Below are 561,835 nucleotides of genomic sequence, written 5' to 3'. Positions count from 1 at the left end.
AAATTGTCAACAAAGAAATCAAGCCACCATCATTTTGCTAATGAATGACTGTTGGCTCATGGGATTTGTGCTGCTTCTTGTGTACAGGATATACCTGGAAAACTTTTCATATTTACAGGTCAATGCCATTATTATAGCTTTACTGGAAGAGTTTGGCTCGAAGCATGGCTACACTAGCACACAAGGCTTTGGCGATGTATCTAGGATATGATCAGGATCCATAGTCTATGTTTTGTCCAGTGCAGTCAGCCACTTAATACTGTGTACACTAAATTGAATGAGCTTCTGTGTGACAGAGATCTCAGAAAAAGCCTGGAATAGACCATTTACTCAGAACTGCAGGCTGAGGATGGTTTAAAACACTTCAGTGTAGTCTTTTGTATTCTTGTATTGGATTCCACCATCATTGAGATGCAGGTGTTTCAGAATACTTTGTTTAATTGTCATAATGAACTGAAAGCATTCTTCAGTTGCTCTTGAACATAATACTTCACTCACTTTATGCATCTTAGTTCTGTGTAAACCACTTTAGTGCCTTTATTTCAATTTGAACCTTTAACAAGCAGTGTAGTGCTTCAAATTTTGATTTGTTTTTCATGTCTAATGCAACTTAAGCTTCCCACACTGCTATAAAAATGTGATTGTTAATTAAAAATGACTTAAAAAGGAATATGTACAACTCGTATATCAACAAATGATCCAGTCTATACTGAATTTATACAATTTCGTTTAAAATCTGATTGAAGATTTGTAGCTCGGGTATCCGTTGTTGTGGTTCTGCTCGCCGAGCTGGAAGTTTTTGCTGCAAACGTTTCGTTCCCTGGCTAGGGAACATCATCAGTGCTGTTGGAGCCTCGTGTGAAGCGCTGCTTTGATGTTTCCTCCGGTATTTATATTGGTTTGTTCTTGCCACTTCCGGGTGTCAGTTTCAGCTGCAGTGATTTGTATGTGGGGTCCAGGTCGATGTGTTTGTTGATGGATGTTCTTGCCGTTTCCGGGTGTCAGTTTCAGCTGTAGTGGTTTGTATATGGTGTCCAGGTCAATGTGTCTGTTGATGGAGTTTGTGGATGAATGCCATGCTTCTAGGAATTCTCTGGCTGTTCTCTATCTGGCTTGTCCTATGATAGTGGTGTTTTCCCAGTCAAATTCATGTTGCTGGTTGTCTGAGTGTATGGCTACTAGAGATAGCTGGTCGTGTCGTTTTGTGGCTAGCTGATGTTCATGGATGCGGATTGTTAGCTGTCTTCCTGTTTGTCCTATATAGTGTTTTGTGCAGTCCTTGCATGGTATTTTGTAAACTACGTTAGTTTGGCTCATGCTAGGTATTGGGTCCTTTACATCTTAGTTACAATTTAGTTACATCTGTTGTTATGCCAAGAAATTAAGTAGTTAATTTAAATGAACAATCAGAGGCATGACACCTGCAGATTTTGAACACCTTTAGTGGAATCTTAGAGGAATCTGAGTAATATAGTGTAGGCTATGGTGAAATATGTGCAGAATTGCATTAGAAGTAATGTGAGGTTAATTTCAACATCACCTCATCCCAACTTATCTGGTTTTCACAAGTGCCATGGTGAGATTCTTACCTGATAATGGTGAGTTGCCAATTAACAGTGATTGACTTTCTTCATTCCCGATGAAGAGCTTATGCTTGAAGCATCGATTCTCTTGCTCCTCGGATGCTGCCTGACCCCTGTGCTTTTCCAGCAACACACTCTCTGACGGTGATTGACACTTGTCAAGCTCCTTGTTAATATCGTAATTTGCGTAGTTAACAACACCAAGAGTGCTGGACAAACTCAGTAGCTCTGGCTGCATCTGTGGAGAGAGAAACAGAGTTAATGTTTTAAGTCTGATATGTCTCTTTGTTTGGAGTTCTGAAAATGAGACATACCAGACTCAAAATGCTAACTCTGTTTGTCTCTCGACAGATGCTAATCCTATCGCTGAGTTACTCTGGCATTCTCAGTGATTGTTTCAGATTTCCAGCATGTTTCTCTTGCCTCATTAATATTTCAATTACGATTTTACCGAACACTACCCAACAAATTATCTCCGGGGAAAATCTGACATGGAAACCAGAGCACGTATTTGCTGGATCCAGATTTCCACCTCCTCCAAATAATCTCCCTTTGCCCACAAACTGCAGAGCAGGGAATGATCTAAGAGCAGCAGCAGCAAATACCTTTCCACCATGGACATTAGCACCTGACAATCAGGGAAGCATAACCAACTTTTCTGGCATCACTCCAATGCCTTGGGAACAATATTGCCTTTGAACGCATGATAGGGCCCTGGTGGAGAGGGGAGAAGGTGATAGGCCATCTTTCAGAATGCAAGGGTCTTCACATAGTAGAGACAGAAATGGCCAGGTGGAGATCTCCAGCCATGCTGTTCTCATCTGGTGGCAGAGCCTCCTGTCACAGTCCTCCAGAATTAGAACACGTCTCCACTTCACTACCCATTGATCAGAAACTCCAGGTCCCTCTCAGAGAAACACAGTGACAGTCTGCTATGTCTGCTTTGGCAGGAGAGTTGCCAAATGCCAGCACTCTTCCAGGTGAGCAACAGGCTCTTAAAGTTGGCATGGCCACAGGTGATCAGACGAGATACATTTCATAACCATGGAAAAACCAATTAATGCAGTGAGCTTGGTCAAATATGGTGAGAAAATCCACTCAGCCTTACAGTGAGAAGGCCTCCATCAATTTGCACTTGGCTGAAAGGATTGAAGATTCAATCCCATACCTCTTTATGAGATATGCTGACTGTGTGATATGTAGTTTTCTGTCAATGTATTACAAATGGTAGCTCTTCTTACACCACATGATCGGGCATAAATTTGAGTTGCTGTTTGTAATACCGTAAAGCGAAGACTGAAGCTTCTGAAAATACAGAGCAGATCAATTCAATCCTCATCTCAGAATCCAAAACATTGGGATTATTGCTATCTCTCCAGCAATGCTGCTGATCTAAAATCGGTTCATATAATATTTGTATCCTTTTCGATTTGCCTTTTTAAAAACTTTTTGTGCGTTATAGTGCCTCGTGGTGGCTGAGGATGCACTTCCATAAAATATCAGCTTTTGACTTCCTCTTTTTAATGGAAAAGAAACCAAGCCTGCTCATCCTTTCCTGATGGAAATAATCCTGTAGTTCTGGAATCATTACATCACTTTTACATTCGCTCGAATAGCTGCCTATTCTTTTCTAAAATAGCAACAAAACTGTACTCAAAGTTATAGTCTAACAAACTTTATTATTTCAATTTTATCCCTCAAAAAGTAAATTTAACCGATTGCATTTTATTGTTGTGGTTTGACTGACCTGTGTCACAGCTTTCAGTATCTATGCATTTGCATTCCCAGATCCTTTGGTTCTTTGATCATATTTAGGTTCTTACTTTCCAAATAAATGTGTGCTCCTTATTTTTCTTGCCAAAATGCAGCAGTTGACGACTGTTGATGTAGGTCAGCCAGCATCCAAGGAGCAGGAGAGTCGACGTTTCGGGCATGAGCCCTTCTTCAGGAAGAAGGGCTCATGCCCGAAACTTCGACTCTCCTGCTCCTTGGATGCTGCCTGACCTGCTGCACTTTTCCAACCACACATTTTCAGCTCTGATCTCCAGCATCTGCAGTCCTCACTTTCTCCTACGCTTGATGTAGTTTTTGTTACAAAGCAGGGTAATTGGGAGCTCAGTAGGAAGGAGTATCAAGAAAGATGAAAAGAAAAGGAAATGTTAAAGGGAAAGCTCTGATTCGAAGATGGTTACAATGGGAGGTGGATTCTTATATCATTCTAAAATCCACAGCTTTGTTCGACCTTTAGACCTTTAATGTTGGGTTTTCCTATTGCTTCAGAAGACGAATGTTCTGCAAGGAGACCAATTGCTCACCATCTATGTAAATGTAATTTCATTTGTGGTATAAGCCAAACCTGAATTTGCAAATCCAATTGCAAAATGTTACATTAAAAAGTCATTGTTGAACACTTTGGTGAAGGGGCTGCCTTTATGGAGTGTTTGTTTGTCCTATTGTGAAATGACTGGGATCCCCTCAAATGCTGCATGATTAATAACAAATACTTTTCCATTTAAATCAGTTTTCAATCATGTTTTGTTTTAAACCCCATGAAGTGGGATCCAACCTGGAGCAAAGGGGTTTTCAGAATGTCTTTGCATCAATTCGAATGTCTTACAGAGCAGGTTCCCATGCTCAGTTGAATACATATGCAAATTGTATTTTATTGAAGCTGGGTTCAGATGAGCATACCTCTGATATGCTGTATGCAGTGTCTTGCATAAACTTCAACATTGGGACTTTCTCTGACATTTGATGCTGCAGCTAGATCTTAAGACATCAAGAGAGGAATGTATCTAGATTTTTTCCTGCTGAAAGCAGAGCTTGCTGGTGCTATGCAATGGGCAAATTGAACATTCAACATAGTGTCTTTACAGACGATGCTTCCAAGATATGCTGAATGTTAAATATTCACAGGAGAATGACTCAAAAAGTAAATACGCTCTCAAGTTCAGGCATATCATAGCAGACTTAAAGTTTTCATATGATTCAACTAATGAACAAGATCAAATATTAGCTAACATGGATAATGTCACTGGATATTAATTTTGATTGTAGCATGGAAGCTTGCAAACCAATAAAGCACGCTAAGAAAATGCAGCATAAAGCTAGCTTCAGAGTTTTCACATACATGGGAATCTTAATCAAAACTACAAAAGATGATGATGAGAGGGTTAACACAAGCTGGAAGTCTTAAATTTTGTGCCTTGTTCTGACAATTGAATAATTGGTACACACCTAAAGTAATGGAATGTGCAAAAATCTGTAATCATCAAATTTCTAAACAATAGCAAACAAAAATGCAATTACGTTTTACTGTAACTGTTACTTAACTGGATCAACCAGAACTTCAAACTTCCTATGCAAATATTGGGACTACCCAAATGGTTTATAAAGTGAAGTGTCAGAAACGTTCTTGCAGATCAGACCCAGGGATCCCAAGGCAAGTATCAGTCTAACCGTTAATTTCAAATCTTGGAGCTCATGCATGCAAAGTAATTTGGATGTTAAGTATTGAACAGGTATTATTGAGTCAAAATTAATTTTGTTCATCATTTGATCCTTAAAATCTTAGCTAAACTGACCTTCAGCATTTTTAGCTGTCTCTTCACCTTGTGTACAGTTAAGTGGGAATCTTATTCCAATCTATAAATGACAAAACATGCAAAGTGAATCATGTCTTTGAGTTTTTCATATATGTAACATCTTTATTACATTTATAAGACCTCCTTTTAATTTCATTGGTTATTGATGTAACATGAACAAATGTTTAACTCACAATAATCAATAAAATTGTTTATTATTTACTAGCATTTTGCTCTTGGTGCAATGGAACCAAATATCAAAATATTACATCTGTATTTCTAGATCACCTTTTTTTAATCAGCACTTAATTGCGAACATCATTCTGAATTACCAACCTACTTCTTAACTTAATGTCGCTTATTTTCTTTCAGAATGGCAACCTTGTGGTTGTTGGGTGTGTTTCTCACTGGCACTCTCCTGTCTCAGACTGAAGGAGTTATAGAGGGTAAGTGGCTCAACCCAACTCATCTATTCCTGATCATGTAAACTCACAAGCTATAAGGAACTGAACCTGATTCCTGTGGAATGGGTTGCTAGATCTCCTAATTGACGAAGAGACTCGTGTTCCCCAAATCCATCTCTCTTTGAGAAAGGCACAATAATACAATGTGAGAATTAAAAAAGAGATATCTGAAAAAATTGTTTGCAATAATCATAGAATCATTGAATCTCTACCATGTGGAAACAAGCCATTTAACCCAACAAGTCCACTCCAACCCTTCAAAGAGTAGCCCACCCAGACTCATTCCCCAACCCAATTACTCTACATTTCCCCTGACTAATGCACCTAACATTCACATCCCTGAACACTATGTGCAATTTAGCATGGCCAATTCACCCAACCTGCACATCTTTGCATTGTGGGGGAAAACCAGAGCACCTGGAGGAAACCCACGCAGACACAGGGAGAATGTGTAAACTCTGCACAGACAGTTTCCTGAGGTGAGAATCAAACCTGGGTCCCTAGCACTGTGAGGCAGCAGTGCTAACCGCTGAGACATCAGGCCGCCCCGTCTGAAATTAGATGCCAAAGTAAAAACAAAATATGCCCTTAAAATGGATAAAGCTTGAGTACAAACACCAAGTCATTTAGGATGTGGGAAGCCTGATACCCAAAGCTTTGACACCCACTTTCCTTGAACGAAGACATTTGATAAATTCCATATTTAGTCAAATTGAGTTAATCTGCACTGTGAATTGTTATTTTCAAATGTAAAGAAAATCATTACAATCTCAATATGGAGAAATCCATTACAACACTGACCTTTAAAAAGGATCTAAATCATTGAATAAGATTTTACCTAATGGAATGTTCATCTGAAGATTGCAATTGTGTTGACTATGAAATAAGAGTCTTTTGAAACTTTTGACTTAGATGATAATCTACAGAAAAGATTTACTGAAGTTGCGGGTTTGAGGTTTCTGAGAATTAATTACAAATGAATTGAGTTGAAAATTAGCAATGAGAAAGGAAATATTTCTAGCTTCTGACACGATGTACATGACAGTATGAGGGATGTAACAGATTTCAAATTGTTTAATCATGTCACAGTTTGCAAATTACACCACATTGAAAACATTGAAAAATGATATCACTGTTTGATAACCTTTGCAAATCTTTTTGAATTCAGCCAATTAGTTGAGAAATAGTGGAATTTAACAAGAAATGTAAGATAACAAGTTTACACTGAAGTAAGGTCAGGATCCAGGAGAGAACGGGAGCGGGGGAAGGGTATGTTGGTTCAGGGTGATGTCAAGGACCGGGCTGTGCAGAACAGAGATAATGGGGGAAAGAGGGCTTCCCAGGTCCTGGGCTCTTCCTGTTGCCTTTGCTCATCCCTCCCTAGCTCCTAAGCTCCCCTTTTCAATTCAGAGAATTTCCCATCCAGACCCCTCTCCCTACAACAGAAACTCAGTACAAAACCTCACACCCTTCCCTGTGCATGTGCAGTAACGCATTTGTGCATGGCGTCCTTATAAGGTCTACACGATGACATTAGTGTGCAGGGCCGCACATGCTCCCAATGAGCATGCATGCGTAGTTGACTGAAGTTGTCTGTAATGTGGAGGTAAAGGTGCAGATATTGGAATGGGATGGACAAAGTTAAGAATCACATAACACCAGGTTATAGTCCAACAGGTTCATTTGGAAATACTAGCTTTCAGAACACCGTGCCTTCAGAATTTAGAGCAAAAGATTACATTGTCATGCAACTGAAACAGTATATTGACTAAACCTAGATTGCTGTTAAGTCTAGGTTTGGTCCATATGTCATTTCTGTTGCATGAGACTGTAATGTTTTGCTATAAATTCTGTCTTATGATCCTGCTCCACAGCTACCTGATGAAGGTGCAGTGCTCCAAAAGCTAGTGCTTCCAAATAAACCTGTTGGACTATAAACTGGTGTTGCATGATTTTTAATTTCGAAGTTGTCTGTGTCAGCAAACGCTATGATTTAAATACCTTTAAATATGTTGGGTACTTCTAGAACATAATGACTGAACATTTTTATATATTTCTGAAAAATGTAAACTTTTCAATTTGTCTAAGTATTTTTAAAACTTTAAAACACATTTTAAACTTTGAAACATTTTTATGTTTTTTTAACAGGCTTTGAAAGGCCTGTCTTCATTGTCAATTGGAGCTTTGAATTGACAATGCCTCTCAGAAGTTCAAAGCTAGCAGAAAATAAGTGGTGTTTCCATCAAATCTGTTCAAGGCCCATCTATCATTCCTTGTCTTGATCTTTGCTGAAACTGTTCATCTCTGATTTAAGCAGCTACCTCCCCTCAACTTCCAACCTACTCCTCAAATGTGCACACTGAAAATCTAGGATTTACAGTCTTTACAAATTGAGATATCGATCCTAAATTCAGGAATCAATAGGGTAAACATCAAAAATCAACATAAAATAAAGAAAATGTTTCTATGAAGTAATAAGCTGAGATAATCACACTGGGTGTAGAATTAAACGCCTTCCCATATTGACAGGTTAGGTGGATGGAGGGTAACACCTTCCAGCATCTGCCCCAGTCAAGTCTGGGTGGGATAGTTTGAGAACAGCTTTCCTGCCCATTGCTTATTGAAGTACACATGCTGTCTACTAAAGCCCACTTAAGTCCTTAGCTTCCGTTACTGTTATAAATGCCAGAACAGACAGAGATCTCTCAGACTAGGCACCCCCAAAGAACAAACCTGATTGGGTTGTGGGCTGTAGGGCTTGTTCCTTCGGATGCACTCAGTGACAATGGGAAGACCAGCCAAAAGTGCGTCATGTGCTTCTTGCAAAAACAAGTGAAATACAAAAGAGATTCTGAGATTAATGGCATACATATATTGCATTATTTCTTGGAAGCAGTGATACAGGTTGGTTAAAGCCTGTATTTGAGTTACTGTGACATTGGGATACAGAACCGTAGGAGCTTCTGTTAGGAGATGCTCCCATAGAGATGTTTAGATATTAACTCCTCTCAATATAACCCTGGAGCCAAGGTATCATTCAATTAATTTGATTGAGAATAACCAGAAGAACTCAGAGGAGTTTTTGAAGGAAGAGACAAAGGTTTACCACTAAAAAAAAACATGTTCAGAAAGAAAGGCAGTGAAAAACACAAATGGTTTGTTCATTTTTAGTATCCCTTTTTAAATTCACAGTTAACAGTCATCTTCACTTGCCATCCCTTCCACTGACAGCTTTGTATATAACTGTATAGTGCTGATAGACGCTTAGTGATGAGTGTATTTTGTTTCAAGCACTCATTTGAACTCCTCCTAAGTTTACACAAAAAAAGCATTGTGGATGCTGGAGATCTGAAATAAAATCAAAGTGCTGGAGAAACTCAGCAACTCTGGCACAACTGTCGAGATGTGCTTGATCAATTCTAACCTTTTTTTCACTTGTGATATTTTTGCATGCAATCCTTTGGAAAGTAAGATTTGCTCTAAGAAGGTTGGTTTTCATAAATATCCAAAAAGTAGAATCAAAGTAAAATGAACACCATCTTTTTAAAAACCAGTTGGCAACAAATTTGCAAAAGAGAATCTAAAGACTTTAGCCAGTGAGTTTATTTTGCAAATTGCAAAGTTTTTAAAAATTGATTTGTTGGATTTGTTAAAAGAGAAATGAAACTACATGATCATCAAATTCACTTTACCAGTGTGTTTCTATTGGCCATGTGCTCCTCAGCGTGAGCACCAAGCTAAGTAAAATTGATGAAAATGAATGTAACTGATTTACAAAACAGTCTGAGAGGAACTGCAGCAGTGCTCCTTTGGAACCTGTTAAGGAATATCTCAACTTGCAATTTATGTAGCAATTATAAATTGTGGAAATTGTAAGTTATAAACCATTACAATTACATTTTAAAAAATGACAATTCCAGAGCCTTTCTTAAAGTGAAAATACAACCCCTAGTATATTAGAGCTGTCAGCATCTTTTTATACATCAGTTGTATTCATTACAATGCTATGTCAATCTGTTTCTGCTATTTAAGCATTGGGAGATCATGTTTTGACATATTCAATTTCAGTATTTAATTAAAAAGAGAATGTCTTGAAAGTGCTGTACGTGATTTCTGTGTCATACCTCAAATACCTGTCACTTGGTTGGAAACAGTCTTTTCTAGATTCCTGTTATCACCACAGGCAGGATTCTCCACCCCAGATTGGTTTATTCAGCTTTTCCAGGTAATCTATGCTCAAAATTGAACCAATAAAAATTAAGCAATGCCCCAATTGCTGTCATAGTTGAGAATAATAGCTTATGGATACTACTGGAACAAATTGTAAGTTTGCTACTGGGAAGGCACTCAATAAATAGAAAGTAACAACATTTTAAATTGGAGCTACACTGCCAGCATGTCGGGTCAGATGCTGTCACAGCTGAGTGGAGTTATTTTGGTCCTCTACTGCATTTCTGAGCCTCCACACACTAATAGTTTATTGCTTCAAAGTATGCTAATTGATACATTTATTGCAATGAAGCACTTGCATCAATAAAACCTGAAAGCAGTCACTCTTGCAATCCTCTGTCACACTTTCAACAAGATGTTTTTTATTCAATTGACAAAATTAGCAAACGACACATCAAATCACTCCCCAACTTTCTCAAAGTGATGACCTGTTTGGTTCAGAACTGCATTGTTATTGTTTTAGATGTTGCCCTGGGCAGTCCGTTTGTGGAAAGTTCTGTACGTGAAGCCGTAGAACTTGTGGACAAGGCCTACAAAATGTCCAGAGACCAGTAAGTAATTATTTCTTATCCATTTACATGAGATGTTCAAATTTCAATGTGAACCTTCTCATGGTTTATTCATTTCTGGAGATCAGAACATTTTGGTGCTGCAATGATCAAACATACACCTTTTGTGTTAAGGGTTTAAATTTGGATTTGGAAATTAATTGTGATCATAGGAGAACATTCTTGCTAGATGTGTTGTGGCACAGAAAAAAAAGCAAGTTAAGAGGAAAGGCTAAGGAAGGACATTTTTCTCTGTAAATTAATTTTGTAAGTGGTTTGAGTGAAATATTAAATGTGAATGTGAAACATGTGACTATGAGGTATAATTTTGATGAAATACATAGTTTGCATTTATATGGTTTTAGGAGTATAAAAATAGTTTACAACAACTAATTGCTTTAACTTTCAAGTGCTACTGCTATTACACAGGGAAACATCAGAATCAACTTGTCCATAACATGAACTCTCAAACCCCAGCATGAACACATGTGAAATAGGTGCAGGAATGGACATTTCAGTCACTGGAGCCTGGTCCATCTTTCAGTTGGATCATGACTGATCTGACTGTAGCTTTAACTCCACTTTCTTGTCTGCCCTTCATACCCTTTGACTCCTTTATCAATTAAAAATCTGTTCAATCAGCTTTGAATATATTCAACAATCTAGTCCCTCCTGCTCGTACGGGTAGAGAATTCCCAGGATCTTGCAGAAAAGAAATTTCTCTTGATCTCCATCTTAATTTTTTAAACTGAGCCCCTAGTTGTAGATTTGTCCACAAGAGGAAACCATCAGATCAGACTCTACCTTGTCTAGCCCTCTCATAATCCTACACATTTCAATAAGATTACTCTCATTCTTCTAAATTGAAAGATTTGGCATGACTTGGTCAACCACTCCTTTTAAGAGAGACCCTTCATCCAACAATTCACTCTAACAAATCTTCTCTGAACTAGTTCTAATGCAAGTGTAACTCTCCTGAGGCAAGGCAACTAAAGCGACACAATCAATTGAAGTGTGAACTCACCAATACAATGCACAATCGCAGCAAGACTATCCCACTTTTATACTCAGTTTCTCTTGCAATAAAGGCCAATATTCTGTTTGCTTTCATAACCACGTGCTGTACTGTTTGATTCATAAACGAGGAAATTGAGATACTGCTAACTATTAGCATTTTGTGGTCCTCCCCTGTTTAAATAATATCATGTTTTTCCATTCTTTCTGCTGGAATGGACAGCTATTTCATCCACCACCACCACTCCACCCGAGTATACTCACATCTGCCCATTTTCTGCCTGGTCACTTAAACTATTTATGTTCCTTTGAAGACCTTTTGTATTCTCTTCACAAATTTATTTCCTACCTATCTTCATGTTATTAACAAATTTGGCTACAATTCTGCCGGCCCTTTCACCTAAGTTATTATTCATAAATAGTTCATGCTTCAGTGCTCTACCAGTTAGAGTTTGCCATCTTTTAAGTAACTCATTTTTCCTAACTGTTTCCTATCAGTTAGTCAGACTTCTCTCCATACTAATATTTATCTTCAACACAATAAGATCTTATTCTGTACCTTGACAAGCCACCCTATCAAATATCTGGGCATGCATATGGTCACAGAAATTTGAGGATGCATACATGAGGATCAGTGGTCGGCACAACATCGTGGGCTGAAGGGCCTGTTCTGTGCTGCACTGTTCTATGTTCTATGTTCTAAAGATCGTTTGGACATCTAAATATTTTACATCACTGGTTCTCCTTTATCCATGCTATATGTTACATCCTCAAAGATCTGTAAAATATTTGTCAAACAAGACTTCCTAAAGGTTTTCTAAACAACTTGCTACCCCCTCTTAACAAGGAATATGAGCATTTTCTCAATGACAAATAATACACTAACTGACCACAGTTGCCTGTTTTCTGTTGTCAATTCTTTCTTGAATAGCATTATTACATTATCAGGATATCTAATCTGTTGGCACCTTTTCAGGTTCTAAGGAATTTTTGAAGATTCCAATAAAACAATTACTTCTTGTAACAAGCTAAGATACAGGCCATTTGATCCAGGGAGCCTTGTTTATAATGAGCAATAGCAATACACAATAAGCTGCTTAACAATAAATGAAAGCTCAAGGAACAACACCTCATTTTTCACTGAGGCACCGTACAACCTCTCAGACTCAATATTGAATACTACAGCTTCAAAGCCTGACCACATGATCTCTGTCTTCCATTTTCTTGCATCCTCTCTCTCTTTCCTCCTCTCCCCACCAATCCTGCAGCATTGTCTTATATATGTTTTGTTTAGATTCCTGTCAGCGCAAATAACTCATTTTTCTCCCATTCACATCTTAACTGATGTACGTTTTAAATTTCTATTTTGCTTTCACCACCATTAGAAACTCTTTTGTCTCCACATCATCTGCCCCCTTCACTTCTGTCAAAAACATAAAAGTCACCATTTTCTGTCTCCTTTCGGTTCTAAAATAGTCGTACTGGACTCAAATTATTTCTTTATCCACAGATGCTGCCAGTTTTGCTGAATTATCCCAGCATTTTCTGGTTTTGCCTTGTTAATAATATATCCATTCCTACTTCCCCAGTCATGATTTGGAGATACCGGTGTTGGACTGGGGAGTACACAGTTAAAAATCACACTACACCAGATTATAGTCCAACAGGTTTAATTGGAAGCACACATAGACAGAGAACACAGGGGGACAACACCTTCAACATATTGTCTAGCTATCACCATTGTTAGCAGCTAACCCGAGAATGCAACTTTAAAAAGAAGTGTTTTGTGATTTACACATGAAAGAAGTGAAACTATCATTGTATTCTAACAGATCAAAGGCTTAACAGAAATCAATTTTTCAATGTATAATTTCAGTTACATCACACTACAAATTTTTGCTATAATTTCTGTGTTACGATCGAGCCCTCCACAATCACCTGATGAAGGAGCGTCACTCCAAAAGCTAGTGTGCTTCCAATTAAACCTGTTGGACTATAATCTGGTGTTGTGTGATTTTTAACTACTTCTCCAGTGTTTGTGATTGTGTTAAGTTCTTCTGTTCATTTGTCTCTTGATTTTCTACTGGTCTTGAGTTTCTTTTTATGTCTTCAGCTGTGAAGACATAAAAAGCCTTTTTCATTTACTGATTCAATTTCCTCATTATTTCTTTCCTCTAAGAGACCAATGCTGATTTTAGCTAGTCTTTCTCCTTTCAAATGTTTACAGAAGCTTTAACCATGTGTTTTTATATTTCTTGTTTGTTTCCTCTCAGACTTCAATTTCTCCCACTGATCCTTAAAACTTTCCAACTGACTGACATGCTACTAACCTTCATGGTTTTATCTGCCTTTGCTTTCAATTAGATGCAACCATTAACTCCCAAAGTTAACCACAGATTATATAATGGTTAGCAGAAGCTGTCTTTCTCAAACTGAATGTGAAATTCTATTATGTTGTGAATACCTTTACCTAGATAATTCTTTACCAAGAGCTTTATAATTAATCCCATCTCATCACATTGTTAGTGAAAAAAAATAAAATATAATGGTCAGTGTTGGGAAACTGTAATCAAAAGTGACTGAAACTAGTGTTCTTAAGTAACAAGCTGTTATTAAACAGTGGTACTGTATCCCAGGTTCGTATTTATACATTCACTTCCAGAGAGATGTCTCCATTTAGTCTGAGCTCTTTTATTTCCAGACACAAGGAGAAACTGAGAAAAAGGTCCCTGAGAACAACTGACCTTCTACGTTTCTTTAAGCAACCTTTGGCAGAAACAAGAAGAGCAGTGCGATCAGCAGAGTACATGGAAACGGCACTGCACCTTATTCAACGCAATGTTCATCGAGTCCACAAGCGGTCCCTGAATGCATCAGGTCAGTTTAGAAGTGTTTCATCCACAGATGAGTGAAACACAAACTGAACCCAGCCAGGCTAGAGTGAATGTGACATAAGAAGCAAATATAGAATGTGACAGCACAGAACACTATTTACTCTGCTGGGTGTGTACTAGCTGTCTGAAGCAGCAAATTACATACAGTGACTCCCTTGCCTTCTCCTTGTAACCCTGCACTGTATTATTTCCCAGATAATAATTCAGTTTTCTTTTAAGAACTTTGATTGAACCTCCCTCACCCTTTTCAGGCACTGCATTCTACATCTTAACCATTATCTGTATAAAACTTCTTCCCTCAGATCACGTTTCCCTTTTTTGCCTTCTCCTCCTCAACTGCCTGCCTTTCCAGTAGGTGAGCAAGGTCACCCAGATATCCAGGCACCTATCGTCTGAGGGTGGCTGGGAGCTGTATTCCCTCCAGTCTGGATGAAGGCGGCAAGTTGAAAGACTCCAAAAGCTACTCCCGACACTGGCCTCTGACCACTCTCCCCATGCAACTCACTGCTGAAAGAGGCAAAACAAAAATGTTATGTTGCCAATGGATCCTTGCAAGGTCACTGGCACTCTTTAAGACCCAGAAACTCCTGGCCTTTGGCTGAGGAACTCCCTGGTCAGCTCTGAGCAGTTAATCGAGTGATCCAATGAATTTTCTCAGTTCAGGGGTCAGTAGATTAATCAGTGCAGAGCTTGCCTGCCCCACAAAGTCTGAAAAAGAGAAAATCATGACTCCCATCAATAAAAACAGAGGTCAATCTACATCTAATTAAAGAAAAACTACCCCAAAAAACTGCAGGCACTAGAAATCTGAAACAAAAACCAAAATTGCTAGAGAAACTCAGCAGATCTGGGACCATCCACGGAAAGCACAGTCTGGTGACTGGACCCGAGACATTAACTCTGCTTTCCCTCCACAGGTGCTGCCAGACTTGCTGAGTTTCTCTGACAATTTTTTGCTTTTGTTTCAGTCTACATCTCCTGTTAGCAACTCTTTCATTGGTTGAGCAATCAACAAACCCAGGCTAATACTCTGGGACAAAGGTCCACATCCCAGCACAGTGCTGATGACATTTAAATTCAAGTAAAATAAAGACACAGAACATAGATCTAATTATTGGAATCATGAGAATTAAATTATCATGTGTTATAATGTTAAAACTCCATCTGGTTCACTAGTGTCCTTTCATGAGCAAAAAATCCACCATCCTTTCATAGCTATGGTTCTGTGTCTCTCCAGTAATGTCATTCATTCTGAACTGCCCTCTGAGATGTTCTAGCAGACCATTCACAATCAGGGGCAGACAACAAATGCTGGCCAACAACATCCACATCCAAAAGAAAATAAATCCAAAAAGACTTCCTGATAACCATAACATGCGAGGTGGAATGTAAAAGAAAGTGTTTTGCAGTCTGCTGCACGTGCTAGTCCATTTTTTTATTTGGATGCTGAAGAAATACTCTCGCATTCCTGGAGCATGTGGTGAGCAGTGTGCAATCCAATCATAAAGGTTGAACCTATTCCCGCATCAGTTTGATGTCGAGGAACCAGCTGGAGACTCTCCGTTGCTTTTCGCTTTCAGAAATGGTGGGATTCTGGTTGCAGTATAAAGGAAAATATTGATGTGATCAATAAATGGATGATGCCAGTGCTTAGAGTCACCTCACTGATCAAAATAGGTGTCTCTAAATGGTTCACATATGCCACCTCACCTACTTAAAGATACCTGGAGGAAACACTTGTTGTATTTGGCAATCCAACCGACTTATTTCATTCAACCCCATTCCATGATCGCTAAGAGTTTACAACAATATTAGAAACTGATCCATTCCCAAAAACACAATCAGCCTGGGACAGTGCAGACTCAGGCCAGGGAGTGAATGATACAAGTCAGAAGATCACTAGTGACTGGCTTCAGTCCAACTAGCAGTTTCCTGCATGCTGTCTGACCACAGGGAAGACATTCCATTTTTTACTGATATATTCAGTTCAAGATCCCGTTTCATCTACTGAGTATTACAACTCACCTCCAGCACATTGAAGGTAGGTTGGGGAGAATCTCCCAGGAAAATCTGTCCCAGAATTTCAGATTCCTGCTCTGGCACTTTCCTGGCTCTAACCTGCAGCTGTTGTCCAATGTGAGAGACTGTCACTTACAAGATCTGCCTGGAAGCAGCCTGTTTGAGAACCCATGAATTTCTCACACAGGCAGTGTGGAATAAAGTCAAAGTTGGCAGTGGCACACAACAGCAGGTCATACTGCAATTCAAACCGACAACCACAGAACCTGGACTGGTGCAACCATTTGTACTCCTCAACAAAGCACAAGGTACTATTGGTAATGGAAAATCAAATTGTTGTTTAACTGTTACACTTTTAGTGTGTGAATTTCTCAGAGATCAGAACTGGTTAACGACTGTGTGTTTCCTCCAGATTTATTAACACAGGCTGACCTGGATACCATTGCACGTGTCACAGGCTGTCTGGCCATACGTCAACCTCCGATATGTAAATATGACTGTTTTTCAGACCGATACAGGACTTTCACCTCTGTGTGCAACAACAGGTAGGAACTGATGCTGCTGGTGACCACTATCCATTGCAGTGATTGAGTGCTAAGCAAATACAGCCATTGATTAAATGTTTTTATCTTCATCTTAATTAACATCTACTCATGATAAACAATAGACCATGTCTTCAGAAGCATTTATATCATTGTAATACAAACAGAAAATGCTGGTGCTGCAGCCAACATTGTGGAAAAATAAAGTGACCTTTCTTCAGAGCCATTTGACATCACATTGATGCAGGGGGCCTTTCAATGCTGACAACAGTCTTAATTGAAGAGTGAGAGATAGAACAAGAGACAGTCCGGAAACCAAAATGGATTGTAAAGATTTCACAAAGCCAGAGCTTTTTTTTAATAATAGATACCTGTTGCTGTGGATAGATGGACATTGGGGAAGTGAAGCTTTTCCTACTGAGGTATTTCTGGGCATTTTCTATTTTCAGAGTCAGTGTGGATTTGTTCGTCCGAAGGGCCTGTTTCCACTGTAGGGAATCTAAAATCACACAAAGTGTAAATTGACCTCTGAACCATACCAAAAGTTGTACCTTTATATCTTGCAACTTGTCTGATGAATCCTCCAAAACCTCGAAACATCTCCATCAGCAATTTAATTGTAAATTTTTCACTGGTTTGTCAGTACCCTTCTAATTTCAAAGTAACATCTAGTTTATGTTTACTATAGTTATACTTCCTTTAAACCATTGTAATTGATAGTTGAATTTTTGAGTTTATTTTAATTCTTTCATGGATTGTGGGCATCATTGGTTAGGCCAGCATTTCCTGTGCATTTATAGCCACACTTGAGGAGACGATGGTAAGCTGTCTTCTTGAAACACAGTATTCCTTTTGACATCGTAAAATGCTGTTAGAGAAGGAGTTCCAGGATTTTGTCCCAATGATGCTGAAGAACTGTGTCGTATTTCCCAGTCAGGATGGTGAATGCCTTGGAGGGGAACGTCCAGGTGGTAGTGTTCCCATTTATCTGTTCCCTGTATTCTTCTAGATGGAAGTGATTGTGAATTTGGAGACTGATGTGTGAAATACCTCCAGATGTTGGTATCCTGTCACAAACATCGCCTTTGTTTACACCTGGAAAGTCCTTGACACTAGCCCAGCTCCCTCAGAACCAGCTGTCAGAGTGTCAAAATGTCTGATACTCCTCTTTTTATCTGTCAGCCAGGGCTCCCTGATTGGACCAGATTCACAGCTCTAATCAGGGAACTCATATTCTATGATGTCCACCTAGCTGATCTCACTACTCTCTGTATGGGACTTTGGTGAACCTCTGCACTGCACTTTGTAAATTCTGCTGCTAAGAATTGGTGATAGAGGGAATCAATGTTTCTGGATGAGGTGCCAGACAACTGGTTTATTTTATCCTGAATGGTATCAAGCTTCTTAATTGACGTTGGAGCTGCACTCATCCAGGCAAGTAGAGAGTATCCCATCACACTCCTGGCTTGTGCCTTGTCGATGCAGGACTGGCACTGGCGAGTCAGAAGTGAATTGTTCGCTGCAGGATTTCCAGCCTGTGACCTACTCTTGTAGCCACAGTACCTGTGGGGCAGGTCCAGGTCAGTTTCTGATCAAAGGTAACCAGCAGGATATTGGGGATTCAGTGATGGTAATGCAGGAGCTGAGTGATCCAGGTGGAAGACAAACAGGGTGTCTGTGAGCTGATTATTGCTGTGATGCTGGTGATTGTTAGCATTGTTGATTACACCTTCCATCATTTTACTAATGATCAAGAGTAGATTGATGAGGCAATAATTAACTAGCTTGGTCTGTCAAGCCTTTTGTGCACAGGACATATCTGGGCCAATTAGAAGAAAGTGCAAATGCTGGAGATCAGAGTCAAAGAGTGTGATGCTGGAAAAGCTCAGCAGGTCAGGCAGCATCCAAGGAGCAGGAGAGTTGACATTTTTTGCATAAGCTCCCGATGAAAAGCTTACGCTCGAAACATTGACTCTCCTGCTCCTCGGAGGTTGCCTGACCTGCTGTGCTTTTCCAGCAACACACTCATGATATCTGGGCTAATTTTCCACATTATTGGGGAGATACTATTGTCGAAGCAGTATTCGAACAGTTTAGCAAGGGGCACGCATGTACTAGACCACATGTCCTCACTCATATTGCTGGACTGTTGTCAGGGTACATAGACTTTGCAGTATCCAGTTCCCCTGATCATCCCTTGATTTCACATGGAGCGATTTAGATTGGCTGAAGACAGGTTTCTGTGATGCTGAGGAACTTTGGTAGATGCAGGTATAGATAGGATAGATCGAGTGAATCCTCAGAAGAGTATAAAGGCAGTAGGAGTATACTTAAGAGGGAAATCAGGAGGACAAAAGAGGGGTCATGAGGTAGCTTTGGTAAATGGAATTAAGGAAAATTGAAAGGGTTTTACAAATACATTAAGGACAAAAGGTTAACTAGGGAGAGAACAGGACCCCTCAAAGATCAGCAAGGCAGCCTTTGTGTGGAGCCGTAGAAAATGGGGGAGATATGAAACAAGTATTTTGCATCAGTATTCACTGTGGAAAAGAACATCGAAGATATAGAATGTCGGGAAATAGATGGTGACATCTTGGAAAATATCCATATTACAGAGGAGGAAGTGCTGGATATCTTGAAAAGCATAAAAGTGGATAAATCCCCAGGACCTGATCAGGTGTACCCGAGAACTCTGTGGGAAGCTAAGAAAGTGATTGCTAGGCCTCTTACTGAGATATTTGTATCATCAATAGTCACAGGTGAGGTGGCGGTACACTGGAGGTTAGAACAGAGAACATAGAAATGTACAGCAGAGTAAAGGCCCTTTGGCCCATGATGTTGTGCCAAGAATTAATCCTCATGTAAAATAAAATAACTTAACCTGCATATCCCTCAATTCACTGCTGTCCACGTGAATATCCAGCAGTCTCTTAAATGTCCCTAATGACTCTGCTTCCACCACCACTGCTGGCAACGCATTCCATGCATTCACAACACTCTGCATAAAGAACCTTCCTTTGATGTCCCCTCCATACCTTTCTCCTAATATCTTAAAACTATGACCCCTCGTGCCATTCAATCCTGCCTTGGGGAAAAGGTTCTAGTTTAGTCAACCTCTCTTCATAAGGCAAGCCCTCCAGTCCAGGCAACATCCTCTCCAAACCTTCTGTATCTTTCCTATAGTAGGGCGACCAGAACTGGACACAATATTCCAAGTGTGGTCCCATCAGGGACTTGTAGAACTGCAACAAAACCTCATAGCTCTTAAACTCGACCCTCCTGTTCATGAAAGCCAAAACACCAGATGCTTTCTTAACAACCCTATCCACTTGGGTGGCAACTCTGAAGGATCTATGTACTTGAACACCCAGATCCTTCTGTCCCTACCCACTGCCAAGATTCCTGTCTTTAATCCTATATTCAGCACCCGAGTTCAACCTTCCAAAATGCTTCACTTTGCATTTATCCAGATTGAACTCCATTTGCCATTTCTCAGCTCAGCTCTGCATCCTGTCTATGTCGCGCTGCAGCCTGCAATAGCCCTCTATAGTATCAACGGCACCTCTAACCTTTGTGTCATCTGTAAATTTACTAACCCACCCCTCAACCTCCTCATCCAAGTCATTTATAAAAACTGCAAAGAGCAGAGCTGTGTCCACTACTTTTTGACTTTTGCATAAATAATTTGGATGTGACCACAAGAGATATAGTTCGTAAATTTGCAGATTACATCAAAATTGGAGGTGTAGTGTATACAGCGAGGAAGGTTACCTCAGATTAGATTAGATTACTTACAGTGTGGAAACAGGCCCTTCGGCCCAACAAGTCCACACCGACCCACCGAAGCGCAATCGACCCATACCCCTACATTTACCCTTTACCTAACACTACGGGCAATTTAGCATGGCCAATTCACCTGATCTGCACATCTTTGGACTGTGGGAGGAAACCGAAGCACCCGGAGGAAACCCACGCAGACACAGGGAGAACATGCAAACTCCACACAGTCAGCTGCCTGAGTCAGGAATTGAACCCGGGTCTCAGGCGCTGTGAGGCAGCAGTGCTAACCACTGTGCCACCGTGCCGCCCACAAATTTACAACAGGATCTTGATCAGATGCGCCAATGGTCTGAGAAGTGGTAGATGACGTTTAATTCATCTTAGCAGGACTTATACACTTAATGGTAAGGTCCTCGGGAGTGTTGCTGAACAAAGAGACCTTGGAGTGCAGGTTCATAGCTCCTTATAATTGGAGTCACAGGTAGAAAGGATAATGAAGAAGGCATTTGATATGCTTTCGTTTATTGGTCAGAGTATTGAGTACAGGAGTTGGGAGGTCATGTTGCGGCTGCATAGGAAGTTGGTTAGGCCACTGTCAGAATATTGCGTGCAATTCTGGTCTCCTTCCTCTTGGAAATATGTTGTGAAACCTGAAAGGGTTCAGAAAAGATTTAGAAAGATGTTGCCAAGATTGGAGGATTTGAGCTACAGGGAGAGTCTGAACAGGTTGGGGCTGTTTTCCCTGGAGCGTCAGAGGCTGAGGGGTGACCTTATAGAGGTTAAAAAAATAAAGTGGGGCATGGATAGAATAAATAGACAAAGTCTTTTCCCTGCGGTCGGGGAATCCAGAACTAGAGGGCATAGGTTTAGGGTGAGAGGGGAAAGATATGAAAGGGACGTAAGGGACACAGAGGGTGGTACGTGTACGGAATGAACTGCCAGAGGAAGTGGTGGAGGCTGGTACAACTGCAACATTTAAAAGCCATCTGGATGGGTATATGAATAGGAAGGGTTTGGAGGGATATGGGCTGGGTGCTGGCAGGTGGGACTAGATTGGGCCGGGATATCTGGTCAGCATGGATGGGTTGGACTAAAGGGTTTGTTTCCATGCTGTTCATTTCTATGACCTTATGACTCTAAGCCTGGAAATCAAGTTTACACTGACCTCTACTGGCTTCATTCTCACAAGAATACCTGTGAGCCTAAATTTAAATGCTTTTATTCTTCATCCTTCAGTTGTAGAAACATTACTTGGATGAGTGTCATTTAGACTGGGTCCTATTTTTGGATTGGGGACATTGATGAAAAGAAGTTTAACATTTTTCTTTTCCTGACTTCCAGAAGGAAGCCTCGCCTGGGATCGTCCAACATTGCACTCAGCCGATGGCTCCCAGCTCGCTATGAAGATGGGGTTTCACTTCCACTGGGCTGGACTCCAACCAGGCAGCATTTTGGATTCCGGCTGCCACTGGTAATTGTTTGCAAATCAGGCAAAAATAAATCAAAATCTCTATGCTATCCATAAAAGAGCTGTCTGTTGGCAGTCACCAGTAATATACCAGCATCATACTTCGGGCAGGTAATGAGATGTGCTAGTGTAGTATCCCTTCTTTATGACCCCAGCTGATATTATTACTGAACAAATTAGATCATGGATAGATTATATTTTATTTTCTTTATATATAACAAGATAGTCGTCACTGAACCACAGACCTACAATATTGAAGATTTGGTTTTAATAATAATTTATTAATCAAGACAAAAGAAGATCAAACCGAATAGACAAAACTATTTTCACATGATACAAACTATAAGATTTCAAAACACTCAGTAACATACAATCCCATTTATTCCAACATCACCCCTCAAACACCAGAAAGAACCCATTCTCTGTCACCTTTATGGATTGACCTAACTTTTCTTACAACTCCCAGTCCTAAAAGTTGGGTAGCCTCTTCTTTGAGTGTTCACCTGATTGAGCTTTGACTCTCCTAGCTTCAAATAATCACTTCAGGGTCTAACTAAATACTTCTGGTGTGGAGTTTTCAAACTGCTTACACTGAGGTAACTTGTACCTTAACCATTCTAAAGCATGTTCTCTCTTCAGGAGAAACTGTTTTACACATCTAATTCCTAGTGTGACTTCTTCAAACTGAAACCAAAAAACAACGTTTTTGTTTCCAAATGACACATGTTTCCTCTAAACAAAAAAGAATATCTTTTCGGATCCTTCTGACTGAAATTCTAAGGCATTTCATTCTTTACCTTGTCCACTGGTCTCCTGTGAACACATTCCAGGAAATGTATCCTCAAAACATCAAGGGCTCCAAAAACCCAACAAATCTGAAGCCTGTAGCAAATGATGTTAAAATGGATATAAATCACACATATTACACCCTACTGCACCTAGAGTTAACCTGTCAGACAGGATGAAATTCACTTTTACCCTTTCAGTGTTCAATGCTATTTTATGAGTTCTCTTTGCAACAGTTCAACACAGTCTTACTGGGTGTGGACACAAAACACAACTGACTCTTTAATGCAGTAGTAATTGAATATACATTGGCAGTATCATTGGAAAGACCATAATGCAATGGTATATTAAACATTCCACTGATTGAACAAGATAAAAAGAAAATCCCAGTCTGCTATTGAATGTCTCTAGCTTGGCATGTTCTTTGTGTTCTCATGGGGTTTCAGTCTTTATTAATGTTTTCTTAGTTGGGAATGTGTTGTAGAAGAGCAGATGAGAGGACAGTAGATATATCATTGATGGATGAGCCTTGACATGATTTCATGTGATGAATGCTTTCCTCTTTTCCTCCAGGTTCGAAAAGTGTCAAATGATATCCTGAGAACAGCCAATAAAGATGTGGTCTCAGATTTAACAAGAAGTCATTTTTTTATGCAATGGGGTCAGTGGATTGATCACGACATGAGTTTAAGCCCTTTTAGTGGCAGCCTCCAGACCTTCAATGATGGCATCAATTGTGACCGAACTTGTATTCAGCAAAGTCCTTGTTTCCCAATTAAGGTTAGACCTCTATTCTACTCCTGAAATTCTTTGTATAGCATGTGATCTTTTCCCTTCCTTCCATCCTTGAACCATGCATTTTCTATCAGCTCACCAGTGAAATTAAGAGTATTCAAATGTTTCCTGGTGATCCAGTTCAAAATCCTTAACGATACCCTCTGACTTGGTTTGACCAACAGTCTTTACTCATAATAGATCATGAGAGATGCAACTGAATTCTTCTATAGTAGTTGAAATATTGACTAAGGTGGAATGGGGGCAGAGTGAGGAACCATCTGGCATCTGATCGATGAATTATTGAGAACAATTAAGACCAGTAGAAGATAGATCTGTTATTATGCTCTGGAGCTATAGTGTCAGATTACCCATTGCGATTGAAAAGAAATAGAACACTGGGGTTTCTGTAATACAGACTTGATGTGTCTTTTTTCAGTTGTGTTCTTAGAATCTTCGTTTGCACTCTTCTTCAACACTCTCCACTAAATCAACAAGAAGTCAATGAATGGAGTCAAATCCAATGATTTCACCAATGAAGTTTTATTGTTAATGTACTTTATTCTTTGAGCTGTAGTGTTCTGAACTGTGTCTATCCTTGATTATGTATTTGTAACTTATCACAGCTATTCTTTGTTAAGACATTCTTGCCAAATGATTAAATTTGTGCTTTTAAAAACATGTATTTAAGGGCAGCACGGTGGCACAGTGGTTAGCACTGCTGCCTCACAGCGCCAGGGACCTGGGTTCAATTCCCGACTCAGGCGACTGACTGTGTGGAGTTTGCACGTTCTCCCCGTGTCTGCGTGGGTTTCCTCCGGGTGCTCCGGTTTCCTCCCACAGTCACAAAGATGTGCGGGTCAGGTGAATTGGCCAAGCTAAATTGCCCGTAGTGTTAGGTAAGGGATATATGTAGGGGTATGGGTGGGTTGCGGGTCGGTGTGGACTTGTTGGGCCGAAGGGCCTGTTTCCACACTGTAAGTAATCTGAAAAAAAATCTATTTATTCATTGCCTATGCATAGTTCCTATTCTGCACTAACCTGCATTATTTTATGGTGATATACTCTCATTAAAATCAACCAACTATTGCTTAGTCTTTTAATTTATCTGTTCTGAACTTATTTACCTTTCTTTTGTAAGCTTCCTGACAATGTGCCTTGGTGTCACCAGGCAATATTTAACAATTGCTGAAGTCAACTGCTCCATGTTATTTATTCTGTGAACAATAGCATGCAGAACAATTCCTTGTAGAATTGTCCCAGTCACTGACTGCAGACAGAGCCTCTTTCACTTTGATCTAAAGTGTTCTTGATCTTTCCTGACAGATCCCTTCAGGTGACACAAGAATCAAGGACACAACTAAATGCTTGCCGTTCTTCCGCTCAGCTCCTGCGTGTGGCAGTGGTGAGCTGGGTGCATTATTTGGAGATGCCAACACTCGTCAGCAGATCAATGCACTTACTGCTTTCATTGATGTGAATGAAGTCTATGGCAGCACAGACTGTTTGGCCAACAAACTCAGAAACCTCACTAATGAACTTGGCCTGTTGGCTGTCAATGAGAAATACTCTGACAATGGGCGAGAATATTTACCATTTAACACCATTTCAAGCAACCTTTGTCGAAGTATGGGGGAAAGTTGTTTCACCAGTGAAAATTCAACTCCATGTTTTTTGGCTGGTGAGCAATAGCTGGATTAAGAACTCCTGTCTCAAGTCATTTTTGTATGGGACATTCTTTTTACATGCAGTGCTCCAGCCTTGCAATCGTTTAACACGCATCACAGGAATTTACTGTACATAGAAAGAAAGGTGTTAGGAGTTATCAAGTAGCAATTGATTTTGCAAGAGTTGGAAGATGGCCAGAGACAATAATTAAAATATGAGAGAACATTGCACAAAGATTTGCACAAGTGACCGTAAAGTCTGAAGAAAATAGCAATCTATTGAGCAATAGCAAGACAAAAAGGGCAATACTCCACCACTGCCTTTTTCATTATCCATTCAGTCACTGCTTTTCACTCTGAACTGGGCAGATCAGAAATGTATCTTTATAGGTACAAACTTGTTTGTCCTGTGTGACTTGGATGTTGCAGCTTATGTGGTGTTAGTGGTGAGGTTCTTATGATGCTCGTTCCATCTTTTGGCGCTTCGCAAAGTAAGGTCATTAGACTCAAAAAGTAGGCCATTCAAGCCTGCTAATTGAGATGAGATGTGATAATCCTCAACTCCACTTTTGACTTTTCCCCATAACACTTGGTTCACTTGCTGGTAAAATGTTGTTCTATCGTAGTCTTGAATATATTAATAACCCAGTCTCAACAACTCTTTGTGATAAAGAATTCCCACAGATTCACAACCCTCTCAGAGAAGAAATCCAAGAAGTCTCATAACTGTTTTAAGTGGGTAACCTCTTATTCTGAGATTTTGCCTGAGAGGTCCTAGACTCTCCTGCAAAGGGAAATAATCTCTCTCCATCGACCATGTAAAGTTCTCTAAGAATCCTATTGTTTCAATAAGATCTCCTCTCATTCTTCTAAACTCCTGAATACAAGCCCAGCTACTAAAATCTTTTTCATAAGAAAACTGTCCTAACCCAAGCTGAACTTAGTGAACCTTCTCTGGAATGGCTACAATGATAGTATGTTTTTCCCTTAGTAAGGGGACCAAATTTGTTCTCAGTATTCAGTGTATTCTAACTAGTATCTTGTATAGTTATGACAAGGCTTCCCTATATTTATACTCCATTCCGTTTTCAACAAAGGCCAATATTCCATTTGCCTCGTGTTATGGGCCAGGCCAGACCCCTCAAAACACTTTTAAGCAGATAGCCCACACTGTAACTTTGCTATTTGTTTAGGTGAATGTATAGTGGATATTCCTGGAGCGAATTAGCTGATCCGACTGCCAAAGTTTAAACAAACATAATTTATTTCTAATTTACAGAATGAAACACAAAGAAAAGAAAATAGAATACTGGATTACTTATCATGTCCAAAGATCCAACAGACTTAATGATGCTGTTCTGACACAATTTGCAACAGTCCCAATGAAAACATCCCTTAGCACAAACAGTAAAAATGAAACAAGTCAGGGCTGACAGGCTTGAGGTTAGAGAGAACGAGAGAGCGAGGGTACCCGGCTGGACTTGCCCCAGCAGCCTTCCTTCACACACACTGCTGCTGAACTGAGTCAAAAACTTTATTCTAAATGCAGGCTAGCTGGCCACTCCCCTTTGATTATTCCTTTTTTTATTAAGACATGAAAGCCTTAGGATGGAGGCATTATCTGTTCGGGATAAAAGTAAAGGGCCCCAGTAAACCTTTCAAAACCAGCGTAGCTAGAGCTGAGCCAATTTCCCCCCGATCTGGAAAAACCTCGAGGCCACAGTAACCTTGTAAAAAGACCAACATTGTGACAATTACCTATTAGCCTGCTGAATGTGGAATCCAGCATTCATGCACAAGAAGCCCCAACGTCCTTTGTCCAAATCCTTCAGCAGTCTTTCTCCATTTAAATCATATTCAGCTTTTCTTCTTGCCAATTTGCATAAAATAGTTAAACGCTCATTTTCAGACTTTTATTGAAGCACAAAAACAACCCACATTGACTGTCACAGAATATAATAAATGATCAGTTTTTTTTCTGGTAAGGCTTGAGAGATAAATGATGAACAAGAGGAGTCTTGAGGGTCTCTACTTCCAATCATATGTCAATCAGAGAGAAGAAGTGGGGCCTTGGTTTACATCTCATCAGAAGATTCATTAGATCGCTATTTGTCACTCAACCACTATCACACAAAGTTTATAATGTAAACCATTATATCTTGCTATTTATGGACTATTACTGAGCACAACTAAGCTGCTATATTTCCTATATTACAACAACGATAGAAAGGATAGTGATAAAGGCATTTGGTATGCTTTCCTTTATTGGTCAGAGTATTGAGTACAGGAGTTGGGAGGTGATGTTGTGGATGTACAGGAGATTGGCTAGGCCACTTTCGGAATATTGCATGCCGTTCTGGTCTCCATCCTATTGGAAGGATGTTGTGAAACTTGAAAGGGTTCAGAAGAAATTTAGAAGGATGTGGCCAGGGTTGGAGGCGTTGAGCCATAGGGAGAGACAGACTAAGCTAGGGCTGTTTTCCTTGGAGTATTTGAGGCTGAGGATTGACCTTATGGAGGTTTATAAAATCAAGAGAGGCAATCGGTAGGAAAAATAGACAAAGTCTTTTCCCTGGGGTGAGGAAGTCCAGAACTAGAGAGGATAGGTTTATGGTGAGAGGGGAAAGACATAAAAGAGATCAAAGAGATAAAGTTTTCACACAGAGGGTGGTGCATGACTGGAATGAGCAGCCAGAGGAAGTGGTGGAGGCCAGTACAACGGCATTTAAAAAGCATCTGGATGGGTATATTAATAGGAAGGGTTTGGAGGGATATGGGCCAGGTGCTGACAGGTGGGACTAGATTGGGTTGGGATATCTGGTCGACATGGATGGGTTGGACTGAAGGGTCTGGTTCCGTGTTGTACATCTCTATGACTCCACTTCAGCATATTTATTGTCTACAGCTTACTTTACAATGTCTTGATTTTGTGAAAGGTGACTTAAAAATGAAGTTCCTTTAATATTTTGCCCTTAGTATTTCCTTTTCAAAATTAAAGTCCCAAAATCTCTGGTGAAGAAAAACTGTATCCGTTAGGTTTTCATGCCCTACATTTTCAATGATGTCCTATAGTCTTTCTGGTTTAACTACAATCAGTAATCCTCCCACATTTTCACCATTATGCATTGTAAAACTATCAAGATCTCCTACCATCTCCAATCTTTTAAACCCATGTTCAGACTTTTTTTTTCATTCATTCATGGGTTATTGGTGATATTGGATGAACCACCATTTATTGCCCACCCTAGTTGTCTTTGGGAAGGTTGTGTTGAGCTACCTTCATTTTTCTACAGTTTTTTTTCTTTTCTAAGTAACATTGTGAAGGATTGTAGACCTACCATTTGTAAACTTGAATGCATTTGTCTTCCCACAGGAGATGTACGAGTGAATGAACAGCTAGCCCTATTATCATTACATACAGTGTTTCTCCGGGAACACAATCGTTTAGCGAGAGAGTTGAAGAGAATGAACCCTCACTGGAGCGGAGATACGATCTATCATGAAGCGAGAAAAATCCTGGGAGCTTTTCAGCAGGTAAAGAGAAAATGTCCTTCAGAACATATGTAGGAACAAGTATGGGCTATCTTTAATTAAGTTTATGGTTTATCAAGTTTAATCAGACTATAAATTGTTCAATTATTTTGACCTATTTTCCCTGTTTCTGGTCACTTGACATTTGTTGATGTTATGCTGCCTTGAGTTTCAATGTTGATGAATATATTCCTAGCTAGTTGCAGATAAACAATGTTGTGGGCAGCACGGTGGCACAGTGGTTAGCACTGCTGCCTCACAGCGCCGGAGACCCGGGTTCAATTCCCGACTCAGGCGACTGACTGTGTGGAGTTTGCACGTTCTCCCCGTGTCAGCGTGGGTTTCCTCCGGGTGCTCCGGTTTCCTCCCACAGTCCAAAGATGTGCGGGTTAGGTGAATTGACCATGCTAAATTGCCCATAGTGTTAGGTAAGGGGTAAATGTAGGGGTATGGGTGGGTTTCGCTTCGGCGGGTCAGTGTGGACTTGTTGGGCCGAAGGGCCTGTTTCCACACTGTAAATCTAATCTAAAGTATGTAATGTTTTATTGCTCATGAGCTTCCAGGGGCATGAGGTTAGAAATTGAAAGGATCCATTGCAAGTGTGCACCCCAGCCTTGGGGTTAGGCAGTGGTGTGTCTACACTCTGGAGTCAAGACAATCGGGTATCAATGTTTTGAGGTCAAGACTGTCTTGCTCTGGGGTCAGACAGTAGGGCAGAGTGGGTTGCCCGGCGATAGTGTCAGATAGTTGGGTACCTATATTCTCCAGTCAGTATCTGAGCTAAGATGGCCTGTTGCATTCAGAAGACTTCTCCTTGCAGTGGTAAACGTTCAAATGTATTGAAGTTGATAAGGAACCTGAATGGGATGAGGTGTATTCTAGGATATTGATGGAAGCCTGTATCCATTTTGTGGAGGAACTGTCTCTAATTTTCCAACCTTGAAATGCCAGCAGTTGATAAAATTGCCAATGTTGCACACTTGTTCAGAAAAAAGTGTAAAGGCAAGCTCAGCAGTGGAGTTGATCATTTCAATCTCAGTGGAGATCTCATTTCGGCAGATTCAGAATGACTGAGGGAGGCTAGCAGAATTTTTTGAAGGAAAAATGGTGTTGAACTTGCTTGAGTTTTTTGAGGTTTTATGAAGGCTTCATAAGAGGTTCATATGGAGGATATAGATTTACAGATTTGATCAAGTGTGCAATGTATCTATGAAGATAGTTAGATCTCATGTCCAACAAGAAGCAGTGGCAGCATGACTTTTAATGAATTTGGTTGAATGAACAAAAACAGAGTAGTGGTAATAGACTGTTTTTTGGATGAGAGCAGGTTTATAGTGTTGGGCTCCATAGAACTCATCCTGTGTAGATTAATGACACAGATCTTAATGTAAAGGGCACAATTTCAAATGTTGTAGATGATATAAAACTTGAAAGTTTTGTGAATCATGGTGATGTTAAACTTAAAGATGGACAAGTTGGTGAAATGGTAAATGAAATTTATTGAGGAGAAATGTGATTTATTTGTGACAAGCATTAGAAGTCATTTATTTTGATAGGAAGAGCATAAAGACACAATATGAAGTAGAGTGCAATTCTAGAAGTAGTACAGTCTCAAAGAGACTGGATGCATTAACCATTGAAGGTGACACACAGATTAAGTGAGCAGCTGATAAAGCACACAGAAGCATGAACTTTATGAATCAGGACATAGAATCTGAAAGCAAGGAACTCTTGTTAGAGCTGTATAATACTGCAGTTCAGTCTCAACTCGAATATTACATCCATTTCTGGTCACCACCTCTTTGCAAGGATGTGACAATGTTTGGAATGAGTGCTGAAACAATTCAAGAGAATCATAGAATTCCTACAGTGCAGATAGTGACTATTCAGCCCATCAAGTTTGCACTATTTACCCTGAAGAGCATCCCACCTTGACCTATGATGCCACAGCTCCACATTAACTATGGCTAACCCACCTAACATGTACATCTCTGAAAGCTACAGAGTAACATAGCATGGCCAATCCAGCTAACCTGCATATCTTTGGACTGTGGGAGGAAACCCACATAGTGACGGGGGCGGTGATTATGCAAACCCTACACAGATAGTCACCGAAGGGTGGAACTGAACCCAAGTCCTTAATACCAAGAAGCGTCAGTGCTAACCACTGAGCCACCATGCCAATAATGTTGCCTGTCATGAGAAACTTCAATTATTAGATTGATTGGACAAATTGCCTCAGATAAGAGAAAGCTTACACCAGAGTTGATAGACACTCAGAATTATACAATGTCTGGTCAGAGTATGTAGAGAGAAGCTTTTCCTATTGGTGGAAGTATAGGATGCTGATTTAAGGTAATTGCTAAACGAAGCAATGGCAACAGGAAGAAAACTGTTTTCACACAGCAAATGGTTAAGATCTGCAATGTATAACTTGGAGATGGGTTTAAAATTGAGACACTCAAAAGGAAATTTGAATCAAACCTGAATAGGCATCATGGGCAGAGCTCTAAAGAAATGTTGGTCATTTAGGGTGAATGGGGAAAGATATAAAAGAGACCTAAAGGGCAACATTTTCATGCAGAGGGTGGTACATGTATGAAATGAGCTGCCAGAGGAAGTGGTGGAGGTTGGTACAATTGCAGTATTTAAAAGGTACTTGGATGGGTATATGAATAGGAAGGGTTTGGAGGGAGACGGCCAGGTGCTGGCAGGTGGGACTAGATTGGGTTGGGATATCTGGTCGGCATGGACGGGTTGGACCGAAGGGTCTGTTTCCATGCTGTACATCTCTATGACTCTATGACTCTATTGTTGATCAATCCTTCAGAAGGTCAACACCGATACAATGGGTCAATTGAGCTCCTTTTGTGCTGTAATATTCCAATTCCAATTTGAACTTCTGTACCCAATCATTACTTTCTGAATTGCCAAATCTTAGCTATCAGGGTAAAGAGCAAGGTATATGCACTCTCATTTCCAAAACACAACAGTGATGGAAACTCGAATCCTTCTGAGTGTGCCAGAGATGTAACCGATTAATATCCAGTGACAAAGAGATCATTTTCTAATACAACACTTAATGATCCTTTTTCAATTCTGACTACACTAATAACTTCTCTTCCTGCTACAGATAATAACCTACAGAGACTTTCTTCCACTGCTTATTGGGAATGAAGCAACAGAGAAATATCTCCCACGTTATGAAGGCTACAATGAATTTATTGATCCTGGTATTGCCAATGTTGTCTCAACAGCAGCTTTCCGTTTTGGGCATCTTATCATTCAGCCAAAGCTATTCCGCCTTAATGAAAACTACCAGGAACACCCTCAGTTCAAAAACATTGACCTGCACCAGGCTTTCTTCACACCCTGGAGACTGATCAGGGAAGGTAGGTAACAATCTTTAATATAGAGTCATAGAGGTGTACAGCACGGAAACAGACCATTCAGTCCAACCCGTCCATGCCGACCAGATATCCCAACCCAGTCTAGTCCCATCTGCCAGCACCCGGCCCATATCCCGCCAAACCCCTCCTGTTCATAGACCCATCCAGATGCCTTTTAAATATTGCAAGCAGCAATCTCATCTTGAGACATTACAGTGAGACTGAGAGCAATCTTCCACTTCAGTAATGTGCAAATAGACTATGATTACAGTCAGTAAGTTCAAGCTCTAATAGAGTTGAACACAAGTAGTCCTTATTTAAGGTTATGGGTTCATTTCTGAGAATTGCAACCTTAAGTGAAATAACTTTAAATGAATCTAAGATTCCTGTACAAATCAATGTGAAAGCTATAATAAGGGTGGGCCTTTCTTATCAGAAAGTATGAAAGCATTTAGAATCAAAGAATCCTTACAGTATGCAAACAGGTCTTTCGGTCTATCAACACTCTGAAGAGCATTCCAACCCTCCCCACACTATACCACGGCTAATGTGCACAACATGCACCTCACTGGACACTACGGGGGAATTGAAATAGCCAATCCACTTAACCTGTTCAACTTTGGATTGTGGGAGGAAACTAAAGCACCTTGTGAAACCACCACAGACACAGGGAGAATGGGCAAACTCCATACAGACAGTGATCCAAGGCTAGAAACAAACCAGGGTCCCTAGCACTGTGAGGCAGCAGTGCTAACCACTGTGCCACAATGCAGCCTATTAAACTTAACCTATCAGCCTTAATATCTTACATTGCTGAACTCCCACATTTCAAAATACCATGGTCCCTTTCTTGATCAGATTATATTCCCTACAGTGTGGAAAGAAGCTCTTTGGCCCAACAAGTCCATACCGACCCTCCAAAAAGTAACCCACCCAAACCAATTCCCCTACCCTATATTTACCCCTGACAAATGCACCTAACACTATGGGCAATTTAACACAGCCAATTCACCTGACCTGCACATCTTTGGATTGTGGGAGGAAACCCACACAGACACAGGTAGAATATGCAAACTCCACACAGCTCGTCGCCCGAGGTTGGAATCAAACCTGGGTCCCTGGCAGTGTAAGACAGCAATGCTAACCACTAAGCCACCATGCCATCCTGAATTATTCTCCTATGTCATTCTACATTCTCATTTCTTGTTGGATCTGGCAACCACAGAACTTTTTGTCAGCTCACATTGGGATTCCAGCATTGGATCAGATCAGAAAGAGGCCACAAGTGACAGGATAGGTATTGGGAGAGATTGCAAACGAAGGAGACAGGCCACAAGTCAAAGAATTCGAGTATGGAAGAGGCCACAGAGCACATAGGTGTTACCTGTGAAATATTCTTAAAAGACTGTTTGACCAGTTTATACCTTCATCTATAGAAGCAGAATTAGACCATTCGTCCCACTGGGTCTGCCCCACTGTTCGATCATGACTGATATTTCTCAAAGGCATTCTCCTGCTTCGCCCTGTAAAACTTGTTGCCATTACTAATCAAGAACCTATCTATCTCTGTCTTAAATATACTCAATGACTTGGCCTCCACAGCCTTCTGCAGCAATGAGTTCCACAGATTAACATCTTTTTGGCTTAAAAATATTTCTCCTCATCTTAATTCCAAAGTGTCATCCCTTCACTATAAGGTTGAATACATGCTAATGATTTTTTGGGCACTCCTGTTCCTCTGGGCTAGTCCTTGTCTGTTTTTGATCTATGGTAACCTTGGCAGCTTTGCATGCCATCAGGCCTTGCTTGCAGAAACTGTTTAGCCGAATTTGTGTTGGGCCTAGTTGAAGGGTGACCTTGTCGAGGTTTGTAAAATCATGAGGGGCATGGATAGGTTAAATAAACAAGTTGTTTTCCCTTGAGTGGAGGAGTCCAGAACTAGAGGGCATTGGTTTAGGGTGAGAAGGGAAAGATTTAAAAGGAACCTAATTGGTAATGTTTTCATGCAGAGAGTGGTGCATGTCTTGAATGTACTGCCAGAGGAAATGGTGGAGGCTAGTACAATGCAGCATTTAAAAGGCATCTGGGTGGGTACATGAATAGGAGGGGCTTAGAGGGATATGAGCCGAGTGCTGGCAATTGGACTAGATTAGGTTGGGGCATCTGGTCAGCACGGACCGATGTGTCTGTTTTCATGCTGTACATCTCAATGACTCTACAACTCTTTAGATGCCACTAGTTTAGTTGCCCTTTGCTTCTAATTATATGAAATGATTTTCATTCTGTTGCTGCAAATTTTATTATCTGTCATTTGTCTTCTATTAGACCTGATTCCCTGGCCTGCTGTCTTGCTTGTGTTATTTCTACCATAAAAGTGGGTGAAGCAGGCATTGTTACCCTTTTCCTCAATAGAAACTCTTTGAGGAGTGGCTCTAATTTTCAACTCTCGAGTAAAAGTAGCTGATTCAAATTAAATAATCATGTGCACCTCTTCCCATTTTCTGTTCCATTGACTTCAGTGGTTGTACTTGATAAATAATGGATGAGATAACTAAAGTTCAATGAAATCAATTTCTGATTGGCTTCATGTTGTATTTGTGCTGGCACAATGCCTGGCCAGCAAGTTAGTTATTAAATAACTGTGAAGGAAAACTGCTCACTATTGGTCAAATTAAGGTGTTAGTTAATGAGCCTGGCTGAATTACATTCTGTTTTTGTCAGCAAGAACCCACACTTTTCACGTAGGTTCTTGTTTCCGTCCCAATTTTCTGGACAGACCTATTTTCGTCCGTACTATCACACATTGCAGCAGATTCCTGAAGAAGGGTTTATGCCCGAAATGTCAATTCTCCTGCTCCTCGGATGCTGCCTGACCTGCTGCATTTTTCCAGCAACACATTTTTCAGCAGAGTTTGAGAACCTGAGGAAAGTGAGGTTTTTCTTTTTCCACAAATTGTATCCAAATATAAATTCACTGGCTCCTCATCATTACAAAAGAACTCTACTAAAATACAGAAAGGTTTAAGGAAATGATAGCAAGGAATGCCAATGCCATTCCAGCCCTTGTTTCATTTGCATGCTATTTTTTGATTCCCCCACAGACAGTAGATTATATACAGTACTTTTTAAATTGATATTTAATATCCATTAATATCCTTATAAAACTCGATCAGAAATTATGAGCAAATTGTTTTACGAAAATAAAATGAGAAAATGTTGAAAATACTTAGATCAGACAGCATTTATAAACTAAGTTAAAACTTACAGCATTTTCTGTTTTGATTTCAGATTCATAGCATCTGTAAAATTTTGTTCATATAGACTTCAAGCTACATGACAAAATGCAGACTCAAAAACATGATGTTAACATGCTATATTTTTTCTTATACTCTTCAACTATCAAATTGTATTTCTCTCGCTCTTTCAAGTACCACATAGCATTACTTAGAATTTCTGAAAACAGAGTAGCGGAAGATTGATGAACCTTCTGGAGAAATGTCACAAAAGTTATTTATGCCAATTTTGCAATATGGCCATTGAAATTATGACAGGAATCTTGATTACTACCTTCCACAATTCAGATGTCTATTCATTTTGCCAAAAACTATTTATATTCAGCAAGATTCTATTACAGAGTCTTGCTTAAACAATGCTGATTTTGTCAGATCTGAAAATGTGTTGCTGGAAAAGCGCAGCAGATCAGGCAGCATCCAAGGAGAAGGAGAATCAACATTTCGGGCATGAGCCCTTCTTCAGGAAAAGGCTCAGGTACCAATCTTTGTCATAGATATTTCTCCCACTCTCAACTATTCTAATACTCTTCAAGGTACAGTGTAAACAATACAATAATTATCCATAACATCGATTAAGAATGCCTGTTTATTGTGTGTGTGTGTGTGTGTGTACCTTCATTCGTTTTAGGTGGGGTTGATTCCCTCATACGAGGATTGTTGGGCAGACCAGCCAAGCTGCAGGTACTGGACAAGATGATGCATGATGAATTACGTGAAAAACTTTTTGAATTGACCAGCCAAATAGCCCTGGACCTGGGTTCTTTGAATATGCAGCGTTCGCGAGATCATGGAATTCCAGGTAAGTGGAAAATCACGATATAAATGTAAAAGACATGTTGAAATGTCAGTTAATACAACAATTTTATTACTAAGGCTCATAGTGTGAAGAAGCTAGCAGGAACAAGCCTGGAAAATGCAGTTCAGCAGGGCAGGCAGCATCTGTTGAGAGAGAAGTAGAGTTCAAAAGAGTCATACTGAACTAAAAATATCAATGCTGTTTACCACAGATGCTGCGAAAACTACTGTGATTCACCAGCATTCACAGAATCCTTACCAGCGTGGAAGCAGGACATTTAGCCCATCGAGTCCACACACTCTTTCTGAAGAGCATTCCACTCAGACCAACCCCGCGATCCCTGTAACCTTACTTTTCCCATGGCTAATCCACCTAGCCTACACATCTCTGGAGACTACGGACAATATAACGGCCAATCCACCTAACCTGCGTATCTTTGGATTGTGAGAGGAATCCCGTGAGGGCATGGGCAGAGCGTGCCAGCTCCACACAGACAATCACCTCAGAGTGGGATCAAACCTGGGTTGCTGGCGCTATGAGGTAGCGATGCTTACCACTGAGCCACTATGCCATGCCTTTAAAAAAACGCACTGCTGAGAAAGAGACATAAGCCCTGGACTTTCAGATTAAAAGCCTGATGCTCTACCAGATCAGCTACGCAAATCCACATTTTCTGCGTTTGTTTCAGATTTCCAGCACCCATAGTATTTTGAATTCATTAACTAGCAAATACGGGTTTCATTCATATTAACAATTTGTTTTTTGCAAAGTTTGTGAAGACTTGTAGCTCAGGTTGAGGTTTAGGGTGTAGGTTTGCTCGCTGAGGTGTAGGTTTGATATCCAGACGTTTCATTGCCTGACTAGGTAACATCATCAGTGGTGACCTCCAAGTGAAGCGAAGCTGTTGTCTCCTGCTTTCTATTTATATCACCAGCATTCACAGAATCCTTACCAATGTGGGAGCAGGACATTTAGCCCATCGATATGGGCTGCGTAGATATAAATAGAAAGCAGGAGACAACAGCTTCGCTTCACTTAGAGGTTGCTACTGATTATGCTACCTAGCCAGGTAATGAAACCTCCACCCTAATAATTTGTTTTATCCCAGAATTGACTGGAAAAGATGTAGAAAGGCTTATATTAAAATGGAAATGCTCAAAAAAAAAATGGGAATTGCACGTTTTAGTTTCTTAACTGCTGAATTTGACCCCCTACTTTCCCCTCTGATACAGTTATTATCAGGCTATACAGCCGAAACGCAAAATGTTATTCTCAGCTTTTGAACTCATGAATTTAGCCTTACTTTTATGGAAAATGCTGAAGTTGCAAAAGGTTATTGAAAAGAATGGTGCCTTCAGTTGCTGAAGGAGAAACTACAGAAGCAGGGGTTATTCTTTGTAAAACAGCAAAAGAAACAGGGGATCTCCAGGCAGAGTAAATGTTTGAGTCTGAGAAGGTAGATACAGAGGTGTTTCAATAAAAAGCTGGACTTTCATCCTCAAGGCGAGTAGAAAATGTTGAGAAAATTCCCAGCTTTGCATGCCTACCTCGGGAAGTATTACTTTCAAAAGTACAATCTTCATTGTTGATGGCTGGCTGCTGGTTCCAGCCTACTTCAGAAAAAGGTGGGATGCATCCGCAGTTTCATTATATTTTGTTCTTAGCTGAGAGCCCACAAAAATGAAAATCATTTGCTTATTGAAATTGCTCGGGCTGGCTTGATTGACAGCTCTGACCTCGATCAATTTGATAATGTGTTGGTTTACAGAAGGGAAAACGTTACACGTACTGAAATGTTGAGAGGTCTAGATAACTGACACTTCCATTGCCCTGCAGTAAAAAGGAGATATTTTTACAACACATAGTTAAAAATTATGAAGGAATAATTTTTTAAGCTTTTGTTTATCTAACTGCCACTATGAAGGGTATGTTTCTCTACAGTGCATACATGGTGTATAGGCCTGGAAGTGCTAGACCTTAGCATAGAGTGGCTGAAGGGCCATGGGGGTTATTTCGGGAAGCACACCTTTGCATAGGAGAAGGATATTGTGAACTTGCTTTTCAGTGGTTTATGAAAGAAGAATTGTATTTGTTGAACCCACAGGGTGACATTTATTTAAACAATCTTGTAGATAAGATGAAGGTGAATCAGTTAGTGACAACCTCATTTCCAATTTCACTTTTGAAATCATTATTTTTTTCCACTTCCACCATCTCATTAGCAGTAAATTCCTTATCATTGCTATTTGTGCATAAAAAGTGTTCCTCCTCATATGCACCTGCATTCATTTCCCAAGGCCTTAATCGTTTTCATCCAGACCTTGTACCGTCAGCTAATGGAAATGGTATTTCCTGGTTGACCTTTCCCAGATCTGTCAAAATCTTGCATAGTTTCTAGAATGTCTCCTCAATCTCCTTTTACTCCAAAGTCCAAAGTTTATATATAGCAAAAGCATATAAATCACAGCATTGCCAGTCTTTATCAGCCTCCTAGCATCATTGAGATAACAATGGAGCTAGGGAATCCCAGTTGCAGGGCAATTGTGGGTTCAGCATGGGACCTGCCATTGGTGAAGGCATTGACAAGGTGGGTCCTGCCGCGAAGAGATGACGCCTAAAGATTGGTGACTCTGACGTTGGTGGGTCTGGCACAAGCGCCAGTACAGGTGTTATTGGTGAGCCAGCTCAGGATTCTCTTTCAGTTATATCTTTTATCTTTTTTATGCTTGAACAATTCAAAATGGCACTGGATTGTGGTGACTGTTGGAGTTTTTCACTGAATGTTAATGTATCATTCACTAAAATATCAATTATAATAAACAAATAATTCTTTCTCTTACTGATTGGTGTATGGTTCTATTGACTCTGTTTAAATTTTGCAGGTTATAATGCTTGGCGGAAATTCTGTGGCCTTACGGAGATCAGGAATCTTAATCAATTTCGTCAAGTTATCAACAATTTGAAGGTGGCAAGGAAATTCTTCGAATTGTACAAAACTGCAAACAATATTGATGTGTGGATTGGGGCTATTGCTGAACCTTCGGTCACAGGTGGAAAAGTGGGCCCATTGTTGGCTTGTTTAATAGGACAGCAATTCAAGAACCTGAGAGATGGTGACAGGTAATGGATAATATTAACCGCACCAGAACAGCTAAGCACATTGATATTCAGTACTTCAGTAGAATGTGATTTCACAATCAAACAATCAGAGTTCAGAGACACTGGGTTGCCTAGAACCCCAGTCTACCAGCCTTAACTGTGTTATGTTCAATCAATCAATTTTGTTACTGGTAAAGCCAGTTATCATAGAATCCCTATAGCGTGGAAGCAAGCCCTTCAGCCCATTGTCTCCATACTGACCCTTCAAAGAGCATCTCACCTAGACCCACCTACCTATCTTATCCTTGTAAACCTGCATTTCCCATGGCTAACCCACCTAGTCTGCACATTCTTGGACACTATGGACAACTTAATGTGGCCAATCCACCTAATGCACATCTTTGGAGTGTGGGAGGAAACCAGAGCACCTGGGCAAAAGCTATGGTGAATGTGCAAATTCCACATAGCCAGTTGCACAAGGATGGAATCAAACCCAGGTCCTAGTGCTGTGAGGCAGCAGTGCTAAACACTGAACCACTGTGCCATTTCTATTGTATTTATGGTTTATAACAAACAACTGGCTTTGTGTTAACATTCCACGCTTGAGTCAGAAGATGCAAAATTTGAACTCAGCCTTGATAGTCACAAGGCATTTGATTTGACTTGACCAATTTATTATCACATGTACCAAAGTACAGTGAAAAGTCTTGTTTATGAGTGGTACAAGCAGATCATAGTAAGCAAGGATGTACAAATCAAAAAGACTTAGACAGAGGCATAAAGGTTACATTTCATTGGATGCGTTCTAGGCGAGATCGACGTTAGCTAGATCAGTGTTATTTGGGGCTAGAGTCTGTTCATCAGTCTAATAACGGCCAGGAAGAAGCTGTTCCTAAACCTACTGTGCATGTGTTTAAGCTTCTGTATCTTCTGCCTGATAGAAGAGGTTGTAGGAGATCACTACTTGGGTGCAATGGGTTTTTGATGTTTTTGGCAGCCTTTCCATGGCAGCGAACCACGTGAATGGACTCTATGGATGGAAGGTTGGCTTCCTTGATGGTCTGTGCTGTGCACACCCACCCTATGTAGTTTCTTATGGTCCTGAGCAGAACAGTTGCCATACCAGGCCATTATGCACCCAGACAGTGTGCTTTCTGTGATGCATCTATAGAAATTGGTGAAGGTCCTTATGGGCATGCCAAATTTTCTGAGTCTCCTGAGGCTGAAGACGCATTTCTGTGCCTTCCTGACCATTGCATTTGCATGGGAAGTCCAGGGTAGGTTGTCGGTTATCGTCATTCTGAGGAATTTGACATTCTCCACCCTCTCAACCTCCGTTCCACTGATGTAGATGGGGATGTGTTCTCCTCCTTTCTTTCTGGAGTCAATGATCTTTAGCATTGCCGGCATTGAGAGAGAGTTGTTCTCATTGCACTACGTCACCAAGCCCTCTTTCTTCCTTCTGTATTTTGACTCGTTGTTGTTAGATATGGTGGTGTCATTAGCGAACTTCTGGGTGGCGTTCATTTGGAATCTGGCAACACAGGCTCGGTTGTACAAGAAGTACAGTAGGGGCTGAGGATGCATCCTCGCGAGGTTCCTGTGTTAAGAGTGTTATTGTGGAGGAGGTGCAGTTACCTGTCAGTGGGTCTATGGGGAGAAAGACTGAGGATCCAATTGCAGAGGGCAGAGCTGCGATCTAGGTCTCAGATTTTGAGATCAGTCTGGCTGGGATAATGGTGTTGAAGATGGAGCTGTAGTCAATGAGCAAGAGTCTGACGTAAATGTCTTTGTTGTTCAGATGTTCCAGGGATAAGTGCTGGGCTAGTGATATGGCATCCACTATGGAGCTGTTACATCAGTCGACAAATGGAGACCCGTACTCTAGTTCTGAATTCTGGGTTGACATGCAGCTTAAATTTGTGATCTGGAGGTATCTTTTGTCACTCGTCCCACACCCACCCACCTCCCTTCCCGCTGTCCCAATCCCTAATTCCCAATTATATGCATTCTGAGATCCCATATAAGATGAAGAATCGTATTACAAGTTACGAAGTTGATTATGGATGTGGAAGGAATGTCACATTGTTAATCAACCAGCAAATCCTTCAATTACATCACGCTACTTTTCTATCAGAGACTGTAGAAACATGATTACAATCTTCGAAGAGTGTGATGTGTATGACGAGTGTGTCACCAACCTTTCCGTAAATCTATCTTCAGTCAATTGGAAACTATGTGATCACTTAGTGTCTTGAAGAAATTTGTAAATGAAGTAAACTGTAAAACCAATACTTTGCAAAATACGCGAGGGTCGATTTTTCCCACCTGAGGGAAACTATTTACTACATTTGAAGTCAATGAATGCTGTCCCTGCTGACATTTTTAAAACAGCTGCTCTAGGTTAATTGAAAGACCACAGTTATTATTTTAAAGGCAGCAAATGCAGTACCATTGATGTGCATTTGCAGTCATTGAGTAAGCAGAAGCCATGGAATTCATAGTGTTAAAGGAGGACCCTTGATCCTTCATGCAAATATCAATGTTTGCTTTTCAACTAGAATTAATTAATCTGTTCCTATTTTCCTGATATCATTTTGTATTATTTCTTTTCAAATAATTGTCCAATTTCTATTTGTTATGAAGCAGACCAAACCCACTTCAAATATATCAAGGAGCTATGGTCTAGGCTAACTTTCTTTTAAATGCAAGTGTAAGCTGCTGTGTTCCAGATGTAATGTGATTGGTTACATTACTTAGCTTTAAGCAAAACATTTTATTATTACTCTTCAGTTAAAAAGCAAACAAGAGAAAAAGAGGAATTGGTGTAACATTAACTGTACTGGAAAACTTAACAGAATAAAAATTACTTCACAGCTAAACAGCAACTATTCCAAGATAGTAACATCCCATAAACACACCCTCGGTAAAGCAAATTCACTAAGTCAGATTATTTCACATGTAATATTTCTCCAGTCAGGACGAAAGAACATCAGAAGAAAATTCTGGCAGAGAAAGAATGTATTCAAGCATTTTGCTGTAGCAGGGAGAGATGTATAGAAATTTCAAAACCCAACAACTGCTGAAAGCTAAACTAAGACTCTGACTGCACCCAATCATGCTGTTTCTATTGTTCCAACTTTTTAAAAAACCCAAAGTCTCACAAGCTGTTTACTTTATTTATTAGGAACAGACCATTTTTCACCTCTGTCTTAACCAGGACAAAATGCACTTCTTAGAGCCATAATATGGTTGCATATTTAAATGAACGATGTCTCAATTTAATCTCATGGATGAAAAAGTTACTCCACATTCTCACAGTTCTTTCCTTTATTGAAAATATTTATTCTCCTACGCTAATCATCATCCTACCCTGTGAAAGCCCTTTATTGATGACAATTGATTTGCAAATCTCAAGTGATTCTCATACTATTTCAGATTCCAATTGTTTCCATGTGATTCATTACAACAGGAAGCGGCCTCAATCATGTACATTGCAACCTGATCTACGTTAGCAATTTCAGAGGCTTCTGTAATGCTTTTCCTCTTGATTTATCGGGCATCAGCTTTAGCACTCTGTTAGCATTTTCAGCTCTGAATTTAGCTATCATGGGTTCAAGCACCATGCCAGGAATCTACAGTCTTAACGCATATCCTAGTGTTTACAGGAGTGCTGCACAGTCAGATAAAATGTTAAACTAAGATCCTGCTGCCCCTTCAAGGGAATATAAAAATGTACAAGGAAGCTTTCCAAAATCTTGGCTAATATTTCTCTTTCGAAACAGAGCATCTGTCATTTATCCCATTGTTCTTTTCTGTGCATCAAATTAGCAGCTGTGTACCTTAAACTACAAGTGACTGTACTTTAAATGTTTATCATTATCTGTGATAAGCTTGTGGGACATTGATCTTGTGAGAGGAGTATTACAAATCCAAGGTTTTCTTTCCCTTTAGATTCTGGTGGGAAAATGAAGGTGTTTTTTCAGGCAGCCAACGCCAGGCTCTTTCTAAAATCTCCCTGTCCAGGATTATCTGTGATAACACCGGGATTCGATCTGTTCGTCGGGAAGTATTTAAATTCAGTCAATATCCAAGCGGATATGTGGAGTGCAGCACGATACCTGCAGTAGACCTGAGTGGCTGGAAGGAGGATACTCAAGGTACATAATTACAGGGCTGGCTCAGTCTTCAGAAAGCTGGCATTATTATTAATTTATTTTTGAGCATAAAACTACCCAAATCTATTGTAATAAAAAGACAAAGAGAAGCTGAAGTCTGGAACTTTGAAAACCATTTCTTTATGATTTAGTCATGTACTTCACTTTTTCAAGAGCAGAGTGATGCACCTGCAGTTTCAAAATTAGATCTCTGACACTTTGGATTTGCATTATCCAATATAATTATCCCATTCCCACCTTGAATAAAAAGAGATACCTCAATATCAAGTTCATGTGGGGTCTGCAAAAAATGTAGATAGTAGGCAAACTGTTCTCATTGGCAGAAGGATCAAGAATGAAAGGGCACAGACTTAAGATCATTGGTAAAAGCAGCAATGACAATGTACGGAAAGTCTTTCTCAGTCAATAAGAGGTTAAGATCTGGAATATGCTGCCTGAGAGTATGGTGGAGTTAGGTTCAACTGAGGCCTTCAAAATGGAATTGGACTGTTATCTGCACAATTTTTGTTTCCTTATTTGAGGAAAGATGTGGTGGCATTGCAGGAAGTTCAGAGGCGTTTAACTGGATTGAGCCCAGAGATGAGGGGTTTGTCGTACGAAGAGAGATTGAACAGTTTAGGCCTTTACTCTCTGGTATTTAGAAGAATGAGGAGAGATCAAATTGAGGTATTCAAGATGATAAAAGGTGTGGATACAATAGGTGTGGAGTAGATACTTCCTCCTTTGGGGCATTCTAGGGCAAGAGGTCATAGTCTTAGGACAAGGGGTAGCAAATTTAAAACAGAGTTGAGGAAAAACTACTTTTCCCAAAGGGTTGTGAATCGGTGGGCTTAGCTGTCCCACATGGAACAGTGAATGTTGGGACTGAGTAAATTTAAGGAGGAGTTGTACAGATTTTTAATTGGTAATGTGTTTAAGGGATACAGAGAGAAATCAGGAAAATGGCATGAGGAGTATATCAGCCATGGTCGAATGGTGGAGTAAACTCGATGAGCCGAATGGCCTAATTCTGCTCCTATATCTTATCAATCTGAAAAGGAAGGATGTACAGGATTACAGGGAGAAGATCGGGGGAATGGCTTTAGGTGACTTGCTCATTCGGCGATCCAGTACAGTCGCAGTATGTCAAGTATCTTCCCTTCCTGCTGTAATTCTGTGACTAACAACCAAGCACTCTCACCTTATTGTCCTAATTTTCCACATTTGTTTCATTCTGATTTTTAAGTACAACATTCATGAACATAACTAATAACTTATAATCTTAAAATAACTACATGAGTGGTCACTGCTTGATGGCTTAAAGATTCCCTTTTGCAGTTGACATTTTCCGGCTACCTCCAGGTTTCCTCAGATCCCATTACCAACATTAAGCACATTTGCAAAAGCAGTGCATTAAAGTATTTACTGAGTGTGGAGAACTGTTTCTAGCTGGCCTGATATGTTTCACATCCAGTTATTCAAGCACAGCTTAAACTGTTCAATTTCAAGCTTCAATAAAAAATGAAAAACAAAAATCAAAATGTTTCTTTCAAGAGAATTTTGCAGTCCTTATCTCTGTTGTTACCATTGTCTCCAAGATGTCACAAGCACCCAAACACCCTCAACAGTTAACCTTTCTGATTTTACCTCAGTAACATCATTCATCCTTGGCACTACCTTGGAATATTGCCTCCCGAAATTCCACTTTTTTTTTCTCTTTATTCCAAATGCTCTCTGGTCAAATTCCAATCTTTAGTGGTCAATAAATGTCAACTGATCCAAAACCTTTTTACAAGTTTAGAGACCACACAAAATAGTATTTTCCTTTCACCCTTGTCTTGAGAGATGTGGGATCATGTTCAATAATGACCAAGTGAATGGTGAAAATCGTCTCTTTGTTGAGTATTCACAGTAGCACAGTTCGAGAGAGCAATGGAATCCAAAGTACAGTTTTACAATAGCCTCTTTCATATACAGTCTTTAGGTACGTTTACATTTTTGTGATATGGTGTCACATGATTGTATCGATTGTACACAAGTTTGTGTGACATCTGTCCTCGGGAAACAGGAGATAGTTTAAGCACTTGCTAAATAGTGCTTGTTCCTCCTGATGGTATTAGAATGACTGTGCTTGTATAATTAAATGGCGTTAGTCCCTATGTCTTTAAAGTTGGTGATGTTAATAGAAATACTAGACCTATATGATGTGAATAAGTGAGAAATTATATGTGTACTGACTAAAATTATAGAGGATATTAAACTGATCTCCAGCAGCTGGATCTAGAGATTTCATTTACTATTGCCAGTTTTGAACAGTTCCGACACATTCATTTATGCAGTTTCACAGAAGCGCTATTTTGATAGTAAGTTTCTTAAAGGGGGTAGTGGCTGAATTTAATATACATTTAAAAAGTATAAATTCATACGTTAGTACAAGATTGTAGTCCTAAATAAAAGTTAGAAAATATTAATTAGATTTAATAGAGATAGGTAGTATAAAAGGAAATTTCAAAGAGACAAAAAGCAGCAGACTATAGGGCCATGCTAGTAAAGGAAACTATTTGACGTCCTGCAACTATTCAGGTCCTGAGAGATGGTTACTAAGGGCTAATTAACGTTATATTCTTTCCAGAGTTTTGTGTGAGTTAAGAAAACATGATGACATTGATGGCATTGTTCTGAGTAAGTGACAGTATTAACGTTTATTCAGAGGTAGCCTTTGATATAGAAACAGGTCTAAACACTGGTTGCAGCATGGGGCTGATAAGAATTGAATGGTGTAAAGTAACAGTAATGGGTTGGCAGCCCAGGAAGGGATGTTTAATTTAGTTTATCTTTATAAGAGTAAAATGGAAATGCGGCATAGTAAACATACGGCGCTAAATGCAGTTTAATGAATGAATGGAAATGTGGTATCATAAAATAGAGTGCTTGTGAGTGAATTAGTGAAGAGAATCAGAATACAAAATTTCACACTGATATGCCCCAGCTTTCAGTCCTCAACTTTACAGACTGAAAACGTTTATCTTTATGCTTAAGGTTGTCCTCTTTCTGTCTCCTCATGCTCTGCTCCTTGATGTCCCTGAACTCTGCCATTAGCTTTTCTAACTGTGCTTCCTCATTTTATCCAACTGTTGTTGGCTGGGTTTTCATATTCTCAGTCATTCAGGCCTATACACTGAAATTTCTTCTCATGTTCCTCAACGTCTTCATCATCCTCACTTCCATTTAAGACTTACCTTTTAAGACTCACTCGGTAACCACCTTTCTGTCATTCTGTTTAATCTTTGGCTGGGCACCCACAATCGTTTAAACATTCTCAGTAACATTTCCTAATTGATGTCTGTTTTCTCCTTTTACAGTGACCCCCTGTGGGTCTGTTCCTGTTGTGAGATCTGGCCATTTCTCAATCTGTAAGTTGGCAGTCAAATACACCTGTAAATCCGGATTCAGGATGGTGGGAGAGGACACTATAAAATGTCTGAGTAATGGAAAATGGGACTCAAGACCACCTGGATGCGTGGGTAAGAGCTTTAATAAATACATGAATTATAGGAAAATAAAATGGAGCGCAAGAAATGGAGAATAATATCTCACTTGAGCAGCCAGCCAGGAGAACCAGGCTATTCCAGGTGCAAGATCTCACTTGTATAGAGCTGACAAACTGGAAAGCCTCAGACAATGTTGGGTAACCTGGAGACCGTAAAGCCAGCATTACAGTCAGACCTGTGACAGGAGAAGGCTAGATAAGGGCTTACAATTTCAAAAGTGTGTGAGGACAGCAAAACTCGGATTAAGTTCAATGAGCACTCCAACATTTCCTGGTCCCATGAAAATAAATGTCTCACTTGTCACCGAGGACATCCACTTCTTGATCAACAAGTTCAACAGTGGCTCACAGAGGATACTTCACCAACAAAAGGCTTCACAATCATTGTAAACAAGGTCCTGATTCAAATCTGTTTTCAAGAATCCTACCCGAGACTGATGGGTATGTCAGATATGTCCCAAACCAGCAGTGAGGTCTCTGCTGCATCTAAATAGTCCAAATGCATACAAACCTACAAGAAAGAGGGAAGGGATAAGTATTGGACAAATATAGAAAAATTGGATCAATCAGGCTCAGATGATGTTAGTGGTCCAAAATGGAATAATATAATACAGTTGATCACAGGATATGTGTCAGATAGTGGAATTAGTATGAGAGGAGTCTGAGGGAGGTCCAGTGAATTTCAAAGATACCAATTTTAAGATTTTAATGTAAATACCAAACCAGTTCAATATGAGTTCCCTGACTGGTGCTGTTAACCCGTCCAATCAGGGAGCCCTGGCTGACAGATATAAACAGGAGTGTCACACACACCATGAGTGATGGGGAAAAAATAAGCACTACCGCAGTTAAGCGGTAGTGTGGGGGTTTAAAAAAAAGGAAAAAAAAAATAAACAGGAGTGTCAGAGGTTCTGTTCACTCTGAGAGCTGGCTTTGAGGGAGCTAGATCATTGCCATGGACTCTCCAAGTTTAAATAAAGGATGACTTGGTGAAGGGAAACCATCTTCTGTGGAGTTATATCAGAAATGAAAACAATATGACTTATACAATTAAAAGTAGTGACTTGGGTGGTGTTATAGAACTGTGAGACCTAGGGGTCTAGGTGCAATTTCTTTGAAGTTTGCTTCACATACATATAGGGTGGTTAAGAAAGCATTTAGCATACATGCCTTTGTTGCTCAGACTTTTGAGTATCAAAGTTATGTTGAGACTATTCAGAACTTTGGTGAGGCTTGTTCTAGACTACTGTATGCTGTTCTGATTGCCCTGTTACATGAAGAAAGTATTAAGCTGGATAAGGTTCAATACTTTTCGTCAGTATTCACTCAGAAACAGGACATTGTTGCTGATGTGAATATTGAGTCACAAGTGATTAGAATGGATGACTTTGAGGTATGTAGGGAAGAGGTCCGGGGAATACTGGAAAGGGTGAAAATAGATAATTCCCCTAGGCCTGATGGCATTTATCCTAGGATCCTCTGGGAAGCTAGGGAGGAGATTTTTATGTCGTCGTTGTCTACAGGAATAGTGCCAGAAGACTGGAGGATAGCGAATGTGGTCCCCTTGTTCAAGAAGGGGAGCAGGGACAGCCCTAGTAACTATAGGCCAGTCAGTCTCACTTCTGTTGTGGGCAAAGCCTTAGAGAGAATTATAAGGGATAGGATTTATGAACATCTGGATAGGAATAATGTGATCAAGGATAGTCAGCATGGTTTTGTGAAGGGCAGGTTGTGCCTCACAAACCTTATTGAGTTCTTTGAGAAGTTGACCAAGGAAGTGGACGAGGGTAAAGCAGTAGATGTGGTGTATATGGATTTTAGCAAGGCGTTCGATAAGGTACCCCATGGTAGGCTGCTGCAAAAATTACGGAGTATGGCATTGAGGGTGCATTAGAGGTTTGGATTAGGAATTGGCTGGCTGGAAGGTGACAGAGGGTAGTAGTTGATAGTAAAGGTCCATCTTGGAGTGCAGTTACTAGCGGTGTTCCACAAGGATCTGTTTTGGGACCATTGCTGTTTGTCATTTTTATAAATGACCTGGAGGAGGGGCTTGAAGGCTGGGTGAGCAAGTTTGCGGATGATCCGAAAGCCGGTGGAGTTGTGGACAGCGAAGAAGGATGTGGCAGGTTACAGCGGGATATAGATAAGTTGCAGAGCTGGGCAGAAAGGTGGCAAATGGAGTTTAATGTAGCTAAGTGTGAAGTCATTCACTTTGGTAGGAGTAACAAGAAGATGGATTATTGGGCTAATGGTAGGCTACTTGGTAGTGTGGATGAGCAGAGGGATCTTGGTGTCCATGTACACAGATCTCTAAAAGTTGCCACCCAGGTAAATTGTGCTGTGAAGAAGGCATATGGCGTACTGGGCTTTATTGGTAGAGGAATTGAGTTCCAGAGTTCTGAGGTCATGTTGCAGTTGTATAAGACTCTGGTGCGGCCTCATCTGGAGTACTGTGTACAGTTTTGGTCGCCATACTATAGGAAGGATGTGGAGGCACTGGAACGGGTGCAGAGGAGGTTTACCAGGATGTTGCCTGGCATGATAGGAAGATCGTATGAGGAAAGGCTGAGGCAATTGGGACTGTTCTCATTGGAGAAAAGAAGGTTTAGGGGAGATTTGATAGAGGTGTACAAGATGATTAGGGGTTTAGATAGGGTTGACAGTGAGAACCTTTTTCCGCGTATGGAGTCAGCTGTTACTAGGGGACTCAGCATTAAATTAAGGGGAGGTTAGTATAGGACAGATGTTAGGGGTAGATTCTTTACTCAGCGAGTTGTGAGTTCATGGAATGCCCTGCCAGTATCAGTGGTGGACTCTCCCTCTTTATGGTCATTCAAGCGGGCATTGGATAAGCATATGGAGGTTATTGGGCTAATGTAGGTTAGGTAGACTTCGGTTGGCGCAACATCAAGGGCCGAAGGGCCTGTACTGCGCTGTATTTTTCTATGTTCTATGTTCTAAGGTTAGAAGAGATTTAAGCTGCTGGGAATAGAGGGTTTGAATTATAAGGAGAGGCTGGATAGGCTGGAACTTTTGTCACTGAATCATAAGAGGTTGAGGGGTGACCTTATAGAAGTTTATAAAATCATAAGAGTCAGAGATAAGGTAGTGTCTTTTCCTTAAGATGGAAGATTTCAAGATTAGGGGCCATATTTTTTAAGATGAATGGAGAAAGATTTAATAAAGACATGGGGGCAATGTTTTTGCACAGAGAGTGGTTTGTGTGTGGATTGAACTCCCAGAAGAAATGATGGATGCAGATATAGTTACAACATTTAAAACTCATTTGGATTAGTACATGAATAAGAAACGTTTGGAAGGATATGGGCCAAACGCAGGCAGCTGGACTAGTTTAGTTTGGGATTATGTTTGACATGGACTAGTCATACTGAAGGGTCTGTTTCCATATTGTAAGACTCTGTGACTCTATAATAGAACTATTGAAATATTTTCTGGTATATTTCACTAAATATCATATATCTTTCAGTTCCCTACTAATTGTACCTGACTATGTTACAGGTGCAAGAGTCAAGATTTGCTCAAAATGGAAGCGGTTAGAGAATGGATACCTGGAAAAGGTAAACTTTGGGAATTTCCCCTGACTTGCCTGCAGGGGTCTGCAAGATTCTTGCCCCTCATGTTCCTGCTTTTCCACTCTGTATTGGTTTGGAGGGCCAGGCACTGAAGAGGAATTAGGAAACTGTATTATCCCCTTGTTATTCAGACATTGTTTTTTGTTCTAACATTTAGGGACTAAATCCAACATTTAATCAAGCACTGAATGCAGGATCTTAATTTTAAACTACCTTAACATGTCCTCGGAACGTAATTCAAGGAATGAAAAAGTCATTTTTTTTTGGATCTTGCTCTTAGCTTAAAGTTGAGCTGATCCAAAACTTCACAGCTCACACCATAGTTTGCACCAAAACCTGATTCTCACTCATTTTAAACTCTGCAAAAAAAAATTAATTGAATGTAAAACAATTTGATTCAACTTGTAGTTTTATATATACATGTAAGTCTTTCTGATATCTTTAAATCTTGGGAGTATGCTAAACATAAATTATTCACTGTTTTTTTTTGGAAATTGTACATGAAAACTTAAAGCAGGTGCAGGACATTGAGATCTTTCAGTTTGTGTCTTGTGTAGCCCAAGATCAGCACATTAAGTCTCTCTTGTTTTGGACATAAATATTTGTAATATGCTGCAGTGACAGGACAAAACTGTCCTTCCTTAGGCAGTTCCACACCAAATATTTCCCAGGCAGTCATTTTAATTTTGTAAGTCGATCCTTAGCACTTTCCAATCCCTTTGGCTATAGTGGGAATATTTATCCGCTTTGTCACAACTTCCTCTTGTGATGGCTTCTCAAAGAAATTCATTGTGTGCTGGGCCATATTATGTCTTATTGTCTTCTTCCTACGAATAATCCAAATGTTGGAAGCAATGTTGTTTAACAGGTGCAGGGATATATCTGCATACTGCAGGGTGCAGATAAACCTATTGATCTATTCTTACAGGTGCATGGAGTTCCTTGTGAGAATGAAGGGGCAATAGCAGTGGAGGACAACTTAACTGAACCAGAAGAACATTAAGATGATGGTGGGCCTCCGGAACTTAGCAAGAGAATTATTCCAAAAATATCCAAATTTTCTGCACAACCTGCAACTGAGAATCCAAAGCTAATTTACCAATTCAATTCTATCATATCATTTCTGATGGACAGTGAGACTAGTCACATGTGAAATTTAACCCAAACGTAAATGGGTAGGTTTAAACAGAATTTGGAGCAGTGGGGATTTTCAGAATGTTTTAAATTGGGTTCCAAACCAAAACTAGCTCTCAACCTACTTTCAGACTGAACTGAGACAGAGAAGAGATGGCTTATGTCATTTTTTTTTAGATTTGATTTAGATTTTTTGTTAGCCTTCCTAAATCTTGGTCCCAAATCAGTGATAGGATACAAAAATTGTTTGGATTGAAGAATTGAATGTCCTTGTATCTGGCTCCTGGATTTAGTGTGACTACCTGAGGAAATTCCACAATACAGCACCCTCAAACCTTGCCCAGTTGCTCTCAGAACCCACAGCCCCCATTAGATCTTCAAGCCATTTCGTGATCCCTTTGATCTACCTCATCAGGATTGTGAACGCTCCCAATCCCCACTTCTGACTTCCTGATCCACAACATTCCCTGTCCTCAACCCCAACCCAATCCAGGAATAGCGGCCTCCCTGGATTGCTCTCACATACTGATTGTTTTCTCTGTACGTGGAGTGGAATTTTAGATTTGAAATTCAGCTTGCTTAATCTGTGTATTTTTAAATGCTTTTTTGCAAACACCTGTACTCTGAGAGAGGAGAGCAATTATTTTCTGTATTGATACATTGTGTATCTTGTGCTGCTGCTGCAGTGATACACCTAATCTCAAAACACCGACAGATTTAGTTATCAACCAAGAAATCAATGATTAATTAGAAGAAGCACCGTAATTATATTTGTATTCAAAAAGTAAGTAATTGATAATTAGAAATAAAAAGACTTTTAATTTTTACCGATAAATCTAATAGAATTTACTCATAACCTGAGAAGCGGCCTCTGCAAGATACAAGGCAAAACGCCTCCAATTCCCGAAAAGCTAAAACTGTCCTTGGGTTTCACAGCCACAGACACACAGACTAATTGATGGAGGCCTGCCATTCTAGGAGAGAAGTGCATCATTTTCTCATGTTAAGACACCTTGTAGAATGGTAAGGACCAGTTAATTTAAGCATCACTGGATTATGAGCAAATTGGATATTATAATTAATATGTACCGAATATATGGTAAAATAAGGTTTTTGAGTGTCATATTTTGTGCATGTGTGTAGAGGTTTTCCAGCTGAGGGAAGTGATGCTTTTGCCCACGTTGGCTAGAATATAAACCAATTTAAAAATAGTCTGAAATTCTGTTGAAGCAGAAACTTAAAGTGTTTTGAAATGTCAGATTTTAGGACGGTGTAGTTAGGGACTTCTGTCGTTGGGGACTTTGATATGTAATGTCTTTGGAAAGAAGAACTTTTTCCATCCACAAATGGGAATCCAGTTGAACCAGAAGTCGGTTTTGTATCTGAATATATTGCTTTACCCTCTTGTATGGAGGCTATTGTGAACCTCTCAAGCTTAGCATTATCTTCTGCTTGGTACTTGAATCATTATGGTGGTTAGATTACTGTATTATGTTCTTTGCTTATATTCAATAAAATTTGGTATTATGCATTAACTTAGTGTTCTGTCTTACCTGATAGTACATCTCTGTCAAACCAGAAACATCCAAACTGTAGAGTTTAAAAGGATTGACTTGAAACTTTTTAACAGCCTGATAAATCAAACTGAATTAATCAAAATCTAATGAATTTCCTTTTAAATCCTGTTATTGCAACACAGGGATAGCAAGCCAAACCAAATCAGCCTCACTATCACTGGATTTGTAGCAGAGTGAAATTTTAAAACTTTCAGTGATCCACCTAATTGTTCAATTGTTCCTGACCATACTTTATGAATAACAGTTCTTGGACACAAGTTTATAACTTAAACAAAAATAAACAATTAACAATTACTGCACAGACCAACACACAGGTACAGTTGAGGGATAATTAAAGAGAAAAAACAAAAGAATCATCATTGGCTGGTGCCAATATTAAATAAACTCTTTCATATGATGAATGCCTTCAGAATTCCTTGGACAATGGGTTATTCACAAGCAAGTAGAACTGTACATCTTGCTTGAATTCTGAAGTCACCAAGGTGGTAAAAACAATGACTGCAGATGCTGGAAAACAGATTCTGGATCAGTGGTGCTGGAAGAGCACAACAGTTCAGGCAGCATCCAAGGAGCAGCGAAATCGACGTTTCGGGCAAAAGCCCTTCATCAGAAATAAAGGCAGAGAGACGGAAGCATAGAGAGATAAGCTAGGGGAGGGTGGGAGTGGGGAGGGAGTAGCATAGAGTACAATGGGTGAGTGGGGGAGGAGATAAAGGTGATAGGTCAGGGAGGAAAGGGTGAAGTGGATAGGTGGAAAAGGAGCTAGGCAGGTCAGACAAGTCCGGACAAGTCATGATGACAGTGCTGAGCTGGAAGTTTGAAACTAGGATGAGGTGGGGGAAGGGGAAATGAGGAAACTGTTGAAGTCCACATTGATACCCCTGGGGCTGAAGTGTTCCAAGGTGGAAGATGAGGCGTTCTTCCTCCAGGCATCTGGTGGTGAGGAAGCGGCAGTGAAGGAGGCCCAGGACCTCCATGTCCTCGGCAGAGTGGAAGGGGGTGTTGAAATGTTGGGCTATGGGGCGGTGTGGTTGATTGGTGCGGGTGTCTCAGAGATGTTCCCTAAAGCGCTCTGCTAGGAGGCATCCAGTCTCCCCAATGTAGAGGAGACCGCATCGGGAGCAACGGATACAATAAATGATATTAGTGGATGTGCAGGTAAAACTTTAACGGATGTGGAAGGCTCCTTTAGGGCCTTGGATAGATGTGAGGGAGGAGGTGTGGGCACAGGTTTTACAGTTCCTGCGGTGGCAGGGGAAAGTGCCAGGATAGGAGGGTGGGTCATAGGGAGGCGTGGACCTGACCAGGTAGTCACGGAGGGAACGGTCTTTGCGGAAGGCAGAAAGGGGTGGGGAGGGAAATATATCCCTGGTGGTGGGGTCTTTTTGGAGGTGGCGGAAATGTTGGCGGATGATTTGGTTTATGCGAAGGTTTGTAGGGTGGAAGGTGAGCACCAGGGGCGTTCTGTCCTTGTTACGGTTGGAGGGGTGGGATCTGAGGACGGAGGTGCGGGATGTGGACGTGATGCGTTGGAGGATGCTGCCTGAACTGCTGTGCTCTTCTGAAGTCACCAGTTTATGCTCATTGTTTCAGTTGACTTCGAGAAATATGTATTTATTTCTTGCAGACTGGGATTCTTTCCTCACAGTGTTCAACAATTTGTTAACTAGAGCGAGAGAGACTAGAGAGACAGCAAAACAAAAAAATGACAATCTCCAGATATTTTCAAAAATCAGACTGCTTCCTGCCAAAACTCAATCAGAACTGGTTCTCTCTAATATATTCTATGGTTAGCTGACTAGCACTGCTTCTAACTTGATTGACCAAATCAAAGCTCAACCTGCAGTCAGTCCTGAGCACAGCAACACCTCGGTGCCAATTCATCTACAGTATCCTTAGATTAATAATTAAGTTGCAATATTTTCCAGGCCAGTTCCCAACAGAAACCTCTGTCTTAGTTCAATCTTATTTTTTTTTGTGGATATTTTTATTGAAATTTAACATTTTTGCAAATTTACAAAAATAAACAAAACTCTCAAATACAAACATTGATGTACAATTAAATCATATATACGATAGTCATAATTTAACAAAGAAAAGAGAAAGAAAGAAAACAAAAAGAGAAAAAAAAGAAACGAAAAAAGAAAGAAAAAAAAACTCAACTTTCTACTAATCTAACCTATAACTAACCAGAGTGTATACCTAAGTCTCTTACATGCTCGGAATGTATAAACATCAAATATAATAAAACCCGTATTCGCGCAGGATTCCTCTCCCAAGGGGCCCCGGAGCAGCCCGGTCTGAAATCTTCACTAAATAAAAGCCCTTGTTAGGATAGCCGAAATATCTGCATTTATATAATTCAAAAAGGGCTGCCATATTTTATAAAATAATTCAGTCTTTCGGTGCACCATATTTGTGAGGAAGTCAAGGGGGATATATTCCATAATTAATCTGTGCCAATTTGAAAGTCCAGGGGGGCCCTCAGCCACCCAGTTCACCAAAATATTTTTCCTTGCACAGAAAGAGAGAATAGAAAATAGTCTCTTCCCATGCATATCCAGAGATGAGAGGTTCGAAAAGCCCAAAAGCAGAGATACAGGGTCCACCCTAATTTCCGTTCCTAAAATTTCTGTCAGGGTATTTGCCATTTTAGTCCAGTATCTGCGGATTTTCTGACAAGTCCACAGACAATGTGCAAGAGTACCCACCTCTATTTTGCATTTGGGACACATTGGAGATGCTCCTGCCTTAAATTTTGCCAGTCGAGCCGGAGCTATATGGGCCCTATGAAGTATCTTTAGTTGGATAGCCTGAGTTCTGTTACAGATAGCAATTCTTCTAGCATTTTCCCAAATGTCATTCCACATATCCTCAGAGATTTCTAGCCCCAAGTCCTGCTCCCATGTTTTAAGCAGGTCAACCATGTCTCCTGAGACTCCATCATGTAGCAAATGGTATATACTACTAACGGAGGATGCCCCCGCTGGTCGTAAGACATTATGTTCTCTGTCTGATTTATAAAGACTATCTATTAATGTAGTCTTCCTCTGTATATAATCTCGAACTTGGAAGTATCGAAAGAGATCCCCATTAGGTATTCCGAATTTCAGACGCAGCTGCTCAAGGGACATCAGGATCCCATCTTTAAATAGGTCCCCTAAGCATGAGATGCCCCTGGATCTCCAGAGTTTAAAGGTGGCATCTGTAATCCCCGGTTGGAATCCCCATGCGCCTACTATTGGTGCATGGGGGGATGTTTTATGTGAGTTACCCTCATTTTGCCGCATTATATTCCAGGCCTTAATTGTGTTTAGTATTATGGGATTTTTACAGTGATCTGTAATGATTTTCCTCTTATCTGAAAATAAAAGGTTAATAAGTGGGTATTTTACTTGGGAGGCTTCGATATCCAGCCAAATTGATTGTGGATCAGATGAAACCCAATCAGCTATGTAACTTAGTAGGGAGCTTAACTGATATTTCCTAAAGTCTGGGAAGTCCAGTCCTCCCCTTGCCTGTGGAAGCTGTAGCTTCTTCAGCTTAATAAGGGGCCGTCTATGGTTCCAAATAAAGGAGCCCAACCAGCCATATAATTTACATAGGGCTAGCCTTGGCAGCATCAGCGGGAGCATTCTCATAGGATATAAGAGATGGGGCAGAACATTCATTTTAATTAATGCTATTCTCCCTAGCCAGGAAGTCGGAAGGTCTCTCCATCGCTGGAGGTCCTGCCTTATCCTTTCCATTAATTGTACAAAATTAGCCCTATACAGCTGATCAAATACTGGCGTGATAAAAATACCTAAATATAAGAAGCCCTCCAGGGACCAATGGAAGGGAAAAGGGGATCCATCCATTAAGTGGGGTATCATAGCCAGACCACCCATTGGCATGGCTTCCGATTTTGAAAAATTAATTTTATAGCCTGAGAATGCACTAAATGTATTAATAACTTGAATTAGACGAGGCACTGACATTAAAGGATTACTGAGGAATAAGAGAACGTCATCTGCATAGAGGGTAATTTTGTGTTTACCTGTACCAATCCTCGGGGCCGTTATATTAGGATCAGTCCGGATGGCTTCTGCTAATGGTTCGATTATCAGTGTAAACAACAATGGTGAGAGAGGACATCCTTGACGGCAGCCCCTACCCACACTGAAGCCATCCGATCTTAACCCATTCATAATAACAGCTGCTTTGGGGTCATTATACAATGTTGAAACCCATTTGGTAAACACCTGTCCAACGCCAAACCTTTCCAATGTGTAAAATAAATATGACTATTCAACCCTATCAAATGCCTTTTCCGCATCCAATGAAATTATTACTCCTGGTATCTTTCCCTGATGACAGGCTTGGATCATATTCAAGACCCTTCTGATATTATTGGATGATCTGCGGCCCTTAATAAATCCCGTCTGGTCCTCCTTTATAATATATGGCAGTACCCTTTCTAGTCTTAGTGCTAACATTTTTGAGAGAATTTTAAAGTCTACATTTAGTAAGGATATTGGTCTGTAAGATGCACAATCTTCTGGGTCTTTTCCTTTTTTGAGGATAAGAGAAATATTTGCTTCTTTCAGCGTGGGCGGGAGACAGACCTGACTATGCGCAAAATTATACATATCCATAAGTGGGTCAACCAATATTCCTGTAAATTCTTTATAGAATTCAGCTTGAAAACCATCCGGGCCCGGTGTTTTTCCGCTCTGAAGTTGCCTAATTGCCTCAAGTATTTCTTGGACTGTTAAAGGGGTATTTAGGGCCGACTCCTGTTCCGGAGTCAGGCCCGGGAAGGTCAAATTTTTAAAAAATGACTGCATCCTCCTAATCCTATCTTCACAATCCTGCGATCTATATAGTTCAGAATAAAATTCTTTAAAGGTCGCATTGATCTTTTTATGATCATGAGTTAGGGTACCTGTACTTTCCTTGATGGTTGGAATAGTTTGAGGGGCTTTCTTTTTCTTTGCAAGAAATGCTAAGTATCTACCCGGTTTGTCGCCATATTCATATAATCTTTGTTTCGCAAATAATATTTCCCTTTTAGCCGTTTGAGTAAGCGCGGTGTTTAAAGCTGTCCTAAGAGCTGTAATCCTCTGCAATTTTGTGATAGAAGGTCTATCAGCGTATGCTGTTTCGGCTGCTTTTAGGCGAGCTTCGAGCAGACGCTGTTGCTCTCCCTTCATTTTCCTCTGGGTCGCTGAATAGGAGATGATCAAACCTCGTGCATAAGCTTTGATGGTCTCCCACATCATTGACGGATTGCTAGCCGTACCAGTATTAATTTCTAAAAAAGTTTTAAGTTCTTGGGAGAAGTACTTTAAAAATTTGCTATCTTTTATCAGGAAGGGGTCCATACGCCAATGCCGAGCGGATGTCCCATTGTTCTTTACCTTAGTTTCCATGTATACAGCGGCATGGTCGGAAATTGCTATAGTACCTATTTTACAGGTTGCTATAGAATTTAGAAAAATCGATGGGGCAAAAAACATATCAATTCTTGTGTGACATTTATGTGGATTAGAGTAGAAAGAAAAATCTCTACCCTGTGGATGGAGACATCTCCATACATCTACCAATCCTAATTCTTTATTCAGGTCCGCCAGTTGTCTAGATCTGGGAGATACTCCAGCGGCACTCTTGGGAATCCTGTCTATTTCCGGATCCATAATACAATTAAAGTCTCCCCCTATAATTGTATGACGGGCACCAAAGGCCATCAGTTTTGAAAAAGCTTCCGTTATGAATTTAAAGGGGTGTGCCGGGGGGCAGTACACATTTAAGATCCCATATTCCTCTCCATTTATGAGGGCTTTAATCAAAATATATCGTCCAGATTCGTCTTTTATCTGATTTAGAATTTTCAAAGGGAAGTTCTTCCAGACAAGGATAACGACTCCCCTGCTTTTTGAATTAAAAGAGGAAAAAAAGGCCTGATCAAATCCGCCCTGTCGTAATTTTAAGTGTTCTTTATCCGACAGGTGTGTCTCCTGTAGGAGAGCTATATCAACTCTCTCCTTCTTAAGATTTGATAATATTTTCTTCCTTTTAACTGGCGAATTACTCCCCCTGACATTCCAGGTGCACCACTTAACCGACTGTTCAGCCATAATCATCTGGACAGATCCGAGACCCCTCGGGAGGGGAAACCCAATCTAGAACATCCCGAGCATGGAGCATACAAGATTTACAAAAGTAAAGACTCTCTGATACACTCAAAACAATATAACAAAAAACTCTTTCTAAGTATAAAAGATATAAAACATTCCGAATTGGAGATTTTCTCCCTTGTTCCCAGGGAGCGTCACTTCCTCTCCCACAATCCATCTTACCCTATTCCAACCAGTGCCCCACCCTTGACCCAGGTGTTCCTCAATAAAATGAGGAGAATTCAAATATAATATAAAGCTAGAGTTAACAGTGAACACCCCACCCCACCCACACCCACATCTAAATATATTTGGGAATATTAATACCATATATAACTATAAGATTACAATCTCAACATGTAATACTTAAATATAATACCACAAAATAACAGGGGAAAGAAAAACAACCCCGCTCCTAAAAACAGAAGTAAAATAGAATAAGGTAACCACCTCTCCCCATCAACATTAACCAAACGCCCCAACATATATATATATATATACATACACACATAGGGGGAAAGATAAGAAAAGATGAAGGGATGTAAACCAAAATAATGGGAAAGGCAGACCAGCGTCCACAATCTCTTACAGTTTATTTAAGAAAGTCCAAGAATTCCTTAGCCTTCTCCGGTGATCCGAAGTTATATATGGATCCTTCATGGCTAAGGCGTAGCGTCGCTGGATATCGTAAGGAGTACTGAATATTTAAGTCCCTTAAACGCTTCTTCGCCTCATCGAATGCCTTCCTCTTTCGGACCAAAGCTGGGGAGAAGTCCTGGAACAGCATGATCCTGGATCCTTTGTGGGTCATAGCTTGGGGATCTTTTCCCAGATTTCTTGAGGCTTCCAGGAGCATCTGCCTCTCCTTATAGCTCTGCAGCTGGAACAGGACCGGGCGTGGGCGCTGGGTTGAGCCGGGCCCACGTACTGTGACCCGGTAGGCCCATTCTACCCTTACCTGGCCTGATCCATTATGCAGATTTAAAAGCTGTGGCAGCCAATGCTCTAAGAATGCTGTCAGCTGACCTCCCTCTTCCTGCTCGGGCAGGCCCAACAACCGAATATTTTTTCTACGACATCGATTTTCGAGGTCATCAATGTGGTTTTCTAGGTTCTGGACTCGATTCTCGAGAAAATGGATGTGGTCGGCTGCCGATTTTATCGCAGTCTCTGAGGCTGCGGCCTTCGACTCCACCTCTCTGACTCGGCACTCCAATTCCTGAATGTCTCTGCCCTGCTTCTGCAGCTCGGCTGATAGTGCTTCTCTGCTCTGCCGAGACTCATCGATAAAAGCATCAATCTTCGCCTCCCACCTGGCAAACATCTCCTCAAAGCTCATCTTCATTGGTAAATCTCCTGAAGTAGCTGAAGACACCTTTGTTGCAGCTGAAGAGGGAGAGGGTGGGGGAGGGGTCCCTGCTTTCTTAGAGCCGCCTGTTCCCTTCCCTTTACTCATTTTCCAGCTAGTATTAGACTATTTAAATGTACTAATAGGTAACTATTTAAGGTTAACAACTATTATAAATGGTTTAGTGAGTGTGGTGGGGATGGATAGCCCACTTTGCCCAAGTTTTGGGTAGAGCACTGTGGACTCAGTCTTTCTGGGTCGCCGCCATCTTGGATCCCCCAGTTCAATCTTATTTTAAAAGAAAGCGCTGTTCAAAGTTCAACTTCAACTTACATTTCCAAACCAAAACAATGAGAAAAATAAAAGTAGTGATGATCTCAACACACTGTTCTATTTGAGCTCTCTTATCCCTTATCCTGGCAGAAGTGACCACTTTTCCCTTTAAAGGTTGCCTACTCCCCCCAGGTTCTAACCTAGCATGGCAGCATTCACCGGGGCAATTCCTGCCTGACTGAAGCCAAGTCTATAGGTCAGACTGCCAATGCTGCGGCGACAGACCTGTCACATCAGACACAACTACAACTCTGCAGTGTGCACACTCATCCCAACTTTATGGTTTTGTGTAACGTTTTGAGTTACCGACTGGGTCAGGTCAATAATAATCCAGGCCTTTAGTCTTCACTTAGGTGTGTTCACCTCTTGTGTACTAGGTGTATCATTTCTATGTGTTATGAATTGTTAACACTGCAACTGTTTCTTAATATAAATGCTTCTATTGTTGTTACTTCATAACTGAACAACAAATTGTTTGAAGTAATTTTTTGAAATGGTAATTTCCCTGAAAGCATGATTACATAGAGACTTAATCTTTTGCTTAAAAATTTATCTCAGTCAGCTTTACATATATTCAAAGACCCTGTCCACAGCTCAGGGCATTTGGGAAAGAGAAATGAAAACATTAACAACCTCTAAGAACGGAAATTCTTCTTGTTAAATTGAAGACCTGTTTCTTTGAAACTGTACCCTCTGGTTTTACATTCACCTTGGAAGAAGATCTCAGCATTCACCCTGTGAAGTTTCCTCAGAATTTACATGTTTCAGTGGGTCACCGCTTGTTCCTCCACAATCCAATCTGTAGTCCAATTTTCTCCATCTTTTCTCACAAGATATCCCCCACATCCCAGGAATCAATCTGATGAATCTTCTCTGAACTTCATCCAATGCAAATAGATTCCTCCTGAAGGAAGGTGACTAAAACTGTACACAATATTCTAAGGAGGAGAAAGTGAGGACTGCAGATGCTGGAGATCAGAGCTGAAAATGTGTTGCTGGAAAAGCACAGCAGGTCAGGCAGCATCCAAGGAGCAGGAGAATCGACGTTTCGGACATGAGCCCTTCTTCAGGAATGAGGAAATTGTGTCCAGCAGGCTAAGATAAAAGATAGGGAGGAGGGTCATGGGGGAGGGGCGTTGGAAATGTGATATTCTAAGGTGGGGTCTCATCAATTCCATAATCAGTTGTAAAAGACATCACAACTTTTATACACCATCCTTCGGCAAAAATGTCTTGTCTTCCAATTGCCTCTGAATTACTTTATGTACCTGCATGCTAACTTATTGAGATTTGTGAACAAGAACAATCAGGTGTATCTGTAGCACAGCTTTCTGAAATCCCTCCTCATTTAAATAATGTTCTGCTTTTCAAGTCTTCTTGTGAAAGTGGACAATATCATATTTTCTCTGGTTCCATCTGCCATATTTTTGCCCATTCTCTTAACCTATCTCTTTGCTGACTCTTTTTACACTCCTCACAACTTGCATTCAATTCTGCCAAATGCAATTAAAGAAACATGTAAAGACATTTTTAGAGGATGTAGAAACGATTTGAGAGAATGATTCCAGCAATGAAAGTCTAAAGTTACATGGATATATGCATCACAACCAGAATTGAAACCTATCTGGACCTGGCAAGACCAGATCCTCCAAGTAGATGGCATATTATTATGGGGAGTAAGAGTGATTGTTCCGAGTAAAGGTCACTGCCCAGATACTTGCTGAAATCCAACCAAAGTCATCCAGGGGTTTCAAAATAAAGATGTAGCCAGGATTTGATGCCAACATAGCTGCAGAGGGCCAATAACGATAAACATTACTGCCAGCAGTTCTCCACATTCGAGGGAATGGTTGGGCAAACCCTGGACTCAGTTGCACATTGACTGTGCCAGTCCTTTCACAGGCTTGATGTTCTTGTTCATTGTAAATGCCCATTCAAAGTGGTTAGACATGCTTTGAGTTCATTTGTCAAACTCAGGGCTGACGACTGAAAAGCTGAGAGCTTTGTTCATGATAATTTACTTCCGGAAGTATTGATCATGGACAATGGAAATTAATTTACCAGCAGGAAATTTAAGTATTTCCTAAAATCAAATGGCATTCAGCATTTTTTGGACAGGTCGATACTATCCATTGTCCAATGGTCTGGTGGAAAGACCAGTCCAAACATTGGAAGCAAGCTTGAAGTAACAGCCTACAGCTTCACTCCACATCAAACTGTCCCAGTTCCTGTTTGGGTATAGGACCATCCTCACACAGCTACAGGGATAGCTCCAGCAGAATTGCTTATGAGGAGAAAACTTTGCACCAGATTAAATCTGATATTCCCAAACTTAGGAGGGTGAGGTTGAAATGGCAGCAGAAACAGCAATGCCAGCCACCTACTTCCCCTAAGTGACAAAGACAATTTACTTCAGGAGACAAGGTTTGGTGCCAAAACCGTGGAAATAGCCCTGCATGGGTACGAGGTGAGGTTGACAAGAGGTCATGCCATTTGACCTAAAAGTTTGGGTTAGTGAGGCAGTCTTGACAGATGGGTGGATCATATGAAATCTGCTTCCTCACAAACAAGCCAGACCAAAATATAACTGGTCCCTCAGAACTGTCCTCCGTCTCATGTCAAGGAAACCTCAGGGTCCAAAGTGGATGCAGCCGTGATACCATTACTGCCTGAAGAAGAGGAGGAGATATACCAAGATGCTCTGAGTGCAATCTGGTGCACACTGCTTGTGCCTAAGTCAGATTCGGATGAACACGACCAGGGGCAGAAATGTTGCAGCAGAATCTACAAGAGAAAGGCCAGGCCAATATCCCCAGACATTGGGGATGGGGGTGGGGGATATAGTGATTGGAATGACGTTCTCCAAGTGGATTGCATTGAGGATGAGATCCTTGATTGGAACTGTTAACATGAGCTGACAGATATAAACAGCAGTCTCACGAATCTTGCTCACTCCACGGGCTGGAGCTAGCTGGTCAGAGTCCATATACTGTGCTCATGTAAATAAAGGATAACTTGCTGACTGGGATAACAGCCTCTGTGCTGTTATTTCAGAAAGACAATACATTCACAATGGCTGCAAGGCCTCTTTACTGTCAATATTCTATAATCATATGAATCCTTGGGATTTTAGTCTCATGGGCTATGCTGCACAGAATAGTAATTTTCAAATTGGCAACGAGATATGAAAATTGGATTTGAGTGGGAGCAACGGCTGAGTAAAAGCGAACCTGGGAGACTACAGCTAAGGTAAGACAGTTTGTTTTAAAATTACTTACCTGTAGCGGGCAGCGGTGAGCGGGAGCAACAGAGGAAGTGACGGCGAGCAGAGGGGCAGCCAGGAAGGAAAACAGTGAGTATAAATACTCACCCTTTGTACCATCCTCCGGTAAACTTGGCTTCTCTCCCTTTGTGTTGTTAGTTTTCAGAATTTTGTTCATTAAGCCAAAGTCCAAATCATCTCTGCATTATCAAGAATGAAACTGGATGCTGCACTCATTCATTTTCCTCGAATATCGCTTAATTTCTTCTCTTATCAGAGAAAATTCCACTTCCTCTAAACTATTTGTTTCATGCCAACTTTATATTCCTTTTCTACAATAGGCTTGTTTATTTTCCTGTGAGAAAGCAAAGGAAAAGCTGAGCATTTGGTCACATCAAAGAATCCTATGGTCAAGTAAGATTGTCGGAATATAACTCTGACAGTTAAAAAGTCTACAAAGTGTTTCTCCTGCAATGCAAACGCAATTTCCACTTAAATGACCAGCTATCTCCACTAAGATCTGATTTTAGAGGCCCCAGTGTGTGGAACCGAAAGTGTGGATATTACAGTAGATGAGAATGTATTTGTCCTCCATGTGTTTCCTTTAGGATAACTAGATTACCTGTTTTGAGAATGCAGGAAGCCCTGTGCATGTTGTTACTGGACAGTTTAGGGGGTGAAGGTCATGAATCCTGTGAGGGAGGTGTCAGGTGTCCTTTGGGGTTGGTCATGCAGCCTTTGGAATGCAACTGTGCAAAAGATTGTCTGTCAATGGTGCATAAGCCTGATGGCTTTTGTGCACCTTGTCAAGATCTGTCAATAATTTTCATGAAGAATCTGTGAAGGAATGTCGGCAAGTGTCAACCTGTCAAGAGGTTAATAATATGCAACCATAAGACCATAGAAATGGCACAGCAACGGAAGGAGGCCATTTGTCCCATTTTGTCCATACTGACCCAAGGGCATCCAGATGCCCTTTCTAAACCCATCTTCCTGCACATAGTCCATAGACCTGCAGCTTACAGCTCTTACATTATTTTTGAATAGTTTATGCTCCCTGCCTCCACCACCAATTCAATTTCTACCTTGTGTCAAAAAATCTTTTTCCACACATCCCCTCGAATCCTTCTGACATTCACCTTGAATCTATGACCCCAGTTTTTGAACTCTTTACAGAGGGAAATAGGTTCCACCAGTCTACTCTGTCTCTACCCCTCACAATTTTGTAGACCTCAATCATGTCAACTCTCAGCCTTCTCTGTTCCACGGAAAATACCTCCAACCTCTCCAATCTTTCCTCGTAGCTACAATTCTCCTGCCCTGATAACACCCTGGTAAACCTTCTTTGCATTCTCTCCAGAGAATTATATTTGTCCTGTAATGTGGTGACCAAAACTGCACGCAGTACCATAGTCATGGTCTCAGCAGTGTCTTATATAATTTCATCACAATACCTCTACTTCCATATTCCATTCCTCTGCCAATGAAGCAGATCATTCCATATGCCTTCAATACAACCTCATCTACCTGTCTTGCTACCTTTAGGGAACGTGCACTTACACACCAAGATCTCTCACTTCATCTACTCCTCACAGTGATATTCCCATCTATTGTACATTCCCTTTCGCTGTCTTATCTCCATAAATGCATTATCTCACATTTGTCAGAGTTGAACTCCAAATGCCACTTTCCTGCCCACTCTGCAACCTACCTATATCTTTTTGGAGCTTACATCCTCCACACTATCCACTACACAGCCAAATTTTGTCGTCTGCAAATTTTTCAGTTGTGCCCTACACTTTCAAGTCCAAATCTTTAATCTATAAAATAAACAAGAGGTATCCCAACACCAAGTTCTGAGGGACACCAGTTGAAACAGCTTTCCATTTGCAAGGGCAGTCATCGATCATTGCCCTTAGTTTCCTGTTATGAACCCAAATTTGGATCCCATCAACATATTATCCTAATATCATGGTCTTTTACTTTTTTGACTAGTTTGCCACATGGAACCATGTCAAATATCAAGAGTTCTTAACAGAACTTTCTCAAACATTTCAAGATTTATTTTTAATATTTATCAGGTCCTTCATTAAAGTATTCTGTAGCTTCATTGAACCTTCTGTCTTGAATCCACTGCATCCTTGATCCAAAAGTTAATGTACTGAGTAGCTCCTGCCCCAATCGATGTGGGAATAATCTTGATTGCTAAATTTACACTGCACATTGAGACCTAATAACCCTGATTTTCAAAACCAGAAGTGGACAAAGTAAAGTGGGACTCCAATAACTCCCATGTGGATAACATAGGTCTCAAGCAGAGGAGATGAATGCATGGTAAGGAGTTGGGTAGCAATGGATGAAGTAAAATTGGAAGTGGAAAAATGATGCTTCAGTTTAAACTGGATTGGAGAAAATTTCCAGATTGAATTGATGGGAGTGAAGTTGGTAAAAGGTAAGATGACCAGGAAATTTGAAGAGTCTGTGAGGTGATAGGCTATACTGGGAGCTCCGAGTTATATATTCTTCTTGACATAATCACTACTGAAAAGAGACAACAAATCAAACCTTATCGCTTTGCCCTTAGCAATCTCAAACTTAGAAAAGGGATAATAATTTATCCAACATGAGTAGAAGGTATTGATTTGTTAGCTGATGGCTGGCATGGAGATGTAGCAGAAACTGTTACCTGTTAAACTTAGCTGATGGAAATTAGTCCAGCCAGATAGGCTGTAATTGGTTAAGGCATTGTCATGGGGAATGTAGCAGAAACTGTTGTCTCTATAATCCCTTCCTCATTGTAAAAAAGTGCGATATATGGACACATTCTGTTTGCTCACAAAGACTAGGAACATATGTGACTGTATGAAGCATACTATGAACCATATTGATCATGTCAAATTGTTTTTCAATGGAATGCCTAATGCAGTCAAGATTATTTAGCAAATTTTGTGCATCGGTGTAGTCACATCTCATGATTGACATGATATTCTGAGGTTTGCAAGCATGGGCTAGTTGAACACAGTCAACCTGCTATCCACTGCAGATTATCAAAGGCAAATGTTGTTTGAAACAATCTGTCAGTTATCGGATGTACAGGTTATATACGTGACTCTGAACCAGAATGGAAACTCTCATTTCACATTATTTATCTGTATCATAGCTTCATGGTCCTGTGCACGACTGCTCCACACAGGACAAGTCACAGATGTTTGACCTTTTCAACATCTTGTAAAAGATGCTTGGCTTGATCTTTAACATTAAGATAAAGATTCTCAACCAACATCCCCTGAGTCATCAAGCATTCCCCATGCCTTCTACATAAACAGTATGGCGCTGGAGTATTTGCAGCATTTTCTATACCTCAGCAGCCAATTCTCAGAAGGAACTTACTATCAATAAAGAAGTCCAGCTTCAAGTAGACTGTACCAGCACTACCTTTTGTGACAATATGTCTTTGACAACAAGGATCCATGAGTCAACAAGGTCTTGAGCCATAAGGAAGTTGTGTTGACCACCTTCGTCCACTGCAACAAAACCTATTCAGTCAGTTAGCATCTTATTAAGCTCTTTGAGAGCTTCCACTAAGGCTGCCTATGCCAAATCCTGCGGATCAAATAGGAGGACCACTGGACAATGCAAGAGTGCTGGGCAAAGTTATATCGATCAGCATCGAAGCCCTGATCCTGAAGAACTAATTCCAACAGATGGGCCATTGCTTCTGGATGCTTTAAAACAATTCCTTGGCAGGTTTACTTCCCCTAATCCTACATTGGCCAGTGTTCATTGGGTGGCCAAATGAAAAGGGAAATGTTCAAGGTTGCTCTAAACTATAAAAGCATTGACATCACTGGCTGGGAGGAGAAATCTATCGGCCACTTGGCATAGCAACTCCTCATCCATCAAGGAGCATGTCATGTTGAGACTCACTGACCCCAACAGGAGGTGGAACAGGTGACAGAGTAAGAAGGAGATGGAAAGGAACTGTAAGTTCTATTTTCCAAACAACAATGTGCCAGCAAGGTGGAAAAAACAAGCAGATCCAAAATTGAGTTCCTTCATCATCAGCAGACTGACATTGACCTTGATTTTGAGGGACACTATTTAAATTAATTGAGGATGCCACTTTCTCAAATGATTGAGACACTTTCTCCATCCAGGGTGATCTGTGGTAAACTGGGAACCCATCAGAGCTAAAAGTGATGGCCTTAGGCCTTATCATAAGTTTGAGTGAAACACAAAACATTAGATGCTGACTGACCAGGATCATGCAGTTCTATCACTGCATCAAGTCTGCATCAAGAGGTTGACCATGGCGCTATTCATGAAGTTGCAAATAAGGTTGATTTTGTCACCCATGGAACTGTAGGAATCCTAGTACGTATAATGAAAAGTGAACATTGAGTTTTAGTAGATATTATTAGAGAATCCAGTGGCAGATGTTTCAACTGACACTTTGAGAAAAGGAAACTTGGTTGATAAAATCTTTTTAATAGTAAACTTAGGTTCAGGATTTAGTTCGTCAAGCTGTATAAAGAAATTCATTGATGCATTGAAGTATTATAAAATATGTAACGTGTGTGCAAGGGATAAGAGTTTACTGATAATTCCTTGAAGACCAGCTTCTCATTGTCATTAATGAAGCCTTAAGCAAACCCATAACCTCGAGGGGATCCAATAGTAACACATGACATAAGGTCTAATGCAAATGATGATGGCTTCCATGAGTGGTATGTCAGTAAACAGGCTCACAAAGTCAAAAGAACAAATGGATCATTGCTCTAAAACTGTATGCTATGGCCTTTATGAAAATGAAGGAATTATATACAATGTATGCGAAAGCTTCATTTAAAAGTGATTACAGCTACTTGCTGAATTATTTTACCAATTCCTGTTGTGTAGAACCAGTCATGGATTAGATTCCCTACAGTGTGGAAACAGGCCCTTCAGCCCAAATCGACCTTCCAAAGAGTAACTCACCCAAACCCATTTCCCCTCTAACTAATACACCCAAAACCAAGAGCAATTTAGCATGGCCAATTCACCTGACTTGCACATCTTTGGACTGTGGGAGGAAACCAGAGTACCCGGAGGAAACCCATGCAGACACAGGGAGAATGTGCAATCTCCATATAGACACTCGCCCGAGGCTGCAAGCGAACCTGGGACCCTGGTGCTGTGAGGCAGAAGTGCTAACCACTGAGCCACCATGCCACTCATTAGAAGATGGTTTATTTCCACTTTTAGATTAGATTCCCTACAGTACGGAAACAGGCCCTTCAGCCCAACAAGTCCACACTGACCCTCCAAAGAGTAACCCACCCAGATCCATTCCCCTACCCTATATTTATTCCTGACTAATGCATCTAACACTACAGGTAATTTAGCATGGCCAATTCACTTGATCTGCACATCTTTGGATTGAAACACATGCAGATATGGGGGGGAATGTGCAAACTCCACACAGTCGCCCAAAGCTGGAAGAGAACCTGGGTTCCTGGCACTGTGAGGCAGCAGTGCTAACCACTGAGCCACCGTGGCAGTTAAAATAGGGAACCTAATTCTTGGGCACCCATACATACTTAGCCACAGGGAGCAGAAGTGATGACTCCTATCATCCTTCAATGGAAAAGAAAACTCAAGTGGTGTGTAATGTTAAGGAGGAGATGGAATGTAACTGGACTTTTAATCCAGAACTCTCAGTGAATGTTCTGTCAACATGGGTTCAAATTCCATCAGAGTGGATAGTGAAATTTGAATTCAATAAAATATCTGGGGCTAGCCTAATGATAACCACGTAACTACTGTCAAATGGTATAAAAACCAATCTAGTTCAGTAACATCCATTTTGAAAAGAAGTTTGTCATCCTTAGCTGGTCTGGCCTACATGTGACTCCAGACCCACAGCAATATGATGGGCTGTTAAGTGTCTTCTGGCCAATTAGAGAAGGGCAATAAATGTGACCACATCTTATGACAAAATTAAAAAATAAAATGAGCAGCTGATCAACTATTTCAACAAACCATAACCAGTAAAACATTGGTTTGAGGTTATTTTTGCTTAACGAGGCAAAACATAAGGCATTCTAGGGTTTTCATCTAACTGGCACAGATATTTCTCATTGCCTATTTATCAAAGATTTTTTTCAGTTCAGTAGGCTTAGTCTGCAGCATTAGAAAAAAAGTTCAAATAAGCTTCAAGGTGCTATTTCACAACTCACTGACGCAAACCCACACCTCAGTGCATCTTTGATTAATCAAAATCTGAAAGGTATATTGAAATCACAGATGTCAATTTGTATCCTTTTATCTCAAATTATAATCCTGTTAAACCATGAGCTAGATAACTAGTGAAAACTGACAACAAATAATTTTAAAGCAAATGCTTTTATTGAAAAATGGAGCAACTACCTCTGCACCCACGCCTCCAATGTTATAATTCGTGAGATTTAGATTTCCTCTTCAAGCTTTTGTAGATTCACGTCTTCTGTATAGCTAGAGCTTAATTACAAAACCTGTAAAAATACTATTCATTGCTTCCCTCATGCATGGGTGTCATTAGATTGACAATAATGTGGTTGACATTCTGATATTCTGACATATACATAGATACAATACATTCAGTACTGCAGGCTACTCCCAGTTAATGTCAAAATCCTAACATCTTCAAGTCTGTAGTAACACAAGATGCAAGTTGGCAATTACACTGGTATGAAAAGAGATTAGGATACTGTACACACATTGTTCTAACACTTTTGACACTAGTTTGGAGGAGTTGGTTTCCTGGTACCTCTGCGTACAAAGCACTCTGTTGGAATTGTAGCAACTGCTGTTACTGAAACCAGAGTTCTGTGAAGCAGATTGCTCATTCTCTGTTTGCACTGTGCATCCCCTGGGGCTTCAACAACTCTCTTGCATGCCCCAGTACATGAGCACACTAGTTGCTTGATCGCAATCGACATACGCTGATCTTTGTTTGAAAGATGGTATCAATAAACTCCAACAACAGTTGCTAAATTGCAACTGGAAAAGTAAATTGAAAAATGCCAGATTCCAACATAATAAAGGAAGAAGCAAGATTGTGACTGGTTTTCAAAGGTTTGTCTTGACATTTAAAAAAGTGCTCAGGCATAGTTAAATATGTGGATAGCTATAATTCCTTTCTTATTCTCTTGATAACTGAGAGACTGCATGTGTGAAAGTCCCTTCTTCGATTTCTTGGAATGCTACTCTTGGTCAAAATCATATCTTTCTCATTGTTCCCCACTTATCACTTCCTCCCTCTCCATCCAATACATTCCTACGTTTCATCACCTTGGTTACATTTACAATAAGCCATATGCCAAAAATCTGTCAGTGTGCTACATTGGTTATCACTTAAATTGCAAACCTTCTAGAAAATCACCCTGACTATAATCAATTTCAATGCAAGTTTCAGTTCCCAAATTACTTTAAATTCAACTCTATTATCCCTAGTTAAAGATCAAAAAGGATTGTTTCAGTTTGTAATTGAGACTCCTTGAGAACAACAAAACGCTGACAGAACACTTGTCAGAAACCAATCCAAATTTCTTCCCATTTTGCTCATAAATGTCCTTGAGAATTGAGGTGTGAATGTTGCAAACTAGACCTTCTGCTGTCCCATGCATGCATAAACTCCAGCATGAAGATAGCGAGTCACAATCATTCTATCAATAATGCTGTAGGCTTGGCAGACTCCAAAATCGTCAGCCTGTCTCTATCAAATTAATGGGCATTTTAACTTGTTAACATGCCAGTTGATCCAAACAATACAATATCTATGCCAAGGTGTGAGCAGCTGAATGAGAATCTACCATCCACCTTTCAGCACGTTCAGTGAAAGAGCATGGAGGAAGAGAGATTTAGGGGTGCTTTGAGCACATCACAGCATACCATTGAAATGGTTAATGTCGAGGAGATAAGACTAGCATCTCAAATAATAATGGTAAAAGTGAAAATATGACTGAGAGCCTTGGAGGGAGAATGATCTTGGCTTAGCACTGTGAAGAGTTTGTTTCATTATGACTTTATGAGACCTAGTCATATAAATCTCTGTGTGTTTCCTTAATACATAATAAACCAGTTACTGTTTAATCCAGAGGAACAACAGTAAATGATATTATTGCATTAGTGAGGCATCAGATAAATTTGAAGATATCTTGAAAGCCTTCAACAACTAAGTCAATCCCAAGGAGCAACAAGATTATGGAAAGGATCAAATTTCATAAAGACTCCAGAAACCAATGGATGCTTTAATTAATTACTTTTACAGGCTGGTTGATGGAGTTGTAAATGGACACCTTAGAACAGAATTTGTAAGAGATTGTATTGTAGTCAGTATTGCTGATGAATCCCAATCAGATTTATTGTAATCAAAAGAAGATTTACCTGAGAAAAGAAGACATCGTTGCAAATAGACAGAGCTGTGTAAACAAAATAAAGCAATGCTAAGAGGTGAAAACAAAACCTTGGCTCAGGAAACCTCCAGTGGTCAGATAGCTTAAACTTAGAGAGCTAAAAGAAGCATCACAGAAGAAAGTATGTTTATGAGGGAAAGTGCAGGACAAATTAAAGGTTTGCCAGTGTCATGACCATGCCTTTAGCTGCAATGGTCTAATACTGTAGAATTCCATAATAAACCTCTCTGTCTCTCTTTTGTCTTTAAAACACTCCTGAACCTACCTTTTTGATGAAGTTTTTGGACACTGCCTTAATACCTCCTAATATGGCCTAGTGTCTAATTTTGTGGCTAATGCTCCAAGAAGAGCTTTTGGGGCATTTATCACGTTAATGGCACCTAGTAGATGCACATTGCTACTTCTAAAGAGGAATATCACCAAACGCTTTACAGAATTTCAAGCCAGCTGTATTAGTTAAATGCACTTCATTAAGTAAAATATTTACCCCCTCAAGAATTTCTGATATCTTGTGAGACATAACCTAGGGCTTCAAAGTTCACACCTGTGAGCATATGAAGTAGGTGCGGAAATAGGCCATTCAGCCCCTCAAATCTATTCAGCTATTCAGTAAGATCTTTGTTGGTCAGAGTATGTTTGAAGTTTCACATTTACATCTGCTCCCAATACCCTTTGATTCACTTGCCTAACAAAAATCGATGCAACAAAACATCCTTAAAAATGTTCAATGACTGCTCCCAGTGCCTCTGTGGCAGAGTTCCAAAGTTACACAATCTGTTAAGCAGCTTTTTTTTTCATTGCAACGCCCTTTCCAAGCTTTCACCTCATGTAAAATATTTTTATGTTGTATACTACTTATATTAGGTTTGTGATATTTGTATGCATTATACAATTTTGACCTCCTATTGATTGTACAGTGTGAGATTTCATTTGTACCATCATAGAATCTTTTAACATAGGAGAAAGTGAGGACTGCAGATGCTGGAGATCAGAGCTGAAAATGTGTTGCTGGAAAAGCGCAACAGGTCAGGCAGCATCCAAGGAGCAGGAGAGTCGATGTTTCAGGCATGAGCGCTTCTTCAGGAATGAGGAAAGTGTGGCACCACCCCCCCACCTTTTCCTCCGCTACATCAATGACTGTATCGGCGCTGCCACGTGCTCCCACGAGGAGGTTGAACAGTTCATGCACTTTACCAACACCTTCCACCCTGACCTCAAATTTACCTGGACCGTCTCAGACTCCTCCCTCCCCTTCCTAGACCTTTCCATTTCTATCTCGGGCGACCGAATCAACACGGACATTTACTACAAACCGATCGACTCCCACAGCTACCTAGACTACACCTCCTGCCCCCTGTAAAACGCCATCCCATACTCCCAATTCCTTCGTCTCCGCTGCATCTGCTCCCAGGAGGACTGAAATGGCCTCCTTCTTCAAAGGCCGCGATGTCCCCCCAGACGTGATTGACGATGTTCTCCACCGCATCTCCTCCACTTCCCGCCCCTCCGCCCTTGAGCCCCGCCCCTCCAATCGCCACCAGGACAGAACCCCACTGGTCCTCACCTACCACCCCACCAACCTCCACATACATCGTATCATCCGATGTCATTTCCGCCACCTCCAAACGGACCCCACCACCAGAGATATATTTTCCTCCCCTCCCCTATCAGCGTTCTGGAAAGACCACTCCCTCCATGACTCCCTTGTCAGGTCCAGACCCCCAACCAACCCAACCTCCACTCCTGGCACCTTCCCCTGCAACCGCAAGAAATGCAAAACTTGCGCCCACACCTACCCCCTTACTTCCCTCCAAGGCCCCAAGGGATCCTTCCATATCCGCCACAAATTCACCTGCACCTCCACACACATCATTTACTGCATCCGCTGCACCCAATGTAGCCTCCTCTATATTGGGGAGACAGGCCGCCTACTTGCTCTGGGACACCCGGACCAACCAACCCAACCCAATCCAACCATCCCGTGGCTCAACACTTCAACTCCCCCTCCCACTCCACCAAGGACATGCAAGTCCTTGGACTCCTCCATCGCCAGACCATAGCAATACGACGCCTCATCTTCCGCCTAGGAACCCTCCAACCAAAAGGGATGATTTCTCCAGTTTCCTCATTTCCCCTCCCCCCACCTTGTCTCAGTCAAAGCCCTCGAACTCAGCACCGCCTTCCTAACCTGCAATCTTCATCCTGACCTCTCCGCCCCCACCCCCACTCCGGCCTATCACCCTCACCTTGACCTCCTTCCACCTATTGCATTTCCAATGCCCCTCCCCCAAGTCCCTCCTCCCTACCTTTTATCTTAGCCTGCTGGACACACTTTTCTCATTCCTGAAGAAGGGCTCATGCCCGAATCGTCGACTCTCCTGCTCCTTCAATCTTTTAACATAACCAAACTATATTGGTAAAGATTGAATGTTTCATTATCTATTAGTTTTGGAAACAGGTCTGTTCCCTGTGACTTGCTGCATCTATGAAACTACTGAATATTTCAGCAACCCTCAAAATCTGCATTGCTGTGTGTTTAAATAAACATCTTGGAGCAGTGGGAGACCAGAATTGACAGAACTTGAAAATAAAGGAAATGAGGCAGAAGTTACAGCCTGAGACATACAGCTTTAGGAGCTTTTTGAAGTAAGAGCAAAGTGAAATTCAGAAGGCAAGAATGGCTGAATGATCAAGTATAGATAATGGAGGGGAGAGGTTCAAGGAATTAGTGGTTATCTGGAGTCAGAGGAGTAAACTGTGACAGGGTTGAACTGTGATCATAGTTAATACTCAGTGCTGCGACCAGAACTGGGTTGGAGGCTAAGGCTGAGGCTAGTATCCATGGGGATAAATAGTAATTCAGTCTGTCAGGTTGTTGGACTAGGAACGCTGATGGCAGAACTGGGTTTGAAGATGATTTCAAAGTGAAATGAAGAAATTTTAAATGAACCTCTCTGGGCACCTGAAGATTAAGAAGCCCAGCAATGACAAAGGTAATGGGTGTGAGGGGCACTGTAGAGAAAGGTATACAAAGCACAAGGTCTCATTTAGCTGATAAGTGTTGGTTTCAAGGTCCTGCAGTGAGATGGTCACTTCAAAATCCATAAAGATATTAGTAAAGACTTCAATCATTCATTACAATTCTTTCAGTTAAAAAAGGAAATTTTTATTGGTGCTCTGTTCTCCACAATATTTGTTGTATCTCAACTTATGAATTAATGCTGGCTGGAGTTCATGTACGTCTCTGTGTTGAAAATGTTTTTCAATTACACAATATAAGTTGCTGCACTATCAATCCAAATGCTTTGCTTATCTAAGTGCCTTACATCACCTTCATAGGAAACTCCTTTCTTTCTGAAATTTAAATTTGGTTCAGAAGGTGAACATCTCCATGTGATAACAGAATATCATATAAAACCACCAAATATACCAATTTTCTGAAACTCTTGATTCAGAGGCTCAGCAGTTGTCACTGTTGGTGCCATCTCTATAAAGGTAGGTAAATGCATTAAATTTGTTCCTTTTAAACCGGTGTTAATTGAAAAGCTAGTTATGGCAACTATCTAAAGACAGCATTAACTTATTCTTTGATCGATGAAGACAGATCTATCTTTGGAATAATTGTATTTTACAAGGATTATTAGGTGTATGTGCTAAGCTTTGCTGTGCCTTGCTGTAGATAGGTGAGGACAGAGTTGAGAATGTAGGATATCGACTGTTTACTGGTGAGTGGACGGGTGAAATTCTCTGGATTTTTTTATTGCTGCACGTTAAGCTTACTGAACGGAGGAATATCTTTGACAAATTGACAGGGAAAAATATCTGTCCAGTTAGATGAAAACCCCAGAATTATTTCTGTCCGATTATGCACAAATAATGTAAAACCGAAGTTTGAGTGGTTAATGTTTGTTTGACAAATAACTTAGCTACATGGAATCTATCAGATTCATTCATCTAAATCTAAACAGGAAGCTTTAGCACTTTACTGACATCCTCAGCTGTGAGTTACTAATGAATAGTGTGAGAAAAACTCCAAGTTAATACTGCAATGACTGAACATACAGTGGAGCTTGAAGCCACACATGGAACACAAACCCCAGTATTAGCACAATCATATTGTGAGCTCAGACCAACTGTAGGAAATCCAATGCAATCCATCTCTGGCTGACACCAAGAATTGGATCTAACTCCCACAGACACACGTGATAACTTGAAAGAGCCTGAGCTAACTTTTCAGTTTGTGATAATGCAGAAAGTTTGATTACAACAAATAAGTGAACCTTAAAAAACATGAAAAAGATGCCTTATTCCAGAATTCCAAACCATGCTGAGATTTCTGATCTAGTGTAGCCAGCTGTTCAAACATATTTGATTTATTAGCTGAATCTTGCATTCTAAAGCCTGAAATTTTCAAAATCTAAACTTACAATTCTCAGTGGGACAAAGGAGATTGAACTGGAGATGAGATTCAACTGAAGTGACAAAAAAAGATGCACAACAAGAAATGGCTTGATGATCATCAACCATCAAAAAACTTTCACAGCTACTGCACCAACCACTAGACTTAGAGCCATAGAGTCATAGAGATGTACAGCATGGAAACAGACCCTGCTGTCCAGATATCCTAACCCAATCCTATCCCACCTGCCAGCACCCGGCTCATATCCCTTCAAACCCTTCCTATTCATATATACATCCAGATGCCTTTTAAATGTTGTAGTCTTTACTACTCTCCACCACTTCCTCTCTCAGCCCATTCCATACATGCACCACTCTCTGCATGAAAAAAATTGCCCCTTAGGTCTCTTTTATATCTTTCCTCTCTCACCCTCAACCTATGCCCTCTAGGTCTGGACTCCCTCACCTCAGAGAAAAGACCCTATCATGCTCCTCATGATTTGATAAACCTCTATAAGGTCACCCGTTAGTCACCGATGCTCCAGGGAAAACAGCCTCAGCCTATTCAACTTCTCCCTATAGTTCAAACCCTCCAACCCTGGCAACATCCTTGCAAATCTTTTCTGAACCCTTTCAAGTTTCACAACATCCTTCTGATAGGAAGGAGACCAGAATTGCACGCAATATTCCAACAGTGGCCTAACCAATGTCCTGTTCATCTGCAACATGACCTCTCAACTCCTGTATTCAATACTCTGACCAATAAAGGAAAGCATACCAAACACCTTCTTCATTATTCTATCTACTGGTGGAGAAAGTTAAAAATCACATAACACCAGGTAATAGTCCAACAGATTTATTTAAAATCATAAACTTTTGGAGCACTTCTCCTTCATCAAGTGAAGTGGACCAGTAGGTGAACCAATAGATTGTCATGGATGATATAAAGAAACCAATAGTCCTCCATCACTTCAACACCCATAAACTAATAGGCTACCAATGGACACAGAGTCAAAAGTGTGGTGCTGGTAAAACACTGCAGGTCAGGCAGCATGCGAGGAGCTGGAGAATTGATGTTTCAAGCATAAGCTCTTCATCAGGAATGTGTTCCTGCTCCTTGGATGCTGCCTAACCTGCTGTGCTTTACCAGCGCCACACTTTTTATTCTGATCTCCAGCATCTGCAGTCCTCACTCTCACCTCCCAATGGACACATGCCAAAGATTGACTTCCAAGGCTGGCACACATCTACCAAAAGACCACATTAGCCGGTAGGTTACCATGGCTGTGAAATATACCAGAGCAAATTGGTAAGGATCAGCTGGAAGATTTCCTTCTCAGATTAGACCATTGTTACCTCAGTCATTCTCTCCTCTTCTCAAAACCTGAAATAGATATACTAGCCAGAATTTAGCCTTCTCTCTCCTAGTATTTCACCAAGGTTTCAGATACATAAAATGCCAACACATTTCAAAGTTTTTAGAATTTCTTTACCTGTTCCTTTAAAACATGGCATATACCTATTGCAGTTGTCAAGGGTTAGATTAGCACCTTCGAGGAGAAAATGAGGTCTGCAGATGCTGGCGATCAGAGCTGAAAATGTGTTGCTGGAAAAGCGCAGCAGGTCAGGCAGCATCCAAGGAACAGGAAATTCGACGTTTTGGGCATGACCCCTTCATCAGGAATCTGATGAAGGGCTTATGCCCGAAACATCGAATTTCCTGTTCCTTGGATGCTGCCTGACCTGCTGCTCTTTTCCAGCAACACATTTTCAGCTTAGATTAGCACCTACCCACTTTCCAAATATTTAGCAACAACTTCAAAAAGTTTTAGAATCTTTGCATGATTTTATTCAATTTAAAGGCGAAACACAACAAACAAATGACTAAAGAGTAATGCAATGTTGGCCTTTATCTCAATTGGGCGTGAATGCAAAATGTTGTGAGGAGAATTAGAGATGGACAATAAATATCAGTGGTGCCTGCATCCACAAAACAAACTTTTGACAAGTTCTATAAAGCTCTAGTTAGATTTTGTCTGGTGTACCACATTCATTTCTGAACAGCAGACCTCAGGAAGCACATAGACTCTGGAGTGGCTGTTATACAGGATCACCTGAATGGCTAAAACTGTTATGTTGGGAGGACAGGTTGCACACACTCAATGTGTATGCCTTCTACTAATATGTATAGTAGAATAAGGAAGCTATAACAGAGGCACTTCAGCTGATAAATTTATTTGAAAGGGCATATAGAGAGGAATTATTCACTTCGGTTGAGTGATTTGCTTATTATGACCATCTTTTTCGAATTGATGGAGCCCAAGCCCTATGACATGGATAGAACATTTTTCTTCTAGAATGGTGCCCATATGGTTCCTGGGAATGTCCCTCGCTGGATTTCTCCTTACTGAGATCATTGGGGTTCCAGCAGGTAAGTGACTGAGTTCAGTACAGAAGCTTTAAAAGCAGATTGTCTTTGCTAATTTTTGTTTCCGTAAAGATAACTAAATAAAGTGATTGCCGTCAATGAGGAAATGTGTTTTAAGAATTCAAAATGGCAACTTACAAAAGACTCCTTTGCAAAATTATGAGAAAATGTGTGCTTGGAAAGTTAGTTTTGAACAGGAAGCAAAAAGACAAATTTGTGTCACTCGAATTCAATGATGGATGGGTGGATAGATCGAGTGACATTTACTGTGAAACAAAGTTGCAGAGTTGCCAGAGCGTGCAATGGGGAGTGATTCTGAAGAACATTTAATTTTTAAAATGTCCAAATTTCAGAAGTTATGTAAAGTACAGATCTGGAGGTGTGAACAAGGCAACAGAATTCATTTTGGAAGGTTTAAGCAAACTGATGGCAATGGAGCAATGGTTTCTATATCATGGTGTGTCAACTTCCAGGAGTCCTGGGTGTTCAGTCAGGACAGATTGAACTGTCTGCTCTACAATGGGGAGACAAAGCAGAGACTGAGTGACCGCTTCACAGAACACACACACTGCAAAAAAGACTGAGAGCTTCCAGTTGTCTGTCACTTCAACACACCATCATGTTCCCCTGGCCTACACCTCTGTCTCAGGCTTGCTGCAATGGTCCAGTAAAGCTCAGTGCAAGCTGGAAGAACAGTACCCCATTTCCCATTTGGGAACTCCAAAACCTTCTAGCCTCAATATTGAGTTCAACAATTTTAGTGCTGGAGGCACCTTCTCCCTTGTCCTTACCCCAACCCCGACACACCAGACCTTGTTGTCAGATGGTCTGCTATTACACAGTATCCATTGTTAGACACTAATTGTCCCTATTAGCAGAAATGCATTTTCTTAGGCTGGCCATTATCCACTCCTTTGTCTTTCCGTTTGGTTTTCTCTCTCTTTGGTCTCTGTCTCAACCTATCGTATATACCTTATCCCTTCCCCTCCCCTATCTTCTGCATTATAAAAAAGCTTTACTAGCCAGCATCAGGTCTGAAGAAGGGTCACTGGATCTGTAACATTAAATGTGATTTCTTTCCACAGATACTGGGACCTGCTGAGATTTTCCAGCAATTTCTGTTTTTGAACTGCTAAGGAATTGATGTAAATTCTACTCGTTGTCAGGGAATGTCTGGAAAGGTAAAGAAAGTTGATTTTGTGGAAGCAAGTAAGGGAGAGAAAGTAAAGCAAAATAAACTACTCTAATTAGACGTTCCTAACATCAAAAAATCTAAGCTAATACTAGGGACATTTAGACCATCAAATCCACATATGAAGGAGAATAACTATCTCACTAAAACATAAGGCATTTCAAATACAAGGGTTGTTTTAATAGGTCTTTTGAATTGCTGAAATATAAATTGGAACAACTCAAATGGTTCAAAATATATGGATCTAATGCACGATTTAAATCTGACCTTAGACACACTCGACTATTGGTGACTATTCTTTCAGTTTGTCTCAGCTCAAACTAGTCACATTATATTCTCCCTCAGTCTCTCTGCCTTATTACCCCTCTCACTACTTCAAACATACCTCTTTAATAAATTTTAATCACTGTCCTCATTTTGACTTCTTTGACTCAGTGTCGGTTTTTATCTGATTGTATCACAGGGTACTGTTTCCTATTGCAATGATTCTCTATCAGTGTAAGTTGCTTCGTGACCCAGTGTTTAATGGAAGCCCTGAGGAGTAGCACATACTTCAGTTCCTTGTAAAATAATGAGCGTGATTATCAGGAGGAAATTTGAGTATCATTTTAGCAGTGATAGCCCTAAGAACAGGGGAGGATGCATGCCTTCAGAAGGGGAAAATACTACCTGATCAACTTTCTTGATATCTTTGAGGAAGTGAAAATAACTATGAATGAATTGAGAAATTAGGTTGAATTGTGGGGAAAGATGTGGGAATTCACGAAGTCTACATGTTGCAATCATTACTATCTCAACTATTTAAAAATAAACATGAGCCAGCTTGCCCTGTAACAAAAACTCAGATCAATGGAAAATTACTCGAGGCACATACCAAAATTAAGTCAAAATGAAGTTACTAGGGATGGTGATGTACCCCCGCTACACCAGTCTGATAACCATTTCTAATGTAAATCAGTGGCTTGGTTTTAGAAGCCAATGTAATTTGGTCAGACTTACAGATAATATTAAAGCAGGGACAAGTGAAACAATGTGAGCCTCCAAAAAACTACAGAATGAGTTAAATTACATGCAAATCAATAATAGTGACAAATGAGGTTTAATGTAACTATGTAATGTATTTAAATGAATCTATAATAAATGTAAAAATACATATAGGAACTAAATTGACAAACATTTACTTCATGAATGTCATTAATGTAGGTAGTAATTAAATTATGGGAGACTGAGGAATAACAATGGATTCATTACACAACGTGCCCACCCAAATCAGGGGAAGCAATGGCTAGTGGTATTACCACTAGACCAGTAATTTCTTGGTGACCCAGGTTCAAATCCAGCCATGGTGGAATTTGAATATGATAAAAATCTGGAATTATAAGTCTCATGCTGACGAAGAGTCTATTGTTGATTTTTATTTTGGAAAATCTCATCTGGTTCCTGAATGTCCTTTAAAGAAGGAAACTGCCATCCTCACCTGGTCTGGCGTACATGTGACTCCAGACAAACAATGTGGTTGACTCTTACCTGCCCTCTGATCAATTAGGAAGAGGTAATGGATGCTGGCTGAGCTGGTAATGCCCTTATACTGCAAAGGAATAATTTTAAAAAATCAGAGCAGTAAACCATGGAGGATGGTGAAGTACAATATAGTGTGGGGTAGATTTTTATTTTAATTGCTTAGCCAGTAGTCTGGGAGGTGGGATTAAATGTGATTTTCAAATTATCATGTCAGCTTATATTTTGTCAAAGATGTTCTGGTCGGAATATATTTCAAGTAGCTGAACAATAAACTCTCATATAAAAAGAAGGCGTTGAGAATGTTAAAACATCTTGAAGCTTCTGAGAGTCGTAGAGTTTTTATAGCACTTAAAGTGGCCCTTTGTATCTATACCAGTCATCCAATATCCATTTATTCCCATTTTCCAACACTTGGCCTATTGTCTTGTTTGCTACAGCATTAAGTCTTTATACAAAGAGTTCTTCAATGTCTTGAGGGTTCCTGTCTCTACCACCTTTTAAGGCAGTGAGTTCTAGATACTACCGCCTTCTTTTATTTTAGTCTCTCGTGGGACATGGGTGTCACTGGCTAGGCTAGCATTTATTGCCTGTCCCTCATTGCCCTTGAGAAGGTGGTGTAGAGCTGCCTTCCCAACACTGATACAGCACTGAATGCTGAGGTACAAACAAATCTATTCATTAAAAAGTTAACACAGCACATCCACCACTCATAGAAAATGTCACATTGAAAATGTCACAGAAATGCTTGCTTTGCTGGAGGGGAAGAGAGAAACAAGCCGCTGCAGATGATTCTCTGACTATGACAATAAGTAAGTCTGCTTTATCTGACCCCTCAAGTGACAAAGCATCTTATTTCCAAACATCATGTCTCTTCAATGACCTTGAAAGTATTACGCGTGATTCTTTTTCTTCAAATTCCCTCTAAAGTTTCTTACCTCTAAAACTGTGCCCCTTGGTATATAACTCTACTGTTAAGGGGAAAATTTCTCCCTATTTACCCTTTCTTTGCCTGTCATAGAGTCATCCTTTTCCCATTGGTTCAGGCACCTCCAACCTACAACACCAACGATGCCCTCTATCTCTTCAGCAACTTCCAGTTCCCCGGCCCCAAGCACTTCCTCTTCACCATGGATATGCAGTCCTTATACCCCACAAGGATGGCCTCCAAGCCCTCCACTTTTTCCCCTCCAACTGACCTATCCAATCCCCCTCCTCTGCCTCGCTGAACTGGTTCTCACCCTCAATAACTTTTCCTGTAACTCCTCCCATCGGAGTTGGCCATAGGCACTTGATGGGCCCCAGTTACACCTGCTTCTTTGTCGGATACATCAAACAGTCCCTCTTTAGTACCTGAATGGGCACTGTGCCCCAGCTCTTCTGCCGTTATACTGATTACTGCATCGGCGCAGCATCCTGCATCCAGTCTGAACTGGAGCAGTTCAACGACTTCGTCCACAACTTCCACCCCGCCCTCAAATTCACTTAGTCCATCTCAGACACCTCCCTCCCCTTTCATGACCTCTCCATTTCCATCTCCGGCGACATTCTCCAGACGGACGTTTACTACAAACCTATAGACTCTCATAACTATCTGGACTAGACCTCCTCCCACCTAGTATCCTGCAAGAACCCCATCCTCTGCCTCCACCCCATCTGCTCAGACGAGGAGACATTCCACTCCCAAGTATCGCAGATGTCACAATTTTTGAACAATGCGCTTTTCCTCCCTCTGTCATCCAGACAGCTTTTCAACGCACCACCACCATTCCTCGGTCCATTGCTCTAAACCCCCCCCTCCCACCCAATTCCAAATGCAATCAGGATAGAGTCCCTTTTGTCCTCACCTGGCAGCTCATCAGTCTCTGCATCTAATGCATCATCCTTAAATACTTCTGCCAACTCCAAGTAGACCCCACCACCAAGAACATTTTCCCCTCCTCACCCTTCTCTGCCCTTCACAAGGACTGTTTCCTTTTGACAGTCCTTGGTTTGCGCCACCTTCTCCACCAAACCACCCCCTTCCCCCCACCCCCACCCCTGCACCCCCAGGTACATTCCCCTACAATAGAAAAAGATGCAAAACCTGCTTGTAGACCACCCTCCCTCACTTTCATCCAGGGCCCCAAATAGTCCTTCTAGATGAGACAGAGGTTCACCTGCCTCTCCTTCAACCTAATTTACTGAATCAGGTACTCCGGATGTGGTCTTTTCTACATCGGGAGACTGAACGTAAACTTAGGGAATGGTTTGCCGAGTATCATAGCTGGGCCTGCAGGTGCTAACCGACCTCCTAGTCACCACCCATTTTAATTCCCCTTCCCACTCCCTTTCCAACATAACTACTCTTAGCCTTCCCCATTGCCACAATGAACCACACTGCAAATTGGAGGTAACACCTCATCTTCCCCCAGGCAGTCTACAGTCAAGAGGACACTACACTGAGTTCTCCAATTTCAAATAATTTCACTGCTCTTTCGCCGACTCCCTTCCCAGCCCCTCCTCCTCCCTTCCATTGCTCCCTGCCACCAACCAGATTCAGTCCTCCCACTGACCAACCAGGTCATACCCTCTACCTGTGTTCACCTATCTCCACTTCACCACCCTGCCCCTGCCACACCCTTTATCTGCAGCTCCCCTACACCCACCCCAGTCCTGAAGAAGGGGTACACCTGAAACATGGGTTTCTGCAGCTGGCTGATGCTGCCTATCTTGCTGTGTTCTTCCAGCCTCCTGCTTGTCTACTTACATCTGTCATGGGCAAATTATTGGGGAGGATTCTGAGAGCCAGGATTTACGATTACTCGGAAAACCATAATTTGATTAGAGATAGTCAGCATGGCTTTATGGGGGGCAGCAGGTCATGCCTCATAAGTCTTACTAACTTATTTGAGGATGTGACAAAACACATTGATGGTATGTAGACTAGCTTGATCTTAGAGCGAGATAGAAGGTCGGCACAACATAAAAGGCCAAATGGCCTGTACTGTGCTGTACTGTTCTATGTACTATGTGCTTCAAGGTGGGCGTCTTTGGAAGAGACTTTGCAGTAAGGTTTTCAGCTACTAGAAGAAAGTGAGGACTGCAGAATGCTGGACAGTCAGAGTCAGAAAGTCAAGAATTCATCAGAAGGTCAGTGAGTGGCACGGTGGCACAGTGGTTAGCACTGCTGCCTCACAGCACCAGAGACCTAGGTTCAATTCCCACCTCAGGTGACTGACTGTGTGGAGTGCCTAACACTTAATTGCCCATAGTGTTAGGTGAAGGGATAAATGTAAGGGTATGGGTGGGTTGTGGGTCAGTGTGGACTTGTTAGGCCAAAGGACCTGTTTCCACACTGTAAGTAATCTAATCAGCCCTGATGAAGGGCTTATGCCCAAAACATCATTTCGCCTGCTCCTCTGATGCTGTCCTTTCCAGGGCAACACTTTTCGACTCTGAGGCTTCAACATCGGCAATCTCACGTTCGATGAAGAAAATTGCCTATTCAGAGGGCCAGTGTGGATATGATGGATTGAATAGCCTCTTCCTGTACTGGGGACCTCTGTTAAGCTGGAAAAAGTACAGCAGGTCAAGCAGCATCAGAGGAGGATGTTTCAGGTCAGAATCTTTCATCAGGACTGTACATCCTTCTGTACTGTGTTACTACATGGGGTAAACTCTCCTGTTTAATTTAAAACCAGCAATACAGAAAAGATTTATCTCGTGCAGTAATCTGTAAATAGAGAAGCAGCCAAGAACTATTTAAAGTAAAACTTAACAACTTTATTTCTTAAAGTATAACAGCCAATAATTAACTAACAACTATGTACAAGTCCTTACACTAACCTATAATTTACCTTCCCTTCTATAATACTAATCCGATAAAACTTCCAATTGAGATTTACAAAACAACACCTTCTTATCTCAACACCACGTGGCTTTCGGTTCTTCTAGTTGAATCTTCCTGTGTCGCCTTTTCTTCCTCTCAGGATTCTGCTTCACAGGTTACTGATCGAAAAAGGTACTTTTAAAAGGGCTACTTTTCAGGCAGCCTTTTACCCACTGGGACTTGGCAGTTCTCCTCCCAACTGTTTAATTTTTCCCTGGTCTTATACCCCAGAGCATCAGATTGTGACATTGGTTTTTACGATTGTCAATTCAAGTTTGATTGGAAATTGATATTTTTGGGGGGGATTAGTTTAAACTGATTGGCCTAATTCAAATCTTTTTTTTATGTTTCCGGGCAACCAGGTACTCCAGTAGCTGGAGCACATGTCACATTGTGTTTTATTGAGAACACTTGATGCTGTCACTGCTAGCTTTTAATTCTCTTAAAAGGTATAGTTCATCCACATCTTCATAACAATTCTGTGATTCTGCATACCCATGCTCAACTGTTAGGGAAGGAATTCCAGGACTTGACCTCATGATAGTGAAGGAATGGTAATATAATTCCAAGTCAGGATGCTGTGTACTTTGGATAGGAGCTTGTCAATTGCAGTTTTCCCACGTATCTGTTACCTCTGTTCTATTAGATGGTAGAGATTGCGTCTCTTTGGAAGGTGTTATTGAATAAACATTAATGAATCGTTACAGTGCATCTTGTAGATGTCTCATACTGCAGCCAAATTGCACTAGTGAAGAGAATAAATGTTTAGACCATTGATGGGGTAACAATAAAGTGAGGTGCTTTATCCCGAATTACATTGAACTTCGTGAGTGCTGTTATTTCTGCCTCGAAAAGCCAACATTCAAGATACTGGCCACAGTGGCTATGCAAATTACATTTTTGACTGATGGTGGCTGCCCCTCCCCAACACCACTCCATACACCCCTCCCTGTTCAACCCCCAGCATGTAGACTGTTGGATGTTCAGTGATCTTAAGGTCACTCAATGTCAAAAGGAAGTGTTTAGACTCTCCTTCATTGGAAATGGTAACTTTCTGACACTTATGAGAAAAACAGACATGCTTCTTGCCTCCTAACAGCACAAGTCTGAACGTTGCCCAGCTCTTGCTTCTTGTGGGTATAGAATACTTCTTTCTGTAAGGAGCTGTGAATGGTGCTAAATATTATGTGTTATCATCAATAAATGTCCCAATCTCTGAGCTTAATATGATGGAAAGGCCATTAGTGAAACAGCTAAGACACTAAGACACTAAATCAAAGGACTCTGTATCTATGTTCTGGGACAAAGGTAATTAACTAGCAATAAGCACCACTTTCGTGTTTTGTGCTGGCATGACCCTACCCCATCAAGAGATTTGTCCCAATTCCCATTGACTACAATTTGCTGAAACTCTTTGATGTCACACTTACTCGATTGCTGCTCTGATGTCAGGGGCAGTTACTCCCAACTTACCTCTGGAATCCAGCTACTTTGTTCATATTGGACCAAGACAGTGAAGATGTCTAGAGCTGAGTTGATCCTGGCAGAATACAATCTGGATGTTAGTGAGCAGTTTCTTAGTGGCTGAATATTGGGGTGGGTGGAGGTTCAGTTGCATTGAAAATAATGGATAAAGTTGAAAGGAGGGACGGCTCAGAGGAGGTTTTTAAAGTTTCCAGAGCAAGTAACAGGACAGAGAGCATGGAAAGATTCAGGAAAATAACTTCACACACAGAAAATGAAGAGACAACTATGAGAAGTGGCTTGTCTATGTTGGATTGAGGGAGTTGTACTTAACTGCATATTTTTCATGAAACAGAGTAAATGGGCTTGTTGTGCAGATTGTGATGAGCAGATGGGATATTGCGGGTATCACAGGGATGTAGCTGCAGAAGAATCAAGGCTGGGAATTAAATATCCAAGGATACACGTCCTACTGAAAGGATGGGCAGATGGACAGAGGGGGCAGGGTTGCCTTGATTGGAAGAAATAAGATAAAATCAATCGAAAGAAGTGATATAGAGTCAGAAATCCGGGTGGGTAGAGTTGAGGAACCGCAAAGGGAAGAAGACTCTGATGGGAGTTGTTCAGCAGTGGTCAGGATTTCTACAAGAAAATAGACCAGGAAATAGAAAAAAAATGGAAGAAAGGTGCTATAATAATAATCATGGGGACTTCAAGATGCAGCTGGACTGGGATTTCAAGAAAAGGAATTCGAGAAATGTCTGCAAGGTGTTTTTTTTTTGGAGCAGCTTGCAGTTGAAGCCAGTAGGGAACAGGCAATTCTGGATTTAGTGAAGGGTAATGAGGCAGACTTGATTTGGGACTTAAATTGAAGTAACCCCAGGAGGCAGTGGCTATAATATGATAGAATTCACCCTGCAATTTGAGAGGGAGAAGCTGGATTCAGATGTAACTCTGAGTGAAGGTAACAACAAAGACACAAGGGAAGATCCTGGCTGGAGTTGATTGGAAGGGAACATAACAGGAAAGATAGTAGAACTAAACGGGGAGGACAAGGTAAGCATGGCTGATAAGGGAAGCCAGGGTCAGTAATTCAGCGAAAGAAAAACATACAATGTGGTGAAGATTAGACAGAATGGCTTTGTGTGTGGGAAATCATGCCTCACAAACTTGAGTTTTTTGATGAAGTAACAAAAGAAGATTGATGAGGGCAGAGCAGTAGATGTGATCTATATGGACTTTAGTAAGGCATTCAACAAGGTTCCCCATGGGAGACTGATTAGCAAGGTTAGATCTCACGGAATACAGGGAGAACTAGCCATTTGGATACAGAATTGGCTCAAAGGTAGAAGACAGAGGGTGGTGGTGGAGGGTTGTTTTTCAGATTGGAGGCCTGTGACCAGTGGTGTGGCACAAGGATTGGTGCTAGATCCACTGCTTTTTGCCATTTATATAAACGATTTGGATGGGAACATAAGAGGTGTAGTTCGTCAGTTTGCAGATGACACCAAAATTGGAGGTATAGTGGACAGCGAAGAAGGTTACCTCAGACTACAACGGGATCTTGATCAGATGGGCCAATGGGTTGAGAAGTGGCCGATGGAGTTTAATTTAGATAAATGTGAGGTGCTGCATTTTGGGAAAGTAAATCACAGCAGGACTTGTACACTTAATGGTAAGGTCCTAGGGAGTGTTGCTGAACAAAGAGACCTTGGAGTGCAGATTCATAGCTCCTTGAAAATGGAATCACAGGTAGATAGGAAAGTGAAGAAGGCGTTTGGTATGCTTTCCTTTTTTGGTCAGAGAATTAAGTACAGGCGTTGGGAGGTCATGTTGCAGCTGTACAGAACATTGGTTAGGCCACTGTTGGAATATTGAGTGCAATTCTGGTCCCGTTCCTTTGGAAAGATTCCATGAAACTTGAGAAATCTTCAGAAAAGATTTACAAGGATGTTGCCAGGGTTGTGAGGATTTGAGCTATAGGGAGAGGTTGAATCGGCTGGGGCTGTTTTCCCTGGAGCGTCAGAGGCTGAGGGGTGACCTTATAGAGGTTTATAAAATCATGAGGGATATGGATAGGATTAATAGACAAAACATTTTCCCTAGATTGGGGAAGTCCAAAACTAGAAGGTATAGGTTTAGGATGCGAGGGGAAAGATATAAAAGAGACCTAAGGGACAACTTTTTCACGCAGAGGGTGGTACATTATGGAATGAGCTGCCATGCGAGACTGATTAGCAAGGTTAGATCTTGTGGAATACAGGGAGAACTAGCCATTTGGATATTGGACTGGCTCAAAGGTAGAAGACAGCAGGTGGTGGTGGAGGGTTGTTTTTCAGACTGGAGGCCTGTGACCAGTGGAGTGCCACAAGGTTCAGTGTTGGGTCCATTGCTTTTTGTCATTTCTATAAATGATTTGGATGTAAGCCTAAGAGGTAGAGTTCATCAGTTTGAAAATGGCATCAAAATTGGAGTTTTAGTGGACAGCAAAGAAGGTTACCTCAGAGTACAATGAGATCTTGATCAGATGGGCTGAGGAGTGACAAATGGAGTTTAATTTGGATAAATGCAAGGTGCTGCATTTTGGAAAAGCAAATCAGAGCAAAACTTATACACTTACTGGTAAGGTCCCAGGGATTGTTGCTGAACAAAGAGACCTTGGAAAGCAGGTTTTTAGCTCCTTGAAAGTAGAGTCATAGATAGATAGGATAGTGAAGAAGGCGTTTGGTATGCTTTCTTTTATTGGTCAGAGTATTGAGCACAGAAGTTGGGAGGTCATGTTGCAGCTGTACAGAGCATTGGTTAGGCCACTTTTGGAATGTTGCATGCAACTCTGATCTCCTTCCTATCGGAAAGATCTTGTGAAATTTGAAAGGGTTCAGAAAAGATTTACAAGGATGTTGCCAGGGCTGGAGGATTTGAGCCAAAGGGAGAGGCAGAAAAGGCTAGGGTTATTCTCCCTCGAGTGCTGGAGGCTGAAGGGTGACTTTATAGGGATTTGTAAAATCATGAGGAGCATGGATAGGATAAATAGACAAAGTCTTTTCCCTGGATTGGGGGAATCCAGAACTAGAGGGCATAGGTTTAGGGTGAGAGGGGAAAGATATAAAAGAGACCTAAGAGGCAACTTTTTCACGCAGAGGGTGGTACGGATATGGAATGGGCTGCCAGAGGAAGTGGTGGAGGCTGGTACAATTACAGCATTTAAAAAAATATCTGGATTGGTATATGAATGGGAAGGTTTAGAGGGATATTGGCCAGGTGCTGGCAAATGGGACTAGATTAATTTAGGATATCTGGTCGACATGTATGAGTTGGACGGAAGAGTCTGTTTCCATGCTTCACTTCTCTATGGCTCTATAACTGAGTGCATTGTTTCTAAGTTTGCAGACAACACAAAGATAGATGGCGGGTCAGGTATTATTGAGAAAGCAGGGACGCTGTAGGAGGACTTGAGCATGATAGAAGTGTGGGCAAAAAGTGGCAGATGGAATACAATGTGGGAAAATGTGAGTTTATGCACCTTTGGCAGGAAGTATAGAGATGGAGGCTATTTTCTTAATGGGGACAGACTTTGGAAGTCTGAAGCACAAAGAGACTTGGGAATCTGAGAACAGGATTCTCTTAAGGTTAACATGTAGATTCAGTTGGAGTTAGGAAGGCAAAAAGCAATGTTAGCATTTATTTCAAGAGAGGGCTAGATTATAAGAACATAGATGTACAGCTGAGGCTGTATAAGATTCTGGTCAGACTGCATTTTAAATATAGTGAGCAGATTTGGGCCCTGCATCTAAGGAAGGGTGTACTGCCTTTGGAGGGCTTTCAGAGGAGGGTTAGAAGGATGATTCTGGGAATGAAAAGCTTGTCATATGAGGAGCGATTGAGAACTCTGGATCTGTACTTGATGGAGTTCAGAAAGATGAGGGGAATCTGATTGAAACTTTTTGAACACTGAGAGACCTGGATAGAGTGCACGTGAAGATGTTTCCACCAATAGGAGAGACTACAATCCAACAGCATTGCCTCAGAATGAAGGGACGACCCTACGATCCTTTAGAATTGTGATGAGGAGGAATTTCTTCAGACAAACGGTGGTGAATTTGTGGAACTCATTGCCACAGACGGCTATGGGGCCAAGTTATTGAGGGCATTTAAGATAGAGATAGCTAGGTTCTTGATTATAAGGTGATCAAGAGTTATGAGGAGAGGGCAGGAGAGTGGAGTTGAGAAACATGTCAGCCAAGATCAAATTGGCGGAGCAGACACAACAAGCTCAATGGACTAATTCTGCTCCTATTTCTTGGGCCTTATAATCTTATGGGCTCTCATTCACTTTATTTATGTGTTATTACATTTGTGAAGTTAATAACATTTCCAAACTTATTGCGAAAATGTTTGAATTTTGTCTATTTGACCAAGGAAGTTGATATATATGCATCTCCTTTCCGCATCATGCCTGCTCCAGTTGACAAAGGGACACAGTCAGACAGTGGAAACAGTATAACCTGCCTCACTATTGAGCCTATTGTCAGGGACCTCAGCTACAAGGCCAACGCATTCAAATGTCCCGAAAATTCAAAAGTAAACAGTGAGCAGAATTTCAACAATACAAACGTATTTTCTTCAATGAAGACTGCAAATAGATTCTGTAATTTGGGAGGGGTTCATAGCTCGCTCTCTGAAAACATTAAACATTTGGACAGATATTTGTAAATGGAGACTGGATCAGTTTTACACAAGATAATGTGAAAAGCTGTTGTTAATCTTTCACCTTTACTTGATGACCTGTTAAGCATCAATTATAAAGTCAAAACTATAAATTATTATACTAGTCTTTGAGTTCATGTACACTTTATGTTGCTCTGTTTGGAGCTGGCATTCATAAGAGATCTGTAAACAATGAATGAAAGTGACACTCCTTCAGTTACCTAGCCACAGGGTCTGTTCATGAAACAGTATGACTTTGCCAAACAGCAGTCAGTCTAGTTCACTATTAGATGACCCAGGCTCCTGAAGCTGCTAGTTACATTCAATTCAGCATTAGGAACTCGAGAGTCTGATGATACTTCATTTAAGGGTACATAATTAACTACACTGGGTGCAGTATCCTATTGATGATATATCCTACAGCAAATGAGAGAATGGAAGTTCAAATCATATCTTGGTGTATTGTAAGACTGATCTGAATAAGTTGAATATTTAAGGGGTTATTGCTCAAATAAATATCAATCTTCATCTGCAATCTTTACTAATATAATGTACTACTTAGTGGCAATCTGCCAAGCAGAGAATTTGTTGCACAGCACTGCAAGAATGGTTTGTTTAGTTTGTGCTTCACAAACTGTCTCTGAAACTGTCATAGCTACAGAATGATAGTCACATCAAGAATAAACCTTCACTTTCTTGACTGATATTGTAGTGAGTCAAACTTGTTTTTGTACATGAGGAAGGCCTCAGTTTAGGTTCCTGTCGCACTACAGGTGACCCACCACCACGATACACTCTCACACACACATGCACATGTACACACACATTCTCTCACACAAACACACTCACACATTCACACAGACCCTCTCTCATGCACATACTTGCTCTCATATATAAACATTCGCTCACAATACAGACACACTCACTCTCTCAGATGCATATACTCCCTCACATTCACCCACGCTATCTCTGAAACACACACACATTCTCTCTCTGTCCCTTGCGCACACACTGTCTCTCTCCACCTCATACATGCACATTTCCTGTCTCCCCCTCACACACAGATAGTCTTGCCCCTCCTCTCTCTCTCTCTCTCTCTCTCACACGCACACACACACACACACACACACATACACACACACACACACACACACACACACACACACACACACACACACAGCATATAAACGTGTGGTGTGAATTTGGATTTGCAGATTTGTTTTTGAAGATAAATTCTATTTTGTTCAAAAAGCACATAATTTGATTTGACTATCATTCTGTAACTATGACAGTTTCAGAGGCCTCACCTTTATTTGATGAAAGCATGTACGTAATTGAGTGAAATTTCCAATCAGGCTAGGCACATCAGCTACCTGCATAGAGAAAACAAGTCAAACGTGAGTTAACTCAGAGAATAACAAAAAAGAACCACATTTTAAAATTCCATTGAAAGGTGATTTCATAACCATACATTCTCGTACTTAAGAGTTACGTGTAAAACAACGATAATTTTACAAGGAGGTTGTTCGTCCAGATAAATGCATCAAGGGCACTGATTGCATCATTTTGATGCTGCTTTCATGTTTGTGAATTGGGGTTATTGTGTCATTCTATGCTCTTGGATACCACATTCTCACTTTGGAGAGATTTAAATTTTCAAAATATCTGCTGACCAAGTCTTTGCTCACAACATGCTCTGTTCCCCTATTTCCTCTGTACTCATGCAGATGTAGAGTCATAGAGATGCACAGTCAGTTGATGTGGCATTTTACGAACTCCTACTTTGGAAATAAAACCAGTCTGACTACAGATTAAGACACAGACGGACTCCAAACAAGACCCCACATCTAAAATACATTGTCTGACCAGAGGTGTCACCTCCTTTATATTGATGATATGGAGAAGTCAGTGTTGGACTGGCATGGACAAAGTTTAAAAATCACATACAACACCAGGTGATAACCCAACATGTTTATTTGGAAGTACAAGCTTTCAGAGCAGTGTTCCTTCATCACGTAGTTTGTGGGGAAGGATCATAGGATACACAATTTATAGTAAAAAATCAAAGTGTCATACAAGTGATGCAATGTATTGAACAAACCTAGATTGCTGTTATGTCTTTAATCACTGAGAATGGGTTGCAGGTTTTGATTCATTAATGCATAAATCCCAGAACTTCTTTCAAATCACATTCTCAAGATAACTTAAGGTTTTATTAAAAAAAAGGTGACATCTCAGCTCAGACAATGCATTAAAGGTATGAAGTTAGAGTCTATCTGTATTCCAACCTTGACTCAGACCAGTTCAATTTCTAAAGTAGGAATTTATAAAATATTACATGGACTGACCGCATACAGATTGTGTGCTTTTGGAATTAAGCAGTAAGAATCTACAAATGCAAACCTGCAAATGCAAATTCACCCCATAGATGTGTGTGTGTGTGTGTGTGTGTGTGTGTGTGTGTATGTATGAACAAATGTTTATGCGTGAGAGAGTGTGTGTGTATGAGAGAGGGTCTGTGTGTGTGTTTGTGTGAGAACGTGTGTGTACATCTGCATGTGTGTGTGAGAGTGTATCGTGGTGGTGGGTCACCTATGGTGCGAAAGGAACCCAAACTGAGGCCTTCCTCATGTACAAAAACAAGTTTGACTCACTACAATATCAGTCAAGAAAGTGAAGGTTTATTTTTGATGTGACTATCATTCTGTAGCTATGACAGTTTCAGAGGCCTCACCTTCATGTGATGAAAGCATGTACGTAATTGAGTGAAATTTCCAGACTAAGCACATTAGTTCCCTGCACAGAGAAAACAAATCAAACATGAGTTAACTCAGAGAATAACAAAAAATAACCACAATTTTAAAATTCCATTGAAAGGTTATCCACAATCATATGCTGTCTTACTTCAGAGTGATATGTCAAACAACAAGAATTTTGCAAAGAGGTGGTTCATCCAGATAAATGCATCAAGGGCACTGAGTGCATCATTTTGATGCTGCTTTCATGTTTGTGAATTGGGGTTATTGTGTCATTCTATGCTCTTGCATACACATTCTCACTTTGGAGAGATTTAAATTTTTAAAACCTCTGCGGCCCATGTCTTTACTCACATGTTCTGTTTCCCTATTTCCTCTGTACTTATAGAGTCATAGAGTCATAGAGATGTACAGCATGGAAACAGTCTGTGCAGTCTAACTCATCCATGCCGACCAGATATCCTAAATTAATCTAGTCCCACTTGACAGCACTTGGCCCATATCCCTCTAAACCCTTCCTATTCATACACCCATCCAGATGTTTTTTAAATGTTGTAATTGTATCAGCCTCCACCGCTTCCTTGGGCAGCTCATTCCATGCATGCACCACCCTCTGCATGAAAAAGTTGGACCGTTCGACCTCTTTTATATCTTTCCCCTCTCACCTTAAACCTATGCCCTCTAGCTCTGGACTCCCCACCCTAGGGGAAAGACCTTGTCCATTCACCATATCCATGCCCCTCATGATTTTATAAACCTCTATAAGATCACCCCGCAACCTCTGAAACTCCAGGGAAGACCGTCACAGTCTATTCAGCCTCTCCCTATAGCTCAAACCCTCCAACTGTGGCAACATCCTTGTAAACCTTTCCTGAATCCTTTCAAGTTTGAAGATCTCCTTTTTAAAGCAGTGAGACCAAAATTGAACCCAGTATTCCAAAAGTGACTTAACTAATGCACTGTACAGCCAAATATGACCTCCCCACTCCTATACTCAATATGCTGACCAATAAAGGCAAGTATACCAAGCACCTTCTTCAGTATCCTGTCTCCCTGCAACTCCACTTTCAAGGATCAATGAACCTACACTGCATTCAGCAACACTCCTCAGGACCTTACCAGTACGTGTATAAGTCCTGCCCTGATTTGTCTACCCAAAATGCAGTACCTCACATTTATCTAAATTAGACTCCACCTGCCACTCCTCAGCCCATTAGCCCATTTGATCAAGGTCCTATTGTACTCTGAGGTGACCTTCTTCGCTGTCCACTACACCTCATCTACAAACTTACTAACCATACCGCATACGTCCGCATCCAAATCCCTTGTGGCACATCACTGGTCACAAGCTTTCAGTCTGAAAAACAACACGCCACTACCACCCTCTATCTTCTACCTTCAAGCCAGTTCTGTGTCCAAATGACTAGTTCTCCCTGTATTCCATGTGATCTAACCTTACTAACCAAACTGCCATGAGAAACCTTGTCAAACGCATTACTGAAATCTATATAAGTCACATCACATCCACTGTACTGCCTTCATCAATCCTCTTCATTACTTCTTCACCAACATAAATGAACTCCAGGCCAACAAATGTCTTGGTTTTAAAATTCACATCCTTGGCTGGGATTTTGTCAAGTGTATTATTACCAATGTCAGAACCAAACTGTGCCTGTTACACTTTCGCTTCTTCCCATTTCCCACACAAGTGTAATGAACATGGTAGGTGCCAGCAGTGTGCATGCAAAGCAAATCATGTCTAATTCAATGGCAGAGAAAGCATTTCATCAGTCAAATTTGCCATCAGCTAATAATGCAGTAGGTGCAGAGGTGCGATAGGAAGTCTCTTGATTGAAGATGAAACCTCTGCATTGTGCCCAAGACATTACTGCCACACTTCCTTACCCATCAAAATCAGACTTGAGAACAAAGGGGTGGCATGGCTGGTCCACAAAATCTGACAGAACTTCTAAATATTTCATGCAACATTGATTTCACTTTGCTCATCTCTGCATCATTGTTACTTGTTGAGACTAGCTAAGTCAGAGAGTGAAATTGGCTGACATGCCCTCACGTTTACATGCTCTAGTGCTTAGTTCAAGGTATTTTCTTTATTATTGTGTTTGTTCATTCTTTAGAAAATCTTCAGGTTAGTGTCCAGTTTATACCCATCACTTTTTTGGGCATGGCTGAAATAGCAGACTGAGCTGCCCTTCTTTCCATGTGATGTAAGGTGCATTGTCTGAGAGCAATCGTGGCAGGATAGTCAAAAAGATATAAATGCAATCAATGTCCTGTAAGGACCCTGTGAGCCAATGCACATTTCCACAGTACTGACACCATCCTTTAAACATCTTATTTTCTTACCTTGATTGATTGTTCCTACCAATCACCAACCCCTCTCCTTCCCTAGTTAAAAATCACACAACACCAGGTTATAGTCCAACAGATTTAATTGGAAGCACACTAGCTTTCGGAGCGACGCTCCTTCATCAGGTGATGAAGGAGTGTCACTCCAAAAGCTAGCGTGCTTCCAATAAAATCTGTTGGACTATAACTTGATGTTATGTGATTTTTAACTTTGTACACCCCAGTCCAACACCGGCATCTCCAAATCATGTCTCCTTCCCTAGCATGCTTAGACTACCAGAACCTTCTCACATCACTCCTCTGTGCCCCGAACTCTGTCTCCTGTATCTTTCTCCTACTCCAAGTTGGAACCTACCACACGCAAGAAGCCTGCAGCTGACTTTACTCCAATACACTGTCATGAACTCAAAAATATGCACTTCAGCTAGTGTGTCACCCGACACAGCACATTTATTGTTCTTCGGGGCTCTATATAATTCCATTTCACCTTCGCTAACTCTTCTGCTCAAACCCTTACAGATATCTGCTCTCACCTAATCCTGACCTCTTGACCATCCCTGATTTTAATATGTCCACCACTAGCGTCTGTTCCTTTAGTTGCCCAGGTCTCAAGCTATGGAATTGTGCAGCATCTTTACATCTCCAACTACCTAACTTTCGTCCTTCAACAGTTGAATCAGGAGAATATTGGGATGCTGAAGTATAACTTGATAAGCTCACCAACAGGGAGAACTAGTCTTGGCAGTCTTAGACAAAACATAAAAAGTCTTTAATATTCACTCTTTATATATCCAGCAGTCACTTGCATGTAAGATGATTCAGCTCCACAGTCTACAATCATATGCTAAACAAATGTCCCTGACTTCAGTTCCTTGTACCTGTGTGTTGATCCATTGTTCTCATCTATGCAAAATTTCCTACATCTCACTGTTTGGGCAGTCTAGGCTGCCTCCTCATTTTTATCATTCATTCCCTGCCCTAGTCTCAATATTTATTCTGTCCAGAATACATCTTTTAATTGTTTTTTGAAAAATAAAGAAGCTGAACATTACTTAAATGGAGTAAGACAGCAGAACACTGTAGAACAAAATCTTCCTGAAGGTTTTTTTTGATCTGTTTACTGAATGGTTATGTTCCTCCTATGCATACAGATTCCAAGAAACCCCTGGGAAGTCAGTTCCAGCAAAATGCTTTGCAGGAAGCTGTCAATATGATCAGCAAGTTTTATAAAGAGTTCAGTGATGGGTGAGTATTAACCTCAATGACCACTGTTGAACTGGATTCTCTCACAATTTATACAATTAGAATAATCTGTTTTGGTTGAACTATACCCTTCCATGATTCCAGCTCAGAATTAGTTTTGCTGCTTTTAGTTTTACTTTGCTTGCATAGCCAATTAACAATCAATAAACATTATCAAATTATTACCTTGATTTTTAAATCAAAATTCATTATTGTTTAGATATCATATTCTAACTGACATTTCTAGGAGGGTCTTGTGATGCTTTTTGGTGTCCCTATCTCTGTATTATAATATTTCTGTGTCAGAACACACCTAAAGAGGTTGCTTTGAAATTATCATTGCAAGTGACCTACATTACCTTAATGTCATATGCATTACAAAACATTGTGCCATTTCATGGTTTAACTGCACTCAATCTTTTTTGTGTTATATCCAATGTAGCTTGACATCATCTGCATTACTGTAGCATCATATACAACTGCAGGATGATGTTGTCAACAATAAAAGTAGTGCAACTATAATGAGCAAGACGAGTTTCAGTGTCTTAGCCAATATGATGCGCAACCTCTCAGGACAGATTTGTGCTCCTATTGTATTTCATATTCTGTCAATGACTAAAATCGTTGAGATTGCAGCTTAGACACATATCATTTGGTGTCTCATACCTGCCACATCACAGCTTAGTCCCATTCCACACTTCTCCTTAATTCCATTAATGTTCCCTTTTCTAATTAGAGATATGAAATCTTTCAACAGTTGCTTACACTATCCATACAAAACACTACTTTTTTCTAATCTCCATGCATTTGTTTTTGGGATTATTTCATACTTGTGCCTTCTCCAACAATTGGAAAGATCTATCCCTGTTTAATTCATTAATGCTAATGTTAAGGGCCTCTATCAAGTTACCCTTAACATTCTTGGGTCTCAAACAAATATGTTCTAGCTTCTCAAAATGGTTTGTAACAGATTTCTTTCTAGATTTTAGTCAAGTGCTGTGAATTTATCTATTTTGTCAATGCACAGAAGAGTGTAATGCTGTCTAAAACAAGTTACCTCAAGGTTCACTGTACAAATGTCCTTTAATTGAGACACTGAATCCACACAACTAAGCTTACAATGGCTAAAACTCCAAACTTGTTTTGAAAAGCCCTGACTTGGAGTCCGACCCTGAGGCTAGAAATTTCAAACTGCTAATGTTAAAGTGTTAAGTTTTCTTATGTTAAAAATCCAAGCTCTCAGATAAAATCTATATCCTTACAGTAAAATCAAAGTCAACCCCTGGCAAAAGTGAGGACTGCCGATGCTGGAAACCAGAGTTTAGATCAGAGTGGTGCTGGAAAAGCACAGCAGGTCAGGCAGCATCCGAAGAGCAGGAAAATCAACGTTTCGGGCAAAGGCCCTTCATCAGGAAGTCTACCCATGTCAGGAATCTACCTTATAATCTATAAAGTAATTGAAATACCGTAAAAATCTAAACTACTTCTGTAAAAACCCAATCTTTTATCTTTATTTTTGTTTCACCTTCGGTTTACTCATTTACTTTTTGATCTGGAACGTGGTCACTTTGTTTCTGCCATAGTCTTGGTTGTATTTTGTGCTGCTGTTTATTCTATTGTCACACAATTCATTTAAGTAGAAGCTATTGAATCTTTTTTTAAAAACACCTCACACCTGGAAGACATTTCCTTAAGATATAAAAGGTTTCCTGTGGCACAATGATAGTGTCCCCTCTTCTCAGCCAGGATTCCAGGTTTCTACTCCAGCCATGAGTAGGTAACGTAACATCCCTGAGCAGATTGGGTAGGATATAAATGGAAGTTTTCCCTACCATTGGTCTAAATGCATCATCAAGGAATCTTATCTATTGGCAAAGAATCAGAGAATGTGACCCATCCAGCAGACAAATAGCAGGGAGAGAAGCTTCCCAGGCCCTAAATAACATGGGTTCTGACAAAAACACTTAGGAGACTGAAGTGAAACCTTTCTCCACCTTGGGAGTAATATGTCCCATTTTCCAACTAATTCCAGATGTTGAGACAGCATTTCTAATAGTGAGTACTGAAAAGGCCTATTAACAAGATTATCGCCCTCACCATTATCCAATCTCACCTCATTAATATGTAGGTTCCTATTGTACCACTCAGTAGACAGAAAGAATTCTTGACATGGAAGTCAATGTGGGTACCTGACACCTCATGGTTTTACATGCTTCTCCGGACCACCAGCTTGGACACACAACGTCTCAAAGGATGCTCCAATTGTAACGTTGCATGTACCACACATCCACAAATGTTGATATCCAACATATGCCACCCTTTGCACATCATCAAGGTGTATCTCATATCCATCTCAATGCAACATGGAATGCTGCTGCAAGGGCATATTCCCTACAAGGACACAAACCCAGGTCATTGACCAAACCATGCTGCATCCCAAAGGTGCCCTCTTTCTCTCTTAATGCATCCTCACTCAGTGCCTACTTGGATGCTCACAGCACGCCTGCCTTGCCTTATCTTTTTGCATTGTGCTGCCTCAGCCAGAATGTAGAGGGTCACAGTTCTGCTGCTTGACTTTGCCGTTTAGCAGAGACACAAAGCCAAGCAGCTTGTCACACTGCTCAGCAGCCATCAGTCAAGGGATGGAAATCTTGCATCCATAGCAAACTCACTGCTGCAAACCAACAGAATTGTCTCCCTGTCGACAGAGAGTAGTCTGCAGTCAGGTCCAGGGAGACACCCTTCAGTCAGGTATCCCAGCACAATCAGTACAGGGCAGTCTGAAATCAGTCCAGGAACATAGGCACATTTAGGCATCTGGTCAAAGCAGTGCCAGTCAGGTATTCTGTACCTCTACAGTGTGGGAGTGGGCCACGTCCAGTGTGTAGATGTGAGTCTAATACAGCTAGTCAGGGAAGTCGCAGGAAAATAGTTGGGGAGCTATTAGGGGTCTGGTCACTCATTTCTCAGGGCTGTCAGGCTCATTCCCTCGAGGACAGAAATGTCAATTACTAGGGGACATAGCTTTAAGGTAAAATGGGGTAAGTTTAAAGGAGATATGGAATACAATATTTTACACAGAGGGTGGTCAGTGCCTGGAATGTGCTGCCACAGGAGGTGGTAGAAGCAGATACAATAAAAGCTTTTAAGAGGCATCTGGACAGATACTTGAGAAGGCAGGGAATGGATGGATATCGACCACTCAGAGGCAAAATGTTTTTAGTTTAGTAAAACAAGATGGGTTGGTGCAGGCTCTATGGGCTGAAGGGCCTGTTCCTGTGCTGTATTGTTCTTTGCTTTTTGTGCAGTGAGTCAGAGGATCAGGCTAGCACCGGATGCAAAGGTTTATGGGGGCATGGTAGGTAGGTAATGTGAAGAAGTGGGACAACCATGTGAAAAACATGTTCGGTGTTGGGGAGAGAAGTCCAACACCAAGTTCAGTGAAGCTGATACTTGGCCAAACCATGATCAGATTCAGCATTAAGGTGAACAGGCTGTGTGCTGGGCTCTGAGGGAACATATCTACAACTTCGCTGGACATTTTTATGGATCTTCCACTGCATACAGGTGGAAATTTCTTATTTATGACAATACTACATCAATTTTGCAACAGTATCTTGTTTGACAGTGGGGATGGAGAATAAAAGTGGAAGCAAATAGCTATTTGGTAGATACTCAATCAGCTGCTATAAAAGAAAGGACTTTGGAAACTTGCAAATGTTCCCAAGCTTCGAGATAGTCCAATTGACTTATGGCCTTCATGAAACACATCACATTATTTTTTTCTTCTCTGTTCACAGTGAAGGAAATATTAATAAAGCAACACCAGTGCCTTTAGAACTCCAAAACTTCTTCAAGCAGTTAGCAAACAAGAAACAGCATGCTTCTGATTCAGAAGCCTTAAGAATCATCCAACAACATGTGCTCTTACACCATCCCCAGTGGTCATTCAACATATCAGGTCAGTTCAGAAGTGACTTCAACCACGGACAAGTACTCAAACTTAAGAATGTAGGTTATTGATGGTGGGTGTCTAGAAGGTTTGTTCCTGTCAGCTAATGAAATGTTGACAGAATTTTATGGTCAAAGTATTTTTTAAACATGGTTTAACCTGTTGGCACACATGGAAAACCCAGATTTCTCCATCCCACTGTCTGCTAACATTTTTATTATGCCAAAAGTGAAAACATAGAACATGAGAAATACGAGCAGGAAAGGCCCTCTTAAGCCTTTTTCATCGTTCATTAAGATCAAAGTTAATCTGAATGTGGATCAGAGTGATGCTGGAAAAGCACAGCAGTTCAGGCAGCATCCGAGGAGCAGGAAAATCAACGTTTCGGGCAAAAGCCCTCCTTTTACCTTTAATCTGAATGTGGCCTCGTCTCCATTTTCATACCTGCCTCCCTTGATTCTCGTATTGATCACTTACCCATCTAAATCAGCCTTGAAAATATTCAGTGACCCAGCTTACTTCACAGGATGGAGAGTTCCAAAAATTAGCCAACTTCTGAGAGAAGGAATTCCTTCTCACCTTTACTTCAAATTATCTTTATTTTAAGCTATGTTCCCAATTTAAGATTCTCCCATTCAGGGAAATATTTGCTCACCATCAACCCTGTTAATTCCCCTCAGAATCTTATATGTTTCAGTAAGATCACAACTCATGTGAATGTGAATAGGTCCAACCTGCATAAAGTTTCATCATAAGGTAAGACCATCATCCCAAGAACCAGCCTATCAAACCTTCTCTGAACTGCCTCCAATGCATGTGTATGCATGCATATCCCCTTCTTTGGTAAGGTGACCAAACTTATACACAATATTGCCCATGATGGAAAGGATAAAACCAGAGTCAGTTCAAGAATAGGAGGTGGGTGATGTAGGGTTTTTAAAGTTTATATTTTACAGATTAGACAACAAATTTCAAAGTGAGCTCTGGGAAAGGATGAATTTCAGTATAAAGGAAAATTGATCATTGAAATACAGAAATAACACATAGAAATTCACCAAAGCTCCTTAGACAACATCTTTCAAATTCACAACATCTTCAGTTTAGATGGGCAAGGGCTGCAGATACATAAGAACTACACCATCCAAAAGTACCCTCCGAAACACTTACCATCTTGACTTGGAAATGTATTGCCATTTCTTCAGTGTTGCTGGGACAATATCCTGGAATTCCGTCCCAATACAGCATTATGGATCTAACTACATAAAATGTACTACTGTGTTTCAAGAAAGCAGCTCCCCACCAGTTTCTCAAGGTCAACTGGGAATAGGCAATAAATGCTGGCCCAGCCAGGGATGCCTTCATCCCATGAGTGTTGCAGCCAATATCATTGCATCCAGTTGCCACCATGACCAATAAAGCTTAAAACCTTGGACCAACCTCCTTTGCAGGAAAACTTATCTGCGGTTAGCTCATTGATAGTTTACTTGATTATCAGCATTAAAACTTAAGTTAAATATAAATCCATTATTTGTCTCATTATCAAATTCTGAATGTAATGCATATAAAATTTCAATTTACCTTCCATTATCATCAGTTCATGATTCTTTTTATGTAGACCCTTTAACCTTGCCTGACCTTGATGATCTGATGCATACTGTAGAGCATTCAGCAGTTGTTCAAACCTCTGTCTGCAAGAAAGACTGCTGGTCCAACCGTTATAGATCCATCAGTTCCAAGTGCAACAACAGGTACCTTCAGTGAAGTGTTACTCACTTACGGTTCACAATAGGAGAAAGTGAGGACTGCAGATGCTGGAGATCAGAGCTGAAAATGTGCTGCTGGAAAAGCGCAGCAGGTCAGGCAGCATCCAAGAAGCAGGAGAATTGACATTTCAGGCATGAGCCCTTCTTCAGGAACCTGAAGAAGGGCTCATGCCCGAAACGTCAATTCTCCTGCTCCTTGGATGCTGCCTGACCTGCTGCGCTTTTCCAGCAACACATTTTCAGCTATGGTTCACAATAGCTTTTATTAAGAAAATGAAACGAGAAAGAGTGAATTATTGTTAATTACTGGGCTGCATAAGTAAACTGAGCCAAATGTAATAATTCCTAAAAATACCATGAATAGATCTATGGATATACAACACAATCTTTCAGCACTGTATCTATTGGTAACAGCAACAATAAAACTGCACTAAACAATAACTTAAACATACATCACTCCTTCAATGGAATAAGATGTTCCAATGTTCTTCACAATCATGTTAGCATAAGAAGTACATGCACTGATGTAGAAAAAGTGACCAACAGCTTGGCCAAAAAAAATCATATCAAGGAGCATCCTAGAGGAGAAGATAGCGTTAGAGAGGCAAAAAGAGGACATTTTGTTCACTTGAAACAATTACACACGTATCAGTCGAAGGAATCTGCAATAATAGAAAAATGGAAGCCATTGTTTGCTTGTGGAGGTAAAAATTCTAGATGTCTCTGGTTGTCTCTGTCCTGAGAAGTTCACAATACTTTTTTCCTGCTCTTTCCAGGAGGGCTCCTCACCTGGGGGCAACTAATACCCCTTATGCCCGTTGGCTTCCAGCTCAATATGAGGATGGATTTGCACTTCCAAAAGGTTGGATTGAAGGGAAACTGTATTCAGGATTTCCTCTGCCATTGGTAATTATCATTGTTACTTCCAAATCAGGGGAGTTCAACATCAACATTAATATGGCTAATTACTGTTAATAAGTTGTGGCTCTGGTCGTCGAGCTGGGAATTTGTGTTGCAGACTCTTCGTCCCCTATCTAGGTGACATCCTCAGTGCTTGGGAGCCTCCTGTGAAGCGCTTCTGTGATCTTTCCTCCGGCATTTAAATGCCGGAGCACCCAAGCTACAAATCTTCTCCCAAACTTTGAACTGTTAATAAGGATTATTACTTAAGTGTGATAACATTTTCATTCAGAAATTTTCTAAAGGCTCATTGTGCTATCTACCAGGAAGGATAGAAATCAGAGGAAGTGATGGGATCAATCCAGGGGGAGACAGCAGCATAGTAGTAATGTTATTGGGTTAGTAATCCAGCAACCCTAACTCAGTGGGCATGGATTCGTGACAGTCGGTGGAACTAAACTTCAGTTCATTAATGTGGAATATAAAGCTCGTCTCAGTAAAAAAGCTGACCATGATAACTCTCACCGATCATTGCACAAACCTATCTGATTCATTAACTTCCTTGAGGAATGAAAATCTGTTGTGCGTGCTTGGTTTAACCAATGTGGAACTCTGGAAACACACAATATGGCTGACTCTTAACTGCTCTCTGAAATAGCTAAGCCACTCAGTTCAAGAGCAATTAAGGACTGGCAACAAACCCTGGACGTTCAGTGCATTGTTTCTCTTGCGTTTTAGTTTAGTTTAAGATTTTGTTTCTGTTACCACTTGCCATTTAGACCCAGTGTAATTTGTCGTGTGCTCAATGGGCAAAGATGGCTCACTTAAGAGCATCAGCTTGTTATCACTGACACTCAACCAGCAGCACATGGAGTACTCACCAGGTGGGTGCTTTTGAGAATACCCAGGCTATGACCCTTGTGAAAGGATACTCAGTATCTGAATAAGAAGGGGATGAAGTATCCCCTGAAAGCCTTTTTGCCTTTGATCTGCCTTCCATGACCCATCCTTTTCTTTACCCCTGGTCTCCATTCTGAGGATCCCCCTCCCCATTCCACAATGCTCAGCCTTCACTCCCCAATGAACAGGTGTCTCTCAGGTGTCTACTGATTAGGAGACACTGTTCCTACTGATGCTGCTTGCAATGGCTAGCCGCTGGCCTCTGATTAGTTATCAGTACTTAGAGGAGAGGGCTAACGTAATTTTCCCCTGGATTCTTGATCCCATCTCTATCCACTTAAATGGCTGATTGTTTCATAAAGAGAAACAAAGCTCCATGGTCAGCAGATGGGATCGCCATTGCTTGTATTGATTACCACCATGAGTGTGGCTGAGGTGAATTCTGTCAATCCCTCCCTTTTCATCCCTATTCACCAAGGAGATAAGATAATACAACTTTTAAGCATGTGTCTTTGCCAATATATGGTGATTGTCCATTGAGTTGTAGAATAATGAGACATCAGCGGAATGTACAATGATTGTGATCTCTAATGTAATACTAAGATGCTGTCAATCTCCCATGATTATATAGAGTGATCCAGCAGGAAGCAGAAGTCCCTCCAGGGTCGAAGAGATTGTGTGTGTCCACTGTGTTGCAAAAATATCTATGAAGTGGAGAAATAGTAATTGAGAGATGTGAGCTAGGTGGATACCTTATACATAATTATACACCTTCAAGATGCTGTCTTATAACATTGCTTTAAAGAGAATTTAAAATGTTGGGCTTTGAAGAAGCTTGTCCACAATTACAATAAGGAAATGTTACTTCTTCAGTTCAGGAATACACAATGAGATATGTCAACTAAAGGTCAATAAGAGGAAAGGGAGCAGATAATAGATCTTTCCATAAAAGGACAATGACTGAAGCTGAGGCTATTATGTATTTAAGAAACCAGAATAAATATATTTTTTAAAGATATGGGAGAAACCAGGTTGCGTTGAGAGTAACATACAATGGTAGTTACTTTTGGAATGATCTAACATCCCAAGGGACTAAATAACTTTATTTGGCATCACTAACTAAATGGCTGTATCCATAAGCTGTACACCAATCCTGAAATCAACAAATGGATTTGCATCTCTTTTATATGAGTTGCTTTAGAATGAGTTATAATGGAACAGCCTTGGAAGTTATGAGTGGTTTCAATTGTGCTTATCATCTCAGATGTGTTTGACTGAGGAATGGGGAAATATTGTGTGTGAAGAAACATTTAAAAGGCTGTGTGAGGGCTTGGCCAAGGTGTAGGTGTTGAACAAGCTGACAAATTGCAGTTTGTTACATTCAGATCTGGACCATTCACCATACAACATGAAGCATGGTGTACAATTCTTCTTCTCCAGAGTGGGTCTGTTATGTGCACAGTGTGGAGATAAATTATCATCCATTGTCAGTTTTAGATCAGAAAGCTAATTACTGCAGATGCTAGAACCTGTACTGAAAACAGAAGAATACTGGAAATCACAGTGGGTCAGGCAGCATCCGTGGTGACAGAGAAAGCTAACATTTCAGGTCTAGGAGGTAGAGGAGGAGGTGGAGCTAATCTGCTTTCTGGAACTAATGCATTGCATTGAACCATTGTGTTACTGGTGCTCCAGAACAATACTGAGTAAGCATTTTTAGGGGACAACAAGCTGCTTTTGTCTTGTTGATCGAGGTTATGCAAGGTAAGCTTGGTGAGCTTTCTGTAGCTCTATAAACTTCACATACTATAGCTATTGATAAAGTGCCCAGTAATGGAAGGGTTGGATATCTGGACTTATGTTTTACTTGTCAGTTGAATGTTTTGTCCTGAATTATATTAGCTTTTTGAGCAATGCTCTGTTGTACACATCCTAGCTCTTGTGATAGTGTTGATATAGAGTCATAGAGTCATAGAGATGTACAGCATGGAAACAGACCCTTTGATCCACCTCATTCATGCCGACCAGATATCCCAACTCAATCTAGTCCCACCTGCCAGCACCCAGCCCATACCCCTCCAAATGCTTCCTATTCATATACTCATCCAAATGCCTTTTAATTGTATCAGCCTCCACCACTTCCTCTGGCAGCTCATTCCATACATGTACCATCCTCTGCGTAAAAAAGTTGCCCCTTAGGTCCCTTTTACATCTTTCCCCTCTCACCCTAAACCTATGCCCTCTAGTTCTTACCACCTTTCTTAAACAATGGCACCACATTAGCCAACCTCCAGTCTTCCGGCACCTCACCTGTGACTATTGATGATACAAATATCTCAGTAAGAGGCACAACAATCACTTCCCTAGCTTCCCACAGAGTTCTCAGGTATACCTCATCGGGTCCTGGGGATTTATCCACTTTTACGCATTTCAAGACATCCATCACTTCCTCTTCTGTAATATAGACATTTTTCAAGATGTCACCATCTATTTCCCTACATTATATATCTTCCATGTCCTTTTCCACAGTAAATACTGATGCAAAATACTCATTTAGTATCTCCCCCATTTTCTGTGGCTCCACATAAAGGCCGCCTTGCTGACCTTTGAGGAGCCCTATTCTCTCGCTAGTTATCCTTTTGACCTGAATGCATTTGTAAAAACCCTTTGGATTCTCCTTAATTCTATTTGCCAAAGCTATCTCATGTCCCATTTCTGCCCTCCTGATTTCCCTCTTAAGTATACTCCTACTGCCTTTATACTCTTCTAAGGATTCACTTGATCTACCCTTTCTTTACCTGACATATGCTTCCTTCTTTTTCTTAACCAAACCCTCAATATTTTTAGTCATCCAGCATTCCCTGGATTTAGAACTTCAACTTTTAGATCTGGTCTATTCTTTTCCATCACTATTTAAAATCTAATAGAATTATGGTCGCTGGCCCCAAAGTGCTCCCCCACTGACACCTCAGTCACCTGCCCTGCTTTATTTGTCAAGAGTAGGTCAAATTTTGCACCTTCTCCAGTAAGTACATTCACATACTGAATCAGTAAATCTTCTTGTACACACTTAATAAATTCCTCTCCATCTAAAACCTTAACACTATGGCAGTCTCAATCTATGTTTGGAAAGTTAAATTCCCCTACCATGACCACCCTAATATTCTTCCAGAAAACTGATGTCTCCTTCCAAATTTGTTTCTCAATTTCCCTCTGACTATTGGGGGGTATAGTACAATCCCAATAAGGTGATCATTCCTTTCTTTTCTCTCAATTCCACCCAAATAACTTTCCTGGACGTATTTCTAGAAATATCCCCTCTAAGTACAGCAGTAATACTATCCCTTACCAAAAAACCCAACCACCTTTCTTTCCTCTTTTGCCTCCCTTTCTATCTTTCCTATAGTATTCGTATCCTGGAACATTAATCTGCCAGTTCTGCCCATCCCTGAGCTATGTTTCTGTAATTACTATGATATCCTAGTCCCATGTTACTAACCATGCCATGAGTTCATCTGCCTTCCCTGTTAGGCCCCTTGCATTTAAATAAATGCAGTTTAATTTATCAGTCCTACTTTATTCTCTGCTTTGTCCCTGCCTGCCCTGACAGTTTGACTAGCTTCTGTTGTCAACTGTACCAGTCTCAGATTGATCTCTTTCTTCACTATTTCCTTGGATCCCACCTTCCTCACTCCCCACCGACTTTCCTAGTTCAAGAAATCCTCCTGAGCATCTCTAGCAAAACTCCCTGCCAGTATATTAGTCCCTTTCCAATTTAGGTGCAATCTGACCTTCTTGTACAGGTTAATTCTACCCCAAAAGAGTTTCCAATGATCCAAAAGTGTGAATCCTTCTCTCATACACCAGCTCCTTAGCCATGCATTCATCTGCTCTATCCTCCTATTCCTGCCCTCACTAGCTTGTAGCACCGGGAGTAAACCAGATATTACTACTCTTGAGGACCTCTTCTTTAAATTCCTGCCTAACTCTCTGCAATCTCCCTTCAGAATCTCAATTTTTTCCCTCCCTATGTTGTCACTTCCAATGTAAACAATGACCTCTTGCTGGCTCCTCTCCCCTGTGAGAATATTCTGCACCCTCTCTGAGACATCCTTGATCCTGGCACCAGGGAAGCAATACACCATTCTGATTTTTTGCTGCTGGCCACAGAACCGTCTGTCTGTACCTTGGACTACAGAATCCTCTAACACAATCAATCTCTTGGAACCCAACATACCCCTCGTTGCATTAGTGCCAATCTCAATACCAGAAATTTGACTGTTCATGCTATGTTCCCCTGAGAATCCATCACCCCCTATATTTTCCAAAACAACATACTTGTTTGAAATGGGGGTAGCCACAGAAGGCTCCAGCACGAATTGCCTACCTCTCTTACCTTTCCTGGAGTTAACCCATTTCTGTGACTGTATCTGTGGCTTTTAATCCTTCCTATAACTGCCATCCATCACATCCCTTGCTCTTGTAAATTCCTCATTGCCTCCAATTGTCTCTCCAACTGATCCATTCGATCTGACAGGATTTGCAACCAATGGCATTTATTGTAGATCTAATCATCAGTAACCCGTAAACTCCCCCAAAACTCCCCATCCGACAAGAAGAGCATATCATTCTACTAAAGGCAATTTTCACTTCTTTCAATCTACAGACCCAGAAAATAGCACTGTCTTATTCCTGTACTGCTCCAGATTATTGGCCATTTGTCAGACGGGAACAGTTGTTGCATTAACCTTGCTTCCTGTCTAAGACCAAAGTTGCACAGAAGCTTCCAATTTTTCTTTCAGAATAGGTTGAAGTGGAAAGGTGATGGCAGTCAGGTATCTATTTGTTAGCATTGCTCTATCTCCAGGCACAAAGTTTGATTCTCTCAATAGAGCAGTTGTACTCTTTATGAGCCATGTGAGTTTATGATAGAAATCTGAAAACAGAAACATTTTTCAAATTCAATAATGCCAATGGATTGATTTCCAAGACTGGATCAATAATGTTTCTTCATGGACAGAGGAACCAGATGCAGTCAAGATGCTGCAGTGACATCATCACCAGGAAGATAAATTTACATGGGTGGATTCCATTATAAATCTGAACAAAGAAATTCAAAATTGAAATATACATGGATATTAATTCAGTAACTGATATGAGGGAGGAACATTACCCTTTGTTCCAATGATGCTAAACATGCACGATCATATTATAACTTTCATGGACCAAATGTCTATTAAATCAGAAGAAACACAGAGCGAAACATGTTGCAGTGATCATCTGGGCACAGAGTAAGGCAAGCTTGGTGAGACCCATCTGGATCACATGAAGCCATTTGCATTCAGTTTACCATTTCACCTGAAGACTTTAAAATCTGGCAAGTATGTTAATCAAGAAATTTGCATTTCCCATTTAAATTCTCACTTTCATGATAATTTCACTTAGAGGAAGGCTCACCTACCAGTTAGCCAGTTTGGAAAGAAGTTGGTGCTAGAATCCATAATACGCACTGAATTATAGTTCAATTTTAAGCAGCAAAGCAGAGAGAAGAACCAGGAGGGCTCTCTCACAGTGAATCACTCATCATTTCAAATCAACAGTGCCCTGAGAAAAACAATGCCCAGGGAAAATTAACTTAAGAAAACTGACAATTTTTGCAAGGTTTGTGAAGGTTTGTAGCATGTCTTTGCTTAGCCTGTCCCAGGATAGATGTGTTGTCCCAGTCGAAATGGTGGGTTTTTCCTCCGTGTGTAGGGCTACGAGGGAGAGAATGTCGTATCTTTTTGTGGTTAGTTGGTGTTCGTGTATTCTGGTGGTTAACTTTCTTCCTGTTTGTCCTACGTAGTGTTTGTGGCAGTCCTTGCAAGAAATTTTGTAGATGACGTTGGTTTTGTCCATGGGTTGTACTGGGTCTTTTAAGTTTGTTAGTTTTTGTTTGAGAGTGTTGGTGGGTTTGTGTGCTACTAGGATTTAAAATCTGGCAAGTATGTTAATCAAGAAATTTGCATTTCCCATTTAAATTTTCACTTGCATGATAATTTCACTTAGAGGAAGGCTCACCTGCCAGTTAGCCAGTTTGAAAAGAGGTTGGTGCTCGAAGACCCCTCAGAGGGGTCTTAGTAGTCTGACTATCATTTCCAAAACTTCTTGGATACATGGTAAGGTGGTTAGAGTTTCTGGCTGTGTTTGGTCTGCTTGTCGTGGTTCGTTCTTGAGGAATCTGCGCACTGTATTTTTTGAGTATCCGTTCTTCTTGAATACGTCACATAGGTGTATTCCATGCAAGAACTGCCAGAAACACTACGTAGGACAAACAGGAAGAAAGTTAGCCACCAGGATACACGAACACCATCTCGCCACGAAAAGACATGACCCTCTCTCCCTCGTAGCCCTACACCCGGAGGAAAAAAGCCACCATTTCAACTGGGACAACACATCTATCCTTAGCTTGGGACAGGCTAAGCAAAGACATGCCAGAGAATTCCTAGAGGCCTGGCACTCCAACCACAACGCCATAAACAAACACATAGATCTAGATACCATCTATCAACCCCTCAGAAAATAAACAGGAAATGACATCACCACAAACCCCAGGAACCCCATCCAGGAGAAAGACATAAATAGAAAGCAGGAGACAACAGCTTCGCTTCACTTGGATATTGGGACAGCTTGCAGTAAAAGGAAAAGTGTAGACCAAAAATCTTTGTTTGTGAGGCCAGGCCTGAAGGCTAATTACAGTTTGAGTCATGATGAAAGCAGTTCCAACAGACACAACACTCTCTGGAAGAGTGTTGTGTTTAAACACCGAGCAGAAGTTGGCTCTTCATGAAGTTAGTATTTAGGAACTGGTTCTAACATGTTTGGAAGAGATACTATGATCAAGCAGATGACAGTTATTGAATGGCAATTGAAGCCTTCAGAAGAGACAGTCTATCAGGACAGAACCAGAATTGAAGTTTTCTTGAGCTTTGTTTTTGTAGAGATGAACTCATCTGTTGACAGGATGGTATGAACATTTGGAAGCTGCTTGCCTAATCTCCCACTCCAATTTCCAGAAGCAAGGTTTGTGAAGGCTTGTAGCTCAGGTTGAGGTTTATGGTGTAGGTTTGCTTGCTGAGCTGTAGGGTTTTATATCCAGACGTTTCATTACCTGGCTAGGTAACATCATCAGTGGCGACTTCCAATGAAGCGAAGCTGTTGTCTCCTGCTTTCTATTTATATCTTTCTCCTGGATGGTGTTCCTGTGGTTTGTGGTGATGTCATTTCCTGTTCATTTTCTGAGGGGTTGATAGATGGCATCTAGATCTACGTGTTTGGTTATGGCGTTGTGGTTGGAGTGCCAGGCCTCCAGTACAACCCATGGACAAAACCAACGTCATCTACAAAATTCCATGCAAGGACTGCCACAAACACTACATAGGACAAACAGGAAGAAAGTTAACCACCAGGATATATGAACACCAGCTAGCCACAAAAAGATACGACATTCTCTCCCTCGTAGCCCTACACATGGAGGAAAAAAAACCACCATTTCGACTGGGACAACACATCTATCCTGGGACAGGCTAAGCAAAGACATGCCAGAGAATTCCTAAAGGCCTGGCACTCCAACCACAACACCATAAACAAACACATAGATCTAGATGCCATCTATCAACCCCTCAGAAAACAAACAGGAAATGACATCACCACAAACCCCAGGAACCCCATCCAGGAGAAAGATATAAATAGAAAGCAGGAGACAACAGCTTCGCTTCACTTGGAGGTCGCCGCTGATGATGTTACCTAGCCAGGTAATGAAACGTCTGATATCAAACCTACAGCTCAGTGAACAAACCTAGACCCTAAATTTCCAGAGGTTAAAGGTTAGAAAACTGAAATGTTGCTGCCTTTACCTGGGTGATCTGAGAAAGTGATCCTGATTGATGGTTCCAGAAAAGCAACCACCCATGCCTATGAAACAACTTAGCATGAAAAATACTTCAATAATCTGGCCAATTTCATCATTTTCTTTGGTTCACCCCTTAACTGTGTTTGGTTGTCTGTCTATTTTTGTGTGACTATGGGCTGAAAGCAAATATTTTGGGTTTAAAACATAGATATTAATCAGTTTATATATTTTTTGTCTACTGGTAAGTTATTTTGTATTTAATAAATACTTAAGTCTTTTGTTTAAGATACAAAATTGGTTCCCGGAAATTAATTATTCGTTCTGGATTAATCTGGTTAGGCACCATTGGAGTGATCAGTTGGGGTTTTCGATAGTTTAATCTTACTGCAAATAAAGAAGTAGAAAGGCTGATTTGATTTGGCTCCTGTTTGATCCTATGCTCACATTTTACTCAAGAAACATTATTAATTGAGTCCTTTAGTTTCTAGTGAACCACATTTCAACTGAAGCAAGACAGCTGTAGTCTTAAAAAGAAATGAAGTACATTTTGAAATACATACCCTTCTGAAGAAGGGATATTGGATGCGAAACATTAATTCTGATTTCTCTCCACAGATGCTGCCATACCTGCTGAGTTTTTCCAGCAATTTCTGACTCTGCTTCTGATTTCCAGCAGCCACAGTTCTTTCAGTTTGTTGAAATACATTTGTTGTGATCAACTGAGATAGGAGTTGATTCTTCCTCCTCACCTATTCACAAAAACATTAGAATTGGGTAATAAGCAACTGGCAGGCAACATAGCAAAACAGTGGAATTTTAAAATATTAAAATATCTGGGACAGTTCTAACTTTAAGTATTGTGCTGCAGGGATAGGGGACATGTGAAGGGAGATATAAGGGAGTTGCATTTAAAGACTAACCCTTAAAGCATCTGAATGCTAAGGAAATTGGGACACAGGCAGTGAATGGAAAGAAAGGCACAATATAAATCTAAAAACAATAAAGTGACTTTTTACTATACCATCTGTCGCTAATAATGTTTTTTTTGTTTGTAATAATCTGCGTTGTGTTGCTTGAAATAGCCAAGGATGAATGTAGTTTATAAGGTTCTGCTCAAGTCCTGCGACTCACAAAATGAACATATTGAAAATATGTAAGATGGACCAGGACCTGAATACTTAAAGTTAGTTATTATTTTTTCTTTTGTTTTGCAGGCCCGAGAGGTTTCCAATAAAATTCTGAAAACAAGTATTAAAGACATAATTGAAGATCCCGAATGGACTCAGCTTTTTATGGAATGGGGGCAGTGGATGACTCATGATATGAGTTTAATCCGCCCATCTCAGGATCTTGAAGTGTCCAGTATTGGCATCCACTGTGAAAGATCTTGTGTGCAAAGAAATCCTTGTTTCCCCATCAAGGTGAGGCATTGTTTGTCTGTTCAGAGTCAACTGAGGATTCTGTTGGAACTAGATGGTCACCAATGTTGGCACAGTGAAATGTACGTCCATCTGGTCCATCTGAAATAAAAGGTTGTCAACAGAGTGGCTTAACTCTTGTTCGAATGGGACCAAAACACTAACAGCAAGCAAAAGGCAGGGTGATGTGAAATAAAAGTTTATAATACAGCAAGTCATTAGGGTTTTGAATGGAGATGGAGGTAGATTCAGCTGTGGCATTCAAGAGAACTGTGGATGGTTATTTGGTTAGAAACAATGTGTAAGAATACGGGGAAAGGCAGGAGATTAGCGCTGCTTAATGATGCTGGCTTGAAGAGCCTGTACAGTCATGGCAGGCTGAATGGCCTTTGTTTTATGCTGTATTCATTCTGTGGAAAGGTCCTAAATGTCCTGATAATTTCTTACATTGTGATCATCCTATGTTTCCATGCTGGCCTCTACTTTCTATTTTTCCCTCTTTCTTCATAAGATGATCTCTGTGTTGTGGAAATGAAGCTGCTACTGTAGCTAATGACCATTGTATGAGGTAAAGGTTCTAAACAGTCAATGTTTAAGTAGGAGAAAGTGAGGACTGTAGATGCTGGAGATCAGAGCTTAAAAATGTGTTGGTGGAAAAGTGCAGCAGGTCAGGCGGCATCCAAGGAGCAGGGGAATCGACGTTTCGGGCATAAGCCCTGCTTCAGGAATGAGGAGAGTGAGCCAAGCTGGCTAAGAAAAAAAGTAGGGAGGAGGGACTTGGGGGAGGGATGTTGGGAATGCGATGGGTGGAAGGGGGTTAAGGTGAGGGTGATAGACCAGCGAGGGGATGGGGGCAGAGAGGTCGGGAAGAAGATTGCAGGTCAAGAAGGCGGTGCTGAGTCCAAGGGTTAGGACTGAGATAAGGTGGGGGGAGGGGAAATGAGGAAGACGTGGCATAAAACCCACCACCAAGGATATATTTCCCTCCCCTCCCCTATCAGCGTTCCGGAAAGACCACTCCCTCTGCGACTCCCTTGTCAGGTCCACACCCCCAACCAACCCAACCTTCACTCCCAGCATCTTCCCCTGCAACCGCAAGAAATGCAAAACTTGTGCCCACACCTCCCCCTCACTTCCCTCCAAAGCCCCAAGGGATCCTTCCATATCCGTCACAAATTCATCTGCACCTCCACACACATCATTTACTGCATCCGCTGCACCCGATGTAGCCTCCTCTACATTGGGGAGACAGGCCGCCTACTTGCGGAACGTTTCAGAGAACACCTCTGGGATACCCGCACCAATCAACCCAACCACCCCATGGCTGAACACTTTAACTCCCCCTCCCACTCCGCCAAGGACATGCAGGTCCTTGGCCTCCTCCATCACCAGACCATGGCATCACAACGCCTGGAGGAAGAGCGCCTCATCTTCCGCCTAGGAACCCTCCAACCACAAGGGATCAATCCAGATTTCTCCAACTTCCTCATTTCCCCTCCCCCCACCTTATCTCTGTGCCAACCCTCGGATTCAGCACTGCCTTCTTGACCTCCATTCTTCTTCCCGACCTCTCCGCCCCCATCCCCTCGCCGGCCTATCACCCTCACCTTAACCTCCTTCCACCTATCGCATTCCCAACACCTCTCCCCCAAGTCCGTCCTCCCTACTTTTTATCTTAGCCTGCTTGGCACACCTTCCTCATTCCTGAAGAAGGGCCTGTGCCCAAAATGTCGATTCTCCTGCTCCTTGGATGCTGCTTGACCTGCTGCGCTTTTCCAGCAACACATTTTTCAGTCAATGTTTAAGATTGTACAACGGTGGAGGAGAAGCACAAGGTTCCAATGCTGACTGATGCATCACCTGATAGTCTTTGTGATTACATCTAACTAGTCAGTGTAACTAGTACTATTGTGAATTAGGTGCACCTTCAGACTTAATATAAGAAGGAGGATTTGTGGTAACATGCCAAACCAACCACAGCTATTGGTGGTTCACACAACATACAAACAATATGTGATCAGCAGTGGAGATCACTGCGTAAGTACCTTATGATAAGAGCAGTAGGAAAAAAAGTCCATTCAACTGAGGAGAACATTTTCAGAAGAACACTTAAGTACTTTACGAAGTTTACTGCTTAAAACACGAGTTAAACACATTCACAGGGAAGCAATCAGCAGTGCTCATGGAATTTTTAGTGTTTATATTAGGCAAAATGATTTCTTCTTTAAGACTTTCGTGAAAATGTTTATTAATAGTCTCTATAACATGTTACTTTCTCATACTGCCAATTTGACTCATTCAGTAACAAGAACAGAATATGAAAGGTCAGTGTGAATTACTGTACTGCTCATTCAAATCAGTAACCCTTACTTGCCACGTCAACAGACCACAACAACACTCCTTTCAGCATTAACATAATATTTATATCTCAAAGCAAGCACATTCTACATGTTTCTTTTTCAGATAGTAGTTCAATGTGCAAGGGGAGAATACTTCGCCCCACATAGCAAATTGAAGGAACATGTTAAGAATTAAGAATATTAAAGTTAACATTAAGAATCTGGTCATCAAGGGACAAACAGGATTGCACTCCCTCAGAAAATTGCAATAGTTTTGAGTGGAGCCTACATTGTGAAATTTTTCTGTACAGTTGTAGTTGAGAGTGCTATTCTTTTTCTGATGTGTTACCTGGCACTGTTGTCTCAGGAAAGCAGACTCTTTCAGGGTACAGAAATTATTGAGCAAAGAAAAGTAACTTATAAGGCAACCTTTCTTGACAAAATCAAAGAACCTATCCAAAAGTAAAGAACATCATGAACTACGAGAATCATCCTTTGTCTTAATATTAGTGTTGGATGCATTCAAGAAAAAGATTATAATCCCTCAGATGCAGGATATTTTTTTCTTTTGAACTGGATTGTTCCTTTCACTGTAAGAGCTTCTAATGGGACTTGAGGATATGCACTTAGTGTGAGACTCAGTGATTAATTATTTAAACATGTTTGAGTAGTTTTTAATACATATTTTAATTAAAATTAGATTTCTATGGTAGGGTTCATTTTTTGTTATTCATTTATATGCAATGTATTTTTAATGAATAGGGAACATATGCAAAATGAAATAAAGTTAAAATTGAACAAAAAATACAGTGAGAAATGAAAAAAATTCTAAACTGGCCTACATGGTTATACAAACACAATGTGTGACTGGCAGGTACCCTGTGCATGATAACATCACTACCTTATAAAAACCCCTCCCATCCTGACAAAGGATCAGTTAGACTCGAAATGTCAGCTCTTTTCTCTCCTTACAGATGCTGCCAGACCTGCTGAGATTTTCCAGCATTTTCTCTTTTGGTTTCAGATTCCAGCCTCTGCAGTAATTTGCTTTTATTTCATAAATAATGATTCCCGATTTAATGTTAAATATCAAGCATTGAAGTTCAAAAAAGGAAAGTGTTCCTCAAAGTAATTACACAACTTTCCAAGGACCAGCATATCCTGACCTTTGGCTATTTCCCCAAACCCCTTCATAAAACAGCTGGGATAATGTACTTTAGCCAGTTTTCTCATTTCTCCCATCATCCAAAGAACAAAGAGTGAAAAAGTTTGTTTTGGCAAGAAACCCTCTTCAGAACCACAACATGCTTCTATTACCATTCTGGCCTTTCATCCACAGCTACCACATGATGACCCACGGAATACAGACACTCATCCGTGCCTGCCCTTCATCCGATCAGCTCTTGTGTGCTGCTCAGGGTTTTTGGGCCCGAATAGATGTGACCAGATCAATATGCAGACATCCTACATTGATGCCAGCAGTATTTATGGTAACACGGAGCACCAGGAAAAGAGACTCAGAGATTTCACCAGTGACCTGGGCCTGTTGAAGGTCAATCCCACCTTTACGGACAACAACCTGAAATACCTGCCCTTTGGAAACCCTGAACAGGAAAGCCCTTGTGCCATGAACCACAACAGTTCATCTTGCTTTAGCCGAAGTGTTCCCTGTATGTTAGCTGGTAAGAAACCATTGGATAGTGAAATTGTATAAGCATCTACTAGCTTGGTCAACCTAGACCTCAGCAAAACCAACCCAAATGCTGAACACTCTACAACATACCATGTCATAGTGAGCATTCAAAAATAAGAATTGAACTTGATCATCTGAACAGTTCTGATTTGGTCAGTTCGGGGCAATACCTACCTTTTCCAACTGAAGAATCTAAAATTAAGGGGAGTGGTCAAAATGGGTGTCAGACTTTTTAGGAATTAAATTTCGAGAAATTTTCACACAAGGGATAGTAGAAGTTTGCAACTTTCTTCCCAAAATATCAATTTGTGCTATACCATGTGTTAATTTTTAACTGAAATTGATGGATTTTTGTTGGCTAAGGATGCTGAGGAATGTGGGGGATAAGTTGAATTGATGAAGTTAAGTGACAGACGAGCAATGATTTAAGTGAGTGAATTGAATGGAATTAGTTTTATTGTCACGTACACAAATGATAAGTCGCCACTTACAGCACTATGTTAGGTACTGGAGTTCCCACACCAGCTGCTGGTCACTGGAGTCCCCACACCAGCTGCTGGTAACGAGTGTCCCCACACCAGCTGCTGGTCACTGATGTCCCCACACCAGCTGCTGGTCACTGGAGTCCTCACACCAGCTGCTGGTCACTGGAGTCCCCACACCAGCTGCTGGTCACTGGAGTCCCCACTCCAGCTTCTGGACCCTGGTGTCCCCACACCAGCAGCTTGTCACGAGAGTCCTCACACCAGCTGCTGGTCTCTGGTGTCCTCACTCCAGCTGCTGGTCACTGGTGTCCCCACTCCAGCTTCTGGTCACTGGAGTCCCCACACCAGCTGCTGGTCACTGATGTCCCCACACCAGCTGCTGGTCACTGGAATCCCCACTCCAGCTGCTAGTCACTCATGTCCCCACACCAGCTGTTGGTCACTGATGTCCTCACACAAGCTGCTGGTCACTGGAGTCCCCACACTAGCGACTAGTCACTCATGTCCCTACTCCAGCTTCTGGTCACCGGAGTCCCGACTCCAGCTACTGGTCACTGGTGTCCCCACTTCAGCCGCTGGTCACTGGAGTCCCCACTCCAGTTGCCAGTCACTGGCGTCCCCGCTCCAGCTGCTGGTCACTGGTGTCCCCACTCCAGTTGCTGGTCACTGGAGTCCCCACTCCAGTTGCTGGTCACTGGAGTCCCCACACCAGCTGCTGGTCACTGATGTCCCCACACCAGCTGCTGGTCACGAGTGTCCCCACACCAGCTGCCAGTCACTGACGTCCCCACATCAGCTGCTGGTCACGAGTGTCCCCACACCAGCTGCTGGTCACTGATGTCCCCACACCAGCTGTTCATCACTGATGTCCCCACTCCAGCTGCTGGACCCTGGAGTCCCGACTCCAGCTACTGGTCACTGGAGTCCTCACACTAGCTGCTGGTCAATGATGTCCCCACTCCAGCTGCTGGTCACTGGTGTCCCCACTTCAGCTGCTGGTCACTGGAGTCCCCACTCCAGCTGCCAGTCACTGGCGTCCCCACTCCAGCTGCTGGTCACTGGTGTCCCCACTTCTGCTGGTCACTGGAGTCCCCACTCCAGCTGCCAGTCACTGGCGTCCCCACTCCAGCTGCTGGTCACTGGCGTCCCCACTCCAGTCGCTGGTCACTGGAGTCCCCACTCCAGTTGCTGGTCACTGATGTCCCCACTCCAGCTGCCAGTCACTGATGTCCCCACACCAGCTGCTGGTCATGAGTGTCCCCACACCAGCTGCTGGTCACTGATGTCCCCACACCAGCTGTTCATCACTGATGTCCCCACTCCAGCTGCTGGTCCTTGGCGTCTCCAGTCGAGCTGATGTGTGCTGGTGTTCCTCTTTAAACCTTCGTTCATTGGCATTCCTGCTTCGGAGGCCAAGAGATGGGAGGAAAAGAAGGTGAAAAAAGGATAAAGAAGAGGCGGAGTGGACGAGCTTGAGCTGGAGCATCCTACACCACCGACATCCTCTTGGAATTTTGGAACAGCCATGAACGGAATGGTCTACTCTTGATTCCATGTACTATTTCCTTCAGGTATTGAGTAAGGTCTCCATGACACTTTCCCCATAATGCTCCTGTCCAGTGGGCATACTGCAACTTAACACACCATACATCTAAGTTTGCTCAGTTAACTATTAACTGAAGTAGAATAGTCAAACACTTAAACCTGTTCTACCTTTCAATAAAATCACGGCTATTCTGCATCCTACCATCATCACCTCACACCGTTCCATTCCCTTTAATATCCCGGTTAACAACAAATTATCAATTTCCATTTTAAACGTAATAGTTACTCTTGTATCAATTGCTATTTGCAGACAGTATCAAAATTTAACTACCCATTGTGTTTAGATGTGTTTCATAATTCTATTCCTGAATAGTTTGGTTCTAATGTCTGCACTATTTCCTTTGTCCTAGTCTCCCCAGCTATTCCATTACAGCCCTCTAACGTAAACATATCATAGAGTCATAGGGTCATCTAATTGTACTGCATGGAAAGAGACCCTTCAGTTCAATTTGTCCATGCTGGCCAGATATCCTAAACTAATCTAGTCCCATTTGCTAGCATTTGGCCCATTTCCCTCTCAGCCCTTCCTATTCATGTACCCATCCAGATGCCTTTTAAATGTTGTAATTGTACCAGCCTCCACTACTTCCTCTGGCTGCTCATTCTAAATGCACACCGCCCTCTTCATGTAAATTAGGTCCCTTTTAATTTTTTTCCCTTTCACCTTACATCAATGACCTCCAGTTTTGGACTACCCTACCCTACCCGCATGTTTTTATAAACCTCTATAAGGTCACCCCTCAGCCTATGAACTCCAGGAAAAGTAGCCCCAGCCTGTTCAGTGTCTCCCTACAGCTCAAACCCTCCAACCCTGAACCATCCTTGTAAATCTTTTCTGAACCCTTTCAAGTTTAACAATATCTTTCCTATAGCAGAGAGACCAGAGTTGAATGCAATATTCCAAAAGTGGCCTAACAATGTCCTGTACTGGTGCAAGATGAAATCCCAACTCTTATTTTCAATTCATTGCCTAATAAAGGCAAGCATGCCAAACACCTTCTTCACTATCATATCTACCTCGGACTCCACTTTTAAGCAACTATGAACCTGCACTCCGAGGTCTAAGAACACTCTTGAAATCCTCACTATTAAGTGTATAAGCCCTGCTCTGATTTGCCTTTCCAAAATGCAGCACCCCGCCTTTATCTAAATTAAATTCCATCTGGCATTCCTCCGCCCATTGGCCCATCTGATCAAGATCCCGTTGTACTCTGAGGTAACCTTCTTCCCTGTCCAATACACTTTCAATCTTGGTGTCATCTGTAAGCTCACTAATCATACATCTGATGTTCACATCCAAATCACTTATATAAATGATGTAAAGCAGTGGACCAAGCACCGACCTTTGTGGCACACCACAGGTCACAGGCCTCCAGTCTGAAAAGTAACCCTCCACTACTACCCTCTGTCTTCTACCTTCATGCCAGTTCGGTATCCAAATGACAAGTTCGCCCTGCATTCCATGTGATTCTAACCTTGTTAACCAATCTACCCTGAAGAAAGTTAAAAATCACACAACACCAGGTTATAGTCCAACAGGTTTAATTGGAAGCACACCTGCTTTCGGAGTGACGCTCCTTCATCAGGTGATTGACAATCACCTGATGAAGGAGCGTCGCTCCGAAAGCTAGTGTGCTTCCAATTAAACCTGTTGGACTATAACCTGGTGTTGTGTGATTTTTAACTTTGTACACCCCAGTCCAACACCGGTATCTCCAAATCATACCCTGAAGAACCTTGTCTATTGCCTTATTGAAATCCATATAGATCACTTCTGCCACTCTGCCCTCATCAATCCTCTTCGATACTACTTCAAAAAACACAATCAAGTTAGCGAGACACGATTTCCCATGCACAAAGCCATGTTGACTATCTCTAGTCAGTCCTTGCCTTTCATTACACATATAAATCCTGTCCCTCAGGAGCCCCTCCAACAACTTACCCACCACTAATGCCAGGCTCATCAGTCTATAGTACTCTGGCTTTTTCTTACCAGCTTTCTTAAAAAGTGACTCAACATTAGCCAACCTCCAGTCTTCCAACATGCTGTTGACAATACAAATATCACAGTAAGGGGCCAAACAATCACTTCCCTAGCTTCCCCATATCAGATCCCATGGATTTATCCAACTTTATGCATTTTAAGATGTCCAGCACCTCTGCCTCTTTAATATGGACATTTTTCAAGATATCGTTATTTATTCCCTCAAGTTCTCTAGCTTCCATCTCCTTTTTCACAGTAAATACTGATGCAAAATACTCATTTAGTATCTCCCCATATCCTGCGAGTCCAAACATAGGCGGCCTTGCTGATCTTTAAGGGGCCCTATTCTCTCCCTAATTACTGTTTTGTCTTGGATGTATTTGCAGAATCCCTTTGGATTCTCCTTGACCCTATTTACCAAAGCTATCTCATGTCCTCTTTTTGCCCTCCTAATTTCCCTCTTGACGAATGGTTCCCAGTGCTTACATTCTCTATTGATCCATGGTATATTATAGGATTAATCCCAGACAAACAGGGCTGTAGCTTTAAGACGGTTACACAACATCACAATGTGTTTCTGTATCGAGGTACCCACTTCACCTTCATTGTCTCTGTCTGTAATGGAGTTAGTTATGCAATGTGTAGTCAGTAGTGTAATGTTAAGGAAGCGCAGAATCTGACTATGTGTGTATGTCTGTGATATAGAGCCATGGAAATTGATAATTTTGTTAATAAACTTCCAAATGTCTACCTCAACAAAAAGTCAACTCTCTGTGAGATATATTGTGTAGATTCACATGTAAAATAACACATCAGTGAACAGTAGACTATATACAGAGAATCCGACACAGCCTCACCAGATCAGCACTGTTTCAAACGTTCTGTCGGGTACTGTCTTGTATTTCCTGTGGTGTTGATATTTTTAACTGTACACATTCAATAATATCATCATTAGAACACCATACGAGATACATTAAAGCAGTATTGCTTCACCAACCACCAGACACAGTTCTGCTTAGTCTGCTCTAAGTGTGGAAAACACCTTTTCCAACTACACCTTCATCTCTTAAATTACAGGAAATACAATCTAATGTGTAAACTCTCCTCAGAGTTTCATCCTTAGGTTGCAGGTATGATTGTGATAAGTCTACGCTGCCCTTCTTCAATGACCAATGTATACTTTCTAAGATCTGGCACCAAAGATTGCACTCCAGGTCTAGGTTAACCAGCATTTTGTGTAGAAGAAACAGAATTGCTGCCCCTTGTATTCTTGTCCTTAAAATATAAAGGCCGGCATTCCAATAGAGTTTTTTAATTATTTGCTGCACCTGTTGATGGTGTTTTATTAATTCAGGTACCCGGCTCCTTTTGGACCTCTACTATTTCCACCTTTTCAATACTTAGAAAGCACTCTGTGGAATCCTTTCACATCCTAAATAAATGTCCTCATCAGCTCGTAGATTCCTTCACTGCGTTGGTGTGGTTTTCTGCAGAGGTTTCGCCACCTCGCCAGGTGACATCATCAATGCATCTTTGATACAGTGTGGGTGGTCTGTGCACCTGGTATTTATCTGTCTCTTTTTTCTGGTACTTCCAGTTCTGTAACTGAGTGGTTTATTATTGATTGAATTCCGGCTGGAGTGCCAGGCTTCAAGGACCTCTCTCACATGTCTCTATTTAGCCTGTGCTAGGATGGTTACATTGTCCCAGTTGAATTCTTATCCTTTGTTGTCTGTGTGGTTGGAAATGAGAGGGTGCTGGTCATCTCTAGCAGTGGTGAGTTGATGATCATGCACTCACATGATCAGTTTTTTTCTTGTTTGTCCGTTGTAGTATTTTTCACAGTCTTTGCAGGATATCTTGTAGGTAACATTCATTCTGTTGAATGTTGATATTGGGTCTTTAACTTTTGTGAGGAGCTGGTGAAACGTCCTTATATTTGCCTTCATTAAGTTCCATTTGCCAGAATTTGCCATTCACTTAATTCTCTATTATGTTATGCCTCAATCTATGTAGCTTGTGAAACTGCCAGTCTTTATATAATCCACAAATTCATTTGTAGCTTTCTGATCCTTCATGTAAGTTATTAATAAATAAGATGTAAAATTGAGGTTACATCACAAGTCTTCAGGGGTCTTGGGTTCATGTAATCCAAAACTATTTCACTTAAAGTCTATTTACAGTAATTACTTCAAGGAAAATGTTATCCTGTCATTTGTGGTTAGATATTGGCACAGGTCCTTAAGGGTAAAGTTGTGTACTAACCCACTGCACGATCCATTATTCCATTGTAATACGTCCCTTATTCACCAGTCTGGGCTCATATCTCATGGTATAGATTCAATTTTGCCTACCTACATATTATTTATGCATGTTAATCATGTTCACACAGGCGATAACCGTGCAAATGAAAACCTGGGATTACTCAGCTTTCATACATTATTCCTTCGGGAGCACAATCGTTTGGCGAGAGAGCTGAAGAAGTTGAATCCACACTGGAGTGGAGAAACAATCTACCAGGAGGCGAGGAAAATCATGGGAGCATTTCAACAGGTAGAGAAAGAAATGGGTCCATCTTGAATCAAATAGCGGCTTTAGGACGAGGGATTCTCGAAACATAATGTCAACATCATGCCCATCATTTGTTGCAATCTATTTGTGAGAGATTGATTGGTATGATTTGTCAACAGTTCTATTACCACTAAAACACATTAGTATCAAGGTAGCAGAGGACAAAATGCATACACCCTCACCTCTTATTCATCTGGCATTTGACATGATTATGTCTCTGTATGTTGCTGCATGTGAGATTCCATGCGTAGGTCTGAAAATCTCTTGCTTAAAGCCATTCTTTTAACATAACAGAAATGAGTGACCTGTTATGATCTCAGTAAAGACTGTCAAGTATATGTTCCATTCTAACTGGGGACAAAATGTAACATAAATTTGACAGTCTTTTCTAGAATCCTAACAAGTCACTCATTTCTATTATCTTTAAAATAGTTGGACGTGTGACACACTAAGAGAGAAAAGGCATAAGATTTTATAAGTTTAAAAAAAACAGCAATAAACTACTGTATAAAGTTTGATCAGTGCAATCTATGATATAAACATAATCTAACACCCAATTAGAATTAAGATGTAGTAAAATGGAAACAAAGTTGCTATAGTGAAGCACACCACAGACTACATTAAAGAGCAAATACAGCTAAGCTATATCCTGCAAATTTCTCAGCAAGTTTCCCCATGCTCTCCCCATACTGCCAAAATGTTATTGACATGGTGTGTCACCACATCTCATTAAAACTTTACCTGGGGTTGCAATTTTTTCTCTTACTTCAGAACTAGCTCAGAGGTCACTCTGTCAGAGACTGCTTAAGATTAGATTAGATATCCTACAGTATGGAAACAGGCCATTTGGCCCAACAAGTCCACACCAACCCTCCAAAGAGTAACCAAACCAGATCCATTCCCCAACATTTAATCCTGACTAATGGACCTGACACTATGAGCAATTTGGCATGGCCAATTCACCTGATCTGCACATCTTTGGACTGTGGAAGGAAACCATAGCACCTATAGGAAACCCACGCAGACACAGGGTGAATGTGCAAACTCCACACAGATAGCTGCCTGAGGCTGGAATCAAACCCAGGTGCCGGGTGTGTGAGGCAGCAGTGCTAACCACTGAGCCACTGCACCACCCTAAATGACTGCTGGCTTTTCTTATGTGGGAACCATGCTCCCACTGGATTCTTGCAGATTATACCTAGCATTTACTCACAGGCACACCTCCAGCTGATGGTGGGGTGGAAGGGAGTAGGTCCACAGCTAATAATAATCCTAGTAGTTAGTACTAAATTATACAATTGATTTATTACTTGACTTCATCAAGCACAATCACACTTACTTTGTAGAAGTTCAATTAAAACTAACTTAATTCAATACAAGTTTAACATAGGTATTTTTATATAAAACTTCAAAAATCCAAAATTGCACAACTTAATGATTGCAGGCCCCAAGCCAAAGATGCATGCATAATTAAAAGCAAATTACTGCAGATGCTGGAATCTGAAACCAAAAGAGAAAATGCTGGAAAATCTCAATATGTCTGGCAGCATCTGTAAGGAGAGAAAAGAGCTGACGTTTCGAGTCTAACTGACCCTTTGTCAAAGCTGTCAAATAATTATTGTTCTTGTATACCTCTGCCTCTGGATTTGTTTTGCCTGTTAACTCCCTTCCATCCACTTTCGCATATTTCTGTTTGCTTCTATTTATTTGTTAGTTTAATTTTCACCTTCACTTCTTGGACAATGAATTGGTGGTGAAGATTTCCTATTTTTTAAAGAAATTATTGGACTTGGGAATTTTGTTCTTTAACAGACATGCAACACATTCTGCACTGCCAGTTTATTGTCGAAATAATGAAAGCAAATATTATCCCCTCATCCTTTCAACTTGTTAGCCGATTGAGTTATCCAGATGCTCAAGTTTATAGTATTTACTCATTGCTTGAACAGAATGCTAAGTATAATATGGCTGGGATTTTGCAGTTTTCGGGTGAGAGTTTTAGATAGGAGTGGAGCTTTAGTTCCAGGAAAAGCAAAGCAAGGGGTAGATCTGTGAGTCTCGGAGGCCACCCGCTTGCCTTTGGTCCAGTCACGTGGACCTGCAAAATGCATGCAGATTAATCAACACCTCAGCCCCTATAAAAACTGACAGCCTGCCCATGCTGGTCCACCAGTGGAGTAGGCCAGCTCCTTCTTGTCCCACCGAGAGCTGAAGCAATTACAGTCTTGGGCAGGATGAGGCCTTTTGCTGGTTATTAATTGGCCACTTAACAGCCTTTTTTGTCAGTGAGTCAAGGTGGTCAAAACTTCATTTCTGAGGTGGCAGGGAAGATGCCGGTATAACCATGGTGCTCACCTGTCCAATTAGCCTACCTTCCAACAGCTTCTCTGCTTCTTCTCATGTTTTCACTCTCCCTTGGTGGATCCTGAGACATGAAGTCTGCACAATTACAACTTCAAGTATGTGTTTATTAATGGCAGACATTCAAGTCTTTCCAACCAGAGAGTAATTTCGAGCATGATAAAACTTTAATGCTGCTGACTCTAATTCATTCTGGGAGGGTAACTGGACAGTGTAATGAAGAAAAGCCTGCAATCACTAAGAGTTATCATTTTATATTTCCAAATTTCATTTAAGAATGCCTGTACCAAACCTGTATTGAATTCTATAGGGTTTGTGGTGTTTGGAAAGAACATTGATTTGTACTTACTAAAGTTTAATGGGAAGAAATTACAAAATTGGAGTTTTCTGTATAATTCTGGGATCACATACTCTCAGCTGTAATACAGATCAAAGGATGAGGGGTAAAATGCTTTAGCCCTATATTTAGCCCATGCCCCATTGAATTTTCTGAAACGTTCATTGGACGTGGCATCATTGACTGGGCAGCATTTATTGTCCATCCCTTGTTGCACTTGAGATGGTAGTGGTGTGCTATCTCTTGACCCACTGCAGTCCAAGTGCTATAGGTAGCCCCACAGGATTGCATGATTTTGACTGAGCAACAGTGAAGGAACTACAATATATTTCCAAGTCAGGATGGTGAGTGGTTTGAGGGGATCTTGCAGATAGTGGTGTTCCCATGTGTCTGCTACCCTTGTCCTTCTAGCTGGAAGTGGAGAGGTGCTTGGAAGATGCTGCCTAAGGATCTTTTTGGTGAACTTCTCCAATGCACCTTGTAGATAGTACACACGACTACTGCTGAGCATTCGTAAGGGAGGAAGTGATTGCTTGTGGATGTGATGCCAATCAATTGGGCTGCTTTGTCCTGGATGGTGTCAAGCTCTTGAGTATTGTTAGAGTTGCACCCATCCAGGCAATTGGGGCATATTCCATCACACTCCTGACTTGTGCCTCTTAGATTGTGGACAGACTTTGGGGAGTCAAAAAGTGGGTTACTCGCTGCAGTATTCCTAGCCTCTGAACTGCTATTGTTGCCACTATATCTATGTGGTGGGACCAATTGAGTTCCTAGTCAATGCTAACACCCCCCGGAGGTTGATAATGGGGAATTCAATGATGGTGACACCATTGAATGTCAAGGAGCAGTGATTAGATTGTCTCTTATTGGATACGGTCAAAGCCTGGCATATGTGAGGCACGAATGTTACTTGCCATTTGTCAGCCCAATCCTGGATGTTGTCTAGATCTTGTTGCATTTGAACATGGACTGAGGAGTTGCTGCCTATTTTGGAGCAAAGGATTACAGTGAGGAAAAATAAGAAAAACTGGTAAAAAATTACAGAGAACATACCTGTAGCGACTATTCCAAACACTAAACTCGCTCATCACTTATAAATATTAATAATTATGTTTTGACAGATAATAAATTACAGGGATTATGTTCCCCTAGTAATTGGTAAGGATGCAACAGGAAAATATCTCCGTCAATACCAAGGCTACAATGCATCAGTAGATCCCAGGGTCTCTAATGTTTTCGCTACAGCTGCAATGCGCTTTGGGCATGTCACGATTCAGCCAACCATGAAACGTTATAATGAAAGATACCAGGAGGACCCGAGGTATCCCAGCATGCTCCTGCATGACACCTTTTTTGCTACAGGGAATTTACTTGAGAAAGGTACTCAACATTACTTTTCCCCCTTGAAATAAACAGCAGTTCAGATGTCTATAAAATAACAACCAATTCAAATTATGAATGCACTTCTGGTTAAGTGAGTGCTGGATTATAGAACATTGGTCTAATTTCAGCTTTCAGAATTAATAAGCAGCTCCTTCCAGATGGATAAAATTAGAAAGAGTATACTACTGCCCCATCAAACACTCATGTAAATCACAGGCTAGATACAGAATAAAGTTCTCTCCACCATGTTACATCAAATACTCATGACCAGGTATGGCATGAGTGCCGGAAATTTCAGGATCAGAAATGAATCTGAAGTCTCTCTGGCAACATGTTCTACTTTGAACAGCAAACAATTCTCATATCCTTACACAATACAATTATATGTATGTTCCATGTGTGTATCTACACTAAAGATGACCCTCAGTCATCCACTAGCTAATGCAACTATAATATTTCCATATAATCTTCTCCAACAATCTCTTGATACGCACACTAACCTCAATTAAGCAGTTAAACCTAAATTATATCTACATATCTCCTCCAAGTCCAGATTTTCTCTATACCATCTTTTCATTACCTTCCCTTCCACAGTGGGGTAATAGGTGGGTGCAAGATTGACTATAAAGTCAGACACTATTGCATGACTCAAATAATCAAACACCCACAATCAAACAATTGAATATGATGAGAATCATGGCAGTGGTATCTTCCCCAGGATCTAACCAACCCCACAGATATTTTATGATAGTAAGGGCTACGAGAGGCAGGCAGGAAAGTAAAGGCCACAGTCGAAGAATCTTTACCATATTGAATGGTGGAGCAGGTTCAATAGGCCAAAATGGCTGATTGCTGCTTTGCCTTCTTATGATCTTCTTATGTAAATGATTTAAAACACATCAAACCTAATGTCAATGTTATATACTTTCCACTTAACTCCATATCTTCCTCTGTTTCAAATATTTATCCAGTATTCTTGTAAGTGATACAATGGTTGCACTGCAATGCATCAAAGTTGCATTGGAAAATCTTCCATGTGCCTATAGTAAAGCATTTCTTTCACTGTACATTGGGAAACATGGCAATAAATCAACCAATAATTTTCTACATAATAGAAACTTCAGTCTTCAACTAAAATTTCAAAATAGATAATTCCTCATCACAGTCTCCCGAACGAGACAAAATAATCTACATTTCATTTCATCAAAACCTTTGTAACTTAACAATAAATTCTACTAAATCACCTCTATTCTCTTGTCTGCCAGTGTAAATCAACGCAAATCATTTCATTGCACCCCTATGTTTTATAGTTACCAATCCCACATTAAATCTGCCATATACTGTTTAGTGTTTTAATGCCTAATTACATTAATTCCTAAAGCTACTTTAAGTACTCAAACAATGGCCTCCCAAATCTTTTGTTCAAATTTAAATTTTATTTCTTGCGTTTTGTACTCTCTGCCCTTATTTAGAAACATAAAATGCAGTCAGCTCTTTCTTATGGTTCTTTCAACCTGCTGTTATTTCCAGGGAATTAAATTTGACTGCCCACCTCCCTCTATTCATCTATTCCTTTCAATGTCCTTCAATCAAGTCTTGCTTGAATCACTCACAGATATTTTTACTTTACATTTATTCACATTAAATCAGAACCATCAGTCTCTATCTATTCTACTTATCCATTGCGGTAAATTTTCATCTTCATCATCTGCGTGATAATCTGGTCAAGTGGTCACCCAAATTGCCCATCCATCCATGCATCCGACAATCTATTGCATTTTCAACTCAATGAAATCAGTGAAATGACTGATCTATCAATTTTCCCTTGTCATTACTCACATATCTTTCCTTATATGCCTTTACTTTCTGAGTGATTCCTCCTTTTGACTTTTTACAACTGCTTTCTGTATTGATTAATATAAAATATATCTGCAGTGACCCATCAAACCCTCCCAAATCAAACATAAGTCATTTGCAGATTATCTGATCAGTAATTTTGATTTGAGCTAATGCTGATGCACAACTTCAAGTTTTAGGTTAACAGTTTCAAGGTAAAGATTTAAGAAGACATAAAATGTGAAAGTAGCATGCATAGTTGCAAATGTTCTACTGAAAAAGAAAGAAGAATTAAACTTGAAATAGCAATGTGTTTTGCTTTTTAGGTGGAATTGACCCAATCATTCGAGGCTTGTTTGGTTACCCTGCCAAATTGCAGTCCCAAAGCTCCATGATGCCAGATGAACTTCGTGAGAAGTTGTTTGTACCACCACACCACATAGGGCTGGACCTGTCTGCCATAAACATACAGCGCTCTCGAGACCATGGGCTTCATGGTAATAGAAAATGACTACAGTAAAAAGCTAGTCTGCTAATTCAGCTGTTTCAGTCTCAAGTGTAATTGATGATGCTTTTCCTGCCTCTCTGCACATTCTGATTATAGTTCTCTAAGCACAAAATCTACATTTGATGAAATGGACCAGCAAGTACATTGAGAAATAGATTTTGTTGTGCTTAATTTGAAATTAGTGAAAACATCATACTCTGCATCTTCTTTCACTAATTTTATTTTGTACTTACCTTAAATTAGAAACAGAACAATAATCACCATCTTTACTCTTTAAATTCAGGTTATAATGCGTGGCGCAGGTTCTGTGCACTTTCTGAGCCCCAAAATATTTTGGATCTTTCTCGTGTCCTTAACAATGTGGAACTTGCAACTAACCTCCTTAAGTTGTATGGAAGTCCAGACAACATTGATGTGTGGGTGGGGGGCATCTCAGAACCATTCATGGAAGGTGGCAGGGTCGGTCCTCTGTTTGCCTGTTTGATAGGACAACAATTCAAGAACCTGAGAGATGGAGACAGGTAAGTGAAATATTGAGACTTTCAAAGAAATCAATTTGTACACTGTGTTACAGTCTACTCCCTTCAATGAAACAGCTTTTCCATCCAGGTGGCCTAAATTTTGTTTCTCAGTGATTAACAAAAACATGGATCAAAAGTTGGCATTGCTAGCCCTAATGCTTCCATCTCATTCACTACTCATCCCACACTTACCACTATAACCTCCACCATGATACACCCAGTTCTCCTCCACAATATTATTATCTTGTTTAGACATCCTCTTAACTGCAGTTTCTAGAATTTCAGACATTTCCAAAGTTATCTCCATTAAAATTACCATTGGATCCTTGATTTGGAGACGCCGGTTTTGGACTGAGGTGTACAAAGTTAAAAATCACACAACACCAGGTTATAGTCCAACAGGTTTATTTGGAAGCACTAGCTTTCAGAGTGTTGCTCCTTCATCAGGTGGTTGACCACCTGATGAAGGAGCGACGCTCCGAAAGCTAGTGCTTCCAAATAAACCTGTTGGATTATAACCTGGTGTTGTGTGATTTTTAACATAGGATCCTTGACGCATTTGTCATTGTATTGATAAACATTTGCAACCTCATCCCCACTGACAAATATAACAAAAATACCAGAAGAAGCTTGTTGGTAGCTTCTCTACCCTTTTCCCCTTCAGATCAGAAAGCTGTCGATCATGAGTCTTATTTCACAGACCTGCTGAAAAACACTACTTTCCCCTATATGTATGCCATATTTCAGACCTGAGACACACCGATGGGCCTCCAGGCTTTGACAATGCAAGTGTAGATGTATCTGCACCAACACAGGTCCCTACAATTTGACAGTTTTAGAATCTGAACTCCTGATTTAAAGAAAGACCCAGGCAAGTCAACATTATGGACTATTTCAACATTTTAAAATATCTGAATATATTTATCCCTATATGATGTCATTTAATCCCAAGTGTTAACCGTAGCAGAGAGAATAGGTGAAGACTAATTCTCAATGCCCTTTAGTGCTAACAGGTATAAACTGCAGAATAGAACAAGACAGAAGTTACAATGATAGAGTGTCTACCACGTCTCTTGGAAAAGTTCCAAATTCTTCACATAGATGAATGACCATGTATAGCGACTGTTGCTGAGTTTTCAATTATTCCCAGTAATGTCTTACAAACACAATATCCAATTAATCTTTCTTTGTTGAAATTGTTTGAGTGATAAATGTAGGCCAAAGCATTTCCACCTGTCTGAATTATCGTGTTCTTTGTGCTTTAGATTTTGGTGGCAGAACAAAGACGTTTTTACTGCCAACCAGCAGCAGGCTCTTCAACAAATTTCATTCCCCAGATTGATCTGTGAGAACACCAAGATTGAAGACCTCCCGCAGGATGTGTTTAGATACAGGCCATTCCCAAAAGGATATGTCAAATGCAACCACATTCCACGGGTAGATCTGAGTGCCTGGAAAGAGAGCACTAATGGTATGACACTGTTGGGCCTTTCCTAGGATTCTGATATTTGCGTTCATTGTATTTCTCCGAAAACTCGGCTTGTGACTGATGACAGTATAAGAAGGTGCTAATAAGCAGTTTCAAAGCTGTGCTGATGTGATTTGATAGTTTGTATGTAAGAAATGCCATGTTAGGCAACCTTATTTCTATTGCTTTCCTTTGTTTTCTTCTAACTCTCAAGATCGGTCCTGTAATTTTCTGGAAGGATAGAGATCAGCTGAATGTTGTGTGGAAGTTTCTACTTCTGGAGAATTATGGATCAGTGCATTTTTATGCTCTGAGCAATCATGTCCAATATTGCTTCTTTCACCAGTCGTGATATTTAATGTGAGGATGTTCAGATTTAGATGTACAAAGCATATTGTGAATTCAATCTAGATTTTTAACATGCAATTAAGGAAGGGGCTTGTTTGAATTATTAAGTGTTAAATAAAATTAAACTCATAAAGCTATCATTGACTGTTGACACAGGCTTTGCTACTCTCTCTTCAAATTGAAAAGAAACTAAAATTTTGATTCTAGTCCTTTAATCATTTGGTGCCCACATTTTAATAGAAATATTTCTCCTCAGGAGAAATCCTCCAGGCATCCATTTTATATAGGCCCCTCAAAATCTTCTTCAAAACATAAGATCACATGTGATTCTTCGAAATTTCATTGATACTGGTTTAACCTGTTCAGTATTTTTTCATTAGCTTGCTTTTCCCCAGGAAAGAGTCAAGTAGGCTATCTCCAATCTGTTTCTAAAGCAATTACATTTTTTTCTTTTCTAAAAAGGAGACCAAAACATGACACAGTAGTTCAGATATGACCCTATCAATGCCTTGAACAACTGCAGTAAAACCTCCTGACTCTTATATTCCAAATCCTTTACAATGAAGAATTACATTCCACTTGCCTTCCCAATTACCTGCTGTACCTGCACCTTAGCTTCTGTAACCTTGGGCTTGCAGACTCTCGGTTTAAACAGTATTCTGCTTTTCAATCCTTCCTGTCAAAGGTTCATACCCACATTATATTTCATCTTCCAATTTTTTTGCTGATTCACTTAACCCAGATGGAGACTTTCCACCTCCTTTTAGCACCTTACTTTCCTGCAAAGCTCAAAGTCATGGGAACTTTAACTATCACACATACAGTCACATCATCTAAATAAGTGGTATACATTATTAGTTTGGCCACAGCTATTGTAATGTATGTAGTTCAAATCACTACACTATATAAAGGATATGATGCATTAGAGAGCATGTTAAAGCAAACCTGGAATTAAAAGAGTCTAACAATGGCCATGAATCAATGGTCAATTGTCAGAAAAATGCATCTGCTTCACTAATATCCTTCAGGGAAGTAAACCTGCCAGCCTTATCTCATCTGGTCTGCATGTGACTCCAGACCCATAGCAATGTGATTGATTCTTAACTGCCCACTGGGCAATAAATGCTGGCCTAGCCAGTGGCATCCTCAGCCCATGAATGATTTAAAAATACATGTTGCCTAGACTGGAGTATTTCAGCTATGGAGGGAGACCAGATAACTGGAGCAGAAAAGACTGAGGTGTGCAAAGTTCTGAGGGGCATGAACAGTGCAGATAGGGACAAAGTTGTCCCCTCTATTCATTGTGAATGCTACCTTGTCAAAACATTCTAATAGATCAATTAAACATGATGTCCCTCTCAAAGCCAGGTTGGCTCTGCCTGATCACATCATAATTTTTAAAATGCTGGACATCTGAAACACAGGTAGTTCAGGGATAACACATGTTCCAGCAACGTGATTTGGCTATAATATTGCTGGTGAATTAAGGAATGGTATTTTTGAGAACATTTACCTCCGTTAGCAATAGACCGGTTCCAGCGGGGATCAGTTCGCGCACTTCATTCTGTGCATGCACCAGTGTCTGCACTGGTCTATGCGCCATTCTGCACATGCACCAGTGTCTGCGCTGGTCTTTGTGCCCTTCTGTGCATGCACCAGTGTCTGCGATGGTCTTTGTGCCATTCTGTGCATGCACCAGTGACTGTGCTGGTCTATGCGCCATTCTGCACATCTGCCAGTGTCTGCGCTGGTATTTGTGCCATTCTGCACATGCACCAGTGTCTGCGCTGGTCTTTGTGCCATACTGTGCATGCACCAGTGTCTGCACTGGTCTTTGTACCATTCTGCACATGCGCCAGTGTCTGCGCTGGTCTTTGTGCCATTCTGTGCATGCGCCAGTGTCTGCGCTGGTCTTTGTGCCATTCTGTACAAGCGCCAGTGTCTGTGCTGGTATTTGTGCCATTCTGTGTATACACCAGTGTCTGCGCTGGTCTCTGTGCCATTCTGTGCATAGACCTGTGTCTGCGCTGGTCTTTGTGCCATTCTGTGCATGCGCCAGTGTCTGCGCTGGTCTTTGTGCCATTCTGTACATGCGCCAATGTCTGCGCTGGTATTTGTGCCATTCTGTGCATGCGCCAGTGTCTGCGCTGGTCTTTGAGCCATACTGTGCATGCGCCAGTGTCTGCACTGGTCTTTGTACCATTCTGCACATGCGCCAGAGTCTGCACTGGTCTTTGTGCCATTCTGTGCATGCGCCAGTGTCTGCGCTGGTCTTTGAGCCATACTGTGCATGCGCCAGTGTCTGCACTGGTCTTTGTATCATTCTGCACATGCGCCAGTGTCTGCGCTGGTCTTGGTGCCATTCTGCACATGCGCCAGTGTCTGCGCTGGTCTTTGTGCCATACTGTGCATGCGCCAGTGTCTGCGATGGTCTTTGTGCCATTCTGTGCATGCACCGGTGTCTGCGCTGGTATTTGTGCCATTCTGTGCATGCGCCAGTGTCTGCGCTGGTCTTTGTGCCATTCTGTGCATGCGCCAGTAACTGCGCTGGTCTCTGTGCCATTCTGCACATGCGCCAGTGTCTGCGCTGGTCTCTGTGCCATTCTGCACATGCGACAGTGTCTGCGCTGGTCTTTGTGCCATACTGTGCATGCGCCAGTGTCTGCGCTGGTCTTGGTGCCATTCTGTACATGCGCCAGTGTCTGCGCTGGTATTTGTGCCATTCTGCACATGCACCAGTGTCTGCGATGGTCTTTGTGCCATACTGTGCATGCGCCAGTGTCTGCGCTGGTCTTTGTGCCATTCTGTGCATACGCCAGTCTCTGCGCTGGTCTTTGTGCTATTCTGTGCATGCGCCAGTGTCTGCACTGGTATTTGTACCATTCTGTGCATGCGCCAGTGTCTGCGATGGTCTTTGTGCCATTTTGTGCATGCGCCAGTGTCTGCGCTGGTATTTGTGCCATACTGTGCATGCGCCAGTGTCTGCGCTGGTCTTTGTGCCATTCTGTGCATACGCCAGTGTCTGCGATGGCCTTTGTGCCATTTTGTGCATGCGCCAGTGTCTGCGCTGGTATTTGTACCATTCTGTGCATGCGCCAGTGTCTGCAGTGGTCTTTGTGCCATTTTGTGCATGCGCCAGTGTCTGCGCTGGTATTTGTGCCATACTGTGCATGCGCCAGTGTCTGCGCTGGTCTTTGTGCCATTCTGTGCATACGCCAGTGTCTGCGATGGCCTTTGTGCCATTTTGTGCATGCGCCAGTGTCTGCGCTGCTATTTGTGCCATTATGTGCATGTGTCGATATCAGCTGCCAACAGCACATCTCTCTGTGAGCGGTACAGTACAGAAAGCAGCTATCTTACATTTTTTAAAACGCACTGTGTTAAATTTACTTCTGTTTCATTAATAAATATGGTTTCAACCTTCATTCAGGCTGTGCTATTCTTTGTGTTAAACTTCTGAGTGATTTTTGAGTGAGCGTGAGTGAGATTATTTGCTGGTCTGCCCCTAACCCACTTCTCCCATAGGTCCCATTATTTCTATGAAATAATTTTCTTTAACGCAAGGTTTCGCTGGAACGCAACTACAGCATTATGGCAGAAGTACTTGTCCCAGCAAAGTGCTGCTGTAACTCAGTAATTCTAACAGCATCAGTACAGACAGAAATAATGTCAATGTTTTCAGTTATGTATGACTGTTCTTTTGAGCTAGTTCCAAGGAAGCGTAGTACTGGAATGCTAACTCTGTTTCTCACTTCAGCTGCTGTGGTTCAGTGACCCTTTCTGTTTTGACTTTATAAATATCATACCACAAACCTCTTAATACTGAACTGTAGCACCTTCACTTTAATATATTTTGAGCTAACCAACTGATCTTTCTATTATTTCGTTTTTGGCCTGTTTTTCTTCTTGAGAAAAGGAGTTACATTTGCTATTTTTCAATCCATTGGGACCTTCTGAAATGAAGGACTTTTGAAAGATTATTCCAAACGTCTATTATTTTGCCACCATTTCTTCTGAGAGTTATTAATATTCACTTGAAAGACTACCACTGCAATTCCACTAACCTGTATTTAACCTGGTTTCTTATCCATCCTAGCTGGCTCTGCCTTCAGGCTTTCCTCGCTTCCTGTTTTCAGTGCACCTTCTTTCTTGAGTAAAAGTCATTCCTTTATATCAAATTTGACTTTGAGCTAACATGGATCCAATAATTCTTTTTTGGGGCCGCCAAACTTGCCCTCTCTGGGAAAACATGGGAAGAGACTGCGTAATACCCTTGCCCATTGCATGAGGAAGGACATTTTACTAAATTGGACATCAGAAAAACCACCAGGTCAAATGGGGTGGCATAAGCTGGTGATGGAGCATCTCCCCCAAGATTACCTCACAAATATGGTACACCACAAAAGGGGACAATTGTATAGGACGTGGTGGCCTTTTTAAAATTATGTTGAAACTGAGTTGTTGGCAGTGGGAACCTTTATGGGCACCCGTGGGACCCTGGGAGGACAAGACTGGAAGGAAAAGGATATAGGTACTGTAGGGGGTACTCCCAGGGATGGGAGCCTCAGTGGAGGAGTGATGAGTAAGACAGAATAAAGTCGTAAGACATTGTCTAATGTAAGTAACTTGAATGTAATTTAAGCTAGTATTTATTCAATATGTCTGCAGTGTAGTTTGAGTTAAGTAGATAGGTTTGTTTTGGTAGAGTAGTGGGTTGTTTAGTAACAATGGTACTATGGTATGGCCTTGTTCTTTGTACTGTTTCTTTTCTGTTTTGATGGTGTTTTTTATATATATATATATATTATATATATGAATGTTTTGTAAATCATTTAAAAAAGCTTTTCAATAAAAAATATTTATATAAAAAAGGAGACATTGGAACCGTGACCAAAAGATTGGTCAAACAAGTAGGATTTACAGGACATCTTTAAAAAGCAGATAGAGATCTAGAGATTTAGAGAGGGAATTACTGATCTTAGGGCCTAGACAGATAAAGGCACTGTCACGAATAGTAGGACAAAAGAGTCTGAGGCCATATAGGAGGACAGAATTGGAGTGATGCAGAGTATGTAGATAGTACAAGGACTGATGGAGATCACAGAGATACAGAAAGGCAAGGCTGTGGAGGAATAAGCATTTGCGATACGAAATCTCAATTTAAATTAACTCTTATCTACCTCCTTTTCATCAATATGTAAATCAGCCAATAGCAATGCAACTGTTTAAGTCTTCTCATGACTCAGATTGTTTTTGCAAAACCTAGAAGCAAATCTTCTTTTGGTGTTACCTGAACTGACAATTACTGTGTAAGGGCATTAAGACCCTGAAGTAATCTTGTGATGATATCACACAGCTGATCCTCACTGCGTATAAGTAGCACAGTGTGGGTGATTTAAAAAACAAGGGAGAGCTGTGGAAAGCTAGGCAGAAGCTAGTCATCTAGCCTAGTTAGATGTTAGAAACATGTGCATGTGGTGAAGACAAGTTAGCATTAAGTGGTAAGTTCAATGGAATGGCCTTTCAATAGCGTGATTTGAAATTAGAGCCTTGTATATCACTGAATGCCATATATTGAAATATTTAGCCATAACATGCAATAATCAGTGTTCAAAAGAAGCACAAGGCTGAACAGAGTTTTCTCAATCAGTGTGCCTTGGCCCAATTTCATTGAATAAAAGCAAAATGCTGTAGACATTTGAAATATGAAGCAAACACAGAAAATGCTGGAGAGGCTCAGCATGTATGACAGTGTCAATGGGAAGAGAAACAGAGTTAACATTTCTGGTTCAGTATGACTCCCAAACTCATGTATGAAACCACTCAGCAAATCATATCATTCACTCTAGCATTTTAGTAGCATTGTTCTCTTTAGATTGATAGAATGAATTATTAACTTTAACTCTTAATAAAGTACTGAATTTCCATAAAATATGCAACAAATCTTAGGTTATACAGAAGCTGAGTCTATACTCAGTGAGCAAAGCTTAGAAATATTGTTTTATAACATTTACTGAAACACTTCCTCTTTATTTAGACATCAATTCTTAACAGCTTCTATTTGTTCCCTTTGCAGTAATCCCCTGTGGCTCTATCCCCATTGTTGCTGATGCCCATTTCTCACTGTGTAAATCTTTGGTCAGATACACCTGTAATTCAGGGTTCAAGTTGATGGGAAAGGATACCATAAAATGTTTGAATAATGGCCAGTGGAGCTCTGCACCACCTAGGTGTACAGGTAAGAGCTGAAATCCAGTGCAAAAGCTTCGAAATTAAGTCTTTCAACTTTAGTCAAACATTAATTGTTCATTAATCCAACCAAACTGTCTGCCAACTTAAAAGGGAGTAAAGAAAATGGTCAGAGCCAGAATTAACATAGATTAGTCAGAGGTAGATCTTCTTAAAGGAGCTTAAAGGAGCAAAAAGAAGGTAAGTATTTTCCCTGCTACAAGTATTTAACAATTTCTCCAGGGGTTGGTTGCCAGAGGGGTGACCACTGCTCTGTCTTTGTGGAGAAAGTCCCAAATTTACACTGAGGACATTGGATTGGATTGTGTGGCTCTACTACTGTGCACAATGTGTTGGATTCAGAATAGATTTAATAATTCAAAACAGGCCATTCTTTACATCTGGGGTGGGGGGTTCTTTTGATGCAGTGGTAGTATCTCTACCTCTGAGCCAGAAGGCCTGGAGTCAAATCCCACCTGCTGTAGAATTCTGTAATAACATCTCTTAATGGGTTGATTGAAAAAAATACCATGATAGTATGATTGTCCTTATAGCAACAATAATGGAAACCATTTATAATTTGGTCCCCATTGAACAAAACAATAGATGCTTCAAGATGTGACTATTTGAAAATGACTTTTGAGACAAACAAGTCATTGGTGAAGAGTCTGACAGGGAGTTCCAGAATTATTTACTTTTCTTTGTGGGACATTTCATCAAAAGTTAAGATAGCAGTTTGATCATATAAGGCTTTAACAGACCTGTGTCCAGTGGAGTTTAAAAGAATAAGAGGCACTTTGATGAAACATACAAGATCCTTTGGGGTCTTGACAAGGTAGATGTGGAGTTCATGTAATCTCATTGAGGAGAATATAGAAATAGGGGACACTACTTCATAATAATTTGTTGTCACTTTAAGACAGAGGTGAGGAGAACTTGTCTTTCTTTCAGAGGTTGTGTGTCTTTGGAGTTGTCTTTGTCAAAGAATGACAGAAGCAGAGTCTTTGATTATTTTTAAGGCAGAAGTAGATCATTTTTTGATAAGCATGGGGATCAAAGGTTATCGGATAGGCTGGAATATGAAGTAGTGTTACAACCAAATCAGTCATGGCCATATTGAAAGGAAGGCATGATGGCTGAGTGATTAGCACTGCTACCTCACAGTGCCATGGACACAGGTTCGATTCCCACCTCTGATGCTGTGAAGCAGCAGTGCTAACCACTGAGCCAGTGGGCGACTGTTGGTGTAAAGTTTGCATATTCTCTTCGTGTCTGCATGCGTTTCCTCCCACAGTCCAAAGATATGCAGGACAGGTGAATTGCCCATAGTGTTAGGTGAATTAGTTGGGGTAAATATAGGGTAGGGGAAAGGGTCTGCGTGGGTTACTCCTCAAAGGGTTCGTGTGCACTTGTTGGGCTGAAGGACCTATTTCCATACTGTAGGGAATCCAATCAATAAGAGCAGACCTAAAGGGCTGATTGACCTATTCCTGCTTCTAATTCATATGTTTCAAATTTAACATGTATCCTTAACAGGGGATCCTGGAACATCTAAAACTCAAAACATTCTTCTTGTTGATCAGTCTTGAAGCCTCGGTGCTAACTATAACTTGTATGTTTTGAGAGGATGTCCTGAAACATCTTCTGGCCAATTAACACTGTAGTTTTGGCTCTCCTTTATACTTAAGCTAGACTCTCTGGAACATATACATGCCTAGCCAATTCACTCCAGGTGAATTTCTTCAAGCTACTTTGTAATTGTTGGTACTTAATGAGAATCCAACTTTTGACATTTCCAACACAATATGCCCCAAAATTCAAGTGTTTTCCAAGAACACTCACCAGTTAAGAATTGTCACCACTAAGCTTATACATAGTACAATTAATAAGCTTATATATGATACAAATGTGCCAAAGAGGTAATGTCTAAAAACATTAACATATTAAATAATATTTTCAGACATTTCTAGAAACTTGAAAGGAATAACAGATTTCAAAGAAGGTAAAACAGAACCTCGATCAGTGGAATCCAAAGGAGAAGCAACAAATATAGATTTTTTTGAAGATGGCTCAAAAGTTGATGCTTGGACTACAGCCCGAGGCCAAAATGATTCTTAACTGTGAGGATGCAAGGGAGCTGAATGGGAATGTGGTTTATCATTAAATATAAGAATACAGTTATGAGGTGGTCTCTCCCCCAGTGCTGAAAAAGTACTCAACGGAATGGAGTGAGTCTTCCCCTTCCCCTTTTAAAGCATGGTCTTTGACAATACAATCACTGTATCTAATTTTAATCCTGATGCTTCTTGTAAATTTGTTCCTGGGGTTTGAGTGATGATGACAAGGCAGCATTTATTTCCCATCCTCACTTGCAGAAGGTGGTAGTAGTGAGTGTGCACACCTCGTACTTTCCCAGAGTCTCGCAGAGTATTGCTTCCAAATACATGTGGTGCCATCAGCAGACCACATAAAATATTTTCCCCCAAGATGGTATTTTATTGTATGAAAGTAGCCCCCACATCTCACCCCTGACCACACATGCTCTCCACCCTCAGTGCCGCCCCCCCCCCCCCACCGCCTCCCAACCTCTTCAGAACCTCTTCCAAACCAATTATAATTCAGCACAAAACTGCAGCAGAAGTTTTGGATCTTCTGGGCATAACACTCCAGTGAAATAATCATAAATGCTGGATTTTAAGAAATGCTTTTATTTGGATGGTTGTAGGATAAACTGACAAGTTTGCCATCATTACAACCAGACATTCCATAGATAACTTTATCTACTTTTGCAATTATTAGAGTTGCTCAAATTGACTGCTCCATTTGCTTATCTATTAGTGACTGTGATTCAATAGAATGTAATATGCAGGTGCTCACAATAAATGCAAGATCTTTCCAATGACTACAGGCATTGTTTAAATTGAATAATCTGTTTTATCTTGATGTTAATTTGTTCTCAGCTAACACTCTAATGTTCTAATCATTACAATATTGGCTGTTCTTTTGCTGTGATTACTCTTACTTGTGTAGAATCAGTAAAATAATGTAGCAGCAACCAAGCTGCATTCCTTGTCTGACACAGATTAAATAAATGGTGTTCATACCAGCACTGAAATAGTTGGGTTTTTTTTATTAAGACTTGCTCTCTCTTTCTCCCTGTCTCCTTCATTCTCTGGATTTTCCCTATACCCTGCAAACTGTTTTGCTCTCTCGTGGTCCTTCAACTCAATTGGCAATTTCCCAGAAACAGTAGAAACAGAGTTAACCAGTATGTAAGTAACAAAGGATATAATTTTAGAAAGATCAAATGTTATTATTCAAGCTTTCTCCTAATTTTTTTTATGAAAGTCTCACAGAAAAAGATGGATTCTACAAGAACAGATAGAATCTTTGAGATTAAACCTATAACTGCCTCCATGTTATGAGTAACATAGTGCATACTGGAACCTATAATTATCCTTTATTACAGTGTAATGCAGGGAGGGTGACAATTACACTCTCCTCTATGTTATGAAAGGCAGTAAATGTCATACTATCACTTTGCTACGTTTAAGCGAAGCCTGATAGATTTATTTACCAATGAGATAATTCAGCATAACAAGAAATAAATGCTTAACAGATGTCTCTTAAAAAGAAGAATAAAATATAAACAGTCTACAAGAGATTAAAATAAATTGCTCAGATAACCTGGATTTTTTTTTGGAAAGAAACAATCTTCCATAAGAGCTTAAGATGTGACGTCAATAAATAAACATTTCCTTCAATTTCATGGCACTCATTTTGCAAGGCCAGAATGTGTAACTTAATTTGAACCTAAATTAAAATTGATTAGCAATTATGACAAACATCTATTAATGCTGTAGATATTATTGTCGGGATGTAAATTATATTTAGCTCAGTTCTATTTTTTGACATGTTGAACATTAGTAATTTCAAATTCCCCTATAAAATTAAATTATTTGACATTTGTCAGCAGTTAATTTGATTCTTCCCTCAATTTCAATCTACAAATCAAATAAACATACATCCTACAGTCAATACTGAAGTAATAACTGTGCAGAAAGTCTGACGTAAAGCCTTCGATGTTATTTTATCATATAATGGGTGACATTTGGGAAAATACAACTTCAGAAAATATAGATAGCAAAAATCAGGAAAAGTACCTATTTCATGGCTACCAAATGTGTTGGAATCTTTGAAAGGCATTACTGATTTGGACAAAGAATTCCAATTGATGAAACATTTTTGAAGTTTTTGAATAATTTTGATGTAGTCTCTTACTGATTGATGAATAGATATGGGGAGCCAGAGAACAGGATATTAATACCAGGTAAATAACTTGTAAAAATTCTGAAACATATCCAACAAATGAGAAGCTTTTAAACTGGAAAGGCATTATAAAGGAGATGATGTAGCCCAGGGATCATTATTGCCCTTTTCAATTTTTAATAGTTTGGTAAATCTATGAAATCTTTTGCACATAACTTGTCTATAGCAAAAAGAAAACAAGATATTTGGCAGAGAGAGTATGAAGGGAGTGAACAAAAATCATACTAAATATCAGGAATTTAAGTCATAAGTAGAAATTAAGGGATGTTTCAGTATTGAAGCACATCAAATTTCTTTTGACAAAATGTAAGGCATGGACTTTCTTTTTACAGGGGGGGGTTGGCTGTTTGCCTCCAAATCTCAAGAGTACCCTCAGACATTGCTCCAAGAGGGAGATCTGTATAGGTACGCAAAGTTCCAGGCACAACAGCGCTCGAAGAAAGAAGTCACCTTATGTGAGCCACACCATCTCACAGACTGTTAAACTAATTCACTACAAACCCTCAGAAAGAACCAATGCTATTAAAAGGTAAGCTTTTGAGGTGAGGCCGAGATGTCTGCTATGAAACATAGTCTGTCTAAAAGGAGGATTGACAAGTAAGGCTTCTGCCACTGCTTTATGAGCCACTGCTAGCCCTCACTGGGCATAAGGCAGATAAATAGAGTGGAATTTCAACCATCTACAGATCTTTCATCACAATTATAGCAGGTGAGAGGGAGATTTCCACAGAAACTTATCCCCAATGGATCTGAAGAGGTGAGTCAGCAGAAACAGGCAAAGAGGCTTTTGTCTGTTGTTGGGCAGGGAAAGTGAATAGAAGGCTTGGCGTGTCTGCATACACCTGAGGCACACGCATGCACGCAAACATGTCGCTTGTGAAGCATGACTAACAACACTCAGGACAGCATGCATTGGAACAATTGATACTCATTGGTCAGATATTGAAGTCTATTTTGAACAATGTATTCCACACACCATTACAGACACAAAATTATATTCACTATGTTCCTTTCTGACTTTTCCACCCTTTCACACAACTACAACTTGTATTTAAATCATACCTTTAACATTATAAGGCACTTCAGAGGAGCAGCACAAAACAAAATCAGACAGAGAGCCACATAGGGTAAAGGTGCACGATCAAAATATTGGACTGGGATCATTTCAAAGGTTTGGCATAAAGAATGAAAGATAGATAATGAGACAGTGAGATATTTGGAGAGGGTTCTAGAGCTTACTGATGGTGGAGCAATTAAAATCAAGATTCTCAAGAGTATGGTATTGGATCATCGACAATATTTCACAAGGCTGTAGATCTCTTTCTCTCTCTCTTTCTCTATCTCTCTCTCTCTTATCTCTACTAAAGCATCCTTATTAGTGTAGGTTTGCTAGTATGGTTCAATAATGCCATTATACAACAGTAGAGCAAGTCAAGACCAGGCCCCAGGAACTGCATAGCTGTTAGAAAAATTAAACCCACACTCTGATCAACTGAGCTAAATGGCTTTGACAGGCATAAGAAAGGGCCCAATGGGGGCGAGATTTGAAAGCAAGGATGAGAATTTTGAAGTCAAAGTGTTATTTGATGAAAGCCAAAGTTGGTCAACAAGTACGAGAGAGGATATCAAATCACCCACGACCTCACTGAATGACAGAGTAGACTTTAAGGGCTGAATGGTCTACTTCTGCCCCTATGTCTTATAGTCTTGGGATGAGTGCATGGAACTCATTGTGAGTAAGGGCATGAGCAGAGCTTCAGTTTGAATGAGCTCAAGTTAACAGATTAATAATCACACAAATTTATACACTTATAGTCTGACACAAATATGAATTCTGTATCTATCAATCAGCCCTGAGGTAACAGCTGCATTAACTGTTTTTATTTGTTGATTCTGTAACAGGTTTAGAATACATCTAGGAACAGTAATCAAGTGTAATCAGTATGTTGGATGTAAACCGATTAGTACATTCTCCACTCTTGATAGTAGCAAGATCATCAGAATTTGCCATAAATTCTCAAACTGTCAACATAAATCCTCTGAACATCAGCAACTTTTGGATGAAAGTTGCAGCTAGTTGCATCAAAGGATAGACTGAGGTGATCAAGTTGACGGTGTGTCTTGTTCTTTAAATCTGGATAGTATTCACACAGAAGGGACATTGGTGTCCTGGATGGCCTGATACATCCTTAGTATTACCTTCTTCTCAAACCAAACAGTGCGGAATCATATTTAATTCATTGCCATATCTGCAGAATAAAACAAAATGTTAGAATGAATCATAAAGGCAAGAAGGGGAGAGAGGAAAAAGTGTTGTTGTAAACAAATTCCCTGTCATCAGATTCCACGTGAAATGTAAACATATGCCAAAGGGAACTGCAATAAACACACGTATAATGTTGTTAGATATCCACAAACAAAACTCTTGGGCTGAAGAGAAACTGATGACTCATTTTGAGGGCCTATATAACCTGGGGCAGCACAATGGCTCAGTGGTTAGCACTGCTGCCTCATAACCCCAGGGACTTGAGTTCAATTCCATTCTCAGGTGACTGAGTGGAGTTTGCACATTCTCCCAGTATCTGCATGGGTTTTCTCTGGGTGGTCCGGTTTCCTCCCACAGTCAAAAGATGTGCAGGTTAGTTAGATTGGCCATTCCAAATTGCCCACAGTGTCTGGGTTGTGTAGGCTAGGTGAGTTAGCCATGGGAAATGCAGGTTTACAGAGATTGGGTGCGAAGCTCTTCAGAGGGTCAGTATGAGGTGAATGGTTTGCTTCTACATTGTAGGGATTCTATGATAATCCATGTCATGCATTACTTACATTTCAATTTTGGGCTGTAAGGCTTTATCATGGGTATATACTAGGGGTGGGGCTAAAACTGCTTTGTGGTATAGCAGGACAAACCAGTAGGGAGGGGACCCAGAGGCAGCTGTCAAGGAAAGAACTTTGGATCATGGTGGGAGCTACAATGTGAGGAAGATCAGAAAGTAAATCATGAAATGATTAGAAAGAATTCTTACGAATAAATTAGACTACTTATCTAGCAGTGTTTCATGCTGATAGCCAGATATCAAATACCAACTCAAATATTTAAGAAATAAAAGTAGAATTGCAAAAGAGCTGCTGTTCCCTCGGCCTGTTTTTATTAAACCTGCGTCTTAGCGCACGACCAGGGTGGAGAAGGCTCATGGACCCTAGTTGTTTTTGTCAGACATTAAGAATGTGAAAGTCCCTGACAGGCATGTGTCGCTTTATCAGGACCTGGATGTTCAAATCAATTGAATAATCTTCTAATGCAATTTGACAGCCCCAGAAAACAGCTTTACATTTTATTGAAGTTATACAGCTACCTGTTTTCAGCTTTTACCTATACAGCTAGGTGGTTCCAGGTCCCACTGTCCATTACTCAGACAAGTTATGGTGCTGTCTCCCACCAGCCTGAATCCAGATTCACAGCTATATCTGACTGAGGACTGACACACCGAAAAATGGGCATGCTCAACAGCTGGGACAGAGCTGCAGGGGATCACTGTAAAGAAGCAAATGAGGTGAATGCTAAACTGAGAGTCAAAGCATTGAATCAAATTGTGAATCACAAAATGTGCTATAATTCGGAGGAGGTTGCAATGGTCAGAACAATGATGAGAGGCAAGTCAGACTGCTATGAGATATATATCAATAAGGTTCAAGTGAAAAACTTCATTTCCAAACACAGAATCCTAAATTCTGACAGTATAATTCAGTCCACAAAGTTCTAGTAGGTAGAGGTGGCTGGTTCAGAGGTAGCTCTTAGCTGGGGGAATGGGTTGGGGAAGCTGGGGGCTGGGGAGTGATGTGGAGGGGGGGAGGTGGGGTTGGGAGGTAGGGAGGTGGAATGGGTTGAGGGGGAATGGGTGTGGGGGCTGGTGGTTGGTGAGGCTGGCAGGTATGTGATAGAAATGAAAAGCTCAAAATGGATCATTTACAACTTGTTGTGGCTTCACTGGATGATTTCTGCTGTTTACGTCCTTAATAAATTATTTGCATTTCCTGAGCAGCTTTAGCTGAATAAATCCCACTGGAGGTGGCTTTAATAAACAATGTCTGCTTTAATCCTTCTTTTAGTCAATGGCTCCTACTATTTATATCCTTTGAAGATGAATGCTGCTTCTTTTACAATTTCTTTTGGACTGATTCCTATTTACTGCAACTCTAATAATGATCACTATTTTCTTCACGGTCATTTCCTGAACGATTTCCTGTCCTCATGGTTAAATACATGGTTCCCATCTTTAACATGGTTTAAATGATGAATCTAATGTCTTTGCTTTTAGAAAGACTCCTAATTTCGTACTCCTGTCAGATCAGAGCTGCCTAAGTTCCTAACCTAGGAGAAAGTGAGGATTGCAGATGCCGGAGATCAGAGTTAAAAAGTGTGGCACTGGAAAAGCACAGCCAGTATCTGAGGAGCAGGAGAATCAATGTTTCAGGCAAAAGTCCTACATTCCCCAAAACGTCGGCTCTCCTGCTCCTCAGATTCTGTTTGGCCTGCTGTGCTTTCTCAGCACCACATTTTTTGACTAAGTTCCTAACCTGCTTCTTTGTCAATTTAATTCTGGTTTTGCAACAAACTCGGGTCTATGATCTCACTTTGAACTGTTTTTGTGGTTTCACTTTCCCTACACCATGCAGTACATACCACTATGGCACTGGCTCTTGATCTGAGTTGTAAGTACTTTCCTTGCTTTTCACTTTCCCACTGCATGGACATTTTCACCAGAGATTTAAACTTTGTTCACAAAAAATCTGATGTCCATTCGCTCTCCTGTTGAACCTTGAGTTGAGGCTACTCCAACAGATTACTGCCACATAATGTTGCCTGTGTCTGCTCTGGAACAAAGTAATCCCTCACATGGGGTTTCCAACTCTCCTACTGCAGTGTACCCCTTACAAGGTTTAATATGTTTTAACCATGGACTGATTTATTTCCTGTTAAATCTTCCTTCAAGAGTTTCTTTTATGGTACTATCATCTTCAAGTCTTGCCTGCTGTTGATTATCTGTAGAATAAGTGTCTTAAGCTGAGTCTGATTTTTTTACACAAGGGTGGTTCACATGCGGAATGAACTTCCTGAGGAAGTGGTGGATGTGGGTACTATTACAACATTTAAAAGACATTTGTATGGATACATGAACAGGAAAGGTTTAGAGGGATATGGGCCAGGAACAGGCAGGTGGGATTGATTTAATTTGGGATTACATTCGGCATGGATTGTTTTAACTGAAGGGTCTGTCTCTGTGCTGTATGATTCGTTGATTCTATAAGATGCCATGCCTGATCAGCGTGTTGAATGTGCAATTAAATCAGGTCTGTACATCAACAAGGGATCTTTTTACTGCCACAGTGTTCTTTAAGTATAGGGAACTATAGGGTCTACTGGGTTTAATGTGGTAGAGTCACAGAGTCATAGAGATGTACAGCATGGAAACAGACCCTTCAGTCCAACCTTCCCATGCCGACCAGATATCCCAACCCAATCTAGTCCCACCCGCCAGCACCTGGCCCTAGAGGGAAAATACTTCCTAGTCTAACTAGAAAAGATTCTTGTGTTGAACAAGAAGTCGTTTATAGTATGTTAGCAACTAGCTATAAAATGCCTTGATATTGTAGATAGAGATATAGAGGTATGTGGACGATCAGGATTTTGAGTGTTAAGCCTTCAAGATCCTAAGCTGTTCTGCCCAGAATTCCAAATGAGAACGTCATAGTGGGAGGTACTTGGCATTTTCCTCAATATTAGCCCTGTCAAACTCTTACACTTTATACACCATGAAGCACAATAGCAGTTTACAAACTTACAGGATTGTAAATCATGGATGCATTCTAGTGTTGAAGCATATCACAAAACTAGTAAATCAAGATGCATTACTGTGTAGTTTAAAGGGAAATAGTGGTGTTGAGATGAGTGACATTTTACTAAATAAATGGGAATAGATTTAAACAGTCAGACAGCTGGCCAACAGACAGCACCATCTGGTTATACCCCCACCCCCTCGCGGCAGCAGGAAGCTGGCTCCAACCTGAGGGAGCCTTTTTGCCATGCCAATAGTAAATTCTGGGTGTTAAATGTAACCATCTTCAGGTTGACATTAAACCAGGCCATTTAGAGTTAGACAAAATGTGCACACTTGGGAAAGCAGCTGTGGAGAGGAGGAGTAACCCATGGTGTCAGCAGCAGCCTAGAGGCCTCAGAAAAGATTCCTGTTCATCCAGGCAAAACCAAAATCTTTGTGCTTTTAGCTGTTTGATGCTTCTTCTATTCTGCTGCTTTATAAAAGAATCAGCATTGTATAAAAGCAAAAGCATCTGAAAATAGTCAGCAGGTCAGGCAGCTCAGTCTCTGATGGACAAGCAGGAGGCTGGAAAAACACAGCAAGCCAGGCAGCATTAAGAGGTGGAGAAATCAACATTTCGGGTGTAACCCTTCTTCAGGACTGCAGGCCCTGAAGGGTTAAACCCGAAACGTTGACTTCTCCATCTCCTGATGCTGTCTGGCTTGTCGTGATCTTCAAGCCTCCTGCCTGTCTACCTTGGATTCCTGCATCTTCATTTTTTTTGTCTCTGATAGAGACAGATGCAATGTGAACATTTCCTGTCTGTGACCTTCCATTAGACCTTGGAAAGGTAATAAGGTAATAAGGTCTAAGGAAGTGAAATGGAGGAGGGAAGAGAACAAAAATGGTTTGTTAAGGCATTGAATATAGGAGTGATTACTTGTCAGGCTGGTCTAAGGCCAATGGGTGTGGTAGTGGGACTAATAAAGGAAGAAAGTCTGTGTTTAGCAGAGGTCTGAATGACAGATAGAGAACAGCTGCTGTCCAAAACAAAAAGAAAGGAAAAGTAATTAAAATTGAAACATGTGAAGAGAATGGAAATAAAAGGGAGCAGACATCACAGCCTGAGATTGTTGGACTCAAGGTGTTGGTTGAAAGGGTGTGAGATGCCACAATCAAAAGGTGAGATATTGTCCTTTGAACTTACATTGAGCTTCAGTGAAACACAGCAAGAGATCGACATCAGATGGATCAGCAGGAAAGCAAGGTGGAAAGTTAAAATGAAAACTCATTCAATACTCGGGGCCACATTTCTGATCTGAATGGACAAATGTCATTCAGCAGTCATCCAAAACTGTCTACATGATCAAACCATCACAATGAACACACACAATGTCCATTTGTCAATCGGAATTACAAGTAGGAAGTTTTATATACATTGAAGTTGTATCATTATTATATTCTTAGAAACAACCTTAATTACTTTCATTTATTTGATAAACAAACAAACAATAAACTTTTATTCTCATAAGTTAATGCTTTCACCTTCATATTAACTAGAAAAGTTTCTTTAACTCTATCTCCAGTTTCTTCTTTATAAACACCAGCTCAGCCAGATGTAGGCCACCCAAAGACTGACAAGGATAGACAAGGAGAAACACAACTGTACCCCTGCAATACTATACCTTCCATGTTCTCTTTCCAAGCACTCAGGTCTACCTGTGGAATCTGAGCACACTTAACAAACCCTTTAGGGTATGGTCTGAATGTAAAGGCATCCTGCGGGAGGTCTTCAATCCTGGTGTTATCACAGATTATTCTAGACAGCGAAACTCGCTGTAGAGCCTGCTGTTGGCTGGTAGTAAAAGTCTTTTCATTTTCCCACCAGAATCTAAAGTACAAAGGAAAAGATGTTATATTGGCATTTTGGGCAATTCTTGGACTGTACTATGTGTCAGACTATGATCAAACTGCATCTACTGGTGTTCAGTGGGAAGTTCCAATTATGCAGCAGAAGATTCCCTGGATATGCTGCCAACCTACTAATGCTTTCTCAGCAGATGTATATCACAGACCTCTTTTTCAAAAGTTACTCTTACATGGGATGTCAGCATTGATGGCAAGCCCAGCGTCTGTTCACATTCCTAATTGCGCTTAAACCGAATGGCTTTTTAGGCCATTATAAGTGGCAGCTAAGAGTCAACCACATTGCTGAGAATCTGGAGTCACAGATAGGGGAGGCCAGATAAGGAGAGCGGATTTCCTCCCCTAAAGGATATTCATCAAAGATTTTTTTAATGAGAATTGATGCAGTTTTGTAGCGACCATTACTGAGACTAGCTTTCAATTCCAGATTTTATAAAATAGTTGAATTTAGACTCCACCAGTTATCATGATTCAAGTTCATGACCCCTGAGTGTTAACATAGGCCTCTGAATAATTAGTGCAGTGATGTTACCCACTATACTTAGCATCTCACTAACTGTTGTTTATTCTAAGTTGTTTTGTTTGCCTTTGATGTCTTATGAGAAAATGATTCCATAAGCACATTGCACAAGAGTCAAGGCACAGAGAGTGAAAGATCACAGTCTTTGTGGGTCTCAGGAAATAAATCATAACAGTTAATTTCATCTGGTCTTGTTATCCAGAAAAGAAAATTTGACAAGATTTCTATTATTGTTGCTGGAAACTAACTTTAGCTGAAGACAAGACTGAGCTCAGCTTGATGGCCAAAGACAAATAACCCCTAGTAATGTATCTTCAGCTGAGAAGTAGCTGTTTTCTTTAACAGATTACCTCTATGATTCCCACCTAAATGTTTCCTCCACCATTGTCCTGCTACTAGCTTGCACACATCAATGTGAGCTGCTGAGTGACCCCAAGTCATTTGCTATTGTTAGTAACAGCTGGAGACCACATTGAGAACAGTCAAAGGAGGAACTAGGAGTGGTGAGGAAATCAGCAAGCCCTTCTGAAGATGGTGCTTTAAATTTAATTGAGCCAAGAATCATCAAAAATCATTCCCTACAGTAGGAGAAGTTCAATGGTGCTTAAGGTTGGGGCTCAAGGGAAAGCTTTAAAATCCAGACTAGGAGCCATTCTTATCTGCATGAATGAGTTGGTAAAGCTTTCTTTTTATCTTTTTGACTTCCATGCATGTAATAAGTTGTCATTTACCTGTCTCCATCTCGTAGGTTTTTGAACTGCTGTCCTGCCAGACAGGAAAACAGTGGGCCCAACTTTCCACTATTTACAGCTGGCTCAGACACTCCTCCTAACCACGGCTCAATGTTCTTGGGAGTTCTATACAGCCTAAACAGGTTCCTTGCCAAGTTTCTATTTCTGAGGACTGCAGTGAGCTCTGCCAAATTCCTAGGCTCAGAAAGACCTCAGAATCTCCTCCATGCATTGTAACCTGTGATCAGAAGAGAGGGAAAGGAGACGATACAATTCATTCATTTCTCCTCTGGTTTTCTCTTCCAACTCCTATTCCCCATATGCCAGCTCTCACCAGCTCAACCCCACCCCTCCCCCAAAACCACCATGGCCATTTAATTGAAAGTTCAGCCAGTTAGGCATTTCTGCCACATTTAGGGCTTAAATGCTGTCTTTGCCCAATGACCAGCAGTGCACACAGAAACAGGAAGTCCAATTAATAACCCTCCATAACCCAAGAACCAATTGTCACTTCCTCACCACTCTGTGAACAGAGCCATGAGTATGCACTAACTAGGACAGGGATCTGGGACGTCCTTTGTCTGCATCATGTGCCACATAATGAATTACTTACTAAAATATTGACTGGTTAATTAAATTATTTTAAGGTACTGGTAAAATATCTGACTTAATCACATAGAAACCGCAGAATGTCACAACTCCTGCAACAGCAAAAATAAATAACTAAAAGTGAGTAAGCTTGGGCACTCCAATGTTTTTCACAACTCATTTGTACTACCCACTGTGCTTTCTCATCCAAGGTCAGGCCAGTCAATTTTCTAGGTGTTAAATATTAAACAGCAGTGACAGAGACTTGGCAGCTGATAGCAAACTGTAAGCATAAAGCAGTGCTTGTTTATAGGGATGGGGCATCACGATAGATTACATGAGAAAGGAGGTCTTACTGAAAAACTGATAAGATACATTACTCAGGAGTATACAAAGCATTCAAGGCACTTAATACCACAAGAGGATTTATGCCCACAGTGATGATACTCAGACTTTAGAGGAGATTATCTCCTAATGCAATTAATTACACTGTGATCAATTGAATTAGGCATGACAGCCCTTTAATAATTAAATTCCTCTTCTGGTGTCTTAGCAATACCTGGGGCTGGATTTTCAGTGTTAAGGAGTTTCGGCAGATCTTTAAAATTAACAACCAGGTCACAGATGTGGACACCCTGAACCCCCTTTGAACAAGTCCCATTTTTCTTGGTAGTAGAAGGAGCCAAGGCATGAAACACAGGAACGAATGATGAATTGGAGAAGCAATTTAAACTCAGCACATATGGCAAGATTGTTCTCCAGGAATAGTGCCAATCTGTGCTATCTGTATGTATGGTGGAGTCATTAATGCTGTTGAAAAGTAGATAAGGTGTATAAAACTGTAAAAATGTCAATGTACGCACATCCCCTTTCCTTTAAAATTCCCCAAATCTTTCAAAATCCTCCCTCCACCCACCCTACCCCACAATGTTTCCCTTAATAGTTTGACCTTTAATTTTACCTCAAACATTATGGTCCCTTTTACCCTACACCATTAGATTCACTAAGGTTTGCATTCAGGATAATTATGAGAATGATGTTAGGAATAGAAAAGTGATTATCATAAGCATTTGAGGTGCAACAGAGTCTAAAAGCAGTGCAAACCAGACAAACATCTTTCACATGGTTCACCATCATTGCATTCTTTTCTTCCTGTTACTATAGTTACAAGTGTGTAATGGGCAACTTGTACCATTTTCTGCACAGGTTCCAACAGTATACAAGCGGACCATTGCACTGTAAGAGTGCTGTCCTTCATACTTCAGGGACTAAGGTTACATTTATGTTCATAAGCTTATACAGCAAAGCATAGTGTAACATTCTGCAATGAGCACAGAGTACTTTGAACACAAGTATTCTGGAAAAGTATACCCATTTGTGTCTGTATGGATGTGTTTGTATTGACTGTGTGCTGTGTACATGCATGTGTGTCTACCATGTGTGTGTGCGCATGTGTGAATTGAATGTTTATGTATTTTTATGTCTGTGTATGCATTTATAACTTAGAATGCACTTTGCTGTAAGTATAAGAAAGTTTCTGTACTCTCAAATGTGTGCAAGTGTTTCCCAATACCTGGAAGTCCATGATCCCTGGAACGTTGCAAATTTAATGAAGCTAGGTCCAATGGTAGGCGTCTGGTCAACTCAAACAAATGTTGCCGAAGTTCATCTACTATCATCCGATCTTGTTCCTGACGCTTGGCTGGATTGGCCAGAAGTCCCCGAAGAATTGGATCAATTCCACCTGAAAGAATAAAACATCGTGGCAACAAATGTCAATAGTATTTTCCTCCACAATTATTTTTTCAGCTTATTTTCTTATCTTCGATTTCCATTGGTTGGGAAATACTAAAAATTACAGACAGCAATAGGCACCTAACTCTTGATCAAACTCATTTTCGGATGTAACTAGGGTTTCATCTTAGCCACTTACCATCAGAAACCAACAGTTCACTGTCATAGCGCAGTTATACCTCATTGGATTTGGTATCTCAAAAGGTTTACTTTAAGTCCTGTCACTCTAAAGTCAGTGGCTAGAATATGACTGTCTTCTGTCATGCTAAAGAATGAATGCATTGTACATGGTATTTATATTTCCATAATTGTATGATGCTTGCATGAGCTTGAGTGTACAAACACTCTCACATGAACACAAGTGTATCCTTAGAAAAGCAGATGTATTTTGTCATGTACAAACACGCTTTCACCAAATCTGTCAGTATTAAAATGGACAACACATAACAAATTTTACTAATATGTAGTAGAAAACTTTGATAGTGTTCGATGCAAAAATTCAACAAGTACTTTACTAATTTGTATTGATTAGTCATGCCTAAGGAGCACAATGTCTCACACAACCAGGAAAGCAGATTATTTTTGAAAAGAGAGCAACAGTCTGCAGTTGAACATTTTGAGCATCATCCTACAATCAATAAACTCACTCTGCATTACAATGGAAATTTCAAATTTGAAACAAAGCTGATTGTGTAAAAAATGTCTGATTAACCATAAACAGGCTAAAAAAGTTGCTGTCAGAATTGCATTTACATTGATGCAATAATGACAATTCACACAAAAACGCACATAACTCCTAACACATCTTACACTGAAAGCCTGTTGTGCTCATAGTTCCCATAACTGTAGTCTTCAGCAAAGTATTCTTATGAACATAAACATAACATAATTCCCTGAAATACAAGAAATAGCATTCCGCACTGAAAACAATTAATAATAATACAAAACCATTTTGCTATGTTATTGAACACCATCAAGCTAGTTGCACCATTGAGCAGATTAAGAAGATGTTTACATTTACAATTAACATGACAAGTTACACTTGTCAATAGTGTTGCTTTATGTAAAGCACACTTTGTTGGATCAGATCATACCTCTATGATCTCTGAAAGTTATTTATTGTACACTACAGCAAGAAGAATTGGCAAAGTGCTGCTCATACTCTTTGCACGGCATCCTTGGAGATTTTTGGCATTTACCCGTCCTGGAATTAATGTCTGACTCACTGGTGACAATGCTCCAACTTACTAATACAACAACTCCATGTGCTGCACTGATGGCTGAGAAATGGGAGTAATGTTTCAGCAACATCCAGAGGCAGTATGCTTTTACACTACAGCCTCAGTGGCAGCATATCATTAATTTGTACTGAGATTTCTTACTTACCCTGATCCACAATTCTCCAAGAAGAGAAGAAGGAATTGTGCAGGAGCAGTTTTGGGTAAAGGGGATGTTCTTGGTAGCTCTCATTGAAACGATGGACGATTGGCTGAATGGTGATGTGACCATTCCGGAAACAGGCTGTAGCAAAAACATTGGCAATTCTAGGATCAATAGATTCATTGTAACCTCTGTATGGAGGAAGATATTTCTGCATTGCATCTGAACCAATGAGTCGAGGAATATAGTCTCTGTAGGTTATTATCTGTCAAAAAGGATCCAGGGAGAGGAATGGGTAAATGTATTATCTACTAAGAAGAAAGAAATCTAGACAAGAATGGATTTCAGACTACAACAAAGCATTGATTTTTCACTCAGCGCTAAGTGAAATAAAGTTTTCTTCACGTGATGGGTCCAATAAGTAGCTGATATTCCAACTAGTTATGAAGGAATTGATCAGGAGTGCCAATAGTGGCAGAAAGGTCAGAAATTTGGCAGAAGAAGAGAATAATTGAAAATCAGAGATACAGTTAGGATTTCGCAAAATGTCAAAACATGATTGAGGTTTATTAAATTTACTTGTTCTATTCTCAAGCCTCGGCAGTGGTGAGTTAACGGATAGTTTTGATCTTTAAGTCAGAACATTGTAGTTTCAAGTGCTGCTAAAGGGACTTTAACACAAAAGTCCAGGCTGAGTCTTTTGTGATTGCCCACAGTACTGAGGGAGTGCTATATTATTGGGAGATTCCATCTTTCAAGTCAGACATTGAAGCATGGCCTCATCTATTCCCTCAGATGATGTAAAAATCCCAAGGCACTATTTTGATGAAGAGCATGTGAGTTATCCCCAGTGTCCTTACTAATATAAATTTCTAAACAGTTTAAAAACAGCTTATCTAGTCATTATCGAATTGCTATTTGTGGGAGATTGTTCTTTGCAAATTGACATCCTAGTTTTCTGCATTGCAGCAATGACTACACTTGTAAAATCCTCTATTGGTTTGCTGTGATGGGCTTTGAAATGTCCTGAGGTTACAAAAGCTGTGAGATAATTGTGAATCTTTTGTTAACAATCTAAAAACCTGAGAAGTCTTTCTGCACAGATAGAATTTCTGCTAAAAGTAGTAGAAGCATTAATATTGGAACATCGATTCTATAATTTTACCATATTTATTAGCATCTCATTGAACTCTGACTCCCCAGTCTAAGGCAGTTCTACGACTCCACCAAACATTATGATTGAGCATTGCTAAAGTGGGTCAGGATGCAGCACAAGAAAAATCAGGTAGCATACAACACAAAATGGTGTCCTTTCGTTTGGATGTCTCCTGCAATTATTTTACCTGTTGAAATGCCCCCATGATTTTCCTCGCCTCCTGGTAGATTGTTTCTCCACTCCAATGTGGATTCAACTTCCAGCTCTCTCGCCAAGCGATTGTGCTCCCGCAGAAACAATACATGAAAAGATAATATACCCAGATGCTCATTTACACGTCCATCACCTGGGGACAAGGTGAAGGCCATATTGATAGTAATTTTGTACAATCGTAAAAATACATTTTAAAATTTTGCCTAAAGGAACATTTCTATTCTAAGACTATTTCCTTTTTTCTTTTGCACACATTTTAGTTGGAGTTTTGCTCTGCTCCTTAACCTAACAAGCTTCAATGAGATAAGTCTGCACATTCAACAAACAAGTTGACATTTATGACCATTTCCTACTAATCATTGATGCCAGTAGCTGTAAAACTCACCTAAAGAACAACAAATTCTCATGATAGAACTGAATTGGTTTCATTAATTGGAATTAATAGCGATCAGGCCAGTGAAGGAAGGTTTCCCAATCAAAAACAAATGTATATAATAACTTATTAAACCATTCTCAAAACAGAGAGCTTAAGGAAAAGATTAATTTTTGGCTTCCCTTTGGAAACAATGGCATGCAGTTTATTTCTCATCTACTAACTGGCAGCATAATGGTTTAGTGATTTTAACCAATGCGTCTCATAATCAGCTACCAATCCATCTCTTGCCTTTCATTTACAATTTAAAGCATTGTCAGCTCTGAATATGCTGAGTTTAACACTTCCTCTTCCAACCCATTAAACCTGAGTGATATTGGCACAGTACATCTAAAATGTCAAACCCAAGTGATGAAGAGAGAGCATGCTTAATAGATTTCACCCCACTCACTGGTAACAGTGCTCAGCAGAATAGTATGGAATGTGTCTCCTTGATCTAAAGAAGCTTCCATCCAAGGAATTCTATGCTTAAAATTGCATTGAAGAAGATGTCATGGAACGTTAATGAGAAGTATTCTATATGCACATGACATGTCATGTCGTGGAATTCTTACCTGCTAAGAAGCATGGGACTCCAGTACCATTGGGGTTCTTAGCACAAGGGCTCTCTGAATGTTTGCTGCTAAATGGTAAGTATTCCAGCCCATTGTCAGAGTGGTTCTGATTAATTGCCAGCAATCCCAAATCATTTGTATTGTTTCGGAGTTGATTTGCAATGGATTTACCACTACCATACACCATACTGGCATCAATGAATGAGGTCACTGCATTTAGCTGTTCCCGAACATTAATATGTCCAGAGAGTGAGCCCAGATAACCAGTGTTGCATGTAGGAGCAGATCGAAAGAAAGGCATGCAGCCTGTGCTCTTACTGAACCTGGAGTCATCCAGAGGTATCTGACAATGAATGACATGAACAAGAGCAAAATTAATTTCAAACATCAATGCACACAAGTAAATTAAATTAAATTCCAAGATTTCTGTTGTCTCTCAAAGATATATTTGCAAATATAGATGCATGCAACTTTTTTTTGACAAAATTGAATATCTTTCGCTAACCTCAACTATCAATAGATTCATCAGTTCTCCAAGATTGTAGGTTCCAGGAATTGCAGATTAATGTCCTGGACCCTGCTAGAACAATCCAGGAGAAATTTAATAGCAACATTTTTAAAATTATGCCTTTTTGTTTTTATTCAACTAGTTATAAACAAAGGTAGAAGATAGTAGACTGGTTTATTGATTGAATGGAATGGTTGGATCGGGCTGGTGTTGAGATTGCAGCTGCTCATATGATAGATAGTTCATGTTGATGTCAAAAAATATAAGTAAATCAATTCAGCAAACCACTACTTATTGGATGTCTTTACAAAACATCTATGGAGCTGCCAAAATTAGAAGTCTAGCCATCATAGATTTTCAAACTAAAAATATCATTGATGGAAAGCTCCTTTCTGAGTTGGATTGAAGAACTGATAGGACACCAGAAAACATTGACAGTTTTATGCAGGATATTGGACTGTCATTGAGTGACTGCCAATATCTGTAATGTTTCAGTCATTACAGTTGAGTGATTGGAGGTCCTAGGGAGTAATGAGGAGAAAGGGACCTTGGTGTACAAGTCCATAGAACCCTGAAGCTGTCAGCAGAAGAAGACAGGGCGGTGAAGAAGATATACAGATGCTTGCCTTCATTACCAGGGCACAGAATATAGAGCAAGAAAGTCTTGTTACATTGGTTGGACCATAGATGGAATACTGTCTGCAATTTTAGTCATCACACTATCAGAAGAACATGATAAGGTGATACACGGGAGGTTGCTGAGCAAGTTGAGGGCCCATGGTGTTCGAGGTGAGCTACTGGGATGGATTGAGGATTGGCTGTCTGACAGAAGGCAGAGAGTTGGGATAAAATGTTCTTTTTCGGAATGGCAGCCAGTGATGAGCGGTGTCCTGCAGGGTTCAGTGTTGGGGCCACAGCTGTTCGCATTATATATTAATGATTTGGATGAAGGGACTGGGGGCATTCTAGCGAAGTTTGCAGATGATACAAGGTTAGGTGGACAGGCAGGTAGTCCTGAGGAAGTGGGGAGGCTACAGAAGGATCTAGACAGTTTGGGAGAGTGGTCCAGGAAATGGCTGATGGAATTCAACGTGAGCAAATGCGAGGTCTTGCACTTTGGCAAAAAGAATAAAAACATAGACTACTTTCTAAATGGTGAGAAAATTTGTAAAGCCAAAGTACAAAGGGATCTGGGAGTGGTAGTCGAGGATTCTCTAAAGGTAAACATGCAGGTTGAGTCCGTGATTAAGAAAGCGAATGCAATGTCGTCACTTATCTAAAGAGGGTTGGAATATAAAAGCAGCAATGTGCTACTGAGACTTTATAAAGCTCTAGTTAGGCCCCATTTGGAGTACTGTGTCCAGTTTTGGTCCCCACACCTCAGGAAGGACATACTGGCACTGGAACGTGTCCAGCGGAGATTCACACGGATGATCTCTGGAATGGCAAGTCTAACATATGAGGAACGGCTGAGGATCCTGGGATTGTATTCATTGGAGTTTAGAAGATTAAGGGGAGACTTAATAGAGACATACAAGATAATGTATGGCTTGGAAAGGGTGGACGCTAGGAAATTTTTTCCATTAGGCGAGGAGACTAGGACCCGTGGACACAGCCTTAGAATTAGAGGGGGTCAATTCAGAACAGAAATGCGGAGACATTTCTTCAGCCAGAGAGTGGTGGGCCTCTGGAATTCATTGCCACAGGGTGCAGTGGAGGCCGGGACGCTAAATGTCTTCAAGGCAGAGATTGATAGATTCTTGTTGTCTCGAGGAATTAAGGGCTACGGGGAGAACGCTGGTAGGTGGAGTTGAAATGCCCATCAGCCATGATTGAATGGCGGAGTGGACTCGATGGGCCGAATGGCCTTACTTCCACTTCTATGACTTATGGTCTTATGGTCTTATGATTGCACTTATGACGAAGATTCACAAGGATGTTGCTGGAGTAGGAAAGTCTCAGTTAAGATGAGAGACTGAATAGGCCGGGTTTGTTTCTATGAAGCAGAGGAAGATGAGTATAGATCTAATGGAGGTATACAGAATTGTGTGTCCTAAACAGAGTAGATCATGACAATCTTTCCCCCATGACAGATGTATCTAAGACCACAGGACATAACTTGAAGGTGAGGAGTAAGTGGTTTCGAGGGGATCTGAGGAAATGATTTTTTTCCCAGAGGGTGGTAGAAACTGCCTGACAGGGTGGCAGAGAGGCCAATACCCTTGCAACATTTAAGAAACATCTGAACGAGCACTTAAAATGCCAGAGAATAGTAGGCTATGGACCAAGTGCAGTTAAATGAGGCTAGGAATATTGCGGCGAATAACTCACCTCCTGACTCCACAATTATGGAGTACATTTCATTCATGTGCAGCATTTTACTCTTATCAGCATTAAATTTTATTTGATCCTGTTCTGCATGCTTAAGTATTTTGTCTATGTCATTTGGAAGTTTCTGAGATGAATTATTTTAATTCCAAAGGTTTTCCTAGATTAGTATCATCTGCTAATGATATGTTGGGATAAACGACTGGAGCCAGCCACTCAGCACCTCAAGCCTCCACTGAAGCGCTTTTCTACCTCAATGCTATTTTCCTACACTAACTCACGTCTCCAAGATTTGAAAATCTATGTACAATTTGAAAAATTATAAAACATAATACATAGAATGTAGGTAATACATAAAAATCTGTTACATCAATATAAATTAAGTGGTAAAAGATTTGAAAACAACAAGGGGAAGACAAGAGCCTCATGGTATTATCACTGGACTGTTACGCTAGATACACAAATAATGCGCTGGTGCCCCAGGTTCAAATCCAACCATAGAAATTAAATTCCATAAAAACCTGGAATTAAAGAATCTAATGATGAGCATGCAGATATAGTTGGTTCATTCATGTTCTTTAGGGAAGCAAATCTTGGTTCTTACCTGATTTTGTCTATATATGACTCAGATCCACAACATTGTAGTTGACTCTTAACTGCCCTCTATCAGTGATAGGTAACATAATGCTGGTCAGGCAATGATGCCCATATAGCAACAATGATTTGATAAAAATATAAAGATGACTTCATTCCACTTGAAATTTTGGAGATTCTGAATAAGACATTTACTATAGTAGAAGACTTTAAGAAAGGATTTATGACATGTTAAGCTGCTCACAAATTGTTAGTAGAAGAACTATTGTGTATTTTTGTATTAAATTTGGATTCAGACTCATTAGGATCCTAACATTTTTTAAATATTCAAAGGGTCTTAGGCAGCTCACCACCACCTTTTCAAGGACAACTACGGACAGGCAATAAATGTTGGGCAGTCAGCGATACCCAGGTCCCACAAGTGAATAAAAAAGGTTTAATTAGATAGCCTTTTTGTCTTCAGTCATATTATCTTGCCCAAGATTGCCATTTCATTTATACAGAGATATTGCTAAGTGTTTGGTGGTTATGTGGTCCAGGTAGATATTGTATGGTGAATATAGTTAATTCAAATGCTGTATTTTATCACTTTAATTCTGGATGTCTACTGATTTGGTTCTGAAAATAGTTCAAATGGTAGGATTTTTGCTTCAATAATAACACATTTCACTGCAGTTCTGATGGATTACCTCAAGCTTGTGCTTGAGTAATTGACTTGGAATTCATCTTGAATGTAATCTTCATCAGACTTATCAGAACCTACCTGTTGTTGCAATTGGAAGTGATGCTCCTGTACCGGTTTGACCAACAATTGTCCTCACATTCTATGGGCAGGAAATTAGCTGAACAACCTGTGTTCCGCAAGATGATGTCCACGTCAGCCTGCGTTAAAAGATCTGTATGATATACACATTTGTGAGAACATTGCAATCCCTGGTAAGGTTCTATTGACTGGGCTAAAACAAAGATCAAATTGAATATGACTGCTCTACCCCATGTTAATATTGTTCACGTCATATATAATTTTATTTATGCAAATGGGAAATTCATTTTCTGACAGCAGTCCTTCTGATCTATGCTCCATTAGCTAATGAATAGATTGTTCCAGTTGAGAACATTTCAGTCAAGCCGGGTTCAATTTATCTTGTCTCTGGTAAGAAAACTTTTGTAGTTTTGCAAATAAATAAAAGCCACGGTGAGGAACAGGGAAACTTTGGGCCGAAGATATCTATAAATATGACTGACTGTACCTACTCTTATCCAACAGATGATGAGGAAAAGAGTGGCTTCCCATAGTGTCACACTGAGGAATCATGCACACAAGCTTACATCCAGAGCCTCTTTCCAAACTGACCTGTTGCATTCAGCGAGCGTTTGTAGATGTTACTGACATTACTCTGGATGAGAGTCAGTGCATTTTCCAAATACTCTGCAGACCTCACTGCCATTCTGGTTTCTGCCATGGGCTGCTTGAAGTAGGCAAGGAGGTCACATGAGGTAAAAGTCCTTTTAGCAGTCTTCAGCTTGTGGCTGAAATGAAGAAGGCAACAAATATAAAGCATCATTTATCAGTCACCAAGGTGGTCCATAAGAGTGTAAATAACTAAGACACTCTTACAGAAGTCAGTTGACAGATAACAAATGACAATTACTTCATAATTAAAGATGAGGAAGATCCTTTGATCCATTAATACATCCATTCAGTCCTTCTTTGACCAAAAAGTATCAAATTGATTCAGCGATTCCAAGACTTTCATCACTACTTTATAGTTCATTTATTTTGAGAGGACTTGAATATAAATACAGGGATGTACTTCTGAGGCTCTATATGGTTCTGGCCAGACCACATTTGGAGTAATGTGTGCAGTTTTGGGCCCCATATTTCATGAAGGATGTGCTGGCCCTGGAGCAGGTTTAAAGGACGTTCATGAGAATGGTCCCAGGAATGAAAAGCTGAACATATGAGGAACATATGGGGACTCTAGATCTATACTCGATGGTGTTTAGAAGCATATGGGGGGATCTAATTGAAACACACAGACTACTGAGTGGCCTGCATACAGTACATGTTGGAAAGAGGTTTCCATTAGTAGGAGAGACTAGGACCTGAGGGCATAGCCTAAGAGTAAAAGAAAGACCTTTTAGAATGGACATAAGGGGAAATGTCTTCAGCCAGAGAGTAGTGAATCTATGGAATTCATTGCTACAGAAGGCTGTGGAGGTCAGTTAAATGAGTATATTTAAGACTGAGATAGATAGGTTCTTGAGTATCAAGAAAATCAAGTGGGAGAATGGGGTTTATCAGCCATGATGGAATGATGGAGCAGACTCAATGGGCTGAATGGCCTAACTTCTGCTCCTATGTTTTATGGTTCTCAATTCAGTGGTCAGAGAAAGCATCTTATCCATATCCATCACATTACAGTCCATAAGATTTTTGGATGTTTTGTTGAGATTTCATTTTTTGAAAATTGGGGTTAATGCTGAGCCAGGAATGGTTACATTGTTGGCAAATCCATTTCCTACTGTAAGGACGTTTTAGGTTTTTTAAACAATGGTTTGTATGTAGTTCCTGACAGTTGAATTTACAGATGAAGGTTCTTTGTAAACCCTGCCTGACCTTCCGGACCAAATTATCCATTCAATCCTTTCCAGTCTGCAGTTCCCTTCCTTATCCATGCTCATTATAACCATTGTTGAAATGAGACAGAAAACTCAGACTAAAATCAAACAGTAAAATAGGTGTCAAAACATTGAAACACATCTAAACACTATTCCTTCATAGCAGTATACATCTTTAAAAAAAACAATGCCAACAGATTCTTAATCCTCAATTCAAAGCCTAAGAGTTAGCATTGGATATAACAAACATGTTTAAATATTAAAATTAGATCACATAATGCAACTAGTTCCAGTCTTAGGCCAGTGTTACTAAGATAATTACTCACCCATCTCTGGTCCTTTTATATGCTCTGTCCACCAATTTGACAGCCTCCTCTACTGAGCTGGATACAAACTGGCTGACCAGGGTTTTCTCTGGATCTGGACACACAAGAGGAATACTAGCAGCTTCAATCATACAGTCAGTTGATAAACCTGATTACCTAAAGGCTCCAATATCAGATGATTATAAACTGGAGCCATGGAGAAAACCAGAACAATTTAATGAAGTTCACAGTTCCTTGAAGGTGGAGTAGGATGCAACCTTCAGGCTGAAACAAGAATTGTTCCCTATTATCTGCCAACTGGGAATGGGAAGTCTGGAACTCCAGAAGTTAAACCCCTTGTAGAGCAAGCGCTGGAATTGTTACCAACTGTACACCAGGGACGACCAGTGTGGTTGTTCCTAGATCTGAGGACAGGAGGAAATTATTTTTGGAATACAGACCACATGATTTTCCCTAATGTTGTGACTATTGTTTACAAAGAAAACTATACAATCCTTCTGCCTTTTACAGTGACTAGATGGAAGATATGAACATATGAAGCGGGTGTAGGCCAGTCAACCCATCCAAACTGCTCTACCAACCAAAATGATCAAGACTGATCTGACTTTAACCTCAACTCCACCTTTGTGCCTACCCCGATAACCTTGTACTCCTTTGCTTATCAAGTGATCTACTGCTGCCTTAAAAGTCTTTTAAATTCCTCCATCGGTGCCCTTTAAGGACAAAAGTCCTAAGGACTCATAACCAGTTGAGGGAAATAAAAAAATTCTCCTTATTGTTTTAAATTGATAACCCACATTATTGAACAATGACCCCTCATTCTAGTTTCTCCCACATGAGGAAACATCCTTTCCACATCCACTCTGTCAAATCCACTTAGGATTTTTTGTTTCAACAAATTTGTTTCTTACTCTAAACTCCAACTATCAACATGCTGAGGCTATCCAGCCTTTCCTCAAAAGAAAACCTGGCTTTTCCAGCTATTACCTCGTAAACGTTCTCTAACCTGCCTCCAATACATTTATATCCTTCCTTAAATAGGGAGACCAAGATTGTACACTGCATTCTAAATATAGTCTCACCAACACTCTATGTAGGCAAAGCATAACCTCCTTAGTTTCTTATTCAATGCAAACTACAACATTCTATTTGCTTTACTAGTTACTCTCTGTTCGTTCAGAACAACATTTTGCTAATAAGGCATGAGGATACCCAAATCCCTTTGCATTCACATCTGCAAACATCCACTCCCTCCACCACCGGTGCTCAGTAGCAGCAGCGTGTACTATCTACAAGATGCAGAAATTCACTAAAGATCCTTAGTCAGTGCCTTCCAAACCCATGGCCACTTCCATCTAGAAGGACAAGGGCAGCAGATATTTGGGAACACCAGCACCTGCAAGTTCCCCTTCAAGCCGCTCCCACCCTGACTTGGAAATATACCGGTGTTCCTTCACAGTCGTTGGGTCAAAATCCTGGAATTCCCTCCTTCCTGGCATGGTGGGTCAACCCACAGCAAGTGGACTGCAGCAATTCAAGACAGCAGCTCACCACCACCTTCTCGAGGGAAAACAGGGATGGGCTATCAATGCTGACCAGCCAGTGACACCAAAGTCCCACAAATGAATAAAAAATCCTAGAGCTCTACAATCTCTCAACATTCAGATAATATGCTTCTTTTGTTTTCTGTCAAAATTGGCATTGTATCTTATTTGCCAGACTAGTACCAACCATCAAAACTCTTGTAGTATCCATGTGCTCTCTTCACAACTTAATCTTCCTCTCTCCCCTTGTACATCAGCAAATTTGGCAACAGTATCTTCAGTCCCTTCATCCAAATAATTTATATAAATTGTAAAAATTTGAATCCTCCGTACTAATCCCTGTGGCAGTCTATCTCTTGCCAACAATAAAGTGTTCCAATTATGTATATGCTCTGATTTCTGTTAGCTAGCCAATCTCCCCTCCATGCCAATATGTTATTCCCTACACAATGATATTTTATTCTCTTCGATAAACTTTGATGTGGCACCTTATCAAAAGCCTTCTAAAAATCTCCGCACACCACATCTGCTGGCTCCCTTTTATCTACAGTTAATGTTTTTTCGAGTTATAGAGTCATAGAGATGTACAACATGGAAACAGACCCTTCTGCCCAACCCGTCCATGCCAGCCCATATCCCTCCAAACCCTTCCTAGTCATATGCCTATCCAAATACCTCTCTATGTTGCAATTGTGCCAGCCTCCACCACTTCCTCTGGCAACTCATTCTGAACACGTACCACCCTCTGTGGGAAAAAGTTGCCCCTTAGGTTTCTTTTATATCTTTCACCCCTCACCCTAAACCCAAGCCATCTAGTTCTGGACTTCCTGACCCCAGGGAAAAGACTTTGTCTATTTATCTTATCCATGCCCCTCATAATTTTGTAAACTTCTATGGTCACCCCTCAGCCTCCGACGCTCCAGGGAAAACAACCCCAACCTGTTCAGCCTCTCCTTGTAGCTCAGATCATCCAACCCTGGCAACATCCTTGTAAATCTTTTCTGAACCCTTTCAAGTTTCACAACATCTTTCCGATAGGAAGGAGACCAGAATTGCATGCAATATTCCAAAAGTGGCCTAAACAATGTCCAGTACAGCCGCAACATAACCTCCCAACTCCTGTACTCAATACTCTGACCAATAAAGGAAAGCATACCAAATGCCTTCTTCACTATCCTATCTACCTGTGACTCCACTTTCAAGGAGCTATGAACCTGCACTCCAAGGTCTCTTTGTTCAGCAACACTCCCTAGGACCTTACCATTAAGTGTATAAATCCTACTGTGATTTGCTTTCCCAAAATGCAGCACCTCACCTTTATCTGAATTAAACTCCATCTGCCACTTCTCAGCCCATTGGCCCATCTGGTCTAGATCCTGTTGTAATCTGAGGTAACCCTCTTCGCTGTCCACTACACCTCCAATTTTGGTGTCATCTACAAACTTATTAACTGTACCTCTTATGCTCAAATCCAAATCATTTATGTAAATGACAAAAAGTAGAGGACCCAGCACCAATCCTTGTGGTACTCCACTGGTCACAGGCCTCCAGTTTGAAAAACAACCCTCCACCACCACCCTCTATCTTCTACCATTGAGCCAGTTCTGTATCCAAATAGCTAGTTCTCCCTGTATTTCATGAGATCTAACCTTGCTAATTAGTCTCCCATGGGGAACCTTGTTGAACGCCTTACTGAAGTCCATATAGATCACATCCATCACTCTGCCCTCATCGATCCTCTTTGTTACTTCTTCAAAAAACTCAGTCAATATTGTAAGACATGATTTCCCACGCACAAAAACATGTTGACTATCCCGAATCAGTCCTTGCCTTTCCAAATACATGTACATCCAATCCCTTAGGATTCCCTCCAACAACTTGCCCACCACCGATGTCAGGCTCACTGGTCTATAGTTCCCTGGCTTGTCCTTACTACCCTTCTTAAACAGTGGCACCATGTTAGCATAGATAAAAAGTGAGGCTCTGTATCCCGGAAAGGCAAACAGGGCAGGACCCCCCACACCGCCGAACAAAGAGACCCGGGGCGCAGGTGCACAGCTCTCTGAAAGCAGAGCCACAGGCCAACTGGGTGGTGAAGAGGGTGTTCAGCATGTCCTCGCCCACCAGCCAGTGCACCAAGGACCAGAGCCAGGATGCCAGCCATGGTGCACAGGCCACTGGTGAGGGCAACCCCAGAATATCACACACAGCTCTGCCTGCAATTCCATGGGAAGGATGCTGCTAAACCTGAGTGGGTGCATAAAAAACCAACAAGGATGCTGCCAGGCCCAGAGGCTCTGAGCCACAGGGAGAGGCCAAACAAGTGGATCCTTCCCCACCGAAGCACTGGAGGCCAAGGGGCAACCCCACAGAGGTCCACAAAATCATGAGGGGCATGAACAGGACAGAGACAAGGCCCCCATTCCAAGGTTAGAGAGCAAAGGTCCAAGGTGAGAGGGGAACAGATGATGTTACATCAACAGAACAAGCTGCCAGAGGAGACGGTGGAGGCAGGCACAACCAAAGAGGACCCGTGACCATCTGAAGGACACAGGTGGGGAATATTTTGTTTGGTTAATCGAATGCCAGATAACACAGTCCTGGCGACCCTGGAAAGGACTCCTTACTAATACGTGGGAGCTAATGCCAAAATTGGGAGAGCTGTCACACAGAGTAGTCAAGATCCATCCTAACATAGTCATATTTATGGAATCATACCTTGCAGACATCACCGCCATCATTCTTGGAAATGTTCTGCCGCACTGGCAGGACAGACCCAGGAGAGGTGGCAATACAGTGGTATATGGTTGGCTGGAAGTTGCCCTGGGAGTCATCAACATTGACTCTGGACCCCATGAAGTCTCATAGCTTCTGGCTAAACTTGGGCAAGGAAACCTCCTGCTGATTAACACATGCTGTCCTCTCTCAGCTGATGAATTAGTATTTCTCCACATTGAGCAACATTTGGAGAAAGTTGACGGTAGAATGGATGTAAATTGTATTCCAAGTGGCAGACTCTAATGTCCACCACTAAGGGTGGCTCGGCAGCAGCACTGTTGATTGAGCTGGTTGGATCCTAAAATACATAGTTGCTGGACAGAGCCTGCCACAGATGGTGGGAGAACCAACGAGAGGAAAAAACGTATTTGATCTCATCCGTACCATTCTGTTTGCTGCAGGTGCATTTGTCCATGACAGTATCAGTAAGAGTGACCACTGCACAGCCCTTGTGGTGATGAGGTCCCCCTTCACATTGACAATGCCCTCTATTATGCTGTGTGACACTATCACTGTGCTAAATAGGACAGACTTTGAACTGACCTCACAACTCAAGACTGAGCATCCATGCAGCACTCTGGGCCATCAACAGCAGTAGAATAGTACTCCAGCACATTGGCCTCATCGCCTAGCAAAACCTCAACCCAACCATTCCCACTAAGGCAGGGGATTAATTCTGGTTCAATAGAGAGTGCGTTAGAGCGGCACCAGGCATACCTCTAACTGAGGTGTCAACTTGAAGCTACCAAATAAGACTACCTGCATGCCAAACAGCATTAGCAACAAGTGATAGCTGGAACTAAGCAATCCCATCACGAATGATTAGATTTAAGTTCTGCAGTCCTGCCACATCCAGTTATGAATGGTGGTTGCCAATTAAACAACTCTCTGGAAGAGACTCCACATATATCCCATTGCATGTTCTCCTCCAAGCCACTCACCAACCTGACATGGAAGTATTTTGCCACTCCTTCAGTATCATTGGGTCAGAAACCTAGATGCCACCCCATGGCAGAACTGTGTATCAACCTCCAGCACATGGACTGTAACTAAAAGACAGCTCACCACCACCTTTCCAAGGCCTCTGGAGATGTCCATGTCTCACAAATGAATTTTTTTTTAAATGTGATGTTCCACCATTTTCCATGATGCATGATTCAAATTAATCCATTAATAACCTAATATCCAATTTTACCCATTAAACTACATCTCCTCCACCAACCTCTCTACCACCACCACCCTGCCACTCCCAAACATATCTCTGATTCCTGTTTCTATAAATGTGAAGATTAGAAAAAAAAATCACAATTTTAAACTACATGTTGTAACCATTAACTATATTTTCTCCTATTAGGTCCTTGTCTTTTTCCCCAATTGTTTTGTATGTGTCGTCATAGTGATGAATTTAGAAGTGCACCAAAATAGGTAATCTTCCCCTTTGGAGGCAGTGTGGATGTGTGAAGGAGTTTGTGTCCTATGGGTGGTTAATTAGAGTCTGTAGGGCAGGATGGGATTTTGTGAATGTTTCAGTTCATCAGTCAGGTTGTCAATTGGATCAATGATTTAATGCAACATGTTGGTTGTGTAAATGATTGCTTGAATAGGTAGGAATTTGCTTTTGTGTGACAACTAGCAGACATCTGTTCTGTCTCACCATCTTAGCTCTGTCTGAATGAAGTAGGGCTGTGGATGTGGTGTTCAACCATTTATCCAAAATGAGCTTGGTCTTGGATACTGAATGACTCCCACTCCTTAAAATTTAAAGAAATAATTCACAACTTTATTGCATTTCTTATGATGGGTCTCTATCTTTTCTCTGGTCTGATTAAAGTATCCCAGATTTTCAGTCACTGTTAGATCAGTCCTGCTCAGAGTTTCACTCCGTCTGATTATTATTTCCATTACTGGCTTCATGATGTTCCCAGGTCTGTGACCACAGCTGTTGCACTGTGGCTCAGCGGTTAGCATTGCTGCCTCACAGCACCAGGAGCTGGGCTCAATTCCAGCCACGGGTGATTGTCTGTGTGGAGTTAGCACATTCTCCCTGTGTCTGTGTGGGTATCCTCTGGCTGCTCCAGTTTCCTCCCACGTCCAAAGATGGGTAGGTCAGGTGAATTGGCCGTGTTCAATTGCCCATAGTGTTAGGTGCATTAATCAGAGGGAAATGGGTCTGGATCAGTGTGGATTGGTTGGGCGGAAGGGCCTGTTTCCACACTGTACGGAATCTAATCTAATCAATCCAAAATTGTGCAGGTTAGGTAGATTAACCATGGGAACTGCAGGGTTATTGGGATATGCTGAGGCCTGGATCTGGGTCTGGATGGGATGCTGTTCAGAGGATTCATGTGGACTCAATGTGCTGAATGGGCTGTTTCCACACTGTAGGTATTCTATCATTCTAATAATACTTTGCATGAATTTTTGTAGCCATTCCTTGTAGTACCCACTCCCTGTGAAGAGACTGCTCAATCTGAGCAGTTGGTGATCTTTTTAACTTCTCACTTTTCCAGTGGGAATTACTGTGCCAGTGTAAAGTGTCCCCGTCTCAGCAAGGCTATTAAGACATTTTCACTGAGCCTCTAATAACTCTTTACTTCTTCCTGAACTCTGAAAGGAGACCACTCCCACAGACCACAGCCTTTTAAGACAGCCTGTATTGAAGTCATTATTTGAGAGAATTGCCGACTCCCCTGTTGCCATACTTTTCTTATCAGGTCTTAAATATTTTACCATTTACGCAAATATTTTTCAATGCTAAAGATTGTCTTCTTAAATTTTCAGTTCTTCCCTGTTGCAGACAGTGTTCTATGAACAGGTCATTTAAAGTGAAGTCTGTGGATCTTAGAGTACATGATTATGAGCAATAATTCAAATCCACACCATTATCTACCAATTTAAACGGGCATGCTACCTCATGACACTGCATAATTTGCTGCTCATGATGAAGTTTGTTGCCATCATCCCCCTTAAATGTAGGAGACGTCAGGATCTCTCTGCTACTCTGTGACATTACAAGAATCAAATCTCAGCTTCTTACCTGTATGAACACCACTGGTCCAAGACATGAGAAATCCTGGGAAGACCATGCTCAGGCACCACAGGGAGGCCATTCTGAAAGAAACATATTCCGTCTGTAAGATAGGATGATAATGTAGAGATGGGACTACATCCACCTGCATACATCTCACCATTATACTTTACAAAAAAATCCCCAACCCAGCATCAAGTCATGTCAGCCTCAGATCCTGTCATGTCATCAACAGCATTCAATCGCATGGCCAAACCAGTCATCCTGTTGTATCCGAGTTCAGCGTCCAATCACAAATCCAGCAAACTCTCAACATCAAAGAACTAGAACAGGCCCGCCAAGTCTGCACCAACACATTTTGCTCTTCCATATTAAAACTGTCTTCACTTACAGGATCCATATCCATCTATTGCCTTTCCATTGATGTAATCATCCAGATGCTTCTTGAATGCTTCAATGAGTGTGCTTTCACCATCTCCTCTGGCAGTGCATTCCAGACACTCACCATCCTTTGTGCTAAAAACAAGCCTCACACATCACTTTTAAACATCCCCCCTTTGCACCTTTAACTTGAGTCCCCTCGTAATTGACCCGTCCATCCTAGGAAAAAGCTTCATTTCTTCCACTTTATTTATGTATTCTGGGGCATTCCATTGACCAGCAAAATTCACTGTACTCACAATATAAACACAATGGCTACGAGAGCAGGTTAGGGTCTTGGAATCCTGCAGCAGAAAACTCACTTCCTGATTTCCCAAAGCCTGTTCACCATCTACAAGGTAGAAGTCAAGATTATAATGGAATACTCCCCACTTGCCTGAATGAGTACAAGTCCAACAACATGCAATAGCTTGATACCCTCCAGGACTAAGCAGCCCCATTGTGGAACCAGATCCACAAACATTCATTCTCTCCATATCAACACACAATAGCAGAGGTGTGTACCATTCTCAACAGGCAATGCAGACATTTACCAAGGCTCCTTCGAAAACACTTTCCAAAGACATGACCCCGACCATTTGCAAGGAGGAGAGCAATACCACCATTTGCAAGTTCCTCTCCAAGCCACTGATCATCCTGACCTAGAAATATATCACTGCTCCTTCTGCATTACTGTTCAATTCCTACACCTCCATCCCTCACAGTGCTGTGGTTGTACCTACACTACATGGACTGAAGCAGTTCAAGGAGGCAGCTCACTCAACTTCTCAAAAGTAACTAGTGATGGGCAAAAAGTTTGGAACCAACCAATAATACACATATCTATGAATGATTTTAAATATGTCTCTTTCAGCATTGCCGATGCAGCATTACTAATTTGGAATTGGATGTCAATTGCAATTTGAGGAAGAGAGTTCCTTTCTCAGCCATAAATGTCAAATCCAAATGAAAACAAAATAAATAATATACAAAATGTATAACTAGACTGTAAAAGGCAGGTGTACTAATGAAATCCAGAGACACCATGATTAATTCTGGCTGATAGACAATTAAATGGAAACAATCTGACCATGGCACGTGAAATGGCATAGAGACCACAGAGACTCCTCCTGATCTCCTAACACTCAGATTCCTAATTCACACATCTCCAGGATTTGGAGACGCCGTGTTGGACTGGGGTGGACAAAGTTAAAAATCACACAACACCAGGTTATGGTCCAACGGGTTTATTTGGAAGCACGAGCTTTCAGAGCGCTGCTCCTGCACGCAGTTACACTATATGGTGGGAACAGTTAAACCCCATAAGTTTCCTTACACAGGCAAATACACAGGATTGAATCAGCCAGCATGACTCTGTCCAGATGCTTTTATCTTACCATGTACACCGATAGCAATCACATCACTGTCTCTAAGGAAAGGATGCATTGATTTCCTTTCATAACAACTTAAAAGATCTCCAATCTAATATGTGGTCCAGTTTGCGCTACAATCTGACTCACTGAAGTATTTGTAGATAAAGCTGTCCAGACGGATTGTCACTCACCTCCTGCAAGTCTCAGATGTTTCAAATCTGTGAATGACACAGTCTATTTAATAGCAGAGGCGCTCCCAAATACTGACGCCCCTTCTGGCTACTCAGGTTACGAGTATCGCGTCTGCTTTATGCAGGCGTGACAGCCTCTGTTTAACCAGGTATCAAATGCATGGGAATCATAAGACTGATAATAATATTGAGGAACTAAATCAAGTATCCGTGTCATGTATAATATGGGGTTTAGGTAACACCAGTTACTGTAACCGATTATTATTGACGGAGCTCCACTGCCTGCAATTTCAAGCATTTGAAATCTACTCCCGGCAGTTCCAATCCATTGCGGGTTTGCTCGGCTCAAGTCAGATGCTGGGTTGGAGTTTGACAATGTGCATTGTGTAAAATGGACAAAACTAATCCAGCCGCCGGCATGACATCCTTGTCGACTTGTTTTTCCATTGACTTCAAACGGGCTGTCCATTCTCTGTCACACGCCGTGTACTGTTGCACCAAATCAAAATCTGTACCATCCGTTTAGCTTCGTATTTAGGATGATTATTTAGGAACTGGCTTAAAAAGTCAATCATTGTTCAAATGCGCACGGGAGCCCTGTGATCCGTTAGAAAACATTGGATTCCTGCTCCATAAATTTATATAACAAATGAAAATTTCACTGAAAGCGACGGTCGGGCAGGAGAGCCAATGCTGAAAATGTGTTGCTGGTTAAAGCACAGCAGGTCAGGCAGCATCCAAGGAACAGGAAATTCGATGTTTCGTGTCAGAGCCCTTCATCAGGAATGAATTTCCTGTTCCTTGGATGCTGCCTGACCTGCTGTGCTTTAACCAGCATCACATTTTCAGCTCTGATCTCCAGCATCTGCAGACCTCACTTTTTACCAGGAGAGCCAATTGCAATTTTGCTCCAAATTCAGAATTACCTACTTATGGGACTACTGTAATGACCATTTTCCAGACAACGCTTTAGAGATGTTTGTTCATTTCTAACTCATTCGTTCTTTTGCTGCTACTTAAAGTTATGCAGCTCCAAAAACAGAAAGAAAATATGCCTTACCTTTTTGCAAATATTCTGCTGTCAGTGCTCATAATCTATTGAGCACAGAGACCATTGTGCTCTATGGCTCATTCTGTGTAGTTCAGTGTACAGCTGGAGTTATTGGTAATAACGTGTGACTAGGACTGCATGAGTTAATGTGCACTTGAAAAATGTCCCCATACTAAAGGAGCATCAAACACTCGAACACAAACGTGAGTGCAAACATATAACTCCTTCTCAGTCAGATTTCTGTCCAAAGGCAGGTCCCACCCACACTGCTAGGTCGGTGGGGAATCCAGCCTAGTGGAAATCCAACCTCATATTGTTGGTACCAACCTGAGGCACACGACTAACCAGCTGGTTGGCCCCTCCAGGAGTAAGACTTTTCCACATGTGTTGCAGTCGGGAATTGTGGATAGTGATGCTAGATGCTCCAATTCCCATAACATGGCTGACCAAGTTCCTGGCCTGCTCTTATGTTGGATGGGTTTGCAAGTTCATCCTCAAACTGTTTGGCCACATAATGAACACATTTCCTTTAGCCATCGTGTCCTGAACATGAACCCACAGCTACTAGATCAGGTTCAGGAAACCACTGTAAGGCCTCTGCCATCACACAAAACAAAACTGCACTTTGCTATATTCTCTGGTGGACAGCACTTCCAATGGTGTAGCATTCCCTTAATTTTTGGCGAGTGTTTGCTCACCATTGTGTGTGGCTAAGTATTTCCAGAACATTATTTGACGGTCAGTATTTGGTGATCATTATGTTAATGTTTCTGTAACATTTGAGGTCATAGTGTGTGGTCAATATTTGAGGAACATTGTGTATATGGAGCTGTATTTAATGATGATTCAGTGCTGGAACGGTTTGATGAGCGTTCTATGTTAATCAGCTACAAGAGCAATCAGAGGCTGGAGATTCTGCATCAATTCATTCATCACCTAACTTCCCACATCCTGTTCACCATCTAAAAGGCACAATGTGACAGAATATTTTCCACTTACCTGGCTGAGTACAGCTTCAGCAACTCTGACATTTGATACTAACCAGGACAAAGCAACCAGGTTGATTAGCATCCTATCCACCATTTAAAACATTCTGTTCCTTCACCACCAATGCACAGTGGCAGCAGTGTGCACCATCTACAAGATGAACTGTAATAACTCACCAAAGCTACTTCAATAGCATCTGTCAAACCTGTGACTTCAATCACCCAGAAGGACAATAATATGATGCATATGAACATTACCATATGAAAGAATCCCCCCAGCTTCACTTCACCTTGACTTAGAAATATACCACCGTTCCTTCACTGTTACTGGGTCAAAGTCTTGGAACTCCCTTCTTAACATAGCCATGGGTGTCTATTACAGCACTTCCAGAGGCTGGCTTGCTATCACCTTCTAAAGTGCTATGAGGAATGGGCAATAAATGCTAGCTTAGCCAGAAATGGTCACACCCTGTTAATAAATTTTTTTTAAAAATCAGCATTTACAATACACAGCTGAAGGCCAATTCTGCACCTGACGATCATAAACCTGGCTCACCCAAAGATGTGTGTTTTTTTTAAAAGGGGGCTATACTGCAGATATAAATCTAATGGCTTTCTGGAGGGAGATGCTGAAATGTCACAGCTGCAACTGTCAAAGAAGCCTCAAATGGTGAAATTGCATGGCAAACCAAATTGTAATCTCCCTGGAGTTACCTCAACCCTTGAGGTGAAGGAGAAAAACACAGCAATGCAAGCAAGATATGTTTTGGATCTTCCATTTTGAAGAATACACAAGAACAGGATTTAAAAGTCAGTTTAGAAATGGTCTATCTGTGCGACATATGTGGAACAAGATGTGCTACTGAGCTAGGATACTCGTGTACCAGCCTAGGTTCAAACATTAGTGCATTGTAAAAATCACAAGCAGAAAGTTACCCACTTGTCACCCCTGCTTTGTAGGTAATCAACTGTCTAACTTTGAGTTGTCAAAGCTATTTATTGAGCAGGCCAGTCAAAAGAAAACAAAACAAAATAATTTTTATCAACTTGCAAAGAATCTAGAAGTTGACTTCTGAACAATGAGTGTTTCACTATCCACTCTTGTGAGCCACCAACAGAGGTTGAGATAGAGATTTGAGCCACCTGTAAAGCTTTTAACCTGTATCTCTTTTCTCAATTCATTTCTCATTTTTAATCATTAGGTACGAGTGTTGTGTTTTTGTTTCTTCTTACACTAGCAACTGATTAATACTCAAGAAAGCTTAGTTAAATGGGGTCCTTTAAAACATTAATTCAGTTTGCTTGGGTGAATGCCATCCAAAAAGGAGGGGAGCTTTGTAAATTAATTGCTGTGGCCAACTGAGGGGCTGGATGAATAAAGAAGGTGATCAAGTTCATGCGCCCTCATCTGGTCTGGAACCGTAATAACTTTGGAATCTTGCTGGGAATCTGGTTGTAATATTATTGTCAGACCTGAGAAGAAGAAGAGCCATTAGCAGGAACAATTGCCAATGGGTTAGTGTTTATGGATAACTTTTTATGAGTTATTATTTTCCTGGCAATAATCCTGGAATAATTTTTCATATATGTTCAGTCAACAAGACGAGAGAGCTTCAAGAATGTTTCTAAAGTGTTTTCACTGCCTCCAGGAAGTCTCCTGCCACATTTGAGGTCCTAACAGAACAGTTACTCAGGAAGAGATTAAAAGTCTCCCCAACTCTTTGGAGTCCCTGGTTTGTGACAGACCAAAATAGCCAATTAGTTCATTTTGAGACAACAAACACATTGACAGGCTTTAACAGCTACATATAGAGGGGAAAGCAATGCACTGGGAAGAATGCACAAGCTTCTAAATACCCCAGTTATTCAATACTACAAGCACCACCTGAGTGGAGTGAAGGCAAGTAAGCCTCAATATTGAGGGACTACGAGGAAGTAGATAAAGGCTAGAGGGCATTGGGTTTGTGTTGTTGACAAATTTAAGCCAAATATCAAGAGCTATTTCTCAAACAGAGGGAAAACAACAAATGAAGCAGGCTCATAGGAAGGCCGGATGAGTACAATACAATACAATGAGCTCCTTCAGGAAATAGTTAGATGGCATAATTGGTATTCTGATTAAAGGATATGAAAGACCTTCTTCATCTGAAACTTCCTCATGATGCACAGTGTATGTAGTGTGACGCACAATCTTATCTGATACATAAAGTGCACCCTGATATATTTGGCTACACAGTGCATCCATCAAAGCATCATCTAATTTGATATTGTTCAATTATTTAAGGCACTGATCCTTTCCTTTTCATGTGACACTGTCTCCAGGACCAACCCATTTCTAACAGCTTTTGGAATTTCAGGATTCCCTGGGTTTTCAAAGAGTCTGCTGCTTGGGGAGAATGATTTATGCTCCAATGATTCATACAAATCTAAATTGCCGCTTGAAGATTATTTGACCTTATGTAATCATTGTTCTGACTCACCTTTTATTTTCTTTCTGTTATCTTCCTAAACAAGTATGTGAGGGCCAATCCTTTCCCATTAAAGTTCATACAATCTAGATGATTGCACCTGACAGACAACCAATAATGTTTGACATCTGAGGGAGATCAAATTGTCATGGATGTCTGCAATTGGCAAAATGAACAACTGTGTAAAGATACAGAGAAAGTGTACATGCACTCATTTAAACACTTCCAAACCTCCTGACATAAACTACACCATTCCTCAAACACTGAGGCCCTGTTGCCAAACAGCAGCTGCTGAACAAACGCAATGTTGAGCCTAGCAGAACAATAGAATCTACAAGCCTCTCCTGTGGATTCACTGAACATCATAATAAAACACAGAAAGGGAAGATGTTTATTCTACTACTAAAAGCTATACTTTTTGATGAGAAAATGTTTTCTTCAGTGTGTTACAAACCACTTGCTACAAAGTCTGCCACAGAGCCTTGTTTGGCTTCACTGAAAGAGACAGCAGGACTGTTAGGGAGATTGCCACATTTGTGTCGGCTGTACAAAATGTTGACACCTGTACACACAAAAGGACTGCAGTGTTGCTTAGTCTTTGCTTGACTGTCACTACATGTTGATACCACCTTGGCAGTAACAGTTGTACTGGAGGAAGCCTGCTGACCGCTTTATTAGCTTGCCTCAGACCACTTGGATGGATAACATCGAGTGCTCTGTGACCTACAAGACTCTGGCCTGCTGGGAATCACCTGCACAAGAGCAGGCGCCACCTCCTCGGCCAGATCCAATGGAAGAATTCAGGATCCTGGCAAGGTGAGGTTGTGGTATGGCCTGGCATTGTCCACAAGATGGCAATCCCATGTGTCCTGTCTGTCTATCACTTCTCCTTCCTGTTGATGTGCAACAGCACTTCCCTCAGCCCTTGAGGCAATCAGGCACCTGGAGGAAAGCCAAAGACCCGCAGGCCCCTCTTGCCTAGCCAGTGAATTAATACATTGTTGAGCTTGAGCAATGGAGTGAAGGACCTGTATTATTTACCAGATACTGGTTGTTCTGCTGGGCCTGGCTCTCCTTACCCCTTCCATGAGACAGACATGCCAGAGGCACAACACCAGACAGACCATTCCTGATAAAGAGCTTATGCTTGATACATCAATTCTCCTGCTCCTTGGATGCTGAGTCCAGCACCACACTCTAGACTCCTCTAACCTTCATACCAGCCAGTGCATGGTCTCTGGTGTCTTTGCCACACAGTCTTCTGCTTGTTCCTGTAATTTCAACAGGTCATTCGTAGCTGCATCCAGAGTCCTGGGCTCAGCAAGCACCTAATATCCAGCAGTCCCCTTCAGTGTCAGAGAACTTTACTGTTTCTTGCTCCTGTAACTATAGATCTACTTCAACTCTGTGTTCACCAGTATGTGATCCCATGCCTCCCCTCTCTAGATCAGCCATTGCGGGAAACGATGGAGGATGGGGAGGAAGGTCTCGGTTGTGCCATCTTGGAAGCTCAGAATTATTCCTCCTGACTAAGAGGTGATACCTGGAGGAAAAAGGGAGCACAAAAGAAATGAATCATGCTGCAGTTTGCCCCCTACAATACAAATAAAATACTGGCATCCTGATCCTGTCCGTCTAAGATGGTCTGCAGCACCCAGCAAACATTGATTGGAACTGGCTGTCCGGCTTGTAGCACCCAACACAGTTGAGCTCAGAAATTTACAGGAGAGCTTCTTCCAGCTCAGTATCCTTATCCTTCCCCCTGGACTGTAGTCCCAACCCCTCAGCATCTATCACATAGCCTCCAAGTGTGTAAAATACAGCCACCAGGATTGTGTTTCGCACCCTGTCCTGATTATAATGGAACACACACACACACACACACACACACACAGACACACACACACTCCCCAGTTCACGCCACACTGTGGAACCAATCCTTCAGCAGCCCATATATTCTTGGTCACAGCATGTACACAGACTTAGAATCATAGAGTCATAGAGATGTACAGCATGAAAACAGACCCTTCGGTCCAACCCGTACATGCCAACTAGATATCCCAACCCAATCTAGTCCCACCTGCCAGCACCCAGCCCATATCTCTCCAAACCCTTCCAATTCATATACCCATCCAAATGCCTCTTAAATGTTGCAATTGTACCAGGCACCACCACTTCCTCTGGCGGCTCATTCCATACCCGTACCACCCTCTGTGCGAAAGAGTTGCCCCTTAGGTCTCTTTTATATCTTTCCCCTCTCACCCGAAACCTATGCCCTCTAATTCTGGACTCCCTAACCCAAGGGAAAAGACTTTGCCTATTTACCCTATCCATGCCCCTCATAATTTTGAAAACATCTGTAAAGTCACCCCTCAGCCTCCGACGCTCCAGGGAAAACAGCCCCAGACTATAGCTCAAATCCTCCAACCCTGGCAACATCATTGTAAATCTTTACTGAATCCTTTCAGGTTTCACAAAATCTTTCCGATAGGAACGAGACCAGAATTGCACACAATATTCCAACAGTGGCCTAACCAATGTCCTGTACAGTCGCAACATGACCTCCCAACTCCTGTACTCAATACTCTGACCAATAAAGGAAAGCATACCAAATGCCTTCTTCACTATCCTATATACCTGTGACTCCACTTTCAAGGAGCTATGAACCTGCACTCTAAGGTCTCTTTGTTCAGCAACACTCCCTTGGACCTGACCATTAAGTGTATAAGTCCTGCTAAGATTTGCTTTCCAAAAATGCAGCATCTCACTTTTATCTGAATTAAACTCCATCTGCCACTTCTCAACCCATTGGCCCATCTGGTCAAAATCCTGTTGTAATCTGAGGTAACCCTCTTCGCTGTCCACTTCACCTCCAATTTTGGTGTCATCTGCAAACTTACTAACTGTACCTCTAATGCTCAGATCCAAATCATTTATGTAAATGACAAAAAATAGAGGACCCAGCACTGATCCTTGTGGCACTCCACTGGTCACAGGCCTCCAGTCTGAAAAACAACCCTCCACCACCACCCTCTGTCTTCTACCATTGAGCCAGTTCTGTATCCAAATGGCTAGTTCTCCCTGTATTCCATGAGATCTAACCTTGCTAATCAGTCTCCCATGGGGAACTTTGTCAAACGCTTTACTGAAGTCCATATAGATCACATCTACCGCTCTGCCCTCATCAATCCTCTTTGTTACTTCTTCAAAAAACTCAATCAAGTTTATGAGACATGATTTCCCACGCACAAAGCCATGTTGACTATCCCTAATCGGTCCTTGCCTTTCCAAATACAAGTAAATCCTGTCCCTCAGGATTCCCTCCAACAACTTGCCCACCACCGAGGTCAGGCTCACTGGTCTATAATTCCCTGGCTTGTCTTTACCACCCAGGTTTGCTAACCTCCACTCTTCCGGCGTCTCACCTGTGACTATCGATGATACAACTATCTCAGCAAAAGGCCCAGAAATCACTTCTCTAGCTTCCGATAGAGTTCTCGGGTATACCTGATCAGGTCCCAGGGATTTATCCACCTTTACCCATTTCAAGACATTCAGCACTTCCTCCTCTGTAATCTGGACATTTTGCAAGATGTCACCATCTATTTCCCTACAGTCTATATCTTCCATATCTTTTTCCACTGTAAATCCTGATGCAAAATACTCATTTTGTATCTTCCCCATTTTCTGTGGCTCCACATAAGGGCTGCCTGGCAAAAGCTTCACACTGGCCAAGTAACCAGCACATTACATACAAAAAGGGAGTGCCTGATATGTTCCAACCCACTTCCTATACCAGACCCATCGCAAACAATGCACTTCCCATTGTATTAATTTGAGTCCTTGATCCTATTTACATGTCAAATGATGCAGAGACATCCCCCTTGTCTCTCAACACTCTTGTAAGTGCCACAAGTGATTGAATGCTTTTGCCTAACATTCACCTCATTTTCAGTTATTGCTGCTAACTCCTCATCACTGAGCTGACAATGTTAGTTTAGGCAACACCCATTGCAGGTGCAATCTGCCTCTAACCCCCAGGGTGATGCATTGTCAGGCAAGAGAGGAGAGCTCCCTGAAACATTGAAGTTAAGTCCAGGAACAAAAAAATTACACCAGAAGAAAATTTGTCCCTATATATTCATCATACCATGCAGCAATATTCCCACAGAATGAATTTTCTCCAGGGCAACCACCACTCAAAGAAATGAGAGGAACAAATTGTTCATGGACAGTGTGAAAGTAGAGCTTCAAATCTGGATCTAACTTTTAGAAAAATGCAAGGAGATGTACATTGAGTTCTTGAGCACCCACGTCACAGTGATTACATTCATTCTACTAACTTAACTGGTTATTAGGTAGTTATTATTGGTAAAGAAGAATATTTAATGAGACCATTTGGTGAAAGACAGCAAGGAGTAGAAGTAGCACATTGAACATCCGATACCTGCACATGCCTTGGATAGGTGCACCAGGACACTGTGGACCATTGTTGGACACAATGTGTTGCCTGACAACAAACATTATGAGCATGGTAGCCAATGTGTCAACAACCATTTTATTAATATTAGCTTTGATCTCTCACTTTATTAATGTCAAAAGGGAATTTGGTGAAATTGTATCCTTGGAGATGGAAAATATCCGTCATAATTCTTGCAACATGACTCCAAGGGAATCTCTGAAGTTTTGAAAGAATGTTAATGGATTGTCAGTCCTTGGTGAGATGTTTGCTTTCAATATTTGCCTTGTAGCTTTATGCTATCTGAAAATTTCAAGGAGATATGTATATCACAGTGTAGTGCTGTTTTCTGCAATTTTTTTGGCTTTTGCTACTCTGATATTGTCTTTTCTTGTTGCTTTAGAAGTTGCTGCTCCTCTTAAAGTTGCAGACTTGTAGGCAACATTCTCACCAAAAATGAAGCTGTGATCATGCCATGTGTACCATGTTTTAATTGTTGCACCATTTCTGTAAAAGAAAATGTTATAATTGACTGAATTTTAGAAACAATGAAAACTTTTTAGTGTAGAAACTGTTTTGGGGATTTTATTAGTATTTGGTTCCAAGAGTATTTTCTTAGGTTGGAACTGTCTTTCAGCACTTCACTGCCTTTATTTCTACATTGGATCAGCTGCAGTTTCTCAGATTTTCTTTAGACAGTATTTGTTGTGCTTCAGTATTGTTTGTATCCTTTAATTTTGTTTGTAGTTGTAACTTCAGCTCTGAATTTGGGTAGACTGATGGTTAACGGTTAGGGAAAAGAATGATTTATCACAGTTATAATGTCGCTATCACCTTTACTGCCTTTAGTGTCTATTCATTGTCAGTATCTATCTGTCATGACAAGGTTTCAGTGCCTAATTGCAGCCACCTTTGCTGCCAGCATTCTGCACCTTGTGGTTTTCTATATGTGAGCCTACATGACATATGTCAGCATTGGGTTCTTGTTGACACAGATGTCTGGAATCTTGTTCTTTAGAAGGCTGCAATATCATAAGCATATATACTTAGTCTATGTTCTACTTTTTTTTTATGTTACAGTACATCACAGTCGCAGTACTTGTATGGCTGGTGTGTTCAGCTTCTTGTCAATTGTAACCCCAGGATGTTGGTAGTGAGAGATTAAGCAGTGGTAATGCCATTGAATATCAAGTGATGATGGTTAGATTCTCTGTCATTGGGGATGGTCATTGCCTGGTGTGGTGTGAATGTTACTTGCCACTGGCTATCTCAAATCTGGATATTGCCTGGATCTGTCTGCACAAGGTCATGGATTTCTTCAGTATCTGAGGAGTTTTGAGTGGCATTGAACATTGTGCAATATCAGTGACCATCCCCACCTCTGACCTTATGATGGAGGGAAGGTCATTTGGGAAGCAGCTGAAGATGGTTGAGCCTAGGACATTATCCTGAGGAACTCCTACAGAGATATTCTAGCTCTAAGATATTTGTTCTCAAATAACCACAACTGTTTTCCTTTATGCAAGGCATGACTCCAGCAGAGTTTTCCCAATGATTCCCAGTTTTGACAGAGCTCAAGTATTGCCTTGATGTCAAGAGTGTTCACCCTCACTCCCTTGCTTGAGTTAAGCAGTTTTGGCCATGCTTGGACTAAAGCTGCTGTGAGGTCAGGAGCTGAGTGGCCCTAACAGACTCCTAACTGAGCATCAGTGGACAGATTGTCATCGTGTCAGTACCATTTAATAGCACTATTGACAATGCAGTCCATCAATTAATAAAGGTTGACAGTAGACTGATGGGGTGGTAATTGGTCAGGTTGAATTCATCTTCCTTTTTGTGGATAGGACAAATGTGAGTAAATTCCCACCTTTCCAAGTAAATGCCAGCTTTGTAACTGCATTGGAATAGCTTACTTAGTTGTGCAAATAGCTTTGGAGCACAAGGTTTCAATATTATTCCTATAATATTGTCAGGGCTCATAACATCTGTTGTATTCAATACCCTCAGCTATTCTTTAACAACATAAGGAATGAGTCCAATTGGCTGAAGACTGTCATCTTGAACCATATCATCAGGAGGAGGCCGAGAGGAATTGTTCACTTCGCATATCCAAAGGCCTGTACTATTCATTCACTCTATTTTCGTGTCTACATTACAAAATCTTTCCAAACACCAGAATTAATTGGCTGTTTAATCCATGTTTGAGCATGCCAGCTGGTACATTGCTATATCATTTTGCCATCTTTTTCTCCACATACAACTTTGGTTACATTTGTTTATTTACCACAGCCAGCCTGTTTATTCACTGCTAATGCACTATTACGGTCAGTGAGAGAAGAGAGATTTTCAAATGACACTTTGAGATGTCAGGTTCTAGCACAATGTTTGTGGGAAGGACCTGAAGCTGCAGTAATGATAGATGACCCATGCTGACGCTGGAATTATTGCCTCAGTGCCTGAACAATAATCACTTTTCTGCAGCTGCTTTACCTTGAGAATTTTGTTAACAGACAAGTCTAAAATTACAAAATTCCACAATCATTCATTTGCAATGTAATTGATTTAACGAATGAGTGTTGCATTCGGGGCTGACATTAATATTTGATTGATGCGTTATTTTGTCCACCATCTTGTTCATTTTATAATTGCAAGTTTAGGAAAGATTTTTGGTTAAAGTTGCACAGTTGATTAAATCAGGGGAACTGTGATGTGTGGTGGAGGTTAGGTGTTGGAAATAGTCATTAATCCACTGATTTTACAGCTGACAAAGAGTGGGGTCTTTACTCAAGGTTGGCTCTATGTGTGAGGTATGTGACCCAATTTTATAAGCACTCCTTGTACAAGCAGAATTCCATTCATGAAACAGGTGTACCATGGTCTGATCATTATTAAAGAGATATATAGCACACAAGATTACCATTCTGCCCAACTAGTCCATGGTGTTGTCTCCCAAGCCTCCTTTTCTCTCTTCTGAAGCTACCATCATAAACCATCTGTTCCTTTGTCACATTTATGTTTGTCTACATTCTCTGTAATGCATCTAAAAAATTCACTCCTACCTCATTCTTCCCACTCTTTGGGTAAAGGAATTTTCTCCTAATTCCTTATTAGATTTTGTGGGGTTGAGTTCATACTGATGGTCTTTTGTTACGTTTGAGAATGTGGTGCTGGGAAAGTACAGCAGATTTGTCTCTGGTTATGTTCTCCAAGAGGAAACATTTTAATTGTACCAACTCTAACTAAACCTGACATTATTTGAAAGATCTCTGTAAGATCACCTTAAGCTATCTTTTATCAAAATAGATGTGGCCAGACAATCATTTCCTCATATTTTGGTACTGTAACAGTAAATTTCCTTGGTACTTTCCCTAATGCCTCTGTGTTCTTTTTACAGGATGGTGATCTTACGTACAAAATATAGAAGAAATATTTAATAAGGAAATGCACAACATTCAACACATTTTGGAGGCTCAGAAATCATGTTCACAACTCTCCAAATATCTGAAACATACAAAAGATGTGATCATAATTCTTAATGGCCAATTAAATAATACTATTTTAGCTGTAGCACAATCCATATGATTAAAATCCCTCCCTTCTCTACTTCCTGCAAAGCAGTGTTGAATAGTCTGAAAATAAATGCTTGTGAATGTTAATAAGTCATTTACAGCAGAAAGTAAACAAGAAATTTAAAACATTGTATGGCCCAATGGAGGAAATACAGACTGAATTTAATCTTTTGTTTTGAGGTTTTAGTTGTTTTCTGTCTGAGAGGAGGAAATTGGGTTAGCAAAACACCCAAACAATGCAAGCATTGTCTTGAAGTAATTCTGGGAGATTATTGGGAATGCAGGTAATTGAGACATTTTAATACAAAAACCAGAGTAAACAGCAAGCAGACATGTTTAAAAGACAGAATAGTAGTTGTGCCCTGAGTTCCACAGTCGTAGCACATATGGTGTCAAGTGGAATCCCAGAGCAGTGGCTAGTATCAGAGTGAAGGGTCAGGGAAGTGGGAGGGAGGATGGTAAAAAAAGAGCTGCATGTGATCTTATATGGCTCAATATCTGGCTGGGGCAGACGGAATATCTTTACACTCTCTGGCTCCTGATAAATATCATTGACTTTGATATTGAAACCACTTGCAAATTCGCTGATGATACTGAAATATTATAACAGTAAAGAAGGAAAATGCAGTGAATTAGTTATAGAAAGATTTGATGAATTATATAAACAGTTGAAGTCTAACAACAATAACATTTTGTGAAAAGAGAATCAATAATAAAATCTTTCAATGTCTAGATGATACGGTCATGTCATTAATAAAGGTCATTGAATGACAGTACATCGTGGCAACCGGCAACGATTTTGCTGAGGCTTTACACTGCATGATCTGACCCAGAGTTGCCAATTCTTCCAAATGGTCAGGGGATGCCCTGGAAGAAAATATTAATCCCCGGGAACTGCTACGAACAACCTGGGGGAAATAGAGGTTTTATTTGCAGTTTACACTTATGAATTTACTTTCCCTATGTAAGTAGCATTTTTGTTTGCAGAAATTCAGCCACACCTCCCAAAGCAATGGCAAGGGTATGCCATCCATCGTCCACTATTTCCTCTGAGTCACATGCAAACCTGACGTTGACATACGTCACCATTCCTTCTTTATTGTTGAATCAACATCCTGGAAGGTCCTAATGAATAGCAGTATATGAGCATCTCACTGAAATGGTTCAAAATGCAGACTTACCACAACCTTCTCAAAGGCAACTAGAAATGTGAAGTAATTGACAATTGTGTCACACAATCACAGAATTCGTATATTGCAGACAAAGACAATTCAACCCATTTTAGCTGCACTGGCATTTGTTTCAGAGATAACCAAACCTCAAAAACAGGTTATTTATCTTCTCACACCACTGCTATGTACATACAACCACAAAGACTGCAAGAAACTCAAACTTTATTAGACAAGTGCAGCACATTATCAAACTGCAGGAAAGTGATCTATAGTCGGATCTCATGTAGTTGGTGTCAGAAGGTTGTTCCACAACAAGTTTTTTCTGACTTCACTTGGAGAACTGTACCAAGAGTCTGGTCGCAATAATTTAAAAAGGACTCAAACAAGTACAGAGAGCAGAAATAAATTTCATCCTAATGTGTGTAGGTTGTGCTGTGAAGGAAGAGTTCCTGACAATCTAGGAGAACTGGCTAATCTAGGTCAGATTGCGTAGTGCATAGCCTCAGCAAAATCATTTCAGCTCATGACAATATACTGCCACTAGCCTAAGTAATAACATAACTGTATCACCTTGGCATTGTAATTAACACTGTGTTCTTGGTATTCATCAGATCAGTTTTATACACTGAGTATCCCTTTCTCATTGCTTTTAAGTCGATCACAAGGTGTGAGCATTTATTATCTATCTCTGATTGTCCCTGAGAATTTAGTACATCCAAAATCAACATTGAATATAGAAAAGAATCTCTACAGTGTGGAAAGAGGTCCTTCAGTCCAACAAGTCCACACTGACCCTCTGAAGAGTAACTCACCCAGACCCATTCCCCTACCTTATATTTACCCTGACTAATGCACCCAACCTACACATCCCTGGAACACTATGGGCAATTTAGCACGGCCAGTTAACCCTAACCTGCACATCTTTGCATTGAATGTCTCAATTTTTACTGGCTTACAAAGTTTAGGTGTGTTTCAATGGTGATAAAACCTAGGTTGTGGAGTTTACATTCAATGTTTGGTGATGAAAAGGAGCTTGCACTTCATGGTGAGATCTGTGTCTCAAATTCACTTTGTCTCTTGCATCACCACCCACTCCACATCGCATGGTGCCCAAGAAATATTTTACATAATTTTCAGTGATTAATAAACTTCTATTGTGATCATTTATTTTAAAAAATATTTTAAAATGATCAAAAACTTAATGGTTTGGAATAACCGAGTTAACAGTAAGACAGGAAACAGAAAGTGGGAATTCTGTGATTTATCACTAAAAATCGTTGCCTGGTCAGACCTTCGCCAGCTGCCTCAGTTAGACCATAAGATCATAAGACTGTAACATACAAGAGTGGGAGTAAGGCCATTCAGCCCATCGGGTCCACTCCACCATTCAATCATGGCTGATGGGTATTTCAACACCACCTATCCACACTGTCCCCATGTCTCTTAATTCCTTGCAAAATTAAGAATTTATCAATCTCTGCCTTGAAGACATTTAACCTCCCAACCTCCATTGTGCCCCAAGGCGATGAATTCCACAGGCCCATCACTCTCTGGCTGAAGAAATGTCGCCTCATTTTCATTTTAAATTGACCCCCTCTAGTTCTAAGGATGTGCCCACAGGTCCTAGTATCTCCACCTGACAGAAACAATTTCCCTAAATCCACCCTTTCTAAGCCATACGTTATCTTCTACATTTCTATTAAATTTCCGCTCAACATTCTAAACTCTAATGAATACAATCCCAGGATTCTTAGCCATTCATCGTATGTTAGACACATTCCAATGCCAGTATGTCCTTCCTGAGTTGGTGTGTGGCCCAAAACTGGACACAGTATTCTAAATGGGGCATATTGCTGCTTTTAGATTCCAACCCTCTTGAAATAAATGACAACATTACATTTGCTTTCTTAGCCACGGACTCAACCTGCAAGTCAACCTTTAGGCAATCCTGTACTCGCACTCCCAGATCCCTTTGTACTGTGTTTTGGAGTTCTCTCACCATTTAGAAAATAATCTGTCCCTATATTCTTTTTTCTAAAGTGCAAGACCTTGCATTTGCTCACATTGAATTTCATTTGCCATTTCTTGGACCACTCTCCTAAACTGTCTAAATCTTTCTGCAACCTCCCCAACTCCTCAGAACTATTGCCTGTCCACCAACTCTGTATCATCGACAAACTTCGCCAGAATGCCCCAGTCTCTTCATCCAGATCACTAATATATAAAGTGAACAGCTGCGGCCCCAACACTGAACCCAGCGGGATACCATTTGTCACGAGCTGCCATTCTGAAAAAGAACCTTTTATCCCAACTTTCTGCCTTCTGTCAGACAGCCAATCCCCAATCCATGCCAGTAGCTCACCTTGAACATCATGGGACCCTCACCTTACTCAGCAGCCTCCCGTGAGGCACCTTATCAAAGGCCTTTTGGAAGTCTAGGTAGATAACATCCACCAGGTTTCCATGGTCTAACCTACTTGCTACCTCTTCAAAGAAACCAAACAGTTTGTCAGGCATGATCTCCCCTTACTAAATCCATGCTGACTTGTTCTAATCTGACCCTGCACTTCCAAGTATTTAGAAATCTCATCCTTAATGATGGATTCTAGAATTCTACCTTCAACTGAGGTTAGGCTAATTGGTCTATAATTTTCCATCTTTTGACTTGATCTTTTCATGAACAAGGGGGTTACAGCAGCAACTTTCCAATCATCTGGGACTTTCCCTCACTCCAGTAATTTTTGAAAGATTACAACCAATGCTTCCGCTATTTCTTCAGCCACCTCCCTCAGAACACTTGGATGTAGCCCATCTGGGCCAGGAGATTTATCAAGTTAGGAGCAGAGTGTAAGAGCTTTTACGTTTCAGTTACAATTACTAATAAGCACTCTGTTATGATTGTACAAACTCTCAGCCACTTCAATAAATGTCTGACAGTATGTAGTTCAAAGCTTGGAAAGACCACATAAATAGGCAGAAGATCACTGCTCCCCAAGACTATTGCTACAACTAACCCAAAATTACAAGGGCTTCAATCTCTTCCCTCAGTTAATTGTGAAGCTTCTATATTAGTGCATTGAGAAAAGACAATTTTTTAGACATGGAATAACCAAATGTTACAGCCCCTCATTTTAAAAAAAAGTCTGACCAAAATTTCACAGCTGCTAATTGAGAGTGTATCATTAACTCTACTATTTATATAATTTACCAACTCCATGTGGTGTCGTTCAATGTTCACATCAGCACTAGTTGTAACATATAAGCAATGAGTATAATGATGTCTGAATTGATATGTTGACTAATCTCACAAAGTCCTGCAAATTCCTACCACTGAATTCCACAAAGGAGAGGAGAGAGCTCAATGAGAAATGCTGGGATAACAATACCAGAGCAGCCCTTTGGGGAGAGACACAATTATCACAGACAGTTGCATTGAAGAATCCCAAACAAAGCAATAGCAACTCAGGATCTCAATGCTCACACTGAAAATGTTGATAGGTCAGGTTTTCCGCTTGACACAAGCAAACTGGGATCAGAAATTTGTCTTTCAAGCAGTCGTTATTTACCCAAACTCTTAACTATGAAGATTGCCTCTAAGGCTCCAATGGTCCTGACCCCTCCATCAGGGGGTGGAGATTGATGATCTCATTCCCACTTGTGCTTCACCCCTGTGGTTTCATTCTTGCCAATGTTGTACGTTCTCCAGTCTCAGTCCCTATTACTCTTCTCTCTGTGGTCTCATTCCTAATACTGCCTATAGACTTGCCTCACTGTTACTGTACTCCATTTAATTTCACCTCAACTCTCTCAGTATTCTATGCTATTTCATTCTGATGGTCATTACACTGTCACTCAACAATGCCAATGTACTCCCACATGAATTTTCTCTTACTGTTCCCTATATTACATGAGTTCTTTTCCTGTTGTGAAAGGGGAGTGCTGTAAACAATGCAAAATACCATGGTCTATGTTCAAGGGCGTCCAGGCTCATGTTATCCTTTTCTATACAAATGCCAATGCCATGCTTGGTAATTACATTCTCCTAAGAAGTGGACTCTTATTTTCTATCGCATTCTGCTTCTTTCCTCCATGAGTGACAAGTGGGCATGAGAGGTCAAGCACCACAGAGCCAGGGACCTGACTGACATGAGATTTAAGAATTCCATTGTCTATGGTGCTGACCATCAATGCAACACCCACAGATGGTTGGTTGAGCTGGTCTGGCACAAATTGGGACAGAAGCAGGTAATTGGAGGAGGTATGAAATGCTGCACACATTCGAGATTTTGAGAATCAAATTTAACTGCAAGTCTATAATCTGATTAGTTCCTCTGGACTTTAAACAAACTACTTTTTGTATACCAAGATTATGGAGTTTCAAAAAGGATCACATTTAAATCATTATTTCTCCATTCAAATTCCTCACCAACTTAGACCTATAAAATGTAACTTGCTGTTGCATCCACACAGCATCAGAATATTCCCAAGTAATTTGGAAATATATTTTGCGGAGATTTTTTAATATCAATTAGACCATGTTGTACACTGCATGTTAAGTAATCCTGAATTTATAACTCTCTGCAGGTAACTGCTGAATGCACTTTAATTCAAAACCTGCAACTTTGAAAGCCCTCTCTGGAATTGTTCCCAGAACTAAAAATAGGAAATGAATAGCTGATCTTCAGGTGACAGCTGCTGTTCTTTTGTACATGTGAGTGATTTGTGTGTATGCGAGTTTATAGTTGATAGATTCCAATTGCAGAAACCAGGTCATTGTTTAAAGAATAAAAGTGTACTGCATTCCCTTTAGAAGCAGTGGTTCAGTTATTCAGAAATTCTATAGCATGTGTAATTTATCTGATGTAGTAATTCACGTTTTAGATTCCATGGTGCTCAGCTCTGTGTGTGGAAGAATTGTTCTTGATTCCAAATTACAAAGGTTTTATGTTACAAACAACAGATGGAACACCAGTCACTATCCTTCAAGTCAGAGGGTATGAAGTAGAAGATTTAGCTGTTAAATGATTTCCGAAAAGACTTTTGGACAGAGCATGAAAATGAATTTGGTGGGGAGTGCTTTGATGGCCTGATTATATTTAATCAGTGCCCATATGTAGTTTAATATAGTATATTCGAGTATAATAAAGTTATGATGATCTATTTCCAAGACAGGATGCTGAGGAGAGAGAAATTGATTTGTGGAGATATTGCTGCCAGGTGGTAGAAGTTACAGATTTGAAATGTGTAGGTGGTTTTGGTGTGTTGCCTCAGTGCATCTTGTAGATGTACACTATGCTATTTTTGTGCATAAGTACTGAAGGGAATGTCAATCAAGTGGACTACTCTGTCGTGGATGGTGTCAAGCTTCTCAAGTGCTGTTGGAACTAAATCCATACAGGCAACTGGACAGCTTCTGTTATACTTCTGACTTTTGCCTTGTTGATGTTGGGGAGGCTTTGGAACTATAGGAAATGAGTTCCTTTCCTTGAACATGCTTTTGTAGCCACAGTATGTATATGGCTGGTCAGTTTTGTTTCTGGCTAATGGAAACCCAGGATGTTAATAGCACAGAATCCTGTGATGGTAACACCATGGAACATCAAGTAATAATAGTTAGATTTTCTCTTGTTAGTCATAGCTTTTTCTGGTCCTTGTGAATATTATTTGCCACTTGTCAACCCTACTCTGGATATTGTCCATGTCCTGCTGCATTTGGACATGGACTGCTTCCATATTTTAGGAGGTGCTGAACATTATACAATCATCAACAAAGTTACCCACATCGGATCTTATTGGGGATGGGGTGGGGGGGGGGGGGGGGGGGGGGGGGGGGTCATTGATGAAGCAGCTGCAGATGATTTGCAACCCACCACAATGTTGATGTGAAAGCCCTTCAATGATATCTATGGGCTGAGATGATTGACCTCCAAGAATACCGTGGGGCGGCACGATGGCTCAGTGGTGCCTCAGCGCCAGGGAACTGGGTTCGATTCCCGCCTCATGCGACTGTCTGTGTGGAGTTTGCACGTTGTCCCCGTACCTGCCCGGGGTTTCTCCGGGTGCTCTGGTTTCCTCCCACAATCCAAAGATGTGCAAGTCAGGTGAATTGGCCATGCTAAATTGCCCATAGTGGTATGTGCATTAGTCAGGGGTAAATACAGAGTCGGGGAATGGGTCTGGGTGGGTTACTCTTCAGAGGGTCGGTGTGGACTTGTTGGGCCAAAGGGCCTGTTTCCATACTGTAGGGATTCTAACCTAACTACAACCACATTCCTTTGTGTTGGGTATTGAAACTCCAGTGCAAACAGAATGGTGAAACTCAGTTAAATTTAAATTATTTAATATTATTACATAATCAGTGTGCCAGAAATCGGAAAAGAATCCTGCACATGACTTCTCTCCATGGCCCTCCCTCCTCATATTCCTGTTTCATAGCCAGGATCACCCCACCGTAGCCTCTCCCCAGCTATTCTTGCATTCCTTTTTCCCGGTTTATAATAATTACTAAAATACATAGGCAGTTTCTGTGAAAATAGACTTTATTTCAGTAAAAACATTTCTATGTAGAAACAAGGGAAAAGCATTTAACAGTTAGGGCCTGGCCCTATTCATAATTGCACTCCATGCAGAGCACAGCTGAACTTGATCCCAATGATGCATGCAAAACAAGAGGTGAAAATATTTATAAATGTCACAAACAATCATATAAACTCTTCTTTACAAAATCTTGACTGTATATTACAAAGTGGCGTGCAAGAATTTAAACATGATGGCAATTATTTAAGGTATGAAAATACGTTTCTGTTTTATGTTTGACAGCTGCTCAGGAGCCTGGAGCACAGAGTGTAAATGTGCACAAACTGAGGGTGTCAGCTGAAAACTGGCAGGGTATTGTGGCTTGGCATCTGAAAATCTGTTTTGCATGTTTAGAAATCCATTAAGCTGTCTTTCTTGAATAAGGCAAAGGACAAACCTTCCAATTACCCACCTGTAGCAATATAATGGATCAGATCTCAAAATACATGGACACATTGCACACTAGCGATTTCAGGCAAAGTTGCTGCCTTCTAGTTTTGCACCTAATGGACTAGACTTTAAACAGTCTGTTTGTAAATTTCTAACATACAAACAGGACATCAGAAGTCTGATATCTGTCACGGAATAATATACCCCCATTTTCTTCTACATATCATGAAATAGAGCCATTTTAAAAACATTTTAGTCACTTTCATCAGTGAACATCAGCCCTGATTGTAAATCCCTGCCCTGAACCAGTAGCATTTTGGGAACTTATTAAATGGTGACAACTCGAGACAATAAGTCACTGCTGATAACAAGGTATAGCGCTCACCAGTGTGCAACTCTGGAAAGGCACGGACCAGTGAGACTACATCAAGTAACAAACTGGTGGTTAGACCACAATTCTCTTATCACTCAAGCACTACCTGTCCAATTCTGAGGTTAATGAAATGCAGAGATTTATATCTCTGCAAATCTTAAACAATATTGTCATGAATAGAACAGCTCTGTGCTCTTAACTGGAGGGTCAATGCATGAACAATAATGGTGATAGGTCTTCTAACAATTACAAATGAGGTGATCTGAAGCTAGATATTTCAAGTTGGCTGAAAATTTATGGTTTGTAATTATTACCATTTGTAAAAAGGCATTCTCTTCTAATAATTTTATAGGATTAATGCTCAACAGCTACTTAGTGCAGGTTAGAGTTTCTTGCCAATCAATCATTATTTCCATCACAGCAAAGAGATAGTGGAAGTTTCTTTAGATTTTGCCGTGGTCAGGATTCTGTTGCAGTGGATGTGATCCCATTTGATGTCAACAATTCCACTCAGTTTCCAATCATTTCCAAGGTGCAGCATCATCTGAATTGATATATTAGATTCAAGATGAAGTAATTCTCTATTACTAGAGATTGAATGCAAGTTACTCTCCATTACTGGATCCCAGGAAGGAGTTACTCTGCTGCTGGAAACCAGGTCAGAGCTACACCTATACCTGACTCAAGATCAGATCATTCTGTTACTGGATCCCAGGTAGGAGTACTTGCTGCTCCAGGATCCCATTTTTGAGTTACTCTCTTTTACTGGATCCCAACCTTTTGAACAGTTTCTTCCCTTTGGAAAAAAAACCCTTTTTCTTCTTGTTATTGGAGGTGTTCTCACTGCATCCCTGATTGTCCATACACAGTCCTGTGACAGCAGGATAGTCTGTTTCTTGCACCATAGGCTGTGGAGCGGCAGTTTCATCCAAGCTCAGCTGCAGGAAGAAAATCAGAATAAACGTTATGGATGTTAGACAGCAAGAGACACACTCCACATTACACACTTGCTGCAATCCAAACAGACACTTCAGACTGAGGACAAATGATATTGTATCAAACCTTGCTGATTCTGACCTTATGTCAATAACTACTTAGCCCACAGCTATTCAAGCTCTGTAAAGCTTGTCACAATCACCTCAATCTCTATTCAAAGTCTGTCTGATATTTTTCCATTACCAATCACTCTTATCAGAAATGTATCAAAGCATTTCAAAATAACATTGCCAGTGTTCTTGGACTCAGAAACATTAAACTTTTATGCTTAGCATCATCGAGCAATAGGATGCATGACCAGTTGAATTTCATGTAGTAATAGTTGAGAGAAAGGCTGGACATTGTATCCAAACATCTTTGCTCTTCTGTGAAAGTGGTTAGCACTGCTGCCTCACAGTGTCACAGTCCTGGGTTCGATTCTACTCTCAGGTGACTGTCTGTGTGGAGTCTACCAGGTCTGTGACGGTTTCCTCTGGATGCTCCAATATCTGCCCACAGTCCAAAGATGTGCAGGTCAGGTGGATTGGCCATGCTAAATTGCCCATAGTGTTTAGGGACGTGCAGGCTAGATTGGGTTCACCATGGGAAATGCAGGGTCAATGTGGACTCAATGGGCTGAATGGCTGCTTCCACACTGTAGGGATTCTAAGTTTGGCTTTAGTCCTGTATAAATCCTGTATTCTCAGCTACCATAATCTTCCCACAATGGCCCTGATGATCAGAAAAGGCTGATTTTTTTTTATTGTGGGGTTTTGTTTAAAGTCAGAGAGCAGAACTAGCTGCTTGTCGGTTCTCTTCCATTTCCAAATACTGCTGATGTTCACTCATATCCTGCATACAAATACAATTTGTTAAAACAATCCTCCTTCAGCTTGTCATTTATGTTTCCAGAAAGCTTTTTTTTCTTATCCCAATGACCTTAAATGAGGTTCCTTTTAAAGATGATGTTTTAGACCAGAGCAATGGCAAAGCCAATCACAGTTGCATGGGATTTCATCACAGTTTTCCACTTTCAGTACTTCAGTCCACATTCCCAGCAACACTCTGTTTCTTAGTTTATAAAGTAAGAACATCAAGAGAAGAATAGCCTATTCAGCCCCATCCAGCCTGTTCTGCCATTCAGTATGATAAGCCAATTCAGTGCCTTTTTCCCACAATAGCTCCATAACACCTTATGTCATTGGTATTTAGAAATTGTCAATCTTGACTTTGAACATACTCAGTTACACATCATTCTCAGCTCTATGGGGTAGAGAATTCCAATGATTCACAAGCTCTGAATAAAAAAAAAATCCCTAAGGGGCTCCCCTTTGTTCTAGGCTCCCCAGCCAGAGGAAATATCTTTGTTGCATTTGTTCTGTCTATCCCTTTAAGTATTTTGTAGGTTTCAATAAGATCAGCTCTTGTTCTTCGAAACTCCAGAGAATATAGGCCCAATTACTCCAATCTCCCTTTCTAGGACAAGCCTACCATCCAAGTAACCAGTCTGCTGAACCTTCATTGTACTTCCTGCACAATACTCTTCCTAAGATAACAAGCCCTAAACCACACATAGTTCTCAAGGACCGAAGCTGCATGCACAGCTCTAGGGGTGAAAATTGGCCATCAATTGAAAAAAATGAAGACTTGAAAAACACTTAATGCTGATTTAGAATTTGTTTCATGCAACCACCCTAAAGATTTTAACTTAAGAAAACTTACATTTTAAAATTATCTGCCTTGATTTTAGATAATTATTTATGAAGAAATTCTCACATTATTGTTGCAGAGTGGAAGCATGTCAGTTCTCAATGAGATACTGCCTCTCTTACTTCCTGCCTGATTTACTCTATTGGTTGCTTTCTGTCTCTGTGCAGAAGGAACTGGTTTACATTAATCTTACTGTAGACACTGCATGCCTTCTGGTCTTATGTACACAACTGAGACTCAGGCATGTGAGCACACAAAATAAATTATCTCACATTAATTAATTGAGATTAAAAGGCATAATACACACCAAAAGTTGCCACTGCTGAAGATACGGGGCAATTGAATTTGATTTGCTTCTGTTAATCTGAATACAGTGGGAACTGTACATTTATTACACAGCTTTTTCACTTTGCTGCACTTTACCTTCTCTCAAAAAGGGCAAAGATTGAAGAAAATGGGAGACAAATATTGAGAAACGGGGCAGATCTGCCTCCTACCTTGTTGAGATTGTCACAAAACCAGTGCTGCCCAAAGAAGAGCTCAACAGAAGTATAAGGTACCAAATAACAGAAGTTACCCAGTTGTCTCAAATTAGGCAATCAACTGATTGGCACAGCAGACCTCAGATGGTAAGAGATTGATCATTATGAATAGTCAGTAACTCCATCATCAATGCATCTTGTGCATACCAGGCAAACAGAATTGAGTAGGCTGAACTCTGGTTTTCTAATAATTCTTGCTCTGCATATCAAGACAGCAGGAAACATCATGCATTGTGATGATTTCTATTTTTGAATAGACACTGTTCGAGTTCACAGATAACGAAGACTTGCGAACCTGAACCACAAACTCAGCACTTTTAACATGGATCTTGAAAACTGTAAGCCAGTGTAGCCATGTATTGCTGCAAATTATCCAAAAAGCAATGACTGTACAGTGTTAGCCAGTCACAACTGGATCATGCAAAGCAAGCAAGAGGCTGTTATTGGCCATGACCCAGGTTAAATCAATTTCCTTTCAACAAAAATCATATAACATTGTCAGCAACTCATACTTCTGAAGGTACCTCAGCTGACAAATCTTCTGTACCTCACATTCTAGCTACTCTGCAATATAATCATCTCACCCTCATCAGTCAACATCTCCCCTTCTAATTCTCCTGGTGATTCACCAGTAAAGAAGAAAATCTAATCGTAAGCCAGGTTTGAAAGCTGATTTCATGCAGTGGATTACTCCCTTACCTGTTATATTCCATTAACATTGCGGTTTTGAAGTCATATATGATCAAAAGATTAATTTGAGTTCACTTCAACTTTTTCCACATCCAAATCATTGGTGATAATGGATACAGTGAGTCTGCCTTTTAGTTAGTAAAATACCAGAAACAATGCCAGGACTAATGACAATCCGGAAGCAACTAACAAATAGAAGTGGGAAAGCTAGCTAAAACTAGGGTGAGAAGTAAAAATAGAAAATGCAAAAAAAATACATAGCTTGTCAGGCTGAATCTATTGAGAGAGAAACAGACTTCAACTTTCAGGATGAGGCCCTTTTATCAGTGATCAAAGCATTCCCAGCATTTTCTGTTTTTATTTCAGATGCCCTCATCCGCAGCATGTTGCTTTTGTATTAAGGGTGACACATCCTTCTATAACTAACCCGAGTGTGAGTGACACAGCCAAGCACATCTACGATCCGGTTACTGTAATCTAGCATTACTGCAGGTGAAGTGCACACATGACGTCCTACATTTGAAGCTGGTTCAAAGGACAGAGTCAAAAGAGCATAATGCAGGCAAAGCTGCCGAATCTTACCCTTCATCTGTTGTGAGAGATTTTATTATATTTAAATAGTATTCTTGCAAATCATAGAGAATCCCAAACCTTTTGGCCACATTCTGCGATTTTGCAGTTGCTGTTTATTCTAAGAATGGTCCGATCTTGGGGTATCTGAGGGTTATGCTCACTCATGATCAGCTTTGAGAGCTACAGAGCTCTCACATGAAGATGATCCACCTGCTGAGCTGCACCAGATGAATCTCTAGTTTGGATCCTGCAGTGGCGCAGCATGGACAAGGAAATTACTGCGATTGGAAACTGAAGCTGAACCAACTCATACCAGAGTTCGCTGCTTCATCCCTCAACATCACTTGCTGTCCAAACACATCGTGGTTACCCAAGAATTTAAGCTAATTTCTGAAAATATCAGAATCTGAACACATAGATGCACCTTGAAAATGTGATTACATTCCAAATAGCTTACTTAACTAGACAATTAGGTTTCTTTGCAGTCACATATTAACCATACCATTTCACTATGAGTTTGATTTCCTGGATGCCTATTACAAATCTCCAAATCATTCTCACTTTGGTTTCCCCTCATACTATTGCTAAGAGGGCTGTTCAATGTACTCTCTGGGCTGAATTTTCATTCCCGCTGGGGAGTAGAGCCAGACTTGTGAGGAAGTGCTCTGAATGGTCTGACCTTCGTGCCAAAGGGAATAGGGGCTGGACACTAACTAGAGGCAGGCCTGGCATCACAGGAAATAATTCGGAGACATTGCAGTGTGCCAGCGTAGGCTTTTTTAAAGTCATGGCTCAGTGCTCTGGCACTTCAAATCCATTTTGAAACAAACAATAAAACCAAAATCAGCCAACAAGCCTTCACATACCCCACACAAGACGTCATCTGTATTAACTTATGTGATTCACCCAGCCTTATTGCTCCTCATTTCCTCCACACCTAGCTATGCACATGACCATGGTTTTCCATACCCTCTTTGCCAAGCTATGCCCCTCTTTCTACCACCGGCCCTTATCAGTCCATGGCCTGTAATACCCACATGATAACTCAGTGACAAGTCATGACTTCCTATCCACACCACAGTATCTTATTATTCTGATGCCAACTTAGAGCCAATTAAAGACCCCCCAATCCTTCCTTTCGTGCTTTATTCTCAGTCTGCCAACTTAGTGTCAATTTATGGTTGTATGTTTTTTTCAGAATTTAAAGGGCAGGTTATTTAAATAATGTAACAGCTCATCAATTCAAAGACCTTATCCACATATGTATACTGATATCGACTCTTTACAATCCCAAAGAGGAGCATGACCTCTCTCAAAAGGGAAGCTGACTACTCCCAAAGAGTATCTAACCTTATCACAGGGTGAGGTTCCGGAGGACTGGGGAATTGCAAATGTTGCCCCCTTGTTTAAGAAGGGTAGCAGGGATAATCCAGTTAATTATAGACTGGTGAGCCTGATGTCAGTGGTGGGGAAGCTGCTGGAGAAGATACTGAGGGATAGAATCTATTTACATTTGGAAGAAAATGGGCTTATCAGTGATCAGCAGCATGATTTTGTGCAGGGAAGGTCATGTCTTACCAACTTAATAGAATTCTTTGAGGAAGTGACAAAGTTGATTGTTGAGAGAAGGGCTGTAGATGTCACATACATGGACTTCAGTAAGGCATTTGATAAGGTTCCCTATAGTAGGCATTTGGAGAAAGTGAAGTTGCATGGGGTCCAGGGTGTTCTAGCTAGATGGATAGAGAACTAGTTGGGCAGCAGGAGGCAGAGAGTAGGAGTGGAAGGAAGCTTCTCAAATTGGAGAACTGTGACCAGTGGTGTTCCACAGGGATCCGTGTTGGCACCAGTGTTGTTGCAATATCCATAAATGTTCTGGAGGAAGGTATAGGTGGTCTGATTAGCAAATTGGCAGATGACACTAAGATTGGTGGAGTAGCAGATAGTAAAGGGGACGGTCAGAGAATGCAAAAGAATACAGATAGATTGGAGAGTTGGGCAGAGAAATGGAGTCCAATCTGGGCATATGCCAGGTGATGCATTTTGGAAGATCTAATTCAAGAGTGAACTATATGGTAAATAGCAAAGACCTGGGGAAATTGATGTACAGAGAGATCTGGGTGTCCTGATGAAGGGCTTATGCCCGAAACGTCAAATTTCCTATTCCTTGGATGCTGCCTAACCTGCTGTGCTTTAACCAGCAACACATTTTCAACTGTACCCTGAAGGTGGCAATGCAAGTCAATAGAGTGGTCAAGAAGGCAAACGGCATGCTTTCCTTCATCAGACAGGATATTGAGTACAAGAGTTGGTAGATCATGTTACAGTTGTATAGGACTTTGGTTCGGCCACATTTGGAATACTGGATACAATTCTGGTCGCCACATTGCCAAAAGGATGTGGATGCTTTGGACAGGCTGCAGAGATGATTCACCAGGATGTTGTCTGGTATGGAGGGTGCTAGCTATGAAGAGGGGCTAAGGATTATTTTCATTGGAAAGATGGAGGTTGAAGGGGGATTTGATTGAGGTCTACAAAATCGTGAGAGATATATATGGGGTGACTAGCTAGAAGCTTTTCCCAGAGTGCGGAACTCAATTACTAAGGGTCACAAGTTCAAGGTGAAGGGGAAATGTTTAAAGGAGATATGCATGGAAAGTTCTTTATGCAGAGGGTGGTGGGTGCCTTGTACGGTTGCCAGCTGAGATGGTAGTGACAGGCATGATAGTGTCATTTAAGATGCATCTAGACAGATACATGAATGGGCAGGGAGCAGAGGGATACAGATCCTTAGAAAATAGGCGACAGGTTTAGGTAGAGGATCTGGATCGGCGCAGGCTTGGAGGGCCAAAGGGCCTGTTCTTGTGCTGTAATTTTCTTTGTTCTTTGTAACTCCAGTAGATTTAGACACCTTCCCCAAATGTTTTGTTTCAGAAACATGGATGACCAAAATTGATTCAATTCGAAGGCAGCCACTGTTGTAAAAGAACTGCTACTTCTGCAAACGGTGGATGTGTGAAATATCTTCTATCCCATTTCTGCCAACAACTCCCCCAGCTCCTCACTCCCAATAACCCAGAAAAACAGGAGTGCTGGTTTTATGGCCAGGACCTCTGGATTCTGGGTTCCAGCACCACTTTGCCTCATGCACAAATTATTTCTGACTTTACAAAAATTCAGCCCTCAGGAGGTTACCTATGAAACTCTTGATCTCTTTGATACTTATGGTTTTAGGCATGGCCCTGAATGAAATACTCTGTCAATCTACAAGGAAGAACTGTCTTCTGACTTTGACTTAATCCTTTTCTTTTAGCACAACAGTTTAGATCAACGCATTGGTGGCCAAGGGGGATAGAATACAGATTATGGGCAGTCTGTTGAAAGGTTACTTTACCCTGAAGTGCTAGTAGGACAGAAAGGAGGGATGGGCATTGTTAAAATTTGACTGAGATATAGAAAAGATTGTATTATTTGGAAATATTTCCAAAGGCTGTAGATATTTTCTCTAACTCTGTTCTTTGCACCAGCGCTGTGTTTGCCATGGAAATGCAGCTTCTCCTGGTGTGCACATGCTGCAATAAAGGACAGTGCCTGAAAGCTGCAGCAGTGTCTTCAGCAACATCAACTTACAAGCTTCCTGGATGCTAATTACCGCTTGAAATGAACAGTCTTCTTCTGTTGCCATAGAAAAAGGTAGAGAAACAGAAATATTATAATAAAAGAAAGTGAAACAGCTAAAACAAGAAAGTAAATGAACAAAAGAGCTTTAATAAGAACCAGCTGCTCCAATCAGGCCTGACTACTGCACAAGCATGAATCATTATCTCCATTAGAACCCAGCCAGCTCATCATCTGAAGGGAATAAACCAAATACCTGCAGAGTGTGAACATTTTGTGAAAGGACTGAACTGTGGAATTCTTGGGCTAAAACCTACAAACTTACCGGTCTCCAAAACAAAGGTTAATGTGACAACTAAAAAATATGGATTGAGAGAAAACAATATGTGAATAATTTAAAGGCAGCAAAAGCAGAACTTTCCAAAAGTGTTGCACTTGATAATATTGTAATATGATTAAGAGCTCTAACATAACCCAGCCACCTCCTGCGAAAGTAAGAAACTCACTGCAAGAATCACACAAGGAAAAATTCAGGTTTTCAAAGAAAAGTCAGTAATAAAAGAAATCCTCAAAAGATTTCAGTACTCTGAAAAAGGCCCCGAAAATTTGACTTGGAAAAGATTAAAGGGTTAGTTAACACATTCATTTAAAAGTGACTCAGAGCCTGTAAATTGATATCAAACCAGAGCCAAAACTACTCAGTCTTCTTTTGTGTGGAGGATTTGGGGGGGGGGTGGTAGGCACAATGCCTCACGCATGCAAACTAGGCAAAAGGAGTTAGCCCAAAGTTGGAGGGTCTCTTTTTGTGCTGTACATCTCAATGACTCTAACACTATCTATACCTCACTGACTGATATAATTTTGCTTCTGACTTTGACTTTTGCAGAACAAAATGGCAATGAGTGACACAGGTGCAAAGCCCAGCTAGCCGTTAGCTGTAAAACAGGGTAAGGAAGTCACGCCAAAGAGAGGACGCGGCAGGACCCAGGAAGCAAATCTAAGTATGATGTAATTTACATTTTTTCAACACACTTTCACTGAAAGCTGTACTTTACACACTTCTACCCCACTTGGTCAGACTGGTATGCACACGCATACAACACAAAAATATACTCCTTTTAAGTTAACAGGATCATCTTGCGTTTTAAAACTGCATTTTTCTCTTAGTGACTCATTATTTTGGATTTTAATGCAAGCTTTTTTCACATCACATGTACACCTCTAGTCCGATTGCTAATATCTCTTTGAAAGTTACTCCTGTTGTTGTAAAAGCAGTTTATTTTGGGGTTGCATAAAAAAAGCATAAGGTTGTTTTTTTTGAATAATTGATCAGTTTTACAATCGCTCCAAGTTGCGGAGCACCACCTGGCTGTAAGGCAGCTGATATAACATTTTTCTCCTTATCTTTTATTTGCGTGGCTTTCAAAGTATTTTTGTTTTTAGTGGAGAGGAGTGGATGTCAGATCGTGCTGCTTAAGGTTGTTTAGAATATGCTACAGTCGAGCCCGCTACATTCGATGGCTGCCTGTCTTACAAGGTTGCTTATAAAAGTCAAAGCAACAGCACTTTAAAAGGGAGAAGAACAGACTAAGGAACCACATGGTGAGGTCAGTGCAAGAGAGAGAGAGAGAGAGATAGAAAGAAACCCACATTGCTAACTGACAGAGTTAGCAGTTACTGCCTTTGCTGTTGAATTCATGTATTGTTGGACATCGGAGTGCATCTGGGAAAATGATAAAACAGTGAAATTCACAACTAATCTTGGAGGAATCTGTTGGGAGAGGTCACAGCACAGAAACAGATCAGTAGATGTTTTAAGTGTGGTTTTAAAATAAGTTTGCAGTAGTGAGTAGAGTGGGTTCTTTCTTGATTATATGTTTTATTGAGCTATGGCTCTTGATTAAACTTAAAATATAAGCCATAAGTATTAATTTAACCTGGAGCAGTGTTTTGTATAGAAATAAGACAGTGCTATTTTCGAGGTCTGTAGATTGAAAGAAGCAAAAATGGCCTTTAGTAGAGTGATATGCTCTTTTTGTCAGATGTGGAGTTTAGGGAGAGTTTATGGGTTATTGAGGATTATATATGCAATAAATGCCATTGGTTGCGAATCTTATTAGATAGAATGGATCAGTTGGAGAGGCAGTTAGAGGCAATGAGAAATTTACAAGAGCAAGGGTGTGTGATGGATGGCAGTTATAACAAGGGTGGAAGTCTCAGACACTCTAGGAAAGGTGAGAGAGGTAGGCAGGTATTGCAGAAGTCGTCTTTTGTGGCTATCCCCATTTCAAACACGTATGCTGTTTTGGAAAATATAGGGGGTGATGGATTCTCAGGGGAACGTAGCACAAACAGCCAAGTTTCTGGTATTGAGACTGGCTCTGATGTAATGAGGAGTGTGTTGGGTTCAAAAGATAAATTGTCTTGGGGACTCTCTAGTCCGAGGTACGGACAGAGGCTTCTGTGGCCAGCAGCGAAAAATCAGAATTGTGTGTTGCTTCCCTGGTGCCAGGATCAAGGATGTCTCAGAGAGGGTGCAGAATGTTCTCAAGTGGGGAGAGGAGCCAGCAGGAGGTCATTGTCCACATTGGAACCAACGACATGGGAAGGGAAAAGGTTGAAATTCTGAAGGGAGATTACAGAGAGTTAGGCAAGAATATAAAAAGGAGGTTTTGGAGAGTAGTAATATCTGGATTACTCCTGGTGCTATGAGCTAGTGAGGGCAGGAATAGGACGATAGAACTGATAAATGCATGGCTGAGGAGCTGGTGTATGGGAGAAGGATTCACATTTTTGGGTCATTGGAAGCTGTTTTGGGGTAGAAATGACCTGTACAAGAAGGATGGATTGCGCATAAATTGGAAGGTGACTAGTATACTGCCAGGGAGATTTGCTCGAGCTGCTTGGGAGGATTAAAAATAGTAAGGTGGTGGTTGGGGGTGGAGGGGGGGGTACAGTTGAGAACGAAGGCGAGTCAAACATTCAGGGCAGGCAGGGACAAAGCAGAGAACAAGGTTGGACTGATAAATTAAACTGCATTTATTTCAATGCAAGGAGCCTACCAGGGAAGGCAGGTGGTTAGGAACATGCGACTGGGATATCATTGTAGTTGCTAACATGTGGCCCAGGGATGGACAGGTCTGGCAGCTTAATGTTCCAGATTATAAATGCTACAGGAAGGATAGAAAAGGAGGCAAGAGAGGAGGGGGAGTGGTGATTTTGATAAGGGGTAGCATTACTGCTGTACTTAGGGAAGATATTCCTGGAAATACATACAGGGAAATTATTTGGATGGAACTGAGAAATAAGAAAGGGAGGATCACCTTATTAGGATTGTAGCAAAGACCCCCTAATAATCAGAGGGAAATTGAGAAACAAATTTGTAAGGAGATCTCAGTTATCTGTAAGAATAATTGGGTAGTTATGGTCGGGGATTTTAACTTTCCGAACATAGATTGGGACCGCCATAGTGTTAATGGTTTAGATGGAGAGGAATTTGTTAAGTGTGTACAAGACAATTTTCTGATTCAGTGTGTCAATGTACTCATTGGAGAAGGTGCAAAACTTGACCTACTCTTGGGAAATAAGGCAGGACAGGTGACTGAGGTGTCAGTGGGGGAGCACTTTGGGGCCAGCAATCATAATTCTATTAGTTTTAAAATAGTGATGGAAAAGGAGAGACCAGATCTAAAAGCTGAAGTTCTAAATTGGAGGAAGGCTAATTTTGACGGTATTAGGCAAGAACTTTCAAAAGCTGATTGGGTGTAGATATTCGCAGGTAAAGGGACAGCTGGAAAATGGGAAGCCTTCAAAAATGAGATAACGAGAGTCCAGAGAAAGTATATTCCTGTCCGGGTATAGGGAATGCTGTATGACTTAAGAAATAGAGGTTTTGGTTCAGGAAAGAAGGAAGCATATGTCAGGATAGATCGAGTGAATCCTTAGAAGAGTATAAAGGCAGTAGGAGTATACTTAACAGAGAAATCAGGGGGGCAGAAAGAGGACATGAGAAAGCTTTAGCAAATAGAGTTAAGGAGAATCCAAAGGGATTTTACAAATACATTAAGGATAAATGGGTAACTAGGGAGAGAATAGGGCCACTCAAAGGTCAGCAAGGCGGCCTTTGTGTGGAGCCACAGAAAATGGGGGAGATACTAAATGTGTATTTTGTATCAGTATTTACTGTGGAAAAGGACATGAAAGATATAGAATGTAGGGAAATAGGGGTTGACACCTTGCAAAATGTCCACATTACAGAGGAGGAAGTGCTGGATGTCATGAAAAGCATAAAAGTGGATCAATCCCCAGGACCTGATCAGGTGTACCCTAGAACTCTGTGAGAAGCTGGAGAAGTGATTGCTGGGCCTCTTACTGAGATATTTGTATCATCGATAGGTGAGGTGCCGGACGACTGGAGGCTGGCTAACGTGGTGCCACTGTTTAAGAAAGGTGGCAAAGACAAGTCAGAGGGTATAGACCAGTGAGCCTGACGTCAATGGTGGGCAAGTTGTTGGAGGGAACCCTGAGAGACGGGATGTACCTGTATTTGGAAAGGCAAGGACTGATTAGGGATAGTCAATGTGGCTTTGTGTATGGGAAATCATGTCTCACAAACTTGATTGAGTTTTTTGAAGAAATAACAAAGAGGATTGATCAGGCTGGAATGGTGGATGTGATCTATCTGGACTTCAGTAAGGCACCAGCGCTGTGTTTGCCATGAAAATGCAGCTTCTCCTGGTGTGCATGCTGCAATCCAAAGGACAGTGCCTGACAGCTGCAACAGTATCTTCAGCAACATCAACTTACAAACCCTCCTTTCTCTCCCCTTTCTCTTCCCTCTCTTTGGCCAATCTGCACCTCTCCTCTCAGACTATCTATTCCCCATTCCCTCTGCCCTCTCCAGTATGCATTTATTTCTTGTCTTCACTCCTTTCCAAACTTTTCTCCCTCTCCTGACGTACTGTCCAGCCTCACTTTCTTTTCCCAACTGATCTCTCCTCCTTTCCTTACTTTGCTTCAACTACATTTGAGCTGCTAACCCTCCTTTACCTGTGAATTACCCTTGGTCTTGAATTCCTTTATGCAGAGCCCAGTAGTATTGTTATATATTACATTCAATATTTCACAAAAGAAGTATATTATTTGTATTTTATATAATACAGGATATACTTGGTGTACCTGTTTTTCTTTGTGTGCTACAGTTGGAGAAAGTCTTGACGTGATATTCCCAGCAGCTGCCTCCACTGTCTCCCCTCCAGGTATCACCTCCAGGAAGTTGGATGGTGCAAGCCCATGCAGTCCATTTAGGTCACCCTAGCATAAGAGAACACAGAAGCCCGTTACATACCACTCAAAACAACTATATTAATCATGTCATCGGAATGGAGGCAAGATTCAAGTGTTTTGTCGGAGGGGAAACTGAGGAGTAATGCAACCAATCTAATAAACCCCTCAAGTCTTGGCAACCCAATATTGTTTACATTTCTGTGGTCCTGGTATTTTTGAAAAGGTTGTTTTTAGCTCAGCTTGCTGTTGGATTAATTCAAAATTAATTCCTGCCCGAAATATCGATTTTCCTGCTCCTCGGATGCTGCCTGACCTGCTGTGCTTTTCCAGCACCACTCTAATCTTGACTACTCACAGTGCCAGGCTCGTGGGTTTGATTCCATCTTCAGGTGAATGTCTGTGTGGAGATTACACATTCTCCCCATCTCTGGGTGGGTTCCCTGCTACAATCCAAAGATGTGCATGTTAGGTGGATTGGCTATGCTAAGTTGCCCATAATGTCCAGGGATATAGAGACTAGGGGGGATGGCCATGGGAAATGCAGGGTTACAGGGACGGGGGTGGGTCTGGGCAGGATGTTGTTTGGAGAGTTGATGTGGACTCAATGAGCCGAAGGCTTGCTCCCACACTGTAGGGATTCTATAGATAAGTAGAATTCTGTTTTGCTTAAAATTGCTACAGTCATAGTGGTTCTGTTCGCCGAGCTGGAAGTTTTTGTTGCAAACGTTTCGTCCCCTGGCTAGGAGACATCATCAGTGCTGTGGAGCCTTCTGCGAAGCGCTTCTTTGATGTTTCTTCCGGCATTTATAGTGGTCTGTCCTTGCCGCTTCCGGGTGTCAGTTTCAGCTGTCCGCTGTAGTGATTGGTATATTGGGTCCAGGTCGATGTGTCTGTTGATGGAATTTGTGGATGAATGCCATGCCTCTAGAAATTCCCTGGCTGTTCTCTGTCTGGCTTGCCCTATGATAGTAGTGTTTTCCCAGTCGAATTCATGTTGCTTGTTGTCTGAGTGTGTGGCTACGAGGGATAGCTGGTCGTGTCGTTTCGTGGCTAGTTGGTGTTCATGTATGCGGATTGTTAGCTTTCTTCCTGTTTGTCCTATATAGTGTTTTGTGCAGTCCTTGCATGGTATTTTATAAACTACATTAGTTTTGCTCATGTTGGGTATTGGCTCCTTTGTTCTGGTAAGTTGTCTGAGCGTGGCTGTTGGTTTGTCTGCCATTATGAGTCCTAGGGGTCGCAGTAGTCTGGCTGTCAGTTCTGAAACGCTCCTGATGTATGGTAGTGTGGCTAGTCCTTTTGGTTGTGGCATGTCCTCGTTCCGTGGTCTATCTCTTAGGCATCTGTTGATAAAGTTGCGCGGGTATCCGTTTTTGGCGAATACCTTGTATAGGTGTTCCTCTTCCTCTTTTCGCAGTTCTGGTGTACTGCAGTGTGTTGTAGCTCTTTTGAATAGTGTCCTGATGCAGCTTCGTTTGTGTGTGTTGGGGTGGTTAGTTTCACAGTTTAGGACTTGGTCTGTGTGTGTTGTTTTCCTGTGTACCCTTGTGGTGAATTCTCCGTTCGGTGCTCTCTGTACTATCACGTCTAGGAATGGGAGTTGGCTGTCCTTTTCTACTTCTCTCGTGAATCGGATGCCTGTGAGTGTGGCGTTGATGATCTGGTGTGTTTTTTCTATTTCCGTGTTTTTGATGATTACGAAAGTGTCATCGACATATCTGACACAGAGTTTGGGTTGAATTTGTGGTAGGGCTGTTTGTTCTAGCCTTTGCATAACTGCCTCTGCTATGAGTCCCGAGATTGGTGATCCCATGGGTGTTCCGTTGATTTGTTCGTATATCTGATTGTTGAATGTAAAGTGTGTAGTGAGGCATAAGTCCAGTAGTTTAAGTATGCCGTCTTTGTTGATAGGTTCCCCCTCCTGTTTTCTGTTGTGTATGTCCAGTAGGTTGGCTGTTGTTTCTCTGGCTAGGGTTTTGTCAATCGAAGTGAACAGTGCTGTCACGTCGAATGAGATCATGGTTTCTTCTTTGTCTAAGTGTGTATTCCTGATGGCGTCCAGGAATTCCTGTGTTGATTGTATGGAGTGTTTGGATCCGCTGACCAGGTGTTTCAGTTTCTGTTGTAGTTCTTTGGCCAGTTTGTATGCTGGTGTCCCTGGTAGTGATACTATGGGTCTGAGTGGGATGTCTGGTTTGTGTACTTTGGGTAGTCCATAGAATCTGGGGGTGTTGTTGACTTTCCGGTTTCATTCTTCGTAGGTCCGCTTTGGTTATCTGTCCGTTTTTTTGGAGATTCCTTAGAGTGTTATTTATTCTATTGGTGAGTTGTGGTGTGGGGTCCGAGTCCTTTATCAACAGATGCCTAAGAGATAGACCACGGAACGAGGACATGCCACAACCAAAAGGACTAGCCACACTACCATACATCAGGAGCATTTCAGAACTGACAGCCAGACTACTGCGACCCCTAGGACTCATAATGGCACACAAACCAACAGCCATGCTCAGACAACAACTTACTAGAACAAAGGAGCCAATACCCAACATGAGCAAAACTAATGTAGTTTATAAAATACCATGCAAGGACTGCACAAAACACTATATAGGACAAACAGGAAGACAGCTAACAATCCGCATACATGAACACCAACTAGCCACGAAACGACACGACCAGCTATCCCTAGTAGCCACACACTCAGACAACAAGCAACATGAATTCGACTGGGAAAACACCACTGTCATAGGGCAAGCCAGACAGAGAACAGCCAGGGAATTCCTAGAGGCATGGCATTCATCCACAAATTCCATCAACAGACACATCAACCTGGACCCAATATACCAATCACTACAGCGGACAGCTGAAACTGACACCCGGAAGCGGCAAGGACAGACCACTATAAATGCCGGAAGAAACATCAAAGAAGCGCTTCGCAGGAGGCTCCACAGCACTGATGATGTCTCCTAGCCAGGGGACGAAACGTTTGCAACAAAAACTTCCAGCTCGGCGAACAGAACCACTACAACAAGCACCCGAGCTACAAATCTTCGCACAAACATTGCTACAGTCAATGCTGAAATACCCGATGTATCATTATGCAGGGATTTCCAGGATTTTGACTGAAAACATGGAAAAGTGATGACATATTTCAAAGTCACAAAGTGATGTAATTTTGAAGAAGAGTGTTTCTATGCAACAGGCGCCCTGTTTTTCCAGGTGGTAGAAGCTGCAAATTTGAAAAATGCTGTCAGGAAAGTCTTGGAAAGTTGCTGCAACACAATGTTTAAATTGTACGTAATACACTGTACACTATAATAGACTGCTGTTGGAGGAAGTGGAATGTTTAAGATGGTGGGTGAGGTGCCAAAGTAGCAAACTGCTTTGGCCTGAGTGGTGTTGAGCTTCATGTGTGTTTTGTTTTCGGAGCTGCACATTTCCAGATAAGTGGAGAGAATTCCACTGCATTCCAGACACAAGACTTGTAGGTGGCAAAGGCTTTGGTCTGGGAAGGCAAGTTACCTCGCATAGAGAGTGTGCATCACTGTAAAAGGCAGCATGAATGAGAGTTTGGGGCTGACGTCTTTGAACTGACAATCTAATGCAGCTAACATATTGCTTGACACATCTGCCTAGGCTTACGTAATAAAAGCCGTCCTCATCCATGTCCCCGTAAACTGTAATGATGTCACCAGCACTAAATGTCAGCTCAGCCTGTAAGATAAAAATAAGGTTCAGTTTAGGGTTTGGCCATTATTGACTGGAATGCACAATTAAGCAATAAAAATGGAACGCTTAGAAATCACAAAGCAACATGTAGTGTCAACATGAAAGGGAAATCACATTTGACAAACTCATGAGAGTTCTTTGATCATGTATCAGAGAGGCTAAAGAGGAACAGCACATCTAGTTTACTTACTTAGATTTCTAAAAGACATTTGATATGATTCCACATATAAAGCGACTACACAAGATAAACATTAAAAATCATAACACTAGATTATAGTCCAACTGGCTTATTTGGAAGTACAAGCTTTCACAGCATTGCTCCTTCATTAGGTAGCTGTGGAGCAGGGTCATAAGACGCAGAATTTATAGCAAAAGATCTCAGTGTCATGCAACTGAAACAATATATTGAACAAATCTAGATTGCAGTTAGGTATTTCATCTTTTAGAATGGGTTACAGGTTTCGGTTCATTAATATGTAAATCCCAAAACTTCTTTCCAGTCATACCCTTGAGATAACTTAAGATTTTATAAATAAAGGTGACATCTCAGCTCCTTCTCTACACCTTGTATTCTCGCCTTTAAACAACTGCCGAACCTTAAACAGACCATTGATCACAGCAAACTTCAGAACAATATCGACCACAACACCGTACAACCCTGACATGGCAAACACTGCAAGACATGTCAAAGTATCGACATGGATATCAGAGGCTGATAGCCAAGTTCGGTACCCATGTGGATGGCCTCTACCAGGATCCTGGGTCCATGTCACACTACAGGTGACTCCACTACACTAAACACACACCTCTTACATACTCACACAGACCCTCTCTCATACACACACTTTCTCGCAGACACACACACATACACCACCCACACTCATACCCATGCACACACCCTCTCACTGGCTTATACTCAGTCACACTCACGTACTCACTCTACCAAGCATGCACATATGCAAACACACTCTTACACACACTCACACTCTCATGCACAAACTCTCATTCCCACACAGACATGCGCGCACACGCACACACACACTCAGTCACTCACTCTCCCTCACATGCATGCACACGCATATATAAGTCTATGGGGTGAATTTGCATTTGCAGAATTGTAATTGTGGATGCATTCTATTTTGTTCAAAAAGCACACAATCTGCAGGCAGCAAATGCTGGCAGTCAATCCAAGTAACATTTTATAAATTCCTGCTTTGGAAATAGAACCAGTCTGGCTTAAGATGGAATACAGACTGACTCTAACCTCACACTTTTAATGCATTGTCTAAGCTGAGATGTGTCACCTTTTTGTTTATAAAACCTTAAGTTATCTTGAGAATGTGACTGGAAAGAAATTCTGGGATTTATAATATAATGAACCAAGACTTGCAACCCATTTTAAAACATGAAAGACTTAACAGCAATCTAGGTCTGTTCAATATATTGTATCAGTTGCATGACACTGTGATCTTTTGTTGTAAATTCTGTGTCTAATGATCCTGCTCCAGAGTCACTTGATGAAGGAGCAGTGCTCTGGAAGCTAATGCTTCCAAGTAAACCTGTTGGACTATAACATGGCTTTGTGCGATTTCTAACATTGTCCACCCCAGTCCAACACCGGCACCTCCATAAAGATAAACATTGGGAGTGATATACTAGTAGGACAGAGAATTAGCTAACCAAAAGCAAACAGATTCAGAATAAACTTGACATTTCCAGGTTAACAAACTGTAACTTTTAGATCAGTGCTGGGTCATCAATATTATAACCGATATTAAATGTGCTAGATGGGACAAAGTGTTTTAGGATCAAATTTGTTGGTGATGCAAAATTAGCTCATAACAAGCAGTAAAGTGTTAATGATAGGTTAAGTGAATGGATTAAAATTTGGCAGATAGAAAATAATGTGGGAAAATGTGAGGCTATCAATTTGCTGGAAAATATAGAAAACCAGAATACTTCAGTGAAGAGACACAGACAGATAAAGTACAGTGATCTCCATGTCCTCAGAATTGAACCACAAAACAAGCACGTGCAAGTATAGTGTCTATGTTAGCCTTTACTGCAAGAGGGATGGAGCATAAAAATCTTGTTACAACAATACAGGGTGCTGCTGAGGCCACATCAATTCAGTTGTTTTATTTTCAGAAGATTACATGTGCTTTAGAAGCTAATCAGAGATGGTTCATGTGATGAAGGTGTTGTCTTATAAGGCAGGTTTGAACAAATTGGACTGATACACATTGCAGGTAGAATAAGGAACAACATCATTAAAACATAAAAGATTCTGTGGGTGCCTGACAGCAGAGGCTGAGAAGAAACTCCCCATTGTGGGAGAAACTAGAACCAGGGGGCAGCGGTTCAGAATAAGGGATCTCCCATTTGAGACAGAAATGGAGGAATTCCTTCTCAAAGAAGTGGTTAATCTTTGGTATGCTCTCTCTCAAGAGTAGAGAGGTTGAGTCATTGAATATATTCAAAGCTGACAGATTTGGGACTCCAAGGTAATGTGGGGCAAGTAGAAAATGAAATTCACGACACAGTTAGATGAACTATAATATTACTAAAGGGCAGAGCAAGCTTATAAATATATAAATTAGGAGTGGGAATGGAGAATGCAGCCCCTCAAGCCTGCTCTGCCTTTTAATAAGATCATGGTTGATCTGATTGACACCGCAAATCTACAATATCCTTTCATCTCCTTAACAAGAATCAATGCAACCCGTCTTAAAAATATTCAAAGACTCTGCTTCCATCACCTTTTTAGGAAGAGAGTTTCAAAAACAAAATTAAGTGAATGGACTAAAATTTGGCAAATAGAAAATAATGTGGGAAAATGTGAAGCAATCAATTTGCTGGGAAATATAGAAAACCAGAATACTTCAGTGAAGAGACACAGATAGACACAGTACAGAGTGATCTCCATGTCCTCAGAATTGAACCACAAAACAAGCACGTGCAAGTATAGCGCCTATGTTAGCCCAATCAGCAAAACAAAATTGCCTAATCTGTACTTTGTTCTGTGGCTATGAGTCTTTGCAACTTCTCAGTCTTTTAAATGGGTGAATTCTGATTTTTGGACAGTGACTCCTAATTCTAGAATCTCTCATTGGAGGAAACATCTACTCTGTCAATATTCTTCAGGATCTTATATATTTCAATCAAATCAACTCTTACTTTTCGAAACTCCAACAGATAAAAGCCCACTTTGTTTAACTGTACCTCATAAGGCAGCCTGGCTATTCCAGTTTAGTGATCTTTGTCTGAACCGCATCTGGAGTAATTACATCCTCCTTTGAATAAAGTGATCAATAATGTGCACAGCATTCCACATGCAATCTCATTGTGCCCTACATAACCTCTCCACTTCGGTATTCAATTCCCCTTGTGATAAATGCTGACATCTTGTTAGCTTTTCAAATTACTTGCTGTATCTGAATAGGATTCATGCACGAGGACATCCAGGTACCTCTGCATCCTCACACCATTTAGATAAGGTGCTTCTTTTTTATTCTTACAGCCAATAGGGATAACTTCATATTTTACCTGTTATACTTCACTTGCCATGTCTTTGCCCACTCACTTGATTAGTCATAGAGGTATATAGCATGGAAACAAACCCTTCAGTCCAACTCATCCATGCTGACCGGATGTCCCAACCCAATCTAGTCCCACCTGCCATCATTTGGCCCATATCCCTCTAAACTCTTCCTATTCATATACCCATCCAGATGCCTTTTAAATGCTGTAATTGTACTACCTTCACCACTTCTTCTGGAAGCCCATTCCATACACGGACCACCCTCTATGTGAAAAAGTTGACTTTTGGATCCCTTTTAAATCTTTGCTCTCCTTCCCTAAATCTATGCCCTCTAGTTAGGGACTCCCCCATCACAGGGTTATTTACCCTATCCATGTTACTCATGGTTTTATAAACCTCTAGAAGGTCACCCCTCAGCCTCTTCACCCCAGGGAAAACAGCCCCAGCCTATTTAGCCTCTTCCTATAACTCAAATCCTCCAACCTTGGCAACATCCTTGTCAATCTTTTCTGAACCCTTTCAAGGTTCACAACATTATTCCAATAGGAAGGAGACCAGAATTGCACACAATATTCCAACAGTGGCCTAACCAATGTACTGTACAGCCACAACATGACCTCCCTACTCCTGTACTCAATACTCTGACCAGTAAAGGAAAGCATACCAAATGTCTTCTTCACTATTCTATCTATGACTCTGCTTTCAAGGAGCTATGAACCTGCACTCCAAGGTCTCTTTGTTCAGCAATACTCTCCAGGTCCTTACTATTAAGTGTATAAATCCTACTCTGATTTGCTTTTCCAAAATGCAGCACCTCACATTTATCTAAATTAAACTCCATCTGTCCCCACTCCTCAGCCAGTTGGCCCATCGGATCAAGATCCCATTGTATTCTGAGGTAACCTTCTTCGCTGTCCACTACACCTCCAATTTTGGAGTCATCTGCAAACTTACTAACTATACCTCTTACGTTCACATCCAAATCATTTATTATAATTCATCAGTATGATTTGTAATCTCTTTGTGTTTTCTTCACAGCTTACTTTTCTACTTACCTTTGCGTGATCAGTAAATTTGGCAACCATACTTTCAGTCTCCTTATCCAAGTAATTAATATATGTTGGCAGCGTCCCTACCTCTGAACCAGGAGACCAGGGTTCAAGTTTCTGCTCCAGAGATGCAAAATAACATCTTAGAACAGGGTGATGAGAAAATACCTAAAATAATCAAGGTCCTGCAAAAATCGCTGTGGCACACCACTTGTTATATTTTTGTGAGTGTGGTGCTGGATAAGCTCAGCAGGTCAGGCTGCATCTGAGGAGCAGGAGAATCAGCATTTCGGGAGAAGGCCCTACATCGGGAATGCCTGCTTTTTCCTGATGAAGGGCTTTCGTCTGAAACATCAACTGTCCTGCTCCTTGGATGCTGCCTGACCTGCTATGCTTTTCCAGCACCACACTCTCGACTCTAATCTCCAGCACCTGCAACCCTCACTTTTGCCTACTTGTTATATCTTACCAGCCTGAACAAAAACCCATTTACACCTACTCAGCTTCCTGTTAGACAACTAATCTTCAATCCATGCCAATATGTTACTCTCTACACCATAAGCTTTCATTTTTCACAAAACCTCTGAAGTGCACCTTGTTAAATGAAGGGTTGAATGGGTGACTCCTATTGTAATCAACTCTCTAAAGCCATCCCTTTGATCGAGCTTATATGGCCTTATGTAGCTTAGTATATCACTGTGTAATTGCCTTTGTCAAGAGACTGGAAATATTGTACTAAATAGCAATTTCAGTTGTTTTAGAAAGGTGGGGGGGGGGGGCGTAACAAGTTAATTTGATTACAACAGAAAGTGCTGGAGAAACTCAGCAAGTTCCAGCAGCATTTATGGAGTGAGGGACTTTCTGTTTTGATTTCAGATTTCCAGCATCAACCGTATTTTACTTTGAGCAGTTAGCCAGTTTTTATTGGTTCAGCTGGCTGGCTTCAGGAGCAATTTTGATCAGCTTTCTGATACCTCTACGACATTAGGCCTGAGGCTGAACTGCTGAGGAAGTGATCTACTCCCATTGCAGGCCTGGGAATGGCCCCTTGTGGGCTCAGAGACTGCTCAAGGGGCTTGCTTTGCTGAGGGGCAGAAATCCCTTTCTCACCTCCTTCAGCCTGGCTGCAGTGCTGTAAAACTACAAGGCAGACTTATTCCTGGTGTGTAGGCTGACAAGTGACTTCTCTTCTTATGGAGTGAGTGTAACAGTCACTGCACCCCTTATCCCCACCCACCCTTATCCCCACATCCTTAAAAACAAGCCCGTGACCCAGGATAGCAATGTGGTCTCAATGGTTAGCACTGGGACTCAGATTCGACTCCAGCCTCGGAAGACTGTCTTTGTGGAGTTTTCACATTCTCCCAGTGGCTGTGTAGATTTCCTCCAGGTGCTCCGGTTTCTTCCCACAATCCAAAGATGTGCGGGCCAGGTGAATTGGCCATGCTAAATCACCCATAGTGTTCAGGGATATGTAGGATAGGGGAATTGGTCTGGGTGGATTACTCTTTGGAGGGTCAGTGTGGACTTGTTGGGCTGAAGGGCCTGTTTCCATACTGTAAACATTCATACTTAGAAGCGAGAGTACTATATGCTGATATGCAATTTTCAATAGGCCGCAACAGGAGAGATGAAAATATATTTTTAATAAGTACTCAATATAGGTTCCATTTTGTGATAATCGTACACACTCACTTAAAAAGTCTAAGAAAGCAATAAATGTGACTACAGGGGACCCAAACTGAAAAGTATTTGTGGTATCGCAAAGCTACTTTCAGATACAAATGAAGACCACACATCTATTCCTTGAACTGTCACATAGGGAAGACTCATCATGTGGAATAACTGCAGAGAAATGCAAGTTACAGTTTGGTGCAGGAGAGTTTGGGTGTTAGAAATGACTTGTGGGGCAATGACACTAGTGGAATTTTGTTAACGGCGAAGAGGTATTTGTTGACATTTGTGTACATATGTTCTAAGGTTACCAAATGAAAATACAAATGGCTATAGAAACACACACAAAGACTTTTCACAGAAAACTGATCTCTGTTCACTCATCCGTTAATAGAAGATTACAATCTGGAGCTCGCTAGGCAAAGATTACTGAATTAACGTGCACCCTGCGATTTTAGCAGAATTTTGTAGTTGTGTGGACTATGTCACTTCTTTTTATGGCTACAGTGTTTTGTTTCACATGTGTATTTAATATTACATAGAACACCACACTGAGTCTTACTCTGTGAGTTGGACCAACAATCCCTACCATTGATGCCCTGTGCAGAACTAAGTTAGATTTGGAGGTGATGAGGAAGACAGGCCACTATTGTTGACTTGGATTAGTAACCAGCTGCCAACAATATAACGAGAGCTGATCAGATGCAGCACACCTCAATATCCACGTTAGGAGAGCTTTCCCTGGGATCATAGTCAAAGACAGCCACCATTCTTCTCATTGGCAATTTCTGTTGTCCACTGCCAGGCCGACTCCGCTCTGCAAAAGAAAGGGACGCTACTGGTCAACATCTTAAAGGGTAGATTTGTAATTGCAGAAGTCATCAAAATTCAAATTAAACAAGGAGAGATGATTCAAAGTAACTTCCACTTTGAAAGTGCATACGATATAGAAAGTGATTCATAAATTCCTCACTGAGAACATACTGCAATGTTATCACTTTTATATTTATTATGTGCTTTGAATGAGAGTTCTTTTGATCTCCCTTACTGAAAATGCATGCTTTCAAGAGTACTTTTGTTCTACCTCCTACATTGTTAATTTATAAAACAAAGTATACAACAAGAAGCATGGCAAGGAGAGTGAACTCACTGTAATTACATTTCAAACAGTAATCCGGTTTCTAACCACTTAACAAACAAATAAACAGAAACCCAGATCTTGCGCTAGGAAGATAGTCATTGTAGTAATAATGGTTGGAATTGCATATGAGGACCCAGTGAACATCCCAACGCTGCTGGTTCTGCAGAAACAGCTCGGGATGTCGAAACCTCTGATGGGCAATTACCTGGTGCCTAGAATTTTCTGAAAAAGTACATAATTCTGAGTTAAGGACAGACTTTGGAGGGTTTGTATTAATTTACCTGAACAGTTAACCAGGAAAAAGTAAAGGAATTAAAACCTGCTGTGGATTCTGGCTAATTATAAAACTGGGTTGCACCCTCTAACAACCCTCATGGACAGCCAATGCCTTACACACGGATACCAATCTGTAATTTACTCCTCCCCCCTCACGTCAATATCCCCCAAGAACTCCTCACAGACACTCAGACCCTGCACCACCACCTTCCCAACATCCCACCTCAACTAACATCCCCAAAGCTTCAGCTTGACTTCCATCACTGTGACTCCCCTCATTTACTTGACCTGTCATCCCACAATCCCAAGACCCAATGCCTGACTCTCACTCCTGGACAACATTCAAACTTGGGCTAATCAGTGGTAAATAAGATGCATGCCATACAAATGCCAGGCAATGATCATCTACAACAAGAGAGAATCTAACTTTGATCCCTTCACATTGAATGACATCACCATAGTTGAATCTCCCAGTATCAACATGAACTACCAATAATCAAAAATTGAATGTACTAGCCACATAAATACTGTGGCTACAAAAGCAGGTCAGAGATTAAGAATCCTGCAGTAAGTAACTCACCTCTTGCCTCCCCAAAGCCTGTTCCCCATCTATAAGGTGCAAGTTAGGATTGTGATGTAATACTCCCCCTTGCCTGGATGAGGGTAGCTCCAACAAATTCAATAAACGTGACACCATCCTCGACAAAGCAGCTGTCTTGACTAGTTCCATATCCACAAAGACTGTCTCTTTCCACTACTGCACATTGTCACAACTGTGTGTACCATCTACAAGATGCACTGCAGAAATTCACCAAAGCTTCTTCAACAGTGCTTCCATTTCAAACACTAAACTATCCAAAAGGACAGGGGCAGTTACATCACCACTTGCAAGTCCCCCCCAAGCCGTTCACCATCCTGACCTTTACCACCATTCCTTCAACATTGTTGGGTCAATGTCCTACACCAGTGGATTCCAGCCATTCATGAAGGCAGCTCACCACCACTTGCTCATGGGAAATTAGGGGAAACGGTAATAAATGCTGGCTCAGCAGGCTTTGTCCACATCCCATGAATGAATAAAAATCAAGCTTGAGCTTTTTAATTACAGCTGAAACTGGCATGAAGGATTGTTAATAAACCTCATGATCCTGTATAGGTGACAACAATTATTTATAGTGCTTAAACATTCAAATAAAAATGGGAAGTCCTAAGGAATGCTCAATATAATTACTGTATAAGTTTTCCGTAGGGGAACATTGAGTGGAATACTTCTACAACAAAGCTGCTGCCACTGAATTGAACTTTCTCTGAACACAATTTAATTATCTATGAAGAAATAACAAGAAGCTGACCTTGTTTTCGAGTGTCCTCCCACTTGTTGGACTGCACTGAAAGATCAAGGATAAGTTCATTCAATACTTGTTTTAATACAGGTCCTGCTCCATATACATTTGCACACACTAAGTACGGTGATATTAGACAATGAATGGGAAGCAGCAAGTCAAACACTGACACAGATGTTTTCAATGGAAAAAAAGCAACACAAAGGTAAGCATGAAGTGAGACAGACCTTTTTTGGATCGCCTTGGTTTCGGAGGAGGCGCAGTGCGGCGTGGCGGTTGAGAGAGCATGTGGCTGCCTTCATACAGCAAAGGACGAGAGAAAAAAAAGAGGAAATAAAGCAGCACACAGGAAGCTGAGACAGACAGAGCAGAATCTCGTTAGGTTAGTAAATCAGAGGGTCTAGCCAGTGCTGGGCCATTACCAATGATTGAATCAAGTTTATTTAATGTGCTGTGTACCTACCTCACTACTGAGGCCTGTGGAAACAAAGGAAACATTGGGGCACAGTGATGTTTGGGGAACACTGCAATTCCAAGAGCTGTAAGCTCCAGCTTTGGATGACAAATTGTTTTGTTTTCCAAACAGCACTGCACTGTACTTGTATTTTCCATACACATCATATATTCCATACACATTATGTGATATTGTGTTGAATTGCCCAAATTATCAGTGTGGACTTCCACAAACGTCTGAAGGTACAAGCAGGGCATTCAAAATCTTTTCCAAATAAAATTAAACTTTTCTATCTACTTTGGCATCTCATGTGTAGAGCTAATCATAATTACATTGCTTTTAAATAGTCAGATTTCCTATAATTTTTATTAGCAATACAGCCAGTATCTGAACTCCAAACCTAATCAGACATTTTGCCTTAGCCCTAAGCTGTCCTCTATCCCCACCCATCCTAACTCTGTCCCCTTTATTACTTCCAGTCACATCTACAATTATGCTAAAGCTGCAGAATATAAACCAGCCCCTTCATCTCCTTATATCTGCCTTTTCCTACTGTAATTGCCTCTTTACACTCTTCTGTCATAGACTTCAAACTCTTTCTCCCATAGGCAATTTGATGATTGTTAATTTTAACGAATGTAAAATTTTTGCTTGTTAAGCGTGCCACGGAAACAGCAGATGGATATAACCTAATTTATGGACCAAAGCAGTAACCAATACACTGTGTACTGTATGAACCACTTACACAAATATAAAGATGACTGACCTGGGAAACTGAGGAAGGAGTGCATTTATAGAGTCATGGAGATGTACAGCATGGAAACAGACTCATCCATGCTGATCAGATATCCTAACCTAATCCAGTCCCATTTGCCAGCACCCTGCCCATATCCCTCTAAACCCTTCCTATTCATGTACCCATCCAGATGCCTTTTAAATATTGCAATTGTACCAGCCTCCATCACTTCCGCTAGCAGCTCATTCCATACATGGTTTATATATGTGAAAAAGTTGCCCCTTTGGTTCCTTGTAAATTTTTCCGCTCTCACCCTAAACCTGTGCCCTCTAGTTCTGGACTCCCCCATCCCAGGGGACAGACCTTGACTACTTACCTTATCCATGCCCCTCATAATTTTATAAACCTCTATAAGGTCACCTCTCAACCTCTGATGCTCAAGGGAAAACAGACCCAGCCATTTCGACCTCTCTCTATACTTCAAATTTGAAAAGCCTTCAATTTTAGAAAGCATAGAAAGTAATTACAGTGACGATGCAATGCCGGCTATGTTCCTCATGATTTTAACCTGAACCCAGATATAGCTGCCAGCATCAGCATTGTCCTCACCCTGGTCAGGTTCAACCCACTTTTTTTTTCATTACAGTGTTGACTGCAGAAAAGTGGTCATTAACATGTGATAAGGATGCAAGAGGTTACATCTCTGAAGCCGTCAAGCTCGCTGCAAAGTAGAACATAGCTCTTAAGTTCCAGAACAAGATTCTCATGAAGGGTGAAAATAATTTCAGCATTTCTAGTTGGGACTTGGAACTTCACTATAAGACTGGTCTCAAGTCAGCTCCATTATGGATCTCCAGACCAAGCGGTGTAAATTGGACACACACAATGTGCTGATGTCAAGTTCTCCCTTTATCTATATGGATTAGCACATTCAAGATGAGCGTCTGTTACAGCAAGCAAATCATTCATTGAGCCACTCAGTTTTTGGTTATTATAAATTGCTGACATCCCCATACTACAGCAGTAGAACTGGATTTCATGACAGTGCCAATGAATATAATCTGACAAAGCACCAGCATCCACAGCAGACCAATGGGTCTGATTACTTAAGGCCAGATAAGACCTGAAATTAAGGCAGGTTGACACCACATTTTAAGCTTGGGAGCCAGAAATATTCCATGTTCAATTTGCCCATTGCCATCTGTCCAACATACATTACCATGAGTTATTTGAGAGCAGCAATTGATGACGTTGTACCAAAGTGATGTGATAGATTTCAGCATTGACATGCTCAGCTACAAATTGTTGGTAAATTTACTCATGACTTGTATTTGTTAAGAGACACATAAAATGCCTTTCCTGTTCGAAGCAGTGCCTCCTTCACACTTCACCAAACAAATCTTGCTTCCTTCCTAAGTGCAACAAATTTAAATAATCTTCTCTGCTTCCCAGGCAAAAATTGACTTGTTTCTAAATCTGATTAACAATTCTTTGCAGCATTAGAAAAACATATCAAAAATGCCCTAGCATGTGAACTGTTCGCTTAGCTAATTGCTCAATATGTGACATTATTTCTTGAAAACATTCTACATGAAAACAGAATACAATTGTTACAAATTGTGCAATCTGTGCAATGCACCACTCACCCAGCTTCTCCATGGACATACTGGGAGCCAGATAACCTCTCTGTAATAGCTGCTCCACTATTCCATCATCATCCACCTGGATTTCAGAGACCATGTTACATGGCACATAACCAGTCTGCCCATTGGCTTCTCCACGGTAAAACCCATCAGCATCTTTATCACCAAATACCTGCAATGAGATTATTCAGACTCTTTCACTCTGACCTTCAGTTTATACAGATACTCAGATTCCTAGCTCAGTCTCATCTCGGTCTTCACACTCACTGATGAACATACATCCCACAAGCTATCCCCACAATGAAGAGAAGTTGCCAGCCACAATGTTCCTAACATCATTTCAAAGGGGAATTAATATAGGCTTAAATATAACAACAGTTGACTGTCCATGCATCTGCTTCTTTGAGGTACCCTCATCAAGGAAGTGTCAGGTGACTCCAGCATCCTGTAAGCTTGGAGATGCGATCAGCTGAGAGAATTGCATAAGTTAACAATCTTTGACACAGCATTTTGATAAATGATTTATTTACTGAAAACTCCTTCCACAATGCATTAAAAGAGATCAATCAAACAGTAGACAACGTGGTCAGATTATTCTTCGATCATAAGAAATCTGGATTAGGAGTTCATTCAAATTGATGTAAGCAACAAAGTGACATTGAAAAAAAATGGTACAAACGAGTGACAATCCTTCGGACCTATGGTTTTCACTGATGTTTAAAAGAAAGTGAATAAATTACAATACTTTATCAAAAGCTTTTGCACCTGTCTCAATTAAGGAAGTGTTTCTTTAGATTGCAAAACTGCAACCGTAACTCCATTGTTTAAGAATATTGAAAGTAAGAGAAACAAGGAAATTCTGAATCTGTTAATCTTACAACTATTGTGGGGAAATGACTAGAATTTATAATTAGGGACAGATTGACTGAGAATTTAGAGAAATCTGAGCTGCTTAAAGGTAGCCAATATGGATTTGTAAAGGAAAGATCGTACTTAATTGAATTTTTGGGAAAGTAATCAAAGTAGTATACACGGAAATGTCTATGGATCGGGTTTATATAAATTGCCAGAAGACATTTGATAAGGTTACATCTAAGATGTTGGGAGGTGAAATTAAAATTAATGAAGTTGAAGGTAAATTATCGACCTGATTAGACAGAAGATAAAAAATAAAGTTGCCGTTATCCCAGAGAAGTGGAGGGCTGCTCTCTCATAGGACAGAAATGACCGATAATGAGTTTAATCTGAGGGTCACCACACCTCAGGTGAAGGGTCACATTGAGAAGATGGCACCTTCATAGCAACCTCAGCTATTACAGGAACTGAAGCTATGCTGTTGGTATCATTGTGAATCACAGACCAGCCATCCAGCCGACTGAGTATATCAGGGAACGGTGACTGTCCCACAATAAGAAAAATTAGGGGTTCGGGAATACATTACTAAATTTGGTTGTCAAGCGTGATAAAAATTATAAACATTGAAGAAATGCTAACATTTATTAACTGGACCTACAACACAAGAGAAGGAAGTTTTAAGACAACTTGGTTAGACCAGAGTGAGACCAACAAACTACTGTGCTGGGCGCAGTAACTCTGACTCACCAGATTGTTACCAGGATTCCCCAAGGGTTAAATTATGGGACACAATTACATATGCTAAGTGAGTGTTCCTTAGAATACCAATCATTAAGGTCCAGTTTCATGACTGTTTATGAATTTTGCAATATATTGATAGAATAGGTATAGAGAAACATTTCTGTTCAAAGTGACTATAATGGGTCAGGTACCACACACATTCCTTTAAGGTTTTAGAGGACACTTGAGCTAGACAGCAGCAGTAGCAATAGGAATGTGGTTTAGAAGGAGATTCCTATCCCCTCTAGAATGCAAGAAAGACTGATATGTTTTTCCAACACAAGGCTTTAACAGCTTTCTATCACACTATTCAGCCCATTCGTATTCATTTCATGCTTCACTTGCAGTTTAATATTAATGTACGGTCTCTTTACATTAATGACTTGTAGAAGTGGCTTTTCGCCATGCACACCTATGTGTAGGCTCTGTCAGAAATCAGAGATTGGCCAGATATTCCAATGGCCAAATGGTTATTCCAGCAGCACAGATGGGAGTTGCATGTCAGGATTATATGGAATCTCTGATGAAGCAAACTTTGAAGTTATTGCCTAGGAAATTGAAGATTCCAGTGGGCAGCGCAGCCCACAGCCCCCAACCCCCCCCACCCCCACCCCACCCCCTAGCCTCCCCAGCCCCCAACCCCCCAACCACCCCCCCCCCCCCCCGCCGTGCCAGGAACCATCCAAAGGTATCCATGTAAAGTAGAGACTTAATTAATATCTACCCAGGAAAAGTTAGACAATTTAAAGCCAATGTAATTCCTGGGGAATTATTAAACTAATTCCCCAACTCACTGTTAGCCATCCCAATTGCAAAAATTCCATCCCTCCACATAACAACTTCCCTCCTTCCCTTGGCACCAGACCCACCATCCCACTCACCTCATCATGAACCAACAGCACCACCCCACCCCCACCACTGCTGGATCCAACACCTCATCCCTTTACCTAAGATTCAAAAGCCTCTTCCTCTGAAGGACCCAACACCACAACCCAGCCCTTGCCAGACACCACTCCCCTCTATCCCAGAGATTCAACAGCCCCCTGCTTTGACAGACACAACTCCCCCTCCCCTCTTCTCACCAGATCAGAAACACCCCACTCACCCTGATCTACCTGAACACTCCATTATTTACCTGATTCTCTGCCCACCTTGTGTCCTAACCCCACATACATTTTAGATATTTACCATTTTACAGGAACTGTCACCGGGGCTGTTAATGCTTTAGGATATTTAAATCACAAAATACAACAACTACTGGCATGAAAATTGGGGCATGATTTGACTTTCACAGCTATCCTGCACTGCAAGGCAGCTCTTAGATTTCAAGTCTGCTTTGTATTTCTGAAGGAACTGTGATTGAAAACTCCGGCAGGAAGCTTAGGCAGCTCACCATCACCTGCTCAAGTGCAGCAAGGGACAGGCAATGAATGCTGACCCAACCACAGATGCCCATGTCCCAGGAATGGATAAAGACATGCAGAGCTCTGTCTTAATGGAAAGACGTAGGAGCAGAGTGGTAATCTGACTGTGATTATTTCTCAGAAATTCCAGCCCATTATCTGGTAGGAATTCAGAAAGCTTGTCATTTCAAATAAACCCATTGGACTGTAACCCGGTGTCAAGTGACTTCTGACATTGTTCACCCCAGTCCAACACCGGCACCTCCAAATAATGGCGACCATCGACACTTAAAAAGATGAATTCAGAGAAATTTCTCATCATAGAAAGCTGCTTGCCTTGTCAGGGTGTATCAACCAGGATCCGATTCATCACAAGTGAGATACTTATGCAGTCAGATTGGCTGTTAAGGACTAAACAACAAGTTTATGAACTCTCCCCACATTTAGTTAGACATTGTAGCTTTTCATTCTCAGGATTACCATCTTTCACATGTACTATGGATGCTGCACACTCACCTTAAGGATCTGACCCTCTTTAAATGCCAACTCCTCTTCTGCAGCATCTGGGTTTGGTGACATTGTCGCAGGTTCATAATCAAACAGAGCCACAAAAATGCGAACAAGACCGCTATCTATTGCCCCTTTTGTGCTTCTCTCGTTGTATCCATCCAAGATTGGAGTCTCTCGGCTTCGAGAACTCTCTACTAATGAAGCTGAAATCAAAAGATCAATTGATGAATATCAGGCTTGTTCACATTACTTTGCGATTCAGAATGAAAACATATCGAGCAATTTAGCTGTAGCAAACAATATTTCAGGCATGCACACACAGTTATGGCAGAGACCAGAAATTGTTGCTTTTCTAAATACAAGAATGATCAAATACTGATATTTACAATAAGAATGAAGCTACTGCATCTTGACTTAGATAGATGTTATCATTATGTGACGGTCAGTTGCCTGGAAATCTAGTTTGTGGTGCAGTGATGCCATCAGCATGGGTTCAATTCCCATACTGGCTGAGGTCACTCAGATAATGGCCCCTGAGGTCTCAAGAAAGGTCTTCTAACCTTGTCACTCACATAAGGTGTGATGATGGCCATCAGGTGAAACTTACCACTAGTCTTCTCTCTCTCTCTCTCTCTCTCTTTAAGAGAACAATCTCTAAGACTTTTGTCACTTTAATTTTGCTTCACTTCAAAAGACACAGGTAACTACATAACCAGGAAAGGTTTGGAGAGATTTGGGCTTGGAGCAAACAGGTGGGATTAGTTTAGCTTGGAATTATATTTGCATGGACTTGATGGACCGAAGGGTCTGTTTCCACGCTGTATGTCTCTATAACTCTATGGTGTCATTTTACCATTGTTACAAAGCAATTTCTGGAAGTCCCAAGCAGTGGACTACAGAGACTCAGTGTACACCTGCCACTACTTGTTCAAGATAACTAAATATTGACCCTAGCTACAGCCTCTCCAAAGACCAAATAAAGTAACAAAAACAGTTTGTTATATCTACACATGACATCTGTTTCTAATGTAAACATCTTTACCAACAATCCTGTAATCTCCTCTATTCCGTCAAATACAAGGACCATTTTATTTGAAGTAGCTCTTTGCATTTCTATTTCCTCATACCAGACAGCATCTCAGTGAAATAAAAACAGAAGATGGTGGAAGTATTCAGCTGATACGACAGCACTTGTGGAGAAAGAAACAGTTAACATTTCAAGTCTGCATCTTTTCATCAGAATAAATATCCCAGACTTGAATCATTAACTCTTACTTCTTACCACAGCAATGCCATCAAACTTGCTGAGATTTTCTGTTTTTATTTGAAATTGCCAGCACTGGCAGACTTTTGCTTTTACTAAATCATGATGCATCCTCTCCATTGCTTCAGCATCAATCGTACAATTGTAGATCCCAAAGCTGCACACAATGCTCATTATTGGTCAACATACTAAGGCTTTATACAAATTCATATTACATCCTGGATTTTATATCCAATGCTGCATTTGATCAAAATCCAATCATGTAATGATGAAGGTATTGAGCATATGAGCAACTGTGGGGAGGTAATGCTGGACTGGATTTAATCAGCATGATATCTCAAATGTTGAAATTTGGTCTGAGGTCCACAAAAAAAGTTCCACAATAAAAAAGCATCACAAACAATGGCAGCAGGAAAGAAGATTATAATGGGTAAATAAAATGCAATGCTGGTCATTTTCTGTTTATTTTTGAGATTCTGGAAGCTGCTGCAGTTGATGAATGTTGACACTGACCTTTAGAAGAGGACAGTTCTCCTCTGCGAAGTTTCAGAGACGGGCTATCCTTGAGATGTACACTTCGTATTGCAGGCGAGTCAGGTAGCCCATGGGATACTGAGTCTGTGTTTACTATAAAGCCCTGAAAAACAGATAATAAAGGCAGATTGAAGCAAGAGATCTGAGAAGTAATAGATTTGAGCATATATGTAACTCCACCAGGTTATACTCCATCTTCAAACACTCGTCCTGCACACCCCAGTCAATTCCTTCTATTCTTTTGCACACTCCAGCCTACTAGCAAACTCACCAATATCACACAAGGTATACTCTCACTTCAATCTCTCACATACAGTATCACTCACTGCATAAGTACTGTACATACCAATAGACTCACTGTAATTTCTCATGCAATGTTGCCCGCAGAACTCTTTTACACCAGTAAACTCAATAGCCAGTGACAGTTTATGAATTGATTCTATACAGAATGACTACTTGCTGTAAACATTTGTTATATTTAATGTAAGGCCTACAATGATCTTCATTTGTATAGTGAGCTTTCAATGTTGGCACGTTGCATATACTATACAGTGCTGCATAACTGACATGCATTGTGCTTGTTGGCATAGAGTGGTTATATCCTAGAGACAGCCGAGATGGTGCTGGTAATATGCACTTCTGGTAGAAATTTCTTTCCCTGGTAGTCATTTGAAAATTCAGTTCAATTTTTACACACCTTTCTAAGTTACACAACAGTAGTATGGTGTTCTCGTTCAAAAATCAAGTTTAATGGGTACACTGGCCTCCCAAAGGGGACAAAAGAAGACCGTGAGGACTGCAAATGGTGGCGATCAGAGTTGAAAAGTGTGGTGCTAGAAAAGCACAGCCAGTCAGGCAGCATCCAAGGAGAAGGAGAGTTGACGTTTCGAGCATAAGCTCTTCTGTTTCCTGATGAGGCGCTTATGCTCGAAACGTCGACCCTCCTCCTCCTTGGATGCTGCCTTCCGGGCTGTGCTTTTCCAGCACCACACTTTTCGACTCCAAAGAGGACAGAAATATTAGAACAGCACAGACTAAACAAGAATTAATGGCAGACTGCAAAAAACTCTAGTCCTGGATCGACAGAGCTTTCCATAAGGAACACATGGAAAAGCCAATCTTTCTTACTCCTGCCATTGACCTGAGACCAAATTTACCTTCATCGTTACAAGGGTCTGGGATTCTCCATTATGATCATAAATCCCATATGTTCACTTTTCCTCATGATTATTGGTCACTCCTGTTCTCAATCAGTGGTATGTAAAGCTAATATAAAGTCATAGAGTCATACAGCTTTCAAACAGACTCTATCTCACATTCATCGCTAAAGGCTACACATTCAGCTCTGGTACACAGTGGTGGGATTTTTGAATAAACGTGGAAGTTGTGCATCCAAATTGAAACCCATAAACACTTTTTACTTACTGTTACAAATTTACATCCATAAAGTATTGATGGAACCTTCTCACTCCAAAGATAACCGCTAAACCTTCCTTCTCTATCTGAGCGTATTTGCATTCAGCATCAGTCAAACTCCAGGAAGCACACACTCTTGGGCGTTCCTCTCCATAAGGCCAACACTACCCTGATACTGTACAGGGAGGCATCGCGTGTCAGCAACACCATCCGCATGGGGTTAGTGGGCCAACACCTTAGATGATGATAGGTAATTTTTAAAAATTTCCCTAAAGGCTACTTGGCCATTTGTGGCCATTTCCAAGGCCGATCCTTTTCTCGATAGGTGTAAGGGTGCCAAGATGGAAGCCAGGTTACATATGAATTTTCCATAATAATTCACCAACCCAAGGAAAGACCAAACCTCTGGTGCAACGTGGGAGCTGGGACATCTTTTATCGTCCAACAGGTGTAGCCCAGTCTTGTCAACTCTGTAGTTTAGGTAGGTCACTTGGAATGCCTGGAACACGCATTTTTTCCTTCTAAGGCAAACGCCCGCCTTGGAGAAACATTTAAGCACTATGTCCAAGTTGTCCAAGTGCTGTTTATTGGTCCTCCCAATTATTTGTACATCATCCAAATAAATAGCTTGTGGGGTACATCTTGTAAAATGCTCTTCATTGTCCATTGAAAAAGGGCACAGACTGTTGATACCCTAAGTGGCAGTCTTGTATATTGTACAAACCCTTATGCATATTAACTGAGGCATCCGTCTGGGACCCCTCATCTAGACACAACTGTAGGCAGGCATGGCTCATGTCCAGTTTCATGAAGGATAGCTCCCCTCCCTTCACCCATTTTGCATATAAGTCCTGTATTCATGGGATCGAGTAATGATCCAGCTGTGAGAAGGGGTTTACCTTCTGTTTAAAATCCCCACAAAGGGGAACAAAACCATCAGGCTTCATAATGGTTATGACCAGTGCTGCTCATTTGGCTAACAGCGGTGGTTTATGATTTCTTCATTTTCTAGCCTCTTATTTCTGCCTCCACTTTAGCCCATAAGGCAAATGGTGCTGAGCGGGCCTTGCAGAATTGTGGAGTTGCTTCCTGGTCAACATGTAAGATGGCCTTGGCTCCTTTGATAATCATAGAGTCATAGAGACATAGAGACATAGAGGTGTACAGCACGGAAACAGGCCCTTCAGTCCAACCCGTCCATGCCGACCAGATATCTCAACCCAATCCAGTCCCACCTGCCGCACCCGGCCCATATCCCTCCAAACCCTTCCAATTCATATACCCATCCAAATGCCTCTTAAATGCTGCAATTGTACCAGCCTACACCACATCCTCTGGCAGCTCATTCCAGACATATACCACTCTCTGTGTGAAAACGTTGAGCCTTAGGTCTCTTTTATATCTTTCCCCTCTCACCCTAAACTTATGCCCTCTAGTTCTCGACTCCCCAACCCCAGGGAAAAGACTTTGCCTATTTACCCTATCCATGCCCCTCATAATTTTGTAAACCTCTAGAAAGTCACCCCTCAGCCTCCGATGCTCCAGGGAAAACAGCCCCAGCCTGTTCAGCCTCTCCCTATAGCTCAAATCCTCCAACACTGGCAACATCCTTGTAAATCTTTTCTGAACCCTTTCAAGCTTCTCAACATCTTTCCAATAGGAAGGAGACCAGAATTGCACACAATATTCCAACAGTGGCCTAACCAATGTCCTGTACTAACACAACATGACCTCCCAACTCCTGTACTCAATACTCTGACCAATAAAGGAAAGCATACCAAATGCCTTCTTCACTATCCTATCTACCTGTGACTCCACTTTCAAGGAGCTATGAACCTGCGCTCCAAGGTCTCTTTGTTCAGCAACACTCCCTAAGACCTTACCATTAAATGTATAAGTCCTGCTAAGATTTGCTTTCCCAAAATGCAGCACCTCGCATTTATCTGAATTAAACTCCACCGCCACTTCTCAGCCCATTGGCCTATCTGGTCCAGATCCTGTTGTAATCTGAGGTAACCCTCTTTGCTGTCCACTACACCTCCAATTTTGGTGTCATATGCAAACTTACTAACTGTACTTCTTCTGCTTGTATCCAAATCATTTATGTAAACGATAAAAAGTAGAGGACCCAGCACCGATCCTTGTGGCACTCCAATGTTCACAGGCCTTCAATCTGAAAAACAACCCTCCACCACCACCCACTGTCTTCTACCTTTGAGCCATTTCTGTATCCAAATGGCTAGTTCTCTCTGCATTCCATGAGATCTAACCATGCCAATCGGTCTCCCATGGGGAACCTTGTCGAATGCCTTACTGAAGTCCATATAGATCACATTTACTGCTCTACCCTCAACAATCTTCTTTGTTACTTCTTCAAAACACTCAATCAAGTTTGTGAGACATGATTTCCCACACACAAAGCCATTTTACTATCCCTAATCAGTCCTTGCCTTTCCAAATACATGTACATCCTGTCCCTCAGGATTTCCTCCAACAACTTGCCCACCACTGAGGTCAGGCTCACTGGTCTATAGTTCCCTGGCTCGTCTTTACCACCCTTCTTAAACAGTGACATCACCTTTACCAACCTCCAGTCTTCCGGCACCTAACCTGTGACTATCGATGATACAAATATCTCAGCAAGAGGCCCAGCAATCACTTCTCTAGCTTCCCACAGAGTTCTCAGGTCCTGGGGATTTATCCACCTTTAACCATTTCAAGACATCCAGCACTTCCTCCTATGTAATCTGGACATTTTGCAAGATGTCACCATCTATTTCCCTACAGTCTATATCTTCCATATCCTTTTCCAGTAAATACTGATGCAAAATATTCACTTAGTATCTCCCCCATTTTCTGTGGCTCCACACAAAGGCCACCTTGCTGATCTTTGAGGGGCCCTATTCTCTCCCTAGTTACCCTTTTGTCCTTAATATAGTTGTAAAAACCCTTTGGATTCTCCTAAATTCTATTTGCCAAAGCTATCTCATGTCCCCTTTTTGCCCTCCTGATTTCCCTCTTAAGTATACTCCTACTTCCTTTATACTCTTCGAAGGATTCACTTGATCTATCCTTTCTATACCGGACATATGCTTCCTTCTTTTTCTTAACCAAACGCTCAATTTCTTTAATCATCCAGCATTCCCTATACCTACCAGCCTTCCCTTTCACCCTGACAGGAATATACTTTCACCTTTAACACTATGGCAGTCCCAGTTGATGTTTGGAAAGTTAAAAATCCCCTCCCATAACTACCCTATTATTCTTAGAGATAGCTGAGATCTCTTTACAAGTTTGTTTCTCAATTTCCCTCTGACTATTAGGGGTCTATAATACAATCCCAATAAGGTGATTATCCCTTTCTTACTTCTCAGTTCTACCCAAATAACTTCCCTGGATGTATTTCCGGGAATATCCTCCCTCAGCACAGCTGTAATGCTATCCCTTTTCAAAAATGCCACTCCCCCACCTCTCTTGCCTCCCTTTCTATCCTTCCTGTAGCATTTGTATCCTGGAACATTAAGCTGCCAGTCCTGCCCATCCCTGAGCCATGTTTCTGTAATTGCTATGATATCTCATACTGCCATGTTCCTAACCAAGCCCTGAGTTCACCTGCCTTCCCTGGTTCAGCTCCTTTCATTGAAATAAATGCAGTTTAATTTATTAGTCCTACCTTGTCCCTGCCTGCCCTGACTGTTTGACTCACTTCTGTTCTCAACTGTACCAGTCTCAGATTGATCTCTTTCCTTACTATCTCCCTGGGTTTCCCCCCACCCCACCCCCACCCACCCCACTCAAGGGTGTACCATTAATTGTTTAAGCTCAACCCTTGTTTGTTGTACCAAAATGCAATACCTTGTATTTATCCAGATTGAACTACATCTACCATTTTTCAACCCATTGACCCATTTCATTAAGATCCATTTGTAATCTTAGAAAACCATTTTCACTGTCTACGATGTCACCAATTTTACGTTATCCACAAATTTACTAACTATGCCGTCTAAATTCTCATACAATGTAATTTTTATAAGTAATATGTAATGGTTCCCTAAGACATGTTCTCGGTCTGGCCGAGGTCTTGTGAAAACTTTAGTGTTGGAATCTAGACCGAATCTTGTTAAAGACTGATTCTGCAACCACAGATAGAGCTGTGTCGGTATCATCCTCCATGAGAACCAGGCCATCATTTAACCAACATTTATTTTAGTTGGTTCTAATTTGGATGTTGCTAAGCAATTTAACTGCTCCAAACTACATGTAGGTAGACTTTCCAGGGTGTATACACTCCTGAGTACCGGCCTATGAATTATCTTATTCAAGTCAGGCTTCATAGGAGTCCTTTTCTGTCATGAGTCTGCATACCGACTGCAACTACAAAGATTTGGCAGCCCAGATCCAAAAGAACATTTCATCCACTTGGCCAAGGAGTGGCTTGTAGTGGGGTCTTGAGGTCCCTCTGCTCAGGGTATGCCATATATGAGACCCTGCAATTGTGTACACTCAAGTAGTTTTTCCAAAGCTCAGTTGGACAAGTGGGGGTGTCCACTTCCATTGGGATACGCTATAGCTTACGTGCTCCATTTGCCACATTTTTTAATGACAAGGCCATTTTGCAGTGCTTGTTTGAAGTCCAACTGGGCTTCAATTAGCAGATGCTTTTGGTCGGTTACATCATCAATCCCACATACCAGTCTCTCAGCATCTCATTCAGAGTTAACCTAAAATCACAAGCCTTTGCCAGTCATCTCAACCTCATCAGGAATCCCGATATAAATTCCCCGAGTTCTCAAACTGCCGAATAAAATCAATAGTGTCTCAGATTTAGAGGAGACCTGGGTTTGTAATATTCTTTAACTAAATTCATCAATTTTTGCAAGTTTCAGTATCTGGAGGTGCCTCAGACAAAGTCAAGCTCCTAATAAAGGAAAATGCTGCAGGTCCACAAGCAGTTGGAAAGATAACTTGTTGCTTTCCAACTGCCTCAATGTCATTTGCCCTGAAGAAATATCATATTCTTTCCACATTCTGGGCCCAGTCTTCAACGGCAAGATTGAACAGGCCAAGCTTTCCAAATAATGGCGTGATGCCAGAAATGCTTGCCCCAACTAAAGACGACTGTTGCAAACGAACATTCTTCAGGCATGTACTGTTTACTCACGTCACTACTAAAATAACTGCACAGAGGCTGGTATCCTGTTACCAAGTCACCCTTTACAAGCGCACAGTCAATAGTTTCTGACCAGCTGGCCCAGACCCAGTCCCTAGAGTGAAGTCACTCTCTGAACACTGTGTTTATTTTTTTTTCCTTGTTTCTGTAGTTGTTTTATCGAAACAATTATTTCCGTACAACACGATTGACAATTTTGTTTGAAGAAAAGTCTGTACAGTCAGCAACTAACAGAAGCTGAGCACCAGTGATTTCAAAGGTGGGATTACATATTCCTTCCATTATGATTCAAAGCAAAAGGCTAATTTTTACTTGTAGAAGGTGCTGAATCTAAAAACTTTGGACAATGTAAAGTAATTGATGATGATTACCAAGTGCAGTTTTCTTTGAAATTAATTACAGAATATTCCATACAAATTGTAAAGAGAAATATTCTCAGATTTACTAATAGCATTTCATAAATAACTTTAATAAAATTAGTACATTTATTGCACAATTAAAATGAAAATTAAAATGTTTTCCTTCCATATTTTCCTTTCTATTGTTGTACTCTTACCTTTTAAATAAACAAACCCATTAAAATTAACACTGTGTTTATATCTGTCAGCCAGGGGTCCCTGATTGGCCCAGGTTAACAGCCCTAATCAAGGATCTCAGTTAATGAGCTCCACTTGGCTGTGGTTCCAATGACTACATTCGGGTGGCCATTCATTCTTAGTCAGGAACAATGTATAAACAGTAGGAGCAGTGGCTTCACAGAATAAATATCTCACTCAGACTGTCCATCTGTCAGAACCACACATTGTGCAGATAAAAGCTTTTGAATGGAAAATATCTCATAAATTAAATGTGTTTGTGAATTAGGAATGGATTTTCATATTTATTATGGCCAGTTCAGTTAACCTATCTTTGACATTCAGTACTAACAATAAAGTGTTACAGACTCTAGATATTACTTGCAAAGTGCATAGAATACATTACATTGTAATCCATGACAAGCTATTTGTTCTTAATTTCTGTACAATAGACTTTAGCGTTCTTTTCAACAAGGCCTGAGTATTTTACAATTTTTGGGACATTGCAGTTTCTGGTCGACAACTGACCCAGTCTATAGCCTGATCTTGCTCTACTTTTATAGCCCAAAGATTGTTTGGCAAGCCAATGAACGGTGTCAAACATGAGCTAGATTGGCTGTTTCACATGTTATCGTTATGATACTTTGCCCTGTAAGTTCATGAAAATTGAACATTGCTCTCTACAGGACATTAGGATTTGAGTGAGTGGTGTGCGGCACTGTGTATCTCAATCCAGAATTGTGAAATGGACAGTGCAAGGTCACATGTATGTCAGACTGAGTAAGGACGGCAGATTTCCTTCCATAATGATGGGTTTTTACAATTAATGATACATCCATGGTCACTTTCATTGACATTAGCTTTTAATTCCAAAATTATAACATCACCAGCAGTCACAGCAGGATTTGAAGCTGCTTTCCCAGAGCATTAGCCTTGACCTCTGGACTATTAATCCAGTGACATTACCAGCACATTACAATCTCCCTCATTAGTGTCCACAGAAAGGAAAGACTAATTTGATCGGGGATCCTCTTCTGTTCTGACATTTTTAAAAAAATTTCTTATGAGTACCTTCTCAGGAAAAGTAAATCAGAGAGCTATGATTTCCCTCATAGCCTAATAGCCTCAATCATTCACTTCCACTGAAAGTGGTTAAGGCCAAAACAGGAACAAAGGTGACGGGCAGAAGTAGGAACCGTGTACTGAGTTGTAATATCAGCCTAATCAATTGAATGGCAGAACACACTCGAAGATTGGCCTACTCCTAGCCCACCTTTCAATGTTTCTGTGCTTCACAGATATCTATGCTACTTTCTCCCCACCCCACCCTCCTCTCATTTATCTCTTCACCCTTCAGGCACTCTGCCTGTATTCCTGATTCCTGTATTCCGGGCTTTTGCCCGGAACGTCAATTTTACTGCTCCTCGGATGCTGCCTGAACTGCTGTGCTTTTCCAGCACCATTCTAATCCAGTTTCACAGATATCAATCTTAGTTCTCTCGAAGTAGCTGAAAGTCAGTTGATTTTGAATGTGAGTGTGCTTTATGTATCCAGTCTTTCACAGAAATCTCAAAATAAATGCACGGTGATGACTGTACTTTCCATATTCCTTGAGATTATTATACAGCAGGTATTTTTTTGGGAAGGTACTTAATATAATTATTTACAGTCATAGAGTCATGGAGATGAACAGCACGGAAACAGATCCTTCAATCCAATTCGTCCATTCCTCCAAACCTTTCCTATTCAGATATCTATCCAAATGCCTTTTAAATGTTGCAATTGTACCAGCCTCCACCACTTCCTCTGGCAGCTCATTCCATACACGTACCACCCTCTGCATGAAAAGGTCTCTTTCATATCTTTTCCCTCTCACCCTAAACCTATGCCCTCTAGTTCTGGACTCACCCATCTCAGGGAAAAGAATTTGTCGATTTATCCTATCCATGCCCCTTATAATTTTGTAAACCTCTATAAGGTCACCCCTCAGCCTCCGACACTCCAGGGAAAACAGCCCCAGCCTGTTCAGCTTCTCCCTATCACTCAAATCCTCCAACACTGGCAACATCCTTGTAAATCTTTTCTGAACCCTTTCAAGTTTCACAACATCTTTCCGATAGGAAGGAGACCAGAACTGCATGCAATATTCCAACAGTGACCTAACCAATGTCCTGTACAGCCGCAACATGACCTCCCAGATCCTGTACTCAATATTCTGACCAATAAAGGAAAGCATACCAAAAGCCTTCTTCACTATCCTATCTACCTGCGACTCCATTTTCAATGCGCTATGAACTTGTGCTCCAAGGTCTCTTTGTTCAGCAACACTCCCTAGGACCTTACCATTAAGTGTGTAAGTCTTGCTAAGATTTACTTTCCCAAAATGCAGCACCTCACACTTATCTAAATTAAACTCCATCTGCCACTCCTCAGTCCATTAGCCCATCTGATCAAGAGTCCATTGAGGAATCTGAGGTAACCTTCTTTGCTGTCCACTACACCTTCAACTTCGGTGTCATCTGCAAACTTACTAACTATACCTCTTATGCTCACATCCAAATCATTCATATAAATGATGAAAAGTAGTGGTCCCAGCACCGACCCTTGTGGCACTGCACTGGTCACAGGCATTTAGTCTGAAAACCAATCCTCCACTTTGAGCCAATTCTCTATCCATATAGCTAGTTCTCATTGTATTCCATGAGGTCTAACCATGCTCACCAGTCTCCCATGGGGAACCTTGTCGAACGCCTCACTGAAGTCCAAATAGATTATGTCCACCACTCTGTCCTCATCAATCCTCTTCGTTACTTCTTCAAAAATCTCAATCAAGTTCGTAAGACATGATTTCTCACACACAAAGCCATGTTGACTATCCCTAATCAGTCCTTACCTTTCCAAATATATGTACGTCCTATCCTTCAGGATTCCCTTGAACAACTTGCCCACCACCGTCATCAGGCTCACTGGTCTATAGTTCCCTGGCTTGTCCTTACCACCTTTTTTAAACATCGGCACCATGTTAGTTAACCCCCAGTCTACCGGCAACTCACCTGCGACTATTGATGTTACAAATATCTCAGCACGGGGCCTAGCAATCACTTCCCTTTCTTCCCACAGGGTATACCTGATCAGGTCCTGGAGATTTATCCATTTTTATGTGTTTCAAGACATCCAGCACTTCCTCCTCTGAAATATGGACATTTTTCAAGATGTCACCATCTATTTCGCTACAGTCTATATCCTCCATGTCCTTTTCCATAGTAAATACTGATGCAAAATACTCATTTAGTATCTCCCCTATCTCCTGCGGCTCCACATAAAGGCCGTCTTGCTGATCTTTGAGGGGCCCTATTCTCTCCCTAGTTACCCTTTTGTCCTTAATGTATTCGTAAACACCTTTGGACTCTCCTTAACTCTATTTGCCAAAGCTATCTCATGTCCCCTTTTTGTCCTCCTGATTTCCCTCTTAAGAATACTCGTACTGCCTTTACATTCTTCTAAGGATTCACTCAATCTATCTCGTCAATATCTGACATATGCTTCCTCTTTTTCTTAACCAAACCCTCAATTTGTTTCGTCATCCAGCATTCCCTATACCCACCAGCCTTTCCTTTCACCCAACGGGAATATACTGTCTCTGGACTGTCATTATCTCATTTCAGAAGGCTTCCAGTTTTCCAGCCGTCCCTTTACCAACGAACATCTGCCACCAATCAGCTTTTAAAAGCTCTTGCCGAAAACCATCAAAATTAACCTTCCTCCAACTTAGAACTTCAACTTTTAGATCAGGCCCATCCTTTTCCATCACTATTTTAAAAGTCATAGAATTATGGTTGCTGGCCCCAAAGTGCTCCCCCACTGATATCCCAGTCACCTGTCCTGCATCTAAACCCTTAACACTGTTGCATTTGTATCATGGAACATTAAGCTGCCAGTCCTGTCCATCCCTGAGCCATGTTTCTATAATTGCTATGATATCCCAGTCCCATGTTTCAAACCATGCCCTAGAGAGTCCCCTAACACAATCGATCTCTTTGAAACCGACGTAACCTTCATTGTATTGGAGCCAGTCTCGGTAGCAGAAACTTGACTGTTCATGCTACATTTCCCTGAGAATCTATCACCCCTTACATTTTCCAAAATAGCATACTTGTTTGAAATGGGGGTAGCCACAGAAGCCTCCAGCATTACCTGCCTACCCCTTTTACCTTTCCTGGTAAGTGATCTATGTGACTATATCTGCAACTTTTCTCCCTTCCTATAACTGCCATCCATCACACCCCCTTGATCTTGTAAATCCGTCATTGCCTCTAACTGTCTCTCCAACCAATCCATTTGATTTGATAGGATTCGCAACCAATGGCATTTATAGCATATATAATCCTCAGTGACGGGTAAACTCTCCCTAAACTCCCACATCTGACAAGAAGAGCATATCACTCTAATAAAGAACATTTTTGCTTCTTTCAATCTACAGAACCAGAAAATAGCACTGTCTTATTCCTCTACAAAACTCTGCTCCAGTCTAGCTTAACGCTTAAGGTTTATATTTTTAAATTTAATCAAGAGATATATCTCAATAAAACATATAATCAAGAAAGAACCCACTCTACTCACTACTGCAGACTTACTGTAAGGTCACACTTAAACTATTCACTAATCTATTTCTGTGCTGTGACCTGTCCCAAGAGGTTCCTTCAAGATTAGTTGTGAATTTCACTGTTTGTTAATTTTCCCAACTGCACTCCGATGTCCAACGATACATGAATTCAACAGCAAAGGCAATAACTGTGCAGGTTCACTACTGTGTCAGTTAGCAGTGTGGGTTTCTTTCTCTCGCTCTCTCCCTCTCTTGCACTGACTTGACTATGTGCTGCCTTTATCTGTTCCTCTCTCTTTTAAAAGTGCTGTTGTTTTGAATTTTTTTCCCCAAAGTTCCAAATGCAACCATATATAAAACAGTAATTGCTGCCCCTAGAATTTGAGGAAATTCCCTCCAACATCTAATATACTTCAAAAAAGGAGCAGCCTGTTATAGCCATAAATCTGTCCCGACCTCCATCTTGGATTACCCAGAATCAACCTGTCCTTCTGCACATGCTCATATTCACAGATCCAATCAATCTTGAGATTTGGAGTGTTGCAATGTTTTGGAGCTCTTCCAGGACACGTCATACATTCATTGTATCGTGATTTAGTTCCAGTCACAACTTCACAAAGTCAAGCACTCCCAAAGATGGAAACAAATCAGAGCATGAAGCTCAGGCAGGTGGTTTACACCCACCTTTAAGATTATCCAGAAGCTGCTTGACAGGACAATATGGCAGAATCTCAGAATGGGAAAAGATCATTTTTTAAAAATCTTCAATTAAATTCAGAACAATACATCTTTGGTTATTTCACCAGCTACACTGAATCCAAACCAGCAGTTATCGGATCACTTAACTCTCAATTACTATAACAGACACAAGCAGGATTGTCACTAGGTTGGTTTAGTGCAGTGGAGTCAAAATTCCATTGTGCCATGACATATTATTTGTCTCTCATTTATATTCATCTCATAAATTTCTCCCATTTCCATCTGGAGACCTGCAACAACCCAAAACTCATCCTAGTGTTGTAAAACTCAAAATGATCTCTTCAGGCACAAATTGGATTTGTAGGGAATAACCAATAACTGTGGTACTGGGCAATTAACATTTCAAAAGTATCCATAAAATGTTTGTGAAATTCTAGTGACATTCTGCTTTGCATCACTACCATGGTCTCTCAGCATAAAAATAAGCATCAACATCATGGATGTCTTGAAGCTCTGTTCTTCCAATTGCAGTTGTAATTGTAGTTGGTTATCCAACAATACCTGAAGAATAACCCCCTAATGATTAATAATCATCACTTATGCCTTAACACATATGTTCAATTTTAGTTTAGTTGGATATGAGCTCTCTGAAAGTCATTGATGCTAGGAAAGCATGGACCATGGCTTCAAACTATCCACCAGAAATGAGGAGAAGTATTGCTGAGAAAATACATTTTGCCAAAGCTTTTTGTCTCAAATTCATCGACACAATTCACAAGGAATACCAAAGTATTTATACAGTACAAGATAAGAGAATTGGCAGTTGGCTTACAGTGTGGCATAGTACACTGGAAGAAATATATTACAACACAGGCCCCTGTTCTTTGCAGAAAACACACACACACACACACACACACAACACACACACACACACACACACACACACACACACACAAACACACACAAACATTGCACTTGCTTCAATTTAACATAATGGGTAACAACTTTCCTTTGGAAAATGTATTGTCTGATAAATTAACCAATCAGTGGCAACCTGTCTTGTTTAAAATTTTAAAAAGTGCTTGGCAGTTAATGGCCAGTTATCATGAACTGATGCATTCTTCATGGCAATATCTCTACCAATCGGAATCCAATCTGCACCCTCCAATTGCTGTTTCCCCTTTACTTTGGCATTTCTTGTAGATTGTCCTGATGGGTGCAAGAGGAAAGCTTCGAGAAAATCTGTCTCTTTTTTCCAATAACACTCAACTTCTGCACTACCAAACAACTATCTGAAGGTGATGTGCACACGCAGCAGGAAACACACCAAGCAGTAAAACAAACTGACAACTACAAATAATAGAACTAAGGAAAGGATGGTGTAGGTAAACAGTGAGATAAACACACACCCGTGAACATGCTGAATCCTCAGGCCTTGCCCTTGTCCTTCCCAATTCATAAGACTCCAACTTCCAAGCCTCCTCTGCTATCCTTCCTTGTAACTTGTTTCGTTCACAATGTCGCAATCTCCTGGTGAAAGCAGCCTTATTCTTTTTCTTATGGTGATGGAGAGACTTGGTGCTGCTGGCATTTGAATCAAAAATAACACCTTTGTCATAGGTGTGCCTCTGTTCATGTGACTGCACGGACTCGCAGAACCTTGAACACTCACTTGCATTTTCTCTGTTAGTCTTGCTGCCATACCACAAACTTGATCTCATTTGTTCCGGATGAATGACATGAGGGCAGAAGTGCAAGCTGGATGTCACTATTTCTTCATCCTCCTCAGTGCCATATTCTATATCTATCTCTAAGTGTTCATGAGTTACCTGCTGCCTCCTGTTGTAATGTTGATTCCCAATTCCTGCTGCATTCACCTCTCTGGGATCTATGGACCTCATCCATGTCTGCGATTGCATCTTTAAGATGGATGTTAGGTCAACAACATCTGGCTCTGAAACATCCCTGTCATCCTCGTCTGGTTGTGATTTCTCTACACATTCAGCAACATCTAGGTGAGACTCATCAACGGTGTTGGCGTGCACATATTCTACTGTGGTCTCTTCCTCTTGGTGGGACCTGTTATATTCCTGGGGGTATATGTGATGAATCTCGGCACCATGATATGCACACCCACTCGTCTCTTCACTCCATTCTTTGTTTTTGACATTAGCCTTTGTGTAGAGAGGTTGCTTTTCATGCGACTCCTCCTTATTGCTCTGGTCAGAGATGCAGTCAGATATTGACACCTCTTCCAAGCCCTTAGCTTTCAACTCATTCTGTTGAACAGTAGATCCCACAAATTCCTCAGCTACTTTTTTGCTGATATTCTGACTGACATCAGGGGTAGGTTTCTCTTCCAATTCCTGATCTTTGGTATCAAATTTCAAGGCCTGGTCAGTTTCTCCATGGTTTTCAGAAGTGTTCTGTACACACTCAAAGGGTTGACCCTGTTCCTCTGATTGTTCTTTCTCCTGAGTGTGGACAGGAACTTCTTCTACCTCTTGCTGGTTTTTGGTACCACCCTGGCTGTTGTTACAGATGATCTCCAGGTGCTTCTCCTCCTCTTCCTCCTCCTCCTCTTCCTCTGTTACTTCAGGAATGCTGAATAGTTTCTTACTGTAACGTTTCTGCAGAGGAAGCTCTAGAATTTTCTCCAGAAACTCCTCATCGCTATCAGTTTCATATTGCTCAGGTTGCTGCGATATGGTTAACACGTACAGTGGTTGAATGCATGCAAGGACAGGGTTGGGGGGGGTGGGAGAAAGAAAGAAAAAAAAGTGAAGTGAAAATTGAAACAAGATCAACTTAAAGCACAGTCAAGCAACAGAAATCCACAATGTGAGAAAAAGTTTCAAATACAAATAAAATGTTGGAACACCCATCTCAGTGAAATGTGTACCATAACCACATTAGCAATAAGTGATTTCCAGAACCTGATATCTGACAATGGTGCTGAAGTAGAAATAAATTGAAAATTATGGGTATTTGTCACATTAAAAATAAATTAGAAAACTTTCCACTGTTGAGATTTGCAAGTAAAGTTACCTTGCGTGTTACATTTCACATCATAATACATTCAAGTAAGTTGAAGAGAATCCAAGCAGTGAATTGTTTCATCTTTATTTTACTCAGTACATTCAGGCATCAAATAAATCAAAGAAGAATACATGCTTCTACCTAGCCCCCGACACTTATACTGCAATGTGTGAGGGGTTTATTGTTATTGGGATGAGCTATGCATTTACAATCCATGAGTACACAAAATCAGTGCCATATGTATTTTCACTAGATATTGTTTCTGATCACTTTATTTCAAACTTTCATGAATTATGTGATAATCCACAACATTTAAAGTACCTCCTCTTTCCAAACCTTTTCTGGAATATTGTCATAAATGATTCAAAAGTATCATGCCACTGAATTAACTCCAGAACACAATTTATAACAATGGGTGCTGAAGTGACCAATTAGTATAGGTTTTACTGCACAGAATTGATTGCAAACATCTTCAGCAGGGCATTAGTTATTGCTTCTGAATTAATTAATATGACCTTGCACAGTAAGAAATATGTAAAGACCCTTGCAACATGAGTTGGTTCCACTCAATAATGGTTTGTAGGTTCAAATGTGCATTTATAAAGACAAGTCAGACATTCAGTACAACAGTGTGCTGCTTCTCCTTCTGCCATGACCAGCACAGACATTTTGTCATGTCATGCCAACAGTGTTACCCATACATGCAAAGAATCAAGAAAGACCAACATCTGCTCGTAATATGATAAGAGTTTCTGAGCTAAGGTAGTCTCATGATGACTATTTTATTGAGTGAGCAACTTAATGTAGATTGTCCATGGCTGCTAACATGGTTTCTTAAAGGTATCATTTTCTTATCATTTACAAAATTTGCATTTAGAATTGACTCTTCAGTTTTATTTTTAAATTTTGGGATGAGAGTATTGCTAGCTGGCCACCATTTATTGTCAGTCTCCAGTTGCCCCTGAGAGGGTGGTGGTGAGCTACCTTCTTGACCTACTGCAGTTCATCTGCTGCAGGTAGACCCATAACGGCCTTTGGGGAGGGAGGGGAATTCCAGGATTTTGACCCAGCAATACTGAAGGAATGGCAATAAATTTCCAAGTCAGGATGGTGAGTGGCTTAGAAGGAAGCTTGCAGGTGGTGGTGTACCATGGATCTCCTGCCCTTGTCCTTCAAGATGGAAGTAGTTGTAGGTTTGGAAGGTTTTGTCTGAGGATCTTTGTCGAATATTTGCAGTACATCTTGTAGATAGTGCACACCGCTGCTACTGAGCATTGGTGGTAGAGACAGTGGATGCTTGTAGATGTGGTGCCAATCAAATAGGCTGTTTTGTCTTGGATGTTATCAATCTTCTTGAGTGTTGTTGCAGCTGCAATTCAGGCCAGTGGGAAGTATTCCACTGACGTATGCCTTGTAGATGGAGGACAGGCTTTAGGGCGTCAAGCGGTAAGTTACCTTGCGCAGTAGCCCTAGCCTCTGACCTGCTCTTGTAGCTAATATTTTTTAAAGTCCATTCAGTTGTCAGTGGTAACCCCAAGGAGTTTGATTGTTATTGGGGATTCAGTGGTGGTAACATCATTAAATGTCAAGCGATAGAGGTTAGATTGCCTCTTATTTGAGATGGTCATTTGCGTGGCATGAATATTACTTGCCACTTGTCAGGCCAAGCCTGGATATTGTCCAGATCTTGCTGTATTTGGACATGGACTGCTTCAGTATCTGAGGAGTTGCGAATGATGGTGAACATTCCCATTTCTGACCTTACGATGGACAGGAGGTCATTGATGAAGAAGCTGAAGATGATTGGGCCGAGGTCATTTGTGGCAGTGAGTGGGTTTACTCAAGCTGGAGTATATTAACATGGATATGTATCATCTCATACCCAATCTCAAATTGTTGCTCATTATGCTTACTGCCCTGTACATTTGCTTCAATACTGGAAATAGATAAGAAGCTGTAACCTCCCATTCATATGATAAAGAGAAGGCGTAGAAGTCTTGTTGTGATGTGAATCCAGTTGAGCACAAGTTTCTTTCCTGCCTTCCATTCCCAAAGATGCTGGTCCATGCTGGGGTATGACAGCTGTCCATCATCCGCAAGCCTACACAGGAAATGCTACTTGGCTACTTGAGTCTCACAGGTAAGCTTCAGCTGCTGTTGACACTGAATTGGTTATTACATGCCGCTGCTGGGTGTGTTTTACCAGGGGAATGTTATATAAATGGGGTAGCTAGCTCACTGCCAAAATCACCCCCAACCCCAAAATCGGCAGTCTGCCCAACATACTTAAAAACCTAAGTATCAATCGATATTCACTTGCAGCTCAATTAACCCCAATTTTATGCTATCTACATCAGAGAATGGTTGGCACAGACATTCAGATGGGAGGATTATTTTCTCTAGTGTTTTAAACAGAGTAAAAGAAGAGGGTATTAACGTCAGGGATACCCTTTACCAACCAGCAAAGAAGATAGCTCCTGTTTCTTTCCTCCCTGATGTAATTTGCAACATACTCCCCAGTCCATTAGCCCCCACCTCTATAAGATTCCAACAATAACCTGGCTTGCTTCATTCTGGTTTCCACTGGGTCTACCTCACAGCCTGCCTGCAATCCTAACACTGCTCACTACAGATCTCTGGCACTGCTGGGGCTACTGGAGTCTCCATCCAAACAGATTAGCTCATCCCTCCAAAGGGTGGGATTTCCTTCAACTGTGCATCAATTTATTTTCCCCGTCCCCACCCCACCCCACCACCCTTTAATTTTCCATCCAACTTCTAGCATGAGTCTTTTGATACTATTTGATACAGTTTGGACTGAGCGGCTCAAGGAATTTACCTGTTGATATGAAACAGCATGCACTAGCAAATGGAACCTAAGACTTCCTCACTTAGAGCCATAGACTTGTACAGCACGGAAATAGATCCTTTGGTCCAACTCATCCATGCCAACCAGTTATCCTAAATGAATCTCATCCACTTGCCCACATTTGGCCTATGTCCTTCCTATTTATGTCTTTTAAGTGTTGTAATTGTACCAGGCTCCACCACATCTCTAGCACCACCCTCTGCATGAATAAAATCTCACCTTAGGTCCCTTTTAAATCTTTCCCCTTTCACTTTAAACCTATGCCCATGAGTTTTGGACACCTCTACCTTGGGGAAAAGACCTTGGCTATTCACCCTATCCATGCCCCTCATGATTTTACAAACCCCTCAATATCTGACACTCCAGGAAGAACAGCCCCAGTCTGTTCATATTCTTCTTGTAGCTTAAATCCTCCAACCCTGGCAACATCCTCATAAATGTTTTCAAAACATTTTTCAGTTTCATAACATTCTTCCTACAGCAGGGAGACCAGAATTGCATGTAGTTTTCCAATAGTGGCCTCATCAATGTTCTGTACAGCCATAACACACGGCCTCCCAACTCCTATATGTAGGTGAATCTATGTTTCGGGCCGGAGCCCTTCATCAGGAACCGAAATGTCGATTGTCCAGCTCCTCAGATGCTGCCTGACCTGCTGTGCTTTTCCAGCAACACACTCACAACTCTGATCTCCAGCAAATGCAGACCTCACTGTCTCCCAACTCCAATACTCAATGCATTCAGCAATAAAGGAAAGCACACCAAATGCCTTCTTCACAATCCTGTCTACATGTGACTCCACTTTCAAGGAGCTACGAACATACACTCCAAGGTCTCTTTGTTCAGCAACATTCCCCAGGACCTAACCATTCGGTGTATAAATCCTGCCCTCATTTATGGTTGCACTCCCCAGAAGCCATATCACACTTTCCAAACTGCAGCAGCTCACATTTATCTAAAATAAACTTCATCTGCCATTCCTTGGCCCATTGGCCCATCGAGATCAAAATCTTGTTGTACTCTGAGGTAACTTTCTTATGTAAGAAACAGAAGTTTTATCCCCAGGAAGGAGGATATTTCACCTACTGCATCCATACTTGATGCAAAATCATCCATCTAACCTAATGCCATTTTCCAACTCCTTGTCTATAGCATTGTATGTCTGACACTTCAAATGCACCAAGTATTTTTTAAGAGCCTCTATCTCTAACATCCTTTGAGTTCAAGATTGCCACCACTCTGTGGATGAATATAATTCTCCTCAACTCCTTCCCAATTCTTCTACAAATTACAAGGAATCTATACTCCTTGATTATTGACCTTCCTGTGAAAGGAAATTAGTTTATTTCTACTCACCCTATCTAGCTCCTTACTAATTTTGTGCAACTCAGTTGAATCTTTCCTTAGCCTCTTCTGCTCCAAAAGTGATCAAAATTGCAAGCAGTACTCTGAGCTCCAGTCAAATTTACAAATTCTAGCAAAAAAACCTCTCTGCTCTTAGAACTTATGAGTTAGCTGCAAAGAAAATGATCATAAATTCCTTCGTAACCATATCAACTAGCTGTGCTGCTACCTTCAGGTGCCTGTGTATATGCACTCCGATATATTTCTGGATATATTTCCAGAATATTGGATATATTTCTCAGTATCCACTGAGATATATTTCTCAGTTTCCACCCATTTATCTTTGTATTCCCCAGATGCCATATTGCACTTTCCAAACTCAATTCATTTCTCGTTTTTCTGTCTTCCTGTCAGTCTACTGATATCTGACCTGCAGCTTACAACATTCTTCACAGCCAACTGCCGTATGCTCTGGAAACTTCTTAATCACTATCCCTGCATTTAAGTCTAAATCATTGATACCTGGCAAAAAGTAAGGAATTCAACCTTGTGAAATAGAGTGGCATGACCTTCCAGTCTCCAAATTACCTACCCACAATGATCCTTTTCTTCAGATCACTGAGCAAATTTTGGATCCAACTTGCCACTTTCCCCTGGAATCCACTTTTCAAAGTTTTTGACCAATCTGTCATGGACAACCCTGCCGAATGTCTTGATAATATTCATATAAACTACATTAAATGTGCTACCCTCGTCAATGCTCCTTGTCACCTTCACAACATATTCAATAACTTTAGAGGGGCAGGATCTTCTTGTAACAAATCCATGTTGCTTTCCTTGACCATTCCATTCCTTTCCAATGCTGCCTCCGAATACTTGCTGATAATTTATCCACAATCAAGGTACGGCAGACTAGCTTGTGAATATCAAGGTTATCTTTTCCTTCTTTTTGAAACAATGATGTAATATCAGTCATCCTATTATGGTGCTTATATTTTTTCTAACAAAGAACAAATGGAAAACTATCATCAAAGGTTCTGCAATTTCTTTCCTTACTCAAGCAACCTAGAATAAATTTTCTCTGGGCCTAGCAATTCTTCCAATTTCAAGGGTGCAAAATACCTTTGACATTTTCGCCATGTCTAGGAGTATGTTTGCCAATATTTCACCTTTCTCTTCAAGAGAACAATAATTGCTTTGCCTTCCTCTTTTGTGGAAACAGTCATAAAGTATTCATTAAGAACCATGTACATCTTGTGCCATCACAGAAAAGTTACTTTACTGGCCTTTACTCTTTCCTTTGTTACCATTTTTCTCTGCATGTATTGTGAAACATTTCAGCTTTCTTTGATATCACCTTTCTTTAAAAATTACTTTTCTTCACTTTCCTATTTTTTTTTCCAATTTCACCCCTGTGCCTTCTGAGCACCCAAGCTTTCTGTGGTGCTTGTTTCTCAGCATCTGACATCTGCTAACCTTTGCCTTATGCTACTCTGTATGCTGTTTGACATCTGGGCTTTCAGACTGGGGAGACACACCCATTTCATTAGCAGGAACTCTTTTTGAGCTCCTCTTTGAATGCATCACACTGGTCTGACACTGTTTTACCTATAAGATGTTCCAATTCCAATTTTGCCAAATCACATTTCAGCTTAGACTTTATGCAATTTAGAACTTTTACTCCTTGTCTTTCTTTCATAACTGCAGGAGATCTAAGTGAATAATGTACACAGTCACTAAAATGTTCTCCAACTGATGTCCCTTCTACATGCAAACTTCATTCCTTGAAAGTGTTTAAGGCTGCTCCTTCTCTTGGTGGGGCTTGCTATGTGCCAGCTAAATAGATTATTATTTATAGATACCCTGAATATACAATAAGAATTCTGTGCTCTCCAAAACCTTTACATTAATTTTATCCCAATTAGTATCAGGACTGTTGAAACTTCTTACCATTACTACTTTAGTGTTTCTACACCTCAGTTAATTTGTTTCTATTTGTGTAGTTACATCTCCTTTTGACAATTTGAAGGAGCATTGCAAATTCTCAGCACTGTCTCTTTTTTTTATTTCTCAGTTTAGTTCAAATAGCTTTACTTGATGATCTTTCCAGCATATCATCCTTTCTCACTAATGTGAATGTTTCTTTAACCAATATTATGACAAGACTTTCTTTAATCTATTTTCTATCTTGTCTGAAAACTCTAACCCAGAATGTTGATCTCAATTTCTTTGAAACTTCCTTTCTTTAAGCCGTGCTTCAATAACTCAGAATCCATCTTCCCTGAGTTCATCTGCTTTATTCTGGAGTACTTGAATTCAAGTATATACCACCAATCATTCAACAATAACTCTGCCCTTTGTTTTAAAGTCTTTGTTTCCTCAGCCTTCTACGTTCATTTAATTTTTTTTGCCTTCTAATTCCAACTTTGCTGCTGTCTCTTCTGAATTACAGGGTTTCATATCCTGCCAAGTTAGTGCAATACCCTGAAAGCACTAGCAAGGCATGTCCTGGTAGGGTATTGGTCGCAGTTTGTTGGGGTAGCACATTTTGGTTCATACTATCAGTTATATGTTGCATTTAGTCACTGAGAAAGGATGATGAAATGTTTTGCATATTTATCAAACTGGACTTTTTGAGCAGCCACTGTTAATTGCATTGGAAAATCTGTCACAAATCAGCAACTTCAAATCAGATTACACTCAATCATAGAATCCCAACAGTGCGGAATCAGGCCATTTGGCCCACTGTGCCCACACCAACCCTCTGAAGGGCATCCCACCCAGATCCACCCCCTATTCCTGTAACCCTACATTTTCCAAGGCTAAGCCACCTGGTCTGCACATTACAGTATTGTGGGAGGAAACCGAAGCACTAGGAGGAAACCCATGCAAACACGAGGAGTACAAACTCCCACAGACAGTTGCCCAAAGGTGGAATCAAACCCGGGTCTCTGGAGCTGTGAGGCAGTGGTGCTAACCACTGAGCCACAATGCCACCCTCCTTATGATTCTATTAAGCATCCCTGAAATGTGAAAGCAACTGCCTATTATATGGGGATAAACAACACATTCTCACTTCATTGTCAAACACATTATTGTCTCTGGTATATCTTGACCTCCCTTTATATATTTTATTTTGATTGTTAATAGTTTTTCATACTTCCTTTTGAGTGACCATTATCTATTTAAGTTTATTTATTCTCATTCCTACTGTTTTTTTATTGGTTTAATTTCCTTTCACAGAACGTTTTGTCTTTTCTAACAGCACATAGGATAAAGACTACAGTTGCCATCAGACCATCATTCCACCTCCACACACCCCCAACCCCTCACCCTTCCCTCAGCCACAAAGGGCACAATATTTACACCTGTGATTATGGCCAAAACGTGGATAAAACATTTCTCCTCAGGAAGTTTGGCCCTGCAACCTTGCTATTCTCAGTACTCGGACCGTGTTCCCATAAAACAAGGTAATGTTGTTGAGGCTGTGTTTGATATATTGACATGAACAAAGAAGTAAAGTTCCCACTCTCCAGCCTGCCACCCTGCAACTCACAAACTTACACGTTCAATCTGTGCAGTCAGCAAATGCCACGATTTTCGCTGGTTTTGTCTCTCAGGTAAGCAATCACCAATTTCTCTGAGATTCAGGCTGCAATAAGCTGTGCTTCCCAAATCCCAATCCAGTTGTAGAAACATATTTCATTTCTGTACTTTGGGAAGCATTACAATTTTTGACACATTAGGGCCTCTGCAGAGCAATAACCATTTTGCAACATAATGTGTGCTGTGACAATTTAGAAAATCTGTAATGTCTAAATATTTCATGGTATTTGTGTCCATGTGATAGTTTTATAGAGTAATAAACGCTTTTACTCTGATCCAGCTACAATAAGTTTATCTTATTGACGGAATACTTCACAGAAAGGACGAGGATTATAAAATTGATTCCATTAATTTATGTTAATGGATAGTGACTGAAGATTGATTGTTTCTTGTGTGCATTGTGACTTACCTTTGGCCTGAGGCAAAAAGTCAGCAACTGAATGAAATATAAACACATGCAACAACATGCTAATCATAATGACAATAAATTCTGAGCCTCAGCCCTCTTAATTATGTTTGCCTGCTTCTTCCCCTCGGGCCAGTAAATCCCTAGGGGAGATAGCTGAGACTGTTACCTTTAGTGAGTTGTCCCTGATCAAGTTGCAATCTTGTTGAATTTCTTCATTCATCTGTGTGTCTGATCCCAGTTCTTCTTCATCCTCCTCCATGATGTCAGAGAGGTCAGAGCCCCGACTGCTGTCCAGGGGGTAATCTTCACTCTCATGATTCGCCGTATTATCGCCCTGCTGGAGGTGAAAAGAAATCAGAAAGAAAAAGACGGTATATAAAATATGTCAAAAGCAAACTGGTACACTCCGAGTTACTATGTATTTCTGTGGAAAGTCTGTGAGAACCAGTTTATCTAGTGTTCCAGTGTATCCTGGCAGCCACAATTTAATTATTACTAGGTCCGCTAACTCCCCCTTTGCAGCAACATTGTGATTTAATCAGAACTTGCAGCACAGATAAAGTCCGTTTTACCTACCATGTCTATGCCAAACACCAAACACCAAACAACACTAATCATATTTACATGCACTTGGTGTATAGCTTGGTTTGCCCTGGCATTTTAAATGCTCATCCAGACACTTTTTAAATGTTGTGAGAGTACCTGCCTCCACCACCTTCTCAGCCTGCATGTTCCATATTTCAACCATCCTCTGGGTGAATTTTGTTTTCCTCAGATCTCCTCGAAACCACTTGCTCCTCACCTTAACAGTTGCCCTCTTATCTTAGACACGTCTGCGATGGAGAACAGATTCTCATGATCTATGCCTCTCATAATTTTGTATTCCTTAATCAGATTCCACCCCACCCCCACTCTCCACCACTCCAAGGAAAACAAACCCAGTCTTTCCTCATAACTGAGACTTCTCAGCTCAGGCAGCATCCTGGTGAATCTTATTTGCACCCTCTCGAGTGCAGTCACGTCACTCCAATAGTATAGCGATCAGAACTGCGCACGGTATTCCACCTGTCACCTAACCAATGTTTTATAAAGTGGTAATAAAATTTTCTTGCTCCTATAGTCTATGCCCCGGCTAATTAAGATAAACATCCCGCATGCCTTCTTCACCACTTTGTCTGCTTTTGTTCGTCAGTAGCTCCCAAAGATTAATCATTCATTGTGCAAATCCTTCCCTTATTGGATGCCCCAAAATGCATCACCTTCTCCCATCGCTCTGCCCAATTTATCTGCTGATAATATCAGAGTGTAGACCATAGCCTCCTCATTATCAATAACATTCTCTGTTTTTATATCATCTGCAAACTTACAAACTAAACCTTTTACCTTCATATCCAAGTCATTAATGTACATAACAAACAGAAAGGATCCTAGCCCTAATCCCTGCGGCACACCACTTGTTCTAGGCTTCCAATTACAAAAAGAACCCTCCATCATCACTATTTGTATGCCGATTTAGAAACCAGTCGGTGACAAAAAAAGGGAGGTGAGTGGCACAGTTTCAGATACAAGACTTTGGTTTTTGTGATGTAAAACTGCTGGGTTTTCTCCCCCCTGAAGCCTTATTAGTCACAAAAGGAAATCTGGACTCTGGAAAGTCACCATTCGATGGCTAAACATGATGGTCATTGAAAGGCAACTTCAATTCTCAGAAAAATAAGCAGAATAAGCAGGTAGTGTAGAGTTGTTTGCCGATGATGGACCCTGAGATTGTGCTTGCAGCGGCATCACCGGTAAGAGTTGGTGGAATCAATGATGGGCCTGAGACTCCACAGGGGTCCAATCCACTCTACAAGGGTGCAGGCTGTCTACATTGAGATGAATGAGATATTGATTGTAATCTCCACCTTGCTAAGATTAGATTAGATTACTTACAGTGTGGAAACAGGCCCTTCGGCCCAATAAGTCCACACCGACCCACCGAAGCGCAATCCACCCATACCCCTCCATTTACCCCTTACCTAACACTATGGGCAATTTAGCATGGCCAATCCACCTGACCCACACATCTTTGTCATGTGGGAGGAAATCGGAGCACCCGGAGGAAACCCACGCAGACACGTGGAGAACGTGCAAACTCCACACAGTCTGTCGCCTGAGTCGGGAATTGAAACCGGGTCTCAGGCGCTGTGAGGCAGCAGTGCTAACCACTGTGCCACCGTGCCGCCCACGATCTGCCAAACAATGTAAAAGATTGATGATCACGATAAGGTAAATTTCTGATGCCAATAAAGATCTTCTTGTCTTGAGACAACTTTATTAATCTCTTTACCTGTCATTATTTCTCAGCACCTAGTTAACTGAGAAATAAGTTTCTGCAAAGGTTAATGTTTCCAAACTTTCTTTATTCAAAATCAGTCTGAACTCACTTTGCTTGTTACAAGGGCTTCTATGTTTTAATAATTTTCATTTTCAAGGAACAGTATGCTTTCGCCTCACATTCTTGATAATAAATGACCTCAATTTAGGCAAAACTTCATAACATTAATAAACCCAAAATAATGTCTCTTCATCCTCCACAGGAAAGAGCACATCAGAAACAACATTAAAGGACAATTAGACCATCAATGAGATTTCTGGGTACACAGAAAAAGGAGGTGGATTTAATCAGCAAATGGAGAGGGGAGCCTATAGGACATGTGGACAGGGGAGCCTATAGGACATAGTAAAAAGTTAGAGGACACTCAGCAACAACAAATTAACAAAGCTTCTTTCTTTGAGTCTCTCCAAAAAAGTAACTGACTTCAATGGGGCACTTGTCGTGTGCTTGAGAGCTAAGATTGAAACAATCTTGAGTCTGATTTGCTATTAACAAATCCACTTAATGCTTCATAATAATTTATAGAGTACTACAATCATACAGCACAAAAACAGGCCTTTCAATCCAACTCATCCATGCTGACCAAGTTTTCCAAACTGAGACTAGTCCTATTTGCCTGCATTTGGCCCGTAGCCTTCTAAATCTCTCCTATTTATGTACCTGTCCAAATATCTTTTAAATATTATAACTGTACCTACATCTACCACTTCCTCTGGCAGTTCATTCCATATACGAAGCACGTTGCCCCTCAGGTCCCTTTTAAATCTTTCTCCTTTCACCTTAAAATTATGCCCTCCAGTTTTGAACTCTCCAACCCTAGTGAAAAGAACTTTGCTATTCATCTTATGCATGTTCCTCACGATTTTATAAATCTCTAGAAGGTCATCCATCAACCTCCTGCACTCCAGTGAGAAAAGTCCCAGCTTATCCAGCTTCTCCTTATAATTCAAACCCTCCAGTCTCTATTGCATCCTTGAAAACCTTTTCTGTACCCTGTCCAATTTAATATTATCCTTTATCTAGCAAGGCAACCAGAACTATACACTGTACTCCAAAAGGACCCCAACAACATCCTGTACAACCGTAACATGACATCCCAACTCCTAAACTCAATGGCCTGAGCAATGAAGGCAAGCGTGCCTAACACTTTCTATCCGCTTTGTCTACCTGTGATACAGCTTTCAAGGAATTATGTATTTGAACCCTTAGGTTTCTCTGTTCTATAACACTCCCTCGGGCCCTACCATTAACTGTATAAGTCCTGCCCTTGTTTGTCCTAGCAAAATGCCACACCTTGCATTTATCTAAATTAAACTCCATCTGCCACTCTTTGGCCCAATGATCCTTTGCTGTAAGGCTTTTTCTTCATATGAAACAAAACTATGCAAAATTGTTAGTTTATAATTACAGCCTAATTAATTAACTTTCATTCTCCTACTCATCTCCTTCTTGCTAGAACGGAAAATCTCTTCTTCTGCAACTCTTACCTTTGCACTCACATGCCCTCTGACCCATTTTTACTTCGGGGGCATCTCTAACAGCTTGACAGTTAATAGAATTGAGATTTGGAACTCATAATTTAGGGAATGACATTCACTATTCACTCAAAGTAAATCAATATTGCGTCAATACACTGTACAATCATCCAACCCATTCTCTATCTAGCTTGTCAATGGCTCGACAGTATTTCAAAAAATATTAACACCCATTGAAGTAATCTGTTCTATCAATTTGTGCTGATGTGAAATCAATTCAGTGTGCCTAAGTTCATTTTGTCTTTGATCCCTGAAGGGAAAAATCGGTTTTAAAAATCACTAACAAGAAGAACAACCTAAATACAGAAACAGGATTTTGGCTCTGTTCGAGATCTGAACAATATTCAATCAGAAGACTATTAATAATGGCTAAATCATTTTAAATTGAAAGGTGGAATGCAGGAGATTTAGCGTAAAATATTTATCAAGCAAAGGCATCTGATAACAAAAGCAAATCTTGACCTGCGATAGGATCTGAGGAAAGGTGTGGCATGGCCTTCAGAAAGGCCTATTTGTATTTCTTGTTTAATTCAGATATTAGTGGTTAAATAATCTCTGTGAGGGAATGCATTCCTCTGTTTTTGTTGCAGTAGACTGCAGTCTAAAAAGGAAAATCAATCCAATATCCAACTATGGTGGTGTACAAGTTGCAAATAAATTATTGCATCCCATAAAATATATCCAGTTTTTCAACATAAGATAAAAGATGAAATAGCAAAGCCAAATTCACCCTACTTTCAACAATTTGATGATCATGTCAACTAGAAACTAGGGTGCTTCTGCTTCTTAGAACATTATGCATATTTTGAAACTTTCATCCCATCAGTCTGCCCTGGATTTGCAAAAGGTCTCATAAATAAAAGGAAATGCTCAAAATGCATGCAGCTCCAAGATTTCTCACCTCTCTCACCTTTACCTAACACAGTTAATGGTTAACTTTAACTAACTGGGACTCTCATCTAATGAACATCTTCTCAATGGTGTGTCTGAAGAAAACACCAAAGTAGAAACTGCTTTCATTTTTGTTTACAAACCTGAGGAATGTCTCCAGACTGGAACTGACTCTGTTCAATGACCTCCCCCAACTCTGGAATGTGCGCTTTTTCTTGTTTAAACTCTGAATTAATCAGAAATTCCTCAATCGATGTCATCCTGGTATTACTTGGAGAAACACTGTCATCTGACTCTTGTGGAATGGTTCTAGCTAATGCTTCTATAGCTTTGGTGGTCTGTAACATCTGCTCATTTGAATCACTTTCCAGAATGTTTTTATCAGAATCTTCTTTAATATATGTGTTACTGACATCAGGATCTTCCTCCTTCTCTAAGTTCACAAGAAAATCCTCAAGTGAGCCAACTGGCCTCTTCATGTGACTATTTTCCAAATTTTCTACATCTTCTTTTGGTTGTTCCTCAAACTTGTCCACTTCACAAGACTGTTGTAAATCTGCAGCACCATCCTGTGAAAAGATCGGTTGATTATATTGACTTTTGCTGAATTCAGTTTCTTGAGCTTATTAGATGTTACGAATAGTCACATGAAATACTAGAATTTCATGAGTGGATATGAGCAATTTGATCGTATTGTCTTTGAGATTAGCCATGGAGACTAGATACCAACGGAAACCAAAAGTCTTGAATATTGATCAGTAAGAACATGTCCCACAAAGCCAGTTACTGAAAAACAGATTTGCATCTTACATAGCTTCTTTCATGATCTTGGAATATCCAAAATATACAACCAATTAATTACTTTAGAAATATTGTAGTTTAGGAAACCAGTCTTCCCCATTAAGCCATGTCAGTTGTGTTTTAAAGTTAATACTGGAACTAACCATTCTCTGAAATAGGGGAGCTGAACTGCTCTTAAAAACTAAAATAAAGAGATGCAACGTTTTTGTCAAACCGGTGGTATCTGCCTGAACCAGGTAATGGAAAATAATGTCTCTCGAAAACCAACTACTCCAAAACATACCTGAATACCAAATCAGTTGGCTGAAACCAGAATCTACCCCAAATTAGGCAGCTGAAGCCAAGCCCAAAACAAGAAGAGGTAACTTCTTAGGTTATAGTTCTCTTCCCAACATGGAACATTTGGCAGTAATTTTGTGCACTCTCCTGGCACTGTTTAAAAACTCCAATTAATGTATAAGCTATCAGAGAAGTTTGTGACCATTGCTGCCTTGTGATGTGGTACACTGAAAACAGTGAAAATATGTTCCACCTACCTGCAAATTTTCTTCCATTTTGGTATTTTCTCTTTGAACAGGTGCTGGTTCTTCAAAAGTAACACTTATTGAATTTGGCATTGCATCGACCACCTGACCCGAAGTTTTAAAAGCAGGCGGATAGCCTCCCTGCTCTTTTCCGTTATAGCTTGTGGCACTCTGACAGTTGAGAGCTTTGTCAGAGGCCATCCCAGTCAGATCATCAAATTCATCCTTAAAATCTGCGATGGACAATGGTTTCCTGACTGAATTACTGTTGTCAGGATGCTCACATATTTCAGGGGCAGACTGTAATGGCACAGAGTGCAGAGGGAATGTAAACAGTGTTCGAGGAATTCTGACAGGGCTAGAGTCTGCTGATTCACCGTAAGGAGACATGGTGCGAACTGTGAGCTCCTTAGAAATTTGAAGAAGCTGAATCTGGCTGGATCTTACTAGCACACTACCAGCTGTTGGTGATGCCACTTCAATAATCTGAGAAGAAATCAGAGGAAGTTATATTGTCCTGAGAAACTCAGTTTTAACTTCTAACAAATCTTACCAATTGACCATTTAACTGAAGCCATTGATATATGCATCAAATTTTCATTCAGAATGATGCAGCAACCTCAGTTGAAAGAATGCATGCTGACTTTTTAATGAAACACTGTAACATTCTGTTAATCAAGACGGCACCTAACCAACCGCATTAAGGACAGAGTACCAACAACACACCATTCTGAGGAGTAATGTTCAAAATTGAGAAGGAATGCTTTAAAATGCAATGATACAACTGGGACTGACCAGGGATAAGCAGCTGGGATGGCCATGGTCACAAGTATGAATATATAGCAGAGGCAGGAGGCGGCATAATCATTGCCTTTATTTCTCCAAATAGATGGTGCCCGGGGTTTTATCTGTAGATGTTCATGGATTGGTAGTGGCTGAATAACTTTTGATTGTACCAGTTGCTCAAACAGTAATGAAGAAAATTGGACTCTACAATGTATCTGGCAAGAAGCTATTCTGAACAGAGTTCACAAGCTTACTTAAACTGTATCATCGAAGTCACGATTCTCCTGGTTCTCAGCCACAGAGAACTAAGAACTCAGTGCATTAAAGGTGATGTATCCCTAAAGCAGAGTCAACCTTGTCCATTCTGCTCAAAAATGATACCTCTCTTTGTATGATAGGCATTAAATTTGTGAAACTCACGAGCATATCAGGCAGCAGAAGAAAGTAAGTAGGGTTAACAAAGGTACCCATACACAGAGACAAAGTAAGAATTACTTACAGGAAATGCAAATGGAGCTTTACCTTCTGCCCGTCAGCATAGACAGCATATCCAGTGACTCGCACGCCATTTGAGGTCCCTGCAGCATCTATAGTCACTGGCAGCCAGCTGATCAACACAATCCCAGGACTGGGGCTTGCTTCTATCTGAATATCCAGTGGGGCATCTGGAGGACCTGCGTCAACCAAAATGTCAGTCAAACAAGGACGTGCACTGGTCATTACATTCACAACTCAACCCCGTAATGCCTCGAGACACAGGCACAGAGACTAGGATCCATGGACACAGCCTTAGAATTAGAGGGGGTCAATTCAGAACAGAAATGCGGAGACATTTCTTCAGCCAGAGGGTGGTGGGCCTGTGGAATTCATTGCCACGGAGTGCAGTGGAGGCCGGGACGCTAAATGTCTTCAAGGTCAAGATTGATAGATTCTTGTTGTCTCAAGGAATTAAGGGCTACGGGGAGAACGCTGGTAAGTGGAGTTGAAATGCCCATCAGCCATGATTGAATGGCGGAGTGGACTCGATGGGCCGAATGGCCTTACTTCCACTCCTATGTCTTATGGTCTTAATATCCAACAGTTTGCAAAAACAGACAGATAGCTAGATCCCTCAGCACTGCTACACTAGAACTCTAGTTTTTAGTAAGGTGCTGGAACACAGCTATTAAAAATATACGTGCTGAATGAAATGAAAGGACCAAGTATTATGTACTGAGCTTTGCTGATGACAAAGAACTGGCTGGGGAAGTAAGCTAGGATTTCAGTTGGCTGGATAGTCGGTTTGAACATCAACAGCGTGGGTTCAATTCCGATATTAGCTGCGGTCGATATGAAGGTCTCCCATCTGAGATGTACTAACCCTCAGTTTACACCACCACTGGGTTTCTCTCTAATACAAGAGCAGCCCTACAAGAGTATGGTGATTTTACTTTGTAAGTGTTTACAATTTCATTCTCTCTACCCTACCTGGACTCCACATGATTTTGAAAACGTCTATCAAATGTCCAAAGAACAGTTCCAACTTGTCCAATCCATCTTCCTAACTGAAGTTTCCCATCCACAAAACCATTCTCACAAGCTTCCTCTGCACTCTCTCCAACCCATCCTGAAATATGGTACTCAGATCAGTACACAATACTCCAACTGATCCAAGTCTTGTAAACATCCTAGATCTTGTAAACTTGGCCCGTATTAATAAAGCCCAAGGTACTGTATGATCTATTAACTCTATCCCCGCTTGTTCAGCCACCTTCAATGAATTACATATACACGCATACAGGTCCCTCTGCTCCTGCACACCCTTCAGAATAGTGAGTAAACAGACAAAAACTGAAGTCTTTGCAACCACCTTCAACCAGAGAGTCATTTGGTAAATGATTCATTCCAGTTGTCTCCTGATTTAGTCATGACAGCAGCTGTCAGGATTTAGCCAACTTGATTTACTCTTTGTGCTAGCAAGAAATAGTCACATACATTCTATAAGGAAAGGATAATGAGTCCCTGTATTGTGTTGAAGATTTGTGTTTCAGAATTGCTACACTGCTATCTAAAATTTTCTAGTGCGGCTATCATGTTCATCTATTTGTTAAAGTGTAAATGACCCAGGTTTTGCCTGTCGAACAAAACGTCCTTGATGATTCGAGTGCAGGACAAACCTGACCCTATGAAAATGAATGGCAGAAATGTTAGGATTTGAGAATCTTGGATGAGAAGGCAAATTATCAGCTTAGTCAAAAAATAGCATAATTAAGGTCCAGGCAACTAAAAACAGACAAGGTCCTTGCAGAATATAGAGAAAGTAGAAAGGAGCTCAAACAGGGAGTTAGGAGGCCTAAAAGTGGCCATGAAATGTCCTTGGCAAGCAGGGTTAAGGAAAATCCCAAGGCATTTTATACATATTTCAGCAGCTAGAAGGTAGCTAGGGAAAGAGCAGGGCCACTCAAGGATAATAGAGAAAGATAATGGTTGGAGCCAGAGGAAGTGGGTGAGATCCTTGATGAGTACTTTACACCTGTATTCACCATTGAGAGGGGCCCAAGGGATGTTGAGGTTATGGAAAGATGTGTGAATACTCTCGGGCAGGTCATCATGATGAAAGAGGAAGTGTTGGGAGTCTTGAAATCCATTAAGGTAGGCAAGTCCCCAGGGCCAGATGGGAACTATCCCACAATATATGGGAGGCAAAGAAGGAAATAGCTAGTGCTTTAACAGATATCTTTCCATTCTCTTTGGCCTTAGATGAGATTCCAAAGGACTGGAGAATGGCCAATGTTGTTCCTTTAGTTAAGGAAGGAAACAGAGATAATCCAGGTAATTACAGGACACTTAGCCTGATGTCAGTGATGGAGAAGCTGTTGGAAAAGATACTGAGAAGCAAATGGACTTGTTAGTGATAAGCAGCATGGGTTTGTGTAGGGAAAGTCATGTTTTACCAACATTGAGGTTTTTGAGGAGGTGACAAGAATTATTAATGAGGGAAGGCCAGTGGATGTTATCTGCAAAGACTTTGGGTAAGGCATTTGATTAGGTAGCTCATGGCAGGCTGGGACAAAAGGTGGAGTCTCATTGAATCCGCGCTGACTCGGATACAGAACTGGCGTGGTCATAGAAGACACAGAGTAGCAGTGGAAGGCTGCTTTCCCGAATGGAGATCCGTAACTCGTGGTGTTCTGCTGGGACCAGTGCTGGAGCCTTAGTCGCTTGTATTACATAAATGATCTGGAGGAAAATGTGGGTGGTCTGATTAGTCAGTTTGCAGATGACACCAAATTGGCGGAGTTGTAGATAGTGAGGAGGATTATCAAAGAATGCAACGGGATGTAGAACGATTGCAGATTTGGGCAGAGAAATGACAGCTGAGTTTAATCCAGCCAAATGCGAGGAGATGCACTTTGGAAGATCACATTCAGGTGTTAATTATACAATAACTGGCAATAGGAGCATTGACATACACTTGGATCTGGGCGCACAAGTCCACAGATCCCTGAAAGTGACATCATAAAGGATAAGGTGGTTAAGAAGGCATACAGCATGCTAGCCTTCATCAGCCAGGGCACAGAATGTATAAGTTGACAAATTATGTTACATATGTATAACACTTTAATTTGGCTACATTTAGAATATTGCAAGCAGTTCTGGTTGGCACACTATCAGAAACATCTGGATGCTTTGGAGAGGGTGCAGAAAAGGTTTACCAGGATGTTGCCTGAGCTGGAGGGTTTTAATTATGAGGAGAGATTGGATAAACTTGGGTTATTTTCACTGAAAAGGCAGAGGCTGAGGGGCAGCCAGATAGGTGTTACAAATGTATGAGAAGTTTGGGAAAAACTTTTTGTCCTGTGGGTACCTGGAATGCACTACCAGTGGAGGTGATGGAAGCAGGCACATTAACAATGTTTAAGGTGTATCTTGATAGACACAAGAATGGGACGCCAACAGAATGATAGAAACTGTGCCTGGGCAATAAGTAGCGGGTCATATAAAGATTAGGAATCAGCACAGCTTGGTGGGCCAAAGGGCATCTTCTGATGTATTGTTAAATCAAGGCAAATTCAGCCAATTATCATACATCAACCGACTTTCAATTATCCGAGTAATGGCAAGGCACCAATGGCAGGGCCATCATCATCAGTAAGTCAGCAATAACTGGCTCACTGATACATCGATTGGGTTTTTCCAGGTTCATCCAGCTCCAGATCTTAACCCTTGACCCAAGCATGAAGAGAAGAGCTGGTTTCCAGAGATGAGGTAAGAGTGACTATAATATCTAGGCAGCATTTGAACAAGTTGAGCATCAAACAAGTGGAGTCTGGCAAAACTGAAACTATGGGAATCAGGAAGGAAGCTCTGCACTGGCTAAAATCAGACCCAGCACAAAGAAAAAAACCGTCATCGTTTAGACCAATCATCTTAGCCTAAAACCATCAGGGCAGAAGTTCTTCAGAATAATGTCCTAGACCCTTTCAGCTACTTCTTCAAAAACATTTCCACTATCACAGGTATTAGAATTCAGGATTATCACCGATTGTAGTACAGTTTTCAATTCAGGCCATATCTACATGCAAGACCTCAGACTTGGGTTTTTAAGTTACATGTAATGTTTGTACAATATAAGTAGCAGGCAATGATCATTTCCACCAAGTGAGAATCTTCCCAATTCCTCTTGACATTCAAAGGGATTGCATTTGCTGAATTCTCCATAGCCTGGAGGGTCCCATAGACCAGAAGTTTAACTGGAACAGCCAGGTGGGTGCCATAGTTACAAGAACAGGTCAAGACTGAATACTTGGCAAAAAGTAATTGAAATCTCTAATTCCTGAAGGTTTGCACCATCTACAAAGGACAAATAATGAATATGGTAGAATAAAATGAATGAACCAAATAAATTAACCAAATAAAATGTGTAATGAAATATTCTGCATTTGATGTGTGAGAGCATTTCCGATCAACTTCAAGAAACTCAACACCATTCAGGTCAAAACTCCCTGCTTGACTAGCACCCTATCCACCACTCAGCAAGTTGACTTAGAAATGCAACTGTTGTTCCATTGTAATCACTGGGGAAAGTCCTTAGACTTCCGACCCAATGGAACTGTACAAGGCAGCAGCTCATCAGCATCTTCTCGAAGGAAGTTAAAAATTGACATTCAGTATTAATACTGCCAGAAGCATTGACACCACAAACAAAATATTGTGCGGTTTTGACATCTGCACCTAAGTATGGATATATCAGACTTAGAGGGATGCAATAAAGGTCGACTGATTTGATTTCAGAGTATGGTTCTCTAACGACAGACTGTGCTGCATTAGTCTATTTTCTATAGGCGTTTGAAGAATGAATTGTGATCTTACTGCAACATGAGAGTGTGAGAGGGTTGACAGGATAGATGCTGAGTGGCTACTTCCTCAGGTCAAGGGTTGAGAACTGGGCGGCATATTCTCAGGATGAGGGGTTGGCTAGTTAGGACTGATATGAGGAGAAATATCTTTGATCAAAGGGTTGATCATCTTCAGAATTCTTTACCCCAGTGGTGCATGGATGCTCTAATGTCAAGTATACTCAAGGCCAGGATTGGTATATTTTGAAAAATCTGGGGATTGAGCAGAAAGTGAGAGAGAACAGCAAGGTTGGGTGAGAGACAATAAAGTTGGGTAAGAGGGTTGGCAATGGTCAGCAAGGTGGCCTTGGCTGTGGCAAACAAGAAGACTTCAGGGCGCTCCAAGATGGATGCACTCTCAGAAGAATTACTAAATTATTAAATTTATTTCCAGCCATAGTTGCATAGCTATCATTGTGGAGGAGGAGCTCCTCTCATAGGATGGTCTATGGCTACTCCTGTAGCTCCGTAGCCAAAGTGACTCTAAAACCAGGGGACTGGTATACATAACATTCCCATTAATTGGATGCCTCTAGGGAACTTCTGGATCTTATCTGCAAAGAGGGATACATTTGCCATTCATAAGATCCACATTTCCTCAAACTGGACCCAAATAGCAGACCTGGCAGTTAGCTGCTTCCATAGCTTGATTGCACCAGGCAGGATCACCCGGAGATGGGAACATGCCAACCCATTGACTTAACAGCAATGTTTTGGATTCCAATCAGCCCCTCCCCTTTCCTGCCTTAGACAGGATGTTGAATAAATTCCAGTTTGTCTATGCAGTTGACCAACAAACCAAAATACACACAGAGTCTGGCAACAGTGAATATAATACAAACTGTCAAATCCATCTAGTCACAGCATCAAAGGCTAATTACGCCAACATGTACTCCCTTTCAGTTTTCCAACAATGTTCTCACAGCTTCCCAAGTTTCCCGCACAAGTTACGACTGATCCAGAATCCAACTACCTGCGTTATGTCCCATATAATTCCACTCTTTGATCATCTTTCTGAACTTATTATTTCCTGCTATCTCTGCACATTGATTTTGAAACCTTTGTTTAAAAATGCCCTCATGTCTATGCTCCAGCTTCCTTCCACATACCAGCGAGAACCCTTCACGCTTATGATGCTGGTTGACTGTGGATTTGTCCTTTCCAATGTTGGCAAAACTTCCAGCAATCACAACTCTGAAATTTAATTCATTAAACCCATTCAACCCGCTACTTCTCACCGCAAATCCTAGCTCGTCAATCACACCACTAATCTGAATTTCTATTTGTATTCAACCTCCCTGATACAATGTTCTATTTGAATTCCCAACACCTAATTTGGCTGCACATCCTTTGTACTTAAGAGATCATTTGTTATGTTACTGACCTCCTGGTAAGGTTGAGAACTGAGTACATGTGCATTTGAGCTGCCGCCGATCTGGTGGTAGTTCCCATGGTATTTGGTGTGGTCTGGCCTCCACTTTCACCTTGTACTTCATATTCGGCCTCAGGTTCATCAGGGAGTAGGAGTAGTTCCCAGCTTTCACCACTGTGTACTCCTCCTCATTGAGGAAAATCACATGGGTATAATTACTGTTGCTTGGCAACCAAGAAATGTCCGCTGAGGTTGCGGTAATAGTCTGAACTTTCAACTGCGTAGGAGCAACGCAGACATCTTTCCCCACAAGCATGCTGCTACATATGATATCGGAGTTCCCTTTGTCAGTCACACTCTGCACATAGATGCGATAAGCTTTAGAATTAAGGTCTAGTCGCTCAATTACAGCTTTAGTTGGTGAACCAAACTTGACATTCATCCTCAGTTCTTGATCCACATAGATATTATAGCTGAATATTGTACCCCAACCACCGGGCACCAAAGGGGACTCCCAGCTGACAATGATGCTTTTGGCAAGCTGTTTAATTAAGTTCAGTTTCCTGGGGTAAGGCACCACATCCTCATCGTATTCTGCCACCTCTTCTGTATTGAGAACAAGACCATTGCTCACAAGGCTGTCTGACTTTAATTGTGACCCATGCAGACTGAGCTCCTCATGGAGGCTGGAGGTCTCCAGCTTTTCGATGCTGTTCTTCCTCAGTGAAAGGCTTTTCTCACTGCCACTATGGAAACTTATCTCCTGAAATGAGTTATGAGACAGCTCATTGATTTCTGGGGGATGAAACGCTAACATGTCCTCATCAGATACGCGCTCAATAAAATTTGAAGGGACTAGTCCTCTTCTCCCATCCATCAGCTCTCCTGAAAATGAAACCAGGACATATTTTAATGCAAAGTGTTAAAATTCCAAAGGCGAAATGCAAATAAATGCCAAATAAATGGCTGAGAATTTTTTTTTAATAACATTCCATCACAACTCCCTGGGATTGCAGACATGCATAACAAACTTCCACCACTCTAATGTGCTGAATAGACGACATAAAATCATCATTTACTCCAAAGTTTGGAGATCCACTACACTACACAGCTCACATTGCTAACTGCATATTAATTGTATTTAATCATATGAAGATAATAAACTTTAACTGCAGATTCATTTGTACATCCAAAAATGGAAATACATTGAAACTGAGTGTTTAGTCATTGGGTTTTCATATTTGTAATGCATTTCCCTGTAAAAAAAAAGCTTATTAAAATATGGAAAGATTGGCAACTGATTCATCCTTTACCAGTTGGTGTGTTGGAACACAGTGAGGCAGCAGAGGTTGCAAGGGAAGTTTAGAACGTGAATATAAATTGTCAGGATATGATCACTCTATGATGTTCTCAAAGTCTGGACAGTATGATCAGTGGAAAGATGAAGGGATAGGTGGAGACTTTATGTTGCCATGAAAGAGAAAGGAGTAAAATCTGAAAAAATTCTATCAAATCGGTGCTCATCTTCTTGATATTAACAAATGCTAGAGTTCTTGGAATGATATTCACAAGAAAAACAACCTATGAAATGAGGCATGGTCAGAATTTGATATTTTTGACAAATCAAAATCTATTCCATTGAAGGTTATATCATAGACCTGAACAGATTGCATAAAAGGTTGAGGAAATTTAATTGGGTTTCCTGAGGTCCGTACTAGAATTTACTTTATTGCGCTGAGATTTTGCATATTGACCATTGGGTTTACTAGTATACAAGTTTTAACATTTATGTCATTCTCAGATAAGCAGGTCGGTTGGATCAGATGTCTGCTGCCTTAAAAAGTTCATGAGGAAATTGTCATTTCCTTCAGACTTCGCAGAATAAATGAGATATTCTGTGGTTACAAAAAGAGCCAATGAATCAACAATTGCCAGATTTCAGTATTATCTAGAGACAAAGATTAAAGACGGGCAGAATCAAAATGAAAGTATTTCAGCAGACATGGTAATCACAGCAAAAGACAATATTGGAACAAAACTAATGGATGAAAAAAAATCCTGGATTATCCGTGGAACAATTAATTAGTGCTTCAGGTGTAACTCTAATTATCATTATGGAATGAACTGCCCAAATAGGAAAGGCAGCATCCAGAATGAAACGTGGAAATGAGAACGCTGAGGAAGAAGACAGCACCATGATGAATGTGAACAAATTATGCAAGTCACAAAGAAGTTTAGTCCTGTGGTAAAACTGGACTTCTTTAGGAATTGTACTTCAACAAAATATGAAGCAAATTGGTGAAAATATTGTATTGATTCCCTAAGTTGTAAGGATTGATACAAAATAATGATTACAATACTAGTTGTTTTAGAGTTGGTGAAAACAACACAAGATCACTAATGAGAGTTTTAATTCCAAGGGAAATTGCTAGAGTAAGTCTTTTTATAATTACTAATGAATCCTTTAATAAGATCCAATACTGTTCAGAAAATATTCTGAGAAAAATTAAATTTGACACAGAGTATGATAAGGCAATTATTTTGGACAGTCAATTGATCTGTGGTTGGTCCCGTGATGACATTGTTGTATCCCCTGAATTTACTCTGATATTTCCCATCTACATTAGACAAATATTCATGGCATCAGGTAATAAGAATCTGAGAGGAATAATAAATCTACCCTAAAGACACATATATAATTATCAAAGGTGAAATGACTTGCACAATGTGCAGGTGTTTTTATGAAGACTATATGAGGTAGTGGCAGAAATTATTGAGAATTGTGGGGTCTTTACATACAGCAAAAAATTTAGGGAGTATAAAATGGCAGCAAAGTCAAGGAGAGATGGAGTATAATGAATTGAGATAAAAGTTAAAATTGCTGAAGATGAGAAGTCTTTAATGTAGAAGTTGAGGAAGGAAAGCAGAGAAGATATCTCAGTAGGAAAATATTATTCTCCTGGAATATTGGTGGAAATCCAGGCTACAAGAGGAGGAACAAGGGAGATGTTTAGTGGAGAAAAAAGTGCCAAAGGAGTAGAGGGTCAGGCCAATGTATGATCTGGTGATAAATATCATACCACCACCACAACAGACTTGATAGGCAAGTAGTGAAAGCTAAAGCTAGACAGGAAGGCTTTATTAAGAGGAAAGGTTCTTCATGTTTAGGCTACATTTCTGTTATTTTATATTATGTTCTGCTATGATATTGATGCAATTCTGCTCAACAAATTCATGAATGCCAATGTTTTGTTCACAAGTGATCTATCACTCACAATGGAGAAGTATAGAAGATGAAATGCAGGCAAGGCCCACAGGGTCAGCACTCGAAGGAGTGAGCTGGATGAGGACATTGAGGAAGATGCAGGAAGTGTACAGAGTAGGTTCAAAAGGAAGATTGCAAGGTCAGAACATACCATAAAATTCACAACCAGGTAAGGTTCACTCTTCAGTTCAAGGAAGTGATTAATTGGTCAGAATTAGAAAAAAAATCAATATAATTGATGATCAATCAAATCAATGGAGGGGAAATGACTGTTAAATGTTCAAAGTTGTTTTTTCAGGATGAAACAGTTTGCATGATTGGCACCCTATTCACCACCTTAAACTTTCACTCGTTCTAACACCACATAGTATTAGCGTGGTGTATCATATATAGGATGCACTGCAGGTATGTGCCAAGGTTTCATTATAGGTGATTTGTAGAGAGGTTAAGAAAATATTTTTTTCACTGTTTGCATATTATTGGAACACTGTGCAGTCTAACTTGGTAACAGGGTTGTAAGCAGAAGAGACAACAATCATATTTCACCATAAGATAACAATATTTTTTGTAGTAGTTATATCAGTCAAACCTTCATAAAATCCATCTTCATCCATGTCCCCATATACATAAATATATTCTCCTGCTGTTAGGGGCAATTCTGCTTCTGGATTCTCATTGGGCCCATCAAAGGGATTGTAACTGGAAGACATAGAGAATTCAAGAAGAATTGAGGTGAAGAGAACAGAATAGGCCTGATTCTGAATAATCCTGGAAACCATCCCAATAATGCCCCTGCCAAAAATTATCCTGCACCAAAGCCCGAGAAACAAATTCATCCCAATGAATCAACTCCTCATAATCACTTCACTGACAATATAATGAGAAGGAAGACTCCCTTCACAAACGACTGCTAAATTCAGGTTTATATACTCAATGTATAACTAGTGATACTGACTGAACGTATAGACATAACATATAGACCCAAAGTAAACAGAGGCCCACCCCCACTCCCACCCCCCATCAGATTTGTTAAAAATGTATTCAAGTTCAATTCCTTCATTCCAAGGGAAAGGAACTGAGACAAAGTGCGCCAATTCTCTGGCAATGATCTGCTATTGCCAGGATAGTGGATTATTTACAATGTTTGGATAGATTCTGAAATAATGCCAATTCCGTCCAGCAGCCCTGTGTCATAGATTGGAGACTAACAACCATGTCTGCTCTAGAAATACTGCAATTCCAAAACAAAGGTACTGTTGCTATCTTGCCTCCTTTGAGGCATATTTTGGCTAGCGACTGCCTGTTCCTGTTGATTTATTCTATATTATGGTTGGGACTAATAACATTCTGATTTTCTAAATCTTCCCTTTCATGGTTTTAGCTGGATAGTTGATACTGGAAGAAACTGCAAACAACATCATCCAGACCAAGTAATGCAATCAGATCTACAAGCTTAAGTTTATTCCTACAGAGTATGGTGACTGATGACTCAATGAAAGAGACCAAGCATCAGCTTACCTGTAACGCGAGATGAACACCTTCAATTTTGCCGTTACTCTGCTCTCAGGCTCAGGAATGGATGAGACATTGTCAATGTCCAACTCCTCAGCTTCACTGGCTGTATCAATCTGCAATGCAGAAATGACAACCAGCAATCATAACAAGGAAAGTTTCAAAGGCTTGCAGGTTTGATAAATTCAGAATCTCTCAATTTTGGGAATAACATAAGTTGGCTGGAGCACATATATTTTACTGCAATCTAAACTATAAACCTACATAGCACATGACAGAGGTAATACACTACCATCACTTCTGGGCCTGGATGTTCCAGATAGCTGTAATTTGAGATTAGATGGGACTTGTGTGGAATCCTCATCATAACAAATACCAAAGGAACTACCTAAAAAAGTTAATTTTCCACTGTATATCTAAAACCCTCCAATTAAAACAGAAACTTTGGAGGGTTCAGACAAAATTAAGTAAATGGTTACTCGGGAATAGCTAACCAAATAAATATATGTTCAAATTCCTGAATAACTATTAAACTAACCCTATACTTACTTCAGACACACTAGATTACACCACTCTGATCCTGACTTGATAACAAACCAATACAAACCACTGACACTGCTCCCCCCACCCTCCCAGTACCAGACACTCCCTCGGCAGAATCCGGGCAGACCTGATCCTACCCAAGCTGAGCCAACAACTGCCAGACCTGAATCACAGAATCCCTATAGTGTGGAACAATGCTCCCCGGAGTGTGCAGCTGCTCTGAGGGTCCACAAACCCCAATGCCGTGCCAACACATTCATTTCTGGTCTCTCCAGCCACAGTTGCCTGCTGCACGTGAACCGACGTGTCCATGCAGCAGCTGGAGTACAACAGAGAACTTAGGACCTGACTTGACACTACCGCCACATCAGACTTGACCCAACAACTCCTTCCTTGTCGGATCCATCCTTGCCCCACCCATTCCACACACTCTAACACCCTGCCAATGGACCTGAGCCAGAGTCCAACCCAGCTCCAGAACAACACCCATGCCTCATACAACCCTGCCAGGCTTGAATTCTTACCCTCTAACCCTAACCCTGACTGACCCCAACTACTGCATCACATAGCTTGCCATCTGTTACCCCAACACCCTACATCTGGCACACTACCCTCTGCCCAACATACAACCCAGCTAGCTGTCATCATACTTACCTAGCACCCTATTATAACTGACATACACATCTACACTCAAAAAACGATCACCTTTCGAACACCTCCCACAGGCAGATCCACCACACGAGATGGGCACACTCCAAATATCACACTTATATGTACTGTTTTGCAGCAGCTGTCAAAATGGCTGCTAGGTTCTTTACATTTCAGAATGCGGCAGCTGACTGCTGGGAAAAGAGAGTGTGGCTTGCCTTCCTCTGACACTGGAAAGAACTGTCAGAATGGAAAAGTAACTCTGCATTTCTGAAGGAGCCACTCAGAAATGCAAAGCTCCCTTATTTCACAAATAAAGAATAGCCAGAAAGGCAACCTGTGTGGAAATCTGGTCCATAGTTCACTTGTGAGGCTACCAGGAGCAAACACTAGAGAGGGACAGCATCTGTTGGAGGAGCAGTTCGGAGGGTATGTATGACAGAGGGTGGATATGGAATGTGAGTAAGGTACCTATTGCCTCCTGCGGGGAGGGTACAAGAACTGCAAGAAGCACTTAGACACTGGAGACCAAATCAGTTAGAGGTTGGGAGGGAGGGGGGGCTTAGAAAGTGGCTGTAAGCGTAATGGGGGGGGGGGGGGGGGGGGGAGGAAGACAGAAAACACAGGATCTGTGGGCAAATAAAAGCTGCAAGCAGAATACAGTTAAAAAAAGAGAGAGGTACAAGAGGAGGCTGCAAGGCGAGTGGAGGTAAAAGTCAGAGATTCTGAAGAGTGATGTTATGAGGCAGGCTGCACTCTGAGGGAAACAAAACCTGAAAGGGGGCATATAAAGAGAATAAAGGCTCATGGAAGGTTAATGGGAGGAGGATGCTGAAGAGGAAGGGGGAAGTGAAGAAACACAATGCGAGAGGGAGGGGCAAGAGGGAGGCTGCAAAGTGAGGGGAAGAGAAAGGCTGCAAGGGAGAGGGAGAAAGAGGAGGCTGCAAAGGAGATGGTATGGGGAGAGGCTGCAAGGAAGTGGGGTAAGGGACAGGTTGCAAGGGAATGGTGAAGGGGAGGGTACAAGAACTGCAAGGGAATGGTGAAAGGAGGAGGGTAAAATGGGTGGGGGGGGGGGGAAGGGAAACTGCAGGAGGAAAAGTGAAGTTTAAATAATGAGATAGGGAATAGTTTAAACCTGTCAACAAAAGATATTCAGTTAACAGGGAACCAGGAAACATGAAGTCACTGAGGTAATGAGTTTCTCACAAATGAATACAGAATGTATGTAAGGCTGCATACATTTAGGAGCTACAATAGGGGGAAACTGTAGTGGTTGCTTCTGTTATAGTGAACAGTGTCAATTGTACAATTTAGATCTGAGATGAGATCTGCGATACAACAGAGAGAGGATGGTATCTGCCTGGTTAAAATCTTCCAGTTTTGTGCCCATGAGATGAACTGTATTAGATGTTACCTCATCAGTCTGTGGAAGGTGTACTTGGGGTGACAGCCTTTTTGAGTGTAGAAATGTATAGCTGTTATACAAAAGGAACTCTTGCCTGTTGTCTTGTGCCAATTTAAGTACTGTTGTGTCTCAGAAATTAATTATTTCCCTACATCCTGAGGCTTTAAATTTAATGAAGGGTCAGTAACTATTGAAAACTTTTTCTAATTCTAATTCTGCATCTGTGTTGAGTCCAAATTCGCCATATGTCAACACAGGTACAGAAGGTAATGTTACCAGGTGACTGTAGTACTTAATAAAAATGTTGGCGAGAATGAAAAAGAGCATAGCAAAAAATAGCCTCAAAAATCAAAAATAACCCTTAAGAAAAATGACAAGTATCTTTTGGGGGGAAAAAAATAAGTATACTTTGTGCCGTGGTGCAGGAGTGCATGTTAAACAGGGAGCTCACTCTCCTGGGGATAGAATAGAAAATTTGTCACGTTAACTAAAGCAAACTTCTAATGTACTAGTCAGTCTGTAAAACAAGTATACCTGTGACATTATTTTACTGTGACTTACCTCTGGAGTCATGCAAGACTTTGGGGTACTTCGTGCTGACTCTGTTTTGGGAGTGCTTCTGCTGGAACCATGTGTTGATTCCAATCCAACTTTGCCAGTGATGGAACCCACTTCTGTTTCTGCCTCCTCGGATTGCTGGGCGACACTGATTGTTTGACCCTTTGCTTCACAAACAACCTGCTCTTCTTGCTGCTCTTGTTTCTCTTCTGGTTTTTCTTCTTGTGTTCCTTCTTGTTTCTCTTGTTTTTCTTCTGGCTTCTCTTCCTGCTTCTCTTCTTCTTGCACTGGCTGAGGAACTGGTAGAGGAACACTTTCCACATCTAAAAGAAATAGAACTTTCTCACTAGCGCACAAGCAGCTTTTAGCTGGGAGTTGTTGACGCAAACTTGTACAAGGCAGGAAACACATATTATAACAAAAAAGGTGAATGCAGTAATAATCTCACATTTCAAAGCATTATCCTCACTGCCTCACAATGGCAGTTATATGGCAATCAACAGCCAGTTGCTTCCTGAAAAAAAAGTGTTAATTAATTAGCAGTTGCAACTTGGGGTCAAGTTACAAGCTCTCCATACAAATTGGTGTTTTCTACTGCACAAAGTTCTTTGGGAACCAATTCCTAAATCAGGATTTTGAAGTATTGGAAATGGGAATTCAGTGCAGGGAGATCAGCTTTATGTGTCATGAGTGCAACACATTTGGAGTTGAGGAGTGTGTCACACTCCTGGGTGATCAGACAGACAGAACTAGGAATGATGTGCTGTTGACAGTTCTTGATGAGTTGGGTCCAAATTAAAATCAAAAGTAACAAGTCTCTAGATTGTTTCTTGAGCCATGAGCTATATTGAGTGCAGAATCAAGAAGATGACTAAATGTGCGGCTCAAAGGGTGGTGAGGGAAGAAGGGATCTGATTCATTGGAGACTAGTGCCAGTATTCAGAAAAGGTTATTCTGTTATGATAACCTGCTCCTAAACTGGACTTGGATCAGTGCTTTGGCAAATTGTATAACAGGCTCTGGATAGCGTGTTAAAATACAAGAGGGTTCAGATGAAATAAAGTTTAAAAATCTATAAAGCTAAGTTAAGACAACAGAACAGTGTAGCAATTTAGATGCAGGCAAGCATTGTGGTACAAGAAGGTTTAATGGTGGTAATACATCAGTGAAAAAGGTCCATGAAAATAATAGTCATAAAACAAAATGTAACAGTCTTTACCTGAACGTGCAAAACATTCACAAGAAGACAGACAATTGAGTGCCACAAAGAGAGAAAAAAATGGTTTAGATCTAATTGCCATTATACAGACTGAGTTCCAAGATCATCAAGTTTTAGAATATATAATCCATGGCTCACTTCATTTCAAAAATCAGGTAGGTAGAGGCCTCTGTTTGTTGATCATCATACCCTTTTATTTTATTGATTCCACCAACCTTCACTAGCTCTCCCTCATTTTAATGCAATTGGTTCTGATTAAGGTTCTTGAATGGAACTGGAATATGTTGCTTTCAAATTGAATACAAAATTCAATTGATTTGTAGTCATTTGTCAGCACCCCAGTTGGTTCCTAACAATAGTTAAGATAGAACATTAAACAAGAAATAATTATAGCCTAGAATAAAGGCAATGCAAGAGGAGATTTTATATAGACTAGAGCAATCCAATTCTAAAAGTGTTCTGCAAGATGTGTCTATGAATGCTTTTGTGACAGTATTCTAGTACTGTATTTTGTCAAATCAGCTAAGGATAAAACTATTTTAGACCTAGTATTGTGCAAGGGGACAGAGCTAATTTGTAATCTTTCAGTAAAAATTCTAGGAGAAAAGAATGATCAAGAATGAACTGGGAGTAATATACCTAACTTTGCTGTGCAAATCTGAAAATGTGTTGCTGGAAAAGCGCAGCCAAGGAGCAGGAGAATCGACGTTTCGGGCATGAGCCCTTCTTCAGGAATCTTTGCTGTGCAAATGCAAACTGTGAGAATGATACAGAGGCTACAAACAGACAGAGACAGTTTAATTGAGGTGACAACAAGATAATAGAGGAAGTATAAATGTGGGGGAGTGTGAGGTTATCCATTTTGGCTGTAAGAATAGAAAAGCATAAATTTTTAATACAGTGTGCGAAACTTGTAACTTGGATGTGCCCATACAAGAAACAATAAAAAAAATTAGAATGCACAACAGCAAGCAGTTGGGAAGGCTTTGGGATGTTGGACTTACTAAGGTATTTGGATACAAGAATACGGATTTGTACAGTGCTTTAGTGAGACAGTACCTGGAAGAATGTGTGCAGGTTTGATTTCCCTTTTCAAAGAAGTATATACTTGCATTGAACACACAACAAAGGTTTGTTTGATTGATTCCTGAAAATTGGAGGGCTGTTTGTTAAAGTACGGTTGAGTAAATTAAGCCTATACTCTGTGGAGTTCATATAAATGTGTAGGGACGTCATTGTAATGTGTAAGATTCTGAATGGAATTGAAGAGTAGACATTGGGATATTGTTTCTTCTAGCTAGGGAATCTAGAATATGAGAGTACAGTCTCAGGATAAGGAGCTGATTATTATTTAGGATGGAAATGTGGAGATCAATTTTCTCTCAAAGGGTTCTGAATCATTGGAATTCTCTAACCTAGAGAGTTGTTGAGTACACTTAATACTGATACTGACAATTATTTTGGTCTCTCAAGGAATGAAGGGCTATGAAGCAGGCAGGAAAATGGTATTTCGGCCATTGTTCATCGATGATCCGACTGAATGGCCAAGCAAGTTCAAAACGTTTTACTCTTGCTCTTGTTTCTTGCATTCTTACAGTTCTAATATGTTGCTGTTGCAACAAGGAAATGATGTAGAGAAAGTGCAAAAATATTTAAATACGCAAAATGACAATATAATCAGCACCATTTGAATAAGAAGAAAACAGTCTTAACTGAATATTTGACCAGAATAAAAAAGCTGATTAAAGCAAATTATGAAGTATGGCAAAATATGACAAAATTTGTGAAAGATTATAGAACTCAAACTATATAAAATACTGAAAATGGCCAAGAGCAACCTGAATTACTTAATGTTAATATATGTGAACATGACAACGAGAGTGCTCAAGGCAGAATGGTAATGATAGGTTACTGCAGGAGTAACAATGTTATTGGGTAGGTCTGTAGGTAACAGGTACTGATGGTAATAATACATGCGAAAGGCTAACATAAATGCAGCAAGAGAGTGATTAATATGAAAAATAGCGAATAAATACTTTAAATAGCATTATAGAGACTAGGTACTGTGAGAGGTAATATAGGTGCATAAGCAATGAAGGCAAAACAATAAAGGAAGAATTAATGCCAAGTTTAAGACAGCTGCAGGCTTATCCTTTGAGGAAGCAGAGCAGTTGGATATAACTTGAATGCATTGTTTCATGTAATTTATTTTTGGCAGCTAACTGAGGTATATAAATAGACATTTGGTAGCATAGAACTTAGAGTCATAGAGATGTACAGCATGGAAACAGACCCTCCAGTCCAACCTGTTCATACCGGCCAGATATCCCAACCCAAACTAGTCCCATCTGCCAGCACCCAGCCCATATTCCTCCAAACCCTTCCTATTCATACACCCATCCAAATGCCTCTTAAATGTTGCAATTGTACCAGCCTCCACCACTTCCTCTGGCAGCTCATACCATACACGTACCACCCTCTGTGTGAAAAAGTTGCCCCTTAGGTTTCTTTTATATCTTTCCCCTCTCACCTAAACCTATGCCTTCTAGTTCTGGACTCACCAACCTCAGAGAAAAGACTTTGTCTATTTACCCTATCCATGCCCCTCATAATTTTGTAAACCTCTATAAGGTCACCCCTCAGCCTCTAACGCTTCAGGGAAAATAGCCCCAGCCTGTACAGCCTCTCCCTATAGCTCAAATCCTCCAACTCTGGCAACATCCTTGTAAATCTTTTCTGAACCCTTTCAGGTTTCACAACATCTTTCCGATAGGAACGAGACCAGAAATGCATGCAATATTCCAACAGTGGCCTCACCAATATCCTGTATGGCCGCAACATGACTTCCCAACTCCTGTACTCAATACTCTGACCAATAAAGGAAAGCAAACCAAACGCCGCTTTCACTATCCTATCTACCTGTGACTCCACTTTCAAGGAGCTATGAACCTGCACTCCAAGGTCTCTTTGTTCAGCAACACTCCAAAGGACCTTACCATTAAATGTATAAGTCCTGCTAAGATTTGCTTTCCCAAAATGCAGCACCTCACATTTATCTGAATTAAACTCCATCGGCCACTTCTCAGCCCATTGACCCATCTGGTCAAGATTATTTTGTAATATGAGGTAACCGCTGTCCACTACACCTCCAACATTGGTGTCATCTGCAAATCTACTGACTGTACCTCTTATGCTCACATCTACATCATTTATGTAAATGACAAAAAGTAGAGGACCCAGCATCGATCCTTGTGGCACTTCACTGGTCACAGGCCTCCAGTCTGAAAAACAACCATCCATCACCACCCTCTGTCTTCTACCATTGAGTCAGTTCTGTATCCAAATGGCTAGTTCTCCCTGTATTCCGTGAGATCTTACCTTGCTAACCAGTCTCTCATGGGGAACGTGGTCGAATGCCTTACTGAAGTCCATTTAGATCACACCTACCGCTCTGCCCCCATCAATCTTCTTTGTTACTTCTTCAAAAAACTCAATCACATTTGTGAGACATGATTTCCCATGTATTTGCCTTTCCAAATACATGTACATCCTGCCCTTCAGGATTCCCTCCAACAAATTGCACACCACCAACGTCAGGCTCATTGGTCTATAGTTCTCTGGCTTGTCCTTACCACCTTTCTTAAACAGTGGCACCACGTTAGCCAACCTAGAGACTTCCGGCATCTCACCTGTGACTATCGATGTACAAATATCTCGATCAATGTGGATATTGATTGGCAGGGTTATTGCCAAGGAGAACTTTGTGCAAGCGCCAATCACTCTCCTCTCATTTATTATAATTGTTGGTTTTCCTTTTAAATTGGTATATTTGTGTATTGTCCTGATGAATGCAAAATGAGAAGCTCTGACAAATCGTGATTTATTTTGCAGCAATAGTGAAGTATATAACATATTAAATGGTACTCATATAATAAATGGGATTCAGCATATCATTACTAAGACAGAAAGTGCGACCAGGGAGCATTAATGAAATTGAGTGAGTGAAATTAAAATTAATATTCGGAAAAAAGTCACTACTCCAAGAGAAATAAGTGTTTAGAATGTTTTTTTTAAAAATATAACTACACATTATGATAAGAAACTTATGTGTACAATCAAGATTTTGATAAGGGGACCTAATGTACCAATTAAACAAGGCTGAAGTTTGGAAGAAATCATATTGACCGTGAAACTCTGTTTCTTTCTCCGCGGAGGTACTCCAGCACATTTTGTATTTGGCTGTAATTGGATTCGCTCTGTTAAGAGATGTGGTGACAGGTAATTGACTTTAATGCCATGCTAAAATAGGATGAATTTCAGGAAGTTGAACTAGTATGCTTCACCCTGAATGTAAATGTTTCAAATTTCAAAATTGGGAGGAGTTAAATATAAAAAAAGAGACTGCCATTATGCAAAACATTGGTGGCATTTAGGCAAGGTGTGGAATCTCACAATTTCCCTTTTGTTCTTTTGGAACCACATTTCCATTGAGCTGAACATATCAATGCAATACTTGTTTGTTTTTTTTCGAAACTCACAGCCAGAACAAATGAACAGGTTGTGAAAACTCATGGGGGATTACCAGAGAAACCACATTGGTCTGATCAAAGAATCACCTAAATGATGGGAAATACTAATGTAAATCTTTCCTCATCTCTTTGGTGTCATGCATCAGTGAGAAATGTTGTGACATTCATTGCCCCCTCATCTCAAGACTGTTCGCTGTTAACATAACTACCACAGTCAAGTAGGTCTTGTCAATCTTTTGTGCCTGAGACTGATTTGTAGCTCTGCTTCTCAAAAGAATTTGTGAGAGAGAATTTTTAAGGTCACAGCTGTGCGTGCTTTGGAAATCCTGGATCTCTCTGACATTACCTTTAGCCACGGGTGATTCCACTCCATTTGGGAGCAGTGGCTGGCCACGGGAGAGCAATCCAGGTGTTTCCGTGCTCACAAGAGTGCTCGTTAGCAAGTCAATATTTCCCGCTTGCAGTCGGAAGTGCTCCAATTCCTGGGAGAGAAGACTGAACTGCATGCTCTGACTTCGACATTTCTCTTCCAAATCCCGTACCTTAGCCTGGTGGAAAAGATGAAAATCACTGAGTTCACTGTGTGGCAGCTCTGAATGGCAACACAGGAATTAACAGTCGAATCTTGTGCTGTTTTCATGATATTATTTGCAGAGTAAATGTCAGTCAGGACAACATCAAACTTGCCCTGCTCTTCTTATAAGCAAGACTTCTCCAACTTTAGATGCTGCCTGGTGTGCTGTGTTTTTCCAGTCTCCTATTTGTCTATCTTGGATTTCCACATTTGCAGGTTTTTTTTGTCTCTAACATCTTATAATAGAGCAATGGAAGTTTGTAGAAACAAAAACAGAAGTTGCTGGAAAAGCTCAGCAGGTCTGGCAGCATCTGTGAAGAGAAATCAGGGCCAGAAACGTTAACTTTGAATTTTCTTCACAGATGCTGCCAGACCTGCTGAGCTTTTCCTGCAACTTGTTCTTGTTTCTGAGCTACAGCATCCACAGTAATTTTGGTTTTTAATGGAAGGTTTTAGGTCCACCTTCAAGAATATGTCTGTGGAACGTCTTAGAAAAAGACGACACTTTCAACTGTGGAGCACAGATATGGATGCATGTCAGATTGTGTGAAATCTCGGGTGTGGGGCTTGAAGTCACCATTCCGTGGCTCTGAAGCATGAGGGCTATCACTAAGCCAAGGCTGATCAGGAACAATGAGAAAATGCTTTTTGTTTGTTTTTGATGGCTGGTTCGCTCATGGCATGGAGATTTCAATTTGTTTCTGGTCTTTCAATTCATTTTAATCAGCAGCAAAGTAAATATAATTTCTTTTGGCCATAATGTCACTCTGTTCTACATTCAAAACTTCAGCTCTACTTCTTTTCTTATCTCATACCCAGAAATCCAGCTGTGTTGCTCCATACCAATGCTTCCTGTGAAATGCTGCTGATGTGTGTGACCAGCATACAGTACCCTTACAATTGCCTGCATGATAATCTACATGGAAAAAAAATCCCTGAAATACCTTCCAGGCTGCAATGCAGGAATATACATGAATAGTTTAGTGAGAATGATGTTTCCTAACCACTGCCCTGTTACCATGTTTCTTGTGCTAAACTTAAGAAAATTTGGCAAATTTCACAGGGTTCTATACTCCAATTACATAATTCCTGGCATCTGTTTAATGCTGACTCCATGCAGTTCTCACACCATGAGTCACATATTCCATTCCTGGCCAGGATTGTTACTGTAATGAGGAAATTATTACTATATAAATGTTGGATATCTGAAATAAAACAGAAAATGCTTCAAATGCAACATTAGAAAGAGAAATGACAACTTCATATTAAGCACGTATATTCCTCATTCTGATTAAAATATTCTAATCTATAATGCAGATAGTGACAAAAATATGCAATCCGTCCAAAATGTCTGCACTGATTGGAGAGGATAGATCTCTAACTTCATCTACAGTGAATGCATAAAATATTCTGTCAATTTCACTTTATATTAATGTTGCAACAAAGCAGATTCTTCTAACATGATGGATCACTCTTAATACTAATGTCAGTAATACACATTCTGATCCATGCTTTACTGAACCATTTTGAGTATACATAGGCACAAAAGCCTGGACAGGCAAAGTGCGAAATTTAACCTAAAACCAAACAAGGCAAATCTGTTTTTTCAATGAATCTATCTGCGTTATGTTGTCTTGTTCAGACTGATCGAATTGATACTACACTATTTGCTGTTCATATAGTCAATATGACATAGAATAATCCATTCATTACATTAACTGAAGGTCTCAATTTCTATAAGGTATAATATAAAGTTAACTTACATCCTCAATTTCTAGAAGGTATTATACTATAAATTCCATACTTTCAATAGGGAGTGCTGAACGCAAAGTGTTCCACAGTATTATAGCACCGATGCTCATTATGAACACAGTACCCAATGGAGGTAAAGTATTGCAGAATGACTTCCTTTGTGCCTCATTTTATTTCATTTATCATTGCAAAGTGATTCTCATTTAATTAACTGAGTCAATGCTGCTGTTACATAGATGAGCAACGGCGATTTTATTTACAAGCCACCACAAGGACCCATGAGAGAAATAGCTAATCCGGTTTTGGAAATGTTTGGAAAGAAAAGATGATGGGTCAAGGTACTGAAAGAACTCCCTTTTGCTTTGGAAAATGTATGGTGTCTTTTACATTCACTTGAATCATAACAGATGAAGGAAACATTGATGTAATGTCTCTTCTGAGAACCAATGCCATTGACATTGCAGTATTCCTTCAGTGCTGCACTGCATAGCATCAAGCTTTCTTTATGTACTGGAATGATTAATTGATATTCAAACCTAAAGCTCTCGGAAATTGTGATCTCCTCAGTAAATCAATCATCTGCAGTCATTGCAATAAATAAGCCAAACACCATCGTCCAAATTGCTGAGACATCTGAAGACTTGTGTCTCAATATAGTGCGAATCAGCCCTCCTTTCAAGATATCTGCCAATAGCACCAGTTACTACAAACATCAGAAAACAAATTAATCCAAGAAAGTACCTTTGTTCTGTTGGCTTCTAATAGCATTCAATGGATTTTTTTACTGAATTAACTACTACTCAACATAATGGGGAAGGGAAAAAAGTTGCATTCAACAAAAAGCATAAGCTATCTATCTGTTCTATAAGAAACTAAAATAGAAACTGCATAGAACATATTAAACATCGATAAACTATAAAGTCATACAGTTATACAGCATGGAAATAGAACCATGGGTCCAAGTAATCTATGCCGAACATAATCCCAAACTAAACTAGCCCAACCTGCCTGTTTCTGAGCCATATCCCTCCAAACCTTTCCAATTCATGTATCCATTCAAATGTCTTTTAAACGGTGTAATTATACCCACATCCATTACTTTCTCAGGAAGTGCATTCCCCATGTGAACCACCCAGTATGTAAAAACTTTGCCTCATATCTTTTTTTAAATTGCTCTCCTCTCACCTTAAAAATGTGTCCCAAACAAATTGACATAATATAATGTTCCTTGTTTTGTATATGCAGCGATTAAAATTTGAAAAAAAACACATCCACATAAGTAAAATGTTCCCATTTATTGCAAGAATTTATTATGTGGAAAGCTGAATAACGTATTCCCCAAACACAAAATAAGGTCTACATGCTAAAGAGGGAGAAGTGTGATGTTGTGTACCTGCATGCAGTCCAAGGTATTCTATCAACAGGAGAAACAGAAAATGGAACACAATTAAATAGAAGCATGCTTCAAACCATGAGAGAATCTCAAACCAATAAACAGCACACATCATTCAATACAGAATATACCAGCTTCCAGTGTAAAACTAGGTGGGTCAACTCCTATAATTTAACAGAGATCAATGATCAGTGTTACATAGCGTGATAAAATCTTTGTTCAGTCATAGAGTTATGGCTCTAATGCACTCATAAAAGGAAGGTAGGTGCTGCAAAATTTCAATAACATAGTCTCCTGTAAATCTCTTAGTGGTTCAGAGATCATTAGCAGCTCACGGTCACTTCAATCTGCTTTTACACACTCTGGAAAACCCAAGATGGTTGATCATTCTATTTGGAAGCATGTATGGTGTCTGGAAGCTGTGAGTTAGATACATAGTGTGACATCTGCAAACTGTGTGTGGTATCTTTATATTTCGAGTGTGAAACTTGGAAGCTGAGTGTTTTATCTATAGATACAGAGTGTGATGTTCAGAAGTTGAGTGTGTTATCTAGAGATTCCAAGTATGATGTCTGGAAGCTGAGTGTGCTATCTATAGATACAGAGTGTGATGTTTGGAAGTTGAGTGTTTTATCTACAGATACAGAGTGTGAAGGTTGGAAGCTGAGTGTGTTATCTATAGATACAGAGTGTGATGTTTGAAAGCTGAATGCATTATCTATAGATACATAGTGTGAAGTTTGGAAGCTGAGTGTGTTATCTATAGATACAGAGTGTGATGTTGGAAACTGAATGCATTATCTATAGATACACAGTGTGAAGGTTGGAAGCTAGGTGTGTTATCTATAGAAACAGAATATGCCTGCACTCTGACACCTGTATTGAGAGACGAGCAGGAAGCATTTAAAGAGAGACTTGTTCAGGTGCAGCAAATATCCCTGTAATTTGACATAGCTGCTCTGAATGTGTAAGTCCAATATAAAATCTAGTGCTACTGGATAGAGACCTAGAAATGTCTCCCCTTTTCAACAGCAGTTAATGACTGAGAAGTGACTAACTGTACAAAATACTGGTTGGGTCTCATTTGGAGTATCTGTATCCAGTTCTGGGCATCATACTTTCAGGAGGATATAAAGCTTTTAGAGAAGGTGCAGAAAAGATTCACGAGTAGGGTTTCAGGGATAAGGAATTTCAGTTACATTGAAAGAATTTGGGGCTGCATTCTGCTAGAACATGACATTTTATAGAGATAATCAGAACCTTGATAGTTAGTTTGGTTAAGGAAAACTCTTACCATTGGTGGAAGAATCGAGATTCAGAGGAAACAGATTTGAGGTAATTGGTAAAAGCAGCAATGAAAACACAAAGATTTTAAGTGTACTGCCTGAAAGTGTGATGCAGGCAAGTTCATCTGAAGCTTTGTATAGGGAAGTAGATCATTATCTGTTAAGCAATGATTTGAAGAGCTAGAGGGAAAAGGCAAGAAAGTGATAGTAATTGAACTGCTCCTTTCCAGGTTTGTCACAGGCAAAGTAAGCTGCCTTCTGTGCTGCAACCATTCTATAATTTGCACATAAATTTGGGACCACAAATCCAGAATCAATTAAAGTTGGAGCGAGGCTACTTAAGGCTACAAGTGATATCCCAGCTGGCAGCTATATCTAAATTCAACACCAGATTCAAGATGTCTCCAATTGGCAGTGTCTGGTGACAGTTGTGTTATTCACTCTTCAAACAATTCAAGATAATCTGGACAGAGTTCATGAAAGGGTCACCACTCTCGTTGATGTCAGCACAATAACGAAATCATTGAAGAAATGCGATCTGGAGAATACTCAAACTTTTTGTATTTAATTTAGTTTTCCAATGATGGTTTTAATCCTAGCTATTTTCTTATTAGCCTTTTCACACATGTTATTACACACTTCTGGAGAAGTGGGAGCTTGAACTCTGGCCTCCTGGCATAGACATGGGGACAATTTTAATGGTAGGTTGAAGGTATGGTATAAAACACATTTGTTAACATTAATAACCGAGGATAATGTGTGCTTGTTCTCTTACCTCCAGTAACTGGACCACACCTTCATGTTCCTTCTTGGCTTCAAACTGAGCCTTCATTCAAAAACAAAACAGATAAATTTAGTTTCTGCACACTGGCTGCTGCTTGCACCAGGAAGTGTTAGAAAAAAAACTACTTCGATAAGGGAGTGTGGGGGTCAGAGTTAGACGGTGGGATTGTCTATCACAGTACTTGCTAATGCAGGATCTATCAAATGTTTTAAAAGGAATAAGATCATGAGCTGAGATTAAAAAAAAATAATTAAACTTTTTTTGTATTAAGAACAGGCAGTACAGTGAAATTAGGCTAGATAGCCCATTTAAGGACAGTAATAAGACCTGATTGATGAAGGGCTTTTGCCCAAAACGTCGATTTTCCTGCTCCTCGGATGCTGCCTGACCTGCTGTACTTTTCCAGCACCACTCTAATCTAAACTCTGGTTTCCAGCATCTGCTGTCCTCACTTTTCCCATATAGACCTGATTGTCAAGTGGGTTGTATTTATTTTTGAACGTGTTATGATTGTACTGTTCTAAAAACTGCAATTCTGTTGTGTTTCTGTTCGCCGAGCTGGAAGTTTTTGTTGCAAACGTTTTGTCCCCTGGCTAGGCAACATCATCAGTGCTTTGGAGCCTCCTGTGAAGCGCTTCTTTGATGTTTCTTCCGGTATTTATAGTGGTCTGTCCTTGCCGCTTCCGGGTGTCAGTTTCAGCTGTCCGCTGTAGCGGTTGGTATATTGGGTCCAGGTCGATGTGTCTGTTGATGGAGTTTGTGGATGAATGCCATGCCTCTAGGAATTCCCTGGCTGTTCTCTGTCTGGCTTGCCCTATGATAGTAGTGTTTTCCCAGTCGAATTCATGTTGCTTGTTGTCTGCGTGTGTGGCTACTAGGGATAGCTGGTCGTGTCGTTTCGTGGCTAGTTGATGTTCATGTATGCGGATTGTTAGCTGTCTTCCTGTTTGTCCTATATAGTGTTTTGTGCAGTCCTTGCATGGTATTTTGTAAACTACATTAGTTTTGCTCATGTTGGGTATCGGGTCCTTTGTTCTAGTGAGTTGTTGTCTGAGGGTGGCTGTTGGTTTGTGTGCCGTTATGAGTCCTATAAAACCAACAGCCACGCTCAGACAACAACTCACTAGAACAAAGGACCCAATACCCAACATGAGCAAAACTAATGTAGTTTACAAAATACCATGCAAGGACTGCACAAAACACTATATAGGACAAACAGGAAGAAAGCTAACAATCTGCATACATGAACATCAACTAGCCACGAAACGACACGACCAGCTATCCCTAGTAGCCACACACGCAGACAACAAGCAACATGAATTCAACTGGGAAAACACTACTATCATAGGGCAAGCCAGACAGAGAACAGCCAGGGAATTCCTAGAGGCATGGCATTCATCCACAAACTCCATCAACAAACACATCGACCTGGACCCAATATACCAACCACTACAGCGGACAGCTGAAACTGACACCTGGAAGCGGCAAGGACAGACCACTATAAATACCGGAAGAAACATCAAAGAAGCGCTTCACAGGAGGCTCCAAAGCACTGATGATGTTGCCTAGCCAGGGGATGAAACGTTTGCAACAAAAACTTCCAGCTCGGCGAACAGTACCATAACAACAAGCACCCGAGCTACAAATCTTCGCACAAACCTTGAACTGCAATTCTTTGACCGAGTGGAAAGGTAGCCAAGACTGCAGGTATTTGACACAAATGCCAATATCAGAGTGACCACCCATCAGGAATTCTGACATATACAATACTGAAAAATTTGAACAGCTCTCATACAGGCTTTGATGTTAGTTAAACAAGTTAAAGCACACAAATAGCCCAACATTTTAACTCAAGCTTTAACATAGAAGAACACAAGAAATTGGAGCAAAACTAAACACTTGGGCCTGTTGAACCTACTCTGTCAATCAATGCAACCAATATGTTCCTTGGTTTCAACTCCATTTTCTTATTTGTTTCCTATATCCCTTAATTCTCAGAAAGACTAAAATTCTGTCTACCCCAGCCATAAATATATCCAAAAATGGAGCAACACAACCCACTGAGGCTAGAGAGTTCTAAAAACTCTCAACCAAAAAGTGAAGTAATTGTCCTCATGTCAGTCATAAACGTTTGGTTCCTTATCCTATGACAAGTGGAAACAATCTTTGAGTGTCTACCCTATTAAACCTTTGCAGAATCTTGTTGCCTGACAGATCTGGAAACTCCATCTCACTATTCAATGTGACTAGGGAAATAGGTTGAACTCATACCTCCTCAAAAAGGGCAGAGTCTACTTGTTCTGTATTTTCCAGTCGACCTACTGCAGATTGCCTATAAAGTGGCTGCGGTTGCTTTGGACTCAAATACTGAGAGGACCAAGTGATTTGTGTTCAGTGTAGTTTAATCATTGAGGTATCTGCAGAGGCGCAACTGTCTAGTCTTGTAAAAAAGCATGTCTGAATAATTGACCAGTCTAGTTTACTCACTAATTCAGATTTTATTGAGCTGCCAAATTGACCTCAGACTTTTGGTCCATTACAAATTACCATTTCAACTATCTGAAAACTGACATCCTGCCAAAAATATTAATCTTCCAAATACTGCTGTTATTAAGAGCATTTGGAAGAGATCTTCATTTTCTTTTAGCAGCTAGTTTCCATTTCATTTCTGTGAGGCGTGCCACTGTTACCAGCTTGATCAAGTGTAACACTATGAGCTTCAATACTGAGCTACACAGCAGTTAATACACAGCATTTCAGCAACTGATAGAGCATTTTTACAATCAGAGCCCACACTTCAGCAACAGAGATCGACATCCAAAATAACCGGAGTTATTTAATTTTAATATAATTTAGACTGCTGCAGAATTAATTCAACTTTATTTTCTTTTCAAATTCCAGGTTTAAAACGTAGCCTGCAACTATGAAATCCCAGATCTATTTGTAACCAGCATATTAACGAGGGACCATTAAATTACAAATATACTTTTAAATGTCCCTTCACCGTTCAGCAAGTTCATCCAATGAGTAACTAAAATAGACCAGAAAGGTCTATCTTTCATCCTTGGAAAAGAAGAGGAGATTCAAAATGGCTCTGGGTGCTTAGGTTCCTCTCCCTGACTTCTACTTAATGATCCCTGTGTGACTACTAGCAGAGGATAGAGTTAGTCTCAGGTGCATTATCCCCACAGTCAAATGATCTGCCTTTATTTATAGTCAATGTTTACATAAACATAACAGTCACAGGGAAACTGCCAGACATCAGTTTCAATGGATTGCAAGAATCCAATAAGATGTTTTGTGTCTTAAGCCAAGAGCAACAGGAAAACACATCAGAATCTTACTACCTGTTGTAGTCGTTCCACCTCATGCTGCTTGGCCTGAAGAATTGTCAATGCTTCTTCATGTTCCAACTCCAGCTGGTGCCTGCGCTCTGCCACCTCTCGCATGTGCTACACAGGAAAACATTCATTACACCGCATGCCACATCACAGGAGCTATTCCTCACAGAGCCAGATATAACATTCTCAAATTATACAGCCCAAAAATAAGGTATAACTCTGTACAAGACACCAGCTCTCTGTCAATGGGACAGCTGTCAAAATCTCTGTACTCATGGAGCCTATTAAAATTCTTAGTTTCTCTGCATTAAAACAATACACTTAAAAATTTATCAACTGGAGCCATGTCAGAAATAGATTGCCTTTGAACAACAATCTGCTGGAAACACACAGATTCATGCCAGGGCCTTTAGAAATACCATCATCCACCTCTTCCTCAGTGAAGGTCGCACTTCCAGCCCAGATTTAAAGATTGCTGTCTTACGCAGTTCTAAATTCCCAAACTAATCAATGGGATCTCCCCAACCCAGTTCTATAACATTTCCTCACAATTCAGCAAATATCTCATTTTCCTAGTCAGGTTCATAATCACACCCACCTTGCATCCCTTCACAGCTTCTTCAATTATATTTTCTATCACAACCCGTGCTCTTTTGGGAAATACTGTTCCTATTTACATTTCAGCATCTTGAGTATAGCCTGGGACAACTTTACTCTCTTTCCTGAGCCAGCATAGAAGAAGTCACTCCCCACAAGAGCTTAACAATCACTTAATCTCACCGTTTAGGAAACATGAACAATGTGCTGTGAGCTACTTAACTTCTACAGTCTCCCACCAGTACATGTATTTATTACGGAAACATTCTTTGAGTTACCTGAGTTCAATGATAGCTCACTCATTGCAATGTCAATTTATTTTTGTATATGGAGTTATTAGTGATCGTACCTTCAGGACCTGCTCTAGGTTCTCCAGTTTGGCTTGGAGTCGCTGATTCTCCTTCAGAGATGAATCTCGTTCGGCTGTTACCACTGAGAGTGTCGCTCTCAGGTCATTGTTGTGTGTTTTAATCTGCATTAATCATAGATACTTCAGCATAGCAAGAAAGGTCAAAAGGAACACAATCTCCAATTCACAGTTTGTTGCTGTATAAAGGGACACTCGGTTCGTTGTGATGAACAGTGCATTATATAAATAATTATATTTTAGGATATAGATTTCAAAATAGAGACAAATGGATGTAAGTCAATTCTGAGCATTTTTTTTGAGAGATTAGAAAGCTAATTTGGAATAGTGACCAAAATACATTTGTTCCAAGACCAAGTGACGATAGTAGAGTACCTGAGAAAAATATCACTTTAGTATTAATGGATAAAATATTTATACTGGTAGGTTTATGAAATGCAGGGTAAGTACATTAATGCAGAAAATGTGAGGTTATACACTTTAGCTGGAATAAGACAAATCAAACATTATTTAAGTTGAGAAAGACTTCAGAAAACTGTCACACAGAGGAATTTGGGTAGTTTTGCACATAAATCAAAATAAAACAGCACATAGGTTTAGCAAATAACAGGAACGTAAATGGACTATTAGCCTTTCTTTCAAAGAGTATGAGAAGTCTTGCTAAAACTATTCAAGGTATTATTCTGACAATACCTGGAATAGTGTGAACAATTTTAAACCTCTTAATTGAAGGAAAGATATATTGGAATTGGAAGACAGTCCAAAGGAGGTTCATTAGGGTGATCCTGGGTAGGGAAGAATTATGGTGTGTGAAGAGGTTGTATAGTTTAGGCCTGTAGAAGAAAAAGCAGCAACCTTGTCAAAGCATGTGAGATTCTTAGAGGATTTAGCAGGCTAGAAGCAGAGCGATTGTTATTCCTTGTGAGGCGGTTTAGGACTAGGGGAATAATCTCTGATTAAGGGATCACCCAGTTAGGACATAGGCAAGGAGGATTTTTTTCACTAAGTTAATGGAATTCTTTACTGCAGAGTGCTATAAAAGCTGGATCATTAAATATAGTCATGGCTGGAATAGACACTTAATAAGCAAGAGAATCGGGGTTATGGGGGGGTGGGGGTTGGGGGTGGGGGTGAAGGCAGAAAAGTGGAGTTGTCGATCAATAGATAACCCAAGATCTCATTGATGGTGTAAAAGATTTGATGGGTCAAATATCCTAATTCTATTTGTACACCTTATGGTTTTATAGTCGAATTGGTTGAACATTTTTACTTCAGAACAGAAGGTTCAACATTTTAGCTGAGAAAACTTGGGATTCAGTTCAGAAGGGAACAGTATTCTTCCTTACAGGAGAATCATGTCAATTCAGGGGAAGTAATTACCTCAACAAAACTGGTTTCTAGTCTGGGAAACTTCCAAGCCAGGAGAGTTTGGATAGAAATATTCATGTCAGAACTGAAAACAATATAATTATGAAAGTTTCATGTCAGCAGAATTGGAATGGAATTGTAATGTTGCCCTGACAGTCCAAGGGAAAGAAATTGGAAAGTATGAGTTAAGTACTGTAAATAATCTAATCTAATGGTTTAAAAAGATGAAATTGGAATGATATTTCTCAGGCATCAACACTCTCTAAGGGATGGTGTTGGGAAATAGGTTTGATCAAACACTGTTTGTGAAAAGTGCTTTCAAACTACTTTCTACATATAGTTTGGATTATTTATTTCTGCTTTTGTGTAAAAAACTTTTTTTCTCAGTTATTAAAGAACAGTAGCAGACTCATGTGATACTTTCCAAAGAACTAACCATCATGTCAATCAACTGTAAATTTTAAATGTACAATCGATCAAGACAGGTTTCATTCTGGGATGTGACTTGTCCAGTTTTAGGAACAGTTGGGATCATAATCTAATAAACTTAGACTAATCCTCAGCTGGCTTTGCAGATAGTTTCTGATAATAGCAAAGGATTGAGACCTGAACTTGTTCAGAGACAAATAATGTAACAGAATTTTACATTTAAATTCAAGCTCTTGGAAAATTCACAAAACGAAGTCACCTTTCCATTCCTCGGCTCTGTTTTACACAATGGCTAATTTCAGAAGTGTCTGTTTGGACAGCTGAAAAGAGATTTGTAGTATAAGGCAACAGCTATCAATGAATTAACTGATGATAGCATAAGAAGTGATGTCTAGTTATGTAACATTTAGTGAGTAGAAAGGTTTGCTCCAGGACGGTCAGAAAAGGATCTCTCTATGCTCTGTATTTCATGCATATCAATTAGCACCGAAAGATTAGCACCAAACGTTAATAGATGCACTGCTGGAATGTGGCATTATCCAGTGTTTGAAATTGAAACAATAAAAAAAAACTTATAAAAAGTGATGTCCGGGAACAAAAATATCAGTATTTCAGCTGTTAGATCAGAGCTGAAAAGCTTGTGAGATCTCTACATGAGAACTATGTGAACAACAGTGAAAAGAGGGGTCAGCTTGTGAGTAATTGTATAAAAGATTTCTTTGAGTAGCTGGAGATGAGCTTCAGTGCAAAACAAATTAAGTAGATGCAGCCCAAAGAAATCATAATGTAACCCACTAATACTCATTCAAGGATGATTCCAGTCCAAAACTGAACAGCTCACTAAGCAGACCACATGCAATTGAACAAAGCCATGGAAAGTGACGTTCCCCCCCCTCACCATTATATCTGCAGATGAAAGCCTGGCAAAGATTTCAAGGAATGCAGTCTTTACCAAGCTGGATGCCAATTGCGGGTTCTGACAGCTACATTTAGGCGATAAATGTATACGATAATGGCATTCAGAACACTGTTTGCAAGGTAATGCTTCAGTCAGCTACCATTTGAGATCATCTCAATGCCAGAGATTTTCCAATGGACTGTTACTGTCATATTGAGAGGGAGAAAGAATCATTGTGGAGGACATGTTTATCTACAGTATAGGAACACAACACCCAGTGCAGGCAGTATTATTGGACCCAAAGGATGCCAGGGTTCACACCTAACCATAAATAGAAGGTCTGCTTTTTTGGGACATATTGTCCATCCACAGGCCCCAGAAGACCAAAGCCATCTGTGACTTCTCTCTACCTCACAATATATGAAATTTCATCAATTTATGGGAGAGGCAGTCAATGGACAATGTGTTCAACAGGTTATGGTCTGTCTGGATGGTGAATTTAAATCCCAGAATGTAGTCTGAAAATTGTCCACAGGCCTGCATGAGCACTGGGATTTCCTTTTCCCTGTCAGTGTTCTGTTAGCCTCTTTCAGTCAGTGCTGTGGATGAATAATAAATGTGTACTTTCTTTATGGGTCTGGAACAGTACAGCCTCTATTTGCTCCTCCCTAACCTGACCCAGGTAAACAAGCAATGACTGCAATAACTGAATCAATACACTGCCTGGTCTTGGGATGAGTACCAACCGAGGCTATTCAAACAAATCCAGCAGACACGTAACTCAACTAAACACCAGTTCGTTACAGTCCAGATCTTCCCACCACCATCACAACAAATAGAGGCCGGACTGTTCCAGACCCATAAAGATCGTAGTCAGACAATTTATTATACATCCACAGCACTGGCTGAAACAAGGTAACAGAACACCAACAGAGAGAAGGGAATCCCAGGGCCTATGCAGTCTTGTGGACTATTCACTATCCAGGCAGACCATAACCTGTCTAACTAGGTAAAAACAAGGACAACAGATGCTGGAAATCAGAGTCTAGATTAGAGTGGTGCTGGAAAAGCACAGCAGGTCAGGCAGCATTCGAGGAGCAGGGAAATCGACATTTCGGCCAAAAGCCCTTCATCACGAAGGGCTTTTGCCGAAACATTGATTCTCCTGCTCCTCAGATACTGTCTGACCTGCTGTGCTTTTCTAGCACCACTCTATTCTAGACCCATAACCTGTCTAACACCTTGTCCACTCCAAGTAATTGGCGAAGATATCACAAGTATCAAGATTCTACCTATCACTCTTGAGGTTTGGTGCAACAACAGAATATGTCTAAAGCAAACATCAAACCACAACATATGTATGGTCCTGCATTGCTGGAGAGAAGCACGAGCCATGGAACATCTTCAAAGAGAATGTGAGATCCCACACTTCATGGATTTTCAAATCGACAACACAAAGACTTGAGGCAAATCGAGCAGCACAGAAAGCAGATAGGAGGTGCACACAAATACAAGAATTTTGCCTCAACAACTGTCTGGCGTGTGCTTTTGATGACTTTACCCTGAAACGGTACTTTGATCAGAAACCATACCTCAACATTATGGATGACTTAATGGGATATGATGAAAAGAGTAGTCATTGCCAGTGCCCTCAGACTCGGCATTCGCCAACATTTGCACCAAATATTAAGCGGCACGGTGGCACAGTGGTTAGCACTGCTGCCTCACAGCGCCTGTAGACCCGGGTTCAATTCCCGACTCAGGCGACTGACTGTGTGGAGTTTGCACGTTCTCCCCGTGTCTGCGTGGGTTTCCTCCGGGTGCTCCGGTTTCCTCCCACAGTCACAAAGATGTGTGGGTCAGGTGAATTGGCCAAGCTAAATTGCCCGTAGTGTTAGGTTAGGGGTATGGGTGGGTTGCGCTTCGGCGGGTCGGTGTGGACTTGTTGGGCCGAAGGGCCTGTTTCCACACTGTAAGTCTAATCTAATCTATACCTGTCAGAGTCACAGCCCAACATTCAGCTTAGCAGCCAGGAATCTCCAAGGCCAGTGAGAGAATTGTTTCTTCCTGCCTTATATGCTCCAACCATTGACAAAAACACAGAGTCATTGACAGTTTCCTCATATCCATTAAGACTGTGGGAGTGATCAATTTAATACATTACGACATACACCTTGGCTACTGAAATAACACAGCTCAAGGAAATTTATGCCACATGTGGCATTCCAGACTTAGTCATTTCAGGTGACGCTCTCTTCATGGAGATATATGGTCTGTCCAAAGGTGTTCATGGGATGCTTGTTGACCTAAGTGGTCATGAGGTAACAGAGAAGAATCACCCAGAGTTTTGATTTCTAATGATTATCTTGGAGCAATCATTGACATATATTAACACTGAGCAAGCGGACTCAAGTGTTGCATCCCAGAGTCATTTAGAACGTTAAGAGGTAAAAGCAGAAGGAAGAGGCTAAAATAAAGAGCATAAGTTTGCATTTGCAAAACATAATATTATGGTACACATGTATGCAGCCAGAAATTTGAGAATGAATGGGAAACACTAACTGAGAAAATGGGAAGAAGCACAGTACAAGGGATGGTGAGAACACGGTACAGAAAGGGGAAAGGCAGTATACTTGGGCAAGGAGAGGGCAGAAAAGAATTATGGATATACAGTATAGAATGTGGTAAGAGGAAAACAAGGCAAAATGGGGTTAAAAAAGGGCAGTACAGAACCAGCTGAGGGCAAGGACAGGACTGAAAAGGGTGAAGGGAAAGACAGGACAGTATAAGGTAAATAGTTTAAGATAAGAAGTACAAGATTACTTTAAAGCAAGTTTTAAATTTGCCTTTTCTCAAATTTATTGAGCATTAAATGCAAGAAAGAGGCTTGCAGCTAAGAGAAACCACATCATTTCTAAACAATATCATTGAGGGAATAACAGTGGATAGCATATTATTGTTTGTGTGAAACATTCATGATTACAGTGCAAACATAAAGCAGATATTGTCCTAAATTAAAGGTTGCCCCACCAGGATATAGTTGTGGAAGAATTGGCTTAGTGCACTGAAAAAAAGATGAAGCCATGCATTGCCTTTTCAGTCTCCTGTGCCTCTTGGCTGAGTCTAATGGTTTTTTCAGTCAGCCGTGCATTCTCACTCCAGGCTTGTTTCAGCTCATTCTCCTGTAAGTAAAAGCACACACATTCTAACTAGAACAGCTTAGAGCATTACATTTCAGCAGTGCTTCAACCTTTCAGCCTGTTTCTGTCCTCTAGCATTCATGGCTTCACATTTTCCAACAAACGATAGTTACCCTCTCTCACATTTCTATTCTAATAATAGCTGTCTGAAAAATTGTATGATATTTTATAACATACAGTATTCTATTTTACAGTAGAAGGATAAAAGCTTTAGAGCAAGTAGTGTCCATATAATTATATCACTCACTTACAATAACCTCAATACCAGGGACTAAAAGAAAAGTGGTTAGCAACAATGATGCTGGATATTAGGGAAATAGTTTTCCAATTGGCCACATTTCAGAGCAATAAAACACCAGGCTTCAGAGAAGCTGCACACTGAACCTCATTGCAACTTCACAGTAACAATTCCACTACACCTCAAGGTATTTTCCCACCCCTGCCCTGATTACATCTGGAACTGGATGACTTGTGAATGATCTTCCGAACTAATGGCCTCATGCCCTCACTGCTGGCAATCACTCATTGTGTGATCAGGAGATTTGGCCTTAGATGGAGGACAGCCTTTTTATAGTGTGTTTGTTCATGAGATGTTGTCATGATACTAGGTCAGCATTTAGGGCCCATTCCTAATTGCCTTTGAGCAGGCAGTGATGAGCTGCTTTCTTGAACAGTTTCAGTTCTTGGGGTGGAGGGAAATACACAGCGCTGTTAGAAAGGGAATTCCAGGATGTCGAACCAGTAACAGTGAAGAAATGGCATTATAGTTCCGAATTAGGGTGGTGTTTGGCTTGAAGGAGAAGTTGCAGGAAGTAGTGTTCTAATGTATTTGTAACTGTATTTTAATGGTGAAAATTGAAGGTGGTGAATTAAGCACCAAACAAGCTTGCTTTTAGTCAAGCTTCTTAAGACTATGTGTACCTGCACTTACCTGGCAAGGGGGAAATGTTCCATCACACTCCTGACATGTGCCTTGTAGATGGATAGGCTTTCAGGAGTTGGGAAGTGAGTTACTCATAACATAATTCCTAGCCTCTGACCTTTTCTTCTTATCACAGTGTTTACACAATTGACAAAAAGCTGAACTGGATCAATGGTCACCCCAAAAGAAGTCAATAGTGGGGGAATCAGAAATGGTAATACTATTGAATGTGAAAGGGAAAAGGTTAAATTCTCAGTTGTTGGAGATGTTGGTCCTTGTGCAGTTTGAATGTTAACTTGCCACTTATCAGATTAAACTTGGACATCGGTAATATTGCACAGCAAGACCTAGACAATTGCTTCCGTAACTGAGGAGTTGCAAATAGCGTTGAATATTGTGCAATCATCAGTGAACATCTGCACTTCTGTCCTTACGATCAAGGGAAGGTCATTGATGAAGCAATTAAAAGATGGTTACACACAGATATTGTCCTGAGGAATTCCTATAGAGATGTCTTATGATTGAGATGATCAATGACCAAGAACTGGAATCATGTTCTCAAAAGCTAGGTATGACTCCAACTAGAGTTTATTCCAACTGACTGGTTTTCCCTTGGCTCCTTAATGCCATACATGGTCAAATCTTCTCCTTTCTTCCTTCTTCTTCAGCTGTGCCTCATAGTTGAGGATGAATTAATTCCACTTCAAGGTATGGGTTCTGTAGTGGTTGAACAGTCCAAACCTGGAGCAGCAGACTGTGCCACAGGTGGGCAGGTGAGTGCTCTTTCCACTTGCTTACATAGCCTCTGTTCAGTAATACGCCAAGTGGTTAATGCCTTCATGGATGTTTCTTCTCCAATTTCTGCATTCTTTTGTGCTCTCCTGAATATATATGAACCAAAACCATAATGAGGCCAGGAGTTGAATGTTCTCAGCGGAACCCAAACTGAGCATCAGTGACCAGGTCATTGCTGAGTAATTGCAGCTTGATGGCACTGTTCATTACCCCTTCCGTTACTTTGCTGATGGAATAAGAGGAGACTGATATGGTGCCAACTGGCCAGTTGGATTTATTCCATTTATTTTGTGAACATGATATGCCTGAATACTTTTCCACATTTTCAGGTAGATGTCAGAGTTGTAGCTTCACTACAATAGATTGGCTAAGGGTGCAGCCAATTCTCAAATGCAGGTTTTGTTGCTGCAATGTTGGCAGGGCTCATAACCTCTGCAGTACTCAATGCCTTCAGCAGCTTCTTGATAGCATTTGGCATGAACTGAATTGGTTGTTAAGACTGGCATCTGTGATGCTAGGGACCACTGGAGAAGGTCAAGATGGATCATCCATTTGGCATTACTGACCGAAGATGGCTGCACTGTTACACTGATGTTCTGGGATCCTCCTTCACTGAGGATGAGGATATTTGTGGAACCTTCTCCTCCTGTTATTTGTTTAACTGTCCATCACCATTCACAACTGGATGTGGTAGGACTGTAAATCTTCGATGTGATCAAATGATTATGAGATCACTTAGCCCTGTGTACTGCATGCTGCTTATGCTGCTTGGCATAAAAGTAGTCCTGTGTGGAAACTTTGCCAGGTTGGCACCTAAGTTTTAAATATATATGGTGCTGATCCTTCATTGGACATGGGCTAATTGCAATAATAGAATCAGGGATTGGCCAGATTAGAAGATTACAGATTATGGTTGAATACAATTCTCCTGATATTGATTGCTCACAACACTTCACAAAAGCCTAGAGTGAGTTGCTGGGTCTGTTCAAAATCTATCCCATCTTGCATGATTGTAATAGTGTATGACCGACCAGAAGCTCAATGTGAAGGTGGGCTTTTTTTTCAACCAGGAATGTGCAGTGGTCACATTTATCAACTTTGTCATTGGTAGATGCATCTGTACCATCTGGATTGGTAAGGACTAAAATTAAGTGGACTTTTCTGTTCTGTTGGATACCTCACAATCTGTTACAGGCCTAGACTATCAGCTATATCTTTTAGGATGAAGTCAGATAGTCCATCCAATTAAATTCCTTAAATTAGAAAGTAGAACCAAAAAGGTAATAATATTTATATTACTGCCTGAGCCACTAGCAAACTGGCGCAGGGTCAACGGGAAAAGAGGTAATTGCGTGGCTCAGAGATTGGTGTGGAGAAATAGGCTTGAAATCATGGGACATTGGCATCAGTATTTGGGAAGGAGAGCATTTTTCCAATGGGACAGGCTCCATCTGAATCATGGTGGGACCAGAGTCCTGGTGAATCTCATAATTGGGGCTGTGATAGGGCTTTAATCTAATAGTGAGGGGGTAGGTCCAGTTGCATGGAAAATTATGGATAAAGTTAAAGGGTGGGGAGAGCTCAGCAGAGGTTATTAAATTTTCCAGAACAAGGTACAGGAGAGAGAGTATGGAAATGCCCAGTAATCTAACTTCAGGCACAGCAAATAAAGGAACAGCCATGACAAGAGGGTAGTTAATGCAGGACTGAGGTGGTTTACCTAAATGCTTGCAGAATATGAAACAAGGTCAATGAGCTTGCAGCACAAATTGAAATTGGCAGGTATAATGCTGTGGCTGCAAAAGAGCAGGGCTGGGGACTAAATATCAAAGGATACACCTCCTATCAAAAGGATATAGGGATGGCACGGTAGCACAATGGTTAGCTTTGCTGCCTCATAGCACAAGGGACCTAAGTTCAATTTCAGCCCTGAATGACAACTGATACGATGTATGAGTCAAACCTAGATGGCTGTTAAGTCTTTAATCACTTTGAGACATGCAAAAATGCAAAGTCACCGAGCAGAGGCTGATAGCTAACTTTGGTACCCGTGATGACGGTCTCAACCAGGATCTTGGGTTCATGTCACACTACACGTGACCCTACTATACTATACACACACGCACACACATACAGACTTTCTGTCATACAAACCTTCTCAAAGGCATATACACCATCTCTCTCTCTCTCATACACACACACTCTCAAAAGGCATATACACCATCACACTGATGCACACACGCACTCTCTCTCCCTCACTCGCGTGCAATTTCTCACTCTCTCCCCCTCACATGCGCACACTCTCTCTCTCTCTCCCCCTCACGTGCACACTCTCTCACTCTTTCTCCCTCACATGTGCACACTGTCTCACTCTCTCTCCCTAACACCCACTCATTCTCACACTCTCACCCTCTCTCTCTCTCACACACACATACGCTAACACTCTCTAAAGGCATATACACCATCACACTGATGCACACATGCATTCTCTCTCCCTCACACGCATGCAATTTCTCACTCTCTCCCCCTCACATGCGCACACTCTCTCTCTCTCTCCCTCACATGCACACTCTCTCACTCTTTCTCCCTCACATGTGCACATTGTCTCACTCTCTCTCACTCACACACACACACATTCTCACACTCACCCTCTCTCTCTCTTTCTCACACACACATACACTAACACACATACACAAGTCTATGGTGTGAATTTGCATTTGCAGATTTGTATTTACAGATACATTCTATGTTGTTCAAAAAGCACACAATCTGTAGGCAGTCAATGGGACATTTTTAAATTTCCTACTATGGAAATAAAATCAGTCTGACTCAAGTTTAGGGCACAGACAGACTCTAACCTCACGCCTATAATGCATTGTCTGAGCCGAGATGTCACTTTTTTTCTACACACTGATAAAACCTTGTTATCTCAGGACAATGACTTGAACAAAATTCTGGGATTTACATATTAATCAATCGAAATCTGCATCCCAATTCTAAGTGATTAAAGACTTAACAGCCATCTCGGTTTGTCCAATACATCACATCACAGTATGACACTTTGAATTTTTACTTATGAATTCTGTATCCTATGTATACCATCCCATAAACTACCTGATGAAGAAGCAGTGCTCTGAAAGCTTGTACTTTCAAATAAACCTGTTGGACTATAACCTGGTGTCGTGTGATTTTCAACTTTTCTTTGGAGCAGCTTGTGGTACGAGCTCATTAGGGATTTGAATGATGTGTAATGATACAGATTTTATTAGGGAGCTTAAGGTGAAGGAACCCCTAAGGGGCAGTGACGATAATATGATAGAATTCACCCTGCAGTTTGAGAAGGGGAAGCTTGAATCAGATGTAACAGCATTACAATTGAGTAAAGGTAATAACATAGACATGAGGGAGGAGCTGGCCAGAGTTGATTGAAAATAGCGGAGCAGTAAAAACAGCAGGTTTGGGGGATAATTCATGAGGCACAGCAGACATTCCCATGGAAGAAGAAATATACTAAGGGGAGAATGAGGCAACCAGAGCTGACGAGGGAAATCAGATAGAGCATAAAAGTGAAAGGAAAGATAAACAAGTGAAGGTGTAGATTAGTAAGAAGTCAGAGGATTGGGATTTAAAAACCAGCAGATGATAACTAAGAAAAGCAGAGTTGATAAAATATGAGAGTAACCAGTTAATCGTGTTTCGGATGATTGCAAGCATTTTTTAGATATCTAAAAGGCAAGAGAGAGGCAAGAGTGGACAATGGACATTGGAAAATGACGCCAGAGAAGTAGTAATGGAGGAACAGAATACATACTCTACACCAGTTTCCACAGTGGAAGACAACAGCAGCATACCAGAACCTCAAGAGAGTCAGGGGGCAGAGGTGATTGTAGTGGCCATCACTAAGGAGAAGCTGAAAGATCAACACGTGAATTAATCACTCAAACCAGATGGTCTATACCCCAGGATTTTGAAGGATACAACTGAGGAGATGGTAGAGGCATTGGTAGTTGTCTTTCAGGAATCAGGAGTCAGGGAGAGTCTCAGAGGACTAGAAATGGTTAAGATAACATCCCTGTTTAAGAAGGGAGAGAAGCAGAAGACAGGAAACTATAGGCCGGTTAGCCTGACCTCAGCTGTTGGTAAGATTTTAGAGTCCTTTATTAAGGATGAGATTACAAAGTATTTAGAAGTCTATGGCAAAATAAGGCTGAGTCAGCACAGCTTCATCAATGGGAGGTCATGTCTGACTAATGTATTAGAATCTTTTGAGGAGTAACAACTAGTCAGACAAAGGAGAGTAAGGAGACATGATCTACTTGGATTACAAGAAGGCATTTGACAAGGTGCCACACAGAAGGCTGTTAAATAAAATAAGAGCCCAAGGTGTTAGGGGCAAGATACTAGCATGGATAGAGGATTGGCTGACTGGCAGAAGGCAGAGAGAGGAGTAAAGGGGTCTTTTTCAGGATGGCAGCCGGTGACCAGTAGAGTTCCACAGGGATTAGTCTTGGGACCACAACTACTCACATTATATGTTAATGATGTGGACAAAGAATTTGAGGGCATTGTTGCTAACTTTGCAGCAAGATTGGTTGAGGGCAGGTGGTGTTGAGGAAGTGGGGAGGATACAGAAGGATGTGGACAACTAGGTCAGCGGGCAAAGAAGTGGCAGATGAAGTACAATATGGGAAAGTGTGAAGTTACTCACCTTGGTAGGACAAATGGAGGTGGAGACTATTTTCCAATTGGGAAAGCCTTCGGAATTCTGAAGCACAAAGGGATATGGGAGTCCTAGTTTGTGATTTTCTTATCATATAGATTATCATCTCGGTTCAGTTGGCAGTTAGGAAGGCAAATGTAATGGATGTAAGTTTGTTCGATGAGCTGGAAGATTCATTTCCAGACGTTTCGTCACCCGACTAGGTAATATCTTCAGTGGGCCTGAGGCAAAGCACTGTACATGATTCCGGTTTTCTATTTATTTGTTTGGGTTTCTTTGGTTGGGGTGATGTCATTTTCTGTGATGATGTAATTTCCGGTTCTTTTTCTTAGGGGATGGTAAATGATGTTTGTTGACAGAATTCCGGTTGGAATGCCATGCTTCTAGGAATTCTCGTGTGTGCCTCTGTTTGACTTGTCCTAAGATGGATTTGTTGTCTCAGTCAAAGTGGTGTCCTTCCTTATCTGTGTGTGAGGATACTAGTGAGAGAGGGTGATGTCGTTTTGTGGTTAATTGGTAGTGTTTGTTACAGTCCTTGCACGGTATTTTGTAAATGACATTAGTTTTGCTTGTTGTCTGTACAGGGTCTTTCAAATTCATTAGCTGCTCTTTTAGTGTGTTGGTGGGTTTGTGGGCTACCATGATGCCAAAGGGTTTCAGTTGTCTGGCAGTCATTTCGGAAATGTTTAATGATGGAGGGAAGAGTGGTAAGGGTTTTGGAACGTGTTTTGTCTGCTTGTTTGGGTTTGTTACTGAGAGATCAGTGGACTGTGTTCATTGGGTACCCGTTCTTTTTGAATACACTGTATAGGTGATTTTCCTCTGCTTATTCAAAAAGAATGGGTACCCAATGAACACAGTCCACTGATCTCTCAGCAACAAACTCAAACAAGCAGACAAAACACGTCCAGAAACCCTAATCACTCTCCCCTACATCAAAGACATCTCGGAAATGACTGCCTGACAACTCAGACCCCTTGGCATCATGGTAGCCCACAAACCCACCAACACACTAAAACAGCAGCTAATGAACTTGAAAGACCCTATACAGACAAGCAAAACTGATGTCATTAACAAAATACCGTGTAAGGACTGTAACAAACACTATATTGGAAAAACAGACAGAAAACTAGCCACCAGGACACATGAACAGCAATTAACCACAAAACGACATCACCCTCTCTCACTAGTATCCTTACACACAGATAAGGAAGGACACCACTTCGACTGAGACAACACATCCATCTTAGGACAAGGCAAACAGAGGCACACACGAGAATTCCTAGAAGTATGGCATTCTAACTGGAATTCTACCAACAAACACATCGAGTTAGACCCCATCTACCACCCCCTGAGAAAATGAACCGGAAATGACATCACCACATGAAATGGCATCACAGGAAATGACATCACCAAACCAAAGAAACCTAAACAGATAAATAGAAAGCAGGAATCATGTACAGTGCTTCGCTTGAGGCCCACTGAAGTTTTACCTAATAGGGTGACAAAATGTTTGGAAATGAACCTTCCAGCTCAGCAGCAAATCTAATCCAGAACCTCAACCTGAGCTACAAATCTTCTCAAAACTCGCTAAAGTGAGTTGCCATTCATTTCAAAAGGGCTAGAATCATAATGTTAAAGATGTAAAAGTCTCTGGTCGGATTGAATTTGGAATATAGTGAGGAGCTTTGGGCCTCATATTGAAAGAAGGATATGTTGGCATGGAGGGTGTCCAAAGGAGGTTTATAAGAATGGTTCCAGGAATGAAGGGCTTATCATATGAGGAGTGATTGAAGACTCTGGGTCTGTACTTGATGGAGTTTAGAAGGATGGGGGGGGGGGAATCTGATTGAAACTCATAGAATACTATGAAGCCTGGAGAGAATGGATGTGAAGAAGATGTTTCCACTAGGAGTAGAGGCTAGAGCCTGAGCAAACAGCCCCAACATAAGAGACAACTCTTTAAATGAGGATGAGAATGAATTTCTACAACCAGAGTGTGGTTAAGTTGTGGAACTCATTGCCACTGAGAGTTGTGCAGGCCAAGCCACTGAATGTATTTAAGACAGAAGTAGATAGTTTCTTGATTGGTAAGTGGATCAAGGATTATGGGGAGAAGTCAGGAGAATAATGTTGAGAAACATATCAGGAGAAAGTGAGGACTACAGATGGTGGAGATTAGAGTTGAGAAAGCCGTGCTGGAAAAGCACAGCTGGTTAGACAGCATCCGATGAACAGGAGAATCAATGTTTTGGGCATAAGCCCTTCATCAGGAATAAGGCTTGTGGGCCAGGGAGTTGAAAGATAAGTGGGAAAGGGGTGGGGCTTGGGGGAAGTTAACCGAGAATGCAATAAGTAGATGAAGTGAGGGAGAAGGTGCTTGGTTGGAGAGGAGGGTGGAGCAGACAGGAGGTAAAGGCAATGGACAAGTCAAGACGGCGGTGCCAAGTTTGAGGCTTGGGAATGGATAATGTGGGGGAGGGGAACTGAGGAAACTAGTGAAATCCACATTAATCCTGTGTGGTTACAGGGACCCAAGGCAGATGATGAAGGGTTTACGCCCGAAACATCGATTCCCCTGCTCCTCAGATGCTGCCTAACCAGCTGTGCTTTTCCAGCACCACACTCTCGACTGAGGAACTTCTCAGCCATGATGGGTCGAATGGCCTAATTCTGCTCCTATGACTTGTGGTCTTACCCCAATACTTTCTGCAGTCATCTCTATTGAGGGATCTGGCAATATACGTCAGGGTAGATCTCAATATTATCCTGGCAGGGACCACTGATCATGCTAGCCTCGGATTGTCAGCAGCTAGCATGATCTGGTTTAATCGGGGACTTGATTGCATGGCAGACTTGACATTGTCCAAGTTCGTGTTTGATCATCTCGTAATAGTGTCAGAGCTCCTAGGAAAATGTCGTCAGGTTCCCACCAGGGGCATCCTCTAATTAGTGGATTGCATTCCTATTTCACATATTAAATTTTGCCTACATCTGCATATTTATATTATCAACACATACATAATTCTACTAACTATAGAATGCTAAATATTACATGGTACTAGTACATTTTTAAGCGAGGTTTATCTTGCCTATTTTACACTATATACACTTTACATTCAGTACTCACACAGCAGTGTTGGCTGCATCTTAACTAATTCACAATGCTTCACATTTATACATTAAAACAGATGGGAACACACGTACCAAATCCTCACATATCCGTTGGCGTTTCTTTATCTCTTCCTCATGGCCCTCACATTCTTTCCGTTTTTTACATAATTCTGTTCCCTGAGGAGAACAAACAAATCCTGGTTGGGGCCATTTAACAGTAATAACTCTCTTAATCGACCTCTTCAGACACGTTACAAACCTGGACCTTCTGCCCCAGAAGTAGGGAACTACCACGGCACCTTCCATTTCACAGCAGTAATTGAACAAAAATCCAGGAGGTAGCAGAGATATGTTCTTCACATTGGATATTAACATTTTTAGACAATAAGCAGTGACTATCTTTCTTGTGATGAAGATAATTAGGTCTTTTGGATTCCTCTTAGATGGAGATCAGAGTGCCAACCTCTTCCTGATGCTATCTGGCTAAAAGGAAATGAGCATGTTTCTGCAATGAGAGAGTGAGGATTCCAACTGTTGACCTATTTGTAAAACTTGCTATCAAAATCTGCCACATACCAGCTATCAAAATAAATGCATAACTTCATAACAAGTGGAAACATTCAATTTTTAAGAAGTACATTTTAGAAATGCCTAAACATTATGATTAACACCCACATTCTGATCAAAAACTTGACAGAAGCAGCTACTACTATTGTATGCATAACACTGCCACATTTGGGAAGGTCTTCCAAAAACAATGACCTAGATATTTCCCGATTTAACTCTCCATCTGTGTTTGATCCCACGTGCTCAACCATGTGAAAATTTCACCCACTGTGTGGGGGGGCACAGCACCAACATTACCATACTTTGTCACATTATTGTCATCCAACGCTGCAAAAACCTTATTTTATGAAGCAACATCTGAAATGGGAACCACTCACAATACACATTAGAAAGACAATGCTCAGTACTTTCCAACAGCTCAAAGGCATTATGAAGAATACTTTAGTTATAGATTACCCATACAGCAAACTGGGTTTAAGAAATCGAAAACAAAGCTGATAGTTGGAGTGATCAGTGATTTGATCTGAATTTCATCCTGCTTTGACACCAACTTGCTTACAGAAATGTTTTACTGACCTGATTTTGGCTCTAGCTCCTGACACCTTTTCCACAATTTCTTCCCAATATTATTCACAAGAAGTTACCAAGACCATCCAGTTTGCCCCTCAAACAGGAGGAAAGAGTACCATGGGATACCTACCAAGAATTTCAACAACATCTCTGAAACCTGTTCTGGATTTAGGACAACAAATTACTCAGAGTAAACACATCAGCAGTTCAAAGCTTGAGTCATGTCTCCAATGAATCTGTTCTTAAGTGAAAACAAGATTTGGTCTGATTTCTTATTTTTCATATTTGTGGTGAATTCAAATGCAGTCAAACAAATCATTCTGACTGGGATTGTCAGCAACAGTCCAAAGCTGGAATAATACAAACTAGGTTACATGAAATGAATGAAACACTGGGATCTGAAGAAAGAACCACAGAAGGAAAGGATTTGCTTTCCTTTAGCAAATCTTCACACATCCAATGAAATATACTCAAAAGGACAATTATCAACGACCATACTGAAACCTGACTGCCAAGACTGACCAACATGTCTGTTATCTTACTCTTAGTCAGGCACTGGGCTCTGAATTGCAACCTAAGTAACTATTTTCCAAAATGGATAGAGTCAGAATTGACAACAAACAACATTGAAAATAATCAGTACCACCACGTTCAGGATAATCTCATGAATACGGGATTTATTAAAAGAGCTTCCTCCCATACAAAGGAGCCCAATATACGTCAAATGTATTTTCCAGCTATTGGGAAAAAGGCACTGAATTCTAGCTGGACATGTCTGATCAATCAGTTCTTAACAGTTAAATCAGCACCAACATTCAAACAACTTGACATGTGACCACACCATTCTACACACAAATTCACAGAACAGCTAAGTCCAAGTTGCCAGCAGATTCTCTGAGCCAATTAGATCTATACTTCAGTAGGTGACTGAGTGCAATGTCAGCAATTTGTACTGGGCTTCCAATAAATGGCCCTCAACTGATCCAAGGAGCAGGAAAATAAGGTTACCAGAAAATTTACTGTGGATATAAGTGCATTTTAAGAGGATCTGGTAAATACAATAGCAACAACATCAAAATTCTGGCTTGATTTTGAAACTGGAATGGGAGATGGAAGCAACATAGCTTCACAGATCCACACTATTGCAGATGACACAATTCAGAGAAGAGTTTTTCCCTTCTGAGGTGATGTTTGTAGACATGTTTTGCTCCTGGAAGCAGGAGTCTATGGAATTCCTTTTTCAATGGTTAGCACGGCGGCACAGTGGTTAGACCCGGGTTCAATTCCTGACTCAGGCAACTGACTGTGTGGAGTTTGCACATTCTCCCCGTGTCCGTGTGGGTTTCCTCCGGGTGCTCTGGTTTCCTCCCGCAGTCCAAAAATGTGCAGGTTAGGTGAATTGGCCATGCTAAATTGCCTGTAGTGTTAGGTGAAGGGGTAAATGGAGGGGAATGGGTCTGGTTGGGTTGTGCTTCGGCGGGTTGGTGTGGACTTGTTGGGCCGAAGGGCCTGTTTCCGTACTGTAAGTAATCTAATCTAATGCTTGTAAATGTGCAATATGTCTACTTTATGTCTGAGCTTCTTCTTAAAGTTTGCAATGTCATTCTCCTCCAAACTGAACTCACCAGCTGCCTAACACTCTGTCCCAACCTGAACCTGTCACCTGAGTTTGTGCAATGGATCTACTTGCCTCTGAGGTTCTGCTGAACTCTGTTGTCACTTGCAAGGATAATGCTGGATGCACAGATTCTATTCCAACTGTGGGCTGTCAAATAATTGAAAAATAAGTTGTCATTACAAGAGTCAGTCTCTTTGCAACACACTCCGTCTCTAAAGCAGACGGATAATTGTTTTGCTCGCTCAAGCACAGGCTCACATAAACCTGAAAATGTCCCTTAATAACTGCTTCAGAACAAAAGCAAAACATTGGGCAATCTGAAATAAAAATACAAAATGCCAGAAATACTCAGCAGATCAGACAGTATCTGTGGAAGGTTCTTTTTAATTCATGCATGGGATGGAAGTATCACGGGTCAGATCAGCATTTATGACCCATCCAGCATTACCCAAACAGTAGCTCAGAATCAATTTCATTGCTGTAGGTCTGGAGTCACACATAGACCAGACCAAAAAAGGATGGCAGATTTTCTTCACTGAAGGATATCAGTGTACCAGATGGGTTTTTACAAAAGTCGACAGTCGTCACATGGCCATCATTAGGCTAGCTTTTTATTCCAGACTTTTATTGAATTCAAATTTCACCACCTACCATGGTGGGATTTGAACCCAGGTCCCCAGAATATTAGGGATATTTTATTTAGAGTGGGAACTTCAGGAGAGATGTGTGTGGAACTAGGGGGTAAGAATACATTTGTAGGTTTAGAAACAAAAGCAGAGCTGGGGATAGGAAGTAATAGAGGATTTATAATGTCAAGGTTTTTGTGTGTGCAGGGAATACTGACGGATGTTTGAAGGGAGATGTGACGGTGCCAATGAACTGGAGAATTATTAACCATGGCAACTCACATAGGGCTCATGAAGGAGAACTGAATGGACATCTACTTAATGGAAAGCACACAGAAAAAGGAGAAAATCAGTCTCATGAATGAGAACTGATGCGTTTTGGACTGTGCAAGAGGAGGAATGGGTGAGAAAATGTAAAGTAACATAATTGAAGCAGTCACTCTGCTTCTCTGTCCACACATGCTGCTAGATCTTCTGATTATTTCCAATACTTTTGACTTTTATTAAAATGCAAAAGAACAAGGGTCTTTGATTGCAATGGATGAAATTCTTACATTTAGTGCTTGAGATTGGAAATGTAAAAGGTTTTTTTGGCTTTGGAAAAATTTGATCGATAGGAAATAGAAAAAGGAATACTCCATTTGGCCATTCAAGCCTGCTCCGTCATTGAATATGATCATGGCTGATCATCCAACTCAGTACTAGGTTCTCACTTTCTCCCCATACCTGAAGCTGGAGTTCTCTCAGGACTGCATGATACGGGCAGTCCCCAGTTTGTTAATGGGTTTCACTCTTCAGTCCATTCACAAGTCTCGTAAACATAAGAAATGTTTGTAAGTTGTATCGTTAAAATGACACCCCTGTATGGGATTGCGTTTGTAGGTACGACCGTTCATAAGTCAGGCGACTATCTGTGTGGAGTTTGCGCATTCTCCCTGTACTCCAGTTTCCTCCCACAGTCCTATGTAGTTTAGCTGGATTGACCATGCTAAATTACCCATAGTGTTCAGAGATAGGTGGGTTAGCCATGGTAAATGCATGGTTACAGGGATAGGGTAGGGGTTGAATCTGGGTGAGATGTACTTCAGAGGTTTGGCGTGGATCCAATGGACCAAATGGCCTGCTTCCACACTGTAGGGATTCTAGTGATTTTAACAATGTTAGCCAACAGTTCTCTGACTGGGGCTGTGAATCTAGTCCAATCAAGGAGCCCTGGTTGACAACATAAAGGGGACTGTCAGATATTCTGAGAGTTGACTCCAAAAGAGGCAGTTCTATAGTCAAGGACTATTTATATGTAAATAAATGGTGACTTGGTGACAGAATACCAGCCTCTGGGGAGCTATTTCAGAGAGGAATGAGGATCCACAAAGGAGGAGAAGGTTCTGGTGAGGTAATAGAGACCACACCACTGTCACAGTGATTTTGGATAGCAGTGGTATGAATATTATTAAGCTTAATCATAATTTTATTATTTTTCTTCAAATTACCATTAAATAGAGTCATAGAGTTATAGAGATGTACAGCATGGCAACAGACCCTTCGGTCCAACTCGTCCATGCCAACCAGATATCCCAACCCAATCTAGTCCCACCTGCCAGCACCCGGCCTATATCCCTTCAAACCCTTCCTATTCATATTTCCATCCAGATGATTTTTAAATGTTGCAATCGTACTAGCCCTCACCACTTCCTCTGGCAGCTCATTCTATAGACATACCACCCTCTGTGTGAAAAAGTTGCCCCTCAGGTCTCTTTTATATCTTTCCCCTCTCACTCTATACCTACACCCTCTAGTTCTGGACTCCCCCATCCCATCTACTTATCCTATCCATGCCCCTAATGATTTTATAAATGGAACTTAATGATTTGCATCAAACTGACCTCATCAAGTTTTGTTCATACTGTCTTCAAACAGATTTGCAAAACACCTGCATGAAACACACAGATATCCAGTACATGTCAGAAGAGATAATGTTGCACCACTCTGCTGTCCTCCCATACAAATTAATATAAGACAGAGTTAAACCATCTTCCATAAAGCATTTATTATCCAATGCCACGGAACTTGTGTATAACTCAACAACAAATTTGTAGAAGAGTATGAAGTGCAATATATAAGATAGAAATACATCAAGTCTCAAGGTTTCATGTTTTTATAACCCTTGTAAATTCTGCAAATGATGCTGATGCAGTGGAATGCAAGGCTCAGGAGTTTGAACAGCAGGAAAAAGTGAAAAGGGCATGTATCCAGTGGATATTTTTATCCATCACAATTCAGAGATCATGCTTTATATTACAAGCAGTGGTGTATTTTGTTCTATCTGCACTATCCTTGTGAAGGGAATAAAATTATCTATTGAACTGTAAATCAGGAAAACAATATTTTTCCAAGATTCAGCAAAAAATACTTCACTTTCTTTAAGGAGATTGCCTAAAGAAATTTTTTAAGTTTTCATGGAAATATACCACCACTCCCAATTCATTATTCACAACATTTCACTTTACCTGCATGCATACGCACACACACAGTAATTTCTTTCAAGGACTGAAGTCTATCATTGTTGGATTAAGCCAATTAAAGTAGAGGCAAAATGTGCATATACTGCAAAAGAATTATGAATAATTATAATAAATTTAACCATGTTTGACTGGGCAATGGGAGGATACTGACATTAGGAACGTATGCATTTTAACAAATGACCTCACACAAGATCTTAAAAACATAGGACGTAGGAGCAGGAGTAGACCATTCAGTCCCTCAACTCTCCATTCTTGACTTGCTGCTCAATCAATAAGCTTTAAACATACTCAATAATTCATCTTCTACTGATCACTGTAAGAGAATTCCAAACACTAATATGCCTCAAAAGAAATTCCTCATAAGTCTCCCACTTAGGATGCAGATTATGAAATCACAGATTCTATGTCATTTATAAACTGTGCCTCACAGTTCTAGATTCTCTCATGAGGGGAAACAACTATTCAGCATAAATCGTTTCAAACTCCTTTGGAATCTTACATTTTTCAATTATGGTGTACAATTCTATTCCCTAGGTATTACTTAATGTCCAATGGCTCGTTGACTTTGTATAAGTTCAGAATAGCAATGTATGATTGAGCTATTCCACAAAATGATAAGGCAGTCTTGGACCTACAGTATAATCATGCAATACTCCTTAACATCTCCCCAATGTGTTCCTCAGTCAGCATCATTAAAATTTCTATTTTCTGTTACTTTTTGCCTATGAACGACAAAAGCTTTCATCTGCTTTCTCCGATCTCAAACTGTGTAGGCAAACATCAAGCAAAAGCACCTGCTCTGTTTAACTATCATTAATTTAAACAATGTTGCTGCATCAGCCAAAATCATCCATTTTTTTCTCCTACTGACACATAATCTTGCTACCTTTGTTACACCAATCTTTCATGTTAACTCCACACCGTGTCAGTTTAATCTTCTAGTCAACATTCTGGTTTAATCAAGCCCAATTCAGAGTACATTTCATTTGTCTTATAACAAGCCTCCTTCTGAGCATACAATTTTATTCTGTGCACATACAGTGTTCAGAATAATTAGCTGTCCTTTTCCATTGCTTTTTGTTTACTTGTGTACAATCCTTCTCATTTCTCTATAGTATTTACCAAGTTGGACATTTATCTGGTCCCAAATTCTAATTTTATTTTCATTCCCATCTAATCAATTAAAAATATGTACGTATTTGCCTATAGTAGTAGTCATGGCTTCTGCTCCCATTTGTTTAATGTCTTGCCTCTTCCTGCATTTATCATTTACCCAAACCTTTGTTGCCGTGACATAAATAAAAAATGCTGAGATATTCAGGATGTCAGACAGCATTTGCTGAGAGAAAAAATATCAGCTAAAGTTTCAAGGATTGATACGTTCCCAGAACTGGGGAATGAACAATATGAGAAATGGAATAGAACAAGGGAAAGGCAAATAGAAGAAGGGAGAAAGGCAATGATTGCCTGTATTGGATATTAAATAGAATAACCTGCAAAGCTTCATGTATGTGCAAAAATATCCCACAGTTTTCTTTTTAATAATTCGAGAGTAGCAGTCTCAAGGTTGTTTATGCATCAGCTTCAAGAAGACCGAGACAGAAGACCCCTCACTGCATTAAGATCAGGCAACAGAATATTGGACCGCCTTCCCTATTTAGGAAATGATATCTTCAGGGAGGGTGATGTGGAGATCTATGTCCACATGTATCATTAATCTTCCAATGGTTCCGACAGTATGAAAATTCAGCAGCATCAACACAACCATGAAGCTGTGCATCTATTTTCCACAGTTGTACCAACTGCAATCTGCAGCATCGCAAATGTCAGTTTCAGTCAGGTCAACCCACTCCACATGATATCAGGAAGTGGTTACAGGCAATAAATATTGCTAAGGCTATGGGTTCTGCCAATATTCCATCTATACTACTGAAGAATTTGCCACACCACTCGTAAAGCTCTTCCTGTACAGTTACAAGACTGGCATCTACCTGACAATGTTAAAAATTGCCCAGGTGTGTCCTGTACACAAAATGCAGGACAAATCCAACCTAACCAATTACTGCCCTATAGTTTACTCTCAATCATCAGTAAAGTGATGGAAGGGGTCATCGGTATTGCTATCAAGCAGCACCTGTTTAACAACAACCTGTTCAGTGATGCCAGTTTGAGTTCCACCAGGGCCACTCAGCTCCTGACCTCATTACAGATTTACAGCTCATTTCAACATGGACAAAAGAGCTGAATTCCAAAGGTGAGGTGCAAGTGACTGCCCTTGACATCATGACATCATTTGACCAAGTGTGGCATATAACACAACATAGGTATAGAAAATAGAAGAAGTGGGCATGTTGGCCCTTCAAGCCGGTTCCGTCTTTCATTCTGATCGTACCAATTATCCAACTCAATGGCCTGTTCCCACTTTTCCCCCATATCTTTTGATCCCTTAGGCCCCAAGTGTATGTCCAAATGCTTCTGAAAGCATACAACATTTTAGCCTTGACTGCTTCCTGTGGTGGCAACTTCCACAGGCTCTCCACTCAACTGGGTGACGAAATTTCTTGTTTCACTCCTGAACAGTCTACCCTGTATTATCACACTGTTACTTCTGGTCCTGGAATGCTCTGGCATCGGGACCCTCATTCCTTCCTCATGGAAGCCTAGCAAAACTGGAGTCAATAGGAATCAAGGAGAAAACTCTCTGCTGACTGGAGTCATACCTGGCCCACAGGAAGACATTTGCTGGAGGTCAGACATCTCAGCTCTGTAGGAGTTCCACAGGGTAGCATCCTAAGCCAACCATCTTCAGCAGCTTTGTCATTGACAAGGGTGTACTATTTATAATCCTCCAGGCCCTTGACACCATTCATATATCTGGTAAACACTTGAAGATTGTGGCCCGTGTCTCCATAATTTCCACTCCTATTTGCCAGGTTCCTAGGGTGTATCCAATCCTGGAGAGAATGACTTTTTTTTTAAAACTGTGGATTGAGGCAATCTGTAAGAATCTCATCAATAACCATTTTAATCCTTTCCAATCTCTCTGCTCAGTCCTCAATCACTGTGACATTGACAGTATCTTCTACTTTTAAAAAATGGATGGAAAGCATTTATTTAATATTTCGGACATGACCCTGTCTCAAGATTTCCTTTTGGTCCCTAATCAGTGACCTTTGTTTTGGTAATTCTTTTATAGTTATAGTTTTATTTAAGAATTCAGTATTTTTTGATTGTCCACTAATCTTTGCCCACTCAGTGGACTAGATTTTACACCTCCACTAGAAAGATTCTAGTGTTAGGTTCCTACTGATATGCACCACATCATGCTTGGTTATATAGGGATTTACCTGTCTATTTTCTTCCCCATTGTGTAAGCTCAATTGTGTAGTGTAGAATCATCCCAGTCCCTAAATGATATGGCTTAAGGTGTGAAATTTGGGAAAATCAGGTGAGATCTCCATCAAGGAATTCTACAATGTTGAGACACATTTTCCAACTAAATCCTGAGATTTTCATTCAGGAGTGATGAGGGGCCAATTACCATAGAATTATGGCTCATTTTCACCTTTATTACTACCTAATCTCACTCTATAAACATGCAATCTCCCATTTTCCCACTTGCCAATAATTCCAGATATGAAAGTCAAGCCAATTCCAGCACATCATTTGCTCTGCCAGATCTCCATCTTGGACAAACATTGACATTGTCATATCTCTGATCCAACTACAGGTACATTCTTGCACTTTAACAGAGCAGGAGGCAGTGTTCATCCATTGCCTGTAAAATTATTTATCTTCAACATGCAAACACTTCATTTCACAAGACAAATGCAGCTCCTGTTTGTTTGATTTCTGTTTGTTTCTTTGGTGATGGAGAACAGAAGTGAATGTTTAGAAGTGACTGACAGGTTCCCTATATGTATTGAACAATAATAAGCTTCTGAGCGACAGTGGGCATTGAAGAAAGGGCAGCTGTGATTTCGACAGGGTTGTAAGATAGAATATGGTTAAGGACAATTAAGTAGTGTGCCCTGGTCTTAAACAATAACTGAGGTCAAAATGTGCATGCAAGTGCCAGCCATGCCACCTAAACGTACTATGAGAAGCATTGCTTTGTGGCTACTGTCCCATTTGAATTGACAGTGAAGGGCAATTCCAGACTGCCAATCTTGACCGGGTGCATGGCTGTGGGTCAAATTTGGTGCTGGCACCAAGAATATTAGGATAACCTGGCAGTGATGAGTGGGAGGATTGGGTTAACTTTGGATGAAAAGCCCCCAAAATGTACATAGTTAATGAGGTGTATTTGGAGGATCACACAAAAAACCTGCTTGGCTTCACAGAGAGGAACTCTCCATGCAGTCCTAATATTAAATAAAACTCCAATTTGGTGTCAACTACAGAGAAGCACAAACAATTCCTGAAACAATGAACAGTATATCCTAAGCCAGATAGTCTGAGGCAACTGAAGGATGAGAAAGTTGAGCCTGCCTCTCCATGATCATCTGTATAGCTCAAGATAACTCCATTGTTACTTTATGTTACAGAAAGGTTCTCAAATCGACCTATTAACATTAGCTCCAACAGGGGTTGTTCTAAAAATAAGCCAGGTGAATAGCTCATTGCTTGTTTTCCATTTCCTAACAAGTTGGGTATGGTATTGTTTACTTAGAGTCCATCTGCTTCATGAAATATTAATACAGGTATTAATTTTATCCAGTGAATGCCTGCCTGAAAATTTAGCTGAGCATTGAACTATACAACACTCATTGACTCAGCTGTTATATTCCCAGGAGAGCAGCAAGTTACCTAGGATACAGAGCAAGGCGGAGTTAACCCTTTCACAGATGCAAGCCTACCATTACGCCTAATCGACAAATGCAGTCATTTTCCCAGGTTACACATCAAAAACCAGATCACAGTAGATTAAAATTCTCTGAAATACAGAAATGCATCATCAAATTTACAAAGTATACAACTGACATCAGCTCGGAGGAAGGGTCACTGGATCCGAAACGGTATCATTGAATTCTCTTCACAGATGCTGCCAGACCTGCTGAGCTTTTCCAGCAACTTCTGTTTTTGTTCATGTGGATACCCCACTTTGGATCAAAGACACAAACCACTTTCCAGTTAATACTTGATCATAGGCACAAACCGCTTCTAGTGAATTCTTAGCCCAGGATCAAAGACACCACAAAACACACCCACTGGACATCCAACACCAAATCACAGATAAAACAAATCCAATAAACAACTAATTTTGGACCACAGAAAGATACCACACCCAGTGGTACATAGAATTGGATCACAGATGCTAGTTATTCTCAGTGGATACTTGGCCCCGGATCACAGACACCAACTATTCCCAGTGGATTATTGGCCCTGGATCACACACATTAATTATTCCTGGTGGATACTTGGTCTGGGCTCACAGAAATAAACCATCTCCAGTGGATTCTTGGTCTGAGATCATAGACACAAACTATTCCCAGTAGACAGATAAATGTGGGTCTCAAACAGAATAGCTCTCCCAGATCTCAGATACTGACTGCTCCCAACAATAGCTGCCATGGGTTTGGAAATAACTCTCATTACTAAAGTTGAGACTAGACTGACAAAAAAAAGCTCTTGGAAAACAGACCAAATGTCTTTACACAAATGATCACTAATTCATTCAAAATAAGGCATTTTAAATAAATTGGCTGAACATTTAGCTCCCGTGTCACACTCTCTATCACCATCATTTCACATTGGAGCCTGGCGGTTTTCCTGGTCATGTCTACCAGGTTACAATCTTATAAGTGTCTACAAGGTCACAGAAATAGCCTGCAAACTCAGGGCACAATTTACATCAATATTTAACTGCCATTACAAAACAAAACCAGAAGCAAATCAAATTCAACAAACAATAAATCTCAAGTCAACTTCGCCCTTGGGAGACACGTAGACAGCTTGGGTGCAGCGTGGAGTGGTTGCTTTACGTGGAATCGCCATAGGAAAGCAATAAACATTGACTGTTATAACACAGCAAGTAATGTACTGCTGTGTAAAACTGAACGTTCAGTGCTATGAAGCAGTCATAAATTATACATGAAAAAGACCAGCTCTGAAACAACAAACTAACAATCAGGAATATTATCAGCAAGCTCTAGTCAAACAAACCAAAATCCATCTTGCCCCTCACCAAGAAGAGGGTTTTTTTTTGATAAACTTACAATACTAGTGGGAGAATGAAAACCCTTAAATTACCTGCTTTGTCTTTGTGATTCAGGCTGTGTCAATGTAGAACCTATGCTGGTGGTGCTGCATCGAACTAGGCAAAGCCCCTGCTGCTGCCAAGCAACAGACGAAGGATTTATAGGACAGTCTCATTGGTACAAATAGAGAGTGCGGCCCTCATCCTACAATCTCAACATGCTTCAGGAAAAACAATGATATTACCTTTCTTTTGGAGAAATGAGGTTCTCATTCACGGTCACACTTTACAGCAGATTAATTGATGTGACATCACCAAGAAAGACACATACTACAGCTGTGATGGCTACATTTAGCCAGCCCTCTCCCTCCTTTTCCTGCACAGCATGGTAGAGTCTAAATCCACATAACTGTCTTATCAGGTATCATCACTGTTAACAGTTCTGCTGCAATCTCGCCTTCATTTTCTGATCGGGAGGGAGAATCCTACACAGGTTAAGATTCTGTTAACAGATGCTTCTGGAGTTTTGTATTAAATGTGTGGGGAGGGGTGGTGGTGCAGGAGGACATATCTCTCAATATGAAGATGCCTCAAAAACAACAGGATATATAAATGTTTTAACACAGAGAGAAGTCTTAAGGCACTTTATAGGGACGTAAATCAGACAAAAAACATAGAGAGCCAAAAAAACAAATACCAAAAGGGGTAACCAAGTGCTGGTGCACTGAGATGGATTTTAGAAAGTGTTTTAATGCAAAAGAGATCATTGGGAATTGAAATGGATGAGTATCGGGAGGAATTTCAGAATGAGACTTAAATGGCTAGAAGCATGACTGCAAGTGTTTGCAGAAAGTAGAACATACAAATTAGGAGCAGGAGTAGACCACTTAAACCCTCATAACTGTTCCTCCTTACAATACAATCATGGCTGATCTGATTAATCCACATTCCTGTCTATCCTTAATACTTTTTCAACTCCTTTAACATCAAGAAACTATCTAGCTCCGATTACTTCAAGGACTTGTGCGTCCACTGCCTTTCCAAGAAAAGTGTTAAAATGATTCACAAACCTCTGAGAAAAAAGGAATGTTGGATGGCAGCCAGTTGTAAATAGAATAGTCAAGGTGAGAAGTAACGTGATATGGATGAAGTGACTGGGGTCAGAATTGGGTTATAGATAGTATACCTTCACCAGAGTTAGACCAGAGGAGCGGAATTGGTGTGAACATTACACCATCGCTACCATTATAAAACCCAAAAGAAAATCTGTTATTTCGGACGAGTGTCAAAATCTTTGTCTCAGTGTCTCAGTTCAGGCTTGAGTAAGGACTGACCAAAATTGAGATAGGAAAATGTTTATTATATTTGCATTGAAAACAAAAAATCCTGAAAGTCACAGTAGATCAGGCAGCATCCATGGAGAGAGAGCAAGCCAACATTTCAAGTCTAGATGACTCTTCATCAGAGCTGAGGTGAAGTCTGGAGGTGACAGTATTTATGCAATTGTCCCGGGGGAGTGGAGTGCTGGGGAAGAAAGGGTATAGATTGTGCAGATTAAGTGATCAAAATATTCCATTTCCACATGATGACTTGCAGCCTCATCAGATAAAAAGAACTGCCAGTGCTTTTGGTGACAGCTAAGGTGAACATGCAAAGATTTTGGCACAGGCTTAGGTTTCAGATTTAGGATAGTTATAGGATAGTGACCAAATACCGATGTTAGAGATAGTCCACATTGCTCGAAAAGCTAAACCCCAGAGGTAGATTGTTTTGGGAGCTGAGTAATCATTTCATTCTTTGAACATACAGAAGAAGTAAGAATTTTACTTCAGCTAACATAATCACTGAATCTTCATTTTTCCTATTCTATCTTGTTGGATTTAACATTAAATTATGCTTAGAAGCCTCTTCCACATCTGTGATTCTGCTTCTGCCCTATTTGGGAAATAATTCTTCACATTTATCACCCATTGCATTTCAGAATTCATTCTGGTATTTAAATTGCAGTTATTTTTCAATTTTATGAATATTTATGGTTTTAACATTTTAAAATAAGATTTATTTTATCTAGACTTAGTTATTCTTGTTTCAGCCAACCTTAGTCACCTTCTTTCTAGATTATATAGCTTCTCTGTTCATAGCTCATTCTCTCCACACTGGGAATTGTTTGAGTTGCTAATGGTAACCACTCCTATATTTGTATTCCAAGTATGGTTGCACTATCTGTGCTTATCAAAGGCAGCCACCTATATCAGTCAAACAGCACGAACCATGTGCAATTAGCATTGGCGTCAAATATATTAAATGTGGCAATTATTTTAAGCTGTTTGATCCTCTGCAATTACTAATGTAGTAAGAAACTGCCTATTTTTCCTAATGTCACAGCAAATAAGCTCTTTCATAATTTCTGAATTTACACTAATACATAGACTGCATTCATTTAAAAATTTCCCAGTCAATACTAAGTCACAAAGAATTAGTGTTAGACTACAGGAGCTAAGTGGTAGTCATTTATTAAGCTCACATAATATTAGATTAGATTAGATTCCCTACCGTGTGGAAACAGGCCCTTTGGCCCAACAAGTCCACACCGACCTGCCGAAGTGCACCCAACCAGACCCATTCCCCTACATTTACCCTTGCACCTAACACTTCGGGCAATTTAGCATGGCCAATTCACTTAACCTGCACATCTTTGGACTGTGGGAGGAAACCGGAGGAAACCCACGCAGACACAGGGAGAATGTACAAACTCCACACAGACAGTCGCCTGAGGCAGGAATTGAACCCAGGTCTCTGGCGCTGTGAGGCAGCAGTGCTAACCACTGTGCCACCGTGTCGCCCCAATATTAGGCCATATAAATTCAGAAAATATTGCTTCGATTCTGAAGAGCATTTCCAATGCCTCTAAAGTTCTGTTGAAAGTCTGCAAAGTACATGTGCTTTGAGGACATTACACAGGATGATTTGATGGTGCAATTCATTCAGGCCCAATAGCGAGGTCAACGCTTAACAGCAAGATAATCTTCAGGACATCAGGAAGCACATTCAACAACGAGTGAAGAAAAGATGGCGACATAATGTGACTTATCCTGGTGTCAATGTGACTATGGGATGTTGGATTGTCCCCAAGTTGGTTGACAGAATACACCTATCTGCAGGAGAAAAGGAGTAAGACTCAATGTAAATGCATGACTCCATCACATCGTGAACCAACTCAGACTGATAAATCCTCTGCAGAAGCTTGTCCAATGTTATAAAGAAATTGGGTGATGTCAGCCCTCTCCCAATGCTCAGTTTACTGCCTTTGATATAATTGATCAGACTATCCTTCTCAACATCGTCATTCAGTTGGGTGAGACTGCCTTCTTCTGGTTCCCATGATTATCTATCAAATTACAGATTGAGAATCATTGAAGTTGTTTCCATTCCCAAATCTGTGTCATCTCCTTTGGTGTGTCTGAAGCATCAGTCCTGGACTCCCCCTTTTTATTACCTGCTTCGAGAGTAGCTATTTCCACCTTTGTAACATTGTCTGATCTACCTCGTCTCAGCTTTTCTGCTGCTGAAGCCTCCATCTTTGTTGCACTCCTGGCCAATCTTGCACATGCAGCTATCTATAAACAAGAGGTCATCCAAAACACTGCTGACCAGGTTTAAACTTACATCAAGTTCCTTTCCCCCATCACCCCTGTGATTGTTGACCTACATTAACTTCTGATTAAGCAATGCCTTGATTTTTAAAAGCTCTTCAATATTTTCAAATCTCTCCACAACCTTGGCTTTCCCTATTTTTAATCTCCCCCGGTCCTACAACTCTCCAGAATATTTGCCCTCCTCCAATTCTGGCTCTCGAGGTCCTTGATTTATAATCATCCCACCATTAGTGGCCATGTCTTCAGCAGCCAATGTCCACAACTCTGGCATTTTCTCCTAAACCCCTTTCTTCCTTTAAGATATCAAATATTTGGCTAAGCTTTAGGTCATCCATCCTAATATTTTCTTTATGAGGAACAATGTCAAACTTTGTTTAACAATGTTCCAATGAGGCACATTGTGGCGTTTTAGTACATTGAAGTAACTATAGGCCAGTGAGTCTGACTTCAGTGGTGGGCAAAGTCTTAGAGAGAATGGTAAGGGATAACATTTATGAACATCTGGGTAGGAATAACGTGATCAGGGATAGCCAGCATGGTTTTGTGAAGGGCAGGTCGTGCCTCACAAACCTTATTGAGGTCTTTGAGAAGGTGACTAAGGAAGTGGATGAGGGTAAAGCAGTAGATGTTGTGTATATGGATTTTAGTAAGGCGTTCGATAAGGTTCCCCATGGTAGGCTAATGCTAAAACTTCGGAGGTATGGCATTGAGGATACATTAGAGGTTTGGATTAGGAATTGGCTGGCTGGAAGGAGACAGAGGGTAGTAGTTGATGGATTATGTTCATCTTGGAGCGCAGTTACTAGCGGTGTACCACAAGGATCTGTTTTGGGACCATTGCTTTTTGTTATCTTTATAAATGATCTAGAGGAAGGACTTGAAAGCTGGGTAAGCAAGTTTGCGGATGACACGAAAGTCGGTGGAGTTGTGGATAGTGAGGAAGGAAGTGGTAGGTTACAGCGGGATATAGATAAGTTTCAGAGCTGGGCGGAAATGTGGCAAATGGAATTCAATGTAGCTAAGTGCGAAGTCGTTCACTTTGGTAGGAATAACAAGATGAGGGATTACTGGGCTAATGGTAGGCTACTTGGTAGTGTGGATGAGCAGAGGGATCTTGGTGTCTATGTACACAGATCTCTGAAAGTTGCCACCCAGGTAAATAGTGCTGTGAGGAAGGCATATGGTGTACTGGGCTTTATTGGCAGAGGAATCGAGTTCCGGAGTCCTGAGGTCATGTTGCAGTTGTATAAGACTCTGGTGCGGCCTCATCTGGAGTATTGTGTGCAGTTTTGGTCGCCATACTATAGGAAGGATGTGGAAGCTTTAGAACGAGTGCAGAGGAGGTTTACCAGGATGTTGCCTGGAATGGTAGGAAAATCTTATGAGGAAAGGCTGAGGCACTTGGGGCTGTTCTCATTGGAGAAGAGAAGGTTTAGGGGAGATCTGATAGAAGTGTATAAGATGATTAGGGGTTTAGATAGGGTAGATACTAAGAACCTTTTACCGCTAATGGAGTCAGGTGTTACTAGGGGACATAGCTTTAAATTAAGGGGTGGTAGGTATAGGACAGATGTTAGGGGTAGATTCTTCACACAGCGGGTTGTGAGTTCATGGAATGCCCTGCCCGTATCAGTGGTGAACTCTCCTTCTTTATGTTCATTTAAGCGGGCATTGGATAGGCATTTGGAAGTTATTGGGCTAGTATAGGTTAGGTAGGACTCGGTCAGCGCAACATCGAGGGCCGAAGGGCCTGTACTGCGCTGTATCCTTCTATGTTCTATGTTCTATGTTCTATGAAGCTGCTATGCAAATACATGTTTTCCTCACTATAATCACGGATCATACAAATCTGTAAGATATTCCAGCATTGCTATAGGTAAAATGCATATCTAGAATAATAACATCAGAGGAACATATGAAAATAGGAACAGAAGTAGGTCATTCGGCCCCTGAAACCTGTTCCATTGTTCAAGACGATATTGGCTATCAGTTTGTGGTTTGAATTTCACATTCCTATCTACACTCGGTAACCTTTGCTTCCGTTGCCATCAAGAATCTATCTGCCTCTCTTAAAAATATTCAATGACTCTACCTCGACTGCCTTGTGAGGCAGAGAGTCCAAAATGCGAACTGACCTAAATGGGCAAACCCAAAGTTTAAATCAATGAACATTTGTTCTGGAAACACCCACAAGAGGAATCTACATTCACATTGTCAAGATCATTTAGGATCTCACATATTTCAATTAAATCAGCTCTCACTCTTTCTGAACTTCAAGCTCAGACTGTCCAAACTATCTTCATAACACAACCCATTCACCCAGGTATCAATCTACTTCCAAAGCATTTACATCCATCTTAAGATCCAACCTCACACACAGCACGGTGGCATTGTGGTTAGCCCAGTTGCCTCACAGCACCAGAGATCCGGGTTCAATGCCCACCTCAGGCAACTGTCTGCGTGGGTTTGCTCCGGTTTCTTCCCACAGTCCAAAAATGTGCAGGTTAGGTGAATTGGCCAGGCTAAATTGCCCACAGTGTTAGGTGAAGAGGTAAATGTAGGGGAATGAGTCTGGGTGCGTTGCTCTTCGGAGGGTCGGTGTGGACTAGTTGGGCCAAAGGGCCTGTTTCCACACTGTAAGTAATCTAACTAATCACAGCTTCTGGGATGTGGTCTCACAGAGGGATCATTGACCAGGGCATAGATTTAAGGTAACAGGCAGAAGGTTTAGAAGAACTGTAAGGAAAAATGTTTTCACCCAGACAGTGGCAGAAATCTGGAATCACTGCCTGTAAGGGAAGTAGAGGCAGAAACTACATGGTTGCTGTGAGGCAGGTTCTATCCTGGGAGTGGGGGGTCTTATAAATTTACATTTAGTGAGTTTTCAATTTTCAAAACTACAATGAGGTCTGTGTGATTTCATTTTAGATTCTTAATACACATAAAGAACCTCATAGTGATTTTAATGAATGCACACTTATAATAATACACCAGACTGTCATATGATGCAATCTTCCTGGGGACTAATAACTTTTATTATTAAAGAAGATAAAGTGTTAGATCCAAGAAACTTACTAAGATTATAAATCCACAAGATTCCGTATTTTTAAACGATCAACAGCAAACTTCACTGCACAATATTAGCACAGTATTACAGTCTATAATACATGTATAACTTATTTCTAAATATCCAGAATATCATATAAGTGACAGATTGATCAAATAACATACATCACATACCAAACAGCAATTGTAGTCAAGACATATCCAATGGATTTCTCAGAAATATCATCAGAATATTAATAACATGATAACACATGATGAATCTCATTGAAATTCTCAAAGGAACAACATTCTACACGTTTAATACCCTTGCCTTGAAACTTCCCCTCAGGAATCATTCCATCATAGACCTCCACACCACAGGCCCCTAACCAGTCCTGACTGACCTATTGAAAACCTAGAAATAAGCCACGCTCCAATTGCTGGGCAGACTTCAATTTTGTCAACATTTTGAACAGCTACACGGAGCACCAATGGAACTAATGGTAGCATGAAGATTACATTCTCACAGAATGCTGGAAATGGATTTCATTAAATATCCACTTATAAGAAAGCGGGGAAGGTTGTTTACAATGGGTTTGGAGGGATATAGGATATTTATCAGCATGGACAAGTTGGGCCAAAGGAAAGGTTGTTTACAATGGCTTTGGAAAGAGGCAATTTCTTGTGATAAACATCTCACAAATAATTTACATACATTTTCACATTATCTTTTCAAGGCCGAACACTTGCAGTGAGAATACATCAAAATTTTCTTTACAACTATTGTAAGCAGCTTATAACTCTATTTTGTATTGTAGGTATACTGTTGTTTTGGTGTAACTGCAAACCAATATTCAAGTGACCACCATTCTTCACATTTATGCAAAACAATACAAATGGCCTTACCACTGTTTGCAAGTTAAATGCTAAAGAACATAGAGTCATAGAGATGTATAACACAGAATCAGACCCTTCGGTCCAACTCGTCCATGCTGATCAAATATCCTATATCCCTCCATACCCTTCATATTCATGTGCCCATCCTGATGCCTTTTAAATGTCGTAATTATACCAGCCTCCACCACTTCTTTAGAAGCTCATTCTATACACACACCATTCTTTGCATGAAAAAGTTGCCCCTTTTAAATCTTTGCCCTCCCAACCTAAACCTATGCCCTCTAGTTCTGGACTCCCCCAACCCAAGGAAAAGACCTGTCTATTTACCCTATCCATGTCCCTCAAGATTTTGTAAACCTCTATAAGGTCACCCTTCAGCCTCTGATGCTCCAGGGTAAACAGCCCCAGCCTGTTCAGCCTCTCCCTGTAGCTCAAACCCTCCAACTCTGGCAACATCCTTGTAAATCTTTTCTGAACCCTTTCACATTTCACAACATCCTTCCTATAGGAGGGAAACCAAAATTGTGCACAGTATTCCAAAAGTGGCCTAATCAATGTCCTGCATAGTCACAACATGACCTCCCAACTCCTCCACTCAATACTCTGACCAATAAAGGAAAGCATACTAAATGCCTTCTTCACTATCCTATCCACCTGTGACTCTACTTTCAAGGAGCTATGAACCAGCACTCCAAAGTCTCTTAGTTCAGCAACACTGCCCAGGACCTTACCATTAAATGTATAAATCCTGCCCTGATTTGCCTTTCCAAAATGCAGCACCTCACATTTATCTAAATTAAATTCCATCTGCCACTCCTCCGCCCATTGGCCCATCTGATCAAGATCCTGTTGTCCTCTGAGGTAACCTTCTTTGCTGTCCACTACACTTCCAACTTTGGTGTCATCTGCAAACTTACTAACCATACCTCCTATGTTCACATCCAAATCATTTACATAAATGACAAAAAGTAGTGGACTCAGCAACAATCCTTGTGGCACACCACTGGTCACACACTTCCAGTCTGAAAACCAACCCTCCATTACCACTCTCTGTCTTCTACCTTTGAGCCACTTCTGTGTCTAACTGGCTAGTTCGCCCTGTATTCCATGTGATCTAACTTTGCTAACCAGTCTACCATGAGGAACCTTGTCAAACATCTTACTTAAGTCCACATAAATCACATCCACCTCTGTGCCCACATCAATCCTCTTTGTTACTTCTTCAAAAAACTCAAACAATTTAGTGAGATGTGATTTCCCATGTTCAAAGCCATGTTGACTACCCATCCTCAGTCCTTGTCCATTCAAATACATGTAAATCCTGTCCCTCAGGATTCCCTCCAACAACTTGCCCACCACCAATGTCAGGCTCACCGGTGTATAGCTCCCTGGCTTTTCCTTACTTAAACATGGGGGCTTTTTCTTTATTTTCCCCTCTATCGATAGAAATATATATTCAGTGGGACCCTTAAGTTAGAAAGCATGCATTTTAGATAAGCAACCAGCTTCAATGTTACTTCAGATGAAAATATCAACATATAAAATAGGAGCAGACTTACTCCCCATTAAGATCAAGGCTGATCTGTTTATATTCTGAATTCCACATTCCCAACTATCCTCAATAACTTTTGGTTCTCTTGTCTGTCAGGAATCTATTTTATCTCTTGCTTAAAATAATTGCTGCCCTTTCTTTGAAACTGCTATCCAGGAGCCACTTCTTCATAAATTACCTCAATGATGGCTCCTGTTCTTGTAGATCACCTAGTGTGCCTGGTTCTATACTCCCTGGATCCCAGAAATCCATTCCAGCACACATACACAAGAAAAACTCTAGCTCTTCACCAACAGAAAGCTTCATCAAGTATGTCTACCCCAGGATTCTGAGAGCTTCTCACAATAGAGGTGAAGCTAATCAGCTTATATTTTCTCTGGTATGTCTCATTCTTCCATTCTTTAATATGGGAATTATACTTTTATGAAAAAAAAACAAAGAACTGCAGATGCTGGAGATCTGAAACAAAACAGAAGTGGCTGGAGAAACTGAGCAGGCCTGGCAGCATCTGTGGGGCGAAAGCAGCAGTAATGTTTCAATTCTAGTGGCTCAGAAATAATAGCAACTGTATTTTTTAAGTGGTATTTATACTGGAGATGGGACTGGAGATAGAGCTGGGGTGGGGGGGCACAGTGGTCATGAGATGGGGATGATGTTGCAAGGTGAGAGATGAGTGGTAGATAGAGACAGAGCCCAAGCTGAGTGAGATATGAAAGTTAAGCAGACAAGGGGGATTATTTATAGTATTCATTAGTCCATACACATCAGGAGATCAGGATGTAGAAATTGAACTAGCTGAAACAGTATATAATTGCTTTGGCTGTTGCTCAGGTGATAGCACACTTGCCTCAGAAACATAAGGTTTCAGGTTCAAAAAACCCACTCCACAGTTTGAGCATGAAAATTAAGGCTAACACTCCAGTGTAATACTGAGGGAGCACTGCACTGTCTGAAGTGCTATTTATAAATACACAGTTAAACTCAGGTTTACCTGCCTGTTTAGAGAGATATAAACACGAGGCATTGCACTTTGGAAAAAACACCACAGGGATGGACTATTTTATAAACAGTGAGAAAATTCATAAAGCCAAAGTACAAAGGGATCTGGGAGTGTTAGGACAGGATTCTCTAAGGTTGACTTGCAGGTTGAGTCCGTGGTTAAGAAAGAAAATGTAATGTTGTCATTTATTTCAAGAGGGTTGGAATGTAAAAGCAGTGAGGTTCTACTAATAATTTATAAAGCTCTGGTTAGGCCCTATTTAGAATACTGTGTCCAGTTTTGGGCCACACAACTCAGGAAGGACATACTGGCACTGGAGCACATCCAGCGGAGATTCACATGGATGATCCCTAGAATGGCAGGCCTAACACATGACGAACGGCTGAGGATCCTGGGACTGTATTCGTTAGAGTTCAGAAAGTTATGGGGAGATCTAATAGAAACTTACAAGACAATGCATGGCTTAGAAAGGGTGGATGCTGAATTTGTTTCCATCAGGCGGGGATTTTAGGACTTGTGGGCACAGCCTTAGAACTAGAGGGGATCAATTTAGAACAGAAGTGAAGAGACATTTCTTCAGCCAGAGTGGTGGGCCTGTGGAATTCATTGCTACAGAGGGCAGTGAAGGCAGGGATGTTAAATGTCTTCAGAGCAGAGATTGATAAATTCTTAATCTCACAAGGAATTAAGGGATACAGAGAGAGTGCAGGTAAGTGGTGTTGAAATGCCCATCAGCCATGATTGAATAGCGAAGTGGACTCAATGGGCCGAATGGCCTTACTTCCACTCCTATTTCTTATAGTCTTAAAAGATGAGTAGGTGAGTTATCTTGGTGTCCTAGTCAATGTTTACCCCTCAATCAATACGTTCAACAACAGATTATCTGGATTGATTACACTGGTATTTGTGGAAATTTGCTATTTGCAAATGAGCTGCCATATTTCCAATATTATAACAATGACTCCCCTTCAAGATGTTCTTCATCGACGGTAAGGCATTCTGAGATATCCAGTAGTCATGAAAAATGCTACATAAATGCAAGTTCTTCTTTTCTTCATTCTTTTAATTCTTCAATTGCAACAGGGGAAGTACCAGAGGACTGGAGGACAGATAATGCGGTTCCACTTTTCAAGAAGGGTGGTAAAGGTAAACCAGGGAATTACAGACCAGTGAATCTCAGACCAGTGGTAGGGAAGGTACTGAGGAAAATTCTGAAGGAGAAAACTAATCTCAACTTTGAGGGGCAAAGATTGATCAGAGATAGTCAGCATGGCTTTGTCAGAGGAGATCATAGCTAACAAATTTGATTGAATGTTTTGAGGTAGTGACCAAGTGTGTAGTTGAGGGAAGTATGGTTAAGGTAATCTATATGGAATACAGCAAGGCCTTTGATAAGATCCCACTTGAGAGACTGATAAAGAAGGTTAAATTTCATGGGATCCAGGGCAACTTGGCAAGTTAAATCCAAATTTGGCTTCATGATGGAAGATAGAGGATGATGGGAACAGGCTGTTTTTATGACTGAAGGCCAGTGTTCAGTAACACACCACAGAGATCAGCACTTGGTCCCTTATTGTTGATGATATATATGTAGATGAGAATATGGGGGTGATGATAAGTAATTTTCAGGATGATACAAATATCGGCTGAGTTGCTGACACCAAGATGAAGATATTAGAATTCAGTAGGATCTAGACAGATTGATCACATCTGGAGATCAGTGGCAAATGATGCATTGTGGAAGAAGTAACAAGACATGGGAGTAATTGTGAATGATGGGATGCAAGGAAGCTCAGAGGAACAGAGGGATCGTGTAGTGCTTGTTCACAGATCCTGAAGGTGGCAGAATAGGTTAATAAGATAGTTAAACAGGCATACAAGACATTTATCAGTTATGGCATAGATTATAACAGCTCAAAGATTATGTGGACTTGGCTAGGCCTCAGCTTGAATACTATGCTCTGTTCTGGTCGTGACACTTTTTGAAGGAATTGATTGCATTGGTCAGAGTACAGAGGAGATTCATCAGGATGTTGCCTGAGGCGGAGTGGTTTAGCTAAGAAGAGAGGTTGGATAAGCTCAAGTTGTTTTCTTAACAGCATAGAAAGCTGAGAAGGGATCGGATTGAGGTGTATAAGATTATGAGGGGCATGGACAGTGCGGAAAAGGGTCAATAACGAGTGGTATATTTTTAAAGCGAAAGGCAAGAGGGGATTTGAGGAAAATATTTTTCACTCAGAAGATGGTAGGAATTAGGACTGTATTGCCTGGAAGGCTAGTTGAAGCAGGAAACTGCACAATCTTTAAAAAGTACTTGGATAACCACTTGAAACATCATAACTTTTAAGGCTATGGGCCAAGTGCTGGAAAGTGGGACTCATGTAGATTTAGAGTAGTTTTTGCCAGTACAAACTCAATTGGCCAATTGTTCTGTAGGATTCTATGCTCCTAGAAAATCCTTGCTATATATGGATTGAACTGGCTGGTTACAGTCATCCATGTAAAACCAAAATACCACAAATGTTGGAGATCTGTGACAAAAACAGTAAGTGTGGGTCTTCGACCTTCTGTAGCAAGAGAATTAGAGTATCAGTTCGAGGTCAGTGACCCTTCTTCAGACATATGAACTCTGCTGTTCTCTCCATAGATGCTGCCAGCCTGCTGAACTTCTGCAGCACTTTTTGTCTCTATTTCAGTTGTCAACTTGCCTGATTTTCTTCATCCCACAAACAAAATCTCTCTGCTTCACACTGGATTTTGATGCTGCCTACTCTGTTAACCATTGGTCTTTGGAATGAAGGAGTCCGAAGCTCTTTGTGCACTCACTTGTTCCTGTTTCAGTCTATCCTGACTGTACAAGACCCACATCCCATATCTCACGTCAGTGACTGTGTTGAGTAAAACAATGAGCAGGAGAATAGAGTGGATTGGAATTCAAGTATGAATTTTCCAGGTTAGATAATAAAACCGCATTCAGCCAAGAATAGGTCAATTCACTCTTCTAGAATAAGCTATGTGACTATGCAGCACAATCGCAGATCTAAGGAGGCCAACATCTAACTAAGGAAATGGGGAGCAATTGATCATTTTTTTTAAGATGGGAATTATTGAAATAAGGCTGTGCTGCACAAGTCTTTTACTCACAGTGCCAAGGTTGTGCTGGTGGGAAGGTTCTCGCTGAGACACCACAGCTAACTGCCTCTGTAGCCGCAGCACTTCTTTCTGAGACTCTCTCAGCACCCGCTCAAAGTCACTCTGTTTCAACCTATCAGGAGCCTCCTGTGCATAGACAAAAACAGAAGAGGTGCACAGATTTATTGCAGAGATTTAAATTATGAAATATGAAATCAGATAAGATTAAACTGTGAATAAATGAGAACAAATTTTAGATTACAAGATGATAATATGATCTGATTTTCCAAAGAATCTGTAAATAAATCTACAATAATAGTGTATTAAATGTAGTCAGATTGAATACAGAGGTTAACAAGGACAAGTTAGTGTTCATTCTCCACTTTTATTCAGTACTTTTAGCTTACATTTTAAACCTTGTAAATTGGAATCATGTGATGTGACCACAATACAAAAAGAATGAGTGACAATACTTCCTCTTGGCTTATAAGTAGGTAATTATATTGAAAGTACTTTCAAGAACCATTTGGAAAGATTGCAATAGATTTAACAACAAAAAGATCTGAATGAGGTGACACCCATCAGGCTGAGACTCAGGAACTATCATATCAACAATGACATTTCTTTTCAAGAGAAGCAGTGTAGGAAGCAAGGGCACATTTATGAAGCGACACAAATTAAACACTAAACTTTCAGCATAAATTTTACATTTGCCTTAACTTAAATTGGATGTGTTCAGTAGCAAAGCATGACAGCAAGTAATTATTTAATATGGCCACTAGCAAAGGAATATTCAAAATAGTAAGAATATCAGGAGTGATTAAACAATGAGGTACAAATGACTTAGCAGAATATGTGCAAGATTTCATATGTAAATCTGCCCCTCAAATCTGACAAGTACGACAGGAGATTTTATGAAGTAAACATCTGCAGATATTCACAGAAGAACATAAGAGATAGGAGCAGAAATGAAGCCAAGGAACCCATCAAGTCTACTCCTCCATTCAATCATGGCTGATAAGTTTCTCAACCTCATTCTCCCGCTTTCTCCCCATTCCCCTTGAACCCCTTAACCTGCTGCATTTCCACCCACAGTGTACATGCAAGATGACAGATTTGGTAACCCATTAAATATCATATACAAGTGATTCAGTTGAGCTATAAGGTTCGAGTTGAATGATCCCAAATCAAATTGCCAATCAGCATCATTCAATATCATAGGCTTGGTGCAAATATGCAGGAAATGTTGAACATGTCAGAGAAGTTTGAGGAAGACATTTAAAGAAAGTTGATACAAGGCTTTATAAACAGTGGCATGGAATACAAAAGCAAAAAAAGTTATAATCAACTTTTATAAAACACTGATTATGCCTTAACTGGATCAATTTTGGCCATCCAACTTTGGAAACGTCACAAAACCCATTCGAGAGAGTCCAAAAAAGACTTACAAGAATGATTTCTGGAATGATTCCAGTAAATTCATTGGTGAAATTTGGAATGTTGTTCTTAGAGCCGACAAAGTTGAGAAGATATTTAATAGAATTGTCTAAAATCATGTGAGGTCTGTACAACAGCAACTAGAGAGAAATGATTTCCATTGCTGGGAAGGTCAAGAACTAGAGTATACAGGTTTGGGAAAGTGGTTCTGCATAGGGAGAATGAGGAGCTAGGAACTAGACTAAAAAGCAGAACCTCATAGGTTATAATATCTGGTAACATCACTGACCTGACATTAGGTACATTAACACAGGCACTGTTTACATAAATTTGGAAAGTCAAATACATAGTTTAAAAACTGGCATGGGGGAAGTGAATGTAGTTCCTAGAGAACAGGCTCCAGTTGTGGGAAAGTGGGGGCTAGACTGCTTTGATGGTCTACAGAAAAGCAAAGCTGAGTTGAAGACAGGCTATTTTTAATGCAGCAAATAGTTACAATCTGTAAGTGTGGAAGCAGCTTCAATCATGACTTTTCATGACTTTTAAAAGGGAATTAAACAAACACTTGAAGGAACAAAATTTGGAAAACTTGAAGTAATGGGATGGGCACTGGGACTAGCTAAATTGCATTGGCAGAAATCTGGGTTGGAGTCAAATGGCTTCTTTTGCTATTATAACTATTTTGCAATCCTATTAAGTGAAAAAGGTTTTCTGGAGTTGGTATCTTGCTTAAATTTGCATATTTTTGGGAGGAAATACAAATTAACAATGTGATGGGGTCCTTTTAACCATTAGGAAACTGGAGTTCAACAAAACTAATTGATTGCACATCACATCCATAATGGGGGTTACACCTCTAGCTGCAACGTGGGCAATCGAAGAATTCTGCAGGACTCTCCTCAAAACTTAACATGGGAAAAATGTTGCTCCTATTCATGCATTTTTGATTGCATGATACATATTAATTTACCTGAATTTATAGCACATTAAATCATATTTGCACAACCAAAATTGAATTGCAAATGCTGCAGAAAAGCCTCTTCATTCTCTTTAGAACTATCTTAACCACAAATGACGTTGGTTGAAACATTTGGCCTGCAGCTTGTAAAAAGAATTATGGGGAGTGCGATTTAAAATCTCATCCAGGGAATGGGCCACACCATCTGGGGAGAACACATTGACACTTGCTGACTTTGACAATCAGAGCAGAGTGTCCCAATTAAATTGTAAGGGCTAAAAGACATGTAGGCAAGCAAGTGTAGTTGAGTGCAAACCTGGAGTTTGAGTAGGAAATTCAGTGAAGGGGCAGAAGGATTGTTTTCTTCTGTTTTTGCTTTTCTACCCTTATCATAATGGAATAGATTTTTGCTCTACAACATGAAAGGGAGTTAGTGTCTAAAGCCTATTGTATTTTTAAGATTAACATCAATACAAATTGGTAGTAATGTTTAAAATACGTCAGTAAGTGAAGAATACAATGAAATAATGAATTAAAACTCATAAAGGACGGCAGGTCAGGTGATGTGTCAAAGCTGCAGCTTGGCAAGCTTCTGGATTCCATTACAATGCAGGGTCAACATGCTCACAAAAAGGGTTTGAAGACTGAAAAGCTCTGACTCAGAGGTTAGGTGGGGAGGCTGAATTACAGACACCCTGAAGCATCAGGTAAGGGGAAACTTAACTGGACTCTTTGCACCAGGAAGCAGACATACTGCTTCATTAGGACTGGTCAAAGGTTAGGGACAGGAGAGTGTGACTGAGAGTGGGAAAGGTAAGGAACCCAGAGAGAAGGTGTCAGGAGTGTAAGCTTTGCAATTATCCATTAGGAGTGAAGCACTCTCAGCTTGTTTGGATGAGAGCAGGGACTGAAGGATGGATGAGCAAAGTGACCTTGGCACCGTGGTACAGGAGTAGCATCAAGGAATAAAAGTAATAGTGGGGAATAGTATATTGAGAGGGAGTGCCACAGTTCCTTGCAGCAAAGAACAAGAGAAGATGGCTCAGTTGCTTGTTCAGCACCAGAATTCCAGAAATCTGCTCAGGATTGGAAAGGATCTTGCAATGGGATGAGGGGGATCCAGGTCTTATGGTCCATTAGGTACCAGCAGCATAGAACTTGGGAAAGTGGTTCTGCATAGGGAGAATGAGGAGCTAGGAACCAGACTAAAAAGTAGAACCTCACAGGTTATAATACCTGGTAACATCACTGACCTGACATTAGGTACATTAAAACAGGCACTGTTTACATAAATTTGGAAAGTCAAATACATAGTTTAAAACTGGCATGGGGGAAGTGAATCTAGTTCCTAGAGAACAGGCTCCAGTTGTGGGAAAGTGGGGGCTAGACTGTTTTGATGATCTATATATGAATAGGTCTGGGACCAAGGTTCTTGTGAAGCAAATAACTAGGCAAGTAGAGAGGGTTTTAAACAAAATAGTAAGGGCAATAGTTCAAATGTGGAAAGATAAGAGAGAAAAATAGTAATGTGGCAATAATAGGAAGGGACAGAGGGAAAGAAAAACTAGAAATACACCAATCAGGAAGAGATGTCACAAAGATAACTTTTTTTAAAAAACTGAAGTCTCAGTACATGAATGTGCATAGTATTCATAACAAATCAGATGAACTGATAGCATACCTTGAAGTGAATAAATATAATCTAATAACCAATACAGAATTTTAGCTTCAGGATGACAAGGAACGGGTTCTGAATACTGTGGTGTATCTGATATTTAAGAAGGAATAGAAAGCTAATTATATCTAGAGGGTTAGCACTGTCAATTAAGGTTGCCTAAAGAAATCAAGAAGAAATACTGGGCACTTGTGATTAAGAGGCAGCAGTAACTATAGGGGACTTGCATCTAGACATAAATTTGAAAATCAGACTGATCACAGTATTTGGATGACGAATTCACAGGATGGATTTGAGATAGCTTCTCAGAGCAGCATATTCTGGAACTAACCAAAGACTGGAATTCCATGATGTGACAGGATTAATTCGAGGCATTCCTGGGCAACAGCAATCACTATTGAATTGAAATTCATGCTCACTTTGAAAGGGACAACTTTGGGTCTAAATTTAGTATTTTAAATTTAAATAAGATCAACGTTGTGGGCATGAAAACTGAACTAGTTGAAGTGAACTGGCACTCTAGGCTAGGAGATAGATCGACAGTGTCACAGTGCAAGACATTTAAAGGGATATTTCAGAATAGACAGAATAACTTCATTCCTATGATAAAGAAAACTCCTAAACACCTCTTCAATAACTAAAGAGGTTATTGAAAGTATCAAATTTAAGGCAAAAACACATAACTGTGTACAGACGAACAGTAAGTCAGAGGATTAGTCAGAATATAAATAATGGCAGAGAATGGCTAAAACATTAATCAGGACAAAGAAATTGCAGTATGAGAGGAAGCTAGCTATAAAGAGCTTCTACAGATGCATTTACATGGCAAAGATTGAGTATTTGTCCTCTACAAAGTGAGAATGGGGCATTACCAGTAGTTAGTAAGGAAGTGGTGCAATCCGTGCTGGTACAAACAATCTTGATAGGACGAAAATGGAGGTTCTACTGAAAGAATTTGAACAGTTTGGGTCTAAATTGGAAAGGCAAGTCTGCAAGATAATAATGTGGAAGTCAATGTATTATAGCCAAATTTGCAGATGACACAAAATAGGTGGAAATGCAAGCAGCGAGTATGACACAAAAAGTCCACGCAAGGATATAGGCAACTGGGCAAAAACTTAACCAATGGAATATAATGTGGGGAAATGTGAGATTATGCCTTTGCCAGGAAGAACAGAAGAACTACATATTATTTAAATCGAGAAATACTGCAGAAAGCTGCAGCACAGAGGGATTTGGGGTACCAAATCTTAGACATAATTAGTTTATAGCACAATTCCTTCCAAGCTGATAATTTTTCTGGGAGAAAGTGAGGACTGCAGGTGCTGGAGATCAGAGCATGAAGTACAAAAAAAGCTAGAGTACATGTTCACCAGGTAACAGGGAAGGCAAATCGAATATTGGCCTTTATTTCAAAGGGAATGGAGCATAAAAATAGGGAAGTCTTGCTAAACTATAGAAAGTATGAGTGAGAGCGCAGCTAGAACACATCAGAACAGTTAAGGGCTCCTTATTAAAGGAAAAATATAGTGGCATCGGAGACAGTCCCAAAAATATTCACTAGTTTGACACCCAATATAGAGAGATTTTCTTATGAGGAGAGGTTGAGTAGTTTGGGCCAGTACTCATTCAAATGTAAAAAGAATGAGAGGTGACCTTATTGAAACATATAAGGCTGTAGAAACTGGTTGTAAAACATATTCAAGATTGAGGCAGTTTTTTTATCATTAAGGAAATTAAGGGTTATGTGGAAAAGGGAGGAAAGTGGAGTTGAGGTTTACCAAATCAGTCAGTTTCTCAGTGAATGACAGAGTAGACCCAATGGGCTGAATGGCCCAGACCTGCTCCAATGTCTTTTGATCAAACTTCCATTTATGAGCTAAAACAATGATAAGGCAAAACTCCACATTTAACATTTTTTATGGTAGCAAGTTACTAAAATAAAACTGAACACTTATTTTTGTCAGCAAGTTTTCCCTTGAACTAGAGAGAGAAATGTTCCCCTTTTACATATGGCACAGATCAATTGTATGGATTGACAGTCCTCATAGCAAACAATTGACAATTGCTCTCAGCTCCAACAGCTTCCTGTAGCCCCAATTTGCTGAGTTGTAACTTCAGGTAACCATATCTGAGAACTTCCCTCAATTTTCAGAGGGTTTCTTAAATCTACCTCAAGTATTGAAGCCTTTTTGAAAGATTCTCCTATCCATAGCCATGCCAGGACGAATCTCCCAGAATCTTTAAATGGTTACAGAATACATCTCTTCAATGAGAAACCATCTCACCCTTCTAATTTGATTATGCAAAGTCAAACAGCTTGTCTCTGTTATCCACTTAGAACTACCATCGTTTGGACAGATTTACAGACTTTTAGGGAGCCTGTAACCTGGTTTCAAACAAAGCTTTCTCTTCTCTCTTCCCTCTAGCAATGTGAAACACATTAGCCTTGTATTTAGGTGGAAATGCTAATTAGTTCTCTTGATCCCAACTCCCTTTCATCTTAGACATAATTAGTTTATAGCACAATTCCTTCCAAGCTGATAATTTTTCTGGGAGAAAGTGAGGACTGCAGGTGCTGGAGATCAGAGCTGAAAATGTGTTGCTGGAAAAGTGCGGCAGGTCAGGCAGCATCCAAGGAACAGGAGATTCGACGTTTTGGGCATAAGCCCTTCTTCAGGAAGGGCTTATGTCCGAAACGTTGAATCTCCTGTTCCTTGGATGCTGCCTGACCTGCTGCACTTTTCCAGCAACACATTTTCAGCTCTGATAATTTTTCTGGCCATTTGAGAGACTCAACAGACTATTCATTATAAACTGAGAGATTTATCTCATTGCCTCTAATTATAAACACCTTGTGCATTCTTCTCAGTGAAACCATCTCAGCTTTCCTTTAATCATTAGCAATCAAACCACCCAGTCTTATGGTCAAGCTAACTGCAGAACAGCTCACATGAACCACCGTTTTATCCTAAATTTATAACCTGCAGTCCGAAATGATAATAATCATATACTCCTCAACAACGCAAATAAGACAAAGACAGGCAAAAGGAGTAGATCAGAAGAGAATGAGAGGTGCTGGACAGGGGTTTTTGAGCATGGTAAAAATTAGGGGGAGACAGCCAAGACCTGAAGCAAGGTATGAAAGGCGAAGGTGAAAGACAGGAGAAGAAATTGAGAGTCTCAGGCCAAGCTTAAAGAATTTCAGATAATGGTAGCATGACCAATTCAAGGGGAAAAGAAAGGGGGAATCAGCAGGCAATGAATGTGGAGGTGGGTGGTGGTGCTATCCATAACACGTCTGACCCCTTTAGTTCCTCAGTCTGTCATGCCCCACTTTCAAACCCCAAACCTCCCTTACATTGTCGGACCTTATCTTAAGTATATCCTTGAAAATTAAGCAAAACTTTCAATGAGTCTTGGCATCAACACTGGGCTTCAGGGCATTTAACAAATGCAAAAAAATAGCAATAAGCCATTCAGCCCTTTAAGCTTACTCTGCCACTCAACTAGATCATGGCTGATCATCTACCTTTGTGCAGCAATGTGGCATAACCTCCTATATACCTTGATGCCATTAGTCTCTAGAAATCTCTCGATTCCTGTTCTAAAAATACTCAATGATTTCGTTCTTGAGCCTTGGGATACAGAATTCCAAACATTTACCACCCTTTGAATTCATATTCTTCCTCACCTCAGTAGTAAATGGTTTATCCTCATCTCTTATGCTGACATTATCTTCCCTGGTTTTACACTCATCAGCCATGGAAAACTTATCTACATCCGACCTGTCGTGCCCTGTAAGAATTTAGTAAGTTTCAGTGAGATCATCTCATATTCTTCAAAACTTTTGGGAACACAGACACAGCTTCCCCAATCTCTCCTCATAAGACAATTCTAACATCCCTGAGATCAGTCTGGTTAATCACCACTGCAATCACTAAAAGACAAGCATAGCCTTTATTAGATCAGGGGCCAAAACTGTATATAATTTTCCAGTTGAGGCCTCACAAGAAAGTATGTCAGGTACTGGATATTGAGAGATGACATGAGGTGTAGGATAATGAGTGACAATGAGGGGATAAGCTAATGTGATGTGAAGTGTAAGGGAAAAGAATATATGGTGCATGACAATGAGAGGCATAAGATAATGGGAGAGAAAATGAGGTAGAAAAAGAGTGAAAGAGAATAAGAGGTAGAGGATAATGGGAAATGTGAAGTATAGGATAATGAGAGAGAATACAAGGTACAGAATAACACAAAGTATGTGAGATGCAGAATACAAGGAGAGAATAATGTGGTAGTTTATTACAAGATAATGAGAGCAAATAAGGGAGTGAATGTGAGGTGAGAGCAGGGAAGATTAAAATAGTAAAGCAGCAAACAGCAAAAAACACCAAGAGCATTAAACAAAACATTCAGAAATGACACAGGTGCTATGAGCACCATGAATGTACTGGTTTGATAATCAGCACATCCTAACTTCCTGAGAACAACATCTGAGGATCTTCTCTCGTATAATTCCTCCTCCCAGCAAATAGAAGTCTAGTTTATCAATCAAGAGAAAAATAGGCAGAAGGAAAAACCAAAACACAGAAGGACAAAAAGATACCTCCAAAAATAGAGATAGCAGAAGGAAATTAGAGAACACAACAAGGAATGAAAAGAAAAGAAATCTATGAGATGTAATAAAACAAAAATCGTTTGAATTTGAATTACTTTTGAAACAGTAACTTGAGGATATGTTAGGACTAGGCAACGTAAAATCAGTTGTTTAAAGTTTTGAATTGCTAATCTTTCTCTCTTTTGAGAATTGTGTAATAATTGCTTTATAAAATGGTTGGAGTGGTTATCATTTGAACGTCACTGGGAGATTCTGCTTAATAGTATGATAATGATGAACTATCCATGCTCATCTACACTGCTGCTCTTCTCCCACTATCCATATCTATTTCACTGGAGTTTATTAAAAGCAAATTTGAAAGAAGGGATCCCAGTTGACTTTTCCCTTCTGAATACACAGTGCTGAGGACAATAACAAAGCCTTTATCACTTACATTAACTCAATTTGAGATTTTTCAATTCTGTAATTGTTCAAATCATTCTGATGTCAGCCATGGTCTGATACATCTCACTCTTACCATTTGAGCCAGAATATTGTAGATCTGAGCCCTGCTCTACACTTGAACACATAAATCAGGCTAACAATCCCAATTACAGTAACTAGGAAGCACTGAACGTGCAGTCTTTCAGATGAAATATCAACCCAGAGCCTTCTCTACCAGCTTAAAATGCTGTAAACCATCCCTTGGCCACTACTGGATGAGAAACTTGAGAGTTAGAATCATAGAATCCCTACAGTGTGGAAACAGGCCATTTGGCCCAACAAGTCCACACCAAATCTTTCCAATATCCTCGCCAGTGCATATCCCTCAACCAACATTGTTAAAAACAGATGAACTGGCCATTATTCCTTTGTTATTTATGAGATTATGCTATTCATAAGTGGATTTCCCTATTTCCCTTATCACAGTGTTCAAAATAACCAATCAGTCAAGTGCTCTGGAACACAATAACCCAATTGTGAAGATCTTTAAGGGAAAGCAGTGAAGTCGGGAAACATTTAAACAACATCTGCAGAATCTGTAATTGGTCCAAATGATTGAAAATTACTTTGAAGAATTTTTGAAGGAAGCAACTGTAATTTTCATGTATAAGAAGAAATCCTAGTTCTTGTGACCTGGAAATCCAGAACTGAAATCAATATCAACAGGAAGAAAATTAAGAAATAAACCTACAGCGGTATAATACAAAGGACAGCTACAACCAAATAACTGAAGGGTGGAGGCAATCAGCAGACACAAACAGAAAGCAGAAAGAAAGATGAACACAGAGAACTCTTGCAAAGAGCAGATAATAACTCACAGGAAGAGATCAGTTCTTCTGTTTAGTGGAAAAGGAGACATGAGTTCTTGAAGATGCAATGTGAGCTAGATTTTTAAAAAAGCCTTGAAATCTGAAGTAAAGCTCAGAAATGCAACAGAGCTGGATATGTTCTCAGAAGTGGCCAAATTGTGAACCACGGTGCTATTGGTTGGTCAGTTGAAAAGGAATGATGAAATTATATACCATATGATAGTCATGATGCAAGCAAGAGTGGGTTTGTAGAAGTGTGTTTTGCTGATGACTACTGATTGTGAAAGCTGGTGTGTGTGTTAGAGCTCTTGATCTACCCAACAAAAATAAAGAACAGCATTCTGGGGAACTCTGTAGCATTTGTCACATTTACACGGCGTATGATGAAAATCCTTGAGATTCCACAGATTCTGGTAAGATGTGAAAATATCAGAGTTGTTTTGGTGGGTGACATCAACTCCACCCATATTGACTGGGACTACCTCAGTGTTGGGGTTTGGATGGGGAGCAATTTGTTAGGTGTGTCCAGGAGACCTTTTTGAAACAGTATGTGGATAGTCTAATGAGGGAGGGCTTGTTCTGGACCTGGTATTGGGAAATGAGCTTGTTCAGGTGATGAGTGGAGGAGGGTTTTGGGAATAGTGACCATAATTCAGTAGGTTTTTGGTAACTCATGGATAAGGACAAGAGTGGACCTTGGATGAAGATGTTAAACTACAACCAAGGCCAACTACAACCAAGTTAGACAAGAATCAGAGAATAGGCAGAAGTGGGTACTGCAGACGCTGAAGATCAGAGTCAAGATTAGAGTGGTGCTGGAAAAGCACAGTAGGTCAATCAATGAGGCTGGGAGCCTCGAGGGTTGAGCGATAAATAGGACGGGGGGTGGAGCTGGGTTGAAAGTAGCTGAGAGATCATTTCCCCTCCCCCAGTTCCAACCTTCCAGCTCAGCACCATCCTCCTCACTTGTCCTACCTGTCAATCTTCCTTCCCACCTATCCGCTCCACTCTCCTCTCTGACCTATCACCTTTATCCCCATCTCCATCCACCTATTGCACTCTCAGCTACCTTCCCCCTCGCCCCACCCCCCTCCCATTTATCTCTCCATCTCCGAGGCTCCCAACCTAATTTCTGATGAAGGGCTTTTGCCCGAAACGTCAATTTTCCTGCTCCACGGATGTGGCCTGACCGGCTGCGCTTTTCCAGCACCACTCTAATCAAGAATCAGGGAATGTATATTGGGAGCACCTGCTTGAGGTAAACTCCACATCTGACATGGGGGAGTCTTTAAAGATCAGGTGATTAGTGTGCAGGATAGGCAAGTTCCTGTGAAAAATGAAGGACAGGAATGACAGGGGAAATTGTCAGCTTAGTCAAAAAAAAGCATACTTAACATCCAGGCAACTAAAAACACACACAGTCCTTGTAGAACATAAAGTAGGAAGGAACTCAAATGGAGAGAAGGCAGGGCTAAAAAGGGGCCATGAAATGTTCTTGGCCTACAGGATTAAGGAGAATCCCATGGCATTTAATGCATACTTTAGCAGCAAGAGGGTCACTAGGGAAACAGTAGGCCCACTCAAAGGTTTATGTGGAGCCAGAGGAAGAGGGTGAGATCTTTCCTGAGTACTTTACATAGTGTGGGAGAAAAATAAACCGTTCTGCCGGCCCACTACTTATTCACACAACCCATACCTGTTGTTAGCTGAACACAGCGTATCCATAATACCTCAACTTGACCATGATCTGCTTAGAAACTAAACAGCAAAACAAAACATTACCTAAACAGCTTCCAGACTGAAGGAATACACTCGTTAAATGACCTGATAACAGACATCCTACCTCACAATAGCATCACCGCTCTTGTAGCCCCAATACCATCCCCAGTCTCCTCAGGCCCTAACTAGACTGAGTGGCACCCAGATACCTGACGAAAATACACATCACCCTGCAGACCCATTGAAACCAGAATACTGGACATTAGCACCTGCTCGAGCAGAGGACCAGAACCTCCTGCTTCAATTATTACCTAATTGCTACTACTGGACAACCGATTGTTTTCCATTGAATTCATACCGTCTTGTAATTAACAGTACACTACTGTAACACTACAAAAACTAGCCCGAGGAAGAGGATCCTTGACTTAACTGTGCAGAGTGTCTGTTTTGTACCAGTCCTGTCAATTTCTCTTTCCCACCATAGCATGAGAAATAAGCCAGTCGTGTCAATTTCACAAGATCTGTGTGTGGGCTCTACTTGTAATTGGATGGTTCTCTGACAGTTTGGTGTAGCCGACAGACCCTTAAACTTATACAGAGGAACGGACTGCACCTACATCTTAAACAACACGGGGTTGGTGGGCTCTGATCTCACGCAGTGGGCCAGGCCTCAGGGAAAGAGTGGAAGATGCAGAAGGGAACCAAAATACTAATGATACCGAGTGCATTTCTTCACCCGAACTAGTAGCCTCATCCTGACAGGGGACAGATGGCAAGGTAAGACGGTAACAGGGCGGCCCCTACAACTTCTCCCCCACTAAAGTTCACTCAAAGTTCGGCTATTTTGCATGACCCTGACCTGAGCTGGAGGGCCGGTGTGCAGAGAAGACACGTGCCAAGCAAGACGGAAAATTGGAAAGACTGTCGATTAAATTTCTCAACTTGAAGGCCCTGAGATCGTGGGAAATTGACAAGGGCATCCCTGCTTGCTTTATTCATTCCTGATGAAGGGCTTATGCCTGAAACGTCGAATTTCCTGTTCCTTGGATGCTGCCTGACCTGCTGCGCTTTTCCAGCAACACATTTTCAGCTCTGATACTCCAGCATCTGCAGATCTCACTTTCTCCTGCTTTATTCATTTGTCTAGTGTTCTGTACTGTCTGTCTGTCTGTCCTACCTGTGTATCTCTGTGACAGTCAGTGCTGCAGCCTGCCTTGCACTCCCAGTTCGGCCACTTAAAGGACATGGGTGTGCGGAACTCCAGACTCTGCAAGGACCGACTGCACACAGGAACAGATCTGCCCCGTTCCCTCGGGGAGAAAGGTCCATAGCCACTGATTTTGTCATGGAGAACACAAAGGCGCCATGGTAAATACGTGTGTTTCAAGACCAAGGTAGGAGGTCCTCTTTTTACACCTGAGTCACCGGCAGGCACAGTTTTAAAAGAGACAGAGGACAGCAGATATGTAATCCCCTTCAGCGGGAATGTCTACACATGGTCCCATGGCAACTGGCCATATGGGGGATCCTTTAAAATTGATAAACTTGATTATTGGACCGCGGCTATGATGGGCAGGCATGGGGACCCCTCCTGGGACACTTCCTATCTGCTGCAGTGCCTGGAGAAGTTTAATGAAGTAACGAAGGGATACCAGCCCCTGACGTTAAAGAGCCCCATCAGGCCCCAGAGACGACTATTTCCCTGGCAGCATCTGTAAAGAGAGAAAAGAGCTGGTCAGTTAGACTTGAAATATCAGCTCTTTTCTCTCCTTACAGATGCTGCCAGACCTGCTGAGATTTTCCAGCATTTTCTCTTTTGGTTTCAGATTCCAGCATCTGCAGTAATTTGCTTTTATTTTTACGACGATTTCCCTGAACCCCATGCCCACTGCCTCACCGCCGTACAACCCTCAGTTACCCTAAAGTCTCCCTGCAAACTCCAGAACCGGACCCACTGACAAATGCAGCCCCAGAAGGACGTGGCAGCTACAGAAGCCGGACTTGACACCACCACCCGAACCCGCTCAGACCACAACGCTGACGCGGCGTGGAGCTCTACCCTGAAAGCACAACACCCCCCAGCTCCACTGGCCTTGGTAAGTCCTGGACCCACACTGAGGTCCGAGCTATGCTGCAGGACGCCCCAGACCCGCAAAAGCACCCTAGTGCATTCCACAACTGGCTCTCCCAGATTTGTGCCATTTACAATTGCCTGCAGCAGGATGTACAAACCCTCCTGCAGCTGGCTTACGGAAGCCACTGGGCAACGGTTCATCCATCCATCGAGTTTCCCATCAAGCCGTGGGTTGCAGCACGGGAGCACAGTAGCTGACTCTACAGAATTGTTCAGGAAGTGATTAAAGCAGCTGCAAGGCAACAGACTGACTTGGGTGCACTTACCCATCGCCTGCAGAAAACAGACTGTTCCTGACTGTATCACCCACTTTAAGGATGTCTGGGACTCCTCAGCAGGCATACCCTTACTAGGAAACGAGAAATTAGCTGTTCAGACCCTGTCGATAGCATGCTGCCTACATGTGCCCCTTGTCATAATTTGACTTGGCAGACAACAGAGTGGGGGGACACACTCGCCCCATTAACCAGTTTAGACAGGAGTGGACTGTTTGAGGTGCAGAACCAGAAGGAAGCGTACCCCTGGCTCTCACAACCTGATAACTGGAGGGGCAATTATAGGCAGACGCAGCACAATCGTTACAGACCTAGAGATCAGTTGTGGGGTCCATAGTAAGAGAGGCCACTGGCCAAAGAATTGTTGGGCAGCTCCAGCCAACAACACCTGAATGCTTCCACCCTCCTCCAGCCCTCGCAGACACAACAAAATTGGATTCCCCCCCCACCCCCACAGTGGCAGCATCAACAGGCCGCCTACACTGTGGCTGAGCCATTTCCCTGGGCCCTGAAAACCCTCAGGCTGCCGTGGGAGGGAGGTCCTGCAGGCTGCCTCTATATGCCTCTCCCACTTCCCGTTGGAAAACCCAATGATGGACGTGGAGGTGGAGGGTGTCTCATTTCAGTCTTGGTGGACTCTGGGGCCACCCACTTGTCTGCACCTCCCTCTCACAAACCGTTCTCACTGTGGGCATCTCCGGAGTATCCATGCTTCAGCCACTATCAAAACCTGTCAACTTTAGCATAGGTCACTGCCCCAGATACAGCGGTAATCTCTGCAGGAGCCCTCCTGGGCCGGCAAACTCTTTGTAAATTAAACACTAGCATTCATTGCTCTCCCCAGGGTCTCACATTAGAAATCCCTGACACACCATTATTCCATACTTCAGGCTGCCATTTTCAGCAGCCCAGAGTCCTCTACTCCTACCAGCTACATTTACACCTGGTCATGTTGGCACACACCTGTCCATGCCCTCCTTGACCCCTTCCTTTCCCACCTCCTGACAGCCTCTCCATCCCCTGCTGTATCCTTCGTCTGCCATGTGATATTGACAGGCCATGTCCTTTGTCAATGTCATTGCACTGCCTCAGGCCCACAGGACCCTGGATCACCTTCCATTGCACTTGCGGACTCCCATCTTGCTTTGACTTCCCCGCTGGCACTGACTGGACTGTATTTTGTGGGACCACAGGGGGTTGTAGCAGAAGTCCAGCTCAGTGCAGAGCAGACTGAACTGTTTTGCCACGAGCTGGCCTCATCAAGAGCCCCTCGATCCCCAAGGATTTAGGATCCATGATAGCATGGCTATGATTCCATAGCGACCATTCCACTTTTTCTCCCTTGACCCTGCCAGTGGCCCGTCAGTTCAGATTGCCCAACTAGGACCGACCGAGTTCTGCGTGCGCTGAACTCCTATATCGTGCAGGCCACCATCACCAAACAAAGTCCAGCCGCTGCCCCCTCTTAGATGACCCCCTACTGCTGACCAACCTTCCGGCCTCGCTGTGTGCACATCACTTCAATCATGTAGGCCTAGTGCTATCTGCCCCACCTCGTACAGTAACACTCAAGCAGGGAGCTGTCCTGCCATCAATACGGCAGTACCCACTGTCACCAGCAATAACAGGGAATCAAACCAGTCATCGACTCCCTCTTGAAACAGGGCATCTTGATGCCTACAACCGCCCCTGCAATTCCCCTATCTTGCCTATCCCAAAACCAGGGAAATGGCGTTTTCAGGACCTACAGACAATCAATTCCATTATTGTTCCCAGCTCCCTGGTGGTCCCTGACATGAACGCCATTCTCACCAGAGGACACTTGCTTCTCTGTAATTGACTTCTGTTCAGCCTTTTTCTCCATCAAATCATCCCCCGAGAGCCAGTACCTCTTCAATTTCACTTACGGTGGCCACCAATATACATGGATCCGGCTTCCTCAAGGGTATACAGACAGCCCCATGGTATATGCCTCTGCAGGACACTGGATGCTTACAACCCTTCACTTGCTGTGGCAAAGCACTCTCCTCCAGTATGCCGACAATTTATTAGTGGCCTCCACCTCCATTGATTCATGCACTCGGATACTGTTGCGTTATTCCACTCCCTAGCACAGGATGGACACAGGGTCTACAAAGACAACATGCAACTCTGTCAGGAGACAACACAATACCTGGGATATGAACTCTTGCATGGCCTCAGAGCGCTGTCTAATGAGCGGGTGACAGCCATTACCAAGCTCTCCCTGCCCGCCACACTGTCTCTGCTGCTAGCTTTCCTGGGGGATGATCAAGAATTGCAGGCAGTAGATTCCTGATCACCATGCCATTGATGCGCTCCTCACGTGAGGCATCCTCACCAAAGCAGCTAAAGGTGTGCTGGACGCCTAGGATGGAACAGGCATTCACAAACCCTAAACAATGGCTAATCTCTGCTCCTGCTCTGGGAATCCTTGACTATTCACAGCCATTTTGCCTGTACATGACTGAGAAAGAGGGATATACGTCCAGCATCTTAACACAGGTTCATGGAGATCTCCAGCACCCTATAGCTTTTTATTTTGTACAGTTGCCACCGGTTGTAAGGGGAATGCTGGCCTGTTCGAGAGCTGTGGCGGTCACTGCGGTAATGGTAGAGAAGGCCACCTGCATTGTGCTGGGCTACCCATGCACTGTTTTGGTTCCCCATTCGGTCTCCCTGTGCTTAACACGGCAGCAACACACCACTCGGAGAACAGGCTGAGAGATTGCATTGCTCTCCCAGGCCAACTTCTCCCTTCAGCGCGCCCCTACCTTAAACTCCGCCACTTCTCCTCCTGTCACCCAGGAAGCCTCTGCAGACCACCATGATTGTTTGGACCTTTTGCAGCAGGTTGTCACCCCACGCGCTGATCTCTCTGAAACACCGCTTGATAACCCTGACCTAATCCTCTTTACAGATAGGTCTTCATTCAGACCCTCAGGCCAACAGACACTGGCGGGATATGCCAGGGTACGCCCTTTGAGACCCTCAGGTCTGCCGCGCTACCAATGGGACATCCACAGAAGCTGGAACTACTCGCCCTCATCAGAGCCTGTATTGTCGCTAAAGGCAGTTCAGCCAACATTTATATGGACTCCAGGTATGCTTTCGGAGTCATCCATGACTTTGGCACCATCTGGAAACAGAGGGGTATTATAACTTCAGCAGGGAAGCCATTACAACATGCTCAGTTAATTGACAACCTGCTAAAAGCCATCCTCCTACCCTCTGCCGTGGCTATTATAGAGTGTGCTGCCCACACCTTTGCCAGTGATGCTGTCACCCCTCAGAAATGCCTCTGCTGATACTGCACCTCGAGAAGTTGTTTTAAACCCTACGGCAAACATCCTAGCATCCCCAGGATACGGAAACCTCCGGAATCCCCATACCTCACAGATGCAATACAAGCAGCTCAACAAGCTGTTCCAGAGGTGGAAAGGGATAGCTGGTTCCACCTCAGGGCGAGGCAATCACCCTCTCTACAACTACTGGAGCATTCCAATGGCTGCATTATCTGTCCAAGGCCCACCTACGTGCACTGGCCCTAGCAGCCCACGGCATTGGCCACACAGGGAACAGGGGGGTAGTACGTCCGGTCAGGCAATCTTAGTATATGCCAGGATTTGTAGCTGCTGCCCAAGCCTTGCTGTCACACTGTGCCACTTGCCTCCAAAACAATGCAAGCAAGCCTATTGCCAAGTATAACCACTTACCTATTCCTGAGGGACCCCTTCACTCATCTACAAATCAACAATGTCCACACACCCCCGAAACAAGACTTTAAATATATTTTGGTCATTATCGATATGTTTTCTAAGTGGGTGGAAGCGTACCCAACTAGAAGGGATGACACCAGGACAGTGGTTAAATGTTTGATGAAAGATGTTATTCCCAGATTGGGAATGCCGGTAACATTGCAACGGACAGGGGACCCACTTTACAGCGAACATCACAACTGGTATTAGCGAAATGCTCGGAATACCATGGAAACAGCACATTCCCCATCAGAAATGGTGGAACAGATGAATGGCACACCAAAAACTACCCTAACTAAAATTACCCAGGAAACAGATCTGCCCTGACCAGATGCCTTGCCAATAGCCCTGTACACAATACATGGACAGATAACTGGACTACAGTTTGAGGTCCTTATGGGAAGACCCATGCCTACAGCGAAAAGGCCCCCAAAACTCTCCACAGAAACAGCACTACTCCTGACACAGGAGGCTCTGCTGGATTACATCCAAGCCCGCAGTTGGGTCATTAACCTTAATCATGATTTGGTGAAGGCAGGGATGTCCACACCCCACCTTGAGCCACTTCATCCGTTCAAACCTGGGTCCTACGTAATGATCAAGTCACTAGAAAAAGATCGCCTCTCTCCTAGGTGGAAAGGTCCGCACCTGGTGCTTCTGACAAGCTGTCAAACTGAAGGTGGATAGTACTGATGCATTTATTAGGAATTCGGATAGGAACAAATGAGATGAAGTAAGATGAGAGGAGGAGGCTTGTGTGAAGCACAAACACTGTCACAAACCTGTTGCACTGAATGATCTATTTCTGTGGAATACTGTGAGCAGTTTGAATGCTGTCCTTTAACAGCAAATGTGCCCAGCAGAGGGCAAGCACCATACACTCATCAGTGACTTGCAAAATAGTCATGCTGCAACACCCAAACTTCAGAAACCAAAGGACACTGCAAATTAGACTGTGGAATTTTGTGAATAAATTCAACAGTGTTTAGAACTAACAAATGGTGAATTTTAATTTTCCATTGCCATAATCCCTTGATACCTTCCTGTGACTTTCCTCTGTGCATATGGTGATGGGACATTCTTTTCAAAGCTGTTACTGAAAGGTATAGAATGTACAACTGTGCTTGAAGTTTCATATAATCTGCAGTCCTTATCATTTAGCTCTTTACTATGATGAGTTAATGGTTTGGGGATTTACAGAACTTACTCTTGATGGTTGTTGCACAAGGTTCAGTGTACTTCAATGCAACTGTGAGTAATACAAGCAAATACAAAGGCAAAGTCTACACGTGTATGATCAGATCTGCCGCATGTGGCCAATTTTAGTATCAGAACATAACTAATGCATTTGAACTTATGGATTATTTAATAGAGACATTTTTAAACTCAGCTATGATTTTCAAGGCATTGTAGGTACAAGATCAGCCATAATCACCTTATATTTTTATGAGTAATTCCAACCTCTGCACAATCTTGTTGAACAATAAGAATTCTCTTGAGAATAAGATGATATTCTAAAGCTGACAAATTTTTTTTTTACCTTTGATGGTCCCAGTTTTGCATGAAGATCACGACATTCTTGCCTCAGTTCCTCAATCTGTTTGTCCTTGGCAAGGATGATATCAGCATGTTCGGAAAGATCTTTGGCACGTTGCCTGGCAAAGGCCTTCTTGTAATGTTCCAGATTGGAGCCTTTAGCTAGGACAGGAGAGTTCACCTAAATGAAATACCAGAGTAAGATATTAAGGATAATTTTCAACAAGAGCAATAAGTACATACTGATAGTCTGACTTTGATTAAAATCTGACCTTTGAGTGTCAATTCCTTACCAATCCCTATCTGGCTATACTTGGGCATCAGTGTAACCAATCCAAAGGAAGAATGTCTGAGTCACTAAGACAAGCGTTGACTTTCCAGCAACTTCTCCAGCATCATGGTCTTCCCTTTCTTGTCCCAGTTATCTATCCTTTAAAATCTGATTGGTAACCATTCTGATTTCCTCTCCTAGGTATTGATTGTCAGCCTCTAAACTGAGCTCTCTCCACCTCATCTCAATCTCTAGCTCAACTCCTTTTAGCCTCTAAGGAAGGGTCACTCGACCTGAAACGTTAACTCTGATTTCTCTCCGCAGATGCTGCCAGACCTACTGATCTTCTCCAACAATTTCTGTTTTTAATCCCTTTAGTCTTCTTCCTCCAAACGTCCTGTTCTCCAAACATCCTAAAACCACTTTGTCTCACATGAATTCACTGAAACACATTCATGGCCAATCCCTTACCATTACTTTGATTTTCTATCTTCTCATGGCTTCAGTCACTGACAATGCCATTTCTGGTCATTTCCATAAATGCCTAACTATCAACGTTGCCTCATTCCTTTTCTGTCTCTATCTATGTCCACATTGGCAAGAAATCTTTCCCCAAGTTTTTTTTCCCCAACTGCATTGCTTTAAATATCCGGCTCTTGACATTTTATTCACTACCTCTACAACTATCAATCACTGTCAATCATTCCTATACACGCATTTGATGGCCTCATTCCCTGGGAAACCTTGACTTTCTTCTATCCTGAGGATTATGTTTGGTTCTGTCCACATCAACTCTCCCATAAATTCAAGCATCATAAACTTTAGCATATGTGCCAGATAACTGGAATAGCCATTCATCACCAGTGCTGCTTAGACAAAACAAAATAGCTCAATACTGGAGAATCGTCATAGGACACCTCAGGCTCCTGAACTTGCTTTCAAAACCTCTCTTTCCAGCATCTTGTTTCTACTTTTTTTAAATTCACCTCTATGAACAAGACACTTGGTTATCTCCCCTAACCTTTACCTAGGCTTCGCATGCATTTTTGCTTACCTGTCTGTAGACTTGCCCTTACAAATACAAATGGTTGCACCCACCACATTTCTGCAGGCATGACCAAGATTTTGGTAGAAGTAACACATAAAACCCGAAGGAAGCAAAAACAGATGGAGATATATATAACATGATACCCACTCTAGTACACCAGGCAAACCAGTATAAGGTCAGTGGGAATACCCTATCTTAGAGCAAGAAAGCTACTCAACTGTGGGGAAGAGTAATCTTCAATTTTTTTGTCCCTTCAAATGTTTATCTAATTTCCTTTTGAAAGTGTTTATCGTTTCTGCTTCCATTACACCTCAGGAAGTACATTCCAAATGCTCACCACTCACGGCAAAAATGGATCTTCCTCACGTTGTCTTTGCTTCTTTGGTCAATTGCCTTAAACCAGTGCCTCCTAGTTCTCGATGTTTCTACCATTTGGAACGGTTTCTTATTCTTTACTCTACAAAGATTTCTCATAATTTTGAACACGTGCAATTTCTTCTCAACCTTCTCAGCTCAAAGAACAAGAATTTGAACTCAGTAAATCTATTTATGCAAGTGGAATCCTCTATCCCTGGAAAATCCTTGCTAAACTTTTCTGTGCTATCTTTAATGCCCTCATATCTTTCCTAAAGTTCAGTGCCCAGGACTGTACACAGTTCTCCAGTTCAGACTCAGTAATGTGTTATAAAGATTTACCAGAACTTCATTGCTTTTGTACTCCATGCTTCTATTTGTGAAGTCCAGATCTAATATTCCTTTTTAATAATTTTCTCAATATACACCACCAGCTATCTTTGTCCTTGCATATCCTTTAGAATTCCATCCTTTATTTTATAGTGCCTTTCTTAATTCTTTCAATTTAAATATATTGCTTCAAATTTCTCTGCACTAAATCTCACCTGCCATATGTCTGCATATTCCATTAACCTGTCCACAGTCCCTTGAGCATCGTTATAATACTCCTTAAAGTTTGCAATACCTTCCAAGTTTTGTGTCACTGGCAAACTTTGACATGATGCTCTACACCTCTAAAATCTTGCTCCCTCTTCATTTTGATAAAGATCAAGAAATTCTGTAGTGTGATCCCTGGGGTCCCTGACTGTTTGTGTTCCTCCAGTCCCAAGAACAATTATTCACCACCACCTCTGGATTCCAAAGAAGAATCATATTGCACTTGAAACATTAAAATTGTTTCTTTCACCACAGATGCTATATATTTCCAGAACTTCCTGTTTTAATTTGTTTAAATGCTCTTTGTTTCCTGTCACTCAGCCAGCTTCATATCTATGTTGTCTCTGTCCGGTTTTTCCCCATGGCTTCAACTTTGCTAACAAGTCTAATGTGTGACATTTTATCGAACACCTTCTACCAGTTCTTATGCATCACATCAACTGCATTACTTCCATCAACTACTTTGGATACCTTACCAAAAACCTCAATCCCAATTAATAAAACTTGACTTACTTTTCACAAATCCAAGGTGGCTTTCCCTACTTAATCTGCACTTGTCCAAGTGACAGTTAATTTTGTCCCAGATTATCATCCCTAAAATTTCTCTCATAACCAATTAGTCTGCAGTTGCTGCATCTTTGAATTCGACATCCTTTTTTGAATAAGGGTATAATATTTGCAAATTTTCGTTTCTCTGGCATCCCCTTTCCATCTAGGGAGCATTGGAAGATTGTGGCCTCTACCTCCTCTTTATCCACTTTTAGACCATACAGTTTCCTTACTACTTCAATTTCATTATGACCTGGTAGTTTCTCCTTTCTTGGCAAAGACTGACATAAAGTATATATTTAGTACCCCAGCCATATCCTGCAACTCTATACATTGACCATTTTTTGGCCCCTAATCAGCCTAACACCACCCCCGAGTACTCTTTTACCACTTATGTGCTAACAGAAAACTCTGTATTTCTTTTCATGTTAACAACCATTTGTCTCTCATACTCTCTTTTTGCATCTCTGCTGTCTTTTTCCACTTTCCTTCTTAACTACTAACAAAATTCATTCATCAACTTTATTTACTAAGATCCATGTTTTCACATTTCAGTGTAAACCCAAGTCAAATCTTATTGTAAATCACTTACTCCATATAATGTTATCTCATTTTGTTACTGTAGTGCTATCTGTATCGCCCAAACCTTTATGCGATGTATTTATGCGCTACTGCTTCCGTTCCGTGCTAAGTTAATTTAAGCCGTCTTCAAAAACACTGGCAAATGATGAGTGAGAATATAGGTTCTGATTCTAATTAAGTGCAGCCTATCCAGCCACTAGGTTCAGATATCTCCAGGACCAGTCCCATAATCCCAAGAATCTAAAGCTGTCCTTCCTGCCCCATTTCTCCAGACATGCATTCTGATCTACATTCCTACTTTAATACTCAAGAGCACATGGCATAGGGAGTAATCCTGAGATTACTATCTTTGAGATCTTGTTGATTAGACTCTTTGTTCATTGCTGAAAATCCATTTACAAGACCACATCATTTATTCGACTCAGACCTTTCAAGCTGATCTTTTTACAGCCTCTGGCTGCTCACGGTCTCCCATCATAATATTCTGTAGTCACTCAGAGTGTTGACTCCACCAACAGCAAGGAAACAAACCGTTCTGAATTCACATCCGTGACTGCAGAAATGCCTTATTCCCAAAACCATTTAGTACTCCATCATTATTGTTTCCTCATCTTTTAACCTACCCCACTATATGGCTGAGCCCCAAACTGTCTTGACTCAAACTGTTCTCACAGACATACCCATCACTGGCATTCGGAACTGATTAACAGTGAGATGCACACATAGGGCTGCTCTACTACCTGCCTGGTTCTATTTAATTGTCTTGTGGTCACCCATTTCCTTCCTGCCTAGACATGCTTAAGCTGAGGGATGGCCATATCTTGCAATGTGCTACTCTGAAAAGTAACACGGATGCACCACACTGCAGCTACTGTTCAACTTCTAAAGCCTGGAGTGCAAATGCTTCCAGCTGATGAGACAAATGCAGTGCCCCAGGAGACAAGAAGAATTCTGTAGTACCCACATGGAAGGAGACATGAACTGAACAGGATTGAGATGCCCTCCTATTTCTCCATATATTAGAATAACTAAACTTCACAGAAATAAATGAATGTCTTACTGAATGTCGATATTAAATTGCTTATCTTGTTTATTAACTTGATAAGTAAGTAATATGTTACAGTTTCTGAGTTTGAGACACCTCCCGGTCTTAAGCCACAACATTAAAACAGCAATACTCAAGAGACAATGACCTACCTATTGTCCAGGTCAGAGCACCCCCTCATTTTCTTTTGTTGATTTTTAACCTCTGGGTCATGAACCTTATACAAGCGCACCCCTGAGCTTGCACTGTTTCTCCTACAGGTCCACTCCAATGCCTCCTTTAACTCACACTGATCCTCTAACTCTCATGTGGGCTTGCTTCTGTATCTAGCTTTAACTCCCAATGCTCATCTAGCTTTCCCACATATCTTCTCCTCGTCTGGCTTCACCTTTTGCCATTCCTTTCACTTTCTCCAGGCGGCTTTCATCTCCCAACCACTCCTCTGGCTGGCCCTCACCCAGGACCACTCCTGACCTTCTTTATCAGCTGCCCTGACTCTCAACCACCTTCTCTATTCCAGGATAATGAGTCTTCTTATAGTCCATAAGAGCTGCCCATGAAATCAGTTAATTCATTACCAACTAAGAATAAAAAAATGAGACCCATTGGTCCACCTGGGTTGTATGCTGTAGCACAAAACTACTGGGGAAGCAGTTCATTAATATGTGAAATACAGACTGTAGATACATATTCACTACATGTGAATTCTTACAGTATCACCTGAACATTGGGAAGGAATGATAATTTAAGCCTTCAGCCAAAAATCAAACAGAGTATTATCGTGTAGTGATCAAGACTAGGTAAGTTCTTGTGACTAGTAACTTTGCATCATCAAATTTGCTTTGTTGACATCTTGAACCTTTTAACCTAGGAGATTTTTATAAGACAGTGAGCAGACTTAGCTCCATGTGTCAGAGACATTGTCGTTTAAATCCTCATAAATATTAAAAAAGGAAAGTGTCTTATCCACGAGAAAAATAAATTTTAGTACAGCTGAGTGCACCGAAATGCTTTTAACATCTAAGAATAAAACTTGAATATGTTCATACCATTAGGAGTTTTAACACAATTAAAATTCGAAACTAGGTGCAATGCTTGGCGGCAATATTTGTACATCACACAAAAGTGCGAAGTCTGCAAAAGCTGCTTGCCTCGGAGACAATATTGTCACGGCTCTGATCTGTCACGTTACCTTAATCAGATGCATTTGCCAAATGTTAGAGTAGGTACACCACATACCAGCTCCATGTATAGTCTGATCCACTTGTCTGATGGTTGTGTAGGCAGATTATATACTGACTCCAAGTAATGTGTGATCTATCAGACAGTTGTTCAGGTAGATATATGGAATACTGATGATGAGTACAGTAGAGGTACACAATACTGTCAACAGCTTCCAAAGTGGCAATGGTTCTACAAGCAACATCCAGGCACAAGTTCAGATGTTGAAGTTAACGATTACACAAACTGGATGAGTGAATGTACAGGCTCAACAAACCTTTAAAAATTATTATTTTAGAATGTATGTATTTTCTACTTGACATTTCTACCTGTGATTCTTCAATGAGGAGTAGGAGAGGTAATGACCTAACAGTATTATTGTTAAAGTATTAAACCAGAGGTCTAGACAATGTTCTGTGGAGCGGGGTTCAAATCCTGCCATAGTAGATGGTAGAATTTGAATTCAATAAAAATCTGGAATTGAGAGTCTAATGATGACCATGAAACCATGGTCAACTGTCAGAGAACATCCATCTGGTTCACTATTGTCCTGTAGGGAGGGAACCTGCCATCCTTACTTGTTTTCGGACTATCTGTGATTCCAGACCCACAGAAAATCTGGATGACTCTTAACTGTCCTCTGGGTAATTAAGGATGGGCAATAAATGGTGGTATAGCCAGTAACACCCTCATCTCATAAATAAATTTTTAAAAAGTACTGGGCTTGTAAAAGAATGTATGGAAAGCAAAAGGCACTGATTGTTTTGATGGGAAGTCATTTCCATGGCTCTTCTCTTTAGTGTTTGATTAAACATGTGGTAGAATTCATAAATTCAATTCCAGAGGAAAAGGGTAGGTGTCATGTTAAATACAGAATGGGTCTGGATGGGTTATGCTTCGGCGGGTCGGTGTAGACTTGTTGGGCCGAAGGGCCTGTTTCCACACTATAAGTAATCTAATCTAATAATCATAACCGAAGTTCACTTGATTAATTATTGCAGCTGCTGATATTTAATTATTTGCTTGTATTGTATATCTACACAATGACTAAATATGTCAATCTGCACAAATAGAAGAACAAAAATGTGTCAAGATTAGAGTTGAGTTCGGATGCTGCCTGACCTACTGTGCTTTTCCAGTACCACTCTAACCTTGATGCTGATCTCCAGAATGGGCAGTACTCATTTTTACCAAGCAAAAATTTGTGCCAACCCTAAGTGATGTTTGGTGTAGATTTTAAGCATAGGGCATTTGAACTAAAAGCAGCATTCCTTGAATCTGGAAAGAGATATAAACCAATCCTGGCAAAGTTGCACGTGCCTTTAACTGAGTGTCATTTTGGATTGTCCTGACTTGATAACATTGGAAATTATTTGATTTTAGAGTACTCAAAAAGTATTTCAGTGACATAAACAATGCTTGAAAGTGGAGGACACAAACAGAAACATGTTTGTAACTGACGACAGTAATGATATTTGGACCACTGATCAGATTGGGATCCAACCTTGCTTCTCTTGTTTTCAGTTACATCGTCACAGGTAAAACTATCAAGGTCACATGACAATCAAACTATTCCCTTAAAACAATGGATTTCGAAGTATGGTCTGGTGTCTTTATCTCTTCCCTCAATGCAGTACACACCAGTCTTTCATTTTTTTTGTTCACCACAGGGTGAAAGCCAACCTTCCAGTATTGCAGACAGCAGAACCATCCTTTCAAAGAGAAAACAAAGAACTGCAGATGCTGGAAACATTGTTGGCTGTAAGCTGTGGCAGAATGCAACTGCAAGAACTTGTTGCCCATCAAGTTTTAAGTTGTACTGCGATGTAGAAAGATGTCTTGGGATTTTAACATTGCGTTTACACTTTGTCATATTTGACAAGTCAGCTGTGATCTTGAAGCAGAAAATTTAATCCAAATACGATTCAGAACCTTGCAATTGTTTGCGTGAAATGGGATATTTGGATATTCGGCACCATTGGCAAATTGCATAAATCACATGCAATTACAAAGAAACACAGCTGTGAAAAGACAGAAATACTGAAAGCTTTTTCAGCTTATCAGTAAATGTACAAGAAGCATTGTGTCACATCAACAGGGATGCTTTCTGTCGCATCTCTTTGGATACATGATTAATGTATCTTTTGCAATGTTTTACTAAACTTAATTGTGAATAAGATAAAAAAAAATCCCCAGCATTCTGTGTACCGAGTAAGTGGATGTTACTCATTCACATCTTTCTGTAGCAATCACAATGCAAGTAAATATATCAGACTCAAGGTTTACAACTCTGATTAAAAATATTCATAGAGAACTTAACACAGAAGTAGCTGCTTCCAACTGCCTATGCAGTCATAAAGCTTTCTTCTCATCTTCAGAAAATTTGCATAAACAAAAGTTGTTTGAAGGAAATTAATGATGTACAATTATTTTAAGGTCCCAGTGATTATTCTTCACAATTGCTTGCAATAGTTTGAGGAGGTTATATTTTAATTCCTGGAGACTGTAGAGCAGTGCTGGAGGGTTGGAAACACTAACCAGATTCGAACATTGCAAAACCTCCCACACCAGCGGCTAGCTCACTGAGAAATGAGTACTTTTAGTCACTTGCCTCTTTTAATATCAGACTGCTGACAGACTTACTTTGACAGCTTAGTGTTTGGACATCAATAAAGAGAAAGCAGAGCATCACACCTGGCAATGACACATCACCACATCCAACCTATCTAACACTGTCGAAGCTACCTTGCTGCACTGAGATAATCTCCAGGAAGGTGTAAGCTAAGCTCCTTCTGGCTTGCAGGAATATCATTATTCATTCTGGCTCGCATGAATACCAGTACATCTCAGGGCCTTGCACCAATGTTCACTTTCAAGAAAAACAGAGGCAGACACTGTAAACAATTAAGTGTTTGTACATCCTCATTAACGGCCTGCACACTCAGTCTGCCACTTTCTCAAGGATAGGCCTCTCTGAAGAGCAGGAAATTGCTTTATGGTTCTTGACCAGTAAGGAATTGTGGATGGGCCATGAGATGGAAGATAGAGAAAGAACATGTGGAAATGGGAACTCTAGCCAAAAAACTTACGCTTCTCAGATATTTCCTTGCACTCTCTCACATTTAATCTTTTGTCCCAGTGCCTTTACACAGATGTGGATGGAGCAATCTTCAGAACCTGTGTCTGCAGCAAAACACCTTAAGCTGCCAAGCTACAGACCCCCTGCTGTTAAGTGGGATTAGAATGTGCAGCTAGTTTATTCAGCCAGCCTGGATGTGAGGGGTCAACGGTCTTCTTCTGTGTTGTAACTTTTCTTTAATTCTGTGGCTGTTGTGTCCTTCACAGGCCTCAAAATGCAAAGGATGACTGTCATTGGCTACTCAGAGTAAGAGCTAGGGAACTAGCAGCTTATCTCTTATTCCACTGAGGTTACAAGAGTAGGACCATGTGGAAACGCAGGATTTCTTAAATTTAATATGGGTACTCACATGTTTATAACAATGTCACATGTGAATGTTTTTGAAAATGTCAAAGAAATTTAGCTTCGAGCTTCCACTGTCACCTTTTATTGCTAAATGGCCATAAACCTTCAGGAAATTGCTATGACCAATGTAGAAGCTGAGTGAAATGTGTCAATGAGATGGAGTAATTATGGGACTATGGAGACTGTGAGCTGGTGGGGAGGTGTTGGTGAGTTTGGGGTGTGGTGGCTCAGTACCTGTACACCATATGGATTCTCACTCTCATGTCATCTGAACTCAATCAATGTTCGTCCATTATGGAGTTCTCTAGTAACTACGTGACTGGCTGCGGAGACCATGGTGACCTCACTCGTCCTCCTTTTCCAAGATGCAAACCTTTCTCACCTGTTATCTTAGCTCAGTCCTCTCTGCAGTGCTTTCCTTTGTAAATCTCAGAAGACCATCACCATTCTGAAGTCCCTGCTAATGCATTCCAAAGGGGGCCCCTCAGATCCATCTCCGTCTGAATCATTAAATAATTCCATAGAAGTCGGTTTCCTGTCACTAAGTCCCCCTGTATTTACGCGTGGAGAGTCCCTGACACTGATCCAGCTTCCTCGGAGCCAGCTCCCAGAGTATACAGAATGTCTGACACTCCTGTTAATTTTTTTTCCTGTTTTTTTTCTTTTTTTTTTACTGCTAACCCCCACACTACCGCCTAACTGTGGTAGTGCTTATTTTTTCCCCAGCACCCATATTGTGTGTGTGCAGATGTGAGACGCAGTGAGAGACACAAGGTGTACGAATCTTTATTCAATTTCCACCACCAGGAAGATAGGAATACACCAGAGTGGCCAGTGACAAGCAGTGCCCTTCACAAAAGGGCAATGCTGTGTGATCAAACAGTGAAGGGGAGGGCAAGGATTAAGTCGTCAGGGCTCAGAACACTATAAACAACTCTTTGAAGAACACAAGAAAAATTCAACAAAACTAGACAGGAACTGCATTCAGTACAAACCAGGAGTGGCCAGGGTGCAGTGAAGATTCAGTAATCAACCATTGTTGTTTTTAGTATACCCATTAAATAGCAACACTGACCTCTCACCAACCCTCAGCCCAGATACCAGTGCTTGATGCATGAACAATTCCAAATAACTTCCAGCTTTATGAATATTTTTTCAAAAACTGATTGGTTGGGACATTCCTGTTAATTTTTTTTTAACCCCAGGCGGTAGTGCTTATTTTTTCCCCAGCACCCATGGTGTGTGCGTGCAGGTGTGAGGCACAGTTAGAGACACTAAGTGCACGAATTTTTATTCAATTTCCACCACCAGGAAGCCGGGTGGCCAATGACAAGCAGTGCTCTTCATATCAAAGGACAATGCTGTGTGATCAAACAGTAAAGGGGAGGGCAGGGACTAAATCAAAATAGAGTTGGAGGGGGAAATAATGCACTCCACTCCCTGTGGCGCCCACCTCTCCCTGAACAACTCCATGGTGTTGGTGGACATCGCGTGCTCCTTCTCCAAGGACACCCAGGCTCTAACATAACCGCGGAAAAGGGGCAGGGACACTCCTGTTAATATCTGTCAGCCAGGGCTCCCTGATTGGACAAGATTAACACCCCCAATCAAGGAGCTCATATTCTATGATGTCCACCAGATTGAGCTCATTACCACCACTACAAATCACATCTTCAATAATCCAATTGGTTGTTCTACTAACCTTCTGGATTCATGTAGCTGCAGTTGTAACTTCCCTCTACATCAGTGGTAGAGTGGCTGACAGGTGTCATTAGACATCTCACATCCTAGCCGCGCCCTCTCCCCGCCCACCCAAAAAAAGTAACTTAGTCTGGAACCATGTGGAAATATGAAGCTGTGTCAGAGATGTGACTGGTTAGGCAACCTCCAGCGTATCCAGCACAAATATGAATCAATGTTCAAATGGTCACATATCAACTGCACATGATCATAGAAACATAGAATCCCTACAGTGTGGAAACAGGCCATTTGGCCCATCAAGTCCACATCGACACTCCGAAGAGCATCCCACCTAGATTCTTCCCCTACTATATCCCTGTAACCCTGCATTTCCCATGGCCAATCCACGTAACATGCACACCCCTGGACACAATGGATAATTTAGCATGGCCAATCCACCTAGCCTACACATTTCAGACTGTGGCAGGAGAAGAGAGCACCTGGAGAAAATCCGGAGGAGTGCAATCTATTTTGATTAATGAGTGTGACGGTTTGATCTAAAGGGACCTTAACTGCAAGGGCGTATTTCATGAGCCTTTCGAAATCCAGGCACTGCAGCAAATCAGTCATCCTCTCCATCTAATTGGTCTCATGAGCTGTAAAGTGATGTAATCAGCAGTCTTGGTCACCTAACACATCCAGTTATGTGTAGCAGATTATGAAATCCTGCTATAGTCACCAGCAGATTCCTGAAAGGAGCCGGAGGCAAAGGAAGTCAGGCCTGTGGTGCCTAGCTGGCCCACGTGGAGGAAGGTCTTGTCCCAGGAGGCTCCTTATTTCAGCAACAATCTGCTGGGAAAGTCGAATCCTCCTGGGACAGTGTTGCTGAGGCATGTCAAGAAAGTCAATCTTCTGTCTGCATATCCTGTGGTGGGGATATCTCCTCCTGCAAACTGGAGATTTGATCTCATCCCGTCTGTCCTGAGGAGTGTCAGGGAGTTGGGGAGAAAGCAGCTGCTGATGCTCCTGCCCCTGTGCTGCAGTAAAGACTTGCAGGGGAGAAGTGCAGATCAAGAGGGGTGAAATCTGAGATAGCTGAAATGATCTCCAAAATGTTGGATATCACCTCAAAGAGCAGTGAAAATATGATCAGAGTATACATCCTCTGAGCAAATATCTTTCAGCGAGGCAAGGAAAATAATGTCCCATTTCAGCGTTAAAAATCTTTGCAGTTTGACAATTTCCAAGCCTTGACAATCCTTCTGTACTCTCATCTTGTTGACCCTGGTGAGATTTAAGGAGAAAGTGAGGTCTGCAGATGCTGCAGATCAGAGCTGAAAATGTGTTGCTGGAAAAGATTTAGACAGCTCAAAAAAATTCTACTGGCAAAATGCAGAGCTAAATGTGCTTTCAATCACCTTTTCACACATTTAAACATCACACCCATCGATGACAAAGGTTTCCATACACTTTCCAACAAACACCAAATATTTGTGAGCAGGATCACCTCAGGTTACTAATATGTTTTAACGTTTTCTCTCATTTACTCACCAGCACCAGCCCTCACCCATGCAAGTAAAAATTCTGTACTCAGTGCTGAAGAAATATATCTGAGGTATAAGGAAATACTTTTAGGTTGCATAAGTCAATGAACCCTGTACCACCTCTACTTACAAAATAGCTTTAAATTACAGATCAAGATATCTTATAGAAAATGATCAGGAAAGCAGTCAAGGAAAAAGAAATAAAAGGATCAGTCAGAAGTGAGTTATAAGGATTACAGAAGAAAGGGATCAGAGAACGAGCTGCTCATTTCCACCCAGTACTTGATAGTTTACAGCCACAACCTTTTCAGTGGCCATGGGAAGCCTGAGGGGTGAGCTTTCAGTTGGTAACTGAACACTCAACCATCCAAGTGCAGCATAAACATGAACCCTATTAAAAGCGTCCAGCTGTGCCCAACCTATCAGAAGCTTAAATCTATGTTTGTTGCCTTATTCCTGCTGACACAGCTGCTCTGAGCTACAATTGCACATAGTCATGTTGATCAATTGATCTTCCCTGCTGAATAGAAGGAGAATGGAAGAAAAGCTTGTAGTCAGTTAGCAGTGTTTGGTCCACGTGTTTGAGTACACACAATGAGCTTTGTCTTGCATAATTTCACTAAATTGCAACAAGCAGTGCAAACAGGGCAAAATCAAAGCTGAGAATTTTAGAAATCTGATCCAGTCATATGGCCTAATTATATGCCTCTTTGCTCTTTACACGTACTGACTGACTTGTTTGCAGTCTTAATATTGTCAATTTTTTATTTCAGAGAAAGCAGGTTCCATTTGTAAAGTTGTGAAAATCAACTTTATAACCTTTCAACACGGTACTGAAAAAGAATGAGCAAAAAACCAAATTGAATTATTCTTCAGTTGCAGCATTTTTTTTCTTTCTGTTCTCTTTCTCTTCCCTTTCTTTTCTTTCTTATACCCACTTGGCTGTGGGATTTATAATTTTTCAGTTTCTCTCCTCAGTGAAAACAACAGAATAGAATGAAATGACAGCATTGAACATTCTCCAGTAAAGCTGCAAATCCCGTATTTTTAAAAGAAGCTTTCAGCATTGAGTAGGATCTACGTTCATCACAGGACACCCAGTGAGATACAGACAAATAAGAATTGAAATGAGGGATTTTATGTTTGCCAGTGGAGGAGTGGAGTTCTAAAGGCCGTCAGTACTTTTGGATGATGATAAATCTTATACTGTAAGATTACACAGTTCAAAGGTAGTAGGAATTGCAAAAAAAAGGAAATGAACAATTGGTTTAATGTGTGGTTTTAGTATGATCTAACATTAAGTTGCTCAGGATCACGGAGACAGACTCACCACTCGGAGGTTGGCTTCTTGCAGTTTCCTGGCTCTCTCTTCTAACCGCTTGGCAATGTTGGCCAGCTCCGCATTCTTCCGTTTTAGTCGCTTTACTTTCTCCTCTGTCTCGGGAGAGCTGCTCTTCCGCTGAACAAAGAAACACATTTTAAACACTTGCTTGCTACCCTGTGATCCTCACAGTTGCAGGTAGAAAGCAATCATAACTGAGGATTGCTTCTCATGCTCTGACACACAAGCAGCCAACAGGAGGTACTCCTAACCTGATAAACATGTGCAAATGACAACAGATTGAACAGTGGCATTAATAGAAACCTATGCAGTATCACACTGGCACTGAATCCAGGTTCAGAAATGAAGACAAAGAGACATGAAAAAGAGTACTCAGAAGAAGGAGACCACCAAGACAGACAGGAAGAATGGACAGAGTAGAGGGGTGAGAGAAGAACAGAATATTAAATGTGTAGAGAGTGGAGAGGATAATGTCAAAAGAGAACGGGAGAGAGATATAGAAAAGATAGGTTGAAAAGTAGAATGCAAGATTGAGAAAACAAAGGTATATGATAAGTTACTCAAGACATAAGGCGAAGGGGATAAATGAAGTGACCACAATACTAAATGAAATATAAAATGAACACACTGTTCTTACCAATAAAGTATTTTCCTCTCTAAGTGTTATGCATGTGTGCTCCAACTCCTTGACAGCTTTTAGCAGTTCTGTGTTGCGTCTCACCAGTGATCCATAACTGGTACCATTCTGCAAACAAAACAAAAAAAAAGGGCACTTCAACGGAAACAGATTCCTGTAAAGCCAAAGATAACCTTACTGATTTAAAAGGCTGCTACAGTTTTTAGTAAACCATCCATTTTGGAACATATAGTACATGAATACTGAGTGATGTGGACATGAATACTGGAACTATATGTGACATGACAAAGGAACAATTCATCTCTTGTGTTTGATTTACAAAGCCTTTTATTTTAATTGCATGACTTAGAGTACACTGCTACAATCCTTCTCATACTGAGCTCCTAACCAGTTTACAGCAAACCATTTAGCAACCTGGCAAAAGCCATTTGTTCATCAAGGTCATTTACCTTTAGTTAATATTAGCTCCATTTTTTTCCCCTTCTATCACATCACTCCCTACTTTCTCCAGAAAAATATGTGAAACACGTGTATTACTTACTTCCATACTGATTTCTTCAGAATTGGATTCCACATTTCTATATTGGGTGAAATAGTTCTGCCCTTTCTCCCTCTTCTAAAAAATTACATCACCAAATTGAGAACAATATTTCTGGATTAGCTATCCTCGAGCGAAAGAGTAAAACCACTTACTCAGGGACTCTCCAAAGAATAAAGAAACATCCTTAATCATGATGCAATACTTGGATTCCTGACACTCAGAACCATTCATCAGCACCTGTGATGGAATAACATCTTTCCATAAGTTTATAATCAGAATGACACCCACTCTCCAGATGAGAAGCAATACAACACAACTTCTTTAGAATTGTATTTTAATCTGCTACTAATGTAATCCATGATCTTATTTCCTCTTTTGCTATGTCCATAGATTTCTTCATGATAGTCAGTCAATCTCTCTTGATCATCACCTACGTTGATAACAATGTAAGTAATAAGGGTAGGCCATTTAGCCTCTCAAGCCTGCCTCAGCATTAAGTAAAATCTGTCCCAGGCCTCAACTCCTCTCTTGTACTGGCTGCTCATAGCCCTGATATCCCGGATATTTCCAAAATCTACCTACCTCCTTAATAACTTTAAATGGTCTAGTCTGCACAGTTTTGCCAGGAACAGAATTCCAGACATTCAGTATCCTCTGGGAGAAGAAACATATTCACATCACAGTTTTAAATGAGTGTCTCCTTATTCTGTAAGTATATCCAATTGTTTGAGATTCCCCCACTAGTGCAAACATCTGAACATTGACCCTATCAAGCTCCCTCAAAACCTTGTATGTTTCAACAAGATCACCTTTCATTTTTCTAAATTCTAATAAATAAAGGCCTAACCTGTTGAGCTGTTTTTAATGAGTTAACCTCTAAACCCCAGGAATCAGCTTTGTGACTCTCTCTTTTAAACTGCCTCCAATGCCAATACACATTGTCTTAAACTGTGCAGCTGTAACAAGTCTCACTCCTTTGTTAAATCCAGCCACATAGTAATAAAAGTCAAAGGTCCATTTGCCTTCTTGATTACTTGCTGCAACTGCATGCCAATTATTGGTGTTTCATACACAGGAACACCTCTGCACTGCATTTTCTGATATCTATCTCCATTTAAATAATAGATTGCTTTTAGATTCCTTTCCCCAAAGTGCATGATCTCACATTTCCTACATTAAACACCACCTGCCAATTTTTTTGCCCATTCAGTCTATCTAGATCTCCACACAGATACTTAATGCACTTATGTTTTCTACCTCTCTGTGTATCATCAGCAAATTTGGATGCATTACACTCTCTCCCTTCCTCAAAGTTATTAATATAGACAGTGAATGATTGAGGGCTAGGACTGATTCTTGTGCACTCCACTAGCTACATCTTTCCAACCTGAAAAAGATCTATTAATCTTGATTCTTTGTCTTCTGTGCTTTAACCAATCCTCAACCTAAGTGAATACATTAATCCCAATACCATAAGCTCATATCAAATGCCTCCTAGAAATCCAAATATACCTTTACTATCAGTTCCCCTCTATCAACTCTGCCTGTTATATCCTCAAAGAACTCTTGCAAATTTGTCAAACATGCTTACCCTTTCACTATACTCTGAACTATTCTGGTCAAGTTATGCTTTTGTAAATGCCCTGCTATTTCCCCTCAATAATGGACTCTAGCATTTTCCAACAATAGGTGCTAGGCTGACTGTCCAATAGTTTCTTGCTGTCTGTCTCCCTCCCTTCTTGAATAGGGATGTCACCTTAGCAATTTTCCAATCTGCTGGACCCTCCCAGAATCCAGTGGGCTCTTGAATATGTCAGTAAATGCCTCCAATTATCTCTGCAATTATTTCCTTCAAGATTCTTGGATAGAGATTATCAGATCATCCATTACTTTGTTCCTTATGATAGAAACTGTTATAAGAGTTTTCCTCCCATGAGCACCATGATAATCTGTTATCTTTGGGATGTTTATAGTGTACTCCAACATGAAGACTGATGCAACATATTAATTTAAATTATTTATAATATCCCTATTACCCATTTGTTATGGACCAGGACAGATCCCTCAAAACATGTCAAGAAGGTAGCCCAGATCCAAACTTTGCGATTTGATTTAAGCAAATGTACAGTGGATATTCCAGGAAAGAATCAGCTGGTCAAACAACTTAGTTTTAAACAAAACAGAATTCATTTACAAGATTACTGAATGAAACACAAACAACAGAAAACAGATTACCAAATAACTTATCCTATCCGAAAACCAACAGACTATCCCAACTTAAAGATGCTGTTCCAAAATACATGCAACAATGCCCATAAATGCCCCTTGGCATAAAAGGAAAGATCAAACAAGTTTGAAAAGTAGCTAAGTCAGAGAGAGAGGGAAAGTCCAGCAGGCTTTCTTCTCATACACACACACACACACACACACACACACACACACACACACCTGCATTAAACCCAAACCAGAGGGTAGCTGAGTTTGGAGAACCGGCCATTCCCCTTTCATTATGCAAGTGTTTTTTTTTACTTCAAAGCCTTCTGCCAGATGCAGTATCTGTTAGCTGTAAACAATCTGGCCCTAAGATCCATCCAAACTCAGACTTTTCGGAGCATGTGTCATTTACACCCTTTCTGAAAAAAACTAAGGACAGCATAACCTTGTTAAAGGAGCAGCTTTGTCACACATCGTTAATGGCGGGATCACCTTACACTGAAAGACTGAAGTGACTGGGCTTGTATACCCTTGAGTTTAGAAGACTGAGAGGGGATCTGATTGAGACATATAAGATTATGAAAGGATTGGATACTCTGGCAGCAGGAAACATGTTTCTGCTGATGGGTGAGTGCCGAACCAGAGGACACAGCTTAAAAATATGGGGTAGACCATTTAGAACAGAGATGAGGAGAAACTTCTTCACCCAGAGAGTGGTGGCTGTGTGGAATGCTCTGCCCCAGAGGGCAGTGGAGGCCCAGTCTCTGGATTCATTTAAGAAAGAGTTGGATAGAGCTCTCAAAGATAGTGGAATCAAGGGTTATGGAGCTAAGGCAGGAAGAGGATACTAATTAGGAATGATCAGCCATGATCATATTGAATGGCGGTGTAGGCTCGAAGGGCTGAATGGCCTACTCCTGCACCTATTGTCTATTGTCTAATTCTTCAGATCCATCCTCCAAGGTCCCACACTTACTTTAGCCACTCCTTTTCTTTTCATGTACCCATTTGAAGCTCTTATGTTTTGATTTCATATTTTTTTACCAATTTACTTTCATAAGCACTTTTTTTCTCTTTCATTAGCTTTTTAGTTATCTTCTGCTGATTGTTAAAAAAAACTTCAATCCTAGTATTCGTGGCTTTGAATAGCTTAGATTTTATTATATTCTCTCCCGAGTAGCCTACATTAATTGCAGGTGGCTTACCTTTCCATTGAATCCTTCTTTTTGACCAGAATAAATTTTTGCTGAGTTTTCTAAAATATCTGCTGAAACCTCTGTCACATCATATCTACTGACTTTTCTGGATCACTTTACAGAAGTAAGGAGAAAGAATCACCCAAATTGCCCTTACTTAAGTCAAGATACTGTTTGAGCCTAGATTTGCTTTACCTCAAAGTGAATTTGAAATTTTAACATGTTGAGATCACTGCCCGACTCCCCCACCTTCCCCAGAGGATGCTAAATTATGAGATTCCTTATTAATCCAACCTTGATACACATTGCTCGATCAAAAATAGCCTGTTCCCATTTAGGTTCTGCAATGTACTGTTCTAAAAAAAATCCCTGATGCACTTTACTGATTCATCTTCCATGTTACTCTTGCCCATCGGATTTGTCCAGGCGATATACAGTCCATTTCTCTACTTAACAAATGTCATAACAAATGAAGCTGTTTCTCTTGATCAATGCCTTCTACTGAATATAGGATCGCTTGCTTGGTTACTGTTCCCACATTATTTACTTCACCACGAATCTGCTTAAGGGTACTTTACTGTATTTTTTTTTAAATCTGCCTTTCTTTGATGTATAAGACCTAAGATTAGGTCATAAAGCACATCAATCCTACTTCATCTGTCAATGTCATGGCTGATCTTCAACCTTAACTTCATTTTCCCACCTGATCCCATATTTCTCAATTCCCTTTGAGTCCAAAACTCTATTCATGTCAGCTAGCATATTTTTGACAACTGAATATCCATAATCCTGCAGGATTGAGACGTTTTAAAATTTACAACCCCAAACTGAAGAAATTCCTTATCACGTTCCTGAATGGTTAGCCCCTTATATTGATGTGACTATAATCTCTGCAGGTAAAACAGCTTTCTGGCATTTATCCTCACAATCCCTCTTGGAATCTTATATGTTTCAATGTCAAGTCACTAATTAATAATTAGACATTGAAAGTACAGTCAGATCTTTTAGTCAATTTCTCACATACTGGATTGTCAGGTATTGACTGAAAGTAAAAGGAAGGAAAGAAAGTTACTGGAGAAGATTCTCAGGAACGGAATTAAGAAATATTTCAAAGCAAATGGACTTATTAGTGATTGACAGCATGGTTTTGTATGGCGGGGGTGGTTGTGATCAGTTTCTTTGAGGAGATAATGAAGATAATTGATGAGGGAAAAGTGGTTGATTTGTTTACATGGACTACAGTAAAGTCTTTGACAAGGTCCCTTATGGCAGACAGGTACAAAAGGTGAAGTCACACAGAATCAGGGGTGAGCTGGCAAGATGGATGCACAACTGGCTTAGTAATAGGAGACAGAGGGTAGTGGCGCAAAGATGCCTTTTGGAATGGAAGGCTTTGACTAGAGGTGTTGCACAGGAATCAGTGCTGGGATCTTTGCTGTTCATGATCTACAGAAATAATTTGGAGGAAAACGTAGCTGCTCTAATTAGTCAGTTTGTGGATGGTACAAAGATTGGTGGAGTTGCAGATAATGAGGACGATTGTCTGAGGATGCAGCAGGATATAGGAGGCAAGGGCAGAAAAATGGCAGATGGAATTTACTACAGACAAATGTGAGGCGATGCATTTTGGAAGGTCAAGTACAAGTGGAAATTATACAGTGAATGGCAGAACCCTTGGGAGCATTGATATGCAGAGGGTTTCAAGTGTGCAGGTCCATAGATTACTGAAGGTGGTAGCACAGGTAAATAAAGTAGTAAAAAAGGCTTAGGGCATGCTTGTCTTCATTGGAAGGGGCATTGCATTTAAGGATAGACAAGTTATACTGCAGCTTTATAGAATTTTAGTCAAGCCACACTTAGAATATTACGTACAGTTCTGGTCTTCACACTACCAGAAGGATGTGGATGTTTTGGAGAGGGTACAGAAAAGGTTTACCAGGATATTGCCTGATATGGGGCATTTTAGTTATGAAGAAAGGTTGGATAGACAGGGTTTGTTTTCACTGGAATGCAGGGGGTTGAGGGGTGACCTAATAAAAGTTTATAAGATTGTGAATGGCATGGATAGAGTGGAAAGTATGAGGCTTTATCCTAGGGTGGAGGGGTCAAATACTAGGGGACACAGGATCAAGGTGTAAGGGGCGGTGGGAGGCGGGAGGGATGTTTAAAAGAGATGTATGAGCCAAGTGTTTTGCACAAAGGGTGGTGAATGCGTGGAAAATGCTGCCGGGGAGATGATTGAAGCAAACACAATAGCAACATTCAAGAAGCACCTGGACAAATACTGAATAGGAAGTGAACAGATGGATACTGATCCTGTAAGTGAAGACAGTTTAGCATAAGAGGGTCAAATGTGGCAGCACAGGTTTGGAGGGCCAAAAGGTCTGTTCCTTTTTTTATTGTTCTTTGTTCTTTGGATGGACATACGTTCAGTGGAAGGAGGGAAATTACAAATAGGATGCTTCAGAAGGGAGGAGACATTAAGGAAGAAGGGAGAAAATGTATCTAAGAGACAGGGAAGAAAGGATACAGGTTACTGTTGCTGAACAGAGAAACTGCATTAGAAAAATCTCCATTAAAGCATAGACATTTTAAAAATGAGTCTATGAGTAATCCACTTCATTCCTGCAGAATAGGATAACAGGGTAGTCAACTCTTGACTATATGTTTGCCTTTAATAATTCTCTTTGTTGCAAGCAGACAGCGTGTATGCTCCTTTTTACTGACAATCATGGGATATGTATCTTTTTGGCAAATAGGAAAAAGCAGTTCCCATTAAGGCTTTAATGTCTTTGAACACAGCCACTTGAATGACAAAAACAAAATAGCCCTGACTATCCAACAGCAGTTAAATCATCTCAATTTACTTAGATTGTAAAATAAAAACTCATCATTTTGCTTCACTTCTCCTTATACAAAGGATCCCATCAGTTAACTCTGTAGGACTCCACCTGTCACAACATAATGACATACTGTCATATTCCTCTGCAGTACTCTAGTTCACAGAAAGGACAGAAAGCATACTGAGATTAACATACCACAGCTATCCTTTCAGTAACCACATGTCTCTCAAACATTGCTGCATCATAAACACTAGCATTTGACAGGAACATACAAAATTATTGAGCCACACAAATTGCATGTCTGATGACAAAGGCAATGATGAACAGGAAATTCTTGACATATAAGAGGCCCAGGTAAGCACTGACATGGTTTACATATGGACACTCACTGACGTGCAGATACACATATAATCACTAACATGTGGGGACATAGAGAGAATCACTGACATGTGGTGACACAGAGAGAGAATTACTGGCATGTGGGGACTGTTATGGACCACACCAAATTCTCAAAACACCTTAAGATGATTGTCTAAACTCTAATCTCTTCTTATTTTAAAGGCAAGTGCCAGACGTTGTGTTCTGGATGGAAATTGATCAAACTACCACATTTGAAGCTAAACATACTTTATTCATTCAGCATTATTAAAATACAATGAAAAAAAAGAAGGAATTGGAATAATTAACTCTACTGGAAAACCTAACCAAATAATAGATTATTTAACCACTAAACAGTAATTGCTCCAATATAGTAACAGCCCACAACCACACCCTTAGCAAAGGCAAATTCAGTAAACTACATTGTCTCACAGACAATTCTCCAATCCAGGAGGAAAGAACATCAAGAGACAACTCCAACAGACAGAGTAGCAGGGAGAAATGGACTGTAGCTTCCAAACCCAGTTTAAAGACCCCAGCAACTGCCATTAAAAAATTCTGTCTCTGGGGGAGCTTGACCAGACCCATTCAGGCTGCTTCTACTCTTCCAACGTTTAAAAAAAAAAGGCCTCAAAGGCTGTTTACTTTATTGGATTCAAATAGACAGCTCATCTCCTGTCTTAAGACTCAGTACCACTGTCTTAAAACTCAGAACCGCTGTCTCAAAACTGCTCTTCAAAAAAAAGGACAAAATACATCTCTTTAAGCCATAGTATCATCACAGGACAGACAGATAATCACTGACATAGTGGGTCACACAGTTAATGTGCACAAAGGGCACACAGAGAATCATTGATTTACAAGAATTTCACAGATAAACATGGACACTGAGAATATACAGTTCATCATTCTGACATGAGAAAACACTGCTAATTACTGACTATTAAGAATACACAGATAATCAAGCATGTGTGATGAATACATGTGTAATGACTAACTCATGAGAGTAGACAGGTAATCAATATTTCTGCTTTTTATTTGATGTCCTCAATCAAATACCTCTAAACTAAACTTAGATTTTAGATTGGTTTTGCAGACGACACCCACTGGCTTTGCAACTGACTGTAATGGCACTCTCAAATAATGGTGAAAGCACAAAAAATATTAATAATGATACTCTAATCTTACAGAAAAATGTGGAAAGATGTTTTGCTGGTCACATTCAGAAAACAGCATCGCCCTAGTGAAGGGTTTCGGACTGCACTGCAGTGTTTCACACATCTGTCAATCTGTTTTACTAACGACAATTTACTTAACATATTATTTATTCACTCCCAATGTTGAGCTATTTTCACAGCAAGTGCTGACAGCTGTCCCTCGAGGTACTTCTGCAGCACACAAAGGTTAAAAGAGCTCTTCCTGCCCACCTCCAGGGGCCATTCAAAGATCATTTGTTCAAATAATTACATATTTCTGAACTTTATAGGACAAGCATTAAAGACAGTATGAAATTTAAATGAATGAGTTGACAGTAAATCAACCCTAAACGAATGTTTCAAATTCTATCCACACAATATAGTGACCTTGCAATCAGGTAAACAATCCCTAACCAACTCTGCAGCCCATGACCCTATAACGCCTTCACTCTGAGGGTCACAAGCTACTTGTCTACCCACACTACTGTAGCACTCACTCTGCAGCTGCACAGAATTTTTAACAGAATCTGGCCAAATCAAGCATACATGACATGACAGCATGAAGGGAACCTAATGTCAGTTGCTAACAGAGAGGAAAAACACTGGAACTACTATTGAACTGATGATTCATACACCCAGACTCAGATCCTGAGGTCACGGAGTCAAATTCCCACAACAGATTTAAATACATTTAATTCACTAATTTTAATTTAAGACAATTTTACAAGTAGCAGTTGAACTATCATCAATTGCTTTACAAGCTGACTAAGTTCACAGGGAAGGAAATCTGTCCTTCTTGCCTAGCATGACCTACATGTGACCTCAAAGTCAATACCGCAGACACCTCTGTCACCATTCCTTATATGTCCGACAATGGCACAATAATACACAGTTCAGAGGGAGTTACCCTGAGAGCTTGCAACAATTACTCTGGATCCCATGAAGTCTCATGATCTCAGATTAAACAAGGACAAGAAAATGTCCTCCAGGTAATGAAATGGAATTTGGGGAGGGATGAGGCAGCATGGTGGCACAGTGTTTAGCACTGCTGCCTCACAGTGCCAGGGACACAAATTCTGTTCCAACCTTGGGTGACTGTGTGAAATTTGCACATTCTCCCAGTGTCTGCATAGGTTTGCTCCGGGTGCTCCGGTTTCCTCCCACAGTCCAAAGATGTGCAGGCTAGGAGGATTGGCCATGCTAAATTGCCCCATAGTGTACAAGGATATGCAGCCTAGGTGGGTTAGTTCAGGGATATGGGCATAGGGTGAAGAGGTGGGTCAGGATGGGATGATGTTGAGTGGCTTGGTGCGGACTCGATGGACCAAATGACCTCTTCTTGCACTGTAGGAATTCTATTATAATCCTATAAATCAATGAACTCCTCTATGTGCCATTTGAGGGAAGCACTGAAAGGCAGAAATCATGCAGGTTGAGGGACCTTAATGTCCAATACCAGAAGCGGCTTAAAAGCACCACAACTGAATGAACTTGCAGAATCTTGAAGGACATAATGACCAGAGTGGCCTACAGTAGATAGTGAAGAAAACAACAAGAGAAAGAAACTTACTCGACATTGTTCTCATCAATCTTCCTATAGCATCTGCCATTGCAGTATAGGTGGGAGTGATCGCTATCAAGTTAACTTACCAGCCATCAAGTTGTATGACATATGTACAAACATAAGATAGATTTAGAACAGACCTAGCAGCTCAAAGATTTATGAGGCACTCTGGGCTATCAGCAGAAAGAGAGCTGTATTCAATCACAATCTGTAATTTCATGATCTGGCATATCCCTTAATGTTCTGCAGACATGAGTTTGAATTACACTTGGCTTTTGAATTCAATAAAAATCTGGAATAGAAAGCTAGCCAAAGGCAACCATGTAATAACCATTGTCATTAGTTGTAAAAAGTCATCTGATTCACCAATGTCCTTTAGGGAAGGAAATCTGCCTCTTTACCTGGTCTGGCTTACATGTGACTCCAGAATCATAGCAACGTGGTTAACTCTTAACTGCCCACTGGGCTTTTAGGATCAGGAAATAATGTTGGCTTAGCCAATGATGTCCACATTCCATGAGTGAATTAACGATTTTATCTTGCCAAGGGATCAATCCTGGTTCATTGAAGAGCACAGGGTGACTCTGCAGACACAACATGATGCATATCTAGAAAACATATTGGCACGCTAGTTAAGCTAAAACACAGGACTATGTGCATATCAAACAGCAGAAGCAACATGAAATAGAAAGGGCAAAAAAAAAATCCTGGAACCATTGGATCTGATCTATGTTCTGCAGACTTGTCATAAATAAAGGTCAATGATTAAACACCAGCAATATCCAAATTCTCAATGCTGGTGAAACATCAGTGCAAAGGTCAAGTCTGAAATATTTGCACCCATCTGCAGCCAGATGTGCTGAGTAGATGATCCATCTCAGCCTTCATGTAAATTTACAGAATCATACATGCCATACTTTAGCCATATCGATTCATCCCATATGATATCAAAAAATGGTTGAAGGAACTGAACGCTAAAAATGCCTTGGGCCTTCACTATTACAACTGAAGACTTCTGCTCCAGAAGTAGCCAGCTCCCTAGCTTAACTTCTCTAGTAAAAGCTACAACACTGGGCATCCACCTAACAAATGCAGCAAAGTGCCCAGCTAGGCTGTTCTACCTCACTGAGGCAACACACAGGAAATCAAGCCCTGCTATTTCTGGAGTCATCACAAAAGTTTAAAACTTTTAAAAGTATGCAGAATTTCCCAATTTAGGTGACTTTCAGACCCAGGTTGGCAGAAATCACAGACCAAGTTTCTATACTTAATAAAAATTACCATTTATTAAAAGTAAATAAAGTCTATCTGCAGGTAAACAACTATGAATACATAATTCTAGTAGTAAAAACTCTAACCTTTTATATACTTCCATTTAAACAGGAAATATAGTGGGTGTCATGGAGGGAAGGGAAAACTGGGAATGTGATTCAGTAGTCCCTGTTCATAGAATACGCTGAGGTAGCTCTTGTGTTGATAAGATCTTCCTTCTCCAGATGTTTACATGAGGCAAAGAATGGCTGGTTCACACTTACAAAATGCAATGATGTCAGGAAACTTAACAATTAATATTCACAGTTTACAGCAACTGCTGAAGGAAGTTGGTTTTATTCAGGCTTACTGTGGGTTTTGCTACAGACAACAGAGACAGCCCTGAGCTGATGGAGATTTGGAGGCTCCTCAATATCATGTTCACCGCACCAAATTATTCAGCTACCTGACAATCAATCACACAGTTGTTGGTAAGCACAAGATCTTTGTCATCAATAGCTGGTTACTAGTCCACAGGCAAATTATCTACTTTTTGCAAGCTTCCATCTAGAAGGACAAGGGCAGCAGATACATGAGAACATGATACCTACAAGTTCCCCTCCAAATCAAATCCCACCATGACATGGAACTGTAAGACTATAGCTTCATTGTTGCTACGTCAATATCTTCTACTTTCTCATCAACACTGTGTGGGTATCCATATCTGATAGGTTGCAGAGGTTTTTCATGATAACAATAAAACATTAACTATAAATTGTCAACTTTCTCATCTGATTTTCATCAACTGAAATGGTTTCAGAAAGAAAAAGAATTACTTAGAAAAGACTACAGTGACCACCTGGCCACAGACTGAAATTCATGAAACCATCAACACATTGAACTGGTTTGAACTGAAATTAACATGTTATCAAAGAAAATGAAATCAGTCACCCAGATCTCTTGTTTTATTTACACCTGCCTGATACGTTTCACATATTGGAGATGAAACACTCATTTGCAAATGTCCAACTTGGAAATAATTACCTCAGACATGGAAATATGCAAATGAGTCATATTTTAAGTAATTGCTCTGGCAGAGGAGAGATATGGATTTGTAACTGGAATAGGGGAAGCTCTTTCTCTCTGCTTTTTCAAAGACAGGACTATGCAACCAGTGAGACAATATAAACAGTGACAACTCAAATTGGAGAAACATCCGGACACAGAATGCAAAGGAATCCTCAATATTCATGGCTACTGCTAGCCTAGGACAGCACTAGCTAATTGTGTTATCACGTTAACACCTTAGGATAGCCGAAGGACATTAAATTGAATATGTTTTATCTTCCCATTACTACTGGACAATATTTCTTACTATTGTGTGTGTGTGTGTCAATGTCTCATGTCAAAATTCCTCTTTCTATCACTCAGGAAAACCTAGTAATTTCCTATCTTTAGCCAATTAGTCAATTACATTTTAATTGGAATATAGTATAGCTGCACACTAAAAACAATCATTAAGTCTTTGTTGTGGCCAATCTCTTCACCCAGTCATATCAGGTTCAAGAAGGTGCCCCACCACTACCGCCTCAAGGACAATAAGGGACAATGAGGTAAGAGAGAATGCATCAGTATTAGATGAACAAATGTAGGCTAAGACTACACAGGAGACAGCTTGCTTAAATCTAAATATAGGTTTGTGCGGGTGAAAGAACTGGAGCATTGCAACTATCAGCCACTGCCTCAAGTCTACAGAGCAACTAATACACTATCTTTGTGCATCAGACTCTGACTAACAATGAAACCACTAAACATCATCTGTAACACAGAGACCTTTCTAAAAAATAAACAATATGACAGTAACATAAGAAAAACAGCAGAATAACACTGGACATAGCTGGAGTCAGACAAAGAACTCTGTTTCCTGACCTGACCTAAGTGTTTCTAGCACTTTCTGCTTTCATTTCAGACTTTCAACATCTGCAATAATATGCTTTTATTCATCTGCACGAATACGATCACTAATTTTCATCAAAGATTACAAGTGACATTTATTACTTGGATGCGTTAAGGCTATTTTCTGGTGAGCGCAAGGTGATCAGTGCAATTTGGACAGACTTGGTGCTTCCTTCCTGCCTTATGTTGTGAGGATCACTCAGGGCTGTCGTTCCACAATAGGTTCCACCCACAAAACAACAAGGTGTAAGGAGAAAAGCTAGAACTATGTTACACAGATTTCAGATCTGGAAAATATGACAATCTAGAGTGTCTAACAAGACCTGACTGCAGAAGGTGCCTACCCTTTACTACTGAAGCCTGGAATAGACTCCAAGTCCCATGCAATCATGCCTGACAAGTCACCTCTGCCTTGCTCATTAACCTTTGATGCTCTAGCTTTCACTGCCCATAATGCTATGAAATTATGTCCATAGGTACAGCGAGCATGCAGAATTGTGGACAGGTTTAGAGTTCAACATATTTATCTGACATCGTTAACTGTTGCACTGCTCTACTGATTAACCAGTGTGTTTTTTTGCCAGATTTAATCTGGGATCAAGAAACTCATATACTGCAAAATGAAGAAGAAGTATAGAAATGCTGACACTATACCTACTCTACATAGCGTCATAAAACAAGTAGTTCATGATTACTAACCTCTCTACTAGCTGCAGAGCCAAGAAATTTATATCTTTAAATAGGTGCAATAAATGTTAATAACATCACAAAGACTCCGATCTGGCAGTCAGTAGTACAGTGTGTTCAAATGTAAAATTCAGTGTCATGTTGCCTTTCAAATGAAAAACCACAGGGGCAAGGAAAAATATTCAATAACACATGTTCAGACACAAAGAGCCAAGCTTCTCTTTCTAACACCCAGTGTCTACACTGAGTACCAAGACCTTTAAACAGCAATTTTCAGGAAGAAATTGCAAGTGGTGAGGGTTAATCAAGAAAGATTTCAACAATAGTCGACACTAAAATAATCAACAATAGTTTGTACCTAGTTGTTTTGCAGGTGGGACCCATCATGGAATAACAGCCCTGGGTGATCCTCACAACATAAGGCAGGAAGCAGCAAGTCTGTCCAAATGGAGCTGATCACTTTGCGCTCACCTTGTTGTCCAGGAAACAGCCTTAATGCATCTACTGGCAAATATCACGGTGGCTCAGTGGTTAGCATTGCTGCTTCACAGTACCAGGGATCTGGGTTCCATTCCACCCTCAGGTGACTGTCTGCAGAGGTTTCCTCTCACGGTCCAAAGATGAGCAGGTTAGATGGATTAGCCATGCTAAAATGTCCATAGTGTCCAGGGATGTTTAAATATAGGGATAAGATGGGTTTGCGTGGGATGCTCTTTGGAGGGTCAGTGTGGACTTGATGGGCCGAATAGCCTGCTTTCACACTGTAGGAATTGTATGAAACACTGTAAGAAACATCTGGATCATTTTGCACTTACGCAGCTTGTCCAAAATAACAAATGCCTGAAAGCATTTTGTACAAAATTGTAGAACTTCAAGGAGAGGCTACAAGATTTCTAATGAGGTGGAGGGGTTTAGGAACAGAGTTCCAGAAGGTAGGAACATAATGGCTGTAGAAGTGGAGGGAAGGACATGTGAAAGGAGATTTTGAATGCCAGAAACAAGTCACTGTTATCAATACACTGGAAAATACTTCCTACAAAAATCAGATTAGACTATTTCAAATGCCTCCACATCTGGTTTTACCTGCTAATTCTCTGCTCTAAATCAACTTGTAAACATTAGTCAAGATGCTGTATGGTACTCAGAGTTTACTTGGAATATAATTTCGTATTGAGAGTGCATCATGGGATACAAGGGATCCCACGTGAAGTCAGGATGCAATACAATACTAGAATTCACCATGCTAGTGAATTGGAAGGACAATTATACTCATATCCATCATATTATTTTGTTTAAGAAATCAAGAATAAAATAAAATGTGGTTCATTGTAGGTATGGGTTTGCATAAACACAATATCTTTAAGCAACTGATAGGTGACAAGCTTTCCCACTATCCCTGTGCTTTTCCAGTAAGTGTGGGGAATTAATTGTACAGCATGCCACTGTAAGTAACACAGATTCTGTGTTGCAAAATGCACAACACCATGAATGCGCCTTTAGCTACCAACTATTCAGATATCAATCACATACTGAACTGCCAAATAATGGATACTGGTTGGACTAAACATCCACAGTTACATGAGTAATCTCCCTGAATTAGTTTGTAATCCAAAAAAAGTGAAACAGCTTCAACTTGTATGAAATGTGGAAGAATCAGGATATTAAACAGAATCAATTTTAATGATGGCCGAGATGATGGTCCATCAGAAAATCTAAAATATATTCATGGTGTAATATGTTGTGAACATCATGCTCCATGATATCACTGAATTTTTTATGAATCAAAATGGAGGATTTATCAAATTTTCATAATTTATCCTTTTGAACTGTATAAAGCACATAGCAATACAATTGCAAATGCTTTATTTTCAACCTGGACTTAAATTGAAGCCTGGAGCATACGACATGCAGCACCAACCTGGGCCTCTGTCAAATTCCACAGAGGCAATGTCAGGCAATCATGTACCAGTCGGTCTTCCTTAAATCCAGGGAACTCTGTGACAAGCACAGACAGCATCAGCTAATTGGTGTCCTCAGGCAGGTTGGTTAAGAAGAGGATGTTATTGGGAGGATTCTCAGGCATAATTTCAGCAATGAGTGGCATTTGTGAACTGTTGTTGAAAAAGCTTTGGATAGTTGATATATTGCATAAATAGTGCACCACTGATGGTTGAAGTGAATGTTTAAGCATATGGATGTGGTGTCAATCCAATAAGCTCAATTGTGTTGAACTTCCTTTTAGCGTTGTTAGACCTGCACTCATCCAGCCATGTGAAGACTACTCACCATACTCCTGACTTATGCCATGCAAATTATGCAAGTTGTTTAGGAATTTAGAAGTTGAGTTACTCATCACTCCTGACCTGCTCTTGTACTAACAGCTCTATGTGCTGGTACAGTTGCATTTCTGGTCAATGGTGACACCCAGGGTGTTGTCTTTATAAATAAAGGAAAGTTGTTGGTGAAGGAGTTGAAGACGGTTGGACCTAAGACACCCACCCTACAACTACTTCCTCGACTGAGAAGACTGGTATCCAATAGCAAGCAGCATCTTCCTTGGTATAATGCCTGTCTTCAATCAATGGAGAATTTTCTCTTTGATCCCAATGATTTCAGTTTACTTGGGCTCTTTGATGCCACACTTAGTTAAATGTTGTTTTGATGTCAAGGACAGTCACTCCCACTTCTGAAATTCAGTTCCTTTGTTCATTTGCCATGGAGTTGATGTCAGCATAATGGTACCTTGAACGTTGCTCATCATTCATCTTTGGATCTGTGTATCCAAAGTATGGTCCTGAAAAAGCACAGCAGGTCTGGCAGCATCTGAGGAGCAGGAGGATCGATGTTTTGGGCATAAATGATGAAGGGCTTATGTCCGAAACATCGATTCACCTGCTCCTCGGATGCTACCTGACCTGCTGTGCTTTTCCAGCACCACACTCTTGACTCTGATCTCCAGCATCTGCAGTCCTCACTTTCTCTGATGAGTATATTTGCACATTTATTTTTGGTTCATCATGAAGCAACAATATCGCATTGCAAAATACTGGTGAATAGTGCAGATATGTATAAGATAGAGGCACTAAAGGACGCATAAAACTGGTCCTCATTAAAGTGGTACACAGCACCAAGATGCATCACAAAGTTTCAAATTATTACTGTACCATACAATGTGTAGATTGCAGTAGTTTGGAACTGCTGCATAGCATGCCATTACATGTAAATGGTGTGCAGTACACCAGCAAATTGCTGGTGCAAAGTTCAGCAATATGCATTCCGGCCTGAAATGCAAGGATAAATCAGCAGAACACAGTAACATTATACCATATTGTGCCATTAGGACCTTTAATGCTTCAAGTAATTGCTTGATCACTCTCCACTCTTTAAATGCTGCACATTATATTTAAATCACTGACTGATGCAAAACTAAATATATAGATCTGAATATTATAACTCAGAGATGACCCCAACTCATACATACATAGCTTACATTCTATGGCTCTTGCATATGAGCTGCTCAACGGAGCAAACACAAAATGATTACAAAAAGCCTGGGACATAGCATAGAATTGCTTCCATTAATGGTACATCGTCCAACCAAGAAACAGAAAATCATTAATAAAAATAAAAAATACTAGAAATATAAACTAACTTTCTAGTTGTAAACCTTCAAAGACATCACTCATTACTGGATATGTAAATTCAAACAGTCAAAGAAGGTGATGCACTTCACTAAAAACACTAAGCTGCAGCAAAACTGAACAATCCCATGGGTCAGTTTCAATTTTTGTCCAAAAAGAACAGAAAACACTGGATATGCTCAGCACGTCAGGCAGCATCCGTGAACAGAAAACAGAATTCATGTGTATGTCTTTGCATTAGTTCCCATGATGCACAAATAGAATTAACAAAAGGATATTTTTGCCCAGCCATTTCAATCACTGGCTCGAAAATCTCTGAAACAGAATTCACTAGGGATTGGACTGCAAAAGCAGGAAAGTAGAACACAAAGACAAAATTAACAATCCTCAAGAGAATCAAAAGATTAGAAAGTACAGCCACAGCTCAATGGATACATAAACAGAAAAAAAGTGTTGTGTCGATTCATGTACTTAAATGAGTTAAACTCATAAATATTGCCTCATAAAATGGTACTGTAGTTAAAATAGATAGTATTCAATAATACATGCTTGGCAACCTGGACACATTGTGCTTGGAATGATAATGTAAACTGCAATGAAGCAGGGCTGAACACTGCAACTTCAAACACTAACGTGTTCAATTCCATTAATCTCAAGGTCAAAATAGAGCTTCACTTAATCCTTACATTATGTTTTGTTACCTTCCTCAGAGATAGATTCCATTTGTGGGATGAAACTAATTGGGTTGTTGCACACTTATATTATTTTCTAAGACTGTTCTCTCCCCTGATTTTTTTTTCCTCCTGTCTCAAACCGGGTAAAATTTAAGTGGCCCAGCAGCAGCTCTGGTAGTTCACCATCCACTTCCTCAGGAGATAGAGAGATAAATGCAGAGCCTGATCCAGTCTGCACTTAGTATCTTACAATAAAAGTCACTGGATGGTGGAAAGCCTAATAATTTCCTACATTTCTACACAATGAATCATAGAAAATTGAACAAACTTGTTAATGGGTAAACCCTCAGAAAATTAGTGGTTGGTTTTCAAAAACAACACTAACATGATTTAGAACCAGTTTACACTCCTTAGAGGCCTGGGATCCATTTACCAAACAAACAAAAATAAAGGACCACAGATGGAGAAGTCAACAGAGAAATATAAGGAAAGGCACTCACAAAACAATAGCACAGATTGGGAAATTGCAAGAGATGTGATGAATACAGATTGTTCCAAACAGACCGGAAACAGATTTACAAGAAAGGAATATGAAAAGTGACTTGCAGCTTTAAGGGTATTGTTACAAAATGGCTTGGAAAATTCCAGCTGCTCAGTGAGCCTACCAGTCAGATTTGAAAAGAGTAGGCCATGAAAACGTGACTAAGGTGGGATGGACAGCAGAATGTCTAAAGAAGGCATTGGACAAAGTCACTCATAGGAGCCCATTGGCTAAAAGTGAAGCCCATGGAGAAGAAGGTAAATTACTGACCTGGAACTGGCTAGGGAGAGAAGACAGCGAGCAGGGATAATGGGGAAGTATTCTAATTGGCAGTATTGACTCATGGTATTTTTTTTTAGACTTACAGTGTGGAAACAGGCCCTTCGGCCCAACAAGTCCACACCGACCCGCCGAAGCGCAACCCACCCATACCCCTACATATGCCCCTTACCTAACACTACAGGCAATTTAGCACGGCCAATTCACCTGACCCGCACATCTTTGGACTGTGGGAGGAAACCGGAGCACCCGGAGGAAACCCACGCAGACACGGGGAGAATGTGCAAACTCCACACAGTCAGTCGCCTGAGGCGGGAATTGAACCCAGGTCCCTGGCGCTGTGAGGCAGCAGTGCTAACCACTGTGCCACCGTGCTGCCCAAAGAGAGATTTTGCGATAGGGACTTAATTATTTACTAAACATAAAAAGTACAAAATGGGACAGGAATAGGCCACTTGGCTTATCAAACCGGCTCTGCTATTGAATAAGATTGCAGCTGATCTAAAAATTCTCCATTCCCAGCCACCCCCATAACGTTTCACCTCCTTGCTGATCAAGAGTGTAAATCAGCCTTATAAAATATTCACTCTGCTTCCATCTCTATTTAAAGGAAAGAGCTTGAAAGACTCAGAACCCTCAGAGACAAATTCTCCTGATTTCGGTTTTATTATGGAAGGAAGGTAAGCAGCTAAAGGTGACTGGGGTGAGCACACTACTCTGGGGAAGTCCTATACTGATGTTCTGGGGCTGAGATAATTATTCCAGCAACCTGTTATGTTTGATTCTAGCTGGTGGAGAGTTATCCCTCATAGTCCCATGAGCTTCATTTTTCTGGGGCTACTAAATGCCATACTCAGTTAAAGGTCACATTACCGTTAATGCCAGTAACTCTCAAGTCACTTCTGAAATTAGAGTTGTTTTGGTTATGCTTGGACTAAGGCTGTAATACGTATTGGAGTCCAGTAGCTTTGGCAGAATCCAAACATGGCATCAGTCAGCAGGTCATTGCTGAGTAAGTGCCACTTTATAGAACTGTTGACATTTTTTCCATCACTTTGCAGATGAACGATGGAGATGAAATCAACAATGTTGGATTTGATCCTGCTTTGTGTGTACAGAACAGGACATTACAGGCCCATTTTCCCCATTTCCAGACCATTTCAAACTGGAACAGCTTCATTAGTGGCATCAGTAGTTCCATGGGTAGAGCACCATGCCTTCAATATTATTGCCACAATGCTATACAATCCCACCTTGGCAGTGTCCAGTATCTTCAGCTATTTCTTGACATCATGCAGACTGAGTCAAATTGACTGAAGACTGGCATCCATGATGCTGGGACCTCAAGAAGAGACCAAGATGAATTATACACTCAACACTTTTGACACAAATGCTTCAGCTTTTGTCTTTTGCTCTAATATGCTGGCCCACCTCAATCATTGTGGATGAGGATGTTTGTGAAGCCTTCACTTTATATTAACTGCTTGATTGTCCAAAACCATTAAGCTGGATGTGGCAGGTTTGCAACGTTTAGCTTGGACTTGTTGGTAATGAATTACTTAGTTCTGTCTATCACCTGTTGCTTCTGCTGTTTCATATATAACTATTCCTGCCCTCCGGCTTCACTAGTTTGACATCATATCTTTAAGTATGATTTGGAGATGCCGGTGTTGGACTGGGTGTACACAGTTAAAAATCACACAACACCGGGTTATAGTCCAACAGGTTTAATTGGAAGCACACTAGCTTTTGGAGCAACGCTCCTTCATCAGGTGATTGTTACCTGATGAAGGAGCGTCGCTCCGAAAGCTAGTGTGCTTCCAATTAAACCTGTTGGACTATAACCTGGTGTTGTGTGATTTTTAACTATCTTTAAGTGTGTCTGGTGCTATACCTAGACTTCCCTCCTGAACTCTTCAGTAAAGCAAGGTTGACTTTCCAGTCTGATGGTAATGAGTGATATACCTGGCCATGAGGTTGTAGATTGTTGCTGAATACAATTCTTCTGCTGCTGATGGCCCTCAATGTTATATGTATGTCAAATGAAACACAATGGAGAGCATATCAATCTGAAGATTGGGCTTTGTCAGTGATCACACCTACCAATATGGATGATATATCTGACACAGGTGATCATGGGTTTTTTCCTTTTTGGTGCTTCCCTCACCACATGCTGCAAATTAGTATAGTGACTATGTCCTTTAGAACTCAAAGCTCGGCAACATTAGGACCACTGTCCTCACCTCCAGTACACTCTATACCCTTGCCATCTTCAATCCACCTTCAACTGGCATTCAACATGGAGGGGTACACTTACAAGGGCCATGACAGGGGGTTAACTTGTAACAGAAGCAGAAAGTTCCCTTGCCCATTGAAATAACGGCACAGAGGCCAGTACCCCGTCACCAAGTCACCCTTTATTTATTTGTGTAGGGTATACTGGCTGTGGCCAGCCAGCTTGGAGTCAGGCCCCATGAACTGAGGAGATTCTAAATCTCCTGTTTGCATCAGTCAGCCAGGGCTTTCTGATTGGGCCAGGTGAACAAACCCAACCAAGGGCCTCAAAGTCAACAAGATTCACCTGGTTGCAATCATTACACCCATTTTTGAGCTGACGTCTTGAGAATTCCTGGGCTACAGAGTCATTATTGAGGATTCCCAGGGTGACTTCTTTAAGACTGCCCTGCCATTGCCTCTGGTGACAATGGTGGTGCCTGGGCCATTGTTTGTAAGATGCAGTTCTGAAGAATGATTGTCTTAGTCTGTTGCTTGACAAGTCTGTGACACAGCCTCCAGATTTAGAGGATAGAGTTGTACTCCTTAGAATGGAAGAGGCTGACTTATATAAAATAATGAGGGACTTGCATACAATGGACGAGGAAGAACTGTTTATCCCCAGCAGAGTGGTCAGTTACTGGGGGTACAGATCTAAAGTGATTTATCGAAGGATTGGAGGTGACATGAATTAACATCTGTTACATTCAGAGGGTAATGAGTGTCTGGAATTCACCACTCAATTTGATGGTTGAGGTAGAAACGTGTAATTCTGTACTGTGACTTTTCAGCAATTCTGCAGACAGTGGCATAGTGATAATGTCACTAATGTCAGGAAGCCCAGGCTAATTCTCATGGGTTCAAGTCTTATCATGGATGCTGGTGGAATTTGAATTTAATTTTTTTAAAAAGCTAGTTTAAGAGTGGTGATTACTATTTAAAAAACTAACTAGATAACTGATGTCCTTTTAGGGAAGGAAATCTGCCATCCTGACCTGATGTGATGTACTTATCACAGCACTGTTGTTGTAAAGTTCCTCCAAAATGACCATCAAGCCACTTGGTTGTATCAAACTGATACAATATTTAAAAAGAATATTGCTGAATGAACTATATAAATTGACCTATGCACTAGAAATGGTAACACCAGACCTAGACATGGTAATGCCAGACCCAGAAATGTCTTCCTAAATAACATCTGGGGGTTTGCCAAAATCAGGAGGCTGTGTCACAGACTTGTCAAGCAACAGACTAAGACAATCATTCTTCAGAACTGCATCTTACAAACAATGACCCAGGCACCACCATTGTCACCAGAGGAATACAATGTTTTCCTCACAGCTAGAATTTTCAATCCCTGGTGACACAAATGTCCTAATCTCTGAATGAAAGACCAATGATGGCCACATGCTCACCTTCATCACTGGGACTCTGAATGTGCAGGGCAAGTTAAAGAGAAAGAAGGCAACTCAAGAATGGAGGCCCGCTCTTAGCACTTTTAACATTATTGAAATGAAAGGTGCCCACTGCTGCCAGGCAAAGTTGCCACATGATGCCCTTGTCTGCATGTATACCAGCTGAGGGAAATTAAAACAAAACGTTTTGGGGAGAGCTGGTGCCCCTATACACCCCATTACCCCATCCCAGTTTTGCCACTGTGAATCAGCCTCCTCTCATTGACTGTGTTGTGGTTACCACAGGGGGTCAGCCAAATGGACAATTCAAGCAAGCGTGGGAGGGTGGTCTATTACCTGATTTATTATTCGATACTTGCAGGCACATAACCATTACACTTCTGACCCAGGCACTTAAAAGATGGCCTAGGGGCAGGAAAATACTGGCAAGTCAGCAACACAGCACTTCTACTGTGATCTTCTGGCCCCTCCACTGGTCCCACCATCACAAGTCATGTAAATCCAGCCAAGTTCGTTGGGTATAGTATGTCATCATCAGCAGCTTTGACTTTAATAATAGAGTAGGGATGGTATGCGAGAGGCAGGTGAAGGGAGTGATTAATCTACTAGGTTGGGAGACATGGAGATTCTATCACCTTAAAGATAGTTTTTGTATCGTTAATCATTCAGCCCTTCCACCAAAACTGCAGATGTTTTCATGATTATATGTCATGCTACCAAACTCATAGATTGAGCCTTTCCAGCTCTTCCTAATTTCACCCACTGGTTTACCTGTTCCCTGCACACCCTCTCTCTCTCCCCCCATCCCACATAAACTGAAACCTACTTAAGGCCTTCCTTCCCTCGCTCATTCCAATGGGCATTTTGTTCATCTGCTCACAAGTGCCAACTAAAACAAATACACGATCAGACTGGAATCTGAGGAGTTTAGTCATTGGCCTTATTTCAATAACCTCTCCACCCAGCCACCACCGAGCAGTTAGAATGGGGCTAGAACGTTGATATGTAGTATGTCGATATCAGTTCGTTGGGATACAGTGTCATTAACACTTTGTTGAAATACAGTGGGTAAACATCAGAATGTTGGCATGATGTGTCAATTTCAGTACAGTATGTTGGGACAGAGTATCAATAACAGTATTTTGAAATACTGTGACAATATGTTGGGATAGTGTATCAATATCGATAATGTTTTAGACAGAGTATTAATATGAGTCTGTTGAAACAGTGTCAGATTCGGCATGTCAGGGTGATTTATGTGAGATAAGGTGGGCAGAATCTTGATGAGATTTTGGGGTTTTCACCTAATGGCTGGAGAGCCAGCAAGAGACATGAACTGCCTCTCAGCAAAGGCCTAATGAACCACAAATTAACCAGGCATTGATAAGCTTACCTTTGAAATCCATATCCCAGGGACAAAGGCCTACTTAAAGCTATCAGGCAATATCAGTCAGCAGTTCTTACAGCCAGCAGAGCCACAGAGTAGGCCACGGTTGGCATCAGACAGCAGAATCACTGAGCCACCTAAGTAACAGGTAAATAACCAATGAGACGGAGCGGGAGCGGGGAGACATCTGTTTTGGTGGGTAGTGATCACAGGGACAGATGCTTGGGGACGTTGGCTGCAAGGGAAATGGTTGGTCTCATTGAGGCACCACACAGCTCTTCCCCCCCCACCCCTCACTCCCAATTCTCTATATCCGCAAATGTCTTTAATTCAGGAACCAACCCTCCAAGCCCAAGAGGTGATGCACTGATTGCACAGTCTTAGCTGCCCTTTTAGCGATTCTTTGCGTACATACAAGGTATTTCTCAAGAGTTAAAGGAAAATTCAAACCATTTGGTCTAGCACCTCATGAAATGTAATTGGTGGGGGCCAGGACACATACCACAGACATGGTCGGTTCTGCTGTATTAGCTCAATGACATACAATCAGAGATGTACAGATGGAAACTTATCCATGCCAACCAGATATCCTAAATTAATCTCATCCCATTTGCCAGTAATTGGTCCATATCTCTCTAAACCCACCTTCTTCATATACCCATCCAGATGTATTTTAAATGTTGTAATTGTACCAGTCTCCACCACTTCTTCTGGTAGCTCATTCCATACACACACCTCCATCTGTGTGAAAAAATGTTGCTCCTGAGCTCCCTCTTAAATCTTTCCCCTCTCACCCTAAACCTATGCCCTCTAGTTCTGGACTCCCCACTCTGGGGAAAAGACCTCGGCTATTCACCCTATCCATGCCCCTCATGATTTTATAAACCTCTATAAAGTCACCCCTCAGCCTCCAATGCTCCAGGGAAAATAGCCCCAGTCTGTACAACTTCTCTCTATAGCTCAAACCTTCCGACACTGGCAACGTCTTTGTAAATTTTTTCTGAACCCTTTCAAGTTTCACCACATCCTTCCTATAGTAGGAAGACCAGAATTGAATGCTGTATTCCAACAGTGGCTTAACAATGTCCTGTACAGCAGCAACATGACTTCCCAACTCCTATACTCAATGCATTGACCAATAAAGGCAGGCATACTAAACACCTTCAACACTACCCTGACTACCTGTGACTCCACTTTGAAGGAATTAAGAACCTGCATTTCAAGGTATCTTTGTTCAGTAACACTTCACATGATCTCACCATTAAGTGTATGAGTCTTGCTTTGATTTGCCTATCCAAAATGCAGCAACTCACATTTATCTAAATTAAACTCCATCTGTCACCCCTCGGCCGACTGACCCATCTGATCAAAGTGCAATAACTGATAACAGAACAGGTACATATAGCAGGAATGCAACACACATTATTGTCAAAATAACTGATTTTTTAAACTTATTTGTAGGATGTTGCTATATCCAAAGAGTAATTGTCTATATGAATGGTTGAATTGCATAATTATCTTAAGGCATTTGAACAACAACTTACATTTATACAGCACTTTTTAAAATAGAAAATATCTTTACACAGGCATGAGAGCAAAAAACAAATGCAGGGACGAGGATGGAGATAATATTTGGGATAATCAATAGTCAACAATGGTTCCTGAAGGACGTAAAAGAGGATGAAAATAAAGAGATGGAGAGAGAATTGTACAGCATAGGACCTTGATGGCCTAAAACACAGTGACCATTGATGGGACAAAGGCAGGGAGGGAGTCACACAATGTCAGAGTAAGGGGAATGGAGTGCTAAGGAGGGTTGCAGCAAGAGTGATGTTGCACTGTGTGAGTGAAGAAGTCAAAACAACATTCCAACAGAGAACTGAGAATTTTCCTTTTGAGGCATTGAAGAATCCAATAATGGCAGGAGTGACAGACAAGCAGGTCTTAACATCAGATAGAAAATAAATCGTACAGATTCTACAGAGCTACTTTTTAAAGAAGATTGAAAATTAACACTGGCTGGAAAAGTATTGGAATTGTATGCATGAAATAGGAGCAGGAGTAGACCACATGGAGTGGAATAGATCATTAAGTCAAGTATGGATGTCATAAAGGTGTGGATGAGAATCTAGATAGCAGGTGAACTGAGGTAGGCAATGTTACAGAGATAGAAATTGGTATTCTTTACAATGGAGAATGTGTGGGATTAAGTAGATGCTAATGCAGAAGATGTGTTGTTTCAGTTTGACACAATAAGCAAGTATAATGAAGTCAGTGGCAAAAATACAGATTGCTTCAAAAATGATGGTGTCAGTCTCCCCAGTGTGAGACAATTTGGGTCAGTGTGAGGATCTAAGAGGTTGGACAAATATAATTGCATTCTTTATCAATTAACATTGCTGTAAAATTATAAAACAAAGTGTCTTGCTAATTCTTTGTGTGGAATTTACAGTATCAAACAATTGGACAGTATTTGTCAACAAGAGGATCTTCAATTGTACCTCATCTCCTGCAATCCCCAGGTCCTAGTCTACTAATGCAATCTAATTACAAGCCGATCATACAGAAGCCCAGGAGAGCTCTAATAGACTGACAATGAAACGATCATTCAAAGCATGTGAAGTGGTTAGGATATCCAGGATTACTCAGGAGCAACTGCTGCTCTTTAAAATGGCAGATTACTCAATGTTTCTTTGAAATGAGCACAATCCACGTAAATTAAATAATCCACTCAACTACAGAATTTTCCTTTAAACTCACATGGTAAGAGTTTGCATTGATTTTCTGTTATCTTCCCTCTCTGGAGGCTCAACATTTTACTTCTGGTCTGAGCCTGGGAACTAGAGTAATAACACAGATTGCAAGCTGTATTTCAGAACAGCTCTGTTAACTGACCCAGCAGTTGAGACTCAAGATGTTTCTGGATGCTGACCTTGGTCTGATGGTGCATTCAGTTGATGGAAAGTGCTTGAGCATTAGGTATTGGAAAAACCTTCGATGGGCATTACCCTTTGAGTTCTATAGCATGTCTTTGAAAAGACACATGAAGACAGATTCTGTTTAAACCCTAATGCAAGCTTCTCACAATTCTCCCGTATTTCCAGTTCTGTTATAAAAAAAATATTCAGCTCTGTTCAAACAGAGGTGAGATTGCCACATTTTACCAGGAGCAATATCTACAAGTGTTACCACAATAAACAGACAGAGGATTTCACGCTGAGATACTGAAACTTTCACGCTGCCCTTCTCTTGAAAGACAAATTTCCATTAACATGCTGACAGATATTGACCACATTGTTCACTGCCATGTTTTACACATGGTCAATTTCACACATGCTGCTTCACAGACCTGCTGCTTAAGTAAATGGCAGTCAGTGTAAGACTCAGGCAGTCTTTCATTTCCCTTCAGTTTATAATTGCAGTTTTTCTGTGCAAAAGCTGACTGCCTCTATTGCTGTTACTGTAGATCATAAGTCAGTCTCCTCCATAGGCTAACTCTATGGGGAGAAAATGACCTATAAAACTGCATTGACAGATTTAGCTCACATAAACTAACACTGTTCCCTAATGCAAACAAAAACAAAGAACTGTGGATCTCGGAAATCAAAAACAAAATCAGAAATTGCTGGACAAACTCAGCAGGTCTGCCAGCAGCTATGGAGATGCCATCCCCTACACTTCTGCCCTTACCCCTTCTCTTCCCTCCTACAACACCAATAGGGTCCCTCTGGTCCTCACTAACCAGCTCACCAGTCTCCGCAGCCAAAGGATTATTAACCGCCATTTCTACCACCTCCACCAGGCACACATCTCCCTCTCCACCGTTGTCCGGCTTCCCCAGGAACCATTCCCTCCAAGACACCTTGTTCTGCTCCTCCTCCATCCCAATACCCAATGGCACCTTCCCATGCAATTGCAGAAGGTGCAACACCCATCCATTTACTTTCTCCTCCTCTTGATCCAAGACCCCAGACACACCTTCACCTTCACACACATTGAGTGAAGCTGCAATTCACTCAGTCTAGTCAGTGGTACTCGTTGCTCACAATATCCTCAACAATAAGGAAACACTTAGATTCTGTCCGCAAAAATGACCAAGCTTCTAGCTACCCGCCACTTCAACACACCACCTTGTTTCCTGGCCAATATCTCTGTCTCAGGCTTGCTGCAGTGCTCCAGCAAAGCTCCGCACAAGCTGGAAGAACAACAACTCATTGTCCACTTGGGAATCCTGCGGCCTTCAGGACTCAATATCAAGTTCAGTAATTCGTGAACATAAGGGGAGAGATTTAAAAAAGACATAACAGGCAAATCTTTTACACAGAGTAGCTCACGTATGGAATGAACATCCTGAGGAAGTGATGGGTGTGGGAACAATTACAACATTTAAAAGACAATTGGATAGAGACATGAATAGGAGGGGCTTGGAGGGATATGGGCCAGGAACAGGCAGATGGGATGAATTTAGTTTGGGATTATGTTCAACATGGACTAATTGGACCAAAGAGTCTGTTTCCATTACTCAATTACCTTTACCCACACATCAAGCCTTGTCATCACATGGACTGCTACCACAAACAACCCACTGTCAGCCATAAATGGTCCCCATTAGCAGCTATTGATTCTCCCAGGCTGACTTTTACTCATTCCTCTGACTGCCTCTGTTGCTATTCTCTCTCTCTGGGCTTCACCGCCACCTATCATTTACGCCAGCATCCTCCCTGTAATCTATCTTCAGTATATATGTTTATATATATTTATATATACCAACCTTTTCCTAGCTATCATTAGTTCCAAAGAAGGGTCACTGGACTCAAAATACTAACTCTGCTTTCTACAGGTGCTGTCAGACCTGCTGCGTTTTCCAAAAATTCCTATTTTTGTTACTGCTCCTAATGCATTTCATCCACTATTCCCCAACAAACAAACTTCCTGGTTTAAACAGGAATTTATCTCCTTTCACGTCCCCACACCACTCCAATTCAAGTAGACACACTTCTCTCCCGCCAATTTGTCCCCAAGGTGAATGTTCATACTGCCATCAGTATTAATGAAATAAATACTATTCCTCACTACCTCTCAGTTCATCTTCCCTTCCCCAATGTGAAGTACTGTGCCCAGTTTCCTTTCTGCTTTTCAAAGTATAAGTCACATTTTATCCCTGCCCTGACTCCTTATTGTTATCCAGCCATGCCCTTAATTTACCTTCACTTCCATCTCCAATGTCACCCAAAACAAGTCACTTTCCTAATGACATTCTGGCAATCGCATGAACTGTCACCTGAAAAAGGTGCAAACTTCTACAAGATTCTAAATGAAAAAGGAAGTCCTGTTCTCATGGGAATTCCTGCCTGTAGTATCCCAGCAGCCTTTTCTTCGTGGATGTTCCACTGGAGTCGAGTTGGCCAGAGCACTGTTGGTGGTGACTTCAGGCTCATAGACCTGATGCACGACAGTGTGTCGACTGCAGTAATGGCAGAACAGGGACTTTTGGCTACGGGTAGGCCCGAAGTGTGAACTCTTTTGGTGGCAGTGGGTCGTCAACTGAAGCAGCGTTGGGGCTGGGCCCTTGCACAAGTCCTAGAGCCATGTTTGACACCCCAGTGATGAAGATAAACTCCATTTAAATACTTTCTTTTTATTCTGTTGTACTTGAAAATGGCACTGGACTATGGTGACAGAACACGTTTGACTCCATCTCCCTAACTTTTTGTGACAATAAATCATTCGTTTATCATTCAGCTAGAATAATTCTGAACAGCTCTGAGTCTCATTAGGAGCCATGCTGAGGAGGAGAGGTCTGGTTTACACAATGTCATGAACAAACACCAACATTCATTGACATGTGAATACCTACAAGATAATTGCCTGTGAAATATATATATAATGCATGTAGCTAATCTAGAACTTCTTTGATACTTTCAAATTCAAATCTTCTTCAAAATTGCACTGTTGCAGAGACAAATGTATTTAAACTCTGCTTTAACAATGTATATATCAAAACAGAGGGGTTTTCTCATTATTGCTAGGAGTTACCCACATTCATCTTTAAATGCACTAATAAAGTATATATCAAAGGCACATCCTCTCCACATCTAATTTATAGTGTTCTGCTGCAACCTGTAAACAGAAGCAGGATTAAGGAGAGTTAACAAAAGAGTTTCACGAATCACAATTTCTCCCCTTAGACAGTATGTGCCCAGAGCTCATTTTTATCAATTGACATTTGTGCATTCAAAAAGGAAAGTTGTTGTAGGTTAGTAGACAGCAGTAAAGATATTGTTCTGTAAATTTCATTTCTTAAACAACCATGACTTGCATTTATATATTTCCTCCAAAGCAGCAAAATGTGAAATTTGCAAAACTTAAGCAAATGTTACCATGCAAAATTTAAGAAGTGTCTCAGTAGAATTATTAACATAATTAAGCAAAATCTTGGTCAATACAGAGTTTAAGTCATGTCTTAAAGCAGAAGAAAGAGGTAAAGAGGTGGAGAGGCTTTCCAAAGATTAAGGTTCAGTTGTCTGAAGGTATGGCTGCTAATGGTGAAGTACACAAGTCATAAGAGGCCAGTATTGGAGCTGCACAGGGAGCTGAGATAGTTGCAGGGCTGTAGGATTGTAGGAAGCAATGGACAGACTTGGAAGCAGGATTAGAATATTAAAATTCAGGCATTACTAAACCAAGAGCCAATTTAGAGCAGCAAACACAGGAGTGATATGCAAATGGACCTTTGTGCAAATTAGAATGTAAGCAGCAGAGCTGAAAAAGCTCAACCTTAGAGGGCGCCAGCTGGGTGAGAAGGGCAATTGGCATGAGGACTTCAGCACCAAATTAGCAGAGAAAGGACAGGAAATGGACTATACTGTAGAGGGAAAAGAAGGTGACATTAGTGATAGAGAGAATCAGGGACAGGAAACTGAGCTCAGAGTCAAACAGCACACCAAGCATTAGCCTCAGAATGTGGACAGGGCCAGGGATTAGCTGGGAGCCAGATTCTGGAGTTTGTGGCATACCCAAGATTGGGAAACCTCTGATGTGCGTTTTAATATTTATTTCAGAATTACAGTAATTTATGCCATTTGAAGGTAACAATTAGTAGCAGCTCCACTCTGTTAGCAACAAAATCTCAATCTGTTTGATTCCAACACAACAGTATATATTATGAATCTCATCAGCGAGTGCAAAGTTGCGGTACATGTAGGGGAGTGAAATTAAAAACCATATGAAAACATGAATTAGGAGCAGGAAGGCGAGTGGACACCTCTAGCCTGCTCCACCATTCAATAAGACCATGATAAGAATCAGGTAAGATCTGATGACTCCACATTCCCATCTGCCCTCTGATAACCTTTTCACCGTCAAGAATTTGACAACTTCTGTTTGAAAAATTATTCAATGACCCTGCTTCCATCACTTTTCAGGAAGACAGTTCCCAAGGCTCATGACCTTTTGTGAGAAAATGTTTGCCTTAATTTTGTCTGAAATAGGAAACCCTTCATTTTTAAATAGCAACCCCATATTTGACGCACAATACCGTTAATGAGGGAGTTTAGGTGTTCTGACACAATGACACTGAGGAACAGCAATACTTGTCAGGATCAGAATGGTGAGTGGCTTCAAGGAGAACTTGGCAGTGTTCCCATTTGTCCGCTGCCCTTGTCCTTCTCGATGTTAGAGATTATGGTCTAGAAGGTGTCTAAGAAGCCTTGGTGAAGTTCTGCAATGCATCTTATAGATCATTTGCTCTATTGCTACTGATTGTTGGTGGTGTGCAAGTGAGTGTGCACGCAGTCAGGAGGTGAATTACTCACTACGAGATTACTAGTCTCTCACCTTCTACTTGTTTATGCCAACCAGATTTCCCAAGATAACCTAGTCCCATTTGCCTGCTTTTGGCCCATACCCCTCTTAAATTCTCGTAAATTTTGTAACTGTACCTGCATTGACAACGTCCTCTGCCAGTTCATTCCACACACATTCTATGTAAAAGAAAAGTTGCCCCTCATGCCCTTTTTAAATCTTTCTCCTCTCACCTTAAAAATATCTTCCTGAGTTTTGAACTCACACACCCTAGGGAAAAGACCTTTGCTATTCACCTTATCTGCACCCCTCATGACTTTATAAAACTCTACAAGGTCATTCCTCAATCTCTCATGCTCCACTGAAAAATGTCCCAGACTACCCAGCACCATCCTGGTAAATGTTTTCAAAACCCTCTTGAATTTAATAATATTCTTCCCATAAGAGGGTGACCAGAACTGTACACGATACTCCAAAAGTAGTTTCACCAATGACCTGTACAATCACAAAATAGTGTCTCAGCTTATACTCAATGGTTTGAGCAATGGAGACAATGGTAGTTCATTATCAAATGCCTTCTGGAAACTAAAGTGTAGTACATCCACTGGTTCTTACGTGGCCACAACACCTGTTACTTCTCAGAGAGCATTAAAAAATTGGCTATGATTTCACTTTCATAAAACCATGTTAATTTTGCCAGATTACCTAATCATCTTTAATAAGTTTCTAACATTTTCCCAAAGACAGATATTAGACTAAGAAGTCTGTCGTTTTCATGTTTTCTGTGTCCCTTCATTTTAAATAAAGGAGTCGCATTCACTATTTTCTAATCTAACTGGAAGAAAGTTTGAAAAAATAAAACCAAAACATCAATGATATCATTAGCCACTTCAATAGACAATAGGTGCAGGAGTAGGCCATTCAGCCCTTTGAGCCTGCACCACCATTCAATGTGATCATGGCTGATCATTCCTAATCAGTATCCGCTTCCTGCCTTATCTCCATAACCCTTGATTCCACTATCTTTGAGAGCTCTATCCAACTCTTTCTTAAATGAATCCAGAGACTGGGCCTCCACTGCCCTCTGGGGCAGAGCATTCCACACAGCCACCACTCTCTGGGTGAAGAAGTTTCTCCTCATCTCTGTCCTAAATGGTCTACCCCGTATTTTTAAGCTGTGTCCTCTGGTTCGGCACTCACCCATCAGCGGAAACATGTTTCCTGCTGCCAGAGTGTCCAATCCTTTCATAATCTTATATGTCTCAATCAGATCCCCTCTCAGTCTTCTAAACTCAAGGGTATACAAGCCCAGTCGCTTCAGTCTTTCAGTGTAAGGTAATCCCTCCATTCCAGGAATTGACCTTGTGAACCTACGCTGCACTCCCTCAATAGCCAGAATGTCTTTCCTCAAATTTGGAGACCAGAACTGCACACAGTACTCCAGGTGTGGTCTCACCAGGGCCCTGTACAGCTGCAGAAGCACCTCCTTGCGTCTATACTCAATTCCTCTTGTTATAAAGGCCAGCCTTCTTCACTACCTGCTGTACTTGCATGCTTGCCTTCATTGACTGGTGTACAAGAACACCCAGATCTCTCTGTACTGCCCCTTTACCTAAATTAATTCCATTGAGGTAGTAATCTGCCTTCCTGTTCTTGCCACCAAAGTGGATAACCATACATTTATCCACATAAAACTGCATCTGCCAACTCACTTAACTTGTCCAGGTCACCCTGTAATCTCCTAACATCCTCATCACATTTCACCCTGCCACCTAGCTTTGTATCATCAGCAAATTTGCTAATGTTATTGTTGATACCATCTTCTATATCATTAACACATATTGTAAAAATCCCTGCGGTACCCCATTGGTCACTGCCTGCCATTCCGAAATGGAGCCTTTTATCACTACCCTTTGTTTCCTATCAGCCAACCAATTTTCAATCCAATTTAGTACTTTGCCCCCAATACCATGCACCCTAAGTTTACTCACTAACCTCCTATGTGGGACTTTATCAAAAGCTTTCTGAAAGTCCAGGTACACTACATCTACTGGATCTCCCTCGTCCATCTTCAGAGTTACATCCTCAAAAAATTCAAGAAGATTAGTCAAGCACAATTTCCCCTTCATAAATCCATGCTGACTCTGTCCTATCCTGTTACTACTATCTAGATGTGCCATAATTTCATCTTTTATAATAGACTCCAGCATCTTTCCCACCACTGAGGTCAGACTAACTGGTCTATAATTTCCTGCTTTCTCACTCCCACCTTTCTTAAAAGGTGGTATAACATTAGCCACCCTCCCATCCTCAGGAACCAATCCTGAATCTATCGAACTCTGGAAAATAATCACCAACATATCCACGATTTCCCGAGCCACCTCCTTCAGTACCCTGGGATGTAGACCATCAGGCCCCAGAGACTTATCAATCTTCAGACCTAACAGTCTCTTCAACACCAAATCCTGGCAAATATAAATTCCCTTCAGTTCAGGTCCTTCAGCCACTGTTACCTCAGGGAGATTGCTTGTGTCTTCCCCAGTGAACACAGATCTGAAATACCAATTCAACTCTTCCGCCATTTCTTTGTTCCCCGTAATATATTCCCCTGTTTCTGTCTTCAAGGGCCCAATTTTAGTCCTAACCATTTTTTTGCCTTGCACATACTTAAAAAAGCTTTTACTATCCTCCTTTATATTATTGGCCAGTTTACCTTCGTACCTCATTTTTCCTCTGCGTATTTCCTTCTTAGTAACCCTCTGTTGTTCTTTAAAAGCTTCCCAGTCCTCTGTTTTCCCACTTATCTTTGCGATGTTATACTTTTTCTCTTTTAACTTTAACTTTTCTCTTAACTTCCCTCATCAGTCACGGCCGCCCATGCCTCCTCCTGGAATCTTTCTTCCTTTTAGGAATGAACTGATCCTGCAACTTCTGCATTATACACAGAAATATCCGCCATTGTTCCTCCACAATCATCCCTGCTAAGGTCTTGCACCATTGAACTTTGGCCAGCTCCTCCCTCATAGCTCCATAGTTCCCTTTGTTCAACAGAAGTACTGTCACTTCTGACTGTACCCTCTCCCTCTCAAATTGCAGATTGAAGCTTAATGTATTATGGTCACTACTTCCTAATGGCTCCTTCACTTCAAGGTCTCTGACCAATTCTGGTTCATTACACAATACTAGATCCAGAATTGCCTTCTCCCTGGTCGGCTCCAGCACCAGCTGCTTAAGAATCCATCTCTGAGGCACTCCACAAAGTCTCTTTCTTGAGGTCCAATACCATCCTGATTCTCCAGTCTACCTGCATATTAAAATCCCCCATAACAACTGTAGTAACATCTTTACCACAGGCCAATTTCAGCTCCTGATTCAACTTACATCCGACATCCAGACTACTGTTTGGGGCCTGTAGATGACTCCCAAGAGTGTCTTTTTACCCTTCGTATTTCGCAGCTCTATCCACACTGACTCTACATCCCCTGACTCTCGGTCCCTCCGCGCAAGGGACTGAATATCCTCCCTTACCAACAAGGCCACCCCACCCCCTCTGCCCGTCAGTCTGTCCTTACGATAGCACGTGTAGCCTTGAATATTCATTTCCCAGGCCCTGTCCACTTGAAGCCACGTCTCAGTTATCCCCACAATATCGTATCTGCCAATTTCCAAAAGAGCCTCAAGCTCATCCATCTTATGTCTAATGCTTCGTGCGTTCATATACAGTATTTTTAATTTGTTACTGCTCTCACCCTTCCCATCAACCCCACAGCATGATCCCTTTCCGAATTTTCTGCCTCATTGCTACAGTTGTCTTTCTTAACTTCTCTTGTTCTAACTTTCCCTTCAATTTCCTTTTTATACATCCAGTTTGTCCCCTCCCCACTGCTACTACTTCCTTTAAGACCCCAAGATAAAGTCAGTCAGGACCTAGGAGTTCAAACAGTCAGAGCTTCAGAAATTTCCTCAGTTTCATGTTCCTGGTTATAGTGATTCCTTGATTTGCTCTCTTCATTCCATTTCCTGATTTACAGATATTTCTGGGGTATTACCTGTATTCTCTATAGTGAATATCAGTGCAAAATACCTATTCAATTAATCTGTCTCCTTATTTTCCATTATTAATTCTCCAGACTCACTTTCTTTTGAACCAACTCTCACTTTGTTAATTCATTTCCTTTTAAAACATCTATAGGAACTTACTCTGTTAATTTATTTTGGAACTAGTTTCCTATCATAGACTAATTCTTCCCTAGTTGTTATTCGCCATGTTTTATATTCTGGCCAATTTTTCAAACTGCCATCAAGATTTGTGCAATTATATGCTTTTTTTCAAGTTTGATATCAACTAATGTTTTTAGTTACCTATGGATAATAGGTCCTCCTTTTGGAATATTTTTCTCATTGGAATACATCCATTCTGTATATTCTGAAATAATCCTCTTAAGTGCTGTCTCATAGCGCCAGGGTCCCAGATTCGATTCCAGCCTTGGGGCAACAGTGTGTGTGTGTGGAGTTTGCACATTCTCCCAGTGTCTGCGTGGGTTTCCTCTGGGTGCTTCAGTTTCCTCCCACATTCCAAAGATGTGAAGGTCAGGTCAATTGGCCATGCTAAGTTGTCCATAGTGTTAGGTGTATTAGAGGGGGGTGGATTACTCTTCGGAGGGTCGGTGTGGACTTGTTGGGCTGAAGGGTCTGTTTCCACAATGAAAGGAATCTAATCTAATCTAATCTAAATGACTGCCATTGCATTTCTATTGACCAACCCCATAACTAAATTTGCCAGTTCATTGGCAAGTTCTGCTTTCATGCCTTTGTAATTAAATTTAAGATACTAGCCTTGGACCTACTCCCTTCTTCCTCAGACTGCGTGTTAAATTAAATCATATTATGATCGCTGTTACCTTAGGACACTTTCATTATAGGTACTTAACGAATCCTTCCTGTCGTTGGACTAATTATCCAGAGATTAGAGTGGTGCTGGGAAAGCAGAGTAGGTCAGGCAGCATCCGAGGAGCTAGAAAATCGACGTTTCGGGCAAAAGCCCTTCATCAGGTATGAAGGGCTCATTCCAGCACCACTCTAGTCTTGACTCTGATCTCCAGCATCTGCAGTCCTTACTTTCGCCTAATTATCCAGAGACCCATGTCAAGGTCTGAGCAATTGGATTTGAATCCTATTATGATGGATGGCGAATTTGAGTTCTCCTTGTGGAAATGAACCTCTGTCTTTATTAAGAGAAAATCTTCCATTATGTTGTTCTGCACTATCACTGTGCTAAATGGAATAGACTTCAAAAAGATTATACAACACGACTGGGCATCCATGAGCCACCGTGGGCCATCAGCAGCAGCAGAACTGTATTCAAAGACAATCTGCAAACTCATGGCCAGTCATTTTCCACAATCCACCATTACCATCAAGCCAGAGGATTAACCCTCTCTCAATGAAGAGTGCAAGGACGCATATCAGAAGCAGCACAAGGCATAGCTAAAGATGAGATGTCAACCCGATGAAGTTACAAAGCAGAACTGTGTGCATGCCAAAGAACACATGCAGCAGGTGATCCCAATACCAATGGATCAGATCTAAGCTCTGCAGTCCTGCCACATCCAGTAGTGAATGGTGGTGTCCCATGAAACAACTCACTGGAGGATGAGACTCCACAAATAGTCCCAAACTCAAGGATGGATGAGCCCAGTACATCAGTGCAAAAGATAAAGCTAAAGCATTTTCAACAATCTTCAGCCATAAATGCCAAGTGGATGATCCACCTTGGCCAGCCCCAGAGGTCACAGCATCACAGATGTCAGTCTACAGCTAATTCAATCCACTCCACATGATTTCAAGAAAACAGCTGAAGGCAGTGGATACTGGAAAAGCAATGGGATCTGACAACAGTACTGAAGGTCTGTATGCCAGAATATGCCAATAACTTTAACAGTTTCAGACTTTAATGACTGCTCTCATTTTCTCTCTGCTAATAGGGCTGAAATTTGGGACAGCAAGCAGATGGGTGCTGGGAATACAGAACACCTTCATCTCATTTTTAGAGGTGATCTATTTTTATTTTTCATCAGACTCTTGGGTTACTGGACCCTGCTCCACTTGTCAATTTTTTACACTTCCCATTGTATCAATTCCCTTTCTAGCTCCACCTCAGTATCTCAAAAACATCTCTTATTTAGTTGATGTCTCTAGTTTTGCCTCTGACTGTCTGTTGCACATATTGTAACTCTTTAATCATGTCTGAATCTTTAACCTCTTCACTTTACAAATTATCCCCTTGTTTTTAAAATACATATGTTGTCACTGTATATTTATCCTCATCTCCCTTGTACTATTCCTTTTGAAAATTATTCATCTGCAGATTGTTTAGCACAGAGGAAGGGTCACATCTGAAATGTCAACTCATTTGTGCTTTGTTTAACCAGTACTGGATCCCATGTTTTCTGTTTTGTTTTTGTTTCTGTTTCTTCGCCCCTCCCCCTCACTGACACTAGATTAAATTTCACTGCCTACCTTCACTACCCTCACTCCTGTTACGCACTGTCACTTCACCACAATAGCATTACACAAACTGCACACAATCAGACATTGGCCATCTGTCATTTGCTATAACGTTCAAAACTGGATGAAGAGACTACCAAGATAGAACACAAGGCTACATTCATCAACAGGATTTAAAGGGACAAAAATCTTACTGGAAAATGGTTAATTATTTTGTTAGCCAACATGATCATTGATGCAATTAGTGTCAAGTAGTCACCGCATTTTCAAAACGTTACAGTGCCATACCACATGTCATCAGCATAAAAATTACATACAGCTGCCTCTTTGTGATAAGGACAATGATCATGGAGATCTGAAAAAAGATCAGTAATAGCAGGCAGTCCCATTCTAGGAATTCATGGCCAAGTCAGCCTGTTCCATTTATCACATTCTCATCAGTGAGCACAGGCCTCAGAGAACATCAATAACTTCAGTCCTGGGCTTTCTCACTCATTCATCACTGGATAGGTTTTTGACAAAAGACTGTGGAAAGCCGCAAAGTCTTTAATATGTTGCTGGGGCTTGATAGGATGAATGTGGAGAAGCATGTTGATGAGACCATGACAAAAGGGCTTAGATAGAAGATGGCTACTTCCAGACAAAAGTAAGAATTTAGGATGAACATCTTAACAGAGAGTGGTGAGAATGAGAAATTCTCTGGCAAAACCATTTGCTGAAGCATTATTACATTTAAGGTAAGGTTGAATAAATATACCATGGATAAAGGGACAGAGGAATATGGAGAGATGAGAAAAAATAATTAGAATTGGGAGAAAATTTGTGTGATGTATGAACAAAAGCATATTCATATTTCAGCAGATAGTCTGTTTCCATGCTGTAAGTTCTAGCCAATGTTGTATAAAATATGCGCATCACATTACATCTACCTGATCAGGCAAAGTTGAAAAGTCTTAAAAATTCTTACAGCTGTTAATACATGACATGAAACGATTGCAATATTTTATTCATAGCATACCCATCAAAATTAAACCTAATCATCAATTCCATATTTGGCAGATGTTGAAAATATTTATACCGGATGATATAATATTATGATTGCCACTTCAAACAATAATTTTAGCTGTTAACATTTTGCAGAACACAATTAATTCATACATTACGCATGACTTTCACTGATAAAATAGCTTATAAATGATAAGACTTCACTGAAATGTATAATACTTTCAGTACTATTATTAAAATCCATGACATGGTGCTTTATGTATCTTCATCTTCCCTCCTTTAAAAAATGTGTACACTGAGGAGAACAGTAGTACCCAAAGTGGATTAATAAATTTTCAATTAATTTTCATCAGCATCAAGTAGTATTCCAAAATTGAAACTGTTATTCCACCCACTGCAATATCTCTATTTAATTTTAGGTTGTCTTTATTAGCAATGGCAAGGGAGAAAAATCTTTTAATAAAAAGCCAGATTTTGCACTTCCTCACTCCTTTTGAAAGTATGTGTATGTGGATATTAGCTGCAACACTAACACTACCAACAATTGAGTACTCAATGCTCATAGTCACAATGAAAGCCTGACATTTGGCAAAAGTACTGAAAAATGTTTTGTGTCTGTGAAATAAAGCCCCATCAAGAATACCCATCTTGAAAATACATGAAGAAAATAAGCATATGTTGATTAGTTTTGCTCAGAACATGCATATCTCTTGCTTGCATCTCTTACATATCTGCTACAATCAGTCTTCATGTGACTAGGGCACTCAGGGCATTTCCTGCACAATGCCTTAAATATATCTATCCCAGACACATTTAATTTCCTATGCTACATAAAAAGAATGCACTGTGACAATGAAAACCATTTCCTCTCACAGTATAATGTCTCTCAGAAGTTGAGATGTTGATAAAGTATATTTTCTGAACCACATTGTAATGCTAGCAACGTCTTTCTTCAAGGCTTATAGTTGAGTATCAATGGCTACAGTAGATGCTCCCTCTTTCTTCATCCTGCCATTCCATTAGAATTTATTGATGAACACCTCAATGGTATCTCAAATTAAGACCTTTTGAAATTCCATTCATTCCTTACAATGGTTCCCAGCAACTGGCTCCTCAATTGTAAACTAGTACACTGTCAGAGCAGGGGACCACATAAGCTGGAGCATGTCATCAACCTTAGCAGTTCTTATTCACAATACACTTTCAACATGGAAAACCAGCCCAAAGCACTTCACTATTAATGCATAGGAATGTGGGGCTCATTGGCTAGACCAGCATTCATTGCCCATTCCTAACTGCCTGAGAGAAAAAGACAATGGGCTGCATTCTTGAATCACCGCAATCCTTGGGGGTATAGGTACACCAATATGACTGTAAAGGAAGGGAGCTTCAGGATATTCACCCTGCAACAGCAAAAGAATGATGATACAGTTCCAAATCAGGAAGGCATAAATAGCAAAATTTAATGTCAGGCTCAAAAAATGCATTAGGAGGCATGGCCAAAACTTGATCAGAACTGCATTGTCAGAAAATCCTCCAGAGTGTGGGAACTGGCGGATTAGAGACTATTCATTGTGAGTTTGGGGATGGAGCATTGAAGTAGAGTTACTTCAGGTCCCATGACCATATTGTCCCTTCAACTCCCAACCCACCATAACTATATCTACCTTTGTCTCTGGTCAGTCACCTATCCTGGAGTGGGGTGGGGGGGGTACCGCCAATAGCTATAGCCTTCTCCACAACCTTACCGAGATCTGGAGTGGCCACCCTCTGTTAAACCAATATCTCTAGGTGGCCAGGAGGCCCTAGCCCAGGGTCCTCAATTAGGAGGAAGGCTTATCCTCAAATGCCTGAAGGCTGAAGATCTCATAAGTCTTCCTTCCAAGAGTCAGCACAAGTATCTTAGCATCTGCCAGAATGGGAAGATTCTGCACTTGATCTTCTCTATTCAAGGAAATATAAAACAAATTCATGCAATCAGCCCACATATTTAACACTTTTTGTTCCAGTTTCATTCTGGTGAACCTGAATTGCACCCCTTCTAGGCTAACACATTTTTCCTGAGGTATGGGTCCAGAACTGTCTTAACAGAGTTATTTACCAATTTGCTTCCAAGTCCTCAAGTCACCAACCCCAACCATTCACATTTAAAAGGCCTGGAAATGGAATATGCTAACAAGTCAGCACACCATTTTCAACAGGCCAATTTTCCAGTCCTGCCTCCAACATGAATAAAAAGTTCTTCTTCATTAGTCATATTCAACCAACTTGAGCACAAACCAAGTATTCCTACTCTCTACTTCCTTGTACCTAACCAATCCCAATTCAAGATAATAGGTTGTCTCCAATTTCATGCTGTCTCATTTTCATTGTTTCTTCTGTGTAACCATACTGAATGCCTACTAAAGCTCAATATAAATAACATGTATAGATACTCTTGCATCTATAACAGTGGTTTCTCAACTAATTCAACTAGGATTATTGTACATGATTTACACTTTACAAATCCAGGCTAGTTCTTTGTGCCCATTTGTCGAAATGCTCAGTCACTCTAGCCCAGATCTTTAGGGTATTGGGCCAACAGCAGGATCATTTGCAAGTGTAGGTGATGTTTGATTCCAGTACTCCCACACTTATTCCCAGCTTTGGGCACTTCTGATAGCATGAGAAAAGGTCATGTGGAATAAGTACACACTCTCCACATGAGACCTAGTTGACCCCACTGCAGGGGGAGCATCTTCTATCCCCTTGCAAGTTGCTTGAAGTCACAATTACTTTTGCATGACTCGTTGTTTGTGACAGTTCAGGAATTGTGAATGGATGAGCTCGATTCTGAAAATTAAGTTCAAAAGGTCTTAGTCATGTCCCCAAGTCTCTTCCATGTTCACTTACGTTGCATGCATTATGTACAAAACCAATGAGTCACATAATAACATGTTAAGTGTTGAAATGCTGGGAATAGAAAATAGTCAGAAATCTTTATTTTTAAAAATGAAATGTTGTTTCTCCTACACTGAAAGTGTCATTCAAACAGGAAAATTACAGTATCAATAGCACACACACTCGCCACTTCACATTTCTTAACCTTGTCCAAATCTCTCTTGTGCAGTCCCTCAGGATCAACAATAACTTACTTTCACTCAAGTTCAATGGATTCTGAGATGGCTGACAAGTGGAATTTGATAGGTTTGGTAGATGGGGTTTTTTGGAGGTTTCTGGGTTCCTTTTGGCACCTCAGGGTATCTCCACTGCAAGTTTCCGATGAAGTTTCTCAATGTGTTCGACGTGCCTTTCCAGGTAAATTGTTATCCGTTTTGGTTAATCATAAATTAGGGACTCCCTTGAGTTGACAGGAATGTTTGACCATCTGAAAGTATTTCCGCGATCCTCTATGTGGCTAATATTATCACCCAGTGATGCAGCTTTTAACTGATCAGCACCTTGTTTTTGGGCAAGTTGACTTGAGAGAAGCTGCTGCTTCTGGATTGCTGTCCTCCCACTGGATTTGGAGGTTATTGTAAAGATGCCATTCATGGTATTTCTTCAATGCTTTGAGGTGCCTGCTGTTACCCAATCTTCTGGAATATTCAGGAACACAGGAATCAGTGAGGTTCAGTAAGCCATGACTGACTGACTGAGCATTTCGACAAATGGGCACTTTAGTCCTCAACATTTTTTCCTCAGTGGACTGACGGCTGAGTTGGCACATTAGAGAGATATTGTCTATATCAAGAGGAAGTGCCCCAAGATTCCTAAAGTGGCTCACATTAATCAATGGAAGAGATATTGTTCTGTGAGAACTGATTCAATGGTTGAAAGAGGACCTTAACTTTCCAGATATTTAGAGAAAGGTGCATTCTCTCAGATGCTTTGGAGAAGTAGTTGGCAATGACCTGAAGCTTAGTTTCTCAGTGAGCACAGATAGAAGTAGCATCTATGTACCAAAGCTGTACCTCAATAACTGAGGTGGGAATAGTTTGCTTTTGGATTGAAGACAGCCCAGATTGATCAGTTTCCTATCTGATCAGTGGTTTATCCCCATGTCAGTAGATAATTTGTTGGAGGTGAAGTGCTTGACTGCAACAAGGAAAATAGAAAAGGAATCGGTATAACGAAATGGCCTTGTTTGACCACAGTTTCCGCAGAATTGAGATTTGTGGTGGCTCCATTAGTGAGGATCAGGATTTGCACGTCATCATGGAGTAAATGATGGTGACAATTTTTTGAGCACAGCCAAATTTGAGGAAGACACTTCACAAGCCTGTACAGTTCACAGTCAAAGCTTTGTGTGAGGTCAAAAAAGGCCGTGTACAGCAGTTGATGCAGCACTTTTGTTAAATTAACTGCACAGTAATGATCATGTATGTGGTGCATCATGATGGGTAATAATTTAGGACCCCTCAAATATCTGACTGTGAAGGAGTTCCTCAACCTGGAGGTGGTGGTTAAGGAAGATCCTTGAAATGATCCTCCTTCAGGCAGAAAGCAGGGAGGCTCCTCTGGAATGACTACAGTTGGATTTGTCACCCTTCTTAAGCATAGTCATAATCACAGTCCCTTTGAGACTCTCCAAACAGGGCTTTTCTTTCAGGTAAGGGTTTTAAAGTTGTGCAATTGTGCCAGCAATGTTCATTCACAATGAGGTAATTTGAAAATTGTTTCAGTAGAAACAGATGAGCAGTATTCTGCATCCCTTGTCTCAGTTTCTAATTTGACAACTGATGACTGTTTTAATTTTGCTTCACTGACGTGTTTTTGTGTTGACAAGCCATTTTTTCTAAGATGCCTTTGTCCATGTCTGAGTTTTTATTTGTACAAGATTAAAAAATGTAAAGTGGTTAAAATATTTGTATCATTTAGTACCCTGTCTCATTCACACCTTTATCAGTTTGGAGAAATGGAGTTCTTTACTCAAATAAAAAATTAATGGACAGGCCATGGAGGTGGCAATGAAGAGGGCCTGGAGACCACGGTAGGGCTTTGTAGGTCAAGGAAAGGGTATGGAGTTCTACAGAGAGTGGATGTAGTTGAGAGGGTGTGAGTGATGAGGGCTAGAAGTCCTAATTGCATTTCATATAACTGGATTCAAGAGAATGAAGGTGGGCCTTCTAACCAGCCAACCACAGAAATCATCTCACCTTTGTGGCTGACCATGGTCAGCTCCCAGGATCAGCCAGCTCAAATCTACCTCACCCTGCGGTCACTTTATTTCACTAAACATTCCCCCTAACAAGGACCTTTAAATTAAGCCAGGTCTGTAGAGTCAGAAATTCTCCAACGCAAGTAACCTGTCACAGCAGTAAAATCCCAGCCCTCTATCTCTAAAAATGGTTTCAGAAACATTTCAACAATAATGCTAGTCCAGTAGGCCTGTAACTTGACAGTTTCAAATCCAAATGAACAATTTGTATAACGTAATGGCTCTAGAAGGGCTACTATTGAAGAATGAATCAGATAGGTTGGAGCTTAATTATGTCATATCATCTTGGATGGGGAAATTGGGAGAAAAGTTCCGGATCTCAAAGGAGAAAGGCGTACTATGTACTTCCCCAAATGGTTTTAGTAATAATGTCTCACCGGTTCATGTACAGATTTTTAATCAACCTGTTCAGGCGTGATAGGAAACAACTCTGGAGTAAGTGGTATTCTACCGTGGGCCTTTGGCTCAACATAGGGACACTACTACTTGCCACAAGAGCCTTTAACCAGTTAATGTAATTTGTACCAGTTACTATTGCACAATAAACTGCACCATGTTAAAACAAGTGTCTCTTGTTACGATCCATCATTGTGAACTAAGTAATCCCTCCCAACCAGTGTCAAGGCAAAAGGAATGGTAGCAGCATCCTTCCCCCGACAAATACCACTGACAATTCCTTGAGAGAGATTTGGAAGATTCTGACCAGTGTATCAACAATTTCTCTCACCTAATTCTTTTAGCACACTGGGGTGAAAGCATGAGTTATTTTTTCAATGCAGAGGTAGATGGATTTTTGATGAGCAAGAAGGTGAAAGGTTACTTTGGGAGGCGGGAATACAACATAAACCTATCGACCATGATCTTACTTATTAGCAGAGCACTTTATAAGGGCTGAGTGGCCTATTCCTGTGTCCAATTCACATGTTATTCACATGTTTATATGTTTGTACCAGTTAAAGATGTACTCTGCAAAACAATATTTGCTGACATTTTCCTGCTACATGCTTCACGCATCACATTAACTGTGTTAGTAAATAATCATGGCATGTTCAATCTCTCTCTCCATGCTTACGTAATGGAACAAATTCTCCCCTGTTCCATATGGAAGTGTGCCATGTGGTCACTCCATACCTCTGCCCGCATGTTGCAACATGTTAGCTTTTTCCTTTAGCATTGCGCAGCAGCAAATGAATTGTTCTCAGGAACATACTGTACACCAACAGATTGGAAATGTTCAAGGCACAGCCAACAAATACTTAGTAGAAACAAGATAAATTCCTGGCGCAGTGGTAGCTGTAACACTCAACAGGCTTCAGAGCACAAATATTTTCAGAAATAATTTCTACAAATCGTGCTGTGTTTTAAGAAATCCTCGTAATATTACCTTCACTATATGCAGAGACATTAGATCAATTTGGACTAACTTCAGTCACGAGGTACAACTATGAAGCACAAATCCAGAAAAAGTAAAAAAAAAATGCAAATTTCAGCACCAACTGAAAAACGTCTGTAACTTTTTTTGAGGGCAGAAAAGGATCAAAAGTTTATTACACTGTGTTTTGTATAATGTATCCCTTTAGAGAATTCAATCATGAAAATAATCAAAGGAAGTGCTCAGGACTGAGTCCAAGAGCATAAAGGAGCCGAATCAATGCCAGCACAGCACGGCATGGCATAGCAGAGCACGGCACGGCACAGTACGGCACAGCATAAATACATTAAGTCCAAGATTTTCCAACATCACTGCAATTTCAGCAATTAATGGTAAATATATCCCCTTAACTTTTAGGTAATCAACCCTATTATATTTGGCTCCATTTGCATTGCCTTTATTCAGCACTACATTACACAGGTACATTTACATCTTTGTTACTTAACTCTTCAGACCTGGCTAGAATCTTTACCTGCACTTATTTTCTTATAAGTTCCAGCACAGTCCAGGGTCACTGCAAAAATTTAATTCTGCAATTCTCCCCGGGTGTTACCCCTCTATAAAATCTTGCTATACTGAATCTGGACCAAGGTGGCAGTATCCACTTAGCACATTACATAATCTACATTACACTTCTGCCTAACATATATCTTATAACTGACCTATTTTGTCTTTCACCTGCTTTCTCACATTGCAGAAATATTTTTTTTGTTTCAACTTACATCTGCCTTTCACTTGCCTTATTAGCGTTCTCACTGTCATTTCATTTATCCTCAACTGACCTTGTCTGTCATCTCGTTTCCATGCTCCCATTAATTTTGCTTCTTTGTGGTCTTTGGAGTTGTATTTTTTCATCTCCCCTAGCTACTCGTGCTTTTTAAATTAATTTTGATTAGATTCCCTACAGTGTGGAAACAGGCCCTTCAGCCCAACAAGTCCACATCAACCCTCAGCAGAGTAGCCCACCCAAACCCATTTCCATTCTGACTCATGTACCTAACACTATAGGCAATTTAGCATGGCCAATTCACCTGACCTGCACATCACTGGACTGTGGGAGGAAACCTAAGGAAACCCACACCAGACAGGGGGAGAATGTGCAACAGACAGTCACCTGAGGCTGGAATCAAATCGGAGTTCCTGGTGCTGTGAGGCAGCACTGCTAACCACTGAGCCACCATGTCACCAACATGTTGTTCAGCCAAGGTGGCCTTCTATTCTTTCCTCTTTTTTTCTGATTGGCACACATTCCACATTGTTTAAAAAATTAATTGAAAATTTAGTTATGTTTTACTTTTCAGGTCCTGAAAACAAGTCTTCTTACAACTCCAGAGGTTTGCACTGATTCTTATGGTGGTGTTGTGGTTAATATTACAGTATGAAATAAAACTGCAACACAATTACCAGAGCCCTAGAGCTCATCAACGTTTAGCCTATTACAAGTCATATTGGATTATCACTTCTAAATCTTTCAATAATGTCCTCCCACAATCTCTTCAAAGAATCATTAGGATTCAATGAGTATTTTCACTGAAGAGAAAAATAAAGGACTACTCTGAAACATCCAAGAAACACACTCAGAGTCCAATTGCAATAGTCAAGTGGTGTCTTTATTATGCATCTGGGTAGCCAATGCTCAACATTTCTCCACCAAGGTTCAAATCAGCACAGTTTATATAAGTTTGCATTATCAGTTACAACTTAACAGTATTAGGTGGTCAAGGGCCACAGCACAATGGGCTCCCATGTGGTAATAATTGTGTTTCTATATGGCAATTGCAATGCAGAGACTTGGTATTCTGTAAATAATGTATATGCATTTTACTTAAAAAGGTTTAGGAGGTGAATTGGTGATTTGGGACCATCTGACAATGTGACAATGGCTTTCCCCATTCCTTAAATACGTTATCTTGTGCATTGTTTTTGTGTCTCCCACTTCTTACTCAGGGTAAGCTGCGTCATTATTCATATATGCTTTGGCACCCTAGCTGCTGGTTATGACTGGCACTCGAAAAATAAATTTGGTACCTTCAACTCAAACATTTATCTCCATAGCAAGAGGACATAATGGATTTCAGAAAGAGAAAGAAAATGAAATTTAATTTAAAATTAAATTATCGGTGAGAAGGAGTTTGGCAAAGTAGGGAGAAACTGACGTTGCAGAGGTCAGTCTTGCAGAGGGGCTTCATATAGACGTTCAAAGAGAGACACACTCAGTTGCATGGAAGGGACTCCGAGGAAGATATGGCAAGAGAGACATTCACATCTGTGGTTCAAGAAAGGAGGCTTCCTCGAGAAGGAAAATTTCACCAAAGCATAAAATTTCCAAAGAATTGTTGCTAAAAGTAACTATAGAGAACAAGATGTTTATTTTATTTTATAAAAATGTTGGGCTTGGGATGGGACTGGGCAGGGCAGGATGTTTCTCAAGGAATAGCCCCGGAATGGAAGCTGTTCAATAATTAAATAAACAACTGAATTTGGGAATTGGAAGTCCAACTTCAAAATTTGTAGATGACACCAAATTAGGAGCAAGGTTAAAAAAGAGTAGAACTTCAACAAACTGGAAGAAGGGGTAAATGGCAAATGCATTTTAGTCTGGACAAATGTCAGGTCACATAGTTTGATTGGAAAAGTAAGGAAGCTACATATGCTTGGGAAAATAAATCTAAGTGAGATGGAGAAACAATGAACTCTTGGAATACACATTTGCAAATCAGTAAAAATGGCAAATGTTAAAAAAGGCCACAAAAATTATAAGAAAAGCACTAGTGTTCAATTTTCAAGGAACAGAATTGAAATACAATAAAGTAACATTGATTTTATTAGACAAAAGTTGAAGAACTGCATAATGCAGTGTTTTTCAACCCACAGTCCACAAAGGGTTCTCCTCCAAATGACTTGAAAATTGTGTGGAACCATTTTGAGATATTCATTTGAAAACTAAATCAATTTTTAATTGCAGGCAGCACGGTGGCTCAGGGGTTAGCACTGGTGTCTCACAGCACCGGGGACCCAGGTTTGATTCCAGCCTCGGGCAACTGTCTGTATGGAGTTTGCTCATTCTCCCGTGTCTGCTTAGGTTTCCTCTGGGTGCTCCGGTTTCCTCCCACAGTCCAAACATGTGCAGATTTGGTGAGTTGGCCATGCTAAATTGGCCACAGTGTTCAGAGATGTGCAGGTTAGGTGCATTAGTCTGGGTTAAATATAGAGTAATAGGAGAATGGGTCTGGGTGGATTACTCTTTCGGAGGGTTGGTGTAGACTTGTTGGGCTGAAAGGCCTGTTTCTATACTAGGGATTCTAAATTCTTAACAAAAAGAAACTGTGCTTTAATTTAATGGAAATTCAATACGTTTACATTTTTGTAATATCTAATACTGTATATGGCAGTGGGAGGGAAAGGGAAGTTCCCATTATAGGATTCCTTATTCAAAAAAATTGAAAACAATGTGTTCAGATCTCGAAATAACAAACAAAACTGAAAAACTGAAGGAGGCATAAATAGATGACAAGAATGATTGCAGAACTGAGAGGTTATAATTGTCAAGAAAGATTGAATAGGAGACATTAATAGCATTAAATGAAGCAGAGTTAGAGATATCCCAGATTAAGCATAAACAACAACTTAGACAACTGGACCTGTGGTCTGTCTGTATTCTATAAATTCTATGTAATTTTATTTAACAAATTCATATATCCAGCTGACAACAGAAACTGACTTGTTACGCTGTAATTCCAATCGCCAACCAACAGTGACACTACAAAATCTCCATTGATGGCAGAATGCAATTATTGTGAAACCAAGTTCATACAAGCATTCAAATGTAAACATGGGAATTTATTGTGGAAAAAGCGGACAGAAGTTGGATATAAATACAAGATTTCCAATACATTGATACATGTTCAATTACATAACACCTTCAAAATAATATTGTTTATCAACCTTCAATGTTTATTGATGGAAAGCTCATTAGAACAGCCAAAGCATGCATACCTAAAGCAACCAGTAAACAAACACACCTATATGTCTATACAACACAGGGATTCAAACCATTTTTTAATAACTCTCACCTAAAGAGAATGTAACATAGATTTAACCTACTACCCTACTTAATTAGCTTCCTAACCAATAGGTTAACAGTAAACCCATTTACCATGTGAGGAATTGAGGATGAGATCTCCTTTAAAGCTAATTCAATAGAGACCAATGCTGAAGTGCATGAATGCAGATTTGGATGAAAACCATGTGTTCATGGATTATAAATAAAGACTGCTAGCATCAAAACTTTCAGATATATATATTCCAAAACACATGCTTCCATACAAGTACACATATATGCCCCTGAATGGCTTAAAAATTCAGACCAATAACTGTATCACAATGCTTCCTCTGAGCATTCCTAAGCCGGCTCAAGTTACCTCATTTCATTCAGCAGAAACAGATACAGTATACACATTTCCCCAGGGAGTACTTTCACCAGACACAGAGAAAGGGTCCGTCACTACTCATAAATCCATTGGTATTGCCTTGTTTAAGAAGCTGCATAATGTATGCAATAAAGCATACAACTGCAGTGCACTGCAAAAACAGGAGACTGCAAGATATGACAGGGAATGCTGATGCAACCAGACAGAGACGAGGACAGAAATTGCAATACGTCACTGCTGGCTTGAAGCTTTAGTCTGAAATGGGGGTAACAGCAATTGAACCCCAATTTGGCATTCAACAGTGCTTTTTCAACAGGGTACCACACTGGAACTCTTTCTATTTCTGGTTGTAGGTTTCAAAAACCTGGACTATGCTTCATCATTCATCTGAGGTTAATACATTAAAGAAAGAGTACAAATCCAACAGACAGATATTGTAATTATATCTATATCTAATTCAGTACAAGTATAGTGTCAGTAGTATATAGAAAATGTCTTATTATCTCAATGCTGTAATTAAGGAAGTCAGATGCCATCATGAAATCAATGCAGGAAGAAAGCTCCGGTCTATAATAGCAAACATCACAAATACAGAGAGACTGTAGAGGATATTTCTGTTTTTAACTCTTTTTGATATTGCTTCTTTTATCAAAGGCATATACCAAGGCTGATGCAGGAAATTCAGCCACACAAGCCTGACTTCACCATTCAATGAGATCATGGCTGATCTATGACCTAACTCCAGATACCTGTCTTTGGCCCATAGTCTTGAATACATTTGGTATTTTAATAGGCACAAATCAATCACCGCAACATTCTATTTATTACCTCCACTCTGAAGGATGATATTGTGATATAATCATTATAGATCCACCAAATTTAGTCTTCATTAACTAAAAGAAAGCACAGAAAATACATATTTCTGTACAATATACACAGAAACCGCAGCAGATATTAAAATCTTCTGAATGATACCAGATTTCTTGACAGTACAGTTTTCATAATGAATTGTGACGTACAGTTAATTGACTAATATGCTGCGCAATATTATTCCTCTGGACGTTCCTCCTGTATTAGCGTGGCTTTCTAAGGGCAGTTCAGCCCATTTTGGGCTGCAATGACTATTCTAATTACAGCATCATCTTTTAAAATGACGCTACCTTGTCGACCTACTGTCGGGAGGGTTGTGGACTCTGTATCACTGCCCAGCGGCTTTTCTATCGAAGTGAGACAGCGTTCAGGTGAAAACTGTGACCTGTCCGAATCAACGTCATCAGCAATAGGCGAAAATAGCAAAAGCACTTAAAAATCATAGAATGGTCAAAGACAGAAATGCACACATTGAATAGTTACTGTGTTAACCTACAAGTGTTGGCCTGTCTTCACTAATATACTAGTTAAAACTCGGATGCTGCCTGAACTGCTCTTCCAGCACCACTAATCCAAAATTCACTCATATACTGCAGAGTGTGTTAAAGTATACCTTACACTTAATACCATTCAGTTTGCTTTTACGAGAGACAATGGCAGAAATTGTGGTTTAACATTGCAGTAAAGGGTCAGCAGTAATCTACACAGACAGCTGTAATATTTAATTGGGGAGGGGGGAGCACGGCATTCCCTTTTTAAGTAATGATGCAATGACATTGTCACAGTTCTGCAATGGTTTCCTGTTTATGGACGTCAACCAGTTCCCTCCGGGTGCCCAGGAACGAGAAGCGGTCACTTTGAGCTGAATTTGTCCTCAGTGCTTGCTTCAGACCAGCTTTGCGCAGTCCCCTGCAGCTGGGGCACTCAAACATTTCAAACCCCGACAGCAACCATGTGATGCGAACCTGTCAGTCACATCTGCAGCCCAGCTTTGGCCAGACACCGCTCTTACCTGCTGGAAAGCCTCCATTTCCCATCCGTTCATGTCCTGGCACAATGAGCGGTGCCCTGGTGCCCCCTCGCTAGTGACAAAGGGATGTTGCGATGCTGACCGCCTCTCCTCCTCTGCCTGTGCTTCCATCCCGGGCTCTGAAGTGAAAAAGCTGCTCACAGCTCCTGGATCAGCTGCCAGCGTCCACCGATCCCATCATCAACACAAATCTGTCATACATCAAGCACACAACTCCAGGGTGATTCTTCCCCCCCTCCAGTTGGTAACACAAAGGATAGCAATGTACAATTTCTATAGCGACGTGAGTCTGGCTTGTGGACCGTATATTTGAATCTGACTCAACCACACAGCAGGTTCCTCACAGGCAGCCTGTGTACATCAGATCAGCCTGTTTATTCAGCAGCCTCCCATTCATCAATAGACATGCTGCTCCTTCAGCCACAGCGTTGTGAAGGTCCAAGCTGCACTGCAGTGTCAGAGATGTACCTGCTATCCTATTGCTTCCCTATTTGGAACAAATCAACGTTAAAACCCACCACTTCAGAGCCACCTTCTGCAATCCACCAATCCAGTGTTCCTCTCCGGGCTGGCCTATCAGCAGGCAGTGTGTGCCCGTTGCCTGGGTTACGGTATGAGACTGTTGTGTTTGCTATTGATTAGAGGGGTTAGCACACAGCAATCGTGAAACAGCCCTCAGCACACTTCAGAAATGATCCGAGTCACCATAACCACCCCCCCTGCCAAGATCTGAAAGAATAGCATAGTCCGCTGTGCAGTCCTGAAAGGGGGCACTTGAAAGCAAATTTAATCCCCAGGTGACAACCTGCAATAAACCCTGGAAACTTATCGGCCGCTCACAGACTCTGGGGCAGGCCAGCATCAACATTCATGCACAGCAACCCATCACTTCATGTGGACTGCTGGGACTTCTCAGCAGCAACTGAATAAAAAGGAACTTATACCAACGACAAGAGCAGTGTTCTGTCCATGGCGTACTCTCAAATAATTCCGATTAATTGAAGACTTTTTTTTCCCAAAACTGAAATAATTTATACAACTTCAGATGAAAGAGAATTTGCTCTTTCAGGTTGTAGGAACAATCCACTGTAAATTGTCAGCTGGCAGTTTTCCTCACAAACAAACTTTAGTTCACTAAATCATAATCAGCAAGCTTGCTGTTTCTGCTCATCTCTCAATAATGCTGCTGTTAAAATATAACTGGGAAGTGGAAGAATGAATGGCCTCATGTACACACTTTCCACAGAGAAGCAGACAAACTTTCCACAATACATACTAAACTCTCAACATATCTACTGCATAATACACATTGCGTTTCAGTCCAACAGATCAGTTCTGCTAACGCTCCACATGAGCAAGCCATCTCATAACATAAAAACATAAGAACTAGGAGCAGGAGTGGGCCATTTGACCCTTCAAGTCTGCTCCGCCATTCAATAAGATCATGGCTGATCTTTTCATGGACTCAGCTCCACTTATCCGCCCTCTCAACATAACCTTTAATTCCTTCATTGTTCAATAAATATCCATCTTAGCTTTAAAAATGTTCCTGAACTAGCATCAACTACTTCAGTGGACAGAGAATTCCAGAGATTGTCCACCTTACTTGTAATGTCTTCATAGAATTCCAAAAGATTTGTTAAGCATAACCTGTCCTTCATAAACACATACTGTGTCTGCCTAATGAGACAATTTCTATCTAGATGCCTTGCTAGATCTTCCTTGATAATGTCCTTGATAATGAGCATCTTCTCCAATACAGAAATAATACAGGTCAATAATTCCTCACCTTTTGTCTACCTTTCTTTTTAAACAGTGGCATCGCATTTGTTATCTTCCAGTCTGCTGGAACTGACCCAGAGTCCAAGAAAGTTTGGAAAAGTACCAAAAGTGCACTTGCTATTTTTCCTGCTATCTCTTTTAGTACCCTGGGATGTATTCCATCAGGGTCAGGAGACTTATCTATCCTTAGCACCATTATCTTGCCCAACACTACCTCTTCAGTAATAACGATTGTTTCCAGGTCCTCACCTACCTTTGTCTCTTTGCCAATTACTGGCATGTTATTGGTGTTCTCCACTGTGAAGACTGATATAAAATACCTGTTCAATGCTTCAGCTATTTCATCATATCCCATAACTAAATGCCTCTTCTCATCCTCTAAAGGACCAACATTCACTTTAGCCATTCTTTTTTTATTTAATATATTTATAGAAACTTTCACTATCTATCTTTATATTCTGCGCTAGTTATTTTCTCATGTTCTATCTTACTTTTCTTTATAGCTCTTTTTGTGGCTTTCTATTGTCCTTTAAAGTTTTCCCAATCTTCTAGTTTCCTGCTGTTCTTGGCCACTTTGTACGCCTTCACTTTCAATTTGATAGCCTTCCTTATTTCCTTGGATACTCATGACAAGCTATCCCTTTTCTTACTGTCCTTCCTTTTCACTGGAATATATTTTGCTGAGCACTTTGAAAAGTTGCTTTCAAAATCTCCCACTGCTCGTTAACTGGCCCACCATAAAATCTTTGTTTCCTGTCTACTTTAGCCAAGTCATCCCTCATTCTACAGATGAAGTAACCTACTTCATCTACTCTTATCTGCATCTTCTTCTACTGTAGACTCCTGTACCTAGCTTCCCCTTGAAGGTATATATTTTATCCACCTCAACCATTCCATGTGGTAACAAGTTCCCAATAAGAGGAGTCACTCCTTACACATTAGTTCGACCACAAATTGAATTCCAGTTCTGTTGAATTTAACATAACTGTCCTGCTTTTAAATTCCAAGCTAAAATGAACAAATTGTATTTTAGGGCCTTTACATGTCTTGTTAATTAAATGTTTTTAACATGTACCTGCAGATTTCTTTGCTTTGTTTCACCATTTTGACTGGTTTTCCAAAGAGTCCATGCACATGTCATGTATGTATAAATACTGATCATGTTTCAGGTAGACAGTAAACGCAAAATGCATTGGCAAAGCAACACATTCAGTGCTCATTGCACAAATAAACTATCACGGGAACAAAAATTACATTATATTAGCGCTTCCACATTTTCAATTTTTCATGATACAAACTATCCCGCAGTCACAGTAGAATTACTGGTTGGAGAGGGTAGACAAATAGAAGCATGTCAGAGAGCATGAGGATAGCTCTGAAGCAGCTATGAGACTATACAATGCAGGATGCCTATACTGAAATCAGATGTTGACAAATGATAGGGATAGATCTAAAAATTATCAATAGCATCTCAGATGCTCCATTTATTAGATGAAAATGCCAATAATAAATTTTAAAGGCCAAAATCCAAGACAAATATATCCAAAATTGAGAAACAATTGGTTCCTTATCAATAATTTCCTCACTTTCTTATCAACAGACAGAAAACAGGACAGCATGTTTTCTATTCATGGGTACAGCATCTCACCAATATCATTTGCCTGAGAGGACTTCACAACATTGAAGCATAATTTTTACAATATTACCATTTAAATCATTATTTGTTAACAGAAAGCAAATAAATATTAAAATCTCACAGCTTGAGAAACATGCCTTTATAGCTTTCAACTCCTATTGATGCATAGCTGTCACTCTTGGAACACAGGAGGGTTCAAGAGAGAAGTAGTGTATCATTTATTCCTGGGAGTCAGTTCTCACATTCAATGACAACTTAGGGAAATATTGTTATGTTAAAGGTAACTTATAAGTACATGTTCTTCTTGTTACTGAATTCATATGTGACCTGTGCCTTATGAAACCCTGACAAAAAGAATCCATCTCAAATTTAAAATTAATGAGCATTTACCACTTTTTCCAATGGTTCTATTTTTCTATATTTTTTCTGTGAAGGATGTTTCCTGACAACTCTCCTAAATGGCTTGCCTTTGATTTATAGGCCATGTCCATTTGCCCTAGATTCCTTCAACAATGGAAGGCATTTTTTTCTATCTACCATTCTATGTTCTTTCAAATTCCTAACAACCCAACAGTTACTTTTACTTTTAACCTTTTACTCATTCCAAAGGCAATGGACTGGATTTTCATCAAAGAGGAGGAAGATGATAAACTTCTGAATTTGATAGATATATCCTCTTTTAAAAATTATTCTGCCCACCATAGTTTTGTTCCAGGAAGGTATGAACGGAATGGAGTTAAGTCTAGTGCCTCTGATGGCAGGCCAAAACAGCTATGGAGATAAGCAAATGGCATGGCTAACAGGTTAGAAAACCTGCCTCTATTTGTTGAGACATCAGTCCAGTTTCAATGATGAATATCAATCTCTCAGACTTTCTTCCCCACTTGCAGCCCCCATGGTCCTCCATCCCCGTCCATGTGTCCTCATGTCCCTCATGCTCCTCACATTCCATTCCCCCATAATCCTCCATGATACTCCATGTTTCTCCAAATCCTACACCTAATGCCACAAATTTCCCATGATCCTCCACACCTACCCATATGAATGTAGCGTGCATAGGCATTCAGCTAACGCTCATGTATTTGAAATAGCCATGTATTTGAAATAAAATGAAAAAAAACTCATAACAATCTAATATCATGGTCACTCAAACACAGTTCATACTAAAAATGATATTTCATAAAAACCATTGAAATAATAAATCCTCTTTGAGTGGCTAACCGGTTGCAAAAATAAACAAACATCTGTGTCACGAACCACAACAAAGACCTTTAACTCCTTTAATAGTCTCTTATAACCGTCAATCTCATTTGCTGCTACTGAGATAACAGGTCCTGGAGCTGTGGAAACTTGGCAAAGTAATTGTAATAGCTACAGATTTCAAAATAAATCACCGAGCTCCCAATAATGAAGCCTTTGAAATTGCAAAAATGGCTGGCTACATTATTTTCTTTAAGATGGTCTATGAATCATCTTACTCGAAGAGCAGATAATTTTGTTTTTCTCCAAGTGAGAGCTGCAGTCCACCTTTATTCTCAATTTTATGGGCTGGAGAGAATTACACTTAAAGTTTCCACGCAGCGTTTCCCTCAGTTTTGAATGCAGAACAGACATTTCTCAACATGAAAGTGTTCTAATGCATTTCAGCACTGATACAATAATTGTCAAAGCGATAGTCAACTTAGCTTGAAAGGGCACACCTCATGACAAATCAATGCAGCAAAAACAACACAGCTAGCCTCGAACCATTGAAACTGAAAGAATTAAGTTTTATTGTACTTTTTGAAATTCATTATGGGATGTGGACATCACTAGTAAAGCCAGCATTTATTGCCCATCCATCACTAAAATGAAACTAATTGCCTTGCTGACCTATTTCAGAGAATAATGAAGAGTCAACTACATTGCTGTGAAGTCACAGCTAGGTCAGACCAGGAAAGGATGGCAGATTCCAAGCCTAAAGAACACTCGAGAACAGAATCGTTTTTTTAATGAAAATCAAGACTCGTATTGATGTGTTGGATGTAGGCTTGCTCGCTAAGCTGAAAGGTCCATTTCCAGACGTTTTGTTACCTTACTAGGTAACAGCTTTAGTGGGCCTCATGCGAAGCCATGCTGAAAATTCCTGCTTTCTATTTATATGTTTGGGTATCTTTGGGTGGTGATGTCATTTCCTGTGATGATGTTATTTCCTGGGGTGAAGTCACTTCCTGTTCCTTTTCTCAGGGGGTGATAGATGGAGTCTAACACATCGAGGTCCATTGAAGATGTTACCTAGTAAGATAATGAAACATCTGGAAATTAAACTTTCAGCTCAGCGAGCAAACCTACATTCAACACATCAACGTGAGCTACAAATCTTCTCAAAACTCTCATTGATGTGCCATAATCAGATTTGAACCTATGTCTGCAGAACATTACACACATTACACAGAAACAGCTGGAGAAAGCATTCTCTCCACAGAGTTTCTCCAACTGTTTCTGTCTTTCTTTCAGATTTCCAGCATCTGCTGTTCTTTGCTTTTTGGTTACAGTTTAGAACAAGAAGTTCTGCTCCACTCTCCAACAGAATTTCCGTTCTAATCTTTCTTCTTGTTCACCATCGCCAATTTTGTTGCCACTCCTAGTGTTTGACAAGGAATTTGCCAAAACTTGCTTCCACAGTCATATAACAATTCTCAGTGGCTGCCTCCGGCTCAGACTCACTCCACATGGATACCAAATGAAGTTTCATCCTTAGTGTTTTGAATCCATCCAGGATCACACACATCTCCTTGATATACAACACTCCTCAGATAGCTGCTGTGGCTACATCCTGAGATCCACACACTCTGCCATATGCAAACTCTCAACCTCTCCCTCCATCAGCCCTGGCTCACCCTCCAGTTCCACTTCATTCTCCAGCTCTTTCAACATTCTAATAAGAAGGTTTTTCTTTTCCTTTCAGGCATTAAGGTACACAAGCAGCAACAACTCAGTGATATTTATACACTTCTGAAACCTTCTGTCACTCCCCTTTCCTGTGTCTCCATCCCTCCTTCTAACCCCACCCCATGTTTACTATTCCATCTCAACTTTTGCTCTCTGATACGGAATGTCTTGTAATTAGCACAGGTCTTAGTTTCATTCCTCTGTACCCACCTCAATGAATTTTGAGACATGACACTGAACTCTTCTTTGTTCACCCTCATCTCTGTGACTATTTTTGGAAAGGGAGTCCTCTCCTGAACATTTCCCTCACCTCCAACACTCTCCCTCCACCTAGGGAACCTTCCCTCTGTCTCTTGCCTGCTCTCGACCTGTTCGTCAAGACCTGTCGATGTGATACTGGTTGCCTCAATTTTTCTGTTCCCCTCACTCATTCAAACCTATATCCCTCTGAACTGACTGCATTCATGCTCTCAGATCCAACTCAGGCTTTGTTATCAAGCCTGCCGAGGAGGGTGATGCTGTTCTTATCTGGTGTGCTGACCTCCACATTGAAGATGCTGAGCACCAGCTTTTGGCCACTTCCTTCTATCTCCCCCAGACCGTGACACCGCCATCTAACACAAGACCATTGTGTCCACAATAGTCACTAATCTTTATTGTATCTGGTGGTCTCCTCACCACAGCCACCAGGCTCATGTTTCCCCAAGTCTGTACAGCCTGCTTCCACCTCCTTCCCAGCTCTGCTTTCTCCCACAGATGCTGCCATATCGGCTGAGCTTTTCCAGCTATTTCCATTTTTCTTTCGATTTCCAAAATGCACAGTTCTTTATTTTTTTGTTCCCACAGAACATGAGCCTGGGATTCTGGATTACTAGTCCAATAACATTACCATGACACACCACCTCTAAGAGGCTGTTTTAAAGCCTGTCAATAAAATAATTCCTCCAGGAAAAGGTGACTTTTCTTTTTGACTCCACACTCAGGTCCCTCCAGGTAGCAGTGAACTACAAAAGCTTCACAAAAACACATGACTCCACAAAAGTTGCACAGGGTGAATGCAGAGGGAGGATTAGGACTGTAACCAGCAATGTAACTAACAAGGGCATGCAGGCAGTCTACCAGCCAGAAATGGATAGATAGAGGAGGAAATCCCAGAATCAGGTCAACCCACCACTATCAAAGGACATCCAAGTCAACCTGACTTGGCAAAACTGCAGGCCAACATGTCCTTTCGAGGATATGGTGCCCAGATGTATAAATTAAATCTAGATCTGATCCACCCAGGGCTTTGCATAGCTGTAGCGAAGCATCTATCCTTTATATTGGGTGCTTCTGATAAAGGGATAACAATAATCTAATAAAGGGCTTATTTTAATTTAGATATAAAATCAGAAAACCAGAATGCCTGTAGAAGCCTGGATGAGAATTTCAAAGAATGCTGTTAATACAGTTTATCAAGACAAAATGTTTTGGAACAAATCAAACAGCAAGTTATGTTACACTAGGAATTGTATAATGTGACAGGACTAATTAATAACCTAAGGCATCCTGACACAGTAGCAACTAAACATTTTACATCCACTTTGAAAGAGAGAAGATTAGGTCTACAATTTTTAAGCTTAAATAAGGGCAATTATGTCAGCATTAAAAGCTGAGGTGGCTGATGTGAACTGGCAAATGAGACTAGCGAACAGATCAAGAGAGACATAGTGCCAAATATTTGAGGGATCAATCCTATAGAAGAAAAATATAATTGTGCAAAAATCAATGTTAAGTCATATGACTAGTCAGAATATCAAGAATGGCACAGCATTACTAAAAGTTAATCTAGACAAAGAGATGACAATACGTGAGTAGCTCGCTAGGAATGTGAAAAGGGAGAACAAGAATTTTTAACGTGAGTGATGGTCCTTTAAAGAGGATGAGTGGGGAGTTAACAGTTGATGAAAAAGAAATTGCAGATGAAATGAACAAAATTTTGCTTTTGTCTTCATTATAGAAGATACAAAAGAAATTCTAGTAATAGCTGAAAAGCAGGAGTGAGTAGGGAGAGAGGAACTTTACCAAATTACAATCATGTGGACTCAGCAAACTGTTGGAGCTAGGGACTGACAAATTTCTTAGTTTTAAAAAGGGTTGCTAATGAGAATGTAGAAGCCTTGGTGACATAGTTCCAAAATTCCTAAGCTTCGGGAAAGGTTCCGTTAGAGCGAAAACCAGCAAATGTAACCAATCTATTCAAGAAAGGGTAGAGGCAGAAAACTGGAAATTATATGCTAGTTAGCTTGGTGTCAGTTATGGGGAAGGTGTTGGAATTGATCATTAAAGAGATTATAAATATGGACTTAGAAAAACCCAAGGTAATCAGGAAACCATATCTAACAAATGTTCTTTGAAGTTCTTCAAAGGAGTATCATGTACTGTAGATAAAGAGGAACCCTGTAGAAGTCCTATACTTGTATTTCCAGAAGGCATTTGATAAGGTAACACATTTATGGGAGGCACGGTGGCTCAGTGATTAGCACTGCTGACTCAGAACGCCAGGGACCCGAGTTTGATTCCAGCCTCAGGTGACTGTGTGTGTAGTTTGCACATTCTCCCTGTGTCTGTGTGGCTTTCTTCCCGGTGCTCCAGTTCCCTCCCATATTCCAAAGATGTGCAGATTAGGGGAATTAGCCATGCTAAATTGCCCATGATGTGTAGGCTAGATGCATTAGTCACGGGGAATCGGTCTGGGTGGAATATGCTTCGGAGGATCAGTGTGGACTGGTTGAGCCAAATAGCCTGTTTTCACACTGTAGGGATTCTAGATTCTATGAAAAGGTTATTGTAGAAAAGAAAGTTCACGGCATAGGAAGTAACAAATTAGCATGGATAGAAGATTGGCTGGCTAGCTGGCTGGCAGAAAACAGAGTACATAGAAATGGGTCTTTGTGGGATTGTAAGGGCGTGATCCGTACAGTCCTGCATGAAACTTTTACAATTTACATAATGAATTAGATGAGCCATAAAGGCACCTTAACTAAATCTGCAGGTGCCTACAAGATAGGTAAAAAAAGTATACTGTGAAGATGACACAAGGGCATATGTGAATGGATTGATTGAGTGAGGAGGTAAAAATCCAGCAGATGGAGCATAATGTGTGAAGATGTTCACAGTGGCCGGAATAATTAAAGAAGCAAAATGATAATTATTAGAAGATAACTGCAGAATGTGATGTGGAGGTGCCGATAGTGGGGTAGACAAAGTTAGAAGTCACACAACACCAGGTTACAGTCCAACAGGTTTATTTGAAATCACAAGCTTTCAGAGCACTGCTCCTTTGTCAGGTGAAGTCCTGAAGTGCAGAATGTTGAGGTGGCGAGGGATTTGGATAACATGCTGCATTCTCGTGCATGAGCCACAAAAGGTTAATATGATCATAATCACGAAGACTAAGGGAATATGTTCAATTATTACAAGAGGAATTGAACATAAAGATATGGATGTAATGTTTCAGTTATACATGTTATCATCTAATGTAGTCTGACAGGAAGTCTGAAACCTAATGAAATTCAGAAACAAGTGATGGATATATTACTTAACAGTTAATTGGATGAGAATTGACTGTGTAAATATGTGGAGCTAGTAATCTGTAGCGTGACAGTTTAATGAAGTGTGGTTAACTGAAATAAAGCTTTTGTTACCACACAGAAGTAGGATAAGCAACAAGGGTTTTTTTTTGGAATTGAAGCCTGATAATTTAAGCATAGGTAAAACCAGATTATTAACTTTCAATAATAAGATCAATCATAACAATGATTTGATATAGCTAATGAGATGTGACCAGATTTTGACAAACTTAAAAAGACTGAGGGTAGTACAGTGAGAGAGTAGATAATGGAATTTAATAGATTGCATGCAAGACTGCAAAATTTCATTTGAAAATTTCTACATCAGTGCTGGTATTTACATTACTGGACTGCATCAAAATGCCAACTAAGGATATATTTCTAGTTTTGAGTGGAGTTAAATTTACAGATAAACATAAACTGCAAGAATAAACATAGGAAACATTAAAATAATTCTTAGGAAAGCATTCCTTTCCAGCAACAGTCATACCTGCTGGAAAGGGGAAATCAGTGATGTAACAGAAATTGGAGGGCACAATGTTAACAAATTAGCAAGTCTGTCTTGGTACTAGTCACAGACAATGTATAAAAGGAGATCTATAACTGAGATAAATAAGAGAAATGCTATTAACAATTTTGCAAACAAAGAAAATTTGAGGTTTACATTAAGACAACGAACCCCAGATATATTCAAATAAAGTTTTTTGTGCAATTCAAAGTACCAGTATGCCATGAACTGTCTTAAGCAGTGTAATTTATTATTGAAAACTCAACATCAAATGGAAGATTTGGAATGAGGAGATAGGATACACGTGAAAGACAGGCACCGTATTGATCACAAGAACTCTCAGACCAGTGATGAATGCATTGGTGGCATAATCTTTTATTTTACAGTATTAAACAGAGGATGCACGTCCATTGTGTTTGGAAAAGACTGCCTAAAATGCTACCTAGATTCTCAGAGTAATAGGAATCAGAAAAAAGTTAAGGAATTTGAGAGTTTTATCAGTTTTAAGTTTGGGAAGAATTACACCCTAAAATCTCTGAGAAAGAGTGGTCATTTCTTGCAAAATAATCAGGATCATTTTATTAACATTTATTGCATTCAGTGAAATTCCATTGTTATTCAGTAAACCATTGATGAAGAATGTACAGATGAAACTGGATCCGAAAAATGTCAAAGCTATTGGAACATTTACGTATTTATAATTTACACGATCAGTTTCCGTTCCATGGAACAAAACCTTTCCATTAAAGAAATTAAAGAAGTGTTATTGACATCAGGAGGAAGAAATTTAGAAGTCTCTATGACTCTAAGTCAATTGCATTAAAATTGCATCGGCAATTCATCCATCTGTCTTCAAAAAGGTTAACAATTCTGGTAAAAGACGCAGAACTAATGGATAGTGAGTACAATGAACTCATAGAAGAGATTTGAGATTCATAAGAACATTGAAGGATACCATCACAGATCACAGTAAGAGTGCCCTTACAGAATAAAGGAAAAACAATTTCATTTTACATTTTGTAGATTTGGCAAACAGATTTCATCAGTCAACGATAACACATTGTAAAGATAAGAACATAATTTTTAAGAAGGGAATAGAAAAGTAGATAGGAACTAGACTTGGATCACCAATAAAACTTCTCACTGGTAATAGTGGAGAATTTTCTAATGTTAAATTTAGAGATGTGTGTGTGAATATGAACATAATAGGAATTAATTTGTTAACAGAAAGCCCTTTTAGTGATGGGATATAAGAAAAGATATATGCAATAAAAGACAAAATGGCTCAAAGTCTGGCAGATCAGTCAAAGTGTAAATTATTGTCTGCATGAACAAGGGTTAAGAATTTGTTGCAGATGGTTGGAGGATATATCCATTTCAATTAGTTTTTGGATGGAATCCTAAAGTTCCATTTGTAATCAGTGATCATCTTGGGAAGAAGCAGCAATTACACCCACCTTTTCAGAGTATTTGAATGTACCGCACACAGGCAGAAAGGCTTTCATTAAAGCCAAAGTCTCAGAAAGAATTTTTCAAATCTTAGGACCTTCAGAACTTTCAGGGAGTTATTGTTTGGACACTGATTGATCTAACAGGTGTCCCTTTAAATCTGTGAATTGCAGTTGCAAGATCGCTGCTGTGGCATGACATTTTAAAATGCCCTTTCTCAGTGGTCAACATTAATGGCTTGGCAACATTGGCACTGATGAAATTTTTGCCATCATAATACGTGCACGCTGTCATAGCTGTGACTGAGCCCTCTACCATTCCATCTGACTTCTTGTAGGAGCTCTCAAGGTTCCCTTATTTCCAGGTGTAGCTGGCCATCATTAGAGATCATTGGCATGAAAATAGAGATTTACTGCAGATCCCTGGGTTTCAGTTGTGATTTTTTTTCCTAGTCCATGGAAAGCTACCTTTGGAAGCTGAAGTAAAATTCAAAAGGTTTCAAAGATCTTATCAAAAGTAATGGTTTTGGCATCAATTCCTGGTTATCTTTTGTCAGGGTCACTGCTGATTGTATGCAGGGGCACCATGACATGATTTTGTCCTGGAATCTCACTGAGCCTGCAGGCAGCCCTGTATCGTTAGAATCAACAACGTCCATTTGTCCAGTGTGGTCACAGCGGGAAGTTAAGACTGGATACTTCTAGTCAGTTAACATGAGACTCCAGTAATTGTGAATTGATTTGATTACTTCCGTGGTTGTTCCACTTGAGTTCTGTCAGATGGAGTCATTCACTCGCCTGGCTTTCTCAGTATCAGCTAGGGTCCCTTGTAAATGGCTTGCAAAACAAACACCACCTCTGTCACTATACATTAATATCATGAACAGATTATGCAAGCCTAAATGTCATGACCAGACCACACCACACTTGTCAGAAACAGACCTGAGGAAAGATGTGGATGCTTTGGAGAGGGTTCAGAGGAGGTTTACCAGGATGTTGCCTGGACTGGAGGGCTTGTCTTATGAAGAGAGGTTGTCTGAGCTCGGACCTTTTTCATTGGAGAAAAGGAGGAGAAGAGGAGACCTAATTGAGGTATACAAGATAATGAGAGACATAGATAGAGTCGATAGCCAGAGACTATTTCCCAGGGCAGAAATGGCTAACACGAGGGGGTCACAGTTTTAAACTGGTTGGAGGAAAGTCAGAGGATGTCAGAGGCTGGTTCTTTACACAGAGAGTTGAGAGAGCATGGAATGCGTTGCCAGTAGCAGTTGTGGAAACAAGGTCATTGGGGACATTTAAGTGATTGCCGGACACAGAAATTTGAGGGTGCATACATGAGGATCAATGGTCGGCACAACATCGTGGGCTGAAGAACCTGTTCTGTGCTGGACTGTTCTATGTTCTATGATCTACACAATGCCAGCACTTGATACCCTAGGGAGCCAAAATCCAAGGCCAGAGAAAAATACAGAGGGCCAGAGAAAGGTTCACATTAAAGGCAGAAACAGACAGTTAATTAACTGAGGAGATGTTGTGGAAATATGGGGAAAAAGACAGAGCAGTGGGACTAACTGGAGAAGTGAGATCTTTGAGAGGCCAGTGAGCCCTAGCAGAGTAATCTTCTTGTAATCCTTAAATTGTTGCTTTGATGTAATAATCTTCATATTTACTCAGCTAGTCATTTCTAGTTAGAACAGAAAGGTGGCTATCATTAGGTTTTAAGGAACCCACATCCAACATGATAAGCAGCATTGTGGTGACAATGGCAGGCCTTGCCATAACCACAATGGTGATTGGCACTTTTTCTAAATGGCGCTGACAAAAACAAATTAGACTTTTCCCTATGGTGGGGGAGCTCAAAGCTAGGGGGCATATTTTTAAGGTGAGAGGAGAAACATTTAAAAGGGACATGGGAGGGGGGGGAGCTTTTTCACAGAGTATGGTTTGTATTTGGAATGAACTGGCAGAGGAAGTGGTAGATGCAGGTACAGTTACAACATTTAAAAGACACTTGGACAGGTACATGAATATGAAAGGTTTAGAGGGATTTGGCCCTAATGTAGGCAAGTGGGATTAGTTTAGTTTGGCAAACTTGGTTGGCTTGGAGTAGTTGGATCGACAGGTCTGTTTCTGTGCTGTATGAACCTATGACTATATAGCAATCTAATTACTTGCCAAGGAATAACTAAAACATCAAATTCAGAGAGATATTAAAATTCTTTGATAATTATTTCAACTTCAGAATGAATAAAATAAAATTCTTAAAAGGGCAAAATGTAACAATTGAGTGTAGCACTCAGGTGAATCAATAAATAATTAATGTAATCATCTTTACAGGCTAGTTGAGGGATGAGACCATGATGACTTAAAGTCAGAACTCATAAGAGATCAGATTGTCATAGGCAAAAGTCTTTGTCTGATTTCTTACAGTCCACAGAGGTTTAAACTCTAGAGAAAGATGGTTAAAGGATCAGAGTATTGGAATTCAAATAGATCAATCCCAGGAGAAGATAAAACTTCAAACAGGCCCCCTATAGAAACTAATCTTTTCTTGGGCCACATTGCTAGCTATTAAAGTATAATTGGGATCCTTCAAAAGACTAAAGCCAACACTGAATTCCCAGCTCTAGACTCAGTCCAGGATCTTGACAGATTCTTGAGTACAGTGAAATCAATTGATAAAATTTTTATCTAAGACAGCAACCATTACAAAACTCTTGAGTTCCTCAAGAAATATGGTGTTGGAATTTTCACCAAGAAAATCATTTTCAGAACACAGGATCCCTGACTTGGTTGTTTCAGCCTACAAGTCACAATTCATAAATGGGTGTCTCCAGCTACTTTGCAGCCAGTTCAGGATTTGTGTGCATTGCAGGCTCACTGCTGCACCCAACCTCTAACCAAGATGGCCAAGCTTGGAATCAGAACGATTAGCTTACTCTTACAGAAGAATTCTGACTCCCCACGACACTGTGAAATTATTGGTCCACTGCATTCACATGCAGTCAAGTGCCACTGTTAGGCAGGAAACCGTCTCCTTATCCTGTCAAAGAAATTTGTTCCACACTAACATCGTTATGGTTACCATGTGGCACATGATAAAGAACAAGCCTATTGCAAACAACACGCCACATATTACAATAAAAGCCACTTTGCAAGGCATTTGTTAGAGTAGGGTGTGAGACATGAATCTTGGATTAGTGGCTTAAAAAGAAACGATACAACTGGCCACAAAGACGTGCAAACTACAGAGATTGTACATCATTCATTCTGCCAAAGCAGCCTTACAAAGGAACTGGAGGATCTCATGCAATTATGGATGAGACATCCACAGCTTATTCATTGAGATAGCCTAAATGGAAAAACTAGGAACAGGGAACTACAGACCTTATACCATTAAATGTCAACTACCTTCTACCCAGCAAAATACTATTCATTCAAGTCCAGAGGGAACATATTCAAGGAGAATAATGAAATCTGTAGAACATCTGAATTTGTAATTCTTGTAAGATTTGGCGGGAGATGAAGTACAAGTATACATATATATAGAAATAAATTTCTAACAATCGTACTATGAGAAAAGAAAAGACGTGGGGGTTGAGGGGAAATGTTGGATCTGATTCTGAAAGGACTTGAAAGGGTTAAGACTTCATTAAGTATGGTAAACCCCACCTACTTTGATGATGTCATGGGGACTTAGAGCAAGGAAGGAGGTTGTAGGTGATAGACCTGAGTCTAACATTTTCTGTAGTAATGCACATTTTAATGTACCAGTAAACAGTTGCAGCAAAGCATTAAACTTTATATTGTTTGTTCAACTAGATACTCTAATTAGACCAGTAGGTTGGCTCTCCTCATCCATGATAGACCACTCTGCATTTGAAGGAACCCACATGCAACAGGTCCAATTCAGGAGGTTTATCAACAAAATCAGAGCATATGGATTTGGGCACAATATACTGGAATGGACTGAGAATTGGATAACAGACAGAAAACAGAGTCAGAATAAATGTATCATTCTCAGCATGACATGTTGTTGCTACAGGGGTACTGCCAGGATTAATGCTTGAGTCATTGCTGCTCACAGTCTATATAAGTAATTTGGGTAGGAGGTCTGAATGAAATATTCCAAATTTTCTGATGAAACAAAAGAAAATGTGACCAAACACTTCTGGTTGAGAACTTTCAAACTAAACACCTTGATGTAATCTTTAGACAGAAAAATTGCAAATGTAACCTATTATTTAACAAAGACAAGAGTGAATTCAGGAAATTCTAGATGAGTTTATCTAATATTTGTTGTGGGAAGGTTATTGGAATCAATAAAACTGATGCAATCTATTTCTTAACAGTTCTAAACTACCTGCTTCAGAAGAAATAATGTCATACATTTAACTTCAATCAGGACTTTTTTCAATCAGAAATCAAAAACTTTCCAAGCTGTAGGTTCTTACCCCAATACAATTTCTAATCCTTCAAAACTGAAAGCAAGTCAATGTCTCTCAATATTTTCTCGATCCAACTCAAAATTCTTCTAATGCAAACAAATTTCCATTTTATCCAAAGACTTCTCTTGTTTTTCCTCATATTAGTTTAAACAAAATCATGGCTCCAGAAATGCTGACAAGCTAAACCCCTCATATAAATCCAAACTCCAAAATAAATTCATACCACTTACAACACACCCTGGAAATGTTCATTTAAATTTACAAAAGTATCTTTTTCCATGAGCTAGTTTCAACCAAATCAAACATGCAGTCGTGTGATATCTTGGAGCCACTGCAGGATTCTGTGTCCACTTTAAAGACATATTTTGTTAGAAAGGCTGACATATCATATTATAATTACAGAAACTTGGCATTTCAACAGATGAGGAGAGGACATCATACCAGTGAAAACATGCATTAATATTCATACAATGGACACAGGCATGATACAGTTAGAATTCAACAGAAAAACTTGGACAAGCTTCTTCCATTCTGTCACATCATCTGACAATGTAGTCTCACTTAGCATTAGGTTAAAGCCATATACCTCAGTTGGAAGGATTCACAAGTTGATGGTGACTGTTGCTGTTCCATTATTCAAATTTTAATAAGTATCATGAAAAGTCAAGGCCACAAAGAAATCTTTGAGAGATGCAATGATTTACTTTCTTCCATTTCATTTATTATCCTTACTTCTACCCCCTAACCAATCTCCCAATCAGGTTAATAATTTGTCTGCAATTCTGTGAGTTTTAACAGTATGATAACAGTCTTTTCTGACGAATTTTATCAAATCTCTTCTGCAAGTTCATACAGACTGTATGCTTAGATATTCTGTTACTAGCAGTTACTTTCTCAAAAAATTCAAATAAGTTTGTTAGACATGACCTACCTATTACTAATCTATACTGGTCCTCTGTCATTCGCCAAATCACACTGTCCTTAATTATAGATTCCAATAACTTCCCCGCAACAGATGTTGGATAACGTGGTCTATAATTTCCTGAATTCACTCTCAATTTTGTTAAATAATAGGTTACATTTTTTTTCTATCTGAAGGGATTATGATGACTTGGAAGGTCAAGGGCAGGAGTCTCATGGAAACACGATCACCTGCAACTTCCCCTCCAAGTCACCCTCCATCTTGACTGAGAATTAACTTGCTGCTCCTTTACTGTCACTGGATCAAAATCCTGGAACTCAGCCTCTAATATCACTGGGCGTGTACCTACACCATTTGGTCTGCAGTGATTCAAGAAGGTAGCTCACCATTGCTTATCCAGACAGTTAGGATGGGCAATAAATGATTACTTTACCAGTGTCATCCACATTCCCAAAAACAAATAAAAAGGTTTCAAACACTTTTGAACCAAGAGTGTTTAGAAAGACGTTTTATATAGTATTCACAATTTCCTCACTACTCACCTCTAAATCTTATAGCGAAAACCATCCGGTCTTAGGGATTTGTCAGTTTTTTGTGCCATACTTTGTCCTGTTCTGTTTTATTGCTTACCTTAATTTTAGATTTGGTTAGATTCCCTACAGTGTGGAAACAGGCCATCGGCTCAACAAGTCCACACCAACCCTCCGAAGAGTAACCCACTCAGACCCTCTGACTAATGCACCTAACATAATAGGCAATTTAGCCTGGCCAATTCACCTGACCTGCACATCTTTGGATTGTGGGAGGAAACCGGATCACCCAGAGGAAACCCATGCAGACATAGGGAGAATGTACAAACTCCACACAGACAGGTACCCGAAGCCGGAAATAAACCGGGAACCCTGGTGCTGTGAGGCAGCAATGCTAACCAGTGTTTTGATTATTGATTCAAAAGTTCCTAGATTGTGAGGTATATTACTTTTGTCTTCCATAAAAGTCACTGAAAGTAAGCTTGCAAGGGAAGCAAGCAGTGAAGAAGGGAAATAATTTGTTGGCCTTCATAGTGAGAGGATTTGAGTACAGGAGAAGGGATGCCTTGCTGAAATGGTATAGGGCCTTGGTGAGCCCACACTTGAAGTTTTTGTCTCCTTATCTGAGGAAGGACCTTCTGGATATGTAGGAAGTGCAACAAAGGTTTATCAGACCAATTCCTGGGAGGGCAGACCTCATGTATGAAAAGAGATTAGATCAGTTGGGACTATATTCACTGGAGGTGGGAAGAATGAGGAGGGAACTTTACAGAGGCCTATAAAATCCTAAATGTGATATACAGAGCAAATGCAGGAAACATGATCCCAATGACTGGAAAGCCCAGAACCAAAAGTGTGAGGATAGGCCATTTAGGATTGAGATGAGGAGAAATTTCTTCACTCAGAGAATGGTGTAAAGTGTTACTGAGGAAAATTGAAGGCACACAAAATATATTTCAGGGAGCATTTTGATTATCTCTACTATAAAATTTGGTAGAGATATATCTGTCAAAGGAAGAAACAGGAGCTGGTCTGTCTTCCACCTGGGTTTATTTATAATAGCCAGAACAGTATAATCATACATCACTATTCTTCCACAGACCAGGATTTCTCAGATGGGGTATAGACTCTTACAACTATTTTTAATCAACTTCATCAAACAAGTTATGACACATTTCTGGGGCAAGTGAATCTCCTAGCTTAGAGGTTGGGACAATACCACTAAACCACATGACACCTAACCCTGACTCTTCATAATTGACCTAATCATTATATACATACATGTGTGCATAAGTATATATATGTTTGTATTTATTCACATAGATATATATATAAATAAATACATACTCATTTGATACAGTAATTGCAGCATACTATCGATCTCACATTCTTCGTTTTGGATACTCTTTAAAACCTGTCTCCATGTCATGTTTTTAATAATCAGGTTTAATTAGATCATCACCTGACTCAGTGTGATACTCACTTTATAATGCATGTGTGAAGCACCTACTGTACCTTATTTGTTAAAAGGGCTAATAAAAACAATTGATTCAAGCAAAATACTGTGAATAATAAAAATAAAAACAGAATGTGCCTTCAATTTTCCTCAGTAACAGTGCTTCTAATATTGAAAATGATGATTAAAAATAGAATTTCTGGTTCACAATAATGTAGTTACACATACCTACTGAATTGTCCTGTTTTTTCTTAGTATCCTGAGAAATGTAACAAGTCTAGTTGCATTCATGAACCGAGAGCAGTTAATGTTTTGAGTTCAATTACTTTTGTTTGGAACTAAAGGGGCCCAGAAAATTATGGTTTTATGCTGTTGACAAACAATGAGGAGAAGCGAATGGAACAGATGGTGAAGGTCCGCAGAGTAAAAGACAAAAGCAGTGCAGATGTTCATAAAGGAGAAACATCAGTGCAAAATAGGTGTTAATGACAAATGTAAATAGTAAAAATTAGTTTGGCACTGCTGAGAGAAAACCCATACAATGAAGACACTGGGGAGTAGGGGTGGGGAGGGAGGCAGGAAGGGGGTGGTTATCAAACGAAAGGCAGGGTTTATGCTCTAAAGATGTTGAACTCAATGTTGATTCCTGAAGGTTATAAAATGTCTAAATGGAAAATCAGGTCTTGCTCCTCCATATACAAAAGAATTGCTGTTATTTATGGAAAAAGGTCATGAAGCACAACCAAATAGTATAGCAACCAATGTGAGTTTTAATTCAGTTAAAACTGTAAGTCCCTATAGAAATGTAATTTAATATATGGCAGCAAATAATCACAAATGTATGTTGACATTTTAACACTCGCATTTCATTGGAAATGTTTAATAGCATATTACCAATGATGTGGAGATGCCTGTGTTCGATGAGGTAGACAAGGTCAGAAGTCACACGACACCAGGTTATAGTCCAACAGGTTTATTTGAAATCACAAGCTTTCAGAGTTGTGCTCCTTCATCAGGTGAAGTTGGGTCACCTGTCAAAGGAGCAGCACTCCGAAAGCTTGTTATTTCAAATAAACCCTTTAGATTACAACCTGATGTCATATAGCATATTACAACAGAGCACACGGCATGTGCAAGGTCTTTAAGGTGTTGAAATATCCCTAAATTATAAATAGTGATAACATCCATTCCTTATCAATAAAACTTGCTTCCTATTGTCAACATTCTTGGCCATGTTGTTACATTATCATTACAATAACAATTACTACCATGAGCACTCCTTTTGTGCCATTTTTAACAATTAATTCACCTACATAAACATTTGTCATGTGAATTTCCATTGTAAACAATTGTTTATCATAATTTCTTCACAAACCAATGGAATCATTGATGGGGATCTTGGTGTGCAGGGGACAATTTTGAAGTTTGCAGATGACAATAAACTTGGAAGAATTGTAAACTGTGAGGATAGTCTGAAACTCCAAAAGAACATTGACAAGTTGATGGAGTGGGTGGAGGGTTGACAGATGACAGATGAAGTTCAATGCAGAAAATGTAATGCCCTTTGGTCAAAAGAACACTAAATGACAACATATAATTTGGGGTACAGTTCTAATGGGGATACAGGAGCACAGAGACGTGAACATATGTGCACAGATCATTTAAGGTGGCAAGTCAGGTGGGGAGCAGCAAATAAAAAAGACAGTGTACTTGGCTTTATTAATAATTAGTTTGGGGTATTCAAAAAGGCATTGGCTGGCTTTTGGACATCATTTTGCACAGGCATGTGGGTTAAGGCAGAAGTTTGGCACTAAGAAATATGGCCAGTGCAGGAGGATGAGCTGAATGGTCTTCTTCTGTACCATACTATTTCTGTGATTCAATCAAATTGCTTTTATAAATAGGAATCTGCTATTTTCTCATTGAATGAGGAATTCATATATGGTTAGACAAGTAGAATTATTAGATTTTGTCACTAATACTTTGTGTTGTCTCTTTAATGACATTTCTCCAAAAGTAGGACTACAACTAGAAAAAAAAATTACTTTGAACAAGTTGCCTTTGACTTCCAATTAGATCAGCAGAATGTATTAGATTTCTAATCTGAAGCTTTGATTTGGCCTGCTCAATTCAAGCAACCACATATTAATCAGTGCCACCACTAGGTGAGGGTTGGAGTTAGAGGTTAGGTTTTGCCAGATTAGTTTTATGCAATCAATCTCCATTATGGATGTAGGCTTGGATATTTAAAGTAGAAAAACATTGACAAGATTTTAACAGTTTTAGTTGGCCTCAAGCTGTACTAAACACAGCAAATCAATACATTTTCAAGTAAAGAAAGGGCGGGGGGGGGGGGGGGGGGGGGGGGGGGCGGGGGGAGGAGAGAGAGAGAGAGAATAAGGAACAACCGAAGAAGGCATGTGACATAATTCAGTCCCCGATTTTAAAGCACATATATTAGATTAGATTCTCTACAATGTGGAAAAAGGCCTTTCGGCCCAACAAGTCCACACTGACCCTCTGAAGAGTAACCCAAACAGACCCATTTCCCTCTAACTAATGCACCAAACACTATAGGCAACTTAGCCTGGCCAATTCAACTAACCCGCACATCTTTGGGCTATGGGAGGAAACCGGAGCACCCAGAGGAAACCCATGCAAACACAGGGAGAATGTGCAAACTCCACAAAGATAGTCACCCAAGGCTGGAATCGAACCTGGGTCCCTGGCACTGTGAGGCAGCAGTGCTAACCACCGTGCTACCCATTCTGCTTATTTTTTTATCCACAATAAAGATGAAACAACCTACATAAATTAGGGTAACAGTGGGCGGCACGGTGGCACAGTGGTTAGCACTGCTGCCTCACAGCGCCTGAGACCCAGGTTCAATTCCCGACTCAGGCGACAGACTGTGTGGAGTTTGCACGTTCTCCCCGTGTCTGTGTGGGTTTCCTCCGGGTGCTCCGGTTTCCTCCCACATTCCAAAGATGTGCGGGTCAGGTGAATTGGCCATGCTAAACGGTGGCACAGTGGTTAGCACTGCTGCCTCACAGCGCCAGGGACTTGGGTTCAATTCCCTCCTCAGGCGACTGACTGTGTGGAGTTTGCACGTTCTCCCCGTGTCTGCGTGGGTTTCCTCCGGGTGCTCCGGTTTCCTCCCACAGTCCAAAGATGTGTGGGTCAGGTGAATTGGCCGTGCTAAATTGCCCGTAGTGTTAGGTAAGGGGTATATGTATGGGTGGGTTGCGCTTCGGCGGGTCGGTGTGGACTTGTTGGGCCGAAGGGCCTGTTTCCACACTGTAAATAATCTAATCTAAAATTGCCCGTAGTGTTAGGTAAGGGGTAAATGTAGGGGTATGGGTGAGTTGCGCTTCGGCGGGTCGGTGTGGACTTGTTGGGCCGAAGGGCCTGTTTCCACACTGTAAGTAATCTAATCTAATGGGTCACCATTAAACAGTATGTGTGCAATCCAGTTAAACAACACAGAAAACTCAACACAGAGTTAAAGCAGAAATTGAGATTTGGACAATTTTACTGTTGCTGTTTCAATTTTTCCAAGACTGAGCAAACTGTTTAACAGGGTTTATTGAAGGAATTAGATAAAAGCATCTCTGGGCAACTAAGGTTGTTGTGAACCGAGCTAAGGAAGTTGTGTAGACATGTACCATTCAGGGAACAACCATGTCTGGAGATCTCAAAACCTTTGGGACTAATCAATGCAATGGGAATGTAAGAAGTTCTATATATTAGATTTGTAGAAATTGAGAACTGCATGCAGTGTTTGTGATTGTGTTCATATTTATAGATGAAAGATCATAATGTACTCTTATTATAAGATAGGTTCTAAAGTGAAGACAAAATGCATTTTAGTTTTCAGTTCTGCTAAGGTCTGATTTGTTTTATATAAAATGGTCATAAAATCACTTTGAGACATAAACAGTATTTCTAAGAAACACATTACTTTAGCTACTTGGTGAGAGAATTACCACAGTGTTTGTTGACTTGAGTACTATAACCCTAAAAGTGGAGCTTGGTGAGTCACATAAATAGGTCCAATCAAGAAGAGGAAATCAATAATCAAAAAGAAGTGCTGTTTGCAGCAGTCTCTGAACAGAGCAGGACAGGACTGAGGAAATGTTCTGATTTGCTTTAAAGAAAGCTCCAGAAATACAAAGATGTGGAAGTACCAAAGAACAAGGCAGAAGTTTAAGGAACTCACGCTTAGGAGTAATAATGAGCCAAATTAGGAGCTTGTTTACAAGTCTGGGAAGAGACATTAATTGAAGAAAACAACATTAAATGAATGCACAAAAAGGGAAATTGACTACAGCCACGCCAGCTGAGCAAGAAGCTTTAATGTGGAAATAGAAATGATGCCTCACTGAGATTTCAGTGTCTGTGATGTCTCTCCTGGAATAAATGGAATGAACATTTATTTCTGATATTTGTATTGAGAGCTTTCCAATTCATGTTCAATATGCATTGGTTGTGATTTGTATTGAAACTGAAGTTAGAAAAAGTGAAATACTGTTGGCAATTTCTTCATTTGTGGGTGGTTTAGCAAATCTGATTATTTTAGCTTGCAATTCCCTTACAGTGAATATAATAGATGTTTATTTTTCTTAGAAACTTTATGTGGCAGCCTTCTATGTTGTTAGAGGATAGTTTGTGCTGACTTGGTTAACTTTATGTTAAGCGTTGCCTGGTATTGCTCAAGAGTTCCACTTTTGTGTGGCAATTTACTGTAGAGGAAATAGTGCATGAACAAAAATGGTTCATGTCAATTATCCTTTCCAAGCCTCCAGTGCTTTCTCATATAGATGAAATGAAATATCTTCTAACTAAATATCAGAATGATGCAAGTGTTTTGACTCCCATACAGTTTTTATTCCCAAGCTACTGATTCCATTTCCAACCCCAATGACAAGCACATGTTTAGACAGTTTACAAACTCAGCATACCTTTTGATGCAGAGTCTAGTTTCCAAACTCAGATCCTTTCAGTATCAGTGATTACACCAGTATACTTTCACCTGTCTCCACACTGACTGCCACCTTTCTACCATTGTAATCTTCACTTTTGCTTTTGTTATCTCCACATTTAATTACATTAGAGATACAATAAAAATGCAAGTTTTTCCAATTCAGAGGTAATCCAGGTTAATAAAGAGGAAAGTTTCGTCCATCTGATAGCACTTTATTCCTGATGAAGGGCTTTTGCCCGAAACATCGATTTCGCTGCTCGTTGGATGCTGCCTGAACTGCTGCGCTCTTCCAGCACCACTAATCCAGAATCTGGTTTCCAGCATTTGCAGTTATTGTTTTTAGCTCTATTTGTAGCCAAGTTTGAGGACGGAACAGTCTGACCAGCCCAATGCTCTTTCTTTATTTCATACCTTCCCAACTTACTGTAAGAAGTCCTGAGCTCAAATCAAAAACTGTTTTGAATTCTGGAATCAACTTGTAACCTCTCTCAAAACCTCTATACAGATGGAATCTTAGAGACCAACATACGTGGCACGTTGGTGTAAAATTTAGCACTCTTCTAGTTTGGAATTTAGATACTTTCTTGTGGGAGAAAACAAACTGTGATTATGCAGCTAATCTCTTTCATATCTAAGTAGGGGTTTCTTTATACTGAAACCAGCTGAAATTTGTAATAGGAATGAGTTCCATTTTGTTTAATATGAACATCCCTCAAGATATCAAAATTCACAACTGAACAAAATATATAAATTACAAACAATTACAACTTTTGTACTGCAAACACTGCAAAAGATGATTGATTAGGTGACCTACATATGCAATTTATATAACCTGACAACTAGCAATTTTTAAAAGCGGAGAACTTATCTAGCAGTTTGGACAATGCTACCATAACATTTCTTCTTGTTACTATTACCAGCCGAAAAAAAGAAATTTTAGAAAATGTTCACTTTGCATGATTCAGAATAAGCATTATTTAAACATTTATAAACTTGATGATAAAGTCCTTTCTACCCATCAATACAGGAAAAGTACTGTGCACATAATAATGTCTGCCATCCTTTCCCCTATACTCAACTATTGTGTTTCATATACACAGTATTCTGAAAAATCAATTCCTTCTTAACATCAGCATGCTTTCTGGAGTTACCTTACCATCCCACTCTATGCCCTTCCCTCCCATGACCTCTCGACACATTTTGCAGCATACTCAAACAAAATATAAATTCTGCTCTTTGTCATTTTATATTCTGGTGACGTTCCCCAAGAGGCAGAAGGTTTTTAGGGAAGTTAACTCACTCACACCACAGTAACCCTAGTCAAACACATCATAAACAAAAGCAGGGTTGCTTCAGGCTTATGGGAGCTGAAGGACTTGGAATCAAACCCTTAAAACAAATTAGGCTGAATCTTAATCAGCAACTAATTGGCTATTTAACTATGATCCTGAGAAGCTGTATTCTCTAAACAACCTGTTCAGAGCTGTTATTACACATCTTTACAGCAGTGGGATTTGAACCCAGGCCTCCTGGCTCAGAGGTGGAAACATTACCACTGTAACTCGACAGCCCATGCCCTAAGTAACAAAGCGGCTATTAACCCAACACCTTAAGTGATTACTGAACTACCTGAAGGGCAACTAGTGAACAAATAAACCCAGAATCTGAAAAGAAACTAATGAGTTAATCACCTAACAACATTAAACACATAGATGTAGTGTAAATGGCACTGTGCTCGAAGGCCATCGGACATTACATTTGGAAGTGCAGCTCACAAATTCTAATATGTTTAACTTCTGACGTGCTGTACAGTAAATGGTATGATTTCAAACAAGGAAAGCCTTATGGTTGCACAGTGGATGCCTTCCATCAGTTAAAGCCTTGTATTATTGCTTTTGGATGTAATTACCCACTAGTAAGTTCACTGAGAAACAAGTCAACCAGGCTCCAGAGGCTCCCAGTGGAGAAGCAAGTGCAGTAAAATGGCTGAGACTGGTTCAGCCTCATTACCAAATAAATGTACTCACCCAAAAGATTAAACACAAAGCTCTGACTCATTTACATTGACTTTAGGGACAGATGAAGTTCCAAAAATGGTTAAAGTAATAAAGTGAGCTTCATAGGCTATAAATTAAGTAGTTAATCAATCTGATGTGTTACCATTTGTTCGTAATGGCAGTTCTATCCTCTTAATCAGTTTTCTGGCCCTTCCACATATGCCTGGTGTGTTTCAGTATTCCTTTCAATCACTTCAATGGGGTGGCACAGTGGCTAGCACCTTTGCCTCACAGCATCAGGGACCCAGGTTCAATTCCAGCCTCAGGCAACTGTTTGCGTGGAGGTCACACATTGTCTGTGTGGGTTTCCTCCCACAATCCAAAGATTGCAGGTTAGGTGAGTTAGCCATGTTAAATTGCCCATAGTATTCAGGGATGTGTCGGCTAGGTGCATTAGTCAGGGAGAAATGTAGAGTGTGGGGGAATGGGTTTGGGTGGGTTACTCTTTAGGAGGTCGGTGTGGACTTGTTGGGCCAAAGGGCCTGTTTTCAAACTGTAGGGATATGTGACAAAGTGCTGCAGATACTGAAAATGTGAGACAAATGATAAAGAGCATGAACAGGTTAGGTAGCTCTGTGGAATTAGAATCAGAATTTACCGTTCAAGTCAGGTATGATTCTTCTTCAGACAAAGTCACATTAGACTCAAAACATTAACTTGATTTTTCTCTTTCCACAGATACTACCAGACTTGCTGAGTTCCTCCGGAATTCTTTGTGTTTGTTAGCCATTTCAATCATTTCAAGTAATTATGCAAATATCAATGTTTGATGGTTTAGAAGAATGAGAGGTTACTTTGTTGAAACACAAAAGATTTTTCAGGGTCTTGATGGAGTAGATACAGAAAGGTTGTTTTTCCTTTTGGCAGAATCTAGGATCAGAGAACATAATCTCACAATAAAGGTTCACACAGTTAAGGCAAAGATGAGAAGGAATTTTATGTCTCAGAGGGTAGTGAAACTGTGGAATGCTTCATTGCGGGGGCTGTTGAGGTTGGGACATTAAATATATTCCAGGCTGAGATAGATTTTTAGTGCGAATTAGCTGTAACATCACTGAAGAATTAGGGAATGCTATTTTTGAGAACACTTAACCAGTTTGCAATAGCACAATTCTAGTGGTGATCATTTTGCACATTTCGTTCTGCACATGCTCCAAAGTCTCCATGCCATTCTGTACATGCCCTGAGGTCAGCTGCTGTCAGAGCATGATAGGTACAGTGCTATACATTAAGCGGCTTCATCTCAAGAACTAAACGAATACACATTCATTACTCTCCCTTTGAGACAAGAATATAAGACTTGTATATTTCACACAGGACTGCTTTACTCCATTACATACCACTTGCCTTTCTAATTTGCTCTTGTACCTGCATATCACACAATCCAAACCAATCCACAAGTAACAGTCAAAAGACAATCAACCACTGCCATCCACTTCTGCAACCATAACTGCGCCTGAAGGTGGTGAGGATGATGATTCTGTCCTTGCATTAATAATATTTTTTCAATGAAATGTGTGAAATTTACTTTTGTTTCATTAATGAATATAGTTTAAAGCTTCATTCAGGTTGTGCTATACTTGGTCTTAGGTTTTACGTGATTTTTGAGCGACCGTGAGTGTTATTTTTTGTAGGTCTGCCCAAACCCCATTTTTCTCATAGGCCCCATTATTTCTATTAAGCAATTTTTCACTGGAATGCAGTCACGGCATTATAGGACAACTACCTGTATCAGGGTGCTGGAGAAAAGACAGGAAAGTGGATTTGAGAATGATCAGATCAGCCAGGATTTCATTGAATGACTCAACAGGCTGAAAGCTCTATTATTGCTCCTATGCCTTGTAGTATTAAATCCAATCCAATCCAGTACATATTTCTGTGTCCTTTGTGTTTGACAAAACTGCATAAGGATATTGAATAGGTGACCATAAGCTTGGTAAAAGATGCAGGCTTTAAATAGCATCATGAAATGAAGAGTATGGAAAGGCTAAGTAGTTAAGGAGGAAATTCAAGAATGTAGAGCCTAGGCTGCTGAAGGTATGTCATGAACCATGCAGTAGCAAAAATTATGAACACACATATGCTAGTATTGGGGTAGCAGGTAGATTATAAGACCATTGGCAGGTTGGAAGAAATTACAGAGAAAGTGAAAGGCGGGATCTCAGGGAACAATAGAAACAAAGAATGAAAATGTTTTAAATTGCCTGACAGTCAATGTATGGGTGGCACGGTGATCAGCACTGCTGCCTCACAGCGCCAGGGTCGCAGGTTCGATTTCAGCGTCGGACAACTTTCTGTGTGGAGTTTGCACATTCTCCTCGTGTCTGCATGGGTTTTCCCTGGGTGCTCCGGTTTCCTCCCACAGTCCAAAGATGTGCCAGTCAGGTGAATTGGCCATGCTGAATTGCCCATAGTGTTTGGTGCATTAGTCAGAGGGAACTGAGTCTGGGTAGGTTACTCTTCGGAGGATCGGTGTGGACTTGTTGGGCCGAAGGGCCTGTTTCCACATTATGGGGAATCTAATCTAATCTAAATCAGTGAGTCAAAAGTAATGATTGACCAGAATTTTTATTTGATAAGCTTATGTTTATAGCAGATGTAAGGTAGATGATGGTCAAGAGGGCACTGGAATGGTCACGTTTGAAGGAATCGATAATATGGAGAAGGGCCTCAACAACAGATAAAATGAGGCAGACATGGGGCAGGACAATGTTAAAGAAGTTGGCAGTCTGACTGATGGAGATATATGGTTCAGGAGATATGTTAGGTGACAGGTAGGTCACCTTGATTGCAAAGAGTACAATTCAACAATTACTTGTAATTACACAATGCCTTTGGCATAATAAATTGCCCAAAGTTCTTAAATAGAGGTGTTCTCAAACAGACTATGACAACAAGATACACAAGATGATATTAGGGGCAGATGGCCAAAAGCTCAGTCAATGTGATCGGTCTTAAGAAGTGGATTAAAAAAGGAAAACAAGTTACAAGAAGAATTAAAGAATTTAGAACCTAGGTGTCTTCAAACGTACCTAACCAGGGAACAGATTAGAGCTCATGGTTGAAGAATGCATTACTCAGCAGGGCTAAACACAATGGATATGATCACCTAAAGGGTTGTTTTTCAGACTAGAGGCCTGTGACCAGTGGAGTGCCACAAGGATCTGTCCTGGGTCCTCTACTTTTTGTCATTTACATAAATGATTTGGATGCGAGCATAAGAGGTACAGTTCGTAAGTTTGCAGATGACACCAAAATTGGAGGTGTAGTGGACAGCGAAGAAGGTTACCTCAGATTACAACAGGATCTTCACCAGATGGGCAAGTGGGCTGAGAAGTGGCAGATGGAGTTTAGTTCAGATAAATTGAAGGTGCTGCATTTTGGGAAAGCAAATCTTAGCAGGACTTATACACTAAATGGTAAGGTCCGAGGGAGTGTTGCTGAACAAAGAGACCTTGGAGTGCAGGTTCATAGCTCCTTGAAAGTGGAGTTGCAGGTAGATAGGATAGTGAAGAAGGCGTTTGGTATGCTTTCCTTTATTGGTCAGAGTATTGAGTACAGGAGTTGGGAGGTCATGTTGCGGCTGTACAGGACATTGGTTAGGCCAGTGTTGGAATATTGCGTGCAATTCTGATCTCCTTCCTATCAGAAAGATTTGTGAAACTTGAAAGGCTTCAGTAAAGATTTAGAAGGATGTTGCTAGGGTTGGAGGATTTGAGCTACAGGGAGAGGCTGAACAGGCTGGGGCTGTTTTCCCTAGAGCGTCAGAGGCTGAGGGGTGATCTTCTAGAGGTTTACAAAATTATGAGGGGCATGGATAGGATAAATAGACAAAGTCTTTTCCCTGGGGTGAGGGAGTCCAGAACTAGAGGGCATAGGTTTAGTGTGAGAGGGGAAAGACGTAAAAGAGACCTATGGGGCAACTTTTTCACACAGAGGGTGGTGCGTGTATGGAATGAGCTGCCAGAGGAAATGGTGGAGGCTGGTACAATTGCAACATTTAAGAGGCATTTGGATGGGTGTATGGATAGGAAAGGTTTGGAGGGATACGGGCCGGGTGCTGGCAGGTGGGACTAGATTAGGTTGGGATATCTGGTCGCCATGGACAGGTTGGGCCGAAGGGTCTGTTTCCATGCTGTACATCTCTATGACTCTATGATCTGAATAAATTACTAGAGAATATAATGCAAGTTTAAACCATTTCTCATAATTCTGTCCTTTCAGTAATGGAAAGAGGGAATGAGGTAAATGACATGCAACATACATGCTGCATTGTCCTATATAGTATTGAACATTTTGAGTATCGTTGGTACTGTTCCCATATAGGCAAGTGGGGAGTATTCTTTCACACTCCTGACTTGTGTCTTGTAGATGGCGAGAGAGGCTGAAAGTTCCTCACCAGACAATTTCTAAGAATCCACTCTCCCAGTGTCTATAACAGCTAGTGTGATGAAGCTATGGCTTTAAGAGGTGTATTTTGTCCCAGCTTCTTTGAGAGACAGGTTGGGGAACAGGTACCAAGCAGTGTGTAAGAATATAAATAACTTGTGAGACTTTGCTCTTTTTTAACATTGGAACAGTAGAAGTAGCTTGAGAAGATGTGGTCAAACTCTCACAGATGCAAGAATTTTAGTTAGCTTTCAGTAGTTGCTGCTGGATCTTAGCAGGGTTGGAAAGCAGTTAATCTCTCCCGGCTGCTACACTGTTTCTCTCTGGGGAGCTGCTGCATGTATCTCTTTCTTGCTGTTTGGATTGCATGTGAAACAATCTGTTTTTCTAACCTTGCCTTTTTTTTCACTGATGTGTTTATGGGATGGTGCAACATTGTAACTGTTACTGTTTAGTAGTAATCTACTTTATTTTGTTAAGTTTTCCAATAAATATTCCAAGTTCCTCTTTCTTTTGTTGCATTTTTACTATAGTGGTTGAATAAATTCTGTTTTTTTTAAGTTGAGTAGTTTGATCAATTGAATTGCATCTGGCACACAGCACTTTACATTTACCTTTAAAATAATAAAAGGTGTGTCCATATTTTGAGGGGGTCTAATCTGATCCATAACAAGTGCAATTAATGCTTGTCAATAGTAACCCCACGTTGTAAGTGGCGGAGTATTCAGCAATAGTAATGCTAATGAACATCTAGATCAGAGGGTTGGATTCTCTCATGTTAAGAGTTGTTCTGTCCCTGAAAGTTGTGAGCTGTAAATACTACTTGATACAAGCCTGAATGCTGTCAAGGTCTTGTTCCGTGTAGGCATTAACTGTTCTAGTATTCAAGCAGTTGCAAATGATTTCAAACAAGAGTATTCATGAAGGTCATAAATGAAGCAGCCCGAAGATGGTACACTTAGCACAATACTCTGCAGAACTCATGAAAATGATCAGCTTATTGCCACTCCATTTTTAGACCACTAATTGAAATATGTTGGAATACTCCCATCTTGCTTGCACAAATGCAGTTCCAACAACACTCGAGAAGCTAGACAATATCCAGGACAAAGCAACCTGATGCACCATTTAATACATTAAAGGTTGACTTCCTCCATCACTGGCCATAGTGATTCAAGAAGATGGCTCAACACCACCGTCACAAGGGAAATTATAGAAGGACAATAAATGCTGGCTGTTCCATCAACGCTCACAACTGACAAGTGAACAACAGAAGGTTGCTGCAAACACTGATCTCGTTGCTCTCCAGAGACTTTAGCTGTTATTCACACTCTGATTAAATGGCACTTATTGTTAAATATGAAACAATTAGCACAGAAGCCAGTGCATTCAGAGGACACTTGCTGCTTTTAATACTGATTGTGTGAGACAATGCACCTCCTGTCACACAGTAATCTTCTCAAAGTTGTGCTAAATACAGTGATCTGTTGTTATTGCTTATTTAACAAAACTGTCTACAAAGGTTCTGTTTCACCATAGAATTTCACCAAGGTCTTTCAGTACCCTTTCCACCACTCCATTAACACAAGCAGCTTCAGATTCTCCCCTCATATGAACAGTTTCCCACTTTCACTTATAACATTCTGCACTGACTGTCAACTCAGAATCCAGCCAGTCTTTCATGAGCTGTGAACACAAGTGCTCGGTAAACATTTCTGCTGCATTCACTCATCAGCTGATTCTTGGTGACTGGGGAAGAGGAGTGGAGAAGGTTTGGGGAAAATAACCAAAAATGGAGAGTGAATAATTAGCAAGAGTCGGACAGGGGAATGGTTTTTGAGGGTAGGGCATTGAGCATGGGTTGTGAAGGAGACACTAAGGGTTTTTTTTTAATCAAGGAGAGGGTGGAGTATGTTTGTTGAGCATACAGAAGGGGTAGTTGCCAAAGTGATGGGTTAATGATCGTAGTCAGTGAGCGAGAGGGATTTTTTTGTTGAAATGAGAAGACAAGGACTACTTTTTAGAAGAGGAGATGGGGATTTATTTGGACAGAATGGTTTGCTGAGGGAAGGAAACAATGCATTGCAAGTGGAAAATGATTGGGGAATGGACAGGAAGAATAGATTTCAATCAGTGATAAGTGAAAGATGGAAGGCAAAATAAAAGAGAGAAACATTGCAAGTACTGCTTTGATAGAGGAAGGTGCAAAAATTGATGGATTTATTTGAGGTGGCAATAGATAAGTAAAGAGTCCCATCGTGGAGTACAAATTTAGTAGCAAGTGTGCAACAAATCCTGGAGGGGGAGAGGTGAAGGATTGGATGTAGCAAATTTGGAAGTAATTCGGTAGCTGTTGAAAACAGAGGTTGAAATGAGTCATGGGTTGCTTTAACAAGCAGAAATGACAGCATGACTGAGGATGGTTAAGGAAAAGTCCCTTCCTGTGAAAGGGTGAAAGTTGAATGGAAATCAACAGCTGAGTAATTCTTAATAGCCGCTACAGCTATTGCTACAGAATTGGCCAGAAATAATGGCGGTGAAGAGAGAAATTCCAACCTAGGTCTTGATAAGCTTATTCCAGATGATGTAAAGTGCCTTTGTAAAATGAGGAGCTGGGAGTAGAATGATGCAGAGTGATGGCCTAGTTTGCTTGCTGAATATCTAAATGTCATTTTGTTCTTTCTTTTCACTAAAAATCTATTAATTGTCAAGTGTAAAAGTACATGAAGTGAATCTGAATGTTATTTTTAGTGTATGATTTGGAGGTTCCAGTGTTGGACTGGGATGTACAAAGTTAAAAATCACACAACACTAGGTTATAGTCCAACAGGTTTACTTGGAAGCACTAGCTTTCAAAGCACTGCTCCTCCACTTAATGAAGGAGCAGCACTCTGAAAGCTAGTGCTTCCAATTAAACCTGTTGGACTATTTTTGATGTAAAGATTCAACATTTCCCAGGATACATGCCTAGATAATCTAACAATTCTATCATATTGATATTATTCTTATTCAGGCTTTCATGTGCTTGTGTTTCCTGTCTGATATAAGTGGAGAAATGTTGTGTTGCATTTGACACATAATGCAGGTATTCACACATCATCTTGTTTTGTGCTGTCAAGTTTTTTTGAAATCATTCAGCTTTGGCTAATTTTCTAGTGGGCACGATATATTAACAGTCCTGTCTCTGTAGCTACACTTGCACTTACCACTCTTCTCCCACTTTCCCCTCCTCACACTCTCACCACTTTTACCAAAAACCCTTTTCCTTCTCTCTTTACAGTAACAATCCCACTTTCAGTGTGATCACATAAGCAGCCTCTTTCTCCAATGACACAACATCTCTGTCCTCCCTTACATAAGCAGCTTTCTCCCCTTAGCACACCAACAGCAGAATTGCTCCATTTGTTTTTTTGATTGAAGGCAAGAGAGAACTTAGCACCCCTCAAGGCAGCCAGCTAAGGGCAATAAGAGTCGTTACATGGAATGGGGCTGCTGTCAATGACAATTTTCCTTTCTTGAAGATTATTCATGAACACGTACAGTTTTTGATAACAATTCAGCAGTACTCATTGTCACCTTTGCTACATTTATCGAATTTAATTTGAAATCATAACCTTTAGATTATTATCCCTAGCCATAAGCTAAGATGCTGTACCCATAAGTCAGAGGGGGCTGTTCATATAGAATGCACTGGAAAAAATGCCAGTGAAGGCACTGAAAATTAGCAGACAAAATTTAACACAAACACTAAATGATAAAAGTAAAATTCAGCAGTGGCCATGCTCCATGACTGGTTCTAAAATAACTATGGTTGAAGCCAAAACCAACCTTGGAGTCCAATCAAATTTGCTTTACAGCTTATCCAACCATTGCAGAGTTAGAGAAAATAATATCAACAGAAAGTTCAAACTGAGTAGAAAAAGCCAGCAGATTACAGGTCAGTTCATCATGATCAAACTGCACAATACTTCGATCAAATCTGATCATTCCTTGAGTACAGTGTTCAGTTCTATTTTTTATATTCCCAGGATGTGGGCAGTTGAAACAGGATGGTATGTGCTTTGGAGGAAACTTCTGGTCAATAAAACATAAAGCAAATCTCAAGCATTGGAAGCAAAGGAGAAATTCTCAAGGCTGATATCTCATATTAGGGTTATAATGTGGAGGAAAGATTGGAGAGATTTGGGCGCTCAAATTTTGAAAAGATGTGTATGACAGCTGGTTTTATAGAGGTAGATTAAAAAAATGAAACAGAGAAGGTAAAAGATAAGTTCACTTTCAAAGACAGCACCTCTAACAATCCAGGCCTCAGACAGAGCGACATTGTTGGAAGTGCTGGCTTTTGGATGAGACATGAAAATGAAGCCCATCTCTCTGCTCAGATAGATGTAAAATTCCAATGACACTACTTCAAAGATGAGCAAGGGAATTATCTCCAGTATCCACACCACCACCAGAGCATGTCAATAATATGGAAAGTCCTGTTTGAGAGAGGAGTGGAGGCAGGTACTCTTGCAAGATTTAAGAAGCATCTGGATGAGCACAGGGCACAGAAGCTATGGACCAAGTGCTGGTAAATGGGATTAGTGTTATTTGGTGTTTGTTGGTCGGCATAGACATTCATAGTTTCATAGTATCAGAAGCAGGAGTAGGCCAGTTGGCCCATCAAGCCTGCTCTGCCATTCATGGCTGATCTATCCATTGTCTCAGCTCCTCCTACCTGCATTATCCCCATAACCCTTAATTCCCCTACCATGCAAAAGTGCTTGTTTCTGTGTGCAAGCCTTTATGACACTATTTGTCCCTTAATGAACATAACAAAAAAAATTATTTTGTCAAGATCAAATTTATTTGGAGAGTTTGCTGAGCACATATTAGTGGCTGTGTTTGCTACATTACAACAATGCATAAACTTGTAAACAAGAGTATTGCATTGACTGAAAAGCACTTCAAGACATCCAGTGGGCATGAAAGGTGTTAATATAAACCAAAATCTTTTCATTTTTAAGTACTTTTTTCACTTCCAGTCGTCTTGAGGCAACATCTATTACTGGTAAAAGCATGAGGAGTACTATTGATGGTTTCTATGAATTTTAACAATATTCTAAGGATATTGATTAACTGACGTTTACGATTCATTCATCTTTCAAATCGGGGAACGCAAATAATGCGCTAGACCTCAGCTGAGCACTGTTTTGTGGAGCTCTTGAAGATCATAACCAAAACTCACAGGGAGGTAGATTTTTGGTTTACCACCTGGTTAGTCTGTAACTTTGCAAAGTCCTACATCTTTGACAATATTTCCATTTAATGTTGAATTAGGCCCAAGTTAAGTCCCATAGATAATCAAGCGGCTCACAAAATGTAATCTCTCCCACTGCACAAGCAGTTGACGTGGCATAAGCTTGTCGACAGATCAAGCACATAACACTGTTGTCTCATGTGCTGGAAAATTCAGACTCAGTCAAAACTTCACTGAGGCACATTACCATTCTGTTTTGTGTTGTTGTACAAACTTTAGCAGCTAATATTTTACCATCAGACATGACTAATTACCAGGACGTGTCTTTTGCTGAGAAACAGAGATTTCTATGAGGCCACAAATAAAGCTTCACCATTAAAGTCTCTAAGTTTGTGCAGAACTGCAAAGAATCTCACATAGAGCCCCATGCTGACTCAGCATTATACAATACTCCAGCATCAAGTTCTTTCTTTTAGGCTTTAAACCCCTCTGTCAGCTTTAAAAGGGAGTCTGAAATCTGAATTGTGAGACGGCTGTCAGTCACCTGTGATTATCCCAAATGAGCCAATTACAGGTCAGAGGACAGGCTCACTATCCAATCACAGGCAGCCTGTTGGAGCTCAAGTTTTAATGAAAGGCCCTCTACCTTGGAAGCAACAACTGGATATCATTGTGGCTAAAGGCTGCATTTTTGTAGCAATGGGCTGGGTGTCTAGCTTAGCCAGTGTGACTTGGAGGTCTGATTTCAGAAGTCCCACTGTGAACAACAATACCACCAGTTTCCCAAGAGAGAAGGATGAGGATGGATTGTAATTTGCACATACATGATTCACAGGGCCAACAGCACATATTAAAGTGCATATGCTTCTGTAAGATCCAATTTTCACAATGAAAATCAGAATTTGCGGCATTTTTCTGCAGTTGGATTCACAGAGTAGAAAATTTTCCTGGCTCTGCTCTTAATTTGAGAACAGAAATTCAGAGTGAGAAGGTGCCCGGAAATAACAAGTCCTCACTCCTACCTTTTCTATCAAACAAATAGATCTGGCAGGCAGGTCACTGATTTGGAGAGTTTTGTGAATGTTTCCACAGGGCAGCCGAGGGAGGGTCTCTAAGCCTCTCTCATATTGCTGCAGAGAGGCCAACTCACCATCAGTCAAAGAGAGTTCTGGCTGCTCTCAAATATCGCCTGAAAAACAAAGCAGAGAAATCACTGACCCAGGAAGTCTTAAAAAAATTAGGAGAGCGATAAGGTGGTCAAAAAAATCATTCTTTGAGGAGTTGGCAGCTAATTGGAAGCAAACAAAAGAAGAGAGGCAATCATCACACAACAACAAAAGAAACAAAAAAAAGAAAAAAGCTCTTGATGATGTCCAAAGTCAAATACATTAGTCATGAACTAACAAAAAAAGGACTTCACCCAGATCCTAACAAAATGAAAGCTGTGTAGAAGACATGCAGCATCCAACTAACTTGAAAACAATGTCGCAAAATGTTGGCTTCATGAACTATTTAGTTCAATTCTTGCCTAATTTATCATGAGAATGCAAACATCAATGCAAGCTCACTGCCAAAAATGGGTAAGAGTACTGGGATACACAAGCAGCTTTCACTAAAATCAGAAAACTAGCAACAACAGCTTGATATGTTCTGGAAGACGTCAGCCCAGAAGAAACATTGATTCTGAAAAGCAAGCACTTTGCTTTGATGAAGCACTCACCATGAAAACAATACACCCCATAGAAGGAACATTACTCTGGGAAAGAGCAGACACCAAACTAACAGCCAAAGATAATGTACACACATACACTTGGAGATGCTGCATGATTTTAAAGCTTAGTATGCAATGCATGTTCAGGGACTGGTCAAAATGAACCAACTAGAATTAACATACAATTTTGTTGATTCATGATAAATATTTTTGTTGACCATGAGTATTGGGTAACATTCGCATTTTGCAGTTACAAATGGTAGAGGTGGGTAGTTTTTAATTTTTTTTTGAAAGTGGGAAGTTTGGAGAAATGCTGTTGTTAGTTATGCACAGACTGGTTTTCCATAGTCGGGTGGTCTTACTCCTGCTGTAAGTTGCTTTTGCTTTAGATTGTGGGAGCCGTTGTGCACACTACTTAAAAGATAGAGCATCTCACCGCTGAAGTCTCACACATCTTCTCACACCCAGAAATATGGAAACCCCCTTAGAGGCTCAAGGCCCAATTGACATTGTCAACTGTGCATCAATTCAAAAACTATTAACATCATTCCAAATACTCCTTGGAAACCAGTAGGTCCTAAAGGATGGAAATTTCTCTCTAGGGGACTACTGCTATATTTTAAATATCTTCATTTGTCATTAGGATTGCAATGTTTACAAGAAAACTGTTTGTTTGATTCTTTTTAAAAAAGGAGACCAATGAAATAATCAGTTGAACCAGAAAATTGCTGTAACTAAAGGGCGTCATTTGCTATTACAAATGGGTAGCAGAGTGAAAACAAAATGATTATTTCATGAAATGGAGTCAGTAAATGACTGTAACCAAGTGTGAAATTGTTTCCATGTAACACAGTACCAAGCTGCTCTTTACGAAGTATTTAATTCCAACAAGGAGGCAAAACATACCACGTTGAACAACCCCAACGTAAAGTGACAATTCAATATGTAGCTTTATAATTCCTGCTACATAGAAATAAAATGGCAGTTGGATGCAAAGAGGAGTAGAATTGTGACTTTGTATGAGACAAGATAAATACTTAATAGTTGATCCAGTGCTGCATCCTACCAAAATAATCAATATGATTAACACCTTTTAGTACCATGTATATTAATCAGCATATGTCATGTCTACTTTTGTTATTTTATCATTGCAACAACCAAACATGAGTTGACATAGCACCTTGAATACTGCAAAAGTTCCCATGACACATTAGACAATAAAGCCAAAGACATTTCACATGGTTATAATGCTAATCTATTCAGTGTTTGTTACAGATTTTCTCTACGCCCCAAATCTTTCCATCACACCCACAACAGGCACATACTTTTCTTCCAGGCTTGAGATACCTATATCAGGGTCACTACTGATCTGACCCAACGTGCCAATTCTCTTTAACCTAAAATGTATTGCATCATCTTCTAGCTCCTATAGCATGTTGGAACTTTCAAGACTGAGTTTGTTCAGTTTTTCTAATTTAAGTCTTTCAGGGAAATGGAGATGAGGAAAGTTAAGTGGGGTTCAGATAGGGATCAACTACGATGTAACTGAATGATAAAACAGACTTCTCTTGTCCCATGACCGATTCAACAGAAACAGTTAACAACATTTTCAATCAGATCTTGCATTAACTCTCTTTGTTTTAATTGAAACTTCTCGGAAGATTGCTTCAACAAAATATATCCGCTGCCCAATGATTGTAATATTCATGGATTCTTGACAGAATTGTCATGATGAGACAATATCAGCAGGGGTGGCAGAGTTTACAAAGCTGTTTAATTGTTTGCAACTGTGACATGCTTCAATCCACTGATATTTTAAATCAATCAACAGATCTCCTGTGGTGTTTATCACGGTGAGTCAAAGAATATACTGCTTTCTGACAATAATATTGCTACACCATACTATAATAAAATATTATGTATTATCAGGATAGTGGTTACACCTGGTTAGCCCTTTCTTAACAGATTTAAAAAGATTCTTAATATTTATGGGAACAGGCAGTACATTTGTAGGAAGGAGGGGGAGGGGAGGAAAAGGCAGAAATCCCAGACTTGAGAAGAGCCTTCCTGATAGATTCTCCAGTTAATGGACGAGAAGCCAGTGATATAGAATTCTGCAGCCAGAGAGAGTTGGGGACATTTCCCAGCACTTAGCAAAAGATAGGGGGAAATCCTGGGGATAGTGAGAACTGCAGATGCTGGAGATTAGAGTCGCGAGTGTGGTGCTGGAAAAGTGTGTGCTTTTCCAGTACCACACTCTCAAAACTCTGGGATGCTCAGAGGCAATTGGGAGGGAGGTAACATTCACAGGTATAGGCCGCGCGGAGTGTCACAGGGACCAGGTAAGAGTCTCCGACCGGGTCTGGGTCAGGGTCACAAGCGCAACATCCAAATAGAAGGATATGGATAAAAACTGCTGGGAAAGCTCAGCAGGTGGGGAGACAGGGCAGAGTGTCACACCATCTTGTAGGTGTTCTAAGGCAAGCTGGGAGATGACAGAAACTTGCCGTGGCGCAGCAGGGTAAAAACCCACCTGATGTTGATTTTCAGTCCCACTCCAAGCCATGAAAACAGGGCCTTATGATCTTTCTGCCCTTTTGGGCTTTAAGTAAAAGATTCGAGTAAAAAATGAGGTCTGCATATGCTGGAGATCACAGCTGAAAATGTGTTGCTGGTCAAAGCACAGCAGGCCAGGCAACATCTCAGGAATAGAGAATTCTATTCCTGAGATGCTGCCTGGCCTGCTGTGCTTTGACCAGCAACACATTTTCAGCTTTAAGTAAAAGATGTCAGTAAGTTGCTACAGGGGTGACTGGCTTGTGGCAGCACAGGTGGCTTTTTGCTCCTTCAGTCAGTGGTGACTCTTACTATCACTATGAAGCAGAATTCACCGAAGCCTTGGATTGTTCACTTTCACCTCGCTTTTCCTCCACAGATGCTGCCAGAGTTTTTTCCAGAAATTTCTGTTTGTGTTTCTGATTTCCAGCATCTGTCGTCTTTGGCTTTCTTTGTTCAGTATCTGAACTATGAATTCAAAGATGTGCAGGCTAGGAGAATTGGCCATGCTAAAATTGCTCATCGTGTAGATTATTAGTCGGGGTAAATATAGGGTAGAGGGAATGGGTTTGGGTGGGTTACTCTTCAGAGGGTTGGTGTGCACTGGTTGGGCTGAAGGGCCTGTTTCCACTCTGTAGGAATTCTAATTCTAATTTACAGGTTCGGATGCAGAGTAGGTTGGTTAAACACGGCAGAAAGGATAAATCACAACATGTGAATTTCCTTGACGGGTTAGAGTTGTATTCCTGTGCCTCCCAACATACATGCTGTGCTTCACCAAGGTAGCTGCTGGATTCAATTGCAGTCATCTCCATTTAATTCCTATGTTCCCTAAGCCAGGATGACTATTTAACAGTTCCCAACCAGACCAGGAACCTGATTTAAATGTTGCAATGAATGTTCAGCTCTCAAAAAGATGATATGACTGCATCACTCAATTCGCTGGTGTAAGAATAGGTGTGTGCTGCCAATTGGAGTCATGATGAAGACGTTTACTCTCCTCTGAGCATCATCTGTATCTTTCTGCGTAGGCTTCCTCTGGGTGCTCCGGTTTCCTTCGACAGACCGAAGATGTGCAGGTCAGGTGGATTGGCCATGCTAAATTGTTCCATGGTGTCCAGGGACATTTAGACTAAGTGGGTTAGCCATGGGAAGTGCAGGGCTACAAGGATGGTGGATCTGGGTGGGATGCTCTTCAAATGGTCAGTGTGGACTCGATGGGCTGAATGACCTGCTTCCACACTGTAGAGATTCTATGATTCAAATCATCTGTCTTGAGAGAAGCTAAAGTCAAACTCTATTTAAGGCTACAAAATTTGCTTTGTGTGCATTTGTTCTTAATGCCTCATCCTCAAGTCAATAGTCAATGAGAAGCTAATGGCTAATGTTTAAGGAATTTGTAAATTAACAACAGCTTGTACATCTCTTTTTTCCACTCTCGGAAATGTTTGGTTGTCAAAGCAAGAGGAGGCTATAATTTTCCTTTTAAAAAAAATTAATTGTATTTTATTATTGAACTTATAAAAATGATACTAGACAAACAGAGTGCTCCAGAGGGAGAAACGTACAAACTTTCACCCCTACTGATAAGAAGGGAACTTCAAACAAAAGGGAGAAAGATGCAAGTCAACTTGTACCGGGCCGTGACCACAAAGCTAACAAGGAGCTGATTACCACCTACTCAGGATTCTGTCCCAAACTCGAGAGACATTTTGTGCTTTTTTTCTCTTTCGGCCACACTCTCCAGGACCTTACTATTAAGAGAGTAGGTCCTGCACATATTTGCCTTGCTAAAGTGTAGCAACTCCTATTTATCTAAATTAAACTGAATCTGCCATCACTCGGGCCAGTTGCCATCTGATCAATAACAGGAGTTAAAAAGCCAGTTTCAACTCTACTAGGGTTTATTGTAGGACTGAATGTTCTCATGCTTACCAGCCTGCATTCAAGTATGCTGTCAAGGTTACTGCTAAAGGATTATCCCATAGTTACCCTGTGTTGCAGGTAAAGACTCTCTTACTCAGAGTGCTGTAAACCAATTGAAAAGAAAACAGGACAGCAAAAGGACACTCTCATACTGAATGTTGGAATTCAATCACATCTGGAAGGAACCAGAATTACAGGATCTCAGTAGCTTTACAAAACTAGAGATCATGAAACTGGCTGTTCAACTGCCAAAGTTGATGCAACCAGTAACCTCCATTTGATTGCCATTATGTTCAATTAACCATTCTTTGCGAACAATTCAGAGATGATCTGTACAAACTGCACACAATTTTGTTTCCTTATTTGAAGTTGCATTTCAGACAGCTCAGAGGTGGTTCACTACATTGATTCCAAACACGTGGGGTTTATTTTCTACAGAGAGACTGAGCAGTTTCATCCTTTGCTCTCTGGAGTTTAGAAGGATGAGTGGAGATCTAATTGAGGCGGAGAAGATGCTAAACAGGATTAACAAAATAGATGCAGAATGGATGTTTCCTCATGTGAAGAAATCTAGAATGAAAGGTCAAAGTTTTAAGGCAAGGGGTAGCAGATTTAAAACGAAGCTGAGGAGAAATTGCTGTTCTTAAAGGGTCATGAATCTGTGGAATTCACAACCCCAGAGTGTAGTGGATGCTAGGACATTACTAATTAAAAATCTGTCCTTAAGTTTACTCAATGGGTTGAAGGTTTATGGAGCGTGGACAGGAAAGTGACGTTGAGGTCAAAATGAAATGAGCCATGATTGTATTAAATGGTGGAGACAGCTCAAGGGGCAGAACTGCCTACTCTGGCTCTGAGTACTTATGTTCTCAAGTGTATCTTTTTTTTAAAATAATATCTTTTTGAACTCAACTCATTTTTAATGTTGTAATAATAATTTCACTCTGTTTGTTAATTCAAAAAAACTGTTTAAATTGGCTCCTTTTAAATTATAACTTTTTTTGGATCTGAAAGAAGGGAAGGGGATTTTTTTTTTAAACTTGAACCTTGTTTATTAGTATCTGAAGAAGCAAGTGAAGGAAGGGAGCCAGTTCATTCCACCTCACCCCAGAAGCTTAGCATTTAGGGTATCCCATCTAAAACCAGATCAAACTGGAGAACCTCAGCTGGTGTCTGGGCGGCACGGTGGCACAGTGGTTAGCACTGCTGCCTCACAGCGCCAGGGACCTGGGTTCAATTCCCACCTCAGGCGACTGACTGTGTGGAGTTTGCACGTTCTCCCCGTGTCTGCGTGGGTTTCCTCCGGGTGCTCCGGTTTCCTCCCACAGTCCAAAGATGTGCGGGTCAGGTGAATTGGCCATGCTAAATTGCCCATAGTGTTAGGTAAGGGGTATATGTAGGGGTAGGGGTATGGGTGGGTTTCGCTTCGGCGGGTCGGTGTGGACTTGTTGGGCCGAAGGGCCTGTTTCCACACTGTAAGTAATCTAATCTAAAGCACATTAGTCAAATCACCCATGAAATAACATGGTAAATTCTGATCACTTTGGCCCCCACCCCCAAAATAACATGTTTATTAGAAAATCCACATCAGAAAACCTGAGAATAAGAGGAAAGTAGCTTAATTATTCAATACTCAACTCCTATGCCCTAACTTATGTAACAAAGCTAATCTTTCAATAAACCAAATTTTCCCATTAAAGCCCAACATTCAGTCTTAACTGTTTAGTTTTCATTAAATGCTTATAATTTATTTGTGATGATAGGATTGCAACTGCTTTGAGTGGGAATATTGAAACACATGCCTTTAAAATCCAGACCAGGGTCAAGCAAGACTATATGATCACCCATGTATGATTTACAATCTCAGTGAGTAGTTATTCACCTCATCCACATTTCAAGGCATGCTCTGTACTTGCACGAACTACATAGTAGGCCCAGTAAGAACAAGAGATTAGAACAAGAACATATCTAATTATATGGATTCTGGTTTATTAATTCCTAAAGTAATAAACTAAAAATGTAAAATTTTATTTTATAAAGATTTTTTGTACAATCCACTGCATTGAAACATATCAAGTTTGCATATCATTAAAAGTCAAAGAGAGATACTTCATATAAATTTTATTTCTGCCTCTTACTCTTTAAGTTTGGATTAACCACATAAATGCCATTGCTACCAAGCATGTCAGCAGCTAGGTACAGCTATTCTGTGAGGACGGCTTGTTTACCAGTTTCCTGAATGCTGTTTGCCAACTATAAGAAACAAGGAAGGTGTGTGGCTGAATGCTGTCACTTGTTTGGGTGCAGTCCAACACACAAGCTCAACACAACACCATTCCAGACAACACATATTTAATTAGCAACCTGACTAGTATACATCCACTTGCTGCACCACCAGTGCATTGTTCTTATGTATACATTGTCGCACTTTACCGAGGCTTCGTCAACAGCACCTCCCAAGCCTGCAAGTTCTAACAATAAGAATAATGGCATAGAAATAGCATCACCTACAAAATCCCTGCACCATCCATTCCAAAGTGATGCAATCCCATTTCCACTTGGTCACACAATGATGTTTCTTTATTAAAATCTAGTAACTCTCTCACTAACTGCAGAGTGTAAGAATCTTCACCATATGGACTGCAGCTAGTCAAGATGACACTTATTGCACCTACTCAGGTGAATAACAACTGGCAATAAACGTCAGCCTTCTAATCAACTCCACAATCTAGTATTACTTTTATTTTGAAAATAATTTTGTCTACGAAGTTATGTCAAAAAAAAGAGATCAGAATAAATATGTTCTCCACAAAGGGTAACTAAAATAGAAAAACATCAATAAGAGTGGCCTTTGAACTGAGTCAGTGATCATGTTTAAGAAGAAATTAAACATGTGAAGAGAAAATGTACCAACAGATGTGACAAGAAAAGCAGGAAATTTGATATGTTTTAACAGCTCTGATGTAGGTCATACTGATACAGATAAAGTAAGCCAAAATGTCTTCTTACACGCTAACATTTCTATGATCAAAAATTATTGCAAAACTTATGTGTTTAGACAATGAAGCTGGAAAACAGGGCCCCGAGGGTACTTCATGTTACTTTTAATGAATATCAATTTAATTAGGAGTCTTTTTATAGTTTTGATAATAGGAAGACCTTGGACTGTTCTCTGTGACACTGACGTAAAATGATATTCACACATGGATTAATAATGGTGAGGTTACTGAACATTCATACAGAAATGGTCTAAAAATCGAGTTAAATTTGTGCCAGACCTATTTTTTTAAATTATAAATTCATTTCCGTCATAGGTGGTTATTGATTTTTTAAAATTATTCATTAAACAATCTTTGTTGTACTTAATCCACTCCTTTTGGTTTTCTCTCTATTTTGATTTCTGTTGACTTCCACATATATACTCTGTACTCATTTGTCTCCAATTCTTCTGCATGACCTGCTTTCTTTCTGGAAGGCATGTACTTTGAGAAGGCAGTTAGTGTGTGTGTGTGTGTGTGTGTGTGTGTGTGTGTGTGTGTGTGTGTTTGGGAAGAGGAGCTCTGGCAGGAGGAACACATCACAGAAATCAAGTCAATTGCTTTCTGATCGCCTTGCTACAGAAGCAGTCGTCCCAGCAATACCACATATTTCCAGGCCATTTCTTTTGTTCATGATTGGTGTAGACACCACAATTGTCACAATCTACATGAATAGCCTGGAATCAGAAGAAAAATTCTATAATTTGCAGATGTGAGATATTGTCTTATGAGATATTGTGTTATAGGTTACCTTTATGAACTCACTCACCAACTCGCTGTATTTTACTGTATTTTCACACTTCATCATCCCTTGCTACAATCAGTGTTTACCTCTGAATAGGTGTTACATACATCCCCATCAAGTTTCCACAAACCATTATAATATTAATTAGCCCTTACCAACCATCTCCTGGACCTGAATAGATTCCCCAATTAGTAAACACCTGTTAAAAACCTTTTAACTGGGCCATTATTCCTTTAAAAAAAATTATCAAAACAGCTATTAAGTGAAATTGCATGAATGAATGAAACTCATACTGGCAAACTGTAAATATATCTCACAACTCAGCTGCAGTAATTGGCTTAATATCCTTTATTCTTTTATCAAATACAGGTACAATTTCAACTTATTTAGAGCAAATAGGTCTATTATTTTTACTAATATCTACTAACTTAAAAGACTCTTAGTTATGCAAGCAGACTGGACACATACTCTACATCCCAACAGAAGTAGCAGCCTGCAATTAGCATGTGGTTTAACCGATCTCATATCTCCCAGGACAGAAGCCCCTCAAGTATTTGTGTACTATAGATAAAACAATGTAATGGCAGTTTAACGTATGAAAGAACGGTGTATAAATTGGCCAGAGTATTTTGAGACTCTATTGCTGCCTCGAGCCTGTGCTGTGATTGCTGAATAAAAGAAGCGATTTTCACCTCTCCCCAATTTTGGTCATTGTTTGAACACAATCCCACACAGATGACATCCAAAATAGAAAGGGGTGGTGTTGTAAGTAATACTGAGAAAAATTATGTGAAAGAGTAGATATTAATAAATAATGAATATGCATAAAATTGACAATTTCATTTCACTATGAGCATTTGTGAGGAGTGGATTTGTGTAGTAAGAATAAAGAAACCACACATTGCTTGGAAAGGAAGTTGAAATAGGTGGATGGGCAAAAGAACCTGGGAGTATTTATTTTAAAATCATTAACAGTCAGGGTACAGGTTCATAAAGCCATGTAAAATAAAATCCAATAAATGGCAGAGAAAGAAACAGAAGAATATGCTGGTAGGGTTAGAGGAATTAAATTGGGAGGAGTTTGTGCAGTGTAAGGATCAGGATGGACCATTTGGACTAAGTTACTCTATTGTGTATAAGCAGAGAAACTTTCAGAACAAAAGACTGAATCTTATGTTTTTTTTTCACAAAGTACAAATTACAACCAGATTGATGGCGTGATTCTCTGTGTGAGGCAAAGCACATTTTATCTTCCTCTCTTACCAAACACACTCAATTGATTCATTACTCGGCGTTGACCCCTTCCAGTGAGAATAACGTCCAATTTCCCCCTCATCTTACCATACGCCCTTCTTGAAACAACTTGCACTTCCAGAGATCCCAGAATTGACTGCACCCTTGGCACTAGTACCATATTTAAAATTCCATAGCACACTCAGACAGACACTGTCAGTCCATAGTTTCCCTGCACAATCCTGGACATTTTTCCCTGACAAGAAAGAGCAGGAGATCTGTGCCCTGCTTTGAGAGTGGGGTTCTGGAGTTCCTGGTGGCCATGTTGGTGTGTAGATGGGACTTCCTCTTCCCACCGGATAAGCAGTGGAGGCCACAACACAAAACCATTCCAGCCTGCTCTGAGGTTAATTGGTGGTACCCAATGCCCAATATGGCAGCCTGTTGGAGCAAGAGACAAGTCAAACCTGCTTCAGGTTCCATATCAAGTTTTTTTCTGACAGCTAGTTTATCTTGTGATTTTGGCAAGACCACAATCGTGGTGAGTTGGACTGTAAACAAAGATGTTTACAGCATTAATTTGAGAACCTGCTGCTGCCTGGTGAGAATCTCACCACACTGCTTGAGAAAAGCAAACAAGATGTGGTGAGATGATTTTATCACGGAGATGGGGTTTGCTAAACATCTCACCCGATTCTACCATGCATCCGCCATAGCCCATGTCACTCCAAGAGTAATAAGATTCCCCTCAAAGCGTGAACTCAAAAAGTCAAGGTTAACATGAAAAGAAAATTGCAATGAAGCTGCGATGTCCACTCAACTGATTTTGACATCCTGTGTGGACACTACATTGACACAGAAGCATGGAAATGTAGGAAAGTACATAATGGCTTTAAACAGAACCAAAAACATCAGCTGCATTAAACACTAAAGGAAGCACAAATGACACTGATGAAATATATTTTCATGTGAATTGATGCCAAGCACAACAGGCATTGATCGCAAAAGGTGTGACACACACGGTGACTGTAAGCACAAAGTGATCACATTTAGATACTAATTTTCACAGTTGTCAAATCATTGGAAAAGAAACTCACAAAGAAATGCTCCAGCTAAATCTTTTTAATCACTGGGATTGTTCCAAACATCTGAACAGACAGTAAGCGCTCAGTGAAACAGCATCAGATGGTGTGTAAGTACTGTACTGATAACAAGCGCTGGGATCTGGTCCAGTTCTGTCTTTTGTATCTAAGCTATGGTACTTTCTGTACAGAAACTGTTATAGAGTTGCTTCAAGGTATGATATTTGTGGTAAACTGTTATGATTTTAGCTACATTGAATTTTATTCTGCTTTGAAAATGAACATTTCTATTGGTTGAAAAGTTCTGGAGGCATGTTAGACAATCAAATGTGTACGCTGACACTGCAGGAGTCAATCCATGTGATGATGGCGGCAAATTACAGCTTGGACAGCAATAGCACAATGTCTTTCAGAAAGACATATGCTCCCTGCACCATACAGAAAGTGTTGCTCTCAGACTATGTTCTAGTTACAATACAAAAATAAACCATTCAGCCCGCGTGGCCCATGCTGAAAGGACCATATTGTTTTAGTTTTGTGTTTTTCAGAACTGGGTACTAAAATCAGTTCTGAAGAGGGGTCACTGGACCTGAAACATTAACTTTGATTTTTCTGATTTCGGATGCTGCCTTGCCTGCTGAATTTTGCCAACAATTCCTGTTTTTGTTTCTATTTTTAAATCAATGCTTGAAAGAGTGGTTGAAGCTTTGAAATGCAAGTAATCTGATACCCATAACAAACACCAGATACCACCGTTTAATCAAACAGTAATGAAGTTTGATTTCCAGATGATTTCGAGCCAACAGGAAGCTTTTACTGGCATCCAGCTGTTCATTGGTCTATGCAAAAGTAACCAGTTATCGATGGCAGAAACCTTATGCCTGCTAAGAACTGTGTACAGAGGAACCTCGATTATCCAAATATCAATTATCCAAATATCAGATTATCCGAAGGAGATCTCGAGGTCCCGATAGAAACAACACATCAAAGTGGTGTTTCCAACACTGATTGCGCCTTTTGTTTACAGTGATTAAAAACGAATGCAACTTACTGAAACGCTGCCAAGAACAAGCCTGGACATCGATGGGAGCCCAGGCACCGTCTCCAAATGACTTATCTCCTACCCCCTCAACCTCTCCCCACACTTTCCCTGGAGTTCTACACAGGGGTGTACCCTAAACCCCCCCTTCCCCAGATAATCTCTCTAATATTGTTTTGTACAGGACAAAGGTGGAACTTAACAAAAATTTGCAGTAAAACGTGTGTATGTGTGTGTGTGTGTGTGTGTGTGTGTGTGTTGTGCGCGCACGCGCTATTTGGAAACTCACACCCCAAAGGCAGCAACAGTCTTAGTGTTGGTGTCTAGTCAGGCTGCCCTGGAGATGCAGTTGGGGGCTGGAGTGCAGGGGGGCAGGGCAGATGAGTAGGGTGGGGGGAGTCAGCGCCAACAGGGGTGCTGGACACGCGAAGCAGCGCAGATGTTGGGCGGGGCAGACGGAGGGCCAGGGGTAGGGACAGAGGCAGATGGGGCAACGGGGTTGAACGGGGGGCAGGAATGGGGACACACGGGGGGGCAAGGGTGGGTGGGGCTGACTGGGGGGGCATGGGATGGACGGGAGTGGAGGCTTGCACGTGCTGTGTTGCTGTCTCATCTCCTGAACCAGGAGTGGACTGAAAGTGACTGTGACACTCTTTGCCTTGAGTTAATTTCTGAGCTGTGTCGTGACCTTGTGGGTTATTTCAGACAGCTACTTACCACCACATCCCTGCCATCACAACCTTCTTCACAAGGCTATCTGACTACGTCAGCCTGATAAGCACCTGGGGCATGGGATCTTACATCTGTTATTGATCCATTATAGCCCTCAATATCCTGCCTTTAACGGGCCTGTGTTTTCCACCTCTTCCTCTGAATATAATAAACAAAAATGTTGCGACATGCCCTGTCAAACTTACTTTTCATATTTGCCCACCACAGGGAATAGGCAGGGCACTGGGGCCAGCTGAGTTTCTCTTTCAGAGAGAGCGGACATAGAGTCAGAGATGTACACCATAAAAACAGGCCCTTCATCCAACTCATCCATATCCCTCCAAACCCTTCCTATTCATATACCCATCCAGATGCCTTTTAAATGTTGTAATTGTACCAGCCTCCACCACATCCCCCGGCAACTCATTCCATACACATATCACCCTCTGCGTGACAAAGCTGCCCCTTAGGACTATTTTATATCTTTCCCCTCTCACCCTAAACCTATCCCCTCTAGTCCCAGACCCACCACGATGCGCCAAATGACCTCTTTCTGTGATGAAAGCATTGTTTAATTTTTTTATTGTTTCTTTTTCTTTGTGATCCCTTCAAACTTGCTCTGTATCCCTTTGTTCCTTGTTTCTAACATTCTGGATTTCTAATTTGTTGCATTTGCGTAGGTAGTTTCTTCTACTTTGATACTGTGCCTTGCCTCAATTGCTGAATATGGTTGTTTCACGTCACAATGGAGCTTTTGTCTTTTACAGATACATGCTTGCTTTGTATCATGTCAAATATTTCTGAATACTGTTGGAGGCAACTTATCTACCAAACACTCAACTCAATACATCTTGTTGTGACAACATTCTTTCCTGTGAACTCACAGAAGAAAAAGTGTTAAAAAGTACCCAGTTCAGTACACATACGCACATACAAAGAGTTAACCTAGTTCTCTAATCTAAGAGATGTTATCCTAAAGCGCTGGAGTTTACCGCATTCAGGAATTTACTCGTTTCCTGCATTTTTAATACACAGCAACAGAAATTATGCAGATATGTTGTGCTCAGTATTCCTAACACCAAAAGTTCAGCCAATTCCAGTCTGTGTTTTGCTACCTTCAATGTTTCTCATTACATAATGTAGCAAATTATGCTGAGGAGGAAATTCCAATTTAAATGGTCATTGGATAAATGTATGGATAAAAATAGAATAGTGTAGGTTAGATGGGCTTCAAATTGGTTCCACAGCTCAGCGCAACAACAAGGGCCGAAGGGCCTGTACTGCGCTGTAATGTTATATGATATGCCACTTAGACAAACATAATAAAAAGGGCATCCGCAAATGGGACTGGTCTCAATGTTATAAGATACAGCCTCCAGGAAACATTTTTGCTAGTTTTACATCAGAAACACAGACCTCTACCATCAATTATATAACAAGTACAATTAAATCACAGGTCTCAGATAGATATATACCCGTGTGCAACATTGTGATGTCAAGAATAAAAACAGAAAATGCTGGGGTAATTCAGTAGCACCTGTGGAGAGAGAAACAAAGAGCTAATGATGATTCTTCATTGGATTGGACTCAAAATGTTAATTCTATTTCTCTCTCCACGGAAGATGCCAGACTTGCTAAGTCTCTCCCAACATTCTTTTTATTTAAGATATTCAGTATCTGTACCACTTTCCTTTTATTATTATGTCAGACAAATCCAGAGAACTATAAACCAATGAGCCTGACATCGGTGGTGGACACATTGTTGGAGGGAATCCTGAGGGACAGGATTTATATGTATTTGGAAAGGCAAGGACTGATTAGGGATAGTCAAAATGGCTTTGCGCATGGGAAATCATGTCTCACAAACTTGATTGAGTTTTTCAAAGAGGAAACAGAGAGGATTGGTGAGAGCAAAGCAGTATATGTGATCTACATGGATTTCAGTAAAGCACTCAACACAGTTCCTCATGGTTGACTGGTGAGCAAGGTTAGATCATACAGAATAGAGGGAGAACTAGCTATTTGGATACAGAATTGGCTCAAAGATAGAAGACAGGTGTTGGGGTTTGGTTTTCAGACTGGAAGCCAGTGACGAGTGGTGCACTAAAAGGATCGGTGCTGAGTCCACAGCTTTTTGTCATTTACGTAAATGATTTGGATGTGAACATAGGAGGTACAGTTAGTAAGTTTGCAAATGACACCAAAATTGGAGGTGTAGTGGACAGCGAATAGGGTTACCTCAGAGTACAATGGGATCTTGATCAAATTGGCCAATGGGCTGAGATGTGGGAGTTTATTTTAGATAACTGTGAAATGCTGCATTTTGGAAAAGCAAATCAGGGCAGGACATATACACATAATGATAAAAGTCCTAGGGAGTGTTGCTGAACAAAGAGACCTTGGAGCGTAGGTTCACAGTTCCTTGCAAGAGGAGTCGCATGTAGATAGGATAGGGAAGAAGGTATTTGGCACGCTTGCCTTTATTGGTCAGTGTATTGAGTATATAGGAATTGGGTGGTCATGTTGCGGCTGTACAGGACATTGGTTAGGCCATTTTCAGAATACCGTGCAAATTCTGGTTCTCCCTACTATAGGAAGGATGTTGTGAAACTTGAAAGGATTCAGAAAAGGTTTACAAAGAAGTTGTCATGGTTGGAGGGTTTGAGCTGTAGGGAGAGGCTGAATAGGCTGGGGATAATTTCACTGGAAGGTTGAGGGATGACCTTACAGAGGTTGATAAAATCATGAGGGGCATGGATAGGCTAACTAGACAAGGTCTTTTCCCCGTGGTTGGGGAGTCCAGAAATAGAGGGCATAAATTTAGGAGAAAGATTTAAAAGGGACCTAAGGGTCAACTTTTTCACGCAGAGGGTGGTGCGTGTATGGAATAAGCTGCCAAAGGAAGTGATGGTGGCTGATACAATTACAACATTTAAAAGGCATCTGGATGGGTATATGAATAGGAAGGGTTTAGAGGGATATGGGCCAAGTGCTGGCAAATGGGAGTAGAATTATTCAGGATATCTGGCGGGCATGGAACAGTTGGACTGAAGGATCTGTTTCCGTGCTGTATATCTTTATGACCTGGGCCCAATAATTTTACCTCAGTAAGCTCACAATTTGTTTCATTATAACTTTTTTCCCTTGAATTCAACATATAAAATACTCATAATCCAATGCCTCCATAGCATCGTCCTCCACAATTAGTCCAATTTGTCGTGACCCCTAACATTTACCCAACCCCACAAACAGACTTGGATTGATAGATCTCTGCTATGGTCCAAATGTTTGATCACTATCAATCATATTGTCATCAATCTTCTCGTGATTGACAATTCCACAGCCATAGAATTTTTTACTTTACTTGCTCTGTTTACCCAAACCAGACTAAAGCAATATCTGGAGGTCAAATTCTGAATATTGTCTTGAGACCCCACACCTTAGACAGAAATGTTTTTCTTAAATGAATAATGTAAACCCATTTTGTTTTTAACAAATAGAAAATTCTGCAGATCTAACAGTTATTTGAGTTTCAGTACGTGAAATGTCAACCCCAATGCATTCCATGCCAGTGTAAACATGGACAAGACACGGACATCTCTCTGATCAGATACTTTTGTGAAAGTTCAAACCCAGCTTTACAAGTATCTGTGAAGAAGCGTGAATGAACAAACTGCTAATTAACAACATATAGAAGGTTAACATTAAATGACACCATTCTGTTCAAGGACATGCAGTGTTGGTACACCAGAGTACTGCTCAGCTCCATTTAATACTAAGCTGTGTTGCCTTGTCTGTTGAGATAGTTATTACTGGAAATAGCTAGGCAATTAGTGGGGACTTGGAAGGTATAACAATTAACATTTAATGCAGTAATATTTAATATTTAGCACAGTAAAATCATTTGACATAAGTTAAAAATAGCAATTTTATAAATAAACAGACATCCTTCAGCCCATGATTGGAATATATATTAGCCTAAGATGGAATGTCTGAAACAATTTTACCATCTTTTCTTCAGGATATTCATTGCAGGAGTTCCACAGAATAATGTCCTAGGCCCAACTATCTACAGCTGCTTCATCAGTGATCTTTCATCCATAAAGTCAGATGTGGGAATGTTCACTGATGATTGTGAGGATCTAAAATTGGAATTTAGGCAACAAAATATGTAGATTATTATTTCAACAAAATGGTTTCTCGATTTAAAAGGACACTACAAAATGGCCTGTGAACCATACTGCTGAACATACTGCTGATTTGCAGAAGTAACTTGCAGTTCAAAGATAAGAGAACAACAGAGTTTTCATAAGATGAATACTGACAACATTAATTGACCATTTGAACTAACCTTGAACTAATACGTGGCATGACAATTTACGTAAATTAGATATCCTTCTTAAAGAAAATATCATTGGATTAACTTGCTGTAAATCATGTCACCTTATTAGATGGCATTGGTCTTTCGTGTAATTAAGGCTGTACTATTTCTTAAAAAACATATAAATAATGTGTAATTTTCAAATGTAATTGCGCAACTTCATCATGGAACACAGAAGCTTCAATCTCTGTATTGCTGGATAGAATTGCATCAAGGTACCTTAATTCAATAAACTAATGAACCTTGCTTTTTGAATAGACCACATTTGTTGATTCCTTTGACCATCTCGAACCAAGAGGCCCCTCTTGAGGGGATGGAGATTTTCAATTGCACAATGTTCAGCACCATTCACAACTCCTCAGATACTGAAGCAGTATACATTATTGGAGCAAGTCCTGGAAAAATTCAGGTTTGGACTTCAAAGTGGCATGGTAATGTGCTCTAGCCCATGACAGAACACTCACAGAGGCCATGATCATTATCATTGGTGCTCTCTTGCAAGTGAGGATGACTCTCTTCCACTCTCAGGGGAAGTCCATTGGTGGCTGTACGGACTGATGTGGTTTCCATAGACACTGCTACACTTGAGGCATAAGGTGGCTGTGGGAAGGGATGGATTGGATGTTGGTGTGGCAGCATGCTTTTTACAGTGTTTTTGCCTGGTTTCCACTTTCTCCGAACATAAGTCTGAAGGTGTTTGACTCCTTTTTAGAAGCTCCTCCTTTAGATGGTCTTGGGCCAGTGATTGTGGGAATGCCACACTTATTCAGTGATCCCCTCAAGGCCTCACTGGAACACCTCCTCTATCCACCTCGAACTCATCTGCCATTCCAGAATTGGGAGTGGAGCACCTGCTTGGAGAATCTCATGTTGGTCATGCAGATCAAGTGCCCAGCCCAACACAGTTGCTCAAAGGTGGTCAGTGTTTCAATGCTGGAGATGGTGGCTTGGTCGAGGACGCTAATGTTGGTGCATTTTTCTTTTCCCAGGGGATTGACAGGATCATGAAAATTTAGCGTTAGTGGTATTGCTCTAATGTCTTGAGGTGTCTGCTGTAGACAGCCACATCTCAGAATCATTTGGGAGTCACCACAGCTCTGTATACTTTGAGCTTGGTTTTGGATCTGGTGTTGTTGACCTTGAACACCCTTTTCCTCAGACAGCCAAAGGCTGCACTAGCACACTTGAGGTGGTGCTGAATCTCTTCATCAATAGCTGCTTTGGCCAACAGGACATTTTTGAGGTATTGGAAGTGATCAACATTCTCTAAGGCCTCCCCACAGACCTTGATGATTGGGGGTTCAAGCAGCATTTTTCAATGTCTCAAAGACACCAGCATCACTAAATCTAGTTGTAGCAAAATAGTTCAGGCACATGAGTCCTAAGGGTCTGCTCTTTGGGAGGTCAGAGGTTGAAGCTTGACATCATCTAGGATAAAATAGTCAATTTTATTGGCACTCAATCCATCACCATAAACACCCACTTTCCCCATACCAACACACAGAAGCAGCAGTGCGCACTACGTACAAGACGCACAACAGCAACCCACCAAGGCTATTCCAACAATACCTGACAAACATGCAACCTCTCCTACCTAAAAGGTCAGGGTGCACAAGAATAGCAGCACCTGCAAGGAGCCCTGGCAAGCTACACATAATCCTGAATTTGGAAATATATCACTGATCCTTCACTGTTGCTAGATCAAAAACCTCGAATTCCCTTCTAAACAACAACGTAGGTGCGTTTCCACCCCAGGACTGCGGCGGTTCAAGAAAATAGCTCATCATCCCGTTTTCAAGGGTAATTGGGGACACGTAATAAATGCTGACTCGACCTGAAATGCTCACATCCCATAAATTAACAAACAAAACGATTTAAGGCTCAAAGTGAAAGGGAAAAAGGTGACAAAGTGAAGTAAAATTGAAAAACAGTATATCAAGCCTATCACAATCAATATGTGAAAAGACAACTCAAAAGAGGTAAGAGGCTCAGTGGAATATGTAAAACAGGAAGATGAGGAAAATACCTCCAACATCATGGAAAAGAACTAAGTATTCTACAAGTATATTAGTTACAGAAGAATCATTAAATGTGAGTGGGAACTCCAGAATTCAGAGGACGGTGAAGAGGATAAACAGAAACTTTCAAGGATACATAGCTAATAATTCATATCAATATTTACCAAAAAGAGAAAGAAATGGGGAAGTAAATAAATCCTGATATGGTTAAAAGCAAAATTGGAGAGACAAGATAGGAAAGATGATGATTAGGCATGTTAATTTAGTTAAAGGAAAGATTATTTCAGGGTGGAGATACACTGGAGGTGAGAAGGGCAGACCCGGCTAATTATAAGCCAGTTAGTTTAACATCTGAAGTAGGGGACATTGAAATCTTTAATTAAAGATAAAATTACTAACTTTCTAGAAGAGAAAAAAGTAAATTAAAAACAGCCACAGTTCTCAAAAAAGCAGATCCTGCTTGGCAATGCTGACATTTCTTTGAGGAGTTTGCACATTGTAGGTGTGGGAATTGCAATGGATATGATATTCTTGGATTTTCACAATCACTTCAACAGGTTGAGCAAAGACAGGAAACAGTATTGAAAACTGGTCAGAAAGGAATAAACAGAGTATGGATTAAGGATGGTTTCTCTTGATAGCTGGAATTAATAGTGTACCACATGTATCTATGCTGGGACAGTTTCTGTTCATTGTGTACAGATATGATTTACAGAGAATGGTGTATAACTTTGTGGATGACATCAAATGCAAGACATAGCAAATAATTCTGAGGAGAAAGAGTCATTGAAATAGAATATACTAAGATGGTAGGATCAGTGAGAAAAAATGACAGATGGAATTCAAAATTAGTACTTGAAATGGAGACAATATTAGTGTCCAACAGCACACAACATGGGGACCCATTATAAAATAAGTAAAGGAATATGGAAACTATGTGGGCCAATGTGATTCTAGCAACTGCTAAAATGGAGCATGAACCATCAAATGGAACAACTGTGGGGAGCAGCCGGCTTTTCCTTTCCTGTTGTAGTTTCTAGCTGAAAATGTGTTGCTGGAAAAGCACAGCAGGTCAGGCAGCATACAAGGAACAGGAGATGCGACATTTCGGGCATAAGCCCTGTAGTTTCTATACAAGTATTTAAGTATTCTGGATATTGCTAGAATTTAGATTTGAATACTGAGAATGTAGGTTGAAACATAGTCACAATCAAACTTAAGCAGTCACCATCCAGGTCAGAGATGGTGTCAGTTCAGATCGAAATGTTGACCCAGATTCAGTGGTAGCAGAAAAATCAAAAAAAATCTTCTCTTATTTGGATTTGTAAATTACATACATTTAAGTTTATACATTTTTTACAATGGCAAGTAACTAAAATTACAAATTGATGACATGCAATTAGCAGAACTGAGGCATTTGGGGCCATAAAGATCTTTCCTTATACAGTTCAGTTAAAGGACTGATAGGTCAATAGCACAGAAGTGAGAAGTGTGTATAAATCAGAGCATGCAATTTCCATGGCAAATCGAGTTGAGAAAGTGAAAGGGAGAGGGAACTAAATGTTGCACCAAGAGGGATATGAAAACAAAATAGACATTGTTTGCCTCACCATTATTTTGACAGGAGAATAAAGACCATTATCAGATTCAGGGCTGCAACATCACACCAATCTACTCCAGACACCATCAGGATCGGAGTATGAACACCATCAGGAATTGGATACAAACACCATGATGAATCTGATCTAAACACTGTCTAAATCTTGGTTTAAACACTTTCATGATCCATACTTAAACACTGCGAGTACTTCTGCATTTCTGGAGAAAGTCCAACAAAATTTCATTCACATATTATATTGCTTCATGTGTGCGTGATTTGTACCACCACAATTATCTCTCTGGTTATTCACATTGTGCCAAAATCCTTAGCTGAACAGAGATATCGCATGCAGGAGGAGATGTTGTAGAAAGAGCTTCTTTGAGAGCCACACACCGCAAGAATGTGTCAACCACACGCCAGCTTTGTTTTGTATAAATACAGCCACTACCCTGAATGGACAGCACTCACCCAGCAGGCAGCAAGAAGTCGGAGGCAATCAGTGAAAAGGATTTTAGGGAAGTCCTATTATCCACAAAGAAACTGTCTGGCGATTAACAGTTGGATTTGGCTAGCAGCTCATGTATGTGTGATAATTAGGCTAATAGGAGTTAGTATTCTTGTCACAGCATCAGCAGCTGCCACAGCAGGGCTGACATTCCCAAAGGATCGCAGGCCTCTGATCAGTATGGCAGGGATTAGGCACTTCAGGGTCTCCTTCAGTTACCGGTTCCTATTAATAATCCCATCTCTGCAAGATACTTATTCCTGGCAGCTCGTATCAAGGTGACAGAGGACATTTGCTTCCTCAACTCTATTAATACAATAATGTATTCCTGCTCATGTACTCAATTCCCAAGTTAAAAAATCTTGCCTCTCCTGAATGTCTCATTGATAAAAATAAACTCCTGACTACACAGCCATTTCTGTTCTGCATTTATCTCCATTCAACATGGCATGCACAACAATCCCCGATTGGATTTTGCAGGAATTTTGCTTCTGCACACTGATGCTAGGATAGATTTTATGTTTATTCAAAAACAATTAAAATGCAAATCAGAGCATACTCAACATGAAAAGACCAGCTAGCAAGTTAATGTCTTGAGCAGTTTTCAGATTTAGCACAAAGCAGATTTGATTTAAGCTGTCCTCACAGTGACATCCAGTCACAAAGGAGGGCAATCTGTGAGACAGTCTAAACATTTCAACTTGCAGTTTCACCTTCACCTCAAGTGGTGATATTTCATCAGGAAAATGTTGCTTAGCATGAAAAATAGAGTTTTTCAATTCAGTAAATTTGTATTTTTTTTCTACTAAGTCTCACTAACACTTGCTGTTTTTTGATACTATCTTCCACCCCATTTCTTCTGCATTGACCACATTCCTCTAAAAATTATTACCAGCCACGTATTAAAGAGCAAACCTACAATTCTAACAAAGTGAATAATTGTAAATGCTGGAATCTGAACTAAAACAGAGCATGCTATAAACACTCAGCAGAATCTGCGGTGAGGGAAACAGAGTTAATGTTTCAGGTCAATGACCTTACATTACAACTTTAGATTTATGTATTTTCTCGAACTAAATAACTTTGAACAAGCTGCCACTCAACTACTGTACATGCTAATTCCTCCCATTGCGCACTGAGTCCTCAATTCACTTGAACCTGTCATAACTAATATCCAGTATCTCTGTGTCTACTGTTCCCTGAATTTCTCGTCCTCCGCAATTGTTGATAAAGTTGTTAGTGTTGTTTGTCTTCACCATTTTGATATGTCTCAATCTTTGCGTCATTCTGTCATATTTGCACTTCTTAGATTAGATTCTTTATAGTGTGGAAACTGGCCGTTCGGCCCAACAAGTCCACATCGCCCCTTCGAAGAGAAACCCACACAAACCCATTCCCCTACCCTATATTTACTCCTGACTAATACACCTAAAACATGGTGGCATTTTAGAATGGCCAATTCACCGGACCTGCACATCTTTTGGATTGTGGGAAGAAACCGGAGCACCCGGAGGAAACCCACGCAGACACAGGGAGAATGTACAAACTCCACACAGACAGGCGAGAATTGAACCAGGACCCTGGTGCTGTGAGGCAGCAGTGCTAACCACTGAGCCACTGTGCCGCCCTTAGATTAAAATAGTTTAAGAGATAAATTATTTGAGCAGATTTTGCTGGAACATTTGGACCAGAAAGCAAGGTGAAAGGAAGGGGAATTAATTTCATTAGTGTATATTCTAGCAAAAATCAAGAAAGTGCAGATAAGAAAAAATAATTTATAAGCTTTCTCTTGAAGACAACTCAGTCTTTGCTTACACGATACAATAAGAAATGGCATTTTTGAGATAACTGGACCAGCCAGATAAACAATGTTATCCAGAGACTTCAATGATTTTTTGATGTGTGCGCAAGAGGGTGAGAGGTATGTCTGTATTTAAAAGTGATTTGTTGCTTGTGAGGCAACATAATGCAGGATAAAGACACATGGAAAGAAATGTGCCTCAGTGACGTTAAATTACATCACAATGCATGAGTGGGAAAATTTTTAATCAATGCACTCAATCATACCACATAGAAAAATACTTCTTAATTAAAATAATGTTAAATACACTGTTACCTGAGATTAAAGTACAGAGACATAGAATTCAGATTTAGAAAATTCAAGCATGCAGTACTGGAAATTGGACAAAAAAAGAGACAGCTGCAGAGGAATAAAAGTTGGCAAGGATTGAAGAATGTTTTAAGTCATCATTCTTTTATAAATGAAGCTACAGTATATTACACTAACAATTATAATTTTCTCTGTCTGTAATATTGAGCAAATAAAAAGAGGGCATCAGCGAGTGCAGGCCCCATGTGGAATGGTGGACAAAGTGGAGGCACTGGCCTGGGGAGCAGCAAGGCCAATGAAATGTTGAAGGAGGAAGCATCTGGTGGCAGCAACACCATGACAGGGCTGAAGTGCCTCCACCCCAGCCCCAGGTCTCCCAGTGAGAGTGGAACAGGTTTCTGGTCCAGGCTCGCAGGCTGAGCTGAGGCTCTGGGTACATGACTAGGCCCCATGCAGCTGACTGTGGAGGTGGCAAAGGCAGCAAGTTTGGGCCCAGTGCAGGTACCTGTGGCACTGCCAACGGCTGCATTGGTGAGGTTGGCCCAGTGTAAACTCATGGTGGCGGCATTGGGTGGAGACAAGAGCGGCAACTCTTTATTCCAGCAGCGGCTGCGTGGTGAAACGCGGTTACAGCAGTGTCGTCGGTTTAGGAGTGGGGACCCAAGGCATCAGGGCAGAGAGGTCTGGATCTAGGTCCTTGGCTGAGCTAGAAGTGGGAGCTGTTCCAAAGACCACATAACTTTACTGAGATAAGGCTATAAGATGAACTTTATTGTTTTATTTTGCTGGCTTTATATTCTATGTTTTGGTTTCTTTTCTGCATTTTAAGATGGCGATAGAGAGTGGTGACACTAAATAATTGTTTTCACTGTATTTGTAACAAATACACATGACAATAAATAGATCAAAACTTAGACTAATTATAATCTATGTATAACTTAGAAAATTTTTTAAAACACAAAGGAGCAGGTCTGCAGAAAACGGTCCCTACAGTTTACAGGGCAGCTTATTGATATTTATTAACAAATGACCTACAATCAAAAAGATTATGTTGTAGCAATTTTTATCCCTTGTGCTAACAGAAAGATAACGTCAGCTATCAAATAACCATGATGCTCTGAGAAATTCGGTGTCTTATGATCCTGCTCCACAGCTATGTGATAAATGGGCAGCACTCCGAAAGCTAGTGCTTCCAAATAAACCTACTGGACTATAACCTGGTGTTCTGTGATTTTTAGTTGTGAGAAAAGGCAAGAAAGTTAAGGGGTGAAGTGAAAATACCTGCCTAAAAATGAACAACAGAATGGTCTCACCCATGCCCAAGCTTAGTGAATGTTAGATATCTATAAGTGGTTTAACGGGTCAAATATCCCAGCAGGATGTGCATTACCACAAAGTAGAGCAAGTGTTCAACGAATTAATCTTGTTCTTGATGACCGTGAACAAAGGGAGTTTAGAGATGGAGAATGCTCATGTTCCATTTAGCTGTTACTCCCAGATCAAAAAGTGACTTTTTACTGATAAGAAAGTGGGCTGCTAGGAAATCCATAAACTCAACATGGCTAACTGCTCTGGCTTGTTGCTAGTACTTCGATAGTATCGGCTTTTGAAATCATGAAGGATACAGACAAGATATGAGAAAGAGACAATTATCATCCCTTAATCTGCTAATTCAGAGATAGGATTATGAGCCGATTTACATCTGGACCATAACAGCAGGTTATGTGTATTTATAACCGGATGCAGTTGGAAACTAAGCGAGATAGATTTTGCCCTTTGCAAGTTAGAATTCAGGGTAATTAGGTCCGATCGGTCTGGGTTTGAAGAGCCAAGTTTAATCATTTGCTTATATTTCTTCTTTGTCATTTAATGCAAAGACTGATATATTGCACAATTGTCTAGACAATACATATTAAAACCTGTTGCTGAATAAATCATTCGGGCTGAATCATGTAAAAGTCATTGTTGAAAGATTAACAATTCTTTGTTATGCCAGTAACTACATTAACCATCTGCTTTCACCACTGTTTACTCCCAGAAATCATCCTACAGCATCACCAAGGATAGCATCGCCTGTACCTGCACTGGCAATTCTGGTGTGCCCAGTGCTGTGTTCTCAGCCTCTCTAATCCATAACCAACATTCCACACCTCAATGCCATTATCTCAAGCAAGAGATGAGTTTCCTAATCACTCCAAAGGATCCAACAACTTCTCAGCATTAAATCCCAACACAAAGTATCTTACAAATCAATATTGAAAAATCGTGCCAATTTCCAGATGCCAACAACAGTCCAGATATTAAACTTACATATTACATCTAATCATGACATGCTTCAAAGCCTATATCTGGTCCAACAGAAACACCTTCTGGAACTCTGCCCAATAACACCATCACCTTATGCTACTGGAATTCTTATTCTTGTCCTAATCTTGAAGATTCATTTCTCACCCCCCCGACCTCCCCTTTACAAACCTGATCTCATTCAGAACAATGTGGCCTGACAGCCTTCCCTCACATGTCTCGATCACATCGCACTAACTGCCACTGGGTGCCCAGTGCTCCAGAATGTTGCCCAAGTCCAGTTCCTGGTTTTATCCAAAAAACAACTCTTCACTTACTCCATAAATTTGGAAATCCTTTTCAATCATTCATTTCAATTCATTCCCCTTATTTCTCTGCCTCTCACTCCAAATGACTGCTTATTCCCTTTCCCTACTAATCCATTCATCGCGGATAGCTATTCTACATACTCTCAAAACACTGTAAATAATGGGTCATCTGGAGTCAGAATCTTTCAATGTAATCAACCCATTATTGTCTATTCCCTGGTCCCCTCTGATTCTAGATGACTGCTCACCCCCTACTCTGCCATCTCTACCCTTCAAATTTTCCTATCGCCTCATTATTTGTTAGACACTTTCCCCACTATTCTGAAGGCCTAATGATGATACAAAGTCATTAAGTCAAAATGTTCAGATGCCAAATCATTTTGATAAATTTCTCCTGATAATCCACTGATAGCATCCATCAATGCTCATGTTACCTCGTACTTATGGGTTCCAATAAAAAATACATTTGATAAGTTCTAATAAAACACAATTCAAAATGAGCATTGCCTGCATTGACTCATGGAGCATATTATACTGGTGTAAGACGAGCTTTAATCTAAAAACAATAAGCTGAAGTTGGTGCAGAACAAGAGACAAGAGTAAATAACAAAACACTGCCATCAAACGTTGAGGATATGGCAATTTAATTATCATCAATCATTGTTTTTATCAATGAATAAAGAAGTAAAGTTCGGAAGAAACTCAGTGAATCTGGCAGCATCAGAAACACAACTAGTGCTTCGACTCCAATGATTTCTCCAGAACAAAGATGTTGCAAGACCCGCTGACTTTCTCCAGCACTTTCTGTATTTATTTCAGATTTCCTGCATCTGTAGTATTTGTTTTTAATGCTTCTTTAGGGTCTGTCTGAATAACAGCAACATCCCATGGTCAATTCAAGGCAGACTACATTTGTCAAGTGCCTGAATCACAGGTTTCGTCCTGCGCCTTACCAGAATATTGGAGACAGTCTGTTTCGGTATTTCTCTGATCTCTCTAGCAGTTCCATCCATTCTTTGCATGACTTTCCTTTGAATCATCAAATGAGACACAGTGGTAAAGAGAAGAGGCAGCTTTGTTCAGGAACAGCACACTTCATAAAAACTGAACAATGTTTTCTCTACACTTCTCCAACTTTGTACCTCAGCATCAATTTCAGAAATGCATATGCCAGCTCTACATTCGCACCAACATTCATGTGCTTGAGATTCATAACTTCAGAATAGTTGTGTGTTGGCAACTCCACCACCAGACTTGGAACAGCCCCAAAAACATTCAGCTCACAGGCAGTAATGGGAGATCTTCTGCCGATCAGTCTGAACTGGATCCAAACTCAGGTCACTGAAATAAAATAACGGATTCTAACCCAACTCCACATTGAACAAAAGGCACTCTGAAACAAATTATGGACTAAATGCCATGCAAACACTCAAATATTGAGAGCTGTACCCAAAATAGACAAATTAAAGCTCTGAAGTTAGCATCAATGCCATTTTCTGATATACAAAAATCCTGTTAATTATCCCTTGCTATTTAAAGCAAGAGCCCAGCTGGAATTAATGATGTTCCATCCGAGCTGTCTCAAACAGGATCCACCCTGAAGTTGCAGTAAGTATGGATCATCAGCTCTGCAGTTCCCACCCTATAATCAGAAAGGGGATTGACTCCAGCGAAAATGTTACAAGCTTACTGTGAACCGACAGTTGTCTAAACATGAGAACATTCATAAGCAACTGGATTAAACAGATGGTCCCACAACCTATAAATGTAAAGCAGCAGCATAGCAACACAGGGCTGGTGTGAGAACTGGAAATTGTCCAACAAGGTACCAAACTTTCAGGCACTCAACAAGCTGCTCCTATGTTTTAGCACTGTTTTGTTAAATTGGTTCTCATGTTGTAACTTCCATAAAGTGATGTTTTTGGTGTCAACTTGAATGCTAAGAGTCCACCAATCGTTCCAGATTTCCTTGAACACATATTTTCCAAATTCTTTAATGCTCCTGGTTGACAAATTTATCTCTATCTCAGTTTCAGAATTCAGAATTCATTTAGCATCAGTTGCTAATTGCAGAACAGAATTCTAACCTATGACCATGCCTTATATGAAGATATACTCACTTCCAAAACATCCAGATCCAGCTTATGGATCCAATCCCAGACTTCCTAATCAGTAGAAAATTGATTAATTCTGTTTAATAGTTTGACTAAATCATTCTTTAACTTTGTGAACTTCCCCAAGTTGTGTGTGTGTGCGCGCACGCGTGCGTGCGTTTGTGTCTATGTTTGTGTATGTTAGTTCCAGCTCAGTTGGTAGCATCTGAATCATCATCTTCTGGGTTCAAGTCCCACCCACAGGTTTGGAGATACAATTCAAGGCTGCCACATGATTGGAGGTGCCATCCTTCAGATGAGAAGTTAAACTGCCTTCCTGCCCTTTCAGGTGAATAGAAATGATTACAGTACATGGCACCATTGCAGAGCAGAGGGAGGCAAGTGCCTCAGAAGTCCTGTACAATGCTCAATCAAGATTACAAGAACAAACGATTTGCTCATAAGCATACCACTGTTTGTGGTACCTTGCTGTGTCCTGATACACTGCCATGTACACCATTACATCACTGACTTTTTGATGTCTGGTAGCCATGAAAGGCCCTATAGAATGATATAGCTTTCTTCTTAACTTTCTTTTGTCACTTCAGCCCTTGTGTCTAGATACCATGTTAGTAAATCAACAGTGCATGCCCTCCAAAGTAAATATATCCTTCTTATCCATTTTGGATACTGCTGGTAGGGACGGCATACCCGGGGAAAGCCATAGTTGGCAGGTCAATAGACAATAGACAATAGGTGCAGGAGTAGGCCATTTTGCCCTTCAAGCCAGCACTACCAATCATTATGATCATGGCTGATCTGGCACTGGCACTGCAGCTTAGAAGGGAAGGGGGAAAATAGAAAAGCGTTAGTGGTAGGGGACTCAATCGTTAGACAGATTTACAGAAGATTTTGTGGTCAGGAACGGGACTCCCAAAAGGTACGTTGCCTCCCCAGTGCCAGGGTCCGGGATGTCGCCAATCGGGCTTACAGGATTCTGAAGGGGAGAGTGAGCAGCCAGAAATCGTGGTACATATCGGCACCAAAGATATAGCCAGGAAAGAGATTGAGGATCTGACAAGTAACTACAGAGAGCTAGATTGGAAGCTGAAGAGCAGGACGAGTAGAGTAGTGATCTCAGGTTTGCTACCAGTGCCACGACATAGTGAGATGAGGAACAGGCAGCAAACGCAGCTTAACAAATGGCTGCGAGGCTGGTGCAGGACGGAGGACTTCAGATACCTAGTCCAATGGGATACCTTCTGGGGAAGGTGGGACCTGTACTTGAAGGATGGGTTGCACCTGAACTGGAGGGGCACAAGTGTCCTGGGTGGGAGATTTGTTAGTGTGGTTTGGGACGGTTTAAACTAGCTTGGCAAGGGGGTGGGAATCAGAGCTACATATCTGAGAGGGGGGTCGTTGTAGATGGGGCAGTGACAGGATGTAGTGTATTTATCAGGAAGGTTTTTCACGTGATGAAATAAAGGGATCGGTTAAAGCATGGCTATAACAAAGGAGTGTCCGAAATAAGGGTGATGAACTTAGAGCATGGATCAGTACTTGGAACTATGATGTTGTGGCCATAACGGAGATGTGGGTTTCACAGGGGCAGGAATGGTTGCGAGATGTTCCAGGGTTTAGAACATTTAAAAAGAACAGAGAGGGTGGAAAAAGAGGAGGGGGTGTAACATTGCTAATCCGAGAGTCCATCACAGCTACAGAAATGGAGGTTGTTGAGGAAGGTTTGTCTACTGAGTCAGTATGGGTGGTAGTTAGGAACACCCACCCTCATTGGGGGGTTTCTACAGACCCTCTAATAGCAGTAGGAAGACTGAAGAACTCATAGGCCAGCAGATTTTGGAAAAATGCAGATGTAGCAGGGTTGTTGTTATGGGTGATTTCAACTTGCCCAACATTGACTGGAACCTCCTGAGTGCAGAAGGTTAGGATTGGAGCCGTGTTTGTCAGGTGTGTTCAGGAGGGTTTCCTTTCTCAGTATGTAGACAGGCCGACAAGGGAAGAGGCCCTTTTGGGATTTGGTGCTCAGCAATGAGCCAGGACAGGTGCCAGATCTTGCGGTGGGAGAACACTTTGGTGACAGTGATCACAACTGCCTCACGTTTACCACAGCCTTGGAGAGAGAAAGGATCAGTTACCAAGGGAAGGTATTTAACTGGGGAAAAGGAAATTATGATGCTATCAGACAGGAGTTGCAAAGTAAAGATTGGGAGCAACAGTTCCACAGAAAGGGCACAACAGACTATTTAAGGAGCAGTTGTTGTGAGTGATGCACAAAGTTGTCCCTCTGAGACAGGTAAGAAGCGATAAGATTAAGGAGCCTTGGATGACGAGAACAGAGAAGCTTCTCATCAAAAGGAAGAAGGTAGCTTACATAAGGTGGAGGAAACAAGGATCTGGCACAGCTTTATTACAGGCTTATTAGAAATGAGCTCAGAAATGGACTGAGAAGAGCCAGGAGGGAGCACAAAAAAGCCTTGGCAGGAAGGATTAGGAAGAACGCAAAGGCATTTTACTCATACGTGAGGAATAAGAGAATGATCAGGGAGAAGGTAGGGTCGGTCAGGGATAGCGGAGGGAACTTGTGCGTGGAGTCTGAGCAGATAGGGGAAGCCCTAAATGTTTTTTTTTGCTTGGTTTTCACTAAGAAAAGGGACTTTGTTGTGAATGAAAACTTTGAGGAGCTGGGATACAGGCTTGAACAGATCGAGATTGATGAAGTTGATGTGCTCGAAAGTTTGGCAAACATTAAGATTGATAAGTCCCCTGGGCAGACCAGATTTATCACAGGTTGCTCCAGGAAGCTAGAAAGGAGGTTGCTAAGCTGTTGGTGAAAATCTTTGCTTCCTCATTCTCCACGTGAGTCGTACAGGAGGATTGGAAGGAAGCGAATGTTGTTCCTCTTTTCAGAGAGGGAATAGGGAAATCCCTGGCAATTACAGACCAGTCAGTCTTATGTCTGTGATCAGCAAGGATTTGGAAAGAATTCTGAGGGATAGGATTTATGACTATTTCGAAAAACATAGCATGATTAAAGGCAGTCAGCATGGTTTTGTGAGGGGCAGGCTATGCCTTACAAATCTTATTAAATTCTCTGAGGAGATGATGAGACAGGTCGACGAAGGTCGAGCAGTGGATGTGGTGTATATGAACTTCAGCAAGGCATTCAATAAGGTTCCCCATGGTAGGCTCATTTATAAAGTCAGGAGGTAAGGGATACAGGGAGATTTGACTATCTGGATTCAGAATTGGTTGGCTGACAGAAGACAGAGAGTAGTTGTAGATGGTAAGTATTCTGCTTGGGGGTCAGTGTTGAGTGGTGTCCCGCAGGGCTCTGTTCTTGGGCCTCTGCTCTTTGTAGTTTTTATAAATGACTTGGATGAGGAGGTTGAGTGGTGGGTTAATAAATTTGCCGATGACACAAAGGCTAAAGATGTCATTGATAGTATCGAGGGCTATTGCAGGTTGCAGCACGACATAGACAGGATGCAGAGCTGGGCTGAGAAATGGCAAATGGAGTTCATCCTGGATAAATTCAAAGTGATGCATTTTGAAAGGTCAAACTTGAATGCTGAATATAAGATTAAAGACAGGATTCTTGACAATGTGAAGGAACAGAGGGGTCTTGGTGTTCAAATGCATAAATCCCTCAAAGTTGCCACCCAAGTGGAAAGGGTTGTTAAGAAAGCATATGGTGTTTTGGCTTTCATTAACAAAGGGATCAAGTTTAAGAGCCGTGAGGTTTTGCTGCAGCTCTACAAGTCCCTGATGAGACCACATTTGGAATATTGTGTCCAATTCTGATTGCCTACTACAGGAAAGATACAGAGGCTTTGGAGAGAGTGTAAAGAGGGTTTAGCAGGATGCTGCCTGCACTGGAGGGCTTGCCTTATCAAGAGAGGTTAACTAAGCTTGGACTTTTCTCTCTGGAGAGAAGGTGACCTGTTTGAGGTATACAAGGTATGAGAGGCATGGTTAGAGTCAATAACCAGAGAATTTTACCCAGGATGGGATTGATGGGGACAAGGGGTCATAATTTTAAGATATTAGGAGGAAGGTATAGAGGTGACGTCCGAGGTAGGTTCTTTACGAGGAGAGTTGTGAATGCATGGAAATCGTTTCCAGTGGTGGTGGTGGAAGCAGAGTCTTTACGGAAATTTAAGCGACTGCTGGACATGCACATGGAAAGCAGTGAATTGAGGGGTGCGTAGGTTAGGTTACTATATTTTAGATTAGGAATAATCCTCAGCACAACATCGTGGGCTGAAGGGCCTGTTCTGTGCTGTACTTTTCTATGTTCTAAAGTGGTGTGTTGACTGCTCTTCCTACTCTAGAGTAGATTAACCCGGCCTGTGGTTAGTAACATCATGACTTCTATCCACTTCCATGCTATCTCTCTAATACTGAAGGCTGGCATCACACCAGATGCTCTTGAAGTTTACACACCTATTAATGGTGTCCAAATGATTTGTAGACCTGGAGCTCAATCTAGCTTTTGGCACTCTACTCTTCCTTGTTTTTCACCATTTAAAAAGTATCGTTTTTATTAAAAAAAACCCTTTTGATCCAAAGTGGATGAATTCACATTTGCTGACAACATAATCCATTTGCCACAGTTTTGCACATTCACTTCATCTTTTTCTCTTTGTACATTCCATCTGTTATATAATGCCATTGATCATCAGCAAATTTGCATATCTTTCTTTCCATCCCAACATTAATAAACGTTGAACAGTTGGAACCTCAACACAGTTCTTTACATGAAATACCATGAGTCACATCCTGATAATTGGGCTCCTGTTCATTTTCCCTACTCTCCGTCTCGGATGGCTCAGCTAGTTTTGTATAAGGAACTGCATCAAATGTCTTCAGAATCCCATATACACAACATCCATAAACTAGGGAGCGGCTGAATAGACTGGGCTGTTTTCCCAGAGCATCAGAGGCTGAGGGGTAACCTTACAAAGGTTTATAAAATCACGAGGGGCATGGATAGAGTAAATAGATAAAGTCTTTTCACTGGGAAGGGGAAATCCAAAACTAGAGGGCATAGTTTAAGGCGAGAGGGGTAAGATTTAAAAGGGACATAAGGGGCAATTTTTCACACAGAGGGTGGTGCGTGTATGGAATGAGCTGCATGAGGAAGTGGTGGAGGCTGGTACAATTACAACATTTAAAAGGCATTTGGATGGGTATATGAATAGGAAGGGATTAGAGGAGTATAGGCCAAGTGCTGGCAAATGGGACTAAAGTTATTTAAGATATTTGGTCAGCAAGGATGAATTAAACAGAAGGGTCAGTTTCCGTGCTGTAGACCTCAATGATCTGTGACTCACCTGGCCACTAATTTAGTCACCTGTCCAAAGGGTTAATCTACCCATTACAAATCCACACTGGTTAAACATTTCTTAGATGTCACATCACACAACGCAGCTTTATGCAGATCTCACCAGTTATTTAACAATTCAGAGTAAAAGTTGTCAATTCAAATCTCAAACTGCTTTTTTTAAAAACATGAAACATTCTTGCAGTGGTCATTGACACTGACAATACCCCATCAAGAGGCCAACGTCACACACTCAGTGGTGGAACAACAAACATTCCTAATAGGGGACATTTGCTACTCATAGAATTTGCTTTCTGTCTGTAGGTCAGAAATGAGAAACATTAGATATGTTCTCAACTTGTGGAATACTCTTTTTAAAAGTTGCTATGGAAACAAAAGCCTTTACAGAATGAACATCAGAGACGATGTTGGCTGAATCTCGAGTATATGATGATTCTTATACAGTACAATAGGGCAGGAAGCATCTTCAGATCAGGTCAGAGAGTGCCTTTATTATTAGGGACAATGTCTGCAAAGTAAAGCTGTGTATATTATTATCTATGCAAGTTATTTAATTGCTGTCGCCTACTTCTTTTGAACTAAATACCCCGGTTGAGAATAGACTGGTCAGTGTGTGGACAGCTTGCTTAAAGGTAAAAACAAGGACTGCAGATGCTGGAAACCAGAGTCTAGATTAGAGTGGTGCTGGAAAAGCACAGCAGGCCAGGCAGCATCCGAGGAGCAGGAAAATCGGCGTTTCGGGCAAAAGCCCTTCATCAGGAATAGAGGCAGGGTGCCTGCAGAGTGGAGAGATAAATGAGAGGAGGGTGGGGGGTGGGGACAAAGTAGCATAGAGTACAATGGGTGAATGGGGGTGGGGATGGAGGTGATAGGTCAGAGAGGAGGGTGGGGGAAGGTAGCAAAAAGTACAATGGGTGAATGGGGGTGGAGATGATCCTCACCAACGTACCTAAATCAGGTGGATCTTTCCATGGCAGTATTTACAGGGATGAGCACCACACACACTCCATGACCGAAAATGTCCCACACTCTATCATTGCCATCAGGTCAGGAACCAACCTGGTTCAGTCAGGAACATAGGGCTTGCCAGGAGCAGCAGCTAGAAAATGAGGGCCCAAACTGGTGAAGTTACAACACATTCGAAAATCATGGCGGCACTGGAAAAGCACAGCCAGTCAGGCAGCATCCAGGGAGCAGGAGAGTCAGTGTTATGGCCATTAACCCTTCATCAGCCCTGATGCTGCCTGACCTGCTGTGCTTTGCCAGCGCCACCCGCTTCGACTCGGGATCTCCAGTATCTGCAGCCCTCACTTTCTCCGAAGCTACAACACAGCTGTGTCGATATGTTAAACACGAGAAGCAACTTGTTATGGCTGATCCAGGTGATCCCAAAAACAGGGAAACATAGAAGAAAGGAGCCTGAGAAGGCCATTCGGCCCCTCAAGCCTGCTCCACCATTCAATACAATCATTAAGCTCAATACCTTAACACCAACCTCCCCACCCACCCCCCAAAAGCCCGACTTCCCCCCCCCCAACCCCCAGAGCCCAGCCTCCCACCCCCAGCCCTTGGTCCCTTTAGCCACATGAGTTAAATATGCCTCCTTCTTGAAAACACAATCTTTTGGTCTCCTGTGGCAGTGAATGCACCACTCTCTGGGTGAAGAAATCTCTCATCTCAATTCTAAAACATTTACACTTCCATCTTAGACTCTGACCCCTGCATCTGTACTCTCCCGCCATCTGGAACATCCTTCATTTATCTAACCTCCTAGTATTGTTGGAATTTTACAGGTTTCATGTAATTACATGTGATTACTCCTTCATTCTTCGAAATTCCAGTGAATACAATCCTAACTGATTCGATCTCCCCTCGTACATCAACCCTGATATCCCAGGAATCAGTCTCGTAAATTCACAACACTCCCTAGACAGCTAGAACACTCTTCCACAGATTCGGAGACCAAAACTGCACACAGTCTTGTAGGTGTGGTCTCACCAACACCCTGCAGAATTCCAGCAACAAACCCATAGTCCTGCACATGAATCCTCTCTCTATGAAGGCCTTCTGAAGGCACGCTACTGTTTCCCTTCTTTACTGCCTGCTGCGCCTGCATACTTACTTTCAGCGATTGGAGCTTGAGGACACAATAAATATTGTTGATTAAAGATCTGCAGGTCCTACCACCAAGCCAAGGACGGTGGAGAACAATTAAACAACTAACAGGGCCCACAAGTTTTCCCATCCTCAATGCTGGAGAAGCCCAGGGCATCAGTGTTTGCAACCATTCGGCCAGAAGTGTTGACAGGATGAGCCTCTTCCTGAGGTCTGCAGCAACACACAAGTCTGGTCTCAACCAACTTAGTTCCCGCTGTATAATATCAAGAAACAACCAAAAATATTGCAAAGGCTATGGGCCCTGACAATAGTATTGAGGAGTTGCGCTCCAGAACTAGCCATACACTAACCAAAGTGTTCCCACACAGTTTCAACATCAGCATCTATCCAGCAATGTGGAAACTTGCCCAGCTATATACTGTACACAAAACACAGGTTCACTCCAATGTGATCGAGTACTGCCCAGAAGTTGACTCTTCTCTTAATCAAACTGTTCGGAGATGTTAAGGCACACCACTGCAGCAGATGGTCTTCAAACCAGGCCTCTTGGCTTAGAGGTAGGGACACTACCACTGAGCCACAAGAGCCCCACCCCAGCAGCTTACTCTCAATCATCAAAGTGATGGGAGGTGTCATCAACAGCGTTATCAAATGGCACTTACTCAGCAAGTACCCACTCAGTGACACTGAGTTCAGGTTCCGCTAGGCCCACTCAGCTCCTGACCTCCTTACAGCCTTGGTCCAATATGAACAAAAGAGTTGAATTCCAGAGGTGAGGGGTCAGTGACTGCCTTTGACACCAAGGTGGCATCAAGGTGCCCCAGATATTTTTTGAAATCATACTGATGGTCTTCCTGAGGTAGGGACACTACCACTGCACCATACAAAGTTCCAGTTCCTCAGGCCAGTGTCGTAAACCTCACCATGTTTAGCTGCTTCATTAGCAACCTTCACTCCATCAGAAGATCGCAATTTGGATGTTTGCTCATAATCATAGAACATTCAGTTCCTGTCACAACTGCCTTTGTGAAGCAAGTCTGCACAACATGGATGCCTGGGTTAATAGGTGGCAAGTGTCACTGAACATACAAGTACCAGGCAATAACCTTTCCAAGAAGGGAGACTCTGACCATCTAAACATTCACCGACACTGCCATGCCTGTGCCCCCCTCCCTCCCCCCACCCCCTCCACAACCCCAACACCTCTCCCCCCCCCCCCACTCCACAAACACCAGTCAACATCCTGGGATTTCCACTGATCTGAAAACTTACAGAACTGGTCATATAAATATCATGGCTACACGAATAGTATTGAGATTGGAAACACAGTGGTGTATAACTCCCCTGACTCCTCAGGTCACAAAGTCAGGAGTGAGATGGAATATTCTCCAATTGCCTGGATGACTGCAGCACCAACAACACTCAATCCAGGACAAAGCAAACACATAATGCACTCAATTCACAATTTAAACATTCTCTCCTTACACCGCTATCACACAGCGTACCATCAGAAGATGCAATGATGTAACTCAGCAAGGCTAGTTTAACAACCCCTCCTAAATCAGTGACCTCTACTACTGAGAAGAACAAGGGAAGTAGATGCATGGGAGCACTTCCACCTTCATGTAACCCTGTAAATCACACAATTCAGCCCTGGAACTATATTATTGTTCTTTCATTATCACTGGGTCAAAATCCTGGAATTTCCTCCCTAACATTGTGGGAGATTCTTCAAGGGAAGTTAAGAATGATGCGCACACCCAGGTACATTTCTTTTTTAAAGCTCACTGCTCATACAATCCAGAAATCAGTCTGAAGTGATCACTTTTATTTTGATTAATTATTATTCATTCATGGACGTAAGGCACAGTTCGATCTCACAGCATTCACAGTTTGAATAATTGCATTAATCCTATACGTTCGCTGCTCTGTTCACCTAGGTTCTCAAATTTGGGATCTCTCGCTCCCAAAACCTTCTGCTATTTTGCACTGAAGCAGTAATAAATGGCACCCTTACAATCCCTTCAGACACGGCCCTGTCCCTCATTGCATTTATCTTGGTTTGTACACAGTGTCTCAGTGAATTCACGCGATAGACCAAACATCACAGACATGGAACAGCAAGAGGAATCAGGAAAGTGGAGGAGTTGGGAGTTAGATAAGTCAATCTCTCACGGTGTCCAACTCTATCTCATCTTATTCCAAAAGCAAGTTTGATTTCTCATAAAAACACCACAAACTGGTTGTCTGAACACAACCTAGACCTTACCACGTTCCACGGCATCATGATTAACCTTTCCTCCATCAGAAAGTCAAAACTGGGATGTTTGCTAACAAATAGCTGGTGATCTTAACCAGTCTCCATATATTAAAGTGTCCTAACTAACCTGAGGGTGGGGCACTGATCCTAATTACAGCACCCAATCCCTTATCTGTCTATTCCAGCAGAGACAGAGTAACTCAGGACCATTTCACAAGAATTAAATCAGAGAAGCTTCAGTCTCTGTGGCTCAGTACCATGTAACAAGAAGAAATAAAAGCCCGCATTCATATAGCACCTGTCTCATCGAAAAATATCCCAAGGAGCTTCGCTGCAGAGGTTTTCAAACTTCATATGAACCACATCAAAAAGTCAAACCATTGGTCAAAAAACCCAGTTCAAAAACAGTACAAGGAGACAGTGTGAGGGAAAATTAGCAGAAGTTGCTAATGGGACAGATATGGAATTGAGGGACGTACCAGGCTACAGGAAGAGGAGTGTAGGGATTTCTGATTATCAAAGAGAAGGAGGCCAGGGAGAGAGCAAGGCAAAGGTGGGATTTGAAAACATGGGTGAGAGTTTTAAAAATTAACTCACGGGGTCTTTAACTTCTGATCTGTGAGACTCAGTACAGCACCCAGCGTGCTAATAATTTTTCTGAAAATGGAGGGTGCCTGAGTTTTAATCAAAGCCCGAGGCTGACGGGTGAAAGAAGTTGCATTCTTACCATGTTGTTGATGCTGCCAATCGATTGGGAGGATTTCTGGGACTGCCATCTTCGGGAGGACATGGATAATGAGGAGTAGCTGCAACAGACCCTGATAACACAGCATAGGCCAGTTAACTGGCTGGGTTTAGTCCACTCTCATCAGGAAATAGAAACTGCCCCAGGTTGCCAAAAACTGGTCTGAAAGTATATAGGAGTGGCCTGTTGTTACTGCAGTTTCTGGCCAGTTGCTATGAGATAGTTTGCTGTTGTGTGTCTCCCAGGACAGTTACCAGGAAACATGCAGAGTATAATGATTAAATGCACATTCAGGAATACTTCTCTCACAAATACAATGATAAATGACTATTCTGTCAGGGGTTCACCAGCAAATGTCTATATAGCCGTGCCACCCTCAGTTTGCTGTGAAATGTCTGTTAATGGATGTCCATTCAGAACAGCACCAGGAGGCTGCCGCTCAGTAACGTCTCTCCAGCATCCACTGGCAGATATCGGTCCAACTGTGTTTCTCCCACAAACCTGCACCAGGAAATTGAAAATAAGGTCAGTCAGCTCTATCCAGAAACCAACTTGAGCCTTAAGGTTACTTCAATCCTTCTCTTTGAGTTTAAGAGTCTTATGCCCTCTCAACTCAGCAGTTTTTACAAAGTCTCTCACCCATAGTCACCTGACTTTAATTGCCCATTCACACCCAAGCTCCACTCACACTGACCAGTTCCTAAACTAAGCCGGTAATACAGCCTCTCACCCCCAACTCATTTAGTTGAATGTTATCCAAGAAAACCCCCTTGGTTCAGTAGTGTATTCTCCTCCTTCTCTGGGCCCTCCCTCAGCCTCCCTAAGTATTGAATTTTCAACTGGAATCAGTTTTACAGGTTCATGTTTATCCACACCTACACATTGTCTCGCTTAACAGTGCCTTGCTCCTGCTGTGTTTCCTGTTTCTGACTCACCTGTCTAGAATCCCCCTCAAACCCACTTCCACCTTCATTAGATGCAAGATTAAATATATTGGAACGATTTTATTTAACCTCCGTCTCAGCATAAACTTTGTGGGGGACAAGGATTCTTAAGTTCAAGCACACAAACTCTGATTGCAGAAATGATCTGACCTTAGCTGAGGTCTAAAGTGAAAAGGTTAATAATCTAATAATGGATAATTTTTTTAACAAAAGTTAGTAATGCTTAACACCCACAGGTGTTCAAACAGAGTTCCCTCCCTGGAGAATTATTAAAATGTCTATTAGAGTGGCCAGAATAAGGCCCTTTAGTAGGTTCGCTCTTTCCCATTGCAGGAATAAGTGACCAGTACAGCTCCTCTCTTTCTGACTTGAGTTGACTAATGGTCACTGTTGGGTCTGGTCTGACCCCTCACTTCAGGTGAGGGAGGAAATGGGGTCTGCCTCCCTCTACTGGCCAAGTGTGGCAGGTGCAGCTCCAGATGGAAACAGCGCCGCCCTCTGACTCTGGGAGTCACTGCACTCGCCCTTGGAGCGGGGATAACGGGGATTAGGAGGCTGGCTGCAGGTCCCTCCACGCTCCCGGCTCACGGTGCAGGGCCCCCGACAAGGTGATTTACTGCCGCCTAATCTACTCAGCCTAGACCGGACCCCTGTCCTTCTGACCTATCCCGGCTGCAGCTCAACCCTTCAACCGGCTCCAAACGCCCCAGACCCACGGGCTCTTGAAGCGGACGCTAACTCACCGGGAGGCAACAGCGACCGTTACCCCAGCAACAGGGGAAGGTGTCCTCTAGCGGAGGGAAAGGGAACTGCGGGAAAGCCGTGCCCCCTGGTGTAGATGGAGGGAACTGCGGGAAGGCCATGCCCCCTGGTGTAGATGGAGGGAACTGCGGTAAAGCCATGCCCCCTGGTGTAGATGGAGGGAACTACGGGAAGGCCATGCCCCCTGGTGGAGATGGAGGGAACTGCGGTAAAGCCGTGCCCCCTGATGGAGATGGAGGGAACTGCGGTAAAGTCGTGCCCCCTGGTGGAGATGGAGGGAACTACGGGAAGGCCATGCCCCCTGGTGGAGATGGAGGGAACTGCGGTAAAGCCGTGCCCCCTGGTGGAGATGGAGGGAACTACGGGAAGGCCATGCCCCCTGGTGGAGATGGAGGGAACTGCGGTAAAGCCGTGCCCCCTGATGGAGATGGAGGGAACTGCGGTAAAGCCATGCCCCCTGGTGGAGATGGAGGGAATTGCAGATTACTGGTGCTCTCAGGCCAAGAGAGAGATTTTCAAAAGAGCGGTGCCCCCTGTTGGAGAGGAAGAGACCTGCAGGAGAGCAGTATCTGGCAACAACAGGAGAACAGAAATATGAGGAGCAGGAGAAGATCATCTGGCTCTTCAAGGCTGTTCCACCATTTAATAAGATCATGGCTAATCTTTTCATGGCCATAGCTCACCATAAGCCTTAATTCCTTCACTGTTCAAAAAATTATCCTAGTTTTAAAAACATTGTCTGAGGAAGCCTCAACCATTTCACTAGGCATGGAATTCCACAGATTCACCTAATTTTGAAGCAATTCCCTCTTGTCTGCATTTCACCTGCCATTAGAAACATCCTCTCTACTTCTTTCTTATATAATACCTTCATAATTTTAAAAGTTTCTATAATATCCCCTCTCATTCTTCTAAATTCCAATGAATATAATCCCAATCTACTCAGTCTCTACTCATAAGCCTACCCTCTCAACTCCTGAATCAACCGAGTGAGCTTCAACTGCACCCCCTCTCGAGCCAGTACATCCTTTCTCCAATAAGGAGACCAAAACGGCCTGCAGTGCTCCAGGTGTGGCCTCAGCAGCATCCATTGCTCTCTGCTTTTAAATTCAATCCCTTCAGCAATAAAAAACAAAATTCCATTTGTCTTCTTAATTATCTGTTGCACCTGAAGACCAACTTTCTGTGATTCATGCACAAGGACACCCAGATCCCTCTGCACAACAGTGTGCTGAACTTTCTTACCAATCAATAATAGTCCTTTTTACTGTTATTCCTGCCAAAATGGATGACTTCACATTTATTAACATTGTACTCCATCCGACAGACTTTTGTGCACTCACTTTGTGTCCCTTTGCAAAGTTTCACAGTCCTCTGCACACTTTGCTCTACCACTCATCTTCGTGTTCTCCGCAAACTTTGACATACTACACATGGTTCCCCAACTCCAAATTGTCTATGTAAACGTAAGAGAGTTGGACATTGAGGCACAGGATGCTGGGATCATTTACTAAGCAGACAGTATGGGTCAATTGATGAATAAAAATCCTCTGCTGGCCCAGATACAAACATATATCCTTCCAGCGACACAAATAACTCATCCAAAATTGTTTCACTCAATCTACTAGATATAGGTTTGCTCACTGAGCTGGAAGGTTCATTTTCAGACATTTCATCACCATACTCGGTAACATCTTCAGTGAACCTCCGGACGATGTTACCTAGTATGATGACAAAATGTCTGAAAATTAACCTTCCAGTTCAGCGAGCAAATCTACATCCAGAACCTCAACCTGGGCTACAAATCTTCTTAAACCTTGCTAACTTAATCTACAATTATATCTTTCTTTCACCAACTAAGTGTTTTGACTAGAGTTACTAAAATTCAAATGAAACTATTCCTTTTTGACTTTGCTTTTGTCCCTGACCCAAAAGAAATACACTCCAACGTTCAACAAATTGTAATAAAGTTAAAAATCACACAACACCAGGTTATAGTCAAACAGGTTTAGTTGGAAGCACTAACTTTCATAGTGCTGTTCCTTCACCAGGTAGCTGTGGAGCAGGATCATCAGACAGAGAATTTATTGCAAAGGATCTCAGTGTCGTGCAACTGAAACGATATATTGAACAGATCTAGATTGCTGTTAAATCTTTCATCTTTTAGAATGGGTTGCAGGTTTCAGTTCATTGGTATGTAAATCCCAGAACTTCTTTCCGGTCAATTCCTGAGATAACTAAAGGTTTTATTAAAAAAAAGTGACATCTCAGCTCACACAATGCGTTAAAAGTATGAGGTTAGAGTCTGTCTGAATCCCAATCTTGAGCCGGACTGATTCACTTTCCAAAGCAGGACTTTATAAAATGTCACATGGATTGACTGCCTGCAGATTGTGTGCTTTTTGAACAAAATAGAATTTATCTGCAATTACAATTCTGAAAATGCAAATTCACCCCATAGACGTGTGTGTGTGTGTGTGTGTGTGTGTGTGTGTGTGTGAGGGAGAGAGAAGGAAAGAGAGAGAGAGAGAGAGTGTGTGCTTGCGTGTATGTGGGCTTGGTAGAGTGTGTGCATGAGTGTGATGGAATATAAGCCAGTGAGAGGGTGTGTGCATGGGTGAGTGTGGGGGGTATGTGAGTGCGTATGAGAGAGAGTGTGTGTAAGAGAGAGGGTCTGCATGAGTATGTGTGTATTTAAGAGTGTGTATATGTGTGCTTGTGCATGTGTGTGAGAGAACGTATAGTGTAGTGAGGTCACCTGTAGTGTGACATGAAACCAATGTCCCGGTTGAGGCCATCCACATGGGTACCGAACTTGGTTATCAGTCTCTGCTCGGCCACCCTGCATTGTTGCACATCCTGAAGTCTGCCTTGGAGGATGGTCACCCAAAGGCCCGAGGCTGGATGTCCTGGACAGCTGAAGTGTTCACCGATTGGGAGGAAACTTTCCTGGCTGGTGATTGTTGATTGGTGTCCATTCATCTGTTGTCATAGTGTCTGCTTGGTCTCGCCAATGTACTGTACCTCGGGGCATCCTTGCCTGCAGTGTATGAGATAATGTTGGCCGAGTCACATGAGTACCTGCCGCGTACATGGTAAATTGTAATAAAATAGATTAACCGAAGTCTGCCAACTCTGCAATTAAAACTCATGGTCAATGGGACTTGCTGATTTTGACACAAGGCGAAAGTGAGGACTGCAGATGCGGAGATTAGAGTCGAGAGTGTGATGCTGGAAAAGCTCAGCAGATCTGGCAGCATCTGAGGAGCAGGAGAATCAATGTTTTGAGTAAAAGCCCAAATTCCTGATGAAGGGCTTTTGCCTGAAACGTTGATCTTCCTGCACCTTGGATGCTGCCCGACCTGCTGTGCTTTTCCAGCACCACACTCCTGACTGTTTTTGACATAATCCTCCCTCAGCAGCACATCCACATAAACAGATGGATGAGGAGCAAGAGTAGGCCACCTGAACTCTGCCAATCAATACAACCAAAGCTGATCTGATTACTCCACATTCCCATCTATTTCTGAGAAGCTGACACCCTTTTGCTTAACAACAGCCTCTCTACCTCTGCCTTAAAAATATTCAAAGATTTTGCTTCCTCTCCCTTTGAAGGAAGAGTGTTCCAAAGACTCACAACGCTTTATGAGAAACAACATTTCCTCATCCCTTCATTTTAGTATCTCCAACAGTTTCCACATCTGCCCTTTCAAGACCTTATGTGTTTAAATCAAATCCCCTCTTTCATTTCCAAATTTCAGTGGACATAAGGCTAGACTGTCCAACTTGTTCTCATAACACAACCCACCCATTCCAGGTATTAGTCTAATAAATTCTCTTTGAACTGCTTCCAATGCATTTAAACTCTTTCCTAAAACAGGGAGACCAATACTGTAAACAGTGCCCAGATACAGTCTCACAAATGTCTTGTATTACTGAAAAAAACTTCCATATATTTGCATTCAATTCTCCATACAATAATTCCCCATTCAATATGTTCAATAGATTCTTCAATAACTTGCATTATGTGCATAATAGCATTTTGTAATCATTCATTAGAACACCCAAATCCCTCTGCATCTCTGAGCTCTGCAATTTCTCAACAAATTTTAAAAATGCTTCTTTTTTAATTCCTCCTGTCAAAATGGACAAGTTTACATGTTCCTACATTATACTTCCTTCTCAGCATCTTTGCCTATTCACTTAACCTATCTATATTTGGATTTGATTTGATTTATTATTGTCACATGTACCCAGGTACAGTGAAAAGTTTTGTTTTGCATGCAAATCAAGCAGATCATACCATTAAAAAAAAATCCATATTGGGGTAATGGAACAGACCGAGGAACTCAATGTTATGGCTGCGGAGAAGGTGCAGAGACTGAGGTCAACATTAAACTTGAAATCTGAGAGGTCCATTCAGAAGTCTATTAAGTGAGGAAGAAGCTGTTCTTGTAGCTGTTGATATGTGTGTTTAAGCTTTTGTGTCTTCTGCCCGATGGAAGAGATTATAACCAGGGTGGGAGGGGTCTTTGATTTTGTTGACTGCCTTCCTGAGCCTGTGAGGAGTCAATGAATGGAAAGACATCTCCCTTACATCCCCTTCTCACTGACCTTCCTATCTTTGAATCATCGTCAAATTTAGCAACCACCTCATCCATCCCTTCATCCAAGTAAACATTTAAGGCCTTGTGACTGATATCTGTGATACACAAAATATTGCTTCTTGCAAATGAAAGTGACCCTTTTGTACCTGCGTTCTGTTTCCTGTTAATTAGCCACCCCAATCTTCTACCCACAGCAATATTTTACCCTCTCAACATCACACTTATTTTCTGCAATAAACTTCTGTAAATTCTTTTGGAAATATAAGTTGGAAAATGGACATTTGGAAGTCGCTATTTTGCAGAGAATGAAATGATTAGCTTTCCAACAACACTGAGGAAAAGTCAAACTGCGTGGTGTTCGCTTGTGAGTTACCAAGAGCATTTGTAAAAGGTGGAACGATAGCTGTGTGAGACATGCTGGCACCAGATGGCTTTGGGTTAAAACATCACCTGGCTATAGCAGTTTGTCAGGGAACTGAGGAGAGAACAGTTGCACTCAGACCCCCCAAAATACCTGCAAAAGAAGATACATCTCTCTCTCTCTCTCTCTCTCTGACTATTTTTTTCTTTCAGTGGAAAGGAACAGTACTCAAAGACTCTTTTGAGTCCAACTGTTCAGCTGCTAAATCAGGGATAATCTACAGTTAGCAACAGTGTGATATGGTCGCCAAAAAAACAGGAGAACTGCGAAAAACTCCCTCTAATCTCCCTTGGCTTTGGACTCCAACATGAGACTTTGTTCCTTTTTGTCTACGTTTTACACAAATTGTATTCCTGAAGCACGGCCTTGCCTGACCTAATGGATATGGAGATCAGAGTGGTGCTGGAAAAGCACAGCAGGTCAGGCAGCATCCGAGGAGGAGGAAAAGCGACATTTCGGGCAAAGACCCTTCATCATCAATCTTGACTCCAATCTCCAGCATCTGCAGTTCCCAGTTTTGCCTAAGTGCCACACATGTGGATGTGTGCTGGGAATTTAAAGGGTGTACAGTTTCAGTTTGCACTTTAATAATTAATCTTTCGAGCTCGAGATTTGAGCAATAAAGATGTTACTTTTCAGTTTTGCCAAGGTGACTTAAACAAAAAGCAGCAAGTCATTTTGAGCAGTGAACTAAAGATGTTTTCCAAGGAACTGGATAAGTTAACTGTCCCAGTCAGCTGGCTGGGGAGTTAATTAAGACCATAAGAACATAACAGATAGAAACAGGAGTGAACTGTTCAGCCCCTCAAGCCTGCTGCATCATTCAATATGATCACGGCTGATCGGACATTCCTCATGTCCTCATTCCTGCCTTTTCCCTATAACTCTTGATTACCTAATGATCAAGAATCTGTACATCTCAGTCTTAAACATAGACAAGGACCCTGCCCCCACAGCTTTCTGCGGCACTGAGTTCCAAAGACAATTAACCCTCCAAAAGAAGAAATTTCTCCCATCACCATCTTAAATTGGTGTGCTTTTATTCTGAGACTAATCCATTTGGTCCAATACTCTCCCATGAGGGGAAACATTCCCTCAGCATTTACCTTATTAAGCTGCTTAGGGATCCTTTATGTTTTAATAAGATCATCTCTCATTCTTCAAAACTCCCGTGATTAGAGTCCCAACCTGTTTAGCTTTGGCTCATAAGACAATCTCTCCACACCAGGAATCAGCTTTGAGAACCTTCTCTGAACTGCTTTCAATGAAATTACATCTCTCCTTCATTAACTGACCCAAAACTACATAAGTACTCTCAAGTCCTTTGGTGTTGCAGCTCCCTGCAGTTTTTCTCTGTTGCTGAATGTTTACAAAGTTGTGTTTTGCAATGCAGAAAGAAACGGGCAAAGCCCACGCAAAGTTTGAGTTCAGAAGAAACGGCACCTATCAACCTATCAAAAGAACAGCTTTAATTTACTTTGTTGATGACTTCAGGCTGAGAGTTGGTAGAAGTCTGCAGGCCGTTGGGAAAACAGAGCTAAGCTGCTTCAACTGTCCAAGGAAGAGATCTGAAAAGTGTAACTTGAGTCATAAATTTCCACCCTCTCCTCCCTGACCTATCACTTTCATCCCCTCCCCCACTCACCCATTGTACTCTATGCTACTCTCTCCCCACCCCCACCCTCCTCTAGCTTATCTCTCCACACTTCAGGCTCACTGCCTTTATTCCTGATTAAGGGTTTTTGCCCGAAACGTCGATTTCACTGCTCCTTGGATGCTACCTGAACTGCTGTGCTCTTCCAGCACCACTAATCCAAAAAATGGGCTTGCATATCTGTCAAGGATGTTGCGGTGGAAAGGGTTCAATCTGTCTTTTTGCTGTTTATGTTAATATCTTTCTGAATTATTTTACAGATATATAGTTTTTTTTCTCAAAATCAATGCGTTTTTTTAAAGTATATCATCAGCCTTCTGCAAATATATTTAGTAACTGGGCACCATAGTAACCAAATTTCAAAAATATAATGTTGTTTTCTATCAATTCAGGTCTTACTCTGAGATCTGACTTGGGATCAGAACACTTGCACATTTTGTACACATGTCCCAATGGCATGATTGCTTGGTGTGCTCTTTTAGAGAAAAATTCCCGACAACAAGAATGAAAGCAATTCCGTTGTTATTTTCTCTCTCTCACACACAGGCACTGCACATGCCAGCATACAAGCACATACCAACAAAGACACATCCATATGCCACTCACAAGAACACCAATACTGATACAAACACATGGGCACTTTCACATGGGCACGTAAGGAGCAATCATATAGGGTACATTACAAATACAAGGAATATTTATAAATAGGAGCTTCAGTTGTCTTGGAAACAGAGCAGAAACAGAAAGGGATGTAAATTCTATGAAGAAAATTCTGTGAAATATTTAATATTATTAACAGAATCAATTATTCTGAGAATTTTGTAATTTTGAATTAATTTATAACAGTATAGATTTAATTATAGATCTAAAGAAAAAATCCATAGTTGTCTGATGTTATTATCTCATGAACAGCGGTTTTAAAATAGTAGAGCATTAAGATTGAGTGGTTGCCTGGTCGACCAGACTAGCTGATTTATAACTTTTATTACCATTTGTGCTTTAAGAGAATTCTTCAGTGACTATGCCCTGGATTGGTGCAGTTTTATTGATGGATTGTACTTCTCGCAGAGTTTCATGTTTGTCCCTTCATTGACTCCAAACACTCCAGAATGGGGAGTGGATTACTTCAGTTGGCTGGATATCTGGTTTGCAATGCAGAATACCACCAGCAGCATGCGTTCAATTCCCACACCAGCTGAGATCAGTATAAAAGTCCTGCCCTTCTTGACATCAGGCCTTGCCAGAGACAGAGTGAACCTGAAGTTAAACCTTGACCAGTCACTCTCTGTAATGAGAGAGCAGTCCTCCGAGATGATAATGACTATACCCTGGATTAATTTTTGGATTTCTATACTATAATTTAGAGGCTGGACTGTTACTTTCCTGAGTCTCTTAACTTTGAGTAATTTTCAAACAAGCCTATACAAAGTCTTTCTTTAAACAATGATGTACACAATGCTGAATACAGCTCTTTTCTCTACTGTTCTTCTTTGGATTTCTTTCTGCTCTTCTAGTGTCCGAGCAGTAGCTTACATCATTATTAATATTTAACAATAATGAATAAACAAAAGTAGACTTTTATTGAGAGATGTTATTTTCAAATGAGTTTGTGGCAAAAATAGATCTTAATACAGAGTTCCATGTGCCTGAGTGAATAGAGAAGTTAAATCAAAAAGACTGGAGATTGGGCTACCAATTTCACTTCACCTCATTTTGTGCCTCAGTTTAATATCTCATTTAAAACAGCAAAAGTCGCTGAAGCAACAGAAGACTGTTACACACTCTACTGCCAAAGTGGCACTGTTCATCAATACCCAGTTGAAGAAAACTTGTGCACAAATATTACTGTAGTACAAAAAGCAATACCTAAAAATGAAGGAAGACAGCAAAGTGAGGGGTGTTGTAAATATCTGAAAGTTCGTATTCAATGTAATTGTGTGTTGAGTGCCAAAAATGTTAATGAAGACAGTAGAAAACACTCCACACAGATATATATATACTGTTAGAAAATGAACAAGTAACAGTGAAATAATTTGCAAACAATGACCAGAAATCTTTGTTTTTAAGATCTCTGATCCTTTAATTTTTTTTAGTCTCCAATTGTTATCATAACAAACAAAAAATTCTGTGAATATTAGGTTACAATCAAGACAAGACAAAGGGAAACTGGTTCCTATGTTGTGTTAATTATTCAAGGATCTCATCCTTACTGGAGTCTAGCCAACGTTGGAAAGGAATCAAATGTGCAGTGTGGTCCAGGGTCTATAAATGAAGAAGCATTGCCCTTGGTTCTGATGCTGCCATCCTCACAGGTGGTCAAAGGCAATGAGCCATTACCAAGGAAGTTCCCTTCCCTCCAAATCCAGGAATTTTCCAGTATCACATTGCGACAGGCTGGCAAACAGTTTCATTAAGTTGCTGACACTGTCACTAACTGACATGGGTGCCTGAAAAACAAGGAAAGTAATTGGATTCAACCAGAATGGGATTCATCAGGTATTTAACCTGGACAGAAATACACCCAACTGGTTGGCATAGCACAGAGGTAGCTGGCAGCAGCTGTTAAATGCCAAGAGTATGTCTGTAAGAACTGGGGGGAGGTGATGACCTAATGGTATTATTACTGGACTGTTAATCCAGAGACCCAGATAATGTTCTGGCAACTTGGATTGAAATCCCACCATAATCTGGAATTGAGAGTCTAATGATGACCATGAATCCATTGTTGGAAAAATCCCACCTGGTTCACAAATGTCCTTTAGGGAAAGAAACTATCATCCATACCTGGTCTGGCCTACGTGTGACTCCAGACCCACAGCAATGATAGACACCCTATAGTGTGGAAGCAGGCTATATGGGCCATTGAGTCCACACCCACCCTCCAAAGAGCATTCGAGACCCATCCCTGTAATTCTATGGGCAATTTAGCATGGCCAATCCTGCTAATCTGCACATCCTTTGGACTGTAGGAGGAAGCCAGAGCACCCAGGGGAAACCCACACAGACATGGGGAGAACATGCAAACTCCACACAGAGAGTCACCCGAGGGTGGAATGTGATTTACTCTTAAGTGTCCTCCAAGCAATTCAGGTGAGTAGGAATGCGATAGGTGCATGGGTGGGGGGAGGTGGGAAGTGATGGTGATAGGTCAGAGTGCAGGGTGGGGAGGATAGGTGGGAAGGAAGATGGACAAGTAGGACAGTCCAAGAGTGCATTGCCAGGTTGGAGAGTTCGATCTGGGATATGGTGGGGGGAGGGGAAATGAGGAAACTGAATAAATCAACATTGACCTGTGTGGTTGGAGGGTCCCAAGGTATAAGGTGGTGTTCTTCCTTCAGTCAGTAGGTGGCTAGGATTTGGTGGTGGAGGAGGCCCAGGACATTTGTGTCCTTGGCGGAGTGGGAAGGGAAGTTGAAATGATCAGCCACAGGGCGGTGGGGTTGTTTAGTGAGTGTGTCCCAGAGATGTCCCCTGAAACAGATGCCAACTTGTGGAACATGGGACACACGTGCAAAACAACCCCTGTGGCTGACCACTTTAACCCTCCCTCCCAATCCGCCAAGGACGTGCATGCCCTCCACTGCCAAATCTTAGCCACCTGACCTCTGGAGGAAGAACACCTCATCTTCCGTTTTGGGACCCTCCAACCATATGGAATCAATGTTGATTTCACCAGTTTCCTTATCTCTGCTCCCCCACCCTATCCCAAATCCAACCCTCCAACTCAGCACTGCCCTCTTGAACTGCCCTACCTGTCCATCTTCCTTCCCACCAATCCATGCCCCATGCCTCTCCATCCTATCACCATCACCCCCCACCTCATCCACCTATTGCATTCCCAGCCACCTTGTCCCCAGCCCCATCCCCTCCCATTTATCTTGCAACGCCCTCAGGCCCACACGCGCCCCCACCCCAACACACACATCCCTGATGAAGAGCTTATGCTCAAAACGTCAACTTTCCTGCTCCTCGGATGCTGCCTGGCCTGCTGTGTCTTTCCAGCACCACACTCACAACTCTGAGCTCCAGCCCCTGCAGTCCTCACTTTCTCCGAGCCTATCTCTAAGCTACAAGCAAGCAGAGGGGATAACACATACACAAGGAATTGAGTACTGCTGACCCCTTTGGCTCCTGAATGAGGATTCCTAATGTTTGGATGTTTCTGTGCACAACTGTGTAGCTGCCAAACAGTAGTCCAGCAGTGGCTGGGCCAAGGAGACGCCAGCTCCAGGTGGGTTCAATGCCATAGAATGGCCAGGGAATATACTGCCTGTGGCCTATGTGATAAACCTTTCCAATGCTGCTGACCCCGGTTGTTCTAGGAGAAAGTGAGGACTGCAGATGCTGGAGATCAGAGCTAAAAATGTGTAGCTGGAAAAGCACAGCAGGTCAGGCAGCATCCAAGGAACAGGAGAATCAATGTTTCGGGCATGAGCCCTTCTTCAGGAATGAAGAAGGACTCATGCCTGAAACGTTGATTCTCCTGTTCCTTGGAAGCTGCCTGACCTGCTGCGCTTTTCCAGCAACAGATTTTCAGTTTCAACCCCGGTTGTTCCCCTTTCACCTTTCCTGTACAATATCATCCTCTTTGAAAGGCATCCTAGATCATAACCACTTGCTGAATTGGAAAGTCTCCATTCAAGCTGCTTTTGCCTTATTTGCCAGTCATTTTAAGGCCATCTCCTCTGGTTCTAGATCCTTTCACCAACAGCACCTCTATGTTATCCAAAACATTTTTGAAGACCTCTGTTTCACTTACTCTCAACCTTCTGCTCTCAAAGCTAGTCAATCTATCCACAAAAGTTCAGCCTTTACAGACTCGAGCAGGATGTGAACAATTCCCATTCCTGACCCCCAGCTCTCAGCAGCCTAACCAGTGTGAATGCTCACCCTGACAGCATCAAAACTCCAGTCTTTCTGCTGACCTGTCAGGATCGTTGATCTGACGGCCTTCCACCTCCACATCAATGAGGACAACATTTCAGGCTCAAAATTGAAGTCATTGGAATGCAATGAGTTAGCTGTTGGATTTCAAAACTAAAATTGATAGACTTCCATGAGTGAGGGTTTAAGAATTACAAAACCAAGATAGCCTAAATAAGGAGGTACAGATCTTACAGACATTGGCTTGTTCAATGGTGGACAAGGCTACAGTGTCTGAAATTTTCTGTTTCAATTTTCTTACTTACTTGGCTATAAATGAAATGCCCAAGATCTGGAAACAAAATTCTGAACTGGAAACCTTCAGTTCTTTTCCACTTATACAGATGCTTGTATCATTCGGCCACAGATGAATTACAACTAGCAACCAGCACTTGCACACATTAAGAGGAGGGAGGATATCGGACTAACCCGCTTTACTTACCTCCTCACCTCCCATGTCTGTTTGAACCCAGCCGGGATGGACAGCAACAGAAATAATCTGATATTGCTTCAGATCCTCTGAAAGGCACATACTTACCATGTTTAATGCAACCTAAAAGTAAAACGAATGAAAGATATTTGTTCATTAAAGGTCCATGTTTCATGATAGCTTCAGCTATTGAATATTAAGAGAGTGTGAACAGTGAGCACATAGCAGCAGGAGCTGGTATGAGGTACACCACACAAAAAAAAATAGACGTTCCTTCAAACAAAGATATTGTAAGTGTCTTCCCTTTGCTACAAACACAAATGGGTCCAAGATTCCAGGAGACTCATTTAATTGGCAGAAGTTCAATGAAGTGGAAGGCTTAGCAGAGCATGCATCAATTCTTTAATGGCAAAGTGCTGCTGTGATTGACCAGGGATATGATGGGCCACACTCTAGGATAGTGCAGAATTCCTGAAACATGGGGGGAGAACAGTTGGAACATTTACTTACAAATTGAAATTATAGGCCACTTCTACGGTTGATTGGGAAAAATCTTTATATTTCAGTGCAGTACTGAAGATATGGGGCACAGCTGGGCATTGTAGCTTCAGAGATCTCCCTGCTGCCTTCAACAATATTTATCTCTCAGGCAACATCATTAAACGGATTGTTCTTTCTTAAGGCCAATTAAGTAACATAATTTTAGACTCTCTTTCCACAGATACTGCCAGACCTGCTGAGTTTCTTTGGTTTTATTAACTATAATCTTACACACAGGTACTTGGTCCGGATATCCATATCGGGAGTAGTGGAGTGGATCATTCTGAAAGACAGAGACACACAGAAAGAAAGAAAGATAGAGAGAGAGAGACACATAGAGTGACAGAGACAGACAGAAAAATAGAAAGATACACACAGAGACAGATAGAGACACAGAGAGAGAGAGAGAGAGAGAGAAAGAAAGACACATACAGAGAAACAAAGGGAGAGAGAGAAAGAAAAAAAGAGACAGACTGACACAGAGACAGACATAGACACCAAAAAGAATCAAATACAATATGATTAGATTTGAGTTGAGAAATGGAGGAGTTATTGCAATATTAACTGTTCTCTATAGGTTACCATCTGAAGGAAAGGATATAAAGGAACAAACTTGCAAAAAAAAACACAGCAATGCAAAAACTATCAAGTATTTATAATGTGGGAACTAAATATTTGACTATAGACTGAGATAGTAATAATGTAAAAGTCAGAGAGGCTCAAGAGTTTCTGTTGTGTGTACAAAGGCATTTTCCCGATCAGCATGTTCCCAGTTGAATGAAGAAGAAAGTGTTAATTGAAACCAAAAGAACTGCGAATGCTGGAAATCAGAAACAAAAACAGAAATCGCTGAAAATCACAATAGGTCTGGCAGCATATGTGGAGAGAAACCAGAGTTAATGTTTCAGGTCCAATGACCCTTCTTCAGAACTGAAGGCAGTTTTTGGTGTCTCTCCAAATGCTGGCAGGCCTATTGAGATTTTACCAGCGATTTCTGCTTTTCTGTAAAGTGTTGTAGTGTTTGGTTTCGGGGGAATGAAGTGGGATAAATGAATCACATATTACTGGAGGAACATTCAGGGAACAGTGATAGGAACACGGGAACAAACAGGAGTAGGTCCATCATTATCTTGAGCTTGTTCCACCTTTCAATGAAATCATGGCTGATCTCTCGCCTAATTCCATATGCCTGTTTTTGGCCTACTTCCCTTAAATCTGAACAAGATGAATTTTAGTGAAGTAAAGGTATTAAAATCAACAACCAATCCAGCAGTCACTGCCATTTGTGGAAGGAAATACTAAATATCTACCAGCCTTTGTGTACAGATGTGTTTCTGAACATCTCTCCTGAATGGTCTGGCCCTAATGTTTAGAATATGCCCCTTAGTCCTAGAACCCCCAACCAGCGGAAATAGTTTTAGGCTGGTTGTGGGAAAAAAACAAGGAGTAATCCAGTGTAAAAAATTCAGTGGGGTGGGGACAGATCTGGCTCAGGTAAATTGGAATCAAAGATTGGCAGGCAAAACTGTAACGGACCAATCGGCTGCCTTTGAAGATAAAACAGTTTCTGTACAGTCAAAGTACATTCCCATAAAGGGGAATTGGTAAGACAAACAATACCAGAGTTCATCTAGATGTGAGGAATAGGCAGTACAATGAAAAGGATGTGACAAATGTCACGGGTGGACATTAGAAGTGAGAACTCGGATGAAGACAGCAAGTTCTGAGGGATGAGAAAAGGGAAGAACAGCAGAAAAGTGAGAAGAGAATGGCAGCTAATCTCAAAGGGAATCCAAAAGTCCTCTTTAGACAGAGAAGTAATGAAAACATTGTGAGAGGAGGAGTATGATCAATTAGGGACCAATTAGGGGAATTATGGATATGGCACAGGGTAATAAATGATTACTTTGATATCACCTCTTTCCTTGATAACAATAGATGCAAGGTCTTAGTAAAAGAGCAAATTGTTGAATATTGATCTAAATGTTGATTATGAGAAAGCATTAAAAACATAAGCAGAATGCTGGAGAGACCTGTCAGATCTTACTGTACTTTAAAGTTGATCATTCACCAGCACCAATGGGAAATAAGGATGGAAATATCAAAGTAGCTGGCCATAATTTGAGGTCCTCTTTGATACAAGGATGGTACAGAGGACTGGAAAATTGCAAACCTTAACACCCCTTTTCAAAATAGGTGTAAGGATATGCCCTAACATTAGAGGCCAGTCAGTTTGACAATGGTGCTGCAAATCCTTCAGAGATTATAATCAGGGACAAAATTAAGAGTCACTTGGACAAATGTTGAGCAAGGGGAGCTAGTATGGATTTGTGCGGAAATATCATCTTTAACCACTTTGAGGACTTTTGGTGATATAACAGGATGGGGAGACAATGCATTTCATGTGCATGGACTTCAAAAAGGAGCTTGATGAAGTGCAATATAACTGGCTTGTCAGTAAAGCTGAAGCAATTGGAAGGGTCAGTGGCAGCATTATAGGAAGTTGGCTGAGTAACAGGAAACAGAATTGTTGCCAACAGTTATTTAGTGAGTCATATTAGTATCTTGTTTTTTTCTTGATTTGTATTAATGGCCTGGTCTTGGTGTACTGTGCACAATTTTGAATTCTGCAGATAACACCAGGTGAAAAAGACAGTCTTCAAGGAAGAAGCAGGCAGAGCGTGCAGACAAATAGCAGATGAAGATTCAATTCAGATGAGTTGTTGTGATATGTTTTGGTAGGAACATTTGGCAATACAAAATTAGGGATAAAATTCAAATGTGGCTGTAGAAGCAGAGGCAGCTGGAGACATTTGTGTATAAATCGGGCAGGGTCGAACGAGAAAGTGGCTCACAAGGTGTTTGGGACCCTGTGTCTGTAAATAGAGTAGAAAAGCAAATAAGTTACAGTGAACCCTTCTCAAATACTGATTTAGCCTCATCTGAGATATCGTGTTCAATTCGGAACACTGCAGACTGAACAGCTTCCACTGGGCTATTCCCATTCTATGACCTTTTCCTTATTCACTCTTGGGACATGGATATTGTTGGCTGGCCAGCACTTATTGCCTGCCCCCTAACAGCCCTTGAGATTCCATGAATCTATTTGATTTTCTGAGGATCTGAGTTGAGATCAAAGAAAACTCGCAAAGGCACTTATCACTGAACTCTCAAAATCAACTACGTAACCTTCTGCCTTAAATTTATCATGATAGTTTGTTAGTTATTGACGCACTAAATCACATCCTGTCCCCCGCATTCAATGCCTTCATCACCACTGATGCCATTGTGCTTGCAATAAAAGGAGGAATTGTGAGAACTTCCATATGGCTTTTATCCATATTTCTTCGAGATACACCAACATTTCCCTGCTCACCAAGAGCTAGAAAGCCTTTTGCAGGAATGAGAATGACCTCAGAAAAATGAAGTTTTTTTTGTGAATTTTGTAATAAAATGCAAATTCATCAAGGGTGTTTCATGTAGTTGGAATTATTAATCTTCAAGTAGTTTAGTTTTCTCTTTGCTTGTCTTCCATGATTGTAAAGATGCAATTGAATAAAATCACTAAAAGTGATTTTGGCATTCAGTGCATTTAGCATATGCAATGCAGAATGAAGTCATACTAACAACTGAACATCACCTTGCTGGATTATATACATGCAAAGGGAAGCAAAGGACTCAGGCTTTACTTCATCATCTATTTTCCAAAGTGGTCCAATACTAATTCACCACACTTTCAAGGGAAATTAAAGATGGAATCAAAAACTGACCCCCAATCTCCACTATACTTCAATCACTCACTCATCCCCTCATTCCCTTCACATTTACTCAATCATTTTTACCCTCCCTTCTCTGTCATGCATTCAGGACTCCACATTCACCCACTATGCTCTCTTTCCCTATTTAGTCTTCCCACATTCAACTCCTCCTCCTTCACCACCCGACAACTTCGATTAAGTGTGGAGAGCTCAAATGGAGGGACCAAACCCCCGACACCTAACTCACTCTCAGTTTAATTGGAACTGCTTTTTGCCTCTCCAGCTGCTGGAATGATAGCTCAGAAAAACCACCAACTTGACCCAAGTAACCCAGAGGGCATTCTCATTCTCTCTCACAACCCCAACTCTCCCAAAGGAAACTGTGAACATGTCTGGACATGACTAGAAAGCATAAATTGTTACAGTTAGAAAAAAGGATGTATTTATTCACTTCATTAATTATGCATACATATAACCTCTGATTCAAAGTTACAACAATTAATTTCCAACATATTTAATTCAGACTTCAAGATGACAATTAAATGAATTTTGAAATGTATTGACTGTCTCCTCCCCAGTTCTGAAGAGAATATTAAAATACCATCACTTCACATACTGGATTAAGTATTTTGAAAATGTTGAGAGGAAATGTAAAATTGCCATATTCCTGGATGACCATAGGGCTGCCTTCCTCATGACCGTGGGATAACTGGTGATGATTTTTCCACCCTCAGTGAGTGGGAGAATAGGATAAGCAAGGTACTGTAGCACTGCAGTACATAGGGAATGAGGCAAGTTTGGTACAATAGTGCAAGTGAAAACATTACGCTTCACAGAGAGAAATTGTAAAACTCAGGAAAAATTACACTGCCAGCTTCTGGTCAGCCTCATGTCGATGTCAGCAGAATTGTTGTGAAAAACCCTGAACCTCCTGAGGCATATCAGGAGAGCTGTTCCATTAACAACAGATCCTATTTTGGGGAGTCTTGCCTATTTCCAACTGGATCTCTGTGTCTGTCACCTCTGTGCTTAGGACATTCAAGTGAGCGTGGAGGTATCAGCTGGTGTTGCTGATCCTGCTATATCTTATCTTGGCCCTCAGGAAGGAGCTGCATATGCTGCTCCCACACAGTGGAAAGAGCTGACAAGAGGGATGTGCAACTAAAGGTGAGGGTCTTGCTGCAAAGTGCAAATGTTTTCAAAGATGATAATCTCCTGTCAAGCAGTGAAAGCAGTCTCAGGGGAAGGAGGTGCTATGAAGAGCAAATTTTCACCTGGCCATGACTGGACCGCATAACCTTTCCACCTGGAGGTGGTCACTGTGTAAGTTTAAGAATATGCAGTCAGCGAGGGAATAGGTAACTACAGGATGGATAAGGGCGCCAAGGAAGACAGAGAGCAAAATACACGTGGGGTCTTCTTGTGCTGTCAGGTGTTCCTTTCTGAATACAAATGAACATGATGGTTCCTCTAGAGAGTCCAGATGGTTCTATCAGTGCTCAGCTATACCAAGAGGATGAAGAGGAAAGTCAGAAAAGCAATGTTGTTCAGGGATTTGGTAATTTGGAGAATCAATAGATGTTGCTGCAGCTAAAGGTGTAATTCCAGGATGGTATGTTGTTTACCAGCTCTCTGCGCAGGGATATTACTTTGCGTTGGCAGAATATTCTGAAGTGGAGGTTGGGAGTGGGGTGTAGTGTAAATGACCAGAGATCTTGGTACACATTAGAACCTATGATGTTGGTACAAAGAGGGATAAGATTTGTCAAACTTACTTATCCCTGCCACAATTCTCATCTACATCATTTCTGAATATCGCAAATAAGAAAAGGACCCAGCATTGATCTCTGTGCAAACCAGAGGACACTGGCCTGCACACACAAACAGCTTTCTTCCAACACTATGTCTCCTCCAACTAAACCAGCTTTGGATCCAACTTGTCAAGTTCCCCTGGATCACAAGAGCTTTTACATCCTTTATCAGCTTTCCATGTGAGGCTTTGTCAAAAGCTTTGCTGAAATCTATATAAACTACATCAACTGCACAATCATCATCGACACACTTAGTCAACTCATTGAAAACTACAATCAAATTTGTTAGGCATGACTTGTCCCTGACAAAGCCATGCTGACTATCCTGATCAAACCTTCCCTCTCTAAATTGAGGTTAATTCTCTCCTTCATCAAATGAGGTGTAATTTTATAGTTCTACTCTAAGTAAAAATTAAACATTGTACACACCAAAATTTGGGAAGAAAATCAAACTCTGCACAGTGTATTATATAGAGGAATGGGCATCCAACCATTTCTTTGTATATTCACTTCTTTTTCAAAAGAAAAAGCTGTCCGATAATCACTTGAACTGACACATCTAATTTTAGAGATTTCCTTTCTCCCAATACTTGTGCCAAGTCAACAATGTCAGTCTGAGCTCTTTCCTCATTGAGACCTTCCCTACTATTGCCAGTATCCCACAAATGGTCTACAATGGATATATTTCCTTCAGCATGCTCATTGTGCAGAATGTTCCTTAAAATGTTAAAAATAGAATTCAAAATCAACTACCTTCAGAAAAGCCAATATTTCAGCAATCACGATCCTTATAATTAGCCTTTTTTCTTATTTGCTTAGCTTATGAAACCTGCAGAACTAGAATATTCATCAGGAGGAACAGTACATGGAGCATCACGGACGAGAACTGGTTTCATGTTTATAGGGTCACCCAAGGATGGAAAGTTCAAACTATACTGAAGAATTAATGGGGAATGGAAGAGAACCATTTTCCTGAGAAATGGAATTGGGTTTGTTCGTTGTATAATTGGTCGCTGCCAACAGTAGTTGAGTGAATTGTTATGGACCAGGCCAGACCCCTCAAATCATTTCTAGAAGGTAGCACAGACCCCAACTTTGCTAGTTGTTTTAAGCAGATATACAGTGGGTATTCCAGGAGAAATACTGCTGGTCAAACCACTTCATTTGAAACAAAACAGGCCTTATTTACAAAATTACTGAATGAAACACAAACAACAGAAACCAAAATACCGAATAACTTAACATCTCCGAAAACCCAACAGATCATCCCAGCTTAATGATGTTGTTCCAAATACTTGCAACTATCCCCATGAACACCCCTTAGCACAAAAAGTAAAACTCAAAAACAGGGTCTCACAGGATAGATGTTAGAGCGAGAGTACCAGCCTGGACCTGCTTCTTTGGGTCCAGCAGCTTTTCCTCTACTATTGCTAAAACCCAAACCAAATCAGAGAAAAGCCAAGCTTGGAGAACAGGCTACTCCCCTTTCATTGTACAAGTTTTTTTTAACCTTGAAAGCCTTCTGTCCAAGGCAATATCTGTTAGCTATTATCAAATTGGCCCAAAAACCCTTCTGTCTCAGACTTTTAGAGTCTGTGTCTTTTACGATCACTATGAAAAAAAAAGCCAAAGGCAAGGACTACATAATCTTGTTAAGATTATTAGATTAGATTAGATTATTTACAGTGTGGAAACAGGCCCTTCGGCCCAATAAGTCCACACCAACCTGCAACCCACCCATACCCCTACATTTACCCCTTGCCTAACACTACGGGCAATTTAGCATGGCCAATTCACCTGACCCGCACATCTTTGGACTGTGGGAAGAAACCGGAGCACGCGGAGGAAACCCACGCAGACACGGGGAGAATGTGCAAACTCCACACAGTCAGTCTCCTGAGTCGGGAATTGAACCCGGGTCTCAGGCGCTGTGAGGCAGCAGTGCTAACCACTGTGCCACCGTGCCGCCCATAAGGAGCAGCCTCATCACAAATTTAAAATGATCATTACATCTTGGAATACTAAAGGAATACAGGGATAATGCAAGAAGATGGAGTGGCAGTAGATGATCAGCCATGATCTTATTGAGTGGTGGAGCAGGTTTGTGGGGCTGAAAGTTCATACTCCTGCTTCTAATTTTTATGTTTTTAAAAGAGTTCAGAACAAGAGGAAATTAACATTACAATTAGACCATGCCATTCAAGTACAATGCCAGAAATCACTTCACATTATGGGTTATGCAAAATTGAATCTCAGTTCTCCTGAAAGTTTAAGGCTAGGTCAATTACAAATTTCAAAACTGATACTTGCTTGGTAACAGTGTTAACAAATACACAACATAGGGTGGGTGGGAGAAATTACAATATCCAGCAGCCATGATATAACTGACCAGCAAAACAGCATTGAGGGGCTGAGTGGTCTGTTCCTGTGGCTTATGTTCCTATTAACTACCTTGCTGAGGCGGTATGGATACATTGGAGCTCTTCCGAAATTCTTCTGACTCAATGTAATGGATCCCAGGAGCGAGGTGATATTGACAATTGCTGCCTTGTTACAGCTCATCTTTTCCATATCCAAGGTTTGGGCTGCCTTCTTTAAAAGAGGTAGAAAAGCCTGACAACGAAAATATAGAACAGAATAAGCAGCGAGAAAACTACTGGAACTGAAAATGAAAAAGGAGGTAAAACTTGTTGGAGATGATTAGCCTGAGTAATAGCAGCCCAGAAGTACAGTGAGCCCTGAAGCGAGAATAATAACATTTCCCTCCTTTTGTCCACTCATTTCTCTGAGGCAAACTCCTGCTGCAGAGTAGATCCCCGACAGTTGGGAATTATCCTTTCTTAATGTTCATGAGCCAAAGCGAACAAGTCCCAGTCCTTTCAAATGAGGAAAGTATATGTGACTGCTCCAGTCAGAACCTCAGGGCTAATGTGCAAGCAGGTGCTAGCAGAGTGAAAGCTATCCCAGACAGGACTACTAACGGAAGTAGGAACAGTCCGCAACACAGAGGCCTGTACACAGTTATCACATGGAATATTTTCAGCACTACTTCCATTCGCCAGTTCAGATTGATTGACCTTGTCGAGCACAACTCTAAACTCCCTGCTCAAACCTCTGTGTTTGTTTGCTTCCAGACACATTCTTCCTTTTGCCCTTTCAGCATTTGTATGGTTTCCCAAGAAATATCTGAATACTTACTTCCCAAAATAAAATTATTAATGCCATTACTATTAAGCTGAATAAAGAATTTTTAAAAATTCATCCTTACGATCACTGGTAGAACTAACCTAATTGCCCAGAGAAAGCGCTGCTGAATTTTTATCATGTTTCCTTGTAAAAACCCATACTCTCAGTGCAGTCACATAGGAAATGTGAGCTTTAAGTGAGAGGAAAAGTGTTGCATAAGTTAGAAATGTTGGGTTCGGCATGGACCCAGCCAACTGTTTGATTTCCAGGTTCCACAGCCACTCTCCTGGAAGTACTAACTTACACAGGAGTACAGCACAATAGACACACGTGTTCCTCACCCAAGTATCCAGTCTTCATTTTAACGCAGTTCCCTTTGCCTACGTAACAATTTCAATGATGTTAAAACCCAAGGAGATTTTGTGTTCCAGATGCAATTCACCAGGCTTGTTTCTGATGCCCACATAGTCAAAATATTCAACCCAATACTTGCGACTACAACTAAAACATGAAATATAACCACTTGGCTAAGATTCAAACGTCGCCCATCAAACTTGAAATGGTATCACCAGGATGATTACTTGTTCAGCCTTGAACACTCAAAGAAAACCAGAGAAAGTTAGACAAAAATTTAAAAATAATGTTTCTTATTCATAGCATTCAAAAGGTATAAACTTGAGACTATAGAATTCATTTACCTGGACAACTAATAAAGGGCCAACCACATTTGTTTGGTAAACCATCATCATGTCTTCAGCTGTGACAGTTTCGAGAGTTACATGAGAGTTTATTCCAGCATTGTTGATGAGCAGGTTGAGTCCACTATTGCCAAGAATTGCTTCCACTCTATCTACAGCTCTTCGGATGCTGGCCGAATCTGTAACGTCTTAAAAAAAGAATAAAGTGAATTAGATCCCAAGTGGGTTATGTTGGCAAAAAGACAAAACAACAGAGTTTGAGCTGATGTTGTTGCTTTATAAGGAGTTAGTCAGCCTCCATTTGGAGTCCTTCAACTGTTCTGAGCACACAATAACTTGAAAAGCTATTGTTTCTGGGAGGGTATGCAAGAAGCAAAAGCAATGATTCAACTTGCTTGTTAAATTGCTTTCAATGTCTATTCTACATTGAGAAACAATGAGCTCAGGTTCACACCTTGGCTTCTTTCCAAAACTCAGTGCTACCTTAATCCCATTCATTCTATAGTTTTCAAAACTAACGTTTCATTTTCAATTTACGCAAACAAGCAACAGCGTGGAAGTGGGCAATTGCAGGCCCTGTAAACCTGCATTTCCCATGGCTAACCCATCTAGTCTGCACATCTCTAGGCCGAATGAGGTAATTTAGCATAGCTAATCTATCTAACCTGCACATCTTTGGACTGTGGGAGGAAACCTGTGCACCTGAAGGAAACCCACAAAGACACAAGGACAATGTGCAAGCTCCACACAGACAGTCACCTGAGAGTGGAATCAAACCTGGTTCCTTGCTGCTGTGAGGTAGCAGTGCTAACCATTGAGCCACCATGCTGCCCTATTCTTCTACCTATGCCATTTGTAAAAGAATCAGTTTATAACTGGTTTTAGTCACAATCACGTGAAAATAATTTAAAAATGACAGGGGATCAAGTGTCATGGCTTCGATCTGACACTTGCCCCAGTCTCTCACTGATTCAGACAAACTTCAATTAGCACTTCCGGTTTAATATGATCTTCTCGAAGATTCTCCCCTAATTTTCAATGTTGGAAGATGAATGAAGGGGAGAAGCTCCACTATTTGTAATTTCTGTAACAGTCCAAAAGACAAGGAATGCACCACCATCGAGCATGTATTTCAAGACTTGTCATCACCATGCCAAGTTTGCACTTCGTTCAACCATCATGTGGGCAAGATTTTCCTTTATAATTTCCCATTGTAGAACATCTTCCCTGAAATCTCCATGTTGGGTAGACACACCTGGAAAGATTTCACCTAGGACCACATGCCCATGTTTCCAACAATTGTTTACAAGTTGTGCCACTGTGGATTTTGACTAACTCCTCTGAATATATGTTAAAACCATGTGAGCATTTGAAAATGTGATAGAGAGGGAAAGACCATCTGTTCCAAAAGCCTACCCCATAATGTCATGATGCAATATAGCATTCAAATGCTCCCAACAAATAATAGCACAATTGGCTAGAAGCCAGAAAATAACACTAGGCCAGTAGAAAATCTGGTAAATTATCTTCCAAGCTCCCAAAAAACAATGAAACAAATTGCTAGAAATCTCAGTGATCAATATTTTCTGTACTCTGTGAGTTTTATCACCATCACTAACTCATCAAGATCTTTTTTGAATGCCTGCATGAGCTGGCAAATTCTTTGAAAATTTGACAACATTCAAATGAAAAATCTCTCTTGCCCTGTGCTCGCATCATTTACATGGTGAACCTCTGTTCCCCAGTATGAATAAGCAGAAAAGCTAAATAGTAATGCGTGATGGGGTAAGCTAGCCAAAGCATTTTCTAGCTTCCATACAAGATGTCATGGATGGTTTCAACTCCAAGTTGTGAATGTGCAGACAAGACCCAAATTTAACTCTGGACTTGTGTCAAATTGGCAGGGAATGAGCCAAGATGTATTGGTTCTTCTGTCACATTAGGTCTGGATTAGTCATGGTGCAAAAAACATAGCCACTGCTGCTTGCCAACCATTGACCCCATCTGGAAATTTTAGGTACAGACCAGCCTCTGTTGCAGTTCTAGTTGAAAAATGGCCATTTATACTAGATGGCATCCACAGAATATCCCAGTTAAAAAAAAAGGTGGGAGGGGAGACAATTTAAAAGGTCCTACAGGCATCTTAATGACCATTCATCGCAAAACAAAGTCAGGTAATCTTATCACTACTTACAGGCAGATAAATCTTTCTCAAAGTACATCAATATTTTGTGTCTTTAAAGATGTAAAAATGTTGAAAAGCATGGTCAACAGAGCTCTAAACTATGGGCTATCCATCTACCCTCACCCCTTCCCCTCCCAATCTGCACAATAATGGGCTCCCCTTTGTTCTAATTTTCCACCCCACTGGTCTCTGAATTCAAAGGATCATCCCTTTGCCATCTCCAGCAAGATACCGCCACTAAACACATCTTCCATCTCCACCATCATCATTATGCAGGGCCACTCCTTGTGTGCCACCCTGGTCCACTCCTCCATCACTCCTATTGTTTCTTCAATGCCCCATGGGACTTTCCCATGCAATTGCAGAAGGTGTAACACTTGCCCATTCACTTCCTCCCTCCTCACTGTCCAAGGCCTGAAACACACCTGCAAGGAGAAGCAGCATTTTACTTGTACTTCTTTCAATCTTGTCTACTGTATTCGCTGCTCAATGTGATCTCATTGGTGAATCCAAATGCAGACTGAGTAACTGCTTTAAAGAACACCCCTTCTCTGTGAGTAGGACTGATGTAAACTTTCCAGATGCTTGCTATTTCAGTAAACCACCATGTTCCCACGCAAACATATAAATTCTGGGCCTGCTACAGTATTCCAATGATGCACAATGCAAGTCAGAGGAACAATATCACGTTTTTCTATTTAGGCACTTCTGTATCCTCCATTTTTCTTATATCCCAACCTATCACCCTTCAACACACACACACACACACACACACACAGAATTATGGTTTGTTTGTGTCTTGCTAATTTTAATCTCAATAGAGCGTACCCATTTTCTTATCTTCGCACCTTACACCCATTTTACATCTATTTCTCCCTCACGACCACTAACAACATCTGTCTGTGACTTTGGGCAAAATACATAACCATGGCAAGGGTGGACAGTATTTCGCTCAGTTAATCAAATGCCAGATAACATGGTTAGCCAACCATCAGGATCTTGCCATCTTGTCCAGATAATCCAAAATTCCATTAATCAAATGCCAGGTAATCGAGTTTCCTCTGTATTTTGCTTGCTCCTTTGCCCCCTCTGTCCAGAGCACAAAAACTACCATTTCTCAGCTACTTTTAGTTGTGGAGAATAGTCATACGGGACTTGAAACATTAACTCTGTTTCTCTCTCTTAACTTATGCTGCCAGGCCTGCTGACTTTCTCGAGAATTTTCTGTATTTATTTATAAGGATGACACTTACCTAACTCTATCATCCTCACAAAAGAATGTTCATTTGCTAAAGCCTCCAGCTCCTGTGAGGAACCAAATAAGATGTATTACTTGATCAGATCAGAGCAATCAACCCAATTTTATACCATGAATCAGTTTAACCTGAGGAATGAAAGTTTGATTAGGGTGGCGTGGTGGCTCAGTGGTTAACTCTGCTGTCTGACAGATCCAGTGACCCAGGTTCAATTCCAGCCTCGGGTGACTGTCTGTGTGGAGTTTGCACGTTCTCCACATGTCTGCGTGGGTTTTCTGCAGGTTTAGATTAGATTACTTACAGTGTGGAAACAGGCCTACTGGCCCAACAAGTCCACACTGACCCACCGAAGTGCAACCCACCAAGACCCATTCCCCTACATTTACCCCTTCACCTAACACTACGGGCAATTTAGCATGGCCAATTTAGCAAGTAGGTTTCCTCCTACAGTCCAAACCTCAAGTGAATTGGCCATGCTAAATTGCCCAGAGTGTTAGGTGCCTTAGTCAGGGGTAAATGTAAAGTAATTGGGGAATGGGGCTGGGTGGGTTACTCTTCATAGGGTCAATTAGATTAGATTACTTACAGTGTGGAAACAGGCCCTTTGGCCCAACAAGTCCACACCAACCCGCCGAAGCGCAACCCACCCGTACCCCTACGTTTACCCCTTACCTAACACTACGCAATTTAGCATGGCCAATTCACCTGGCCCACACATCTTTGGACTGTGGGAGGAAACCCACGCAGACAAGGGGAGAACGTGCAAACTCCACACAGTCAGTCGCCTGAGGAGAGAATTGAACCCGGGTCTCTGGCGCTGTGAGGCAACAGTGATGACTGCTGTGCCACCGTGCCACCCACTATGTGGACATGTTGGGCTGAAGTGCCTGTTTCCACACTGTGGGGCAACTAATATAATGAAGAGGAAATGGCATCCAACTTCTATTTTGGTGGCACGGAGCAGTGGACTTTTAAATCATTGTAAATTATTCTTGTCCACCTAAATACAGCCAGCAAGAAATCTAAGAACATTACTAACAGCTGATCCAATCTCAAGAAGCTGATTACTGCTTACTTACAGGAATGAGTTTGAGTTATGCGGACGATGTACCTTTTGATACGTGAGATTCCACACTTGCATTGGAGAAAACAAAAAATTTAAGTACACAAATTAGGAAAATAAACATGTCAAAGAATCAAAATTGGTGACACATTTCTAGAAGGTCTGATTGCAAACATCAAGAAAGTTTGGATTTTTATGCTAATATAAGGCAAGCTTGAACACTATGGTACTACACAATTGTGGGCATAGTGGTTAGCACTGCTGCCTCACAGCGCCTGAGACCCGGGTTCAATTCCCGACAGGCAACTGACTGTGTGGAGTTTGCACATTCTCCTCGTGTCTGCGTGGGTTTCCTCCGGGTGCTCCGGTTTCCTCCCACAGTCCAAAGATGTGCAGGTCAGGTGAATTGGCCATGCTAAATTGCCCGTAGTGTTAGGTAAGGGGTAAATGTAGGGGTATGTGTGGGTTGCGCTTCAGCAGGTCGGTGTGGACTTGTTGGGCCGAAGGACCTGTTTCCACATTGTAAGTAATCTAATCTCAAATTAACTAATACTCTAAAAAGAAAAACTTGAAGCAGGATTTGGATATTCAATTCATCAAATGCCTGCATGTCAACAGTCACTCCTACATTTTGTATTTGCCTTACCAATGTTCCAGACAATAAGACCTCTCTATACTTAGTTTACAGACACTGTGCACCCTCTCTCCAGAAACACAATGCTTTCCTCCCTCCCCCATTTATTGCCATTCTGTATGATCTTCTTTCACTGCCACCTAATCGCTCCCTGGATCTGGAGCCTTTGTTTGTAAACTGTACTGGAACAAAGCAGCTCTGCAGCAGGTGAAAATGACCCAGGTAAATAGAGGAGCCTTGGTTCTCCTTTTCATGATAGTTAATTTTGCCCAAGGACTTCAAGTTAGCAATTACCGTACCCTATTCAAAAAAGAGGAGTGCCAGGATATTTCGAGTCAGCTAGTAATAGCTCAGTCAGTTTCTAGGCTGTGGAATTGTAAAGATTCCATTCCACAGTTGGAGTGCGGTGGGTCAGGATTTTGTGGTCCCATTGAATTGAATTGAATTCGCTTTATTGTTATATGTACACACATGTGAAAAGTTTACAAGTTGCCACTTACAGTGTCATCATAGGTACAAAGGTACCTAGGGACAGATTTTTAAGTACAGATTCTTAGGAGAAAAGTACAGAAAAATAAAGAAATAAAAGATCCTGTAATTCAAATCATAGGAATAAATTAGAAAAACAGAGATGCAAAAAATTCAGTACAACAGTCCTCCAAGACAGTCCATGTTGGCACCTAGCCTCCTGTAACTAAAGAGAGTCCTCTACCACTTCATCCCTGCCTGTGCCAGACCCACCAATATAGGAGTCACCACTCTTTAGGCACCACCTCTTCATTGCTGAACCCACCATGCCAATGCTGCCAAGTCCCATTGCTGAATCCACACTCACCCCTCAGCTGGATTCCTCGGCTCTGATACTGCCGCTGACTCACCCATAAGCAGGAGTCCCCATTCCGGACCCATCCCCAGGAGTCCCTGGTTCTGCTGCTGTTGTGATGACACAAAGAGTCCTCACTTTGGGTATGTCATGCTGCCACCACTGCAGCCACTGCCTCACCAATGCCAGGAATCCTTGCTTTGGGTCTATTGCAACTAGGAGCCTCTGTCAGGCCACCACAGCACCGAGTCCCATTTCGGCTGCAGATGTCGCCTTGCCAGGGCCACCATCCTGAAGAGCCTGCTGCCGCTGCTGTTGCCACAGTCTCCAGTTGCTGCAAGAGCTTTGCGGTTGCCAGCTGCAAACACCAGGATGATGCCCTTGTCGCCACTGCTGCCTCAAATCGCCAGGAGAAGCCGCATCCTCCTCCATCTGCCAGGAGCCTGCCGTCACTCTCCGCACGGTCCATTCTCATTGCTGCACCAATGCTGCCAACTAACCTGCCACATGACAGAAAAACAAAAGAAAACGAAAGAAAAAAGAAGCAAGTGGGGGGCGGATCAGCCCCAGGGAAAAACCTGCACTCAGCCTGCCACTCTGTCATCATCGTGGAACTTTAGGGAGAGGGATGACATTGTCATTATCCATGTCAAACACAGTGGGCAGCATGGCGGCACAGTGGTTAGCACTGTTGCCTCACAGAGCCAGAGACCCGGGTTCAATTCCCGCCTCAGCCGACTGACTGTGTGGAGTTTGTGGACACATGTGTGGAATGTGTGGACACATTCTGCCTGTGTCTGCGTGGGTTTCCTCCGGGTGCTCCGGTTTCCTCCCACAGTCCAAAAATGTGCAGGTTAAGTGAATTGGCCATGCTAAATTGCCTGTAGTGTTTGGTGAAGGGGTAAATGTAGGGGAATGGGTCTGGGAGGGGTTGCGCTTTGGCGGGTCGGTGTGGATTGTTTGGGCCGAAGGGCCTGTTTCCACGCTGTAGGTAATCTAATCTAATCTGCCAATCTTCATACATACAATTTGACAGGAGGTGAATCCTGCTGTCAGTGAAATCCCAGGACCTTCACCAATGCAGGAATAAGATATTAGATTAGAGTGGTGCTGGTTCAGGTAGCATCCGAGGAGCAGGAAAATCGACGTTTCGGGCAAAAGCCCTTCATCAGGAATAGAGGTATAGTGCCTGCAGAGTGGAGAGATAAATGAGAGGAGGGTGGGGTGGGGAGAAAGTAGCATAAAGTACAATAGGTGAATGGGGGTGGGGATGGAGGTGATAGGTCAGGGAGGAGGGTGGGGGAAGGTAGCAAAGAGTACAAAGGGGGTGGGGATGAAGGTCTGATGAAGGTGGAGTGGATAGGTGGAAAGGAAGATAGGCAGGTAGGACAAGTCCTGGAGACAGTGTTGAGCTGGAAGTTGTACAAGATGGAATGAAAAATGATGCTGCTAGAAGTTGCTTTCTAATTGTAATACATTCTAGAGAAATTGCCAACAGCAGCATTATTTGGAAACTTCTAAATAGCAGAAAGGTTAAGCCAACAGCCAGTATAAAGGACGGGGAAGGAGGGCAATCTGATGAATGAATTGTGAATTGAATTTATTGTCATGTATACTGAGGCACAGTGAAAAGCTTTTTCTTGCGAGCAATTCAGGCAGATCACAAAATTAAGTAGCATAGATAGTAAATAATAGATAAACAGCGGCAAAAGCAAAAACATAGGTACAGACGAATGTTAAGAGTTTGTGAGTCCATTCAGTATTCTAACAACAGTAGGGTAGAAACTGTTTTGAAACCGGCTGATGCATGTGTTCAAGCTTCTGTACCTTCTCCCTCATGGTAGAGGTTGTAGAAAAACATTGCCAGGGTGGGATGGATCTTTAAGAATGCTGGCGGCCTTTTCTTGACAGCGGGCCTGGTAGATGGATTCTCGATGGGAAGTTGGACTTTCTGATTATCTTGTCCGAGATCACCACTCTCTGTAACCGTCTCCAGTCTTGAATGGTACAGTTGTCATACCAGGTAGTGATACATCCAGGCAGAATGCACCCAATGGCGCAACTATAAAAGTTGGCAAGGGTGTTCACCATCATGCCAAATTTCCTCAGCTGCCTGAGGAAGAAGAGACATTGTTGGGCCTTTGTAACCAGTACGTTCACATGAAGAGATCAAGAAAGCTTGTTGTGGATAATCACAGCCAGGAGCTTGACACTCTTCACTTGTTCCACCTCTGTGATGTTAATGTGTAGGGGGGTATGAGTAACATCCTGCCAAAAGTCAATAATGAGTTCCTTGGTTTTGCTGGCATTGAGAGCTAGCTTGTTCTTAGCGCATCATTTTTCCAGGTCTTCCACTTCCTGTCTGTAGTTTGTTTTGTCGCCATCTGGGTTTCGACCAACTATGGTGGTGTCATCAGCGAAATTGTAAATGGTATTATTCTGGAATTTGGCGACCCAGTCATGGGTATACAGTGAATACAGTAGGGGTCTGAGTACGCACTCCTGGGGGGCTCCAGTGTTGAGTGTTAGTGAGGATGAAATATTGTCCCCAGTCTTCACTGTTTGTGGGCTGTGGATCAGGAAACTGAGGATCCAGTTGCAGAGAGTGGGGCTCTGTCTGAGTTGAGGGGACAGTAGTGTTGAAGGCTGAACTGGAGTCAATGGGTAGGCTTCTTACATAGCTGTTCTTGGTGTCCAGATGTTCTTGGAAGGAGTGAAGGGCAAGTGATATGGCATCTGACGTGGATCTGTTGGTCCGATAGGATAATTGGAGTGGGTCAAGAGTAGTGGGGAAGCTGGAGTTGATTAATGCCATGACCAACCTTTCAAAGCACTTCATGACCACCGAAGTTAAGGCCCACTGGGCTGTAGTCACTGAGACATGCTGCATGAGCCTTCTTAGGCACAGGGATGATGTTGGCCCTCTTGAAACAGGCAAGGACAATGGCCTACTTTACGGAGAGGTTGAAGATGTCCGAGAAGACTTCTGCCAGTTAATCTGCGCATGCTCTGAGTACACAGCTGCTACTCCACCTGGTCCCATCACTTTCCTTGGATTCACATGAAGGAAAACTGATCTGACCTCTGATGCAGTGACTGTTGGGATAGGTTTGTCAGGACCTGTCAGAATAGGTGTTACCTCTCCGCCGAAATTCTGCACAAAGCGAGCCTAGAAGACATTAAGACGATCTGGGAGGGATGTGTCATCATCTGCTATTTTATGCTGCCTCTTTTTAGAACCTGTGATGTCATTCAGTCCTTGCCATAGTCAATGAGTGTCTGTCTGGGTCTCTGGTTTGGATCGGTATTGGTCCTTGACTGTCTTAATGGCTCTGCAAAGATCATATGGTTGTGATTTTCTCAACTGTAATGGCAGCCGACTCTCCAACCAGACAGGAGGAAAACCAGTTGGAAATCAGATAACTTAAAATTACAGCATGTTAGTGTCAGAATGGGCAACAACAAGCCAGGAAGGGGTTCAGAAAGAACTATGAAAAAGGGATATAATATTCAACTGACACAGCCAGCAGTGATTTCCATTCTTGACAAAGCTTTTTCAGTACTTGAACCAAGTTCTTCTTGTGAGGCAATCTCTGTGGATACTTCACTGAATTTCTAGCTTCATTGGTGCAAGGCCTGTTAGCAGAAATGTAAAATGGTCCCACCTAATTTACCATGGACAGATCTCTTCCTTCCTCTGTCCAATAGCTCTGTCTCGGTATCACGTTGGCAGAAACTGTGTGGGTCCTGCTAGTTACAGATGTGGCCATCTTAGACACATCTTTGCCCTTCTCTGACCCTTTCTACCAAGACATTTCCACTTCAGTTCTTCCATGCTCAGATATTCCCCTCCGATAATTCTTCAACCTCACTTTCTCAGTTAAGAGATGTTATGCATCTTTGTCAAATGCAAATGTTCTTCTACACACACACACACACACACACACACACACACACACACACACACACACACACCTCCCTGATAACCAATCTCTCCCTCCTTTCTGATCTCAGCTCTCTGACAAATGCTTCCTCTCATGACTGTCCCAGCCCAATGGGTACGGATGGTCCCATTCTCTCCCTCCACCTCTACTGACAAAAGTTGTCCCTTGCTTTTACCTGAGTTGAACTTGACTGCCAGAAAGTTGCTAAGATCTGAGCTGGTGGAACTGGGGAGTTGATCAGCTGTTTAACCAGTTCGAGCCCGATTCCCTTGTTTGCCCCAGTAATAAGAACAGACTGAGTTTTCAGCATCGCCATGGTCAGCTCCAACCAGCTGGAGGGACAACAACAGCTCTTCAAATAGTGAAGGAGGAGGACAATGTCCAACCCTTAACTCCACTGCCTCCTACACAGACTCCGAGTCCTGGTGTGTTAACAGTTCCAAACCAACACAGCTCTCGAAGCACACTCCGCCCCCAGTCCATACAGCTCTTTGATTCTTTTGTATCGTTCTGAGCTCCAGGTTTCAGAAATAAAGTAACAGTTGACTCAGTGGAATACACATTTAAAAAAAAGTAAGGTTGCCATAGTCCAAACAGATTATAGGTCTGCTCTGGTAGTGGTTTAGCCTGAGGGTCACAATATCTCAGGCAAGGCAAGAGACTAAGAGGAGAGTCCTTCCTGGTAACCTTAGCCAATGTGGGAATTGAACCCCCGCTGTTGGCATCATCTCTGTGGAATACACTGGAGAGGAATTGGTTATCCTGAGCGCTGTCTATTGTTTTCACTACCCATACATGAAGGAGATTTAACTTCCAGTCACATAAATTAAGTTTCCATTTCGTGATATACACCGTGTGCAAAATGTTTGCTGTTTCTTGGCTCTGTTTTCTCTCTCTCTCTCTCTCCATGCATGCTGCCCTGTATTCCCCCAGCATTGCTTTTTGTTTGTTCCAAGGGGAATGATGATGGGACATGAAATGCAACAGAATAACGAAAAGATACACCAGGAGCAGGTGTGCTGAGAAAACATGAAACATTCGGGCAGAATATACCATCTGACACTGTTGAAGTCAAATTATTTTATCCCCCTAATTAACCTGTTCAGTAATGTCATTTCACACCTCTTGAGTAGGTAGAATTTGAACCTGGCCATCCCAATCCAGGGGTACAGATGCTACCGTTATGGTATAAGAGAGCACATGAGTCTAGAAGGCTGTATTTGCCCAATCACAAGCTGAGGCACCTTCCTCAGATTTCAGTGGAACAGGCAGGAAGCAGAGGATAGAAAATCCAGAGTAAGGGCACAGTCAGAAATTCACAGAGGTATTTCAGAGACCATTCAGTCCATCCTGCTCGCACCAGCTCTCCAGAAGCGCTTCATGGTTTAACACCATTCTCCTGCCTTTTCCTCATGTCCTTGCACTTTATTCAAATAGAAACAATCATCCGATGCCCTCTTAAATGCCTCAACTGAACCTATCTCCACCACACTTCCAGTCAGTCCATTCCAGAACCACCTGAACAGAGGTTTTCTGCAAAGCAGTCACCCACTCTCCCAACTGTAAAGGACAACACACTTGGAGCTGCTGAGGGAATGATCCCTTCAGAATACTAAAAGGGGAGGTGAGGTAATTAATGTGTTTGGAGCTGACAGTATCCAGAAGGGGACAGAAATTATGGAAAATGGAGTGGACAGATGCATCCTAGTTCAGGAACAGGGTTGAGGTCCTGATGGATAGGGTGGAGATGAGGACAGCCAAAGGAGGCCACAGCATCAGACAATGCCAGACTGGACCTAGATAGCCAACCAAGTGAGCATAGTATCCCAGGTGAGAAGAAATGACCAGTAGACAGGGGTAGGTGCCACCATCTTAGGTTTAGATTTAGAACTTTATTCTCACAGGTTCCCAAGTATAAAAGCACAGGAGTACAGTGAAAGGTTTTCAATGTCGCCACATGCTGTGCCACCTTTGGTACAAGAACCTAGGTACAAAAACTTAAGAAGAACGTAGGAAAAAAAGAAACAAAGTTAAAAGCTAAACATCACAGTCACTCTTCTGTCTGCAAGTTCACAGTCATTGTAAACCTGCCATCGCACACCACTCCCATCAAAGCTGAACACCACTCTCATTATTGCATGATGGCTCTTCACCACATTGTTCCCAACTACATCATTCTCCCAAATTACTAAGCCTACCTGCCCTCTATGCTCTCTACACACTCACTGGATACTTCAATATCTCTCCTGTTCTATCATTACCACAAACAGCTCTTCCAACCATTTTAATTTCACTCAATTCCTCCTTTTATTAGATTGTTGGTGACTTACAAAAAAGAGACACTCCCACAGCACCCGTGGCTCTCCCATGTTATCCCACCTTCTATATGGAGTTGCTCTCTTTCAAATCATTATCCCTTCTCTGACCCATGTAATGGCTCCAATCTGCACTTGAAACTCCCCACTTTTTCCAAAACAAATGGATTGGCCCTGATACCTGATGTTTATTCCCCAATCCCCCTGGACTGACTGTGGCCAACTCTCAAGTGTGAGACCAGATGATGACCTTGACCAAGTGTGATTGCATCCCTTGACTGACTACAGTTCCCCTTCATTTGTCTAAGGTTACATTTTCATACATAGATATTGGGTTGAAGCATGTGCAGTGCTGCCACATAATCTGGCAGATGCCATCAGTGTAACATTACATGATACAGTTTCTTATGGCAACTCATCTACTCCATTGACTGTTCAGTGCTGGCAAATATGACAAGCAGTCTGGTTTTGTGTGTGTGCACTAAGAAACAAGGCAAGGCAGAGGTGCACTAAATGTCCCAATAAAGTGCAAAGTTAGTGAAGGCTAAGATAGCAAACTATGAGCTGACATATGCCCTCTGTGCCAGTAGACAAGATTGGTGTGTTGCAGTTACCTGGCAGGAGCATTGCCATATAAATATGTGATCGCTAAAGTCCTCTGCTGAGGAGCTGAAAAGTCTTCTAGATTCTTCCAAGGTTAGCCATAGTGATGTAGTGAGGTTGGTGTTCCATCAGTGCTGATTTCAATGGACAAATGGTGAACTGGTCAATGCCCATGGGGTATGTCATGAAATGTTGTGAAATGACCTGAACATGGAGGCCTGGAGAGGCAAGTAGTGATCATCATCTATCATGTCTGGCTTTCAAGTCAGGAATTAGCATCATCTGTTTTCTCACAAATGCCTGGGAGAATTGTGAACTGTCTAGAAATGAGTCAGAATTAGCTAATGATATGCGAATGAATGGCAATCAAAGTTCCTTGCCAATTACTAGCATAATTCTGACCTAGTGGCTGAAACCTTAAGTAGAAAATCAGATGTTTTTCTCTTGACATCATCAATTGCATTGTTTTGTTTTTACTGTGTTAACAATAAGTGTCATAGTTACATACTAAAGAGGGAAATGCGGAAATACATTGGTTACAATCAGCCATGAGGGGGTCAATAAAAGGTGAGCAGTGTCTCTCACCCCATCAGCTGATCATAGCAAAATATTCCTCTTCTAGGACCTCCTATAATTTATTTCTGCAAGCGTTTATTTTTGTAAAGCCGTCCAAAAATAGGTGACTTGTATCAATCTGTTTTGCCCTTTAGCATTTCTTTAATATGGGAGATCAATCCATAAGACCTTAAGAAATTGGAACAGGAGTAGGCCATTCAGCCACTCAGGCCTGCTCTGCCATTCATTAGGTTGATGTCTGATCTGACCTTCCTCACATTCACCTTCTTGCCCTTTCCCCATGACCCCTGATTGCTCTACTGATCAAAATCTATGTCAGCCTTAAATATACACAAAACTGGATGGAAATGTAAACTGAGGAGGACAGAGGTAAACAGGTCAAAATTTGAACAGGCAACTAGATGGCTGACAGAGTATAAATGTGGGGAAGTGTAAGGTATCCACTTTGCACAAACAGAAAAGTAGGTTTTTGTTTTAGAAAGCTGAGAGGTTTGTAAATGTTTATGGTCAGAGGGACTTGGGTGTACCTGTAATAGGAACACAAAGTTACCCTGCAGGCTCAATGTATGATGCCCTTTATTACAAGAGGATCAGAATATTAACATAAAGACATCATTCTACAACTGGCGAGACCACATTTGGAATACTGTATACAATGTTAGTCTCTGTACTTCATTTATATTCTCCAGAGAAAGGAGACTAAAGTTAGAAGCAGCTTTAATAGAAAGGAAGCCAGATTCTGACAAGTGAAGGTGAATGATAACACTTATAGCTAAAGGTAAGTGCAAAGACTGGGTGATCCAAGGCCAGGGAGAAGCTTGTGGTAGAATTTTCCAATTCATAGAACGAGATCAACAATTAGCTGTAATGGGACCACTGAGAAAAGTACATTGAAATGAACAGCTGGTTGTGATGCAGAGTAATATTAACAGCATTGGTTCAATTCCTGCACCAGCTGAGGTCACCAGGAGGTCACTTTCCTTCCCTACCTTGCCACTCGCCGAAGGTGCAGTGACCCTCAGATTAAACCACCACTAGTCATCTTTCTTTCTAATAAGAGAGCAGTCCTGTATCTGGTATGATTGTGATGACTGTTATCTCATTTAACACCCACCATCTCTTCCTTGGGACTGCCTTGATATAATTTTGATCTTAGAGCACTGGGCATGGCTCAGTTGCCTCTGAATCAGAAGATTCTTGATTCAAGTTCCTTGACTCAAAGGTTAGGGCGTGATTATAGAACTGGCTATTGGAGGCATTGTCTTTCTGATGTGATGTTGAGGTTCCATTTGCTTGAAGAGTGAACATACAGAATTCCACAGGCTATTTCAGAGCAAATGGATTAATCTTGGTGACTTGGTCAATATTTATGTCTCAGCATCATAAAAGCATGTTACCCAGTCATTGTCACATTGCTATTTGTGGAAGTTTGCAATGTGCAAATTGTCTACTTCATTTCTGATATTACAGCAGTGATTACATCTCAAAAAGTACTTCACTGCTTCTTTAAAATATATATTGTAATTGTGCAGTACTAAATGAATGCAATTTTCCTTTTCTTATCCAATCATAGGCAAAGCAGACTTTCCAGCCTCAATTACTGGGTGCCATCTAGTAGAAACTCAGCTTATTAATCTGGATACACTTCGGCTGATTATATTACCCTCAACATTGATTTGGCTAGAAGTGAAATTAACTGAGTATGGATCATCCATTCTAGGACCTGCCTGCTCTATATGCTTCAGTCCCTCCAGCAGGTGGCATTTCCTAAAGCTATCACTGTTCCAATTTTGAGCCTTTTTGCAAATGTCTAATGCTTTACTTCACTACTAGCTTCAAACTGATTAAAGATTTGAATTGTTTTGCCGAAGATAGTGCCCTTTCTTCAGAGTTTTGAGGTCTTGAAGTGTGCACACAGTAGGTTAATTTGAAGCTGACCATTTGCTTTGTTTCTTAACAGACATTTGTCATTTTTAGTCGATCTATTTAATACTGAGCAGCTTTTCGTCTGCTATTTTTGTTTCGGAGACACTAATACTACAAAGCTGTGCCTCACAGTAACTCCTCCAGTGTAATGGTGGAGTTCTCTGCTTGATCTTTTCTTTGTCATTTACATGGTTATGACCCACAGACAAATGGTGTCAATTCTGATTTTAGATTTTTTTAGATTTTAGATTTTAATGTCAGGTGTACTCAAGTGCAGAACTACAGGAGTGCAGTGATAAGTGTACAATAGCGCCATCTTAGGTACCAAAGTGCCTAAGTACAAAGAGAGTTTCGGAACAAAGTAGTCAGGGAAATAAGAGTTAAAAAGTTAAGCATTACTTCATACAATATTAGAAAGTAAAGAAACAGGTTATAGTTTACATTAAGGTCTTTTGTAGTTTAAATCTGGAAAGTAAAGGAATAGTTAAAAGATCAACATTTTTTGATGAGTCCTTTGCTTATCTCACCTTGCTGTCTGTTCTCGACACTGCCACCTCTCCGATCTTTCCCAGTGCACCGGGAGCACACCTAGGCAGGGTCCACTCACACGCCGAGCCAAAACATCACCAAGAGCCACCGTGAGACCAACTGGCACACTGCCAAGAGACTAGGCCGAGAGCCAGTGAGAGACCAGGCTGGGACCCACCAGGCCACTAACTCTGGGCACAGTGCAGCAGCCATGCTGCTGGTCTGGTGTTGAGTATTCATGACCTCTAACAGTGGCTACTCTATCACTCAGCCAACTCCATGAGCTTCACATCAGACAATATTTAGATTGCAATGCTTACAGCTCCTAAACAAAATAAAAATGATTGTCAGCTTATTTTCACAAAACACTCTAATCCAACAGCACATTATATTTAGCATCATCCTGTGGAGTATTGCTGAACAAAGAGACTTTTGAGTATAGGTTTTCATTTCTTGAAAGTGGAGTTGAAGGTAGATAGGATAGTGAAGAAGGTGTTTGGTATGCTTTCCTTTATTGGTCAGTGCATTGAGTACAGGTGTTGGGAGGTCATGTTGCAGCTGTACAGGACATTGGAGTACTGCATTCAATTCTGGTCTCCCTGCTAAAGAAAGGACGTTGTGAAACATGAAAGGGTTCAGAAAGGCTTTACAAGGATGTTGCCAGGGTTGGAGGGTTTGAGCTACAGGAAAAGGCAGAATCGGTTGGTACTGTTTTCCCTGCAGCATCGGCGGCTGAGGGGTGACCTTCTAGAGGTTTATAAAATCATGAGGGGCATGAATAGAGTAAATAGACAAGGTCTTTTCCCAGAGGTGGAGGAGCCCAGAACTAGAGGACATAGATTAAGACAAGAGGGGTAAGATTTAAAAGGGATCCAAGAGGCAACTTTTTCATACAGAGGGTGGTGTATGCCAGAGGAAGTGGTGGAGGCTGATAAAATTACAACATTTAAAAGACAACTGGATGGGTATATGAATAGGAAGGGTTGAGAGCGATATGGGCCAAGTTCTGGCAAATGGGACTAGTTTGGGTTGGAATATCTGGTCAGCATGGATGAGTTGGACCAAAGGGTCTGTTTCCTTGCTGTACATCTCCATGACTCCATGATTCCATGAGTTCCCTCAAGTATCTACAGGAACACCACCCTCTTGTGTGGATGAAGGTGAAGTAATTTACTAGGTTCTTTTTCTAAACACTTAAAATTGCTCTTTGGAGTAAACAAATGAGATGTAGTTTAACAGATGCGCCACTTTGCTTGTTAATTTAACAATGGTGGAGGAAGTAGAAATCATGAAACACAAAACAAAGGCATTCAAGTATTGAAAGATCAAAAGCAGTAGCACCAAATTTTACTAACATAAATATTATATTGCATTATTTAATTAACATTACATTAGCTTGTAATAGAAATCCTTAAACTTTACTGGTAGGAAAAGCTTAATAAGAATGCATGATGTCTCAGACTACATTGCTCTGTGAACTGACTAAGCCAAGATACAATGGCCAACAAAGAGGATATAACAATGGTAGAATAAATCAAAATAGACATTACAGTAAAGAAGAATGATAGAAAAGCTAAACTAACTCAAGGACAATCTCTCAGCTCCAGACGGATAACACCTGTCGATATTCAACCAAACTAGGGGAGTGATAGTACAGGTAAAAAAATATGTTAAAATAGTAGTGTCAATTTTACAAAGTGGAATCCCTGATTAAACTGTTTGAAATACCCGGCATCCTTTTCTCATTAAAGGTTCCATTACTCCATACAGATTTTTAAAAATCTCCACGCCATTTGCTCAATATAAACACAAGATAAGGTGGCGCATTATAAATGATAGCTCTTCAATTGCTAGAGAACTGGCAAATAGAAATGTTTTCTCCATCTTCAAAAGATAGATATGAAATTAACTTAAGGAGCTGTGGATAAACTGTAGACATTAATGATAGGAATGACAATCTTTGACAAATGCTTTGGAAATCTGAGCTCAAATCCAACCATGGCAGGTGGAGGAATTTAAACTGAATTGTTTAATAAGTTTAGAATGAAAAGTTAGTAGTGTTTACAACATACCCAATTGTTGCAAAAAGCAGTCTGGTTCACAAATGCTTTTCAGGGGAGGAAATCTGCTGTTATCACCCAGTCTAGATACATGTGGCTCCTGATCCACACCAACATAGTTAACTCTTATGCTATCCTCTGAAGTGGCTCAACAGGCCAGTTTTTAGACTCCTCACCACAACTTACTCGAGGGCAATTTAGGATGAATAATAAATGCTGGCCTTACCAACAACATACATCAGCAACAAACAACAAATAAGCTTTAGACATCAATTAAGGGAACAATGAATGTTTGGCAAAAGCTTTGGTGGTTTTAGCTCTAAGGAGAGGCTGGATAGGCTGGGACTTTTTCCGTGGGCCCAGGAGGTTAAGAGGTTGCCTTATAGAGGTTTATAAAATCATGAGGGGTATAGATGGAGTGAATGGTCAGTGTTTTTTTCCCCTTGGGTGGGGGATTTCAACACCGGGGGTATATTTTTAAGGTGAGATGAGAAAGATTTTAAAACGACATGGGGGCAATTCTTTGGAGTGTAGTTCGTGTGCTGAATGAACTTTCAGAGGAAGTGGTGGATGCAGGTACGGTAGTTAAAAGACAATCGGATAAGTATATAAAGAAGAAATTATTGGAGGGATATGGGCCAAGCACAGGCAGGTGGAACTAGTTTAGGTTGGGATTATGGTTGGCATGGCGGGCTGGACCAAAGGGTCTGTTTCTGTACTGTACGACCGTTTGACTCAAAATCTGAGCTTAAAGATAGCCATGGCAGTTGGAGGAATTTAAGTTAAATTAATTGATAAATGTAGAATAAAATGTTAGCCCTGCATTGAGAGGGAGAGTGATGAGCATCACAGGGAATAGAATACTTTGTCTCCCCTTCCAACTTCATTTTAATTAAGCCCCCTCCATCACACCTTTGTTGATCTGACATGACAGGCTTTCCATGTAAATTAATCAGTTGGAAACATGGGTGATTTAATAATGCTAGTTAATATATGGAAAGAAGTTATGGGTGGTGATTTGGTGATGGAAACAAAAAGTGCTCAGTTGCCTGTAAAAGCACTTCTGGATATTAAAAAACAGGTTAGTCTCATTAAAACTTGCCTAACAAACTGAAAGGGAATACTGGTAACGTCAATACAAGCAGCCATTAAATTTAGTGCAAGCATCATTTTAGTGAAATTGCATGTCATCTTCTCCATAACTAATATGTCCACAGATGTAATACCTAGAGTTAAATAGACCAGATGCCATAGAACCAGAGTTCTATGTAATTACAACATAAATTGTAGCCATTTTTATTCTAGCACCCTTCAGATAAAGATTAAAATTTCATCAGCCTTGTAAATTTTGTACATGAGCATTTAATATTTTGTCTACTTTCATTTCTAAATCACCTTCTGCATATACATACTTCCAAGCTTCTCATCACTTAATAAGAACTATGTTCTATCTCAAGTTTAAAGGTCTGAACTCCCTATGTTTAGTTTTATTTGCCACAGATCTCTATTACCTGCCCATGTTCATTCATTCAGCTTGTCATCATTTTATCATTTTGGAATTTTCTGCTCATATCTATGTGCAACCCAACTTGGATAATCTAAAGTTATTCATTGAATCATTTATAGAAGTAATGAAAAGCTGAAGTCCCAGTAAAGACCACAGAGAGGATCACTAGCCACACCTTTCCAATATATTCTAACTCTGTTCTTTACCACATTTGTTATATATGCCAAGAGGTTATCTCTAATTCCTTGCATTCATTTCAATCAGACTCTTGTGTGAACCATATCTCATGCCTTTGAATGCCCATGCAAGTTGCATCTATATACATTCCCTCAACTACCACTCAAAAGAAATTCAACATTTGCTCTGCATAACTTATCTTTTACAATCTCATGTCCCTGAGCAAAACATGCCTTATAATAACCTCTACTCATGTGTTTAAAGAGCTGGATGGAAACTAAGATCCTTCTTATTACTGCATGAGTTGAATATTTCTGGAAGATCACAGTTTCTTTGGCCTCCTGAAACTGCTTAAGTGTCACACACCCCATTACATCTATCACATTAGTGCCTTACAGTGCAAAGAAGAAGGGCCAAGTACAAATAAGGGAAGGTGACTGGTGGCATTATCACTTGACTATTAATCCAGATAGCCAGGTAATATTCCATGGGCTCAGGTTCAAATCCCACTACGACAGATAATAGAAATTGAACTCAATCAAAATCTTGATTTAAAAGCCAAATGTTGACCACGTAATTATCAATTATTGGACAACCCATCTAGTTCATTGATGTCTTCAGGAAAGGATATTGTCATCCTTACCTGATCGGCCTATGTGAGTCCAGACCCACATCACTGCCTTCTTAACTAACGTTTAACTGTCCTCTAGATAATTAGGATTGGACAATAAATACTAGCCTAATCAGCAGTGCTAACATCCCATGAGTGAATACAATGAAATGAAGACAATAATACACAATACAGAGACATGCAAGTGAAAGACTTGTAGATGCTTCTGTATTGAGAAACCCTAAAAATCCTTTCCTCAGACCTGGGTTGCAGTAGCACAAGAGATTGACAACTAATTTTTTTAAGTGCCTTACAAATTTCTAACTAAACTGGTGCCTTTTGTTCAAAGAAACTACATATTGAAAATCAATTATGTGTTTGTGCTGAGCTGCATGTATTGTGTACAGGATAGCTGCCATTTAAAACAGTTGCTTCATTAGACACATCACATATCCAGATGAAATAGCTAAAATGTTAAGTGGTAAGTAACTCATTGGTGCACCATATATTTAGGAATCTAGATTATGTAGTGGTGACAAACTTCTAATTTCTTTTAATTTGTAAATCATTAATCTCCTGGCACATTGACTAAAAGAGATTCAAATTTCCTTAATGCACTTTGTACTTTATGCATTACACTCTCCCTTTTACTGTCAACATTTGTGTTTGACATTTATTTAAGTTGCTTTACTCTTCACCCACAAAGACAGTAATTCTGCCATGCCTTTTAACCATCTTCTACCAAACAGTAATTCTCAAATTTCTGTCTGATAATCTGGACAGTTTCTGTAAGTTTGTTAGGCAGAAGGCCCGCACTTCGACATGATATTTTCAGTTGTTTATTGCCAATGATTTCCGTGTTTCAAACACCAATCCCGCTCCCTTCCCTGACAGATCTCTTTCTTTTCATTGAGATCAGTGTATCTTGCCTATGTCTTTCTTATCACTCGTAATCATCATTTTTAAAAAGAGCAAATTTGGTAAATTCCACCAGGAACAAATAGGACAGAAACAGGGTAACACTGTAGTTACTGCTCTGAAGAGTTTGTGTTTTGCATATTTGAACACATGGGGTCTTTGGATTTTGGCATTATCAAGGCTACTGAGATTGAAACTATTGTATGTTTCTAGTTAAACTGTCCATTATGGTAAGGCTATGGTACAGGTGGCTGTAAGCTGTACACAGCTAATGTCATATTGGAACCCTAAAAATGACAAGGGAGCTCACAGACTTGAAAAACGTAGAAGAGACACTCAACTACTTGATGATGTCTTCATTCATGGATTATCAAACTGTACTCAGTTGACTCAATAGAATTTGATTCTCAACAAGGAGAAATGCAGATTTGAGGCAGCCCTGATTGTACACTCCAATCTACAGAGAGACAGCAGCTGGAGTAAAACCTATACAGCTACATCAAACACATTCAGTCACTTCCAACCCTGTTTAACATGACACAGTTGGCATCGTTCTTCTGTACCATCAACTTTTGTCACTAATTCATTCCAAAGCGCAGTGATCATGCAGCAAGTGTCTGCACAAAGATGCAGCATTGATGCATTAAAAAAATGAAGATGCATCTGCACCAGCCATCTCACATTTCAACCCACATGCACAAATGCAAGTCACAACCGATGCGTCACGTAGTGGGATTAGAGCTGTGCTCTAACTACATTGAAAGAGACAAATGGACATTCACCTCAGAAGCTAAATGCAAATACTCTCCTAGAGAGTGGGAAGTACTTGCCTTTATCTACTTGTGATATTGGCATAGACTTTCACTTTCCACACCAACTGCCAAAACTGACTACATTGTTAATTACATCAAGATATGCACATAAACAAGTCAGATCACCCACATCAGCATACATGTAACTAAGCTGATCACGCAGAGAAACAATTACGATTTTGTTGTTTCAGGAATAGTCATCGGAAAGTTTCATATCTCAAATATTATATCTGTACTTAGAGAAAAGTGACACATTTAACTTTAACAAATGTACATATTTTGTTACCAAAAGAGAGAATGCTAGAAAATCTCAGCAGGTCCGGCAGCATCTGTAAGGAGAGAAAAGAGCTGATATTTCAAGTCTAACTGATCCTTTGTCAAAGAGTCAGTTAGACTTCAAACATCAGCTCTTTCCTTTCCTTACAGATGCTGCCAGACCTGCTGAGATTTTCCAGCATTTTCTCTTTTGGTTTCAGATTCCAGCATCTGCAGTAATTTGCTTTTATCTTTTGTACATATTTTGTTGTCTGGAATAGTTCAACTTAAGTGAGTTAAGAGATACAGAGATAGAGTACAAAATTGGAGTGGATTTAAGATCAGTCAAAATCTTATTGAATGGTGGAGCAAGTTCTGAGTATGGTCAACTGTTGCTTCTGTTGCATTTTTTAAACCCTCAAAGAATGTGGGTCTCACTGGCTGGGCCAGTATTTATTGTCCAATTACCCTGGAGAAGTTGCTGGTGACGAGTTGTCTTCTAGAATCACTGTAGTCCATGTGGTGTAGTACACAGTGTTATTTGGGAAGGTAATTCAGTACGTCTGACTCAGTGAAAATGAATGAACAATGATTTATTTCCAAGTCTGGATGGTGAGTGTTTCTATTGTCCCTGTTCATTTAAGCATTAAAGTTCATGATGTCACCTGGCAAGTTGACAAGTCCCCAGATCTGATGGATTTCATCCAGGAGTCTTAAAAGAAGTAGCTAGAGAGATAGCTATTGCATTGCTTTAATTTATCAAAACTTGTTAGATTCAGGGATTGTTCCTTTTGATTAGAAAATTGTTAATGCATTTCCTTTGTTCAAAAAGAGAGGAAGGCTGAAAGCAGGAAACTGTTAGTCAGTTAGTTGATATCTGTCAAAGGTAAAACATTAGAAACTTCTATTAAAGAGATTATAACGGAGCACTTGTATAAGTTCAAGGTGATCAGGCAAAGCCAACATGGTCTTGTCAAAGGGAAATCATATTTCACTAATTTATTGGAACTTGAGCCATAGATAATGGGAAACCAATGGATTTGTTGTATTTAAATATCAAGAAAGTATTAGATATGGGGCTAAATCAAAGATGATTGTGAAACTTAAAAACTCATGGTGCAGCGGTCAACATATTGGCATGGATAGAATATTGGTTGGTCAATAGCAAGCAAAAAGTAGAATCAAATGGGCATTTTTCAGGCTGACAGAATGTCACCAATGGTGTGGCACAGGGTTTTGTTCAGGGGCCTCAACTCTTTCTATAAATGACTTGAATTAAGGGTTTGACGGTTTGGTTACTAAATTTGTTGATGACACAAAGATAGATAGGAAAGTGAGTTGTGAAGAGGATATAATGAGCATACAAAGGGATATAGAGAATTTAAGAGAGTCGGAAAAGATCTGGCAAATGAAGCAGCATGTAGGAAAGTGTAAAATTGTATATTTTGGCAGAAAGAATAAAACAAATGCTAACTAAATGGTGAGAGGTTGCAGACCTCTGAGATGCAGAGAGATCTGTGTGTCTTAGTGCGTGAATCACAGAAAATATGCAGACACAGCAAGTAATCAGGAAGGCCAATAGAATATGATGGTTTATAATGAGGGGAATTTAATGCAAGAGGAGGGAGCTTATGTTTCAGTTATACAAGGTATTGGCGAGATCTCATCCAGGGTAGTGTGTACAGGTCTGATCACTGTACTTATAGAATTATGTCAATCCAATGGAAACAGTTCTGAGAAGGTTTACTAGACTAATACCTGGAATGGATAGATTGCCTTATGAGGAAAGGCTAGACAGTGTAGGCCTGTATCCTCTGCAGTTTAGAAGAGTCAGCGAGGATTAAATTAAAACTTGACTAGGTGGATTTTGAAAGGATACTTTCACTGATGGGAGATTCTAGTGTTAGAAGTGATAGTTATAAAATAAGGGAGCACCCATTTAAAACAGAGATGAAGAGTTCTTTTCTCTCTTATAGAGTTGAGAGTCTTTGGAATTCCCTTCCACAAAAGGCAGTGGATGCAGAACCTTTAAGAATTTTTTGGTCAGAGGGAGATAGATTCTTGATTATCAACTTCCTTGAAAGTGAATTTGAAGGTGGATAGGATAGTGAAGAAGGCATTTGGTATGCTTGCCTTTATTTGTCAGAGCATTGAGTATAGGAGTTGGGAGGTCATGTTGCGACTGTGTAGGACATTGGTTAGGCCACTTTTGGTATACTCCATGTAATTCTGGTCCTGTGGGCCAAGTGCTGGCAAATAGGAGTAGATTAATTTAGGATACCTGGTCAGCATGGATGAGTTGACCGAAGGGTCTGTTTCCATGTTGTATACCTCTATGATTCTAGAGGGTGAAACGTAATTGGGGGAATATACAGGAATGTGTAGTTGAGGCTAAAAATCAGATCAGCCATGATTTTATTGAGTGGTAAAGTAGGCTCATAGGGCCAAGTGGTCAACTCTTGCTCCTTGTTCATATGTTCATATGGGAGGTGCTGTTGAAGAAGCCTTGGTGAATGTTTGTCGTGTATTTTGTAGTGAATGTTTGTCGTGTATTTTGTAGGGAGTACACATTGCTGCAACTGAGTGGCTAACTGTTTGTTAATATGATGCCAATCAAGAGGTTGGATGGTGTCAAGCTTCTTGAGTGTTGTTGGAGCTGCATTCATCCAGACAAGGGGGAGTATTCCATCACACCCTTGACTTGTTCCATGTAGACAAAGGACAGGCTTTGGGGAATCAGGATCTGAGTTACTCGCTGCATTATTCCTAGCCTCTGACCTCTTCTTGTAGCCATAATATTTATATAGCTGATCTGGTTTGGTTTCTGGTTACAGGTGACCCCTGGATATTGATAGTGGGAGATTAAGTGATAGTAGTGCCACTGAATGCCTCTAGGCAATGATTAGACTCTCTTGTTAGATATAGTCATTTCCTTTAGTTCCTCACTGTTACTCACTGCAGGATTTCTAGCATCTGACCTGCTCTTGTAGCCACAGTTCTCATCCAGTTCAATTTCCAGTCAATGGTAACCCATTGGATGTTAATAATTGGCATGTTAGTGATGGTACTGTCATTGAATGTCAAGGAGTGATGGTTAGAAACCTTCTTTTTAGAGATAGTCAGGATGGCCAATGCCTGGCACAATGTGGCATGAATGTTATTTGCTACTTGTCAGCCCAAGCCTGAATATAATCCAGGTCTTACTGCATTTAGATATGGACTGCTTCAGTATCTCAGGAGTTGGGAAAGGTGCTGAACATTGTTCAGTCATTCATGAACATCTCCATTTTTGATTTCATGAACACTTGTGCACTGAGGAATTCCTGCAGAGATTTCCAGGAATGGAGCTGACAAGGCTCCAACAGCCACACCATTTTCCTTGGTGCTAGGTCTGACCCCAACCAGTTGGAGAGCTTTCCCCCAATTCTCATTGAGACTAGTTATACTAAAGATCTTTGATGTCACATTTGGTCAAGAATGGTCTTGATGTTAAGGGTAGTTACTATTACTTCAGTTATTAAACTGTTGTTATCTTCTTTGGAGGCTTTTCACTGAAACATTAAAGGACTTGCAAGGTCTGTAAACGCTGGTCGTTCCTCGCTGCACTTCCTCTTTCTGATTCAGCCTTAATCTATGCATCTGTTATTTTCCTTCCTGCTCCCATTCTGTTCTTCTGCTGCTGCGAAGGTTCACCTCCGCTATCCTGACAGCAGTGTCCAACCACCCCATGCGGAAGTGAAGAGTGCACTTGTTGAAGTATACAATGCTACAAATAGTCTAGAGACAGAATACCCTGAGGCCTTGTTCATCATAGCTGGTGACATCAACCAGGCCAACTTCAAGAGCCTGCTACCAAAATACCATCGAAACATCTCCTGTCCTACCAGAAGTTCAAACATCTTTGAGTATTGCTATACAACCATCAAAGATGTCTACCGTTCCATCCTCTGTCCACATTTTGGAAAATCAGACCACAACACTGTGCTCTTCCTCCCGGCTTACAAACAGTTACTGAAGTGTGAGGATCCAGTACAGAAGTAGCACAGTGTTGGTCTGAGGTGACAGAAGGGCTTGTGCCAGATTACTTAGGGTCAATGGACTGGTCGGTATTAAAGAACTCAACAACCAACCTTAAGGAGAGTGCCACTACTGTCACAGTCTAGAAGACTGCATGCTAAAGAGGTTAATCCAAATGTTCCCCAACCAGTAACCATGGATGACCTGGGTGATCCAATCCCTACTGACATTCAGGAATCTGAAGCATACAAGTTGGGCGCCCTGACCTATACAGGAAATCCAGATATGTAAGGCCATCAGAGATACCAAGCGGCAATACCAAACTAAACTTGAGACCGAGACCAGCCGCACAGCCAGCCTATGGAAAGGCTTACCTGATATAACAAGCTCCAAAGCGCAGGCAATAGTACCCCTCTAACCGATGAACTCAATGCATGCTATGCTCACTTTGAACAAAAGGTCAGTGAAACAAAGTCACCTATCCCAACAGCCTTGAATGCACCTATCCATGGTCACCACTGCAGATGTTAAATCAGGCTTCTTGAGAGTGAACCCATAAAAGGCGATTGGCGCAGATGGAATCCCTGGCTGTACATTCAGATACTATGTGGACCAGCTGGCAGGAGAATTTGCAAACATCTTTAAACTATGATCTGAAGTCCCCACTATCATCCCGTTGCCAAAGAAAGATCATGCAGCGTGCCTCAATGACCACCGTCCAGTGGCTCTGATCTCCATAATTACAGAGTGAGCTTATTCACTTCGAGAGGTTAGTCATGGCTCACATCAATTCCAGCCGGCCAAATTGCCTAGATCCTTTGCAATTCAGGTCCACTAGCAGACACCATCTCCCTGGCCCTACATTCATCCCTGGAACATCTGGATAATAAGGATACTCATGTCAGGCTCCTACTTATTGACTATAGTTCCACCTTCATCACCATAATTCCAAACAAGCTCATCTCTGAACTCTGAGATCTAGGTGACAGCTCCCCTCCCACCCCCCTGCAATTGGATCCTTGGCTTTCTGACCCATAGACCACAATTAGTAAGACTAAATGGCAACACCTCCCCCACCATTATGCTCAACACTAGTGCCCTGCAAGGCTGCTTGTTCAGTCCCCTACTATCCTCTGTATACATTCATAACTGTGAGCAAATTCCAGACCAATTCTATTTACAGGATTGCTGAAGATGCCACAGTTGTAGGTGAGACCTCAAATAATGACAAGACAAAATACAAGAAAGAGATTGAGTGCGAAGCAACATGGTGAAAAGACAACAATCTCGCCATCAACATCAGCAAAATAAAAGAGCCAGTCATTGACTTCAGGAAGCAGAGAGGCAGGCACGCTTCCGTCTGCATCAATAATGCTAAGGTGGAGATGGTCAAGAACTTTAAGCTCTTGGGATGACTGATCACCAACACTCTGTCCTGGTCCACCCACATTGACACAATGGTCAAGAAAGCACAATGTCTACTTGCTCAGGAGGGAAAGGAAATTTGGCATGTCTACAAGGAATCTGACCAAACAGATGCACCATAGAAAGCACCCTATCTGGATGTATTTCAGATTGGTACAGCAACTGCTCTTTCCAAGACTGCAAGAAACTACAGAGAGTTGTGAACACAGCCCAGGAGAAAGTGAGGACTGCAGATGCTGGAGATCAGAGCTTAAAAATGTGTGGCTGGAAAAGCGCAGCAGGTCAGGCAGCATCAAAGAAATAGGAGAATCGACATTTCAGGCATAAGCCCTTCTTCAGGAAAGAGGAAGGTGTGCCAAGCAGGCTAAGATAAAAGGTAGGGAGGAGGGATTTAGGGGAGGGGCGTTGGGAATACGATAGCTGGAAGGAGGTTAAGGTGAGGGTGTTAGGCCAGAGAAGGGGTGAGGGTGGAGAGGTCGGGAAGAAGATTGGAGGTTAAGAAGGCGGTGCTGAGTCTGAGGGTTGGGACTGAGAAAAGGTGGGGGGAGGGGAAATGAGAAAGCTGGAGAAATCTGCATTCATCCCTTGTGGTTGGAGGGTTCCTAGGCGGAAGGTGAGGCGGTCTTCCAGCAGGCGTCATGTTGCCATGGTCTGGTGATGGAGGAGGCCAAGGACCTGCATGTCCTTAGCGGAGTGGGAGGGGGAGTTAAAGTGTTCAGCCACGGGACGGTTGGGTTGGGTTGGTTGGTGCGGGTGTCCTAGAAGTGTTCTCTGAAATGTTCCGCAAGTATGCGGCCTGTCTCCCCAATGTAGAGGAGGCTACGTCGGGTGCAGCGGATGCAGTAAATGATGTGTGTGGAGGTGCAGGTGAATTTGTGACGGATATGGAAGGATCCCTTGGGGCCTTGAAGGGAAGTGAGGGGGGAGGTGTGGGCGCAAGTTTTGTATTTCTTGCGGTTGCAGGGGAAGGTGATGGGGGTGGGGGGTGGATCTGACAAGGGAGTCGAGGAGGGAGTGGTCTTTCTGGAATGCTGATAGGGTTGGGGAGGGAAATATATCTTTGGTGGTGGGGTCTGTTTGGAACACAGCCCAGTCCATCATGCAAACCAGCCTACCATCCATTGACTCCATCCATACTTCCCACTGCCCTGGGAAAGGAAGCAACATAATCAAAGACCCCTCTCACGACGATTATACTCTCTCCTACCCTCTTCCATTGGGCAGAAGATATAAAAATGCATGAAGACACATCCAAATAGGTTTAAGAACGGCTTATTCCCCACTACTATCAGACTTTTGAACAGACTTCTAAATTCTTAATGTTGATCTCTCTCTCTATACTTTCTCTATGGTTCTAACCTTGGATTCTGCATTCAGTTCTGCTACCCTGATGTATTTTGTATGATACCACCTGCCTGTATAGCACACAAAACAACAGTTTTCACTGTACCTTGGTACATTTGACAACAATCAATCAATCAATATAAAGAGCATATATGAAAACATCCAGGGAGAAGCTTTGTTGGAGCATTATGATAGAAAGTTGAGAAGTAAAGTACCTCCCTCATTATAATTGTTGAAAGGCAGTTTTATAAACTCAGAGAAAGGTTATGAAATCATTTCAGCAAGAATTAATAATTCAGTCAAAGCTTTTGAATTCAACCACTTCATGAGTGAGTCATGCCAGTAATTTGCTTCTCTTTCCTACAAAGTCTCATCAGGTTCAATTCTAATGGTCACAGTGAAATGACTGGCACACTAACTATCCATATTATTGTCACTTGAATGCAACACCACTTAGGGGCCTAGTGCATCTTTTATAATCTTGCACTTTAGAGATACTCTAATGCTGACTTCAGCACCAAATTCTCTCCATTTATACTGGAAATGCATCAATTTAGCAGCAAATGTAAAATCGGAATTTCGAGTTCAGTGAAGTTACAGTCTTTAACAAATTTTGCTGTCCCAGAAACAACAAAAAGCATCTTCCATCATAAATACACGCCAGGAAATGAATTTTCATCTCCTCTGTCAGAATTCATCACAGCATCAAAGTAGTTCAGACTCTCAACTATTTGTAATTTGAATTGTAATATTGGGTTTCCACAGAAAATTTCTCAGCCCAGGTCTATAATGGTCCTTCCTTCCCCATTAATTAGTTAGCATCAGAGCTCAATAACAGAAATTTCTGCTCCTTTAATATAACAGTTCCAGTATTTTCTGTCACTTTAATTAGCAAGTATCATCTCAACTTACATCCAACAAAGCTGCATAAACCTGGCTTATAGATATGTGGAATGAACAAGCACTATTGATACAAAATAGCAAAGCAGAAACCTTGAAATCTCTCAAAGAATAATTGGCTAAGTGATATATTTAAGATTTGGTGTAAAATTAACTGAATGGATTTATCCAAATTATATCGGTTTGGAGACCAGTGTTAAATCAATTTTATATATATAAATAATTTATCATGTGTATATAAAACAGAAAATGGAAGTATTTTACACTTACGTATTTACAAAGAGGATATTTATCAGGGATGACTAATCAGTCCAGGAGAGCTTGCAGAAAAGTACGTGACAGAACTACTGACACTGGGCGGAATTATATTGCTTGAAGATAATCTGTAAACAATAGTAAATGATGTGTCTGAACCTATCAATTCTGAGTTTCCTATCACATGATCCTTGCATGTCATATGCTACAAAATCAGTGGATGGCAGTACTGCACCATATAGTTGCATGACATACAGCCTGTTCCCATTGGATTGTGGTTGACATTTACTTTCCTATTGCTCAAAGAAAGATAATTAGAAAGCACCAATGAATAGTTCTGGACACTACACCTCTAAGGATATTCTGAAGAAAAATCATCAGACCCTGAAGTAACTGCACAGAGGCCAGTATCCTGTCACCAAGTCACCCTTTATTTATATGTGCTGAAAATGTCTTGCTGGAAAAGTGCAGCAGGTCAGGCAGCATCCAAGGAGCAGGAGAATCGACATTTCGGGCATGAGCCCTGAACAAGGGCTCATGCCCGAAATGTCGATTCTCCTGCTCCTTGGATGCTGCCTGACCTGCTGCACTTTTCCAGCAAGACATTTTCAGCTCTGATCTCCAGCATCTGCAGTCCTCACTTCCTCCTTTATTTATATGCGCACAGTACACTGGTCTGAAGTGAGGAGATTCTAAACCTCCTGTCTTTTTTTTATTCAACATATATTGAACAGCCAGGGCTCGCTGATTGGCCCAGATTAATAACTGCAATCAAGGATCTCATAGTCAATAAGATCCACCTGTTTCCACTACAGAACAGAATCATTAATTCTGCTTCCTCTCCATAGATGCTGCCAGACCTGCTGAGTTTTTTGAACAATTTCTGTTTTTGTTTCTGATTTTCGGCATCTGCTGTTCTCTCAGTATTTTATCTCTAAGATGTACTGGCCTCAGAGAGAGTTAATTGTCGATACACCACACCTGGATTTCAGGAATTAAGCTATAAGGAGTGAATACAGAAACTAGGGTAAATAAAGATAGGACACTCTGGGAATATGTAGCAGGTCTGGTAACATCTGTGCAGAAAGAAATAGAGTTGAAATCCAGATCTGACCAGGTTTTATTTCAGAATTCCGGCATCTACATTATTTTGCTTTTAAACCATGTAGGAACGTATTCACTAGAATTTAGAGATTAAGAGGTGACTTGGTGAAAATTTACTGGAGCAAATTGTGTAGATAGAAGAAGAAGTCTTTTGGGTAGAAGAAACAAACAGAAGCAGAACTGGAGGCCGGTGACCAGCGACGTTCCACAGCGATCGGTACTGGGTCCGCTTTTATTTGTCATTTATATAAATGATTTGGATGAAAATATAGGAGACATGGTTAATTAGTTTGCAGATGGCACCAAAGTTGATGGTATAGCAGACAGTGAAGAAGGTTATCTAAGACTACATAGAGAACTTGTTCAATTGGATCAAGGGGCTGAGGAGTGGCACATGGAGTTTAATTTGGATAAATGTGAGGTATTGCATTTTGGTAAAACAAACAAGGACAGGATTTATACAATTAATGGTAAGGCCCTGGGTAGTATTGTAGGGGTTCAGGTATATAATTCTTTGGAATTTGTATCACAGGTAGACAGGGTAATTAAGAAAGTGTTTGCCTTCATTCCTCAGACTATTGAGTAAAGAGTTAGGACGTCATGTTGAAGTGAGGCCTCTTCTGGACTACTATGTGCAGTTTTGGTCACAATTTTACAGGAAGGATATTATTAAATTGGGAAGGGTTCAGAAAAGATTTACCTGGATGTGCCAGGAATAGAGAGTTTGAGATATAAAAATAGACTAGAAAGACTCAAACCTTTTTCACTGGAGTGTACGATGTTGAGGGGTGACCTTATTGAGGTTTATAAAATCATGAGGGGCATAGTAAGGTGAATGACAAGTGTCTTTTCCCTAGGGTGGGGGAGTTCACAGCAAGGGGATACTTTTTAAGGTAAGAGGAAAAAGATTTAAAAAGGACATGAGGAGCAACCTTTTTACACAGAGAGTGATTCATGTATGGGGATGAACTGCCAGGGAGAGTGATGGATGCAGGTACAGTTACAGCGTTTAAAAGATATTTGGATAAGTTCATGAATAGGAAAGGTTTGGAGGGACTGGTTTAGTTTGGGAATATGCGACATGGACTGATTGGACCAAAGTTTCTGCTTCCATGCTGTATGAGTCTATAACTTACGGAAATGAAACTAGGAAATAAAGGATGATAGGAATTTGAAATTCTCTTGTGCAATTGATAATTGGTAGAAAATTAATGGCTAATTTTAAATCTGGGTTGATGCAATTTTGTGTGACAAAGATATTAAGGAATATGGAGAAAAGGTGGATTGACAGAGATAAGCCACAGTGCAGGTCAGCCATGATCTCATTAAATGTCATAGCTGGCTCAAGGAGATAACTAGCCTTCGACAGCACCTTCCAAACCCACAATCACTCCCATCTAGAAAAACACCAGGGAGGCAGATACATGGAAATATCCCTATATGTGTATTCCTCTCCAAGCCAATCAGCTTCCTGTTGGCTCATATTCCTGGAACTCTCTCTCTAACAACATTGTGGATGGTACCTACACCACCTATCAACAAGACAGCTCACCACAGCCTTCTCAAGGGAATTTACAGATGGACAATAAATTCTGGTCCAGCCAGCAACAACCACATGCCATGCCTCTTCCTATCCCTATGGTATTCCTGGAAGATAAGACATGTTTGCATGGTTAGAAATAATCCACCTTATTACAATATTAACAACTGAAACTGAGACATAAGGAACAGACTTTTCAACTGCTAATCCCTGCCAAAAATAAACAAGATTATTAATAGTACAGGAAGGGAGCTGTCCAGTACCAGAGAAAGAGAGTGACCACTCCAAGCAAGCATGTGTGATGTGCAAGTGGTCAGGCAAGGCAACAGCAGAAATGTGTCCCAAAAACTTGAAGAAAGTGCACCAAGAGGTTTGAGGATATTAAGAGGATATGACAGGTGAATGGCCTAACACTTCCAAGTGCTAGGTTCCACAGAGTCATTTTCCCAATATTCTCCTACACAGTGTTCCTCAGACAAGCACACCTTGCAGATTCACTCATTGTATTCTCTGAAGGTAGGTTATGCTCCCAGCCAGCACTCACACTCATCCTGGCATCTAGCATCCAAGCCTCACAATCACCCTGTAGAAAAAAAATTGCCTTTCCCTGCAAGTCACGGAAACATTTCAAACACTTTCATTTCTGATCTTACAGTGGAATGGAGGACACAATCTTAGAAATAGGCAGGGACTTTGAATTGATGAAGCAACCCTATAGTGACTGGCATCGTGATAATAAGGGGCACGTTGTGCCCAGCCAGCCATGGAAATGTAGCCTAAGTGCAGCAGGATGTCAATGCCAACAATGACTCACCCTGAAATTGGCACCCACTGAGGTACTGATGCCCAAATGCATTGACAGCTGATCCTCTACCTGAAGGTACATGTTGGGGATATTGCTTTTTTGGAGATGAATTTCTGTGCATCTCTCTTCTGCCCTGTGGAACAGCATCTGGCTGAGAAATCTGCAGCTGGTACTGCTGCTGCTGCTGATGATGATGATGATTTGAGTGTTGCTGTTCTTTTTATTCTTGAGCAGCGGTGAAAGGCAGAGATCCATAAGCTGCACCAACGACCTGGTGAAGGCTGGCGACAGGGAAATGCAGCTGAAGGTGTATTAAGTGCAAGCTAGCCGAAGCGGCTTCCAAGAAATTGACAAACACTTGCCGAACAGTTAAAACGCTCTGTGAAGAGTAGTGCTGTGTGCAGCAGCCTCTCACCTGAAACTGACTGCAGCTCTTTGCTTTCATGGTATGAAGGCTTCTTGGCCTGTCAGTTCCACTGAAGTAGCACTCCCAGCTGTGCACTCGTCTTGGTGACGCTTGGAAATTTGCTGACAGCTTGGGAAATAGGTCCGGACATTGTTAAAGCCACAATGTCATGTTCAAAGAGTACTTCATGACATCATAACATCTTTAAATCATTTACCAGACAGAGGCATGGGTTTCCTCCAATGACTTACAATCCCACCCAGGTGGGGTGGAAGGGTTAAGATGCCAACTCACTTTCACGTTTTTGGTATTTCCCTGTCAAAGCTCTGCCCATCGTCTCCAATATTTTACCCAAACCTTTTGATGTTTAATAAATTACCTTAAACTAGCCCCCTGCTTAGCAATATTTACATAACAGAATCCTGATTAGCTAATCTAAACCGTGCACTTGCCTTTACCAAATAAGATACAACTTTTAATTGAAAGATATTAACATTGACTTATAATATTATAATCTTACAATATTCTACACTGAGATCAAAAGAGCATGTGTTTAGATTAGACTTACAGTGTGGAAACAGGCCCTTCGGCCCAACAAGTCCACACCGACCCGCCGAAGCGCAACCCACCCATACCCCTACATTTACCCCTTACCTAACACTACGGGCAATTTAGCTTGGCCAATTCACCTGACCCGCACATCTTTGGACTGTGGGAGGAAACCGGAGCACCCGGAGGAAACCCACGCAGACACAGGGAGAACGTGCAAACTCCACACAGTCAGTCGCCTGAGTCGGGAATTGAACCCGGGTCTACAGGCGCTGTGAGGCAGCAGTGCTAACCACTGTGCCACCGTGCCGCCCTTGTTGTTATAGGAAATGATTCTGAACAGATTAATGCTGAAGACACGGTGACTCGATGTTTAGCACCGCTATCTCACAGCAGCAGGGACCTGGGTTCAATTCAGGTCTTGGTGGTCTGTCTGTGTGGAGTTTGACATTCTTCATGTGTCTGCATGGGCTTCCTCTGGATTCTCTGGTTTCTTCCCACAGTCCAAATATGTGCTGGATAGGTGCACAACTAAGTTGTCCTGTAGTATCCAGGGATGCGCAGGCTAAGCGGGTTAGTCATGGGAATAGGATGGAGTGCGTGGGCTGGCGGGGAGGTGGTGGGGGAGGGGGTGGTGGGGTGGTGAGATGCTTTTTGGAGTGTCAGTTAAAGTTGTGTGAGGAGAATGGTTTCTTTCTTCACTGTAGAGATTCTATGACTGCATTACATTGCCAAATCTGGTGATGTCTTAGGGGCTTGAAAAAAAGAACACCTTAGGATCTTATAGATTTAAAGAAACAATCTCCACAGGTCTTCCAATAGGTCTGACAATACTGACTGCTCAATGCAATAAAGCTGCATCTTGTTAAAGACAAGAGCTTCTCTGGTTAAGACTCACTGATGTTTTTCCTGTGTTACAGTAAACCAAGCAATCCCTTAGACCCAGTCAAGGAAAGGGTATATAGTTGTGACAGCAAATGAACTGAAACACAAATTGGTCATTGTTGGATTTGCAGCAATACAATATGGTGGCAGCTGTGGTCGTCATTGCTTAACACTATAAAATAACAACAATGAGAATTATGATGGACCAAGGAGCAACACTAAACATTTACAGGTTTTTAAGACTTTATGACTTTAAGAATTATTCATAAAAAATACCATAGTGTTTAGCTGTGGCAGCTGAACAGTCAAACTGCCTTCAGACAAAATCATTGAGATCACTAGGCACTTAATAGTGACGTCTCTGAATTTGTACCTTTAAAGAGAAGCACAGAAGCAGGAGTCTGTGCAAGTATTGAAGGTAGTCACTCCTGAAAGTTATGTATCCCTTTGGAAAGTGAGGATCTATAGAAATAGTCCCAATTAGAGTTCCAAGCAGGAAGCTAACAGACATTGGATCTCTGTCGTTAATGTCAAAAATCTCTGGTCAGCAAGGGGAAAAGTTTAAATTCACAGTTCACACAGTCTGAGGTTAAGAAAGAGTACTTAGAGACCACGATCCGTATTGCTGCCATAGCAAGCATATGTCACAAAACACGACCACAGTAGGAAAGTCTAGTCTCATTGTGCAACGTGACTACAAGTGGAAGTATTGGTAACATTGTGGACCCAGAATTAAGGAAACAAAGAGCCTATTTAAAGCCTAAACAGTGAGGCTCCAACAGAAGAAGTTAGTAAGAAGATTACTGAAGTGCCATAAGCGTGGGACGCCTATAATTTAAAGGCTGGCTCAGGCAGAAAGGACTTATAAGGCCCCAGACACTTGATTCTATTTGGGAAAGTCATGGACAAGAATTGATGCTGTGAAAAGCAGGAAATTATTCAGTCTGCCTGGAAGAAAGCAGGAAAACACCATTTTACATGTGACAACGTACAAAACCTTCATTTTCATTGTACAAGTGTGGTAAAAAAAAATCAATAAGCAATGCAAAGAAAGAGCTTTGCTTTATTGAAGAAGTAAGACTAAAGCAGCATCAATGCACTGCAAAATTAAAAGCAATTGAAGCCTGGAATGAAAGTGATATTGAGAAACTATAGAATCAAAAATCTGTAAAGTAAGATGATTAAGTATCATATTTGAAAGAAATATCAGGAGAAATAGTACTGCGCTGATGGATTTATTTTCAGATAAAAGCCAAATATAATTTGGAATTGAACATCTTGGAGAAAACAGTTAAGACACATAATTATTTTCAAGCTAGACGTTATATAACAAGCTAAGTAAGTGAATACACTATTGTATTCAATGAAGTACCTATGGCTGATACATCTTAGCTCAGCAAAACATTAAAGAAGACATGGACATTCTGATTAAGTTCTACAAACTTTTGCTAATTTATTTAATCTAAGAACAAATAGAATTCTTGAAAGTGCAAGATTTATTATCAGAGTTCAACAGTCAGGTGAATCCAAAGAAGATTTCAATAGTGTCTTCTACAAATGTGGAAACTGTGACTATACAGCTTTGAAATAAGAATTTATAAGAGATAGCAATGTTGTTGAAGTTACTGATAACCCTTCATCAGATTTATTACAGTTCAAAGAAGACTTGACTTTGGTGAAAGTTATTCATATTGTGCTGGAAAGTAAGGAAAGTCACCAAGAAATCCTGAGAGAATCCCTTCAGTTTGTAAGATATAAGAAACTTATGACTAACAATCACATTGAGTAGGCCTGCTGAGTTTGAAGATTCTGATTCTATCAATGGATGTCTCAATACTTTTGTGGAGTGTGTATATCCAATGAAGCAGATATGTTGTCATTGTGAAAGGTGGCTGTCATGATTCATCTGTGTCAATACAGAAAAAAACTCAAACCCATTTGCCCCAAAGAAACTCACAAAATGCTCAATTCTTCCTAGTTGGAAGCTATTGCTTATATCTTTGTCAGAGCAACTAATCTATTCACATCCAATGACAAGGAAGTGCAATTCAGGGAAATGAAGTTTATTCAGTAGGAATTTTGCCAGTCTCCAAGATGAAGGAAAGTGAACAGAGTTGGATAAGCAGTCTTGCAATTCCCCACGCACCCCCTTCCCCCAACAAATGCTTTATAGTATTAGGCCTTGGGCTAATATGCACTGTTCTGTAGGAATGTTTTAGTTTGAAGCAAGATTAAGTAAAATAGATGGCAGGCAATGTCACACTGCAATTTTTTGTTTCTGCATAAGTACGTTTGTTTCTCCAGCTTTGGGTTGTGTTGCCTATAAATGCAGCCTTAATTTCAGCCAGATACAGGGGTGAGTGTCATGGATCGTTTACCATGGATGAAGAAACAAAAGTTGCAGGCTACAGAGATGAAATTTCATGGTCCTGTAGACGTCTTTTAAAATTAAAGCTATGTTACAAGTGGCATAACAGTGTAAGATAGTAGACAATGCATATGTAATTCAAACTCAAGAAATCTCATGCTTGAACATGAATGTAACGTTCTGACTTCAAATTCTGAAATAAAAAAAGTGGTTTAACCAATTACAATGGACAGCACAGTTTAAGAGAGAGTAAGTTGTGCCAAGTCTAGCCAAAGATTCCTGGACAAGGGCTTATGCCCGAAATGTCGATTCTGCTGCTCCTCGGATGCTGCCTGACCTGCTGCCTTTTTCCAGCACCACATTTTTCAACTCTGGTCTCCAGCATCTGCAGTCCTCACTTTCTCCTAGCCAAACATTAGCTAGCCAGTGAATAACTGATCAAGGTGACCACCTTCCTACCCTCCCCTTAACCCTTTGCCTAGTTTCTCAAACCTTCCCCTCTCCTTTTCCATAGAAGTCTACTGGCAGATCCCAGCTAAGTCTAGCTCCATAATCTCCTATGCTTTGGGCACTGCCTACAGTCCCACTAGTGGTCACCACTCAAACCTAAAGCTGCTGGAATTACAGGGCAGCACGGTAATCAGACAGATACACAGCAGCTGGATTTTATCCCCAGCTGGGGGATGAGAAGTCTCAATCTTAGGCAATTTATGCTGCTTCCAGGGTAAAATGACTGTGGGGCAGCTGACTGTGGGATAGCTGACAAGTTATCTATCAACTTTTTATCTGGGGGTTAGTGAAGAATATGTTACCCTTTATAAAATCAATCCCTCAGCCCTGAATTTCTTCATAATCTTCAGTACAACAATGAAGAACCACATGCCAAATATTTCCCAAGATAATTCATGATCAACAATGGTTTTAAGTTGGACACTTGCAACAAACATATTTCCTTGTTGATTTGTACCTTTCCTGATTTGGATTTGCTGAAATCCTGGGTAGTTCATTAACATAGCAATGTTTATGTGCTCTGAATATTGAAGTATTGTATATTCGCTAGCCTTAGATTATTGTAGCTGAAGTGTTTTGTGCCTGGATCAGGATCAAAATCCTTTCTGAAAATTCATAGCAAATTTTGGCTTGTTTTGAATTTTATTTTCCCCACTAGACTTTGATTGACCTTGCTGCACTTTTGAATGTGTTTTAAGGTATCAGAATCTGCAGCATTAAAAACCCAAAAGCTTCCGAGTCTGCATTTTCTCAAAGAGACTTAATGAAAGATGGATAGCTTCAAACTAGTTCTGACAAGATCAGTACGATAATGCGCGTCTTAAAGAAGACAGATAAAATTTCCTTTGGACCCCGAAAGGTCATAATGAATTTGTTTTTAACTTACATTCTTTTCTGTAACCCAACAAATGACATTTGTTGGATATTTTGGCATATCTCACAGCCTGCAGGATCAGCATAAATTTAGGTACAGATTTTGATGCAACCAGGTCAAGAAAATTCCAAGCCTTTCAGTTGGACCATCATGACATCCTTATGTTAAGAAAGGCAAGTTATAAATAAATATGTTGTTTTTAAGGAACTCGGTATTTGGTCCTTCACAAAATCATATATTCATATTGTCATAGCAACCAAACAGATCCTCAACTACAGATAATACCCACTTTCAATCCAGCTGCAAGAACACAAGATAAGTTTGGATATAAAAACACCTACAGCCTATTTGTATTCATTCTTTCAGAATATTATTTCCACAGCATTCCCATGACAATATCAGCTGTTTCTTAAATAAGCTTCCCCCATCTTTACTGGGATCCTACTCTAGATATTTAACTTGGTGTGTGGAAAGAAATATTTTCTAACACCTGGACTGAATTTACCATTTGCAACAGTGTCCTCTTGTCCTCCTTTTCATTCTCATCGTTCCTCATATTACAGGGACTAGATCCATTTGAAGGCTGAGCAATGCCCCGTAAGGCAACTAACACAACTCTAAAGATTTAGACATTTGATTTGGCAATTTAACCCAGCATCAAATTTGTTGCCACTTCACACTTTTCAGACACACTGAACAAGAGTCCAAGGAAACCATTTGGCGTTCTTCAAATTCCCCTCCTTAAAGTTCTGACACTACGTTTGAGTACAGGTACCCTTATTACACCGTTAAAAATCACACAACACCAGGTTATAGTCCAACAGGTTTATTTAGAAGCATTAGCTTTCGGAGCGCTGCTGTGCCTGACAACCACCTGAAAGCTAAATTAAACCTGTTGGACTATAACCTGGTGTTGTGTGATTTTTAACTTTGTACACCCCAGTCCAACACCGGCATCTCCAAATCATGTTATTACTCCAGTCTGGTATCATCAACAATTCTTTCTTTCCAACACAGAAGCTGTATTTCAATATTTTTTCTGGATTTCAGATTCCAGAAGGATTCCCAACCTGGATAGTTGAGCCATTTGTTAAATACCTTTGAATCACCCTTATGGCATAACTATGAGCATGCATAAAAAAAATGACTCTTCTATAGCTGAAATTTGGGAGAACTTGAAAGCTTTGCTTAGTTAACTAGCCCACACACTCACTGCCGAATGGGAAATCAGAATAACAAAGGAATCTGTGCTGCAACTATCTCATGCCCACATTTTGAAGTTATATAATTAATAACAATTTCTCCCCAGAAGCCATTATCCATTATATAAGGATATCTATCTCCTGCCATTTAGCAATTGTTCCTCCTTCCCATGAGTATGCTTGTTAGATTTCTTTTTTGAAAAAAAGTTGCATATGTAATTTGTAATACTTTTATTTCAAGTCTCTCTGATTTCATTAATTGCTCATGATCCCTCTATAGGTTATAGAGAGCAAATCATTTTGTTTTTCCCAGTATCCTGTGCCCTGCCATTGAATCCTGATGCAGTGATGAATTCAAACTAGTTCCTTTTTTCTAGGTTTGGATGACAACGACAATTGTAAAGAACCTATGGTTTTTACTATGGGAAAGTCTTTTTATCAATGTTCAGCCAGGGTACCATCAGAAGGAATGATTTCTGCTGGGTGCATTAGATGCTGGAAGATACCATGACTCTTGCATCCTCTGGCTGTCATGCTCTCCAAACTCTTGAGGAAACCAGGAAGAAATCCTACCAATGAAACCCAAGAGCAGTACAAAGACAGTCATATGTACACCAGATGTATCCTGAGCAAGGCATGCTAAAGATGTGCTTCAGGCATCTAGCAGGCCTGTAGCCACCCTTCCATATTTCCTAGGGAGTGTCTCCAGAATTATTAAGTTGTTCTACACTCTAAATGAACTATGCAACAACAATGGTTGGATCTGCTGGAAGAACAAGCATTCATCTCTCATCCTTTATGGATGATTGTGATGAAGATGAGGAGGTGGATGGTGAAGATGGTTACATTGCTCCCTTTGTATCCAGATGCCCAGAACTCCTTTAAAGATATTAGTTCCATTATTCACTAACACTGGAGCAATCTAAGAATCGCATTCAACCCTGACCAAACTCCAAAATGCTACAGATATAAAGCTATCCTGTAACCAAATGTTCATCCATTACACATCTTTACATTGCTCGTTGTCAGTCAATATCTTCCCATTCATCACGAAGCAATTGAAAATGCAAATTGCAACATAGCAAATCAAAATTTGAAACATTAGAAAGTGGAACAAATTAATTATGTTCATGCTGCTTCTAATAAATAATGCTACAATGCTACAAAATGTTATTCTTACTTTCCCAACCACTCCTCCATGTGTAACTCTTGTGGCTTCAGCCAAAATAGCAAGAGGTTGCTCACATCTTTTTTGTGGGGTTCTGACATTCTTTGTTAATTCTGTGGCCTACTAAGATCCTGTCAAGGACTGCTCTGCCTGTGGAGACAGTCTTAACCATAATGAGAAGAAGCAGCTTTTGGGGTATTAGATGATGGGCATGTGGGATTTGGCAATGAATGAGAAATACCAGTGCTTTAAGTGTTGAATCCTTATCTCCTTTTGCCATCCTTTCTCTCTTGGGTCAATGGCACTTCACTCTGACCTCTTTTTGGAAGAACATATGAGAGCAAAAGGGTGACACCTTCTAAGGCCAAGGATAAGGCATTCGTCATCTTGTTGAAGGTGGCATCCATTGTCCACGTGGCTATGGTTAGTGCCTGTACACACTCATTTGATTTTTATAGGTCAACAGGATTGGAAAAATTCTTGATGGAAGATGTTACCCACACAATGCCCATGCTTGGTGTTGACTCCTTCATTCCCCCTGTAATCGTGAATGGTTGTAATGAAATCCTGCCAATACCTCACAGATTCTCTGCTGCCCTCACCCAACTTTCTTTTCACCATTAGCCCATGGGATATAGAATCTGTCACCGGGTAGGCAGGGCTTGAAAAGAACCATGATCTACCATACAGATTCCCCACAA

General features: G+C 40.9%; 4 protein-coding genes and 1 pseudogene across 10 annotated transcripts; 2 read left to right on the top strand and 3 right to left on the bottom strand.

The window, feature by feature from the left end:
* Positions 1-2,517: 2,517 nt before the first annotated feature.
* LOC132830251 (eosinophil peroxidase-like) lies at positions 2,518-52,647 on the top strand. Its single transcript, XM_060847788.1, has 15 exons — positions 2,518-2,599; positions 10,325-10,412; positions 14,125-14,300; positions 16,749-16,881; positions 22,000-22,129; positions 23,486-23,692; positions 25,013-25,367; positions 28,727-28,887; positions 32,018-32,276; positions 36,195-36,365; positions 39,245-39,482; positions 43,416-43,621; positions 46,981-47,142; positions 50,688-50,746; positions 51,690-52,647. Exons 1-15 carry the CDS (start codon positions 2,518-2,520, stop codon positions 51,762-51,764), a joined length of 2,502 nt encoding a protein of 833 aa, XP_060703771.1. The 3' UTR covers positions 51,765-52,647.
* Positions 52,648-79,764: 27,117 nt separating this feature from the next.
* LOC132830250 (eosinophil peroxidase-like) lies at positions 79,765-143,566 on the top strand. Its single transcript, XM_060847787.1, has 14 exons — positions 79,765-79,837; positions 98,864-98,957; positions 102,755-102,915; positions 104,522-104,654; positions 105,446-105,575; positions 115,575-115,781; positions 119,457-119,799; positions 126,277-126,437; positions 130,278-130,536; positions 132,702-132,872; positions 133,167-133,404; positions 134,670-134,875; positions 141,297-141,458; positions 143,409-143,566. The coding sequence occupies exons 1-14, from the start codon at positions 79,765-79,767 to the stop codon at positions 143,564-143,566; spliced, it is 2,496 nt and encodes an 831-aa protein (XP_060703770.1).
* Positions 143,567-148,009: 4,443 nt separating this feature from the next.
* On the bottom strand, positions 148,010-174,674 carry LOC132830249 (myeloperoxidase-like; annotated as a pseudogene).
* A 22,216-nt stretch (positions 174,675-196,890) lies between these two features.
* Positions 196,891-496,196, bottom strand: LOC132830300 (peripheral-type benzodiazepine receptor-associated protein 1-like). 7 transcript variants are annotated; one of them, XM_060847883.1, is made up of 29 exons: positions 420,044-420,499; positions 367,748-367,855; positions 367,099-367,227; positions 353,398-353,574; positions 333,980-334,114; positions 308,677-308,760; positions 298,925-299,014; positions 293,120-293,242; positions 292,180-292,284; positions 288,824-288,874; positions 283,390-283,591; positions 277,299-277,618; positions 274,145-274,254; positions 273,216-273,325; positions 269,374-270,246; positions 263,134-263,285; positions 261,838-262,311; positions 260,644-261,069; positions 255,864-256,034; positions 245,840-247,129; positions 231,947-232,070; positions 230,176-230,372; positions 226,625-226,793; positions 223,798-223,833; positions 221,742-221,845; positions 214,678-214,749; positions 210,931-211,065; positions 205,765-205,809; positions 198,494-198,582 (listed from the first exon to the last, which is right to left on the bottom strand). In XM_060847883.1, exons 1-28 carry the CDS (start codon positions 420,170-420,172, stop codon positions 205,783-205,785), a joined length of 6,123 nt encoding a protein of 2,040 aa, XP_060703866.1. In that variant the 5' UTR covers positions 420,173-420,499; the 3' UTR covers positions 198,494-198,582; positions 205,765-205,782. The 7 variants fall into 7 exon arrangements, with proteins under 7 accessions (XP_060703865.1, XP_060703862.1, XP_060703864.1 ...); XM_060847882.1 differs by lacking the exons at positions 205,765-205,809; positions 420,044-420,499 and adding an exon at positions 495,839-496,196 and having other exon boundaries at positions 196,891-198,582; XM_060847879.1 differs by lacking the exon at positions 205,765-205,809 and having other exon boundaries at positions 196,891-198,582.
* A 10,381-nt stretch (positions 496,197-506,577) lies between these two features.
* Positions 506,578-529,811, bottom strand: LOC132830248 (uncharacterized). The gene is made up of 6 exons (XM_060847786.1): positions 529,645-529,811; positions 525,732-526,051; positions 519,591-519,778; positions 518,158-518,319; positions 509,610-509,720; positions 506,578-506,691 (listed from the first exon to the last, which is right to left on the bottom strand). The coding sequence occupies exons 1-6, from the start codon at positions 529,809-529,811 to the stop codon at positions 506,578-506,580; spliced, it is 1,062 nt and encodes a 353-aa protein (XP_060703769.1).
* Between the last annotated feature and the right edge of the window lie 32,024 nt (positions 529,812-561,835).

The sequence above is a fragment of the Hemiscyllium ocellatum genome, chromosome 31 (genome assembly GCF_020745735.1).
Source record: "Hemiscyllium ocellatum isolate sHemOce1 chromosome 31, sHemOce1.pat.X.cur, whole genome shotgun sequence".
NCBI classification, from domain to species: Eukaryota; Metazoa; Chordata; class Chondrichthyes; order Orectolobiformes; family Hemiscylliidae; genus Hemiscyllium; species Hemiscyllium ocellatum.
This window is presented reverse-complemented; position numbering and strand designations above follow the sequence as displayed.

Bases quoted from the DNA above. Each gene is read 5' to 3' on its own strand.
- LOC132830251 (XM_060847788.1), top strand. From the start codon at position 2,518: ATGTCTGCTTTGGCAGGAGAGTTGCCAAATGCCAGCACTCTTCCAGGT. The intron at 2,600-10,324 runs GTGATCAGACGA...TTATTGTTTTAG, and splicing joins TAAAGTTGGCATGGCCACAG to ATGTTGCCCTGGGCAGTCCG. The intron at 39,483-43,415 runs GTAATGGATAAT...CTTTCCCTTTAG, and splicing joins AACCTGAGAGATGGTGACAG to ATTCTGGTGGGAAAATGAAG.
- LOC132830250 (XM_060847787.1), top strand. From the start codon at position 79,765: ATGGTGCCCATATGGTTCCTGGGAATGTCCCTCGCTGGATTTCTCCTT. The intron at 102,916-104,521 runs GTCAGTTCAGAA...CTTTTTATGTAG, and splicing joins GTGGTCATTCAACATATCAG to ACCCTTTAACCTTGCCTGAC. The intron at 104,655-105,445 runs GTACCTTCAGTG...TGCTCTTTCCAG, and splicing joins AGTTCCAAGTGCAACAACAG to GAGGGCTCCTCACCTGGGGG.
- LOC132830300 (XM_060847879.1), bottom strand. From the start codon at position 420,172: ATGGAAGCACAGGCAGAGGAGGAGAGGCGGTCAGCATCGCAACATCCC. The intron at 263,286-269,373 runs GTCAGTAACATA...TGGTTGACGCAG, and splicing joins GTTCTCAACCTTACCAGGAG to GTCCTCCAGATGCCCCACTG. The intron at 198,583-210,930 runs GTACACCAAGTA...TTCTTCCTGCAG, and splicing joins TAGCACACAAAGAAAAACAG to CTGAGCTTGGATGAAACTGC.
- LOC132830248 (XM_060847786.1), bottom strand. From the start codon at position 529,811: ATGGCGATGCTGAAAACTCAGTCTGTTCTTATTACTGGGGCAAACAAG. The intron at 526,052-529,644 runs GTAGAGGTGGAG...GTCATGTGGCAG, and splicing joins GCAAGGGACAACTTTTGTCA to GTTAGTTGGCAGCATTGGTG. The intron at 519,779-525,731 runs GTGAGGCAGTGG...TCTTTTTTTAAG, and splicing joins AGCAAGGATTCCTGGCATTG to ACGTTACAGATTCGGCCAGC.